Source organism: Halichoerus grypus, chromosome 8 (genome assembly GCF_964656455.1).
Source record: "Halichoerus grypus chromosome 8, mHalGry1.hap1.1, whole genome shotgun sequence".
In the NCBI taxonomy this organism is placed as follows: domain Eukaryota; kingdom Metazoa; phylum Chordata; class Mammalia; order Carnivora; family Phocidae; genus Halichoerus; species Halichoerus grypus.
Window position 1 is genome coordinate 76,385,576 of NC_135719.1, and position 539,591 is coordinate 76,925,166.

Below are 539,591 nucleotides of genomic sequence, written 5' to 3' on the forward strand. Positions count from 1 at the left end.
ATCTGTGGGCAGACTCCGCATTGGGTTACACCACAGGCTTTCATCTGCTGGTGAGCCTCTGACCCTGGGAATATCTGGGAACCATGTAGGCAGCAAATGGGGCATATGCCGCCTTGAACTATATCAAGTGCTCCGGCAACACCTTTGGGAATTAGAACAAAGTGACTTTGGGAAACGGCCGGTCGATGGGGAACTTGCTTAGAGCCCTGGAAGAGAGCCCCAAGGAGGAGTCAGTGAAAGGAATCTGTTCCATCCCTCCTCAAAAGAATGCCCAGGACATTCACGAGATCCACTGAAAGCCAGATCTATTTGAAGAGGCATATATCTTGAAAAAGTAACATTCCCCGAAGCCTGGGTTTTACCAACAGCCTAAACATGGCAAGATTCGAGATGCTGGCTCTTTACATATTTAACTTCCCATTTCTAAAGGAAAAGAGAGACTCTACCAAGACTTTGTGGCTGTCGGGCTGTTCTCTCCAAACAGTCTGGTGACTTCACTGTGGATGAATCAGAAACATATGGATCAAATTTCCTTCTAAAATACACTTCGGTTTGGCAATTAAAAGAAAATGTGTACAAATATAGCAGATTTGGTGGCCACGAGCCCTGCAAGAAGGGGGTGGCCCAAATTACCATAACTATTTACTGAAAGAAAACTTTATTGCTAATGGGCGCAGGAGAAACCATGGTGAAAACTGGCGAGAGATTTGTGGATGGTGCACCTTGGCTTCTAAAGCTTGTAAGCAAAGACAGGGTATTTATGAAGATTCTAGTAGAAATAGGTCCTTGAATTTGGGTTTCGAAACATTGACTTAAAAGTTATAAAGAAAGATTCTTTTAGGAAAAGAGGTGCTGGAGATTGGAATGAGATAGACCTAAGAGCTCATCCTAACAGACTGAATGTTCCATTGTTTGATGAATTTAATCATATGGCAGGAGAGCTTGTTGAGAAGCAGAAACCAACAGAAAGCAAAAATGTATACACAGGAAACATAAAAATGTTTGCAATAGCTCTTAGCAGAGGCAATTGAACACATGAAGAGTGAGAAACATCTTAATGAAACCAATTTGGCAATTACAGTGATTTATCCACAAGCAGGTCAACATATGAATTTTTCATTTTTTAGTGTCATTTTCCTTAGTAGGACTCATCACAATACCATTCATCTATTCATTCATTTATTCTTTCAGCAGTAACTTACCAAGGACCTATTCTAGGTGCCAAATACTGAGCTATGCTCTGGCATTTGGGAGTCTTATTCAAAGAGGTACAAGATACAGACTCTTCCCTCCTGTAGTTGGTAGCAAAATACAGAAATACCTCTTTAGCTATTTGTATGCAAATCATTATGAACTTGATCCTGTACCATCACAGTTTAACAGAGTCCTTAGGCACAAACACTTTGTAACTGTGATTTGCATTTGACCTTGGGTCCTGCTATATACAAGTTGTGTGGTCTTGAATAAGTTATTTCATCTCACTGAATTTTAGTTCTCCATTTGACAACTGGAAAAAACTTAATCCCTACCTCATCAAACTGATGTGAGGATAAATTCCCTGCAATACATACAATTTTGAACTTGTTGAGTTTGAGATTTATTCACTACTTATGAGAGACTCAAGAAGAAATAACTAATGGGCACTTGAATAATCCAAATGTGAAACGGAGGACAATGGTCAGACCTGCATTCTAGTTTGTTTATTTATTTTTTAAAAAGAAATCTTTTTTTTTAAGATTTTATTTATTTATCTGACAGAGAGAGAGCACAAGTAGGCAGAGAGGTAGGCAGAGGGAGAGGGAGAAGCAGTCTCTCCACTGAGCAGGGAGCCCGACGTGGGGCTTGATCCCAGGACTCTGGGATCATGACCTGAGCTGAAGGCAGCCGCTTAACCGACTGAGCACCCCAGGCAGCCCCCTGCATTCTAGTTTAAAATATAAGATGAAGTGAGTCTAGAACATAGAAAAAATGTGTAAGAACACCCTTTCTGTTTTTTCTTCAACTTCAATACAATGATAGCTACCTAATATTAATGTCTTAAATTGTTTGATATATTTTTAATTATTTTAATTCAAAACTGAAGATTTTATGGCCATAGTTGAAAGTATGCTAGGACAAAGGTAACTCATATTTTTTGTTGTTGTTTATATGTAAAAATAATTAAGGGGTAAACAAAAAAAACCCCCCCAAAAAACAAACAAACAACAACAAAAAATTCCCTGCAATACAGCACCTGTATTAAACCTTGATTTGGATGCCAAATTCAGAATTAGTCAGATGTCAGTGCAAGAAACAGAGACTTTACTCCAGATATCCAGGTCAAGGTGATCCAACGCAAGGAATTCGGTGCTTACAAAATTATCTGAAGATGCGGAGAGGCAAGGGGCGGGGATCCACAGCTGGGCTTACCTGGTCACCAACATAGCCAGGACCCAGAGATCAGGGAGCGTTGGCTGTTCTCACTGCAATGACTGACTGATGTATGACACCCCCCAAAGCCATTGTCTTGACTCAGGAATGCTGAGTTTGCCTGCAGCTACTGCTTCTCATAGCAGAAATAGCAGCAGAAAAAGAGTTTCTCTCTCTTGTCTTCCATCTTGAAAATCTTGTGGGAGTGTATCTATTTGGTGTTCTAGTTTGTTCCCAGAATCCTAGCTGCCAGGGAATCAGCTAATGTCATTTTTAGCTTTCTAGCCCCTGTAACACAAAAAGGAACATAGAAGTTGATGGAAGTAAATATTGTGTGTCTCCTGACCGTATCCAATATTTAAAGTATTATCACAGTGTTAACATACGGTAAGGTCTTAAATGTTAACTATGATTATAATAGATACACAAGTCTAAGGCAGCATTCATAAACTATTATTCTGAGAATTGAAGGTAGTCTATATCATATTTTCCTTCTCTACTTTGTCTAAAGTATATAATCAGGAAATCTATATTTTCCATACAGGAGTAACTGAAGCCCGGGTAAACTGAATGCTCAGTCATAGGTCTAGCCTAGTTATTCATATCTTAGTTCATGAATTCACCATTTTATAATAGCTCCTAAGGAGAAAGTGTGGCCAAATGGTAGATAGTGGCATTTCAGAGATTACTCTCTTTTATTTTTTTATTTTTTGGGGGGGGGTGGGTTATTTTTTTTTGTGGGTTTTGTTTTTGTTTTTGTTTTTGTTTTGTTTTGCTTTTAGCCAGGGAATGGACTCTTTTTTTCTCTTTTCACATAGATTGTTCTACTGCTTTCATTTGTTTGAGGTGATTTCACTTTTTTTTTTAAGATTTTATTTATTTATTTGAGGTAGAGCAAGAGTGAGAGAGAGAGAGAGAGAGAGAGAGAGCACAAGCAGGGGGAGCAGTAGAGGGAGAGGGAGGAGCAGGCTCCCCGCTGAGCAGGGAGCCGGACGCGGGGCTCCATCCCAGGACCCTGAGATCATGACCTGAGCCGAAGGCAGACGCTTAGCCGACTGACCCACCCAGGCGCCCCTGATTTCACTTTTTGATTATTGAATTTGTTGCCAGTATTTCTTTTTCTTTTTTTAAAGATTTTATTTATTTATTTGACAGAGAGCATAAGCAGGGGGAGTGGCAGGCAGAGGGGGAGGGAGAAGCAGGCTCCTCGCTGAGCGGGAGCCCAGTATGGGGCTCAATCCCAGGACCTAAGCTGAAGGCAGAAGTTTAACTGACTGAGCCACCCAGGCGCCCCGAGATTACTCTCTTTTAAAACAAGAAGCCAACCTTCTTATTTGATGCAATAAAGTATATTCTAAAGAAAATTAATAATTATAGAAAGGATGTAAATAAAACTCAAGCTTTTATCACTAGTATTGACATGGGAATCACTTTCCCCCCTAGTGTACAATGGCATGAACAAAGCAGAAGATAGAAGTTTTTCTTTTTCGTTTTTTCACTATACTTTGGCTTTTTTTGTTCTTGGGTTTTGAACTGGGCTGTTAGCTGATTTGTCCTGCACAGCTTTTGGAAACTTTCAGATTGGAGGATGCTATTTTAGAGTGTCTGATGGGAACTAATGCATCATATTTAGATGGCAGCAGTTATTCAATGAGGTCAGATTACTTTACAACTAGTCAATCATATCCCAGAGAACTCTGAGAGAGGTTGGTGGGGGTGGGGGGGGTCTTTTTATTGTAACAGCAGACAAACTTAGTGAAAGGGGTCAGTGGAAGAGCCGGAAAGACAATGGGCAGATGCCCCAACAGTCTATTCCTTCCCATCCCCCACCAACAACCCATGAAAAATTTTCCAAATCACTTTTTACATATGCCTTGACTGTTGATTCATCAAAGATGTCTTCAATGGATTCACAACTCAAACCACATTGCCGTATTTTTTTTAATAGAGAAAAGGACTGAAAATGTGAATATAGTATTTCTTCTATTTTTACAAATGGATGTGTTCAATACAAAACACTGTCAGCAGCTAATACTATGTTTGTTGATATGCTCAGATCAACTGGGTACACAAGCAAAACTGTAACATTCCCAAATGAAATATGATCAAATGCTTTGACACGCAGTTTGCCTTCTTCCTTCACTTCTTAACAGAAAGAGCTTTTTTGGATACATTTTGTCAACACTGAACAGAGTAAACAGCTTTTTCAAGAGACCAGAGTGTTTTCCTTCTGATTCACTGTGGATGTCTACAAGAGTATTTCCTTTTAAGTTAAAGCATTTTACAAATTCTTCCTACTGAATCAATTTACATACTTTTATCACCACTATTTTTAATAAGTAACTTTTCTTACTGAAAATTCATTTCACTGTGTCCCAGACTTTCTGTGATGCTTGGAGAAAAGAAGCAGAGTTCATTTAAAACACTCTTGTTTATGATGGATGAAACCACAAACTTTTTGTGATGTTAACCCGCTCACAGAAAGAGAATCTGAACTTCAGAGTATTCTGTGTTTGGAGAGAAGGCACACCAAGGAAAATGGGCTCATTTCAATTCAATATATTATAAGAAGGAAAAGATCAAGGAAGAGCTGGTCTTAAAACTGTCAAAATATGAGAATTTGATGGGAAGAAAGAAGGAAAACAGAGCAGTTGGAAATGCAAAGATAAAAGAGTTGGATCCAGACATGTCTATGTAATTTCCCAGAAATGGAAACTGTACTGGCAATTTGGAAAGAGATATCAAGAAACAATATGCATTAAATGTTGAGCGTTTCTTGTAGCAATGAACTTGGAAGGCTCTTAGAACACATAGCATGATGGGCTTATGATTCATCTACATATGGCTTTATGCTTGGTGACTGACAAAGGGAGAAACCGAGTCTTATAAGGAATTAAACGCTGAAGAGGAAGCTAAACACGATTTCAGGAAAAGACTCTGGGAAGCTTCTAGGTCACCATTGGGGTATTAACTAGCTCAGTCTATGAAATACACATAGGGAGAGATCACATATGTAATTCCATTTAATTCTGCAACAACTCTATTATATACATGTCATTTCTTCTGTTTTCCTGATGGTCCAAGAGTTGACCTGTCTAAAGTTGCTTAAGTAGTTGGTGGTTGAGTTTAGGTGCAAATAGAATTCTTTCCACTACACCAGTGATTCCCAATCCTGGCTACCTGTCAGAATCATCTTAAGGGTTTTGTAAAAATACAGATTCTTGGGCCCAAGCCCAAGAAATTCTGATGCAGTAGTCTACAGCAAGCTCTGAGAATCAAGTCTTTTTTAAAGTTCTTCCAGTGACTCTGATACATGGTCGTCTGGGGGGAAACAATGGCCGCAGTTACAACCGGAGAGCATGAGAATGGGTGAAGATGAGGGGCCAGGAGAGAAGGGGGTGGAGTAGAGGAACAGAGGAACAAAGCTGCTGTGGGACCAGCTTGCAAAACTACACCAGCCACAAGGAGTCTCTGAAAATCCTCCTAGATCTGAAAAACAGGCTTTGGCATCACCTGCATTTATTTCTAAGACCCCAGACCTTCCTAATCAGCCCACCTCCTCTCAGATGGCTATCAGATACTCCTATGGTTTGAAACTATGCTTTCAGAAGCCACAACAACCACGATAAAATGCTTTTGCCACACCGTGGATTCCCCAAGATGAATTATGATGAGATACTCAGGTCTCCATCAATAAATAGTAAAAAAAAAAAAAAAAAAAGGCATTTGAAACTATGGATGCCTTGAATAATTACTTAGCTAGTTATGTGACCCTGTTTCAAAAAAAAAAAGTTAACAATAAAATCAGTAGCAAAATGTGCATGAATCCTGGCCACATGCACAAATGTTCTTTCTTTTATTCAGTATCGTCTGTCTTTTGTGCTCTATTTGACCAGGTTGTGAAAACCAAAATATCTGCATACAACAAGTCTTTAAGATCCCCCAGAAACACAAGGGGAATAGTGCATTATTAATTTCTCACAAAACTTGATCTTGATATCTGTAGCAGAGTGGATACCATCTCATCTGGCAGGCCATGACACTTACTCACATCTCTGGGGTCTTTGGAATGTTGTCTCATGATTGGTTTTTACAAGAGACGTTTCTAGGGCTGCGGTAGAAGTTCCAAGAGCGAGTCTGTGCCATGATTGCTGGCTGTTCCTCGATGGGTGGGGCGCACAGAGAGCACAGGGATGTGCTCTCTGATTCCACAACAGAACTAAAGACAGTGGTTCTGCTGGAGGGCTCGGATCCAGATCCATGCCATGTTCATTTTTCCAGTGAGTTCCAGTCAAAGTGTGGAAACATGAAGCAGGAACAAGGAAAGTGGAAGGTGGAGGAAGGCTTATAGCACAAAGGAAAATGATAACAACTCTGTATTTTTATGGCTTTACTCAATAAAGTTTTGTATCTAGTATGTTCCAAGCCCCCCACTAGAGGCCAGGGGGACAGCGCACCAAACAGAGATGGTTCTTGCCCCATGGAGCTTGCAGGCATGTGGGAGAGCCAGATGAAAACGAAGCCAACTAACAAACCAAATAATTTCAAAGTTTCATAAGAGCCAGGGAGAAAGGGTTTTAGGCAAGGGAGAGGCATGATCTGCAATGTGATTTAAGAGGTTGAGTCCAGCAGCCGTGCGCCCGCATCAGTGGGACTGAAGAGAGCAGCAGATAGGTAACTGCAGCCGTCCCGATGACACATGCTGGTGGCCAGGCCCGGGAGGGTGGCAGTGAAGGCATGACACCCACCCAAGTACCTGAACAGCCACCACCAGCAACCACGTTGTGGATGGACTCTCACGCTTCGTACTTCCGAGGGAGCTCCCGCAGGTGATGCGATCAACAGGACCCTGAAGTGGAAATCATGAGCAGATTTTGAGCACTTTCATTATGATTCAACTCAGCCTCCTTTAGTTTAAGGGAAATCCTTGCTTCCAGTTCAACGAACATCTACTGAGGGAGCATCTTCTCTGTTCCGGGCACTGCGCTAGACCCTTGGGGAGCTCAAGGATGAGGAAAGAAATGGTACCAGCACTCACGCAGTCTACCTTCCACTCAAGAAGAAATGTCTAAAAGACAGTAAAAAAAAAAAAAAAAGACAAAAATCATAGAAAATGCCACAGGGTCTTGAAGTAAGGGGAAGAATTCAACAGGAAGAGAGGAAATCCTAAGTGGAGTGAAGCCCAATCAAAGGCATGGAAGTGGGGATCTGGGGGCATGTGTTCGGGGACCAGTGTGTTTGGTTCTAGTGTTGGATTTGCAGAGAGTGAGCCTGAGGGTACCCCCGGGGTAGGAGCAGACACTGACCGCTCCTTTGACATCCTTCCCAGTATTTGTGCAGCTTTATATCTGTATCATATGTTTATATGAAAAGCAAACTCTCACTTTGAAATTCTTCTTCCCGGTGGCAAGATTCTTTCCCCTAGGTGGATAGCACAGGGCTCACATAGTACTAACTGCTATTAAAATAGATGCTCAGAACTACAGAGCTAAAGCGTAGGTACCTGTTAAGAGAAGCTGCTGCTTTCTGAAATAATTTGTCTCCCTTATTTGAAAGGATTGATGTCTTCCCATCCCTTCTCTTCCCCTGCCTTCCTTCTCTCCCTCCCTTTCTTCCTTCCGAGGAAGACTGGAAACATATCAAGGAGCTCAGGCTAATGTCCCGAAATTTTGGCTAGACAGGCTTTTTGAGGTTGCTGGTGCTGACATGTGGCCACAGAGATTTGTCTAGGGCAAGTACATTCTAATCTGTCCACAGACATTCATGGATTGCTCTGCTTAGCAGAGTAGCTGCTGCAAGAATTGTTATGATTTATTTTCAGAAAGATTTTTTCTTTGGCTCTGTCACTGTGACTAAGAACCATGCTTTACGGTGTGCAGGCTCTGCTCAGCCCTGCACCTCCCTACAACAGGGTTGGCTAGTGGGCAGACAGGTGCATGCCCGTGGGACATCCTGAGATCCCCTCCCCACTCAGACGGATGGGGAAGGCAATCATCAGGAGCCCCGTGCTGCACCTGAGTGACCCCTGGGAGATCATCTGGAAGCCAGTATCTGGGGTCACACTGCCATTTTGCCCCGTCCAAAGTATGTCCTTTTTTTTTCTTTCTTGTCACACAGCTGAGTAACATAGAGTATAGAAATACACGTTACAGACAAGGCTCCCCATCTCCAGAAATATTTCCCTCCCGCTGCGATGGCCTTCAATGTAGGGGACGATGCAGCTTCGTGCTCATCCTAGCGACTTCTGTCCACATTCTGGAATTTCTCTTACCATTGGTCTCTTCGTTCTCTGATCCTCTTTCCAAAGACATATTTCTCTAGAGAGTGTGTCTCAAATGCTGTATGTCTACAAAGCTCTTTACAAACATTAATAGACAAATGGTTAGTTTATATAAAGCACTCATGTATTACTCTGATGTAAGCAGTGAGGAGCCCATGGTTTACATTTTTTTGGTCTTTCTTTTAAGACGAATGAGAAATTATATTCCAGATGATCCAACCTTTCAAGCCAGGGAAGGAAGGGGTGAAGAAGGAACCAAGATTTTAAAAAGATTTAAATTTGGACCCTGGGTGAGGTCAGTGCAAATCGGCATAGGGGCTCATGTTGATCTTTAAAAGGGAAAGCAGGTCTTGAGTTTACTTTCTACGTTCAGATTCATGCTTCTCTGCTCTGAGCAGACCCCAAAATACTGAACTTCTTTATGAGCTCCTAATTTAAAAAAATATACTTCTAGTGTCACTAATAACAATGATAATGGAAGTAAGGCAGGGTTTGTACAAAAGAAGACAGGCCATATCTGAGTTGTCAATGGCCGTGTGTTCAGAATTCTTTATAAATACAGTCATGTAGAATCCAAACTCGTAGTCCTCATATATATGTCAGTATTTTTCACAATCAAATGTCTTGACAATATCAGCTATTAAATTATTTAAATCACTTGACATTTCGTGTACTTTTTTTGGTGGAGTAATCATGGTGTTTGAATATCAGTTCTAACACAGTGTATGGTGTAGACTCTAACTACATTGTGATTGGAGTAGAAAGTAAGTGAAGGGAGCATAGGTATCAGCTGGCCACGAATTCCTCTTCTGCCTTATACACTGTGTGCCCTGGAGAGAGTGACACGACCCCCTGGACATCAGTTTCCTCACCTTTAAATAGAACAAATAATAATAGTACCTTTATAGGATTGGTGTGAGGATTCAGTTAGATAATGTAGGGAAAGCCTAGTGTTTAGTACATATTAAGTAGTGAATCAAAGCCAACTTTAAGACACACATACATGCTTCATACAGCTGGAAAGAAATCTATATGTGTATGTATGTATCATATGTGTGTGTGTTGTATATGTGTAAACAGTGGTTATTTGGGGGTGTGGGATTATAGGAGATTTTAATTTTCTTTGATTTTCTCTATTTTCCAAGTTTCCTAGGAGTTTGTAATATATTTATAATGTCATCAAAACTTTTAAAAGATGCAATGCAGGACAAGTGACTTATTAGGACAGTTATGGCAAGAGCAAAATGACACGTAAGCTTCCATGCCTTAGAAAAGGACCAAAAAAAGTGAAAAGGTAAATCTTACAACATGGCTCCTAGTGAATAGCAGAGATCTCAAGGGAACAAAAGCTGGAAATGAGCTGAATAAGCCAAAAGTAAAAGAAGGGGCAGGGCAGCCAAAGACAATGGGGTAAAGCCCAGAGACCTTCAGTTTAATAAGCACTTCCAGCAGATCTTCTGCAAGGCACCGGCATTTTAAGATTGCAGCAGAATGAGCTTTTCTTGGAAAGTGTACCTCAAAAGATTTAGAAAATGAAGAACCACAGCCGTTCAAGTGCTAAGGAAAAGCAGAGAATCAATAACCGATTAAAGTTCCAATTTTTTTCTAAGAGTGAAGCGGCATCAAAGAGCTCAAAACAAATAGAAACTTCCCAGACTTAACGAGTCACCCAGCCTGCAGACGAAGGTGGGAGCCTCATTTCCAGCAGGTTCTGTTATATTTGGGCACCGGGTCTGTGAATTTTTGCTGAGAAATCCATTTCCATCTGCCTTTCTGTCTTGTTGCATTCCCACGTCTCTGCCCAGCAGCCTTCGGCATGGGAAGCCCATCCTCTCTTGCTTCACGTTCAGGCATCTTCTGGATTCTTCCTCAGATTCTGCCCCTGCAGTGAACACATTCTGAAAACTCTAACTTTTGGTTAAAATGATTCTTATGACGCAGGCAAAAGAGAGCCAGAAGGGTTTGCTGTTCTGCCTGTGCCCTTCTCTGGGATACTTACACCATTTGCTGGTCTTACCAAAAATAGAAGTGGCTGTGCCATTTACTGGAAGGGTATCACTCCTTCCCTTCCCTCCCCACCTCTCCCCTCCCACGACCCACCCCTCCCTTTCCTCTGTTGTCTTCCTCCCTCCCTGCCTCCTTTCCTTTCTTTCCTTCCTACATTCCTTCATCCTCTCCCTCCCTCTGTCACTGTCAGTCACTTCCTTTCCCCTCGGCATGTACTCATTTAGTAACTTTATCAACTACCTATTATGTGCCATCCAATGCATTATGCACTGAGTATAAAGGTACCCAAGGCATGACTCGTGCTGATATTACATTTTCATTGTCTTTGTCTTAGCTCCCAATTACACTCTAGTATCCATGCAGTCACTCCTGTTTATTAAGTGTCGCGTGTCTGGAATTTTCACAGAACTTATTGTACTTAATTCTATCATCTACCCAGAGGTAGGTATTATTACCACCCCTATAAAACAGATGATTGAGTTTAGGCTCAGAGGGTTTAAATATCTAACCCAGGGTCACTCATTTCCTACGAGGAGGAGTCAGAAATGTATTCTGATTTTGTTTTGCCGAAAATTCCGTGCTTTTCCTGCTGGGCCTACATATTGACAGTGAAGGACCACGTCCAGACTTTTATGGTTTTATCTTCTTCATAGGGCACTGCACATGTAGTGTAGACAATAAATACTTGTATGGAATTAGGTCCCAGTTGTATTAAAATGGTCTGCCCGATTTATTCGTTCATGTGCTTGTCTTTGGCAGTATTGTTCAGAATTTTCACATGGACATGCATTGTTCAACTGGTCAACGTTTTACTGCTTATGTGCAGAGAGCAAGGGTCATAGCCAGGAGTCAACCCTGAGCTGAGACAGACAAAGGATACTGCAATGGAAGCACTCACACAGTTCTAGGCCTCGTACATGTGCTCAAGTTCTTGTAAGGTGCTTCCCTGGAATTAGAATGGCTGAGAGGTATACTAGGGGCATGCTGGATTTTATCACATGTTGACAAATTACTCTCTGAAATGGTCCTACCAATATACTCTCACTGCCAATGCACTTAAGTGCCTGCTTCTCCATACCCTTTCCAATACTGGATAGTGGCAGACTGCGAGCTCAGCAAGGGCATCTTCTTATTTCAGTTTGCATTTTCTTGATTTACTAGTATAATCTAGTGCCTCTTCATGTTTATCAGTCCTTTGGGTTTCTTCCTTTGTGAAGTGCCCAGTCATGTGCTTTGCCAACTCCTATTGGGTGATTTGGGGAGTTTTCTTCTTATTAATGTATAAGAGAAATTCATTCTGGATATGAATCATTTAGCTGTTATTTGACCGTTGGAGTATCTTTCTCTTTAACCATTGTCAAGTTCATCATCACATTTTTTTTTCCCTTTAGGAAGGGCATACAAGGTCAGTTCCAAATGGGTGAAGGGCTTTTTTTCTTCCTTAATCCAATGCAAGATGACATACATAATCTCTGCTATTAGGTGAACAGCTTTTGCAGATTTGAGCAAAAACTTCCCTACAAAGGCCTTCAAGGTTCTTCCCCAAATCTGAAGAGTAACCCCCTCTTAGCATCTTGGGAGTTAGATGGAGACAAACACATGCTACAGATAGGTGAGCAAAACAAGAGAAATAGATTCTCCTTTAATAAAACAGTAGCTGAACAGATCTACACTTCTCAAAACAGCCTCAAAGTAATTTGCAAGTAGTTTCTGTAAGTGATATTTATCACTTAGTGATCACTGTTTAGGCATCCCAGATTTAAAATTTTAACTTTGACTACATGGAGTCCTTCTACTTCTTCCCCCTCTTACTAAGAGCAGGTTTCAATTATGTAATTATGGTTAAAGAGGCCTGAAGAGTTTTTACTCTTATGCCTTCACCCTGATTGGATAATGGTTTGCAATGACTGGTTGAGAGCTGTGGAAACACAAATATGAGGCCAAAAGCTTGGATATCTATATAAATATTTACAAATATGCTCGACTATAAACTCTGTGAGGTGAGGGCCCATGTTTACCATACTCATGGTGGTTATAGCCTCAGCGTTCAGCTCAGTTGCTAGTCCTAGTTAGTGGGCATGTGCTGAACATTCCCAGTTCACAACTATTTGTTGAATCCTAAGTCTGTCTTAGGCACTTTGTATTCTATGAGCTTGGTGTAATCTGAGTGACCACTATAGGCAAAGTCCCTGCCATCATGAAGCCTCCATTGTAGTGGCAGGGAGAGTGAGTGAAACTAAAGACAGGACTCAATGAAATGGGATAGAGTTGTGGAGTGGTGGGGTGGGGGCGGGAGTGTTTCTATTGTAGAGACTGTGGTCTGAGAAGCCTCCCGAGGAGGGGTCATAGTGCTAGCAACAACATTTACTAGACAGGGATAGAAACAGTCACAGAGATAGATTGAGATGTATCAAACTACAGTCTCAGAGTTCCAAAACAGTTACTTCCAATTCGGAAGGTAAGCTCTGTCAATGTATTTTTATTTGGGGCAGTTTATATGAGTTTTGAAAGAAAAAAAAAAAAAAGGTGACCGAAACATTGATTTTAAATTAGAAGGAGTTAATGCATTTGTAAAATATGTTCCTTTCTCTTGGGGGGCATAGTTGACCCCCAGAGACAAAACTGGCTTCTATAGATAGGTGGGGGGCTTTGGCTGGACTGTTAATTGTCTAAGCATTCTATGTACTTCTGACCACTCCTCATGTCCTACAGTCCACCCCACCAGCCTCAACCTTTAAGCCCTATTGACTGTTTGCCTTCTGCAAGCAACTACAAACTACATGGGACAATTTAACAAAAAAATATCGGAAACGAAATTTAAAGCGGAGCACCGAGTTTATGGGTAGAAACTGCAGATTGCACAAACAATGCATTCCGGTGATGAAGATTCTCTAGCTATTGATTTAATGCAGACTTCCTCCTTGTTTCATTTATTTTGAAAAATTGATTTCAAGTTCTTAAGAATATCTAGTAGGTGTTCAGTGTTTCTTGCCGCCTCCCCACAATGACCGCCTCGAGAAAAAAGATCATGCTATTCTGGGGTTTTGTTTTGTTTTCTTAGCCAAATGCTTAAATCAGGACTGTTTCCTAAATACCTTTTGTTGGGTTTCATTGTTTTGTTTATTTTGCTTTAGTGAGTACAGGCACCTTCACATTTCCTTCTATAACCTTCCCCCCGCAAGTCATCATCTGACCTGGCTGGTGGAGCCGGTCTGCAGACCTTCAGCCGGCTTGATTTTTGCACGGGCTATAACTTCGACACACGGAATTTACGGCTTCTTTGAGGAACCCATTTTCGAGCTAAGAGAACAAATGAAAGTGTTCGCTCATCTTTCGAAAAATATTTATGCGCTTAGTATGTTCACCACTATCCATTGGGTTCTCGGTAATAAATACAGAATGTGACGCCGGCTTTTCACAAACGGGGGGTTTTTGTCTTCTATTTCTGGGAAGTTACTTCCTCGCCTGACGTTTTATTTTCCTGATTTATTCATCTTGAACATGCTACGGAAAGCCTCTTCGCTCATAGCTATTGTTCTCTCCCGTTTAAAGATGGCTTAGAAATGGAAACCTGGACTTGTGAGGGTCCTTTTAGGTTTATTCTCCCCTCCGTTACTCCCTTCCGTACACTCTCGGCCGAGGCCGTCAGCATCTGAGCTGAAAGAACCGGAGGCGGGCGAGGAGAGGAGGGTGTCATGTTGGAGACAGGCCCCTGCTGGCGGCCGGCGAGCCCGCCGGGGTTAACGGGGGCGCGGGGGTCAGCGCCCTCGAAGTTGGGGGCCTCGGGCCGAGCCGCGCCGGAGCCGTGGCGACCGCTCAACGAGAGCATCCTGCAGTCCCGCTCCCGCCACCGGGCAAGAATCGCCTCGTCTGTCGAGATCCCACGGAGATCTTGCTCTTTCCAGGGCAGCCTCTGCGACCGAGCGCGTTGCGGGGCCAACGGAGGCGAAGCGGGGCTGGTGAGAGGAAAAGCCCAGGCCTGGGGCGGAGGAGGAATGAGGGGCCGGGAGCCGGGGGGATTTCCTCCCGCGCTTCCCCCTCCAACGGGAGCGGAAAATGTGATTTGCTGTGCATTCCAGGCGCGGTTCCCTGGGGTGACCTCTCCCAGCCGGCCTGGGCGGGGGGAGCAGACAAAGAGGCGAGGCAGGCGGAGAGGGGACCCCGCGGGGAGGCAGGAGGGGTGCGGGGGGCGGGGGCAGTACCGGGAAAGGGGGCGGATAGCGGGTCCGGCGGCGGCGGCGGCGCCTGGCCAATGGAGAGGCGCGGCCCCGGGCGTCCGGCTCGGCTGCCGGCATTTAAACGGGAGACGGCGCGATGCCCCGCACTCGGTGCGCCCTCCGCGGACCGGGCGACCCAGTGTGCAGCGAGAGCCGTGCTCTCTGTCCGGCTGACCCCGCGCCAAGCCGGGGCGGCTCGGGCCGCGGTCGCACACAGCGCCCGGTGTCGAGAGCGCAAGCCCGGAAGACCCGCCGCACTGACAGGTGAGTGCAGAGGCTCCCGTCAGAGTGAGTGAGGGAATGAGAGAGAGAGAGAGAGCGCGCAGGGGCTCCCCTGCAAAGGACTCCCGCGTCCCTCTCGGTGCAGACGCGCGGTAGCCCTCCAGGCGCGCAGATCGAGGCCCCGGTTCCCTAGGGTGAATTATGCAGAAAAATTCAGGGTCCTTCCCGCCAACGTCTTGGCTGCCGTAACCTCACCTTGCGCGGTCCGCAGGGAAAGCCTGGGAAGGAGGATGTCAAGAGCGAGAGCTGCTGCCCCGCATCCCATTTCCACCTCCGGGAGCCCAGCTAACGCGCTCCTGGTGCGTGTGCCAGCCGCGCCGGCAGCTCAGAGGCGCGGAGTCCTGGTGGGCGCGTCGCGGGAGCGGTGGGGAGCAGCCGGGACCTGCGGCTCCACACTGGACCCCCCGGCAAGCCGCACTGAGAGGGTGCCACGTGTCTGAAGCGGGGCGCTGGGGCTCGGGACGGCCGGCGGCTCCCGTCGGAGTCGCAAGAGTGATCCTGCGGTGGGCTGGAGGGTCCGGAGAATGAGCCGTGGGTCCACTGGCTCGCCCTCAAGGTGAGATGGAGACTTGGGCTAGAACAGAGCCGCGGAGCTCGGCCGCGGTGGAAGCCGGAGCGTCGGGTAACGGGTCAGCTGAAGGGCTGTGCGCGGTCGGGGCGGCTGCAGTGCTCACACCACAAACACCGCACCATCCGCCGGCTGGCTGCGCACGCGTGGGCGCTCAGTGCAGTCTTCTGGGCTTCTGCCCGCCCCACGCGCGCCTCGGCTGAAGTGCGGACGGCCGGGGGCCAGGCAGCGCCAAGCCGCCGGGTTCCGTTTCCCCGGTACTCCTTAATGTGTCCTAGAGGCCCCCGCCCCCCTCGCTGAGTCTCGCTAGCGACGAACGACGCGGGACTGGCGGCTCAGACGCCCCGGTCGTCCCCAGTTCTCTCTCTCCGTCTCGCTGACCCCGTCGCCAGGCCCGGGGTCGGAGGGGCTGTCACCTTGCCGGCCGGAGCGATAAGAACGGACGCGCCACTGCTCTGGCTTGGCATTGCCTTCGGATCCCAGCTCCGCCTTGGGGGCAGCCCCAGCCGGGTGTTTCCCCGCGGGGGGCTCTGGCGACAGTCCCCGGGCGAGGCGGGGGGCAGACAGGCGGTGACCGGGCCTCTGCCGTGAAGCCCTTCCCGCGCTCCCGGAGATGGCCCGAATGGGTCCCCGGGTTGAATCCGGCTGCCGCCTTCTCCTCCTCTGTCGACTTAGAATCGCAGCACTTTTACACAGAAATAAAGCCTCGACGTTAGGGGTTAAAATCTCTCCTTAAATGATACAAGGGCAGAGAGCCGACCACTGGTAGGTAATCGGATCTCCCGCTGGAAAAAGCAGATCCGAGCGGTGTGCGCGTCTGTTTATGTTCCCCTTCGAGATGGTGCCAGGACACGAGTTGATTAAAACAATCTATTGTTAAGTGGGTCACGGGGATTTAAGCTGTCCCAGGGACCCCAGAGTGGTGGCTTCCTTTTGGCTGTACACACAACTTAAATAAATAGCAGAGAAGAGGTTAAGATAACCCCGATCCCAGGGTGAGGAGTCTTCTTTCACCCCAGGGCTTTTCAGCCCCGACCCCTTCCTTTCTTTTCTTTACTTTTTTCTTTTCCTTTCCTTTCTTTTTTCTTTTTTTTGGAAGGGGGGCCTAGGGGCCTTGAAGAGATGGGCATTTCAAAGCAACAAGGGAAAGATCTTAAGAAAACTACGGTCTCATCTCCCTGGCCCACGCAAGTCTACAACAGTAGGTGATTTGATTGCTATCACTGGATAAATTGCACTCTCCAATTGTAGTATTAACTAATTATTGAAGCGTTCTTTAGAACCATAGTTGCTCTCTGTGTGTGTATTTAACCCTCAGGTCATTGTAGGAATTAAAGTCTTTTGTAAACTTCGTAATTTTACAGGTTTCCTAGTTTCTTAAAAGTCCATTTTGAGTGAAATGTTTTGGTAACCCACCATCTATAGGAAATCCTAGTTGGCCGACACAGTCTTTATGGGAATGATTAGACAGAGAAGAGTAGAAACCTACTGTGTCCTCACATCTTTGAATCAGAGCTGCCTGCCTTGTCTTCTAAACTGAAGCCCTCGGTCTTAATGTTTAAGTATCACAAGTGAAATAAGGCCAAGAAATTTTATGCCACAGACCCCTTTCCAAAGAAATGCTTGTCAACAGTGAAGCTGTGGAGCATGTCCTAGAAGAGAGAGTTAAGGACTGGTGGGAAAACCTAATGCTTTTATGTAAAGAAAAGTATGGGGGCGGGGGGGGGGGGGGGGGGGGAGGTGTTGGGGAGGTAACTGTAGCATCCAACTGAAAGGCACAGATCAGGCAAGTGTTACCAGCCCATGCCTTACATCTGCAAGGAATTTTCTTTAGTTTTAACATATGCTCTTAGAAATGCAAAGTACAACAGTAATTCCTGGGACAACAGAAGTTTTTTTTTTTTTTTTCACATGTGAACATCAAGATACAAACTAGATAATTATTTGACTTACAATATTCTTCAAACTGTATTGCATTAGAAAGAAGTCCACGCATCCCTTATTAAGTACTGTGCTGGGTGTCCATAGAACAGTGGTTAAAGACACGTTTGGGGGCTAGGTAGAATGGGTCTCCAACCCTGACTCTCCAGCTGAGGAGCTGTTTGACCTTGGGCAGATTCCTAACTTTTCTGACTCTGGATTCCCTGATCGATAAGAGGAAGACAATATTATCTACCGCATGTTCTATCGTGAAAAAGAAATGATAAAATACGGTCTGATTTATGCACAATGCCATGCATGCTAAGGGTTCAAAAATATAGATAACTCTGATTATTGGTGGTGGTACTGGAAGAGGCAGTAACATTATACAGCACCAGATATATTACAAGGTGGTTCTGAAATTAAATCCCAAATTCAGACTAGCACACATCTTGCATCACAATATAGAACCTATAGATTGACTCTCAGTAGCACTGCTCAGTGAATATTTATGACTTTCTAACTTGTTTCCTGTTGACCTCAAAAATTGTATACAATCATTCACTTCAGCAAAAAATCTTCCAGTGAGCATAGAGCTCCTGAGATACTTAACTACCTGGTGGTTTCCTTTCTGTACTATGCGATGTGGGAGGCCAGCCAGATTTAGTTTGAATGGTCTTCTGAATAAGGTGGCTGTAGTTAGGGTCTTGCAACTCATACAGGATGAGACTTTATCCTCTACTAGTTTGCAAGCAAGTAATTTTTATCTTCTTGGTTCAACCTGTCTGAAAAAAAAAAAAAATCGACCCAGTATATTCTTATGAAATTCTCTACTTAACTTCTAAAAGTTATCTTTTTGGTGGCTCAGTCGTTAAGCGTCTGCGTTCGGCTCAGGTCATGATCCCGGAGTTCTGGGATCGAGCCCCGCATCGGGCTCCTTGCTCGGCAGGAAGCCTGCTTCTCCCTCTCCCACTCCCCTTGCTTGTGTTCCTGCTCTCGCTATCTCTCTCTCTGTCAAATAAAATCTTTAAAAAAATAATAAAAGCTATCTTTTTAAAAATTCAAGATCAAGTTAAAAATAACCTTTCTCTTCTCAAAGATTTAGTTCTGAGAAAAAGGAGATTATTCTAAAATCTGGCCTGCATTTAGAGCATTTGCTGTCACTTTAATTATTTTCTTCTACTGGGAGAATAATTTGATGTCATGCCTGTTGAACGTCTTTCTAAAACTTAATTCATCAGGAGGAGTCAATCAGATGTTCAAGCATAGACATCTGGCTTGCTGACCATTGTCAATTCACTGTAATTCCCACTCAGCACTCCATTTAACTGATTATAAGCAGGTTGGTTAGCTAAAATGAGAAATACAGCAAGAAGAGTGCCAAAAGGAGCTGACCTAAACTTGCCCAAAGACATTGAGAATATTGGATACAGGTCACACAGAGCATTTTTATTTCTGATTCCCTAGAGTTAGATGATTATGTTCATAGAGCCTTGTGAAGATTGGAATAAATCACCATGACCTACACAGGACAGAGGTGTGGGATAAGCTATATCTCTTGATCACTATGGGAAACCATCAGGTAGAGGAAAGCATCAGGTAGAGAAGAACTGCTTTGAGAGTATCTATGTGCTCTGGGACAAGTGGATTGGGGGGAGGACAGTAGTAAAGGGAAAAAAGGTAGGGGTGGGTGGGTCTTGCTGATGGAGAGCAATTGCAGAGAAAGCTCACCACGAAAATATCACATTACTTGGAGAAGCAGAAATGCATTAAGGAGAAGTTGAGGCAAATTTTGAAAAGAAGAATGTTGTCTGCAATGAGTGTAAAGGGAGGTCTTTTTTGGGTGTCCTGATGCACTCTGGACCCACAAAATGCAGCTCATCTTCAATGATGTGAGTGGGTCATTTCATGAATGCAAATTACCAAAAATGTTTGCAGCTCATGGTTGGGCATGAGGGATAATTCATAGGAACCTGAGGTTTGATTAAGATTTGGATTGATTTTTGATAATGGGGCATTCTGTGAGGTGCTGATATGGAAAAGAATTGTCTCAAGAAATTTACATCTTCATGATTTCCTGCATGCTTGTGATATTTACAAAGTGCAAATTATTTGGTGGCAATACAATTGGGATTTCAAGAACAAAACAGTCCCTTTTTCTTCACTGAGTAATCATGACCAGTCTGTGGTGTGTGTGTGCGGGGGGAGGTTGGGTGACCACAATGACTTAACAGAGCCCTGGTTCTAGAACTATTAGAGTTCTCAACCTTCGAACTCTTACTCATGTGGAATATGCAGAGCCCTTCAGAGTACCACTGATCTTTAAGCTGAGGTCTGTGTTGATTGAGATTCCTTAAGTTGGTTTTTACTTTTCTCCAAATAACTAGTTACAAGTTTTAAAGAGTCAAAAGCCTCACAATAAGCACTAAAGATCTTAAAAAGTAGGCTTTTCTAAAAAATGAAAAACCATTTTAAAACATTTTCCACACCTAATAAACCTTATTTTGAGAAAAATTTACTTTTCTTAAAAAACCAAAAAATAAGAAAACAGCCTGTCATTCCAGACCCCTTGGGCTTACAGGGTTCGCACGCTCCCATAGGAACAGGAAGTCTATCCAAATTAAAACTGAAAACCACAGTTGACTAATTTTGAATTTACTGCTTGCTTTATTGTTGGTTTCTGCCATAGTGAATACAATGGCTTCAATTAGAAAATGAAACCCACAGCATTCTGCATGGGACCAGGTAAAAAATAGTGGCTATCTGAAGTTTTCCTAGAAAAAGAAAGACAAATATTAAGGTACTTCTAGGCTAAGAGTTTGCTATACTGTAAGTCAGAAATTAAGATGATTGTGTTAGGGGACGCCTGGGTGGCTCAATCAGTTAAGCGTCTGCCTTTGGCTGGGGTCATGATCTCGGGGTCCTGAGATGGAGCCTCGCATCAGGCTCCCTGCTCAGTGGGGAGTCTGCTTCTCCCCTTTCTTGTGCTCTCTCTCTGACATAAATAAATAAAATCTTAAAAAAAAAAAGAAGATTATGTTAGGCTCGGCTGCTCATTGGCACATGTGAAGGCATTTTAAAAACGAAAACGGAACCTCTGTAAATCAGTGTGGTCCATAACAAGCATTCATTTAACAGAAGAGCACCTATTCTGCACCAGGCACTGAGGATAAGGTGATGAATAAGTCCTCATGACTCTCAGACTAGGTATTTATTTAATGACAGATGTGAAAATGCCAGGAAGGAAAAGTTGAGCATAAAAAGAGTCCCATGTTGGTCTGGAGAAAGAAAATTGCCATTTTTTGGACAGATGTTTGTGGGAGGGGATGGCTTTATGACGTGAACTGTCCTATGCACACAGTGTACTTTCCCAGTCAGTTTCAGATTAGCCTCTGTGATGTTGGACTCAGAGGGTCTTGCTCTGGGAGGGCTGAATTGTCCTTGGGGCCATTTTCAGTAGGGAGGAGGGAAGACTGTGGGTGTAGGCCTACGGCTGTCTCATGCTCCTCTTTGAAATGGGCAGAGACTGAATTTTAGTTTAGATCCTGGCCCCCAATTGAATAAATAGCAGAAATTTGTAAAAGCTTCTCAAATTCACAATATATTTGCCTAGGAGACTGAACTGTCATGGCTCAAGTTATCCTGGTCTCTGGAGAAAATCAGCCCTGTTTTATAACTGGACTTTTCTCATGAGTGATTTTTTTAAAGACAAAACAAGGAAATTAATTTTTTTGTTGTTGAGGCAAAAAAGGCTCTGTTTAAAGAACAGGGATGTTGTAACATAAACTGACAAAAGCCAGGGAGTCTACAGTCCAAAGAACAGGAGCTAAATGTCACATTATCAGTTCCAAACTTGAACTTCCCCCAAAGTATTAGGTTAATGTTGGAAAAATGGTGCCATTTAAGGATATTTTAAATTTAATATTTAATTATCTTAATTTGACATTATCCTTAGGGTTGCATAGTCTTTACTTACAGGGACTGTTGCTTAGAGAATGTAGATTCCACAGGGCCTCTGTCTTTGAAAGGTAATTGCTTTAGCGGATCATGCCAACTTGTATAGTTCCTTGGGGGGACGTGATAAGGTTACTATTAAATTGTACATTATTATATGTAATGCTGGCATACAAAAGAGAGGAGGGAAATGGGTACTTCCCAGCAGTGCCTTAGGTTCAGAACCATGGTGGGCATGGGGGCTGGGGGATAGGGGAAGCCTTAAGATTCAGGTCAGATTTGGTAAGGTGGCCTGAGAGGGAGGCTGTGCATTTGCAATTGCACTCTTTGAAAAGAAAATCCTTCCACATTTTAATAACTCTTTTCTGTGCCCCAGGGTTGCAAGTGCTACAGGCCTTGTTACTCAAAGCTTGTTAGAAAGGCAGACCTACTGAATTAGAATCTGCATTTTAACAATGCCCCCAGGTGATCATCTGCTCATTGAGGTTTGAGAGGCACTGTGTCAGGAGAATCTCAATAGCGTGACGCTTGCACTCTTCAAAAATATGCTCTGGCTTCTCCTCTTCCTCCTCTGTCCTCTCTACCTTCCCTTAACACTCTGCCTCTAGATGAGCCCTCCTTTCTCTGATTTACATTCCTCACTCCATTTTTCTCTCTCTCTCCATCTTTGCTTTCCTGTTTGTTTGTTTTGTTAGTTTTCCCTCTGCCTCCCCACTTACCTAATTTTTTTTGCCATTGTTCATTGCCTTTCTGACCCATGTCTAACTCCAGGCCCATCCACAATAATTCACTATCACTAATTTATTCTACATGTCCATGGCATTTATTAGTGTAAATATTTGCACATACCTGTTTTCCTGTGCCATTTTCTACCTCCTAGATGTTACATACACAGATACACACACATAGGTGAATGACCTATTTCACCATTTAAAAGTAGAAAAATGTATATCACGATATCATGAATGATATAAAAAATAGCTATGCCCATTTAGAAATGAGAACAGGTGAGAGGTCCAGGAGTCTTAGGAGTTAATGTGATCTTTCTGGAAAGGTAACTCATTCTGTCTGCAATCCTGCCATAGATTTGGTTAGTTCTAAAATTGCTTTCCTTTGTACCTCAAATTTGATCTGAACAGCCTATCTGGGGAGATGAGGTCTTTGTACCCGTGCTTACATGAAGTCATTTCTTGAGAAGCAAAGTGATTTTGTCAAGGTCAGATAGCAAGTTGTTGCCCCAAGACTTGGACTGGAAACTCAGTCTTGATTTTGCATCCAGTGCTGCTCCTGCTAAGTGCTCTCCCTCCCTCGGCTGCTTGCCTGTCTCCTCCAGAGGTTTCCTTGCAATGCACGCTATCAGCGAACATCTCCTAAGCATCCAACCAACCGAACAAGGCACAACTCAGGAAGCACTCAGGCCAGTTGGGGAGAAAAAGAGACTGGGAGCCTTTCCTGGCAGATGAAGCCTGGACAGTGAGGCCGATTTGTCTTGCTGTAGAACTAAATAGAAAACTGGGTTTTTCCCCAGAGAGGTGCAAAGGTAATTGGACCTAATACAAGAACGAATACAATTAAGTGACCATAAGACAACTTCAGATGTGATTGGTGTCAGCAGCCAGGAAGGAATTCCGGTGGGAGGACATGCCATGAAGAGATAGGGCCTGGCTGAGTTCAGACCTTGGCTTCTTCGCAGGTGACCCTGGGCAAGGTACTTCGTGGCTTGACGATGGGGGGGCGGGGATATGAGAATAATAACACCTGATTCATAGAGATATTGTGAGAAGGAAATGAAATATCTCACATAGAGTGTTTAACAAGTGCCTGCTAAAATGTTAGCTGCTATTAATTTTTGAATTGACTTGTCCGTCTTCTGTGTCTCCCCTCTCTGTGCTTCCCTCCCATAGCATGAGCCGCACCGCCTACACTGTGGGAGCCCTGCTTCTCCTCTTGGGGACCCTGCTGCCCACCGCCGAAGGGAAAAAGAAGGGGTCCCAAGGTGCCATCCCCCCACCAGACAAGGCCCAGCACAATGACTCCGAGCAGACTCAGTCTCCCCAGCAGCCGGGCTCCAGGAACCGGGGGCGTGGCCAAGGGCGTGGCACCGCCATGCCCGGGGAGGAGGTGCTGGAGTCCAGCCAGGAGGCCCTGCATGTGACCGAGCGCAAATACCTGAAGCGAGACTGGTGCAAAACCCAGCCGCTGAAGCAGACCATCCACGAGGAGGGCTGCAACAGCCGCACCATCATCAACCGCTTCTGCTACGGCCAGTGCAACTCCTTCTACATCCCCAGGCACATCCGGAAGGAGGAAGGCTCCTTTCAGTCCTGCTCCTTCTGCAAGCCCAAGAAGTTCACCACCATGATGGTCACACTCAACTGCCCCGAACTGCAGCCGCCCACCAAGAAGAAGAGGGTCACACGAGTCAAGCAGTGTCGATGCATATCCATCGATTTGGATTAAGCTGAGCACACCCAGCCTGTCCTAGGGATGCAGCCCCGGGCGGGCCCAGAGCCAAACCTAAAACGACCTGATTCTTACTTGGCTTCAACCTACAGGCAAGAAGAACCGCCAGCTGCCTTCTGACAGGAGCCTGCTAGTGCGTAGTTTGTGTGCATGAGTGTGTATGGGTGTCTGGGGGCTTGCAGATGCCAGAGGAGGGCACTTCCTATTATGCAAACGTATCCGCTTCCATGGGGCTGGCACAGAAGGCCCACACCCGGGGGAGGAGGCACGTGAAAAGGGGCAGGGCTGCGGTCAGGTTCTGCGGTGTATTCCGTGTGCCCTTCCGGGGACCAGAATCTCCCTTCTGAATGAATGTTAACGCAAGAGGCTACTCTGCGGGCAAGAGACCTTGTTTTAGTGCTGCATTCTACTTGGAAAGGGTATTTCCACCTGTGCTTGCTTCTTCCCCTCCTCCTCCTCTCTTCCACAGCCCATCCCTTCTTAGGATCTCAGTGACTATTTCGGTCTAATTCCCTCTCTGCCAGGGACTCGAAATTAGCTCACTTGACCATAGACGTGACTGTTTCTTATTTTGGGAAGGGTCTCCCGACTCCGGGAGCCTGGTGGGCGTGCAAAGGGCAAGAAGGACACAGGAGGGGGTGGAGGGAGGGACAGAAGGGGAGGACCAATTGGGCACAGCACAAGTTCCGTAGGGAGACCTGTAGAGTCTTGAAAGGCCAACCCCAAAACACAGTGCCACCCATGCTTCAGCGAGTTTTTCCCTGGTATTTAACCAAAACCAAGTGAACAGAGGAGAAATGAAATTGCCAAAAAATCACTAACTTTGGCTGTCACTGTGATCTGCTGAAATTGGCTGTAACCCGACACCAAACTTAAAACATAAACATTGACCACTCCTATTTTCAGAACCCCATGAGTGAGCAAAACCAAGACGACCCCCACCCCCCACTTCGCCCCTCAGACAGAAAATAGATGTAGTTCAGAGCACTCTATGCAGGGGTAGGAAGTAAACAAACACCTCATAAGGAGAAGGTCCTCATATCTTTCCTTTTGCTTGGTTGTAATCCCCTCTTTCCCAGTTCATTATTTCTGTGTAATGCTTCTGAGAGCCACAACCCTTACTATAAAGATTCTGCCTCTGCTGAGTGTCCCTGGCAGTGAAGAACCAGGCTAAGATGGGGGAGTTGAGGGACTGCTTTATTTGAGCTAGAAGTATATTGTGGGTCCTTTTGTTTTAGCTGTTGGTAGGAGACTGAGGTGGGGAGCAGAGGAGAAGAACGAAAGAAAGGTGATTGCCTCTGGCTAAGGAGTAGTTTAATGCCTGGAAGGAGGTATAAAGGATGTGTCCTCCCCTTCTTCCTTTGCCTTCTCAGGGTCTAATGAGAAATCCCAGTTAAGAAATCAGAGCATTTGGGGAAAAAAAAAATCCAGACATTTGGGTGCATTAGCTGTCTCTCTACTGGTGGTGGGATTCGGGTAACATTGTAATTGTTCAGAACCTACTGGTAGACCCCTCCTCTGATTAAACTCGGGCTTCTTCCCATCCCTGCTTAGGATTTATCTAATGGCCAAAGTGCAGGGCAGGTGGACCTTACTGCATTTTGGATTTGGCTCACCTGTTCTCTTCAAGCCTGAGGTTTTCTATGTAAACCCATCCCCACCCCCCAAACACTTTTTTTTTTGCCTTGTACCTTCTCATCCTTGCTAGCCAAGTCACGTGTGATATGGGAAACAAGCACCATCGACTAGCATTTTAGTTGCCCATCCAGGCGCCAGCATTGCACTAAAGAGGCTGCTTTTATTGTATTTTTTTTTTTTTTTTTTGGTGCAGCGCTCTCCCATCTAACAGCTAAGCCAGAACCGTGCTTTGAGGCAGAAGTTATCTTGAACACCCAAAATATTGGGTCGAGTTTTGAAACTTTTGAACTCACTACTGATGATTCCACACGAGACAAATTTGTCCAAACACACAGTCCGTGTATTTCGTGTACACTGTATGCCCCTGCCTTAAATCTTTCTATCATCCACATCCTCCAACAATAAAGCACAGAATGGATTTAATTAAGCACACAAATACTAAGCCAGAATTTTGAGGGTGGGGGAGAGGAAAAGAAAGGGGAAGGAGCTGAACATGTAAAACCACACTAGAAGAGGAAAAATGACATTTAGAACCAGCAGACACTGAATTTCTCTTGTTGTTTTAATTCTGCCACAAGCATGCAGTTTTGTTAAAAAGAGATGACTTAAGTTGGCAGCAGTAATCTTCTTTTAGTAGCTTGTACCACAGTCTTGCATGTAAGTCGGATTTGGCTTAAGTAAAGAGAATTTCCTCAAAATTAACTTCACTGGGATAATCAACAGCCTAACTACCCTGAAAAAAAACAAACAAAAAAAAAACCAGCGCTAACCAAAGAGGGAAATGTCTGCTTTTCTTACTGTGCCTAAATTAAGACTAGCAAAGTATGGTGTGTCTTCCAACATTTATTGAAAGTGCCATGTCTATTACATGTTGTATTGGAGTCACAGATGAAGAAGTATGTTTTTTTCATTACTATAGTAGAATTTTTTTATGGCAAGATATTTGTGATCTCAATTTTTCCTGTTAAAATAATGCCAAACACCAAATATGAATTTTATGATGTACACTTTGTGCTTGGCATTAAAAGAGAAAAACACACATCCTGCAAGTCTGTAAGTTGTTTTTTTGTTATTGTAGTTCTTCAAACTTAAAAATGTAAGTGAAAAATCTGGAGGAAACGATAATTTCCACTGTGTGGAATGTGAATAGTTAAACAAAAAGTTATGGTTATTTAATGTAATTATTAATTCAAATCCTTTGGTCACTGTAATTTTGAGCATTTGTTTTTTCTCCTTTATTTGACTTCCTCTGAGTTGAGCAAAGAAGAAAGTGGCACATTGTATGTTGTTGGAGGCTTTTATCAGGTCAGAGGGAAATAATAAAATCTCGACACATCTGAACATGTGTTACAAGAGTCAGGATCTGAGCTTTTGCTTTTTTTTAATCGAATGTTCCTTAAAGGTTAACATTTCTGAAGCAATATTAAGAGATATTTTAAATGTTATTTTGGAAGACTTATGACGTGTGTATACAAATAGCAGATAATAATGAATAGTTCACAAGTCCTTTTAAGGAGAAAATCTAAAATGAAAAGTGTATGTACAGAACATGTCTAAATGACCAGTTAATGCTTAAGAGTGGAAGGAGTTCTATTGATTTGTCATTCTCAAGATATTTAATATCAACTGCATTATGTATTATGTGTGCTTTAATCATTAAAAACCAACAGAGGATTATATAGACTATGATTGAGTTACTTTGTTATGTATGAGGATGAGAGGCGATTTAATAGTCTCATAAAAGTTAATTTGGTTTAAAGCAAAGTTTTATGAATCTGTAACTAGAATTTGATTTTAATCCCAATTATGTTCTATATCATCTTCCCCAAAGAGCAACCAATAAATTGCAACTCTTCTCTGTGTGTGTGTGTGTGTATGCATGTGTGTGTTTAACTGGTTGTGTTCACAGAACAGGGATTCACTTGTCATGGGAAGGGAGGTAGAAAAGAGATAAATAGATCTCTTGTATCTCAAAGGGAACTTATTTCTTCCAACTAGGCCTTTAAGGTTTTAGTAGGACACCTCAGGCAGTGGCAGCTAGAGGTGGGGGGGAAGTTGGTGTGCGATGGAAAGTACTAGCCTCTTTCCCAGAGCTAGAAAGAAGAGCTGGAAAGGGTTTTGCAAACCCTTCAGTAATGGAAGAGTTGTCATGCAAAAATGATAATAGCTCAATTTTGAAGTGTTCAAGGGAAAAATGGAAGAAAGACTTGGGGCTCACTAGAAGGAAGAAAACAATGAGGGTGATTCATCAGCACAATGAGCTGTCTTTGAGATGGTGAACTCCCTGTGCTTAGAAGTATGAAAACACATGCTGGACCTCATTTAATAGGGATGTGAGGTAAAGCGAGTTACTGTCCTGGATTTGCAATTGAATTGGCAGATTTCTGAGGTCCCTTCCTACTTGGACATATGATATGGGATTTCTACTAGGCATTGGTGCTCTGACCATGGTGATGAAAATCCCAGCAACTATGTATGGAGTGCTTAGGCCAGACTCTGTGCTAAAGATTTTATTTGAATTGTTCCCCACAATCTTCATAGATTGTATATATGCCATTATTATCCCTGCTAGGCGGTAGTGAACTTATGTGGTTTCACTGCAACACCCGTACCCTTAACCACTAGGCAAAATTGTGATATTCTCAACTTTATCAGTTATTCTTTTAAGGACAGAACACAGCACTCTAAAAATAGGTCAACTCTTGATTATTCACATTTAATGACTACAATCACCCTGAGGTTGTAGTTGGCATCATCAGGAGCCCTAGCTGTAAAGCATTTAAAGCCTCTTTGCTACCTCTCTTTTTGTTACGGCCTCCTTGGACTTAGAGGGGAAAGATGACAGCAAGTAGCAAGGAGACAGTGTCCTCAGAAAAGCCACACCCACATCTAGGAGGCAACATCTGAACAGGGTAGTGGGAATGGATATAGAAAGGCATTTTAGGTTAAAAAAACAAAGAGTACATGGTAGGATATCAGCAAAAATGTTGGAGTGAGGAGCTCTGAAAATTCTCCATAAAATCAATGAGAAATTGGCAAAAATAACCAGAACCAATATTTTAGAACTTTGAAAATTGACTAAGGGCTTGCAGCAGTCTGGGGAGCGTTTATTCTAGAAAAAGGCTGAATCTCTGTAAGAACAACAAACACTGTGATATTGTAACTTGCCCTGTTCTCATCCTCCCTCTTCAGTTCTATAGGAGACTTAAAAACCAACAGCCTGCAACTACAGTGAAAACCAGCCATCTAGCAGCCCCTGGAGGGGGTAGAATGGGATTGGAGTTCTTTCAGAGCCAAATACCCAGAGAAATGTCATTATTTGACTTGTCTGTCACACCCTGGAGACCCCCACTTGCAAGGCTATCTTTATTTGACCTGATGGGAAGCTGCCCAGTGTGAAGAGCCTTGTTGAAAACAGTTAGAGGCAATTGATTATTTTTGTGACTGCGTGAAGTAGAGGATAGCAGTTGGGGCAAGCAAAATGTTGAACACGGGAATGAGATTTTCTTTGGGTTTTGAAAAGCTCCAACATAGTACAGGGAATCTAGAAGGCCAAAAGTATGCATAGGGCTGTGTACATGCCCAGGGCTTTCTACATGCCCAGGAAGAATCTGAGAAGACTGTAAGCTCTTACCTCAGGCTGATCATCAGCCTCCGCATAAGCAGGAAGTAAAGGCTAAGGCCCAGCTGTCAACTGCCTGAGTATTGAAGGTGTGCCCCAACATTTATACAGAACCCCCTGGCAAAGACTGATAGACTTATTGGTTCCAAGTGTTTAAGGAAATCACTGTTCAGCTATTAGCTGACCACTAAACTAACCAAGCAGGGATTTCAGTGGCAACACACAACAAAAAATACAGACTTTATTGAATTAGTTCATAAAAATCACTGTTAAACAAAGAAACAACAAACAGCAACAACAATGAATCCTGGGGAGTGGGAGAGAGTCTGATTTCAAGAGTTACTACGTTCTATTACTTACAATCACTTATATTTTCAGATGATATGATTGTGTATGTAGAAATCCTAAGGAATCCACAAAAGAAATATTAGAGCTATCTTAGTCCATTCAGGCTATTATAACAAAATTGCCACAGACAGGTAGTTTATGGAAAACAACAACAACAACAACAACAATTATTCCTCACAGTTTGGAGACTGGAAGTCTGAGATCAGGTTGCCAGTATGGTCAGGTGAAGGCATGCTTCTGGGTCCCAGATTTCTTGTTGTATCCTTACCTGGTGAAAGGGGCTAGAGATCTCTCTGGAGCCTCTTTTGTAAGGCACTGATCCCATTCATGAGGGTTCCATCCTCATGACTTAAGGACATCCCAAAGATTCCCACCTCCAAATATCATCACCTTGGGGGTTAGGATTTCAACATGAATTTTGGGGTGGATGCAACAATTCAGACCATAGCAAGAGCTTGGTAAATGAGTATATCAAGATTGCAGGACACAAGATCAATATACAAAAATTAATGGTATTCTATACACTAGCAAAGAGCAAGTCTGAAAATGAAATTAGGAAAATAATTCCTTTACTATAGCATCCAAAAGAGGAATAAATATAGGAATAAATATAACAGGAAGTGCAAGACTTGTATATGGGAAACTATAAGACATTGTTTAAAGCAATGAAAAAAAAACCAAAATAAATGGAAAGACATCCCATGTCCATGGGTTAGAAGAATTCTATTGCAGATTCAATGCAATCCCTATCAAAATCCCAACTGGCTTCTTTGCAGAAATGGACAAAAGCTAATCCTAAAATTTATATGAAAATGCAAGGGACCCAAAATAGCCAAAACCATCTTGAAAAAGAAGAACAAAGTTGAAGGACTGACACCTCCTGATTTCAAAACTTACAGCAAAGAATTGTTGTAAGGTAGATACCCTTATAACTACCATCAGGTTAAGAAATGTATTTTTTTCCCTGGCTTTTCCAGAAGTTTTCCTAAGCCCCACCTCAATCTTAACCCTTTCCCATACCACAATTAATAATCACACTCTCAAATTTTATAGTAATTTCTTCTTTGCATATCTTGAAAGTTTCATCACCAAAGTGTGCATCCCTAACTCTATATGGTTGCCAACAGCTTAAGTGGGAAAAGATAAAGCCTTGAAGTAAGGCAGCTCTAGCCCTCCTCCTATGAACTTGATGGTGATTACCAAGTAGAGGATTACCAGTGTCCATTTCCTCCTATTGTACCAACAAATTCAGTGGGCAGGAGGTTTTAAAATCATTGACTGTTTCAAGGTATTTTATTTTATTTATTTTATTTTATTTTATTTTATTTTATTTTATTTTATTTGACAGAGAGAGATAATGAGAGCAGGAACACAAGCAGGGAGAGTGGGAGAGGAAGAAGCAGGCTTCCTGCTGAGCAGGGAGCCCGATGAGGGGCTCGATCCCAGGACCCTGGGATTATGACCTGAGCCGAGGCAGACGCTTAATGACGGAGCCACCTAGGAGCCCCTATTTCAAGGTATTTTAGATAATTATCCTTATTGCCACTGTTCCCCATTATCATAAAAACAAGACTTCGATACTGATGCTCACAGAACAATTCTACTGTCTCTTATGTTTATGGTTGAAACCACTTTCTCTAACCTGTGTATTTATCATTAAACAATGTAGCAAGAGTCCATTAAATTGGGCTTCCCAGCCTTCCAGACATTCCATTCCACCAGTGCCAATGCTGACACTTTGAATGAAGAAGCTTATTATTATACCTTAATGACAGCAGAAGTTATATTTGGGTTGGGCTTTTAAGTAGATATGTATTGTTTTTTACCTCTTGCATTTCTTCTCCTTAAAACTTTTATTTTTGGTGGGGAGGGGGCGCCTGGGTGGCTCAGTTGGTTAAGTGTCTGCCTTGGGCTCAGGTCATGATCCCGGAGTCCTGGGATCGAGTCCCGCATTGGGCTCCCGGCTCCTAGGGGAGCCTGCTTCTCCTCCCTCTGGTCCTCCACCCCCGCTTGTGTGCTCTCTTGCTCTCGTTCTGCTTTCTCTCTCAAATAAATAAATAAATAAAATCTTTAAAAAAAAAACTTTTAATTTTTTGGACCCACCCTTCCCTCATTCCTTGTGGTGTCATTGAGGCTTCTTACCACTGTGTGTTTTATTCCTATCCCCTCTGTAGGCATAGGGGTGACATTTGACCATATTAGAAAATCAGAATACTCATTCCACTTGACCACCATGGTTGGTTTTAAAAACAAGCTTGAAACCCAAACTGAGTCCATAAGAATCTTCCTTCAGATTTGAATATGGAGGCTGGGGGAAACAAGATTTTTTTCCCTCCTCTAGTATCCTAAGCCTGTAGACCAAAATCTGTTGACAGTCATCTTTTCCAGGTATATGGATGAAATTGTCTGAAGAACAAAGCCTCTACACACACAAAAGCAGAGCCAAAAGATGGACTGAGTATCTTGATGAAAGAATTTTTCATACTGAATTGAGATAATGCCAGAAGTCTGGCCAACATATGAATCACCTTGTATTTGTTAGAGATTGCTCTGTAACAAATTATGCCAAAACTCAGTAGCTTAAAACAACAAACATTTATTATCTCACATATTTTTTATTTTTTATTTTTTTTAAAGATTTTATTTATTCATTTGAGACAGAGAGAATGAGAGAGAGAGAGCACATGAGAGGGGGGGAGGGTCAGAGGGAGAAGCAGGCTCCCCGCCCAGCAGGGAGCCCGATGCGGGACTCGATCCAGGGACTCCAGGATCATGACCTGAGCCGAAGGCAGTCGCCTAACCAACTGAGCCACCCAGGCGCCCAGTTATCTCACATATTTTTTAAAAAGATGTTATTTATTTATGAGAAAGAGAGAGAATGACAAGGGGGAGAGGGGCAGCGGGAGAGGGAGAAGCAAACTTCCTGCTTCCCTACTGAGCAGGGAGCCTTACGCCTGGCTCAATCGATCCCAGGACCCTGAGATCGTGACCTGAGCCGAAGGCAGATGCTCAATCGACTGAGCCACCTAGGCGCCCCGATTTCACATATTTTCTGATAGGGATCTGGGAATGACTCTACTGGGTGATTCTGCCTCAGAATTTCTCAGGAGTTTGCAGGCAAGGTGTCAGCATGGGTTTCAGACCTCTAAAGACTTGACGGGCTGGAGAACCCACTTCCATCATGGTTCACTCACATGGCTATTGGCTGGAGGCCTCAGCTCCTCACAGGGTGGACGTCTCTTCATAACACAGTAACTGGCTTCCTCCAGAGTGAGTCATCCAAGAGAGAACAAGGAAGAAGCCACGGCACATTTCATGACTTAGCCTCCAAAGCCACAGGCCTTACTTTGCTTTCTCTCATTTGTCAAAAGCAAGTCACTAAATTTGTCTGGAAGGTACGAGTGTTTAGCTTTCTATAGCTCCTATAGTTTAGGAGACAATCCAGAAGGATACTGGATTAGGAGCCGAGAGGGCAAGATGCCACATCGAAGTAATTCATGAATACAGGGGTGAAAGAAAACAGCATTTAAAGGCTTACAATGAAAAACATTAGTCTCTTGTCCCAGCAATTCTACTTGACTCCTTCAGTCTCATTTCTCAGAGTTGACCGCTGAAAATGTCTGTTTCTTCTGCCCTTGCATCCATCTTTCTACTTCTTACTTTTAAGTTTACATATTGTCTGCCAACATTGTGTTATGATAAAGAAGACAGGTAGTTCATTCTCCGTTTCACTCACTCCACCCTACACAATTTGTGCCACAAATTTTGATTACATCAACAATCGGAGTTTACATTGTTATGACCATCAATTACTACTGACTGCTGAATTTAGGTTTCCTTTGTTGTTCAGCTGATCCTGGAGGTACCAATTTGATCTTTTCTCATTAATTTAGTTTTTTAAAAATATATATATATTCAAATATATACATGTACACACACACACTTATCCTTATTTCCATGATGTTTTAAGTGATTTCCCCAAGAATACTATTTCCTGGTATTCATATCTTTGCACGATACCCTTCTCTGTAGTGTGGCTGGGACCTGGAAATTGCTTCTAATAAATGGAATGTGGCACAGGGGACAGGATGCATGTGATCATCATGGGAACATGATTGCAGAAAAGTGTAGTTCCCATCTTGCTGAGGTCTGTCTCTCTCTCTCCATTGCTGGCTTTGAAGAAGCAAGCTGCCATGGATCTATGGCTGCAAGGAAATGAATTTTGCAAATAACTTAAAGGAGCTTAGAGGTTTTTCCCTACTCTAGCTTCTGTGAGAACCTAGTCCTGGCTGATACATTGATCATTGCCTTGTGAGACTGTGAACAGAAGACCCAGCTAAGCTGTGCCCAGACTCCTGACCCACAGAAACTGTAAGATGATACATGTGTGTTGTTTTAAGCCACGAATTCATAGTAAACTAATGTATCTTCCCAGGAATTTTTAAATTTGGGCAGTCACGTTTGTTGTTGTTTCTAAAGAGTTTCTGCTTGTTGTCCTTCCCTCTCTCTATTTTAAAATAATATTCTGGGGCGCCTGGCTGGCTCAGTTGGTAGAGCATGTGACTCTTGATCTCGAGGTCATAAGTTTGAACCCCACATTGGGTGCAGAGCCTACCTGAAAAAAAATAAGATAATATTCTGCTTTTGTTTCATGGATGTAATCTTTTTTTCCCTATTCTCTATATTGTCTCTGTTTAACTCTGGCTCTCTTAGGTGTGTATGTGTGCATTAATTTCTGGCTCTCCTAAGATATTGGTGATTCTTAGTGGTGTGTTATATTTAAGAGCTCTAATAAGCCAGTTGAGAAGATCTGTGTGCGAGAACGTTATTAAGCTGGTATCCTTCACTGCAAGCTAATCTGGTGGTGAGGCAACCTTTTAATTGGGGGAATTCCCAAATGTCAATATTTAATGATCTCTTCTCCGGGGCTATTAAGTTTCCCGAGAGAAGAATCCACTGTACATTTTTTTGGGAGAAAGCTACTAGTCTTCTATGAGGGTGAAAAAGGCTGGGTGAACTCTTTGTTCAGTATGAAGATTTTCATTTATTAGCACCATGCCTCATTTCTGTCTTTATTTGGCCTGGTTGTCCTGAAATTCAAAGATTTCTGGGTTTAATTTCTTTCTTTCTTTCCTTTTCTTTTTCTTTCTTTCTTTCTTTCTTTCTTTCTTTCTTTCTTTCTTCCTTCCTTCCTTCCTTCCTTCCTTCCTTCCTTTTTTCTTTCTCTTTCTTTCTCTCTTTCTTTCTTTCTCTTTCTTTCTTTCTTTCTTTCTTTCTTTCTTTCTTTCTTTCTTTCCTTTCTTCTTTCTTTCTTTCTTTCTTTCTTTCTTTCTTTCTTTCTTTCTTTCTTTCTTCTTTCTTTCTTTCTTTCTTTTTCTTTCCTAGAAATACTTGGTTCTTTGTAATTGGCTATTGATGGTATAATAAAATAAATTTAAGCATCACCTAATTTAAACATTTAAAATAGTTCATCGAAGGATAATCTATAACACAGTATGTTAAGCCTAATTGTCAAAATTTTGGGCTTAATTTCACGAAAGAATAAACTTTTTCAGTGGTCAAGTTAGGTCAGATGAGGTTAAGGTTGCCTGGTGTAACCTGGTGTTCCAGTTGTCTATTGTTGCATGAAAAACTATTCCAAAACTGAGTAGCTTAATCTTTTATTATTATTACTACCTTTCATGGTTCTGTGAGTTGACTGAACTCAGCTGAGTGGTTCTTCCTTGGCTAGAGGTCTCTGATGCTGGTGCAGTCAGACAGCACCTGGGGCTGGGATCCCTGGATGCTCAACAGGAAGAAATGCCCCTGATGACTCACTCACGAGGCTGGTAGTCAATGCTGGCTACAGCTGGAAGCTGAGCTTCAAATACTCTCTTGATGTGTCTTAAGCTTCTGAGCCTAGTGGTTGGGTTTCAAAAGCACGTGTTCTAAGATAAAGCTGGCCTGAAAATCTATACAGTGCCAGTTCTACCATATTCAGTTGGTCAAAGGAGTCTAGACCTGCCCAGATTCAAGAAGGAGATATCCCCACCTCTTGATGAGAGAAGTGTCAGGTAATTTGTGGCCATCTTTAACCTACCACAAAGGACCTCACAGGCTGGGAGCAAGGATAGGAGGGCTCAGCTCTTCTGTAGATAAACTTTGACTCAGTGTCCTCAGGGTCAGTTTTGCAGCTCACTGTGACACCCATCTTCTGCCACACCTTGCCTCTGAACCTTGATTCTCTTAGGATTTTTAAGTCAGTTTGAAACTTCCATTACACTGCCAATCCCACTCTCCCCTGTCTGCCTCCCATCTCCTAAAACATTTACTGAAATCACTCAATTGCCAGTGTCTCTTTTCCTTATTCTTTGTCCTTGTATGTTCATACCTTTTAAATTCTTGACTTTGCCTTTTAGTGGAGTTCCACAAGAAAGAAACAAGAAATCCATATGGTGTATTTATCTGAGTCCAACACAAATTTATACCCATCATAACTTGATAACAACTTGATTTCGTAAAGTGCTTTAAAAGAGAAAAACATGCACTTTTGCAGACATCATTTTATTTGATCCTCATTAATTTTGAAAGAAAGGCAGGGCATATTTAAATGATTTCCATTTTAGAGGTGAAGAAGCTGAAAGTGGAGACAAAGTGATTTGCACAATATTGCATGAGTAATTTTCTTTCTTTTAAGTCTTCTAGGGAAATGTTCTGGAATTAAGCCTAAAGGTGATAAGGACAAGTCAAAGTAAATAAAACTTGTTTTTTTTTTTTTTTTGAGGCAGAGGCTGCAGTGCATGGAGTTCAGAAAAACTTGCTTTGGAGCAGCCAGTTTGGAATCTGTGTGGGTTTTCACACAGATAATGAGCAGTTGTTGTCGTCAGGTGAGTCAGGAAACTATTTAGCGACAAACTAGGAACACTTTGGTGATCTAGCTCGGCTTCCTACTTCAGGCCACACTGCTCATTCTGTTCACTTGATCCACATGCTGGGATGTGAGAATTTTTTCCCACATCCCTTTGCAGAAGCCTGTTTTGGCCGTTCTTATGGTAGTGACTGAGTTTCAAAGAGGAAGACCCTCTAATGTCTCCCAGGCATACTACAAAGGAAATGTAAGTCATCAGATAGTAGGATCTGGATCTGCGCCAGGATAACTCGACTCTTCTTGTAGAAGGTGCCATGGGATGGAAGAAGTGGGTCCCCTCAGTTTTATGTCTTGTCTGAAATATGATAACCATGCTAATAAATTTAGTGCCACACTCTTTACAGTGTGCTCATCGGACCCCTCGAATAAGGCAATAAACCATAATAAGGTCCACGATGCTTTCAGTTATTAGACATTCATTTCTGCTCTACATTTTTCCTTTTCTGCCAAAGTTTGGCTTTATTGATGTGCTTTCTGGAGGCACGGGAGAGGGTAGGGGTAGGAAAAAAAGGTCTACTTTTCAGAAATCTGAGAAAAAGTATATGTCTATCAAAGTAAAATCTAGGCTCCCTAATGGAGGAAGACATAACATTTCTGTCATTGTATCCCCAATAAATACATAGACCTATCATAATGAACAAAGCCTGTTTGGAGGCACTCCTGGGTCTTTTCAGAGCCATAGGCTAGTTTATGTTCTCAACACTGTAATTAAGAGAAGCATTAAGTTTTTCTTTTAGTGGTTAGTAGTTAGGATATGTGTAAACCCCTACCTCTCAGACTTTTTTGAGAGCAGGAAGGCATCCAGAAAAGTTTATGGGACATGGCAGTGAGCTCCAGAGAGAGGGGCTGTGTTTGTAAAGAAAAAACAAGAAAAAGAATAGAAGTTGGTGTAAAAGAAGATAATGGTATTTACTTTTCTTGTCCTGATAGTTGATGCTGAAAATTCACCCTTCCAGGTGTTCATAGCAAGGCTGGAAAGGTTAGTTTCTTCCCTTTTGGCCTCTCCCTCTATATTTTACAAAACATTTCAATTCTCACTTCCTTTCTAGACATGCTGTCAGAACTGGAATGCCAGACTCAAACCAAAATTTCACTTCTGATGTTCACCCAGGATTCAGAGCAAACTGGGCACTACTTGCCAAACAGAATTAAGGCCAGTAATTCCACTACTGGGTATTTACCCAAAGAAAAACAAAAACACCAATTCAAAAACATACATGCACCCCTATACTTATTGTAGCCTTATTTATAATAGCCAAAATATGAAAGCCACCCAAGGGTCCATCGATAGATGAATGGATAAAGATGTGGTTATACATACAATGGAATATTTCTCAGCCGTAAAAAAAGGATAAAATCTTGCCATTTGCAACAATATGGATGGGCCCACAGGATATTATGCTCAGTGAAATGAGAAAGACAACATCATATGATTTCACTTATATGTGGAATCTAAAAAAATAAATGAAGAAACAAATAAAAAACAGAAACAGATTCACAAATACAGAAAACTGATGTTTGCCAGAGGAGGAGGGTGAGGGGATGGGAGAAATAAGTGAAAGGGATTAAGAGGCACAAACTTCCAGTTATAAAATAAATAGGTCATTGGGATGAAAAGTACAGCATGGGGAATATAGTCAATAATATTGTAATAATGCTGTATGTTGACAGATATGACTACGCTCACTGTGGTGAGCACTGTATAATGTTTAGAATTGTCAAATCACTATGTTGTACACCTGAAACTGATATAACATTGTATGTTAACTATTCTGTGAGAAAAAAATGGAATTAAAGAGCCATTAATGTTGATGAGATGCTACACTGAAAAATCTTAATTCCAATTCCCTCCAGAAACTGAAGACCCTCAAATATCCTTCTACTCTGAGACTCTGTCATGTAATAAAATTAAAATTTCCCCATTCATTCTTACCTCTCACCAAAGATTCTTTGTATTTTGAATGACAGTCTTTTATCAGCAACAAAATGGCAATCTTAGTGAAAAACAAAGTAGGATTATGGAAAAGAATCATGTCTCTTGAAGATTATGAGGCTAGGATCATGCCAAATCTCTTGGTGATTTTTTCTTTCTAACTTTTGATTGGCAGAGAACCTTTCCCCTGAAAGATTGGGGTAGGTGAGAATGGGTGAGAAGAGAAGGCTTAGGTGATAAGTAAAGAGAAGATTTTGGTTTCTTTGTGAGTTTCTGGAAGGCCCTTAATGCAGGGAGAAAACTGGAATCAGTAAAAGAAAATTGTGGTGAAACAGAAATATACAAGTGGGGCTGAGCGATGGCAAGCAATTTCTGGGGATCCTTCATTGTCCATTATACTGGAAACCTTCTCCATTATATTGGAAAGTGAGTGAACCATATCAGTGAAAGAAGAGTGAGGCTGGGAGCTTTATGTGATGTCCCCAAGACAGAATTCATATTGCTTTGTCTGCATTCCTCTCTAGACTTCTGGGGGTGAGGAATTGGTAAGGAAAGAGAAGGTTGTGTTGAGACACTGACTTACTGGAAGATGTTCTTAAATGTGATGCTTACTTCTTTGTTCCCCTCCAAAACGCTCTGAAAAACAAAACAAAAACCATATCCTGCATTTGTGCTATTTGCTCATGAGAACAAATGAAATCAGAGCTAAGTACTGACTAAAGAGTTCCTGGTTTGGGATCTTAATAATGGCCTTTAAATTGCTATAATTCCCTCATCTATGCTACAAGGAAGATCTTATTCATGTAATTTAGAACTGGATCATGCATAGAATTTGTAACAGACACTAAGTGAATTGCTAGACAAAGAGCACAATTGACCCTTCTTTCAAAGCTGTTATTATGAAAAATTTATGGTAAGACAAATCTATCCTTTTATTACCAAAATGGAGGCAAAGCAGCACATAAGTTTTCAACTACACATTCTGTGACTCAATTCCGAACTGTGATTTGGGCAAAACAGATTCAAATAATCACATGTGGATGTGCATTCTCAATTATGAAGTTAGATTTGCAAATCAGAAAGTTCTAGCTTTGGGGGTGGGGGTAGAGAAGAGTGGTGACAACATGGCGTAGCTTTGAGCTCTTGAAGCCCTCACACATGACCAGAGAGGCACAGAGCAGAACTCATGAGAACGTGTTTATATAATCCTGTGGAGCTTGTTTTATTTTCAAAAGTTATCAGGAGGTCTGACTGATTCGCCTACTATGCTTCACTGGGAGATAAAAAAGCCCTATTCTCTAGACCCCAAAATTGAGAGAGTGGATGAATCTAGGGATTGGTAGGTAATGTGATCTGCCTTTTGTAGCAAGCCAGAAGCCAGATGTCCCCTCCCCTTTGATCTGAATAACACTTTAGGCTGCAGACAATAAGATTGGTTTTAAATTTATTGTCTCTTTGATTTCTGCATCCTAATGCTTTTTAAATTCTTTACACAAGACAGGGCTATATATAGGCAACTGGGGTAGTTCAATGGAGGCCAAAAAAATGCCAGTAGCTTTGGAGAAGTGCTGGGCAGAGTCTCGTGCACATTTTTCTCAAGGAAACAAAGACGACTCGGGGGCAGGAACTTTTCCTTTTCCAGTCGTTTTACTCCAAAATGAAGTTTCCCACTCCAGGTCCTGGCCAGATTTGTGAAAAAGATCCTTTCAGAACACCCTTCTTAGCAAAATATTAAAGCAGGAAAATCTGGTTTAAATGCAGGAACCCAGCTCAGAATGTCTTCCTTCTCTACAGTTTGTAGAGCCTTCAGCCCCTTAATGTTTTCTTCCTGACCTTGACGCAGCTCGAGGGAGGCAGCCGATGGAGGCCAAGAGTTTGCTTTCACCAGCCTTGTTGATGGTGGAGATACAATGTCTGAATCCGACCTCACCCCCGTGAGAAGAGTTAAATGGCATTTGGGAATGTCCTTCAATTAATATGAAGTGGGTGATATTGACTGGACCCTCAGTTGAATGGGTTAAAAACATGTGGCCTAGTTCCTGCCCTCCAGGGGATCAAATCATGCACAACTGCCCCAAGAAGTCAGCCTGTTCTGGGCGGAACACTGGAAAGAAGGTAAGGAAAAGGGGTTCAAGTCTCAAAATGTTTTCATTGTACCGTGGGACCTTGAGTGAGTCATGGCTTCTCTTCATCTCCATTTTCTCTTCTGGAATCTTAGGCGAACTCATACTGACCTAGCCTTTTATTACACTGAAAAGGCTTTTCATAGACAGAATCTTATTTGAGTCCAGTAATCACCCTGGGAGGTAGCCAGGCAGCACTGCACACATTTTAGGATGAGAAAGGTGAGCTAAGGGGTGAAGGCATTCCTGGAAGCCTCCTTACCAGTGGGAGAAAAAGGTAAGACTGGGACTCAGATCTCCTGACACTTTCTCCAGTGCTCTGGCTCCTTAATAAGCCCCACCCTGCCTCTCTGCCTGTGAGTCGTGAAGACCGGAGTGGGGTTTTGTCTGTAAGAAGGCTTTGCAAGTGGACACAGTGATTGATGAGCAAAATTCTGATCCTTCTCCCCAAGAATCCCCTGTAAACTCCCAGGAGAGGGGCTGCACCATGAAACAGCAAGGAATAAGAAACCAGCAAAAGCTGCTCTTCTCTGCTCTTCTCCGTGCTACTCACCTTGGCAGCAGGCTCAGTCCCAGGGGCTGCCCTTTGTGGACACACCTCTAGCAGCTTTTCCAGCCCGTTTTCCGTCCGTTCCTCGGATATCAGGTATTAGGCTGTAAAGCATTTTTACATTATGGTTATGAAATATGAATGATGGCGCAGCAGAAGCTTTTAAGTCAGATGGGGATGGCTCCCAAGAGAGGCTCTTAGAAATCTGAAGGATAGTCGGGAGAGGCTCTGGATTTGGGAGCAAAAGCAGACGCTCGCCGCACCAAGTAGCCAGGTGTCCCTAATACAATTCAGCAGCGGTCACAGAGCCCCGTCCTAGAAGTTTTGAAGAAATGTGAAGGAAATAGAAGACCCAGTCTATAGACCCGTTACGTTACAGACTAATTGTTAGCAGAAGCACTTGTTTTAAACGGAGGTCTCTTAAAGTGACTGCCTCGAGTTGTCCTCTCAGACTTGGGCCCACCTGCCTCTTCTCTACTCTTTCATCCTTTTCCAAAAGACTTAGAATCCATCCTATCTGAATGGAGACTTCCAATGTGTTGAGTGAATGCCCAAGAGGTACTAATTATGTGATCAAAATTACTTGAGATGGCCCGAGAAAGAACCGTATAGGGACTGTGGGATTTTATCCCAAAGGACCAGAACCTCAATTTATACTCCATTCTTGAGAATGAGCACCAGTTCTTTGTTCAGACATGCAGGCTCTCCCTGTGGCTCCCAGATGCCATTGGGTGCTGTCAAGTAGGAGGACTGGTCTGCAGGTGACCCAGTGGTGTGGGCAGGGAAGCGGGCGGCCACATCTTGGGTCCTGCAAGAGGGAGAGGGCACTGCTAAGAATTGAGATTTATATTTGAGTCTGGCCTTTCCAATCCAAGAATCCAAATGCACACAAGACTGTAGAGAAGCCTGGAAATTCCATTGTTGTCCCTTAGGCCTCGCCTGAACCAAAACATGAAGAAGGGAGCCAGGGGACACCATTTAAATATAAATCACCTGGGGTCCCTAGCACAGGGATATTTAAACATGGCATTTAAAGGGTAAAGAATAATCCTGTCTTACAGTGGGTATCTAGTTCTTTCTAAAGCTACTATCTGATATCATTTGATTCTCATAACTTGGTGAGGTAGGGAGGTGAATGCGCATTTGGCAGATTGAGAAATCTCGATTCTGAAAGGTCCAGTGAACTTGCCTCAAGTCATAGAGCAGAATTGTGACAAGAATCCGGCCTCCTGATGCCTAATTTGTGCTTTTAAAATTATTTATTTTTTGCCACGTAGTCTGATCGGCAATAGCCTCCAAGGCTCCCTGGATTGGAATGAAATTGTGGCTCGGTCCTTCTTTGGTCCTTCTGAAGATCTCCTTTCTTTATCATGCTTTAACATATATGTACAGAAAAATACAGTCAAGTTGACTGAACTATTAGAAAACCAGGACTCTAGAACATTGCCAGCCGCGTGGAGGCCTTTTGTGTGCACTACCCCGGGCGGCTTCATGGGTGTGCTTAGGATGCCGTGCCTAGGAGGGCTCCACATTTGGTTTAATGTTCTGTCACTCTTTTTGAAATTCTTAATAGTCTGTGAACAAGGGACCCTGTATTTTAGTTTTGTGCTGGGCCTATCAATTATGCAACCGTGCCCCTTCCCCAGATAACCATGATCCTAACTGATTTTATGATAGTCCTTCTCTTCTCTACAGTGTTATCACCTCAGTATGCATATATAAACATTATTGTTTATTTCACTCTTTTTTGAACTTCATATACATGGAAGCATGTGGCATATGATTTTGTGTGCTTGGTTTTTTTGGTCTTGTTTGTGACACTTATCCACATGGTCCTTTGTAGCTCTCATTCAGTCTCCTTGCTGTATAAGATTCTAATATGCAAATATATGTCACAATTTCTTTATTTGGTCTACTCCTGATGAAGATTTGAGTTGTTTCCCATTCTGATGACTATGAATAAGGCTGCTACAAACATCGCTGGATGTGCATCTTTGTACAAAAGTGTGTGCACTTCTACACTTGATCTTAGCCAAAAGGCCGAGAAGCGATAAAAAGGGCAGGCACTTCTGTTGAGCATTTATTTACCTAAGAGTGAAATTGCTAGGTCATAAAGTGTGTGTTTGCTCAGTGGTAGCAGATAATGAGAAACTGTTTCTAAAGTAGCTGTCTCCATCTACATGATCTCCAACAGCATAAGAGAGTTTCTTTGCTCTGCATCCTCACCAACACTGGATATTGTCTGTCTTTTTAATTTTAGCCATTCTGGTGGGTATATTAAATCACAGTGATATCTTTTTGTAATTTTAATTTGGACTTCCCTAAGCAGTAATGTGAATGAGCATCTTTTTGAAAATGTACTGCCCATTTGGATGTCTTTTCCCATCTAGTTTCTTGCTGATTTTTAAATTGTACTATTTGGGGTCTTTTCATATGAATTTATAGGGGTTCTTCTTTTTTTCTTAAATATTTTTATTTATTTGAGAGAGAGAGAGAACATGGTGCAGGGAAAGGCAGAGGGAGAGGGAAAAGCAGACTCCCCGCTGAGCAGGAAGCCCAACGCAGGGCTCGATCCCAGAACCCAGAGACCATGACCTGAACCAAAGGCAGACGTCCAACCGAGTGAGCCACCCAGGCGCCCCTCTAGGGGGTCTTTATGTACATGGATGGGAATCCTCTATCAAAAACATATATTGCATACATCTTCTCCCAGCTGTGCCTTAAAGATACCTTTCGATGAAGAGAAGCTCTTAGCTTTAATGTAGTAAAATTTATCAATCTTTATGTTTGGTAATTCTTTGTGTATTGTTTAAAAATCTTTCCCTTTCCCCAAATCATGAAGATAGTCTTCTAAAAGCTGGATTGCTTTGCTTTTTACATTTAGATCTACAAAGTACCTGGACTGATACTTGCATATAATATTAGCGAGAGGTTGAGTTTTGCTTTTACTATATAAATATCCCGTTATCCCAGCACAACTTATTGTAGACATCCTCTCCCCACTTCTCTGGAGTGCTACAGATCTGTGTCCTAGGTCGTGTGTCCCTATCTGAGTCTGTTTTGGGGGGCTCTCTATTCTATTCATGTTTGCCTATCCTTGCACCAATAACCACACTGCTACAATATCTATAGTTTCAAAAAATGTTTTTGCTATCTGGTAGAACACCTTTTAATTTTTTTTTACCTTGTTCTCTTTCTCAAAAGTGTGTTGGCTATTCTTAACATTTTGCCTTCACATTCAAATACTAGAATCAGCTTGTCAGGTTTCACAGTGAGATCTGTTGGGATTTTGAATGGGATTGCACTGCATCTATTTATCAGTGAGGACTGAATTAACACCCTGAAATACTCAACGCATAAATATGCTTATGTATCTCTCTGCTTAAGGTCTTGAATCATAATGGTGATTTATAATTTTCTGTGTAGAGGTTGTGCACATATTTTGTTGTATTTGTTCTTTGGTACTTGGTATTTTGTTATGCTATTGCAAATTTTAAAAAAGTATGTGTGTATCAGCAACAGATTTTATATAAAATATGTCTTGTATTATATCCAACAGCTCTTTTATATGCTTATCAATTCTAATAATTTGTCTATAGATTATTTTAGATTATACATGTATGTAATATTATCTGTAAATACTAAGTTTTATATATTCCTAATTCCTACAATTTTTATATTTTTCAAAAAGATTTATTTATTTATTTTAGAGACAGAGAGAGAGAGGCAGAGGGAGAGGGAGGAAGAAAATTAAGCAGACTCCGCACTGAGTGCAGAGCCAGACATGGGGCTCGATTTCACAAGCCTGAGATCATGACTTAAGCCGAAACCAAGTCAGATGCTTAACCAACTGTGCCACCCAGGTGCCCCAGCAATTTTTACATTTTTACTTCTTTTTCTTACGTTAATGCACTGCTTAGGACCTTTATCCAGTATAAACCTGATTGGTGATGATGACAGTAGCATTCTTGTTCTCAATTTCAGAGGAAAAGCATTTTACCATTATGTATAATTCTTGCTTAGGTGTACACCCCCCCCCCATCTTTATCAGATTTAGGAAGTTCTATTGTATTCTAGTTAAGAGTTTTTTTTTCATTATTAATATATGATGCATTTCATCAAATGAGATGATCATTTTTCTCTATTCTGCTACTGTGATGGATTAAATTGCTTGATTATCCAATATTAAATAGCTACAACATTCTTGGAATAATAAACCCAATTTCATCATGGTATATTATCCTTTTATGCATTATTTGAATTCTGGTTGCTAATATTTTGTTTAGGGCTTTTAGATCTAAGGTTATGACTGAGTTAACCTATACTTTTCCTTTATTATATGCCTCTATTAGATTTTAGTATCAAATTCATTTTGTCATCTACCTTTTTTATTCCCTGTTAGAGTGTGTGAGATTGGTGTTATCTTTTCCTTAAATTGTTGATCGATTTTGCTACTGAAGGCAGTGGTTTAGAGTTTCAGTTATCTTCAATTTATTTAATATTTTAATAATATTCAGATATCTTATTTCTTGTTGGTTTTGGTTTATTGGATGTTTTTAAAAAGAATTTTTCTATTTCATCAGAGTATTAAAATATATTGGTATAAAGTTTTAAGATAATAAATCATATTATCTTTTTACCTTCTACAGCCTCTGTAGTTATGTTCCATCTTTCATTTTTTATATTGGTTATTTGTCTCTCTCTGATTTGATCCAGTCTTGTTAAAGTTTTAAGAAGTTTACTAGACTTTTTAAAGATCAACTTTTGGCTTTGTTAATCCAATTTTAATTTTCTCTTCCTTCTATGTTCTTTAGATCTTATTCATCATTATTTTTCTAATTTCTTGAGATGGGTATTAGCTCATTAGTATTTACCCTTCTTTTCTGTTTATGCATTTAAGATTATAGGTTTCCTTTTAAACACTGATTTTGCTACATTCCACAAGTTTCTTCATGAATAATATTATTGTTCAGCTCAAAATATTTTCTAAGTTTTTACCCACCAATTATTTAGAAGTGTATTTTTTAATTTCCATAAATATAGAAATTTTCCAGATTAAAAAAATTTTTTTTAGTTTAATTGCATTATTTTCACAGAGCATATTCAATGGATTCATTTCCTTTAAATTTGTTGAGACTTGCTTTATGGCCCAATACATGATAAAGTTTTGAAAATGTTTTGTACCTGCTTAAAGCGTTGTCAGGTGCTGTGTTCTAATATCTATCAATTAGGTCTATTTCTCAATCGTGCTATTCAAATCTCTATTTTCTTCTGTGTGTTCTATCAGTTATTCCCACAATGTTTGTCAATCTATTTCTCTGTATGGTTCCCTTTTTCCTTTAAATATTCTGAGGCTATGTCATGAGGAGAATAAAATTTCAAATTGCTTTATTTTATTTTTGGTAAGTTACGCCTTTTCTCATTGGAAAGTGTTCCTTTGAATTCACAGTAATGTTTTTTGTTTTTTTTTTGTTTGTTTTTGTTTTTTTTAAAGATTTTATTTATTTATTTGACAGAGAGAGACACAGTGAGAGAGGGAACACAAGCAGGGGGAGTAGGGGAGGGAGAAGCAGGCTTCCCGCTGAGCAGGGAGCCTGATGTGGGACTCGATCCCAGGATCCTGGGATCATGACCTGAGCCCAAGGCAGACGCTTAACGACTGAGCCACCCAGGCGCCCCACAGTAATGTTTTTTGCCTTAAAGTATCTTTTAAATGATATTAATGTACCCACACGGATCTTAGGGTGCAGCTTCTAGTGAGAAATTCACTTTTGTGTTGTTTGAACACTGAACAATGCATGTCATTATCTCCTGGGATTCACTGTTTCATTTGAGCAATGAGCTGTCAATGCAATGTTTGCTATTTTAGAGTATATATGTACACTTTTCCATCCTTTTACTTTCACCCTTTTGGGATCCTTATATATCTTGTCAGTAGCTAAAGGGTTGTTTTTGTTTTTTCTCAAGAAATTCTCAGAGTTTGCCTTTTAATTGTGTTTTACTTTCAATGGAATGACTGAATTACCCGTGTGAGTTTAAATTTACCATTCTACTATAATGACCCTTTAATTTTAATATCTTTTTTTCTGGATGCTTTTATTTCTGTCTGAATTCCTTAAGTTTAATTATGATATGTTTAAGAGGGAATTACTTTTCATTTATACTGTGGCCGTTTCTTTTTTTTTTTTTAATTTTTTTATTGTTATGTTAATCCCCATACATTACATCATTAGTTTTAGATATAGTGTTCCATGATTCATTGTTTGTGCATAACACCCAGTGCTCCATGCAGAACGTGCCCTCCTCAATACCCATCACCAGGCTAACCCATCCTCCCATCCCCCTCCCCTCTAGAACCCTCAGTTTGTTTTTCAGAGTCCATCGTCTCTCATGGTTCTTCTCCCCCTCCGATTTCCCCCCCTTCATTCTTCCCCTCCTGCTACATTCTTCTTCTTCTTCTTTTCTTTCTTAACATATATTGCATTATTTGTTTCAGAGGTACAGATCTGAGATTCAACAGTCTTGCACAATTCACAGCGCTTACCAGAACACATACCCTCCCCAGTGTCCATCACCCAGTCACGCCATCCCTCCCACCCCATCCCCCACTCCAGCAAACCTCAGTTTGTTTCCTGAGATTAAGAATTCCTCATATCAGTGAGGTCATATGATACATGTCTTTCTCTGTTTGACTTATTTCGCTCAGCATAATACCCTCCAGTTCCATCCACGTCGTTGCAAATGGCAAGATCTTATTCCTTTTGATGGCTGCATAATATTCCATTGTATATATATACCACATCTTCTTTTTTTTTTTTTTTTTAAAGATTTTATTTATTTATTTGACAGAGAGAGACACAGCGAGAGAGGGAACACAAGCAGGGGGAGTGGGAGAGAGAGAAGCAGGCCTCCCGCAGAGCAGGGAGCCCGATGCGGGGCTCGATCCCAGGACCCTGGGATCATGACCTGAGCCGAAGGCAGACGCTTAACGACTGAGCCACCCAGGCGTCCCCACATCTTCTTTATCCATTCATCTGTTGATGGACATCTTGGCTCTTTCCACAGTTTGGCTATTGTGGACATTGCTGCTATAAACATCGGGGTGCACGTAGCCTTTCGGGTCCCTACTTTTGTATCTTTGGGGTAAATACCCAGTAGTGCAATTGCTGGATCATATGGTAGCTCTATTTTCAACTTTTTGAGGAACCTCCATACTGTTTTCCAGAGTGGCTGCACCAGCTTGCATTCCCACCAACAGTGTAGGAGGGTTCCCCTTTCTCCGCATCCCCGCCAACATCTGTCATTTCCTGACTTGTTAATTTTAGCCATTCTGACTGGTGTGAGGTGGTATCTCATTGAGGTTTTGATTTGGATTTCCCTGATGCCGAGCGATATTGAACACTTTTTCATGTGTCTGTTGGCCATTTGGATGTCTTCTTTGGAAAAATGTCTGTTCATGTCTTCTGCCCATTTCTTGATTGGATTCTTTGTTCTTTTGGTGTTGAGTTTGATGAGTTCTTTATAGATTTTGGATACTAGCCCTTTATCTGATATGTCATTTGCAAATATCTTCTCCCATTCTGTCAGTTGTCTTTTGGTTTTGTTGACTGTTTCCTTTGCTTTGCAAAAGCTTTTTATCTTGATGAAGTCCCAATAGTTCATTTTTGCCCTTGCTTCCCTTGCCTTTGGCGATGTTTCCAGGAAGAAGTTGCTGCGGCTGAGGTCGAAGAGGTTGCTGCCTGTGTTCTCCTTTAGGATTTTGATGGACTCCTGTCTCACATTGAGGTCTTTCCACCATTTTGAGTCTATTTTTGTGTGTGGTGTAAGGAAATGGTCCAGTTTCATTCTTCTGCATGTGGCTGTCCAATTTTCCCAACACCATTTGTTGAAGAGACTGTCTTTTTTCCATTGGGCATTCTTTCCTGCTTTGTCAAAGATTAGTTGACCATATAGTTGAGGGTCCATTTCTGGGCTCTCTATTCTGTTCCATTGATCTATGTGTCTGTTTTTGTGCCAGTACCATACTGTCTTGATGATGACAGCTTTGTAGTAGAGCTGGAAGTCTGGAATTGTGATGCCGTACTGTGGCCGTTTCTTAACTGCTTCTTGAATCTGTTGATTCATGTCTGTCTTTAGTTTTGGGAAATCCTGTCATTAACTGTGCTAATGCTTTAAGACCTTTGTTCTCACTAGATCATCGACTTTTCTTCCCTTCTCTTCAGTGTTTCACCTGTCTGAGTTTCATTTTGGATATTTTCTTCTGATTTGTCTTCCAGTTCACCAAGTCTCTTGAATTATTTCTAATGTGCTGTTACACAATCCATTGCATCCTTAACGGGAATTATTGTATTTTTCAGTTCTAGAATTTTTCTTTCTCTCAAATCTGCTCTGCAATGTTTTGTGGTTTTTCCTTTCTTTGTCAAAATTTCCAATCTTTTATTTTTACTCCTTGAACATAGTAAGCTGATATTTCTGATATCTGGAGCCTGTTTGCTTTTATTGAACATTGCCACTACTGATTCTTTAATGATTGTTGTCTTCCCTTATGCTTGTTCGTCCTTGATTGTGTGACATTTTATTTGAAACATTGGTTTGTTTCTACGGATCTAGGATGATATTATATTCCTCCAGAAAGAATGTGTATGTGTATGTGTGTGTATGTGTCCAGAAAGAATTTTTGTTGTTCCTGAGAGCACTAGCAAGCTGATATCACTGTATCTTGGCCCTATTGACATTTCAGGCAGGATAATTCTTTATTGTGGGGATGTTCCCTGTCTCACAGGATGTTTAGTATATCTCAGACTCTTTCTTTTTTTTTTTTTAAAGATTTTATTTATTTATTTGACAGAGAGAGAGAGCACAAGCAGGGGGAGTGGCAGGCAGAAGCAGAGGGAGAAGCAGGCTCCCCGCAGAGCAGGGAGAGCCCGATGCGGGACTCGATCCCAGGACCCTGGGATCATGACCTGAGCCGAAGGCAGTCGCTTAACCAACTGAGCCACCTAGGCGCCCTCTCAGACTCTTTCTACTAGATATCAAGAGTACCTCTTCCCACTTCTGATAACAAAAAATGTCTTCAGATATGTCAAATGCCCCTTGGTACTTGAGAACCCCTGTCTTAACTCCAAAACAAGGGGATTTTGATCACCTTTTAATACAGTGGGCCCTTTCAATTCTGTCCCCCTAGGACACCAAAGCTGCCCAAAGCCTAGCCTAACCTTTCAGTTATCTCCTACAGAATCCCCAGATGGAAAGCAACACCAAATACCATGTTTATCTCTCTGGTTTTTTATTTCCTCTCAAATATTATTCAGTAATTTTTACTTTGTAAGGATTTTTCCAGTCTTTTAAATAAATTAAAAAAATTTATTCTGTTTTTCTAGTTGTCCACAGTAAACACTAGATCCAAAATTTGACATAGAGATGTATATGTACACGCATTCCTGATGTGGAGAACACCCTGTCATATCCTATGAATTATCTGCAACTGTGGATATAGGAATTCTATCTATATTGCCTGCTTCTCACACGGGCCATTCTACCACCTGGTAGAGGCTCTCTCTTTTCCTTTGCCATGCCAGGCTCCTTTTTGCTATTAAAACATTCTTCAAGACAAATGTCTACAGAACAATCTTCAACTTTAAACTTCAATGACCCAAGCTCAGCTATTAAAATGTACTCACTGCAAATGCCCATCCATTTTCATTCGTGGTGTATTTCCTGCTTAGTATATTGTATAAGATAAGGGGTGATTCACAGAGAAATCAGGGGTCCTAAAAATCCTCTAATCCAAACAGTTGTGGAAATTGAAGTGTAGCAAGTCAGTATAAATAATATATTGTCATGGATAACTGGAACTGAAAGAATATGCTACCTCTAAGTGCCAGAATGAACCAATTCACATGCAAACCAGGTAATAAAGTGATAAAGCTTGGATTGAGGAGATGGGCAACGCTTTCCCATTGCGACTGAGAGGAGATGGTCTCAAGCAATCCTGACTGTTCCTATATGAGAGAAAGAAATGATGTTTATTGTTTTGTATTAGGAATTTCTGCTTTATTTCTTTTTACCCTTGACAACCTTATGCAATCTGTTTGAGATCTTTTTTATCTCCATGTTTAATGAGGAATCAGAGGTTTAGCATGCTGTAACATGCTTCAAGTCACCAGGCTAGTAAATGGCCGAGCTGGGATATAAGATTGGCTCTAACCTCTAAGTCCGTAACTTTTTTTTTCTTACATTTTTCTGCCCCTACAGTTCTCTTAGGATCATGACTTCTCATTTGAGGGCATGTATTTAAAATGTGTATTTCAGAAGACCACCTTTCTCTGAGTTACCATTCAGTCTTAGGTGGGAATCCAGTGAAAAGAGGGAGTCATATCAGAAAGGGCCTCTTTGAAGAGCTGTGAGGTGGTCACTGGGAGAGTGTGGTGGGGTCAGTGTTCTCGTACCTGTCACACAAAACCAGAAGTAGAAGCTAAAGAACAGAGGGGCCTGAGTTTCTAGATTAGCACCCTCTCTCCACTTCTTAGCCCCACATTCTTCTGTGGAACAAATCCCCCTAAATGCAATAGTTTCTCAAAAATGGCCAAACCATTCTGGTCTCAGAATCTAGGATGGAAATCTTTGAAGATCAGGCAAAGTATTGTACAATTTGGTAACTCTTCATGTCTTCTAGAACTTGAAGTATAAGGGAGGGCATTTTCTTTCTTGAAGGAATTTTCTCTTCTAGTTCTGGCCAGCATGAGAAAACTGAGAACAACTATCTATTCATTTGTGGTTCTTTCACTAACAATAAAATACTCTCCCGACAGAAGGATTTAATTTCAGCAGCAAATAACTTCAAAATGACTCTAAATGAGGTCCAAATGGGTCTCAATTTGACCTCAAATCAAGCAATGGACATACTACAATATTGATAGGAGACTCTGGGAAATTCTAGCACCACACGATCCAGTTTTGTTCAAAACATTCTCTTTGTTGATAGGATATTGTTTTACCTTGTCAGATATATTTCCAGATTGATTCATTATGAGGTAGATTAGGTGGCAGCTTCTCTTAGTCTCACCGTATTCCTCATTTGGTTCTCACCAATTCCAATTCATTTTTTGCCTTGTGTTATACTCTACTTCATGTCATGTACAGAAAGAAGAAAATTCTGGAAGGTGCATATTAGCTGTCCCTTGAAGGATACACACACACACACACACACACACACACACACACAGCTCCATGCTGTTAGTTTCTTTGGCTTTTACAGAAGTGTTGGTGGCTTCAATACTCTTGGGCTAGATATTTGATAAAAAAAACTACACTAAGGTTTGAATAGGCAGTATCGCATGAAAAAGAAGGATCTGTTAGAAGGACAATGTTTTTACCATATCTCAAAAATAAGATTATAAGACCACCAATGTGTTAAGGCCTTATAATCTTTGTCTATCTATCCCCATTTCTTCTGAATCAGCTAATTCTATTTCTGTGACCTTAGAAATAAGATAGTGGCTGAGAGTGTTTCTTTGGAGTGTCTGCATTTTGGTTTCTCCACTTACCAATTGCATGGGAAAGTTACCAACTTCTCTAAGCATTAATTTTCTTATCTGCAAAATGGGGATACTAGTCATCTTTACTTCATATTAATTATTATCATGAGGATTAAACAAAGTAATGCATATAAAATGCTTAATGTAGCACCTGGCATATAGGAAGTCCTTAATACATATATACTTTACTTTTTTTTTACCATGTAAAATATACATAAAGTTTACCATTTTAACCACTTTTAAGTGTACAGTTCTGTACATTAAATACATTCTCATTGTTGTGCGACTATCATCACCATTCATCTCCAGAATGTTTCCAGCTTCCCAAACTAAAACTGCATACTCATTGAACAAGTCCATTCCCTCTCCCCCTGAGCTCCTGGAGACCATCATTCTATTTTCTATCTCTATGAATTTGACTTGGGTGTTAATTTCATGTAAGTAGAATCAAACAATATTTGTTTTTTTGTGACTGAGTTATTTCACTGAGTATCATGTCTTCAAGGTTCATGCAGCTTGTAGCATGGGTCAGAATTTCCTTCCTGTTTAAGGCTGAATAATTTTCCATTGTATTAATACCTATGCAGTATTGTAATAGTCAGACTTTTATTCTAGCCACCGAAAAATATGATTTCATTTACTTACTGGCCAAGACACAGCTTCAGTGGGGATCAATATCGCTCCTAGTCAAATGATAAGAAATGCAAGCTTATGACTGAGGAGTAAAATTCTAAGGTCACCTTTAAGTTCTTTTCTCCACCAGTGTTTATAAAGTCTCAGTTAGGACATATCTCACTTTCTTCATGGTAAAGAATGCCTATATCCAGAGGAAGAAGACAGGTATTTCTGTACTCAGATATGCAGGTAGAGGGAAAAGATTTGGAGAAAAAGAGTAGGGAAAATTTTGAAAAAAAAAATCTGATGTTTAGTTTTAGAACAAAAATAAGAACAAGAGAAGGAAGAGGAAGACCAGATAGAAAGAACAGGGCAAGCTACTTGGACAGATAATCCAAAGATGGCTGTACCAATATATCTTCCATCTCACATTCTCTTCTTACAATGTGGTGTTTACATTCCTTCATCAAGAGGTAGGGTCTGAAAAAAAAAAAGAGATGGGGTCTATTTCCCTACCCCCTCAACCTGGGCAGAGGTTTGTAAATGTCTCACCCAGTAGACTAAGATGAAGGTGACTGGATGTGACTTCTGAGCTTTGGTCAAAAAAGTGTTATATGTTTTGCTTTGGATCCCTCAAGCAGCCCTTATGGAGACACTGAGCCTAGAGCCGGCACCAGCCTGCCAGCCAAGTTAGTCACCCATCTTGGAAATGCACGTTCCAGCCCCACTCAAGCTGTCCAGTTTTCAGAGGGCTGAGAACCCAGCAGACATAGTACTACAACCTTATGAGACTCCAAAGTGAGAACCGCCCAGTTGAGCTATTTCCAAACTAACAAAAACCATAAAAAATGAGAAGTGATTATTGTTGACTTAATCCACTGTTTGGGGGCATTTTTAATGCATCAATTGATAAATTATATGGTTACCTTCTCTTACCATTCAGTATCACACAATGATGGGCATGAAGTAGCTCTCCTTTGAGAAGACTTAAAGGCATCCAAAGTGATGCAGGCATCCATTGCAGGCAGGGCCAGTGCAGGCCAACTGTCAAGTCTTTTATTTCCATGAATACATCACAGGCAGGTAGAAGTGGGCAGCTGGAGTCTGAAGTGGAATATTTAGCCTCAGAAATTTATGGCCTGTTAGTTGGGCCATCAGCATACATGGACTATTTAAAGAATAGGCAAAAAAGTATACTTATAAATTCAACAGCTATCACTCAGCAAGGGAGAATAAACCTTGATTAAACCGGAGAGGAGATTCTTCCTAAGGTAGACTGATATTTTTCCTAGGTTCCTTGATACTCTGGCCTTTGCCCTCTGCTAGGTGCTCTAATTCAGAACACAACTTTTAGTTTTTTAAAAAAGCAATATTTATTTTAGAGAGAGGGAGAGTGAGCAGGGGGAGGGGCAGAGACAGAGGGGGAGAGAGAATCTCAAGCAGACCCCTGCTGAGCATGGAGCCTGACACAGGGCTCGATCCTACGACCCTGAGACATGACCTGAGCTGAAATCAAGAGTTTAACTGACTGAGCCACCCAGGCACCCCAGGACACAACTTTAATAATGGCTTCAACAAACCTTTAGGAGCATCTGGACCCTTTCTTTCAAACAACGGTTCTAGAATATTTCTCCATAATGGTGTACAGGTATCCCCCACTTTCTGAAAGTTCCTGTTACTTCCCTTTGCTTTTCACAAAAGACCTACAGTAGTACTTGGTTTTGCTTCAGAAAAAATCTGAAGATTTTTGCTTTTACAAAAAAGAAAGCAAAAAGCAAAAATGGCATTTAGCATTTGTTCTGCAGTGAGCCTTACAGAGGCAGCATGCACGCAAGTGAGCTGAGAGGGGCCCCACCAAGCTCCTTCCCCAGGAACTACACTCAGCATCTCAGCATCAAGCCATTACAGCTTTGAACCGTGTCTGTGCTTTATCTTGACTGATTTTGTGCATCCATTAGCAAGATGTGTCCTGAGGTATCAGAAAAGTGTGAGAGAGGTTGTTTTTGGGGTCTGGGAATGCTCAGATAATTTTCCATATAAATTAATGGTAATTGCTTCTTTGCATTATGCCGTTTGGGCCTATGAAAAGTTTCATGAGCATACGCCATTGTCAGATAGCAGGGGGAGACCTGCATTTTGAAGAGAACAGTTTAACCTGATGAAAGAGTTAAGCAGTGGGAAGGGCTTTGGCCTTGGGGTCAAGAGATTTGGATTCTAGTCTTAATGTGTTCACCAGCACTAACTGTGATTTTCAGCAAGTCCCTTGGACTTCAGTTGTTTTTATTCTGTGAAATAGGAGATTTCATCCCATGTCTGAAGATTTTTGCAACTCTATGACTCTAGGATTCAGAAGATTTCCCAGTGATGAAATGTCTCCCCAGACAGTAACTGTGTCTGTTCATGAAATGTATCTGTATAAATTGGGGCATATTTCAGCAAACTTCTAGACCTTAAGAGTGCACGGCATTTAGGAACACTGAGTAAATAAATTTAAAAACACACAAGCACACTTTTATTGAAATTGAAGAGTGTTTTGCCGAAAGTCGTTTGGTTCTTGATCATAAATACTTGCATGTGTCCTATCATTGCTTGAAAAGGATTTGTATCTTGTGCTTAGTGCTAGAACACAATACAGTTATATTTCTGTTCGGTTTCCCTGGTATATAGTTTACTAACCCATAGCTTGAAGTCATCCATACTTGTGGTTCTGCCCATATGCCCCCACCTTGGGTGATTTATCTTCAGGCAGTGTTGTTTTGGTCAGCCTAGCTGAGCCAGTACCTGGCTGGGCTTGTCTGCTCCAGGTTCGCCTTGAACACCTAGCCAGATCGCTCACTGTTGGTGGGATGGAAAGGGGAGAAGGAAGGAAACAGGATGGACTTACCAAGACCCAGCTCTTGCAGCTCAGTAATAACACTGCACTTGATCAGTAAGGAACGTTCCAGATGACTGGTATTCTCCATATGAAAGTACTGTTGGGAGACAGTCCGAAGTTCTCCTGAAAACAAATCTGCACCACACACCAGCAGGCGTGAAACCAAGATTTATTAAAATATTCTCATCATATTTACATTTGGAAGCCATGAGTGCAGTTCTCTGCAAATTCCAAAAAATAGAGTTCTATCTCTTAAAACAAATTACAGAAGTATCAACAGATTAGGATAAATATAATCTATCACAGAGATAGAATTCTTTGAATAGACAATCTACATTTCCTAACCAATATGTTATGTACAAAAATACACTTGATGTGGTGACCAAATAGTGTCAAGGAGGAAAAAAAAAAAAAAAATATATATATATAGACACACACATATATTTTCATTATGTACAAGTCAATATTGGTTCCTTCACCCTTTCTTTTTAAAAATAAATACTTCATTTGGTTGCAAATGACATTTACAAATCCAACTAATGAACATTTCTCAGCTTTGACAAAATTAAATATGCAAACAAATTAGAAATACATATTTTTAAAAATTTAAAGGGAAAAAATACCTGAATCCAATTAGCTTATTATATTAAAAAATGTCCAAGAGCATGTAATGTAAGGTTTCATGTCTTTAAAGTGCCTTCTCGTTTCCCAAACTGTCTTCATTATTGCTGAAAATTTAAGATTACATCTACAGATTGATCTAATATTTAACAGAGAAGCCAAATTTTTCCAGGTTCAAAGACTGATTACTCAGGACATGCTTACCCTTTCTTTTTAAGCACTTTCAAGAGTGTAACAGTTACTGTTGATCTGAAAATAACCACAAATTGTCAACATCCTGATCCAGATTCGTGTAGATGTTTGGATCATGAGTAGTAGTAAGAATGGGGTGGCAATAAAAAGCCTGTGATTCAAACTGTTTGCACAGAATTAAGTCAATTTGTCCAGCAGCACAGAAAAGTTCCTTCAGATTCAAAACTTTAGTCTTACGCATCCTAGATGGTGAGACTGGACTGATTTATAACTTATCAAAGGATGGTCCCTAATTAGACAGGCTTAAAGTACAATCTAGGAGAAATTGAAACGGCCTAGAACCCTCCCTTCGAAGACCTTCTTAAAATAGAGAATAAGACGAAAAAAGAAATGTATTTTCCATCTCTTTTATGGATTTTTCCCTCTTTGCCTAAGTGATGAGGTGATGCTGACATTAACAGGAGGCAGTCACAGTGCTGTGTCTCACTTGGTGACAGCAGAGCACCCCGTCCAAAGGGCTGGGGAATGGCGCATCAGGCTTGAGGGGAGGGAGGGAGGGGGTAATTAAGGCTGGATTCTGGAGAAACTATAAAGGTAAAGTGAGGGGAAAAGCCGTGGGCTCTGAAGGAAGGGGAGGCCGAAGCACGAGTACTGAAGCGAGAAAAGTGACACGAAGTAGGTGCCACAGTGAGTTTTGGACAGGTGTGGACAAAACAGGAAGGCCCATGCATAACCAGCCCCATGGGAATGAATCTGAACACAGGCCAGTTTCACTAGGGTACCTGCTTTTCCAGCACATTGTCAGGCACTGACTAATAGGAGATACTGAACAGTCTCATTTGCCTGATGAGATTCCTGGAGCTGCCACTGAAAGGTCATCCGTGATATAAGCAAGGCAAAAATCACCAGCCTCCCAACAGTGCATTAGATCAGCAAAACATTGCACCCTGGCCACCATGTTCAAAATTTCCTTCTCCCCGTCTCCTGCTCTACTCCCACATCCCATCGCTTACAATCTCCCAAGACCCTATGGAGACATCACCGCATGGATCAAATGCATTTTAGGAAGCAGCGTCTGGGGTCCAGGGTGTCACTGAGAAAACTAAGCCCTAAAGGACTTGAAGTAATTTACATTTGTTAGGCCTGATTCCTATTAGGATGCTGACTGATTTCACTTAGGTTCTGGGCATGCAGCTCAGTGCTGATTTTCCAGGCCAAAGCACGATCCCCTAAATCAAAGTCCAGGGGCACCCTGCTTCCCATGCTAGTCTAAATTAAAACTCAATAAGAGGAAAAAACTATGATGAATCAATGACATGTTTTCTCTAAAAAAAATTGTTCAATTTTGAATTTTATAAGTTTCTGCCTTTTTAGGAGGGTTTTAGACTCTTCTTTAAAGGGAAGTCCTTTTTTCATAACGCTTATATTCTTTGAAGATTATACATTTTACTAACAGTAGGGTCACATTATTTGTGTCTCGAGAAATTGAAGCATTACAGAATTGTAAAATTAATGATTTGGGATAGACCTATCCTTTTGGTGGACCCCAAAATCCTACGTATGTCACTCTGGACAGACAGGAGAATTACACTACTTTCCCCTCACTCACAGATTTGTTTCCAAAGGAAATGGATGTCTTTGGAAGAGTGCAGTCCCAGTGAGGCTGAAACCACCTTCTTTATGTGTTGGGAGTCAGATATGAAAAAGTAAGATTATAGCCAGGGACAAGTTGTCAAGAAGAAAGGAAAAAAAAATGAGCTACTTATAGTTCACTCAAACCTATCTAAGATGTAAAGATTTTGAATCTCCTTCTAACCTCTTATTGGGAAGAGTAGTACAATTTTTGTATGCTACATACCCATTTTTTTGCTTCTCATAGAACCCTGGAATTCAAAATCATCCCAAGAGTTCCCAGAGAGTTGTTCATTCCTGAACACATTTATTGTCCATGCCATGGGGAGGTAGAGAATAATTTCCTTGTATACTCAGGTGTCTATGGAACTAGCCTTTCATTTTGGAAAGCTGGCCCAGTTGAATAAATGAAAATACATTTGTTTCATGAGACAAGAATAGAAGCAAGCTCTGGAAGAGGACAATGAAGGAAAGGAAGTACAATTTTGCCAAAGATGTTGACAAACCACGGTGAATGCATGCCTAAGAATGAATGCAGGAAAAGTATAAGATAACATATTGGGGGCTCCCACTATATATATGGGGAGAAATACTCACTCTCTTGTAAGACCTCCTTACAGTTTCAAAGACAGAGAGCCCCTTGGTGTCTGTACAGGTAGAATTTAGGGAAATGCTCAGCCTACAAAATAGCCTAAATATAGTAGAAGTTGCTTACTCCATGGAGAAGAATGACAAATTTTTGGGAGGTGACTTTCTGCTGGAAACTATGGGCTCATTTGCGTTTTTCTAGCCCAATGCTATCAAATTTCACAAAAAGCATAAAAAAATAGCTCCCAGAACTATTTGGGTTAGCTTTCAGAAAAGGAGGCAGACTGGTGTTTTTTAGTACATTTAAGAGAAGATTAAAAAACAGAAAGTTATATGAGCATAGATGGAATACAGAAGGATAAATTAATGGTGTTAGCTACCACTTTCCTATTAAAAAAAATGAGATTAAGTTGGTCTTCTCCAGATCATAGAATGCAGACAAAATTCATGAACAAGTACTTCATAGATGTAATATGCAATAAAGTCTGGAGTTCATTTGAGCTCCTGACTGAAGTGAACCATCACACCAGAGAAGAGAAGGATGAAAAGGAGAAGGTTTTTTTGTGTTACTAGTTATCACCAGGCTGGTTGAGAGAGGGGCTGGAGTAGAGGGGAAGCGAACCTAGTAAGCTCTCCTTGAGGACAGTTTGACTGAGGCTTGATTTGCTTCCTTAACATCTCTGCTGGTAGAAGCTGCACGAGGGTTTGAAGAGACAGAGTTAGATGGCTGCCATTTTAATATCTTCGCATTTCCAATTAAGTTGTCAACTACACAAATTTCCCAAATGCTAGGTTTATATCACAGTGTTGATTAAGAGTCTTGGCACAACTAAGGCTACTGAATTGGCTTCAACCCTGCATGTTAAAATGCTCTTGAATTCACTCCTTCGCAGCAAAAAGTCGATTTGGGAGGGTTTGGTAGATTGCCCACTCCTTGGAAGGGGAAATGAAGAATTGTGAAACTAGCATTCAGTGCTCTAACAAGGTGTCAACAACTGACGTGTGTGTAGAAATGACACAAAATGGGCCTCTTGGTCACACCCTCAGCTGTGAGTAAGAGCCTAGTGATGCCTGGATTCAATTGCTAATGGGGTTATAAATACTGTGATGCATGTCTGCAAGCAGCCAGCCATGCGGAGGCCAGTTTCCAAAGGTGCTTTTCTTTAAGTGACTTTTGCACCAATAATAGGGAAGGTTCCAAGCAGCTGGATTGTTTTTCTCTGTAGCTAGAAGGTGGAAACATAACCAAGAAGTTACTTGCATTGTGGCAAGGCTAAAAATGATTCATACTTTTCAAATATTAAATACTATTAGTTTGGCCTCATAGCCTTTTCTCTTGTGTTGCCAATTTCTTCATGATGACAAAGTAGCTGACATGAATGAAAGTTCATTCCTTCATTCAGCCCACTTTCTTCAGCTGAATTGTTCCTAAAGGTACAATAGCTGATATATGAATTGTGGTTTTGATGGCCTTCCAGATGTTCCACACATTTATCAACTGTTCTTAAGAGAATGCAGAGTAAGGATGGTGTAATGGTCTGGCCACTTCTTCCATTATATCACACCACTTTTCCTTGTATGTGGCTTTTAAAAAAGTACACTATTCAGGGCAATCTTTGACTCTTTTGAATCCAAACTCTAAAAATTGCCTGGTTGAGGCTAAAGTCTCAAGCAGGCCCCAGAGAGCTCTTACTTTGTCCATGCTCATCAGCTCACAGAGCTGTTCCAATTTTTCTGTGCTCAGGATTTCCACAACATTGGATTTCACAGTATGTCCATGTTTTGTGTGGTTTAGAAATTAATAAACTAATTTGCAAATTACCAAATCTGATGCTTTTTCTTTCCCTTCCAGCTTTTGGTTTTTTTTTTTTTTTTTTTTAGAACAGGCAGAATCAAAGAAAATAATGCACAAATCTACTTTATAAAATGATATATTTGATATTTGGACCAGATATTTTTGGGGAAAAAAAGCTATATATTTTGGACTTCTTTCTCCTCCCTGACACAGAAAGCCCCAAGTTGGTTTTATCTTTATTTGAGGAGGGGAGAGTACCACAAAATAAGCTGATTTAGGAAGTCAGGGAACGAAGAGGTTTCCCTGTTAAGGTTATAGTCTGATTACAGGGAAAGAGGCTGCAGGTCTGCATTGCTAATTCCCCTTGATACTTGGACTAGGCACTGTCTTAGGCTATACTGCTGCATGCAATGTTGTGTGCAGTGATCTGTGTCTATGATGTCAGGCAAGGGAAAAGCAGAAACAGAAATGAGAAAATACAACATTCGAGAAAACAAGAATATAATTAACATGAAAATGCCCCATTGTGCACAGTATAATCTACAGAGAGATGTACAATCCCAGGCCAACAGGCAAATCTTTTCCAAAAATAACATGACTCTTCTGCTACATCCAATCCTGGTCCTTGGAAGAACCGTAGCAAGGAGGTTTCCAATACCACCCCCAGAGTTTCATTCCTTCCTTTAGTTTCTCCAGTTTCTCCACCAGCATCATATAAGCTGTTCATTTAGGAAATGCCTTTCCTTATGGTTCTTAGGGAAAAAAAGAGGTGCCTAAGGGGGGGGCTCAGTAGCTTACTGGGGGGTAAGAGGGGTCCAAGACTAGCACCCAATCTGGCAATTGATTCCTCAACCATACTGCCAATTTGTTTTGGCTAGAACATTTAAAGATGTACTCACACAGCTGGGTTTCCTTATTCTACTTCCCAGATTTCAGAAATTGTTTTTCCATTATTCCTAGGTACTTTTGGTGGGCATTTGAAGAGACATGTCAACTCAAGGATTCAAAAGGCAGCAGGTCCATCGTCATCATGATCATCTATTTCTGCTTGGCCACACTTTTCTCTTTCTGTGCCCTCCGCCCCTACCCGCACCATTAAGCTGCCTTTTGTGTTAAAAGCCATACAGTACACCTCCTTCTAACCTCATCTTTGACGTCTCACAGGCCTGATGCTTTTTACCTAACATGTTTATATCATGTTTTAGTGTAATATATGATATACTTGCATGCTTGATGATGATTTCAGGTTACTCATGCAAGAGTCTAAACTGCTATCCAACCAACTATGTCCTCAGATGTAATGACTCCTGGCTAGGAAGAGACGATGTTGCTTCTAAGTCAAGGTTTTTCAGAGTCTGACTAGTAAAGTTGGGTGTGAGTGTCTGGTTAAACACAGAGTAGCAATACTGGCCACTCTCTCTCTAGTTTGGGGAAGGCTGTTCTTAGAAAAGCCACTTAAACCCTGCTTGCCCGAAATGCTCAAGCTGCTTAAGTGGTACACTAACTACTTCCTCTCCATGAAACCTTTAGAGACAGCTGTTGCATTTACCATAATCTCAATTGCATTTTAGAGGGATAATTTCAAGGGGCTCCAGGTTGTTTTAGATGGCCCACCTTGAACAAGCTCTTGTGAAATTTCACTGAGCATCGACTTCCGTTAGAAACAAAGGCTGTGCCAACACTGCAGTAAATGTATGGAGGGGGCACCCAGATACACAATGCAGGACCCAAAATGGGTGAGAATAATGGAGATTCTGCCCTAGTGTCTTAATACACTAACTTATTATATTTGACTAGTCTGACAAAATCGCCAGGTTTACCAACAGAGCAGGCAAAGTATAGTCTTTAGAAATAAGCATTTTACCGCCAGTGGCTAGTCTGTCCATGTGAATGGAATCCAACTTGGGCTGCCTTTGTCTAATTCTCACATTAAATATTTCCACTCATTCTTCTTCAGCACTGGTTCCCCGAGAGCATGTTCTTGCAGGGTTATGTGGCCATAGTGACAGGCCTGTTTACTGTCCGTGATTTTCTTGTGAGTATCCTCTTTAGAGACCTGAAGTGGACCAGTGACTCCACTGAAAGCACATGCTGCGCTCGCCCATCAAGTCTGTGGGAACCAGTGAGGATCTAGACATATGTTGATCTCACTGAACTCAGAGTTGGTCCCCCGAGCATGGAAAAGACAGGCACTTTTCTTCTGCATGATAAAATTAGAAGGAATGTCCCAGAGCACAGGATGACTGTAAATGGAATTTGTTTTAAATCAATGAATTTCTTAGGTTTTCTTCACAGTTGAGTGAAAATGAAGAGAAACAATATAAGAAAGCAGTATGGAAAGCTTCTGGCTCACGAGCAACTTCTTTTAGTAATGTCAGCTCCTTACCAGCTTTTTTGTTTTGCTTGTCTCATCTCTTATTTTGAACTGGGGGGAGAAAAAAAAAAAGACCCAACCATGCTACCATATTCCTTTCTTTTGAATTATTAGAGAAGGTGGTTAGCACCTGCACAAATATGGCTTCTGTGATTTGATTTGATCCTGACTGCATTATATTAGGATACAGGGCTACTTTAATTAGCTGACTCTATTAGGGAGTCCCTGAGGGGACTGATCATTAGCAGGCAGTCCTGGGGGGACACTCAGGTACCTGGCAAATTGAGAGGTTCTGGGAAGAGGCTGGGGCCGGGGGCAAGGCCACACATGGCAGCCCAATCAGGAAGGGTTTTAAGGTTCTTACCCACCTCTAGACTGTCGTCCACCAACTGGAGAAGGCTTGGACCTCTTTCCCTTCAAGGCCGAAAATGGATAGTCTTTGATCCTATTCTCAATTCAAGCCCAGTCCTCTCTCTTCTCCTCTCACAAGATAGATTAGAAGAGAGGTGACTTAAGGAAAAAAATGTCAGGGGAGAGGTCCAAAGGTGGTTTCCCTTGTGATTCAAGGGGCAGCGATCATATGGGCTCCCAGGGTCAGAAAAAGCTGCCTGTCCATGATATTCCACTCAAAGCTTAATATTAATGTAATCACCTTCTTTTCATTTTGATGTAAAGAATCTTTTTTATGGTCTTAATTTTTTCAACATCAAAGACTCCTGCTTCACCCTAGGTCACGTGCCTGTCAGTGTCATGATGAAAGGCTGTTAGTAGCATTTGCTCTCTTGTCTGGAAATTGCCTCCTGAGGTTGGTGGGAGAGGTACAGACACACACAGTCCCAGAACATGATGCAGAGCTCAGCTGAATGCCAACATGGCCTTACCCATTCACGAACATTCTGAAATGTGAAATGTGCTGGGACTGGGTCACTTGCCCAAGCAGGTACTTTGACCTCCAAGCCTGTCTTGGCTTGGGTATCACTGTTTCTTTCGAGAATAAGGGTAGAGAATTTCTGCTGGACAAGGAAACCACAATGAACTCACAGAAAAACAAAAGAATGGGTCTTGCTTAATAGCTGATGTCAACTCCCCGTACAGTAATTTCTTCTCCAGGGTCAAGTTTATGGCTATTTAACTCTCTCTCTACCCATGTATAATTCCATTTTCTGTCCTTTCCATTATATGGACGACAACAACAACAACAACAACAACAACAAAATAACCATTTCTCTCATCTGGAAAATCCATAGTCTTGGATGTCTTAAAAAATAATTTTGGTAAGTTTCAACATTTTTGGTGAGAAAAATACTGTAGGATCTTGCCACAACAGGATCAAAATTAAGATCAATAGTCACACCAGCAGTGTGGAAAGATCAAGGCTCGAATCCTCTTAAGGCAATTGTCATAAAAGATCCTTCTCTTTTTCTGTCACAAGTTTATATATATCAAGCTTGGATTAGAAAGCTTGAAATCTCCACTTTTAAAAACATTTGGAAAATCTTGGTATTTCTTCTGGTGTTGTAATGGCATGACTTTGGACCTCTACAAGAAACAATAATCAAATATCCCTACAATGTTCCCTTAAACAATTTCTCATTGTTCCTGTGGCTTAACAAGGGACTCCCTTAAGAAGGCACGAGGTGCTTACTGCAATGACCTCAGAAAGAGATGAGCAAAACCAACATGTGGTGACGTATCTTTCAAGAACTTCCTGCAGCACTAGTGTTGCAAAAGACGATGCAAGAAAATGCATCTTGCTGCTGTCATTCTCACATGGCTCTGTGTTAGTTAGTGGTCACGCTGGCTTCCTTCTGACGCAGTCTTTCTTTCTGTTGTTTGAGGAAAAAATAGGAGTTCATTATCATTCTTTGTTCTTAATTTTCATCTTTCTCAAACTTTGATAAATTTCTCAAAGTTTTGGCCTCGAATGATGAATAGAGTTGTACTCAATGCCGTAGAAATGAGAGTAATTCTATCCTTCTTTCCTGAAATCCTGTTACCTGCTCCTCCCAACCTATTCCCCTTACTTTCCAAAAACAATGAATAACCAGCTAATCAATCAATGATATCCATCTAAAAGACTGACCTTTACCATGCAAGGCTGGTCTGTTCTCTTCCTCTGTGACAAAGGTCCTAACTTTGCAGTTACTCAAAGATTCCTCCTACCCCCATGCTCAGTCTACTAATGGAATTAGGGAATGCTTAAGAAATAGTTTCTGGGGAGTCTAGATAGGAAAAAATCACTGTTTCCAAGCTGAATACATCTGCGTATGGTCAAGATGGTGGAACTGAACAAAGGCTATGCAAAATGGAAGAGGAGCAGATTTAATCCATCCACGTAGCGTGGAGGAAACTCCCATTTTACCATGGATGTTCTGCTCTGCTCTCCCTGAGCTTCCTGCCCAGGGATAGCCTTCTAAAGATGAAGGACATGAAAGGCTGCTGGCAAGATATAAATACAGACAAGAAAATACAAAACAGAAGCATGGATCCTCACCATTCTAGGACTTTAGAGAAATAAAATATTAAGCATAGTGAGAATGGGTGTATCCACTCTTGGAGTGAGCACATAAAAGGCTTTTAAAAAAGAAATGGAAGAGGTATACTCCTTTGCATGGAGAGGCCCCTTGTGAACAGATCCTCAGCTGCTTGTGATCTATGAGATGTGATGCACTGAGTTACTAAAGTGGCCTACATGTAAACTCAAGCTGGTGATTTCTAAATATTTTTTTAAAATTCTATTTATTTATTTATTTGACAGAGAGAGACACAGTGAGAGAGGGAACACAAGCAGGGGGAGTGGGAGAGGGAGAAGCAGGCTTCCTGTTAAGCAGGGAGCCCGATGTGGGGCTCAATCCCAGGACCCTGGGATCATGACCTGAGCTGAAGGCAGATGCTTAACAACTGAGCCACCCAGGCGCCCCTCAAGCTGGTGATTTCTAAACACCCATCCTGAGTTTGGATCCCATCTCTGACTTGTGAACTTGAATCAGGAATCAGTTTACGAGCTCTTCCTGAATTCCCACCCAAATAAACAACAACAAAAGAAACAACCCTATCAAGTTGAGGACTGCAACTGGGAGCTAGCTCACAGTGGAGGTCACCTATAAAAAATGCCACAGTAGGGGCGCCTGGGTGGCTCAGTCGTTAAGCTTCTGCCTTTGGCTCAGGTCATGATGTTAGGGTCCTGGGATCAAGCCCCGCATCGGGCTCCCTGTTCGGCAGGAAGCCTGCTTCTCCCTCTCCCACTCCCCCTGCTTGTGTTCCCTCTCTCGCTGTGTCTCTCTCTGTCAAATAAATAAATAAAATCTTAAAATAAATAAATAATAAATAAATAAATAATGCCACAGTAAATAAACCCACTGTTTCCCCTTTGTCTCCAGGGCTGAATCCATTCTGCGTCCCTGGAAATAAGATTTGGCCAGAAAAGTTAGGATAGAGGCCCAAATAAGGGGGCTGGGGAAAGGGGTGTAGGAGGACTAACGAGGAAGACAAAAGTCAGGGTTGAACCCATTGCTACCGAAAATCATACAAGTGAATGTACTGAATACACCACTGAAGGGGCACAGAGGATGTGTCCATTCAGGAGCTACGTGCACTAACTGCAGCTTTTCCTGCTCAAGCTGTAGGACCCCGACTTCTCCACATCTCATGCAACATTCATTTAGCTGCTGATGGGGCTGTTAGGAGAGACACCCTAACCAATCAGCAGAAAAAAAAAAATCTCACTTCACAACTTAAACCTCACTTAGACGGTCAAAAAGTTTAAAGAGCTGGCAAATGGTCCTTGTAATTCAAAAGGATAAAAACAAGTAGTTGTGGGATACCAGGGCACAGGGGAGGTAGGGTCTGAAAATCAAACTGAGGAGAGCAATACTCCCATTTACCACTCACTGCTGTTCTCTAGGGAAGTGCCAACAAATGCTGCCAAAATTTGTAGTAACAAGAAAAACAGCCAACATTTTTAAGCGCTTATTATACGCCAGACATTTTCTATGTCTCTCTGTTTCCTCAAAATCATCCTAAAGCAAAGGTAGTATTATTTCTCTCTTTTCCCAAAATAAGCAAAGTAATTTCATGAAGGTTTTACAACTAGTAAGTGGCTAAGCTGGGATTTGAACCCCAACACTTTGGGTTCCTAACCATTTAGCTATTCCGACTACTGTCTCTAACGTATAGGTAGAGCTTCATTGTGAACCTTCCTGAATGGTACTACGGACTTCCCACAGCTGGGAAGACCGACTAGCCTCCAAGTTTCTAGCTCCTGGAGAGACGTCAGGGGATCAAGAGTCTGGGCTGGTCTCTGTTACTCATTTGCGAAGTGATCCTAGGTAGGCTGTATCTTTCTGCATCTCGGTTTTCCCAATTATCTAAAGAGTATAATCTCTACCCCTTTCTTAAATGCTCAACTATTTCAGGAGAAATGTGCTTTGACATAAGGGGATGCTGGCCTGGGGTGTGGAAGGGTGTGAGATGGCAAGTGACTAAATTTGCTTGATCAGGAAATGATCTGTGTTGGGTTCGCTGGGAGAATACAGTAAGTCGTGTTTTGTTCCTCACTCCCTTCTTACCTAGGCTACTCTGGGATGGGAACTGAGAATCTGGATACTACTCATTCCTCTGAGTTTTATCCTTTAAATTCAGACACACTCCCGGATGCACCTCAGTTATAATGAAAAATCTTGAGGTTATGTTGAAACATGCGTCTCACCAGACTAGCCGTGGGATTGATTTTCTTTGTCTCCACTTTCTTCTCTGATGTCAGCTTGCTGACTGATTCCTGAGCCATTTTCAATCTGAAATCAAAACAGGGAGTGGGGAGGGGAGAGGGGCAGGAGGAAGGGAGGGAGAGAGAGAGAGAGAGAGAGGGAGGGAGGGAGGGAGGGAGAGAGAGAGAGAGAAAGAGTAAGAGGCCAGGTTAAACAGTATCCAAATGCTTTTGAATTAACCAACTGACAGTTTGGAAATAAAGAATGGGTTCTCAATGCCTTTAAATGATCAAATTTGAACTCTAATCAGATGTGAAGGCATGTTTTCTAGATTATCAAAACTGAATTTCCTTCACTGGCTGAGGGTCTCACCTAGATGACCTCAGGTGACCAATGCAGGAGCTTCTTCGGATCTATGGAATGCTAGGTGCACTCACTTTACTCTCAGTGAACACTTCAAGGCTCTCTGGCTTGTGATCCACTCAGTAGATAATACAGAGACAATTTTGAAAATTTTGACAGTTTTGAGGAAACATATGAAAACTACAAATATTAAAATATACCAATTCATGTCAATAAAGTAAAAAGGCAACCCACAAGATGGGAGACAATCTTTGTAAATCATATATCCAATATGGGACTTGTATTCAGAATATATGAAGAACTCTCATAACTCCAATAAAAAGACAAACTGCCCAGTGAAAAAACAGGCCAAAGATGACATACAGAAGGCTAATAAGCCTATGAAAAGATGCTCAACATCATTAGTCATCAGGGCAATACTAATCAAAGCCACAAGATAACACTGCATAGGATGGCTGGAATTAAAAAGAAAGATAGTAACAAGTAGGTACAGAGGTGGATGAAATTGGAGCCCTCATACATTGCTGAGGGGATTAGAAAAGGGTGTAGTCACTTTGGCAGTGTCTCAAAATATTAAGCATAGTTATCATACGACCCAGCAATTCCATAGCTAGGTATATAAATATATAGGCATATCCAAGAAAATGAAAATATATGTTCATACAAAAATTTTCATATGAATGTTTATAGCAACATTATTCATAATTGCCAAGAGAAGAAACAACAGAAATGGATAAACAAAATGTGGTTTATCCACACAGTGGAATATTACTGGGCCACGAAAAAGAATGAAGTGCTGATACACGCCACAGCATGGAAGAGCCTCGAAAATCTACGTATCATATGATTGCATTTATAGGAAATGTTGAGAATAGGCAAATCTATAGAGATTGAAACTGGATGACAAACCAGAGGTTGGGGTGGGGGACAGGGGAGACTGACTGCTAATGGGTAAAGGGGTTTCTCCCAGAATTAGGTTGTGGTGATGGTGGCACATCCTGGTGAATATACTAAAAACCACCAAACTGCACACTTTAAACGGGCAAACTTCACAGTATATGAATTATAGCATCATATTTGCACATCCAATAGTTACACAATATCAACTCTCATTGAGGACATGGGGAAATGGGAAGTGCCAAACAGTTCATTAGGGAGGAGTGTAGATTGGCAGAGCTGGCTTTGGCAATATCAGGTGAAACTGAGAACATGCACACCCTATGAGCCATCAGTTCCTTCTAGGGAGAGAACAAGAAGAAACCTACATATGTAGACACAGGGCTTTCTCTGGGGCAATATATGCAATAATGACAAATTGGAAACAACCTAATGATTATGATCCTTAGAATAACAGATAGATGATAATAGCAAATAATACCAGCTAACATTTATTGGGTGCTTACTCAGTGCCAGGTACCGCTCTATCTGCTTTATTTGAATTCAACCATTTAATTCTCACCTGGCCTGGTGAGATGGAAATTTTCGATATTGCTATTTTATAGGTCCTAACCACCTTACAATGCTGCTTATATACTATGCTCATTTAGTGGAATATGGTATAACTGTGAAAAGGAATGAACTAGATTTACAAACTCAACAATTACAGATATCAGAAACATGGTACTGAGAGAGTGAAGAATTCTGTAGAGTGATATATTGAGGAGGCCATCTAGCATGATGGTCAAGAGCTCGGGCTCCAGAGCCTGATGGTGGGATTAATTCTTGGCCAGGCTGTGTGACCCTGGGCAAGTAACCTCTAATAATAATAGTGCTGCTCCATAGTCATTGAAAGGACTGAGACTATCTCTACTGCAGCTCCAGGCACAGTGTAATCACTCACTATAGGTTTCCTACTGTTGTTACTGTGTATGTGGTACATATACAAACAGTATTCACAAAACAATATTGTTCATGGACGCGTGCATGTGTGTATAAACACACATACAAACACCTACCTATATTTATATAGAGACTGGAAAGATACTCACTAGTTTCGTGATAGAGCTTATCACTAGAAAAAATAGAAGAAGAGATGGCATTGGGTCAAATAGAATTTCACTTTTATCTATAATATTTTGTTTTTTTATTATAAAATATTGAATATGTAGCAAAATGTTAACAGTTAATTCTAAGTGGTGGGAATATGGATGTGTTATATTATCCTTTGTATGTTTCTTTATTTTCAAATTTTTTTTCAAAAATACTTTTTAAATATTAAATAAAGATCTAGCAACCTAGACATTTAAAAAAATGAACATGCTTTTGCTTCAGGGTCTCAAATGAAAATCTTTTGCTCAATATCAATCACATACTTGCTTAATATCAAAGAAGTAGCTGAGTGCCTTATTTCTTCACTTAGCTAATTTTACACAATTTACTTAAAATCCATGTTTAGTAATCCAATCTCCCTGCCCACATGCACAAGTAAGTTACAATGAATTCAACGTGCTGACTGGTGTTTCAGAAACGAAATAAAAATGAGACAAGATGAGTAATGATTTATATAACCTAAGAAATACATCTTCAGAGCTGCCTGGAGAATGGGCGCTTCTCAACACTGACATAGGTCTGAGAGGATACACCACTGAATGTTTCTAAACGTTTCTGTTTGCAGCAATCACTATGACTATACCCATACAAGAAGAGAATGCACCCAAAGGATCAAATCCAGGTCAGACTACATCGGACCCTCTGACTATTAAGGGACTTGCAAGCCAAGATGATGGTGCTGTAGATGAGGTCACAGTTTGTAGAATCGCCTCTTCTTGGCTTCTCTCTAGCAAGATGTGTTTTCAAAGAGCACATTTTATCACAGTGACTGTTTAATCCCAATTCCAATGAAATGGTTTGGAGTTACTATTGCCCCCCAGGCCTCCTTACTTTTAGGGAGCTTTTGGTGGGGGTCATCTTTTGCTTTAGTGGTTCCTTTCCCCCTGAGGATTCTGGTCTCTTGTTTCGAAGTTGGTCTTGGACCATGCTCCTGCTCAGCACTGCCTTTCCCCAATTCCCACATCCCTCGGCAGCCCTGGAGCCACTCTCGATGTTCTCAGCAGGTCAGAGTGATGCCAGTGGTTGGGGATGCGGAGGCAGAGGGGAGGGGAGCCAACCTAAGGTCTTGTCCCCACAGCAAACATTTTGCTACTGGTCAGTGATGGCTCTGAAGACTACAGGCAGTCACATACACACCCCAGACTTGCCAGGACAACTCTGATTCCAGTGACTCCACCCTGCTCTTCTCCAAACATTCTCCTTCCATTTTATTATCTCCCTTTCACAGGGCGCTCTTAGAAGTCACAACGGGGTGGGGAGAAGGCACAGCTTGGTGGCACTGAACTTCGGCATCGGCGAGACTTGATTCTACCTCTCGCCAGTTATTAGAAGACTTGGAGCAACTTAATCGACATTTCTAAATTTCAGTTTCCTTATCTATAAAATGGAGGTTAATGTCAACCACACGGTATTACTGTGAAGATTAAATGAATTAATATATGCAAAACAGTTAGTATACCAGGTATATAGCAAGTGGTCAATAAGGGATAACCGTTATGGAATCTTCCATCACAGAGGTAAAGGAATTTCTTTAGAATGCATGACAAGAGTTTCTGACTACAAATGAAGTAAGTGGCACTATTAGCAAAGTACTATCTTGCAGGAATATCATTAAGATGTAACCTGAAAGCAAACCAAAGAATTCATTTTAACTTTTCAGATCTGAACACAGATTCTAAAAGTCGTATCTAGGGATGCCTGGATGGCTCAGTCAGTTAAGTGTCTGCCTTGGGCTCAGGTCATGATCCCAGGGTCCTGGGATCTAGTCCTACATTGGGCTCCTTGCTCAACGGGGAGCCTGCTTCTCCCTCTGCCTGCCACTCTCCCTTCTTGTGCTCTCTCTCTCTCTTTAAAAAATAAAAAAAATTAAAAGCCATATCTAGAAGCTGAACTTTGGTGTAGGTATGGCAAAAATTTCTCAACCAAATAAAATAAGAGAAGCTACAGGCATACCTTGGAGATATTGTGGGTTTAATTCCAGACCACTGCAATAAAGCCAATATTGCAATAGAGTCAAATCAATTTTTTGGTTTCACAGTGCATATAAAAGTTATATTTACACTATACTGTAGCCTATTGAGTGATAACATTATGTCTAAAAAATGTACATACCTTAATTAAAAAATACGTTATTGCTAAAACATGCTAACCATTATCTGAGCTTTCAGAGAGTTGGAATCTTTGTGCTGGTGGAGGGTGTTGCCTTGATGTTGATGGCCACTGAGGGTTGGGATGGCTGTGTCAATTTCTTAAAATAAGACAACAGTAAAGCTTGGCAAATCAGTTGACTCTTCCTTTCACGAATAGTTTCTCAGCAGCATGAGATAGCATTTTACATTTGATAGCATTTTACCCACAGTAGAATTTCTTCCAAAATTAAAGTCAATCCTCCCAAACCCTGCTGCTGCTTTATCAACTAATGTTATGTAATTTTCTAAATCCTTAGTTGTCATTTCATCAATCTTCACATAATTTTCTCCAAAAGTAGATTCCATCTCAAAAAACACTTTCTTTGCTCATCAGTAAGAAGCAACTCCTCATCTATTAAAACTTTATCATAAGATTGCGGCAATTCAGTGACATCTTCAGGCTCCACTTCTAATTCTTGTTCTCTTGCTTTTTCTACCACATCTGCACTTATTTCCTCCACTGAAGTCTTTTTTTTTTTTTTTAAGATTTTATTTGTTTGACAAAGAGAGATACAGCGAGAGAGGGAACACAAGCAGGGGGAGTGGGAGAGGGAGAAGCAGGCTCCCCACTGAGCAGGGAGCCCGATGCGGGGCTCGATCCCAGGACCCTGGGATCATGACCTGAGCCGAAGGCAGACGCTTAATGACTGAGCCACCCAGGCGCCCCTCCTCCACTGAAGTCTTGAACCCTCAAAGTCATCCATGAAGGTTGGAATCAACTTCTTCCAAACTCCTGTTAATGTTGGTATTTTGATCTCTTCCCATGAATCACATATATTCCTAATGGGATCTAGAATGGTGAATCCTTTCCAGAAGGTTTTCAACTCACTTTGCCCAGATCCATCAGAGGAATCACTATCTATGGCAGCTATAGTCTTATGAAATATATTTCTTAAATAACAAGACTTGAAAATCAAAATTACTCCTTGATCCATGGGTTGCAGAGTGGATACTGCATTAGCAGGAGTGAAAACAACATTCATCTCATTGTACAGCTCCAACAGAGTTCGTGGGTAACCAGATGCATTGTCAATGAGCAGTCATATTTTGAAAGGAATCTTTTTTCTGAACAATAGGTTCTCAACAGCAGGCATAAAATATTCAGTAAACCATGTTGTAAACAGATGTGCCATTATCCAGGCTGTGTTGTTCCATTTATAGAGTACAGGTGGAGTAGATAGAGCATAAATCTTAAAGGTCCTAGGGCTTTCAGAATGTTAAGTGAACAGTGGCTTTAACTTCAAGTCACCAGTGGCATTAGCCCCCAACAAGAGAGTCAGTTTCTCCTTTGAAGCTTTGAAGCCAGGCATTGACTTTCCCTCTCAAGCTATGAAAGTCCTAGATGGCATGTTTTTCCAACAGAAGACTGTTTTATCTACAATGAAAATTTGTTGTTTAGTGTAGCCACCTTTATTAATGATCTTAGCTAGCTCTTCTAGATAACTTGCTATCCCTTCCACATCAGCACTTGCTGCCTCGCCTTATCCTTTTATGTTATGGAGATGGTTTCTTTCCTGAAACCTCATGAACCAACCTCTGCTAGCTTCCAACTTTTCTTCTGTAGATCCCTCACCTCTTTCAGCCCTCATAGAATTGAAGAGAGTTAGGGTCTTGCCCTGGATTAGACTTTGACTTAGGGAGTGTTGTGACTGGTTTGATCTTCTGTCCACACCACTCAGACTTTCTCCATATCAGCAATAAGGCTATTTCACTTTCTTATCATTCATGTGTTCACTGGAGTAGCATTTTTAATTTCCTACCAGAGCTTTTCCTTTGCATTCACAGCTTGGCTACTTGGTGCAAGAGGCCTAGCTTTTGGCCTATCTTGGCTTTTGACATGCCTTCTTCGCTAAGCTTAATCATTTCTAGCTTTTGATTTAAAGTGAGAGATGTGTATGTGACTCTTCCTTTCACTTGAACACCTTGAGGCCATTGTAGGGTTATTAATTAGCCTAATTTCAATATTGTTGTGTCTCAGGGAGTAGGGAGGCCTGAGGAGAGAGAGGGAGATGAGGGAACAGCTGTTTGGTGGAGTAATCAGAACACACACAACATTTATTAAGTTCACCATCTAATATGGGCATGGTCTGTGGCACCCAGAACAGTTACAATAGTAACATCAAAGATCACTGATCACAGATCACCATAACAAATATAATAGAAATGAAAAAGTTCAAAACGTGAGAAATACCAAAATATGACACAGAGACGTGAAGTGAGCAAATGCTGTTGGAAAAATGGCGCCCATAGACTTGCTATTATGATGCAGGGTTGTCACAAGCCCTCGATTTGTAAAAACACGGTGTCTGTGAGGTGAAATAAATTATAATAAAACAAGGTGTGCCTGTATTAAAACTTCAAGACAAAGGCTGCATTTGTTCCCTCACATTTCTCTTCTTTAAACTTCCTGGGGGTAATTAAGTATAGATAAAATTTAAATTTCAAATATTATAGAACTTCTGAGTAAGCGTATTTTTTCACATTAACTTTCTTTTTCTGATCACCAAAATATTTGTTCCTTATAGAAAAATACATTCAAAAACTGTATTTTCAATTTACTATATATTTAAAAATATAAAGTTAGGCTCACTGGAAAGTTTAATATTTTTCTAAGATATTTAATATGCCAAGACCTAATTGGGCCAGATAATGAAAATTATCACAGGCAAAGCTCTCAGCAAGGTTGTAGGTCCACGAGGGTAGAGATGATAGCTATATTTTACTGCAGAACCCCCAGCCCTTGATATGGTACCTGGCATGGATATACGTGCCATCAATGAATGGAAACCCATAGAACAAAGCTGGGGGAAAAAATCCTTTACTTTCCCCAAATACTGCTCCCTTGATTTTCTTGAAAATGCAGAGCCCATGAGATTTAGCAGGCATTGCAACCCATGCAGTGACATGGGGCCAACAGCTCTGCTGTCACTGGCTTGAAATTCTGAGTTTTTCAACAAGGGGCTCCGCATATTAAGTAGTTGGTCCTGCCTAAGACTTTCTAGGACATTAAAAGTCATTTTATTAACGAAGTGGAATATTTTTCAACCTTTTTTTCCCCAGGGCACATTATTACATAAAGAAAGGTAAATTTGGTTGGAGAGGGTTGGTACCTCCCCTCGAGGGATCACTCATCTCACTGCGCTGTGATCATTTTCATGCCCCTCCCCCTTGCCCTTTTACACTGGATCAGAGCTTCTCTAAAGCTTCTCTAAAGCTCCAATCGGATGTCACTGCCTGTCTTTCCTCAGCATTTTGCACAGTGCCTGGCATATAGTAAGTGGCCAATAAATACTGAATAAATGCATGACTAGGTGATTAATTTCTAAACTGTAAAAACTCCGGCAGCAGGAAAGGTTAGGGGAAAATATTCAAGTCCATTAAGGCCCACTGAAGTAGAAAGTCCCTTCATGTCACCTGAAAAGAACATCGCCAATGCTTAAGACTGATCCTGCAAGATACCAACCAGCAAATTCTCACTAGATTTGCTATAGGTCCTTGGCGTTAAAGCCCACATCACTTTTAGAGGGCAAGGAGTTTGTCAGCCGCTTTTGTATCATACCTCTGATGAGAAATAAGCACTTCAATATCCCGACAATCTGGCCATGTTATGTACTATGGGACGACAGAGCACATAGATAGGTCTTCAAAACTGCTCTGACCTGGTGAGTCAGTCCATCTGTCTTTCAGACGGTCTCCAAAACCTGTGGGCACAGTGTCATATTCCTACTGAAGGAGCCACGGGAGCTGCTGCCGTGGAGCCTATGAAACGGACTCCGAATCGGTGTTTTGGAAATTATGCGGGCAGAGACTGCAACGCAGAGGTCTGCACTGTGATCAACTTCAGAGGGCTTTAAATAAATTTAGATGCAGTTTTCAATCAGCCGCAGGAGGCTTAAGTAAGTTTGAATTCAGTTGCTGACGTTTGTACGCGCAGAGACTTCGCATACGAAGTCAGCGTTCTGACCTCTCTCACACGATTGGAAGGTATGGCAACATCGAGTGACATTTCGACACAGCTACCTCTGTTTGTGGCACCTCCTGTCACTCCCTGGCGTCCGGCAGTCCTGGGGGTCAGGCGGGGCCATCGATCAGCTTGTCTGCACAGATGGCTTTCTCACACCCAGGGCACTCCACTCATCATTGCTGCCTGCCTGAACTCTCGAAGCTTCAAAGTTTTGGCTGGGAGACTTGCTGGAAGACTAGTGTGACAGTCCGGGAGTGAAGGGATGAGAGCGCAGACTACTGAAATAGTCTTCTAATCGATCTAGTTCCTTCCCTCCATCTCACTGAGGAGTGAGGTCTCAATCAGTAATGCATGACCCTGAGAATGCCACTTCCCTTCTAGAAAACTTTGAGTGATTCTCAATCAACTAGAGCCAGGGTTAGCAAAGGGTTTCTGCAATGTGCCAGATAGTAAATATTTTAAGTGTGTGTGTGGGTTTTTTTTTTTTTTTTTTTTTTTTTTTTTGGTAAGACAAGTTACTTTATTTTTCTTTAATATCTGAATTGCAGCTATATCCCAGACAATTCCAATATAGATCATTTGGGCTATAAAGGCTCTACATTTAAGATCTATAAATATCATCAAATTGTTGATTTTAAGGGTATATTGCCTTAAAAGTAGAGGCCATCCAGTTTTAAGGTTGATCTGTAAAATGGAAAATAATGCAGAGCAGTTAAGATCCTTTTACAATAGCTGAATGATTGTGAATGGGAATTCATACTGATTTTCTACAGTTTTTTTCTAAGCATTTTTATTATTTTATTATTATTTATTATTATTTTTATTATGCTACATGAATTTCAGGTGTACAACACAGTGTTCCAACATCTCTATAAATTACACTGCGCTGCCCACCAGTGTAGGTACCATGTGCCACCACAAGGCGCTATCATGAAGCATTGACTCTATTCCTTATGTTGTGCCTTTTATTGCTGTGACCTATTCACTTCATAACTGGAAGCCTGTATCTCCTCCTCCCCTTCACCCATTTTGCCCATCCCCCCATTCCCTCTCCCCTTTTGGGCTATATGATCTCTGTGACTACTCAGCTCTGCTGTTGTAGTGTGGAAGGAACCATAAAAAAATAGACGAATGAACAGCAGTGCAATGCTGTGTTCTAACAAACCTTACTTACAAAAACTGGTAGTGCGCCAAATTTGGCCCATAGGCTGTAGTGTGCGAACCCCTGAACTACGGTATAGGATTCAAATTCCCTACCCTGGCAATCAAAGTTCCCCCTGTTCTAAACTAACTTTCCTTGTCTATCTTATGTTTTCAGACACAGATCTGGTTTTATATTTTCCTTGGACAAATCACTTAACCCTCTGAGCCTCAACTCTGTTAAAAGCAGGAATAATACCACACCTGCTTAACACCACTGCTGTGAACAGTGTAGAACGTACTGTATAGGATTACCTTTCAAATACCCTTTCCTTCCCCTCCCTCATGGGCTCCCGGTCCCAGGCAAACTACTCGCTGCTCCTTGCAGCAAGCTTTTCTCGCCTCTGCCTGTTGCTCTTACTGGTCCCTCAATGACTTTCTTACTCATTTCCATGAGTTCAAATTCTTCCCATTCTTCTGCTCTCTGCTTAATGCCACAGTCATGAAAGCTTCCTTCATCTCTCTTAGCCAGAAGTAATTGCTCTTTTCTCAAGTGAAAGAGCACTTTGCGTCTCTCTTCAGGCACTTAAGGACTTTTCATCTTAGGACTGTATAGGTGTCTGATTTCCCTTAAACCACGGGAACCACTTGAGGACAATGGTTATGCTTTGTGCATATCTGGGTCTCCTCCTTGTTCCGACATCAAGCGCTGTGCCATGCACAAGTCAGTTAGCAAATATCTACATGACAAATGATTGGCCCACCTTAACAAGTCTAAATGTTTAGTAAATACCCAGAGTTGTAGAATAATTAGCTTTTATGTTTATCCTTTGGGGGGGGTGGAGTAAAAACGTTGACAAATCCAGTTCTAGTTACTGATGAGCTGATAGAGTCCTGAACAAGCAAAAAGAAAGGGCGTTCAAGGCCACCCAAATGTGCTAAAATTTATACATGTCAACTTATGTATATATTCCAGGATTCCTAAAAGTATCCATTTGACATCCTCCAAAAGAAGACTGAGGCTCAGAGAGGTTAATACAACTTTCTCTGAGTCTGGAATTTGCGTCTCTCACTTAGGAGCTAAGAGCTTTTCTGCTTTAGTTAAAGAGAACTGGTTAGATAGTTGCTACCACCTACATGCTCAATCTCCCCCTTAGCTCCATTGTGTATGGACTGGTTTTTGGTTCTGGCCTATGTGTTGGTTCTACTTTTGTTTCTGGTCTAAATATTTACTCTAGAAAATCACACCTAGTACCTCATGATTACCCACAGGCAAATACCTAGACCTGATCTCAAAGTTCCATGGCACTCTCTCCAAAAAAAAAAAAAAAAAAAAAAAATCTGAAATATAGGGGAAAAAAATCAGACAAAGAAGTTAGAGGAAGAAAATAACTATTCTTAATTCATAAATGCCTCAGTAAAATTGACTATTAAAACCCTTATCTTTTTTCTTTCTTTCTTATTATAATGAATCCCCAAAGAGTTATTGAGGGTCCTGGTAAATTTCAAATGCTGCCAAAAACTACTGAGGAAAGATGCAACTATGAGATGGGACCGGGACCCATGTCTTCTGAGGTTCCTGCTTCGTCCTTACTCTATGGATGTGATCTGCAACCTTGGTTTCATATTAGAACTATCTGGGGAGGGAAGTCTGCTTCTGCTTAGAATGTAGAAGTGTTACAGAACATCATTCCCTTCTATCACTGAAAAGAGATGGATAATCTACAAAATCATACTTTTTTTTTCACCCATCAGAGATCTGGGCTCACAAGGCAGCTAAGTGCAATACAAAGAGTGACATGCCTTTCCATTCACAGGCTTGGGTTCCCCACTATCGCAAACTCATTTTCTGGGAGAGTTTAAAACTGGGTATACGTTGGGCTTTCTACAGGCTGGTTTGTATGCCCACAGCTAAATCAAACCAAGTCAGGACCCAGCCATCGATGAGACTGCAGGAGGACAATGTCTTTATTCTTTTGACATCCAGCATTTCATTGGTTCATAGTACACAAGGCAGAAAATACTGAAATCATCATGCAGTTTATAATAAGAGAAGTGCTTTCATTTATGGCCATAGGAATTGAGCACACCAGCCAATCAAGAGCTAAGTGAGAAATCCAGGAGGTGGGTTGTTTTATACTCCTTTCACTATGGGAAGACCAATACTTTAGAGCAGTGTTTTCAAACTGTCTTCCAAAAAGCCTTAACATTCAGCAAAGATGCCTCAGCGAGAGAAGGAAGATTTAGGGGATCCTCTAGATCCCAACATCTGCAAACTCTGCTTCATCTAGAAAAGCTTCATTTTTTGTTTTGTATATGGGGGTTTCATGTGTGTTTTCATTTGGACAAAAAGAGCTCAGTCTAAAAAAATTAGAAAACCCCAGTGTACAGACTTCAACAGAACCTATCAAAGCCTCTAGGGGGAAAGAGAAAAAAAAAAAAAAAAAAAAAAGAACAACCTTCTCTCTAGGAGAATGAGCTAACAGAAGTCTTCTTCCTAAAGAACTGTCCAGGAATATCTCAGAGCTGGACAACAGATTAAGAGGAAAATGCCTTTTAAAAGGACAATTCTTATGATAGCCATGGCCACCAGATTCCAGCTTTGGGGCTCTAATAAAATATCAAATCGTTAAAAATCAAAACATGGCCAGTTCTACCACTCTCCTCTGCTTGTTACTTTCCAGATACGTTCTAAGGTGGTGTGATCAACAGTATCTGACAAATACTCACAGACAGGAGCTGTGGGGAAAGATCCAGATGAGCTGAAATGCGGGGAAAAAATAAGAGCCACTGGGCCACCCACTGACTTATTTTTCATAAAGGTAGGAGTTACCTCACATTTCAGTATGGTTCATTTTTTTTAATGGTCTTGCTTAGAATTTTGCTTGATCTTCCTGATTTCAGTTCTATTCTACTCTCCAATTTCTATTTGCTTTCTTTGCTTTTAAAACCCAGAATGAAAATGAAACGGATCCATCTAATTACACCCTGCCTAATGTTCCTCCCAGTTTAATTCTGTGACTACAATTAATGTTTTATTGTTTTGTTTGGGTTGTTTTTGTTTTTTGTTTTTTTGGTCATCTGCTCTTTCCTGTTCCAAATAACTGTCTGAATTGTAACAAGACTGTCAACTTATTAACTTTTGAATAACAAGTATGAGGCTACGGTGTATGTATATATACATATATATATATATTTTTTTTTTTAACTTGAAAGATGATTTTATCATTTTGTTTTATAGTTTCAGGCATAGAATTTAATGATTCATCCCTTACATATAACACCCAGTGCTCATCACAACTGCCCTCCTTAATACCCATCACCTATTTAACCCATATCCCACCCACCTCCTCTCTGGTAACCATCAGTTTGTTCTCAATAGTTAAGAGTCTGTTTCTTGGTTTGCCTCTCTTTTTTCCCATGTTCATTTGTTTTGTTTCTTAAATTCCACATATAAGTGAAATCATAGGGTGTTTGTCTTTCTCTGGCTGATTTATTTTGCTTAGCATAATACTCTCTAGCTTCATCCACGTCGTTGCAAATGTCAAGATTTCATTCTTTTTTTATGGCTGAGTTATATTCCACTCTATCCATTCATCAGTCATTGGGCATTTGGGCTCTTTCCATAATTTGGCTATTGTTGGTAATGTTGCTATAAACATTGGGGTGCATGTATTCCTCTGAATCAATATTTTTGTAAAATACCTAGTAAATACCTAGTAGTGCAATTGATAGATCAGAGGGTAGTTTTATTTTTAATTTTTTGAGGAAACTTCATACTGTTCCAGAGTGGCTGTACCAGTTTTGCATTCCCACCAGCAGTGCAAGAGGGTTCCTTTTCCTCCTCATCCTCACCAACAGTTGCTGTTTCCTATGTTGTTAATTTTAGTCATTTTGACAGGTGTGAGGTGATATCTCATTGTAGTTTTGATTTTTATTTCACTGTTGATGAATGACATTGAGCATCCTTTCATGTGTCTATTAGCTATCTGTATGTCTTCTTTGGGAAAATGTCTACTCATGTCTTCTGCCCTTTTTTTTAACTGGAATATTTGTTTTTTGGGCTAGGTCATATATTTTTTAAAAGATTTTATTTATTTATTTGAGAGCTAGCGAGAGCATGAGCAGGGGAGAGAGGGAGAAGCAGACTCTCCCGCTGAGCAGGGAGCCTGACTCGGGGCTCGATCCCAGGGTCCTGGGATCATGACCTGAGCTGAAGGCAGACGCCCAACTGACTGAGTCACCCAGGCACTTTTTTAAATGAAAAAAGTCATGCAGGCAATTAATTGGTATCTGGATATAACTGATCTCAAATCATGGCTCAGCTTGTGGTCTGTACTCTAAACAATGGGGCTAATTTTAGTGTTTAAAAATGAGTAAATGTTGGGGCACCTGGGTGGCTCGGTCGGTTAAACACCCAACTCTTGATTTCAGCTCAGGTCATGATCTCAGGGTTGTGGGATCCAGCCCTGCCTTGGGTTCCATGCTCAGTGCTGAGTCTGCTTGAGATTCTCTTTCCCTTTCCCTCTGCCCCTCCCAGTCATGCTATCTCTCTCTCAAATAAATAAATCTTTTAAAAAAATGAGTAAATGTTCTGGAAAAGCAAAACTATGGAAATAGTAAAAGGATCAGTGGTTGCCAGGGTTTTTGGGGGGGAGGATGAATAGATGGAGCACAGATTTTTAGGGCAGTAAAAATACTCTGTATGATATTATGATGAAGGATATATGTCATTATACATTTATCCAAATCCATAGAAAGTACACCAACAATGAACCCTATAGTAAACAATGGACTTTGGGTGATTATAATGTGTCAATATAGGTTCATCAGTTGTAAAAATGAACCGTCTGGTGAGGAACGTTGATAAAGGGAGAGGCTGAGCATGTGTGGATGCAGGGGGATTATGGGAAATCTCTGTACTTCCAATTCTGTTGTGAATATAAAAGCGTTCTAAAAAATAAAGTCTTAAAAAAATCAATGACTTTGCTTAAATACAGGTTAACATTTACATGATTTGACTGATACCTGTGATTCCTTTTGGATTACAACGGGCAATCCTTGGTTAAAAAAATCTTTAGTTAAAAAAAAAGTGCCATTCTGATGAGTGATGTTGATAATGAGGGGACTATGCCTGGGTAGGGACAAGGGGTATATGGAAAATCTCTGTACCTCTCAATTTTGCTGTAAATCTAAAACTGCGCTAAAAATAGAAAGTCTTTTAAAAAATGAAAACAAAAGGGTAAATGACCCCACAAAATATCATTCTGTTTTAAGTACCTATTGGTGATATTTGTTAGAAGTTCTCTTAAATGACATTGACCAATTCATTTCAGCAAGTGGAAAATATATAATCTAGTAATATTACCAGGGCATACTTGTTAGTATGTCACTCGCTTTTGTCGTACAGATGACAGGACCAAGGAAGTGACTTCAGGAGGACGGAAGTGGGGTTTTTGCCTGTGGTGCCACTAACTTCAAAGAGGAAGCATTGTTAGCGCTGGTGTGGTGCGACCTAAAACATGAATCACTGCATGCAAGCACGCGCCTTCAGTGAAGGCATTCAAAATCAATGGCATCAGAAGCATCGGTAGATATAGGGAAAGAAAAAAGAGGCACTGCAGGGAATCCAGTTCATGACATTCATATTGGTAAAAACACGAAATCTGACCAGCTGTAATGTGAACCTGTTTAAGGAAGACTTAATATCACTCATCACTAAAGACAGAGGTCAAAATAGTCCAGAAAGGGACCAAGGCAGGCTCCGTGCACCAGCGTGTAGAGAAATGTGCCTCTACATCAGCATGGCATAGGGAATACTCAAGTTCCCTAAAAAACTGGATTAGTAAAAGCTGACGGTCCAAACCACTATCTAACTTGACTTATCCTCAAATTTAAGGCCATGGGAACCAGAATCTTTCTAACAAGTACAAGAACTCTTCATTCTGGTGGCTCTTCTGAAATACGTGGAAGGATATGATCAACACAGGAACATGAGAAAAACATGCCTTTGTCAGTGACCTAGTAAATTCTGGCCTAGGAACCTCTGAATAGTGGATAAAGTTTTTGTGGGATGAAGAAGGTAGGTGTTGGCACCTACTGAAGATCTCACTTATAAAATAAATAACTTGCCAGTCTGGCTACCCAATGCAGGTTGGCTTTACCAATAATTATTAGGAACAGCCTCTTCTATAAGCAAATGATGATATTTTTATGGTCTCCTTTTAGGAGAAAAAGTCAGGGAAAGGGTATAAGAAGCTACAAAGATGAAATACCAACTGGTGATTCACTCCTGTGCCATGATCTCCTTGCAGCCTTGAACAAAGCAGTATCAGGCCAAGGAACAAAAGAATACTACACGGTCTTTGGGGAGGTGTGGAAGTGGCTTTGTTGCTTAAGAAAGCTCAATACCACAGGGTTTATGGCACTTTGGATGGAAAAGGCAATATCTTGGTATTTTCCTCATTAGGATTACCTGCAGGATAGACAGCATTAACAGCACAGGGGTTGTTTATAATGTGCTTTTAGAAGGACACAGCTATCAGGCTAGCCTTCCAGTCAGTGCCCAATAGCCTGGACATTAGCAGTCAGGCTCTGTGCACTCTGTGGAGTTTGCACAGATCTTGTGATATTCTGATATTTCTCAAGTCTCTAAAAAGTACTGTCTTCAGGTTGTTTCTCAACAACCAGGGGAAAAGGGGTTAACGACCAGCTTTGGTTCTAAATAAGTAAGGGTAATCGCGGAGACCTGCCAGGGGCTGTGGAAAGCTCGCTCATTTCTATCCGCTTTGACAGTACTCCCTCACTAAGTGTTATTGAATTCTTGGTATAACTATCACACATGGATAATATTTATGAAAGTCAATGAAATAAGTAAAGTCACTCTTCACCCTTGAAGTAAAAAACAAACAACACCAAGACCAAACTCATTAACTCCTCAACGTAAAGGGAAATTTCTTCCTCACAGCAGTAGCCGATGAAAACACCACTGACTAGTGTATGTGGAATGTTTCCAAAGGGTAAGAAAATAAAACTCAGAGAAGAGAGCAATAGACAGTATGAAATAATGGATAACCCGCAAATCATTTATCTCAGGCAGGCCGACAGGCCAATATACTTGGACAGACCCACACTTCTCTACGCTCATTCTCTCTTCAGAGTCTGACCCTTGACCATGACTACCCCTTCACCCCCAGGGTCCCCAGGTCATTCTCACCAGTGGCCATGGTAAGACAGACCAGCAGGGAAGTAATACAGGTCTTTGACTTAAAAGATTGAGCTCCTTACACATCAGAATCTAGTCTCTAAAAGTTATCCTGTGATAAATTAGCCCATCACTTCTCCTTCCTAAGTTTGACAATCTTTCCCTACCTCATTCCTAAGATATTTTTCTATTCATAATGAAGGAAGTCCTTTTGGAGACCGAATTTCACCAGCTACACCATCAGCCACTTCACAGTGTTTGTGGGCTATCACTTGTAGTACCCAAACATACTTTGACTTCAAATGATTAATTGCAGAACAAAGGCCTCTTCCGTTTTGCAGAGCTTCTCCCCCAGGCCACAGGGGAGTGGAAGTGGGGGGGGGGGTGGTCCCTGGACTTGCCCTGGAATGCATGAGCAGTTAAAGCCAATCACTCTGCACTTGGTAGACGAAGCACCCCGAGCCGCCCCAGCGATGTAGGTGCAGAGTGAAAGGTAACAGCACTGTTTCCTCATTCAGGGAGGGGCATCTGGGAGACAGCTTGCAAACCAAAGCCGGCCCTGTGTCATTAATCTGCAAGTTTAATTGCAATGCACAGCTAGTCTTTGGAAGACCTTTCCAATCCTGATAATGAAGACATGCATGTGCTTGTTGATGCCAACTCCCCCACTTTTTGGTTTTGGAACTATACCACTTACCAAGTTTCACAAAAACCTAGAACTGATTAGAACCTGTTGGCACAGGGTGACCGAAACAAAAAGGGTGAGGAAACAGGGAGATTGTGTGGAGCAGGGCAGCCTTTCTGGCGCCCCTCAAATCATACTACCCAGGCAGGCCCCTATTCCATCTAGTCTCTGCCCAAGGCAGGAGCCGTCAGGACTCCCACAGATAAGCAATTTAGATACATTCTAGCTGAATGAAGGAGACTTACTGCGGGTTTCCATTGCTGTCTGCCAAGCCAAGGAAATAGAGTGCGGACAGATGCTCTCTCGGGTTCTTATTTGAGCTCCAAAAAGGTTGGAGGCTTGGCATAGCCATGTATCCCAAGGATCTTCACTTCCTTGTTTTTTTCTAGTTTTGTTTTTTGTTTTTTTTTTAAGATAAATTGAAAGTCATATAGCCAAGAACAGAGAAGGTGATTGTTTTACCCCATTGACTAATCTTTCTTGTTTTAAACATGTCTATCTTCTTTAACAAAGCTATTAAGATTTTAGATGCTTGGGCATAAGCAACCCATATGGGATATATTTAGGGAATTCTATTACCAAAATCCAAATAAATAAGATGTCTCATCTATCAATAGCAGACAGCAAATCCTGTAATCAATTTCAACAGCAAATCCTGTAATCAAATCCCATAATCAATTTCAATTTCAAAATCAAGGCAAAGAAAACACAGGGATCATTTATTTGTTTAACAAATATTAATTGAGCACCTACTATGTATAAGGAAATACAAGGTGCAAGAGAGAAAACAAAGAAGCATAAGACACTGCCCTTGTCTTCTAGGGCTCACGATTCATTTAAGGGAGAAAATGTCTATAACTAAATGAATGAGAAAGAAATCACTAATGCCAAAACTGAAGGGACGGTAGGTAACCCCCCAGAGTTGTGGTGAAAAGATAACTCACAGAGATTGGGAAATATTTCATGAAGGAGGCAATATGTGATCAGTAGATTAAATCCTTTCAGAATAGGGTCTCATAAGTTTTATAGCATTAAAGACGTAATAGATACTTTAAAAGTACGTGTTAAAATCAAGCTGATTACATGCTATGAATCTGTACTATGACAGACACATGTGGACTAAGTACCCAGAGAAGGACATGCAGAAAAGATGGCACTTAGGCTGGCCCCAGAAATCACGCTGTGTGATTCCTCCAAAATGGGTCCTAAGACTCCCAAGTCCAGGCCTTTGCCATGTGATTCCAAGAATGTCCTTACCCCTTTCCTCTCTAAGCAGCTTAATTCAGCTGCTCTGTCAATGCCCAGCTTATTTTCTACCTAACACCACAGGACGTCAGGGTTGGAATATACCTTCAAGATCTCCTAAGTCTAGCAGTTCCTAAACTTGGCTGAACATAGTAAAAACCAACACAGAACAACATAAGGGAGCAGTCCTTCTCTCTCCCACTTCCAAAACTCACCGCATATATTTAAGCAAGGGATGGGTGAAACTAAGGCATCTATTGAAGCAACCAAATACAGAATGAGTTCCTGCTCTGCCCTCACTGTGGGAAGCTCACTGAAACTGCAGATTGCTGGGTTCCACCCCACTTGGATTCTGACGCAGTAGATCTATTTCCTTTTTGACAAAGCTCTCCAGGTGATTTGAAAGACCTAGCAGCAGATTTAGGAGCAGCTGATCTCCAACCTTCTTCCACTGGTTTCTGAATCCCCTCTACAATTTTCTGCTCAGTGTGGTCCTGACATCTTCCTAAAGTCCTCCCTAACTTCCACATTTCTTGGGGAGTACTTCCTCCCCCAAATTCTTACACCACCCCAGATCTTCAGTTTCCACTTAATATCATGTTGTACAATGTTGTGAAGTCCCTTCTAGGCCAATAAACAATTATTAGGCTCTGTGCTGGAGAGTGCACCATAGAACATATACAAGGAATGGGTTTATGTCCTAGAGGTGGGAAAAGACGCATAAACTGCTAAAATAACAAGTTGGAATGAATTAAGTTCTAAAGGATGTTAAAAAACAAAAACAAAAATAAAAACATGGGGTCAGAGATGAGAGGAAGAAGTAGTTTTTCTACTTAGAGGCATTTCAGAAACTTTCTAGAGAAGCTGGTTTTGAAGGTAGTCTTTAACAAATGACTACATTTTGAGCCCAATTTAACCAGTAGGAAATAACTGGGGACAATACAGTGTAAAGAAATTATCCAATGAGAACACAAGGCAAGAATGTGCAGGTGCGAGAAACAGTGAGTCATCAGGGTGGGGACATGTAGGATGAGGCTACAGGAAATGAGGTTGGAAAGTGAATTAAAGGCAAGTGGTTTGAAAGCTCATGCTCTAATTTGGGAGAGAATATGGAATACTTGAAAGAGCTCAAGCTTAGGGCGCCTGGGTGGCTCAGTCAGCTGAGCCTACAATTCTTGATTTTGGCTCAGGTCATGATCTCAGGGTTGTGAGATCAAGGCCCACATTGGGCTGCGCACTCAGCGGGGTGTCTGCTTGAGATCTTCTCTCTCCCTCTCCCAATGCTCCTTTCACACCCATGTGCGCATACGCACTCTCTTTTTTTTCTCTCTCTCTCTAATAAATCTTTTTTTAAAAAAGAGCTCAAGCTTTAGTGTCAAAGAAGACCTCCGTCTTTTATCTCCATTCTGTTGCTTCCTAGTGAAACTGTGATGCTGGCAATTGATTTACTCTCTTCTGTGTTCCTGTATGGAATAGTAATACACCCTCTTCTCCGGGCTGTTATAAGGACACAAGTTAATGAATATAAGTGCCAACCATGGCCAATTCTCTTCCCTTTATTTTGTCAGTAATAGAAAACCACAGACTATGTTTAAACAAATAGATGTAATCTAACTTCTGTTTTAGGAAGAGAACTGGATATAATATTAAGGGACATTAGAGAGGAAACAGAAACACATAGGTAGAGAGAACAGAAGGCTGTTCCAATAATCCAGGTGAGAGCTGAGGTCCTGAACGAGGGCAGAGCCACTGCGAAAACAAGGTACAGAAGATTAACCACTGAGGAGGCAAAACGGAGAGGTCAGCAACAGGTGGAAAATGATTGCGTGGAGTTGAGGATGAATCAGGTTTTCAGCCTGCTTTTGGCTGCTAAGAAGGAGGATAGCGATGCAGACAAAAGTGTTGGGAACCCGACAGGAGCAGGCCTCAGGTGAGAGAGAATACATTCCAACGGGGACTTACTGAATTGCAGTTGGAGGCTGGGCATCCTGTGGGAATGGTTAGTGTGCAACAGGAGATTTGGGTCTAAGACGGGAGTCAGAGTTTGGGTCTGGGGAAGAAGACTAGGGAGGGGCTGGCAGAGCCGGTAGGGGAAGCTATGAAAATAGACGGGACTAGCTAGGGAGAGGGTGCCAAGCAGAAAAGAGGAACACTGACATCTGGACCTCGGGAAAGGTTCGCTCTTGAGGAATAGAAGAAAATGAGGAGCTAATGAAGGAGATGAAGGAGGAGTGGTTGCTTTCACAGATTTTTATGCAAAAGGAAAATAAGTTTTTCTTGTTTAAGCAACCATTATTTTGGCCTTTGCTATGGCAGCTGAGGCTTTACCCTTACTGATACAGGAAGAAGGCAGTGTGTGCCAACAAAAAAGAAGTAAGAATAAACAAAGAACTCCTCTTTTAAGAAGCTAGAAAGGAAAGGAAAGAGATGGAATGGTAGTTTCCAGAAGGCAGAGGGTCAAAAGAGGTGTGTTAGTTTTTTTGAAATCAATGCTCCTATACTTGTTGCCATTTCTAAGTCTCCCATCTCCTCTCTTTATTCATGGAATATTCTGCCGAAGTAGTTTTAAATTTATTGCTTGGGCAATAAGCAGGTTTTATTCTTCGTGGTTATGATAATTCTGTTTATAAGTCAGCTCTTTGGGACATTTACTGTTTGTATATTTGTACAGAACTGTCTCCAAATGTGACTTAGAAAAATGCAAAGTTTTGCCAATTTACTAGGGGGTGATTATTTGTATTACTGCAGCGGTCCTTCAAAATACGAAGCTTCTTAGCAGGTAAGTGTACACAGACCCTTTGACCATACAACAGAGGGCTAGGGAAGAGAACGTTAACTTGTTACAAGTTACTGTAATGACCATGTATGCATGTCAGTAGGAAAGCAGAATTCAATAAATAACAATTTTCGTTTATGGAACTTTTTCCAGGAAAAACTTTATCATATAAAGAGAGGAATTTCTGCAACATCTACACTGTGATCAATGACTCCTTTGTGGGCTGAGTGACAGCCTGTCTAAGTTTCCAACTCCTGGTCCTAAAGTGACCTGAGCAGTAGGGAGCTGTGAGGACAGCTTTTGGGATAACCCCACAACAGCTCTGAACTATCTGCTGTCAAGAGTATGCCAACTGCATAATCAACCATAATCGCGGCAAGTAATATACTTAGAACAGAAACCCTGTTGGTATTTAGCTGAACTAAAAATGAGAACGTAACCATCCATTCCCCCCATAGTGTAAATTATAGCTATGTGTATAATGAGAGTTCTTATTTGCATTTTTCATAAAACTCACCAAACTCCTTATTCACTCATTACTTACCCATTATGGGTTTTTTAAATGGCACTTTTAAGGTTTGCTTTGGCTCAGAGTGAATTATTTGCCAAGATTTTATTCCTGGAGTCATGAATCCCCTGAGACTTCTTTACCTTTTGCAAATTCATAGCTCATTTTGTGGGTCCTAGTGGTTTGTGGTCTCTATGTGTGCATGCGTGGGCATGTGTGGGGAGGTGTGGGGAGCAGTTTTAAGATATCCAAAGTAGTGAAACATTTCATAAGAAAGCGTCCTATATCCTGGAGTAATTAAACAAGAAAAAAAAGAAAAAGCAGAAAATGAGTAAAGAGTAGTTTATAAAAGTAGCAAACATTAGGTTACCTCCTTGTAATTATGCATATGCTTGGATAATCTATTGATTTAATAGGTGGAAGAAATGTGTGTTACAAAAATTCACTGAGTGTTTGGATATCAAGAAGCACAAATACAAAAGTACATGAAAAGGTAAAATGAGGCAAAGCTGCCTCTGAGAGTAAAAATTTTAATGAACTTTAATAAACCCCTAAATGCAATGTTAGATAAACATGAGCAGAGGAAAACATTTTTGTGTGCATACTTTAAAAAAAAAAATGGTGTCTCCAAGACCAACATTACTATTGTAGGGGAAGAACTCAGGGCACAAGGCAAGTTGGCTACAGACATTTACCAACCAAGAGCGCAAGGAAAATTCTCCCTGCTCCCAGATCTCTTTGCAGCTTACCGCCAGACCTTGGCTAGAAAGTCTTCTAATACAGTCCCTAATGAGCTGAAGAGTAAAGGTGGGAGACATTATCTCAGAAATGAAATATATTGCTTCTTGGAATATTAGAAAAGTAGTTTTTAGATTCATAGAGATTACTAGCTAGAAGAGATCATCTCAATATATATATTTACAGATGTGATAATTGTGTCCCCTACACAATAAGCAACTGGCGCAAGATCACATAGCAAATTATTGGTATAAAAATGTTGATTTTCTTAACATAACATAATAAAAAAAATAAATAAATAAAAATTAAAAAAAATGTTGATTTTCAACTCTCCACCTAGAGGTTTTTTTGCACTACTGAGCACTCCCTGTAATCAGAAGGGGTAAAAGAGGGGCCTGGTACATTTCACTGCAGGGATAAGTTCCAGTATTTGGGACAGCATGAGAACTGGGTGGGCCATAGACCGAATGTCTGGGGACTAGGGCATTCTGGATTTGTGCCTGGACACAGAAGTTGCTATTTTGCCTAATACTGGCTTAAATGCCAAGAACAATTTAATGACATTAATATACCATCATATAGTAGCTTGCTCTTCTACTGATATACTTAATCTGCAGGTAAGTCATATCCCTAGTGAAATACTATGTCTCCTCTACTCAAAAACAGAATTGCATCCCGACACCAGCTTAATGCTACAGCTTATCATTCACTCACAAGGTACAAAAACATTGGATGTTTTTATAAGACAGTCATTTGTGTGTTTAGATATTATTCTGGGTTTTATGAGGGGGAAATTGTCACCCTGTTATGAAGCTGCATCCATTTCAATTTTGCATCGAGCTAATGTGTATTGATGGAAACCATGTTAAGCAGAACAAGAAGTAAATATTCTCTACCACCACAAATTGATTACAAGTGGCCTAAAGTAGTTCTCAACACTTCCATTTCATTTGGGAAGTGAATTTACACCTTTGAAAATATTATTATTTCTCCTTAATTTGTCCCAGTGATTTTTGGGATTTTAACTGGCCTTCGAATATATTTAAAAATCAAATAGGTGAAATTTCTTCTGAAGGAATCCCAAACTACAGCTTTTTTTTTTTCCCTAATAATTACAAGCTCTCAGGTTTTCATTTGGTTTTGAATTTCCTTTTTGAGGATGTCTTTGTATTATGTGATGTTACCTCCTGATGTTTAGTTTTATTGGGATTTCTTGGAAAAGTATAATAAAAATTAATAATAATGGACATGATTAAATGGGTGTCAAGACAAAGCGATCATGTTGTTTCTCATGTAATTATAATGGAAGAATTCAAGTTAATTTGCTTATTTTAGCATAATGAATATGTGATTCCAACAGTTTAAAAGCTAAAGTCTTTAGCAGGTAGAGGACGATGAAAAAAAATCCTCACATCACAAGAAAACCCTGGATATTAATCAGTTTGTTTAACCGGATGAACAGTTGTATACATAATGTGCTAACATTTCTTAACAAGTAGATTTCTGTAAACAAACTGCTTCCAAAAATATTTTATGAGCTGTCATTAACTTCAGAGATGTTTTTCTAGGTTGGCAACCTTGGTGATCCATCTCGCAAAAGCACGGCTGGAATGGAGAGACCCCTGAAATTGCTAAGTGAGGAGAACTGAGAAGGGTCCTGTGAAGTCATGACCCTTGAAAGGTGTTGGTTTACAGAGTGTGAAGCAGGCAATTCCCTAGCTGCACCCAGGAAGCAGCGCTGGACGGGCTGGTGGCTAGCAGGGAGCAGTGCTTTGAAGGACGGGTGGATCCCACCGCCACGTCAGACTCACAGTTAGTTTGCTCGAAGTTCTATGATGGGGGAAAACTCCTTAATTTGGACAACAGTTCAATATTTCAACAGAAGATTCCTAAACTAGGGCTCCAACTAGAAGGACAAATTCACTAAGGGTGACGCTCAGAATCTGAGGCACAAGATCTTTTGGGCTGTCCATTCCAGACGCCCTGCTGGACTGCCTGGCCTTCGGGTGTGGGCGCCGAGAGCTGCCTGCCGAGCGGCTGCAGGAGCTCGGCTCTATCACTTTCCTATGGGGCTCACAGCACAGAATTTGTGCCACAGGAGCTTAGGTAAGCTGAAAAGGCCAAATAAGCAACTGCGGGGCAAGAGCAAGAAGTCAGACTCCAAGAGTTTTAGGGTTTTTTCTTCCACATTATTATCGTTGTTGTTGTCATTATTATTATTTTAAAGATTTTATTTATTTGACAGAGAGCGCACAAGCAGGGGGAGCGGCAGGCAGAGGCAGAGGGAGAAGCAGGCTCCCCGCTGGGCAGGGAGCCCGATGCGGGGCTCGATCCCAGCACTCTGGGATCAAGACCAGAGCAGAAGGCAGACGCTTAACCGACCCAGGCATCCCTCCTCCACGTTATTATTAACCATCTATTTTCTTAACAATGTCACAACTATTCTTTTGCTTCACTTTATTTATATAATGGATCCACTCACTTTAATTCCCATGTTTTCAAACAAGTAATGGTGGAAGAGAAATGCTGATAAGCATTTTTAAAGGTCTTTGACTTCCTCAGAAAAAAAAACCCTGAGGAAAATATTTAGAGACTCAGGAATACTGGGTCAAAAATCTCTAAACCTTCATCCCTTTAAAAATAGCTTTTTAACGTGAAACATATTAGTGTATTGTATGTGTGAGCGTGCAGATATATTATGTATATGCCTTTTCTCTGATCACGAAGTAAAGAACAAAAATACTGAATTACGGAATTCGAGGTCTCAATGTTTAGCGAGATATGGATGCTATAGATAAGCCATTTCCCTTAATTTGTAGTTTTTTTTTTTTTTGTCTCCTACTCCGCTTTGAATGACACTCTCATACTTCTGTCGTGCAGCAACAGTACAGCAAGACCTTTTTGAAGTTTAAATGCATGACACCCTTTGTAGAACAGTGGCGACCTGATCAAAACAGTGATCAAGCAGAAATGCTTTTTTTTTTTCTGATAAGCAGGGCCAAAGTTAGTCTCTTTCTAAGTAGAATGAACTCCCTCCCTCCCTCCCTCTCTCTCTCTCTCTCTCCCCTTGTATTCAGAGTGGAGATTTTTCTCCTACCCCCAACTAATAAAATCGGGAGGCTGCAATGAGGCTGAGCGGCAAGCAGTTTGATGTCCTCAGCAGGATACGAGGAGTCAGAAGTGGCGCTGTAAATCCAGAGCGGGGCTTCAACACTGTGTTAAGTGTGGCCTGAGTCTCAGAGATTTCCTTTTGATGCAAGTTCAGTATATTAATGGGAAAAGCATTCACTTTTATTTGTCTGTACTGTCTGCGACAGCAAGGCTGCCTCATTTAGCCTGGGCCAACGTGAAAATACACAGAGAAGCAATCTGTTGCAAATTAGCACAGCTCCCCTTTCATTTACTAGCTAGTAATTGGAAGGGGTTAAGAAAGTGTAACTTATCAGACCACGTGAGCTATCTGCTTGTGTGGATTTCCCCGTGAGCCCTCAGGCAATAATCTTTCCTCAATGTCCACTTGGTCTGAAAGAAAATCCTGATGCGTGTAAAATGCGCTCCCTCGGTGAGCTTTGACAAGGCAGTTTCCCCAATTCCTGAAAGGGGTATTGATATGACTCCATTAGAACCTTACCTTTCTTTAGATATAGTTTTACTCTCCCGCTTCCAAATGGTCTTGAAGTCAGTGCAGAATTCGTACCATACCATAAACACATAGTTGGGTGTGATTTCCTTCTCACCGGACTTTGGCTTCATCCCAAAATATCCTACTGTTGTTTCAAAACTGCAACAGGTAGGGGGAAAAAAACAGTGAGGTGGGGGGTGAGAAACTGTCCATACCCTCAGGGCAGGATTGCTGGGGGGGGGGGGGCATTTACCATATATTCATTCTCTAAGACAGAAGCCCAGCCTCATAGTGACTGTGGCTTATCCAGAGCCTCAGAAAACCTATTTACTTAAACCACTTCTCCAAGAAATTCAATCTGATACTCCTGGTCACATTTTATGTATATAAAAATGAGCATGTCTGATTCCAGGTGGTATGCCGGTGAAGCTATGAGTTTGCTCTTCATCTCAAATCCACATCATTTACCAGCTCTTCATATTATGTTTAATGAGTACATGGACATATAATGATGACATATTGATTCTGCAGCCTTAGCAGTGGTCAGTTAGACAGCCCATCAGGAATAATTAATCTATTGAGCACTTCATGGAAAATCCAGAGACTATTCTATCCTTATTCTGCCATCCGCTGGCTTTTTGATCTTGGGTCAGTCATTCAGCATCAGACTTTCCGTTTTCTCAAGGGTAAAATAAGACTTAGAATAGGTGATCTCTAAGAAGGTTACATTTTAAAGCTTGATATGCTATAAGAATACAAACCACCGAGGCATAAAAAGAGATAGAACTGAAGGCACGGCAAGGTTTGGGTGAAAAACCATCTTTGATCCTGGAAAGACAATCTCTAATCTGGTCAGGAAAGGATCCAGGTTTTCCAAAGTCGATTCTCAGGCATTGCTCCGAATCTCCTGACCTACCCCATGGAGGCTCACTGCACACCAGACTGCTCAGGCCTCCCAAGCAGCCCTTCTTGGAGGCTCTAGCTTTGTAGCGATTTATAGCTCGGCACTTAGTCCCCCACCCCCAACCTTCACCCACCCAAAGCCTCACAAGCTCATTTGCCATGAGCAAGAACACTTAAATAAATGGCCCCTTTTTCTAGGGTGTTGGAAACTAATCAAAGCAGGAATGGCTGGCCACGTTTACTACTCAGTGCTCTATCATCTGTTCAGACACAGTGGTTTTTTTTTTTTTTTTTTGTGGCCATCCTGAATCCTGAGTTTCTAATGGAGCTCCATTCAATGGCAACTGTAAAACCCTGAAGCCCCGTCACTATTATGGAGAATACTTTCATCTCGTTCTCAGTTATTGGGCAATATGTATCTCATAAGATTTTATCACATTTCACAGATGAACTGTTAATTGATTCCATGGCTATGATTAGGTGAGATCCAAGCTGGGGCTGCAACTCTGAGTCCCATAAATTCTTTGTGCTTCTGTAAATAATAAATCTGTTTTTAATGCAAATTAAAACTACTGGCCAGGGAATTTTGGCTCCCAGTTATTAAAAGATTGGAAGTGCATAAGTAGAGAAAGGCAATAACTACAATCATTTCTTAAGGGACTCTCTTCTAATTCCAAACATACATAATTTGGAACAAAACCAGTAATGGAAGAAAGTCGCAATGTCAGGCGACGCCTAACTCTGTGGCAGTCAAAATACTGATAAAACCAAATGTACTACGCTCTATGGCATATACTTTTATTTCATTCAAAATGAAAATTATATTGACTGTGGTGTGGAAATACACAAGTAGAGGGTTATGTAACCGATGGGAAGAGGCCATGAATTTCTTATAGAGTCATGGGGCTTTAGAACTGGAAGGGATGTAATAGGTCAACTCATTCAAGGTTCTCATTTTAGAGACAAGAAAACAGAGACCTGGAAAGATTGAATGACTTTATTCATTGGCAGCGCTGGGCCTACCACTCGGGTCCCCCAGTTCTCAGTGAAATGATTTTTCCACCCTTCTGTTGCTCGTGCTCATCAACACAGGCATTTTTCTTTTCTTTTCTTTTTTTTTTCCTGTTTCCACTTTAGACACAGTTGCCCCCCAGGAGCACCCCCCCCAGCAGAGCACATCATCATCGTTTTTCTCTTCCTTATGGTCACCTTTGATACAGAAACATACTTATTTGTGCATTAATAGAGAAGAGAAAGTCTTTCCCTCTTAGTATTCAGAGGAGCAAATGATTTCCCAGCAGGATATAGTGAAGAGGACAGAAACTCCAGTCCCTGTGCCTCACAGATCACCTCAGCAGCCCTCACAATATCTGGAGTCTAGATCCTGAGACCCAGATGCTGCAAATACCAGTGACTGTTCACAGAATGCCAGTGTTGTTCAGTAGGTTATCACAGAGCTTCAGAAAAGCATGTCGTCATCCTGGAGGCCTCACTTTTCCCAGCCTACGCTGGAGCTAACCACGTACCCTCACCACCTCTCACCCTGGGGGTTTGTGAGGCCTTGCTTGCTAACCCTCGAAGGGGACAGAGACTAAAGGAAATACTGAATTTCAGCATTCCCTCCCTGCCCTCCCCCATGTGTTTTAGAAACTAAGAAAGCAAGTGAACCTCTTCAGAAGAACCAGAGCAAAAACAAAGTCCCAGGGGATGGCCTGGCTTTGGCACTCTGCAACTTCGACAAAGAGGAAGTTGCTCTGAGGATGTGCCTTATTTGACTTTGGGGTTATCCTTTCGTTCAAGGAGAAGCTAAAGGGCTAGAATATGAGCCTACGACTGCTTCATAAGGTCTAGACTACTGTCCTCCTGAAAACTGCTGATATTTAACAGCCAGGCTAATATTCTCCAATGGACAAAGGGGCCATCGTGCTTTCTGAAATTTCTATTTGTCAGCAGATAACTCTCAAATAGCTTTCAACTTTTAGAAGATTGATTTCTAATCATATGTTATGTTTCATAAAACTTCTTTCCTTCGCTCTATTCCCTTTTTTTCCTCTCTGCTCCAATTCCTTATCTGATTGCTATCTTTGTAATTCAGCTAAATATTTTTAAAGCACAGACAACGACGACACTATCAAAGAGCTGGTAATGACGTGAGCTGTTTTACTTTTTAGTGTTGAGGTGCCAAAGCAGGACACGTCCCCTTACTGTTTCACATGCAGGCCTTTAGAAACTGCTTAGGAAAAGCAAACATGTCGTGGCCTCAGAGTAAATTGTTTCTCTTGAGAATAAAACAGAAGAATTTACTAAATCTCACACAAATATTGCAACACTGACCACCAACCTCCTTAAAAAGTGCAAGCAAACAACTGTGGTTTCTACATTAAAGATGGGATCTAACATATTTCATGTATGACATGAAAGCTACACTACCTTCACCACAAAGTCACGGAAAACGCTGACAACCAAAATTTATGACCCCCCTCAGCATAGCTAATGCACAGCAGCAGCTTCGGCCCCTCGAAGGTGGGCCCCCTTTCCCTTCAGCAAGAATCTTGAAGAAATATTAGAAATATGACATCCACCCTGGAAACCCAAATTTCTGTTTGACCTGACACCAAGGTGTGGATGTCTTTTCAGAACGTAACATAGACATATTCGTTTTATACATGGAGGAAGGGAAAACTTAATATAGGGATAAGGCCAATCAAGGGGCACAAAAATCTTTAAAACCATCATCATGGGATTGCTTTGGTTTTTAAAGATGATCATGCTTACTTGATAATCCTGACTCAAGAACATGTCTGCAATTAGAAAAATGCAGGATTTGCCTCAACTTCACTTTCATCTGCATTTTAATTTGATTGGCAGTTGGAAGCAGGGCAAGATGTTGGCGCCCGCTGAAGCAGAGCTGACAGCGCTGTCTGTAGGCTTTAAGAACTCTTGGAAATTGTGGCTGGACAGGAGGAAATGGTTTGTTTCTAGAGTTTGTTCAGTTGCGTTTAATTAACTCCTCTCTTCACACATTTGTAAAGTTCGTTGTCCTTATAGGCTACTTCCTACCCCTACCTCTCATTTAACTTTCTAGTCCTTCTAGAATTAACACCAGCAAAATGTATCTCGGTTCTCTGTGCTGAAAATGAGAATGCCTCAGTATATTCTCACTCACCCTTTTAAGAGTAGAGGCATAGCCAAGCTGACTAACCTGGTCAGCAGACAAAAATAAAATCCTCTATCAGGGACCAGAGCCACTGATTACTGGGTGAACTGGATGGTTCCATTCTGCTGTCTATTAAGAGAGAGAAGAGCAAAGAAGAGGCCTGAAGTGGGTGACGGGTAGAACAGAAGACTCCTGAGGTCTCTTCCAATTTCGGAGGCACTTTTTATATATAGGGGTCAGTCCCTCCTCCCCACTTGCCCCTTGTTTACCGTATCCTCTCAGATCTGAGGAAAGACATAATAAGTCTCTTAGATGTTTGCCATAATTGGTTTAATCTAGTTGTAATGCTAAGAAGGATCACGTTGTTCCTAACTTCCATAAAGTGGCTCAGGAGCAGAGAAATGGAGGAGAGGCAGAGAGTGTCATGACGTGATGCTTGTCAATCACTTCTCAATGGTTCTGTGCTCTTTGAGGAGAAATGTTTCCAAGTCTTATCATAGTGCTTTCCCTTCATCTCCCGATAGAATCTTACTGCTCACGGATGTATAGTCTCAACAAATGGGGCCAAAAGAATGGCTAGTCAGACACCATGCTAAGTAAAATAAGCCAGTCATAAAATGAAAAATGCTGTATTGATTCCACTTATATGAGGTATCTAGAGTAGTCAAAGTCACAGAGACAGGAAGTAGAATAATGGTTGCCAGGAGCCGGGGTAAGGGAGGAGAATGGGGGAGTTATGGTTTAATGGGTACAGAGTTCTATTTGGAGATGAGTTCGTTCTGAAGACAGACGGTGGTGATGGTTGCAGAGCAAAATGACTGCACTTAATAATAACACTCATAAAAAGGAACAGCTAGCCAAAGAAAGGACTAAGGCCAAGTCAGAGCCACTTACCTTTTCTGTGCATTCTCCAAGTGACTTTCTTCCATTTTATGCTCATTTTTGGCTGTGAACGAGAAATAATTATTATTAAAACAGTGTTTTCTTCCATCATATCTTTTGGCTAAATCTTCTAACTTTGATTACACCCATGGGTTATCAAAATAATTCTGAATGCAGGGGTTGGCAGCCCCTACCACATGTCCTGGAGATAGTTCTCAACTGGCTACATCTCCCACCCTTGCTTTCTTGAGAATAGCTAGAGCTAATGGTGGCCATATAACTTACTGTTCTCACTGGGACACTCTTGAGAGTGAAAGAAGGTGATAACTAATAATTACATCTGGACAAAAACATAAATTGGAGCAATCCTGGACAGATTGGTACATGTGGTCACCCCAGCCACAGCTGGCCTCTTTGTGAGCTTTGGCACATACTTGGTTGGCACTCTCCCCACCCTTCCCCAAACATCAGAAACCCAGAACCATTTGCAGCTGTTCTGCTCGGGTTCACACAAATTCACTGGAACACTTGCACACACTGTCTCTACACCCAGAGGCTCCTTTGGCAGTCTGGGGAAGCCTATGGTCTCCTTTCTCAAAATACTGTTTTTAAATGCTTTGAAAAAAAAATACTTAAGACTACTAAGGAAATCCATGATACTGAGATACAACTCTGAATTTATAGATCAAGAACCAGTGTTCTGTAGGAACTATTTATTTAGGAGGTTTCATTTTTGGGTGGTGCTTTTACATATCATTCTCTCTAATCAGAAGATATTATTATACATGATAATAACACTTCTTCACTTTAAAAATGTCTAGAAAAATAGGCAAGTCATAATCTACATAAGCCTTAAGGTTTCTTCCATTTAAGGCTACAATGATATAAAATGAACAAGAAAAGAAAATCAGTCTTATCTACTAAGGCCTATGATGTGATACTTCATGAAAGATATTAAAGGATTTTTTTAAAAGATTTTATTTATTTATTTGAGAGAGAGAGAAAGTGCACAAGCAGGGGGGAGAGGCAGAGGGAGACAGAGAAGCAGACTCCCTGCTGACCAGGGAGCCCGATGTGGGACTTGATCCCAGGACCCTGGGGTCATGACCTGAGCCGCAGGCAGATGCTTGACCTACTGAGCCACCCAGGCATCTGATATTAAAGGATTTTGAAATACCACTATTTTACCAAGCTTAGCTCTGCCATGTACTACGTGTGTGACTGTGGTCAATTTACTCATGACCAACTGCATAGTTATGGACTCATCTGTCCTATACGAATAGCCACAGTGACTACCGTCATACTATATCATACAAGATTAAATTAGATAATATATATCAAGTGCTTGGCACACAATATATGATCAATAAACGACATGAAAGGTATCATTAGTACCTCATCATCAATTTCATCATTGATTTTAAAACATCAATTTTATCAAGTTACTCCCCTACTCAAAACCTTCCAAAGGCTTGTCATCACCTTTGATATAACCTTTAACATCTTCACAATGTCCCATGAGGCCCTGCAGTTCCGCTCACTGGCTCCTCTGTGACATCACTCCCTCGTTCCCATGCTCATTTCTTTCCAGTCTCTCTGCCAGCTTGCTGATGCTTGAGCACACTGAGCATGCGCATTAAGGGGTCTCTGCACTTGCTGCACCCTGCCCACAGTCTGTGCATGACTGGCTCCCTTACTGTTTTCAGGTTTCAGCTCAGATATTACCCTCTCTGACTTCACTTAATAAAAGATCACCCCTTGCTACATATCCCTGTCCCCTCCCTCAACTCTCTCAACCTCCACACGTTACCTTTTTTCCTGCCCAGCCTCTATCTACCTGGCAGACTATTCGTTTTCTCATGCATTTATTATATGACAATTGAAGGTAAGCTCAAGGAGAGAAGCAACTTCAGCTGGCTTGTTTTCTGCTGAGCCTTAAACACAGGAAGAGTGCCTATATATTAAACAACTTATTTTAGTTGAAAAATGCATATGCTGGACAAATGTTGCTTCAAAAGAAAGATACTAGGTTTCCTAAAAAGAAAACTTGGTATTTTATTTATTTATTTATTTATTTATTTATTTATTTATTTACTTACTTACTTACTTACTTACTTACTTACCAGAGAGAGAGAGAAAGAACACAAGCAGGCGTAGTGGCAGGCAGAGGGAGAAGCAGGCTCCCCAGTGAGCAAGGAGCCCAATGTGGGACTCGATCCCAGCACCCTGGGATCATGACCTGAGCCCAAGGCAGATGCTTAACCGACTGAGCCACTCAGGCATCCCAAAACTTGATATTTAGAATACAAACATAGACTAAATAAGAATGTCAGGCTAAAGTTATACACTATTACCTCGAAGTCCAATAAGTGTCAATTAACAAAAATGATTTTTTTTATGTTAAAATAATTCTGCTTTGGGCGCCTGGGTGGCTCAGTCGTTAAGCGTCTGCCTTCAGCTCAGGTCATGTTCCCAGGGTATTGGGATCGAGCCCCACATCGGGCTCCCTGCTCAGCGGGAGGCCTGCTTCTCCCTCTCCCACTCCCTCTGCTTGTGTTCCCTCTCTCACCGTCTCTCTCTCTGTCAAATAAGTAAATAAAATCTTTAAAAAAATAATTCTGCTTTGATAATGACACCATTTTAGGTAAAATCATAGTTATGGTCATCTTTTGCAGTATGATTTCCCCCATCCTCCTCGTAGGAGTCTCTGTGAATTAGTCTCATTCTTAACCAGTCAGACAGAAGTGACCTATGTCTCTCCTACTACCAAGTCCTCCAACATGTGAAACAAACAAGTAGTTTGTTCTTACCCAGTGATTCTTAATTATGTACATGGCCAAACACAAGGAAAAATTCCTTTGAGGCCTGATTGATCTTCCTGGAGCACCTTTGCTGTTCTCCCTCACCAGGTGGTTTCTAACCGGCTACTTCCAGGCGGTAAGTAGAACTATAAAGCGGTCGTTGCATATAAATTCACTGACGAGAAATACCCTTTCCACAAGGAATTAAGCATTCAGTAAGATTTTGGAATGGCTCTCTAAATATGGGTATTTGGAAAAAAAAAAAAAAAGCATCCAAAATTTAAAAAGAGGTGTTACTAAGAGGCCCAATGCATACTGTAGAACTTCTGAGGGTTTGGGAGGAAAGAGCCTTCAGGAAAATGAGAAGAACCTAGAGATCTTACTTTTTCCTAAGCAAAGGGCCTACGTACAGAGAGAAAAGGCAGCCACTTCCATGGTGCGACGGGGAAGCTCTACCAGCCTAAAATATTTCTCCCATCAAAACGTGTGACATTTCTGACCATGTCATTATACATTTTCAGTCTTCAAAGTGCTCTAAGCAAAACAAAAACACATTACCTGGAAGGAAAATGTTTAAAGACTGGAGTCACAAACTCAAATTCTAGTATCAGCAGCAAATAAGGCAACTGTAGGCCAAGTAAAAGAATCCTAATATTCTAAAATTCTATCTCTTGCTTCTCAATACTGGAACTGACAGTCTCGGTGTAGGGAAGCCAACAGGCCGTGGTAGGAAAATGGGAAGGCCACGCCCCATGTAAGGGAGGGCAGGCACTTGCCATTGTTACCAGATCTTCCACCTTTTTCAGAGAAGCTAAGATTTTTAAATGAATGGTCCCGACTTAAAAAAAAAATTTTTTTTTTCAAATACTATGTAGGACAAAGGGAACATTCCTGTTGGCCATATCTGGTTCTGCAAGCTCTGACTTAAGCCATTAGTAGCAACTGACATAATGACATAGGTAGGTTTGTTCTTTTGTTCCATGTGCCAGACCCTATTCTAGGTGTTTGGGATCCTCCAGTGAAGAAAGCAAAGATCCTTATAGAACTTTCATTCTAGTTGGGGAAGACAGGCAATTAAACCTGAGCAAAAAAGATCCAGTGTAAGTTTCTGATAAGGGGTAGCAACAAATATTTCCAGAGCATGGCTTGTTGCCTGTAGGACACTTTATATGGATTACTGAATTAAGGTGCCCGGGGCAGCCACAGCATGCCACACAGGTACTAGGCACCCCAAAGGGAGACGATGTCTAATGGAAGATGGTAAGTCTTAGGTGCAAATTGTCTTTACCCTACAGCTTTGACTAGCAGTGGCCTTGAAAATATGTGTGGGATTTACTTAGTCTTCTATTCTACAAAGCCCCACGGACATTAGCTTTTAGGTGCTTCCTTTTTAGCTTACATTTCCTACTACGTGTGTGGTGGGGGTTGGGTAGGCTTCTTAGAAGAGTTAAGTTTGGAGGAGTTGTCAGATACTGACATGGCCCAGGGAGGTAGAGAAATAACAGGCATCCCCAACCTTGCTCTTCTCTCTTCTCTTTCTGCCACAAGAGGCTGTCTCATTGTCTCCAATGAACTAAATATGATGATTTTACAAATCAGAGGAATAAAGTCGTTGCTTAAGATGATGACAGTCTCACATTTTAAGATAATAAAAGCAGGGTGCCTGGGTGGCTCAGTTGGTTAAGCGACTGCCTTCGGCTCGGGTCATGATCCTGGAGTCCCTGGATCGAGTCCCGCATCGGGCTCCCTGCTCGGCGGGGAGTCTGCTTCTCCCTCTGACCCTCCCCCCTCTCATGTGCTCTCTCTCTCTCTCTCTCATTCTCTCTCTCAAATAAATAAATTAAAAAAAAAAAAGATAATAAAAGCAATAAGGAAAACAAATCAGAGTACTAAAAATGAGAAGCTTCACTCCACATCAATTCTGTCTTCTGAACTTCTTTATCCAGGCTGTGGACACACTGTAATGATGTGAATTTCTGGAAGTCCTTGGAGAACAGTGAGTGGCAAGTTTGCTCGGCGACCTACCTATGCATACTATAATTTTTCTGTCATTGGTAGAACTGTGTTGCTTTTCTTAAACTCCAACTCTCTCCTTTAAAGAACAATATTTTTCATAATTCTATGTCACAGAGAGAAAGCAACACGACTTCTTTGGAAGGCTTTTTGTTTGTTTGTTTGTTTAAGAGATATGAGGATTTGGGCACCTGGGTGGCTCAGTTGGTTAAGCGACTGCCTTCGGCTCAGGTCATGATCCTGGAGTCCCGGGATCGAGTCCCACATCGGGCTCCCTGCTCAACAGGGAGTCTGCTTCTCCCTCTGACCCTCCCCCCTCTCATGAGATCTCTCTCTCAAATAAATAAATAAAATCTTTAAAAAAAAAAAAAAAAGATATGAGGATTTTATTTAATGCAGCCTTTACTGAATAAAGACCATTTGCTTTTGTGTAAAGCTTTAATACCTTGGAATTTTGTTTCCTGGAATTCTGTTTTCACTGATAGCCATTGTCTCATTAGTTATCATAAAGTCATGCCATATAATAACCACTGTGAAACTCCTCAGTACTGTGGCCAACTGAATGAGGCAGAACTCAGCATAGTTAAATTCCAACTTTTAAGCCCAGCTCTGCCACTTAAGTGTCATGGACAAGTCTCACGTTTCAGTTCCCGTCTCTGCAAAATGAAGATGATGATGCCTAGGCGCACCGATACATGAAGGCTACGTGAAAAGGGGCCGATGCTTGCTTGAATCAGAATCTCTGCAAGTCAGACCTCTGATGGCTCCATGTCCTGTTGAGACTTCTGGGGGTTCAAGCTTCCAGTGGGATGGCTGTTTTGACCAAGTTAAATGCAGATGTAGCATAGTGGAAAGAAGTTGGGCTTTGTGTCAGGTAGGTCTGGGTTGAATTTGTGCCCTGTCACTTATTAACTGAAAGACCTTGTGGAAGTCACTTAACTCCTCTGAGCCTTACTCATAAAACTGGAATGATAAGATCTACGCTGTAAGGTGGTTGGGCCCTTGGAGGTACTGAACACGAGAGGTTAACATAGCGACTAATGTATTCTAGACACTCAAAAATGGTAGCAATTTATTATTTGATTGGCTAGAAGGAAATGCTAGTAGTCATTATTCCAGCTGTCTGACTTTGGAATGAGTAATACAAAATTTCAAGCAAACGTTCCTTTCTTTCTTAAGAATGTCTACAACCACCCTCAGTAGAGGATAATTTTGCTTGTGATCATTTCCGTGTCAGATCCTCACTATTCTCCCATTTTACTCACAAAGCCGATGTCCTTACCATGGTGCCTAAGGCTTGTCTCCAGGAGGGTGTTTCCTATGTCGGACCTAAGGTCATTTTATTTGCTGTTTCAGCCCATTTTTGTTTTATTTAATCCTCAGGAAAGAAAGACAGATATATAATTTTGCAAATTTACCTGGGAGTCAGGTGGGTAGGTGTGAGGTGCTTATGATTTTTTCCCTTTCGTCATTGTTGAGTTCTCAAACTTTGACCTGATTAACTGAACCACCTCTCATATACTATACTAAGTGAAAGATAATGATGTTGGGGTCTACTTTAAAAAGGTAGTTTTCTGAGAGCAAAGATACCTTCTTTAACCTCTAGGCTCTTTGATCTATAACGGGTTCCTTGCATGGCACAGGAAACCCGGTTCTCTGCATTGCATCTGAATTGCCAACTTAAAAGGCAAACTGAACTTCGCCACTGCTGTGCTTATGTGCTCATCAGCTTCCCCTCTGTCCAGGATGAAGTACGCTCACGTTGCACAGTAAGCCCTTCACAACCTGGCTCCTGCTACTTCTCACAACATGTGCTATGCTCCTGGCAAGTGGGACTCCTTGCTGTTCCCGCCACTCAACCTGTTTTTTTTGTACCTTTATTTTTAGGGACACTGTTTCTTCTGCTCTGAATTCCTCCTCCTCCCTGCCTTCTCCTTCCCAAACACCCCTACTGTAAACGTCTTTTCTTCCTTCAAAAACCAAGCTTTAAAAAGTTACGTCTTTCATGAAGACCTCCACGGGGGCCTTTCCTTCACTGAGTGGTGAGTGGCTCTTTCTGCGCAGCTCCCACAAAACCATGTTCACATAGGCGGGGCACAGTACTGACATCATTTGCTGGCAGTCTGCTTTTCTGATTAGACTCGGTGCTTCTTGAGGGCAGCAACCAAAATCTATTTCATAATGGAATTTCAAAATCTGTGTCTCTCAACTTTAATGCCTCGTAGGTACTCCACTTATTTGACAGGTGAATAAAGTGAGAGCAAGGGACCCACACCAGCAGATCACAGCCCCTGCTCATTACCTCCCCACTGGGGGATCAGAGCCCATTTCCTGCCACACAATTTCTAATCTTTGTTTTCTTTTTTCAACAAAGTAGAAGAGAGTCCAATAGAATCAAACAGTGAGAAAGTACTGATTTTCATCCAGATCTTATTTAGGATGATTGATCGCAGATACAAAGAACACTGACCCTTGAGTTTTGTCTGTATCATACTTACAATTTTAAAATAGAGTAATTACAAAAAATGTCAAGTTTTTATAAATGCCACTTCCAGAAAGTATTCTGGCCATGAACAACACTTATCATCTAAATGTACCAAAATATTCAAGGTTTTATCCTCAAGAGGGTAGTATCCATGCACAGAAAGTGGCTGAAGAAGGACGTCACTCTTCAAAGAAAGTGGGGGTTTTATGCCAAACATAATTAAGTCATATTTATGGATACCCATCTGGGAGGTAGTAAAGTGTGGAATGAGGGCAAGGGATAAAGGTTGGAATATCTTCCCAGTATTCTTTACACAGTCTATTACACTTTAATATACCATGGTTTATGGACCTGACATGGTTGGTATAAACCAACAGGACGCACAGTAAAGAAGCTGTTTTTATTGCAGCTCTACAAATAGAGGAACCAGGTGATGCTAACAAGGAAACAAAGGGACCGCACTCCACTTCATGTGCTATCCATCTGATGTGAACAGGGCAGTCAGATTTTCTTAGAAAATCACCCTGTCATGCACTTTCCAGGAGAAAAGAATGCTTTCACCAACAGAGGTAACAGTACACGGACACCGGAAAGAGGGAAGACTTTTTAACATTTGAGAGGAGGGGGAAATTATTCGGATATGGAACCACTGAGTTATGGGGGGAGGGGTCTTATAGTGACATTTTTCGTCTCAGTATGCTTGCTCATGAAGGATGCTATCCTCCTATCTAAACTTCTTGTTTTATTAAGCTTTCCTGGTTGTGGTTAAATTAGAAGGAGGATCATTTCCGGTCTGTCATAGACTTTACATTTACAAATAACGAGTTGGATGGTAAAGTTGAGGAGCATAAAGGGTCATCTGTGAGAATTTCTGTCTAAATTGGTGGGAGGCTGGGTGAAGGCATGCTATCAAGGATTCCAGTATCTGGGTATCATTTGATTTCCAGGTCACCTGTCTAAGGCTAAAGTGGAGTAGAAAACTCAGGCTTTTGATGAAAGCACTAAGCAAAAGCCATTGTATCAGAAGACTTTGAAGAGGTCTTTAGAGTCATAAAATCAAAGGAACCCAGATACAAGGAGTCTTAAAAGTCATTTAGTCCAACCCTTGGGCTGATGTTTGAGTCGGGATCCTCCTGTGTTCAATCAGACTTTGTAGATCTCATCTTTTTCACCATTTTTATCTGCCATTTTCAGTTGCCTTTATAACTGAACTGAACTGAACTGAATATTTTTATGGACATCAAAGAAAAACTAAATACTGGTATCATCTAACTTGGGCACCTGGGGCTTTTCTCAGCCACGTTTCTTCATCTGAACTGTAGAATGTGGAAGGTGATTTGACCAACTATTCTCTCAGTCTTCCTCATCTCATGAACAGAAGTAGCACCATTCCAGATAGTAGGGAGATGTCCATTCATTACACTCAATGATGGCCTTAGGGTAACAGGGCTTGATTCTCTCATAAATGGTTGAAAAGCCCCGAGTCTTGATGCAATCAAGCTTACAAATGACTTATGGTCTTATGTCATTTATACTTTTATATTTTGAAACCCAGGCATAATATTCAATACCTCACAAAATATCTTATTGGCATAATAATTTGGATTAGAAAAATCTCCCTGGTTCTATAATGAAAAGAACTATATGATTCTTTTATATTCTGGGATGACTAGTAATTATTTGTGTAGGTGAGGAGTATAGTTTAAGAGATCACAATATAATTCTAAGTGCTCATCAGATTATGCCTCTGGTTTGTTCTCTATAGTAAGTATTACAAAAGTAAATATTTTATCCATTTACAATTCTAGAAGGTAATCAGACTAAGAGTGTAATTGGGATCTAAATGAAATAAATTTATCCACCGTTCATAAGTCAACCCACTGTAAAACTTTACAACTTTTTTTTTCCTCCAATATAGCTTCACCTTAGATGAGACTTTTGCCCCCACAGGTAAGTTTTTAACCACTCACAATATGGACATAACACTCAATCTTTAGACTGTATGAGGAATTCTGCTCAATCTTCTTAAAAGCAACCATTTATTTAGCTGTTAATAGTCTATGGTCTTTTTTCCTCTGTTTCTGTATAGCCCAGTGAAGTCCTTCAATTCTGTACAACTATCTGTACACAGTAATTTTTTTTGGCATCAAGATGATACAGATACAATTACTTGAGAAAGTTCATCAGACAATATAATCTATAACCTAACTATAACCTAGTCCAACAATTTAATGTTATAGAAATGAGAAAGTGAACACCCAAGTTGATGAAATGACTTTCCTGCATCCAGGTCTCTTGACTCATAATCCAGTATTTCCAATGCCCCCTGCTGCTCCCCAACAGGCTATATTTTTCTCTAGAATTCTCAAATACTTAGGTGGTATCTTGAAGCTGCACTATACTGCACATTTTTCATAGGAGTATATACATCAGAGAGAAAGTGTCAAGATGGAATTTCAGCTTTCATTCTAAATTTCCTGACTCTTGATGCTTTAAACCAGACCATGGGGGTAAAATTTTAGAATGATCCAGTGAGAGGCTCATTAACATTAATGGGAGTCAGGTGGTTGTATTCTCAAATAGGGCCTGAAATTCTCCATGTTATCTCATCTTGTAGGCCCATATATACCTTTAACTTATCAGCATTAATAGAAGTGACATCTCTTTTGAAAAAATGCTTTTACTTGGAGTTATTTCTTCACAAATACTTCTAAACAAACATAAAATATAATTTTCATTTAGAGAATTTACATAACTCCTGTTTCCTGTAGTGTCTACCCTGTCTCCCTGGCATCTCATTCCCAGTGGGAAAGCTCATCCCTTCCACAATGCTTTAGAATTTTTTCAAGGGTCATGTAGGGATAATGAATTCTGTAGTCTCATCATTCAGGGAGAAGACACCAAATGAATCATCATTTAGAAAGTCTTAGGAATTGCAAAGAAGCTAGATTTACAAGAGGGCTGTCCCCATTTTGTTTCATCCAGAACCGTGGATGACATTTCAAAGACAATGGGGTTCAGAGTCGCAAGGCTCTAAATAACCATTGGGTGATAAGTTGCAGGTATATTAACAATGGAAGAAGTTCTCCTTTACCGAACAACTCTGTCCTATCTTGATATTAGCACTAGCCTAAAGGTGTATAATTTCTGGAAGGTATGGACTGTGCTTTTTAAAAAAATTTATATTCAAAATGTTTAGCATTCAAGACTACAAACTTAGTGTTTATAAATAAGTAATTTGTTGCTTCATGGATTGGTGAGAATTGACTACAAAAGCAGCTGCTAATTTGAATTTGTAAGCAAGTTCATGAGCAATGTGGTAACAGGCTCCATGCTCATTTTTCTCTCTGATTTAAAGCAGTGCTCTTCAAAAGCAAGGGCCTCTTTTTTTATTTCATAGCATTTTAGTACTTGATTTTCAACAGATATTTCTTTAAGCACTTCATTAACAAATGGAAAAAAATTGGCACCAAGTGGCTTCTTTGGGTTTCCCATAACTGCCTCTGATGACTGTCTGTTGAGAGCCATCACTTGATTCTTCATATCTCAACCTGTCCATCTGTACATTGGATAAAATGAAACCTTACAGCTGAGAACTAGCTAGAAGAAACCTAAGAAATTATCCAGTGTAAACCTCTCACGCTACAGTTTATAATTGAGTGAAGTTAAATAGTAGGGGACTGAATAAATAAATATTGGATTTTATGATACTAGGACAGTGTACTGACCTGTGACCCCTTCACCCCCCAAATCATAGCTAATGGGATCCGAGGGCAGTCCGTCCGCTGGCTGATCAGTTGCTGATGAAGCAGTTTAATACAATTGGCTGGAGTAATCAGACTGATGGTTGTGGTGGCGGTGATGAAGATGAGGATGAGGATGAAAATTCACTGAGTACTCAGTGTGTGTCAGGTAATATGCTAAGGGTTTTCCATAGATCATTTAACCTTCCCAACTCATATCAGAGTTCTACATTGTGGATAATAATGGAAGCAAAGCTTCAAATCACTCCATTACTTTCCAGTTGTTGGCCTTGGGCAAGTTGTTTCACTTGGCTAACACTGAGTTTTCTAATCTATAAATGGAGGTAGTAATAGGACCTATATTAGACAGTTGTAATAATTAAATGAGATATTTGTTAAGGTGCTCAGCCATTGCACTTGGCGCATTAACTCAGTAAATGCCAATTATTGCAATCATTACAACCACCACCACAACAATTCTCAGTTGTCCAGTGATGTTTGCTTGTTTAAGTTTTCTTGGGCTCCCATGAGACTAGTCTTGGGTAGTTGAGCATCCTGTTCTTCTTTTAGTAACGTGTCTATCCCTACAATGAACTCCCTGAGACCTGAAGCAAACGCACTAGATCCAAATATCCCACAAATCGGGTTTTCAAAGGATATCATAGGGAAATGCCGTGACAGTTATAAGTGATAAAACTCAGAATACAAAGCAGGAAATATGGTGAGACTGAAATTATGTTAAAATGTATATCACAGAAATAAATTATGTATCTATTAAAAATACCAGAAAGTAATATACCAAAATATCACAGTTGCTGTTTCTGCCTCTCTGGTTGATAGGCTTTTTGTTTTTCACACACTTTTAATTGTTTTTTGAAGAGTTAGCATCATTTAATATAATCAGAGGAAGAAATAACTGATGGTATTTGGAAGCAGCAGTTGAGCACATTGAAAGTGAGTGACTTGCATAAGGTCATATTACCAGTTTGGGGGCAAAAAGAACTTGTGCCCTTATTCAGTATAGGTGTCACTAAACTGCATTGTTACTCTTTACGTGTTCCTGCTTAAAAACTATAAAACTGTCACATCATCATAGACTAGAAAATTAGAGAAGTCATACATGGAGAAGGAAGCACTTGAATAAGTTAAATTTAAAGGCCTAGCCACCTACATTAAAGTCCTAAAGCCCTTTATTTATATCTTATACACACATACTCACAAATGTAAATTTCACAATTTCTATAAAGTAACCATCCCACATATTTTTATGAATTGTCCAGAAATATATGCAATATGAAGAGTGGTTTTAATCACATTATAAAGATGAAAATGCAGATAAAAGCCGTTATGCATGGTCAGAGAGCTTAACAGATTAAGGCTGATTTTAAGTAATCAAAAATGAAGAGAGGAAAAAAAAAAGCCATACTGATATATCAGATAAAATAGTACATGGCACCCATACCTTTACAAAGGAGATTTCCTCTTCATCTAGATTTATTTATACTAAACCTCTTACATCTTTGTAGCATAAGACATTTGTTAAATAATTGAAATTCTCCCTTTGGAAAAATAAGTATTCAGATATTTAATCATGAAAAGAAATGGGCCACTAGAAGGTCCATAAGTAATCACAGAATGCCCACTGCTATCCTTAAGTCAGTCTTCTTTTAGAACCCTGGCAAAGGCTAACTGTACTTGGGAAACCAGATTTACAAGGCGAATGAAAAACTGAAAAAATTCTAACCGTCCTGATAGCTGTTATTGCTTTGAACATCAAAATACTTTATCTCATTTTCTTTCTCAGGGTCAAGAATTTGTCATAGTTGGGGATTTAAATTGGTCCGCTAGAAATGGTTACCAGAGAATTACCCTAACTTCAATAGTTGTGATGCTACCAAGGATCTAGGTGCAAGGAAGGTAGTGATGGTCTGTTTCTCCAGAGATGTGTCCAAGAAAGAAAAGTACTGGGAGAACTGGGATTCCCAAAGAAGACACTGTAGAAGATATTTCCCACATGAAAGCACATTTAATTTGCCCTGCCAGTACAAGTTATGCAGAAAGACTATTAGCACAAGCGATTGTTATTGGAGTCAGTAAAAGGGGACCAAGAAATGAGGTTTGGTTTTAAAACTGACCACACCATGCTTCTAGGTCTGCTGGACTAAATGTGCTGATGGTGAGTTTAATAGAATTTGAGGTGGCATCTCTGGAGTCACCTTTCAACAATAATTGTCATCCTTCTCCTCCTCTCCTTTTATAGAATCTTTATAATTTCCCCCAGATTTAAAAATAACTCCTCACTGTAGGACATATGGATAACTGAGGGGGAAAAAAAAGAAAAAAACATAAACATAGTGCAGAAGGCTTTCTTATGTAATGGCCTCTGCTAATATTTTGACTCATTTCCATAAATGTAGGTGTATGTTTATAATCACAAAGCCATTTGTGCTGTTTTATATAGTCGAGGTCATACTGAATATATAACCTACTTTCTTGCTTTTTCATTTAATGCGTTGAAGCAGAGGTCAACTTTTAAATGAATCCTTTAAAGACAATTTATCATTTATCATTTAATTGGTAATGACCGAAAACAATTGTTGAAAAACAAGCCTTTCTTTCAAAGTGGGTATGAAATCTATTCAAATAAAATAATTTTCTAGAAACCCAAGAAAACATTTCAAAATAATTTTCTGACAATGTTTCTTCAATAAGATCTTGTAGGGGAAAAATGTTTGGTTATGAAGGACTATTAAAGTATTATCAAATATAATTAAAGCAGAGTTTTACTTTTTGATTCAACTTGGAAATAATCTGTTGCTTTACCCCTTCAGTCTTCTGCTTTCTGTAGCTTAGAAATGTTTTAGATGGCCACAAGTATTAAAATCATGTCCTATGATGCAAAATAAGCTAAAATTTCTTTCCACTATGCTTAAACCCAATATATCTGTTCTGTATTTGGAAAATACAAGATAAAGAAAATATCCTCAATAGGAAAAAATATTGAGGGTCAGTATATGCTTGGAAGCAAGTGTGAGGTCTCTGAATATAGAACACACACACACACACACACACACACCCCTCAGTAGGAAATAGATCTCCCTTAAAATCTGAGAGAGGAGGAAACGTTCAAGTATTAGGTAAATTGGAGAAGTGCCACTGTGTCCTTTAGGCAGGAAGCTAATTGCACAAGTGGCATAAGGCTGATTTCAGAAAGGAGAAAGAAAAAAAAAGGAAGATGAAAGAAAGAAAGAAAGAAAAGAAAGAAAGAAAGAAAGAAAGAAAGAAAGAAAGAAAGAAAGAAAGAAAGAAAGAAAGAAAGAAAATGAAAGAAAGAAAGAAAGAAAATGAAAGAAAGAAAGAAAGAAAATGAAAGAAAGGAGGAAAGAAAGAAAAGCTCCTGAAACCAGAGGCTTGAAATGTTTTACTGGAGAAAAACCATAGCATTACCTCCTCCTGTGGGATGATAACAATGATTTATGAAGCTGAAGTCATTTCTTGTGATTGCGCTTCGGGGAGATTGGTTTCACATGATCTGCGAAGCCAGGCAATGCAAGCTCAAGAACCACCCCACATGTTCAACTCAGGCTCGGATCTGCCCTCTTCAAGGGGATTCCAGAGCTCCGCGGAGGGGGAGGAAAAGCTATTGCTTTCTGATCCATGAACCACCTTCTCCCCTCCCACAAGCTCATTAGGTGTACACACGGCTCTCTTATTCTCTCTCCTTTTAAAAGTATTACTACTCCTGCATTGTAAATGCGCAGCAGGATAGTAGCAAAGCTGAGATTAATTCCCCATGGATTTATATGGCTCGTTCTCACCCACGATGACTTGCACCTTTTCAAAGGTGCTTATGCTGCTGTTTTTATGGCTGGTCACTAACTTTACTCTGGCATATGGCTGTTGGCGCCATGACACGGAGTGAACATTTTATACCTGAATTAAAGTGGATATTTGACAGTTTCTGTCAGAAAGTTCAGAGCAAAGAATTTGTGGGACAAGATTTATTGCATATTTTATATGGGATACATCTGTTTCTTTGCTAGCTTTGGTCCTTCCCTTAAAAAAATTTAAAGAAGTTTCCTAAAGAAATATAATGACTGACAGGAAAAAAAAGCCAAAGCAGAAGAAAAATATGGTCAAAAGTTGGGTATTTAGAACCTCGCTTTAAAAAACAAACCAAAAAAACAAACCAAAAAATACCACTTCTCATTCTGAGGAGGAAAAATGACTCAGAGTCATGAATAAAAGCTCAGTGAAACAATGCTGTTATCATTGGCAATTATTTTATGGCTGGTTTAATGCCACTTATATAATGAAGTTAAAAGTTTAAGTGCATAACCTACCATTTTCTGCAGACACGAAACAGGACTGGAAAGAATAATCTGCCTTTGATGTACTTTTTAAGATTTCACCATCCCAAATGGTGATCTAAATTAAGTCCAACCACATCAGCGTTAAATAACAACAAAATTACAGATATTTAAACATTTAAAATTGATATGCCTAAAGATAAATGCAGATAATTCCCAACCAAAATCCATCACGACAATGTCAAGGGTGTATATAACTTCATCTTCATCTAAAAACTTTTCCTAGGTAGCAAGTGAGCACCGTGACAGAGATTCATAATTACATAAACACTGGGCTCAACCTGGAATCCCGTAAGACAAGACAAGCTACTTTTTCTTGAAACTGCTGTGGGAGAGCCTTTGATTCTGAATACCGCAAAACTGAAAATAAAACTTCCACTCTTAAGGGTTTTGAAAAGTTAATTTTTAATTACTTTAGGTAACGTGCATTCTTCTTGTAAAACTATGAAACATTACAGAGAAAGCCTTCGTCAGTGGCCCTCTGCACCCCACCCCCTGCCTCCCCCAACACACATCCTCATCCTCTCCCAAGACTCAATTACTGTTACCGGTTTATCCTTCCAGAACTTCTCCTGAGTGTCCCTGTGCAAATGCGCAAGGTTTTTCTAAGTCAGACATATGGAAGTAGGCTTGCTTGCTCATCAAGGAGGCATGGCTTGAATTTTAGTTGAGACTGTCAAATATTCCTCACAGCCAATAACTGATAATACCAAACTCTGTAATTTTTGCAAATCACCTAGATTTTGATATAAATCCTTACTGCCTATATTGCAAATAATTTTCCCCATGGTTTTGCTTGTCTTTTGACTTAGTTTACAATATCTTTCATTTATAAATTTAATTTTGGACTAGTCAATAAATACTTCCTTCATATATATATACACACATGCATACATACATTTTTTCCTCTTTGCCTTTTGGCTTTTTATATTTAGGTCATGAATCATTTGGCTTTGTGTGGGGTAGGACTCTTTTTTTTGGGAAATGGATAAGCATGGTTCAAATAGCATTGATGTTCTAAAAGATAATCAGAGTATGCAAATAATGGCAGGTTTGTCTTGTCAGTCACATTTAAACAGGGTTATTTCTTTTCCCTTCATGTTGCCCTGGCTAGGGCTTTCTGTCTCTGGATCAAGTTGACCCGTTCATGTTTATCGTGATTACAGATGTATTTGTATATATCTCCATCATACTTACTTTTTCACTTTTGTTTACCAGGATTTCCAGCTATTTCCCATTCCCCCTATCCTCAATTTTGTTGGCTTCACCAATTGCCTTTGCTTCATTTGTCCTTCTTGGTTCGAAAATGATCATTTTAACTTTCTGATCAGTGAATACGTTTAAGTTTCAATACCCATGACACAAATATCTGCGATGCTAAGAGTATCTAGAGTTAGTTATAGCTCTACACCCTAACTCTGAGCAACCTAAGAACGTTCAGCTTCTCCTCTCCCCTGGCCAAATCTCAGGGCCACATTCCATGCCACATCCCGTGTTGCTATCATCTGCAACTTTACGTCCAGATTACAAAAAAAAATGTTCTTGTGACTAATACTTAGGAATCATTTTATGAATTTATTTGTTCATTACACATTTTGCTACTCCACTTCTTCCTATATTCATTTTCTTATTGGAGGAGTATAACCTCGAGAGAGGATTTATGAATAATCAACTTCCTACCCTCTGTGAATCTCAAAAGAATTCACTTGTCCCTTTAATTTTCATGATGGGTTGACTAAATGTAGAATTCCAGCTTGAAAAATATTTTTCTTTGGAATTTTCCATTTAATGCTCCATTGTTTTCTTGCATCCAGTGTTGCTGCTGAGAAGTTTGTTATTTCGCCCCCAGAATTTTTCCAAATCCTTGTTTCTCAAATTTGATTATAAAGAGTTAATAGTATGTACACTTGTGCATTTATCATTTGATACTTGAGGGGCTCTTTCAATAAAAGATGCAATGTCATTCTCTTCATTTCTAGGAAGTAATCTCATATGGTTTGAGTATTTCTTCCTCTCTTGTATTAAGTAGGTGTTGGATTAAATAGACTAAATTTCTAAATACAGTTTTTATATCTCAGCATTTCTCTATGCTTTCGGTATATTTCTCTCTTCATTGGGAATCTAGAAGATTCCCTTGACTTGATCTATCTTTGAATTCACTAATTTGTTTTCAGTGATGTCTACTTTACTATTCTGTGCATTCACTGATTTTTTTTTTTAATTACCAACCCCAATTTTCATTTCTATGTTCTCTACTGGATTCTTTTATGTGGAGTGGTGGCCTCTTGTAATTCCCTGAGATTATAAAACACATGTTCTGAAGACCTGCTCTGCCTACAAGTGTATTTTCTCAGGTGTAAGCTCTGTTTGTTAAGTTTGTTGACTTTCCTCAATTGTTGACCCTGGATAGTGAGCCAGTCTTTATAGCTGAATCTCACCATTAGATGCAGGAGTGGGATATTATGCTGCAGCTTATATTCTAGTTGTTTGGGGGAACAGAGAGGAGGGGCAGAATATTTCATGAGGCAGGGTACTCTGTCATATCCCGAGACAGTATCAGCTACCCAAGATAGTACTCTGTCTCTCCCACTCAGGAACCCTTTTGTGGCCCTGTCTCAGAAGTAGATACTTCTTATTATAGTTGTCAACTCCAGGGTGTGGCCAAAGGTGCTGCCTCTGCAAAATAAGGCTCCCCCAAGGGTTGTAATTCTAAGGGATTGCTTAAATGTCAAAATTCAAAGTTTTGCATTTCTCTCCCCACAGATTTATGATGATAGGATAGATCACGCACATTTTTCTAGGTTTTAAAACCAAATAATGTGAAAAAAGCCAAGATGTCCATCAACAGATGAATGGATAAAGAAGATGTGGCATATACATACAATAGAATATTATGCAGCCATCAAAAAAAAAAAAAAAACCCAAAATCTTGCCATTTGCAACAACGTGGATGGAACTAGAGGGTATTATGCTAAGCGAAATAAGTCAATCAGAGAAAGGCATGTATCATATGATCTCACTGATATGAGGAATTCTTAATCTCAGGAAACAAACTGAGGGTTGCTGGAGTGGAGGGGGGTGGGAGGGATGGGGTGGCTGGGTGATAGACATTGGGGGGGGTATGTGCTATGGTGAGCGCTGTGAATTGTGTAAGACTGCTGAATCACAGACCTGTACCTCTGAAACAAATAATACATTATATGTTAAAAAAAAAAAAAAGAAAAGAAGATGATAGCAGGAAGGGAAAAATGAATGGGGGGAAATCGGAGGGGGAGACGAACCATGAGAGACTATGGACTCTGAGAAACAAACTGAGGGTTCTAGAGGGGAGGGGGGTGGGAGGATGGGTTAGCCTGGTGATGGGTATTAAAGAGGGCACGTACTGCATGGAACACTGGGTGTTATACGCAAACAATGAATCATGGAACACTACATCAAAAACTAATGATGTAATGTGTGGTGATTAACATAACATAATAAAATAACATTTAAAAAACAAACAAACAAAAAAACCAAATAAAATGCCAAAGTAGCAATCTCACTATTATTATCACAAGTAATGATGTGGAGACATAAAAAAATCATAATTAACCACTCGAGCATGAAGATCTATTTTGAAGCAGCTACGTGGAAACAAAGCCACACAGATGGTACACAGAAGTCTAGCCACACAGATGGTACAGAATTCTTTACAGGTAACTTTCCCATTTTCAGAGTTTTCTTCACAGAGTGAAGTTCTCTGAACGTACAAGGGAGAGGCACAGTGCCTGGAGCCGTAACCTCCTACTGCAAAAATAGTGGAAGGCCATGTTGGAGCTGCATGCCCCTGCCAGAAGCCAAGTGCTTCTTTTTTTACAGTTCTATAAAATGGCATCTGCACATAAATAAGATTTCATTTACGTGCTAGAAGCCACACACAGTTGGAGAACAAGGGCTTGGGGATGGCAGCACATACTATATTGCAGGCATGGGGAGGACCAGGGGAAGGAGTATGAGGACGAGTGGGTAAGGAAGGAATTGTTAAAAATCTTGGGTCACTTTATTATTGATCATATTAAATAAATTTGAACATTATTTGAAAAGGGACATCTCCCATTTCCTTCATGTCACAAAATACAAGTCAACTTGGGCAGGATCTGGAGTCTTGCAGTGATTTGCAGAGGCTCAGATTCTTACGTAGTTCCCTTACTTCCAATATATCATACATTACTGATGCATTAGTTACATATAGGTAATGCTCTGTAGTTTATCACACATTTTCAGAAACAGTGAGTGTTATCATGAAAGACAAAGTATTTATCAGTGGCAAGCCAGACAATATTGTCCATGTTCAATATTGGTCAATATCTCAACCATTCTGATCACTTTCTCCATCTCCTCCATTGGCTCTTGCTCTTCTTCTCCCTCTTGCACTCTGAATATATCCAGCTCCCAAGGTTGTCCTGTGGCTCTCCTCACTTCTCTCTTAATATAATTAGCTAGACACACAGCTACCGTTCTTCTGCTGATGAATCTCAGGTTTCTATTGTCAGCTCCAAACTACATTCTCAACAGCCAGATTTGCGTTTCTCTTGCTCTGCTGGACACCATGACACGAATAGCTGTCCAGGAATTCAAATTATCCCTGAGTCCCCCCCACCCACCATAACACAAACCTATTCTTTTCATAGTCTTTTTTGTTTTGTTTCAAAATTTTATTTAAATTCTAGTTAGTTAACATTTAGTGTAATATTGGTTTCAGGAGTAGAATGAAGTGATTTGTCACTTATATATAACACCCAGTGTTCATCACAAGTGCCCTCCTTAATGCCTATCACCCATCTAGCCTTTCATAGTCTTCCACAACTCCGTAAATAACATCACCAGTCACTAAGATGATCAAAACCCGGAAATTATTTTTGATGCTTCCCTTTGCTTCAACGCCAAGGTCGAAATCATTACCAAATCCCTGTCTTTTCTACTTCCCAAATCTACCACATTTTCTATCTCAACATCCATCGCTCTGGCCCAAAGCGCTATTGTTTTTCACCTGAGTTACTTCAATAACCTCCTTAAATCTACTCTTGCCCACTTCCATTTATTTTCTACAGAGCAATCAGAATAATCTTTTAAAACACAAATGCAGTCTTTTTACTTTCATTTTACAAACTCTTCTAAGGCTTCCCACTGAATCATGAATGAAATCCCAATCCCTTTTCATGGCCATCAGGGCTCGGCATGCACAGCATGTGTCAGTCCCTGTGGCTCTAGCCCATTCTGGTTTCTCTGTATGCCAAGCTCTCACCCACCTCAGGTCTGCCACCTGTGATATTCCTTCTGCCTGTGGTGTTTTTCTTCCTACATTTCCCATGACTAGATCCTGCCCTGGCTGAAATGTCAGCATGGAAGAGAGCCGTTTCCACTCTTTTAAAGCAGGTTTCTTAAAGCTCTGCCCGCCCAACCAAACCTAAACATCCCACAATCTATAATACACAATATTACAATGTAATATACATTGGGCTAGTTATTTGCTTTTTTATTTATTTCTCTTCTTAATCATAAGTTGATCTATTCTGTTCATGACTATATATATAAACTGTGCCTGGCACAGAACCTGACTCAGTGTAGGCATTCAACGTTGGTTGAATGAATTTTTTCTACTATTCTATGCATGGTAATTGCCCTCCCATAGTCACATCTGTTTAGGATTGGCTCTCCAGCCTATGCTGTGAGAGCCAGGGAACTGTCTCTTGCCTTTGCTTGGCACAATATCCAACACGTGAGCCTATAAATAATGAATGAATGGTTACAATCAGGCACTCAGTAATCTTTTTTTCAAATCGTATTAGACCTGACACACAAAATCAACTTGGGAGATGTTGTTTAGAGTAAGTAGTCTTGAGAGGTTTAAAAAAATTGGTAATAATCAGAGGCCAAGGAAATCATGGATAAGGTCTTTTTGGATAACAAAACTTGAATGATGGAAAATGATGGAAAGTTTGAAATAGTAGTCAGAAATAACTCCAAGAGAGACCCAAGGGAGCTGATTCTCTGTTTGGATGTCTAAATTTATCACTGATGTGGCAGTGTGATCCCTGGAAAAGGAGCATCTCTCAAGGATCCTTTCCTTCATCTGTCAAGAGGGCCTGATGTTTGCTTCTTTCACAAGGCTAGTAGAAGGACAGATGAGGTGGCGTAATGTCAAATGCCCTGCAGTCCACTGGAGATAAAGCACTCTATGAGTGGAAGACAGTCTGGGGACGCTGCTTACTGCAGCCTGAGAGGCTATAGGCCAATGGTGAAGGTGTTGAACAAGGCTGAGGTTGAATTCCCTAGGGAAAAAAAAAAAACTGCTTCCCTGATATTAAGAAAAAGAAAAACAGACCAACAGGGCATGCTCAGAAACTGATGGAAAGAGTTGATGCCATCAAATCAAGCTGTAGGAAGATTTCATGAAAAGAGAGCAAAAACAGAATCGAAGGATTCTAGGGAAGGATATGCCAATTTCATAAGAAATAGGAAAGCAGTTAGAGAAACAAGGGTAGTTTCCTTGACATCCTTCCTCATCCACTGTTGAGTCCAGTCTGAGTCCAGTCGAAGACTGGACTGCTTTGTTCCATGTCTAACTCATGCCCAACCTATGAGTTTACTTTTGTGTAGGAACCAAGAGAGATCTACCTTATATTAGAATACTAGGTGTATCCCATAGAAGAGTTTCATTAAAATGTTCCAGGTAGTTTCCAAATAGCAACAAAGTTGTGAAAATACTATTCTGTATGCCCTTCCCAGTTTTCTTAGTTCTGGCTCTTTCCAGAGTTATTCATTCTTATCTTTTTCAACTACTTTCTGAATAAACAAGTTCAGAAAACACAAATGTCTGCCTACGACTGATGCCTTCACCATGTCCTGAAATTAAATAAAGCTACAAGGGAATTAAAAGAGGCTGAAGGGATGGCATTTCCCTTAGGCTTGTTGCCACGTCTCCATTAGGTTCTGGGGTATGTGCTTATTTTTACAGCTCTTTTGTGAATAGATGGTGTGAGACAGAAGTTCTATTTCCAACGTTCATTTTACTGAGCGGCCCACAGTCAGACTTTCCAAGAAGAAAGATGGAAAATTATGGTCCAAGCAGCATTACTGTCCATCGAGGGATCAAGGAGAATCCTGGACCTCATCCACTCAGCAGCTTAAACTATCATTTATGAGCAGCAAAATGACTGTTTCTGGGTCTCAGCAACATTATTTTGGGCTGAGTTTGTGGCATTAAGGCCCAGCTAACCATAAATGATTTATTTTTACATTCTCATCACTTTCACATATGGATGATCACCACTGCATTATTTACAAAAAAAAAAAAAAAAAGAATGCTTGAGGAATCTTGTCCTTCTAGAATGGAAAGCACAACATGTAAGAAAGTAGAATTAGTTTTAATTCTTGTCCTACTTCATAACAAAAGGGTTCTAGTCATTTTATGTTATTGTCTTGTTTAGCTTTCCAAAGTCCCAATGAAGAAGAGAGGGTATACTGATTACTGGCTCTTCTCTTGAGTGGACTTCCAGACAGATGTAACTGACTTAATGACAGAAGGGGAAAGGGGCATTGGAGAAGGAAAAATACGGCCTACTCATGCAATGGAAAAATCTACAGCAGTTAAAAGAATTAGATCCATACATACCAATATGGGCAGGTTTTCAAACAATCTTGAGTGAAAAATTGGGATGTAGAATGGTAAACCCAGTAAGGATCCATCCTTTCTATTGTACTTTCACTGCCTTCCTAAAGAAAGTCTGGATTTCTGATTCTTAATTTGGTAAATTTTGATCACTGAAAGGCATCCAAGAGGAATTTCAATTCTCTAAATTAATAGCACTAATAAAAATAAAAGCGATGCCCTAATTTCTTCTCATTTAGAATTTTCTTTCCACACCGGGTTTTTGTAACAGTGAATGGAGTTTAGTCTGGCTGTAAGCTCTAACAATTTGGATACTAGCTCTGCATAGCATCCACTGTATTCTGCCGAGGATGATCCAAAGAAGCTACCCGTCTCCACTGAGAATGAAAGATAAATATTTGTGGTTACAATGGTGTCATGATTCTCAGATAAAAGGAGGGAGTTAGGTCTACCACTTGGCTCATGCCCCCTCCTAAGCAAACCACGAAAGTTTAGTGACCTAATAAAATGATTGGGGAGAGGAAGCACGCTCTCTCTGCAGTCTCTCTGACTACTAGGAATATTGACACAATAAACACTTTGGGAGTTTCAGCGTCTTTTGTTTAAGGATTTCAGAATTCCTCCCTCTGCGACTTTATGGCATTTCCAGTGAACAGGGAGACAGGCAAAATACAGTATTTCTCGGGAGATGACGTAAGGCAAATCTCTTTATTTGCTGGCACCTTTATACATGTGCTATGCATCAAATGCTTTGTCAGCCCTTAGGGGAAAGGCCCTGGTAGATGGCGGGCATGCTAACAATTGCTTTCTTGTAGCAAGAGCTAGCTGGTTGCAAACTCAAGATACACTTCATAAGAACACAGAACTGGACAGGAAAACTCCAGCCAATTGAAGAAAACTTCCCACTCTGCTTCCTCAAGGTCTACTCTAACTTAATATTGACGTAAATAGCTAAATATCCAAGAACAAAAATTTGTTATGCAATATCTAGTCTACGGCGATGCACCAATTAATGAAACTCATCAAATCTTCCCACTAAGTAAAAACAGACATCTAGGCAAACGTTCTGTCCATGCTATGGGTCTTCTGAGTGAGGAGCCAGGAGGACTGGACAAACCACCTTCTACTTTCTAGTTTCTAGTGTTTCCAGCTGGTAAATAACCAGGCCCTGGGATAGGGGAGAGGGGGAAAGCTTTTTTGTTTTTGTTTTTTTTTTAAGTTTTCTAAGAATGAAAAATTTCTTCCAACTTACACTTTCATTAATATTAGGGACTGCATATATGGCTGCCGGGGTAAAATGGTGAGAATGAAGTCAGTAGCCCATGCCTTCCTTTGAGGCCAGTTTCCAGGGATTGGTTCTGTTGCGCATGAGCTGAAAGCAGATGGATGCCATCACTTTCCAAGATACTTTATTTGCCGTTGTTATGGACTGGACCTACTGTCTCAGCTTACAAAAGCAGTAAGGATCTTCAGACCCCTGCCAGTCTGTGGAAATCACCCTTTCATCTGGGTAAAGACTAGGGTCCACGAGTGATGAAAATAGTTAACACTGTTCTGTTGTCAGCATATAAAACCAGGTTCTACATCTAGATACAACTCCCCAAGGTCTGGGACCTCAGTGGTGGAAGGGAGGAGAGATTTAGACCAATACTCCTGTAGAAATGAAGGGGGGGGGGCAGGTTTCTCCCACGTGACAAAGTTAGGGGGTACCAAATCCAAATTCTGTACCTGTGGAGGTATCTTGTGCTGACCGAAGAGAGATAACTAGATAAGAATTACTTTTATCTGCAACTCATTTTAGTGTTTCCTTTCCATTGGACAAGTGAAGGGAGCTTCTGCATTTCTCTAGGTAACACAGGATCCTATACTCAGGTTATCCAAAAATTGGGGGAATCTGTAAGGCTAAAGACTAGCTCTAAAGTTATTAGACACAGACTGTCTAACAAATGACAAGAGATATGAAAATCTCATAATCCTTGTATCTGACTAGTTTCTGGTCATTAGAAAAAGATCGATTTTTTTTTTTTAAGATTTTTATTTATTTATTTGACAGAGACAGAGAGACACAGCAAGAGAGGAAACACAAGCAGGGGTAGTGGGAGAGGGAGAAGCAGGGTTCCCGCTCAGCAGGGAGCCCGATGCGGGACTCGATCCCAGGACCCTGGGATCATGACCTGAGCCGAAGGCAGACGCTTAACGACTGAGCTACCCAGGCGCCCAGACTTTTTTTTTTTTTTAAATCACCCTGGCTATGTGTTCATTGCAGACACTCCTGGCTCAGTGTCTTCCATTCTGCTTAAGTTTGTTGTTTTCTTGCCCTGATCACATTTTTGACCTTGTTCTTTTGGTTAGATAGGTAGGAAGAGTTTTTAGATCTTGTTTTTAAGATCTTATAAAATCTTGTTTTCATCTCTAAAGGCATTACATTCCATTTATGATTTAAATGAGGAGGAACACTTTTAAATGCTCCTTTACTTTTTTGGGCAAATTCTATCTGCATTTCCTGAGCACCCACTTCATGCTAAGTGGTGGGGATTCTAAGATGAGCAAAATAGACACCTGCCCTCTCTTATTAGCCACGTAATTTCTCAAATATTTAAAAATTTCTCAAACACTTGCAAAGTGACATGGAGGAAACGATGACAATTGCATTAATAATAACAGAGAGGATCTTATTCTCACAGGAGTGTGTCTAAGGAAAGCCCTTCCTCTCTTGAGGAGTGGCTTCTACCATCCAAATACCTGTCCTTTTGAGCCCCTCTCTCTACTTTCCCCCCCCACTCCAATCCAAGCCACCAGAATCCCACAATGAATTCTTAACTTGTTCTCATTGGAGTCTTCCTTTTACATCAGACAGAACTAGTCTTGAGTTCAGTTTCCACAGTTGCTAAATGGAGGTAACAACAGTGCTTTCCTTAGGGTTTTTAAAATGAGAACTGAATGAGACTATGCTTAATATCAGGCTCAGAGTATTAAAAAAATGCTAGCTAATGTTATTTTTATTATTCTTAATAATAAATCATAAATATTATAGGAGCTTGGGAAATCCTACACAAGAAGTGGGACCTGAGGACAGTTTTGAAGGCGGGTGTTACCTCGGCTAGAAAAAAAGGAAGTAGAGCTTGGCCTCCAGGCTCAAGCTGAAACTTCTATTTCCTCAGTGTGAGCAAGAGTCTAAGCAGGGCTGGAGGCAAAGAGTGGCGGGTGGTGGTGGGGGGTGTTTGTGTGTTGAGGGGTGTTGCAGGGGTCAGGGAGTCAATAACAGGACTCACTAGACTGGGGGAAAAATCTTTTGTGGGAGCAGTAAGCTTGGACAACTAGAATAGAGACCAGGAATAGAACCTCTCGGGTTGCCTAGGTGGCTCAGTCGTTAAGCGTCTGCCTTCGGCTCAGGTCATGATCCCAGGATCCTGGAATCGAGCCCCGCATCGGGCTCCCTGCTCGGCGGGAGGCCTGCTTCGCCCTCTTCCACCCCCTCTGCTTGTGTTCCCTCTCTTGCTGTGTCTCTCTCTGTCAAATCAATCAATCAATCAATCAATCAATCATAAAAAAAAAAAAGGAATAGAACCTCTCAGAGAGTGACGCAAATAATCCACTCATGCAAATAATCTCCAACAATGTAGCATTCTTTTTAGGAACTTCTGATCCCACTGGTGAAGAAGAGGGGCAGAGAAGGAATGCTTGTTCCTGGTGTCAGTAAATAGAATCTTCTGGCGAGGAAGTACTTTGAATATATTTGCAAGAGAAGTTCAATGCTCTCCAAAGTGGGAAAAACTAAGCACCAGGGATTTCCATGTATCTGCCTAGAAAATACTGGGCTTCAATCTATGGCCAACTGAAATTTTTGCAACTCTCAAAAACATTATCATTCCTGAAGGAGTTCAGGCTCTGTTGAAAAGCTTTTCTCTTCCATAGGTTAGCACCAGGCTAACAATACAGAGTTCCTGAGACCACTTAGGATTTAAAACACAAACTCAGCTTTTGCATGTTTTTAAAACATCCCTTTAACTATGGGTTGTTTAAAAATAGCTATACCCCAAAGAGTTTATTTCCAACATCTGACATGATTGCATTTTGCAGCCATTTGTTATATAAATAATGGTAGCAGAGGAGAAATATGAAAAAACATTGCCCCTTCTCAAAGCCCGATGGATTTAATGCTTTTGTTAACTCTGGATTCCAAATCTGGAGGTTGTTTGTCTGTTTGCGGTGTGTAAAATAAAATACTCTATGCCTGCCTCAGCTTTTCTTCTGATGTAGCAGCAATTTGCAAAGGAGCTATTGTTCCTGTAAGGCTTCCGCGACTTTTCTTCACTGACAACTGTGCATCGGTGTGCAGAGGGGTTTCAGTGTGGTGGCTGCTGAGATGATGTGAATATTTTCAGAGCAAAGGGAATTGCTTTTTGAGATGACGACTCAGGCAGTGTTTCGAACTGCCGATAATTCAAGGCTTGGTAATATGTAAGGCATTTGCTGGGGCTCCTATTTCTTCATCTCTTCAGCTATGATCCAGAGTTACCTGAATAGTGTACTCTTTGCGTGTGTGTGTGTGTGTGTGTGTGTGTGTGTGTGTGTAAGACAGCAGGCGAGGCAATTTATTATGCTTAGAGTGGGCAGTGAAAGAAAAGCAAGGGACAGATTATTTTGCCCCAATTCTGTTTTTCTTCTAGAACATTATCTTCCCCTTCTCCATTTTACTACCTCTCTTGTCTCCTCTCCCCTGCCCCCATCATATATTGAACATTTACTGTATACTATCTTTCTAATTTCCTCATCTCTAATGGTTGCATTTTAAGGTGTGGTCCTTCTAATGGCTGCTACCTCTCCTAAAGCAATCCCGCTCTGTAATTCTTCACTTAGAGTAGAAGTAGGAAAAACATCGTGAGGGGAAAGAAAAGGATTTTGGTCTTTAGTTCATGAAACTGATGGGGAGGTAAGGCTTGGGTAATGGGAATGTCTTTTGAAACAATGGTTGTTTTGTAAGGGTCTCATCTGGAAAAGTAGGATGTATGCCATATTGATGAAGGAAAAGACCCACAGAAAGCCAACTGTCACCAAAGCAGTCTTGAAAGCCAAGGGCCAAGTGGGCCTTCTGACCAAGCTCATCCAATATGCCTGAAATTAGCCCATAGAAGAGATGGAACAACAGCCTAGGGAATGGTTTGCCACCTGTATCACTGACCCTGAAGTGTAATGGACTTGGCGATGTGATGAACTGACTACCCAAAGCCCTTAAACTCTTAGCAAATAATCTTAGATTTTAAACATATTAAAGACCTAACTCAAGTTCAAGATCAACCTCTGAAATCCACAGGGAAAAGGAATGTGGGCATCTCATTCAATTAAATATGAATTTTCTTACTCCATTCTCACTTTCTTGGGCTCCTTCATAAGTTCAAATTTTATACTAAGGGGCAGATACCTCTCACTCCATAGAGGGATTTTGAGAGTGATAGCCCTTATAATTTCTACCCTGACCTTCCTCATTTCTTCCTAGTTCTTAGAAACTCCTGAGATTTATTTCCAACCCAGTTCTATTTGTTCTCAACTATCTCTAGTTAGTTGAGACCAGCCCCCAACATGCCTGTTTTGCCAGATTCTGCTGAAAACCAAAATAAATCCTCGCATGGTGAACTGCTTTTTTTTTTAAGATTTTATTCATTTATTTGGGTGGGGGGCTTGGGTGAGTTGGGGGTGAGGGGCAGAGGGGGAAGGATAGGGACAAGCAGACTCCATACTGAGCACAGCGCCCGATACAGGGTTCGATCTCATGACCCTGAGATCATGACCTGAACTGAAACCAAGAATCGGTTACTTAATCCACTGAGCCACCCAGGCGCCCCTGAACCACTCTTCTTAAACTTGTTTTTTTTCCCTTCAGAAACATTAGAAAAATTATATTTGTACCATGTCAACATGGTATTGAGCCCATCTCAGGATCCTCTGTCCCTTGACTACAAGCTGATGAGACTGCCTAGCTCATTTGAGTCAATCGCCTCCTCTCACACAGCTTCTGGAATCGGGCTTTGGTAGTGGCAAATTGAGGAACTGAAACTTTTAATCATAGACAGATATGTTTCTCACTCTATGCTAACTCACTCTAAGGTCCCTTGCCTTTTCTTTTCAGGGTGCCTCAAAGGGAAAAAAATAGAGATGCAAAACACAAACAAAGACAGATGCCAAAGGCCCAAGTCAAGACTCTATTTGTTACCCCAAAGAAAAAACCAAAGAGCCACTGCCCAGGCTCCACTCGGCTGGTTGCTCCTCTCCCCAAAATGTGGACAAAACTCACCTCCCTGCCAGCCTCTCATTCCCACCATTATTACTTTCAGTCATTTTTCCCCCTCCAAGAAAAGCCAGGATCATGAAAAGTGAGCAGATAAAGGTAATCCAGGTACCACCTTTCTCTGAACATTCATCTTTTTCTTATGCCTGGCGATCCTGAAAATGGAATCACTCTTCAAAGGGGGACCCCTCGCCATCCCTGATCACCTTGGTTAATTCTAGAGCAGGTGCTCCACAGTCATTGACTTCCTAGGCAGAGACTTTCTTTTAAGCCCTTCACAATGCTAACATCATACTACCAAAACGTTCGACCAAAATATGGTACTGTGGCTTTGGGACATTCTCAGGGAAACAGCATTACCTCTGTTACAGTTTGTGAATTTGAATTATGTCGGGTTGGTCTGGAAGCAGAGTAGCATCTGGGAATCCAGTCCCTTTCTTCCTAAAAGTACCCAGCTGCTGGAGAGCCCACAAAGGAAGGGATGGGGGAGAGGGCAGAGGGGATGCATGTCACCCAGCCTGCCTGGGCTGCATGTCTGGTCCTGACCACATACTCATAGACACTCATGTATAAGGGATAGCAAATCATTCAGATACAATTAAAATGGACTGACTTTAAATACAAGGCATCCCTTATTTTAGTCAATTTTTTTTCTAAGTCATGACCTTAAAACATAAACCTAGAGTTATTTTCCTCTTCCAAACTGGAATATCACTTTCCTTCCTGGCCCAGAAACTAGGTTTCTGCCACTGGAAGTAGGGAAAATACTAGATATCCTGTGAGGAAGCCTGCCCTAGTCCTCCAATTTCCAAACCAAAGACACAGATGGCAGGCATATCTTTTTCCCCCATGGTCTAAGTTACAACCTTAAACAACTTGGCAGCTTTTTCATTCTGGACTGTGATTTCCATGACGTGAAGGTTCACAAGGGTTTTGTTTTCAAATAGATATTATGGGTAATTCCATGGGCATCCCATCTCAATCCCCTTGAATTGATACCTTCCCCTCCTGAGTGTGACCTTGGTGTTCAGATAACCTTGGGACACAGACAAGGAGGAGTCCCAGGAAATGTCCGTCCGATGCATGGATAGAGGAGGCACAGGGAGGAAGTGAACCTTGTGAACTGATGAATAAAACACAGAGGGTTCTTGTGCAGTCCTGCTCACTGCTCCTCATTTTACTTTTATTCAGGAGTATGGTAATGTTCACATCCCTATTTCATTGGTTCTATTTATTGTAACTTACAGCAACAGTAATTCATACTTTAAAAAAAGTTTTTTTAAAGATTTTTATTTGAGAAAAAGTGAATGAGAGAGAAAGAGAGAGAGCATGAGCAGGGTGAGGGGCAGGCAGAGGGAGAAGCAGGCTCCCTGTTGAATAGGGAGCCCAATGCGGGGCTTAGATCTCAGGACCCTGGGATCATGACCTGAGCAGAAGGTAGACGCTTAACTGATTGAGCCACTCAGGCACCCCGGCTCCCCCAGTAATTCATATTCTAATTCAGCTTTACTTTAGCCACTCCTTTCCCCTCAGATGTTGGGTTTCAACATTATATATAAATGTCCCAATGCTTTCTCCCCAGAACCAACCCCTTCACATTTTTCTACCTAAACTGTATACATCACACAAACTTTGCACTTAATGAATACAGAACTGTCCCCCTCATTTGGTGAAGAGGATGACATACCCATTGTTTGAGTGCATGTCTTGCTGGTCTCTTCATTGTACACTTAATCAAGAAGAAAATCTTAAGCTTTTATATACCTCAGAAATCCTGACAATGAGAGCAAAAGGGCTTCCATTAAGCAACACGAGGAAAATAAGAACTGTATGGGTCATGCTGTGATAGGGCGTTTTAGGGACAGGGTGAGTAATGACAGGGTGCAGCTGGTGCCCATGCCACGGGGCTATGGTCCAGAACACTCCTGGCTTTTCCAGCTCCTCTCCTAAGCCCCTCCTAATTGTGCACTCACATAACGGAATCAAAATGGTAGCCTTGTCTGTTTTTCCAGGCTTGGTAATAATGTAATAGTAGACAAATGCTTTATCATTGTAAAAAGTCTGTGTTGAGATGGGCAAGCTTGGGTCTGAGATCCAAATACGTGGTTGACCAAGGTATATGGGGATGGCTATGGGACTATTAAAGAATGATGTGATTTGGACACTGCCTCCTGGAGCCACTTTCAGTATTGCACCATGGCAAGTCTGTCACCCCGTGGTCCCTTCTGATCACTGGACTCCATTCTCTTCATGCATGGTTTGGCTTTTGTGGCCTTTTGATACTCAACCCCATTCAGCCTCTTTACAAGAGTTAACATCAGCTCCTTGGAATTCTCTTCCCTTAGCTTGAGTGCTGTGTACTATCAGGGCTTCTCCTATTTCTTCAGATTCCTTTTTTTTCATTCTGTCTAGCTCTGTGGTATGTTGCCCCCCCACCGCCCAATTCTCTCCATTGCTTGCTTTTCCCTCTACTTTCTCTCCATTTTTTATCTCTTTACAGTTTTATCAATTGCTGCTTTGTGGCTATTTCCCAGCTATGAGTGCTAGACTCAAATCTCCATCCCCTGCTGGACACATCATTCAGGTTTACACCCCATATATTCTAGGGTGAAGTCTAGGTCTTCAGGACATGTTCATCTTGCAATGTTCACTTCCTATAAGGGCACTCTCTTCTTTCCATCACTTAAGCTCTGAGTCTCACTGTCATCTTAAATTTCTACTCTTCCACTTCCAATTACTCAGATTTATCCACCAGCAAATATTTAGGGTGCACCCATTATGTGCTGGGTCCTGGGGATTGAGCAGTGAACACAACTGAGGTGGTCTCTGCTTTCATGGAGCTTATATTCTATCAGCTGCCTAAATCCTGGAGACCTGGCTTAGGTAATGTCATCCATATTTAACTTCTCGTATCTTTTCCCATAAAATACCCCTAGTTCAGATCCTTATCACTTTTCCCTTCTGTTACTACATGGCTTCTTAAATGGTCACTTCTAGTCCCTGTCCCCCTGCCTCCAGTTCACCGTATACATTGTAGCCAGAATCACCTAACAGCTCTTATCACATCACTTTGATGCTCAAATCCTCAACCCAGTGTAAAATGGAGCACTCAGGTGGCATTTACAGAGGGTAGAACTTAGGTGAATGGAAAGCTCCTGATCAATCCAGATATAGCATATCATTTTTTAAAAATTTTTAGTCTTTAGAAGTATATCTGTATGACTACCAACCATCTCTGCCCACTGATTCAATCTCCACTGCCTCTTTATATCTCTAACTTCCTCACACTCTCCCCAAAGAGATTCTGCAGGTGATTGTGCCAGAAACACCTCCCAGTTCTATCAGCAGCCCCTCCTCCCCAACCCCGCTACCTTCCTTTGGTCTAGTACTGGCTGGTCAGAAATCTGATCTACATAAGATAGGTGCACTTAGTCAGAATGGTCAGGAGCATGATTAGAATTACCTGGCATCCTGATCTCTCCTGGGCAACTGGGACATTATATTTATCACTCAACCTTACAATGGATATATTTACTATAGCTGTTATATGTTTCATGGATTCAATTCAATTCCCTTGGAATATTCTTCACATTCCATACATCAATGCTTGACTCATAACCTACCTTCTTTCTCTTCCCTCTGAGCTACGTGGTGGCTTTTATGCAAATCCTTGAAAAGACGTCTTCTGTTCATTAATTCAAAAATATTGATAGCACGCCTACCGGTACTGTAAGCAGTGAGTAGAACAGAATCTCTGACCTCAAGAAGCATACTTCTTATGGGAGCAGACAGAAAACAATGAACACATGATATTTCAAGTATAGATGAAGTGCTACGAAGCTATATAAAGCAGAGAAATGAGAAGAGACAATAACAGAGTCTGAGGCAGGTTTTATTTGATCAGGGTGTTCTCTGATATCGGAGCAAGGGCCAGAATGAAGCAAAGGAGCCCGCCGTGCAGATATCTGGGGAAAGCACATTCTGACCAGAGGAAGAGCCACTATGCTTCCCACAGCAAAAGTATGTTGGCCAACCCCAAAGCTTGGCAGGAAGGCTGCAGGGGCCAGAGAGAACAAGGCAGGGAGTGATAAAAATTGAGAACAGTGAGGTGGTAGGAGTCAGATCACACAGAGCCTTGTAGGTTTGGTAAAGACTTTGAATTTCATGATGAATGAAATGGAAAGTCCCCGGAGGGTTTTAAGAAAATGAGTGACCTAATCTTACATTCATTTTACTTTTATTTATTTATTTATTTATTTATTTATTTATTTATTTATTTATTTATTTATTTTAAAGATTTTATTTATTTATTTGACAGAGAGAGACACAGCAAAAGAGGGAACACAAGCAGAGGGAGTGGGAGAGGGAGAAGCAGGCTTTCCCGCGGAGCAGGGAGCCCAATGCGGGGCTGGATCCCAGGACCCTGGGATCATGACCTGAGTCGAAGGCAGATGCTTAATGACTGAGCCACTCAGGCGCCCCTCTTACATTCACTTTAAAAGGATCTGAGGGGTAAGGTTGGAAGCAGGAAGAGCGCTTGGAAGCTATTACAATAGTCCAAGTGAGAAATGATGATGGCTTGAACCAATGTAGTAGCAGGAGAAGTGGAAAAGAGTTGTCAGATCCTGGATATATTTTGAAGGAAGAGCTGACGGAATTTGCTGATGGCTGGGTTGCTCAGTGAGAGATAAAACAGGATGTAAGTTTCCAAGATTTTTGGCTTGAGCACCTTGAAGCAGGGTGGTTCCTTTTGCTGGTGGAAAGCACATGTGTGAGGATGATGGGGGTAAAGTGGGGGAATCAAAGTCTGATGTGGGACACCAAGTTGAGATCCACCCAAGTGAAGACATTGAACCAGCAGCTGGACATACCAATTTGGAATGCAAGGGAGAGGTACGGGCTAGAGATAAAAATTTGGGAGTCATCAGAATATAGATGGCTATTTCAAGCCTTTATGAGATCACAGCTGGTAAGTGAGCAGAGCTAGAGAGGGAGAAATCCATGGGCTGAGTCCTGAAGCCTCCCAAAGTAGAGATCAGGAGGGTGAGGAACCGGCATAGAAGACATCATGGAGTATCCATGAAGTAGAGAGAGGATGAAAGAGAATGCTGCCTAAAGCGAAGAGAAGGAATTTTCTAAAGGATGGGTTAATCAACTCCATCAGAGGCTGCTGAAAGGTGGAGTGAGATTTGTGTCAGAGCTATAGGGTCCCTGAGGCTAGGATTCATATCTGATTCGTCATTCTTTCTCAGGGCCTCACACAGAGCAGATAGCCCATAAATGCTGAAGAAATGCCTGACAAAGAACAGTTGTGATTGGACACAGAGAACAGGGTGTGCTCCATCAGCAGATGCCTGTCCTGGGGCAAAATGGGGAAAAGATGACCACTCTACAGATGTCACACTGAAAGGATCCCTGAGTGCTCTTGCCTCATCTCTGTGGCTCGATCTGGAGATACTCCCAGTTTGAAGAACTTCCAAGGTTGTAGGAGGTGGAGGTGGAGGGCTGGGAAAGGAATGAATGCAAGAGGGAAAGTGGTGAGGAAGAAGCAAAAAGACCAGAATGGTCGGAATGACACTGGGCAAAGATAGTGACGTGTGAATCAGAAAGAATATGAAGAGCATGTTCTAAGAAATCAAAATGATAAGTGGTGGGGGGGGGGGGGAGGGAGGCAGAGGGAAAACAGAAAGGCAGAGAAAACTGAGGTAAGAGGGCAAAGACAATTAAAAGCAGAAGGAGACAAAGTAAAAACCCGAGGAGGGGATGCCAGCGTCTGGAGAAGGAACAAAGAGAACAATGCGGTGGGCTTATGCTGAGATTGGCCTGGGGACTGGGGGACTGGGGTCTGATTTCTGTGTGCCTCAAGAAAAGATAAATGGTAAATTCGGGGGAGCCCTCCCCAAAGCCTCTGGGTGTTTTGAATCCAAGAAGAAACACACTGGCCAGGGTGAAGTGCTCAAGTAAACACAAACTACAATAGCCCTGGGGTGACAAGTGACCTGACTGCGAGCTTGACAAGGCCACGGGCGGCCGAGCAGCCCAGGAGGCTCCAGCCTGTTCCTGGCTTCCAGTCTGTGTGTACAACACACATGGCCATTTCAAGGGGAGAAGGAAAAAAAACAAAAACTGCGTTCAACTGGGTGACCTCTCTTGTCAGCATTTGGCTAATTAAGGAAAGATATTACCTACAGATCTCTAGGTCTCGGTCCTATTTCCTGCTCGTTAAAAAATGGTTTAATGAGAAAAAAAAAAAAATCAAGGGAGCAGAATTGAAATTATTTTCTTTTCCCTAAATGCGCCGAGTGGCCGTGGTTGCTTTGCCAAAAATGCTTGAATAATAGGATTTTGACCCAAAGACTGAAATCTAAACAGCATGAAGAAATCTCGAAAGCCAAGCAGTCCCCATTATCTCATGCTTGCACGACTACAGTCCAAAAGATGAGTGATGATTCTACATTTGTGCAAGCGGGGTGGCGGGCCAAGGCCCTGACACAGCCACTAATTGTCCATCTGCTTGTTTACACAGACCAGGGATGGTGGCCGGCCGGACAAACAGCTCATTTCCCTTGAAACTGGACCAAACTGGGGGGAGCCTGTCATATGTGACAGAGGAGGAGCCAGCAGAACTCTCATGGGAGCACGATTCCAGATCAAAGCCAGCAACCAGTGAGCTGAACAAAGACCGGTTCGAGTAGCTGGCTTTCCTAGGTAGTGTTCGGCCCACCAGCTGCTGCATCCTATCCACCCACACCAGCGCGCCCTGAGGTCAGGCAATTCTGAGATACTCAGATCCAAGAATCAACCAGAGTGTCACCACCAAGCTCCGTTGCGAGGCTTCTGCAGGGAAGAGGACTCTCCCAGTGAGCTTCTCCGCCCTTTCAGACTTCACTTGACACTTGGTATGTAGCATGCTGTATAACTGCTTACCACTGGGGTGTCCTCCTTGTCTCCTCAGCTAGACCGTGAGCTACTTGAGGATGAGAACCGGAAGCCCCTGGATCCCACAGCAGGACACTTTACATGTGAAGAGCCATTAGCCAGAAAATGCCTATGGTTGTTAATGATGATGAGCAGCTCCTGACACCATTTTTGTTCATTTACATCAGAAGATAGGTTTTCTTGAGACAAGAGGTCCAGACCTCCTGGTGATGCCATCAGCTGCCTATAGAAATCAGTAATGCCCGGCTTATATCAGACTCCTGGAAATGAGACCGAGAAGACTGTCTTAAGGACCTAGTTCTCCTCAAAATGAGAACGGGCTTAAAAAAAAAATCTATCTCTGTACTGCTCATACATAGTGAGAGCTAATGTGCAGCAATATGGCCATGAAGCAGGAATTATCCAGAACTTACTAGAGGTACACTGAAGACAATATACTTAAAGGGAGGGAGACTGACATTAGTAAGTCAACCAAACAAATTTCAGATTTGGCCCTCTGAGCATTTAGAGTACCACATATTAGAAACTTAATAAAACTCGTGTTGAATAAACCTGAGAAGGGACCAATCCTCCCGAGGAGGAGGACAGTAGCCCTGGGATCCCCAGTGATGGGTCTGTGGGCCAAGCTCAGCAGTGCCCCCAGAGTGCACCACTCACCCATGACCTCAGCTTTCTGCCTATCACTGCTGTGTCCCAGCCCTTGGTGAGCACCTGTGTGGCTCAGACTCTACCATTGGACCTGCTGTGTCAGTGGCAGGGCAGAGAAAAGCCAGAAGAAGCAGAGCCATTTTTTTCCCGAAAAGGGCTGAGAACAGTTCACCTTTAGGATGCTTGTATTCTCAGGAGGAGCTAGGATACTGTTTGAATATCTGGCTGGTGATAGCTCTGTTTTTCCCAGATCAGTAAGAGAAGAGTGGGAACATTTGGTATCAGCACATTAAAAGTACTCCTAAGGAGCTTACAGCATGGTTAAAAATACTACTAAGGAGTTAATCTCCGAGGATAACTGCATGCAAGTGACTAAAACCATTTTGCTTGAAACGTAGAGTAGGTATGTGGAAGGCATTCTAGATGACGTGGGATCCCACATGTAGGCAAATTACAGGGATCCTGGCGGCTTGGGTATATCATCGGGCACCAGAGCAGAGGTGGCTGCTTGGGGAAAAGGCCATCCTCTGGGCAGTGGAACAATCTTTGGGGTGACTAGGACAGCCACCTAAGAGGGAGGCAGAACGTGTGAGAATGGTACAAACACAGGAAAAATTGTACCAGAGGATCTGCATGTCCCATTCGTACAATAAGTGGACTGTAACTTCAGACAACTGGGGTCCTGGAAAGAGTATGCATACAACTGGTTAATTCTGCAAGAGTGGGAGAAAGAGTTGTTTAAAGAAGAAAAGAGGACTTCCTCACCCCACCCTCCCACTCTCTGGAAGATACACGCAGATGAGTGTCGCCCAGCACAAAAGGTTTGTATTACACACTGAAACTGTTGCTCAAAGAGGGACTTACACATAGGAACAAAATTTAAAAACAAACAAACCGCCACCATTTATCACAGTTTATCCAGCCAGTGGTTTTCTTGATCCCTTTGGCTATTACTTTAGATATTTTTGCTTGGAATTTGTTTTTTTTTTCCCTTTTCCTGACAGCTCATTGATCTTGGTTGCGTTTGGATGATCACAGTTTGCGAGAAACAATCTAGGCTACTTTCCTAGATTATTTCCTCCTTAGATGCTTCTTGGATGTTGTCCATTTAATATTTTTGAGAAATCTGTCTGTCTCTCTGTCTCTGTCTGTTTCCCCCTCTATATATAGACACACACAGGGTATTTTAATCTCAGAGTGTGTGAAGTGTGCCCCTGGAGAAGAAGTTACATAAATCCAAGGAAACAATGCCATTATTTTAAATTAAGACAGGCAGAGTTTCAAATTGATCTACCTGGAAGATGTAATCAAAACCTAAGAACTTTAATATAAATTCCATATTCTGGTTTCTTACGTACATTTTCAGGAATAGAAAACTGGTAGATAAACTAGCAATTGAAAAAAAATACTATTTTCAATGTGATTTAGAAGTGGCTTAAATCTATACATTCTGTACATTGTATCAGCCACTCCTTCGGCCCCAGCCCTATGACAAAGCATTTTAAAGCCTATCTATTCATAGTACAATTGGTCAGATCTATTTTCATATTCAGTAGCTCAGAGTTAAGACTGTCCACTATAACCACCTCGGCAAGCACAGCAAGAACTCATACATGTACAAAGGACATATCCTGATCTCATGTGACCACATTGTCTGCTGTAGCTAACAAGAGTCTCCATGAGTCTTTAAAACATTTTTTACCTTCTTGGGAAAAAACTCAACTCTGTGGATTCACCTAAGATTAAAATACGCCAGCAAATGCTTTTCTGGCAGGAGAATACCACTTGATCTTCAGCTGTATCAGAGTGCATCTGAGTGAGCCTCACTAACCTGGCCACAGAGGCCACAGAGAGCAAATTGTGATACACTAGTAAGGCATGCAGAACTTATAACCGGGCTTCAGAGTGAACAGTTTTCATTGAAGGTAAGAGTACAGGAAAAGAAACACCCATGTTCCCAATTCTTTTTTTTTTTTTTTTAAAGATTTTATTTATTTATTTGTCAGAGAGAGAGAGCACACACAAGCAGGCTCCCTGCAAGGAGCCCGATGTGGGGCTCGATCCCAGGCCCCTGGGATCATGACCTGAGCCGAAGGCAGACACTTAACCAACTGAGCCACACAGGCATCCCCCATGTTCCCAATTCTGTCACTTTGTTGAGAAGTTATCCCTTTGAAAGGTATAAAAATAGTTAAATCCACACCTTAAATTGAGCATTTATACTGACAGTAAGAATGTGGCAGCTTAAACTTTCTCTTCTCTCTTACAGCTTATGCTGGAAAAGCAAGTGACTTTCATGCTTTTCGATTTTTCAAGGCACTGCACCATAATTAAAATAAGATGAAGAGAAGGTTGTAGAAGGGCCCAGGAGAGTAAGTTCAAGGCCATTTGTCCCTGGGAAAAGGAAGGAGGAAAGGCTTTAACATGTCAAGTGCACACGGTATTTAGTTCTCAGAGGGCTAATTTGTTAGGCTCCAAATCCAAGGACAAAAATCTCAAAAGAAGTGGAGCAGAAACTGTAGCAAATGGGACTTTATATCGAGTCCCAGGAAATCTGATGGTGATGGTTCTCATGTGCGAAAATAGGCATGTAACGTGAGTCCTATGGCAGGGTGCATTTGTGAGGCTGCTACTTACAAGGCTGTGTATTTCTTCCCATGTAGTAACACACAGAAATAAAGAGTTTTCTTTAGAGGGACATTGTAGAGAATGACAAAACCTCATTCCCTGGAAACACCATCTGTCTTTTATTTATTTGTTTATTTATTTATTTATTTATTTGAGAGAGCGAGAATGAGAGAGAGAGAAAGAGAGCACATAAGAGTGGGAAGGGTCAGAGGGAGAAGCAGACTCCCTGCTGAGCAGGGAGCCCGATGCAGGACTCGATCCCGGGACTCCAGGATCATGACCTGAGCTGAAGGCAGTCGCTTAACCGACTAAGCCACCCAGGCGCCCCGAAACACCATCTGTCTTAAAGAAGTCATAAGGACCAGAGCAAACATGTCTATAGTTGCCTAAAGGCAACAATGATGCCTTTTCCTAGGGCAAGCACCGATGGTCAGCTTTGCAAATCTTGACAGACTAAGTCAAATAAAAGCCCGAATCTACTAGTTAAGAGTCTAGATATCAAGGGCCATGAAACTGAGGACCCATCAATTAAACATAGCAGTAGCTTGTCTTCAGGATGGCCACCATCAATTTTTTCCTTCCTTGACTATCAGCATTGTTTTCCACTGAGAGCTGGTGTCTATTGTTCCACTCCCTTGAAACTGGGCTGGCTTGTGGCTTCTTTGACCAAAAGTGACACAATGCCTTATCCCTAGACTTTAAGAGGATTGGAAGTTTCTGCTTCCCTTTTCTTGGAATGTTTTCCCTGGAAAGAGCTAGCCACTACATAAGTCAGTCTAACTACCTGGAAACCACCGGGCGGTGAAGAAGCCCAAGCCATGTGGAGAGGTTGCATGGATTCAGATATCCAGCCAACCTCCACCTGTACCATCCATCCCAGCCCAGGATCTAGACATGTGCATGAAGAAGTCATCAGATGATTCCAAAACCAGCCACCTCTGACTCCAACCTTATGGAAACCCAGTATAAGAACCACTCAGTTCAGTCCAAACAACCCACAGAACTATGGGAGACAGCAATACATTGTCGATCTAAGCTACCAAATTTTGAAGTGGTTGGTTATAAAGCAAGACGTAACCAGAATACACCCTATGGATTTCTAATGCCACCAGGATAATCTCCATTAGTAAATATAAATCCCAGAGGCAAGGTTGTGTTCGTCTTGCTCATCCTGCATCAGTAACAAGTAGCACAGTGCCTAGAACATAATAAGAGCTGAATTAAATTAATATTTAATGAACAGTTTGAACAGCTATATCTTTGCTAGTATGGTAGAAGAAGGACCATGGTCAACAAAGTATCTTAGATGAAACTAAATCTGACTTGGCTTAAGAAATAAAAATCACAGCAAAGCACAAGGGAACATAAGGAGAGGGTAAAGGGAAGGCAGAGAATATTTATACATATGATTATGCTGGATATTGTACTGGATGGCTGACGTCTGGTAGCTGATTTCATTTTCCCAGTAACCTTACAGTATTGGTGTTATCATCTGTCTTTGAGATGAGAGAACTCAGCCTTGTTTGGATAAAATAAGTTTCCCGAGGTCAGATAGTTAGAGAAGAGATTTGAATTCAAGTTTGTGTAGTTCTAAAGCCAGCCCTCTTTTCACTACAGTCTCCCAGGAGATTATAAAATAGAAACAATAAGAAAACAGTTTGAAAGAGATGCAAAACCCATCCCTTGAATCTTACCCAGGACTATCTAGCTCCATTAATTGCTGGCAACATGTTGGAACCTACTTCACCACATGAAGCTCAGACCAATTACAATTAATGCCACAGCACTGAGTACAAGCTGGGAACCATGCCAGAGGAAACTTAAGTTTAAGAAAGCAGATGATCACGCACACATATTATGTTAGCAATGAAGCTTAATCCTAGAATCATGAAACCGAAGGGAAGATGGTAAGGGAAGGATAGTGCCCTCCTGGGAAGAGTAGCAATCCAGATTTCTTAGGGGATTCCTACATTACCTACTTGAATATATGCCACTTCCCTAGAATGATTATAATTACTCCATATTTCATTTATTTCAGCAAGGACCTGGGATGGTGAGATGAGCTCAGTAGGCAGATGGTTTCAGTGAATAATGTGAATGTCAACAAGTTGGTAGATGCTAGGGGGAGAGAGGAAATGGTAAATAACAAAGGTTCTGGTGCCAGACTTAAAAGTGGAGAAAGGGTGTGCTATCAAGGATCAGCACTTCAAGAAGCTAAACACTTGAGTTTTGCTGACTTTATGAAGAGACATGAACTGACACTGCATATTTCCTATAGTGAAAAAACCATTGTTTATCCCTGTTGATCTACTCAAATGCACATTTTTAACTTTCAGAAGAAAAGGAGTAGAAACCAATCAAAACTGAAATATAAAAACTGGTAGAGAAAGGTAGATATATTTCTTCTCAATTCAAAAGAGTAATAAAAGGATTAAAAAATTAAATGATCACATTCTCTAGCCTCAGCTCGTAACCTTTCAAAGCCTCACAATTCTCCCATCTGCTATAAAACAGAGTTTGAATGTTCCGGTAATTAACAGTTATCAAAGATAAAGTCATTTACTCTAGTGGTGTTTACTGTCATCTTCAATCACTTTCAGCCACTGAGACAAGGCACTCGGACTCTGTGGGTCTCAAGGATCATGTGTTTGCAGTGCAGCTCAGTGGCCACTAGGTGGTAATGTTGTTGATTGGGGTAGCCATGACATGAGATCCATAAGGCATGCCATCTTCAATGGAATTATTTGAGTACTTTCCACCAATAAGATGTAACTATAGAAATTACATTTACACTTAAAAAATATTTGATGGTGAAAGAATACAATCCTGTAGAAAACCATTGCTTTTGACTTACTTTTAGAGGAGATGGACAAGATGCACGTGATCTTCCCTCTAGTACTTAAGACTTTTCACTGGAATTATTTATTATTTGCCGCTTGAATTCGGAACTGCAGCTATTCACACCACTGAGAGAGTAACACCTTTGTGATTGACGTTCTGAGCTCCCCTCTCTGAACCATCTGATAAGACTGTGATAAAATGACTGAAAATGTAACAGTAGTAGCAGGTGCTGACAAATAGAGCGCCAGGCTCTGTGCTAAATGCTCCCCACACATTATCTCATTCAGTCCTGAGCTCCTACTAGCGCTCCACCATTCTTCTACGGCAAAACTGACTCAGCAGAAGAAACAGACCTGTATTATTTGAAAGAATGAAGAGATCTTTCCAGAGTCATACATTATCTGCAAAATCACGTATTATACGATACGTATTCAGCAAAACAACTCTCAGAAAGCAGTATAGGTGTCAAGTTCTTCCCGCATGAAGACGACACTGAGTAATTCAAAGAGAAGTCACGTGATGGCAATTGCAATCAATCACTGATTAAAACCTTGCTGATAGTTGTCAAGAATCCAGAGAGGAAGTGGTGGCGGTGCCAACAATTACATGAAGCAATTTATCATGAAAACAACTATTATGCAAGAATGCAGAGCTCAAGACTGATTCCATAAAATACTTAACTACTTGTCACCACAATTCTTTCCAAAGCACAGATGACACTTCTTGTTGTTGCTGCTGGGGAAGGTAGAATGAGGGCTTTCTATTAGGACTCCAGGAACAGGAGTCCCTCGGGGGTAGGCTATGGCAGGCAAGTCTGCTCCTCTCATGTTTTTCTCATTTAGATGGTGAGAGAAAATAGTTATTTCTAGTTACCCGCAAGGGTCTTGGGACCCAGAGAAAATGAGTGATTTTCCAAATTATTAGGAGGGCACAGGATAAACAGTGGGACTGAGATCACACCGACCTTGAGTAAGCTACTGAAATCCTCACAGTGTCCTTATCTGGAAAGTCAGTAATAACAAAATCAGCTTCAAAGAACTGCCATGGGGATTAAGTTGAAGCACTGTGCTTCAACTGTTGAAGTCAAGAAGCATCCTCCCAACTCCCTGTCTGAACTGAACCCTTGAGGGTAACTTTCAACCAACTGGTGTTTCTCACAGGAGTCAGGGGTGGGATAATAATTATGCTCTAAAAATAACATTGTATTTATTAACGCCCTATAGTCATATGACACAGCAGCTAGGTCTCCTAAGTTTGGAGCTGTTGCAGCCGGCACATGTGCGCACATGCATGCGCATGTCTGTCTAAATAGCTGCAGCTCAAGAGAAGACCCAGTAAGAGTTAATAATACTCATCCTACACCTCGCTCCAAACCAAACCACCACTCACCTCTCTCCCACTAACACGTAGTTCTGAGACACTGCTTAAAAACAGCAGACAAAGCCTTTCTTTCAAAAATTACAGATAAGGCTTAAAATACATGCATCCATAGGAGAGGTCCGATCCTGAAAATCATCTTAAGATATAAATGAATGAGAACTGGTGCTACCCTGTGGTTTAGAAGGTGGCCTGTGTCAGGGTAATCTGAAATGTAGATCCTTACATTCTCACTGTATGTTCAGGAAAGAGTTCATCGAAAGACTTAAGATATCTATATAATGGTGAGGTAAGAGGACCCAAATGTAATAGAAAACAGGACTATGGAAACAGAAAACAAAAGATGAGAGAAAAGTAAAACGCCCTACATATCCGAGCAAAGAGGCCTCTTCATGGATATTTCAGTTAGAGCCATCATAAGAGTGTGACTGAACCATGAGCAAAATGAGTGATGGCAATCTAAGTCCAGAAGAAAGCACTTGAGGGACGTGTGTGTGTGTGTGTGTGTGTGTCTGCACACATACAGGCTAGGAGGACTCCACTGTCCAGAGCTGCCGTGGAAGGGTGTTGAGGAGGAGACGGTTAGGAAAGAAAGCCAAGGTACTAGCTCATAGATCTGCCTTTCCTTTCATGAGAGAAGGAAAATACAAAAAAGGCCCTCCTCAAATTTCCTTCTAAGTGGTCCAGTTCAGTCTTCAGTGGAGGGAAAGGGGCTGTGAATCAGAGCATTTAATTTCTAATTCCTCGGAAATTGAATGCGAAGGACTAGGTGCAGCAGGCTAAGGGACCCCAATTCGTACCACAGTGGGAAAACCTAAGAGCAGAAGCAATCTTGAAAGAAAAAAATGTAAATGCAAAGTACCACAGAAAGTTGTTTGTTTTAAAAAATTAGTTGTCTAATTTTTTGAAGAGGTACACATCGATTAAAAGATTTATGAAAATTCTGCATGTCATTTCTGAACCCCATCCATCCATTTTCTACCTACTCCATAATGAACCCATCTGGTCATTTTCAGGGGTAAAATTCTAACTATTTAACAACAGCCTGGGTACCAACTAAACAGGACAGACAACCTGCACGGCTGATATGGTAAGAACCAGCTAAATATCAGTCCCAGATTAGATTCCTATTTATCCTCAGAGATTTTTGTCAAGTAGTATCCATTTTTCTTCTTCTTCTTTACTTATAATGGTAATATGCCTACTCTTCCCACCCTTGTTTTCCACTTAAAACCTACCCTAGAGATTCTTCCATGTCAATGCATAAAGACTTCCTCATTTTTTTTAAGCAGATGCTTGGTATTCCATCGTATGGAAGTACTATAACTTGACACTTTCCTTATTGATGATCACTGAGGTTGTCACCAATCTTTTTTGCTGCTACCAACAATGTCTCAATAAGTAGCATGGTATAGAAATCACTTTGCATGTGTAAGCTTCTGAGGGTTTGTATCTAGAAGTAGAACTGACAAGTCAAAAGGCACGTGCATATGTAACTTTAATAGATACTGCTAAGTAGACCTCCACACGGATTGTAACAGTTTACACCTCCACAAACAATGGAGGACAGGGGTTTACTGTACCACACCGCCAATGGAGTTCGTTATCAAACTTTTGTAATTTTGCCAATCTTGTAAATGGAAAATGGAATTTCAATACAAATTCTTTTGTACTTCTTTTATTTTGAGAGTGGCATCTTCTCATACGTTTGAAGAACAATTTCTGTCACTATTCATATTATTTGCCTTTGTATTGAATATTGGTCTTATTTCTTAACAATGTCTCAGACCTCTTATATATTAGGTACACTGATCTTTTGTCTATGATATGAGTTGTGAATCTGAGGCTGACACATTAATTTTTATTATAATAAGGAAGGCTATGGTACTTAATGTTTTATCCAGCTTTAAATGAAGAATGGATGTTGAATTTTGTCAAGTGCCTTTTTTAGCTTCTAAAGAGATGATCACAGGTGTTTTCTTGTTAGAGCTACTAACAGTGATGAGTTGTGTTAATAGACTTCCCAATATCCTATCATCTTTACATTGTGGGAATAAACTCCATTTGGTCATGAAATGTGCCATTGTATTTAAAAATTTAAAACTACAGTGAGATTGACCTGTAGTCTTCTTTCTTTTGGGGGAGTGGGTATAATCTTTTCCAGTATTTCTATCAGTTTTATACACACACAAAATTAATTTAGACATTTTTCTTCTTCTTGCGAAATTTTCATTGGAGAGAAAGGAAAAGAAAAAGAGAACTAGAGTTTTGGGAAAGACAATTTATTGGATGTTTGGCCAAAAAAGAAAAATTGAGTAAATTAAAGACATAAAGGGGTGGGGGTGAGTAGGGAGGAAAGAGAGAGAGAAGGAAGGGGAGAGAGGGAGAGATAATATAACTTTGGGATGGGGGGACTGTGCTCTTTGTAGAAATTTCTGGGAAGGAAAAAAACCAAAATAAACTGATTCAAACTAACCCTTTCAGAAAAGACTCTACTTAATAAATCTTTGATAAAATAGTAGCTCCACTTTCCAAAGATTACTGCTGTGTTACTTCAGTGACCCAGAAATCACAATGACTGTCTTAATTCTTGACCATCTGGTGTTATTTGGAGCCAGCCCTGCTGGTCTTTTTTTGAACGTGAGGTGTACAAGAAGATGGTTTGTCCCACAGAGAGTGCACGCTCCCCCAGTCAGAGTTCTTCCTTCCATAAGCTCTGTAAAGGATGTAAGAATTATTGCTTCTCACAGGTTACACCATCCAGATCATTGGTCCTTCCTCTTCTCTGTAAGCTTAACGCTTGAATATGCTGGGGATTGAAGAGATTAGTCTAGAGTTTGAGGTCCAGTTATGGACTTTGTCAAACTAATCTAAGTATTTATTAAGAAGGGATTGTATGCATATTTGTGACATAGAAAGATGTTTGATATCCAGGAGGTTTGACAACCACAGATGTGCATTATAGACCAAAAGTGCATCTCACCAAATTCTGGCATGATTTACTAGTTCTGAAAGAATTTAAACAGGAAACTCACAGAGGAAAAAAAGAAAAAAAAGCCTCCAGGCACCTTATAAGATTCGGGCTGTTTGTTCATTAATTCCACAAGTAATTATTAACACCGAATATGGGCCAGGCTGAGCCTCCATTATGTCAGGATGAAAGAGTGAATAGGACCAGTCTCAGCTGTCATGGGGTAGTTAGCTATTTACGTAATCCTTTCTGCATTCAGTGTGGGAAATCAGAGTTGTTGTTTTGTCTGTTTTTTAGTTTTGTAAGTTTATCTTTTTCCTTTCTACTGGAAAAGTTTCTTGACATAAAGAACATGTCTAATCTCATCTGCTCAAAGAACCCTGGAGGATAGTTCGAGGAAGGAGGACTAGCATGGCTCATTCAGATTCACTGTGATCTGGTTCCACTCATGGATGCCGAGTAAAACTGATGCAGAATGAGATGGGGCCAAGTGTGGGAGAGTGCTGGTCTTAGCACCAGTTTAGGTTCCAGCCCTCCCTGCCAAAGCTATAAATACAAATGACCAATTTAACAGCATGCAAAGACCACCTACAAGATCTATACCTGGGATCTAATCAGTTGCTCTGCGCCTTCTTTCAATTACAGGATCCCTGCCACGTTTACGGGGACTTTTAATGTGAGCATCACATTTTTGAAGGCCATATCATTATGACTATGTTTGATCTGAGGGTGGGAAAACATGAGCTCAAATAATGCCTGCACAAGGTTACTCTGAACTGAGCTGTAAATTGGAATCAACAAGAGCCTACTGTGGGAAAGAAAAACCACGTAAGGAAAAAGGCTCAGAACCATGGATTGTAACTCTGAAAGATGGAGCCATTAAAATTACTTTCTATTCTGCCCAGGAAATGAAATTAGTTAAGAACAAGGCCCAAAGTTTGGTCAAGTAACTATTTAAGGGCATTCTGAGAAGGGAAGGATGACACAAGGACAAACACATCATCTCCACTTGAGTGTGGCAACAGAATATGATTTACAAAAGAAAAATTAAATCATCATGATTGTTAGAAGAACTGAATTGCAGCTCATACAAAAATTAGCCTATGAATCAGCTAAGTCACCATGCATGTGTGTGACCTCTCAGGAATAAAGAACTCAATTGCTTAAGACTTTATGAGTGATAAGACATCTAATAGAAAATTGGCTTTCCTGCCAAATACTCAAATATTATGAAAGTATGGAAGTACCTTTTCTCAATTATGGTTATTATATTATGTCCTGTGCTTAGAAACTCCAATACTACTGGAAGTTCTCATTTTACACCCTTTCTTTGGGCTTTCTCATTCATTCCTATGACTTGAACTTCTACCCTCTAAGAGACTGTAGTCTCATCCAGTGCTCTCCCATGAACCCAACGTCTCTCCCAGGGTGTCTCATTCATATGTCACATCAATGTGTCCAAAGTTTACTGTGTTGCTTTCCGTCCCAAATCCGGTTCTCCTCCTCAGTATCAATCAAGCCAGTTATCCAAGCAAGAAAAAGGGGGAGTGATCCTTTGCTCCTGTTTCTGTACTTCAATTGGGTTATCTAGTCTTGTAACTCCTAAAAGCTTTATAAATATGTCTCTTCCTTTGTTATTTTTCTGTGATTGCTTTTGTTCTTACCATCATTTGCCTGGACTACTGTAGAATAACTCGATAGACTACCTCCCGATCTTTTACTACCCCAACTCTTCTTCATATTGCTCTTGGTTATAATGTGTATTTCTTTACAACAAAAAGCAAAGGATCCCATGCATCAAAACAAAACAAATCCAATGTGACCATGTCACTCCCATACATACTACTTTTTAAAGGCTCCCTGTTGCCTATAAGACTAAGTTCAGATTGTTTAGCAAGTCCTATTGTGATTCTCCTCCCCGTTTTGGTCTTGTGTTCTTCCCATATGCCCTGTGATCTAGCCACGCCAAGTCTCTTGCCATTCCCCAAATACTTCATGTCTTTCATCCCGAGATTTGCAGTGTTTTCCTCTGCTTGGAATGCCCTTCATAACCTGTCTGCTGAGAATTTCTAATCCTCAATTTCCTCATCTGTACAACAGGGTGATAATAGTGCTGATTCCAGAGGGTTGTCACAAGGACTAAACAAGAAAGAAGATCTTCTCCCCACAGTGTCTGGGGTACGGCAGCACTCTGCAAATGTGAGCTATCATCCACTGATCTGCTATCACCGCCATCATTATCAGTATCTTGGCTTTTTTGTTGTTGTTGTTGTTGTCAAATCTGAACAAAAAGATCTTTGTTCAAAGTCTTTCCTGACTTACCTGGAAGTGTTAGGCATTCCTCCTCCCTGATTCTATATGCCTCATTATGGTACCATATTACATCAACTTCAAACTTGATATAATTTTCATATTTTAGCACCTGCTTTTGAGGTACATCTTATCATCTATGACACAACACGGCTTAACTGCCAACAGTTTTTCTTTCTTAGTAGTACTTGTAATAATGATGTTTCTTACAATGAATGGCATATTTAGACAAGATCCTATACTTAACACTGTATAATTGCCATATTATACTGCATATGTATGGTGGAAGGAAAATCCTTCCTTCAGTGAAACACCTACATAAAAAAGGTACTACTGTTTAGAACTCCATAGTAGCCAAGAGATGTTCCATTTGTATATTCTGCAACACGGCAGAGTCCCACCTGTTACACCACAGGGGAGCAGCTTGATGAAGTAGCACGCTGTCATCCCCTTCAGTTAAGCAACCTCCCCCCCAACCTGTGAGCCAAACAATGGTCAGCACCGGAGCAGAAGTGGGGAAGGCTAGCTCTGGAAACTGCATTCCAGTAACCCAGGCTTCAAGCTGAGCGAGAACATGAGAGGGGAGTGAAGGAATGAGATGCAAAAGGCCAAGGGACCATGTGCCTAGACTAGTAGTGATCAATAGAAGTATATTGTGAATCACATGTATCATTTTAAATTTTCTAGTAGCCATGCTTAAAAACTAAAACAGGTAAATTAATCTTAATAATAATATCTTATTTTAAAACCCAACATACTCAAACTATCATTTTACTGTGTAATCAATATAAAAAATCAGAAATATTTTGTGTTTTTTCACACTACGTCTTCAAAATCCGCTGTGTGATCTCATCCTGAATCAGCCACATTTCAATTGCTCCACAGCTTCATATGGGTAGTGCTTGCCATTTACAGTGGACAGTACAATTCTAGATTGATTTTTGACCAACTCAGTTAAGTAGTAAGATGACAATGACAGGCTATTTCAACAGTGGCTCTTTTCACCACACAATATTAGGAATGTTTAAGATTCCAACGATATTACATTTTATTTTTGTTATTTAAAAATTCTGTACAAACGGTAGCTTTCCTTTAAATTCTTTCTGTGCTTTGCTTTAGCTGTCTTTGTTTTAAGCGTGATTGGAGGTTATTTCTAATGTCCTTCCTATCTTCCTTTCACTATGTTGGTTCAAGGAGAACTGACTCCTTTATTCAATTGGAGATCTTTTTCCAGTAAGACAGTCCCTGAGAGAGGAACAAGGAGTGCCTGAGGTACAGCAGGCTCTTGAATAAATCCTTTTTTTAAGTTTAAGTAGGCTCCATGCCTAATGTGGGGCTTTTTTTAAGTTTAAGTAGGCTCCATGCCTAATGTGGAACTCACAACCCTGAGAGTAAGAGTCATGCTCCGCCGACGAAGCCAGTCAGGTGCCCTGAATAAACATCTTTGAAGACACACTGAATGGTGACCTAAGCTGGACCACAGAGGTTCTCAACCTGAACTACACACTGGAATCACCTGGGGAGTAAATCAATAATGCTAATGCCTGGTCCCACCCCCAGAGATGCTGATAGGAGGTCTGGAGTTTGGCCTGGGTATCAAAATGTTTAAAAAATCTCCCCCCAGGTGATTCTAGTCTACAGTCAGGGTTGAGAATTACTGCCGTAGGGTTTTCCTAGAACATCTTACTGTGGCCACACCCTTGCCTCGCTGACATATGGTCCAGTTTGCCTCAACTCAATTTCCTCTTTCAGAACAGACCAGAAGTTTCTTGAGAAACCTAACAGAGAAGAAGCAAACACATAACCCCAAACAGTGATTTGCAAATTCCTTTTCTAAGGCACTGAAGATTTTCCAGGTTCTAAATCTATTTGTACTTTCTCTTTTTCCAACAACAACAAAAATTAAGATTTGCAATATAAGTTTTAAGACACTAGCTGGTTCCAAGAGAAAGGAGGTAAGGCCATTACAGCATACAGATTGGTAATACCTACATATATACAGTGCAGAATTTTCCAGATATAGAATAATAACAATTAAAAATAAAAACAGAATCTAAGTACATATGAGCTTCATATCAAGTTAATTCTACATATGTCAAAAACAGAAATGATTGCAAAAGGAAATCCTTCATGCTTTTTCTTCAGGCCATTTAGGTTATATTTACATGGAATAACCCTAAAGCAATGCATCTATTTTGAAAAATCACATATAAAACATACCTAATCTTAGTCACATAACACATAAGGGGTAGGATCACTGCTCTTTAGATGGCACTTTGTCGGATGACATTGCTTCCGTCATATATGAGGTTCAGCAGTGGCCAAGAAAGAACTCCTGACTTCCGCTTCAACACAAACAAGCCCTCATCAAGGAGGAGGGAACAATGATCTCTGCACCAAAGGAATAGCTGGAACAGAGTTCCTCTGACTCACGGACTGAGAATTTTCCTGCCAACTCCCAAGGTGGTTTGGCCATACTTTATGGATTCACCCTGCTTAAATGGTCTTTTGTTGATGATGTGGTATCATATGGCCTTATTAATAAATAGAAAGAGCATGTTGATACCTCCCCAAAGGTTTCTACATGTAGTTCCTCTTTCTTTCTAGCAAAGACAAAAGCTCCCTCTAACTACCTCATGCTTTTTTTATTGATATAATTGACACATAACGTATTAGTTTCAGATGTACAACATGATCATTTATGTACATATTGCAAAATGATCATCACAGTAAGTCTAGTTAACATCCATCACCACACATAGTTACATTTTTTTCTTGTGATGAGAACTTTTAAGATCTACTCTCTTCTCAACTTTCAAATATACCGTGTTGTATATTTAACTATAGTCACCATGCTGTACATTACATCTCCATGACTTACTTATTTTATAACAGCAAGTTTGTCCCTCACACTTATTTTTGTTTCACATTGTAAACTGGATTTGAGAAATTAGAATAGGGAATATCCAAAGGCATTAAATGTCTATGTTCACTAACAGGGATCAACCAAAGCTCCTTACCCCTGCCAAAATCATGGAGGAAGGAACATAACCTCATAAGATTTCTAAATAAGTGTGTCAAGGCACTAAGTGGTCTCATGCATATCACTTCCATCTACCAACCCCAAAAGGCTAACAAGTGCCAAATGATTGGATGTGTGACATTCACCTGGCCCCAATTTCCCATTCAGAAAAGGAATAAAAAATACTACACAAGTTTCCAAGATGCTACACTGATAAACCAGGGTTAGGATCACCATCCACCTGTTCGGGCTGACCACAAATCTGAAAGGCATGACTATATAAGCTCTGAACCTATGTCGTTCGTCAGGGAACATGTACTGAGGATCCTCTTGGGCTCCATGAAGAGACAGAGAAAAAGTCTTCCCTCAAAAGGTTTATAAGAACAGGAGTAACATTAAAGGATTTGACATATTAAAAAGGGTTTGAAAGGTGATATGGAAGTGGCAGAACAATTCTATCTGCACCGAGTATGTAATCATGATGGGATGGTAGGCTGGTGGAATCCTTGGAGCTGCCGGTGGTCGGCAGGGATGCAAGGGGTTGTGGGCCTCAGGGAAAGATCCAGTGAATGGGGTATGTTGCAGAGTTTTGTGTATACGCAGCTGACGCCGTTCCCTACCTTTCTGGAAGAACTCTTCTAGTTTGTCCTTGAAAGGCTGGAGATACTCCTTTGGTGACTGCTTGCATACCACGATCATCTGTTTCTCACTTGCTGTGAAGGAAAGTTTGGAATTAGATTTCCTCAAGAACATGTATTTGCTAAGCTTCTGCTCTCTGCTACGCTCTTCAGTATTAATTGTGCAAAATCCTTATCAATCGCGGTTTATCTAAATTTCAGGGGAGAAAAAAAAAACAGAAACAACACACACAAACAGACATGGTTAGCTCACTCCACACCTTTCTTCAGGAACAAAGAAACGTACCACCTTCAACTTTCCTTTTAGAGATGCAGAAAAACCTCTGGCTTGGGACAAGAAAAGAATTATGCTTTTGGTCTCTCAAAAATTAAGGGAGGCAAAAACTACCGAATTCCCAGGGAATTAAAGGCCCTGATCCTCTTCAGATTCATACTCCAGAAAGAGAGCTTGAAATAGATTTTGCAGCAATTCCCAGGCATCCGAGTTGCCTGGAGCCACCCACATGCCAGCAGGAGGGGCAAGCCCAGTTCAGGGAGGTCTGCATCTCTCCTCCCTTCCTGTTAATACTCCCCTAACACATGTGAAATTGTTTTCCATGTGATTTACTTCAGATAGAATTTACAGACAGATTGATAATTTCTCATATATAATAGGTAACTTATAATAGAGTGCTTTTTTGACAATCATGCCCCCCTCAAATCAGAGAGTTCTGATTTGGTAATATGGAAACCACCCTAACCCACAGTTCACCATCCCAGTGGGAATGGCTGGAAGTGCCATTTACCGAGATGGGAAGAGTGGAAAGTGTAATCTTTTTGTTGTTCTAAGGGAGAGAAGATCAAGGGTGAACTCTGAGGCTTGTTAAGTTTTCTTTGGTCCGTGTGAATTACAAGGCAAAATCGTTCAGTAAAAACGAAGTAGAGGAGATACAAGACAAGATAAAACCATGAATGGGTGCTCTTTGCTAATTAAATTCGAACTCCAGGTCATTTCCATCACGGTACCATTTCTATCTTTCAGCTCTATTTCCCACCTAGATTTGACCAACCAAACCAAAATTCTGCAGTGTTTCTAAATGACATCAGCCATCATTCCCACTTCCACGTCTGTGTTCGTGTGGTTCTCTGCCCAATCTATTCACGTCTCATACATACTTACCACTGCATTTGACAGAGTCCCACTCATCCTAAAAAGTCTGACATGCTGCCACTACCATAAAGCTCTTTCCAATCCAAAGTTTTTGCAGCCTTCAAATTTCTCTAGTACCTTCTGTATGACATTTATGCTTTACCTTTAATCATACTTATTTGTGTACTCATATTAATCCCTGTGAAGCCATCATGCAGGTTTTATTAACTTGTCCCCAAACTTCTCTAGACTAGAGTTCCATGCATATCTGGCCAAAATCTGGCCAAAAGTATGATTTCCTCATCTTAACTACATTCTTATGTGAAGGAAGGTTAAAAAAAAAAAATTAGCAATGTTGACCCAAACTCAGAGTGGGCTTTCCAGGAGTGCAGTGTGACTTCCTCCTCTTTTCCCTCCTTCCTGCCTTTCTAGGACAGGTACACCAAGGGTCCCAGTCTCCACTCTGAAACACTGTGATTGTCCCAAGCTGATTTTAAAGGGCTCAGTGTCTTCTAAAGACCTCCCAAAACATCTACTACTTAATGGTGCAAGGCACAGGCAAAGTAGCCAAGATGATCCTCCAGACTGGGTCATTCTGAGGGTAGGCCTAGAAGTAGGAGACTGGTCTGAAAAACTTTGGAAGATGTCTGCTTTCAAAAATTGGCATTTTTTCCAGGAACTTTCATGGCCACATGAACTTTCCTGATGATATCCAGCTATGATTCTGAGAACACAGGTAGCCATGTTTAAAAGAAAGCTGGAATTTCTTACAATATAAATTGGGAGACTCTTTTAAATCCTTTAACTAGGGGCGCTTGGGTGGCTCAGTCATTAAGCATCTGCCTTCGGCTCAGGTCATGATCCCAGAGTCCTGGGATCGAGCCCTACATCGGGCTCCCTGTTCCGCGGGAATCCTACTTCTCCCTCTCCCACTCCCACTGCTTGTGTTCCCTCTTTCGCTGTGTCTCTGTCAAATAAATAAACAAAATCTTAAAAAAAAAAAAATCAATCCTTTAACTAGCCCTCTACTACATTCAAATCCCAACAATTCCATTTAGAGAGAACTATTTTTCACAAACACGAATAATACATGGTAAGGCATGCCTGTACTTTGGTAATAGGACATAATTGAACCCAAGACAATAATTTCTTGAAGTTTGCTTCTCTCTAGCCAAAGCAAAGCCAAAGGCAGGGCTTATCTTCCCAATAAGCAAAACTTCCACTTCTACCTGAATTAAAAAGATTGATCATTGTGGCTCTCCCTTTGTCCTGGCTGTGGTGACAGAGCCCACAAGGTCCATCAAATAGCTCAGATGTTATGAGGCCTTAGGGTGATGTTGTAAAGGGCTTGTGCTTGGATCAAGAGTCCTACCCGGGCTCAGGTAGACTGTGGCTTGTCTCTCTCATGTGCAAGATGGGGACTCCCTGACTGATATGAAATCAGAATTAAGTGAGATAACACACATAAAATGGTTTGCACAATGCCTGGCACTGGCAAGGGGCCTCACAAAGATTATTTGTTATTTTTATGATTTAGCAAAATTGGTTAGGAAACACGTCACAACCAGAATGGCAAGGGAGTCATGGCTGAGAATCAGTGACTACAAAGGCCCCGCACTATATTTATAGAAATGTGCCCCTGTGCAAATCTCCTGTTTAGAACACAGGGATAATAATTTCTGTTCCCCTGCTGAAGTTGTACCACCCACTGTTAGGATTCACTGAAGAAACTCCTGAGAAAGATGAAGCAAATATGAAGCAAGAGCCCTAGGCAGCTGAGCCTCACGGTTCTGAAATCAGAACCTGAAGCCAGCCCGCACAAGAGCAGCTCCCCTGCTGTGCTCGGAGGTCCTCCCTGCACCCCGACAGGCCCAGCCTCTCACGTGGCCTGTTGGAAGGAAACTTCTCTCCGTGATCAGAGCAGAGGGCTGCCCTCTGACCAACCCACCGGACGGTCTCGGCACAGTGGCACGTTCCAGTGGCCAGGCAGCTCGCCTGCTCTCACTTATTCACATGGCATATCCGAGAGACTTTCTGGCAGACAAATGGGAGACCTGAAGACTAATTAATGATGACACCAGGGACCGGCGGTGCACAAAGCAGAGAGGTCACTGGCAAATCCACAAATGTCGTTTATTGTCCAACCGGAGGGCATGTATTCAATGTTGCTAGACCACCAAGGTTGCCTTGGACTCAGGCTGTGCCCAGAGTTCCAATGTTTAAAGGCAAATTCAGCCTACATTCACTTTCTCGTTATCTATTACATTTTTGGCAGAATTAAAAATATATTTATACCTGAAGTTAGCTACTAAATGGTCATCGTGAGAGATAGATTAAATATGGAAAACCAAAACATAATGGAATAATAGATACTAGATTTGAGAGAGTTATTTTAACTCATTGAAAAGTTAAGTGCTTGTGAAGCATTTTAGTGAAAGATAGGGCCTTGAGTGTTTTAAGATTTCAGGTATTAGACCGTTAAGGCCATAGGTGGCTGTCTGCCTTTTTGTTTTTGACACCTAAGAACGAGGAATAAAGTTTGCTGGAGCCCCTTAAAAAGCACGGGTAGGTTACAAGGATAAAGAGACAAGGCCCAGATATAATTAATCAAAACCTAAGACATATTGAATTGCTCAAAAGTATGTGGGCAGTTTTTAGAACATAGAGCATGTTTCTCTCTCTGAGTTGAAGGACCCGTGGGCTTAGTGGAGTCAGAATACATTTTTAGAGGAAAGGAGAGATTTATCTGGACTCTGCTTTTTCAGCCTGGAGTTCTCTCTTCTCTGCTTACCTAATTCCTGCCTCACGCCCTCCATGGTTCTGGGCCAGTTCTACCTCTCCCTCAGTTTTACGAGATGCCCGTCCTTTTCCAAAAGCCCCAAGCTTCAAGGCCCATGATAGAGGACTGTTGTAGCAACATATAGAACTGTGACCAGAGCAAATTTTTAAGTTTATCACTGGGGTTTACGTGAGAGATACTAATCAGAATCAGATATGAAGGGCACAGAATGCTGGGTTGAGGAGTTTATCCTCAAGGAATTCACTCAACAAATACATCAATTCGCCAAATATTCTCGTCTGTGCCAATTATGCACCACAACTTGTACTTGATACTGAGGATATATCAGTAGACAAAAAACAGACTAAAATTCTGCCCTCAGACATCATAGTGAATAGGTCAGCAACAACAGTTTGTTAATGGGTAGGACACATAGCAATTTCTGTTTCTAGTAATTTGGACTGCATGCAAACAATGTGAATCATTACCTTCCATATTAACATACTGTACTGCAGTGTCTCTTTTTAGTAAAACCAGGACAGTATAGTGTCCTTCCTAGTGCTTTCCATGTGAAACACACACGTGTACACACACACACAGATACAAACACAAACACACACACAGAACTTTTAGTTTTCTACCCCAAAACACACTTTTATCAAAAGAAACTAAAGACAAAATTCAGAAATCAAAAGCACAATATTAGCACAATAAACCTACACAGTTCTTTTTCATGGTGTTGGCCTTGGACTGAATGGCTAGGGAGTTGTATTAAATTCAATGCATTAAAATAGTAAAATAAAAACAGCTTTCGCCCAGCTACAATTCAGGGATTTCTATGGAAGGGGAAATTTATATATAAAGCTAATAAAATATTAAGAATTTTTAAACTTTGGTTAGAAGGTAGGCACAAAAGAGAGTGTTCTATTTTGTGGTTATTTTCCATACATTTTTTTTTTAAGGCTACAGGAAGGAAGACTTCATGTTGATTTATGTCAAACACAAATGATAAAAGATGGAAATTTAAAAAATGCATATTTCAAGTTCCTGAGCTCTGATGCTAAATGGGGAGGGGGGGACATTTTAAGGCTTAGCATGGTGAGTGGTGAGTGGTATCAGAGGAAAACCCTGGGGTGGGGGAAATAGAAAATCTACTCTAGAAGAGACCTACATAGATTATATTCCATAGGGGACTGCCAGACACATTCTGCTAAAGAACCCCACTACAGCCAAATATCTGGGCTTCAATCAGACAACTGTACATATATGACCCTGGTGTGGACAACCTATATATATGTAATCAAAGGTGTTTTCATTCTTTACCCTTTGTTTGGGAATTCAACTGATATAATTATTACATCTAAATCATTCCTCTTAGTGACTGTATTCATCCAAAGGAAAAAGTCTGTATCCAGAGCGGTCAAAAAACTTGGCTGGGCAACTGGGTATTAGGAATGAAACCATAGGCCTTACCTGCCTCGTACTTGGGTCAGAATGTTATCTCAGAATAATGTAGATCACAGGTGGACTGACACACACCAGTGCTGGTTTGCATCTGGACATACACAGGGTTTATCCCTCCAAAGCCAATCAGAACATTATGCTGAGTGAAGGAAGCCCATCACAAAGAACTGCATATTGTGTAATTCCATTTACATGAAATGACCAGAATAAGCAAATCGAGAGAGACAGAAAGTAGATCATGGTTGCCTAGGGCTGGGGGAGGGAAGGATGGAGAGATTGAGGGGGTGATGAGGTTTCTTCTTGGGGTAATGAAAATTGTTTGTGGTGATGGTTGCACGACTGTGAACACACCAAAAATCATTAAACTGTACCTTTTAAATGGGTGAATTATGTGGAATGTGATTATATCCCAATAAAGCCATTTTAAAAAAGCTAATTAGAAACTCTTGAGTCTTAAACTGGAACTACAATGATCAAATAAGTGAAGAATGTCCTACTTGTGCTTTTTTTGCAGGGTAGAGTGATTTTTCAACTCTTAGATGTGACTTACTAAACCATGGATCTGAATTGGGAAATGAGTTTGAAACGTACCTGTACTTGAGAAATCAAACATATTCAGCTTCAAAAGGTACCAATAATGTTATCAAAATAAAAAACCCATTAAATAAATAATTAGACTTAAGACAAATACTAGCAAGACACTTAAAGAATTTGCTAACTTTCAAAAAAATTTCAAACAAAAGCTTTGGTATTTTCTTATAGTATAATGCTTACATATAGGAGTATATCTACAGTATCTATATACATATCAACAAACAATACTTTAGAAAATCGTCTTCCTTGAAGTACTCTTAATCTAAAGATACATTTATTTCTTCATTTCCCATACCCTTTATTGACTGGGAAAGTTATTAAATACCTCTCTGACTCTTAGTTTCTTGATATATAAAATTTCATGAGGACTAAACCAAATGCACACAAAAAGCCCTTTGTATATGGAGCAGTAAAATGCTATCTGCAATATTCTTTACCTGTTTGAAATATTCAAGCACTGCTAAGCCCAGCTAGATAGCATATTGTACACGGCTTTCCTCTTTTCATTTCCAGTAACAAGGGAACAATAACAACCACCCCACAAACTCTTTGAATTACATTGACATTCCTAATATTTATATGTTTAGTAAATAAATCATTATGTTATAAATACCCTAATCCCTTTCACAGTCAAACAATCTTTTACAAATTGGTTCGGCTCACTTTTTCTATTTCTCACTCACTGCGCACTTCCAGACCCATTGAAATTCACCTCATTCCTATGATGAAACGGAGAAAATGCTCTCAAGTCACCAAGGAACCCATCCTACCCACAGTGCCTTTTTTTTTTTTTTTTTTTTTTGCTTTTTAATCTCATCTTGACTCACTGCCCAGCAGGATTCCACTCTGTGGAACACTTGTTCTTTCTGAAATACTTTGTCCCCTAGCTCTGTGCCCCCACTCCTGGCTTTCCTCCTACCTCTGACCATCTTGGCTCCTTTGCAGCCTCATCCTTCTGTATTCAACCATTTCTTTTCTTCTCATGCTATGCTCTCTACTTCAAGAAAATCTCATGCAGCTAAACGCTGCAGTAACCATCACTAGAGCTGCGACTCCCAAGGTGACAAGTCTAGACCATTGTTTCACCTCCAAAGGAGCTCTTGAATCTGTCACTCCCCTACTACCTTCTTACCTGGTCTTCCTACATCTACCCTTGCCTCCTTCTCATTTGTTCCTCACAGTGAAGTCAGTGATCTTTATAAACTATACATCAGATTATACCAATCCCCTGTTTGAACTGCCAGTGGCTTCCATTACTCCTACAGATTGGCCCTTCCGAGGCCTTGCATGGGCTGGCTCACTCTACTGTCCTGGCCACACTCTGTGCTCTAACCACATCGTCCTCTCCCAGTTCCTCAGACATGATCAATTCTCTCCTACCATCAGTGTGTTCCTTTGCCAGTGACATTCTCCTCTACCCCTAGTAACCAGGCCTAGTGAGCGGTTAGTCATTTTTTTGATCTCAGCTCAAAGGTCACTTCATCAGTATTTCTTTTCAGCCCTCCACTTTACACTAACGAGGTCTCCTTTGTTACAGTCTCGTAGCACAGTATATTTCTCCTTTGTAATTATAACTTTCATGATTGACCATCTCTCTTGTTAGGCAGAAAGAGGGTATTTTGCATGCTATTCTATCCCCAGCATCTACTATAATGTCTAGCCCATAGAAGATACTCAGTGAGCATTTGCTAAATAAATGAATACATTATCAAATGAGTAGAGGGAGATCTTATACACTACACATGCAGTACAGATCTTAGTGCCTTGATAGCTTTTGGCTCTAGTATCACACATACATACACAGACATGTATATACACACAGATATATGAAAAATATATGTCTTTATGTGTATATGTATAATCCACATAGATAGATGTAGGGGCTGGAGAAAACACAAGTAGACTAGATATCATGCCATTTTCATTCACATTCATTCATTCAGATATGAGATACCAGTTTTTTTTTTAAATCTCAAAAGCTAAATTCAGAATTCTTAGACAGGAAACAGTTATTATTGGAAACACAAATCTTTGATTAATTCTTGGGGTCAAGCACCCCACCATCCCCAGATGAGGGCTTGGGTGGGTGTCATCTAAGACTCTGGCTTCAGGGATGCTGTCTTTCATAAGAGAGGAAGAAGAGTTTGGGTCTCTTTCAGAAGGACAGATGGATACAGAGAAAGGATAGCAAGAGAGAAATAAATGAACTGGTGACGTCTGGCCTGTGGGGCACCCCCACAGTTTCAGTAAAGCCTCCTGAACTCACAGTGCTTGCTGTGGGCATGGCCTATGAATACCAAAGAAAGGGCTGAGTTTTATACCGAGTTTGGACCTCGCACAGAGCAAAGACCCCTTACAAGGAGGTAGAGGTGCTCCTATGCACCCCTCCGATCCTCTTCCTGTCAAATGTTACAGATAGCTTTGTTTTTCTACAGAGATGGGATTTTGGAGCAAATTGTTCTTAGATCACAGGAGACAGGGTGGTTTCTAGCACTACTATGCATATACATGGGTTATACAAATATTCATGCATTCAAAATATTGAGTATCTACACTAGGGCACTATGTTAAATGTTGAGGGGCAAACTATTTAACCAGACCTATTAGTCATCTCTCTTCTAAAAATTTTCATAAGAATCTAGAAACAGAGACAGACAAGGAAACCAACAAATTATAATATAGTGCAGTGTCACGGGACTCTGGGTAGGGGCTTCCAACTCAGATTGGGGTTGGGAGGTGGCGGCCAGGGAAAGTTCTCCAAAGTAGATAAGTTATGAGTTCAATTACAAAGGTCAGGAGGAGTTAGCTAGCCAGCCAAGGAGAATGAAGGAAGAGGGAAGAAAGAGGAAATTCGATGAGTAAAAGTAAAGCATGATAGGAATGCATAGGTCTCCTGGGATAAGTTAAATGGTAAGAGATAGTATTGACTGGACATCAGGGACATAGAGCTGTTCTTCTTCCCAGATCTTCAATGTCCTGTGGCTAGATTGTGATTCAAAGGAACTAGATTGAAGGAACTTGATTCAAAGGAGCTGGAACCACCCTGATTGGGGGAAAGGAGGTCACAAAGTGCCAGAGAAGTAGGAGGCTTGTCATTTTAAATACAGTGGTCAGGAAAAGTCTCACTGTGAGGATATTTGGCTAGAGACAGGACCAGAGGAAGGGAGAGAGTCATGAGTAAGTTTGAGGGAAATCAAGAGGGTTATTTAGGGCATGTTAAGTCTGAGATGTCAATTAGGTACTCCCGTTATATATCAAAGCCTGCAGTTTCGGCTGCATGGCTGGGATAGAAGAATGTAGTCAGAGAAGGGGTTGCAGGACAAACCCTGGGGCACACAGGCAATGGAGGAGAGGCCAGCAAGGGATGGAGGTGAGCAGCTGGATAGAAAAGTAGGGGTATGGAGTGACATGATCTGAGAGGATCCCAGCACTGCAAGAAAAAAAAAGAGCAGTCAGCTCTGTGCAGTACTGTTGAAAGGTCAAGTAGAAGACAGAGAAGTGACCACTGATTCTAGCAACATGGAGGTCTCTGGTCTTCTCAAAAGCAGTTTCAGGACCCGGAGGATGGAAGGAGCAAGCCAAATTGGGGAGGGGTGAGGTAAGTAGAGACAGATTCAGTAGCCACTTGTTTAAGAAGTGAAGCTAGAGAAAGAATAGCACAATGAAGAAAATCCTTCCATCCAAGAAGATATTGTCTACAGCTACTCTGATCAAGACTGGGTGCCCCTTTCCCCAGAGGAATGTTGTGTAAAAATAAGCCCACCAGGAAGCTTTAGCCCAGGGGAATCCCATGATGCTGATTCACTTCACAGAGGGAGGCTGCCCAAGATCAAATTCACCTTAATGTCCCATGATCATGAGTATTCTCCATGAAAAAATTTAAGCAGAAGTGACAGGGCCAAGTGAGGACATGCCAACACGCTTTAGGACTTCTGGAAAGGCTTTGCGAAGCTGGGCCACCGACCACAGCCTTTGCACGGAATTGTCTAAAGCACATTCAAAAGTCCCTCTTGTCAAACATCACAGCTGAGTCAGAATTTGCACTGTGATGATTATGTGGTTATAGACGCAGCCTTGGTCTGTGAGACATTAGTATGAAAAATATTCATTAATCACCTACCCATGACCAGGCTTAAATATAGATGGATTGGGCATGACTTGATTTATAGGGTGTTAAGTGATCTATCCGTTTATTTAAAAATATCCCTTCGCATGGTTCCCATGAAAATCATCACCACCAGAAGCTTTCCCTTGAACTGAAGATGCTAACTCTCAGAAGTTCTGAAGATCTCTTCAGACATGAATATTTATTAGTTAAAAAAGAAAACACTATCAAAGAAGAATTCATTAACACTTTAGTATAAATTTATTTCTTAGACTGGATTGAAAAGGCTAGGGATTTCAAGCAGTAGATGGGGAAGTTGTGTTATATGGAAAAAAAAGGCACATTCAGCAAGGTTCTGATCTCAGGTAGACTCTATTATTGGGAAGCCTTAGGCAGGCAGCCCCAAACACAAAGTTCCTGAGCATCTGAAGGACAACGGAACCCATCTTGGGGAGGAGAGCAGCAAGTCCCTTCCAAAATGTATTATGAAGCTAACACACAGATAAAGAAATGTGAAAAATATTTACCAAAAAAAAAAAAAAAAAGTAGGAAAAAAGTCATTCCTGATACCATGAACCAAGAACAGTCACCATTTAACACTTGGGTACCATTTTTTAAGTGTCTTGGCCTCTATATCACACACCCCTGTCCATAATTTTATAAGGGCTGCCTCTATATATTATTATATTATTTTTATACACTTTTATTTGATACAGAAATTTATGTACCTTTATCCTATTAAAGATATCACACATACTTTCTCATATTATTTCACAGAATTCACAAGCACTGTGTTTAACAGCCATATCAAATCTCATCGAGCGAATGTCCCCCAGTTTATCTATTAGTGCCCCTGCAGTGGAACAAACAGTAAAGTCCCTTCTACCTTATTCACTCAGGCTTTAAGTCACATCTGTGCCCATAAAAACTTACTCCATTTAAGATTGCTTCTTTAGGGTAGATTTGAGAAGTGGAATTCCGGGTAAAACTGGAAAAACGTTGTTAGGGCTCTTGATACATATGGTACGAAACTGCTTTTGGTACAACACGGATTATACCAAAATGGGAAAGATGAAAGTGAGAGATTTCTGAAAATAAAATTGTGCCTTCTCTACTATTTTGCAGAAGTGGCTGGCTACCCGTCAGCTAGAACTGTGCCCATCACTGTGATACAGTGGCTACGGTCCCTGCAGTGGAAGCGATTACACTCTAGAATGGAAAACAGTGAGATGACCATCCATGCTTTGAAGGAGTTTACTCAAAGGTGACAGTGACTGGGGACATACAAAAGTTGGTACAAAATAATCTGGGATTAACCACACTATAAGGTGAGGTTTGGGGCCTGCGCATGAAAGCAGCCTTTTTGAAAAGCCCTCCGCGACCCATTCAATTTGAATGTAAATTACACTATTGCCAACACCGGTGGAGTTATCTGAATGGCAGTGGGGGAGAGTCTACAGGCGTTTTTACATTAAACACTCAGATTTCTGAAATATACATTTATATAATTATAAACACATTATTTTAAGAGGCTCAGACCTGCGAAGAAACAATATTGAATGGTCTGGACACGTGATTAAAATCCAAGCCATTTGTGGAGAAGAGAGAGAACTTACATTTTCGGACAACCAGTCGAGTATTGCGTTAAGGAGTGTCTTTAGTGAAAATTAAGAGGTTGCTGGTGGAATCAGAGCAAAGCCCCGTTGCATAGTATGCCTCATTCTCACAGAAATTATATGTGTGGCCAAGCAGTACATCCTGCCCATTGCTCAAATCAGGAAAATGGTTTCCCCGTAGAATGCTTAAATTAAAAAAAAACAAAAACACCTCCTCTGGAGCCAAAATGCTTATTACATGGTAGTTTTTACTAAAATTAAGTGACGGATTCTCTCATACATATAAATCTTGAAGGCAACAGGTCTGCCTCTTTCTGATTCAAGGAAATCAGTTAAGGGGAAGAGGGAACAATGCTGATCTTAGGACTACTTCCTCCCAGCAGTGCAATCCTTCGCTACAAAGAGACCAGTGATTCAGATACATAAGCCCCATTAGCAGAAAGCAACCTGTTTCCACATGGCTCTCCCAGGACGGCTGCAAGCCTTCCGCAATGTCTCTGACCCCTTGGGCCCACGTTCCCTCTTTGGCCTCTCCGGGTTAGTCACATTAACCGTAATTTTCTATCCTGGAGAGTGTTTACATCTAGATAAACCATGAAGAAATAATAATAATAAAAAAAGACGGAAAGGCATACGAAGAAGAAAGAAAAGGATGGAAAGTTATTTTAAAACACACAACCTAAACTGGCGGTTGGATTCTGGTATCTATTCTTGGCTACAGGAATCACTGGCAAAGCATGAAGCTGGCAACGACTGCTCATCAGTTTGCCACTGTTTTCAGATTTAATGCAATATTTGGCTCAGACGTTTCAAAAAAAAAAATCCCCTATTCCAGCTAAAATATTTACACAGTCCTACGTGTCTCACTTAATGCCTGTTAAGCAATCGTCTTTTAAAACTCCACAGACACTTGTAAATCTGTCGGGAGAATTGTGGCCTATAAACAAGGCTTCATATAAAGAGGGCTGCATTGTCAGTTTGCTGGGAATCAGGATTCCTTAGGATGTGTTTGAAAATGAAGTTGAAAATCAGAAATAGCTTAGAGTGGGTAACAGAGTGGCCGATAGGCTGCCTGGCGGGATGCTGTTCGTGGTATTAACGGGAAGCCACCAGACACTGACCTCAGCTATTTAAAGTCCTGCTCTCCTGTAAACCTGTCATTGATCTTACCTCTCTGTTGAGTTATGGCACAGGGAAAGTTCCTAGTAAAGCAGTCCCCGTAGTCTGCATCCCAGGGCCTGGCGGGTTAGAGAAGGTGAGCTGGTGAGGTCTCTAACGGGGGGCTGTTACTCGGTTACGTGTCTACGTAGGAGTGTGTCAGGAAGGATGCGGACTCTTAGAGGAAAAGGGGAAATTCTGGGCAGGGCTGAAATGGGGGGGAGAGGAGACAGCAGAAATCGTGAGGAAGAAGCAGCATCCCCTGGGAGAGGCTAGGTATAACAGATTCCGAAATGCCTATTAGACTCCCTGAAGTCTTCAGCGCTGATGTCATGGAAAGGCAAGGGAGGCGTACGTGAAGCCAGCTCCTGCCAGCCTGGGGGGCCCCGGGAACTTGTCCTTGTCTTCCCGATGAGTCAGGTACTTGTGACAGGGCTGTGTTCAACTGTTTAATTATTCCTATTAGCTTAGCTGCCTTTTTAGTTTTACTCCGTGTCACTGACTTCAACACGCCGTTGATTGTGATTCACAATCAACTTTATAATAGCTTTAAGGAAGAAAAAAGAATACATTAAATGTATATACCAGTTTAACAACTCAGCCCCGGCTTAAATCACTTAATTTGAGGGGGGGGAGAGCAGGTCGTTAGGGGAAAGATGTGTCCTGGAATGAGAAAACAAATGAGGTATTTGTAGCTCCCAGGTCTCGGGCCTTGAGCAGGAGGTGGCAAAGCTCTGTTGATTCTCTTTATGATATCACAATCAGGAAGGGCTCTGCAAATGCTTTCCTGAATCTGTGGAACAGCTAGCTGGAGGGCAGACTCTGCTCACCTTCTCCACCCCTGTCAGACAGCAAGTTTTAATCACTGTTCTTAGGGACAGATTCCTGTGCGTGAGAGAAGAGAAATCAGAAGACTGAGTAGGGATACATCTCTCCCCCAGAAAATGAGGGTAACACTTGCTCTTAAAATGTGTTTATAAATGACTTGATATTTCAGTTAGTTTATTTAAAATTAGCAGCTAACTCAGGGCTTTGAATAAATATTTGCTAAACAAATGAACTGATTGAAAAGGTCAAACAAGGCCTGCCTCATATTTTGGAGTTTTTTTTTTTTTTTTGATACCTGGGAATTTTCTAGTGTTTTTAAAGTTCGTCAAAACAGTCAAGAAAAACATTGTAAAAACAACAGTCAAATTAGCACTTTTAGCACATTAGCCATTATAGATTTTCCTTGGGCTTTCCTCTTTCTGTAAGTTTTGGCACAGGGGAAGTTACTGGTTTAATGGTGCCTGGTTGTCTACACAGAGTTGGACATAATGCTTTTTATCTCTGTACCCAATAATTCCTTGAAAATTAGATCAAGTTCTCGAAGTCTATGATTGATAACAAATGGCCCTTAATGGCCAAAGGTGTCTTGGACCTGAGTCTGCCTTATGTGTCTCATTTTATTCCTTACAAGAATTCTATGAGCTCAGTCCCGCTATTATCCCTTTTGTTAGGTGAGGATGAGTAAAGTTGCACAGATATTGCGGCTGAGTCAGACTCTGAACCCAGGAATGTCAGACCTGCTGGCCTTGTGCTATCCAGGCTCCGACCCCAACCATCTGCAGGGAAGTTCTAGAAACAATGTGAAATAACCATGAAAGTTAAGGAACAAGGCAATGAAAGCTGAAAACCACCCAGTGACACCAGTGGGACCCCTTCATATTAAATGGAGAAACAGAAGCCCAGGGGAGGTTAGCTGGAAGGTATGTTACTAAATGGCACAGAGGAGACCCAGAGCAGGGCTGGGGCTCCCAGGCAGGTCACTGATCTCTCCATGGGTACCTAAAGAGTAGAGTCACAGTCCATGACCTCTATCCATTTTTAGACATGTGCTGAGGCCAAGAAATCTGGGAAGAAATCTGGAAGAGATAAGGACATTGGCAAAAACTCCAGTCCCCTTCACTGGGGCTGAAGAGGTCTCCCTCCAACCTCACTCGTTTCACTGTCTGACATGAAAAGAATCCATTTGTGGATTGTGAATCTTCCACAGGGTCCAAGATACACAATTTACTTGGGCAGGAAAATATTTTGATATTCACAAAACCACCCACAAATCTCTTGTGAAGAAATGTTTTGACCTAACACAAGTTTATGGTTAATGTAGCATCAGCTCTGGCTCAGTAATCAAAAGACGCAAGTTCTAGGCCGGCCATTCTGCTTCCTATCTTGGAGACTCATCTTCTCCGCTATGCTGGCCTGCCCTAACCGCTTCAAAGGATGAGGCTACCTACACAGGTGGGGTATTACCATTATAACTACACCAATACCTCTTTCTTTTTTTTTTTCTTTCAAATTGGAATGTAAAAGGCACTTCGCTAATGGACTTGCCAAATCAATGCTACTTTCTATTCCTCCTGCCTGGTTTCCACAGCACGCTGAAAGCTTGCAGCTGAAAGGCCACTCTCTGGCTTCCCTGAGCAATTCTCCCCACCGTTGAGTAGAATCCCGTTCAAGAACAGTTGTTTTTTTTTTCCAAACCTGTTTATGCAAGTTGTTCTTTTTAACAACACAGTTAAAAAAAAATTTTTTTTTAAGATTTCATTTTTAAGGAATCTCTACACCCAACGTGAGGCTTGAGCTCACAACCTCGAGATCGAGCGTCACATTGCTCTCCCGACTGAGCCGGTCAGGCGCCCCTGTAATTACATAATTTAATGCTTGATGGTGCACTGTAGCAATATGAGTGCGAAAAAGCCATTATTTCTGCAAATTTAAGTAGAAGCAGCTAAAATATTGCTGTTAACTGTAGCTATGAGAGAACAGTGGAGACAAGGGAGACATGGCAACTCAGTGCAATGTGGTACTTGGGTTTGGGTCCTGGAACAGAAAGAGGACATTAGTGGAAAAAACTGGTGAAATCCAAAGAGATACTAGAATTTAGTTAATTGAAATGTATCAGTGCCAGTTTCTTCCTTTTGATGAATACATCACAACAATGTAAGATGTTGTTAACATAAGAATAACACTGGGGAAGCTGGATAAGGGCTCTATGAGCACTCTCTACTATCGCTGCAACTTTTCTGTAAACCTAACACGGTTCCAAACGAAAAATAAAAAGTTCATTCTTAAAAAGGTGTGGGAATGATGCTATATTTAACTTGTTTTAAATTAAAGATTAAAGGACCCAAGTATCATTATCTATGATTCTTGAATTGGGCCAAATTTTTTCATGAACTGACCACACTGGATAAGAGTTCTACTCTATGATGATTACTTCTAGGTGGTATCAATGCCAGGATTTTTGAGGCATGGGTTAATTCAAGAGCAGATCCTTGAGAGCCATTTAGAAAGAGAATACCCGAGATCCAAACCTGATATAATTTTACAGTTGACTTTTATATCCTATATCCCGTCAGTGGCCAGAATTCCAGGGCTTCTTAGCTGTTCAACTAACAAAGTCTAGGGGAGAAACCAGTAACCCTTACTGAATAAGAACTGTAGAAGACACTGAAATAGCATAGTAATAATCGTCTTAGAAACTCAGAGTTGAAATTCACTTTCAGCATCATCTAGCACAAACCCCCTTCCTAATGGCACCGTGCCACCCTACCCACTTACTGTAACACAATCTTCCAATCAGAAGAGGGGAAGGCACCCACTACCTCTCACGGCCATGAGTTCTCCCTTTGTACAGTTTTAAAATACATCTCCCTAAAGTTTCTACCTATTTATGCTCATTTGACATCTTTGCCCATAAGGAAATAATCTAATTTCTCACTAATAGCAAGAAGTTGAGTGTTTTCTACCATTTATTAATTTGCTCGTTCATCCACTCAACTCTGTGGCAGGTACTGACGGACACAGTAGGTAGAAATACTAAAAAGGTCATTAGATCTCTGCCTTCATGGAGCAGGGGCTGAGGGAGGGCAGGGAAACATTTACATATAAAATAGAAAATAATAGCCCTATCAAAATGGGGAGTCCTAATGCAGAGTCACTGTTCACAGTGGCTGCCATAGTCTGGGTGAACAGGGAAGGCCCAAGCCATGGGAATATTTAATATAAGGGCATTCTGGGCCGAGGGTCCTAAAGCAGAAACAAGCTTATTGGGTTGGAACACACAGGCCTGTGAGGCTGGGGTTTAGTGGCCAGGAGGGGGTGGGGTGCCATGAGCTGAGAGAACAAAGGTAGAAGTGGTCAAACCATGGAGAAACTTGGAAGGCACGGTGATGGGTTTTGAGGTTGGATTTTATTCCAAGAGCTATGAATATGAAACAAGGTGGCCTGACTTGTCTGATGAGCAGAGACTGGATTAAAGGGAGGGCAAGCATGGAAGCAGGGACCCCGGTGAGAAAAGGTGCTGGTTTGGACTAGAAATGTGCCGTGGATATGGAGAACACTGAACGGACACAAGGCCTGTCTTGGAGAGAGAATCAACAAGATTTGCTCTTGGACTAGATATCAGAAATGAGGGCATAAAGGGAATCAGGGAAAAGTATTATACATTTTGCTGATTTTTTTGTTTTGTTAAAGATTTTATTTATTTGTGAGAGAGAGAGATAACGAGAGCATCAGCAGGAGGTGGAGTGGGGTGGATGGGGGCAGAGGAAGAGGGAGAAGCAGACTCTCCGCTTAGCAGGGAGCCCGATGTGGGGCTCAATCCCAGGACCCAGAGATCATGACCTGAGCCGAAAGCAGACACTTCACCGACTGAGCCACCCAGGTGCCCCACATTTTGCTGGTATCCTGCGAAGGGATCTCCCTCATATGACCCCGGCCCCTCCTCTCAGTCAGCAAGACAGACAGTGACACCTGCCTTTCTACACGAGGACACGGAGCTGTGGAGGGATGACACGATGAGCCAAGGGTCTCATGGCTTGTGGAGCAAGGATCTGAACTCAGGGCCCGTGACTCAGCCTGTTTCATGACAGTAGCTTTCATTTCAGTGTTTTACGTTTCTTGTCAGAGAAAAGAAAAACAAATTCTATTAACTGTGTTGATTTACAAACAAAGGGTAGAAGCAGAGGGAGAGCTGAGAGGAGGACCCCAGTGGGACATAACTCATCCTTCCCACCTAGAGATGTCACAACCGCGGCTTCAAAGGAAAACACAAACTTCTTTTCCATTAATTAAACGAATGAATCAGGTTTCAGTTTCCGTATCCTCTCTCCTTTCTGTACGACTTGTCTTTGAAGGCATTCCGTTTGGGAAACGGGTGACCTTTACCCACCACGCTGCACTTAATTGAATGCTTTGCATCAGAAGTCACCACGCTGATCAACATTTTACACCCACTGCCTTCCTGAAGTACTTACCCCAGGCCCTCATGTCTGTTTGGTTGAAAGCGCTTTATAAAAATAAATCGAAGCAAGTTTTTCTTTCATTATTTCTAAAACTTCACTTGCAAAACTAAATATTTTTAACACCATGGCAACACGGTCAGGACTCTGGCTAATGTACCCAGCCCCCTTCCAGAGTTCAGGCTTAGCAAAACTATTGCCTCGGACAAATGGGCCGCGAAGGAGGAAAGAGCTAATAAATTAGGCATGGTCAATAGTCATTCAAGTCATGTCTTCTGGAGCTTCCTTAAAGGTGATAAATTAGCCACGCAGTCCTAATGGCTGATTCTTGCACTGCCCGCCCCCCCTCCTTCTTGGGCATACCAAGACATGTTGAGCAAACTGTGGATTGCATGGCTTCTGAATGAGTTTAAAGAAAACCTCCCACACTTCCCCAAGTACTTCCTCCGACTTTTGCTCTTCTGACCCAGCCAGCATCCCTGGAATGGAGCAGGCTAGGATGATCAACTGCAGCATCTCACCTGAGGCACACAGAGCTTAAGTGACCTGTCAGAGTTGCAATGGCTTCTCGCGTGGTGCGTAAGATGCAGAACTAAATGTTTAAACTGCATCTCCTGAATCCCAAGCTAAGCCTACTTTCCATATGCCAGCTTCTGACCCTGACAACTTACAAATGCTTTGGTGTGTTGTTGTTGTGTTGGTGTATTTATCAAAGTTGCACCTGCGCAGACTTCAAAGCACCCACATATCCTATGTGCTCCAGGAAAAGCAGTTCCCCATTTCCATCCACAAATTTCACCCAGTTCTTCCTCCCCAGAGGCGGCGACTTGTGCCAATTTGACCCGATTAGCTTAGCACTTAACTGCATGTCTCTCACAAGCTCCTATCGGCACTCTTGGATTTCTTTTTTCTTCTGCAGTATAGATGATGTAATTCTCTCTCCTTCCCCCATACCCACCACACAGGAGCCCCCCCCCCCCAGTGTAGCATACCATGGTTGGACCACACTAGCATCCTGTGTGAACACCAGTATGACTTTGCAAAAACCAGCTCCCAGTCCCAGCTGATTCATAAATTCTAATTTGCCTTTCCTAAACATCCTCCTCAAACTCCCTCACTCTCACCCTCGTACTATTTTTTTTCCTAATTCCCTGTTTTCTATGTGCTTATCACTAAATGAACTCCAAACTTGTCGCTAGTTATGAAACTCTTGTCAAAACATTCAGGATACATCAGATACATGAATTGCATATCCCTCAAGGATCTTCTCCATGATTCTTTTGACCTAACCCAATCTGGACTGTTTGCTCTCTGTACCTGGCTATCATCCTAGGCTGTCTATCCTGGAGTAACTCTTCACCTCCCTTGTCCACTGGATCTGTAATTTCCTGTCACCTTTGTCTTCCCTTTTCACGATAAAGCACATTCTCTAGTAGCATCCTGAAGATGGTTGCATGGGAGATAAGTTTTTTGATAACTTACATGTTTGAAAACAACTTTTCATTTGCCTTCATATTTGATAATTTGGTGAATATAAAATTCTGGATTGGGAATAATTTTCCTTCACAATTCTGAACCATTTCTAGCTTCTAGCACTGCTGTTGAAAAGTCTGAAGCCATTCTGCTTCCTGATTCTGGGTAATTTATTTCCACATCTCACCCCGTCTCCTTCTAGAAGCGTACAAGCTTTTCTTTTTGACCTGAGTATTCTGAAATGTTCTAACAATGGTGTGGATCTATTCTATTCCATTGTGCTGGAATCTCTTTGGACCTTTTATTTATTTTATTTATTTTTTAAAGATTTTATTTATTTGAGAGAGAGAGAACGGCATGAATGGGGCGGGGTGGGAGAGGAGAGGCAGAGAGAAGCAGTCTCCCCCCTGAGCAGGGAACTCAACATGGGGCTCGATCTCAGGACCTGGAGACCATGACCTGAGCCGAAAGCAGCCACTTAACCGACTGAGCCACACAGGCGCCCCTCTTTGGGCCTTTTAAAATTAGACATTTGTGTCCATCATTTTGAGAAATTTTCTTGAATGATTTTGTTGATTTACTTATGTATGACTATATATGAATGTTTATGTATATGTATGAATTTGCATATGAATTTGTGGTATGTATGAATCGTGTGGTAAAAATCGGATTGTTCTCACCTTTCTCCACTCCTGGATTAGAATTCCACTTTGTTGTTTGGCGGATTCATTTACCACTTGTCCATCTATTTCTTAAGCTTCTGAAATTTTGTGGTTATGGTTTTCTCTTTCATTCTGTGCTCTTGACTTTACGCTTCCAAAGAATTCTCTTTACTATCTTTAAAATAATTTTCAGGAAGAACTGAAATCCTACCTGAGTGTTCAATCCAAATGAGCTTTCAACTGGACATCTTTCTCAAAAGTCCTCCAAAAGTCTTTGGAAGTCTTCCTTCTCTCCTCACTAGAGCCATACTGCTTATAGACCATGCTCAGTGAGTAATTAAAGAAAACATTCATGGGCGCCTGGGTGGCTCAGTCAGTTGGGTGTCTGATTCTTGATTTCGGCTCAGGTCATGACTCAGGGTTGTGAGATGGAGCCCCATGTTGAGCTCTGCGCTGGGCATGGAGCCTGCTTAAGATTCTCTCTCTCCCTCTCCTTTTGCCCCATCCCCACTGCCCCCTCTCTTTCCCTTCCCTCTCTAAAAAAAACAAACGCAAAAACAAAAAAGAACATTCATTCTCATGGCGAGGTCTAGTTTTTTCTTTTCTTTTCTTTCTCTCTTAAAGAACACTTATACTCTTGTGAAGAGAAAGCTACTTGATAGAAGTCTTTTATGCTGCACAGTCAGGGCTGGTCCAGAGCATAGAAGCAACAGTCTGCTCTGCTGTGTGACTTGACAGGTTCCCTTAATTTCTCCTCTATGCCAGAACCACATTACATTAATTTCCACAGAGAGCAAAGGAGTCAAAACCACGCGGGTTGCCTTGGGTGGCCGTTGCTATTCATCTGGCTCCACATCACACCAGTGCTTACCTTCTGAGTCATAAAGGAATAGAACATGGTCTAGGCAATTTTCAGAGAGAGACTGAGAAAGAGAGAGTGTGTCAGAGAGACCAAAATAAACTGATAGAGAAGTGGTAGGAGGATAGAGATTGTGACAGGTAGATTAGTTTGAGTAGTTATGGGTAGAGACCAAAAAAGCTTAAAGCCAATCCAATTATTACATGTAATACCTTTAGAAGATGAACTAGAAAAATAAGTGGGGTTCACTCTTCAAGCTTTCTCATTCTAGATCGTATTGTTAGTGTCTGAGGGGTGGGTCTACAAACAGTCCAAGAATACAGCATGGTGTAGTGCAAAGAGTATGAGCTTTGTAATCAGATAAACCTGCTTCTGACCTCAGCTTCATCATAGCAAAGCTGCTTCAACTTCCTTACAGTTAAAATGCAGGTAGTACTTACTTGGAAGTAGTTTTAAGAAACAGAAATGATGTGAGCAAATTTGCAGGTATTTAGTAAGTGCTCATTAAACAGCAACCATAGTCATTAGTGATGGTGGAAATGGATATGCCCTGTACCTTGGAACATACCATGCCTGGGTCCACCATCCATCCCTGAAGGGAAAATTTAATCTCTGAGATTGTTTAGAATTGCCAGTGCTTAACAGTAATAAAAAGGAAACCAACTTTTAGTTGCCTTTCTTATTGCTTTTAAATTTTCTATAGACATACTAGATAAAAGAACACCAAGTTAAATTTGAGACAAACAAGGAATCTTTTTTTTAGTCTAAGTGTATCCTGTGCAGTATTTGAGAACTACTCCTGCTAAAAAAAAAAAAAAAGAAAAGAAAAGTCTTATTTACCTGAAATTTGGATTTAACTGGGCCTCCTGCATTTTATTTAATCAATCTGGCAACTCTAAGGATACCCCCATATTGCCACACTGGGGACAGAACTATAGCCATTATAGCCCCCTACCCCGTGACTGTGTCTCTCGCAAATTCAAAGGAATAGTCATTACAGACCTTCTTTAAATCATCTTCTTTGCTTCCTGAGATAAGCTCAGTAGGCAATCACTTTTCTTATATTCTGCTTTGGGCTCAGTAGTACTAACGGACTCAGTGAGCGAAAGGCCTTACTTTCATTCAAGCAGGGGACAGATATGTAGATTCCTGACCGAGGAGAAACCAACATGCTTGTGAGAAAGATGGAGTCAGAGAGGATCGTGGTGACTGAAAGTGGCACTAAAGAACTGGACAGTGGTGTCGGGACAGGATCCTTCCTACTGCCCCCAATAAAGCAAAATTCATTGTCCATCAGTAGATTCACAACACCAGTTATTAGCATTTCTCCTTACTTTTCACAGCCAAATCTTAATTAACTACAGTATTAAGAAGAGGAAAGGACACTCCACACCACCCCAAATCCAAATGTGAAAAATAAAAAACCTCGGTCAAGGGCAAGATGAAGGGCAGTTCTGCTGATTAGCCCTCCTGCCTTCTTCTCTCCTGACATCTCTCACTCCATTACTGGGGACGCCAGCTCTCCTGCAGGCAGCTTCCCTTCCTGACGCCATCAGTGCTGAGCCTCAAACCCTGCCTCACACACCCCACCCTCCAGCACCTCACAAATACTAGCTCATCAACATATTTGCCCAAACAGTTAATTTGTTCATTATATTAAATGAGCTAAATGGCAGAGAATAGGACTGTTTCTACCTTGCAGGAGAAACAATAGGTAGTCTATTACTTACCATGTAGTTTCCAGCATGTAAATAGTATAGCTGACTCACTGATTGTTAAAAATAATATATTAACGGGGCACCTGGGTGGCTCAGTCGTTAAGCGTCTGCCTTCGGCTCAGGTCATGATCCCGGGGTCCTGGGATCGAGCCCCACATCGGGCTCCCTGCTCGGCGGGAAGCCTGCTTCTCCCTCTCCCACTCCCCCTGCTTGTGTTCCCTCTCTCGCTGTGTGTGTGTCTCTCTCTCTGTCAAATAAATAAAAAATCTTAAAAAAAAATAATATATTAACTTTAAAAGAAAAAACTATGGCTAATCCTTAATCTTACTAATCTACCTACCTATCACTGAGAGTTGACTATAACTTATGTTTTTAAATCTAGTTTTAATTGTAAAAAATGTCATGTACATATCCAAATAGCTAAACGATTGCCTCTACATCAGGCTCTGCCCAGGGCCATGAGAAACTGCCAGGTAAAAATGTTCTCATTGCCTGCTTTTATGTGTAGATGTGTGTGGTTCCCTCCTTAATTCCTCTTCTTTTAGCTGATTATACTGGTATTGACTGTATGCCTCTAAAAAACATGAGTATTAATTTTGGGGTGGACCTTTAACAGGGATTAGAGCTAAATGAATGAATTCAATCTGCCTTCTATATCTGGAAGATATATTGACTCTAGTTTGGGAAATCTATAAACAAAAACAACAACAAAAGCCTACAATAAAAAGCCCCTCTCTTTCTCTTTCTTGAACTGTTACTTTCATGTATGTATGAATTAGTTTTCTCCTGTACTTTATATTTTGAAGTAGAATGTTCAGGTCCTAGTGTTGTACAAAACAGAGGCTCATCAAGATGGCTCTGAGCTAATTTGGTCGCTCCATCAGAATAAGGACGTCGGGATTGAAAATGCCTAAAGATGTGACGGATGTACTTTAATGTAAAGTTAGTTTGGAAATACTGCTACTATTCAAACTTTGAATGAAGATTTTTAGCAGTTACTGAATGCCTGGACTATGCATTTTACACGGCATCTCATTTAGAGAAAGCTTAAAAAAAGTTAACATTTTAGGATAAATATTTATAGGATAAACATTTATAGAGTGATAACAGATATCAAAAAGTCAACAGAGGCTCTTGCCTTTCCTAAACTGCTGTATTCCCAAATATTTCTAAATGGTTCAAAAGAAAGGACATGTTCAAATACGTATTCTTAAATATTTAGAGAAAAGGACATCATGAGAGTTATCTTAAAACACACACACACACGCGCGCACGCACACACACACGCGCACGCGCGCACACACACACACACACACACACACACACACACTTGCATCTCAGCCAACATTCTCAAACAAGTTTGAATATCTTACACTGAGGGCTAACTACCAATTACATTTTCCCAATTTATTTATGGGATAACAGGGCTAATAACGCATCATTTTCAAGGCAAGACTAAGTATATAGCTAGTTGATGAAATAGCCTACTTTCAATGATAGGGGCTACTGAGTAACTACTGTTAGCTAATAAGAGTGACTTAATTTTGTTCTTCAACTCTTCTGAACATGCTGACTTCTCAACAGCTATCTGAAGAGTTCCTGTCTCATTTTCCAGCAACCAAAAATTAATTCAGCTTTCCTACTTTCATAGCCACAGTGAAATTTTCATAATAAAATACTACCAGAGGGTCATATCAAATCAATATGGATTTGGGGTTGGTGATGCCAGAGTAATTTTGAATGACACTAAGGTTATTCCTTTTGGCTTCCAGGCATCAAGACATCAGAGAGGATTTGGCCGATTCTATTTGTGTCCATGGAGAACAAATTCGAGGGGGAGAGTGTAGCCAGGATAACGGAGAGCAGTACTAAAGGGCGTAGGTCATAATTGTGCATCACAGCTCCTCCTATTGTTACCCTATAGTGACCACTGAACCAACAACAGTGTTCTTTATATTAAAAATGTGATAGTAATATCAACATCCTTTCTTAAACTGTATCTCACAGACTGCATGTTCTGCAACACATTACTAAGTACTCAGTGAAAGAATACTAAAGAAAAACCAATGTATTAGGTTTTAAGTTGAGAAATGCTTTGAACAGAGTTGAACCATTTTTGTTTTTTTCACCTCAGGACTTCCCAGAGCCTTTAAATAAGCTCATGTGCACCGTGAATCTCTAGGACATGATTTTAGTAGAGAGCAGCTCTGGGTTTATTTGACTATAGACTCTTTGTCAGAGAGCACCAATTCACATTCCATGCCACACTGCGGAGTGCCCCTACTTGAGAAATCGTACATCTTATGGCATCAGCAATGGGGTGTGTGCGTGTGTGTGTGTGTGTGTGTGTGTGTGTGTGTCTCACTGGCTTAACTGGCACAATCAGGAAGGATACATTGCACAGTACATTTGTTCTTATTGCTACTCTAACAAATCATCCCAAACTTAAGTGGCTTCAAACAACACAAATGTAATAACCTCATAGTTCTATGTGTTAGAAGTCTAACAGGGGTTTGTTGGGCTGAAATCAAGGTGTGTTGACAGGGCTGCATTCCCTGCTGGGGGCTCCAGGGGAGAATCTGCTCCTTGCCTTTTCTAGTTTTAGAGGTTTCCCACATTCCTTGGTCCGTTGCCCACTTCCTCCATCTACAAAGCCCGCAGCGCTGCATCTCTCTGATCGTTCTACTGTACTATCTCCTGCTGGCCACAGACAAGGAAAATTCTCAGTTTTTAAAGATTCATTTTAAAGATCCATGTGATTAGATTAGACCCACTTGGATAGTCCAAGATAATCTCCCCATCTCTACATTGGCAAAATTCCCTTTTGCCATGTAAGGTAATATATTTCAGGGATTAGGGTCTGGACATTTTTGGGAGCCATTATTCTGCCTACCACATATGGGTTGGTAAGAATACCTTGAGAGTTCTGGCCAGCAAACAAGGTCAACGAATAAGAAGGAGAGCAACTCTTCCAATCATTTGTTTTTTCCTAATTATTACTTATCATGGTATTAGGGGAGTTAAAATTATTATCTCATTAAGGGATATAGAACAGTAAACAAAATACGGAACATGTTCCCAAGCACCAAGAATTTGGTTCTGTCTCCACAAGGTAGAGAAGAGAGCACAAGTGCTCTGGGAATCAGATTCTCCACAAACTCATCCAGCAGGCCTCTCAGCGATATGGGCCTGATTCGACAAGGTGTACATTTTCCAGGAAAAGGTACATACCCCTAATCAGCTTTGCTGAAGTTTTCTTTACTAATGGGCCATGCATTCATTACTTCCTCTGACATAGGCACTGTAATTGTCTCATTTAATCCTCTTTATGGTTTTGTTACCTGACAAGACCTTGCTTCTACCAAACCAGTAAAAAGTACATCATCTGATACCAAAGCCCGAGTTCTTAACCCTACACAATAACTTTGTTCACTTTTGCGTGTGTATGTGTCTATTCATTTTTATGACCCACCTCTCCCATATGTCTTCCCTTCCCCATCCCCAGCCCGAAGTAAATTCTTTCCTGTCTCTCTCTGATCTGAGGGTCTACACGTGTGGCCCTAAGGGTGTGTGCATGTGCATATGCGTGCACTCAGGAACTCTCTTTCTGTCCCTGGTACCTTCATGAGGCTTTATGCCTTGCATACCTAACCTTCTGTTTTGATCTGTGATCAGATATGGAGACCTCTGGGTCACAGGCAGGATGCATCACAAGTGCATGCCTTAGAGTCCTACCTAGCTTCAAAATGTGGCTAGGTCATCACCTGGAACTTGGCAAATTATGTGAGCACCATGAACTTTAGTTGCCTCCTCCTGTGAGAGACTGATAATATCTGCTTCAGAGGGTCATTGTAAAGATTAAAAGAGATGATTATGTAAAACATCTGATAGATAATAGTTGCACAGTAAACTGTAGCTGATACTATTATCAACTACCTGTTCTGTTTGCTTACATAAAAGTGCTCTGCAAAGGTCTTGTTGCTATGAAAGATGCTTACTGGCCACATCTATCTTTATCAGTGATATTTGCACAACCAACAAACTCTAGTTTAATTCACACCCTATTGCTAAGGTGTGGTTCAAACCAGTTTTCTTTTCAAGGGCTGTGCCTGCCTGGAGAAAGGGGGCCTGAGACGTCTTGAAATTTGCTAATCACATCTGGTTTAGCTTTAGACATTTTCTGGGGTTTTGCCAGCAGCCACGACATTTTAATGGCTACAATAAACCTCAAAGCCTCATCAAATCTTTGCTGTATGTGTGAAAATTATGTCCTCTTCAATTAAACATTCAATCTAGGCTCACACCAAGGCCTTATGGAAAAGGACGTGGAACCTGAATGGGAAAGGAGATGAAACGGACCGCCACGACTCTGGCCATCTTGCCAGATGGCATTTAGGAGAAAAAGAAATTCATTAGAGAACCAACAGTCTGTATTTTCTTTAAATATTTACTAGGTACCTTTCATGTGTTAAAAACACTGGCATCTCTAAAGATTAGCAGGGCATTTTTGTTTAAATATCCAATGTGGGGGCAGGGGGCGGAGTCCCACTTCTCCCTCTTGCCTTGTGGTACCTCACATCTTTTGGTGTAGTCCAATCCAAAGAAGAAAAAACTATTGAGGCAATGTTTGGTTTTCCTTCATTTTAAGGGAGGTCCTCCAGCTTCAGAAGTTCTTTCAGTTCCTTAAAATTGACTAAGGACAAGGGTCAGTGGAGTACCGAGAGATGTGGAATGGCACCTGGGATCCCCGTGCAGAAAATAAGGTGCACCAAAGGGGGGAGCCTTTGTGGGAACACCTGCCTCTCTACTGTCCTCCCAATTCACCCTTGTCATCCCTTGGTTATGAATCGCCAAACACTTGCAGACGTCAAAGGGAGATGGCCCAGCCAGGATGCCCGAGAGAGGCAGCCCCAGGAAGGAAGGCAGGAGAAGAGGAAAGATCCCACGTACATCAGGTTTCTTCTCGAAAAACGCCACAGGAGGGCAAAGGGCCAGGAGACCAGAGGGGATGTGTATTTAGGGGCGGCCGCAGCATGAACCAGCATGACTTTTCCTGGCTGCAGCGAACCTTGCAGCCAGATTGAGGGCCGGCCTGGGCGCTAATTCTGCCCCTGGAGAGTGCCAGGAAAAACTGCCACAGGGATGGCTCACACGGTTTATGACAGTGAGAATCAAGCCCCTCGTCTTAGGCAAGGATACAACCGGCGGTGTTTTAGGAGAGGGAAAAGAATAACTGCAGGTTCATATATCATATTCCTAAACAAGGCATCCACTCGGTTGAATGCATGCTCTTGACCACATCAACGGGAGGGGAAAAGAAAAGCAACATGTTCCTTTAAAAATAATTTACAAGGTAGAAATATTCACTTGTAACCACTCTCCGTATTTAAGCGAGTTTTATGCCCAGAGTAAAAACTAAATGGCTCTCTCCCTGCCACCAGGAGATCTGTCCCACTTCACTTCCCTTTCCAGGCTGCTCTCTCCGTCTCAGACTTGGATTTCTGAGCACTCTTTCACAATAAACATTTTTAAAATGTTTATTTTATGTCTTAGTGTAAAAATATTCCTGGTTCAAGCTCTTCATTTCCTCAAACTCTCCTTTTGGCACTCTGCGCTCCATTTCCACATTAGCACGCTCCCTAAATCCTCTGTGCAGCTCTACAGTTGGACTCACATAAGGCCCAATGCACGTATTTATATACTTGGATAAGGAGATGTCTCCACAGTGAAAACACAGGACTCGAGCAACGCCAAAGGAAAATTCCTGCTCAAGAGAGACACAGTTTCACCTTTTACAAAAAGCCAGAAAGGGCTGTCAGCATTTTGTTGTGAATAATTAAAAATGTAAATTCAACTAAAATAGACTGCTTACGATGGGTCCTGCCATCTTTATTAGACTCGTATACATAAACCAAGTATATGGGGGGGGGTGTGTGCGCGGGTGAGTATGTGTGTGCACATGTGGGATACGTATAAGGCAGCAGAGTCAACCAGCTTAGAAACTGCATGAGTTCTAACCAGACAGGCCTGATGAGAGCCCAGTAAATGGGCCTCTCACGGGCCGTGCGAACCTAACTTCCCTAAACCTCGTTTTTCTCATCTGCAAAATGGAGTTAGTATAGCTCCTGCTTATTAGGGTTGTTGTAATAATTATATGAGACAACAGAAAGCATTCAAGGAAGGGTTACTGCTATTATTATTAAGATGACTATCTGTTATATGTTGGAAAATGTAGATGTAAAAGACGTCGATATAAAAAGCACAAAATAACACTAATAAAAGAAAGGGATATGCAAATACAGTGCCTCCAAATAGAGCACAAGAGATGGAAAGTCTCACGAGGGCTGCAGTGTTACCATAGCTGAGCTCTGCACCAATTCCATCCCGTGAACCAGACATTAATAATCCCCTTCAATCATTAAAAAAAAAAAAAAAGCTTAGCTATTATCATAATAACAGAACAGTTCCTGTTACCTTCTAGTTGTCTCTTCAGTTTTCTCAAATCTTTTATGAGGTCTTCAAACTTGACTTGGGAAGCCAGAAAGAAATCTTGTGGTTCAGGCAGAGGGAAAATACTCTTTTCTGTTCCTGCTTCCTAAAAGACACGGTTAACAAAAGTACATTATACTTCCCAACTGTCACTTTCAATTGAAATTCCAAAGCATCTTTTATTGGATGTGCAAATAAGAATCAGAGAAATTCTCCTCTGCTATTCCTAAATTTGGACTGGTTACTCTGAAATGCTTTTGCGTCTTCTACAATATCACTTTGGTCTTACTGCCACTGAGGTTGGCTCTGGCTCTGGCACGGGTTTCGCTCTATTTTGCCTCATGAATCAAAGAGAAAGTTGTCAGGTATGTCCCGATCTTGGACACCCTACTCCCATGGAAAAAGGCACAGGAGGAACACATGAAAGTACTTAAATTTCAAGTCCCTATTGGAGTTTCACATGGTAGCAATTAGCTAACTCATCTTTGGGGTGTGCCAACGGGTGTGAATCGGAAGGTTCTGGACAAGACAGCACTGCAATGGAAGAATCACCCTCCCTCCCTTATGCTATTACCTACCGGCCACTGCAGCTGAAAGCTCCAGAGGGGTGTCTGTGTGACAGCATATTCTTCACGTATTTGTAAAGATTTTCCAAATGCTGTTTGGCTTCTCTTAGTAGACACTTGCTGAGGGCATGGTTGGCCATAGTTTTGGACAAGCTCCCCAACTATGCCTAGTAGAGGATCTAAGCTGGGAAATCACTTGAGAGACACAAGCTTCGGGCACAATGAAAGATAAGCTGGGCCTCAAATATCTTTTCCAGTCCAGCCTGCTTTCTCCCTGAGTTGTTTAACATAAGCTCTGCATCTTGCATATCCCAGGCAGTCTTCAGTTCTTCCTCTCTCCACACAGGCTACTTTGCCAGCCCTCCTTCACATTCCATCTTCCCTACTGCCATTAGGACTCATTCCAAACTCCGAAACTGCTTTATAAGGCACTTTATGATCTGGCCTCTGTCTACACCCTCAGCCTTCTTCCATCTTCCCCTATCTCTACTTCCCTCCCCTAAACGTTCATAAAGGAACAGAACAGGCCACAATCTCTTGCGTCTGGACTTTTGTCTATAAAACTGTGCCTTTGTAACTCTTCTACACGAACTCTTCATGCTTCCTTGTTCATATTGTTCTTCAAGTCTCAAGACAGATATCACTTCCTCAAAGATTGCCCCTAACCCCCCAGCACATGGGTGTTTCCAAGAGCCCCTGGTGCGTACTGTTATCACAGCACTTACCAACATTCATTTCAAAATTGCTGAGTTACCTTATGTGTTTCCTCCGCTAGACTGCAAACACTGTGAAGGCAGGAAGTGTGTCTTATTCTTGGTACAGCACACAACATCAGGCATATCAAACTTTGCTCGGCATCCTTGCGTAGAACCCATAAAAGGCCATTCTGAAAAGTGTGTACCTTTAGCAGGAGACATCTACCTTACTGTCCTACTTTCTTGTGGTTTCAGGAATGCTCTGGACCCGTCCCCTTCCTTTAAGATCTTTAGCTTCACTTGAGATGCTAAGGAAGGGTGGTTTTCCTCATTTTATTGAAACCTTTTACACACTCAGTTTACTTTCCCCCTATCTCCCTATAATTATTTTACTACTTTCAAAACAATGGAAGCAGTACTGTAGTCTGAGCGCCAAGGTGGAACACCATCTAAGATGCTTGTCACAGAACTCCACAGCAATCTACACTGGAAGAACTCATGTATATTATCTCCTACTCTTTTCGAAAACTTTATCACATTCAGTCCTGGCTTCGATTTTCTTTTTTTTTTAAGCTAGAAAATGAGAAAGTGCTGCTGAGCAAATGAGCCTGGTAGCAGCTCTTGAGAAAGCTGCTCAATTGGAATTCAAAAGACATGGCTCTAGATGGATTTCTGTAAACTTCGCAGACTTAGACTTGGACCAAAAACCAGGATGCATGGAAGGAGGCTTGGAACAGGAGTCACCTTTCTTCAGCTAATTGCTCATCACCACTAACCACAAAAATCATCACTTATGCTCCTACGGGGAGGGGATAGCTTAATAAATCACATAATTCTATACTCTTGCTGAGTGAAATGAATTTTTGCACTGTAAAAACCGGGAGAGCACCACACAAACGTTGATTTCTGATTTTTCCTAAACTGGGCCATCCCAGGCTTGAAGCTATTCTTACTGTGAGATTTTCCTTGGTGAAGTCGATTCTACTGCGCTCAGCTCTCTTCGAGAGTCACATTTCATTGGCAAATTTCAGCCCTCCGACACAGTGCACTGGACTTGGTTGAGGCAGGCACTACAAGATACATCTGCTTATGCTAATCCTAGGTTAGAAATGTGACCTCTTGAGATTCTTTGGGATAATTCTTCTGTCACACTGGTACCTGCTGTCAGAACTTCTGGGTATCTCCCTATCACCTGGAGCCCACCGCATTCTACCAGAAAAAAGCTCTCACCTCTTTGCACCTAGTTAGCTACAGATACCACTCACTGCACTCTTGTTCTACTTACAGTAGATTCAACCTAGTAAGTATTTGTCAGACACCTAAATTACAGACACTAAAAAACAGACAACGATGAGTTCTGGACCGCAAGGAGCAATGCCAAGCTAAGGGGTAATTGCTCACTGATATCTACATGCAAGGTGGAATAAGACGTATCACGACAGAGGTTCAACCCAAGTGCTCCCAGGCTTCAAAGGAGCACAAGATGAGGAAGTAAACAAAGCCTTCATGGAAGAAGGGCCATGTAAGACTGCGCTACTTTTTATCTTTTTTTTCCCTTTTACAAAGTGACTCAGGCTCATTATGTCTAATTGAAAGACAGAAGAAAGTAAAAATCTCTTCCAATCCTACCACCCAGAGATAATCACACATTTTTACATATATCTGATATTCCAGGTTTTTCTGTGTGTTTATGTATATTTATATATTTGAAATTAGATTATATATTATTTTAAACACGTTTGTAATATAAAAGCAGATCAAGAGTATTTTTCAATGTCACTAAATTTTCTCCTATATACTTTCCATGGCAGTATATTATTCCACTTCAGAACGCTAGCATAATTTATTTGACCTTGGTCTCTACCTTTGGACATCTACCAAAAATTTTGCTATACTTTGTTATTACAAATGATTTTAAGTAAAATAGTGATACATGTCCTTATTTATTTCCTTAGGATAAAATTTCCTAGAAAGATTATACATATTTCTAGGGCTTCTGATCTAGAAAGGTCAAAGTCTTGCTAACCCATACTGCACATCTGCATGAATGAGGAAAGGGTGTCCCCTATAAATAGGCACAGCACCCTGGGGAGACAGCTTGACAAGCACATGACCACTTCATGTGAATTTTTTTGAAGGTATCCTTTATAGAACACAGTTTGGTGAGTCAAGGGCAATCAAGATATGGGTCCCATTATACCTAGAGATCTTAGAGAATAACTCAGTCAGCCATTCGTGATAGTCCTGAGAAAGATTTGATCCATTTATATTGCTAGCTCTATATACCTAGTTGGCAATTTATGCCTTCTATTTGTTTTTGTTGTTGTTGTTGTTGCTGCTGTCATTGCTGTTGTTTTGGTAAATTACCTGCAGTCTCTTGTGCCACTTTTTTTTTTTTTTAATGAAAGGAGACCAGTTGTCCTTTCCATGTTGATTCTGAAAAGCATGTTACCTATTATGTTGCAAATATACATATGTTGCTACTGGGAGCTTTTCCCCAAAAGGTCTTTTAATTGATTATTTCAAGAGAGTATTAATAACACAAAACAAAAGATCTATAAAAAGGCTAGTGACAAGGATAGTTCCAGTTAGAACATCAGATGAAAAAACACATCAGTGAGAAAACCACAGGGTGTGTTTGGAAAACACTGGGTCTTGAGTTGGATCACAGAGTATGTGTAGGGGGAAGGTCATAAAAGCATGGTTGTAAAAGACTGGAATTAAATTAGGTAGAGTCTTAATTCACTTTTTGAAAATGGGGATCCATTTCTGTTTTTGCATAAAAAAGTGATACAATATGGCCAGAACTATAAAAACTGGTGGGGCCTCGGGTGTGGGATGGACTGGAGGGGGAGTGATGGATGAGAGGTGGGGAGACTGGCTGGGAAGCAAAAAGAATACTCCAGGTGAGTTACCTTAAGGTCTGGATAAGTGGGGCATAGGGATGAAAAACAGGGAAGAAACACGAGAAACAATCTAGCTGAAGGATAGAGAGAAGCCAAAGAGGAGCACGAGCTTCATGCCTGAATGACCAAAACGATAATGTCCTCAGCAGAAACAGAAGTTTGAGGAGGGGGATGGGAGATGATTCATCGCAGATACACTGAGAAGGGTTAGATGAGGAAGGGAGAAGACAAGATGGTAGACTTCATCAGTGCTTCGCTTGTCTTCTGGAGGGAATTATAGGCCTTTGGAAAACAAGGCCCTGGAACCTTTACTTTTCTTCCCGTGGTGCCTAGGAAAAACCCTGCTCGCGTGGACAGCTGTGCAGGAGTCCTGACAACAGTTTCCTGAGACTTTTCCCCTTCATATTGATTGCTAGATTTCCCAACACCTTACAACAGTACCTCTTTCTTTGCAAAGTTAGGACTCCTTGTTCTCAATTTAATGAGAAGGAATAAAACAGAAATTTCTGCTCAGGTGGATTCCCACCGAAATTTTTATTTCTCACTGCAAATGTAATCGAAGCAGAGAGGATGGATTTCAAATTCCATTTCTTCAACTTGTTCACAGATGAACACTACTGATAAGGTATTGGGTATTACTGCCTCTTAATTTCCTAAATTTTGGTCTGCAGCCCAGAACTAATTTCAAATACAACCAATTACTGAATGGATATAGATTTCACAGAGACCCTCACGATCTGGTCAGAAGGCACCCAGACAACCGGGGGTCTCTCTAAAACTGCGTTATATAGCAGATTAAGAGGCAGTAGATTGAGAGGCAATGAATAATGCTTCTCTTTACAAGAGTCAACTAAACTTTCTTGGCTTCAGCGTTCCCATCTGTAAACCAAGGAGGCTGGAGAGCTCTCAAATTCTATGTTGGACTTGAAATCCATCCATCCATCCATCATCCAATTTCTGAATGCCAACAACGTGTAAGAGTTGAAACCCCATTAGTGTAGTTTTCCACATAATTCCATTTCTTACCTGATCATAGTAACGCAGGTAATATTTCACGACATAGTCAACCAGATTAATCCCATTATCCTAGGTTTAAAAGAGAAGCTTAAATGAAAATCATTCACATGAGACTGCCATATTCTATAGTTGAGTACTGAAATCTCAGTTTGTGACCCTAATACTTTTCATTTGTGATACCTGGTCCTGATTCTGTTTGTGACTGGCAAGATTTTCCTCTCTCCTCTTTGTCCCATCATTTTTTTTTTTTTTTAAATGGCATCTATACAAAGAAATGATACTCCGCTATTCTTTGTGGGGGGAGAAAAGCCAAACACATAATCTATGAGACCTCTGAGGTAATGGCTAAAACAAACAAACAAATACACACACTGTCTCATTATTTCCTGGCAGAAAGCCAAAACAGGAGGGAGTGGGGGAGTGCCAAAGGGAACCAGGGACTAGAACAGAAAACCATCCCTCCCTTCCCACCTTTCAAAAAAATGTGTGTTCTTAATGGCGTGAAAAACAATCAGGACAGCTTAAAAGGAACGCCATGCCACTTTATGACCCTAGGAGGCCAGGGGCAAGCAGGCCCTCCCACAAGGCAGCCTTTGTGTCTTGTTCACATGGGTCTAATTCTAATTTGCCTGTGTGTTTCCCCTCCCTTCACTCCCCCTGCTCCCCGTGGGATGCCTAGATATGGGCTGGTTGTTTCCAAAGAGGGAGCTCTGCAGGGGTGTGGAGCCAAATGATAATCAGGCTCAGAGAGTGTGACAGTAGACCCCCAGCCCAATTGTTGTGGGCAAAAGAATAATTCAAATACTCAGCTCAACTGGTGATTCAACATTGCGCCCTACTCATGAATGAGTAAATTACAAGTAGTCAACACTAAATTCAAACAGACTCCCAAGCCTTGTGCTCTGACTGATACTGCGTGCTATTTTCTTCCCTCATTACAGTTCAACATCCAACTGTGTTCTTTTAGAGCAAACCAATATTGGGGATTTTGTCATCTCAGTAAGATCAAACATGAGAAACCTATCTTTATTCAAAAGTCAAAAGAAAGCAAAGAAAAAATGTATTGTTAGAGGGAGAAAGGAGATGAATGGAGCAAGCAAGAATTTTTTAATTAAAGGTATAGAAGGAATACAATGGCAAATCATGGAAACTAGTTATGAAAAATAAATACCCGACTTTTGACGTCCTTGAGTTTGGGCAGAATTTCTAAGCTATATCCATCTGCTTGTCCCCGAGTCCTATTTCCTCCATTCATATAATTTCCAAAAGCCAGAATGAGAGCTAAAATATCCTTCACGCTCTTCATGTGCAGCAAGCCCTGTGACGGCAAACACCAATTATTACGGAGCTGAACTTCAAAGGCACCTATATTCATTCAACAACAAATATTTACCGAGTACCCATCAGGCTGTTTGGTGGCATGGTGCCAACTGGATTGGCAGCTGGTGAAATGGAAAATACACTTTATTAAGACGTAAGAGTCTTAAAAAAATACATTAATCAGACATCATTTTCTATCCTTTCAATGAATTATGAACTGTGCATGTCTTAATACTGTGGATTAAATATTAGTATTTATATTTTTACTTCAGCCAGTTTTATTTTTTAAATATTAACTTAAAAATATTTGTGAGTTGCAAAAAGAGTTGCTATAGTCAGACTTTACATTTGGTGACTTCTAAGCAGAAAGGTTTTGTCTACTATCATTTGAGGATCTGTTTTTGGACAATGTATCTATATAAACAGTACAGTTAAATGTAGGATAGCTTTAAGAGCAAGTTCTATTCTATTCTTCTTTATCCCTGGGTATACTCCTCAGAGGTGAACTACAATAATGTATTTCTTTTTTTTTTTAAAGATTTTATTTATTTATTTGAAAGAGAGAGACACAGCGAGAGAGGGAACACGAGCAGGGGGAGTGGGAGAGGGAGAAGCAGGCTTCCCGCCAAGCAGGGAGCCCGATGCGGGGCTCGATCCCAGGACCCTGAGATCATGACCTGAGCCGAAGGCAGATGCTTAATGACTGAGCCACCCAGGCGCCCCTATAATAATGTATTTCAGGGCCACAGGCTATGTTTATTAAGTATTAGCTGATATGTCTATTACCTTAAAAAATTTCAATCTGCTTAGGGTTTTCTTCACATCCTTATCCCATTTATTTTCCCTTTTTTTCCCTCAAAGTGCAAATTTTTAAAATTGATACTTCCTCTCCTCCCCTCCCCCTTCTCTAGGGTCTTAGTTGACTTTATTTTCTTTTATCTTAGGGTAAAGAAGGAAAGGCAAATGCAGCTCTAGGCCAACCTCTCTTCCTGCCCTTTAGGATGTTATTAGAGGGTGTAGATTATACCTGGGAAGTATTTATACTTTCTTTATTGAAATCTTTTATATTTTAGAAGGTAAAGAATCATGCCTTCAGGTAAGAACTAAATACTACAGTATGTGTGGAGAGGATTATCATGTTCTTAAAGACATGATGTCATTGTGAGAAAAAACAAGTATTAGAATTGGTGTGGTAAAGCCAACAAAAATGTATTTGCCCGCCACCCATTATCACAATCATTTATTTCACTTATCAAGTCTCCAGAATCTTTATTTCACTATGTAGACACATTTCAGATGATCAGGTGCATGGGTCTAACGCAAAATCTCTTGCAACCCAGTCAGTCGAGTAGCAGACAAACTACACTAGTTAGGTTGGTTTTAAGTGGCCAGTATGTACATTAGAAGGTATCTGGAATATCTAAGAAGACATCTATAGAAGTGTCATTTTTTCCTCCTTCTCCCCATCAGTCTGCATCTGACTTTCTCTCTCTCTCCCTCACTCACCTGCACGCGCACACATACTCACACTTAGGATAATCATCACAGCTATACTTAAAAAAACACACAATCTTAAGTCCAAAAGTTTTTTACAAAGGGACTCCAGTTGATTCTCCCACTCCCTACTTGCTCCTTTACCCTCACTAAGGCAAAACTAGCCTCTTAAATTAGACAGCAAACATACCTTAGAAGCTCTTGTGACGATCTCTACCTTTCGGTGCAAGGAGGAGATACTCTCCGAAAAGACAGATCTGAAGATTATGCACTGGGCCCGTTCAGCAAAATTCGGGATCTGGGCTAACTCATGTAAAAATCTGCAGAAATGAATAATGAATCATCTAGCTTCATATACAATCACAAAGAAAAAAAAAAGACAGCTGAAAAAGATCCACCATGACAGCATTCCTTACTTGGCGATATCAATTCAACAATTATAAAATGTATCCAACAGGCACACTTAAGGAACTCCAAGGGTCTGTGTTCTATTATTGACGACAAAGCCATTTTTATTTCTCTTATTATTTTCATGGGTTTCTATGATGGTATATAAATGTATGGTGTATAAGTTACTTTAGGAACAGAAAGTTAATGCAATTATACTGAACCACAACGAGTTATCTCCTGCTATGCAAATAGGAGATTAAACCCAAATAAAAGCACTACCTTTAGCGTATGAAAATAAATACATAATGAACTCCCTTTATCATGCAGCATTCTCTAAGGGTCTATTTCACACAGGCAGTCAAGTGAAGGCTGGAAGCAAATGTCTGCAGAGATATGACAAAATATTTCTTCCTGAAGGGAGACGACTACTATTTCTTGCTCACTGAATTAGATAATAGTCTATAGAGATCCTCTTCTACAGATATTTGTTTACTTTTCCACATCAGCTTACCTAGGAAGACAGAGTTCACAGCTCAGCGTGTGGAACAAAGCAGGCACTCATTAAGTGGACATCAATCTTAAAAACTATGGTAAAACAGATTTTTAAAGCTAAAGGTGAGTACTAACCTACACACAGAAGCTCACTGTCTGAGCAACTGGGCACTGGTGCCCTTTGCAAAATTAAGTTGGAAGAGCTATATACTCTCCAGGCCAACCACCAGAAGAGGGGGCATAAACTAAAATGGGCAGAAAGAGTTGGGCATGAATTTAGAGAAGGAGAGAATCCACTAACAGCTATTAAATTCATTTTGGGGCTGAAATGATGAATACCAGATATTTCTGAAAGTCTCGGTCAACGCATAACATCATTACTTTGACATTTTGCAATCTCTCACCAAGAATGCTTTTCCATAGGAGCAAAGCTGAACCCTTCTTTCCATACCCAAAGAAGTCTCCTTAGCTTATACTCTGTGCCTCTTTTACTTTGTTTTAAGGGAGACTTGGGTTTTAATAAGATTCTAATTTCCAGCTTTAAAAAAAAAAAAAAAGATTATCCTATATCCAGGTCATAATCTTTTTTCTTCTCTTTCCTCTTCCCTTTTTTTTTTAAAGTAAACTCTACGCCCAATGTGGGGCTTGAACTCAGGAACCTGAGATCAAGAGTCGCCTGCTCTACTGACTGAGCCAGCCAGGTCCTCCCTTCTTCTTCTTTTTTTTTTTCCATGACACTGAGATGAAGCAAGGAATGCCCATAAAAGTAAACATACCTTTGTTTTGAAGTTCTGTAACTCTGATTATTATGAAAACCATGTGATGGGATATAAAAGTGGAAACCCATAGGAATTCTGAGTTAAGATGAGGTTGTGTCCTCAATCTAGGCTACAAAAAGCATGTGTTTGGCCTAATAAAACCCGCTAGAGCCTCACCTCCCCTCACCACCATCCCAAGGCAGAATGCAAAGAGTTGAGGGCCATCCTTGGAGGGAGTGGCTTTCAGACAGCCCGGGCCCAAGCAGATGATACCTCTATGGGAAATGGCATTCTCAGTCTGGCACTGGGCTGCAAGAAAGCTGACGAGGTGAGAGATGGGACCACCCTCTCCATGCTATGATTTATAGGACTGGACATCACAGGGATCTTAGGAAATCACAATGTTGAAACTATAAATGATTCATATTTTCCAGTATGTAAAACATGCTTATAGTCAACTAACTTGGAGCCGATGGCAAGTAAGTTGCCAGGAAATCGGACTCTGGCTAAAATCAAACAAATGCTGCACTATGCAGGAGGTCAAGGGCAAAGGTGAAATGCACTCGGGCTTGAAGCCCCAACCTCTGTATACCTCACCCTCCAGCAACTGAGCCTGAGCACATCGCCTCACCGGGACAACACGGCAGTCCTCTTTCCTGTCAGTGATAGCCTAGCATCTTTGGGAAGCCGTCGCCATGACGATTCTCAAACTTTGAAAATGCTCCCTTATTCAGGTCATCCCGTAGAGAAAGCAGGAATCATAAATTTATCTGTTAATTACCTGCCACCATTATTCTGTGTCCTGGCAATCAGTCTTCAAAAATAATGCTAGAAAGACATTAACCCTAAGGGAAAAGGGGAACACTTCCAGTAACAGAAACCCACTCTTCATTTCACTGGGCCAGCCACTCCCAGGGCATGGAGCAGGAGGTGGCAAATTATAGCCCACGGGCCAAATTCACTTCCTCACTCGTTTCTGGATGGCCCACCAACCAAGAATGGTTTTTATATTTTTAAGTGGGTGAAAAAGAATCAATAGAAAGATAACATTTTATGACGTCTACACAAATAACATTCAAATTTCAGTGTCCCTAAATAAAATTCCACTGATACACAGTCATGCCCATTTGTTTACATGTTGTCTATGGTTTACGTACTTCCAACAAAGCCTAAAATACTCTATGATCTTTTACGTGAAAGGTATATGAACTCTAGGCTGAGAGATCATTGCTCAGTGTAGCATAGCCAGCACTACCCGAATGCTGGATATGCCCTATTGTCCCTGTTAAGGACTGAATGTTTATGTTCCCCCAAAATTTGTATGTTGAAGTCCTAACCGCCAATGTGATGGTTTAAGGAGGCAGGGCCTTTGGGAGGCAATTAAGTCATGAGCGTTGAGCCCTTATGAGTGAAGTTAGTGCTCTTAGGAGAAGAGACATAAGAGCTTGCATCCTTCTCTTTGCTTTCTGTCATGTGAGGATAGCAAGGAAAGTTGGCAGTCTGCCTAGAAGAGGGTTCTCACCAAGACCAAACCATAACGGCACCCCAATCTCAGACTTCCAATCTCCAGAACTATGAGAGATAAATTTCTGTTGTTTCTAAGTCACCCTGCTTAGGGTACTTTGTTATAGCAGCCCAAGCTAACTCAGACAGTCTTCAAATACTCCCCTGGGATATTTGTCGGTGTCTAAATATCCCAGGATGAGTCACTTCATGTTCAGTCATTAGCACCTTAGTAGGAATTAATTTATTACTAGGAAGCATGACTTGGGAGTGGACCACAGGACTGGTCAGGGGCAGGAACTGGTAGGGAGGGTAGCTCAAACTGATGGGCCAGAAGGGCAGCAGAACCCCCTTTGCGCTGATTCATGAGATTCCTAGCCTTCGTGAACTTGGGGCAGGGCGGGGGTGGGGTAGAGAGTGGTTCCTGGCCTCTGTTCCATGTGAGAACAATTCATCTAAGGTTCCCAAAATTATCACGAAGGCTTGCCAATAACTGAGTAAACCTAGAAATCCCCCACCCAGTCATTTTGTCCAGGCAATCCAAGGGGAGTGGGGCATTCTAGTGGACCCAAGGGCAAGCCATGAAAGTTTCAATACAAGCCACGGAAACTTAGATGTCTCTAGGGCTCACTTGTTGCCCTAAACCTGACTTCTTAATTTCTGCTGTGTTTTCTAACCCCTGCCTCATGTCCAGACTGAGGGGAGTGGCCTGAATTGGACATGAATGAAGCATTCAAGGTGGCGACAGGCAAAGGATCCCTCTCTTCACTCTGGACCCATTCCACATCCTCAGTCCTGGGCCATGAAAATGTAGTTGGGGTCCAGGGGCTACAGAGTCCCATACGCTTATCTGTGGTGTGCAGACCCCAAGAGCCCAGGCAAGGCAAGAGCCACTCCATTCATCATCAGAGGTCTAGGTTTTCAAAGGCCATGGCTCGACAGCCCAAACCATAGAGCAAACAACTCTAGATGGTGAATAGAGAGAAAAACGAGCAGATGCGAAAAGGATGAAAAGGTCACCTGTCAACTGGGCAGAGCAGGTGGAGGGATTTGGGGGAAAGCCGGCCCGTTCAGGCTACGTTTACTGGATACAACATTTAGGAAAATCAATTTGAATTCTGTGAGTCTGCCATCGTCTTTTTAACTGCATCAGCAGAACCTTAAACAGAGCAATGCCTTCTTCCTTCCTCAGTTACCCTTTTGGCTAGAATGTTTAGTCTAGGAGGAATTAACAAGCTGCTAGAACGAGAAAGGGGAATCATGAGGGGTGGGGAGAGGGGTTCAGACATATTAGATCCAGCAGTACAAATCCCCGGGCTGCCTTTCCCGGCAGCCAGATCATTCATCTGCGTGCAGGAGGTCACGGGGATGATGGTGCTATGACTTAGCTCACTGCACAGTTTAGGCGCGATTACTCAGAGCGGGGAGGCAGGGGGACAGAGATGGCGCTTGTCCTTTTGGCCTAACGGAGAAGTGTTCAAGCGTCCTTACTGCTCAGGTTTATCCAGCAACTTCAATTCTTCTTCTTTGGATGTCTCGTAATACTTCCTTATTTTAACCAGTTCATCCTCTTGTGCTCTCTGGGTTGAGACAGGAAATCAAACAAAGCACACAAAAATGAACAATAAGCATCTGTCTAAAGCACTGTGTCTCCAAGTGTGGTCTCTGAACCAGCAGCATTGGCATCACCCACCTGTTTCTAGTTAGAAATGCAAATGATTGGCTCTATCCCGGTCATAAGAAGCTGGGGGGGCGGGGCAACAAGCCCTCCAGGCGATTCTGACGCATGCTAACATTGGAGAACCACTGGCTAAAGCAAACGGTCATACCAAGGGACTGTAGGGGGACCCAGAAGTCAGGACATTGGATTGCTACCTTTGAAGCCCCCGTCTCTTCCCATGTAAGCAGGTTATCAATCCACTGTCCTTAGCATTTGTTTCCTGACCCTTAGAACAGCTCCTCTAACTTATGTATGCTCCTGACTTTTGCATTTCTAGTCTCCACCTTCTCTTTTTCTGAATTTGGTAAACACTCATCTGCACTGCTTCTTTTGGCATTTAGTTACATCATTTTCTCAATGTATCCAGCTAATGAGTACGGCCTCACCGGAACAAAAAGCACCTAGAAGGCACTCTGCCTTTTACAAAGTCCTTCAATATCAATTATTGTATCTTTGTATTTCAGATGATCCTACCAAGGCTCATACCGAGTACTGGATAAAGGGCCTGACTCAGAATCTCTTTCTCCCATCACACCACGCTGCCCTCCAGGTACTCCACAAATGTACTGTTAGCTCCCAATGGCCTGGTATTTGTGCACCTTCCTGTCTATTAACAAAAGCTTTACTGATGGAACATGAGAAGTTCCCACCCAGTTGTACTAAACAGCTCCTGATATATATAAAGAATGTGAAAATGTGTAGGGAAGTAGCAATCCCACAAGGTTGGATTATTGCACTCTGGAAATTTTCTATAAGGGACTTAAGGTCCCAGGAGATGTAGCATTGAAATGAATCATTTTTTTTTTTTTTTTAACTTGCTGACTGGAGAATACTCCAGGCAGCTCCCAGGGAAATACTGCTACTTCAATAAAGAGAATCTGGTTCACTCTGTTTTCAAATCCTAACAGTCAATGAATCAGAAATGTTAACAACCATGGGAATTCTAACTCTCCTGTGTCATCCTCTCAAGAGAGCCTGCCAATTCTGCTGGTTATTCCACATATAACCCAAATTTAAAGACCACCTATGTGTACAGTGCTGTGTATTTTCAAAATATATTGCTACTGCTGCCTATATTGATTTCTGTTTAATACAAAAATCAGATAGAGCCCTTTATAATCCCCGTTGTACTGATGATCAAACAGGCTTAAGGAATTTAACTGGTCCAAAGTTACTCAGCAGTCAACAGTAGAGTGGGACCTCAAATCTAAAATTATCTGACTCTAAATCCAAAGCACACACCTACCATCTTATACTACTTCCCACATTCAGTGTCATGAGCTCATCTGATCTGAAAGTAATCATCCAAGCTGGTATTAGTATTCCCATTCCCGAGGAAGCACTGGTGTACACCAACAGTAAGCTGGTAGTTTAGCTTCACTCACTCCGACAGTAAGCCGCAGGGCTGGGTTCCATGGCCTAGAAAGGGTCTCTACCTTGAACCACCCTCCCACGCAGGCGTGCAAAGAGATCTGCTAACCCAAATACCACAGTGGGGTCAGAACCCAGTGCTTTTCTCACATTTGCTCTCATTTGAGTGTATGTTTATAGAAACTATACCTTAATCTCTCCCATGCTATATCAAAATCCTCACGGCCAAAGAACGTGAATGGCTTAACGATTTGGGGGTGGGGCAGAAGGAGTCACATATAACCATCTTTTAGACCTTAACATTTTTTTAATTAGTGAAGATATAAAAATCTGAAAACTCTGCCTCTGTATGTCTTTGATACTTACATTTTCATATAAGGCTGCCAGAGTCTCCAGATCAACCACAGAGTCATCCACATTGAAAATGGCTGCCAAGCACCCAAAAGGAGAGAGGGAAAAAAAAGATAAGAGGTTTGATTAGACTCCCCTACACTAATGAGCTACCCACAGTCCACGTCTAGCTTCCAGGCAATGTAACACTGCACTTCTTTACACAAGTTGTATCTTTCAGCCTGTTCTTGCTCCCTTTCCTTTTGCGCCAGGGGGCCTCCGATGAAAGAAACCAAAATGGTTCCTATCACTGGCCTGAGCCTTGGCCCTGCCTGGTTTAATTCCTCAAGTTCTGTGTCCTTTCTGCAGTTTAATTTAGGCTCCACAGGAGAAGTGTTTGTGCTTTAAAACTAAATCAGTTTGTAGGTTTGAAGCACAATTTTAAATCTTTCTTCCCGGCTGGTAATTGAAGAGATTTAGTACCTAATGTACCAGAACTGACTCTTGCCCATTACCAGGAAGAGAGAAAAAAAGACAATGTTGGCAAATTAAATGAATTCAGGCATGTGATTTTAGGCACCTTTCCATGGCCACTGCAAACATCTTGTTTGGATTAAAAAGACAAGAAAAAGCAATAATTGCATCAATGGCAAATTAAGATTATGGAAACCTCCCATGAGTTAGTCTTAAGGCAAGTTCTCATTCCCATGGTTTTATTAGGATTCTACTTGCTGTTCTGTATCTTTAAGTCATTTAGCTGTTCACTAATATGATTATGATTTCACCTAGGGAGATTCCTTCCCATATATACTGGGATACAAACATTGAGATTGTAAAGCCTTAATGGATTTGGCAATCAAAGTGTTTGAAATAGGCAGCTCCACATCTTTAAATAATTATTCAAAACTAATAAGGTTTGTTCTCTCAACCCCACCTCCCTTCTCTGACTTTACATTGTGAAATTAACCAGCACGCTAGTAAATTTTCTCCGTGGCAGGCTAATTAATTTTATTAAACCAACCAGTGATATTTAGAATGCCTTAAAATTTTGCTCGTCAACCATTATTCTGTTCATTGGCATTACACCATGGTTTTGGAGAAGGTAGAGATCAAGGTAAAGGGCAGTTTCCTTTCAAATTGTTTTGCACCTTCTGTAGTCGAATCATAAGAACCCCCTTATACAATTTTAACAAAGTTAATTAACTGAGCTAAGATCATGTAACTTCACAGAACACCGAGAAATGTACTTAAAATTCCTTCACAGGCCACCTTCTCTAACTTAGGGTTAATCAGCAAGCTGTTCTTAGATATAGGAGAGTGGGGAAAGAAGAGGTTAACATGCTAGTGACAAAGTCAGCTCAGATTCCACTGAGACAAAGGGAAATCACACTTCTAAAAAGTCCAATCTGAGACCACAAAAGAAAAATGGAGCTCGAGGAAAGAATGAAAGAATTTATCCTCCAAGGATGGTTATTTTGTATGTGGAGATCATATGAATTCACAAATTTATTAGAAAGACCATGAATTTCCATATGTCTGGTGCTTTTAAAAAAAATAGCCAGGAACCATGCCTCATTTATGTCAAGTCCAATATTCTCCTACAAAAACTGGCCAACAGGAATGCAATAAGAAAAGGTAAAGTTCTACAAACAGTTCCTCAGACAAGTCCTGTCCTAAACTAATCCTACGTTGTAGGTACTCTATCTGAACTGCAAGCTTAGATGTAACCGAGTTATCTTAACCAACAAGAAAGAGAATGACCTGTGGGCTGTTTTTCTCATGAGTAAATATTTGGTTTTTAAAAGTTAATCAGTCTGGGTCCCAGATACATGGTTTGACAGGTAGTGTGGTCAGCCAATTCTTCTCCAGTGTGCTAGGCAGCAGCAAGGAAACATCTAGAGGATGGGACTGGAGAACAAATATGGGGCTCTGGAGACATTGATTCATTCATTCACCCAGCCCTGAAATAAATATTTGCTGAATGTGTATTAAGTAGTAGAAACTGTTCTAAAATGCTGTGATTATATAAATCAAAAGTGTGTGAGAAGTTCAAAACACTTAATCTCATGAAATTTATACTCTAGCCAAGGGGACAGAAAATAAACAAGTAAATGATTTCAGATAACAATATACTGCGAAGAAAGTAAAGAAATGAGCAGCATTAGATAGGATGGGTGATGAAGGCTTCTTTGAGGAGGCAACATTTAAGCTAAGAGCTGAAGAGGTCAGTTCTGTAAATGTCTGGGAGAAGAACTTCCCAGGGAGAGGTAACTGCGCAAGGAAGTTTCTTTTTCTGGTGAAGGAACAAGCTTAAGGTACAGAAAAAGACCAAGACTACTGTCACGGAAGGAACAAAACTTACTCACTATGTGATCCTGGCAGGTTAAAGTGTCCAAGCCTCAGCACATCCATAAAAACATGGGTCTAATATCACGTGCTAAAAATATTAAATGAGGGAATATGTATGCTTGGCATAGCACCTAGACCATGGTATGAACTCAAAATGGTACCAAAGAACGATGACTATTATGATTTCAAATATACACATGGTTAATGTGTTTTAATGCTTGTTAATGCCTTATCTCCTTTAACATCTGGAAAGAATTAGAGAAAACAGTCTACAGAGTAGTTTGTGCTATAAATGAAACTTTCAGAACTCAGGAGTGTTTCAGATAGGAGTCGTTGCTATTAAACCCATTTGGTCCTTCACAAAACCCTGCTTGAAGCACAACCTCAGGAAGCATTATTAATAGTCAAGGTATATACACAAATAGTTGTAATTACAGAAAATAATGCCTCAAATGTCTTAAGAGAAATACAAGGTACCTTTGGGTCCATTCAGAAAGTCAACCTCATCTGCATCTCCAACTTCCATCTTTACTACCAATCTACCATTCATCATACCAACAACGTTATTTTTCTAAACCACGGGTCTCAACATTTTACTCTGATGTTTACAATACCTCTTATGTCTTTCCTTTAAATAGCAGTTAAAGTCCAAATGCCTTGGCCTGATGTTTAAGCCCATTCCTTTCTGGCCCCAAGCTACACTTCCAATCTCATCTCCTACCACCTGCACTTCTCCCAGATACCTTGTGCTCCAGCCTCTTGGGGCAACATAACCATGACTTCTTCCCTTCCTACGTCTCCTCACCCCCGAAAGGCCTAGGGGAAATGTTTCCTGCCCTGGAAGGAACTCCTTGACCTTCAGATTCTTACATCCTCATTCTTTTCCTCTTCCGTGGCCCTGCATTTGTATTTTACACAAGGGAAGAGAGTCTAATAAAGGACCTGTATTACGGTGTATAGCAGAACAGTTTCCCTCCTCTGTTGGACCGCAGAAGCCCTGTAATCATGGATCATTTCTATGCATCTTGATAACCCCAGAACCCGGCATAGCACCTGGGGTGTGACAGAGATAAAAGTGTGTGGATGGGATAGAGGCTACAGGAATCCCCCCAAACGGAGTCCTTCTGTTGGGTATCAGGAAAAGTTTCTTGATAAAGAGAGCATGGGGTCTTGAAAAAGAAAACAGAAACTTTAAAAAGGGATAGGATTTTGGCAGGTGAAAATGTCTTATGAGAGGTGTATCGGAATTAGGGTCATTTGCTCAGACCCATTAGTCCCTGGTTAAAAAAAAAAAAAAATCAAGGTTTAGTTGGTCGAGTTGCGTTATCACGCCCTCATCCACACACCCAGTAGAGAAACACTGCTTGCCCTGAATAGTCCATACTAAAAACTGATTAAGTTTCACAAGTAAATTTTCTCATTTTCAAAGAAAGAATAAGGAGGGGTGCCTGGGTGGCTCAGATGGTTAGGCATCTGCCTTCAGCTCAGGTCATGATCCCAGGGTCCTGGGATCGAGCCCCGCATTGGGCTTCCTGCTCGGCAGGAAGCCTGCTTCTCCCTCTCCCTCTCCCCCTGCTTGTGTTCCTGCTCTCACTATCTCTCTCTGTCAAATAAATAAATAAAATCTTTAAAAAAAAAAAAAAGAAAGAAAGAATAAGGAGAATAGTTTTCCCTTCATTCTTAACCTCCAGAAATGTTTTAAACAGCAGTATCACCTTAGGTAGAAAGGTTACGAGTAAAAATTCACCGGTTATATTGCTTCAGGCAGACATGTGAAACACTCATTTATTAATTACCATTAATTACGCCAAATTCATTCCGAGCAAGGACAATCTGTAAATTTATAACAAGTGCCAGTGAACACCAACAGGAAGGATGTGAAACGTTTCAAATGGAAGAAGCAGATGCAGACAGGCTCATGGAAGGTGCAGGCTCATGGAAAGTGCAGGTAGTTCACGTTTGGCTTGAGGACAGCATTAATTCTACTTTGGAGCAAGATCGGTGAATTCTGAATGCCATGATGAGGAGCCTGTAATGCACTCCCTATCCAGCAGGGAGGTACTGAGCAGCTAGGAGCAGCAGAGTGAACTGAACAGAGTTATATGCCATAGGACATGTCGAAATTTGGAAAAACCGGTTTAAGAACCTATTCTGGTGAGCAAGTGGTAGCAAATACTGTGGATAGAAGGCACGGGACAGAGGGGCAGGACACAACAGAGAGCTACAGAGTGGTATCACTAACTAGCTATGGGACTGAGGAAATTGGAGTTAAAACCACCTCAGGGTTTGGGATGCCTGGGTGGCTCAGTCAGTTAAGAATCTGCCTTCGGCTCAGGTCATGGTCCCAGGGTCTTGGGATCGAGCCCTGCATCGGGCTCCCTGCTTGGCAGGGAGCCTGCTTCTCCCTCTCCCTCTGCTGTTCCCCCTGCTTGTGCTCTCTCTCTCTCTGTCAAATAAATAAATAAAATCTTAAAAAAAAAACACCTGAGGTTTTGCATCTAGATTTGGAGGAAGAGCTTTGTGCCACCCCCAGAAATGGGCAGAGGGCCTTAAGAGCTGGATAGGCCTGTTGATCTTACACCAAGGACCTGGAGGGAGGAACAGGAGAGAGGAAAACTACTCGTGAAGGAAGAACTAGATAGACTAATTTAGGGTCAATGCCAAGTATTCCACTGAGGTTTTCCCTCTTCCATGTAAAGATCTTAAAAACACAAGTAAAAAAGGAAAATAAAATTCAGAGGTGGAAGAAGCATTATGAAGAGATATCCTGGTTGAGTCCAGGAGCTTAAGGAAATTATTAGAATTCTCTTATTTCTCTTCTACAGAGTAGCCAAGGAAGGTTAGATTACGGGTCAAAGGTCTACAAAGTAAAAAGGCAGAGGTACTAGGACTCCTGGGAAAGCTGTTTTGCGTGGACATAATTCTGCCTCCTATTCCCCAAGAACACTTTAAGTTCCTACATAGGGTTGGAATCAATACCTGATAATTCTGTTCCCCAAATACTAGTATGGTGTATTAGAGAATCGATTCTTAAAGGCTCTTACCATCAAACTTAGAAGCCTTATGTGAACCCATTTAATTAGTTAACCGATGGTTACAATAGAGAAAGAAACCAGTCATAGATTAAATTATTTTTGGAGTTGCCTGGGATCGGGTAGCTCCCTTCATTTTATACTTTAAAAAAACACACTGTCTTTCTTGCTCTGTCACACACACACACACACACACACACAACTTTTATCTTATAAGCTGGATAAGCAAATACCAGCCTACACAATTCTACAGCATGCCTTGAAGCCCTGATACAGTAGTTCCAAGCCATGCTAGCTTTTGTTCCCATCTGTCTAGGGCTCATTATACCAACACTCCTGCAGATGGTGTCAGAAAGGTGAAGTGTCAAATCCACAAAGGGGAGACCCCAACAACTCACTGCTACTGCAATATCAATCATTGCTGGTGGTTTTTACTTTTATCTCCCTCTCTCCTTAGTTATCCCCACTCACACTGTCAGTTCGGTTAGAATATTTCACCTACACCTCACAATATGTCGAAAGGAAATAGACACACGCTGTGAAAAGCTGGTAATTTTATTGGGTTCCTTTACCTTTAAAAATCTGTTACTTGGTCAAGTCTGGTTTCTGGGCCCCCCTTTTTTTTTGCAGGGAAATTGAGGCAAACATTTTTATGTGGTCCTCTGGTGCCTGCTCTGTACTCCAAGAATTACATACACAAGGATCATTAGAGTAGAGTTTCGCCCATTAAGATATAATAACCGTCAGCAGGGACAAAAAGCAGATCAGTATCACAGATTGAAACTACCAGGCGCACATAAAAACTACGTGCCTGCTTCAGGCACATGCACGGGGTCAGGGTCTCACACGATAGGTAAATTCCCTCTCCGGGTTGGAGGCAGCTTTTCTTAGGACCAGGGTAAGGAGAGAGAACATGCCGGAATTCTCTCAGCCCTCCAGCCATTTTTAACCCTGAACACTTTTCTATCCCTGAGTGCGCCATTTCCAAATAAACCAAAAATGACTGTGCTTGCTGTCCAATGGGCTTCTAATTAGTAAGAAACAAGCAATTACTTAAAGGAGCTGTTCTTTTCGACCAAAGGAGCACCTTTGGGCAAGAAGGAAAGGCACACTCCTCAGTCTGTTAGATTAGCCAAAGTCAATCTGGCTTCCAAGGTGTGACCTCTCTGCAGCCCAGTTTATGCCTCCTTGCATTTCCTTCAATAAGTAGTTGACGGGAACATCTTGCACAAAGTGGGTGTTTAATAATTGTTTGCAAATGGACTAGATTTATTCTCAGCCCGTGAAAGCAAAGATTAATAGGATTATTTGACTCTATTAGTAGAGATTATTTTCTTAACAATGTTAACTTCCAAATGGCCAACATAAAACTTGGCTGTTTTGCCCAAATGACTGATATTCTTAGGGCTTGCTAAATAATTCAACTTGTAAGGGAAAGAGAATGAAACGGGGACCGTATCAAAGAAGGCTTTGGGTTTTTAAAACTCTCAGGTAACCTATCCCTCAACACTCCCACAGAGCAACTACCCTGACCTCTACCAAGGAAAAGGCAAGGATGTGGGGTCAAGGAACGAGGCAGCGGTAGAATCTGAGAGCTGAGGAAAGGTACAGCAAGAACATTTCCCCACAAGCTTACCTCATAACAACGAGGCCGTCACGGAGAGGGATGACCAAATTCATGATAAAACTGGGCACGAGGTGGAAAGAAGGGGGCCTGGCAGGGAGAAGGGTGGAGGGGGGAGAACTTGCCTCCACTGAGTGCTCTGGAACTAGGTCTCTTCGCCATTGTCAATATGCCTTCCTTTTCCCTACTGGCCACTATGCCCCGCCTCTAGCACCAGGCCCACCTGTGCGGATAGAGGTTCAGACAAAGCCTAGCTCTATACACCTATCCACATGAAATGCTAAGGACACCAATTATAAAGCAGCTTAAAGTAATCTCTGTCTACTATACCAGGGGGTGGGTATAGTAGGCAGACGTTACTGGGGGTGAATACTTAATAAATTAATTGCTGCATTTATTGGGGGCTTCCTGTGTTGTTCTAAGTGTTTTACATTTAATTGCAGGAGATGGGTGCTATTGCTGTCCCTGGTTTTACAGATGATGAAACTAATGCATGGAGTCACACAGCCTGATTTCCCAAGCTCAGCTCCATAATCAGATTTACTGGACTATGATTGCACTTCTTTTTTTTTTTAAGATTTATTTATTTATTGGAGAGAGAGGGGGAGAATGTGCACACACATGTGAGTGGGGGGAGGGGCAGAGAGAGAGAGAGAATCTCAAGCAGACTCCCTGTTGAGTGTGGAGCCCGATGCCCAGGGCTGGATCCCAGGACCCACGAGATCATGACCTGAGCAGAAACCAAGAGTTGGGCGCTCAATCAACTGAGCTACCCAGGCGCCCCTGATTGCACTTCTTTTATCCTTTTTAAGTGTTGGGCTATAAATAATCACTCCACCTAAAATCCTCACCCTCATAAAAAAAACAAACAAAAAAATCAGTGAACCAGCTACCCACAATAGCCTATATTGACACTTGTCTCTAAATGGCATTGCATGCTTTTTACATTCATCAGCAGCCTCCTAGTGGGAACCATATATAGCCCAAGCTACAAAAATTTCATTTGTTTATTATAGACATCCATAACCTCACCATTATTTATCACTTAAACTTAATTCATTTCTAATATGTTATCTCAATATGCATAATAAAACAATACCAACTTTAATCTTTGTCAGCTATTTGCAGTTATTCAAAATAATCAGTATTGTAGTTAAAATCATAGCAAAAAGAATTTCTAAAAAATAGAAGCGTGGAAACTGAAAAGGCATCGTCTTAAAAGAAAATGTAAATATAGGGGTATCTGGGTGGCTCAGTCAGTTGGGCATCTGCCTTCTGTTCAGGTCATGACCCCGGGGTCCTGGGATCGAGCCCCCCATTGGGCTCCCTGCTCAGCGGGGAGTCTGCTTCTCTCTCCCCCTCTGTCTGCTGCTCTTCCCCGCTTATGCTCTCTCTCTGCCAAATAAATAAAATCTTTTTTAAAAAAAAGAAAATGTAAATATAAAAAGAAAATAAACTCTAGAATAATATAAAGTCTAATTTTCTTGAAAAGATATGAATAAGTGCAATTTTATACTGCATGCCAGAGCAGACTAAAAAGGGAAGCAAAGGCACAGAGCATGAAGAAACACAAACAAAAGTTGCCTCCAGACCCATAAAGAACAAGAATTATCAAGGAACCGTATGTACATTCTTCCCTACATTGCCAAATGCCTGCTAGCGTGGCATGTTAGCTGGTAAAGACCTTAATTCGGGCTTTGATGGAAATAGGAGGCAAGTGTAGATGACATAGTGAGCAGGAACTGGCTGGAAGGTGGAAGAAACAACAGTCCCAAAAGGGACACTTATCTAATCTGTTCCAAACACTCACAGTTGCTCAATCTTTTTTTTTTTTTAAAGATTTTATTTATTTATTTGACAGAGAGAGACACAGCGAGAGAGGGAACACAAGCAGGGGGAGAAGGAGAGGGAGAAGCAGGCTTCCCGCTGAGCAGGGAGCCTGATATGGGGCTCGATCCCAGGACCCTGAGATCATGACCTGAGCCAAAGGCAGACACTTAACAACTGAGCCACCCAGGCACCCTGTCAGTCGCTCAATCTTATAAAGCAAAACTCCCAATTCTCACCCAAGTGCAGGCATTACTATGCATCCCTCAAGGCGCCCATGGTGCCATTTTACAGGTGCAATTAAAACTGTCCATGGTTCAAACCTCAAAGAAGGGCACAGGCAGAGAATTCCCAAAACCTCGCCTCCGTCATCCCCTCTATTCTCTGTAGGGCAGTGGAATGAGAAACAGTTTGGGTTAAGCTGCTTCTGTTCTTCCATTAGTTCTGGTTCTTTTAAGCCAAAATTACATTCCAGGCAGATTGGATGGTCTCAGCCAGTTGCCTGAAGGTAAAGTACAAAGAATTGCCACCCTGTGCTTTCTGGACTCAGCTTGGTGAGTGAAGGAATGTACTGTGGTTCTGGTTCAGAAAGAGGTGGGTGGGAACCCTGCCGCTCAGGTGTTTTAGACTCAGGAGGAGGAAGGAAAAGGTAGGAAGGGAAGGGAAGGATCGGAGCTATTGTTTTGATTCATCGAGCCATCTTTTTTAAAAATTGAGCTCTCTCAGTATTTAATAAGTTGATTAACCCTGGCACCTTCATTCAGTAGGTCCACAGGTAAGGAGCACATGTCCCCTTTGTAAACTCCTTACATGGCATCCTCACTTGCTCTTTTGCTTTCAACATCCTCCGATTTTGGGGGGCCCAAATAAATGAAGTTTTCTGATTCTAAAATCTGGTTTTAACTAAACTAAACTTGACAAAATAAACAAGTTGGCTTCCAAAGATTCCTGCCGGGAAACCCCAGAAGACAATCCATCTACAGTAAGAAAATGGCAGAGCAGACACTTTGACTGCCAGTTCAAGTTCTCCATCAGGCGTGGAAGGAGTTAAGGAGCAAGGATAGTTGAATCAGATTTGCCAAGACACTGATCTCCATAAATTATAAGAGAATTTATCAAGGGACTATTTGAAATGCGGATTTAGATACACTACTGTTAATAGTGAGTTGCACCCTATTGATATATTGAGCCGTGAGATATTAGCTAATGAGAACCCAAAGCCATCAAAATTAAAATTAGCAAGACGTTTAAAAATAATATTAGTCTCACTTGAGTTCATATTTTGGCATGTGCTTTATAATGTGAATATTAGTTCTGTCACACGTTTACATGATATACATGTTTCAGAGAACACAGCTTAAGAAGCAGGTCCCAAATCTTTTTACAGGTAGGGGTGCACCATAAAAATTTCGGAGACCACATGCCTTCAGTATAGGGTCTTCTGGGCTAGACTTAGAACGTTCCTCAGGAAAATCCTAGACGATTCACGGTGAATTTCAGAGGCCTGGTAAAATTCATTCCGTTTTAGCCACCTGGCATTAGCCTTGACAGCGATGTCTAGAAATTATTAGGTAAAAGGGAGCAAAGGCAAGTGAACATTCTCAGATCTTCCCGGCACATAACTAACTGGCATCCTCTCACATTTTGATCTGAGATTCCTAAACAGAAAGATAGTCTTTGATGCAACCGAACTCCCAAACTGAGATTCTGGGCTGGTAGGAACTAAGCTGAAAAATGTTTTATTTTGATGTTAGATTAAATATTATAAATACAAATTGTGAGTGTACGGGAAATTCCAAATGAATGCCAGGAGGTTTCTGGCCCCTCGTCTGTTGCAAGGCATACAGAGGTTTATGTCGAGAACAGTCAACAGCAATTTTCCATCTCCCCTGGGAAAAGAATGAGAGGAAATCACTAACGTGGAATGAAAACACTAATTTGCAATCATGTAGGCAGTCGCTGTGTCCAAGGATGCCAAAATGCTTTTAAATACAAGTCATCAAGTTTAGCAGATGGAAAGCCAGCAAGAAGTAAATCACTTATTCAGAGTCTCTCCTGGACCAAATACAAGTGCTGTGGGGATTATGGTCAGTCTCCTGAAACCATTCTTCCCCCCCACAACCAAGGTCCTGCGGTGAGTCATGCAGTGCTTTAAACTTCGGTCCATGTAGGGACTTGGCTTTCTTCTACAAGATATCCAGCATCATCTTGGGTAGAGAGAAACAGATAACCTTTTTGGCGATGTTCTATCTCCAACAGAGCCCTACCTACTTCGCATCAGGCTGGACTTTTCAGATGCTCATTGAACACGTTAGCTTCAATATCTCCAGTTGTTTCAGACTCAAATCCTAAAACAGAATTGATCTTCCTGCTTTTACCTATGCTTTTTCTCCTATCTTTCTGTTTATGTTTTGGTACCATTCATTATATACATTCTTGTTGAAGCCAGAAATCTAAGGTGCATAAAGACTTCTTCTCCATCACGGCTTGCCTCTGATGTGGCTAAATGGAGGAATTCTCTCTCCAAATAGTCCTTGGATGTGGTCTCCCCTATATTTCTATAGACACAGCCTTAGTTCTGGCCTTCACCATTTATTATCTCAGTCATCACAATCCCTTTCTAACAGATTTATCCACCTTCCATATGATTTCTGTTTCTCCATTCAACAGATCCTTGAAGATCATCACCCAGGTGCCAGGCACACTGCCAGGTGCTAGGGACACAGCACTGAGCAATCTCCCTCTTGGAACTCATACTCTGGTGATGGGTGTACATGGAAACATAAGTAGAGGAACAAATGAAGTATTAAGTGCTGGGTAGAACAGAAGAGAATTGATTTAGGGTAGCTGACATTCAGGAGGGTCTCTGAGCGTCCTCTGTGCCAAAACCTAGCAAAGAAAAGGAGCTCGCTCTAGTGGGGTGGAAAAGCATTTCAAACAGACGGAATGGGAAATGCTGCCCACAAAGTGCTATACTTTCAAAGACACAGGAAAAGAAAAGAACTTGGCCTTTTTAAGGAGTCAAGGAGGACTGCTGTGGGTAGCGTGCAGGGAGACAGGAAGCAAGCACGACCACGTGAAGTCGGAGGTACCAGCTAGGGCCAGAGCACGCAAGGCCTTGGAGGCCCGTCTTCCACAGCCTGAGAGGTATTCTGTGTTCGGACTTCGATCACAGCATTGACACTCTTAAATCGTGTCTCCCGGTTACTCATGGGATAATGTCTAAAGTTTGTATGATGTTCAGGGCCCCTCCTGGTCTGGATGCCACTTGCCTTTCTAGCCCTAGGCCCTGAAACAGCCCGCAGTCACGTGTCATCTATATATCCTAGCAGGCCTCCTCTTCACATGTCTTCTGTCCTGCGTGTGATGACCACTGTTTCATCTTCTAAGACTCATCTTAAGTTTCACAGGAGGAGTCAAGATACGCCTCTCTGTTATTTCAAGGGCAACTCTACTGTCGCCTTGGGCTGCTTTGTACGTCTCTCCCACCATCATGCGCACTCCTGAGAATGTGAGAGTCTGGATCTTATGTGTTGGGGTGCTCATGGTGCCTGGTACAGAACTGGCATTCAATCCATGTTTCCTGAGGGAGGGAAGGCAGGAAGGCAGGAGGAAAGGAAGAAAGTTTTGCCCAAATGCACTGGAGTGGGATGCATGACATTCTGATTCCATCTATTCTAAGGTTCAGTCTATTTTTTTAAATCAAATTAAATTTTAAAGAAAAAACAAGTGGCTTTTATATGTGATATGTTAGCCCAATTAGTTGTAAACAAGGGTTAATTATCAGAGAAATTCTTAGAAAAAAAAAACACACAACAGGACATAAAGGAGCAAACTGGCTATCTGTAAGACCTGGGGGTACAGAGCTTCAAAATTCCACTTCTTGAATAGACATCAAAGGCAGTGTCTCGTGGACAAGAGAAAAGTGACCGCCTTTACAAAGGAGGATGACAAGGTTGCTTTTTAAGAGTTGAACCAGGAAAAAAGTGGATTATCCCACTATGGGAGGTAACATATGTGAACGGACATACCCAAAACTATTATCAAGGTGACCACGCTGTCATCCCAGCAAGGGGGAAAAGAGCATCAACAAATACACAGTGAGAGGAGAGGCAAGTGATAGGGATGCAACGATGAACCGACGTGATAAATAGTTTCATCATGACAAAGGAAAATTCTTTTCCCTCAGTGACTACGTTCGCTTTCTGGTTTATACATCAGCTCCTTGTGAGTTTGGGAAATGCAAGTCAGTGCGTCTGTCTTTGGGCACTGACAGTGACGACCGTATGACCACAGGCTGAAGAACAGCCTCGGCACCGGGGTCATTTCACCCAGGCTGATGTGCTGTGCGGCCTTGCTTGGCTCCCAGCTGGTCAGCCCAGGCGGGGCTCACTGCAACCCCTCTCACGTCCAAATATGCGCTCTGGGCCAACAGCAGCACAGCGAGTCCTTTCATCAGGATGACAACACAAGGCCAAGTGCATTCCATTCACGACCAGACACGGACGCAGCACGAAATGTAACTGACACAGCTTGGGCTCCTAAGTGACCTTCGGATGCCAGTGTCAGTCACATGATTCTAAAGCAAAATTAAGCTCGGGTTCTATTCATCTGGAATGCATTACTAAATGAAGACATGGAATAGAGGTGACTTTTTTTTTTTTTTTAAGAACTTAGGAGCCAACTCTGTGGTGGGGAACAGAGGTGCTTGGAACAGGAGAAAAACTAAAATGGTGCCCACGAGTCCGAGAAATCTGCGATGTTATGACATTTCCAACGTGGACATGTAAATTTGCTACGGCTTCAGGTGAGCACGCTCTTGTCTAGAGGAGAGTACTGGAAAAGGTGTGGGGGGACTAATCTCTCAGCTCACTCACAGTGAACATTCACTCCAACGAGGCTGGGGTGCCATGGGAAGGAGGTTTATAGTCCGGAGTTGGTAACTGGAACACCACACGGCTGGAAGGACTCTCGTCACACGGCAGCCTGATACACTACAGTGCGATGTGCCCAAAAAGAACTGAATCGAGTCTCAGGTGCTGCCGCCATTATGAAGACTCGTATCCACAGTGCTGCACATCATGGTGATGAAACCAGGCATACCTGGGTTTCCACCAAACTTTGGAGGAGTGGTGTTGCTTAGGATACCACTCTGCCGCTAGAGCTGGAGAATTCCTTTCCAAACTCAGACTACATCAAAAAAGCTCATCTCTTTGACAAAAGACGATCAGCTTTCCTGCTGATTTATGTGTTTCGTTTCTTTCATTTTTCCTTTCTTGTGTCATGTCACAGTTCCCTGGTTTGAATTTACCAGAAACTCAATTTTTCTAGAAAATCTAGCTCCTAAAAATCACTGAAGAATCCCTTTCTCATATTTTGATGGTGGATCCCTTTAGCTGCCCCTGCCCAAATTCAAATCCCCTGCTGCAACATTTTTTGAGGTTTAATATTCATCCTTATATATTTAGTTCCACTTAATTAAGCTAAAGTGTTATAAATAGACAGCTTGTTTGCATCCTCTGTGACCATCAGCTAATTCACAATATCTTTAGTTTTATGGGGAGTTTTTTTATGTTTGCAATAAAGCAAAATTTTAAACCGTTAGTGTGTATATCTTGGTGTCTTTTGGTTCAGGACCTCTGCGAGTCTTCTGCTGTGTACCTGGGTAAAACAACCTTGAGGCAACACAGAGTAAAAACCTGAAGGGCAATAAGGTCTGAGAGAGTCTCCACTGTTAAGCCCATGCTGAATTCAACTGAAACCATCTATGGGAGATTGTATTACTACTCAGAAAATATTATCAATGACATGTCAAAATAAGGATTTATATTTAATTGATTACTGAGAAAGGGGAATATTGTTTTCATGCAAGACACAGATTTCAAAAAGGTAAGATAGTTTTTGATCTCTTTTTCTAGAGACTAAGAAAAACATATGTAAGTAAAATTTCCTTTTTTTTAAATGTTGTATTTCAAACTGAGCCAAAGATAATCAAGTTGAAATAGCATCATTTGACAAAAAGAAGGGATTAAGAAACAATGACATAACCAAGTAGACGAAGAAGCAAAGTGTTTCACCATAGAAGTATTCCAGCTAATGAAGAGAAATGATGGAGTTGGTGTATCATTATTTTGCAAACTTCTAATGAAATAATGAATCTAGGCAAAGATCTTTAGTGTCCACTAACAACATAAAGAAACAAATAGATATTATGTATTTCTTGATACAATATGCAATAGCATTTATGAAGTATTCTTCCCCTACTGGGATCAAGTCTGTAGATCAAACTGTTTACCTAAGGAACCACAGGGGACAGAAAAACATAATAAATGAAAACATAGCAATGCAATCAGAAAATCTAAAATGTGGGAAACTCCACAGGACAAATGACCTGGTGTCTTAAAAAAATTAATTACAAAGGAAAAAAAGAAATAACATGGAGTACAGAAACTTCTAGATTAAAAGAAAACTGGGAGACACCCAACAAAGGCAACGCATGAAAGTTGTCTGGATCTTCGAACTAATTATAAACAAATGGATGAATTAGTGAATGTACAATCAGGGAAATTAGAACTATGTATATGATAATACTGAAAAATTATTGTAAATGTTTTTAAATGCATGACAATTGCTCTGGAATTATGCTTGAAAAAGCATCCTTAACTTTTTATCAGTGTCCTGACATTTTTAACAGATGAATTATAAAATGTCTAGTATTTGCTTTAAAATAGTCTAGCTAGTGAGGGAGAGTATTTCAGATGAAACAAGAGTGGATTGGTGGTTTTGTAGCTGGATATTGGGTACATGGGATTTATTATGGCATTCTAATCATTTATATGCTTGAAATTTCATGATAAAATGTTGAAAAATGTTAAAGTTGGAAAAAAAAAAGTGATGGAGAAGACTTACCCTGTTGGATATCCTTCATTTCTAAATGCAAACTAGATATCAAGATTCCCACAGTTTGAGATCGTTTTCCATCCAATAACTTGATGATCTGGAATTTAAAAATAAAATCAATACAAGCTCAAATGACCATACAATCTTTCAGAAGCATATCAAAAGCATTAAGATTTTTAGATACTCTGATGAACTAAACTGAGGCTACAGTCACTCTATTTTAATGATACTTTAATTTGAAAGTGACTTATCTACAACTATAGATATTTTAGAAGATAAAGGAAAAACACCACCCCAAACTCTGCCCATCTAATACAAGCACAAAAATCTTTATGTACTGTACTCCGATCTTTTTATTCAAACACTTATTAACTCTAATTGCAACATATGTACATTTTATATCCAACTTTCCACTTATCATTGGCACATTTCCGTATTGCTACTTCTTAGGTCACTTCAGAGCCTCCAGTCTTTTTGGCTGTGTCATCTGCCCAGTGGTTTAGGGGAAAGATCAGCGTGATCTCAACTCAGCTGTCTACCAGTGATGCAGCCTTGGAAAAGGCCAATTTCTTCATCATGGAGTAGGGCTGACTATATTTAATCTGTACATTTATTCTAAAAATTACAGGACATAATATATGTAAAGCACTCGTATAATATATTCTTAACACAGATTATTTAAATAAAATTTTCCTGTCTTGGAGAATTGAGTGGCTTCATATTTGTGCTATTTTTAATATAAACAATATAATACTTTGTACATTAAGCCTTAATTTTAATTGCTTAAAATTGTTCTTTTATAATAATATAGATATGTCAAAACCTTACAGTCTTCTTATAAACTCCAAATACCTCATTGCCAATTATGGAAAGAAAGTTCTTCATAGTTTTGGTTTCTCTAAACCTAGTAAGCCAAATCAGTTCCTTCTAACACATCACACAGTGGCCACTAAGGGAAAAAAAAATGATCTTTTCTCTCATGTGACACAGCTACAAAAATCAATAGGGAATGCACACAGAATATCACCAAATCTTAAGTTTTTTAATGCACTTTGCTGGGTAAAATACAAATGAAACTAAACAGCTTTGTTTCTCCTTCCACCTAGGTCCTTATAAACTTACCAAAATATAGTGAAGATACAGTTAGACAGTAAGAAATATTGCATTTATATTGGTACTAAACTAGCTGAGTTGCTTGCTGGTTGAACAATAAGGAATAACGGAGTTTGTTCCAAGATTGTCTAATCACCAATCTATCAGTCAATCCGGAATCAGTTATAGCCAGCCCTTTATCTTTCCTTTCCCTGCTCAGAACGGCTACTTTTATATAACTATTAAACCTAAAATATAGTAAATACCAAGCTTTCATCAAGATAAAAGAAAATCTGATTTTTTAGTCCAATGTGTTTAATAATTTCAACATTAGTCTTTTTTTTTTAAAGATTTTATTTATTCATTTGAGACACAGAGATACAGAGAGAGAGAGAGAGAGAGCATGAGCAGTGGTAGAGGCAGAGGGAGAGGAAGAAGCAGACTCCCCGCTGAGTCAGGAGCCCAATGTGGGGCTCGATCCCAGGACCCCGGGATCATGACCTGAGCTGAAGGCAGATGCTTAACCATCTGAGCCACCCAGGCGCCCCTCGACATTAGTCTTAAAGATTCTTGGGGGATACAGAATTTCAAGAGTTTTTAAAAGAAATAAGAAGGTAGGTACTTGGTCTTTTAATTTTTTTTATATGAAAGCAAAAGAGAAAGAGATTATATATAATCAAATAGTTTCTTTAAAAATGCAATTTCTGGCTTTCTCTTAGATTGAGAACACAAATTTAAAATGAAATGATTTTTAAAAGTTCAATACAAAATTAAGAAAAACCACGTAAGTTTCATGTAAATATTCATTCATTCATTCATTCATTCATTCAACAAATACCTGCTGTAACTCTTTTATGTGCCTGACACAACTTTGGACTCTGAGGATACAGAGGTGACCCAGACAGATCAAGTCTTTGCTTGCCCTTGTGAAGTCTGTAGAGCTTAGTTATCTAAGAAAATCACTTTGGCTTTGTTTTTCTTTCTCAAGACTGCTTTGGCTATTTGAGGTCTTTCGTGGTTTCATACACATTTTAGGATTATTTGTTCTATTTCTTTGAAAAAAATTACATTGGAACTTTGATAGGGATTGCACTGAACCTGTACATTGCTTTGGGTAGTACAGATATTTTGACAATATTAATTCTCCCAATCCATAAGCACAGAGTATATTTCCATTTAATTGTGCCTTTCTGGGGCGCCTGGGTGGCTCAGTCGTTAAGCGTCTGCCTTCAGCTCAGGTCATGATCCCAGGGTCCTGGGATAGAGCCCCGCATCGGGCTCCCTACTCCACGGGAAGCCTGCTTCTCCCTCTCCCACTCCCCCTGCCTGTGTCTCCCCTCCCACTCCCCCTCGCTGTGTCTCTGTCAAATAAATAAATAAAATCTTAAAAAAAAAATAAATGTGCCTTTTTTTCATCAATGTCTTAAACTTTTCAGTATACAGGTCTGTCTCTTACCTCCTTATTTAAATGTATTCCTAGATACTTTATTCTTTTTGATACAACTGTAAATGGGATTATTAATTTCTGGGATCATTTACTGCTAGTATATAGAAATGCAACAGATTTTTCTCTATTTCATACCCTGAAACTTCACTGAATTCATTTATTAGTTCTAACAGTTTTGAGGTAGAGTCTTTAGGGTTTTCCATATATAAATTAAGGTTATCTGTAAATAGTGACAGTTTTACTTCTTCCTTGCTGTTCTGGATGCCTTTTATTTCTTTTTCTTGCCTAATTCCTCTGGATAGTTCTTCCAGTACTATGTTGAATAAAAGTGGCAAGAGAGGGCATCCTTGTCTTGATCCTGATCTTAGAGGAAAAGCTTTCAGCTTTTCAGCCTTGAGTATGATGTTAGCTGGGGGCTTGTCATATGTGGCCTTTATTATGTCGAGCTATGGTCCTTTTCTGCCCATTTTGTTGATAGTTTTTATCATATATGGTTGTTGAATTTTGTCAAATGTTTTCTTTGCATCTATTGAGATGATGACTTTTATCTTTCACTTTGTTAATAAGATGTATTGCATTGACTGATTTATAGATATTGAACTACCCTTGTATCCCTGGAATAAATCCCACTTGATCATGATATCTGATCCTTTTAATGTATTGTTGAATTTGGTTTGCTAATATTTTGTCAAGGATTTTTGCATCTATGTTCATCAGAGATATTGGGCTGCAATTTTCTTTTTTTGGTGGTGCCCATGTCTGGTTTCAGTATCAGGGTAATGCTGGGCTTATAAAATGAGTTTGGAAGCATTCCTTCCTCTAACTTTTTGGAAGTTTGAGAAGGATAGGTATTAAATCTTCTTTGAATGGTTGGTAGAATTCACAGTGATGTCATATGGTCTTGGCTTTTGTTTGTTGGCAGGTTTTTGATTACTCATTGAATCTCCTTACTAATAATCAGTCTATTCAGATTTACTATGATTCAGTCTTAGGAGATTGGGTTTCTAGTGATTTTTCGATTTCATCTAGAATGTCCAACTTGTTGGTATATAGTTGTTCAAAGTAATCTCTTATATTCCTTTGTATTTCTGTGGTATCAATTGTAACTTCTTTTCTATTTCTAATTTTACTTACTCGAACCTTCTCTCTTTTTTTCTTGGTGAGTCTAGCTAAAGATTTGTCAATTTTATTTATCTTTTCAAAGAACCAGCCTTTAATTTTATTGATCTTTTCTATTGTCTCTTTAGTCTCTATTTCATTTATTTCTACTCTGGTCTTTGTTATTTTGTTCTTTCTACTGACTTTAGACTTTGTTTGTTCTTTTTCTAGTTCCTTCAGGTATGAATTTTGATTATTTGAGATTTTTATTGTTTCTTAAGGTAGGTCTGTATCCTTACGAAATTTCCCCTTAGAACTACTTTTGCTGCATCCCATCGATTTTGGTATGTTCTATTCCTATTTTCATTTGTCTCAAGGTATTCTTTTCTTTTTTTTTAAAGATTTTTTAATTTATTCATTTGAGATACACACACACACACACACACACACACACACACACACACACACACAGCATGAGCAGGGCAGAGAGGCAGAGGGAGAGGGAGAAGCAGACTCCTCACTGAGCCGGGAACCTGACACGGGGCTCGATCCTATGGGATTGTGACCTGAGCTGAAGGCAGATGCTTACCCAGCTGAGCCACCCAGGTGCCCCTCAAGGTATTCTTTTATTTCTCCTTTGATTTCTTTGTTGACCCACTGGTTATTCAGCAGCATGTTGTTTAATCTCCACTTATTTGTGATTTTTCCACTTTTCTTCTTGTAATTGATTTCTAGTTTCATACTGTTGTAGTCACAAAAGATGCTTGATATGATTTCAATCTTCTTAAATTTATTGAGACTTGTTTTATGGCCTAACATGTGATCTTCTTTGGAGAATGTTCCATGTGCACTTGAAAAAACTATATATTCTATTATTTTTGGATGGAATGTTCTATGTATATCTGTTAAGTCCATCTGGTCTAATATGTCATTTAAAGCCAATGTTACCTTATTCCAGCAATTCTACTACTAGGTATTTATCTGAAGAGAACAAAAACACTAACTTGAAAAGATATATACATCCCATTTTCATTGCAGCATTATTTATAATAGCCAAGATATGGAAACAACCTAAGTGCCCCCTGATGGATGTACAGATGAAGAAGATGTGGTCTATATATACAATGGAATACTACTCATCCATAAAAAAGAATGAAATCTTGCCATGTGCAACAACATGGATGGATTTGGGGGGTATTATGCTAAGTGAAATAAGCCAGACAGAGAAAGATGAATATCATATGAATTCACTTATATGTGGAATCTAAAAAAACAAAACAAAACTCACCATAAAAAAAAAAAAACTCATCGATACAGAGAACAGGATGGTATTTGCTAGAGTGGAGGAAGGTTGGAGGAAGACAAAAATGGATGAAGGGTGTCAAGAGATATAAACTTCCAATTATAAAATAAATAAGCCATGGTAACATGATGTACAACATGGTGACTATAGTCAATAATGCTATAGTACATATTTGAAAGTTTTGAAGAGAGCAAATCCTGTAAGTTCTCATCACAAGAAATAAAATGTTTTTATAAGTTTGTATGGTGATAGTAACTACACTTATTGTGGTAATCATTTTGCAGTGTGTACAAATATTGGATAATTACACTGTACACCTAAAACAAGTGCTATCAATTATACCTCCATAAAAATCACTTTGGTAAATTGCTGAAAAGAACCAAAAAGGCAATTAAAACATCACCTGAACTTACTGCAAAGAAAATTCAAAAGAAAGGCTTTGGAAAAGATCACAAATGGGGAGAGAGGAAAGGATTGAGACTAAGATTGCCTGTCATTGGGAAAAATGAGCATATTTATCCCTTTAGTGTTCATCCAGGCTGAAATATGGAAAGAATGTCACCACAGTCAGCCATCCTTGAAGTTTTCTCTAATGACTTGACATGGCAAGTGTTTGAAAAGAGAGTGTTTAATACCTTAAGCTGGACTAAAACCTTAAGAGTTGTATGAAATATAGTGCTACCTCCCAAAAGGGAGGTAGGCAGTGGTAAAATCAGAGCATTTGTATTCTCTTTCCTGTTTGTGTCAAATTCCCTGTCCACCTCTGACTAGACCTTTAAAAAGAGACCTCTAACTTTCCATGTAGTCTCTCTTCAATTGTGGAATCATACGAGGTTTCTTTAAAAAAGCATCCAAAAGCAGTCTTAAGCCCTCTTAGTTTGTTTGCTTGTTTCTTTCTTCCCTTCCCCTGAAGAGAACAAAAACACTAACTTGAAAAGGTATATACATCCCATTTTCATTGCAGCATTATTTATAATAGCCAAGATATGGAAACAACCTAAGTGCCCATTTTTCCCAATGACAGGCAATCTTAGTCTCAATCCTTTCCTCTCTCTCTCAGTTCCCTTCTGATTGCTCTCTTGCCTTCTTTTAATTAGCTATTAGAAGAACTTGCATTTAAACTTTGTCTTTCCTGTAAGTAGAATGTGTTATTCATGGTTTTCAGAACCCTACCTGGATAGCTCGGTGAATGTTTGAAGAAATTGTTGCTCCCCATTTGTGATCTTGTCATAAATTTGATTTCCATGCCTGTCTCCTTGATGTCAGTGTGTATGTCATGACCAAGGTTTTATCAATAACTATTCTGGACATTTAAGAATAAATCTAGTCAATTTCCAAAATTTTTGCTTTTGTTGCCTGTGCTTTGGTGTCCTATCCAGGAAATAATTCTAAGACCAATGTGATGAAGCTTTCCCCCTATGTTTTCTTCTAGGAATTTTATAGTTTCAGATCTTACATTTAAGTCTTTAATCCATTTTGAGTTGATTTCTGTTTATGCTATAAGACAAGGGTCCAATTTCATTCTTTTGCATGTGGATATCTAGTTTTTTTGAGGAGCCCATCCTTTCCCTGTTTTGTTGTCTTGGCACCCTTGTTGAAGATCATTTGACCATATATGTGTGGGTTTATTTTTGGGCTCTCTATTCTTTTCCATTGGTCTATAGGTTTGTCTTGATTCCAATACCATACTGTTTTGAATACTGTAGCTTGTAATACGTTTTGAAGTTAGGAAGTGGGGGATAATACCAAACAAATCACAAGGAGAAAATTAGAGGTAAAGGGAAGGTTAAGAAAAAGAGCAGAATATATATTTTAAAATATCCTTAAGTCCAATATGTAAAATGACTAAAAGGAAACATGTGGAGAAACACATTACACTGATAAACAAACCAAGTGAGAGTTCAGGTGACTAACAAAGCTGGCCCAAGACTTCAGGATATATTCAGGTCTTTCTGAAACTGGTTAACGATTGGGCTGAGCAGGATGTGAGGAGACGGTGTTGGCGAGAGGGAGGAGGAGGAAAAAGGAAGAGAGGTGCTCTCTGGGCTCTTTGGTCATATTTTACAAGCTTCTGCCCAATTCTTGGCCAATGTGGTCATGGGAACACAGAATGGAATAAGCAAGAGCTCCTTTGTTTAACACACATTTAACACACACATCAAGTTACTCCCATTTGGCAGGTATTGAGCTGGGGACTGAAGATTAGTGTAAAGTTTGGTCTTTGGAGAGTTGTCAAGTTTACAGAAATATTTGTTCTGTTATTTTTGTCCATTCTCTTTTTGTGAGTTTGTTACTTTTAGTTACAAAAGCAACAAATGCTTACTGTAATAAAAAAATATAAACTATAAAGAATGCAAAAAAGTAAAAGGTGAAATATTCTCTCATCTCCCAATTCCACTGCCCCGTTATCGCCACCAGTAATGGGAGTTTGTCTCCTTCCAGATCTAAACATGTGTGTATGCCCAAATATGTGTAGGGTTTTAGCTTTATAAAAATGACAAACAATACATTTTGTTCTGCGACTTTTCCCCCTTGTTCTGGATAATTCTTTTTGTTTTATAAATATATTACTGATACCTTCCCTGTCAGTATAGGCAGAGCTACTTTAAGTATACTTTAAATATAAATAAATATAAGTATTCCTCTATTGATGGACACTCAGGAGTTCTCCAAAATTTGTCAATTATTAACAATGCTGCAATGAGCAACCACACAGATGTATTCTTAGTCACTCAAGCTTAGATTTCTACAGAATAGATTTACAGAAGTTGTTCAAACAACATGTCTATTTTTAATTTTGATAGATATTGCCAAACTGTTTCTAATAGATGCTACCAATTTACACTCCTGACAAGTATTGGAGAGTGACTGTTTTCCTAGTTCCTCATGCTCCGGGTATTATCAGTTTAAAATTTTGGCCAATATGATAGATAAAATGTTTTTTCACTATTCTACATTGCTAATGATTTAATAGTAAGGTTAAACATTTGGTTATTGGCTACATGTTCTTGAGGATTGTCTTTGTACCCTTTTTACTATGTTTTCTGATTACTAGATCTAATAGGCTGATACGGAGAAAGAAATTTAAATAAGGATAGAGCTGAAGAGCAAAAAGAAAGAGATTTACACAAAGATTACTGTGGAGAGGAGGCATTTTTTAAGGGAAGAAGAGGGTTGAGAACTACCTTTCACTGTACCCCTACCTTGCACTAAGTATTAGGCTAGCTCTGCACACAAGCCAGTCCAAATGGACAGTTGTGAACTGGGGGCAGTGAGCACCAGGATACTGTAAACTTTTATTCCTTTAGATTTCCAGAGAGAATGATAATTCATGCTCACGAGGCCTATAAAGTAAGTGTAGTCACTTCATTGGTAGGGCATTAAAGCAAGAGACACAAAAATAGAACACTTTGTTCTGCTAACCCAACACTTCGTTCTCCTTTTGATATTTGTGATCAAATCTCATAACTCCTTACTCAGATATACACCTGTTATCAGAGGCATTTACCTTCATAGCAGAGTAGCTAGGAAGAAAATCTCAAGGAGGGAAGAAGAGTAAAGAAAGCTCATGGAGAAAATAAAGAGAAGAAAGGAGAACAAAGATTTAGAACATGCTAAAAGATTTTTTTTTTCTTAAAAGATGATCATCTGGTTATCAACCAATAATTATAACATTGTTTCTAAAATAACTTTTTAGAATCATGCTCAAGTTTCAAATAACCAGGTCCAATTTGTATAGAACCCTCTATTAACTGAAAATTTCCCTTGTTTTTCTTTTATTGCACTACATGCATTCTTGGTAAGGTAACTCCTAGATGGATAAAGGGAACTTCAAAAATTCTGCTCTAAAGAGAAAGAACACATGACAAGAAGATAAACTACTATTAGGTGTTTATTCTCCCCCATCCACTAGCTTCTCTAATATATCCTGGGCTTGGAAGAAAGCAAACTCAATCATCTACTCCTTCCATATTTGCATTACTGAAAAGTGTGGACTGGTAACTATAATGATTATCTGGAAAATTTTTAGAACCTTAATGTTCCTGAGGTTGTCAGATATTTCATTGCCCTTTGCATAGTAGGAAATTAAACTGATACATTTTTAAAAATAGCCACAGGATTTAAAATACAAAAGTTTTATCGAAACATTTATTCATTAAACAATTTAATTCATCAGCACCAACCCATTCTTTAAGCCTGCTTGTTATTATTATCCTGTGCCATTTTAACAATTTTTAAAAGTTGTCTGGCCCAAGTCAAAGGTTCCCAACAATGTAACAATCTAAGTAGAAATACAAGTACAACTAAGGACTACAGCCATAAATACAGTGGTCCTTTCCCCTTTTAGCTTTAGCATGCTGAGCTGCCACAGCCTCTTGGCCAGCTATGAAAAGTCATCAGCATCATAGTCTGGCAACTAGTTGTTAAGAGAAAAGTCAGGAGACCAGCCTTCTATTTCTAGACCTTCCCTGACTCATCCTTACATCAATGCTGAAATGTAGTCTGTCCAATTCAACAAAACTCCAACATGCAAACTCCTGTGTTGGTGTACTACTGCAAAGGGTGTAAAGATTAATATATATATATATATATATATGAATATATATATATATATAATCATTGTTCAGTGGGAGTTCAAAGACTAGTTTAAAGGGGAAACTCCTATAAATAAGTCTGATACAAGGGAGTTATTAACAGGGATCAGTGGAATATAAAGAGATTCTAATTGTTCCTCTTATATGACCCTCTGTATATGCCCTTCGTATATGAGGCAGGACTCACTGAAAATGGGGGTTTTGAAGGAGGTGGCTGTTTGGGACCCAGTCTTCCTCTGGGTAACCTGAGAGCTCCCCAAAGTGACATTCAGTGCCCTTCTCCTGAAACAAAAATCCAGGTCGCACGTTCAGAAAACTATTCCGTGAAGGAGATTTGAGAGATGATAAGCTCTGCAGACCATGAGCCACTAAACGCCACCGTGAATCATGTTGTGCTTAGCCATATAGAGAGGGACTCTTTCCATCCTGCACGACTACTGGCTCTTCCAGGCATTAGGACAAATAAGCAGCAGGGGCTTTCAGATGGCCGACAACCTTGAAGCCAAGGCACTGCATTTGATTGTGGATACTGGTAGGCTTCCCGACTTTATTAGTCCATAGCTTCATAATGTGAGCGTCAAACAAACGGTTTTCCATGTGTACGTGGAGCCAGTAGGCAGAACGATGCCTTGAAGTTCCCGATGTGACTTCCTCCCCAGGCAGGCTCTTAGGAAATCAGTGCCTACTCCATGCTGTTCAAGAAAGATACTTTGGAGAATATTTATGAGACAGTATGAGTACCTGTAAAAGTCTGCTCATGCAGTGCATACACTAGTTGAAGTGGGCTTGGGGATCATTTACCCTTAGCATTGAAGAAACTTGCAAATGTTGTCTAACTTAAACTTCTGCCTTTGGGTAAGCCCAGAAATTAAAGATGGACCTTACTTTACAAGGAGGTCATACTTTCAGAAATTATTAAGGTTATCTTCATACAATGCACACATATTTAGAGCCATTTTCTCTCATCAAACACAGCCTAAACTTTTAATCCTATTCCTATTCTATGACTACTCTCAATGCCCATTTTTCTTTCTTCTTTATCCTCATGTACATATTACTTGATTTGTCATAATCCTCAAAATCATTTTCTAGTATTAAGTAACTTTTGGCACCAGAGAGTTTGACTTAATGTCTGACTCAAATTCCTCATGCTTCCATTTCAAATAATCTTTTTTTTGCTCCCAGGGAAGGCAGACAATAGCTGGTCTCACCATCGTCTACACAAAGCTCCTTCACAAACCTTAAGACGGTCATTTATTATTTTTTTTAAACAAGAGATGCTTTCTATCAAATCTTTGAAAATCAGTTTTTAAGAAATGTTAGCAAGCCCTCAGTTTATCTTGGTCTTATCTGGAGTCAGCTGAACTTGGCAGCACATAGCTTTCTCCTAGGTATAATTACAGTCTGGAGGAGAATGCAATTTGTGCAGCATTCCACTGACCTACAAGCTGACCTTGTGCAGGGGCAAATTCACAGGTTGCGTTAAACCCTATTAGACATGCCTAGTTTAAGGCGAAGCCTTTCTAGACCCCCGTCGCATGCTGGATTAGGGCAGTCACACATGCGTACTATTACGTTGCCTAAGGAGCTCTTGCAATGCCTTTCAGAGAGGGGATAGGCAGGCCAACGTCCCACACTGCCTAATCCTGCACCTTGAGCTGGTGTATCCAAATGATTATTATTTCTTACATATGCGGATTTTTAGAAGAACCTGCCTCTTTGAATAAGAATTAAGACAGAAATGGGAAGACAGATTTGCTACACTGGAAAAAAAACACACCCTGACTACTCAGCTAGAAAAGTCTTGCCAGACAGACTGAGAAAGAACTCCTGCCAGGCCCAGTGGGATTTTTCACATCTACATAAAATCCACATATATTTCAGCTTTCTGCCCGAGCTTGGCAGACGTGGCCAGAAGTAAAAATAAAAATAAATGGTCTGAATAGACCATGAATGCTGGAAGCATACTTGGCCAAGTGAATTCGGCAGAGCTACAAAATTAAGAGAATTACAGAAGCCTTGTTCTTCCAGGGAGCCTTCCCTGTCTGAAACTGAAGATGATGAATTTCTCCACCTACACCTTCACTGGACATCAAACACAATCAAACCTATGCCAGATCAGGTAGGTACTCTGTTCTTTGGCTTAGTCCTCACATTTGAAATTTCTCCGTTTCAGTCATAAGATTCCCATCTTCAGTGAAGTTGGTTTTATCATAGAACAGGCGCCATATCTAGTTAAATACAGCCACATATGTTATTGCCAACAAACATCTCCCGGGCACTTTAGGCAAATAAAGACATAAAGCCTTTCCTACCTGAATCATCCTCCCTCCACCAAAAACAAACAAATAAATGAAGGATCCACAGATATGGGCAGATATTTCCTTACGTGACAAGGATATATTTCAAATATCCATGCGTGAGTCATGTTCGACTCTAGAAGAAATGAGTCCGTGGTTTGCCTCTCTCAAGGAAACTGAAGATGGCGGAGAGTACGCAGGAAGGAGACAATCTGCCTCTCCAAAGCAAAATTCTAAAAAAACATTATTTCTATTTTTGTGCCCTCAGACTGGTGATCTTTGGCTTATGCTTCATATCAGTACTCACTGACCGCCATTCTTTGGCAAAACCACAGACATTAAGAGGCTGGTATAAAGCCCATGCACTACTAATAAAAAGGCAGCTTGTCTCATCGACAGGAATCCCTTGCTTTTCTAAGCCACTGGCTGCCAAAGGGATCCAGGTGCTTTCATAAGGACTGTTGCATTTACCTCAAAGACATTCTTGTGGACTAAGCTGGTAGGCAGACAGAACCCTACGTTAGAGACCTAGAAATTGATGAACCTATCCTACAGGCTACAAGCTCTGATAGTCAAGCTGAAAACCTGCTCTGGATATGTCCAAATCACAAATATAAATTCGTGTGGCGTCCCGACCAGCTGGATTGGAGAGCAGCATCTTCTGCGGACGAGATAGGGTATAACATGGAACCCTTAGCTTTCGTGCTCCCTTACTGAACTGTCACCCACTCGCAACCCCTCCAGCACCAAACTGCAAATTCTTACTTTATAATTAATAGAAATCTAATTTGGAAGAAAGAGTGAGAATTTCCCAAGGGAATTCTAAGAAGTGATACAAGATAATACAAGGCCATGAAGCATAATACCCCATGGATGCAGGCCTTATACACAAAATTTAAAAAAAAATTCATGGGACAAAACAACGGACACAATCCCGCTTTCTGTTCTTGCGCCCTCCCTGCCATTTCTAGTGTGGCAGTGACTGGAGATGAGACAGGTAAGCGACTCCTCCTCCCAGCCGATGCCAAGGAGCAAGGGCCAGCTGGAGGGGACCGGCAAGACCAGAGCTGGCTATCATCTTGTTCTCTCTCTCTCCTCAGGGAGAGGGAGCGCTTCCTTGGAAACATGCAATTGTTTCTTGGCAGGTGCCCAGGAAAATAAATGCTGACTCAGGTTCCTTGTCCCGTCTCCTGTGTTCCAACCCCTGCCGCTCTTTGGCGTCACCGCCAGAGGAGTCGGTTGGCTGGCTCCATGGTGCCATATTATGAAGTGTCACCTGACTTGGTACAAACAAGCTGATGGGTCAGCAATGGCCAGATAGGCTTCTGGGTAGTGGCCTCTGTCAACTGGCCTGATGAGGCCATTAAAATAAGCTTTCCACACACAGCCTGATTATCTGTCCCGCTAAATGTTTCAAGGAAAACTAAGCTTCACTGTTCTGTCAGACTGCTAGGTCTGAATCTCTTCCATGGCCTTATTTTTGGGGACACATAAAATTGCTCAGATGAAGTTTACTTTAAGGATTTAGGCTTTTCACCAAGAAATGTGAAAAGGCGAATTGTCACCCTGTCTTGCGTCTGAGAACATATTTGGCATCCCATACCCTTACTGATGAGACAGAAAAGCCCTTTTATTGGTTTTCAGACCAGCGAATTCTGTTCAGAAAGCAAATGGAGAGAAGACCACAGCAGGTGAAGGCCGGGGCTGGGACAGGGTGGGGGGCACCATGAGGTGAAGGGGGGACAGGAATATGGGCAGGAGATAATTCTGGTGGTTTGGAAGTTTTTGTGTCAAAACAAAATCACATGCATTTTCCCACTGATCAGAGATTCAGGAGAGAAAATGACCAAGAGACATCCGTGCATTCATTGCCCTGTCTTCAGGCTGGGCCAAAGGACCGCCACACAGAGGTACAGGTGAGAAATACCATCCTGTCGTCTCTGAGAGCTCAGGGCCCCTCCAGGGGTGCTTGGCTGTAATGAACATGAAACAATGCTAAGCCACTGACAGCTGACCTGGGGAGAAGCAACTAGACAGAGGGCTATGTGGCAGAAGGAAAATGAAAAAAGAAAACAGGAGACTATGAAGAGATCCAACCTCTAGTAAAACATAAAACCAAACCAAAACAAAACACAGGCCCAACTGTCCAAGACTGCCTTTTAAACTGATGGTGTGCATGCTAAGCTACGGTGGTCCAAGAGTGAGACGGAAGAGGGACTCTCTTTGTGACAGATATTAATAACAACAGGATAACCCAAGAAAATTCAATTCCATGCCCTCAGGTGGCCTCCAACCATCATGGCTCAAACCCTCCCAAGGCCAGGAACTTATTCCATATGTATAACTCGGCCTTTAATAGCTGGGTGGAGAATTTATTTACTCTCTGTTTTAGGAGGGTTGGGAGTACAGTGGCTCACCGCTCAAGATATACCAGAGGCATGGAGCTTTAAGTCATGTTTTATTGTTTTTAAATTTCTGTATTTATAATCCTACTTTAAAATCCCATCCCAACAAGCAATCTGCATGGCTATCAAAACAAGTAGAGGAAATGTTCCTTCTCTTCCCCTTCTCTCCCCACTGGACCTAGCACTGAGGAGAAGGGTGAAAGCTTTCTTTCAGTCATTCCTAAATTGCATGGGATTGCATGGGGTGGGGATCCTACATACTTCTATAAACTGTAGGCAAAGCCTGCAGTTGCCTATAGAAAACTGTCTATAGTATAAGGCAATTAAGAATTTGTGGGCTATCCTCTAGAAGTTTAGTGTGCATGTGAATTACCAGGGACCCTGTTAAAAATATAGATTCTCATCCACTAGGAATAAGATTCAGTTTGGGACTGAACTGTATTCCGTTTACAAAAGATAGGTTGAAGTCCTCATCTCCAATACCTCCGAATGTGACCTTATTTGGAAATGGAGTTACTGCAGGTGTAATTAACACAGATGAGGGGCGCCTGGGTGGCTCAGTCGTTAAGCGTCTGCCTTCGGCTCAGGTCATGATTCCAGGTCCTGGGATCGAGCCCCGCATCGGGCTCCCTGCTCCGCGGGAAGCCTGCTTCTCCCTCTCCCACTCCCCCTGCTTGTGTTCCCTCTCTCGCTGTGTCTCTCTCTGTCAAATAAATAAATAAAATCTTTAAAAAAAAAAAAAAAAAAAAATTAACACAGATGAGGTCACACTGGAGTCGGATGGGCCCCTAATCCAATGTGGCTGGTGTCCTCATAAGAAGATGGCCATGGGAAGGCACAGAGACACGGAGGGAGAATGCCAAGTGATGACAAAGGCAGAGAATGGAATTACGATGCTGCATGCCAAGGAATGCCAACGACTGCCAGCAAGCCACTAGCAGATGGGAAGAGGTGAAGGATTCCCCTACCGGTTTCACTGGGAGGATGGCTCTTTCCAATACCTTGATTTCAGACTCCTAGTCTCCAGAACTATGAGACAATAAATTTGTGTTGTTTTTAGTCACCCGGTATGTTGAGGAAGGCCCAGGAAACTAACACAGGGCCTGAGGGCCTTATATTTCTAGTAAGCTCCCAGGTAATACGTATGCTGCTGCCCCAGGGGCCACACTCTGGAGTCAGGTGACCTCAAATGAACATATTCTGTTGTTCACTCTCATTGGCACTTAGCACAATGTCTGACATATATGCATGTATGTTTATACAATCCCCAATTCCCAGAGTTTTTTGGACTAACCAGCTGGAAATGTGCCCGTCCCTCTCCGTCTCCTGAAGGTATGTGCCCAGTCAAGAATGACTGCTTTCTTACATAAGGCCAAGGCCAGCAACACAGATAAGCCATGCCAGCCTCTTAAGGATTCTAAATAATAAAGTTTGTAAGACCTTGGGACTCCCTGTCTTAGCAATATTCCTCATTTAATATTAAAACACTGAACCCAGTCTCCTATATATTCTTGGTGACTCCGATAGGGCTTTTTCTCTCCAAAGTTTAGAGTGTTAGGCTTTTGAGAAGAACACGTGCTAATAATTACTCCAAGCTGGGTAGTGATGATGGACAACAGGAACCTTATTATCTTCAATGTCATCGTGTGTCTTTGATATGATAATCACTGCATTCAAGATATCAGAAATGATGGATGGCCTTTGATTCAGAGTGTACCACGATGCAAATTACCTGGCTCTTTCCCACTCCTGCTCGGACGGTGAAGACCTAGTGACAGTGGGCTCTCCTAGCTTCAGGCCTTGAGCCATCAGGAGGCAAAATCTGGGGCAAAAGCCAAAGGGGAACGTTCCCTTCTTTAAGGACGCCTGAGGCAACTTTAGTTTTCCCTTTTATGGACAAGCTTCACCTAGAACAGGAGACGTAAGTATCACACCACTTCTAGTAGGCTCACTGAGTTCGTTCTAGAACCATGACACGAGGATTCCAGGAAATTCTAACAAGGGAGGAAAGATGAAAGAGCACTGTGTATATGTACTTTAAAACTGCTAGGAGATTCTGTCAGGGCTGATGCTACATAACCCAGCACATTTCCCCCAGTTAGTAATTAGTCTTTATCATCCTCCTCGCATTCACTGCGCATCCAGCGAGCACACACTATATGCTACCCTTCAGGCGTCCATGGGAATGGGATAACAGAGCAATCCAAAATATTTACTATCATTCATGAAGAGTGAGCCCTTACCTCCAGCCTGACTAGAGTCATCAGCGTAAGTACCCTGAGGTTTTCATATGGACGAATCACCTCCTAAGAGCACAAGTGCAAAAGGCACACAGTAGGTGATTTGCCCAGAGTCAACACACGTCTGACTACTTGTCCTGTATGCTTTCCCTTGAAACACATCTCATTCCTACAAGGATGTACATGCCCCATCACCTGTGTTGCAACAAGGCAATAGCCTCTAAAATGTGAAAATCAAGATGTGTTTGAGTTGTCGGGTAGCAGAGGAAAGGCCTTTCACTTCCTTTTCTCCTATACAACCAGCCCCAAATAATGGGACTGAGTTTCAAAACCAAAATCTATCTTCAGTGAAATTAGTAGACCCCCTGCAATTTCAAAACAGAAAATGTGAAGGCAGAAGTAGTTGAAAGAGTGGTAAATTCCATGGCACTATGGAAGGACAAATCTCATTGTCTGCTGGGCAAGGGAGAACCTTGGACACGTACACATTAGAGGGATCATGTGCTTGGGAAGGCAACAGTGAGGCAGGGAGCCAAAAATAAGGGATGATTTAAAAGTTGGTATATAGTGCAATTAGGTGCCAGGTGTATAATCTCACCTATATGCTCAGGAAATACAGTTTCTAGAGAAATTCAACCAGACAGACTTGGGGTTCATGGACACCAGGCAGAGCAGACAGGGGGGTGGAGGTCTTGTAGTGGAATGGAGTAATTATTGAAATTCCACATCCTTTCTTAGCCTCTCTGTTAGAATGCTAGCAGTCAGGCTGATGCACCACTCCCCAGCCCCAATCAAGTGCCTGGAGAAATCCATCTGGAAAAACAGATCAGTCTAAAAGCAAAGACAAGGGGCCCCCTGGGTGGCTCTGTTGGTTAAGTGTCTGTCTTCAGCTCAGGTCATGATCCCAGGGTCCTGGGATCGAGTCCTGAGTTGGGCTCCCTGCTCAGTGGGGACCCTGCTTCTCCCTCTCCCTTTGCCCCTCCCCCCTCAAATAAATAAAATCTTTATATAAAATAAAATAACAAACTGTAGAAATGATCCCTGAAAGTATAGAGTCATGGAACACTACCTCAAAAACTAATGATGTAATGTATGGTGATTAACATAACATAATAAAAAAAATAATAAAAAATAAAATAAAATAAAAGCAAAGACAAACTCCCAACTGAAATAAATGGCTGGTCTGCAACTGTTTACCCCACGGTGAGACCCACCAATGGGCAAACCTTGTCCATTTCTACTGAGCTTCCATGCAGGTTTATCTTGCCTCAATCTTATATATGATATAGCAGCCAACGGTCACCAACTATTTGAAAAATCCTCGAACTTGAAATACAGATGTCAGAACAAAAAAAATATTAAAAAGGAACTTGGAAGATGGAACAGAAAGAAAGTAGTAAGCAAAAGAAATATGTAAAGAAACTATAATTTATGAATTAATAAATTATGAACTCAAGAAGATAATTGGATTCTTTTAAAAAAGAAGTAAAATGAACTTTTATAAATTAAAATATAATTCTGAAATACAAAAATCTTTGTCTATCACAATAGGAAGTCCATAGTGACTAAGAAAGTGAGAACTACTAATACCTTTGGAAGCCCTCTAGCTTCCCCAAATCTTCCTCCAAAGGACCCACTCTTCTGATTTTATGTTTATTATTCCCTTGCTTTTATTTTTTTTATAAAAATCATTTTGTCACAAATGTATGATTCCATCAACTTTGTAGGCTTTCACATTTTTGACCTTCAGACAAATGGAATCATTCATGACTTTTTTCACTTGACATCTCATTTAAAAATCATCTATGTGAATGCATGGAGCGATAGCTAACTCTCTTTCAAAGCTGTATAGTATTTTTTTTTTTTTAAAGATTTTATTTATTTATTTGACAGAGAGAGAGACAGCGAGAGCAGGAACACAAGCAGGGGGAGTGGGAGAGGGAGAAGCAGGCTTCCCGCTGAGCAGGGAGCCCGACGTGGGGCTCGATCCCAGGACCCTGGGATCATGACCTGAGCCGAAGGCAGACGCTTAACGACTGAGCCACCCAGGCGCCCCAAAGCTGTATAGTATTCTGTTCCGTGACTTGACCTCAGTCCATTTGTCTACTCTAATAACAGTGTCATTTTCAGATTTTTGCTATTATAAACAAAGCTTTCACAAACATTCTCATATGAGTCTTCTGGTACAAATGTGCAGAAGTTTGAACAGAGGGTATACACATGTTCATATGAACTAGGTAAAGCCAAATTGCTTTCCAAGTATATGGAGCAACTGACCTCCCAGTTAGCACAATGAGAACTCCTACCATTCCATACCCTCCCGATATTTCAGTTATACTTATTAATTTTTGCCAAGCTGGTGGGTCTATAATGAGATCTCTGCATTTCCTAGTTCTGACTTGTTGATTATCTCTTCACATGTTTATTGACCATTCATTCCATGACAAGCCTCTTCATGTCTTTTGCCTATCTTTCTAATAGAAGGTGACCAACTTATTATTGATCAGTAAAAATTCTGTATGTATCACGGAGAGTAATTCTTCTTCAGTTATATATGTTATGAATGTCTTCCTCAAGCTTGTGGCTTATCTTTTCATATTCTTTGTGCTATCTTTTGATGAACTAGAGTTTTTTATTTTAATGTACATTGTTTCTTATTTGATTTATACTTTTTGTGTCTTTTCCATGTAAGGTTAAAACATAGGCTCCTATATTCTTTTTTAAAAACTATTAACTTTTACCTTTCATGTACTTGATACATCTGGAATGGATTTTTATTCATGATATGAGGGAGGGATCTTTTTTCTTTCCTTTGGGCCATATATATATATATATTCAATTTTTAAAATATTTTTTAAGAGTCAATTTTACCCACTGATCTGAGATACCATGTTTAGCATATATTAGTTTGCATGTAATACATTGATCTTGCTGCTGAACCCTCAACTCTATTAATCTTTGTTTTGTTGTTTTCTGTGCCAATTAGTACCATACCATACTTACCTTACTTTATTTTTCTTGACATGAGGTAGAATAAGTATCCTCCTGATTTTTCTTTTTCAGATTTTTTTTCTCAACTTTGTTATTCCTTTGCTTAAAAAAACAGTTTTGCCACAGATATGTGATTCCATAAAATTCCTTGGATTTTCATGTGTTTAACTTCAGATCAATGGAATAATTTTTTTGGGGGGGACTTTTTTACTAATCATCACATTTAAGGTTGTTTCTGTAAGGTTATTTTTGAACCTCTGCTCTTCCATACAAATTTTTAGAATAAGTTTTTCAAATTCCAAATAATCCTATTTAGATTTTGATCAGAATTACTATGAAACTAGAAATCAACCTGGGGTTAACTGACATCTTTATAATACTGGTTTTCCTATTCATAAACAGAATAGCTCTCCTTTTATTTTAGGTCTACTTTAATGCCTTCAATACAGTAATTTTTATCCATTGCTGGATTTAATTAGCTAATCCTCTGTTTAGGATCTTCACATCTATATTAGAGAAACTAGACTGTATTGTTTCTGTACTTCCTGTCCTTGTCTGATGGTGCTATCAAGACTATATACCGGGCGCCTGGGTGGCTCAGTCGGTTAAGCGTCTGCCTTCGGCTCAGGTCATGATCCCAGGGTCCTGGGATGGAGCCCCGCATCGGGCTCCCTGCTCCGCGGGGAGCCTGCTTCTCCCTCTCCCACTCCCCCTGCTTGTGTTCCCTCTCTTGCTGTGTCTCTCTCTGTCAAATAAATAAATTAAATCTTTAAAAAAAAAAAAAGACTATATGCCAGCTCCGAGTGTAACATCATTTTCTAGTCTCTAAAGCATTTTGTGTAAGAAGGAAATATTTGGTGTAATCAAACCATCTGGTACTTTGTGGGAAGATTTTAAACCACTGATCGAATTTCCTTAGTAGTTATAGGCATTCAGGTGTTCTGTTTCTCCTGGGCTCAGATTTGGTAATTCATATTTTTCTAGGAAGTTGTTTATTTCATGTTTTTTATTTCATGTTCTTTAATTGGCAAAAGTTTACTCATGGTATTCTCATTTATCTTGTACATTTCTTTTGCATCTTGCAGTTATATTCACTTTTACCTTCCTAATATTTTTATATATGTTTGTTTTGCTCAATCCTGCCAAAAGTGTGTGAATTTTATTGTTTTCAAAGAACAAACTTTTAACTTTATTGATCTTTTGTACTATGTTTTAAAATTTTTTTTAAATTCCCATTCTCATCTTTTAAACTGTATTTGGTTGAATCACATGAAACTGTAAATATTTGATCACATTTGACCTAAAAAAAAATGGCTTCTCTTATCTTTTAACCTAACATTTTTTTCTATTTTCTTTGTTTTTTGGGTTTTTTTAGCTATTAATTTTGGAAGCTAACTTTTTTTTTGACCTTTTTTTCCCCTAATATAAACATTTATAACCATACATTTAGTTACATCCTAGGAGTCTTGATAAACAATATTTTTATTTTTTGAGTTTTTTTTTTTTTTTAAAGATTTTATTTATTTATTTGACAGAGAGATAGAGAGAGAGCACAAGTAGGCAGAGGTAGAAGGAGAAGCAGGCTCTCCGCCGAGCAGGGAGCCCAATGCAGGGCTCGATCCCAGGACCCCAGGATCATGACCCGAGCTGAAGGCAGACGCTTAACCGACTGAGCCACCCAGGTGCCCTATTTTTTGAGTTTAAAGTGTTTTCTGCTTACTGTCCATCACTCAGTAAGCAGAAATGAGCACTGGGTATTATATAAGACTGATGAATCACCGACCTCTACCTCTGAAACCAATACATTATATGTTAATTAATTGAATTTAAATTTAAAAAAAGTTTTCTCTGAGTCCCATTATAACTTCTTTCTTAATCTATGAGTTATTTACAGTATGAATATAAATTTTAAAAGGCAAGGAGGTTTTTGTTATTGACATATTTATCTTTCTGTTTTTTATATATAATTTCAGTTTGATTAGAGAATGTGGTCTGTATGAAAAATTGCTTGAATTTGTTGAAATTTGTTGACAGAGGACCTTTTCATTTTCTTAAGTCTTTTAATACTCCTTAACTCTCTCTTTCCCTCTCTCTCTTTTTTTTTTTTGAGAGGGAAAAAGAGAGAAGGGGTGGAGGGGGAGAGGGAGAGAGAGAATCTTAAGCAGCCTCCCTGACCAGCATGCAGCCAGATGTGGGGCTCAATCGCACAACCCCGAGATCACAACCTGAGCCGAAATCATGAGTTGGACGCTTAACTGACTGAGCCACCCAGGCGCCCCCGTAATATCGCTTAAGTCTTAAAATTATATCCATGTATGATGCTGATGAAAATTTAAATAAAGTATAATAGCTAATTCAGTCTATTTCATTAATATGGAAACCAACCTAAAATATCATACTTTGAATTCCATCATCACCCAAATCAGCCATTGTAGATGTGTTTATATTTATTTGTAGCTTATCATGCTCTGAAAGGATTCCAGGAGGCCACCTACGTCCCCGCCAGCAGCTGCCATATTTAAAATGGTATCACAAACACAGATTCCCATGAAAGCCAAACAAAAATAGTTCTAGCAAATGGAGACACATTTTGTTACCTTTTTGTTCTATTGCATTGTTTTCTCTTGGCACACCTCGAGGACATTCATCTCTGAGCATCCAGCTTAAATGCATTTTTTAAAAAATGATATAGTTGTGTCCCCATGGGACACGCAAAGAAAGGACAGAGTAAAAGGGACATCCTGTAGCTCTCCGTGGGCTCAGAAGCCATGACTGAAGGAGAAATGGGGCCTCTGGTTGAGTCCAACCTTCTGTTCTCCTTGGGGGTGACACTAGAGGATTCTCATTGTTCTTATTCCTACTCCTCATGGTAATGATGATGGTGCCAAGAGTATGGCGGCAGCAGCAAACATTTCTGCACCAGGCACCAAGCTAAACACAGAGATTATTTTAATTCTCATAGTCACCCTTTGAAGTAGATACTATTATTATTCTCACTTTGCAGATGAGGAAACTGTATGGAGGAGCCTTAGAGGGATGAACAGCCTTGTCCCATGAACACAGTGATGAGTCAGAAAGAAACCCATGTTGAACTACTACACTACGCCCTTCCATCCTCAGACTAGTTGTGACTCTCGGTGCACTGGGTGTACTAGAGGAAACAGTTGCTCGGAGGCCTGGAGCTCAGGCCTCTACGACAGCCTTGCTCCTGGCTTCTTGGTGGCTCCGGGACAAACCCCAAGATCTCAGCTGACAGGACTCGCAGACCAGTGCGGGAGTCTGTACCTATCTCCTTCCACATGGACCTTCAGCCTCAGAGGCTTACCCCTTCCTTTGGTGGCAAATGAATGGCTGTGTCCCATAGGGCTGAGTTGTCTGGATATCGCCACACCCCAAGAGGGGACGTAATCCACAACAAAGACATTGCATGGTCCAGTTTCTCCAAGGTCTTACTAAATCAGTCTAAACATCGTATGCTTTAGACATTTTGCTGCTACATTCTGAATCACATTCTTCTCTAAGCAACTATCTCAATGTCTAATTTTTTCCATTAGTAAGATGATTATAGTACAGAGTGAACTATCTATAATGAGCCCCAGCTCAAGTAATGTGGCTTTCAGTTGGCTACATTTTAAATAAATCTTTCTTTGTTAATTAATGCACCTTATCCCAGTGTTGTAACACTGATGTTCCTAAATTGGACAGGGAAGAAGAGAACCACACCCAGAGAGGAGGATCCAAAATCCTCAAAATCAGTATGAATGCAATAACCATTTGAAAACAAAGTTTAAAAGTTAGTTTTTGTGCTTGCTGTAAACTAAGGAAGTTGTACAAGAGTCTGCGAGAGAGTAAAAAGTGATGTGATAATTAGGTCATGAATTAACGCCCTGGTACTTGCAGCTCTAAATTATTTTTAAAGACCCCCTTCTCACCTCCTAGGATATTTTGCGCATGCAAAATGCCTAATTGACTAATAAGGTACCTAGCATAAAAGCTAATTAATGAAAATGAAAACACTAAAACTCAGGTTATTTAGTAACCAAAGCCTGGAGCCAGATCCCAATTAAACCACTCTTGGGTGGAGGAAGGGATCGGAATGCCCAATAGGTTCCATCTGGCTGCTTCGGTGGGTCAATCTAGAGCCTCATGTTCTTCTCCAATGAGTCTGTCCACCCTCTCCTTTCCATTGCAATGAGGAGCTAGGACAGTCCTCCTCACACTGCACTGGGGAACTCCCAGGCTCTCCCACTCACATGTAAGGGGCTTGGCAGCTAAGGAATCCAGCTGGAAGCAAGCATGATTCACTAGCTCCTCTCAGCCCAATCCCTTTTGTCATTCATCCCACTGGAGGGGCCCCTAACCTTCCAATCTCATTTGTACCCCACCCAGGAGATCTGATAATGGTCCTGGCAAAGCTGTGGCTTTTCATAACTTCTGGCAGGGGTCTCGCTGACCCATAACATGGCTACACACATGATTTCTTCTCATACTGTCTTTGTAAATTGACCATGGCTAACCTTGCTGCCCTAATCAGATCAATCAGAATAACATTTCTTTAGCTGCGGCATGCTGGCAGCCTCCCGGGCTGAGGCGTGACTCAGAGTCAGGCTCAGATACCGAAGGCGGGTTTTGGAGTTTCCAGTGGTCTCAGGTTTCCTTTGCTTTTATCACAGTTGGTGAGCTTTGTAAGGCCCGTGTTTACAGCCATGCAAATTAGCCTCAGCTGGAGAGAAATCAGGTCAGGCCTAACTGAAATCAAGCTCTGGGCCAAAAGGTATTTTATCAAAAATTGGAAGCGTGGCCATAGTAGTGGGGTCAAGCCAGACTGTCCTAAGAAACACGTGGACAGCTTTGTCTGGTGTAACCTGAACTCTTAGCTGGCCTCTGGACCCTGGAAACTCTGAAAGACGGAGGAGGAGAGGATGGTGAAGCCATACCAGCTGATGGGGGCTGGCCAGTCTGACCAAAGGCTGATGCTGCCAAATGCATTTTTTGTTAAGTAGAGACAAGTATGAGAAGGGAAACATGGCATCTTGGAAGGAAGAAAACTGTGATGTGACGCTGGTTTGCGTTATATCCCACGTTCCTCACGGACCAAGCAAGGTCCGATTTTGCAGTTTCTTTCTACTCACACACTTGCCTATACTCAGTTGTAAAATGTGTGTGTGAAGGTGTTCACACAGATATGATCTGATATTCTGCATCTGGAAAGCATCTTTAAACACATCCACTTTGGATGCCGTGACAGTTACAGAAACTAAGGCCGGAGATGTTACGTGACTGGACACACCGCAATTGCTAACTACTCACCTTGAAGACAAGATCTCTGGCGCCTCTTCGTTGCGATCTTCCCCCATCATATTCCCAGTCTGTCAGTACCCCAGTACATAAAAAAACTTGGTTTATTTTAAGAGAATTCTCCGGTCCATTTGTGTCTCTTAAGATTGGGGGTTACCGACAATTATCCCCTGAGCTCCCACATATCTATGACTCTTACAACATGGTGTGATGGTGTCAAGCAGCTCGATCTTCAGATGGTGCCTGGGGCTGAGTATGGAGATGTTGGTTCACATGTAATTCCCTTGTCTATCTTCTCTCTAATAAGTAAAGTGGAAGTTGGTGGATCTTGAGTGCCCCTATTTGCAAGGTGGAAGTGATGACCAGATCGTTGTAATTCATCTAATTAAAGTTTGCGTCTTTTTGACAGATGAGACCTGAGAGCCAGAGAATTTAAAGAACTTGCCCAAGATTCAATAGTTGGCTAAGGTCAGAGCCAGAAGTAGAAACCAGGTCTACTGACACCAAAGCTAGTGCTTCTTTCACTAAACAATGACCAAGGAATATTCAGCCTTGAAGTATACTTCAAGCCAGGACTTGTAGTTAAACTGAGTCCAACAGACCGTTTGTCAAGTAATTAAGAGCACAAGCTCTGGGGTTGTTGTTAGATCCATTTCCTTACCACTTCTGTGCAATGGTGGGCAAGTCATGTAACCCCTCTAGGCTGAAGCTTCCTCACTTACGAAATGGGAATAATAGCAGTAACCATCTGGGGCGCCTGGGTGGCTCAGTCGTTAAGTGTCTGCCTTCGGCTCGGGTCATGATCCAGGGGTCCTGGGATCGAGCCCTGCATCGGGCTCCCTGCTTGGCGGGAAGCCTGTTTCTCCCTCTCCCGCTCCCCCTGCTTGTGTTCCTGCTCTCGCTGTCTCTCTCTCTGTCAAATAAATAAAATCTTAAAAAAAAAAAAAAAATAGCAGTAACCATCTTACTGGGTTCTTGTGTCGATTAGATAAGTTAATACATGCCGAGTACTCAACCCAAAACCACGTACTTAGCATTAACTATTATCATCGCTATTGAAATCCTTGTCATCTTCACTTGATACACATAACCTAAATGCAAGGTTCTTAAGACTTATTTCTGTCCACATTAAGCATGTCCCTGTGCGAACACACGACCTTTGTGTATGTTGGAGTTGTGTGCACTTTGCAAAGCATTTATGAGTTCAGCTGCGAACGCATCCAGCGGCCTGATTTTTGTGACTTAAATGCACATATCAGATCTTTGCCTATTCTTATTATATCCTCACATACTTCTAGCTCAGAAGTGGAGGCCAGAGGGGTCATTGCATCTGCACCCATCCTCAAATCCCTGTCTAGCTCCAGCCCATGTCATAGTCTTAGAAAAGGGCCTGAATGCAGCATAAATGAGAGGTCCAGAAAAACACAGGCAAGAAATCAAAACTTTCTTCAACCAGGCGGAAGGATACTTTTTAAAAATATAAATATTTAGAATGATTTTCTCATAGCCTATCTTGTCATATCTAATATTTTTTTTGTTTTTCAAAAAAAAATCTATATTCAAATAACTCTTCATTCCCTTAAAAAAAAAAAAAAAACTTCCCTCCCTTCAGATATGGAACATTTATAAAGCTGTGTATACGTGTGTGTTTGCGCACACATGCAGGTCGTGGAGATGATTCTAGGATCAGTTACATAGGGGCTAATCCTAATACTTTATGCATTTTTATATTACAGTCATTCATTCTAAGCACTAGAACTATGTCAAATAGTAATTTCTATTCTACTAATACCTACAGGCCTTTCTCATATGCACTTGGCTCCCAGCACTTTGTGTGGATGATGTGCTCTCATGGTCCACAATGAAGAGACTTAAGGAGACTAAGGAGGGTGCTGAGGGCCGGTTACTCTTCTGTACAGGTTTGCACACTTCTCCCAGCTCGAAGAAGCTAATTTAGCTTTGAGTCTCGGCGTTCTTAGGTGCCCTCTTGTGGTTGGGGGAGGTAATGAGCATCCTAATGATTCTGTGGCTGGCCGGAGGCAGAGTCCAGATTGTTACTGTTTAACAGCCAACAGAGAAATACAGCTGAACTCCAAGAATAATATTCAGATTTAACTTTCTGAAAGAATCATTGATATCCTTACTTGACAAGCTCTAGCCACATTTTTTTTTTTAAATAAGCAAATAAAGTAAAAGTACAAGTTAACTTTTGGGGTCACCTTATTTCCAAATAAACTTTGCAAGGCACAACTTTTGTAAATTGGTGCCTATTGTGGGGTAGAGCTCCCGTTTGCTTTTGGTATGTCTGGCAGGTCAGGGGCCTTTAAGCTGAAGAACAGGAAAGCCCTTATCAATCCAGATATCACTTAAGGAATCTGGACATAGCATAATGACCTCAAGGTCATATATATTGGTGCAATCAACACATGGGCAAGTTATTTCACTCATTTCTATAGATGATAACCCCTAACCTCACCACTCATTTTTCAAACACATGAGAAATACAAAGCGGTTGGCAAATCATCCCCGCTCCTGGGGGAAAAAATAATGCACATACCTTACCAAGGCAGCCCAGAAACATTATCTCTGTATACAAAAGCTGAAATTATATAAACTTGGAAGGCAACAGGTTATGAAAACCCTATAAATTTATGTTCAGGCTTCCAAACAACGTTCTCCTTCTAACCTTCTCCCCTCCCCACTAAACTGAGACACCAAGTCTGGGATTTAAGAATTACAGCTATGATCCTCGCCAAAGTGACCAAGTTACAACTGAAGGCTCTTGGCTCCAGGAAGTTTCAACAGAATAGTGTCTGCTGAAGCATCACAACCCCTCCCCAGCTCGTCCCCCCAAGTGCTCAGGGAATAGTCTTTATCTCATTAATTCTTAAGAAATATCTATTAAAAAGACAGAGGGAGAGGAATGATTTTATGCATCTTACAGAGGAGGGAACAAGTCCAGAGATGATTTATAATTCAAAGTGAGATCTTGGCATTTCAAGAGAGGAAGAATAGTGACAGGTCATGCTAATTTTCTGCAAGTTGTAGGGTGAGTTTGGGAAGCAACTGGAAAGTTTATCAGAGCGGCCACTTCCTTGACAGGTACCAGGAGGAAGAATCTCAGACGATGAAGGCAGATTCCTGGCTCCATGTCAAGGTGCTGACCTACCTTTCCCAGGAACAAATGGAACTTAGAGACTGTATAAGTATGGCATATTGACAGTGGAAACTCTGTTTTACAGTGCAAAAGACTATATATAAACCAGTGTAAGATGAACTACCAGATGTCTACATGTGGCATTTAGGAAGTTGTGGAATTCTATAAATCCTGAAAAACAGGAATGCTCTAGAGATCACCATTTGCAAATAGTTTCAGCAATGGACATACTAATGTTTTAAGACTCCTCAACGACCTTGGGGATCAATGACATTCAAGAATTTCTTCATAAAACTTTATCATTAGTTCATAGACTAAAAGTATTAATACATAGTTCTAGGAAATACTTAAAAGTACTTTCATCATGGGGCGCCTGGGTGGCTCAGTCGTTGAGCGTCTGCCTTCGGCTCGGGTCATGGTCCCAGGGTCCTGGGATCGAGCCCCACATCAGACTCTCTGCTCCATGGGAAGCCTGCTTCTCCCTCTCCCACTCCCCCTGCTTGTGTTCCCTCTCTTGCTGTGTCTCTCTCTGTCAAATAAATAAAATCTTTAAAAAAAAAAGTACTTTCATCACCATGATTTCATTTTATCCTCATAACAAGCCTGTAAAGGGTTGCTATTCCCCATTTTATAGAAAAGGAATCTGTGTGGGAAAGTGAAACAACGTGCTCTGAGGTTATTAGGAACCAAAAAAAAAAAAAAAAAAAAAAGTAGGAGACAGTACTGAGTGTTGGTGGTGCCAACAGGAGCTGATGTTTTCAGCTCGGGTTCTCAATTTGGCGACTGCTATGTTTGTCGTCGCAGAATGGTTTGGTGTCACAAATGAGGATGGCACAGGCCCGAGTATGGAGTACAAATCTGTCTTAGTATTACAGCTAATACTTAAAATGGTTGATAGAGTCAAAGGAAAACAGCTCTCAATCTACATTGATTGTTGGAGTTACACCCAAAGCATCCTTTTTCTCAAAGATCTAGCTTCCTCATGAAAGAGTGACTCAAAAACAAACAAACAAACAAACAAACAAACTTGGGATACTTTTCTAATATAGGAAATATTTTGGATTTGTACAAGTGTAGCTGTATTTTGTTGGTGATTTTACTAATGACCACTCTCATTTATAAATGTCAGCTCAGTCATCCCAGTAAAATTTATGACCATCATCTGTGCGGCAAATCCATGTTTAAATGAAGGGGAAATGAAGACACATTTGAGGCTCTTGTACATCCTCTCAAGTGTCTGTCGTTATTGGCGTCTTCCCAGTCACCGATGTGCAAACCCGAGAAGTCACGTCATCTTTCTAGGTCTCAGTTTCTCATGTACCAAAATTTGCCATACTGAAAATTCATGTACAGAATTCGCTGACTGGCAAGGTTCCTTCCAACTCTCAGATGATAAGATATTATGGAACAGGATCTCTGCCCAAAGAATATATGTATCTGCTTACTGATAACCACTGCCAGTGACAGGAACTTCAAATGCTACTACAGAAGATGAAATAGAAACTAGTGTCCAAGTTCAGCAGGATCTTGGCAATTCTGACAGTTACTTCTGAACTAGGACTGTAGATGGCACAGAGGAATGAAGACCAGCTCCGCTTAAGAGGTACTCACATGGAAGTCTCAGCGCTGGCTGAGTCCCTACAGCCAAGACTCGTAATGCTTGATGTTTAAATCTCCAACATACTCTCCACTCCAATCATTAGGAATGAGACCCATCTGGCCGATGTTCTTCCTGGTTGCCTTGCATGGGAATCATTCTGCGGTTAAGCTGATGAAGTTGGCCTCTGATGCTGTAAACTCCCCCAGCTGCTCAAAACCTCTGCAATTTACTTTCACTTTCATTTTAAGAGCAACAACAACAAAAATCTGGCTCTTGGAAGAGACATCCATCTCAAAGTGTGAAATCTGACTACGGGTGCGGAGGGAAAGCTCATAAGGGACAGGGTTAGAGTTTTCTGGCATTGACTCAGCTTGTTTTTTTCTGTAAAACTTAAAATCTCAGCTCTCACATAGGCCACAGGCTCACTGAAAACTCCCAACCAGTCGCGAGAGGGTAAAGCCCAGTCGATCCACAGGTTTGCCTCCACTTGAAGAGAGATGTGGAGAGTACACATACTCGCGGGTTCTACGGGGCGACGGCAATCTCGCTGCTCAGAAAGATTAAAGAGTTCAAATGAAGCATATTTTTCCCCTCAGACGGGGAAACAGAATAAACATATCAAGCACTAACTGCCTTAGTGGAAATCCTCTGTTGCACAGGCAAACAATTATGAGATAAGAAATAAGAATAAACAACCAAATGCTTTGATGTTTTAAAAACAAATTCTTTGATGTTTTAAAAATACTCATTTGCCAAAACAGAAGTAATTCGTTTTATGAGTAAACAACATGTTATCAAGCATCCAGAGGGAGAAAAAAAAAAAGAAAGGGGTAATACCAATCTGAGAGGAAAGAGAGGACAAAAGTTTAATGTGATATTGCATAAGAAAACATTCAGTGGAGTTCCTGGTTAGCCAGAAGTGGCTTCCTGGAAGAGGTAAATTGAGGCTAGCTGTGGAATACAGAAATTATTCTTGTGCTTTTCAGACAGGAAAGGAGTCTTCTGTGTCTATAGATGGCATTTTAATAAGCCAGCTAGCCCTTAAAGCACACTTACTTCTGTCTCGTATGAACCTCACACTGCATGGGAATATATAGCTGTTGAAAACTTCAAATTGTTTCATGCAATATGTCCTCTTAAGAGATTTGGTCTGGGCGCACCTGGGTGGCTCAGTGGGTTAAGCGTCTGCCTTCAGCTCAGGTCATGATCCCGGGGTCCTGGGATCGAGACCCGCATCGGGCTCCCTGCTCGGCGAGAGGCCTGCTTCTCCCTCTCCCACTCCCCCTGCTTGTGTTCCCTCTCTCGCTGTGTCTCTCTCTGTCAAATAAATAAAAAAACTCTTAAAAAAAAAAAAGATTTGGTCTGATATTTGATTATTTTTGGTGTCACATTTTTCTCATGAAAACATAATTCCCATGTGCTTGAGTGGTAAAAAAAAGAAAAAACTTTGATGATGATTTTCATTCATAATTCAAGTCAGTGGGAGAACCTGATTCGATTAACAGAAAACTGCATTCAGGCTTTTGTCATTTTTGCCCCTCTAAGGCACAGCTGATTTCGTAATCATAATGTTCCTTGAGATATGAATCAATGCATGAAGCCCGCTAAATAATTTAAGAATAAAGGGTTGATGATAATATTCAGTATAACACTTCTCAAAATATTTCCTTCACACCCTTCTTAGATTCAATTTCACAGCATCCTGGTGGGTCAGGTAGACTCAGATTTTTATAGAAAAGGAAGAAATATGGCCTAGACAATACAGACGAGCAGCCCAAGCTCACACAGCAAATCAAGAGCAGAACCATAGATGCATTATACTTTTTCCTCAGCACCATCTATGCTATTATCAAAATGCTAATGCTGAGAATTTGCAGCAGTAACATCAACAGTAACAAAGTGAGAGTAGCCATCCTTTGTTGAGAGCTGACGGCTTCAGACACTGTGCTAAGCATGATATATCAATTACCTCATTTAATAACTACTTAGAATAATAATATGAGTAGTCATTATCTCAGGTTACAGTGAGGGGATGGAGGCAAAGAGAGGAAGAACTTTGACCTAGGTCACGCAGCCTGTGCATGGCTCAGCTGCCATTCAACTTCACATCTGCCCGAAAGCTTGGGGAATCTTGAACTTGCTCTCTGATGTATGGCTGGCAGCCTCTGACTTCAAGTCCTCAAGTCTTTGCTCAGAAGTCAACTTCTCCATGAGGACTACTCTGAACATTCCACTTAAAACTGCAGCCCTGGGGCGCCTGGGTGGCTCAGTCAGTTAAGCATCTGCCTTTGGCACGGATCATGATCCCAAGGTCCTGGGATCGAGCCCCACATCGGGCTCCCGGCTCAGCGGGAAGCCTGCTTCTCCCTCTCCCACTCCCCCTACTTGTGTTCCCTCTCTGTCTCTCTCTTTGTCAAATAAATAAATAAAATCTTTAAAAACAAAACAAAAAAAACCCTGCAGCCCTGCCCCCACCCTGCCAAAATCCATCTTCCTTACCTTGCTTTTTCGAGTGGTTTAATGTTTTGTTTCTAACACTGATTTTTAATGTAAGTACCACAGGGCAAAGGTCTTTGGGGTTTTCTCACCAACATATCCCAGATGTCAGACTGTGTTACCCAATAAAACTTTTTTTTTTTTTAAAGATTTTATTTATTTATTTGACAGAGAGAGACATAGCAAGAGATAGAACACAAACGGGGGGAGCTGCAGAGGGAGAAGCAGGCTCCCCGCTGAGCAGGGAGCCCGATGTGGGGCTCGATCCCAGGACCCTGAGATCATGACCTGAGCTGAAGGCAGACGCTTCACGACTGAGCCACCCAGGCGCCCCCCCAATAAAACTTTTATAATGACATTTTTTTTTTTAATCTGTGCTATATGGTAGCCACTAGCCACAAAAACAAAACTGAAAAGTGGCGAATGCCACTGAAGGACTGAATTTTTAATTTATCTAATTTATCTAATTGTATTACTTAAATAGCCACATGTAGCTAATGGTTACCACACTGGACCACAAGGGCCTAAAATAAAACCTAGCATAAATATACTCCCAATAAATGTTTGTTAAATGAATGCATTTATAAATAAGTTAATGAGTAAGACATATTTTCCATATAATTACTTTCACTAATTACAAGTTAAATTTTATATTTTTTTCAATAGAATTATTAGCTGAAAAAAGTCCAGATCAAATTAAGAAGATAGTTTGAAAATTCAGATATGACTGAAAGCACAAGCACAGATTTCTCAAACTACTGACTCCCTTTTGTCATCAGTGACTTAAAACCTTCCAAAACATTTTTGGAAAACAGCAAACCAGCAGCACATAATGAATTCCCACGTATGACAAAAAAATACAATGATTACTATAGTCATTCAGTACCTTTTTGACCTTGTTCTTTTTCTCATAGGTCTCTGACAGAGGTTTTTTCTTCTGCTGAGTTGTGTCTTTGGAGAATAAATACTCAAATTCACTAGTATCCCGAATATCAGGTTCTTCTAAGGAATCCCATAAGGTTGGTGTAGCACTTTGGCTTAAAAGAGAAAATGATAAGTTAAACATTAAAATCAAAACAGAAAAGAACAGAATATAATGAAATCTCTAATTCACTTTATAACTCATTTAAGATTATATATATATTTTTTTAATTTTATTTTATTATGTTATGTTAATCACCATACATTACATCATTAGTTTTTGATGTAGTGTTCCATGATTCATTGGTTGCGTATAACACCCAGTACTCCATGCAGAACGTGCCCTCTTTAATACCCATCACCAGGCTAACCCATCCCCCCACCCCCATCCCCTCTAGAACCCTCAGTTTGTTTATATTTATATATGTATGTTTATATATATCTCCTTCTAATAAAGCTTGAAGAAGAGCTTTTCATGTTACACCTTTTTTTTTAAAGTCAAAATATACTATAGAACATCAAAGCTAACAACCATTTCCAAAACCGAATGATCATTAGATACAATCAAAGAGAGAAAGAGAGATTTAGAGAAACCAAGTGGGACCAGAAATCCTGCGATTCACACGATTGACACCATATAAGCTGTTCCTCCCTCAGTCTATGGTGTTTCCATCATGGGTAAAAATGGGCATCATATAAATGCTGAAAAGATAACCAATTCTGAGATATTGATGGGATAATTCTTAATAAAAATTCTTAAAAAGAAAAAAATTCTTCACCTTCTACTAAGGTAAAGATTTACCCTCTCTTTGGGCTTTTTCTAATACTTTTAAAAATGGTTTTTAGGATTAGCTCATGTCAACTCAGGGCAAGACCCATAATTTGTGAACAGACTGAGCTCATTTAGAAATACTTGATTTAGAACACTCCGCCCCAACAACAGTATTTAACAATGAAAACAAACCAAAAGACTTCATTGCACCAGCCCCTGCAGAGATTTCAACTAAAGCAGCCACGGGGAGGCTGTACTTTTTGTTTCTAGGGTTTTTTTTTTATCTTCAAAAAACAGGGGCACTAGTTTTGAAACAAAGAGAAGAAGATATGGAAAATCAGGTATAAAAGAACTGCCTCTGAGACCAAAACTTGGAAGGATTACCATCCAGGCTTCCTTTAGTCAGAACACATTTTCCCCCAAGTGTCTACTGTCTTAAATTATTTTTAAACACTCTTAATACCCATAGACAGAAAAAAATAATGTTTCATCTACACATTTATTGCTTTTCAAATATATGTATATATTATGATCCATAATATCTGTAAGTACCTACCTTTGTTTTAATATGTATTTTTTTCCATCACTGAAAACTAAAAGAACTATTATTATATGGGGTAGTCCACAAAATGTTTTGATGCTAAAAGGCGATTTTCATATTCAAAACAGATGGGAAGACTGACTTCTCGGATCTGTGTGTTCACATTTTGCTACACGTCTGCCTTTCCCATGAAATATGAACATCTTGGTCCGTTCAGATTCACTTCTCTCCACTTTTTTATAATATTTGAGCCATTTAAGAGTATATGTGTGACATCTATAACGTATAAGAGTATAATGAATACCTGTGAAATCATCACCCAAGATCTAGGACACTTCCAACGAAGTACATCCATCCCTGTGCTCCTGCCTCAGCTGCCCACCTCTGCCACTCACTTAACTTCCATTTGAAACACAAACACTGTTAAGTGCTTATCTCAGCTGCACTTAGGAAGGGGGATCTTGATGGCAGAAGAGAGCCAGGGAATTTTGGAGCATGCAGTCTGTTAAGGGCTGCTGGTCTGGGCCTCATGAAGGTTCTGGGAAGCTGAGGAGAGGGTGTGTAGAGGGAGGTGGTGTGATGCATAGGGGGATTGTTCAGACCCATCCATCCCCCACCTCCCCAACCCCCATCCCTTCACCTGTACTGCTTGGCCCCAGCTCCAAGGACTCTGAGCTCAGGCTAGTATGAGTAGGCTGCAACTCACTCCTATTCTAGAGTAAATTGGCTTTGATAGGTTGAACACTTCATCACCATTTACTACATTGTTTCTATGGGAAAAGGCATTTCCAATAATGAATAAAAGAATTTTGGAATACTACCTTTCAGCGAGTTGGGGACAGCAGGCATTTGGTTGGGCAGTAACAAGAACTCGCTCACAATAGACCATCTCCTCTGTTATAATGGTCACTTCCTCTCTGACCACTGAACATACAAATCTAGCTCACAAGAAGAGGAAGAGGAGGTAGAAGGAGGAGGAAAGAGAGACTGGAGAGGGGAGAAATGGTAGAGGGAGGAGGGAGGAGAGGAGGAAGGAGGAGAAGATACTCACTAGGAAAACATATTTATTAGGAAGCCAAAAAAGTAGACAGATTAGGATTTCTTTTTCTTTAACTAAATGTCTCTTCCCTATTCTAGAAGCCAGAAAAGAGACACTGAAGAATGCAAAATGGCAAAAGTTAAAAATCAGTTCATGTTAGTAACAAAAACAATCAGGTGGGTGAGAGGCAGTACATATATAATGGAGAAAATTCATATTTTACTGCTAGATCCCCAGAAGACCAAGACCAAGATTTACCATGGGTACATTATACACAGTGCTTACCCTCCTGGTTGTACAAAATACTAAAATACCATTTCCTCTCTTTTTAAAAAACACACCCTAAAAAATTTTAGTTTTGTACATAAATAAATACTACACGGAAACTCTACAGCCTTTTAGTTTAAAAGAAGTACTCATGCTCTGAGGGTACAAAACCATTTTGAGGGACCCATGATAAGAGAGACTAAATGTGTGGAGCAGCGGGAAGCGGCCATATTGCAGTCTTCATGCCAGAAACTCAGTACATTCATCTACTTTTCATTTTGCTTAAAACTGAAGCCCTAAACTTATAGTGAAACTAATAAGACCTTGAGTATGTAATTGTTTTCTTTCTCAAAATGGCCAACTACATAAGGAGTGAAAAACATAACGATTATCTCCAGCTTGACTTTGTCCCACCTTGAACAGTGGGCAAAGGGCCCATATCTCCCAGCGGTACTGTTATACCACTGCTATGGTCTAGGATATTGGTTGCTTATGGAGTCTTGAGGGGAATAGAGTGGAGGCAGGCTAGTGAGACACAGGTGTGGAACAGTTCCATGTGCTGTCAGAACACACTACCCCAGGGCTGACAGGTGGGATTCATCACTCTGGAATGTCTGTACATTAATTTTTGAGAACACTAATAAGGGAACACAGCTCCATATAAATATTCTGGGAAACTATTTCTCAGGAAATGTCATCTGAGTCTTGAATGGGACAAAAAGGAATATTAGTACTGCAACTAATCGTTAGGAGCTATTTCGGGATCTTCTCTCTCTCTCTCTCTTTTTAACCATTCATTTGGGAAATAATAAAGTATCAGCATTTTAAAAAAGCATCAAGATTTCCACACATAAACTCTTGGTCCTTATTTTTTTTGGTTAGAGGAAAGGGGCCAATATGAAGCACATAATCAACTTAGTTCACCATATGCGTAGCTTGAAGGTAATACCCACTCCTCCAATAGTGATTTCCAGTTGCTTTATAATTGTGAATTTCATGTTATTTTGTTTAATATCCTGCCTTCCACATACAAAATGTTATATAAATTGAAAGATTCACCACCACATAATGATTTGGGGAATAAGTTCAAAAATGTGTTCTCTATTTGCTGTTCTTTGCAAACAAATGAACTTCAAATCTAGAGATTGTCAACATCTCTCTCATTGTCCTCTTGACAGACTCTGAAATGAGGCAGAAGAAATTAAATTCAAATATGTTTGAATGGAAGTTTCTAACCAACCTATCTTGCTGCCATACAGACCCAGCTTAACAAGCTATACACATGTTAGATGTACTCTACTGGCACTTTCTCTGAGCAACAAGGTACAAGATGTGAGGGCATTTAACAGTTAGGGGAATGAGAGTTCAAGCAGAGATTTTCTGGTTTTTGACTCCCTTCTGACCTAAAGAGCTAATGACTCAGCTATGTGTGGCTCTTCTAATAAAACCTGAAAAATTACACATACCTGTTAAGTATCCAGATCATAAGGTTGATGATCCCATCGAAAGACAAGACAGATATTCTAAAAATCTTCAGTGAACCTAAGTATAGGTTCAGGCTCTATGTCCGTATGATTACTTGCTAGCTGTAGGGATGTTGGAGAAGGCTCCAACTTAGACCAGGGCTCTTCTCTAAGAAGAGTCTGTAAAATGGAACCTTTATCTTAGAGAAGGATCTGACATTGCACACACTGTTCTCCCAGCATCAGTCTATAGCAAATACAGACAAGACCTGGTAGAGACAGACATTCTCCCTCTAAACACTCCAACATTGTTTATCCAAAGTACTCACTATACTGCATCTGAGAAATGAATGTCACAGTACACAGATATCCAACTGGGAAGAATAAAATGTCACTTGTGCAAAATCCTGGGAATTCACAACCTGAGAATGGGCCAGAGGAGTTGGGCTTACCTTTTATCACTTATTTGTATTCTAGTCCAGTATAAAGGCTTCATGGGGCAACTCGGCTCAATGGCTGGCTTCCGAGGACATTGGCTAGAAGAAGGGCCAACTCCAAAGAAGAGTCCAGGAGGAGGTGGGGGTGCAAGTCCTGGAGGTGTTGGAGCAGGAGGAGGCCCCCCACTGGTGGGCAGAGCAGGAGAATTGGGAAGTGGTGGTGGAGGAGGAGGCGGAGGAGGCCCGGCACTTGGAGGCAGAGGAGGGGGCGGAGGGGGGGGCGGTCCAGCACTCACAGGTGGTGGTGGAGGTACTGGTGGCAAAGGTCCAAGTCCAGGTGGGAGGGGAGGAGGAGGAGGGGGAGGGATGGCTGCTGGTAGGGGTGGTGCAGGAGGGGGAGGCGATGCCTTTTGCTGACTTGGTGAGAGGCCTTCCACAGACTGAAGTGGTACATGGGTGTCTTTGTTGTCATTTGGGGGAGAGAGCTGACTTAGAGAGGAGATATTCAGCTTTTTGGGTATTATCTGGTTGCTTCTGATTGTCTTGCTTTCACTTTCACAGGGTTTGAGAAAGGTCTCTCTGTCTGTCTGGATGCACACATTTCTGTAGGTCTTTGGAGGATAGTCATCGTCAGTGGAGATACACACATCTCTCATCTCTTCACGTCCTCCTCGCCATCGGTGTTCTGTCTCCCGTTTGAGAGTTTCAATGGTTTCTTCTAGTCTTGCTGTAACCACTGCGTGCTCCCCCCGGATATGAAATGCCTGGAGTTCAAACTGAGCCTGTAGAGATAGCAGTGGGAAAGAAAGTAAAGAATTTATTAAAAAAAAACAAAACAAAAACAAACAAATATCCGAAATAAAAACTTCAATATCATCCCTGTGCCACCATAGCCCAGCCCACATCAACACAGGGAAACACAGAGACATTCTTTTGAGGATATGACAGGGTATAAATTTCACTTTAGGAATTTTTCAAAGACTTAAACCGTTGGAGTAGAAGCATAATTTCATCCAATCTGACCTCATGGGGAATAATTACCATGGATTAAGGCTTACAGTAAAACTGTCCCCTAAGAACTTTCACCCCGTTTTGATATCAAAAGCAAAACAAAGTATTCATAAAAATTTGAACATGCTTGAATATATCTTTTATTACTTTTAATTTGGGATTGGAAAAAGAAAACTGTAAGAAAAAAATGGAGATTCTTCTGGCTATCCTCACAGTCTCCCTTAGAATACCTCTTCTATGGGGTTTCTGGGCCAACACAGCAGAAACAAAAGGTTTTGAGAAGAAGCTATCACACATGTATTTTCTAGAAGTTTCCATATTAAAGCTATCCCTGATCAATATTTGGGTCTGTTTCATAATTTTTCATAATATAGTAATAAATAAGCAATACAAATACACAGAAAATGAGACTATTAAGATTTGCTATTTTTATCTTCCACATACCCAGGATTTTAAACTGTATAAGACATTTACCTTTTTTTCTATTTCAATGTTTTATTTAGATTCTAGTTAGTTAACATATAGTATAACATTGGTTTCAGGAGTAGAATTGACTGATTCATCACTTACATATAACACCCAGTGCTCATCACAACAAGTGCCCTCCTTAATACCGATCACCCATTTAGCCCATCCTCCACCCACCTCCCTCCATCAACCCTCAGTTTGTCCTCTGTAGTTAGGTAAGAGTCTCTTCTGGTTTGCTTCCCTCTTTTTTGCCCTTCCCCTATGTTCATCTGTTTTGTTTCTTAAATGCCACATATCAGTGAAATCATATGGTTTTGGTCTTTCTCTGATGGACTTATTTCACTTAGCATAATATACTCTAGCTCCATCCACATCTTTGCAAATGGCAAGATTTCATTCTTTTTGATGTCTGAGTGATATTCCACTTTATATATACCACCTCTTCTTTATCCATTCATCTGTTGATGGACATCTGGGTTCTCTCCATAATTTGGCTATTGTTGATAATGCTGCTTTTATAAACATCAGGGGGTATGTGCCCCTTCAAATCAGTATTTTTATGTCCTTTGGGTAAATATCTAGTAGTACAATTCGTGGGTTATAGGGTAGTTCTATTTTTAACTTTTTGAGGAACGTCCAAACTGTTCTCTAGAGTGGCTGTACCAGTTTGCATTCCCACCAACAGCATAAGAGGGCCCCCCTTTCTCCACATCCTTGCCAACATCTGTTGTTTCCTGTGTTAATTTGAGATACCACAGGTGTGGGATGGTATCTCATTGTGGTTTTGATTTGTATTTCCCTGATGATGAGTGATGTCGAGCCTCTTTTCATGTGTGTATTAGCCATCTGGATGTCTTCTTTGAAAAAATGTCTGTTCGGGGAGCCTGGGTGGCTCAGTCGTTAAGCGTCTGCTTTCGGCTCAGGTCATGATCCCAGGGTCCTGGGATTGAGCCCCGCATTGGGCTCCCTGCTCAGCGGGAAGCCTGCTTCTCCCTCTCCCACTCCCCCTGCTTGTGTTCCCTCTCTCGCTGTGTCTGTCTCTGTCAAATAAATAAATAAAATCTTAAAAAAAAAGAAAAAAAGAAAAAATGTCTGTTCATGTCTTCTGCCCATTTCTTTATTAGTTCCTTATTATTTATTTGGGGGGCATGTTAACTTTATAAGTTCTTTATATATATATCCCTTTATGAGATATGTCATTTGCAAATATCTTCTTCCATTCCATAGGTTGTCTTTTAGTTCTGTTGATTGTTTCCTTTGCTGTGCAGAAGATTTCTATCTTGATGAAGTCCTAATAGTTCATTTTTGCTTTTGTTTCCCTTGTGTCCGGAGACATGTTTAGTAAGAAGTTGCAATGGCCAAGGTCAAAGAGGTTGCTACCTGTGTTCTCCTCTAGGATTTTGATGGAGTCCTGTCTCACATTTAGGCCTTTCATTGATTTTGAATTTATTTTTGTGTATGGTGTAAGAAAATAAGTTTTCCCAACACCATTTGTTGAAGAGACTATCTTTTTTTCCATTGGATAGTCTTTCCTGCTTTGTCAAAGATTAGTTGACCATAGAGTTGTGGGTCCATTTCTGGGTTTTCTATTCTGTTTCATTGATCTATGTGTCTGTTTTTATGCCAATACCATACTGTCCTAATGACTACAGCTTTGTAATATAGTTTGAAGTCCAGAATTGTGATGCCTCCCAGCTCTGCTTTTCAAGAATGCTTTGGCTATTCAGGGTCTTTTGTGGTTCCATACAAATTTTAGGATTGTTTGTTCTAGCTCTGTGAAAAATGGTGGTGGTATTTTGATAGGGATTGCATTAAATGTGTAGATTACTTTGGGTAGTATAGACATTTTAACAATATATGTTCTTCCAATCCATAAGCATGGAATATTTTTCCATTTCTTTGTGTCCTCTTCAGTTTCTTTTATTAGTGTTCTATAATTTTCACAGTATAGATCTTTTAGCTCTTTGGTTAGGTTTGTTCCTAAGTATCTTACAGTTTTTGGTGCACTTGCAAATGGGAAGGACGTTTACCTTTTTAACACTTATCTTTTCAGTTATTTCAATGCCTCGAATCTATGGTTTTACACTTATTAGCACAGAGCTGACATGCTCTTGGTCATTAACTAGCCTGTTTCCCAGCCTTCAAAGCCATTTAGCCTATTTTGATTAACTGGAAAACAGTCAAATTCATGATGTTATTAGGGTTTCCAGAATCCAGTTTCATGGTAATTAAATATTTCTGGTGACCTCATTGAATTTCTGCCTTTCTCATCAGATTATACATTCCCATGAGATGGAATCAGGGAGGGTACCATCCTTCACCTCTGTGTTCCAGCAGCTGGCACAACAAGTAGTAGATAGATACAACGACAGCAACAGTTCTAACCAGTCATTGTCCTATGGGCCTTCCTGATGGCTAACGAAACTCTCGTCACTGTAATTTCAGCCCACAAATGTCTAGAACACCAAAGTGTACACAAGCGCAGATCCCTTTTGCATTGAAAAGGTAAAGAAATATTTGTAATGACCTCATCAGAGAAGGTAAAGACATGTGAAGATTCTCCACATTCATTAAGACACCTTATAACTATATTTATACAAGCCTTTTTCCCTTAGGAACCAACCCCCAAGTAACTATGGTTAGTAGAACTAGAGGCAAGGTTTTTCTAAAGTTGATTTTCTCACGTGTGAACATGGCAGCCTGATGCAACTCTGAGAAAACAGGCGAAATCTGGACTCCATCTATTTCATATATAGCACAGCGGGTTAGGCGCCTGAGCTCTGGATTCATACTACCTGATCTGCATCCCCGCTTAGCCACTTGCTAGCTTTACAACCTTGGGCAAGGAACGTCGTGTCTTCAAGTCTGAGTTTCCCCAAGTGTAAAGTGAGGATGATTATGAGCCAGCTCTAGGGTTTTTAGAAATGTACATGATATCTGAATAAATGTTACTCTTAGGTACTATTGCTAATGATAATATTAGAAGAAAAGACTAACAGATTTGCAATTATTCTTTCACATTTCCAAATAATGCCACCTTTGTGGAATGATGGGCACAAAACCAGGAAAAGCTTTAGCAAGTCTGGATAAACAAGGTAGTACAAATACAAAACCTTACCCAATCTTTCAGGAGTTCTACTACCAAATGCCTGAATGTAATTTCAAGTTTCATTCAACTATGTGATCAAGATAATCTGTGTTTCAACATCCTGCCCGTCACCATCTCCCCCTCCCTCTCTTGCCCACCTCTAGCTACAGCCCAGCCCTGATGTCCACAGAATCGCTTGCCAACACGTCAATTTCATTACAGTGACTAGTTCATTTCTGCCACAACAAACTAACTCTGGCATGTTGTTCCCAACTAACCTTCTTCCAAGAAAGTTAAGAGTCAAATAACATTGATGAGCCAATAATTTTCAACTTCTTAATAATAGGAAAAAGTTGCAAAGACATGTTCCACAGAGAGACTTTCCCTTTATCACACAACTGACCTGTATCTACAGCAAACACCTTGGTTTTGTCCCATGCCCTTCCCATCTACCTCTTAACCAATGATCTTCTGAAGCCGTTGAAGCTGATATATGTACCTATACATTGTTTCGGTGACTCTGTAATGCATTTGCTTAGTGCAGTGGGTAGAGCACAAATTGGGCAGGTTATTTAACTTCTCTGGACCTCAGTGTTCTCATAAGTAAAATGGGGATACTAACAGATTCCACCTCATAAGGCAGCTGAGAAGTAGATGAGTTTATATATATAAAACAACATATAGAGGAGTGTTTGGAACATAGTAGGTGCCACATAAGTTTGCTACCATTATTACTGTCTCTTTGCCACTGTCCCAGAGGCCAGTGGCCACACCATCTTGCTTTCAGCTCTCAGCAGGCTCCCCGCATCATGCTCTATCCATCTAAAGCAAAAATAAAGTTACTTTATTTATTTATTTTTTAAGAGAGAGAGTGTGTGAGCGGGAGGAGGGGCAAAGGGAAAGGGAGAATCTCAAGCAGACTCCCCACTGAGCAGGGAGCCTGACATGGGACTCGATCTCAGGACCCTGAGATCATGACCTGAGCCGAAACCAACAGTTGGATGCTTAACCAACTGAGCTACCCAGGCGCCCCTAAAGATACCTTCTTATTCTGTTCTGTTGCCCTTTCTTCCTCACTGTCTCTTTTTCAAAGCAGAATTTTTGGGGAAAAAAGCATACAACTCTGGCTTGATCTGCTTTCTCATCCATTCTCCTTTCAAACAATTATAATTGGCTTCTGCCCCCGGCCCCACCCCCAACTCATTGAAATCCTGCGATTTGAGTGTTACATTTGGTCAGCACTTTGCTGTGATCTTGCCCTCTAAGTTGCAGTGTTAAGAGTTGACTGTTGCCTGGGCCTTGAAATTCTCCCTGCTTCCTTAACTCCTGATATACTTTCTCTACCCGCTCCCAACTTCCTCCCACTTTTCAGCTCTCTCCAGTCAATCTGTGGACTCCTCTCCCTCCATTCATCCCTTAAATGTTGTTCCCTACGGATCTTGCTTGCCATTTCACCCTTCTCACACTACACAATCTCTCTGGACCATCTTGTATACTTATAGGGTACTGCAACACTCATTTACTATACACTATTATTTCCAAAGTGTCACCTTAAAGCCCTAATTCCAAACATCCTCCTGATTGATCTACCTGCATGTTTAATCAGCCACCTCAAACTTAACACGTCTGAACTCATCATGAGCTCGTCACTGCCAAACCTCAATTTGTTCCTCCTCTGAAATGCCTTCTTGCAGTTAATGGCATCTTCATCTTCCCAGTCATCACATTCAGAAACCTGGGTGTCATAAGGGATTTCTTGCTTTCTCTCTCTCATTCCCAACATACTATTTATCAATAAGCCTCACTGGTTTCTCTGATTCATTCCCTTCCTTCCATTCCCACTGCCTCAACTTTTCAGTTGGTCCTCTTTTATCTAGACAACAGCAACAACCACCTAACTAATTTTCCTGACCACAGTTAAGCCACAATGATTCCAGGAGAATTTTTTAATAAATGCAGATTTTTATTCTTTGATATCTCTTCAATAATTGGCCATTATTTACAGACTGACACAGAACCTTTTTTTTTTTTTTTAAGATTTTATTTATTTGACAGAGAGAGAGAGACAGCTAGAGAGGGAACACAAGTGGGGGGTGGGAGAGGGAGAAGCAGGCTTCCCACTGAGCAGGGAGCCCGATGCAGGGCTCGATCCCAGGACCCTGCGATCATGACCTGAGCCGAAGGCAGACGCTTAACGACTAAACCACCCAGGCGCCCCGACACTGAACCTTTTTAGCATGGACACACTGAAGTCTCCTTTGATCTGTTTTCTGTCAACTTTCTCCACTTTTGGCTCCTGCCTTTTCCCCAGATAGGCCCGGATTCCACTCTTGCATAGCATCTTGCCTCTCCCAGGGCCATGCTCATTCATGCATCTGGGCCTTTGCAAATGCCATCTTCTCTCAACACCCCTTCTCTCCTGCAAATGCCCCAAGTAAGGGGACAGATCACTAAGCATGGATTCCATGAATGGCTTCCTCACAATCCGTATCCACGGATATGTAGAATTCCCAAATAAGAAAGAAATACTGAATTTCCATATACTCCATACCAATATACTGGGATTATAATAAGAAACCCTAATAATCAAACCTTTGGCAAAGCTGGTTTTTAACCCTGTTTTCCTCTCTACTTTCTGTTAAGTGCCCCTTCCACTTTGCATATGTGAAACTATGTGCTGCTTCCTCTCTTTACCTAGAGCCACAGCTAGAAGGACTGCTAGTGATTTGGTGAATCAAACCCAGAGTATTCGGTCAGATAATCATATACTCCTTCCTGGACAAAGTTTGCCTAAGATCCTGGGAATCTTTATGAAATACCAAGCCCAGTTCCTTCCAGCCAAAACTACAGAGGAGGCTGGGTCAAGGGAACATAATGCTTTTGAACCCTTGGTGACTCTCTTTTCAGGCTCCTTTACTTTCACACTGAACATGATGCGTGTACACGGGAGACAAAATAGTTGTAAACCTTCCACTTATTCCTAGTTAAATGATCTTTAGGTCATATGAAGTACTAGGAGTTTCCCCCCTCCCTGCCCCTCCCTGCTGAAAATCTGTTTTTCTGCATTCATCCCAATATCCCATTTGAAAGGAGACAGGTGCTGAGGTTTGACACCTTCCTCAAGTTTTATCTATGTTTATCCATGTTTTTATCCACCTTCCTTGACTCATAACTTGATTGCTTCTACTGCTTTCATTTTTAAGTGCATCCTCTTCCCATTTACAATAGCCTAGTGATCTATATCTCCTGCTAAGAAAGATGCAAATTCACAATCCTTAAGAGAACAATCCCAATTAAACCATTTTGTTTTAATCTTCCTTTTCCTTACTGGCACTACTTTTATCTGTCTCTTGTCATGCTTCTCAGCCTGCCCTCCATTAGAAACACCTAGAGAGCTCTGTAAAAAAATACCGATGGGCAGCACCATCCTCAGAGATCTGAGATGGTGTCCTTGCACTGATATCCTTAAAGCTCGCCAAGGGATTCCAAAGGGCATCCAGAGTTGAAATCAACAGCCACTGTCCTTAATCTTTACTCTGCTCCAAGCACAGCTGAGACAGTATGAAACCACGGTATCAGTGGATTCTTTTTGGCAATGACTTACACTTGGGTCATTTCAGAATTGCCAAAGGAACATGTGCTATTTGGAAAAGCCCCTTCCTGATTCTGATATGTCCCCATAAGGGGAATACCCCTTCATTACCTATATTGAAAATAGTTACTCCACAGGGCAGATAAGTCTACATTCTTTTCATGATGCCTCATGGCTCCTTAAAACCTGGCCTCTGCTAACTTTTCCAGATACTTCTCTATACTTTCCCTGTGCTGCACCACTACAGAATCAGCTTATGTTCAACCCCATTTTTATGCTTTTACACATGCTATTTGCACTACTTACAACACCTTTTCTGCCCATTTCCACCTAGCAAAAGCCCTAAAGGAAAATTCAGTCAAGTTCAGCTGAACCCTCTGGCTTAAACTTTTCTTGACTCTTCCTAACAAGAATTTTTCTTTGACATTGTTGCCAAAGAACTTGCTAGGTTCACATCGCATTATAGTCATTTATGCTTATCTTTTTTGTAAATCTAAAAGCTCCAGGCAGTTGGGGACTGTGCCTTATTCATGTCTGAACTTCCAGAACATTGCATATTGCTTGTCTTGTTAGTGATCCATAAATGCTTATGGAATTGAATTATTTCCTTAGTTTTAAATATCAAGACTTCCTTGTGCCTCTGTATTACCCACCCAACTAGACTTGCAGCTTCAAAAAATTTTTTAAAGAGAGGTACATGTGGTCACTTCCTCTTTGACAGTCCCACGCACAACATAAAACTGAGATTTCATAGTTATTATTGCCTACAAAATTCAAATAAAACATCTAGGGCTTTTGGGTTTTTTTTTTTTTAATGTGAGTATTTCTAAAAGTTGACATTCATTTAATTTTAACAATTCAAAATATTGTGGATTAGTGTGCTTTCCACAACAAGCTTAAAGGCTGTTGCCATAAGTATAATAAACTACGCAGTAGAATCGAACCACATTTGTGATTTTAATCTGATTAGGGACTAGACTCTAGGCAACTCCCCCAGCCTCCTCAGGGGCTCGTCCTTCCTTCCCCTTACCAAATCCTCATTATTTTTTAATATCCTTCACATTACCACTGCTCGGAGATATCATCGAAGGAACACACTGTACTGAAACTCAAGCAACAGAGGGAGACTTTTGCTTGTCTGGTCCCCACAAACACGTCTGTCAAAAAGAACGTGGAAAAGTGCCTGCTGATGAAAGACATCATGATGGTGCCAAGCGATGTGGAAAAATCATCTGTTAGCATTTTGTTGTTACGAACACTCTCTCCCAGTGGTGCCGCCAGGGCCGGTAAAAATTCAGGTTATCTGCTGTACAACTTGAGTCAGTCAACCTTTCCCAGGGACTCTTCCAAATTCTACATTCGAGGCGGGGGCGAGCTAGAATATTCCCAGGGACGGCACAGAGGCACAATGAAGCTTCACCACTTCAGAGAAGTGCAGTCTGAGCAGATGGAAGGAAATAAAGGGGGAGGGGGGCCCAAGGGCATCAAGTCCCTCAAAGGGATGGAATTGGGGCCTCACAGAGTGAGGTTAAGGGAGAAGACAGGGGTTCTATGGCTTTGGATGTGGGCATCCTGGCTTTCCTGTTTTGTTGTTGAAGGCTGTACAAAGGCTTCAGTGATTCCCTGTGTAATTAACTTACACTTGTTATTATAAAAACAAGTCTCTATTAATAAAAAGAATGGCACTGGGCTTGACAAAATTCCCAGCAGTTAACAATAGCTGGTTTTAATCAACTATTATCAATAATTTTTTTTGTTCTTATCAGAAATAAATCACATCATGTTACAACTAAGAGGCCATCTCAGGGACACTCAGAAACATGAGGCACATCTGATACATCAATGTAATTAGAACTTGCTAGGAGGAATAAATAAAGAAACTGGGCAAGAAAAGGAGTAAAGAGCAATCAAAAGATAAAATAACACTTAAGTTGACTTGGGAGTAAAACCCAACACATGCAAGGCTGTCGAGTACAAAGTTAAATTACACACATGTAAAAATGGTGCTATCTCCAGGGATCATCTGCCATGCTGATGTTCAGTCAAGATAGTGAGAGAAAAGAAACCAACGTAAAGTAAGTGTGCTAGACCCCATGCGAGGTGCCTTAATTTAATCCTCACAACTCTGTAAGGCAGACATCTGGGGGATGTGTTAACTTCTATAAGACCCCATGCCTGGAAAATGGTGACAGAGAAACTTAAATCGGGTTGATATTAAATGCATGCTCTTTCCTCTTTACCATTTTTGAACTGATAGTAGCTAAAATAATAGTATTTCATAATAATGTTTAAAACTGAAGAATAGCTGACACACAATGTAATGTTAGTTTCAGGTGTACAACATAGTGATTCAACAACACTGTATGTTATGCTGTGTTTACCACAAGTGTGTAGCCGCCATCTGTCACCATACAGTGCTTATTACAATACCACTGACTATATTCCCTATGTCATAACTTTCATCCCTCTGATTGGTTTATTCCATCCCTGGAAGCCTGTACCTCCCACTCCCCTTCACCCATTTTACCCATCCCCTGCCCCAAACCCTCACCTCTGGTAACCACAGGTTTGTTCTCTGGGGTCTGTTTATGGGTCTGTTTGGTTTTTGTTTTGTTTTTTAGATTTGACATATAAATAAAATCATATGGTATTTATCTTTCTCTTACTTCACTTAGCATAACCTTAGCATGGACCTCTAGGTCCATCCATGTTGTCACAAATGCCAAGGTCTAGTTAATTTTTATGGCTGAGTAATATTCCTCTGTGTGTGTGTGTGTGTGTGTGTGTGTGTATCTCACATCTTCTTTATCCATCTATTGATGGACACTTGGGATGTTTCCATATCTCTGCCATTAGGTGTTTTGTTTTTTCTGGTATTTCTATTTTTAATTTTCTGAGGAAACCCCATACTGTTTTCCTATACTGGTTGCACCCATTTACATCCTTGCCAATTGTGCACAAGGGTTCCTTTTTGTCCACATCCTCACCAACACTTGTTGTTTCTTGTCTTTTTGATTCTAGTCATTCTGACTGACTGTGGTTTTGATTTGCATCTCCCTGACGTTGAGCAACTTTTCATGTGTCTGTTGGCTAGCTGTAGGTCTTCTCTGGGAAAATGTCTATTCGGGTTCTCTGCCCATTTTTAAGTCAGATTATTTGGGGGTTTTTTTGGTGTTGAGTTGTATAAGTTCTTTATATATATTTTTATATTAACCCTTATTGTATACATCATTTGCAAATATCTTCTCTCATTCAGTAGGTTGCCTTTTCTTTTTATTGATGTTTTCCTTCACTGTGCAGAAGCTTTTTATTTTGGTGTAGTCCCAATGGTGTATTTTTGCTTTTGTTCCCCTTGTCTGAGGAGTCATATCTAGAAAAGTGTTTTTAAGGCCGATGTCCAAGAGATTACTATGTTTTCTTTAAGAACTTTTATGGTTTCATGTCTCACATTTAGGTCTTTAACCCATTTTGAATTTATTTTTTATTTTGGTGTAAGAAAGCGGTCCATAATAATTATTGACTAACAACATTACATACTATCTATGGTTTACAATGCATTTGTATTACATTAATGTTTATAATTATGGCAACAACCTCTGACAAGGCTGGTACTGTAACTGTTTTTACGATGAAGAGGGGCATAGAGACAGTAAGTAAATTGCCAATGAGATAGATTCAAATCCAGAGCTTTTCACTTTAGAGCTTTTTTCACCTTATCCCGGATCCTCAGTTATTAATAATCTTTCCCATTCACTACTCTGAAATCAGAATGCCAACACAAAAATAGAGATACTTTCTGACAAAAGATGCTTTCTTTAAAATATTTGCCCTCCATCCTTCTGGAAAAGAACTGGAGTCACTGGGTAAGTAATAGATTTGAAGTTTTTTGGTTCCTAGTAAGTGGAAAGCACTGGCTGAGGGTCAAAAGATCTGGATTCCTCTCCTGGTTATTTCAGTCATGAGCTACTTGGACTTCCAGAATTTTTTACTTCCTCTAATCCTCATTTTATTAATATCTAAAATGAGAGATCTAAAATACTTAGTAAGTTTTCCTTTAGTTCTAAAATGCTAATAATTTCCACACCCAAGACTTCATCATATCTCTTCCTCTCAAAACTTCCTAGGTTACAGCTCTGCTCATGAAAGCTTGATAAAGATTTAAAGCACAATACTGTCTAAGCCATATAAAAATAGAGTCCCAACCCTCATTATTAATGCAAATGTACACACAAGGTCAAACAGACTCATTAAGGTGCTCTGAAAACACACCAGTGGCTCAGTTTGCTGTTTAGATAAAGTCATGCGTTATTTTTTGCCATCTGATAGTTTTTATGATGATTCAGGAATATACTTAAAAAATAAACATATATAACCATGGATCATCATCCAAGGAAGTAGTGGGGAAGTAAAACAGAAGAAGTTTTGAAATCTGGACTGAGATTCCTACCTGGGAAACAAAACAAAACAAAACTTAATTGTAGCCAGAGTGCTTTTGTGGAATAAAAGAAAAAAAAAAATCATTACTCACAGGGGATTCTGGTAACATTTTATTCCTAAGTTATTAATATCACTAAATGTAGTGTAAGTCACAGAATGGATGTACCTTGGGAGATCCATGAAAATGATTTTCAGACTTCATTTTTGCAAAAAGTAATTCTAAACCTAATGAGCAAACCCAAGCCTGCACATTTTTAGGCAATGAGCCAACACACTAACTCCTCTATTAAGAGAGAGGACTTGGAATTTCATGTTGTATTATTAACACCACTGGAGCTACAGCTAGTCCAATAAAGTACGTATGACACACTGCAGAGTACCTGTGAGCTTAGAAGCAACAAATGGTAAATCCTGGTCCCCAATGTGGCAACAAACTGAGGTACTTTAACTAATTACAGCAATTACTTTAATATTTCCTTCTCAACTCATGCACTGTCTATGAAGGGACACCATCCTATGGTCAATGCCAACGTGTCCCATAGTATCATTTTGGAAACTGTCAAGTGGATTCCTCAGTTACATTTGCCTCACATACTCCCAAACTTTGTATTTTTTTCTTGAAGTGAAAAGTGGTATTGGGTCACTTAAATAGCATTATCAAATGGGAGCATGTGAGGAGGGACTAGTTGTTGAGTTCTGTCTGGTACAGAAAGTAAAGGTGACACGCATAAACTCTGGGATTACTGATTAGAAAAAAGTTTCCACCTCTTTCCCAGTCATAGCTCTCTGGTAGCAAGAAGATGATCAGGGGAGAGATTGTGACAAATTCCTACTTATGGATTTACTCTTCATAGTGTTATATGAACCAGAGAGACTGGAAACAAGTCTTATCTCACTTATACCAAAGTTTCTCTACCATCTAATGTTCAAATAAGCTTTAATGAGCATCTATAATGCATCAGATCTTGTGAAAAGTGTCAGAGAAATGATAATAATTAAGAAACAATCCATACTTTGAGACATTCTAGCTGAGAAGAGATATTTGTCAGTTTCAATCTTCAAGACAGCTGAGCTATATATGTATATGGATTTTACATTATTATTATTGACACATAACATTTTTCTTGAGAACTGAAGAAAACCAAGACCACACCGGTTGATTTGTCCAGCAAAGATATCCCAAGTTATTCATGTTGCTTCTACTACACAGGAACAGGCCACTCCAGGCCCAAACACTTATAACTAACCTCCCTGAATATATTTCCAATGAGTAATCAAGGAGGTATTTGGCTTCCTACCTTAACATGTTTGAATAAATGACCAATGATGTGTGCCTAGGCCACAACCACCTTCTCCTCGCCACTTTGAGTCTTCCTAGGGATTAGTCACTTGATAAATCTGCCATTGAATGGTTTTAAAATTATAGGTTAATCGACAAGGAAAACAAACAAGAGGGTTTATATGTTTTTCATTAAGATCTGGGCTCTGGTCTAGGACATGTCCTCTAAGGAAGCTAGGAAGGGAAATGTCTTAAATTTCCAAAAATTGCTCACCCCAGCCAAAAGGCACACTCATTGTATAAGATATACGTTGAGATGCCAAAAAAGGGCTCACAAAATTAAGGATAGTCTTTATTCTCTAAGTAATGGACCCAAGGAGAAATATTTTCTACTATAATTGGAGAGACTGGGTCAGGTAATGGAAAAAACACTAAAATAGTGGTCAGAGTGCCTGGATTTAGTTCAGCATAAGACTGCTGTACGACCTCAAATTTCCTTCTTATCTCTGGCTATTGTCTTCATCTGTAAAATAAACAGGTTAGAAAAAGATCAGAAAACTTACAAACCAGGTGTCTTGGGATCCATGGAGTATCTGAGCAGTTCTGCAAACACTTAGTTTTAATGTTATTTTAAAAGGATATTTAACCTAAAAACAACAAGGACTTTAAGAAATACAGAAAGTTATATAAAAAATACACATTTCAATGCTAACAGCACATCTAGTACTAAGGTATTTGGCTTTGTTTATGTTTTTCTTTTTGGTTTTTCTGGCAATCTGGAATACAAAGTTTTCCCTGACATGTTTTGGGATCTATTTGGATGTTCCGAAGACAAATTTCATTGATTAGGAAGGTTGTAACTCTACACTGGTCTCTTTCTTTTTTAAAATTCAGGCTTGCCCTTATACATGTAAGTATATTGCTACAGCACAGATACCATATTCAATGAAGCACAGCCAAGGCTCAGGTTCATCTGCTCTGTGCAGGCCCCTACTTTGGCAAAACAGTTTGTTGTTTGATAACAAGCAAAGAATGAGGAGAAAAACAGGTGATTTTGGCATTTAATTTTATACTTGGTGCGTTTTGACAGAGTAATGTGTATGATTAAAAATAATTGCAGCCAGGGACGCCTGGGTGGCTCAGTCAGTTAAGCATCTGCCTTCGGCTCAGGTCATGATCCCAGGGTCCTGGGATCGAGTCCTGCATCAGTCTCCTTGCTCAGCGGGGAAGTCTGCTTCTCCCTCTCCCTCTGCCTCCCCCCCCGCCACCATTTGTGCTCTCTCTCTCTGTCTCTCTCTCTCTGACAAATAAATAAATAATATCTTTAAAAGATAAAAAAAAATTTAAAAAAGGGATGCCTGGGTGGCTCAGTCGTTAAGTGTCTGCCTTTGGCTCAGGTCATGATCCCAGGGTTCTGGGATTGAGCCCCACATCGGGCTCTCTGCTCAGCGGGAAGCCTGCTTCTCCCTTTCCTACTCCCCCTGCTTGTGTTCCTTCTCTCGCTGTGTCTCTCTCTGTCAAAAAAAAAAAAAAGCAGGATGCAAAAAATAAAAAAATAAAAAATAAATTAAAAAAAATAAAAATTATAAAAATAATTGCAGCCATTCTTAATTGTTATTAATTCGATGTAAAAATTTCCTGTAATACATGTTTCAATCTTAAGGATTGTTTTAAAACTGAATACAACCTTAGGATTTTAAGGGAAAAAAAATTTTTAACTCCATTTTTAACCATATATTTTATAAAATGTGATTTTTGTAATTTTCTTCTAGTAAAATAAAGTAATTGGATGCTGTGGCTTATTGAAAACTCTAAATTTAAAACTCCTAAATTCAAATTTGTCTTTATCAAAAAAGCATCTTCATGAAAACATATGAGAGGACCTTTATGACCTTGGTGTAGGCAGAGTTCTTTTTCTTTTTTAAAAAAAATTGAAGTATAATTAACACGCAGTGTTAATTTCAGGTGTACAATATAGTGATTCAACAATTCTATGCATTACTCAGTGCTCAACACAAGTGTACTCTTAATGAGTTCTTAAATATGCCATCAAAAGCACAAGCCATCACAAAAATTGATAAATTGGATTTTTTCAAAAGTTCAATTTTGGCAAGGCACTGTTAAAATAAAACATAAGCCTCAGATTGGGAGAAAATTATCCACAAAATACATATCTGACAAAGAACTTGTACCCAGAACATAAAAAGAACTCTGTTAAAACAAAATTTAAAAAACAACCTCCTCCTTCCAAAATGGGTAAATGATTCAAATGTGCTCATGAAAGAAGATATATGGAGAACATTTAAGCACATAAAAAAGATACTTGACATCCCTTAAACCAAACCACAATGAGATACCACTACATATTTATTGAAAGGAAGGGAGGGGAAGAGAGGAAAACTGACCCATCTGACAATACCAAGGGCTCAGGAGGATGTGGAGCAACTGGAACTCTCCTAGGTGATCAATGGGAATGCAAAATGGCACGGCTACTTGAGAAAACAATTTGGCTGTTTCTTATAAAGTTAATATGCACTTGCCATGTGACCCAACAGTCCCACTTCTAAGTATTTGCCCAGGTGAATTAAAACATGTTCACATGGGGGGGCAGAAGTGGCGGCAGCTGTGACGGCGGCGGCTGTCAGACCTGGAGAGGGGCCGGGGCGGAGCGGCAATGGAGGGTCAGCGCTGGCTCCCGCTGGAGGCCAATTCCGAGGTCACTGACCAGTTTCTCAAACAATTAGGTCTACATCCTAACTGGCAGTTCAGGAATGGATCCTGAACTCCTTAGCATGGTACCAAGACCAGTGTGTGCAGTGTTACTTCTCTTCCCTATTACAGAAAAGTATGAAGTATTCAGAACAGAAGAGGAGGAAAAAATAAAATCTCAGGGACAAGATGTTACATCATCAGTATATTTCATGAAGCAAACAATCAGCAATGCCTGTGGAACAACTGGACTGATCCATGCTATTGCCAACAATAAAGACAAGATGCACTTTGAATCTGGATCAACCTTGAAAAAATTCCTTGAGGAGTCTGTGTCAATGAGTCCTGAAGAACGAGCCAGATACCTAGAGAACTATGATGCTATTCGAGTCACTCATGAGACCAGTGCCCATGAAGGTGAGACTGAGGCACCAAGTATAGATGAAAAAGTAGATCTTCATTTTATCGCATTAGTTCATGTAGAGGGGCATCTCTATGAATTAGATGGATGGAAACAGTTTCCAATTAACCATGGGGAAACTAGTGATGAAACTTTATTAGAGGATGCCATAGAAGTTTGCAAGAAGTTTATGGAACGTGACCCTGATGAATTGAGATTCAACGCCATCGCTCTATCTGCAGCATAGCTGGTCAGTGATGGAAACACCAAATACTGTATTATTTGCAACAAAAATTAAATTTCTGCTGCCATACACTAACTCAAAAATTTTGATATTTTCATTAACTTGACTGATTAAACTTGATGTGAATTAAAAAAAAAACATGTTCACATGAAAATCCATACACATACATTTTTAGCAGTTTTATTAATAATCACCCATGAGGGTTAATTTTGTGTGTCAACTTGACTGGGCCACTGGGTGTTCTTTGAGGGTGTATTTAGATGAGATTAACATTTGAATCAATCAGTAGACTGAGTAAAGAAGATTGCTCTCCCTAATGGGGGTGGGTACCATCCAATCAGTTGAAGACCTGAATAGAACAAAAAGGTTCACTCTCCTGCCAAGAAAAAACTCCTCCTGCCTAACTTCCTTTGAACTGAGACATTAGTTTCTTCCTGCCTTGGAATGAAATCATCAACACTGGCTCCTCCTAGGTCTCAAGATTTTTGGCCTTCAGGCTGGAACTATGGCACCCACTCTCCTGGGTCTCCAGCATGTCAACTCACCTGGGAGATCTTGGGACTTGTCAGGCTCCATAACTGCATGAGCCATTCCTTAAAATAAATCCCTCTCTCTCTCTCTAGAGTTTAGTTTAATCCTATTAGTTTAATTTTTTTTTGTGGAGGACCCTAGTACATTGCCAAAATTGGAAGCCACCCAAATGTTCTTCAACTGGGAAAGGATAAACAAATGGTGGTACATGCACAAAGTCAAATCTAATTAGAAATAATATGGATGAATCTCAAATGTGTTAAGAAGCTGGACTTAAAAGGCCACACACTATACCATATGATTCCATTCATATCACATTCTGGGCAAGTCAAAGCTATAGGGAAAGAAAAAGCAGGAATGGTTGCCAGGGGCCTGAGGTCAGGAGAGAGGATGTCTTCCAAGGGACACAGAGGAATTTTTTATGGTGATGGAATGTTCTATGTCTTGATTGTGGTTATGGTTACATGACTGCATGGGTTTGTCAAAACTTGTACACTATAAAGGGTGATTTTTATTGTGCATAAAATAATCTCAATTAAAAAAAGCAGTTACAGATTGACATTATAATAAGTAATATGTATACATTTGTATAAATTTAAGACTGTAAAATAAATACACACTAATAAAATGCCACTTAACAGTTGGACTTCCAAGCAAGATTTTGTTTGCAACAAAATCTTTCTCTTTTGAGAAAACACATTACAAGAGACATAGAGTAAGATGAGTCCCAAAAGCATCTAAAGAAGTACCTAGAACAAAGTCCAGCTTTCCTAACATAAAAGTTTAAGCTTTCTCATCAATGCTATAGCATTTTCACACCTGTGGCCCAGGTTCTGGAACTTTCTCTGTCTAGGTCAGATCTGGGATGGGGTTAGTGGTGACCAGCTAAGACAGTACCGCCACATTCAGCACCACTCTCACATCACCACTAAGTGACAACATGGCCAGGGAGTGAACAACGTCTACTAAGAGCTCAGAGTGCTAGGCAGGATGTTACGTTGCCTTTAACACTGTGTTGTCTCATTACTTCCACTCTTTCAGTCTCTTTCCTATCACATTATTTATGACGAGTCTGATGTTCTCATTGTAGTTGATCACCAAATATTTTCAAGGATACAAGGTCCTACTTCTCTGCTTCTGTAAGTAAAAAGGATCTAACATCTTCTATTCCCAGGTCAACTTGAAGAGTTTTCTCTATTAATGTTTTTCTTAACAAGCCTCCAAAGCAAGGATCAAGGTATTAGGTTAAAAGTGTGCCTTAGGTTTGTGATAGATTGATAGGTGGTGTCTCTGTTACTAGGGGGAAAAAAAAAAAAACAACAACACTAAACTATCAAAACAGTCTATTCCACATGGCAATTAGAGCAGTTTCCTCCTATACTCACAGGGTCTCCAAGGTGTAGGAGGCCTATTATTTCAACAGTGTTGTAGGCTGCAAATTCTATTCTGTAAAACGAGGATGACATTATCTATCTTGCTTTCTAATATACTTCTCATGGAAGATGAAAGATCTCAGAATAATGTATTCAGAAGAAATCAAGAAAAACTCTGACTGAAAAATACTGCAGTTTATTTAATATTGGATGCAATTAATAGTAACTAGCTGGGTTTATAGTGCTTGTCAGTTGGAAACTACTAGCACAACCCATATGTCTCCTGTATATAAGCTGATATGTATGCTTAAATGGTGGCCTTAGAGAAAAAGGTGAACTTAATGCGGTTAAATAAAAGTCAACCTTTCTTTCTAAATAAAATGCATTAAGTAGGATCCAAATACCCTGAGAATGCACATTCAATACACTAGAATTTTATCATACAACAAAAAGCTAGGATATCGCTTATGTACAAGACACAATGTTTATGTGTCAAAATTCTTCTCAAGCAGTATTTTACATATTCATTGACAGGTATCTCTCTTGCCTTTTTACCCCCACCTAAAAAGTGCTCGAGTCCTTCTCACATCTGCCCCCTCCTCACAAAAAATGAGAACACCTGCCTTAACACTGCCCCATCCTCAAGAAAAAATCTCCCATTAAGTTCATTGACAAGTGTTGCTCTAAAAGATTTGCGGTTATCTTCTGTCTTTGCATTTTTACCATACCCTTTGTGTAATTTCTCAAAATCCAGTCTAAATCACCACCATTTTACTGAAAAGGCTCACGAAAACCACGTTTAATGGCTTCCTGAGTTACCCAGTTTGGTGGGTTTTTCCTCATTCTCCTTTGGGACTCTGCAGCTGAACTTGAGAACTGCCCCTCTTGTTTTCTCTGAGAGTAGAACACCCTGGTCCTCTTCCTACCTTGCAGTTACTCTGCCTACTGCCACCTTCCCTTCCTTCCTCCTTCCATCTTCCAAATACCTGTTACAAGCTAAGAGGACTCATGTTTTGTCTCCTTTGTTCACTGATGTAGTCCTAGAAGCATGAAGAGCGCCTGGTCTGTAAAGGCATTCAGATAGTTGTTGAATAAATGAATTTTCCAATGTCCCCAGCCAAGAAGTCCCTGAGGCTATTGTGCCTATAAAACTTCTGCATTCAGTTAGCAAAGGGAAGAGAAAGAGGAAGGAATTACTGAGCAGTGCCCATGCAGGGCCTGTTACAAATGTGATGAAAGCCCTCTGATTTGTAGGATTACTGCTATCGCCCCTTAAGTAGGTCCTAGCTGATAAGTGCATATCCGATGTGAGACTGTGTTCTTTCCAACAAGCCTCATGAAATTCCCAAGTCCAAAGTTACTGGTCCATCTCCATCCAGATCTGGTTAACTTTGTCTCATTCAGTGGACCTCCAGACTGAGTAACTGTACAATATGCACAGGACCTAGATGTGAGTTGACAAACTGACCCCAAATTAGTCAAAATAAACATTCTATCCCAAAGACATTAATAATGCCATTATTTTGAATACACCCACTTTTATTGGCATGGATTTTTATAGTTCCTCATAATATTTACACTTTAAAATCATTGAGGAAGTCACAAATATGAGTTATTCCATGTGGATTCAAGTGTTATGATTTATTTTCCAACCTTCCTTCACTGGGACAGACAACAAAGTGACTGGAAAAGGAGTCATAGAAATGCCTTGATTGACAAAAAGCCTTGAAATAGCACCTGTGACAACATGGGTGACTGCTTTATTCTTCAAGATGGCTAGGCTCTTTCTGAGTTTCTGTACATAAGCAATCAAGTTTAATAAACATCTCCAGTTACAGACCTATCTCAGAAGAGGCAGAAATGTTTCTAGAGCTGTGCTTGCTTCATTTGGAGTCCTTGCAATTGAGGATGTATATAGGTTGACAGTAAAAAGTGACCAAGTACATCTGTAGTACCTATTCTTGAAAGCAGAGGGGCCTAGAATAATGGTCAGGGAATTCTAAAACTCCACAAAGAAGGCTCCCTGACCATAGGGCATCAATACACATCATTTTTAGAAACAGTTTTGGCAAAGTATCACCCTGATTAATTTGAGCTCACAAAGATCTGATGTAATATTTAAAAACCGATCTCTTCTTTGTGTAAACATGGATTAAGAAAAATGTAAATCCCCTATGTGGGTTTATTTTTTAATAGGAATATTAATTATATATTTATAAATCTAGGGTGCTCACTGCCTTTAAGAGTTAAGACAATAAATGGAATTTGGCAGAACATTTATTCTGATTACTAGATGTTTCATGATACTTGGAACATCAGGATGCATGTGAAATTACACTCAAGTATGATGCACACAATCACTTGGAAAAGATCAGATCTCCTTTTGACTTGATTCTTTTCTCCTGGAATATAGACAAACCACATTCTTGTTTTCCTCCTGCACTACCCACCCCCCAACCTTAAACTATATTATGTTGGACTGATATTCATCTCCATAATTTGGGCTTTTCAAAAGGATCATTGTTACAAGAATCACATTTTTCAGCTTTCCAGTAATTGCAAGATATGAATTTAAATCAGAATTCTCATTTCCTAAGTGATCAAACATTGAGCATCACTCATGAAATGTTTGCAAAGTAAATGTTTAACTCTTCTGTGCAAAGTTTAAATGTCACTTCAAATTTATTTTGACAGAGAGGTTGAGATGGCTGTAATTTTCTCTCCACCAATTTTTCTATTTTAAATGTTACAGCTGCACGTATTAATAATGTGAAAAGACAGGGGCACTATTACCTGAAAACTCCTACATAATTTCTTCACAAGTCATTCAAAACTGAGTAACTAAATACACAGGTGAATGACGATACAGGGCCAGCTATATAATGTCTATCAAACTCCATGCCCGCTGGAGGGTTTTATACCAACAACGTGCTGCTGCCCCATGGATTGTATCTGCCAGCCTCAAGAGCTTCAGCCTGCCAGCTTTGCGCCATGCACCCTTCATGAAAGAAATTAACTGGCTCCAGTGCCCACAGCAGTCATCCATTCTCAATAACTACAAACTACTTACACATAAATATTTAGATTACGAGGAATCTCAGTGTTGGACCATCACCTTTCCCTCACCCACACATCAGAGCAGTAGAAAGCTTTCTGACTGCATGTCCTTGAATACAGTGTTAATACACATATGAAACAGATTAGAATCATGGAGGTGTTTGAAAGAAAGGAATTTTGATTTTTATAAAGATGGGACATGAAGATCATTTTTCTTGGTCCGAATTTACTATGTTAAAACATCCTGCAATCGAATGAAGCACTGGGTGTTATACGCAAACAACGAATCATGGAACACTACATCAAAAACTAATGATGTAATGTATGGTGATTAACATAACATAATTAAATAAAATTTTAAAAAAATCCTGCAATCTCAACTATAGTTGTCAAATATAAAAGCAAATGCCTGTTTCCTTCTCGATCACTTTCTTTTATTTTTCTTTCATGTGCTTTTCATATTTTCATATAAGCATAACACAGGTAAGAATAAAAGTGCAGAATTAAACCCAAATATGATGTATCTGTGAGGAAAGCACCCAACAGTCCAGTACTAAAAGATGGAGCATACAAAGAAGGAAACATTTGTCTTTCTGTTTCTGGATATAATTGGTTTTCAAAGCCAATTTTTAAGGGGTTTGCTATGCAAAATCCTCCAGCAGCATTCACAGCTTCTCAGTAATTGTATTTAAAAATAATCTTTTGTTATGGGTGGTATTTGGTTGCAGGTTGGAGGAAAAAAATGTAAAATCACTCCAAGAGATACTCCTGATAGCTGGCAGCCTCTGTCCCTCCATTTTTTTTTTTTTAAAGGTAATTAGATTGCTAATGAGCAAGAAGTGAGCGATGATGTAGGAGTCCAATATTTGAGTCTAGGTCACAACAGAGTCAATTTGGACATTGATCCTTATCTCTCAAGTCTAGGAAAATCTCATCTGAAAAAAATGAATCTCTCAAGTTCTATTTATAAATCCTGGATGCAATTTGAAATCTTGCAGAGACAAGAGAGAAGAAAGGAGCAGAAAAATATTAGACAACCTTATGACCTTGAAAAGGTGATAGGCAGGCAAAAATGTTCAAATTGAACGAGATACTTGGAAGAGGGGGCCTTATTTTCCTCCCATTGCTTTGCACATTCCTAAAAGAATCATGTTTAATTTTGTTGGTGTGTTCAAAGATTTTGGTTTTAAACATGTTAAACCTCTGCATGTGCTCGGTACCAGCCACCATGCATGTGCTGCATGATGGTTTTCCTGCCCACCACTTAAATCGTGGTTAGCACTTTCTCCACCTTTGGCAGAGGGATCTCCACATGGCTTATGTGATAGAGCATTGGCCTGGGAGAAGACCTCACTTCTAGTCAAGGTACTTCTATCAGCAGCCTGCATGGGCTTGGGCCCTTTAACTCCTAAGGAGTGGCAACCAGAAAGTGAATCTCCATGGGTGGTGGACTTCACTGGTTGTAAGGAGCCCTGTCCTGCTGGGAGCATGGTGCCTCCTTTAGGCGCACTGAGGAAGAAAAGGTGAGAACCATTAAACTCGATTTTAAAGATCAGCTCTTTCAGTATGTAGTTCCTCATCTATAAAATGAAAGGGTTTACAGATTATCACACATTCATATGAGTCCAAGGTGATTTCACCTCAACTAATACAACTGATCGCTCACTCACCGTAAGTTGTCTTAACATGCAATATCTGATAAATGTCCATCTAATACAATGAGAAACAAAGAGTATTCTCGCTGTCAAAAAAACTTCCAAGAACATAGTTTTCCTATTATAATTCTCCCATGTCTCTAAATGTGAAAACTATTGCCTGTAAAATCACTTTGGTTAAAATCTAGTTTCCATTACAAAGGAAGAAAAAGGGAAAACCAATCAGTGGTTAATTTATGCACTAATGCATGTATTACCATGATAGAAGTTTCATCTGTTTGCTATTTATTGAAGGTTCACGTCCATCTTATGTTCGGCACTGGCAGTGAAGGAGAGGGACAATAACTCTGCTTTCAAGACTGTAATATGATAAAAAGCCTTGCTAAGTGCTGGAGTCAGGTAGAGAGCCAAGTGTCAGAGCAGGAAGCCTTGGGACATCAAGAGATGGTTTCATATATGATGAGGATCCCTTGGTGGGCCACAAAGGATTGACAAAGTTGGAGTGGCAGAATAAGCCAAGTAAAAGAAGAAGGCAGAGTGATGGGAAAGCATAGGAAAATAATGGAAGAAAAGACTAGTTAGAAGTTTGAATCTGATTTTAGAAGGTCTTAAATACCACACTAAGACTTTGAACTTAACTGGATAAGCAATAGTGAGCCACTAAAGGTGGGTAAGAGAGAGAAACAACAATCTCTAAGTAATTTATAACATGGCTTGAATATAGGCAAGACCTAAGGGTCTAAATTAGAATGACAGCAGCAGAGTGTTAAGGAACAAGTGTATGTGAGGGACCATGCAGCTAAAATGATCATAACTTGGCAATCCACAAGATACAGAAGCTAAGGGTGAGGTTGCCAAAGATGGCTGAGATTTTTACCCTGGACTTTCACTCTTAGGAGAACAGTGGAACCTTAAATATATAGGGCAGTCCCCAAAAAAGACTGTTGTGTGTTATGTTTATATTGGGTGGGGGGAAAGTCAGAAGGAGACAGGTAGACAGGTCTTTTCAACCTTGGGATTATAAGAATTTTTGATGCTCTGGCTTCAGAAATTTTAAATTTTGAGATGCTGGAAACAGTTCCCGGGTTGGATTTTTCCAGCAAAAATGAGAACTTTTCCTGGAGCTGGAACTCAGGGAAACATTTGAATCCAAACAAATAGCTCTGAAAAGCCTTTACATAGAGATAGCAATCAATGAAATCTTCAAGAGACAACACATGGAAAGTCAGGAAACTAAAGGCTACCTTTCACAGGGTCCCATCTGGGGGGTGCTGTGGAGGCAGGGATGAGGGGGAAGCAGAGAAGACAGAGAAGCACACTCAAAAGAGAATTCAGTGTCCTAGACGTCAAGGGAGGAGATCCGAGAAGGATTTCAACACTGACACTCCATCTAGAATCCAAGCCAATGAAGACCAAGAGGGGACCAACAGCACGGGATAACTGCTTCCTCTGCAGTCTTAGCTGTTTCTGTACAGAGGTAACAAAAGGCAAGTGGTAGGAGGATTGGCTACATGTGACTAATGTTTGAGAACTTTGCCAGTGAAAAGTGGGATGGAAGCTCAAAGAAGCAGTACCATCAAGAGAAAGGATTTTGAAGTAAAGGATAGCTGAAATTATTATGAGAAATGGGGGAAGGCAACAGCCAAAAAGAGAACAAGGAACAGGGAAAGGTGCAGAAGAGGTGTTAGAAGAGGACATCAAAGAGATCAGGTGGCAAAATATTGGGTGCTTTAGTTTCTTTTCGTAGGTATGGGGACCAAAGTTAAAGCAAAGAAATAAAGGTGTTAATAGTCTAGAGACAAAGGCACTCATTCTTTTTTATTTTCTTCTTATCTTAAAAGAAATGCACCTCCCCTTTTCCCCAAAGCTAATTCAACCTCCTGGGTTTCTGCTTTCACCCTTTTCTGTGTTCTCCAGGAACATTTTTTTAATTTGCTCCTCGCTGGCTGGCTCTTCCCTATACCTACTCAGGTCTCCTGTTGGAACTGCAGGACTACTCAGGCTGGTTCTGTGCATAATCTATGCCTAGTGCATATCCATTCTTCTCGCTGCATAGCAACTTCACAAACATTAGCCTATGTAATCTGAACAGCCCTGTGGTGACGGGGGGATCCCCATTTTATGGACTGTCCCAAACCACAATCATAGGCGGCGTCTGCTAGGACTCAAGACTGGATCTTCTGGCTGTCAAGGCTCATGTTCTTTCTCCTATGCAGAGCCGTCTCCAGATATGTGTCAAGATGCCGGCGGTAGACTCCGTTTCTGTCTAAACATTACAAAGTACCTGGCTTGCTGTCAGAGACCAAACTCTAAATGGCTGAAATAGCTTGATAGATTGTGTGAAAATTTTATGGTCCTTCCGTCAGACACCGTAATTTACTATCACATAATACACAGAAGACTCAAAAGAAACCATCCCACAAGGGCAAACAAAATGGAGGTGGTGGCCCTTTGACACTCTAAGGCCAGAGGCATTATATGGATCCAATAAGAAAGCTGCTTCTACGAGCGAGAGAACAACCTCTTGATCTTGCAAAATGTTTTTGGACACCTAAAGGCTCTTTTATTACTGAGGCTGATTAAAATGAAAAGTTTAAATGACTAAAATGTTCTTTTTGATGAGTTTTTGCCATGAACCTTGGACCAGTGGGATTGGAGCCCTTTGATCCTGGGCACTCACATAAATTCAGAGTCATAAAACAACATTGGATTTGATTTTACTAGTGTGGCTGATGTTGCCAGATTTGTAATGCAATCTTGTTTTCTCCCCTCCTCATTTTTGGGCCCATCCACCATTATTTTATAGCCAGAGGAAAGGAGTTTCCATTTGTTTTTGGCAATCAAGCTTCAAGACTGAGCCACTACTCTAGAATGCTGGAATCCCAGAGAAAAATAATGATACTGTATTACATTCATCAACATGAGGCGAATCACTGTTATTTTATGTGCTGAAAGTAAAATATCAAAAAGAAAACCCCTTTTCTGGATGAAAATACAGATTTTCACTACTTAAAAGAGTTTTAAGATGATGTGGCTGAGAACTTACTACAAGTCTGAAGTAGGAAAAATATCAGATTTAGTGTTCATAAATCTCTAGCAAGACTAATTGAAAATTAATTTTTTAAAAGATCAAAAGACCCCCCAGGTTATTTATTAATGAGTGGCAGACCCTATCTTAGTTTTCAAACTTCATTTACCTAAAACAAAAACAAAAACAAAAAACCTGCTATCTGTGGGAGAAGTAAAGGAAATATTCAATAAGACATTTAACAAAAAATACACCATAAATATAACTTAGATGTTTAATTCACTTCCTTTCCCAATCTTCTAATCCTTTTCCTATGTATCTGTACCACAATATTCCTATAACTTCCAATTCCAGAAATGAAAGTTTTACTATAAAAGGTCTATGAGGGAAGAAAAGCACAAATACTTCTACAGAGACTTGTCTTACACAGACCAAATGATCAATAGTGGGTCACAACTATTCATTTTTTATGGAGTAAAACATCAGTTTGAGCTCACTGAGAAAGATCAATGATATACTTAGCCTGTTCACTAGACCAGGGAATACTAATTTAAGTTGGATAAACAGTTTTCAGTAATTTTTCATGGCTCGCCTGAAGGCTGGGAAATTGTTCACCAGGACAATTCTGTATGCGACATAGGGCATAAGGGTCACGACAGGTCTCAGTAATTCCACTTTGAAAACAGTGACCACAGAATACATGTGTCGCTATCCAATGGGCAGTGCCTCATGACATTTTCAGTTGAGTTTCCTTTTTTTTTTACATTTTTAAAATTTTTATTATTTTTTTAAAAGATGTTATTTATTTATTTGACAGAGAGACAGTGAGAGAGGGAACACAAGCAGGGGGAGCGGGAGAGGGAGAAGCAGGCTTCCTGCCGAGCAGGAAGCCCCATGCGGGGCTCGATCCCAGGACCCTGGGACCACGACCTGAGCCTAAGGCAGACACTTAACGACTGAGCCACACAGGCACCCCTCAGCTGAGTTTCTCAATCCCTGCCTGAGGCTCCAGTGAACATTTCAGAGGATGGTCCAGCCAGAGGAATAGAATTCCAACACACATTCACCTCCTTGCTTGTGTGAATATATTAGATTAAGCATAAATGAATTTGCCATTTTATAAGTCAAAATAGGCCAAATATCAACAATTTCCTATGGTTCAACTTATAAACCTCATCCAAATTTGAAAAAAAATTATTCTGTTTTATCAATTAATACTTTAAATTACATGCATTGTTTCTTTGCAGGAGATACGACTCATGCCATATGTTTAATATTATTATTAATAAACAGAACTGTATTAAACAGATACCCACAACAGCTTCCGGAGTACAAGAAACTGTCACTTATTTGTAGAGAAGAGTAATTGTCTTGGTGTTGTGCATATATTCAGTCACGATGAGGGGAGGGTTATGCAGATACCAAGAAAGAGCGCTCTCATTTCATGCTTGAAAACATAGCATTATTGTCAGCACCCTCTGCCTCCCTATGATTTACTAATTTAAAAAATATTGATTGTGTACTTACAATGTTCCAGTAGTGGTCTAGGTACCCAAGGGAGAATCAAGCTGTGCAAACATGTACAGGGAAGCAACAATGGTGGTTTCAGTAACTCCAGCTTTAGCAGAAGCAACCATCAGCGCTGGAGAAGGTCCGCGCTTCCTGTCGGAGAGAGCGAATTCTCTCTCTCCCACCCCTAACTTAGGCCAAGCCAGTATCACCTCCTACCTGTAGGCCGGCAACACTTGCCAGTTGTCCTCCCCACTTCCACTCTGGCTTCCCTACATCTACCCTCTACAACAGCCTAGGGGGGAGGGCGTCTCTTGAAAAGGCAAATCTTTTCATGTTTCACACTTCTCTGCTCCGAACCAGTAGATTCTCACTGTTCTGAGGATGAAATCGCAAAACCTTAAGGACGAACAAGGCCCTTCCCGATTATGGCCTCTCTTGCCCTCCTCCGTGGCAGTGCTTTTCAAACCCTGGTCCATGATCCAGCAATGGGATAGAAATCAATTTATGCTTTACCACCAGCATTTTTTTTTTAAATATGAGAGTTAAATATATCAGAATACATTCACATTAAATCAGTTCTGTTTAAGAGAACTCTTATTTCTCACACATGCAAAAACACATAATCTGGGTTTCGATGGAAAATGCATTGCTTATTCCAAGATACAGTTTAAAACACTTGAAAACCACTACTCCAGATCTTCATCCCCAACCTTTCTCCTCTATCCAGTCACACTGGCCCTCCCCAGAGTCCTTCAAACCAGCCAAGCTCCTCTTCACCCTTCAGGCCTCTGCTTAAATGGCACTTGCTAAAAGAATCCTTCCCTGACCTCAAATCTAAACTGTATCCTCTCATAGCATCCTATACTATATTTCTCTCCACAGCAATATTATACTTCCTGAGGGATTATTTTTATCAATATCTGTCTCTCTGACTGGACTACAAGCTCCCAGAGAGTAGGAACCATGTCTATTCTATTCCATCCAGCATCCAGCACAGCACCTGACGCCCAGTAGGCTCTTAATACTAAGTGAATGATCGAGAGAAGTCTAATTTCCCCTTAATGATTCCATCTGATGAAACAGAGATGACCAATTTCATAAGGCACTGCTTTCTGGTGGCTCTTTTTCTTTTCTCAGATAGAATGTACATGCCTATAGATAGCCATAAATACATCACGTATTACTTCTGTAAGTACACTGAGCCTTATGCCTCTGAGTGCAGATATATGACTGTATGCATATATTTGTGCGTGTTCTGGGAATGAAACTAAGAGTGGTTTGATTCCTCATGTATTTAAAGCAAAGTTCTGAACTGGAAATCTGCTTCAATACAAAGAAAATCTACTTGAAGCTTATTAAGAGAAAAAAGGGTCAAGCTGACCTCCAGTGGTAAGATTAGGGAATGGATTCTAAAATAATTGTAAAACACCCAAGTTATCTGTCACAAACCCATATATCTATGTGATATACCTTTCTTTATGTGTATTATATGTATTTGCAACAAAGAGGGGTCATACCATACAAAATACTAGAACAAAGTATGCAGAAGTGTATTACAGAAACACAGCAGCTTTTAGAGACAGGAAAAACAACTGCCACTCATTTATGGCAATCAGAAAATCTGAGACTTGAAAATTCTCTTAGTTGACATGTAAGATCTAAAATTCTCAAATTCCATTAAAAGTAGATAATATTAAAAAAAAAAAGCAGATGCTAACACTCATATAGTCTTTCCCTTCATTAGTCTCTAGGTAAACACTAGTACTTATTTTAAGCTGTCTGTTGTTATTTGACCTTTATGGCATATATTCTATTTTTCTAACTAGATAGTAAATCCTCTGAGTAAAGAATTTATGTGAGGGTTAAATAAAATAATCCAAAGGATGCGCTAAGTAGAGTGTCTGGCATATACAATACAGTAATATAGTAAATGTTAGCTGCTATTGTTATAATTATTAAATGATGTTTTATCTCTAGTGCATCTCTTATGTTTGACAGGTACTCAATTGGTATTTGATTATAAAAAGCAGAATTACGGTAGCTCAAAAAAAAAGGCAGAATTACATATATGAAATTCTATTTTAGCAAATGCTTATCTTTAAAGCAAAAACAATTTTGAAATGCAACATCTTACTTAGGTCTTCCCCCCTCAAATCTATGCTGTCACTCGTGGGGTGATTTTACATATTCAAATATTTCTTTCACAAAAGCACAGCAGCATCAATACTTCCATTAAGGGGAGGTCATGGAAATGAGAGCATCATACTTTTATGACAAAAATATTAAAAGCAATGCTTTTTGGAACATTAGGTTTAACATTAATTTCAGAATGTTTTTATTTTATATAGGTACAAGGTTTATATTATAAGAGCTTTACCACCAAAAACTAAACTTCAAGAGCCACTGACTTAAACTAAGCATGCTGGTCATCAGGAGAGATACAGTAATTACCATCTATTGGCCATCTACTGCATGCCATTGTACTTGCAATCCCATACCTAATTACCACAGTACTTGCACTCAGCATATACATTAACCAAGTTACAATATCATCACAACCTCTTTCTAATGAGAAACTGAAGCTCATAAGGGCTTAAGTAATTTGTTCAAGACAACACATGTAGTATATAGTGAAGCTAAGATTAGAACTCAAGGAAGATTCCACATCTGGATTTTTATCCAGCTCTCTTGCCTGGAATTAAGTTGCATATCATCCAACAAATGGTTAGTTGACTTCACCATACAGATTCTTTTTCAGCAGGTTCTGCTCCTAAGGCCCACCACTCTTAAGGACTGATATTCTACCCAAGGATAGATCAAAGGTAAGGGTCAGACCAGAAACAAGGTCCTTTCATGAATACTCTCTGGCAAGGACTTTCGAGGTGTAAGAATTTTCAGAGGTAGTTCAGGTGGAGGTTAGGAGTGTGCCACCTCATAGAATTGGTGTAGTAACACAACTAATTCTCATATATAAAGACTGGCACATAGTAAATGCTCAATAAACACTAGCTATTATTATTATTGTTCTTCCTTTACTAGGACACAGAGCAAGCTAGAATAACTTGGAGTGAAAAGGTCAGCATATACACATGCATATATGTGCACACACACAAACATGCAATAAATTCACATTATGGATTCCAAAGCCCACATGAGGCTGGACTTATTAGAAGAGGCAACAGGTACCATGTATCACACATGGGCACATCCTACAAATAGGTGACAACATAGAGAGTAGCCACATCGTTCCATGTGCTTAAGGGATCAGTAATGCTGGGTTTCAGAAGCTCTGTTGGGGAAGATAAGGTTTGAGAATAGCTAAGGAAACCCTGCAGAAATCAATGAAGTAACTATCTGGCAGAATGCCTAGAAGTTTTGCCCCCATATTTTCTGACTTGGTGGTCTTGACAAATTGATTTGAGACTCAAGTTTCAAATCTCTATGATGAATATAGACAATTATCAAGAATATGGTGAGAAATATCAGAGTTTCCTCTTCAAACTGGGCTCAGAACCAGCTGTGAGCAATGAAGTTGAAGAGGACAATTTTCTACCTGCTCCTTCCTTCTGTACTTTGGTGGGAAGAACAGCAGAACAGTTTGGGACTTCTGAAACCAGTGAGATAAGAGGACTCTTCCCCAACACCATAAAAATGTCCCCATTGTTTTTTTTTTTTTGAACCATATGAAGAGCCTATTGTATAGGATAAGAATAAGGGGTGATCTGCAGAAGTCTCTGCCACAGGATGAGGGGAAGGAAAATGAAAATTAAAAAAACCATTATACTAGAGAAAATGAATCAAATCAGTTGACAAGTTGACTGTGGAGAGGAGCCAATTTGGAAATCAGACACACCTAGTCAGTAAATCTTGCCATCACAGTAACCAGCTGTGAAAACTCAGGACAGGACCTTGCTTCTCCTGAGTCTCAATTGATTAGAAATTATGTATATGAATCACTGAGCCAGTTGACAAGTTGACTGTGGAGAGGAGCCGATTTGGAAATCAGACACACCTAGTCAGTAAATCTTGCCATCACAGTAACCAGCTGTGAAAACTCAGGACAGGACCTTACTTCTCCTGAGTCTCAATTGATTAGAAATGAATCACTGAGCACAGTACCTGGCATAGAGTTAGTACTTCGTATTCAATAACTGATGGTAACCATCTCCAATCAAGTCAGAAAGCAAAGCGTACTCAGCATTCAAACTCTACAATCAAACAAAATTTCTTCCCATCCCTTCCTAAAATGTCCTAGACCATACCCAATATTTTGCACTAAGAGCTTATTTTTCATGTACCTTCCAACACTGCTGCCCTCTCTATTCCATCAGCAGCCCTTTTAGGAAAAGACAGGATGCAGGAAGAAAGGGGATGAGGAAGGAAGGAAAAATAAAAGGAAAAGAAATATAAAAGTCCACCAAGATCTAAGAGCTCAAGGGACTTTTGCTTGGTATTCAAGAGACCATGGAGAAAGAGGATGAGGACATTCTTACTCAGCTCTTCTATGCTCCACACCAGGGTCATCAACTGATGTCTCCACACCAGGCAATCAACATAAACAAGTAAAGGAGTCCAGATTTTAGGAGGAAGGGAAGATGGCAGCAAAGCAGGAAGACCCTAGGCTCCCTTCCTCCCAGGAATGCAAATAGATAACTATCAAATCATCCTAACTACCCAGGAAATCAACCTGAAGACTGGCAGAACAAACTCCCCAACTAAAGGTAGAAAAAAGGACACATCAAAGAAAGTATGAAGTGCAGAGATGTGGCTTGAGAGAGAAAAAGACCATGGTCACTGCAGTGGGGAGGGAGCAGCAGTCATGGAGAAGAGCAAGAGATAGACTAGCACACAGGAGAGCACACATGGAGAAGACAATTCCCCATAGCAACAGGCTTGGAAAGGGAAAGGGCGCAAATTTCATGAGTTCTTGCAACCAGGGGGACTTAAAGACTGGAATTTTAAAGGTCAGCATGCTTCTCGGAGAACCAGAGGCATTGGGGCTGCTCTTGGAGAAAAGGCAGGCAAATAACCTACTAACTTACAGCATGCAAAGAGTGATCTGAAGAGTGCCTGGGCAGTGGGGAGGTTAGTTGCTCATCTTGGAGCATGTCCCAGACAGGCAGCATTCACAGAGAGACACCTCAAGGAGCAAAGGAAATGGCAGATGTTATTTCCCTCCCCCATCCCTTAGCATAAGCACAGGGCCACCTCTGGGAACCAGTGCAGCCCCAACACTTGCTACCTAACTTGCTCACACCAAGGCCCATGCCCTGCACTCTGGTGAAACTGCCCCTTCCAGTCATGCTTGCCTCAGTCCCAGCAAGAGGAGTCCCCTCCCCCAGAAGACAGGCCCAATCCCTGCTTTTACAGTGTCTCCCAATGTGGGAGTTTTACAGAGCCTTGATTCTGGTGGCAGTGGCGACAGGTCTCATTTCACAAACAGACCAGATAAGCACACCTAGATAAAATATGCTACATTCAGGTCAGGGACCAAACAGTGCCCACGACAGGCAAAGAGAGCCTCTGCATATGACTGGCCTGAAGGATAAAGTGGCCAGGACACAACAGCAGAGCACACGTTGAAGACACTCCCAGAAGTGCCAGGCCCTGGGGAACAGGGGACACTACATGGCAGGGCACTATAGGACCTCTTCTTCATAAGGCCATTAACCTCAAGAACAGGAGACATAGCTGACTTTCCTAAAACACAGAAACAGGCACACTGACTTAGACTAAATGAGAAGACAGAGAAATTTATCCCAAATGAAAGAACAGGACAAGGCCAGGGCCAGAGATCTAAGCAAAACAAATATAAGTAATATGCCTAATGGAGTATTTAAAGTAATGATCATAAAGATTCTCACTGGACTTAAGAGTGGAAGATGTTTGTGAGACCCTTAACACAGAGATAAGGAATAACATAGCAGAGATAAAGGGCTCGATAAATGAAATGAGAAACATGCTTGATGGGAGGAATAGCAGGCTGGAAGAAGCAGAGGAACAAATTAATGACCCAGAAGAAAGAGTAATGGAAAGTAATGAAGCTGAACAAAAGAAAGAAAAAGAATTATGCATAATGAGAACAGACTTAGGGAACTCAGTGGCTCCATCAAACATAATAACATTCATATTTTAAGAGTCCCAGAAAAAGAAGAGAGAGAAAAGGGGGAAGAAAACTTATTTGAAGAAATAGTAGCTGAAAACTTCCCTATTCTGGGGAAGGAAAACAAATATCCATATCCAGAAGGCAGAAAACACCCAACAATATCAACAAAAGCAGATATGGACCAAGACATATTGTAATTAAACTGGCAAAATATAGTGATAAAGAAAAAATTTTTAAAAAGCAGCAAGACAGGGGGGCGGAGCAAGATGGCGGAGGAGTAGGAGACCTGGATTTCGTCTCCTCTCAGGAATTCAGCTGGATAGGGATCAAACCATTCTGAACACCTACAAACTCAACAGGAGAGCAAAGAAAAGAAGAGTAACAACTCTCTGAACAGAAAAGCGACCACTTTCTGGAAGGTAGGACGTGCGGAGAAGTGAATCCGAGGCGATATTCGGGAGGATAGACGGCGGGGGAGGGGCCTCCGTCGGCTGCTTCTGGCAAGTGATAGAGCCACGGAGCACAAAGTCGGAACTTTTAGAAGTCTGCTCCGCTGAGGGATGGCACTCTGGTGGCGAAGTGGGGGGTGGAACCCTCACGGGACAGTGTGGTCTCAGGACCCTCGGGGTCACAGAAAGACCGGGGGTGCCTGAGTGCGGCAGAGCTCCCAGGTATCGGAGCAGGGAAGCCGGCTGCAGAGACGGAGCCCAGGCGCGGGCTCTCAGCTCGGGGTTGCCATAAACCGTGATCCGCGGCACAGTCGGGCCACTGCTCCTCCAGCAGGGACCCAACAAGCGGCAGATCCGGGGAGACTCACCTTCTTCCCCCGGGAGGAGAGGTGCGGGAGCGCACCGCGGGGATCTGCTGGGCTTGGAGACTCCACCCGGGGTCGGGTGCCAGATAGAAAGGCGCGGTCACAGGCCGGGTGAGCGCGGAGTGCGGCGGGAGACCGGGGAGACGGGAGTGACTGACGGCTTTTCTCTGGGGGCTCGCTGAGGAGCGGGACCCCGAGTTCTCGGCTCCGCCGGGGCGGAGACTGGGAGGCCGCCATTTTCACTCTCCGCCTCCAAAGCTGTACGGAGAGCTTGCAGGGAACAAAAGCTCCGGAGAGCAAACCCGAGCAGATTACTTAGCCCGGACCGGCAAGGGCGGGGCAATTTTGCCTCCGGCAAAGACATTTGGGAACCACGGCAACAGGCCCCTCCCCCAGAAGATCAGCGAGAACAGCCAGCCAAGACCAAGTTTACCGATCAATGAGAACGGCAGAACTCCAGCGCTAGGGGAACACTGCACATAGAATTCATGGCTTTTTTACCATGATTCTTTAGTCTTTCAAAGTTAATTATTTTTTTTAACTGTCTTTTTTTCTTTTTTCCTTTTTTCTTTTTTTTTTTGAATTTTTCTTTTTCCCTTTTTCAACCAACATCTTATCAATCCCTTTTTAAAAAAAAAACATTTTTATTTTTCATTTTTAAAGTCATATTCTATCCCTTCATAGTAGTTACCCGTATTTTTGGCATATATATATAAGTTGTTCTCTCTTTAAAATCTTGAGATAGTTTCTTCTAACAGATCAAAATATACTCTAAATCTCTAGTGTATGGTTTTTTTCTACTCCCCTGCCTGATCACATTCTCTCCCTTTTTTCTTTCTTTTTTTTTTTTTTAATCCTCTTCTTTCTTTTTTCAAACAACTTATCAAATCCTTTTTAAAAATTTTTTATAATTTCCATCTTTACAGTCATATTCCATCCCTTCATCATATCAACCCTTATTTTTGTACATATATAAGTTTTTCTTTCTTTAAAATTTTGGGAGGGACTTTCTTTTAACAGACCAAAATACACCCAAAATCTAGTGTGTGGCACTGATCTATAATCCAGCCTGATCATATTTGATCACATTCTGTTTTTGTTTTGTTTTGTTTTGTTCTGCTTTTGTTTGTTTTTATCTTTATCTTTTTCTTTTTTCTTTTTTTCTTTCCTTTTCTTTTTTCTCTCTTTCCCTTTCTTTTCCCACTGCTTCAGGTCTTTTCTGATTTGTTTAGAGTATATTTTCTGGGGACGTTGTTACCCTGCTAGCATTTTGTTCTCTCATTAATCTATTCTCCTCTGCACAAAATGAGAAGACGGAAAAAATCACCTCAACAAAAAGAACAAGAGGTAGTACCGACTGCCAGGGACTTACTCAATACGGACATTAGTACGATGTCAGATCTAGAGTTCAGAATCATCACTTTAAAGATACTAGCTGGGCTTGAAAAAAACATGGAAGTTATTAGAGAAACCCTTTCTGGAGAAGTAAAAGAACTAAAATCGAACCAAGTAGAAATCAAAAAGGCTATTAATGAGGTGCAATCAAATATGGGGGCGCTAACTGCTAGGATAAATGAGGCAGAAGAAAGAATCAGTGAGATAGAAGACCAAATGATGGAAAATAAAGAAGCTGAGAAAAAGAGAGATAAACAACTACTGGATCACGAGGGCAGAATTCGAGAGATAAACGATACCATAAGACGAAACAACATTAGAATAATTGGGATCCCAGAAGAAGAAGAAAGAGAGAGAGGTGCAGAAGGTATAATGGAGCAAATTATAGCAGAGAACTTCCCTAATTTGGGGAAGGAAACAGGCATCAAAATCCAGGAAGCACAGAGAACCCCTCTCAAAATCAATAAAAATAGGTCAACACCCCGACATCTAATAGTAAAACTTACGAGTCTCAGAGACAAAGAGAAAATCCTGAAAGCAGCTCGGGAGAAGAGATATGTAACCTACAATGGTAGAAACATTAGATTGGCAACAGACTTATCCACAGAGACCTGGCAGGCCAGAAAGGACTGGCAGGACATATTCAGAGCACTAAATGAGAAAAATATGCAGCCAAGAATACTATATCCAGCTAGGCTGTCATTGAAAATTGAAGGAGAGATAAAAAGCTTCCAGGACAAACAAAAACTAAAGGAATTTGCAAACACGAAACCAGCCCTACAACAAATATTGAAAGGGGTCCTCTAAGCAAAGAGAGAGCCTAAAAGCAACATAGACCAGAAAGGAACACAAACAATATACAGTAACAGTCACTTTACAGGCAATACAATGGCACTGAACTCCTATCTTTCAATAGTTACCCTGAATGTAAATGGGCTAAATGCCCCAATCAAAAGACACAGGCTATCAGATTGGATTAAAAAACAAGACCCATCGATATGCTGTCTGCAAGAGACTCATTTTAGACCCAAAGACACCCCCAGATTGAAAGTGAGGGGGTGGAAAACCATTTACCATGCTAATGGACACCAAAAGAAAGCTGGGGTGGCAATCCTTATATCAGACAAATTAGATTTTAAACCAAAGACTGTAATAAGAGATGAGGAAGGACACTATATCATACTTAAAGGGTCTATCCAACAAGAAGATCTAACAATTGTAAATATCTATGCCCCTAACATGGGAGCAGCCAATTATATAAGGCAATTAATAACAAAAGCAAAGAAACACATCGACAACAATACAATAATAGTGGGGGACTTTAACACCCCCCTCACTGAAATGGACAGATCGTCTAAGCAAAAGATCAACAAGGAAATAAAGACTTTAAATGACACACTGGACCAAATGGACTTCACAGACATATTCAGAACATTCCATCCCAAAGCAACGGAATACACATTCTTCTCTAGTGCCCATGGAACATTCTCCAGAATAGATCACATCCTAGGTCATAAATCAGGTCTCAACCGGTACCAGAAGATTGGGATCATCCCCTGCCTATTTTCAGACCACAATGCTTTGAAACTAGAACTCAATCACAAGAGGAAAGTCAGAAAGAACTCAAATACATGGAGGCTAAAGAGCATCCTACTGAAGAATGAATGGGTCAACCAGGAAATTAAAGAAGAATTAAAAAAATTCATGGAAACCAATGAAAATGAAAACACAACTATTCAAAATCTTTGGGATACAGCAAAGGCAGTCCTAAGAGGAAAGTATATAGCAATACAAGCCTTTCTCAAGAAACAAGAAAGGTCTCAAGTACACAACCTAACCCTACACCTAAAGGAGCTGGAGAAAGAACAGCAAATAAAGCCTAAACCCAGCAGGAGAAGAGAAATAATAAAGATCAGAGCAGAAATCAATGAAATAGAAACCAAAAGAACAGTAGAACAGATCAACGAAACTAGGAGCTGGTTCTTTGAAAGAATTAACAAGATTGATAAGCCCCTGGCCAGACTTATCAAAAAGAAAAGAGAAATGACCCAAATCAACAAAATCATGAATGAAAGAGGAGAAATCACAACCAACACCAAAGAAATACAAACAATTATAAGAACATATTATGAGCAACTCTATGCCAACAAATTAGATAACCTGGAAGTAATGGATGCATTCCTAGAGATGTATCAACTACCAAAACTGAACCAGGAAGAAATAGAACACCTGAACAGACCTATAACCACTAAGGAAATAGAAGCAGTCATCAAAAATCTCCCAAAACACAAAAGCCCAGGGCCAGATGGCTTCCCAGGGGAATTCTACCAAACATTTCAAGAAGAATTAATACCTATCCTTCTGAAACTGTTCCAAAAAATAGAAATGGAAGGAAAACTTCCAAACTCATTTTATGAGGCCAGCATTACCTTGATCCCAAAACCAGACAAAGACCCCATCAAAAAGGAGAATTACAGACCAATATCCCTGATGAACATGGATGCAAAAATTCTCACCAAAATACTAGCCAATAGGATCCAACAGTACATTAAAAGGATTATTCACCACGACCAAGTGGGATTTATCCCTGGGCTGCAAGGTTGGTTCAACATCCGCAAATCAATCAACGTGATACAATACATTAACAAAAGAAAAAACAAGAATCACATGATCCTCTCAATAGATGCAGAAAAAGCATTTGACAAAGTACAGCATCCTTTCTTGATCAAAACTCTTCAGAGTGTAGGGATAGAGGGTACATACCTCAATATCATAAAAGCCATCTATGAAAAACCTACAGCGAATATCATTCTCAATGGGGAAAAACTGAGAGCTTTCCCCCTAAGGTCAGGAACGCGGCAGGGATGTCCACTATCACCACTGCTATTCAACATAGTATTGGAAGTCCTAGCCACAGCAATCAGACAACAAAAAGAAATCAAAGGCATCCAAATTGGCAAAGAAGAAGTCAAACTCTCACTCTTTGCAGATGATATGATACTTTATGTGGAAAATCCCAAAGACTCCACCCCAAAACTGCTAGAACTCATACAGGAATTCAGTCAAGTGGCAGGATATAAAATCAATGCACAGAAGTCAGTGGCATTCCTATACACCAACAACAAGTCAGAAGAAAGAGAAATTAAGGAGTCGATCCCATTTACAATTGCACCCAAAACCATAAGATACCTAGGAATCAATCTAACCAAAGAGGCAAAGGATCTGTACTCAGAAAACTATAAAATACTCATGAAAGAAATTGAGGAAGACACAAAGAAATGGAAAAACGTTCCATGCTCATGGATTGGAAGAACAAATATTGTGAAGATGTCAATCCTACCTAGAGCAATCTACACATTCAATGCAATCCCCATCAAAATACCATCCACTTTCTTCAAAGAAATGGAACAAATAATCCTAAAATTTGTATGGAACCAGAAAAGACCCCGCATAGCCAGAGGAATGTTGAAAAAGCAAAGCAAAGCTGGCGGCATCACAATTCCAGACTTCCAGCTCTACTACAAAGCTGTCATCATCAAGACAGTATGGTACTGGCACAAAAACAGACACATAGATCAATGGAACAGAATAGAGAGCCCAGAAATGGACCCTCAACTTTATGGTCAACTAATCTTTGACAAAGCAGGAAAGAATGTCCAATGGAAAAAAGACAGTCTCTTCAACAAATGGTGTTGGGAAAATTGGACAGCCACATGCAGAAGAATGAAACTGGACCATTTCCTTACACCACACACAAAAATAGACTCAAAATGGTGGAAAGACCTCAATGTGAGACAGGAGTCCATCAAAATCCTAAAGGAGAACACAGGCAGCAACCTCTTCGACCTCAGCCGCAGCAACTTCTTCCTAGAAACATCGCCAAAGGCAAGGGAAGCAAGGGCAAAAATGAACTATTGGGACTTCATCAAGATAAAAAGCTTTTGCAAAGCAAAGGAAACAGTCAACAAAACCAAAAGACAACTGACAGAATGGGAGAAGATATTTGCAAATGACATATCAGATAAAGGGCTAGTATCCAAAATCTATAAAGAACTCATCAAACTCAACACCAAAAGAACAAAGAATCCAATCAAGAAATGGGCAGAAGACATGAACAGACATTTTTGCAAAGAAGACATCCAAATGGCCAACAGACACATGAAAAAGTGTTCAATATCGCTCGGCATCAGGGAAATCCAAATCAAAACCTCAATGAGATACCACCTCACACCAGTCAGAATGGCTAAAATTAACAAGTCAGGAAATGACAGATGTTGGCGGGGATGCGGAGAAAGGGGAACCCTCCTACACTGTTGGTGGGAATGCAAGCTGGTGCAGCCACTCTGGAAAACAATATGGAGGTTCCTCAAAAAGTTGAAAATAGAGCTACCATATGATCCAGCAATTGCACTACTGGGTATTTACCCCAAAGATACAAAAGTAGGGACCCGAAAGGCTACGTGCACCCCGATGTTTATAGCAGCAATGTCCACAATAGCCAAACTGTGGAAAGAGCCAAGATGTCCATCAACAGATGAATGGATAAAGAAGATGTGGTATATATATACAATGGAATATTATGCAGCCATCAAAAGGAATAAGATCTTGCCATTTGCAACGACGTGGATGGAACTGGAGGGTATTATGCTGAGCGAAATAAGTCAAACAGAGAAAGACATGTATCATATGACGTCACTGATATGAGGAATTCTTAATCTCAGGAAACAAACTGAGGGTTGCTGGAGTGGGGGGTGGGGTGGGAGGGATGGGGTGACTGGGTGATGGACACTGGGGAGGGTGTGTGTTCTGGTAAGCGCTGTGAACTGTGCAAGACTGTTGAATCTCAGATCTGTACCTCTGAAACAAATAATGCAATATATGTTAAGAAAGAAAAAAAGAAGAAGAAGAATGTAGCAGGAGGGGAAGAATGAAGGGGGGGAAATCGGAGGGGGAGAAGAACCATGAGAGACGATGGACTCTGAAAAACAAACTGAGGGTTCTAGAGGGGAGGGGGGTGGGAGGATGGGTTAGCCTGGTGATGGGTATTGAGGAGGGCACGTTCTGCATGGAGCACTGGGTGTTATGCACAAACAATGAATCATGGAACACTATATCTAAAACTAATGATGTAATGTATGGGGATTAACATAACAATAAAAAAAAATTAAAAAAAAAAAAAAGCAGCAAGACAAAAGAAGGCAGTAACATGAAGGGAAACCCCATAAGGCAAGCAGGAGATTTTTCAACAGAAACTTTACAAATCAGAAGGGATTGGCATGATATATTCAAAGTGCTGATTGTGAAAAATCTGTAGCCAAGAATACTCTAACATTCAGAATAGAAGGAGAGTTAAAGAGTTTCCTAGACAAACAAGAACTGAAGGAATTCATGACCAAAAACCAGCCCTGCAAGAAATATTAAAGGGGACTCTTTGCATGGAAAAGAGAGACCAAAAATGACAGTATGGAGGTAGGAAACACAAAAGCTGTAACAATGAATATTTCTTTTTCTTTCCTTTTTTTAAAAAAGATTTATTTATTTATTTATTTGAGAGAGAGAGAGAGCACAAGCAGGGAGAGTGGCAGGCAGAGGGAGAGGGAGAAGCAGGCTCCCCGCTGAGCAGAGAGCCCAATGTGGGGCTCAATCCCAGGACCGTGGTATCATGACCTGAGCTGAAGTTTCAGTCATGATATTCAGCTTAACCAACTGAGCCACCCAGGTGCCCCTACAATGAATATTTCTGTAAAATATCAGTCAAGAACTCACAGAATAAAAGGATGTAAAATATGACAACATTTACCTAAAACATGGGGAGGAGAGGACAGAAGAATGGGTTCAAACTTAAATGACCATCAACTTAATACAGACTGCTTTATGCAAAAGAGGTTATAAACAAACCCAAAGGTAATCATATATCAAAAGCCACTAATAAATATGCAACGATAAAGAGAAAGAAATCCAAATATGTCACTAAGAAATAAAGACAAGAGGGGTGCCTGGGTGGCTCAGTCATTAAGCGTCTGCCTTTGGCTCAGGTCATGATCCCAGCATCCTGGGATCGAGCCCCATGTCGGGCTCCCTGCTCTGTGGGAAGCCTGCTTCTCCCTCTCCCACTCCCCCTGCTTGTGTTCCCTCTCTTGCTGTGTCTCTCTCTGTCAAATAAATAAATAAAATCTTAAAAAAAAAAAAGAAAGAAAGACAAGAAAGGATCAGAGAAAATCTTCAGAAACAACCACAAAATAATATGACAATAAATATATATCAATTATTACTTTGAATGTAAATGGACTAATTGTTCCAATCAAAAGACACAGGGTACCAGAATGGATAAAAAGCCAAGACCCATCTATATACTGCCTACAAGAGACTCATTTTAGACTTAAGACACCTGCAGACTGAAAGTTAGGGGATGAAGAAATATCTATCATGCAAATGGATGTCAAAAGAAAGCCAGAGTAGCAATACTTATATTGGACAAAATAGACTTTATTTTATTTTTTAAAGACTGTATTCAATTTATTTGAGAGAGACTGTGTGCACAAGAGAGCAGGAGCAGGGGGCAGAGGGAGAGGGAGAAGCAGGCTCCCCACTGAGCAGGGATCCTGACTTGGGGCTCGATCCCAGGACCCTGGGATCATGACCTGAACCAAAGGCAGACACTTAACCAGGCGCACCTGAACAAAACTGACTTTAAAACAAAGACTGTAACAAGAGACAAAGAAGGGCACTATGTAATCATATGGGGGACAATCCAATACTAGCAATTGTTAATATTTATGCACCCAACATAGGAGCACCCAAATATATAAAACAGTTAATAACAAACATAAAGGTAATAATCAATAATAATACAATAGTAACAGGGGACTTTAACACCCCACTTACATCAATGGACAGATCATCTAAACAAAAAATCAACAAGAAAACAACGGCTTTGAATGACACATTGGACTAGATGGATTTAACAGATATATTCAGAACATTCCATTCTAAAACATCAGAATACACATTCAAATGCACATAGAACATTCTCCAGAATAGATCGCATATTAAGCCACAAAACAACCCTCAACAAATTTAAGAAGATCAAAGTCATATCATGCATCTTTTCTGACCATAATGCTGTGAAACTAGAAGTCAACCACAAGAAAAAATCTGCAAAGAGGATTATGGAGGTTAAATAACATGCTACTAAACGATGAATGGGCCAACTAGGAAATAGAAGAAATAAAAAAGTACATGGAAACAAATGAAAATGAAAACACAATGGTCTAAAACCTCTGGGATGCAGCAAAAGCAGTTCAAAGAGGGAAGTTCATATCAATATGGGCCTACCTCAAGAAGCAAGAAAAATCCCAAACAATCCAACCTTATACCTAAAGGAGCTGAAAAAAGGACAACAAACAAAAGCTAAAGCCAGCAGAAGGAAAGAAATAATAAAGATTAGCACAGAAATAAATGCTATAGTAACTGAAAAAACAATAGAACAGATCAATGAAACCAGAGGCTGGTTCTTTGAAAACAAAAAACAAAAAAACAATAAAATTGATAAACTTCTACTTATCAAGAAAAAAAGAGAAAGGACTCAAATAAAATCACAAATGAGAGGAGAAATAACAACCAACACCAGAGAAATACAAATAATTATAATATTACGAAAAGCTATACCCTAACAAATTGGACAATCTAGAAGAAATGGATAAATTCCCGGAAACATATAACCTCCTAAAACTGAAACAAGAAGAAATAGAAAATTTGAAAAGACCAATAACTAGCAAAGGTATTGAATCAGTAATCAAAAAACTCCCAGCAAACAAAAGCCCAGGACAAGATGTGGTTTGCAGGTGAAATCTACCAAACATTTAAAGAAGAGTTAATACCTATTCTTCTCAAACTATTCAAAAATAGAAAAGGAAGGAAAACTTCCAAATTCATCTTATGAGGCCAGAAGTACCCTGATACCAAAACCAAGTAAAGACACCACTAAAAAAGAGAACTACTGGCCAATATCCCTGATGAACACAGATGTGATATCTGTGGGCTCTGGTCCAGGAAGCCAAGAGCCTAAGAAACATCTAAACCCCAGTAAACAAGCAAATCTACTAAACTCATAACATTGTATTCTATACCCACAATGAAACAATGAATTAAAATACTTCTCAACATTTAAAATTTTGTCTTCTTTTTGGACATATCAGTAATGAATTATACTAATATCAGCACGTAGGGGAATACCATGAGGGTTTAATGAAATCATCATATTTCATAATTGTGAAGGTTTTGTTTATCCCTCTACAAATGACTCCCTTTCCCTCACAGTATTCTCAAGGAACTAATAGATTTAAATGTATTGTGTTGATACCAAAGAACATAACAAATGGAAACAGCTCAGGATTTATGTTTTTTTTTTTTTTTTTTTTAGGATTTATGTATCTTTATAAGTTTAGCTGTATCAGCTCAAGTGTAGTTTGTAATCAATTTTGTGTCAACAGCATGTGTAAACTATTAGAAATGGACCTGTGGGGTGGGCTGGAGAGAGAAAAGGAAGTCTACAAGTTTTGTTTAATGGAGGCCAACATACCATTTGGTTCTCTTGGGGACAACAAGGTACAATGTAAGTCAATTTCTAGTTTGGCCTCTGTCCCTGGATCATTTCACAGTGAGAGTTACCATATTAGAAATGTGACTGCATTGCACAATGAGCAGGGGCCTGCCAGAGGCCATTGCTCAGTCAAGTTTCCCCTCAGTTAGGGGCTATGCACGTGATGAATGGGGTTAATGAGAAAGTTTCCCGTAAAGGAAATGTCACTGTTGGCTAGTTCTTTCTTCTGTCCTACAATGCAAAGAACATTAGGTAAAAAGAGATAAAACAATCTGTCATTTCCATGGCACCTACTTCCAAACTGATGAAAGTGCTGGTCAAAAACAACATTCTTAAATCATCCAGAGCTCCTCAAAAGCCAGAAGGAGGGCACGCATTTCCCCCCAACTCACCCTGACTTTCAAAATTGAAGAAGCAGAGAGCCAAAGAAGTCCTAGCCATCCCATGCTCGTGCTTCCCTCCTGTCATAAAGAAGAGCAGGCCCTCCTGTAGAAGTTTCATTTATCATTCTAGGAGTTGCAGCCTTCACTGAGTCAGGCATCTGAAAAAGCACCAGGATGCTAGCGTGCAGAGTATTACTGAAACATGAACACACTGCTCCACAAAGACAAGCAGAGTGGAGAAGAGAGCCCATGTTAGAGGAACCTCCCAAAGAAACTAAAAGAATAAAAGGGCATGTGTAAAGAATGGGGATTTAGAGATTCTGAGTTAGATAACCCCAAGTCTGAAAGGACAACATGATGGATAAACTGAACTTTTTTTTTTCAAGCGTGGTGGGGCCAATAATAAAATTCAAAGGCACTGTTAGAAATTATATGGCCTGATCCCTCATTTTAGATATTAGGAAACTGAGCTGAAAGCACTCACATTGTTCATTGCCCCAAACCCAAGACCACAATCCAGACCTTCTGATTCTGGATCCAATGTTCTTTCCAGTAATGCTACACCAATTAATGTAAAGGGTCAGACAGGTCTAGGTGGATTCAAATTCAGGTTCTCCCACTGACTAGTCCAGGACTTCTGACCAGTCAGTCTCTGGGAAACTCATGTTTTATCATCTATAAAATGGTAACAAATCTATTACTTAGCTTATATTTCTACATTTATGCTTTATAATACTAATGTTAAATACCTAGAACAAAGGTTGGCACATAGTAGGGATTTGATTAAATTTAGGTACTATTATTTTTCGATCACAGGTGGTTATTTAAGAAATGTTTGTGCATCATCTATGTGGCCAAGCACTTTGCTAGGTACTTGCAAAAAGAGGGAAAAAAAAAATCATTGCTCTCTCCAAGGTGCCTACAATCAGCAGATTCATAAACAGGACTTTAGGACAGTATGAAAAGAGTAATGAAACCATTCGAAGAATTTAACTTGAACTTAAGGAAGTGGATTATAAATTGAGATAAGATTATATGAATCACAAAAACAGACACATAGATGAATGGAACAGAATAGAGAGCCCAGAAATGGACCCTCAACTCTATGGTCAACTAATCTTCGACAAAGGAGGAAAGAATGTCCAATGGAAAAAAGACAGTCTCTTCAACAAATGGTGTTGGGAAAAATGGACAGCCACATGCAGAAGAAGGAAACTGGACCATTTCCTTACACCACACACAAAAATAGACTCAAAATAGTTAAAAGACCTAAATGTGAGACAGGAGTCCATCAAAATCCTAAAGGAGACAAAGGCAGCAACCTCTTCGACCTCAGCTGCAGCAACTTCTTCCTAGAAACATCGCCAAAGGCAAGGGAAGTAAAGGCAAAAATGAACTATTGGGACTTCATCAAGATAAAAAGCTTTTGCACAGCAAAAGAAACAGTCAACAAAACCAAAAGACAACCGACAGAATGGGAGCAGGTATTTGCAAATGACATATCAGATAAAGGGCTAGTATCCAAAATCTATAAAGAACTTCTTAAACTCAACACCCAAATAACAAATGATCCAATCAAGAAATGGGCAGAAGACATGAACAGACATTTTTCCAAAGAAGACATCCAAATGGCCAACAGACACATGAAAAAGTGTTCAACATCGCTTGGCATCAGGGAAATCCAAATCAAAACTCAATGAGATACCACCTCACACCAGTCAGAATGGCTAAAATTAACAAGTCAGGAAACGACAGATGTTGGCGGGGATGCGGAGAAAGGGGAACCCTCCTACACTGTTGGTGGGAAGGCAAGCTGGTGCGGCCACTCTGGAAAACAGTATGGAGGTTCCTCAAAAAGTTGAAAATAGAGCTACCATACGATCCAGCAATTGCACTACTGGTTGTTTACCCCAAAGATACAAATGTAGGGATCCGAAAGGGTATGTGCACCCTGATGTTTATAGCAGCAATGTCCACAATAGGCAAACTATGGAAAGAGCCAAGATGTCCATCGACAGATGAATGGATAAAGATGTGGTATAGATATACAATGGAATATTATGCAGCCATCAAAAGGAATGAAATCTTGCCATTTGCAACAACGTGGATAGAACTGGAGGGTATTATGCTGAGCGAAATAAGTCAATCAGAGAAAGACATGTATCATATGACCTCACTGATATGAGGAATTCTTAATCTCAGGAAACAAACTGAGGGTTGCTGGAGTGGTAGGGGGTGGGAGGGATGGGGTGGCTGGGTGATAGATATTGGGGAGGGTATGTGCTATGGTGAGCGCTGTGAATTGTGTATAAGTCTGTTGAATCACAGACCTGTACCTCTGAAACAAATAATAGCTTATATGCTAAAAAAAAAAAAAAAGAAGAAGAAGAAGATAGCAGGAGGGGAAGAAAGAAGAGGGGGAAATCGGAGGGGAAGATGAACCATGAGAGACTATGGACTCTCAAAAACAAACTAAGGGTTCTAGAGAGGAGGGGGGTGGGGGGGTGGGTTAGCCTGGTGATGGGTATTAAGGAGGGCATGTTCTGCATGAAGCACTGGGTGTTATACGCAAACAATGAATTATGGAACACTACATCAAAAACTAATGATGTAATGTATGGTGATTAACATAACATAATAAAAAATAATGAAGGAAAAAAACAAAAACCTTTAAATATTTTAAATGCAAAAAAAAAATGATTATATGAATCAACATAGAACAATCTTCAAAAAAAATCTTGATCCTAGGAATCTCAGAGAAGTAACTCTTTATTTGTACCATGGGAGAATTAATTTTATCATGTGCCTTAAAAGGGCAGGTCTGAAATACATTTCTACCCAATAGTCATGAACTTGGGCAATGGCAACCCCAGGCAAAAATTTCTCAGATAAGTAAGAACCTGTAAAGGTAAGGTATTGTCTTTTTAAAAATGAAGTCAGGGGCGCCTGGGTGGCTCAGTCGTTAAGCGTCTGCCTTCGGCTCAGGTCATGATCCCAAGGTCCTGGGATCGAGCCCCGCATCGGGCTCCCTGCTCCGCGGGAAGCCTGCTTCTCCCTCTCCCACTCCCCTGCTTGTGTTCCGTCTCTCGCTATCTCTCTCTCTGTCAAATAAATAAATAAAATCTTTAAAAAAATTAAAAAAATAAAAAATAAATAAAAATAAAAATGAAGTCAGTAACACAGAACTATCCAAAAATGAAAAATGAACCAGATGATGCTGAGTGTCACGAAGTCATCATAAACCCTCAAAGTTGAGTTTGCTAAATGAAGGGCATCCTTGGACAAAATTGAAGAATTTGCTGTGGTTATATTATAAATGACATAAAATAGCGAAGTCATAAAAAATGTTTGATCTGCCACTACTCTCCTACTGGAGATCGGAGTCAGCCAAATGCTCTGTTTATGTAGAGGGTGTCTAAACATGGATGCTGAGAATGGTTTTCATTCAAAGCATCAATAAATCTTTGTTGTTGAATAAGGGAATATGCATGTGAGTTGCTACACATTTTGAAAAGCCAGTTCTAGGACTAAGCCCTGGGGCCTTTCTATAGTGCAGCACTCCATACATACTGACTGCAGAGCATACATGAGATTACAAACTCCAGACTCCCCCCACTTACTAGCTTTGGGACTCTGGGCTAGAAAGGTCAACTTCAAATCATTTTAGATGGTAAGGTTTCCATTTTGCTGGTGGGGAAACTGAATAATTAAGTGACTTCTCTCCGAATCTATACCCCAAAGCAATAGACTGCTGGGGTGCTTGGGTGGTGCAGTCAGTTGAGCAACCAATTCTTGGTTTTGGCTCAAGTCCTGCTCTCAGTGTTATGGGATTGAGCCCCATGTTGGGCTCCATGCTGAGCATGGAGTCTGCTTGAGATTCTCTCTCCCTCTCCCTCTGCCTCTCCTGCTCATGCTCACTCTCATTCTCTCTCAAATAAATAAAGAAATCTTAAAAAAAAAAAAATAAACAGCTGATTTTAGGTTCTTTGTTTATTAAATCATGCCATTTCTTTAAAGTCTGTGAAAACAAACTAAAAAAACTAATGGTGATACATATCAATTCTTGTATATAGTGACAGAATGAATGTTAAGCATGAAATCCTTTTTATTCTAGAAAGTCATGCTGAAGAAGTCCTGAAATACACCTGACTTCTCCATGACATGCAAGTGGAGAAAGGAAACCTAACAGACAATGAGGGCTGCCAATAGAAATCACATATAAGGAAATGAACATCAAAATAACAGCTCTGTTACCCATTGTCTTCTACTAGTCCTGTGATAACAGATGTAGCTGTTTCTTTGTGGAATAAAACAAGTGGAGATGGTGTTCAGTGAGCACACACAAGCACAGCCAGGCTGGGTCACCGCCTGTTTTATGAGCTCTATCTGTTCTGACTGGTTGGTGTTGCTGTCTATCTAGTTATTTTCAACTCCCAGAGAATAGGGGTTAATTAAAGCAGAAAGGGGCCAGGTAGAGGAAGTGGCCCAGAGTGGGGACAGTGGCAAACTGGAGAACACATATCCCAGTTGAAGTAGACACCTGCTTACTCAATCCCAGCTGGTTGAAGTCAAGAAAATAAGCCCACTGTTGCCAGATTTTCTAATTTTTTCTTAGAAACTCCTCCATATTTTTAAAATGTGTATTCCTAATTCAATCTTTAAAATGCTGTGTTTGCCCAAAAACACTTCTTTAGGTCAGATCAGGGATAAGAGTTGCCAGCTTCCTATTGAAGGTTGTCAGCCTGTGATTGCTGGAAATAGTTCCAAAGTACAGGTAAGTGTATGGATTGGGTACACCGCCCCCAACCTGATGGCAGGAGTGTGTCATGGCCACAGGGTTTCAGCAATTTTATACGAATCATAAATATGGTACAAAAAGAATTTAAGTTTACTAATAGCATCCAGAGAACGGATAATCCTTTCACAGACAAAGAAAACTAAAGACACAATAAGGAACACTTTTTCACCTTTATTATTGTCAATCAAATCTTGATTTAACTTCTATTTTAACTGGAGATCATGATCGCAATATACTTTCTCTCCTTCCATTTACTCTTCTCTTTTCCTTCTCCAACCTTTCCTTAGTTTGAGATATAAGATCATTGGACTTTTGTGGAGATGACACAAGATACTATATGTAATATACTTAGAACAATGCCCAGCACAAAGTAAGAACTCAAAAACAGTAATAGCCTGCTGTTACCGTGAATATTATTTAGCTATCAAAGCCTCACAGGGCTGCTCTAAAACCTGGAGCAGCCAATGTTAACTTACAACTGAGCTCTTACACAAAACTTCTGCTCACAGAATCACTTCTGTGCTTACCCTCTTTAGCAATCTGTTTCTTAAATGAATCCCCATTTCACTTCCTCTGAGAAGCTGAGAATCTTTCGCACACCAGAACAAAGAAGAGAGGTCTCTGTAGCGCATTTTGCAACAGAAGAGCTAAGGGCCTCCACCTCTCTTTTCCCCCTAGGAGACAGAGGTACTTTTCCAGTTTTGGTTGTTTGTTTCTTTGTGAAATGGACTCATTCCCCCTTCCAAACTGCTTAAAACAAGCTGAATTTATACATCACCTGACCTATTTAATAATCTTTTTTTGCTATTTGCAATGGCTTAATATGTTAAAAGCACATTATCACTTATTGGAAAGAAGAATATTTGATCCACAAATTCATTAAATTAGCAAGTAACGAGTTAGCACCAAACAAACACCAAGTTTTATTTAAATTTTGTTCTTGTCCTCTAAGGTATGGGTCAACCCAGCCATCAGGAAACTAGAATCAGTGCTTGATTCAATATTTAGTTATCTGAAATTAAAACTCTACAACTTTCTGTCGTAGGCACTGCAAGCAAAGACCAAACATTAAGGGAGGGACAATTAGATAGTGGGAGGAAGTAAATAATCCCTCAGTCTTTCTGGGATCAAGTTAGCAATTTCCAAGCACTCCCTGGGAATAGAGAATGGATGGCTCAGCACAACCCTGGCTCCTACCAGGGCCACTTCCCTAAGTGCCTTGATCTGCATGACATCATATTTCAGGGATATCCTGAGATGGATGGATACAAATACATGAATGGGAGTAAGCCAAACAAAATAGCTTACAGTGTGCATAGGAAAAATAGGTTTTTAAAGACTTCTTACAAAGAGTAAAAGTCTAAATACTCTCTCTTGTTTCCTGCTTTTCAAATAAAACCAATATTTTCTCCAAGCATATCATTTTCCCAGTCAAAGGCACTTGCATTTCTTAAAAATAGGAATTGAATTATATTAAAAATGGAGTGCAAGTTTTCCCTCCCCAGGATAAACGCAGTGCCTGCTGGCAGGTACCAGCTGCAGATGCTGTCTAAGCAAATATGGCAACAAAAGGGGAATATTTACTTCGGCACATGAGAAAATGAGGTAGCAGTCTCAATAACCGGTTCAGTAGAATCAAAGAGATATACCTGTAGGTTTTCAATTTCTTCTTTGTGTTCCCTCTTCAAGTGTAAAATAGCAGCTTGGTATTCTGTAAGATCACAAAAGAAGCCGATTACAAAAAAGCACAAAATTATACACAAAATTCAAGTGAGCATCTCCAAGATGCCAGAGTCCCTCCTGCAAATAAACTAAGTCAATAAATGCCACAGTTTGACATTAACCTGACAAGAGATGTTGAAAACTGGGACAAGATAGGACAAGTCGCTTAGGATAGAAGGGAAATTTCCTTCCATTTGGCAAACGCTGAATTATGAGAGGCCCCAAATTAAGCAGAGAGGATAGGGTTAAAAAAAGCATGATGAGTGTTCCAGATAAAGACTGGGTCAGGTGTTTGTCTTTAAGAAGGAGTTGGAAGCTCAGGCAGCACTGAGAACAAATACAGATGTGTTAAGAGCAGACACACAGGAAATAAAACTTTGTATGTGAGATCAGAGAACTCTATTTTTAACTGGTTAAAAAAAAAAATCTCCATTTGAATGCAAGGCTAAGCAAGCATCCAGGGCTGATTTTAATCTTTAGATCCCTTCAGAAAGTCAAAACCATTTGTCATTTGGATGAGATAATCTAGGGTGAGTTGAGGTTGAAAGGAGGACAAAAATAAATTTCTGATCCAATTTTAGCCTGGGTCTAATAATGTTTATTCCAACGAAAAGTCCCAAGTGTACACAAGAACTCCAGCCAACAACTAAAACTACCAGCCCGTTGGCTAAGCATGAAGCGGCTCTGACAACTTTATTTCCAGCAGGACGACTAAGTATGTGGGGTCATAGAACTATACAGACTGGAGGACCACAAAGCAAAATGCTATGCAAAAACATTTTTGTGGGATAAGTTGTTACCTTAACAATGTGTTTGGGGTTGTGAGTATGAGTACTATAGAAGCAGTTAGATGTCATTTAAAAAATATATGAAAGGATAGGCTATTTCTTCAGGTGGATTTCAGAAATCAGGCATGAAAATTCAGGTGTCAATTCAAAAATGGATGAGGGAAATCTTTGGTAAAGCCACAACAGGACAGGAGTGTTGCTGTTATTATAAATGGTCACACCGCTGCTCTTATGGGGAATGTGTTACATTGAGCTATGAATCTGTCAGCAAGTTCTGTGAATTTTACATCCAAACCATACCTTGAATCAAACCACTTCTCACCATCCCCACACTCACCAACCACCCCTATGGTCCAAGCTACCACAGTTTTCTCCTCGACCTCTGCAATAACCTAGAAAGTGTGCCTGCTTTAACTCTTACCACCACCACCATACCCATTCTTCCACAGCAGTCTGAATAATCTAGTAAAGGCCTGAACCAGATTATCTTATCCCGGACTTTCCAATGCACTTAGAGTGAAATCCCAACTCTTACTGCAGCCCATAACACCCTTCACAACATGGCACCTACATGCCTCTCCCTGTCTTTGCCTTGTTCGTTACAGACCAGGCACTCTGGCTTTCTTGCTATTCCTTGAACTTGTCAAGTTTTTTTCTACCCCAAAATCTTTACTAATATTGGAGACAACGATATGGATTGTATTTATTGAGCCTTTACTATATATCAGGCATTATTTAAGTACTTCATATGTATTGACTCATTTTTTCTCCCACAATAACCCTGTCATGTAGGTACATTATCCCCATTAATGATGAAAAAGTCAATGCATAAAGAAGTTATGCAGCTTTCTTATTTAAGAAAGATGAATAAATTGCAGAGCTAGAAAACATATGTAATTCAAGAGTGAATATATAAACAAATTGTGGTATAGCTATAGAAGGGAATACTACTCAGCAATACTAAGGAATCACTATTGATACATACTTCAACATAAATCAATCTCAAGATATTATGCAGAGTGAAAAAGTCTCAGAAGTCTAATTATTGTTTAATTCCATTTATATGACATTCCAGAAAAGACAAAACCATAGGGATAAAAACAGATCACAGCAGCAGTGGCCAAGGTTGGGGGGGTGCTAGTATTTGATTACGAAGGGGCAGCACACAAAGGAATTTTGGGGGTGATGAAACATTTCTCTATCCTGATTACTGTGGTGGGTACATGAATTTGCACATGAGTTAAAACTCACGGAACTGTGCACCAAAAAGAAAAAGTTAATTTTATACTATGTTAATTTCTTAAAAATCTACATCAAATGTTTTACTTTTAAATGTTTTCCCTAGGAGACTCAGCCTAACTCAAGAACACCTGTTACTACTATTTCTTTTTTTTTTTTTTAAAGATTTTATTTATTTATTTGAGAGAGAGAGAGAGTGAGAGAGAGAGCACAAGAGGGGGTAGGGTTAGAGGGAGAAGCAGACTCCCCGCCGAGCAGGGAGCCCGATGTGGGACTTGATCCCGGGACTCCGGGATCATGACCTGAGCCGAAGGCAGTCGCTGAACCAACTGAGCCACCCAGGCGCCCCTGTTACTACTATTTCTATTCATTATTTTCCTAAGGGTACTAGCGGATGCAATTGGATAAGAAAAAAGAAAACATGGGTGTACACACATGCACACACACATTTATATATAAAAATAAAGGAAAAAATTAAGCTATTATTCACTATGAACATGTATTTAGAAAAATTCAAAAGACTGCCTGCAGATAACATATTGAAATTAACACATAGTTTAGTAAAGTTGCTGGATATAAAAAAAATCCCGATGCCAGCAACAGTTTCAAAAAGAAAACTTAACATTCACAGTACCCCTAAAAGCACAAAGTACTTAAAAAAACCTCATAAATTTTTAAGACCTCATAAGAAAACAGAAACATTATGTTGAAATGTATTACCAAGAAAGAGATAGAGATAAGCCATGTTTTTGATAAGACTCAATATTGTAAAGATGTTAATTTTCCCAAGTTGATCTATTGATTCACTGCAATCCTGTTAAGCATTTCTAAGAGTTTGGGGGTTTTTTTTGAACAAGTTCATTCTAAAATATATATTGAAGCACAGATGTGCAAAAAGCCCATAAGAGCCCAGAAACTTGAAAATATAAAGATGAGATAACTTGCCTTACCATTTAATAAGAATTATTTTTAATTATCACAACATAATTAAAATAGCATAGTGCTGAAAGAGGGATAACAGATAATAGAATAAAGGACTCAGAAAGACACGGTGAATTCATGGTCTCTTTAGAGGACGGAAGTATCATGGAAGATCTTTGTTTATACTAAGAATGGTTTTTCTAATAATTATTGATTGGGAAATGTGGATATGTATATGGAAAAATGAAAATTGGATCCCAACTTTATACCAGATAATAACCTATTTTAAGTTGATTAAAAGCTAAATTGTAAAAAGCAAAACTACAAATGTTTAGTACGACAATACAGCATAATATTTTTATAATTTCAGGTTAGGAAAAACTTAAGATTCAAAAAGCATTACATATAAAGGAAAGAAAATTGATAAATTTGACTACATTAAAAGAAAGAACTTCTGGGCGCCTGGGTGGCTCAGTTGGTTAAGCGACTGCCTTCGGCTCAGGTCATGATCCTGGAGTCCCTGGATCGAGTCCCGCATCGGGCTCCCTGCTCGGCAGGGAGCCTGCTTCTCCCTCTGACCCTCCCCCCTCTCATGTGCTCTCTCTATCTCATTCTCTCTGTCTCAAATAAATAAATAAAATCTTTAAAAAAAAAAAAAAAAAAAAAGAAAGAACTTCTTTTCACAATATGTCATAAAAAGAGGGAAAAGACAAGGCCACAGGTTGGGAAAATACACTTAAATAATTAAAGCTCATGGGTGTGTCCATGCGCGCGTGTACTCCTACAAAACTACAGAAAACAAAAAATGGGTAAAAAATGTCAATAAGCACTCTAAAAAGACAACATACGAGTAACAATTATATTCAAAGGTGCTCATTCTCATTAGTAATCAGGAATATTGAAAGCCTGACAAAACTGAGTGTTGGTGTAGATGTGGAGCAATGGAATGCTCACATAACTGTGGCAGGAGTGCAAACTGGTGCAATCACTGTGAAAAGTGTTCGGCATTTTCTAATAAAGCTGAAGCTACTCATACCTCCCTACCCAACAATCTTTATCCTGGCTACACACAAATGGAAAAAAATGACAAAAGGAAAGCAAATAATAGTAACTAAAGTCAGGATGATGGTGGGATCCAGGAGAAGACAAATTGAGTTGGGTTATGAGCAAGGTGGCATCATATGAGTGTTCAATGAAAAATTACTCTTTAACTTCTATGTGTTTTATGTCATTTTCTTTATGTATACCTAACATTAAAATGTAAGAAAAAAAGAATAATCAAAAATCAATTCCAGGCCTTTACAAAGCAGGCAAATTGTAGCTAAACCAACCTTCTTACAAAACTGATGCTCCTTGGAAATAACACCTACATTCTTAATAGAAATTACACATAGAATATATTTTGAAATGATTCATTTTGTGTAAATTGTACCTGTAAGGGTGTGACAGATAGAGTCATGACTAATTCACAGATTGATGAAGGAGACCATTGCAAAGCTAACACCCAGGAAATCATGATTCATCTCTTCTTCAAATATTTTTGCCCATGGTCCCAGTGTAACAAAGGATACACCCCCATTATGGAGAAGGATAAGATGGAATCTGCAGGCAACATGTAAAAGGGAGAAGTTAATACCTTCACTGGTGGAAGGCTCATGCCACCGGCTCACAAGAGAATGCTAAGAGAATATAAAGGTTACAGAATTGTGAGTCTAAGCTAGGTTGGTGGTTTCCAAATATGTCTTGTTAGTGGCAGTCCCCTCCCTCCACGTTTTCTAAGTTTGCAAATGCAAGAGGAGAGCCCCTGTCACATGGAGGTGAGGATGGTGAGGCAGAGGTCTCAATTCAAGACTAAGGATGTTTTTGTTTGTTAAAAAGAGAATTTCACCCTGGTATTCAGTAGCTGAATAATGGGAATAATGGGAATAATGGGAATAATGCATGAAGAGGAGAAATCAAGATTTTGAGTATCAGGGCTTGAAAAGGGCAGACCACTTTGAAGCTACATTAGCCCCAAAGGAAATTAACAAATAAATTCAATTAATGTAGCCCCCAGAAAAGAAACTTCAAGAATATCTTTTAAGAAAATAACATATTGCGGAGCCTGGGTGGCTCAGTCAGTTAAGTGTCTGCCTTTGGCTCAGGTCATGATCCCAGAGTCCTGGGATCAAGTCCCACATTGGGCTCCCTGCTCAGCGGGGAGTCTGCTTCTCCCTCTCCCTCTGCCTGCTGCTCTGTCTGCTCTCTCTCTATTTCTCTCTCTCTCAAATAAATAAATAAAATCTTAAAAAAAAAAAAAAAGAAAAGAAAAGAACATATTCTATTAAAAGACAAAAATAGGAAAAGGATCCTGACTGGCAGGATTCAACATGTGGGGAAAAAATATGTAAGAACTTTCCTCCCTAAAAATAAAACTCTTTCTAGTCGAGTACTTAATCTAATTGATACATATCCCTTTTGTAGTACAAATCTTTTTTTTTTTTTTTTAATCCGCTCACAACAACAAAACAGCCCTTCTGCCAGGTATCATTAGAGCCTGTGTCTTCCGATTCACCAAGAGTGGCACTGAAGGTGATCTCACTATCATGGGAAGGCATGTAGTAACCAGAGCCACAGTGCACACTGGCTCAGCTTCCTTTAATTATATATGGATACAGGGAACACTGAGTGCTATTTCTCAGCACTCTACACAGATTAATATAGGCCATCCTCACATCACTCTTACAAGGTGGGTGCTATATCATCCCAAGGTCCACTTTACAGATAAGGAAACCGAGGTACACAGGTTAAACAACTTTCCCCAAAACACAAGCTAGTAAGTGCCAACAAATTCATTCAGGCCCTAAGAACCTGTGATTTTTACCCTGTAGAGTTTCTTGTTTGTTTGCTACTGCTGTTCTTATGGTTGTGTAAGCTTCAGGTATAACCCAAACTCCAAGTTCCTAGGCACTTAAAGGTTGCTGGCTTCACCCAATCACTAGAATCAGTAGTAAACTCAGCAAATCTTTTCCGTAACTCTTTAAAAGGAGTCTGGGGTATTATTAATCCCAGGGAGGTTCCATGAGCCTGGGGTTAACATGAACAGTGTGAGTGACAATGGCTGGTCCCATCAAGTTATGTGACTATGATTCATCTATTTTCTCTATGGGGACTTCCAGAACTACAGTCACCAGTTTGTGGTTGTGTCTGGTTTTCATTTATACTCTCTCACACGTATCCAAGTCCCTCCCCTACACACACACACACACACACACACACACACACACACACACACACACACCCCACTGGCAGAAACAGATTATGCACACAGTTGGGGAACTAGAGAATTCCTGATTTCCCTAACGGATGAAAACCATGGCTCTCTTTGTGCTCATGGATTCTAATTCATACTGCCTTTGCCTTTCATTGGCTTTACCCATTGCCTCACATTGCTTCACAAAGGGTTAGCACATACCTTCAATCTTAAAGGCAAAGGATCCTTCCTCTGAATTAAACTTGGAGAATACTCAATATTTCCAAAGCTTTGCAGGCACAGCAGTGAGGTCATTCTTTTGGTAATAGACAGCTGGACTTTATTTTAACAGTTGAATATTTATCTTAATGTATGTTAGGAAAAAAAAATCAAACTAGCACATAAAACCCATGACCTCATGGATATTACTGTTATAAGACAATGTTGGTCAAAGTTTAGTCCCTGAAACTAAAGATCACCTGGAACTTCTTAGAAATTCTAATTCTCAGGCCCACCCCAGACTTAATAAGAAACTTGGAGGATGCTTTAATAAGGCTCCCAAGTGATTATGACACATTCTAAAGTTGAGAACCAGTGCTTTTGAAGGTAAGTTACTTTTATTCACACAAAAAGCACCACACAACCCAAAAAAGTTTAAAAATTTTTAAATAGTAAAAATGTATAAATATATGCTCCATATCATGGAGCTGGTACATAAGAGATATCATTTGGGAAAACACAGTAATTACTGACAGATGAATATACATTCAAACGAAGTTATCCATGAACAAACGCAGAAACTTTCTCCAACTATTTCTTACATTAACGAAAACGGTGCTGGTCATAGAAGGCAAAATCACATACAATTTACTTCAATACCCAAGAATAAAATCAAATTTGAGCTCTCATATTTATTTATTTTTATTTTTTTTAAAGATTTATTTTATTTCTTCCAGAGAGAAAAAGAGAGAGCATGCAAGTGGCAGGAGAGGCAGAGGGAGAGGGAGAATCTCAAGCAGACTCCACACTGAGCGTGGAGTCCGATGTGGGGCTTGATCTCAGGACCCTGAGATCATGACCCGAGCCGAAATCAAGGGTCGGACGCTTAACCGACTGAGCCACCCAGGTGCCCCTGAGCTCTCATATTTAATATGCTTATGAGGGTGAAGTGTATGGCCTGCTCTTGGTACCCAGTAGGTCCTCTAGATCTGTTTCCTCACCAGGTACCTATAAACAATGCAGTTTGGGAAAGGGATAGCTGCCTTGGTATCCATTAGGAACAATCAAGGAAGATTCAAAGTCAGTGAAGTCCAGAGAAAAAGTGGGCTATAATCAAAATCAACAGCAGCCAGCAGGCCCATCACCTGAAATGTCAACACAACACCTCTTTATCAGTGGGCCTTCAACAATCACAGTATAAGCGTATAAGGAGCCCAATTATTTCTTCTGATGTTGGACTGCGGATAACACCTCTCCCTCTTCCCCTCTGCCCCACAACTGGACAATCTAAATACAAAGCCCCCCCCCCTTTTTTTTTAAAGATTTTATTTATTCATTTGAGAGAGAGAGAGAGAGAGAGAGAGAGAGCACACAAGCAGGGCGAGAGGCAGAGGGAGAGGGAGAAGCAGACCTCCTGCTGAGCCAGCCAGGAGCCCAACGCGGGGCTTGATCCCAGGACCCGGAGATCATGATCTGAGCCGAAGACAGATGCCCAACCATCTGAGCCACCCAGGAGCCCCTCAAAGCCTTTGACACTAAGCACAAGCCACTGTCCACAAGTGGGGATCCTCAGCCCAACCTTATCCCCTAAACACTGTAAAACACCAAGCCAGTCTCCTTCCTTTCCTCTTTCAAGGCATTTTCTAGGCAGCTTCAGAGGCCTGCTCTGTTCTCCCCAGAAGTCTCACTATTTTAGTAAATAAACCTTTTCATACCCTCTTTTGTGGGTGGTGTATGTATGTAGTTATCAATCTTAGCATCTGAATCTAATTTGGATAGAGACCCATCCTGTCTCTTCAAAAAGGACGAGGCCAGGGAAGACTGGGTGGCTCAAGTCGGTTAAGCAGCTGCCTTCGGCTCAGGTCATGATCCCAGAGTCCTGGGATCGAGCCCTACGTCCTCAGGGGGGAGTCTGCTTCTGCCTCTGACCCTCCCCTCCGCTTGTGCTCTCTCTCTGGCCCTCTCTCTCTCTTTTCTCTCAAATAAATAAACAAATACAATCTTTAAAAAAACAAAAAAAAAGGATGAGGCCATGTAGAAGTTATGTGACTAATCAATGACTGTAGCTATTATTTTGTTCTATATATGTATAAAAAGGAGATGACTAGTTTCCTTTATCAGAAAAATAAACGATTGGACAATAGCTGGGAGAAGTCCCATGAGTTTAGGATTTTATCTTTCAATCTCTCTCCTTGGTTAAGAACATTTAGGATTTTCTCAGGCAGAAATATAAAAATGCAAGTATTAAAAGATGGGGAAAATATCCCAACTCTCCAGGCCCACCAGTTTCTCGGTAAACCTGGTAGCGCTTTCATTCATGTGTTTACTATCTCCACAAGCCAGGCACTGTACTAGGCAGTGGGTATAAGAAAATGAACAGCACACACTTCCACCCTGAAGGGCTTCTCAAGGTGAACCTCTTGGAAATGTCTTAGAAGCTTCTTGCACTTACACTTCAGTAGTAACACATTAAGCTTTTGTTTTCTTAAAAAAGATTTGACTTCATTCAATTATTTTATGTGGAGTTGTCAGAGGCTGGAACACGGCTCAGCAAATATTCATCCACTCTCACCTCGGTACAGAGCACCTCCTAGGACTTTTGGCTTTGGCTAGTGCCATGCGAACGGACACGACGCAAGGAAAGGATTTATATTTGCTTGCACACAGTTTGGCTTGCCTCCTTCACTCCTGCTCCTTCACAAAATAATGTAGCCTAGGTAGCGACTACTCAGTCAGCCTGGGTCCCCCAGTGCAGACCTATCCCTTAGCCACGGTGAGCAGCCAAGTCCAGTCTGTGCACAGTGTGAAACAGCCCAGCCAGGCTCAGTTGAACCACAGAGGACCCTGACACCTATGCAAATAAATGCTTGTTATTGAAAACTACTAGATTGTAAGCATGGTTTGTTACACGGCATTATTGCAGAAATAGCTGATAAATATCCTAAGTTTCCAGCCAAGTTTACTCTGTGGAGATTCATACCATTTTAGAGGCTTTAAATAACTGGGATGGGGTCTCACTCACCAATATAGACAGAAAACAGCTTCAGGAAGAGGATAAACTGAAGGTGGGCAGGGATGATCAAGGAATGTATATCCTTTAATACTCAGCAATTGAGTCTTTATGTCCTGAAGTGATGGTCTAAAATAGGTACAAACGTCAGCAAATTCATGACTATGTGTCTTTGACTCTACCCAGATGCCCAAGGTAAATATTCAGGGCCAGGCCCCATGTGACAAACAGCTTACCATGAGGACAACATCCATTCAGTGAAATTCTAGCTGCCGGTGCTAGGTAACTAGCCTCTTCGTGGGATCCTCTTCTGTCACCCTTATTTTCTATCCTGTTAAAGGGGAGATGCTAAACAGCTTAGAACTCCAGGAGCATATGCTCCCTAAAACTTATATTTCCCTTTCTATCCATGTAGCATTTAAAAGCCAAGAAACAAATCATCTACAGAGGCACACACTTGTCAGAATAAAATTTAGGCTCTGGCTGAAAGTACCTGATAGCTGCCATTAGGTGGCAGTCACAATACTTCATATTTAAACTTGAACCTTGCTACCAGTGGCATAGTAACACCTGAAGGGTTCCGCAGGGGTGGGGAGGTAGGGAGAGAGGAGGGTGGACCAGAGCTATGAAATGAACACTTTCCTTTACTATGCAAGATGGACTAGTACGGATATGGTAACTATAGGAGACAAATTGCAACAAGTGAGGGATATTTCCAACCACGTTTCCAAAAAGTTAAGTGACCCAATAGACCTCCAGTTGTTATAGGTTCACATTTTTTAGTTCCTCCTAAACCTGCTTAATAATGAAATCTAAAATCTAAAGCAAGAAAGTTAGAAGTCATAGGCGAGAACCAAAATAGAATAACATCTTGGAGAAACAGAAATGGAATAGAACAGCCAAGTGGTGCTTTGGACCCGAAGCTCTGGGCCTGCTGTGCCCCAGTTCCAGAGACGGGAAGGATGGCCTGGAGTTAGGTTTCTGCAGAGCTATGGGGGCTGAAAGGGCCTCCTGTGGGGCAGGAAACCAGGGCTAGGCTTGCTAAGAAAAAAGGAGAGGGGCACCTAGGTGGCACGGTTGGTTACATGCCTGACTCTTGGTTTCTGCTTGGGTCCTGATCTCAGGGTGGTGAGTTGGAGCCCCACCTCGGGCTCCGTGCTCAGCATGGAGTCTGCTTGCGATTCTCTCTCTCCTCCCTCTGCCCCTCCTCACTGTGCTCACGTGCTCTCTCTCAAGTAAATAAATCTAAAAGAAAGAAAGAAAGAATAGGAAAAGAGAGAGAGAGGAGGGGTTCCCAGATGGCAGGTAAAGGAAAGAAGTAAGAAGTTGCTGCCAACTGCTGTCTGGGGCTTGAACTGGAGGGTACAGACAGGGATTAAGACCAAACTCCAAACCCTGCCCACCCCTGTCCCCAGTGAATAGATCTGCAACATCCATATCACCACCTTGGACAGGGAACCCCAAACACCATTGGTAAGCCCAGCTTCTGATCTGGGGGCCTTGCAAGGACCAGGTGAGACAACTGCGAAATAGACAAGTGTAAAGGGTGAGGGAAGACTTTTCTTTCTTCTTCTTTTTTTCTTTTAAAGCAACCTATAGATCAAGACCCTTCAAACCAAGCTGCCAGTACATGTGAAGAAAACTAAATGTCAACATAGGCAACAAGATCAAATATTGACACGTGAAATCACACAATACAAATTTTAAATATTAAACATGTTACAAGTATTCTAGTCATGTTTAGAATCTTCACCAAGATAATAACAACCATTATAAACAATGACAGTCACAGCACACTATGAAAAAAAATAAGAACATTAGGGTTACCTAAAGAATTTATAAATATTCTACATGTAACGTATACTCATTGAAATTAAAAGTTTAAGAGCTGGATAAGCTGGCACAGTGAAGGAAATAATTTGTGAATAAAAGATAACACTGAATAGTTAACTAAAAATGCAGCATGGAACAAGACAAGGATAATAAAAAAGTCATAATTGAGGAACTCTGGCATTGGTACATAGACAACAAAATAGACCATATAAAATAGGAAATAAAGTCTATAAATAGAGCTACTCACATATGGAAACTGGATGTGTGATTGGAGGGTATACTGAAACTTGTGGGGAAAGGATAGATTATTTCTAAATTAAAATATAAAAAGTATCCATACTTCAAACCATACACAAGAATCAATTCCAGTGGATAAAAAATCTAAATGTGAAAAGCATAAGAGAAAAAAAAACCTTGGAAGAATCTTAGAGTATCTTTATGAAATTGGAGTTCAGAAAAAAATTTTTTTAGAAGAGGAAAACATTTTTTTTAAATTCAGTTGCATTAAAATTACCAAAATGATGTATGTTAAAAGAAGTCACTAGAAAGTGATAAGCTATACACACAGATAAGACATTTGCAAAGCATACGACCAACAAAAGATTGGCATCCAGGACAAACAAGTACCAGAAAGAAATAAGAGGTGGTATCTCAATGTGGTTTTAATTTGAATTTCCCTGATGGCTAATGATGATGTGAAATAAGTCAAGCAGAGAAAGTCAATTATCATTTGGTTTCACTTATTTGTGGAACATAAGGAATAGCATGGAGGACATTAGGAGAAGGAAGGGAAAAATGAAGGGGGGGAAATCGGAGGGAGAGATGAACCATGAGAGACTATGGACTCTGAGAAACAAACAGGGTTTTAGAGGGGAGGGGGGAGTGGGGATTGGTTAGCCCGGTGATGGGTATTAAGGAGGACACGTACTGCATGGAGCACTGGGTGTTATACGAAAACAATGGATCGTCGATCACCACATCAAAAACTAATGATGTACTGTATGGTGACTAACATAACATAATAAAATTTAAAAAAAAAGAAAGAAATAAGAGAAGCAACCAATTAAAAAAAAAAAGACCAAATGGACAGTAAATTCTGGAAAAGGAGGTCCAAATGAGCAATTCATTATATGCTAATAAACATATAAAAGAACAAACTCACTTGTCTTCAAGACGATGCAAATTAAAACTATAGTGGGAGACTATGTCACACACATCAGATTTGGAATTGTTACAAAGCCGGCTAATAACTAACAGCTGGTGAGAGAGAAGAATGAGAATTCCACACTGTTGATGGGAGTATTAACTGCTACAGTCACTCTAAAGATCATTTTGTCAATATTGAATTTACAGGTATACATCAATAAAACCAAAACTTCTACCTCAAGTTTACCCCTGGTGAAGCATTCACATATGAACACAAGTGTTAAAAAGAACATTTACAGAAGCATTGTTCCTAAACCATGAAAAATGGGAAAAATTTAGATTTCTATCAACAATACAGATAAGCAAATATTGAGTGATATATTCAAAGCGAGACCACGCAGACATTAAAATGAATGAACTAGAGCTATACACACTGACACAGGTTATCTAACAAATCATTCTGAGAGAAAAAGTCACTGAAAAATACACATAGTAGGATGCCATTTTTATAGACTTTTAAAACACATAACCATTTTATATATTGTTTGGGGATTTTATACCTAAGTATAAAGAAGTACACGGAATTAATAAACAATTTCACCTAAGGGGATGGTAAAGGGCATATAAAATGCTTCAAATGCATTTGTAATGTTTTATTTCTTACGTGGTGGGTATAATCATGACCTTGAAAAGGGGCTCCTGGGTGGCTCAGTCGGTTAAGTGTCTGCCTTTGGCTCAGGTCATGATCCCAGGGTCCTAGGATGGAGCCTCGAGTCAGACTCCCTGCTCAGCGGGAAGCCTGCTTCTCCCTCTCCTCCCGGCTCATGCTCTCTGTTGCTATCTCTGTCTCTCTCTCTCTCAAATAAATAAATAAAATCTTTTAAAAAAAATCATGACCTTGAATGTAAGTAACATTAAAATATATAAAATATATAAAGCAAAACCTTAAAATATATAAAGCAAAAACTGACAGAAATAAGTAAAATAGGAGCTCATACCCCTCTATCATAAATTGATAAATACAGCAAATAAAAACACTAACTGATACCATTAACAACCCTGATTATATATAACCCAGAGCCCAACAAATTGACCATATGCATCCTTTTTAGGCACATATATTTGCAAAAATTGATGATTCATCTTAAAAATCTCTTTAAAATTTCAAAGTAATGCTATCATACAGACCATCTTCTCTTTCTATAATGCAATTAAAAACAAAAAAAGGATAAACTAAAAATAAAAAAAAACCCAAAATTAGCAATGCTAATTCAGTGATTTGTGAAAATAAACCATGCAACTATGCAGAGTTTATTCTAAGAATGCAAGAGTTACATACCATCCGAAAATTTATCAGTGATATCTACCACAATATACTAAAGGAGAAAAACTGTATCTCAAAATCTCAAAACAATACAGAACAACACAGAAAAATACCTTAATAAAGCTCAACATTCATTCTTAGAAGGGAATCAAATTCATGATATCTATCAAGAATTTTCAGCAAACTTCAAATATAATAATGAAAACTTCAGGAAGCAAGATTAAGAATGCCCACTGTCACCCTTACTTTCCTACATTATGCTAGAGGTCTGGGACAAGGCAGGAAGAAATGAGATGTAAGAATTTAGAAAGGAAGAGACAAAACTGGTATTATTTACAATAATATAATTATCAAAATTTATACACCGATACTGTTTGTACAGGGTTTAAAATACCCATGCTACATACACAGATAGGCCTAATTGTGAATGGCATCCCCTATCGTTCTGCATGGTGGTGGCCCCCATTCCAACTTTGGGAACGCGGCTATCTCTAGGGAGACAAGCAGAGAAACTGGATTAAGGAAGATTACAAAAAGGGCCTCAACACTGGCTTTTAAAAGTCTGAAGAAATTATGGCAAAGTGTTTAGGTACAGATGGTATACAAATGCATACTTTTTGATATTTTTCTATTAGTTTGAAATGATTCAGGATTCAGGAATGTCTTCTATAAATGATAATGGCTATCTCCAAAATTTCACAGTATAGTCTATGTGCACATAAGACTAGGTTTAGCTTTATAGCCAGTGACAAAAATTGCCTCCCTCAAACAAAATGAATATACAAAGTACCAGTAAGAGGAAACACACACACACTTCCTCTCTCTCTCTCTCTCTCTCTCCAGGTGGCACATATAAGAATTTGTTGACTTGATAGAAAACTTTGGGAGAAGTTCCAGTTTGTGCCTCCACTCAACTGACAGAGCCCTTTATTTAAGGCCAACAAAACGAACCTCAGGAGAGGGAGGTGAAGGTCAGTCTCAGGAGAGGCAGGTGAAAGCTAGCCAGCTTTAACTTGATTGAGAGTGGAATTTTCTAGTAAACCAGGCCAGACAAGTACCCAGGAGGCCAGGCCACCTGCCCAGGTTTCTAAGGGAGAGAGGACACTCGCGTCTCCCAAATGATGGAAAAGTACTCAAATACATCACGCTGCACCGGCTACAGGGGTTACTGCCCAGAAGTAGAAGGTCTGAACTCGCATCGCTTCTACCATTCAGAATTTAAGCACTGATTTGTGTGTCTGTGTGTGTCTGTGTGTGTGGTTGGGGGGGGGGGGTTTCTTTTCAAGCCTACATCTCTCAGTCCTAACACCAAAGATGGGAAAACCTATCAGACATATAGGAAGACAGCAGAGTAAGAGTTTGGGTTGGAGAGCTGAGCAGCAGCTTCTCTGCAGGAATACGGTGAGAGTCAAGGTCGCATCAAGGAGGCCCAGCTCAGAGAAACTAGACAGTGCTCTGGCCCACCATCCAGCCCACATCTCCATGGACTTGCCAGATTTAGAAAATAAAAATACAGGATACTCAGATGTGAACTTTAGATAAACAACAGATAACTCTTTTAGTGTGTCTCATGTAATGTTTAAGACCTATTTATACTAAGTAATTATTCATTGTTTATTTGAAGTTCACATTTAACTGGACAACCTATATTTTATCTGGCAATCCTACTTTAGGATCTCTAAGCATTCTTAATGGGAACTGTGTTCAAAGGGCCAGTAATGTATAGATATTGGGAGAACATGTATGCACACAAGTAGAAACTGGCATGCCAGCCTGGTCAACAGCCAGAAAACATTGGTTCTAGACATTTCTGTTTAGCGTCTTTTTAAAAATCTTCTGGATATTGTTTTAGTTTCACAATGATAGTTTTAGTTTTGTTTTTCCCCAAGTAATCTGACCTTTTCAGATAATTTCTCACCAAAAGTTATGATGAAGTCAATTATCAAGTCTTCAAAGTGAACGGAACAAACAATAACATACTAACTAAAACAGAGACAAGATATATATACACACAAATACACACATCACCCACTTTCCCTTCTTGTAGAGACTTCAGAATACCATTCACAAGAGCATATGAAGAGAAGCCTACACTGATTCACAGGCAAAATACAGTCACTACTCAGAGGCTGTAACACACTTTGGAAAATCAGTCATGTGTAGCTGACCACCTCTGATCTTGCTGCATTGTTACTAAAGTAAAAATCAGCAAAGATAAACAGGAGACACCACCGGCTCACTTGGGAATGCCGAAATTCTTCATCGGCCAACTAATTTAGTCCCCTTACTCAGTGCTTCTCAGCTGTGGCTACATAATAGAATCACCTAATATGTAGGTGGCTTAAAGACTACTTATGCATGGATCCCAGCCCAGAGACAGATTTAATTGGTATGAGATGCATGTTGGGCACTAGAGTGATTCTAATATACAGCCAAGCTCAAGAACCATGGCATTTGTGAGTTTATCCCCAAACAATGATGTCTGGCAAGGCTAGAAAGTGACACATACATCAAGACTGTAAAAAGTATGCTCCTCCATTGGCTGCTACCTCCAAGCGCTCCTCTATCCAAGCTAACGAGGCCACGAAAGCTAACTCTGCATTGAGCAGGACATTGAACAGCTATTATACGGGAACTGGGTTCTTCCTTGCTGCACTGTTGTGCCCCTGAAATTCTAGCATCCAGAGACAATGCTCAAATGTTGGGAATACATAGAAGGGATGGCAGATGGGAAAAAAGTAAGCATAAAAAAGGCAAGATCTTCTAGGCAATTGCACTTAACTGGTAAATCTCAATGTAACCTACCAGATTATCATTTAGAAATGCACCATCTGGGCAGCATGAGAAACTATCAGCTGATTTCATAGCAATGCTTAGCTCAGTCTGGCAGCAAATCTCCCAGGGCTGCAATGCCAACACACCCCTACCGCTCTTCAGGTAGGACCTGGTGAGGAAACACATCTTTCTTCCCCAAAGCCCCACTCTGAGATTCAAGGCCAAGTCTTTTTTTTTTTTTAAAGATTTTATTTATTTATTTATTTATTTATTTATTTATTTATTTATTTATTTATTTTCGAGAGAGAGCACTCGTGAGCCCATGTACAGACATGCCAGCTGGGGGAGGAGCAGAGGGGAGGGAGAGGGAGGGGGAAAGAATCTCAAGCAGACTCACGCTGAGCATGGAGCCCTACATAGGGCTCATCTCATGACCCTGAGACCATAAACCCAGCCAAAACCAAGAGTCAGAGGCTGAACTGACTGAGCCACCCAGGCTTCCCAAGGCCAAGTCTTGATTAACTATTACAGAAACAAGACACTCCTCGAGTTTCTCCTCCTTCCTATGACTAGAGTGATAGGTCAAACCATAAGAAGTAATTTTCACAAATTCAAAAATAGTAATATAGCAAAAGGATAAATTTACCATCACAAAAGGTACCAGGACTTCCTAGATTTTGTGACAAGTGAGAATTTTCATGATTTACCTAATGAAATGACATCATCAGAAGTGATCTGTTTCGGCAAATTAAAGCTAGTTTTATTTATTTATTTTTATTTTTTTGACAGAGACAGAGAGTGTACAAACAGGGGAAGCATCAGGCAGAGGGAGAGGGAGAAGCAGGCTCCCCGCTCAGCAGGGAGCCTGACGTGGGGCTCGATCCCAGGACTCTGGGATCATGACCCGAGCTGAAGGCAGACACTTAACATTCTGAGCCACCCAGGTGCCCCTTAAAGCTAGTTTTAAAAGACATATAAAACCTAAATCATAAAATCACAGAATCTTAAAGATAGAATCTCAGATGTCACTTAGGCTAGCCCCCCTACCTCAAAGTACATAGGAAGAAACTAATACCCAAAAAAAATGACTCATTTGCCGTATAGCATAGAGAATCTCAATCAGCAGGCAAAAACACATTTTATGACTGAGGGAGGAAAATAAGTCACATGGCTATTCAGGAGAACACAGGTCTCCTGACTACTTTTTTTTTCTTTTAAGATTTTATTTATTTATTTGACAGAGAAAGACACAGCGAGAGAGGGAACACAAGCAGGGGGAGTGTGAGAGGGAGAAGCAGGCTTCCCCGCGAGCAGTGAGCCCGATGCGGGGCTTGATCCCAGGACCCTTGAGATCATGATCTGAGCCGAAGGCAGACACTTAACGACTGAGCCACCCAGGCGTCCCCTGACTACTTCTTTTTTTTTTTTTTTAAAGATTTTTCTTTCTTTCTTTCTTTCTTTGAGAGAGAGCACAAGCAGGGGAAACAGCAGGCAGAGGGAGAAGCAGGCCCCCCACCGAGCAAGAAGCCGGATGCGGGGTTCGATCCCAGGACCCCAAGATCATGACCTGAGCTGAAGGCAGACGCTTAACCAACTGAGCCACCCAGGCATCCCCTTTCCTGACTACTTCTAATATGTTATCTACCATACGTTGAAGCCTCATTCCGGCTTTGAAATGAGGTCAAACGTTCAGAATAAAGGGAAAGGGAAAGAACAAGAGGTTATGAAGGAGGTGGAAAATATTTGCAGCAGCAGCTACTGTGAACAGAAGAGCCCAGACCAGGAACACGTATCAGAGCTACCAGACAGCATGGAGGTCCTGCTTGTCATCAGAGACCACATTCACAGTGGCAGAGCCTGGACAGTCAGTCGTATCCTTTCTTCCAACAGCTTCTGCAGTCCAGGTAGAGGTAGGAAGCAACAAATATGTGAATCTCTCCAGGGCTGGGGATTAGTCAGATGGGTGCTACTAAAGGTGATAGGTAAAGAAATCAAGGACATCACCAAGAATATGACTGATGGGAGAGAATCTCAACGCCCTAAGAAGGAAGTGAAGGCAGGAGAGGCCGACAGACGTGAAGAAAGATGTTTGGAGTCCAGCCCGTGAGGAAGAGAAGGGGTCTGTGTTTTTGGAGAACAGAGGGGAAAGCTGGAATGACAGAAGGTGGTGGACAGAAATGGAGACATTATAATTCAGTTTCAAAATGAAAGCTCTTTTGAGGAAAAATAAGGTCCAGGATATAGAGCATAGCTGACTGCAGAGGATCCTCCTGGAAGGGAGGAGAGGCCAGGATTTGAAACGGGTTGTCCGCATGGTTATGAAAGGAAAGGAGAGGGTATGACCTGGGAGGTCAAGGGATGAGCATCACAAGAAAAGTAGCCTTAAGGCACATAATAACATCCCTGAAGCCCCAAAGGACCAAAAGACCATGTGACTCTTTATGGGTTGATATTCTGACTTATTTGGATTTTTGTTTTGCTTTTAAGAGCTCTCACTGTACAAGGATTAGCAACTTGCAATAAAAATATCCTTATGGGTTTAGTGGAATCATTAGGATCTGGTTGTGATTATAAAACCAAATAAATGACTTATATAGCATTTTCTGTTACCAAGCCATGTTTAATGATGTACTAATACACATATTTCCTCAAATACAAGACACCCATCAATTCTAAGATTCATCAGTATTTATATACCACTAAGAAAGAAGAAAATGCTACCAATAAGAATTGTAAAATGTCATCAACTGTAAAATATACCATAATTTCAGACCTGGAAAATGTGTATCATACATTAGGTGAAATATATTTTTAACTCACTTAATCTTCATAAAAGTTTTATGTGGGAGGTACTGTTATTATTACCCCCATATTAGAGATAAAAAAACCAAGACACAGATTAAGTACTTGCCTACATTCATAGGAATACAGCCAGGATTTGAACCCAGAAAGCCTGGTGATAGAATCCACTCTTAACCTTAGCCCAGCTCAAGAGATATTCATTGAAGAGGACAAAAAATATCATGATACACCAACCTAAGCTTTCTGCCATCATTATCAGAAGGAGCCAGCATTATGGAGTATCTGTTGCTGATACAGCCTGAGGACATGGACTTCCTCAGAGAGGAGTCACATTCCACAGAGCAGATCTGACTCAGACCCGGTTCTCTCCAGGAGATCCACCCCAGTTAGTGGTTTCCTGAAATCCAGTGCTTATTGCACCAACTAATCAGCACCAACTCATCCTCACATGTCCACAGGCTTTTTCCCCGGGGCCATTATTGTGTCCATTCCTCTTCAGCGACATTTATTCTTTCCCTTTTCTAATTGTCATCATGTGCTTCATTTCATTTAGGTGATTCCTGGAGCCACATTCATGGCTGTTCCTAATAGAGAAGCCACAGCTGAACAAGCAACCATATGCACCCAGCCATCCAGCCTCCGCCTGTTCCATCCCCTTTGGCTCTCACAACCAATAAGCTGGAGGCCAGGCTCATGAATCCATGCATTCCCTTTACAGCTCACTGCCCCAGTTGCTGTGGGAACAGATGTCATAGAAATAGAAAGTCAGAGTCACTGTTTCCATGTCTTATAAACATATTAACAAGTGTTCAACCTTGCTGGTAATCAAAGAAATATTAACAAAGCAAGATACCATTTTTGTCCCTCTATTTGAAAAACACTTTTAAATCATGAAACCTAATGTTGTCTAAAAAGCAATAAATAGAATCATAAAGTATAGACCTCATCATTATCAACAAAAAAATTACTGCTGCTAGAACTATTGTTAGTATCAACATTTACTATCTTCTATGAACCAGGCAATGTGCTAAGCATTTTATCTTACTTTTTCTAATCCTTAGAGGTAGAGAGTACAATATTCCATCTTATAGGACACAGAAGGTCACTGGTTAAGAAAGATAAATGGGTACTACCTTTTGGAAGGTCAGTCTAGCAATAGGTATCATTGTGATTGAGAGAGCAGACTCTAGATCCAGAGGCCTGGGTTGAATTCTAGTTCTGCCACTCAGAAGCAAGGGGACCTGGGTCAAATTATTTCACCTTCTGTGTCTTTGTTTCCTCATCTATAAAAGGGGATAATGAAGATTCCTCCTTGACAAGGTTGTTGCGAAGATGAGAGTTAACATTTGCACAGTGCTTAGAGCGGCGCCTGGCATAGGAATATATTTTTAGCTGTTATTACAATTATTATTATTTCATCTTAACTGCTAACGTTGCTTCCTGCTTCACTGACAAAACTGAACTTCCACATCCTCCCACCTAGCAGCACTGATTACCCACATTCTCTGCCCTTGAATCTATTACTAAAGAGGATTTTCCACGCTCCTACCAAAGCCAGCCTCTCTGCTAATACACAAGACCTCTACCCTACTCACATGCTTAAAGAGATCACTCCAGCAACTCTTTCTTCATCCTACATCAAAGTTCCCCTTTCTACTGGAACTCTCTCTTTGGCATAAAAAATGCTATTATTTTTCCCATCCTAATTAGGACAAAATGAAATCTTTCTTTTAATCCCGTGTGAACCATCAGCCACTATCCCAATTGTGTTTCTTTTGCAACAAAACTTCTCAAAAAATTGCCTACATACTGTCTCCAATTGTCATTTTCTCTTCAAGCCACTCCAATTTAGACTTTCCCCCCCTCCCTGCCAGTAACCTCCAGTATCTTCTATGTTTCTAGATTCAGTGGCCAATTCTCAGTCCTTACTTTACTTGCTCTACCATTTGGCACATTCCTTCTCTTCTTGTTATTTTTTTTTTTTCACTTAGCATGCAGGACCCCGGGATCTTTTGTTTTTCCTGCTACCTCACTAGAAACTCCTTCTCAGTTTACTTTGCTGATTCCTTCTCTTGGTCTCAGTCTCTTCCTGTTGGAGTTCTCCAGGGTCACTCCTGGTTACTCTTTTCCATCTACACTCAGCATTTCATTCAGCCTGAGTTTTAAATACCAACTTTTACATGTACAAATGACTCCCAATATGTATCTACAGCTTCTCCCCCATCCCACACTCATATCCAAATGCCTGCTAACACTTCCTTGTCTGTGTCAAATGAACATCTCAAGGTTAACATTAGAAACAATGCCAAAAAAACCAAAAACCAAACAAACAAAAAAACCCAACACCTGATATTCCTTCTATCACCCAGTCTTCTCCCCCAGTCCATGGTAATTCAATCGTTCCATTGCTCAAGTCAAAAACCCTGACATCATCCCTGACTGTTCTTCCTCACATCCAATCTATCGGTAAATCCTGATGGTTCTATCTCCAAAACAAATCCAAAATCCAATTACTTTTCATTGCCTCCCCTGCTAACTACCATAGTCCAAGCTACCATCTCCTGAGCAAGTATCATCTCTTGTCTGAATCACCAGGATAACCCAATAACTGTGACCCTGGGTCTCCGGGCCGCCTCACTCCTGCCCCGGTCTGGAGTTGAACACAGCAGCCAGAGTGAGCTTTTCCAAACACAAGGTGAAGCATGTCCTGCTCTGCTCAAAATTCTCTACCAGCTCCCCAATTCCATTCTCAGCACAGAGGCCAGGGTCAATGTCCTGCTCTGGCCAACAGTGTTGCACATCAGGGGTACCTTAATCTTTTTCTGTGTGTGTGCCACGGACCCCTGTGGCAGTTGGCAAAGTCTATGGGGCCTTTCTCAGAACAATACTTTTAAATGTATAAAGTAAAATACAATAGATTGCAAAGGAAACCAAATCCATTGTCAAGATATTTTTAAGTGTAATACAGCAACAAATGCACTCCTTTATTAGTACATTAAATAAGAAGATCGAGTGGCAGGCCTAATTACTAACGTAAGTTTGATGTGATGTGGTGATGGACACAACCATATTTTAAGACATTCACAACAGCTATAATGTAATGTGATACTATCTGTGATTTCTATTGCCGACAAGGTCATAGGTTCTATTGAGTTACAGAGGTTTTTCACCTACGTTCACTATGGAAAGAAATGTTCAATTTCATTTAGATGTTATAATTAAAGATAAAAATGAAATGCTTTTCTCATCCAAGTTCATAACCCCCTGAATTCTATACCAGATCCTTTAGAGGTCCTTAGACCCCAGGCTAGGAACCTCTTCTTGGGGCTAGTGGCTTAACCTCTCCAGTTACATGACCACACTGTACCCATCTTGTACTTAGAGTCCTCACACTGGCCCTTCCCTCTCTGGCATTCCCTTATCTCTTTCCCTTGCCTTGTATCTTTGCTCAAACAGTGTCTTCTCAATGAGTCCTGCCCTAACCACTCTATCTAAAATGGCAACAAACCCTTCCACCACAGTCCCAATGCTTCCTATCTGGCTTTTCTTTCCCATAGCATTTATCACCATCTACTATACTATATAATATATTTACGATAATTCTTTATTATCTGTATTCAACACTGTTCCCACCCCCCCTCTACCCCCATGCAAGCTCTTTGAGAGCAGGAACTTTTTTCTGTTTTGACTCAACTGATGTAATTCAGATGCCTAAAACATGGCAGGCTTGTAGAAGTGTTCAAGCAATACCACGGAACAATTTTATTTGAAATGTGTACACTTATTTGAGTGTCTGTTATGTTAAACACTTCACAATTTAAGAACACACTATTAAGAGATTTTATCCATTCATTATCACTGTATATCCCCTATTTATTTCTTCCCATTCATTCCAAAGTGAATCCCCATTTCTTAGAAATGTTCCTTTATTTATCTTGAAAGGAGACACGATCCTGTGAGCTGACATGTCTGTCAGTTTAATAGCACAAAATATTGGTTCTGGAGCCAACTGCCAGTGTTCAAGTATCGGCTCCTCTCTTCACTAGTCTTGTAAAGCCCGAGAAAAGTATATTACTTTTATAAGCCACAATATTCTCATCAGTAAAATAAGAATTATCTACTTCACAGCATTATAATAAGCATTAAAATTTAATTATTAAATCCATGTATAGCGTTTAGTTCATTTCTATATATCTTGGCAGATACAAAAAAATCATTATTGTTATTATCAGTAAGATATGGAAATTCCTTCTTCTAATACAAGTTGCAGAGTAACCATTTGTACCATTCATGAGTGCCTAATATCCCCTCTCTCACTGAGAATAATTTAGAAAAGACTTCTAAATTGTCAAGACAATAGAAGCATGCTTATATTTAGGATTAGAATTTAGGAAACAAAGGAAAATCCACTCCTTTAAGACAACCACTGTTTGCATTTTGCTATATTTCCTTCTGTTCTTTGTCCTATATATCTTATCAGGGTTGTAACCATTCACATCTATTTTTTTTAAATGACTTTGAACTTTGTAGTAACTGATTTATTTAACTTCTGATCCATAGTAAAATTAAGAGATACAGTAAGACAGAAACCACACTCCTTTCTTGCTGACTTCCCAGAGACCAGTCTTAAGAGTTCTGGAAGATTAGATCATACCCCAGACACAGAAGCTTGGATGGTTCTCCAGGGACAGCACGACAGAATCTCTTTGTTCCAGGCAGAGACAGCTACCTTCCCACTCTCCTTCAAACACCCCACAGCTGATCTGAGTGTGAGTGAGCGTCCTCTCAGCGTCTATAAAGACCAGCTGATTCCACAAGTGCAGGGGTAGCAAGGGGAGGGGAGCAAGCTCTCTGAGCAGGCTCAGATGTGAGGGAAGTGTCCTTTGTAACCTTAGTCTCCAGTTATAGCCACTAAAAACCAGGCAGTAAGCCACAGGGAACGGAGCTCTGCCATGCCCTCGGGAAAGACAAACACTACTGACACGTTTTGTAGAAATGAACCCGCCACTTTCACTTGACACTCAGAACTAAATAAATGTCAGCTATTATCATGTATATTATCATTCCTGGATCAGGCCGCATAATCTACAGTTTTAACTTGGTCACAGGTGATTCTGATGCAGTATTTCTCAAAGTGTAAATGAGAGTGCTCTTCAAACTCTTTTGCACAAGCTGACACCAGGCAACCTACACCACCCCCCTCCCCGCCTCATGGGTGGGACCTGTGTGACTTTCTCCCGGAAGCTCCCAACTGTCTTCATGTTAATGCCTCGTAAGAGGGGAAAACAACTTTAACTTGACAATGGCAAAGGCGTCCAGTGCCCTGTAGGTCCTCTTTAGCATGAGAAAGTTCTTTTGAAAACATCCGTCTTCCCTACCCCCAACTCCCAAATACATCATCAGCCACCCTTCACAAACCAGGGCAGCAGCTCTTTCGGCGCATAGGTCCTGTCCCCATGCTTTCATAAAACCACCATTTTGCACCAAATATGTCTCAAGAATTCTTTCTTGGTTGTCGGCTCCGGACCTCACCCCACCAAACCTCACCTATATTCCAAAACTACATCACATCTACTACAATTTTTCCAAAATAATAACATACTCCTCGTACATTTTGCAATTGAAATCTAAAATTTTTCGTTGTAAGTTTAAACAGTTACAAAGGACAGATTCTGAGGAGTTTGTCAATATTAATATCTTAAAAATAAACCCATTACACTTTAAAATGTAGCTAATGGAATGTAATAACACCATGATTTGCCACTCAGCATTACCTGTTTAAAAACGCTGTGAACAAACTGCTTTTAACCTTCGGAAATTTTACACAGTTCCTTTTCATCCTTTCAAACATTTCAATTTTTTTTTTCTCAGAATTTATCCCAATGTAATATAGTTTTATGTTTAAATGCCTATCATTTTTCACCCTCATAATTTCCATGGAACACAAATATAAAAATAATTTGATTTTTTAAAAGTTTTCTGGGATCACAAGAATTTTAGTTCCAGGTTTACTATTCAGCAGAGTTATCAAAATTTTTTATTAATTCCTAGTACATGAAAACACATTCATGTGATTATTAAACATTAAAATTTAATTGGAAATGTATCCCTTACCACAATGAATAGAATGGATTTTTTTGATGCTCTAATAAAGAAGGCTTCCCAGATACCATTATTTGGAATTATCCTTTCATACCCTGGAGGTTTTTACACTTGAGGAAGGTACAGCAAGACTTAGAATAGGTAAGGCTTATGCCTTTCCTTTAAAAATTGGGTGAAAGTCTCATTTGTTACGAGTACTCATGAAAGCTGAGAATCTGGAAAGTAATTTGCTCAAAATTACCTATCCACCCCCCACTATACTCCTTAGAAGGTCCTTCTATGTCCAGTTTGAAGACTGCTGATCCGAACTATCTTGAGAAAAAGACAGATTCATGGGCCTACTCCCTATCTGAATTAGTAGGCTCCCCAGATAGTCCTCCCCACCTCCTCACACACTCAAGATTGAGAAAGACTTAATTGGGGGATAAAACAAACACATAAAATGTTAAACAATATTAAGATTTGAAAACTCAACAATAAAAGACCTATCATAAGCAGTACCTGGCAGCCAAGGAATTCAGAAAGTCTCCCGAGAGTGGGAGTCAAAGGCTTTTTAAAGGAAGCAACGCTGGGACTGGGGAGGGGGGCGGGGGATGGTTAGAATTTGAAAGATAAAAAGGCGGAATTAAACAGTTTACCAAGTTTGAAAGCTATGATATTGATTTTGTTGGCAAGGAAGGAGCAATTGACGTCTTCAGAAAATAAGTGGCTAATTACAGAGACTCTGGTGGTATGGCAGTGGGTTATTTTGTCTGAGTGTTGTAATCAGGACAATTGCTTACTATTTAAAATAGAAATAGATTGTTGAGAATATTAATTTTTTTTTAAGATTTATTTATTTGACAGAGAGAGACACAGAGAGAGAGGGAACACAAGCAGGGGGAGTGGGAGAGGGAGAAGCAGGCTTTCCACGGAGCAGAGAGCCCCATGTGGGGCTCGATCCCAGGACCTGAGCCAAAGGCAGACGCTTAATGACTGAGCCACCCAGGCACCCCAAGAATATTAATTTAGGTAAATTGGTTTTATGCAACTGATTTTACATGAGTTAGTTTTAGGCAAATTGACCTAGAGCTGAACATATTTTATCCACAAACTGGCTAATCTATAAATATAATAAAGATTAACATATATCACTCTTAAGTCCCACATTCATTCCAGGCTGGAAAAAGAAGATTTTAATTCAAATTATCTCATTTTATTCTTTCAATAGCCCTGGAAATAGGTTTAGCAAGAGGTATAAGTCATCACCTAAAGTGAAACCAAAGGGTCTACTGATTTTTATTAACTCTGATTCCTTAATCACTCAGTATCACAAATAAAGATTTTTTCAATGTATCCATTCACAAGAAGATAGAAATCTATGATTGCCTTCATCATCCATTCTCTGGACCATTACAAGGAATTCCAAACTGGTCGTCCTACTTCCCCACAGCAACCTCTCATTTTCATCCCAGTTTCATAATCATCCTCAATACCTCTAGAGCAATCTTACAAAACCCTGCCTAAAACCTTTCAATGGCTCCTCCCATAATCAACAGCCCAAGTTCCTATATAATTTCTCTCCCCCAAAGATCTAGCCTCCTCCAAGTCTACAGGCTTAACACCCTTGCATATCATTTCCTTTGTCTTATCTATCAGGCATAATAAACTACTTGCAATTCTTCAAACAAACCCTGCTCTGTCTTTCCTTTGCATGTTTGGTCTACCTTGCTTCCACCTGACTTATCGAGCCTACTGTCTTCCAAATCTGCTCAGAAGGCCCGTCCTAATTACTATAGGTAGGATTGATCATACTTTTCTATGTGGTCTACTATAAGTATTATAAATACATAATATATTGTACATACATAATGTGCATGTGTATGTATGGTGGAATATATATATCCCTCAGTAAGAGCATAGAATGTTTGTTGTACTCATTTGCATACATTTCACCTCTCTGCCACCCCCCTCTGTCACCTACCTTCTGCCCCTCCACCAAAAAAGGAAAAAAAAGAACCATGAGTTGATTGAATGCAAGGATCTTGTCTTATTCATCTTTGTATTCTAAGCACCTATCACACTTACCAGTACATAGTGGATGCTCAGTAAACATTTGCTAAATGAATAAATGAATACATTATTATTTGTAATTTGTGCGATTAATAACACCAATGAATTCAACACTAACCATGTGCTAGATGCTACTAAATATGAGTTAGATATAATCTAAGAGCATCAGTAACTCTGATGTCACAGCCATTTACCTGCACCTTCTAAGATTACAACACAAGATAGAATATGTGCTCTAAGTAAGTCAAGAGAAATCCCCTAGGAGTCATCCTAGCCAAGTCAGGTAGCTCAACACACAATAGCAGCTTTTTTCAAAGTTCCCTTCTACTTATCTTGATTGGTGGTACACTGAAGAAGAAATCTTAACATTTAGGAAAAGACAACATCAGAATAAAACAAGCGGCAGATCATCTGAAAACCATTTGGTTATTTCTATTGTAACAAATCTAGAGCTTTGCTGCAGTCACCATATACTTTGCTAATTAAAATATAGGAAATGTCTCCATAGTTCCCTTTTTTCCTTATCATGAATTCACAGAATTTATTATTTTTGGCTAAGACTTTTCCTTATTTAAAATAACAAGAAAATCAGCAAACCAAATTCAGTATATCTTTTTTTCTTTAAGATTTTATTTATTTGGGGAGCCTGGGTGGCTCAGTCGGTTAAACGTCTGCCTTCCCTCTCTCACTGTGTCTCTCTGTATCAATTGCCAATTTTTTTTTAAGATTTTATTTATTTATTTGACAGAGAGACACAGCGAGAGAGGGAACACAAGCAGGGGGAGTGGGAGAGGGAGAAGCAGGCTTCCCGTCGAGCAGGGAGCCTGATGCAGGGCTCAATCCTAGGACCCTGGGAACATGACCTGAGCCAAAGGCAGACGCTTAAGGACTGAACCACCCAGGCATCCCCCAAATTCAGTATTTCATCGTGATGAAATAGGACTATCCCAATAATATTGAAATAGTTCCACACTAACAAATCTAAAATATAATCACTAGATAATCAGAATAAAGAAAATCACATGAATCAAATGGTCGTTTCAATAAATATACCCCTGAATTTAATACAGCAAATTCAAATCACTTTTTGTGATATTAACACTTAGAAACCCTAGTCTATAAAGAATGTTCCTTAACTTGATAAATGTTATCGACCAAAAATCTGCGCCCAACATAATGCTTAACTGTAAACATTAGAAGGAAGACTATAAAATCAGGAATAATACAACAAAGTCTACTATTCACTATTTTTCCAGCTTTGTTTTGGAGGTCATAGGCAGTAGAAAAGGACTAGAAAAATGATAGGTAACAACTTGTGTTTTATTTTCTACCGTTAAAAACTTGATTGAAAATGTGCAGGGAATTTGAATGGACATTTTCCCAAAGAAGATACACAAGTGACTAGTTGGCACATGAAGACTCTGATCATTAGAGAAATGCAAATCAAAACTACAATGAGATACTACTTCACACCGATCAGAGTAGCTACTATTAAAAAACAAGCAAAAAACCCAAAAATTAGCAAGTGTTGGCAAGAACGTGGGGAAAGCAGAACCTCTGTGTACTGTTGGAAGGAATGTAGAGCAATGTAACAGCTGTGCAAAACAGTAAGGAGTTTCCCCCAAAAATAATAGAATTACCATATGATCCAGCAATCCCACTTCTGGGTATATACCCAAAAGAATTGAAACCAGGATCTCAAGGAGATATTTGTATACCAATGTTCATAGCAGCATTATTCACAATAGCCAAAAAGTAGAAGCAACCCAAGTGCCCATCAGTGGATGAATGATCAACAAAATGCCGTATATACATACAATGGAATATTATTCAGCCTTAAAAAGGAAACTCTGATACATGTCACAACATAGATGAATCTTGAGAACATTATGCTAAGTAAAATAAGTGAGTCACAAAAGACAAATACTGTATGGTTGCACTTACATGGGGGTACTTAGAGTAGTCAAATTCACAGAAACGGAAAGTAGGATGGTGGCTACCAGAGTCTGAGGGAAGGGGGAAAATGGGGAGTTGTGTTGTGGGTATAGTTTCAGTTTTGCAAGATGAAAAAGCTCTGGAGATCCACTGAAAACATGAATATACTTAACACTACTGAACTGTACTTAAAAATGGTTAACACTTCTTCATCTATTATGTAAACCATTATATGCTACATATACAAAGGGTGAATAAACGCTTTTGAGTGAATAAAATGATAAAAAGTTTTTAATGGCTAAGATAGTAAATTTTATGTTACGTATATTTTACAATTAAAAAAAAACACAAATTGTCATGATTTATCTAAAAAAAAAAATCCAAGTCTCAACTGAAAAACTAGTAGAACCAAGATGAGTATAAAGTTAGAATTAGAAACATGGAAATCACTTTTTTATACCAACAAAACCAATTTTAAAACATGAGAAATGGATCCCATTTATTATCAAATATGCAGAAATTTAAATGTGCATAAACTATAAGAAAACTGTACAACTTTACTGAAGAACATAAAAGAAATCCTGAACAAGATCAAGAGATAAATTATGTTACTGGATAGGAAGACTCAGTATTATCAGGCCCCCTAATATTGATCTGTAACATAATAATGTAATATAAAATTCAAATGGGATCATGTCATAGATCTTGAGAAACTGACTTTCCAGTTCACACACAACTACCCAAACAAAATTTAGATGGAAAAAAAAGAATTGAGGTGATTTGAATTGCCAGACAACTAAATAACTTTAAAACTACACCAACTGCAAAGACATAAAAATTGGCACAAGGCCTAATAAACATAACAACAAAAATATTAAAGGATCTAGAAATAGGTTGGTATACAGAAAGGAATTTATATATGTGAGAGTGGGCACTCCACATCTGCAGGGCAATAACTATTTATTAAATGGTATTAGAGGGGCGCCTGGGTGGCTCAATCAGTTAAGCGTCTGCCTTCGGCTCAGGTCATGATCCCAGGGTCCTGGGGTTGAGCCCCGCATCAGGCTCCCTGCTCAGCGGCAAGTCTGCTTCTCCCTCTCCCTCTGTGATCTCCCTCTCCCTCTTTGATCTCTCTCGCTCTCACACTCTCTCAAATAAATAAATAAAATATTAAAAAAAAAAACTTTCTCTAAATGCATTAGTTCTTAGACTACTAAAACAACTTAAAAAAAAAAAAGAACACACACATACACGAACAAGGGCACTAAGGCATAAATAGGTAATTAGCTTGCCCAGTAATTTGCCCAGTAAAGGTAATTAACTGAAGCCTAAAATTCAACCCCATGACATTAGATGCCACAGCCAAGCTCCCTAATCATTACAGCACATGGCCAAGCTTGACACCCCCTTATCTCTACCACACACAAAAACAAATTCTAGATCGAAAAAAAATTTCAACATATATGTGTATTAGCTAAAGTATACATATTGTTACAGCCTAGGTTAGAGAAATCTTCCTTAAAACCATCACCAACAACAAATCCAGAAAAGACAGGACTATGACTACATAAAACAAAATTCCCATATAATGAAAGACGACAGAAGGCAAATAATGTGGCAAGCTGGAGACTATGACTGCCAATACATACAACAGTCAAGAGACTAATTCCTTTAATATATAAAAAGCTCCTTCAAATAAGTAATAATAAAGACTAATGACCCAATTTACAAAAGGGAAAAGAAGAGCAGAAAGGAAGTCACAGAAGAAAAAATGAAAAGCTGTCGGACTATTCTAGTATCAGAGAAATACAAATTAAAAACAATACTATGCATTTTTAACATCAGGCTGGCAAAAATTAAATGAATATTGGTAAAGTGTGAATAATGGACCTTCTTGTTTTAGTTTAGTATTAATTGATTCAATATTTTAAGAGGGCAATTTTGTCCTATCTACCAGTGTTTGTAAGGGGCAAGGACTCTGACACAGCAATTCTAATTCTATCCTATCAAAGTACTTACAGGTATGCACAACATAGATGCAAATGATGCTTTCATGAAATTGCTGTACAACAGTGAAAGATTCTAAGTAATAAAAAGATCAATAAGACAATAGTTCAGTAAGTTATTACAGCTACTATTTTCTTGACTACTCTGCAGCCATTAAAAAAAAATGAGGTAGAATAAAAATGCTCTGTATGTACTATCATGGAAAGATCTCCTTGTTTTTCCAAAGTAAAAACAGCCATGTGGTAGCAAGTTTGCAAGATACAAAGTTGAATACAAGGCCAATGAGAGAGAGAGAGAGAGATTCTAACAAAAAAGTCAGAAAATGGAATTTTAAAAAACATATGCTCAACTGCATCAAAAATTTGAGAATACTTAGGAATAAATTTGAGTTTAAAGGAAATTGTGCAAAACCTCTACACTAAAACTGTAACACTGAGAAAAATTAGAGAAGACTGTATTCAAGTAAGTATTTTATTATGGAAAGATATATTTATGGAATTAAAAACTCAGTACTGTAAAGAGGTCAATAGCATCAAAATCATGTCAAATTTGATAAAAATTCTAAAAGGCATATAGAAAGACAAAGAGCTGAGAATGACCAAGGTAAGAGGACACACTAGCAGATCATGACTTACTACAAATTTATAGTCATTAACACAGCGTTCGACTGTTACAAGGTTAGATACGCTTAGAGAACAGTGGAACAGAATAAAGAGCTGGTGTGGTCGGGGGAAGGTGGGTTTTTCAGGAAAAACTTTGAGATAATTTGGGTATGGGAAAAACAAACTTGACGCCCCCCCCAACACATACACAAAAACTAATGCTCAGAATATTGTAGGTCTAAATGTCAAAGGAAGAGCACTAATGCCTTTCTAAGATAACTTAAGATAACTTATTTTTGTGACAGAGTTAGGGAAGGATTCCTTTAAGGTGGCTCAAAATGCCCTAACAATAAGGACAAGACTGTAGTAAAACTGAGAATCTCTATTCATCAAAAGGCCCCATTAAGAGAGAGAAAAGATAACCCACAAAGTGGAAGAAAACACTTCCAACACAATTAACCAAAGGACTCACATGCAGCATATAAAAAGAACTGCTTTACAACATAATAAAAGATGGACAACTTATGAAAGTCGGACATGTGACTTGAACAGTGAACTTGAATACCCAATGGGCCAAAGAGCATATCAAAGAATGCTTGCTCAGGAAACACAAATTAAAACCAGAATGGCTCAAATTAGAAAGACCAACCACACCAAATACTGGCAAAAATATGGAGCAGCCAGAACTGTGATGTGCTGGAGGTTGGAGTGTAAATTGTTATCATCGTGAAAACAAATATAAGAAAGTAATACTGGAAAACCTTAAAAATGAACAATCCAATCAAAAAGGAAAATTACTGAGAATAAGGTGATGTAATTGTAGAACAGGACCCATGGTGAGTCAATAGGTAAGGCTATATGTAAACATAGCTTTGGGAATGATTGAAGACAGCATTTGGTTAAAGAATATTTTTAAAATCAAATTATAAAGGTATAATGCTCAACTTTAAGTGTACAGTTTGGTTAGTTTTGACAAATGAATCCCAGGGTTCAACCTCATAATTAGATATGTCCCCCCAGAATGTTCCCTCACATCCCTGTGCAGTCAATTCCTCTACTCTATCCAACCACCGATATGATTTTTGTGACTATTGGTTAGTTTTGCTTATTCTAGTAAATCTGATGAATGGAAATGTATGGTATGAACTCCTGTGTATCTGGCTACTTTTGTTCAGCACTAAGGGTTTTGAGATTAATCCATGCAATTGAGTGTATCAGTGGTTATTGCTGAGAAGTATCCTATTACCTATTGTACATACTACAGTTTATCCTTTCCCCTGATGATGGACATTTGGGTTTGTTCCATGGCCGTTATGAAGAAAGCTGCTGCATTTGCATAAGAAAAAAATGTTACCATCACTTTGGAAAACTGATGGTATCATATACTGACATTAAGTTCAGACATACCTTTGTGACCAACAGTTCCACTCCCAAGTATATACCTAAGAGAAATTGTTCCTATGTGCACCAAAGGACATGTACAAGAAATTTTACAGCAACATATTCATAACAGCCCAAACCTGGGGACAACACCAAGGTCCATCAACATTAGAATGAAGAAATTAGGATATATTCACACAATGAAATCCTAGAAGGCACTGAAAATAACTGAATTATAGGTACACACAACAACATGTCCGGTTCTCCCAAGTGTAATGTTGAACGAAAGAAGCCATATGCAAAAGGAGTCAGTTTCTATGAAGGTCAAAAGCAGATGAAACTAATCTATTGTGTTAGAAGTCAGGAACATGGTTTCTTCTGAAGAAGGGTTAGTTGTGGTTACCAGAAGGGGGCAAGATGGGGGCTTCTGGGAGGTAGGTAATATACTATTTCCTGATTTGCATGTTTATTTTGTTACCACTCAGAGCCATACACTTCAAATTTGAACAGTTTTCCATATGCATGTTATGCTTCAATAAAAACTGGCTTTAAAAGAGTCAATATATAGGGGCGCCTGGGTGGCTCAGTCAGTTAAGTGTCTGCCTTCGGCTCAGGTGAGTCCCACATCAGGCTCCTTGCTTGGTGGGGAGCCTGCTGCTCCCCCTGCTTGTGCTCTCTCTCTCTTTTTCTCTCCCCTCCTCTGACAAATAAATAAAATCTTACAAAAAGAAAAATTAAAAAGAGTCAATATATAAATTTCAGTGGCATCACAATGATCTCAATTTATCTGTACAATAGTTATTTACAATTATTATCACTGTCCTCACTTTTATACATGAGGATAGCAACTCTGGTCACAGCTACAAGACAGAGCCAGGCTTCACGCTCAAGTCCTCGTAATGCGAAAACTCATGAAACCAGCAGCAAAGGTTTCATTCCAAACTTAGATATGTCCTCAAGATTTCCCTGCTCAATTTCTGTCTGAGACAATTCACTTTTCTTATCGAATGTTCTCACTCTCATCCAGTGTCTCCCTTTATCTGGAGGGGAAATGCTCAAGAGTTTAGATGTTGAAACCTTGTGTTTAGTTATTTCTCAGGAAGACAGTAATTTGTTCTTTCTGTAGAACAGGAAAAATTTTACGTTTTTTTTTTTAAGATTTTATTTATTTATTTGACACAGAGAGAGAGAGAGAGCGAGAGAGGGAACACAAGCAGGGGGAGTGGGAGAGGGAGAAGCAGGCTTCCCGCGGAGCAGGGAGCCCGATGCGGGGCTCGATCCCATGACCCTGGGATCATGACCTGAGCCGAAGGCAGACGCTTAAGGACTGAGCCACCCAGGCGCCCCAAATTTTACAGTTTTGCAGCTGCTTTCTATGAAGGAGTGTGAGCCTTGTTTTCGCTGATCTAGTTGATGGCTATGAGCCCACTAACGGGGGACAAGAAGAAGGAACCCAAAGGGGTTGCAGATAGAAAGGTGTGGTGGTGAGCTGGAAGAGAGGATGCTGAGGCAGGGCTTGCAGTGGCTGCTTGGTGGACCGGCCAGAGAAAGAACACTTAGCAGCTGCAAACAGATGGAGATTTGAGAAAGAAAAGAAAAATGGAGCCACCTGGGTAGGTTTTTAAGGAAGAAGAAAAATACCCGCAGGAGGGATATGTAAAGATCTGACATAGGATATGGTACAAACTTCATTCTCACCTTCCCAAAAGAAGCTTCAAAGTAGATTTGAGTGCTTGTTTTATTTTCTCTATGACACAATAAAATAAAACTACTGATATATATACAACCATTAAAATAAAAATGTTTATTCAAGTGTCTCCTAAAATCAAATACACGTACACCGTGTACTTGACCACATATACTGTCGCCCAACAATGAGCTCCACTGGAACTTTGCAAGAATCTGCAAACGAGAGCATTTTTTTTCTCTTTTTTAAGCATCATTTTTATTGGCTTTAGTAGCTTCAGTGAGCCTTGGAAGCGTTAAAAACACCATTAAAACTCCCCTTTTTAAATGTTTAGGAGTCAAAATGGCAACAAGAAATGACCTAGTCAATTTTTGTGGCTATGAGCTGGTATGGTATGCCTATGATCTCCTTTATTATACAGACTGACTCACTCAGGTCCCACCTTTTTTTTTTTTTTAAATAACCATCATAATTCTTAAGTGCTCCTGGTCCCCATGTGTTTCTCTTGCTGGATCTTTAAATGTTAGTACATTGGTAGGAGAAAACAAAAAAACCCATCACTCTCCAGCCCCTCCCTGACTTGAAGCAGCCATTCCTCTCTTCCCGTTGTAATTCCAGCTCTTATTAATTATGTGTATGTTGGGGCGCCTGGGTGGCTCAGTCCGGTAAGTGGCTGCCTTCGGCTCAGGTCATGATCCTAGGGTCCTGGAATCGAGTCCCACGTCCGGCTCTCTGCTCAGTGGAGAGCCTGCTTCTCCCTCTCCCTCTGCCTGCCACTCTGCCTACTTGTGCTCTCTATCTATCTGTCAAATAAATAAATAAAATCTTTAAAAAAAAATTATGTGTATCTTTCAGGAAGTCACGACCCCTTTGGCTCTCGTATGTAAAATGAATACGATGAACTAAATGATTTCTAAAATGTCTGCAGCTGTCAGTTTTTATTTTTTTTATTTTTATTTTTTTTAAAGATTTTATTTATTTATTTGAGAGAGAGAGAACGAGAGACAGAGAGCATGAGAGGGAGGAGGGTCAGAAGGAGAAGCAGACTCCCTGCTGAGCAGGGAGCCCGATGTGGGACTCGATCCCGGGACTCCAGGATCATGACCTGAGCCGAAGGCAGTCGCTTAACCAACTGAGCCACCCAGGCGCCCGCAGCTGTCAGTTTTTAATGTTGTAAAATTTCAGATTCTATATTTTAATCTCTTGCCTCTGCTCCCCCGAGCTAAAGACCTTTACTAATATTTCCTGGAAAACAACATGAAATTCCTGAGTCACTGGTCCACATTTTGAGATTCCCCCTGCTTCATATCAAGCTTTAGCTCTCATTTGTGTTGGAAGAGCCCATCTCTCTCCCCACAGCTCCCAGCTATGTAGCAAGTAGAAGTCTAACACACATTCTAATCACCTCTCATTTCCCAGTACATCCTATTGCTATGGCCACAAAAATACAAGCCTTTCCTGCTTTTTAGTCTGTACAGCTTCCAATTTTCTGGACTATCACCATCACTCCATGCAAGTGATGGTGACATGTCACAAAGGCCTATAAAATAAATACACAGTGAACAAACCTATTGTCTAGACTGTGAAAGAAGACACTTGGGATCATTTATCTAGATACAGGACATTAAAGGAAAATCTATTCATAGCTAATACAGCCTGTTAGCTATGAATGGAGAAGTTTTTTAAAGTACAGTAAGCCAATAAAATATTCGAAGATATTTATAGCTCTTCCTTGCTGGTGAGGCAAGGATGTCTGACTCACTAGGAAGAGTAGCGAAGAGCTCTATCCTTTATAACCAAGGGAACCCAAATTAGAAACAAACCAGAGGGGCTCCTGGGTGGCTCAGTCGTTAAGCGTCTGCCTTCGGCTCAGGTCATGATCCCAGGGTCCTGGGATCGAGCCCCGCATCGGGCTCCCTGCTCCGCGGGAAGCCTGCTTCTCCCTCTCCCACTCCCCCTGCTTGTGTTCCCTCTCTCGCTGTCTCTCTCTCTGTCAAATAAATAAGTAAAATCTTAAAAAAAAAAAAAAAAAAAAAAGAAACAAACAAACCAGAAAGGAGGGGGATCTTTATTAAGTTGAAGGATGGGTTATTTCCCTATCTGAACCAAAATATTCTAAAGAGGGATGTTCCTGAGCTACTCTAAGGTTCTGAGTGGTGTGAGTAAGCCCCAAGAAATGCCGCATGTGGCGACAGCTTGCTCACTCCCAATACCCATGATGCCATGCTAGGTTGGTTCTCTTTTCTACCAAAGCCACAGTGCTCACTCTCAGCAGGGCAGCCCATGAGCCATACCCCCAGCCCCAGGCTGGGTCTGAGCTGCAGCCAGTGGAGGGAAGAGCTTTTCCAGATGCATATTGGAAGAGAAACCAAAAAAGCATAGTTCACTTTGTTTCAGAAAAAATAAGTGCTTTTCTTCATTGTATTTTCTCCTTCCATGGGTAATTAAGTCACTGCCAGTTTCCCAAATAGTACCATTTTAATGTACAACACCATTTTAATGTAAAACTCACAATAATTAACTTCAGTTCCTCTCAAGATGCTGAGGCACACACCATGATAATAGGTTTTTACATTTCCTAATAAATAATTAGATGTTTCAGGTTCTCCTTCATAATATAAAATAGGAGATGAGCAGGAAAGGAAGCCTAGCTCTGGGCTGAGCTTCTGAATCAAAGGTTCATCTAAACTTGGGGAGGTGAGGGGTGGGGAGGAGGGGATAGGGAGGTAAGGGTAAGTCCAGGGATGGCAGTGGGGTAGGGGTAGGAGAGTCTGAAATGAATACAAAATTAACTGCAGTGTCTTCTTCCATACCTTTCTATCTTTGTTAGATTTTTAAAAGGAGCCTCGGAATATTCAGAATCACTAACCAGAGTGAAACAGAGGTAAGGTTCCCCTGGTATCAGCCAGCCAGCCAGCCAGTCAGTCAGTCAGTCCAAAATGTGGCCTTCACTCAGTCCAGCCCTGGCCTCGGAGCTGGTGTTCCTTGAGCCACTAGATTCTTAGGAATGCATCTGACTTTTAGGAAAAATGAATCATGAGCTACAAATTCATATCATGTTTTTTTTTAAAGATAACATGCCTAGGAATATATTTAGAAAAAATTCAGGCAATATTTTTTACTGAGTCAAAAAAGACAATTTGAATAGTTTTGGAAGATATGTTCTTGAATAGAAATACTAAGCATTTTCAAGATCTCAATTCTCATTTCTACCTTCATATTAATTCATAAATTAATGCAGTCGCAGTAAAAATACTAAACAGATCCTTTTGAAACCAAGGTAAACTAAGGTTTTCTGGAAGAATAAGCAGCCCAAAACATTTTTTTTTAAATTGCATAAAAACTTGAACAGATCCTGAGATGTATTTTAATGCTGAAATAATTAAGACACCCATACAAAGTACCACAGAAGGCCCGAAACATTCCCAAGCTTAGCATAGACAGTAACTATGCTAGAAGCCTGCTGTTAAGTTAGCACCTTGAGGGGAAAAAAGTGGTCTTAGATTTCTACCTCAAGCTATGCACCAAAATCAATTTTTGATATAAAATGGAAGGCAAGAAGGAAAAGTTAGAAAAAAAAATCACTTAAGCAATTTGAAAATATAGGTGATCTGAGTAGGAGAGGACTTCTTAAGCCAAAAAAGAAAAGTTATACATTAAAATGAAAATAGATTTGACTATACAAATATTTAAAATGTTTTCACATTGGACAAGACAAGTAAAATTAAAAATAAATGATAAAGACAGAAACTTTTTTTCATTGTTTTAAAAGTACTGTTTTCAGGGCACCTGGGTGGCTCAGTTGGTTAAGCGTCTGCCTTCAGCTCAGGTCTTGATCCCAGGGTCCTGGGACTGAGCCCCATGTGGGGCTCCCTGCTCAGTGGGGAGCCTGCTTCTCCCTCCAACCCCCTCCCCGCCCTGGCTTGTGCTCTCTCTCGCTCTCATCTCAAATAAATGAATAAAAATCTTAAAAAAAAGAGTACTGTTTTCATACTGAATATATTTACATAAAAAATTAACTTTGGTAATTAATATACATTGAAAACATTAAGGCATATACCCTTTCATTTAGCAATTCTACCACAAGAAATTTATCCTAATGAAACATTTATGAACAAAGATATTTACAGAAGTGTTATTTCCATTTTTACATTATTTTTAATACCTTGAAAAACTAAATCTCTATAAATATAATCATGGTTAAAATGTAGTCAAAAAATACAGTCACATTTTCAAGTGTGAAAAGCAGCCTATACAAGATGATCAAAAAGTTTTTAAGTGGGCGCCTGGGTGGCTCAGTCGGTTAAGCATCTGCCTTCAGCTCAGGTCATAATCCCGGGGTCCTGGGATCGAGTCCCGCATCAGGCTCCCTGCTCAGTGGGGGGCCTGCTTCTCCCTCTCCCTCTGCCTGCCACTCTGTCTACTTGTGCTCTCTCTGTCAAATAAATAGATAAAATCTAAAAAAAAAATTAAAAACAAAGTTTTTAAGTGTTCAATTTACATAGGCCTTTCATAATTCAAAATGTTGGCAATGATTTCCCTGTGAAACAGAATTACAGAAAGTTTCTTTTGCTTTGTGGTATTTCTGGTTATTTCCAAAATTCATTATTTTATTTTGTAATATAGGGAAACATTTAATACTTAGATCAGTAAATAAACTGAGATCAGTAAATAAACTCTCTACATTAAGGTGACGAAGGTATTCACAGAGCAAGTCTCTGAAGGATGGCCATTATATTTTCTATGAATCGGTTAAAGCAAAAGACATAATCCTCCCACAGGTTAAAAAACAGGATTTTTTCTTCATGACATTGTATTAGAACCCTGTGTGGTCAGGTGTGATGGAGATAAATGTGTGCCAATTCTCCATGCCGACTGAGAGATTGAGGAACCTCTCTAACCTGGAGTCTTCTGGGAGTGTAACTGGGCTGGGTATCCTGTATTTGCTGCTCCAGATCCACACTTCCCCTTTTGGTGCCCTATTCTGGACCCTGTTGCCCTAAAGGAATGGCATAAAGTGGCTCCCAGTCCTCGGACTTGTTTTTGGATTTGGCCAATGGCAGTGATGGGGAAGACAAGACAAAGAAGAGAGTTGGGCTCTTTATTTCCCAGTTCCTTTCCTGACTTGACAGGAAGTCTGAGGATTTGTGAATCCACAAATCCAAGGCTCTGTGGATCGGCTTCATCCCTCTCCTGAGGGCCACAACTCCTGTTGGGCAGCCCTCACCATACCACTCAGCCTCCCTCTGAAATTCTGGGTTTCCCCAGTGGCTTCTCCTACCCTTGCCCCTTCAAGTCTAGGGCTTTAAAACCTTCTGTTAGTAGCACCAGATGTTGCTCCATCTCTTAGTGCTTTCCCTAAGCCCTGCCCACAACTTTGTAAAGAGTTCTAATAAACTCTCAATCAAATCATCCAGTTTGAGTTGGTCACCTGATTCTTGAAAGCACCCTGGTTGATATATTAATATATGTAATTATCAAAAAAAAAATAAGGCTAAATGCATTTATCCTTCAAAAACCAAAAGGGAAACAAAAGTGACATAATATGGCTTAGATAAATTTTTTCATGCTTGAGATAAAAATAAGTTCAACCCTGTGTTAATGGTATGATTCAATGATTCTATGATACCAGGGTCCTTGTGCTTTCCAGTTTTGTGTTGTTTTGCAAGTTACTAACCCTTATATCACCTCGCCATGTACAGAACAGCATATTAGAAGAGAAATAGCAGAGGGAGAACACTGGTTATCTATTTCTCACAACACGAATTGCTTTGGCCACATCAAATATAAAGGTAGACATTTTTCTTAGGTACCCCCTTGTATGTTTCACGACACACCTTTTCACTTTGCTCTGATTGAGTTTTACTTTGCCCCAAGCTTCAAAAGCTAATCAAGTTTACTGTATCCAGATGTTTCTGGTCTTGCAGCACAGTAAAGTAGCATGGACTCAACTGATTAACCATTTAAGTTGATTAACCATTTAAGGATATGAGGAGCTCACTGAAAGAGATTTCTCCTCAAAAAAACAAGATCATCCCACAAGGTTGTTTCAAGAGCCAACTCTTACACCCAAAGAAGGAAAGATAATTCTGAGAAGAATATGGGGTCTGTCCATCAGATTGTCCCAATCCCATTTCCCAGGACTGGGGGGAGAGGTTTTCAGTCCAAATTATTGCGAGGCATCCCAAACACAAAACAGGATTGCATAGATAATAGTGTAAGAAAGCACAGCACAAGAGATGGGAGAAAGTAATGCACTCTCATTTGAGGAAAAAAGTTCAGGCTCAGTGAATTAATACTGAAGCCCCTCACTGAGTAAAAGAGGTCAACTTCAGCACCAGTGACAAGTCCCCTGCACGATGGCTCTGATGGGGGCTGGTGATTCTCTTAGCTGGCACATCACCAAAGTTCCAAGAGCTCATATATTGACAGTGGAAGTGCCCTTGATGGTGAGCACAGTGTGATCATTGGAAGCTCTCGGGGGCCAGAGGCTTTACCCGCCAAGGGTGGTAGTTACAGTGTCAGCAGCCACAGATGATGCTGATGGCTCTGGAAGTGGCAGAGAGAGCCTCCTTAGCAGTGGGCGCCAGCAACAGCAGTCAGCTACCCTCATATGACTAAGAGAACTCCGGAAGTCATAGTTTAAAGGGACAGGTTCTCTGATATCAGCTTTCTTTTTATCCGTGAACAAAAGGTGAGTTTATAGTATTAGGTGATCTCTTAAGCCCTCAGGAAAAAAAAATCATTGAATGACAAACTGTGTTATAAAGGAAAATCCAAACAGTGGCAAGTCTGAAGTGGCTGAGGGCAGCACAAGGACAATGGCGAATGCATGATGACAAACACGATCTCGCTCCCAGCTCTGCCAAGGACTGGGCTTAAATGTTGATAGCACAGAATTCCAACAACACACTTGAAATAGGAACACTAGATTCTTGTATACCCCAGGAAAAATAAAGAGAATCAGGGCACCTGGGTGGCTCAGTCGTTAAGCGTCTGCCTTCGGGTCGGGTCATGATCCCAGGGTCCTGGGGTCGAGCCCCGCATCGGGCTCCCTGCTCAGCAGGAGGCCTGCTTTTCCCTCTCCCACTCTCCCTGCTTGTGTTCCCTCTCTCGCTGTGTCTCTCTCTCTGTCAAATAAATAAATAAAATCTTTTAAAAAAAAAAAAGAGCATTGAAGATATAAAGGCATAAGCCTTCAAACCCCTTGAAATATGTTGAATCTAATTTCACTGTTTCTGTGCTCTCTGCAGAGTAGCAAATTTTGTATGTCTCCCTAAAGGCAGGGAAACCAATGGAAATACCACAAAATGCTTTAAATAATAAACCAACAGTTTTCTCAACAACAGTTGAAGAAAATCACAAGGAAAGTGTTAACTTCCTCGAAATTAGCAATAAATGACAAGGCAACCCTATGCTGATATCAAGTAATGGGGTAATAAAAAGTTTACTGCAGGTGCAGGGGTATCTTACTCTTATCTGATACCCACCAAAAGGACATCAGCAGAGTAAGGAGCTCCTAGAAGGCTCTCAGGAAGCTGAGCACCAGCCCGGGGAGCATGGTAAGGAGCACAGCCACGGTGGGAACTGGTTGGGGACTTGGATGTCTTCTTCAGACCACAGCCAGCCCTCTCGGTCACTGTGCTATCACAGCTCATCCCGCAGCACTATCATTATCTGTCCTGCCCTCCCCCATCTCATCCAAAACCTTAGAAAGCTCTGAGAATACAGATCATGACAAGCCAAGACTGGGAAAGCCACCAATGAGGTCAACTACGGTGTTCCTCTGAGCTTCTGGAATAAGGAATTTTTGCAGAGGTATAAATGCCCCCCAAATATTACTTGAAGTGGATTGAAAAACCATTTATGACATTGAGTCGTAACTTCTCTAACTTCTCTACTCAGCAAATTACATCCTTACAAGGAAGACTGCCGCAATCTACTCGTAGGAACAGGACTTAGGTCACCAATATAAACTAGGAATAAGAAACTCATAGAATTTGGTTTTGCATTAAAGCAAACTTCAGTACTTTTAAGTGTTCAAACTGTGCCCGATCATGAGAAAGAATTTGGTAGATGGTTCAATGATTGTAACAACAAGCACTCCAATTTTGGAAAAATCGACTGTAGATAAGGAGACTGGAACAGCTATATATTGTTTTTCACTAAGGCCAAGGCTTGACAAAAAAGTCAAGCACTGCAGAAAACAAATGCTATGAAGTAGTCGATGTCTTGGGATAGTCAGAAGTCTGCAATTGCGTAAATCAAGGCTAAAAGCCATCAGGTTGTAGAACTGAAGATTCACTGCCAACTCAAAATGCATCTGTGTTCTTAATCACTGAAGTAACTTATGATACTGCAGAAAAACCATGTACTACTAACCCACCCCAAATTTGATCCATTTCTGTCTATCAGTGAATAGGAACGGAAAGCATTTTTCTCTAAATAGATAGACTGATCCTCAAATACACACAACCTAAGACAACCAGAAAAATATAAGTCTGCATAGGTAATCTTGAAATATCAGGAAGAAGACAAAGAGGTTTCACCAGAGATGCATAAACACATATATTCATTTAAGACACACCATCCTCTAATTCTTATTTTTTTATTTCGTGTGAACCTGTCAGGTAGAGTAAAAATATCTAAATGCCCATTCCATTTTAATATATTCAAGCAAAGCTCCTGGGAAGGTTTCCAGAGAGTTAGATTGCTTTAAAATTGGCCCATGCATTAAATAAAGCTTTGTCTCACAAAAGGGAACGAGTAACTGATACCGTCTCTGTACATTCACTCCACACAAGGTTCCTGTAGCTGGAAAGCATTCTCAAAGACAAACAACAAATCAGATTGCAGCTCTGGAGACTCATACGCCGCCTCTTCAAGCAACCCTGCCGGCTCGCAACAGTATGAGGGCCCACCACCTGCTTCCTGAGGAACGTGTAATCTACCCGCTCTGTTAGTTCCCCAAAGGTTCTCCTACTTTCCACACTGGCCGCCCTTCATTCATTCCATGGCCTTCACCTTTCATCTCTAAGAAATGCATTAATGATAATTGTGCAAAGGTTCCCTTGAACAGCACAACCAAAAAACAAAAAGCGTTCAGCCTTACATTTTGCAGAGAAACAAAAACTCAAATTCTGGGAGGACTGAACTGGCACTAAAAGCCATGGCAGCAAAGGATTTGTTCCACGGGTACCTGACTTCTTTTCACATTACCTGCTTCGGTGTACTTCAATCCCACTTTTTCTTCTGTGTCTTTTGTCTTCGGGGGTGGCCAGACAGCTTGGAGTCTGCCCGGAGTCCTATCGTCCTGCTCAGTGGGGCTGTGGTCGGGCTGTTGAAAAGCAGGTAAAGAAAAGAATATGTTACATGAAATGTGGCCAGAGCGAATTAACCCCTGAAAACATGCTACCTCTAACTCCAAAATTAATTTTAATGGCCAGTTGCACATTGCGCTCATTCACTATAAATGAAACATCTCACTACAGAGTGACCCTTTTCCAGAAAGGTAAAGTGATCAGTAAGGGTGGAAAAAACAACAAAACAAAACAAAACAAAAAAAACCCCTCAAGGCCAAGTACGATACAACCATTAATAGATGATGTTTATCATATAACTATTATTTTTGAAATCACAAACTTTGAGCTGAAGATGCAGATATAAATGCACTGTAATCAGGTACATTTATAGGAATGATGATACATTGATCCCAAACAACTCCAGGGTATTTTATAATATAAAGACTAGTTTTGCATTTTCCATGAACACCAGCTGTAGGTCAAGATACATTTCTCTAAGCACTCGATACTGTTGATTTCAATTCGTTTTTCTTTCCTTTAAATAAATGACATAGCCTTCATATTCAAGCCACTTTTATAGGGGTTGATTTTTACAACTAGGAGAATGCCGTATTGTGTTTAATTTTCAACTACATCCTAGGAATGTTTCCAAAAGATTTTTAAATTTTTAACGCCTTAACTGATCAACTATATAAGAGGGAATGATAATTACAGGCTGAGTAGATACTAAAATTCTATTGTTGTTATGAACATTTAAGATCTACTGGACAGGTGTTTGCTAGTCTTTATAAATTACCTGAATTAATTTTCCTAATAGTAACACTAATTCACTAATTAGATGGTTATCATGTGCTAACTTCACTTACTCTTCACAACTACCGTGTAAGGTAAGGGTTATTTTCTTCATCTTGTGGATGAGGGGATGGAGGCTCTGAGGTGATCAAGGTCACCCAGCCAGTAAATGGCAGAGTTAGAATTTAAACCAGGTCTCAATCTAAACCCAGCGATCAGGATGCCTTGTAATGAACACGGAACATTTTAATCATATCACAAACACATATATTGCCAAACGGCAGACTTTCAAAGTTAAAATAGAATTTTTGCAGAGGTATAATTAAGAGGTGAGGAAATGTGGGTTCTATGTCCCTATTGCATTGCTTCTGCGTGCTGTTTAGTTTTTTATAAGAACACGTACTATTGGGGCACCTGGGTGGCTCAATCATTTAAGAGGCTGCCTTCGGCTCAGGTCATGATCCCAGAGTTCTGGGATTGAGCCCCACATCAGGCTCCCTGCTTCTCCCTCTCCACCACTGTGTTCTCTCATATTCTCTCTCTCTCTCAAATAAATAAATAAAATCTTAAAAAAGAAAAGAACATCTACTATTAATGTTTAAACTCAGAGTGACAGTTTTCCCTTTCTGCCCTCACATCTTTATGTATATCCCTCTTACGACACTCCAGAAAAATATAAGGAAGACAGAAATTGGTAGTTTAACTCCATACTCCTTGCGAGGACGATTTGATCATAATCCTCTTTCACCTAGAAGAGACTCACTAACAATAGGTAACTGGGATTCACTTCGACAGGAAACCTGAAAAAGAAATACAGCAGCATTGCATCTTACGACAAAACCCCAAACCCAATTCTACATACGCTTTTGGAATCAGAGGAGCCGTCCCCTGGCCTTGACCTGGATCTTTCAAACACAGCTCTTAGGGACTCCTTCTCATGCTTCATCTTACGCTTGAGAGCTTCCAGCTCAGAGGTGTCAGCTGTGGTCCCCTTTTTGGGGGGGCGAACGAATATGGCTTTAAAGGCCTCGAGGGCTGTCTCTGGAGGCTTTGGCTTGACCTCTCCACCCCGGGTCTGGGCTCCACTGGGGCCACTCTGGCTCTCCTGGGCAGCACTGCAGCCCATCTCCTCCTTCCTGGGCTGCTCGGGGTCTTCTGCCTTCACTTCCGCTTTGGGGATGTCAAGGATGAACAGCTGAGAGAGCTGCTCCAGGAGAGTGGGAGTGGCCTTCGGGTCAGTTGTCTTCTCCCCAGTCTTCACTGTCTGAGGCCCTGCCTGCGCTAAGGACTTCTGAACAGGCTGTGTCAATTTGAGCAAAGCCAGGTCGCCATCCTTTGGTTTAATTTCAGTGATGGTCTTCCCTCCCTCACCTGTAGCCCCCTTCTTGAGCACACGAAGCCCGCTAAAAAAGGCTGGAAGCTGCAATGACTTCTCTCCGGGGACTTCTTTTTTAGACGAGGCATTCTCGGTGACACCGACACTCAAGTTCTGGTCTGTTACCGCGGGGAGGACTGGGGAACTCTCTTCTGTAGCTTGTCCTTGGGTGGGGCTGTGCTCTGTCTGAAGGCTACCATCACCAAGTTGCGGTTTGCTACTTATCTCAGATGGAGTCCTCTGAGGACCTTCTGCACAGAGCTCTGCATCATCCCTTTCCCCAGTGGTGCTATTTTCCCTACAGTCACGTGGCTTTTCTTTGGGATCCTGAGATGGCTCAGTTAAAACACTGGGGGACTGTGGGCGGCTGGTGTTGCTTCCCTCTTCTGGCTGCTGGCCACCATCATCAGAGTCGGAATCACTGGTGGTGTTCACAAGGGTCCCACGGACCAAAATGACATCGTCTCTGTCCACACTCTGAGTACTGAGTGGGAGCAGCTCTTGCCCAGGGAGAGAAATCCCTGCACCTGCTATTCCCTGATTTCCCTCTGACTCCGGCTCCACCCCTGCAGTCTTGCCATCATTTCCAAGGTCAGGTAGAACCCGTGCCTCTGCCGCCTGCCAATCCGAGCCCTGGCTGGGATCATCCCTCTGAGGTACTGGATCCACAACTAAACTGTGGAATGCCTTCAGTACGGTGTCTTTCTCATCAGGCTTCACAGAGTCCAACTTACTTGTAAACCCAAACAAAGTTTTCATAGAGAACTTGCTCAGGATCGACTGAGCCACTTCAAGTCTGGCTTCAGGTTTTTCTGGTTCCGAGACATCATCACTGCCATTCAGAGAGTCTCCAGCGTCCTCCATGTCTCGGCAATGCCCTCGGTGCAGGTTCCGACTTTTGTCACTTTTCCCTGCTCCCTCAGTTTATCCACACCATCGGCTCTGAACTTACAGGACAGGGAGCAACAGGACCCGGCAGCCTGACTCAGCCGCAGAGCAAGCACACTTGGTCTCTTTCAGGTCACTTACTGGGCCCTCCTTCCGGGGTGTGGGCGAGGATGGTACGCCCCGGGCCAGCTGTGAGAAGTCCGCGGAGCTTTATGCCCAGACGCCGCTGAGGCTGCACACCTTACTACACACGAACTAGGGAGGCTGCTCCTCTGGGACTTCCGTATTTATTCCCGTGGACAAAAGGGTTTTTGTCGGAGGGAAAGTCAGCCTGCCCCCAGTCATCCCGGCCCAGGACTTCGCTGTGAGCTCCGCCCCAGTGCCTCCCGGTAGCTTTCAACTTCCTCATTGGTGAGCAAGGGAGGCTCCAGAGCGTGCTGAGCCGGCAAGCAGATCCTGACAGCCCTTGACCCCCCCCACACCCCACCCCCCTTCGCCCAGCAGCCCAAGAAATTCAAAAGTGAATCAGCAGAAATTGACTGAAACGCTTTTGAGGAGCTCCCTTTTGCCATCTAAATTTTGGTCGGAAGCCTGGGCGCCATCCAAGCCAAAAAACCTAGCAGCACACACAGATCAACAGTCACTTACAAAACTCAAAGCAAAGAAAAGCAAGTAAAGAAATAGATGATTTCAAAATGCCCAGAACTCTCAAAAGCAGTAATTTACTGCTCTTGAAGCTTTTTTTTTTTTTTTAATGCTTTCTTCCGCTTCCCTGCAGGTCTCATCTGGAATGCAGATTTTAGCTGCCTGGCCAGGGGGTGAGGGGGAACCAACAGGACTGGTTTCAGATTACTGCTGTTTTAGCTCTGCCCTGGTGTCTCACTGTTCTACAAACAGGTACTGAGGCTAGCACGCCCACCACGCCCAGTGTCCACCAGCCTTAGGCCGGCAGAGTAAACAGCCCCGGCCCGGCAGGAATGATTACCCTCCACACGCTCTGTGCCAACCTCAGGCTTCTGCTCAGCAGCTCTAACTTCCTGGTTTTCTTAGGAATCCTGGTGGCCGAAGGGCACCCCTCTCTGCTTCAGCGATCCAACCAAGTGAAACCTGGCTTGCTACAAGGTAACACACAACCTGCCTTGTTAGGCAAAGCAATTCAGCAAAGGTCCCCAAGGAGCCACATTCCCCTAAAGAGCAAGACATCTGAAAGGTCTCTGTCAGTCAGGTTTCTATCACAGACCCAATTTGCCTAAAACAAGAACAGGACGGACGAAATCACCACCAAACATCAGCTCAAGGTAGTTTCCAACACTCTGATTATATGCTGGGAACCTGGTAACCAAGGACGTGGAAAAATTATAGCTCTGTTTCCTAGCTGCATAGCTAGCTGCCTCTTGGGACAGCTTCCTGTTCTACCTGAAGGTCTCAGTGTTTTTCAAATCCTGTCCAGTCAGCAGGCATTTAGCAAGCACCCGCGATGGACAAGTTACTGCGCTGGATCAGGACAGTCAAACTGGCTTAAAAGTAATCACCAGCTCTCTGAGCAAAGCTGCAAGAAGATGGAGCCCAAGTGTTAAACACAAACAGCAATTTATTCTGCAAAAGAGAAGCTGTAGCCACAAGCAAAACAACAATCTTAGTTGGTCTGCATCAGGGAATGGCTGTGAATATCACACTGATGACTTGAATCATGTTCCCCCAAAAGTATTAATACTGAGAAATTCTGATTGCAACACATTTCTAGCAATGCATTCAAAAGGAACCCTCACACACAAAAGAGTACATATTATAATATCCTACCAACCCCTAGGGGAAAGTTAAGAGGTCACTTCCGGTCCCTGATTTGACCTTGTGTCTAAATGGAGACTTTCCCACTTGCTCCTGAGGCTCGTGGGTTTGGGATTACTAATTAGGGCACACTTAATCAAAAGGCCATGATGACACACAGAAAACTTTATCGGCACCATTTAAGTCTTCGAACAGTTTCCTGTCCAGAGGAAATGCCCACCGATAAAAATCAGACTTCTTCTGCTTCTTCAAGTCTGAGGAAAAAAGGAATCACCACACCAGATCATAAGATCTGTCTTCTTAAGCCCTACACAGAGCATCCAACACAGGAGTGTGAGGAAGAGATGTGACACCTATTTTGTGTCATCCTTTTTAACTGAAAGGCTCCATTTTCTCAGACCTAACAAATTATTGATTTCCAGAATAAGTTTCTGAGCTGGCTTGTGTACTAGTTCCAAATAAGACACAGAGTCCTCTAGACTGAAACACAGTAAGAGGCTCTCCCCATACAATTCTCCTCCATTTATGAAACATAATCCTATTACAAAGATGTATACATCCAACCATCGTTTTTACACACCAACTATGTACGAGGCTCTAGGGATATAAAGATGAAGAAAACTCCAGCCCTCCACGTTCATGAAACATGAAGTTTAAGAGGGGAAATCAGCCAAGAAAGAGGTGACACTTTGTTCTTACACTGTAAGTACTTCATACTCTAAACTCAGTCAGAATAGCAATAGGTGGACCCTAAAACAATTCTGAATGAAAGCAAGCAGGGACTATCTAAATAAGAAGATGAGTAAGAAAGAACATCATGGTAATTCAAATAGATCTTTGAATATAGACTCTCTCACACTATGAGAAATGTTACTATTGCTGGTCATTTAAGGAATTGAAAAATGTTTGACCATAATGTTCAAATAAGAAGCCTGCAAATGTTTTAAATCACTTTACTTGATTTTTCATCATGACAAGTGTACTCTTTAATCCCCATCCACTGTTTCCCCCATCCTCCCACCCATCTCCCTTCTGGTTACCAACAGTTTATTCTCTATAGTTAAGAGGCTGTTTCTTAGTTTATGTTTCTCTCTCTCTGTGTCTCTCTCTTTCCTTTGCTCATTTGTTTTGTTTCTTAAATTCCATATGAGGGAAATCATATGGTATTTGTCTTTCTCTAACAGACTTATTTTGTTTAGCATTGTACTCTCTAGCTCTATCCAGGTTGTTGCAAATGACAAAATTTCATGCTTTTCTAGGGCTGAAATATACATATAACAGAATATTTATATTTACCTATGTATACACCATATATATGGTATATATACCACAAAATATATATTTTATATATATATCTATACCATATATATTAATAGATAAAAAAAGTGGTATATCTATGCCGCTAACATAGGATCAGCCAATTATATAAGCCAATTAATAACAGAAGCAAAGAAACATATCGACAACAATACGTAGGGGACTTTAACACCCCCCTCACTGAAATGGACAGATCATCTAAGCAAACGATCAACAAGGAAATAAAGACTTTAAATGACACACTGGACCAGATGGACTTCACAGACATATTCAGAACATTGCATCCCAAAGCAACGGAATACACATTCTTCTCTAGTGCCCATGGAACATTCTCCAGAATCGATCACATCCTAGGTCACAAATCAGGTCTCAACCAGTACCAAAAGATTGGGATCATTCCCTGCATATTTTCAGACCACAATGCTTTGAAACTAGAACTCAATCACAAGAGGAAAGTCGGAAAGAACTCAAATACATGGAGGCTAAAGAGCATCCTACTAAAGAATGAATGGGTCAACCAGGAAATTAAAGAAGAATTTTAAAAATTCATGGAAACAAAATGAACACACAGCTGTTCAAAATCTTTCGGATGCAGCAAAGGCAGTGCTAAGAGGAAAGTATATAGCAATACAAGCCTTTCTCAAGAAACAAGAAAGGTCTCAAATACACAACCTAACCCTAACACCTAAAGGAGCTGGAGAAAGAACAGCAAATAAAGCCTAAACCCAGCGGGAGAAGAGAAATAATAAAGATCAGAGCAGAAATCAATGAAATAGAAACCAAAAGAACAGTAGAACAGATCAACAAACTAGGAGCTGGTTCTTTGAAAGAATTAACAAGATTGAGAAACCCCTGGCCAGACTTATCAAAAAGAAAAGAGAAATGACCCAAATAAATAAAATCATGCATGAAAGAGGAGAGATCACAACCAACACCAAAGAAATACAAACAATTATAAGAACATATTATGAGCAACTATATGCCAGCAAATTAGATAATCTGGAAGAAATGGATGCATTCCTAGAGATGTATAAACTACCAAAACTGAACCAGGAAGAAATAGAAAACCTGAACAGACCTATAACCACTAAGGAAATTGAAGCACTCATCAAAAATCTCCCAACAAACAAAAGCCCAGGGCCAGACGGCTTCCCAGGGGAATTCTACCAAACATTAAAAGAAGAATTAATACCCATTCTTCTGAAACTGTTCCAAAAAATAGAAATGGAAGGAAAACTTCCAAACTCATTTTATGAGGCCACCATTACCTTGATCCCAAAACCAGACAAAGACCCCATCAAAAAGGAGAATTACAGACCAATATCCCTGATGAACATGGATGCAAAAATTCTCACCAAAATACTAGCCAGTCGGATCCAACAGTACATTAAAAGGATTATTCACCACGACCAAGTGGAATTTATCCTTGGGCTGCAAGGTTGGTTCAACATCCACAAATCAATCAATGTGATACAATACATTAATAAAAGAAAGAACAAGAACCATATGATCCTCTCAATAAATGCAGAAAAAGCATTTGACAAAGTACAGCATCCTTTCTTGATCAAAACTCTAGGGATAGAGGGTACACACCTCAATATCATAAATGCCATCTATGAAAAACCCACAGTGAATATCATTCTCCATGAGGAAAAACTGAGAGCTTTCCCTCTGAGGTCAGGAACACGGCAGGGATGTCCACTATCACCACTGCTATTCAACATAGTACTAGAAGTCCTAGCCCCAGCAATCAGACAACAAAAAGAAATAAAAGGCATCTGAATCGGCAAAGAAGAAGTCCAACTCTCACTCTTTGCAGATGATATGATACTTTATGTGGAAAACTCCAAAAGAGCCCACCCCAAAACTGCTAGAACTCATACAGGAATTCAGTCAAGTGGCAGGATATAAAATCAATGCACAGAAATCAGTGGCATTCCTATACACCAACAACAAGTCAGAAGAAAGAGAAATTAAGGAGTCGATCCCATTTACAATTGCACCCAAAACCATAAGATAATTAGGAATAAATCGAACCAAAGAGGCAAAGAATCTGTACTCAGAAAACTATAAAATACTCATGAAAGAAATTGAGGAAGACACAAAGAAATGGAAAAACGTTCCATGCTCATGGATTGGAAGAACAAATACTGTGAAGATGTCAATGCTACCTAGAGCAATCTACACATTTAAAGCAATCCCTATCAAAATACCATCCACTTTTTTCAAAGAAATGGAACAAATAATCCTAAAATTTGTATGGAACCAGAAAAGACCCCGAATAGCCAGAGGAATGTTGAAAAAGCAAAGCAAAGCTGGCGGCATCACAATTCCGGACTTCAAGCTCTATTACAAAGCTGTCATCATCAAGACAGTATGGTACTGGCACAAAAACAGACACATAGATCAATGGAACAGAATAGAGAGCCCAGAAATGGACCCTCAACTCTATGGTCAACTAATCTTTGACAAAGCAGGAAAGAATGCCCAATGGAAAAAAGACAGTCTCTTCAACAAATGGGTGTTGGGAAAAATGGACAGCCACATGCAGAAGAATGAAACTGGACCATTTCTTTACACCACACACAAAAATAGACTCAAAATGGTGGAAAGACCTCAATGTGAGACAGGAGTCCATCAAAATCCTAAAGGAGAACACAGGCAGCAACCTCTTCGACCTCAGCCACAGCAACTTCTTCCTAGAAACATCGCCAAAGGCAAGGGAAGCAAGGGCAAAAATGAACTATTGAGACTTCATCAAGATAAAAAGCTTCTGCACAGCAAAAGAAACAGTCAACAAAACCAAAAGACAACCGACAGAATGGGAGCAGATATTTGCAAATGACATATCAGATAAAGGGCTAGTATCCAAAATCTATAAAGAACTTATCAAACTCAACACCCAAAGAACAAATGATCCAATCAAGAAATGGGCAGAAGACATGAACAGACATTTTTCCAAAGAAGACATCCAAATGGCCAACAGACACATGAAAAAGTGCTCAACATTGCTTGGCATCAGGGAAATTCAAATCAAAACCTCAATGAGATACCACCTCACACCAGTCAGAATGGCTAAAATTAACAAGTCAGGAAACGACAGATATTGGCGAGGATGTGAAGAAAGGGGAACCCTCCTACACTGTTGGTGGGAATGCAAGCTGGTGCAGCCACTATGGAAAACAGTGTGGAGGTTCCTCAAAAAGTTGAAAATAGAGCTGCCCTACGACCCAGCAATTACACTACTGGGTATTTACCCCAAAGATACAAATGTAGGGATCCGAAGGGGTACGTGCACCCTGATGTTTATAGCAGCAATGTCCACAATAGGCAAACTATGGAAAGAGCCAAGATGTCCATCAACAGATGAATGGATAAAGAAGATGTGGTATAGATCTACAATGGAATATTATGCAGCCATCAAAAAAAAAAAAAAAACCCAAAATCTTGCCATTTGCAATGACGTGGATGGAACTGGAAGATATTATGCTGAGTGAAATAAGTCAATCAGAGAAAGACATGTATCATATGATCTCACTGATATGAGGAATTCTTAATCTCAGGAAACGAACTGAGGGTTGCTGGAGTGGTGGGGGGTGGGAGGGATGGGGTAGCTGGGTGATAGACATTGGGGAGGGTATGTGCTATGGTGAGTGCTGTGAATTGTGTTAGACTGTTGAATCACAGACCTGTACCTCTGAAACAAATAATACATTATATGTTAAAAAAGAAAAAAAAAGATAGTAGGAAGGGAAAAATGAAGCGGGGAAAATCGGAGGGGGAGACGAACCATGAGACACTATGGACTCTGAGAAACAAACTGAGGGTTCTTGAGGGGAGGGGGGTGGGGGGATGGGTTAGCCTGGTGATGGGTATTAAAGAGGGCATGTACTGCATGGAGCACTGGCTGATATATGCAAACAATGAATCATGGAACACTACATCAAAAACTAATGATGTGGGGCACCTGGGTGGCTCAGATGGTTAAGCGTCTGCCTTCGGCTCAGGTCATGATCCCAGGGTTCTGGGATCGAGTCCCACATCAGGCTCCCTGCTAGGCGGGGAGCCTGATTCTCCCTCTGCCTCTGCCTCTCTCTCTCTCTGACTCTCATGAATAAATTAATAAAACATAAAAAAAAAACTAATGATGTATGGTGATTAACATAACATAAAATTTAAAAAATGTAAAAAAAGTGGTATATATATTTATAAATATAAATAAATAAATTATATACACACGCACACACCCCACTTCTTTACCCATTAATCTGTCGATGCACACTAGGGCTGCTTTCATATCTTGGCTATTGTAAATAATGTTGTGATAAACATAGGGATGCGTGCATCCCTTTGAGTTAGTGTTTTTGTATTTGGGGGGAAATACCCAGTGGTGCGATTCCTGGATTGTAGGGTAGTTCTATTTTTAACTTTTTGGGGAACCTCCATACTGTTTTCTCCGAGGCTATACCAATTTGCATTCCCACCAACAGTTCAAGAGGGTTTCTTTTCTCCACATCCTCGCCAACACTTCTTGTTTCTTGTATTGTTGATTTTAGCCATTCTGACAAGTGTGAGGTGGTATCTCATTGTAGTTTTGATTTGCATTTCCCTGCTGATGAGCGATGTTGAGCATCTTTTTGTGTGTCTTTTGGCCATCTGTATCTTCTTTGGAGAAATGTCTGTTCATGTGTTCTGTGCATTTTTAATCAGATTATTTGGGTTTTTTGGTGTTGAGTTGTATAAGCTCTTTATATGTTTTGGATATCAACCTTTTATTGGATATGTCATTTGCAAATATCTCCTCCCATTCAGTAGGTTGTCTTTTAGTTTTATTGATTGTCTCTTTCACTGTGCAGAAACTTTTTATTTTGACATAGTCCCAATAGTTTATTTTTGCTTTTATGTCCCTTGCCTTACGAGACATATCTAGAGATACACTGTTATGGCCAACATCAGAGACATTACTGCCTGTGCTCTCTTCTAGGATATTTAAGAAGCCTGCAAATTTGATCTCAGTTGATTGGTCTTGAAAAATGAATTTTTTAATGCTTTAACATTTTCAGGGGGAAAAATAATAACTTCTCCTGGACATCACTTATCTCAGTGTCTTATTCTATGATACATACTTATTAAATATCTACTACAAAAAACCAGTACCAGCCAAGACTTTCTCCTTTACAACCTCCCCTGAATCTCTTTTGTTCTGTATGTATCAAGGGCAGGCCACCCCAAGATGGGCCACCATGGCAAGAAGATTATTTTGTGTTGAAGGCAATTGAGACCTTGCAGGCTCAAGAGAAGCTTTTACCCCTCCCTTAGCCACACAGAAGAATCTGAATTGGGGGTCTTCCCCAGAAAAATGGTTATTACCAGTGATAAATTTTATGAGTGACCCATCTGTATGGCAGGACAAACATCTAGTTACCAAACATCCGCTCTTATTGCCCTGTGAATTGCATTCCTTCCCTTCCGAAGTCCCAGACCCCTACCCCTTTCTCCTTAGTTTAGGATAACATATATACCCCATTTTGCCTATCTTTGGAATTTCCATGTCTTTGTGGATTCTCTGTATGTATGAAATTAAATTTGATTTTTTCCTGTTAGTCTGTTTCCTGTCTATCTGATTCTTAGTCCAGCTAGAAGAGGACAGGAAACTCACGCTCCTTGACAGTTCTAGTGTCAAGACCCTTAAGCCCTATAATAGCTATATCTGTGCAAGAGGCCAGATAAAGTGACCCACCTTAGACAACTAAGTTAAAACATGTAGTATTTGACCCATGTGATGTTCTTTGTAACTATTTGTTAAAAACAATTTGTACCCAGGGGCACCTGGGTGGCTCAGTTAGTTAAGCATCTGCCTTCCGCTCAGGTCATGATCTCAGGGTCCTGGGATCAAGTCCCACATTGGGCTCCCTGCTTAGCGGGGAGCCTGCTTCTCCCTCTCCTTCTGCGCCTCCCCCTCACTTGTGCTCACTCTTTCAAATAAATAAATAAAATCTCAAAAAAAAAAAAGAAAAACAACTGGTATCCAGCTACTCAAAAACTGGACACTATTTGTGTGGAGAATTCACTGCTAGTGTTTCTCTTATCTCACCATCCTCTCAGACTAAAGTGGAAGGCACCTGTACTTCACGACAATAAGAACATCAGCCCAACAAACTGACACCTGGTGAAATAAGCCTGCAAGAGTGATTGCAAGAAAAAAGGCCCATTGCCTGAGAGCGTCAGTAGAACTTTCTTGGCTCTCATAAGATTAGAGGAATCAGCATTAAAAAGTACTAAGTCAATTTGCAGAAATTGGACATTGCCTAAAAGAAAAACCTCCTAAAGTCCTCCCAACCTCTACTCTTTACAGCCCTCCCCCACATCATTCAGTTTAGATAATTCCTCCCCTACATTCTCATAAAACCCCAGAAAGGCAAGGGAAAAGTAAAGCAAGTGAGATTAATTTCACAGTGTTAGGCTACATGAGTCTCCTCCTGTTTCTCTTACCTAATTTACTTCAAGTTCTGGGCCTGTTTTTAATGACTAATCGCTTCCAGCTTCTAAAGTGGTTCAACTAGCTTCATGTGATGATTACTTGAAGAAAGTAGAAGGGAGCTAAAATTACTAAGGGTGAGTAAGGATGTAGAAACTATTGCTGTGGAGGACAAGTTTAGACCAGTGGACTGGGGAGAGTAAGTAAACTATGGATATAGATGTGAGTGGTATAATGGGTGGAAATGCGGTTTGGGGTTTTTACTTAGTACATGAAGTCTGATACCAATGGTGAGACCTGAGGAAATTATGACATCACAAGCACTCAAAGACACTTGTTAAATGAACGACATCCTATGGAAGGAGATTAGGATTATGGAAGAATGGGGGTAGAATCAAAGTGCTGGGAAGCTGAACAGGACTTCAGAAATATTAAAAATCAACTACTTCGGGGCACCTGGGTGACTCTGGTTAAGTGTCTGCCTTCAGCTCAGGTCATGATCCCAGGGTCCTGGGATCAAGCCCCGCATCGGGCTCCCTGCTCAGCGGGAAGCCTGCTTCTCCCTCTCCCGCTCCCCCTGCTTGTGTTCCCTCTCTCGCTGTATCTCTGTCAAATAAATAAATAAAATGTTTTAAAAAAAATCTTAAAGAAATCAACTACTTCAACATTCTTGTTTTATTTTTTATTTTTTTAAATTATGATAGTATTCTTTTTTCTTAAGATTTTATTTATTTGACACACAGAGATAGTGAGAGAGAGAGCACAAGCAGTGGGAGTGGCAAGCAGGCAGAGGCAGAGGGAGAAGCAGACTTCTCACTGAGCTAGGAGCCCGATGTGGGGCTCGATCCCAGGACCCTGGGATCATAACCTGAGCCGAAGGCAGACGCTTAACCAATTGAGCCACCCAGGCGCCCCAACATTCTTGTTTTAAAGATGAAGCCATCTGAAGTCAAGCGAAGCTAAGGAACTGGTACTAGTTCACCCTGCTCAAGTGCAGCAACAAGATGGGAAACAAGGTATCCCAACTCCTGTTCACCTCCCATCTCCCCACTGCCCCTGGCCTACGAGCCTACCTTCTTCCTAAACAGCATCCTCCTTATGTTTGTTTTCCACATCTTCAAAATGGAGTCATGAGACCAAATAAAAGACAAAGTCCGAGACCTCCTTAAGCTTCCCTTTCTATTTCAGGTTTGTAGCATCTTCCTTGCCTTCAAGGTGCGGCTTCCCTCTGCCCACTGACACAACACTTATAACAGCCCCGCTGCGTCAGCCTATGAGAAGCCGGCAACTGTTTTTACTAATTGTCTTTTAAAAAAACAACAGGCTGCATGACCCTATTGCAAGGGCAGGTCTCAGTGATTGCGGCTTTTTTCCACTGAGCAGTCTTAGTGTAAAATGTTTCTAAGACTGGTTCCAGTGAGCAGTATCAAATCTTCAGAGGAAATGGGTTGAATATTGGTAACAAACCAGAAGACTGAAAGTTAAAAAGAGAGGCTGGGGCATACTTGTGAGGATGGAAGCAAATAAGAGAGCAGTGTGTCTGTGGTCTTTCAATGATCAGGAACCCCCAGGGCAGTGTGTACTGTTAAGATCCCAGCCTTGAGTCTTGAGTTCACATCCTACTCTGCTTCTTCAAGAAGCTTGACGTTGGGCAAGCAACCTATGCCTCAGCTTCCTCACCAGGATACTGGGAATAAGAAAAGTACCTACCTCATGGGTTGTTAGGAGCATTAAGTGAGCTAATATGTTTGGCACTCTCACCAATGCCTGGCACATAGTAGGTAGTATATCGGTGTAATATATTTTCTTAGCAAAGCAACAACCTTCTTAGAGCCATCAACCAGCATCTAAGAGATTTTTTTTAACCTTGTCAATATGAAACAAGTATTTACTGATGAGATGACAGCCCAAGCAGGAAGCTGCCCCTCCCAATTCCTTCTACCAATGCACTTGGGCAGAGGGGCCTTTTGGTTTGAACAGGATCATGCCTACTAAATACAACACCTAACCATGCCACAGCTGTGCCAAGAGTGAATAGAGTGTCAAAGAAAACTCTTTCAAGGGATCCCTTGGGGTGTTTCAGGGCCAAGACTCTCTGGATTTGTTTTGTCCACCTGTATCACCTAAAGGGAGTAAATTACTCTAAAATTCTCCCAGATGGCCACTGTAGGAGACAAAGTTCATCACGTTCTTTATTACTTTTCCTGTGCCCCAAGATGATTTTTTAAAAAGATTTTATTTATTTATTTGAGAGAGAGAGAGAACATGGATGTGCATGTGTGAGTTGGGGGAGGGGCAGAGGGAGAGAATTCCAAGCAGACTCCCCGGTGAGCATGGGGCCCAACCTGGGACTTGATCTCACAACCCTGAGATCATCACCTGAGCTGAAACCAAGTCCGATGCTTAACGGACGGAGCAACTCAGGCGCCCCCTCCAAGATGATTTTTAAAGCAACTCAATCATTTCAGAAAAAAAATAATCCATGAATTTAGATTTTTCTCCAGAAAATCCTTTTCTCAAGAGTCTATTGACACATATTGCTGCTGAACCTCAGAGTATGGTCCCTTAGCACCGTGACTTCCCCCCACTTGTGGGGAAGGGGTACTCCCAGACAGTGGCCAGTCTGGAAAGTGCCCAGGTCAGCAACAGCACAGCACTGACCATTTTCTTGTTTTGTTTTTAGGCCAATGCATTAGGCGTCAAAGGTGTTAGTTCATTTAAAATTTCCTTACTCTTACAAATACAAAAATCAAGCCTGAAAATAGTTATTACATTAGGATCTTACTATCAAATATTTCAAAGATTAATTCCACCAAACAGTACCCAAGGTTCTCTGGAAATGGATTCAATGTCCGTGACAAAATAAAATAATGTAAGGGGGAGAAGGAAAGGCTGAGACTCACTTGTGAAGCTGGAGGGTAAGGGAGGGAGAAAATGAGCATTCTTTAAGGTACAGAATTTCCTGGGACATGTTTCTGAAGGTTTTTGAGCTTTTCTAAAATAAATATTTATGCTCCACATGGACAATCACTCCAGAAAGTATGGAGTCCATAAAGAAAGCATTTCATTGCGGTTAAAGTTTTAGATGAAGATCTGGAATCTAATAAACCATATATACCTATTGCTGCTTATAGTCTCCTTCTTCCCAAAGAATAAAAACTAGACAGCCATTGGCTATGCTATAGCTGCGTATCTTTTTCTTTTCCTTCCTTAATTTCTTTTAGGTACAAGTTATCTTGAGAATATTAATTCAAACACCAAAGATCCAGGTATTATTTTTAAATTTTTTTTTATACTTAAAGGAGGCAATTGAAAAATTAGGGAAGGTATGGATTTACCTAAAACAAAATGAAGGTAGATGAAAAGAACATGCATGAGGGAAGAAGGGGGAGAGAAGTAGCATTTTGTAGGGTGTCATTGTTGTCCCAAGTGGGCATCACGCTAGGTTCTTATGGGAGTTTTCTTGTACTTTCCCTAACCCCCCCACAACTCTATGAAAAGGCATCATTAATCCCATTTTGTAGATGAATGCTGCCCACTGCCAGTTTCCGCAGTGATTGAAACGATCTCTATCTTTGTCTCCAATACAGTAGATACTAGCTACAGGTGTCTTCTGTGCACTTAAAATGTGGCTCGTGTGACCAAGAAATTAATTTTTTTTTTATTTAAGAGACAGAGAGAGAGAGAGAGAGAAAGAGAGAGCATGAGCAGGGGGTAGAGTAGAAGGAGAAGCATACTCCCCACTGAGCAAGAGCCCGATGCAGGGCTTGATCCCAAGACCCTGGGGTCATGACCTGAGCCAAAGGCAGACACTTAACTGACTGAGCTACCGAGGCACCCTGAGAAACTAAATTTTAAATTTTATTTAACTTTAATTAATAGCCACATATGGGGGCACCTGGCTGGCTCAGTCAGTACAGCATGAGACTCTTGACCTTGCGGTTGTGAGTTTGAGCCCCACGATGAGAGTAGAAATTACTTAAAAATAAAACCTTTAAAAATAAATAAAATAAAATAAAATCCTAAAAAAATAGCCACATACGGCAGTGATTGTACTGAGCACTGCTATAGATGTTAATACTGAGGTTCAAAGAAATTAGGTCAATTCTAAGATTATACAACCAATGAGTGGCAAAGCCAGGATTTGAACTAAATCAATCTGATTCTAAAAGTTCATTCTTTTCATTACCGCAAAGTCAAACAATGCTAGTATTTTGTAACAGTTCTCCTTCACATTGAAAAGTCAGAATGGAGGCAAAATATATCACCTCATTACTGGAACCAATGGCTACTGAAGCTAGAAGGAATTTGCTGAGGACAGGAAGGAAACAAAGATTAGGAGCCCTGATCTGATCAGCGATGATCCCTTTAAGTTAATACTCACAATTTAGTCATATTAAAAGAAAAATATGGAAACAAATGTAAATGCATTAAAATTGCAAAGAAGAAAGGTAGGCATTGTCACAGCTATGATCCTATCCTTGAACACAGTTAAAGAGAGGGCAAGGGGGGGGGCAAGAACTATGGTTTTGAAATGGGACATATTTGGGTTCAATATGAAATATTACTTATTGGTCACATACTAGCTGTGTCACTTAGGCACTTAAAGAACTTCTATGAACCAGTACCTACATTTATAAAATGGGGAAAATAATATTTAACTCATAGGACTGTTCTAAGGATTAAATGTGCACATTTTCCTAATCCAGTCTTCCTTGATCACCAAAGACACTCAATAAATAGAGCCTGGGGTGCCTGGGTGGCTCAGTTGGTTAAGTGTCTGCCTTCAGCTCAGGTCATGATCCCAGGGTCCTGGGATCGAGCCCGGCATCGGGAGGGTTCCCTGCTCGGCGGGAAGCCTGCTTCTCCCTCTCCCTCTCCCACTGCCCCTGCTTGTGTTCCCTCTCTTGCTATGTCTCTATCTGTCAAATAAATAAATAAAATCTTTAAAAAACTGAATAAATAAATAGGGGCTGTCATTGTGGAGTGCAGTTAGTTTCAGGGATCAGTGGGTGAGAGAATCACATTTCCATAGTTTTGAAATATATTCACTATTGCCTCCACTTTATACATCATTTTTAAAAAGATTTTATTTATTTATTTGAAAAAGAGAGAGAGAGAGTATGAGTGGGGACAGGGGCAGAGGGAGAAGCAGGCTCCCTGCTCAGCAGGGAGCCCGATGAGGGGCTTGATCCCAGGACCCTGAGATCATGACCTGAGCCCAAGGCAGACGCTTAACCAACTGAGCCACCCAGGCGCCCCTATACATCATTTTAATTTGGGATTTAAACAAAAGTATAAAGAGCACTACTGTCACATTCAACACTTTAAAAAGTATCATGAAATATTCTTAAGGAATGTTTTAATTGTTCCTAGAATCAAGGTCATTTACTTTCTATAGGCGGAGGGGGATGTTTATGATACATGTTATTACAGGACATTTATGGAGTAGCTGCAATTCTTAAAGCAATTTAGAAATAATGAGAATAATAAATCAAGATGGCTTAATTAAAGCCTATAAAAATCTAAAGGCAAGAGAAAAAATAACTAGGCCATTCCAGCTGAAACCTCATGTTAACACTCCCTCAACATTCTCTAGCCAAAGACTACTGCATTTAAAATTCTAATTGTGTCATATGGGATTGTCATTTTAACCACAAACGTCCATGTATATCCTGGAGAGATAAGGAAAATGCTTTCCTGAAATACACACATGGAACATAGATGATACATGGAGAATCCAGAGACCAAGGTTTAAAGAGACCATGTGAGGCTCGCAGCACCCAGTCAGGTGAGTACATACAGAGCTTCGGTTTTTCAGACGGAAAAGGCAGACTTAAAACATGAAACTCGTTCAAAGGGGGGCAAAAAAAAAAGCAATTATCTGAATTTTAGGGAAACCAAATAAAATACGTCAGCAGCAATATACCAATGCATTTAAATAAAATTCCTAGGCAAATTTCTCACTATTTTTACACAACTCAGTTCTAGTCTATGTTCTCCCAGGCTTTAAAAGCATAATACAGAGGCACCTGGGTGGCTCAGTTGGTTACACATCTGTCTTCAGCTCAGATCATGATCTCAGGGTCCTGGGATGGAGCCCAAATTCAGTCTCCCTGCTCAGTGGGGAGTCTGCTTCTCCCTCTGCCCCTCCCCCCACTCATACTCTCTCTCTCTCAAATAAATAAAATCTTCTTTAAAAAAGCATAATACAAAATTTTCTCTGTATACTCTCAAGAGTCCAAATTTTTTTTAAAGATTTTATTTATTTATATGACAGAGAGAAAGAGAGAGAGAGAGAGAGAGCACACAAGCAGGGGGAAGAGCAGAGGGAGGGGGAGAAGCAGGCTCTCCGCTGAGCAGGGAGCCCGATGTGGGGCTCAATCCCAGGACCCTGGAATCATGACCTGAGCCCGAAGACAGATGCTTAACCCACTGAGCCACCCAGGCGCCCAGGAGTCCAAATTTTATATGCACAGCTATCATAGTGCATGTTGGAATAGACAAAAAGGAAGTAAGTACAGTAAGTGTTATCAAGATCAAAGAAAAGCAAATTTCACAGTTCCATTAACCATTAACGTGGTTCAATGGGTAAGCCAAGTTCTTTTCGTTTTATAAAGAAATGTGAGACATTACTAGACTTGTCATTATCTTGCAGTACATACAGAGGACAGGAGGATGTCAAGGGAAGTGTGGAAAATGGCATAAGAACTGAACTTGATGACTGGCATTAATAAGGATTTCTATTTAAATAAGATAACTTTCCATACCAATTTCAAAATTGGAACTAATTTGAGAGATAAACTGGTTAAATTTCATGGGGCTTAGGAGTAGAATCAGATAACCCCCTTTTCAGCTGCTTTATCATGATTTAAAGTGATGCGGCATTTGTAAGAAAAAAAAAAAGGCGATTTTCCAATTCAACACATAATTCATGACTTTCACCTCTTCTCTTTACCTGGATCACTTCTTGATCATTTATCCTCCAGCCAATAGGCACATGTTCTCTGTCTTGCTCTTTCTCTGTCTTTCTCACTCTTTCTCTCTTTCACACACACATACACTCACACATATGTACTCACATATACAAATAAACATGCCCCTTCAGGAAACAAACTACACTGATATTTCTGAATTCTCTTCACTTGCAAATACAGGCCCACTGTCATGGTGATGCTACTCATTTGGGTGAGTCAATCTGTGGCCTTGAGCTTTAAGTGGTAGGCTCTCATTGGCTTCCAAGAAAACAAGACAAGGACATGGCCTTTTCCGGGGACTGCAAAGGCACTGTGCATTCTTTGTTGTTGAATCTAAATTATGCTCTGGAGTCTGCCGTTTAGGATTGGGGCGCAAGGAATGACATCATCTCAGGTTCTCCTCAGTACTTCCCCTTTAATTCTAGAGACCAAGGTCTTAAAGGGCCATGGCATCTGGTCTCCCATGTTAGCAGCTGCAGAATCTTCACTAGATTGAGTTCTGTGGGGTGATTTTGACTGTGGTTCTAGCTTCTAATGCTGAGCCTGGTTCTCAGTCCTTCTCACTGATTATGGGAGAGAACTTACATCCATTAAATGACTTTCTTTGTTTTGTTTCTGAAGTTAAAAACAAAACAAAAAACAAAGAAACAAAGAAGCAGCCAAAGTAGTGGAGAGGAAGAGGAGCTTAACATTGAAGCCCTTAGGTCTAGGGTCAGACAGACCTGGGTTCCAATCCTTGCCCCTGACTTGGCTGAAACTCTCTCCTTATTGTACAATTGATACAATACCCCAAAGGATGGTGCCTGGCATTTCAGAGGTGATCAATACATGGAAGTTTTGTTATGGTTTAGATACTTAACCAAGGGGTATGGCCTTGGTAATTATATCCTTACATTCTTAAGATTCAATTACTTGGGAGCAGATATTGTGTCCTCCCCAGCCAATGAAGCCAATTCAGTAGGGAGAAATCAGGGCCGTACAGGTGAGAAGGTGATTGAGATGATCCTTGGAGACTAAAATCACCAAGAAGAGTTCCGTTTGTATTTTCAAAGCCAGTGTGCAAAATCCTACTTTCAGAATCCGTGCAACCAACATACAACCCTGATGACTGCTTACCTTTTTTGCATTTTATATCTTTTTTTCAATCTCAGTCCGCAATCCTTTTAGGGTCTTTTCTACCCCAACCTTGTCCTGTGTTTATAGACATTTTATAAACCATCCCTCATGGTGAACATTCCTCTCAAATGGAATGTTTAAGAGTTTGCACCTGCTCTCTAGTCTGTCCATAGTGAGTTGCCTTCGACACATCTTGTTCAAGGTGTACTAGAAACTGAAGAACGTGGCCAATGATAGCTCCTACTTTGGTAGAATTATGATACTGCCCTTTGAAGCTGACTTTGTAATGTTCATACTCTAAATGGGCACTCTGGGGTGACAGAGGGTTTTTCATATATAGATGCTACCCCAGGACAATTCACACATTTGGTGCATTTGGATACTGCCCAAAAATTGATACTTAGATTTGCTAGATTTCATAAATAAGACATAGGACAACCAGTTAAATCTGAATTTCAGACAAACAACAAATTTTTTTTTCACTCTAAGTATGTCCTACACAATATTTAGCAACCTCCTGACCCAGAAGTGGAACTAACTGCACATTGAGTTTAGTCTTTCAGGAGTTTTGTAGATCGGCCCACAGAATTTGTCTGAGGAGGACAAGAAGATAATCACCCCAGCAGAATCTCTCTGCACAGCAGACTGGCTGACATTCAGCCAAGTGATGCTAAGACAGAAGCACTGGCCGCTTAAACACTGAAATACATACTGGTTGGAAAATTACATGGTGCCCTGAGCCTGCCTAGTATCTACCCTACACCAGCCTTACCTCCTGCCGTTCCCCAAACGAACCTCTGTATCCTCTCACAATTCAGTAACTAAAGATGAATATGGCATGTGACAATATGGATGGACCTGAAGGACATCATGCTAAATGAGATAAGACAGAGAAAGACACATATCTTCCATTCTCACTTATATGTAGAATCTAAAAAAAAAAACCTGAACTCACAGAAACAGAAGATAGATTGGCAGTTACCAATAAATAAATAAAATCTAGGCAGGGAATGGGGAGAGGGGGAAACAGGTGGAGGTGGTCAAAAGGTACAGACTTCCAGTTATGAGACTGATAAATTCTGGGGATGTAATGTACAGCATGGTGACTAGAGTTAACAATACTCTATTGCATATTTGGAAGTTGCAAAGAGAGTAGATCTTAATTTTTTTTTTTTTTTAAAGATTTTATTTATTTATTTGAGAGAGAGAGAACGAGAGACAGAGAGCATGAGAGGGAGGAGGGTCAGAGGGAGAAGCAGACTCCCTGCCGAGCAGGGAGCCCGATGCGGGACTCGATCCCGGGACTCCAGGATCATGACCTGAGCCGAAGGCAGTCGCTTAACCAACTGAGCCACCCAGGCGCCCGCAAAGAGAGTAATCTTAAAGTTTTTGTCACAAGAAAAAAAATGCGTCATTTTGTGAGGTGATAGATGTTAACTAAACTTGTTACAGTAATCATTTCATAATCTATGCACACATCAAATCATTATGTTGTACACCTGAAACTTATACAATATACAACTTATATGTCAAAGTACTTCAAAAAAACTGGGGGAGGAGGGAAGGTTAGCACTGGAGAGACAGAAAGTTGTATGAGCCTTCAAATAGAGTTAGGAGACAAATTTTGGTCTTGCGATCAGAGTTGTGACATGGTTCCTCACATTAGGACATAGATTTCACATTGAGAATATGAAGATCTATTTGTTTTCTTTAAATAATTCCCATTCCCCATATATTAATATTGCTTGGGCTGACTTATGCTCCTGTAATAGCATCGGGAAATTTAATATTATAGCACTTCATTTCATCTGTTCCTATGCCTCTCCATTCTGTCAAAACACACTTGATAAAGAAACTGAACATAAGCAAGTGTCCACAGTCCTAGAGCTGGTCAGTGGTCGAGCTGAGAGTGAAAGTGAAGGAGATCTCCATCTCTTGGTCTAGAGCAGAAGTTGGCAAACTGCAAATCTGGCCCATGGCCTGTTTTTGAATGACTCATAAACTAAGAGTGATCTGTACATTTTTACACGGTGAGGGGGAAAAAAATCAAAAGACGAATATTTCTTGATATGTGAAAATTAGATGAAACTCAAATTTCAGCATCTATAAACTTTAACTGGGACACAAGCTCACTCATTCACATATGTATTCTCCATGGCTGTTTTCTTTTTGGTTTTGTTCTTTTTTTGTTTTATTTTGTTTTAGATTTCATTTATTTATTCAAGAAAGAGAGACAGAGATAGTGAGAGAGAGCAGGAGCGGGGAGGAGAGGGAGAAACAGGCTTCCCGCTGAGCAGGGAACCCAAACTGGGGCTCGATCCCAGGACCCAGGGATCATGACCTGAGCCGAAGGCAAACGCCCAATGAACTGAGCCACCCAGGTGCCCCTCTACGGTTGTTTTTATCACCAGAGTTGAGTAGTTACAACATAGACTAATGGGCCCCAAGGTCTAAAATATTTCCTCTCTAGTTCTATTTAAAAAACAAAAAACAAAAAACTAAATTAATGTACAGCTAAATAAGAGAACTTAATAGCAGCCCCAGTCCGAATGCCAGTGGCCATTCTGATTTCTGGGTGTCAAACTCCCACTAATTCTTAAATGTTTTAGCTATCACCCCTGCATAATAGTGAGAAGCAGCATATCTATAGAAAAAGGCTGAGGAAAGTACCTTCCAGATATTGATGCTGCAAATCAGGTCCAGAACTGAAAACAGAGCAGTACTGTCAAACATTTAAAACTGATAAAAATATCACACAGCAGTAAATGCCTGCCTGACCTTACTATTCAAAGACCCTCCCGCCCCCCGCCCCAGAAGAAAGACGTCCTTATGAGCTGGCATGGTGATCAAAACTTTTACTAAATGAGTAGAACACTTTCAAATGGGCATCTTACTTATAATATCAATATTTAAAACATAGGAGTTAAATTGTGCTGTCTGAAGAGGGCAAACGACTTGGAGATGAGGAGCCTTAGGGCTCAAGGTGTAAAGACCACTCATGTAGAAAATAATCTAAAGAAACTATCCCAAGTTGCCTGGGTGGCTCCATAGGCTAAGCGTCTGCCTTTGGGTCAGGTCATGATCCTGGGATCGAGCCTCAGGATCAGATCGAGCCCAAGGATCGGGATCGAGGTATCAGGCTCCCTGCTCACTGGGGGGTCTGCTTGTCCCTCTCCTTCTGCCCCTCTCCCTGCTTGTTCTTGCTCTCTCTCAAATAAATATAGTCTTTTAAAAAAATAAACGATTCCAATTTTTAAAAATTATAATTAATGGAAAACTAAGAAACATCATTTTTTAAATTTTATTATATATTCATATAATTATTTTATATATAAATATAATTTATATACCATATATAATGTATATAATATATAAATATAAATATGTAAATCTATAAACCATTAAAGGTGGTTCAGGAAATAGACCTTTTTTACGCAGTGATATGTATCAAAAACCTAAATACATTTATAGACAATAATCCCAAGTTTATCTTAAAGAAATAGTCCTAAATATTGGGGGTGGGGGGGAGAACAGGGACAGGAAAAATTATGTTTGGTAGTGCTATTTATTTCCAAATTGTGGACTATTCCAAAATTGAAAAGAACATCAACATCAAATAATAGAGAAATGATTTAAAAAATTTTTGAGATACAATGTAGTAGAATATTATACATTCACTTAAAACATATGTAGAGGGGTGCCTGGGTGGCTCAGTCATTTAAGTGTCTGCCTTCAGCTAGGGCAATGATCCCAGAGTCCTGGGATGAGCCCCAAGGCCGGGCTCCCCGCTCAGCTGGGAGCTTGCTTCTCCCTCTGCCTCTCCCCCCTCGCTTGTGCTCTCTCTTTCGCTCACTCTCTCTCTCTCAAACAAACAAATAAATCTTAAAAAAAAATAAAACACATCTAGAAAGAATATGTAACAATATGGATAAGCAATGTAAAAGTAATTGGTAAAGAAAAAAAGGGGGGAAACATATAAAATCTATGTTTACATGTTAAAATAATCCTTCATTTAAGATAAGTCATACATAGTGAAAAATACAAAGAAAATTTATCAAATTTTAACAGTTGTCCTTGGCTGCAGAAAGTTCTTTTCTTTCAATTTTACTACATATTTCAAATTTTCTAAAAGGATTGTTATAATTTTTATAATTGAAATAAGTAAAAATAAGAGATAATTTCATTCACAGGGGAGAAGGAAAACCAGAAATACATAGTTTAGCCAAAGTGTAAAAAAAAAAAAAAAAAACACAATAAACATAATTTTTTAAAAACACAGAAGAAAAAGAAAGTAGCCTTTCAAAAACCATTTCAGGGGCGCCAGGCTGGCTTAGTCAGAGCATGTGACTCTTGGTCTAAGGGTCATGAGTTCGAGCCCCACGTTGGGTGTAGAGATTATGTAAATAAATAAAAACTTAAAAAAACAAAACCAAAAAAACCAAAAATCCACTTCAACACTTTCAGACCCCAAGCCTCCTGCTGCAGCAAACACAAAGTAATCTGACCAATAGATGTCACTGTTAGACTTCTTTCATTGACCACATCTTAAGATGCACAACCTAACTCTGGAGATAGGGGGACAAAAACAAAAACATTACAAATTTCCATTTCATCTCACAAAGGGCTGTAGATTTTTGATCTTTCAGCTTCATTCCAAACTTCCTTTTACAGTAACTGGGATGTTGAATGCTTTTCTAAAATGACATCCAGTGACAATGCTATTATGGTTAGGAAAAGCACAAGGTTCATCTGCTCTTGGTTGCTTGAGAAAATCTCCACTCATATGAAATATAGACCTAACCCATGTTTATCAAAGACATACTTCTGGGCCTGAAAGTAATGAACTGGAAGGTATCAAAAGGAATCAAGGACACAAGATTGCCAATGGGCATTAAAGTTAATGGCAAAGAAAAAAAAGGGGGGGAAGAAAAGAAAAAAGAGGAAGGAAGGAAGAAAGGAAAGGGGGAAAAAGAAGGAAAGAAAGAGAAAAAAGTTCTTCTTGGTTTCCTAATGCTCACCCTCATCTCTGAAAAGAAACAGAGATGGAGAGGGGTGGTGACAGTGATGACAATCTGGTCAATCTATCAGGCCATCTACAGTGTGGAAGTAGTACAACCCAGCCCACTGTTTTGTATAGTGTAGTTGATGGTTCTGTGTCAATGAGTACATGGATGAATGAGAAGGGAAAAGGCTGTTTTCTAAATGGGTCATCTTGTATTTGCTGATTTCCTGCTGACCTGTTCACCTGTTATTTGAGCAGCTGGAGAGAAAGAAAGGTTTAGGAACATGTGAGGGAGACAGGGTATTTAGATTGCTCTGGAGAATGCTCTCAAACTTAGTTTCTCAAATTTTTAGAAAAATGATATTAAGAGGTGACAAGCAGCAAACAGGTACTCCCACCACAAGGTTTAGGTAGCAAAGCTGACGTGGGGAGAGTACCCTGAAAACATTCAGGTAAACTGTAAACACAGTCACGTCCTAGTGCACACATTTCAGACCCCTGAGTAGTCTCTGTATTCTGCAGCTGACTGATTTTTAGAAAATGACCCCCACACAAAATGCAGCTTCAACAGTTTTACGAACACAATTTACATTAAGTGCATCTCTGTGGACTGCAAAGAATCACAGCTCGAGCACAAAGATTTCTACTTACATGGAGATCCAAGTAGAGTTCGCTTTTGTTTGGCTTCTCTCTCTCCTCATGGAGCAGAAACGGACAGGCTGGTCCTGCTCGATAGCCCAGGAACCATGCACCTCCATCCCTGTTGGGAAGGTCTTTAGCTGCTGTCTGCTCATTGAAACAGTCCCAGGGGAAGCTCTCGGAGGAGATGCCTAGACAAAAGCAGAGAAGACCATCAGTGACACGGCGGCTAGAAAAATATTGAGCCAGCCATATCTGGGGACTCCTACGTGGGCCATTTCATACTACCTCTTACATTCCTTTCTAGGTTGTATTTTTAGAGTATGCTCTCTTCCAAAAGTGCCTGTCTTGATTACTCTTTCTGAATCACACTAACAAAGAATTTAAAACACCTGCCCTCATACTCGATTTAAAAAGAGAAGTCTATTAGCTGTACTGTATGTTCATGATCCTTGCTTACCAATGCCAGCTATACAGATCGTTCTCTTTCAGACCGAATCAGAGGAGGGGCTGGAGGACAGAAGTCAGGAGGCCCGAGTTGTTGGATTCACTACCTAAAGGTGTTGCCTGAGCCAAGTCACCAATCACTAGTGTGCATTTTCTTCCGGAGCAGAAGCTGCAGCACGGTCATCTTCATTTCTTCATCTACCTTCATGGGGGTAGAATTACCATGCATGGTGCATATTGGCACTTGGTCACTTTGTTGAATGAGTGAACTGTTTGGGACTCACTTTTCTCATCTCCGGAATGAGGGTATTACGTCAGTTTTTACCTAAACTATGTTGGGATGATAGTAGTCAAGGATGAGCCAGGCACTGTGCTCAGCCCGGTTCTTCAATTTGTAAGAGAGCTCTATAGGTAGGCATCATTAGTGTTCCCATTTTATTTTATTATTATTATTTTTTAAGATTGTCTTTATTTATTTGACAGAGAGAGACACAGTGAGAAAGGGGACACAAGCAGGGGGGAGTGGGAGAGGGAAAAGCAGGCTTCCCACAGAGCAGGGAGCTCGATGCGGGGCTCGATCCCAGGACCCTGGGATCATGACCTGAGCCGAAGGCAGACACTCAATGACTGAGCCACCCAGGCGTCCCTAGTGCTCTCATTTTAGATGGGGAAATTGAAGCACAAAGAGATTAAGCAATTTGCTCCAGATCATAAAGTCAATAAATGGTAAAGCCAGAAACTGAACCCAGCCAGTTAAACACTAGAGGCCATGCTCTTAATAACTAGACTAGGCAGCCTGTGCCTGGCATTCTTGAAATGGCAATGCATGTTGTACAACAAAAGGACTTTGTGGTCAAATAAACGTGAGAAAACCTGTGTGCTCTATCCCTTAGAGCCACGATTCACGTTAGCGTAGTAAAGACTTTGAAACGCCCTTTAATAAAGAAGCTTAGCTCTGTATAATAGTGTTTTCTGAACTTATTGGACCACAGAATCCATTTAAAGGATCCTTGTGAAACATGTTGGAAGCCATTAGGGTTCCACTGGAACACAATTTGGAAAATTCTGGATTAGGTCACCTCTAAAGTCCCACACAGCTCTCAAGTTCCTAGGCCTCTTTTAATTCCTGGTAAGCAACCTTGGCAAAATATTAAGCAACCAGGCAGAAGGGTTTAGGCTCAGTGCATTTTGCAGTAGAGATCACTGTTGCATATATGATAGGGCATTTATTACACATAATCCTTGTAATAGTGTGTCTTTGATAGTAGCCCACAGCCAGCCAATGACTTTTGCCATATGGAAAACCTGACATACCAAGTTACTTGAGCTGAGAATAAGCCAGCTAGCAGAAGGACTGTGGGATAACATGCTTCCCCTTTAGATAAAGTAGAATTTTAGAAGAAAGAAAATTTGAAAACAGCCAAGGTTTTACTTTGTGCTTGCTTGTTCAGTTGGTTGGTTTCCAATCACACTTCAAAGTGAAAGGTGATACAGGTCACAGCGTCTCTACAGTTGGCCTCTGGCAGGCTGTTGACAAAACACTATTCTGTAGCCACTGAGAAAATGAGGATCCAAGACCTCAGGCATCTCCTCTGCAGACATAGGGCGTCTGGAAAGTTATAACCGGGCTGGCTCTTCCTTCATTTAAGCCAGATGTCTTAGAATGAGGGCCTTTTTATTCACCTGGCCTCACCCTTTCCTGCCCCTTTGCTACCTACTCTCTTGAGACAGACTGTCCCCTGGGCTTTTGCTTAAGACCTTCCCTCCTGCTCCGAAGACACAGAAAAGGGCTAGCGCCTAAAAGAACCTCAGAGAGGAGCACTCTGCTAAGCACCTCCCCTTTATCCTCATGTGACCCTTCGAGGAAGGTAGTGCTAGCTGTGCTGTAACAGATGGAGAGATAAAAGCTCAGGCTCTGTTTAACTTCCATTTATAAGGCTCATCTCCCTCCTAGAATACTTCTGTTTATATCTGGCAAGAAAGGAGGAAATCAAACTGTTTAAATTTAGGGTGTCCCCTCACTGTGCTACCTCATCTTCAGAAATGTGTTAATTACTAATCCCATCCCTCTTTTGAAATCCCTCCACCTTTCATTTTGATTTGGGGAGAGCGGCTGACTTTGGGTAAAGTTTACACAGATTAATAACATAAAACGTAGTCTGTATATCACAAACAACATAAGGTACAACACCTAAGGCAAGACATCTAGATCATCAGAGGCACATTGTCTGGTGACTGGAAGTTCATCATTTTGGTATAAGAGAGTGAGAAGTTCCCACAATAACAAGGATCTGGTGTCCTTGGATAAAATGTAGGTTGCCATGCAAACACACTCACACACCCTGCAGTAGCTATCCAACACTTCATTAATAAGGTGTGCAGCACGATCCAATTCACTCTTTATGCACAGGAAAGACAACACCAAGGTTAAGCAAAAACAAGGAAAAGTAACTTCATTTTGGAGACCGTTTTCATTTTAAAGAGCCAATTTCTAACATCTGATATTTAACCAGACAATATCCCTATGAAGGAAATGCACAAGGTATAACGGTGACGCATAGTCATTTTGGTAAAGATCATCAGGACAGGAAAGGACCAAGGGCAGAAATAAGTAACAAAACTGTTATTCTCAAAAGTCTGACAAACAGGTGCAAATGACAAATTCACCATTAGAAAGGACATAACAAACTTACAAAGTAAGTCTTTGAATGGAGAGTTTTAATAATACCAACACAAGCTTTTTGAATAGTCAAAAATAAAACACATGTCCATATTGATTAGCATAGGTAGTGGCCACGCTATTCTCTTCAAATGAATAAATTTTAATAAAGAGAAAAAAATTACCTGAAATTAGGTAAGTATATTCTGTCAAATAGTCAAATGTCATCTAATTTTATGACACAAAGAGATTTTGAGGTGTTATATTTTCATTGAACATTTTGCAAAAAGCTGAGAACGGTCTCCTCAACTCAGTCATGTCTTTCCCTTCCATGTGCATATTAGAAGTCCATTTTCCACTCCATATTTATTGGTTATTTTGTTTCTCAAAGACATTTCAATAGCTTGATGAACCACACATGCACACAGGTTAATGCTACAGCTGACCACTGTTAATACAACATATAGCACGGACACAGCACAGAAAGGGCAACTTACCTTGGGACCACTTTGAAAGGCTGTGCTTTTCCCAACCATTCAAATGATGAGCTGCACTTCCTGATGCTAGCCTACAACATCAGACTGGGGTTTTACTGTCAATGATCAACACAATAGAAGCAGACAGAAAGGAAAAGTGATATGCCATTTAAAACTGGAAGCAGTCTCCATAGCTCGTCTTTCCAAAATGGAGTAAGTGTCCCTACCTGAGGATCACTGTTTCCACTATTTCACTTCCTCCCTGCATTATGATTATGCACCCAAGGCGTTTTCCAGTTGCATTTGGAGCTCCACCCATTGGCATAGATGTTGTGTATTTCCCCTGGTCCATGGATGTTGGATCTGGCCTTGTGTCTTGCTGTATCCAATTGAATGTGGGCAATGTGACAGGATGCCAATTCTGGGTCCAGGCCTTAAGAGGCATTTTGTGGTTTTCCCCCCTGCTTTGTGTTTCTGCCATCACCATGTGACAAGCATGTGCTAGGGAGCCCAAATGAGACACACAGAGAAGACCCAAACATAGTCCTGCTGCCTGGAATGAACCCAGATCAGATCAAGTGAATGACAGCCAACCAACTCTTAGAATGAGAACAATAAATATTTGCTGCGAGCCACTGAGATTTGCGGTTTATTTACCAAAATAGCTGCCTAATAGACCATCATCTGTCCCCACCAGAAGCACTGTATCTATTAAAAACTTTAAACCATTTCAGCTGAGAGGGCTTAATGACTACAATATATATTTTTTTGTAATTCCTACTAAAAACAATTATTCAATATATCAGGTTTTGGAAAATCAAGCAAAAACTCATGGCATACCCATTTCCTCATTCATACCAAGATTCACACGCAAACTACATTGCATTAGAAAAATTAACCTTCTTTAGCAGGCATTGTCTTTAATTATCTAAAGAATATCTATATATCTATACCTATGCACCTACCTATATATATAGATATATATTCATATATAGATATATAGGTATACACATATATAGAACACATGTATAAATCCACTTCCAAAAAGAAGTTTGCAAACATACCATATAATCAGATCTGGACAAAAGTCCCTAAGGAACAAAATTACAGTGCCTTTCAGCTTTCCTGCTTCAATTATCCTGTCACACTGAGCCCTCACTTGACAGCAATGATGAAGTGGTTATGCTTCCAAAATGAGAAGGGGGGAAAAAAAACCTTAGCTTGAGACTCTCTTGAGTTTTTGCTCCTATGCTGTAGTTCTCAAGGCCATCCATCATATTGACTTAAAATAAATCCAAAGAGGTGACGTTTTCTCAACCGTGAATATCAAAACTGATATGCAAAGGTAGACAGGTTGTCTTCCATTATGTTATTCAAACATGTACTTACAAGCAAGAGAGACAGCAATCTAAATGTGTAGCTAATGGAAAGTGACATTGTTAAGTACTTGTAAAGAGGGTGTGTGCCTGTGTGTAATTATTCATGGCTTTATCCAAGGAGACAGAGCTTTGGTAAAAGTATAGTCTCATGGCTTGTATCTGTCAGTTTGAGATCAACGCTTGCCAATCCCATTGCCCCCATTTTCATTCCTTGTGATGTTAAATGATATAATGTCACTAAGCAGATAGGTAACTGTAATTCTGAGAATGCATCTTATCTATCCACCCCAACCTCTAACTCCTTGAGGGAGGGAAAACTTATGAGCAAGGACAGACAGATGGAGGTAGAAGGTGTACAGAGGCAGGGAAAGCCTGCGTGTAGATCAGGAAGTAGGAAGGAATGGGGAGTAGGCTATGTCAATTTCAGAATCTATGAGGAAAGCATCCATATCCATCAAACAAATGCAATGTTCGAATTTCTAAAGTTATGCTTAAATTCAAATGAAATGAAATTGAATTTAGTTAGAAGGGATCTTGGATATCTTCTATCTGCTCATTTTATACTTGACGAAACTGAAACCCAGGAAGGTTGTGATATCACCAACATGTTCACCTAGTGGCAAAGGCAAACTAAAATCCAGGTTCCAGGGAAATCTTTTATGTTATTTAGAGAAGGACATTATTGCCAATCCATAGATGAGAGAACACTGAGGTCTGGGTAAGAAGTAGATGTGAATGGTTTGACAGGTGGGATCAATTCCTGACTATGACCTTTACTAATTGTTTGAACTTAGTGGAATTACTAAACCTCTCTGAACCTTTATTTCCTCATTAATGAAATGAAAATAATATGGGGTGCCTGGGTGGCTCAGTCAGTTAAGCGTCTGCCTTTGGCTCAGGTGATGATCCTGGGATGGAGCCTGCTCAGCAGGGAGTCTGCTTCTCCCTCTCCCTCTGCCCCTCCCCACTGCTCATTCTCTCTCTCTCAAATAAATAAATAAAATCTTAAAAAATAATAATAATAAAAATATGCCTGTGAGCTGTGTTCAAAATTGTTTTCTTTCAGGAAACTTTACCTGGGCTGGGAGGTGACAGATTGATGGGGGATGCAAACAAATCCCCATTTTAAGTAAAGAAAAGAAACCTGTATACAATGAAGACATACTAAACATCACACACCCATGTTAAGGACTATTTTTTGTCCAGGAAGATAAAGAGAAAAAAAAAATTAAACTCATAAGAATTCACGGTAACACTCCCAAATCTGCTTAAGTCCTAAAAATAGAATTCACGTCATCAACTGCAATAGCTCCAAGTAAGTGGCTGATCATCTCCCAAAAGGGCAGCTCCTCAGGGCATTTCCTTAGAAATGACATCCAATGACACATCTTCCTTAAAGGTCAAACACTTGAGCCTCGGGCCATGAATGAAACTATTTATAGGCATAGCTTTAAATGAAATAGCATTTTAAGGAGGTACAAAAATATATAGTTCTATGATTATTATTACACTAACTTCTTTCCATGTTCTTTTCCTGCAAAGAATACAGATGTTAAATGAGAGACAAATATTGCTCAAGTCAGGAAACTCATTTGTGGCTATAGTCATACCGAATATTTTAACACCTGAAAAACGGGCGTGTATTTAAAGTAGCACAAGTGATGCCAAGTCACTCTGCTTTAAAATGGATAGAAGGTAGGAGCAGATGCTTCTAACTAAGGTTTGGTGCAGAAAAGATCAAGAAAAGATCACATCTAGAAGGTTGTAGGCATCCCTGAGACATTAAGAACCTCTATTCATTCTCAGAGAGTAAATGCTGAGGAAATTAGATCTTGGTACTTCAAATGTCTATTATCAAAAAATTTTTGTATGTTTGATGATAAGGAATATACTTGTTACATATTAAAAAAATATTATTGGGACACCTGGATGGCTCAGTCATTTAAGCGTCTGCCTTCCGCTCAGGTGATGATCCCAGGGTCCTGGGATCAAGTCCTGCATTGGGCTCCTTGCTCGCGGGGAGCCTGCTTCTCCCTCTGTCTCTGCCCCTGCCCCTGCTGAACTCTCTTTCTCTCTCTCTCTCTCTAACGAATAAATAAACAAAATCTCTAAAAAAAAAAATCCTTGAAGTGAAGAACAAGAATACAGAAAACATTTCTTATCGTATTCATTCTAAGTAAATTTGAATCACATTTTTTATGTTTTATGTCACATTGTTCCATTATTATGGGAATAGTTATACCAATGGGGAACCCAACTCTTGAAGAGATATGACATAATTACTAAAATAGCTAAGGATGTATAGGAAAGGAAAAAAAAAAAAACCTATCAAATACTAAGGCTTGGATTATAAAATATATAATGAATATTTTTTTAAAAAATCTTTTTCCAAAAAGAAATTATCTTAAGAGTCACAAAACGTGAATATGCATGACAAGATTGAGACAAAGAAGAAAAGAAGGCACATATACCAATATTAAGGGTAAACATTTAAGAGATTAAGAACACAATATGACTTTGAGTGTCCTGGCAAACAAAGCAAGAATGAAAAAGCATTCAGTTAGCTCATTTCTATTATCAAAAGGAGGAGGGACCCCTGGGTGGTACAGTCGGTTAAGCAGCTGACTCTTGGTTTCTGCTCAGGTCCTAATCTCAGGGTCCAAGGGGTGGAACCGGGTGTAGACCCCCATGTAAAGCTCTGCATCCTCAGGCTCCATGCTCAATGGGGAGTCAGCTTGTTCCTCTCCCTCTGCTCCTCCCCCCATGCTCTCCCTCTTTCTCTCGAATAAATAAATAAAATCTTAAAAAAAAAAAAGAGGAAACATACTGATCCTTCAAGGCTGATCAAGATTTTTCTTTTATTTTCTTTTATTTTATTTATTTGACACAGAGAGAGAGACAGCTAGAGAGGGAACACAAGCAGGGGGAGTGGGAGAGGGAGAAGCAGGCTCCCGATGCGGGGCTCGATCCCAGGACTCTGGGATCATGACCTGAGCCGAAGGCAGACGCTTAATGACTGAGCCACCCAGGCGCCCCCGATCAAGATTTTTCTGATGTTTAATTCTGAGAGACACTGCTACATAATACAGTCAACTCCCACCTTAGCCTTAGCTCCATCCAGGCTGTTTTGACCAACAGTTGACTTCACAGAGCTAATGGCGCTGATCTAGTTGTCTGCAAATAGCCTTTGTCCTTTTAACCAGAGAGGTTTGGAAGTTATCTTGATGGCCCAGTGATTTGAAACTAAAGTGAAGAGTTCTTCAAGAGCACTATTAAATAGTGGCTTCCCTGAAACAGCCAGATTCTTAAATGGCCCCCTTTTGCCAAGTGTCTTAGGCACTAGAGTTTTTCTTTTCCATTCTTCCACCAGCCATTAGTACTAAGGCACAGTCCTGAACCTGATCCCAACAACCTTAGCCGGGGCCTGATTTATCACCCTCTCTCGCCACAAATCGATTTTCTTAAGGGTAATTTCCTTCATATAGGACATTTACTATGTGTCACTTTATATACGTTACACATTATTGAGAATCTTCACAATAATCCTGCAAGGTCGGTACAAAGTAATCCTGTGCTAAAGATGAGAAAAGTAATGAAATAGAGAAGTTAACTTTACCCAGGGTCAAACAGTATGTAGGAGAATGGGTCCTGAATCCAGAGCCTAGAATTAACCTCCTGCCATAAACAACTAAAAGCTAAACAAAATATAGGAAACAACTATTTTTAGATATTTGACAGTAAGCAGTGCAGTACTATAATCCTTGAAAGAGGTACGACAAATGAAGTGAGCCTCATAATTGCTGGGCTTACAGTGAAGAGATGATTTCTAGACTAACGATAATTAATAGGGCCCAGTGACCTATGGGAAAATCAAGCAGTCTAATATACGTTAAATTAGAAGCAGGGGTCTGTCTAGGGGAGACAGAAAAATATTTAAAGAAATACTGGCTGAAATTTTCCAAATTTAATAAAAAGTATAAACCCACAGATCAAAGAAGCTCTATGAACCTTAAGGAGAATAAACATAAAGAAAATTATAATAAGTGAAGTTGTAGAAAACCAGTGATAAAAAGAATATTATAAAAGCAGTAAGAGAGGGGTGCCTGGGTGGCTCAGTCGTTAAGCGTCTGCCTTTGGCTCAGGTCATGATCCCGGGGTCCTGGGATCGAGCCCCGCATCGGGCTCCCTGCCCGGCAGGAAGCCTGCTTCTCCCTCTCCCACTCCCCCTGCTTGTGTTCCCTCTCTCGCTGTGTCTCTCTCTGTCAAATAAATAAATAAAATCTTTAAAAATAAACAAATAAAAGCAGTAAGAGAAAAGAATACTATATAGGAAACCAAAGAAAAGAATAATTAAAGACTTCTTGTCTGAACATGCATACTGGAAGACAATGGAATGACAACTTTAAAGTACTGAAAGATAAGAGTCAACCTAGAGTTTGACATGCAGTAAAAGTATCTTCCAAAATGAAAGGAAAACAAAGACTTCTTCAGACAATTAAAAGCCAGACAATTCATCTTCAGCTGACTTAGCCCACAGGAAGTGTTAATTTTTTTTTCTGGCAAAGGGGAAAAAATCCGAAGAGGAGCACCTGGGTGGCGCAGTTGGTTGAGTGTCAAACTCTTGGTTTCAGCTCAGGTCATGATCTCAGGGTCCTGAGATTGATGCCCATGTCTGGCTCTGTGCTCAGTGCGAAATCACCTTAAGACTCTTTCTCCCTCTGCCACTCCCCCTACTCTAAAATAAATAAATAAATCTTTTTTAAAAATCAGAAGAAAATTTGGAAAACACTGAAAATTATAAACATGTAAGTTAATACACAGGACAGTTTTCTCATTATTGAAGTTATTAAAAAATATAATTAACTGAAATAAAAATAATATATTGTGTGGTTTATAACATATGTAGGTAAGAGATGCTGATAACAATGGCAGCACATCCAAGAAGGAGAAATGGAAATATTCTGTTGTAAGAGTCAGACATTTATGTGAAGCAGTATAATTTAAAACAGACTGTGATAAATTAAAGTTGCATAGTATAAACTATAGAGTTACCAGTTTTTAAAAATGGTATCTCTAATGGTGGATTATTAATATAGAATCCTAGAAAGCACTCGATCTAAAAGAAGATAGAAAATTATGTAAAAGGGAACAAAAACAAATGGAAGGTGGATTAAAACTCAAATATACTGATAGTTACATTAAATATAAATCACCTAAAAACTCCAATTTGAAGTCAGAGTTTATAAGACTGGGTAAAAAAGCAAGACTCAACTATATGCTATCTACCAGAAACTCATTTTATATGTACAATTATAAATAAGTGAACAGTAGAAGGATGGAAAAAGCTATATATACAAACACTAATTACAGAAAGCTTGAGTGGCTATATTAATATCTGACAAAAATAAACTTTGAAATGAGATACGTTACCAGGGATAAAGAGAGAAATTTCATAATGATAAGGAGTCAACTTATCAGAAAGAAATAGCAATCCTAAACTCGTTTGTACCTGGTAACAGAACTTCAAAATACATAAGCAAAACTATCAGAACTAGTCTGGATAAATATATGTATTCACAATTATATTTGGAGATTTCAATACTCCTGTCTTAGTAGTTAATAGAACAGGATGACAGAAAATCAGTAGGAATATAGAAGAAATAAACCGCATTACTACCAATTTTACCTAATTGATAGTTATAAGATACACTATCCGATAACTACAGAATACATATTCTTTTCAAGTGCATATAGAATTTATCAAAATTGTCAATATACTGTGTTATTAATAAATATCAAAGGATCAACATCATAAAAAATATGTTCACTGACAGATGGAATTAAATTCAGATACCAATAGGGACACCTGGGTGGCTCAGTCATTAAGCGTCTGCCTTCAGCTCAGGTCATGATCCCAGGGTGCTGGGATCGAGCCCCGCATCGGGCTCCCTGCTCCACGGGAAGCCTGCTTCTCCCTCTCCCACTCTCCCTGCTTGTGTTCCCTCTCTCGCTGTGTCTCTCTCTGTCAAATAAATAAATAAATAAAAATCTTTTAAAAAATTTCAGATACCAATAACTAAAAACTATCTAGAAAATTCCAAATATTTGGAAATTAACACCACACTTCAAAAATAACTTCATAGGTCAAAAAAGAATCATAAGGGAAATTAGAAAATATTTGAGGTGTAGCTAAAGTGGTGATCAGAGGAAAATTTATAGCCTTACTTAACACTGAATTATGGCCTCTCTTCCACAGTGGTCAATATCTTAACATTTATTCCCTGGACTAGGGGATATCAGGCACAGTTGGTGCATGGCGAACTCACAGAAAACAGTGGATTCAGTAACCATCTTCTTGAAAGCTAAATGCTAAGGTCTTAACTTTTGTTGCCCCACTAGGCTTCTAGAACACTTTCAGTCTCTAGGGTAGGCAAGTACTGGAACATTATTCTGGGAGAAATAGGACTAGCTCAAGACATTGACTCTGCCTCCAGTTTCTTCATAAAATGCTGTCCCAGATCACCCTACAGTGAATCTCAAATCCAATATCCTTTCACGGGCACTCAGAGCTTCCAGTCAGCTTTTTAGTCTCCAGACCTTAAGCATGTACAACCAGTGATCGCAAGACAGCTGAGGAGAATGTCTAACATAACAAGCAAGAAAGTGGAGAACAAAAGAAAGAGGTTTTGTCACTGCATACCTATTGGATCAAGATTTTGGTGGTGGCTACGTTCTTCAGCAACCATATCTCTTGCTACCTAACCCTCTTCCATGCTCCAATTCTTACCAGCTTCCTGTAATACTGTTCCATCCTTCCCCCCTTCAGGCCTAGGGCTGGTAATGGCTTTTTGCTTTTGCTAGTTTCTGGGAACCTCACAAACCCAAGCTGGTTTTCTTGATTGGTCTGGACATAATCTCTTCATTAAGTTATTTTCAGTTTAAACCCTTTTGAATGTACCATCTATTTTCTGCCAGGATTCTGACTGACAGTAATTGGCATCAAAAATGATGTTTATTTCCTACCCTGAAGCATGTTTGTGTATTACTAAAGCATCTAGGGTGTTTGCTACCTAATGCTCGCCATACCCAGTTAGAATAATAGCAGCAATGTAATGGGCCAGTGTAATCTTTTGAGAGAAATCAAAATGATAAGACTCCTTTCAGATTATATTATGATAGAGAAAAGGTAAATTGTCATAGCCCTAAAGTAAGACAATGATGGTATACTGCTGTCCCTTGCAGATGAAGATGAATTGATTGGCATGAAAATAAAGCATTTTCTAAATCAATAAATGCATATTAGCTCCCAGAGGCTATGTAGATGTACTCAGTAAGTATACCATATCTGAAACAGCACTTGCAAATTGCATTCCATGTAATTAAATTTATAAGAATCCAGTCATTCTCTAAAAGCCATCTGTTTTCTCACTAGCCAAAAGAGAATTTAAACGGGAGTATGGTATAAATCACCATCCCTACATCTTTCAAATCTTCGATGGTGGCACAAATCTCTGCAATTACCCCAAGAATGTAGTATATGCTTTCAACTAGTAGGAAAAATATGATGCCATTCCTCTCAGAACATGCAAGTCTGGGAACCAAAGGTAGAGTAGCCCTTCACAATATTATACTTAATAAATCACTTGCATAATTTTTGCCTCCTACCCTTGCAACATTGGGCTTGCTGGGTTTGGATCTTAGTGACCCAAGGAGGAATGTTTCTACTAGGGAATATAGATAGCCGTGGTTTCATTAGACAGGAAGCTGAGAGTGCATCTTGGCCATTTCAGGTTCTCATACGTTAGAGATACATGTATTTGATTTCGCTGCCTAACAGAATGAATGTCTTTTATAGAATATTTTGAACTGGACCTAGAGTATTAAACTCCTATAATCCAAAAAAAACCACCAAAAACAAAAAACAAAAACCCAGTAGTAAATGTAAAGCTACATATTTTGAAAAATAGTATAGAACAAATAGTATAGAATGAATGTCCTCATATTAATATTAAAACAATGTAAGGAAGCTACTGTGAAACAAATACTCTCCAAGATTCCTGGTAAAAGAGCAAATTGGAATACATCCTTGCAGAACTATTTGGGAATCTACACCTGACACAGGGGTTAACAGTTATGGCCCCAATGGCCGAATACAGCACACAGGCTATTTTTGTATAGCCTGTGAGCTAAGAATGGGTTTTGCATTTTTTCATTTTTTTTATTATGTTATGTTAATCGCCATACATTACATCATTAGTTTTTGATGTAGTGTGTTCCATGATTCATTGTTTGTGTATAACACCCAGTGCTCCATGCAGAACGTGCCCTCTTTAATACGTATCACCAGGCTAACCCATCCTCCCACCCTCCTCCCCTCTAGAACCCTGTTTGTTTTTCAGAGTCCATAGTCTCTCATGGTTCGTCTCCCCCTCCAATTCCCCCCACTTCATTCTTACCCTCCTGCTATCTTCTTCTTCTTCTTTTTTTTAACATATAATGTATTGTCTGCTTCAGAGGTACAGATCTGTGATTCAACAGTCTTGCACACTTCACAGTGCTCACCATAGCACATACCCTCCCCAATGTCTATCAGCCAGCCACCCCATCCCTCCCACCCCCCACCACTCCAGCAACCCTCAGTTTATTTCCGGAGATTAAGAATTCCTCATATCAGTGAGGTCATTATCACCACTGCTATTCAGCATTTTTTCATTTTTAAAGGAAGGGAAGGAGAGAGGCGAGGGGCAGGGAGTGGGAATGGGAGAGGAGGGGGAAGAAAGGCAGCGACAGAGCCCTTATGGACTGCAAAGTCAAAAATATTTACTATTGGGCTCTTTACACAAAAAGTTTGCTGACTTCCATTCTAAAATGTTGCACATGTTCTATCCTTTAACTAATAAAAATTGGCTTGTGTGCATCTGTCCTAACAGAATAATCATTTTGTTATTCAAGATCTATTACAAAGAGATATGAGGGATGCCTGGGTGGATCAGCTGGTTAAGTGTCCAACTCTTGATTTTGGCTCAGGTCGTGATCTTGCAGTCGTAAGACCAAGCCCCATGTCAGGTTCCATGCTCAGCTTCTTTCAATTTATGAAAGAAAAAGGTGAGAAACTAAATGCCATAAACACCATATAGACCCTTATTGTTAAAATTATTCCTCTTGCTCTGGTGCTGAGTTAGACAACATGGATAGCCAAAAGGAAGAAGGGCACAGAACTCCATTTCTCCAAAGGTTTTTGCTTTCAAATTCAAATGGATGGTTCATATTCTACTGTATTCATTTTGAAATATTTTTGTTGTTTCTCATTCACCCTTCAAGCTATAATATGCTCCAAACAACACAAAAAACAACAACAAAAAACCTAAGCCATCAAAATGAGTTTCATGTTTTTACACAGAATATTAGAAGAGTCAGGATCTTTTCAGAATGTTTTGTTCAGCTAAATTACAATATTTTATTTTCCTTTACACTGTGAACCTATTTGGTCAAACATAAAATTAACCCTAATCATCTTCAATTTAGGGACTTGTTTTTCACATTTTATCACTATCTGGAAATTGCCTTTTTTCCTGAGGGTATTGCTATTATCTTGAATGTGATTTTACTATGTCCGGAGGCTACTGTCTTACCAGAAAACACAGCTCTAATTTAAAATGCATGTCAGTAGAAAAATCAATTTACTAAAAGAAAATTAACTTCATAGGCAAATCTTTGAGGAAAGCAACTGATCCATAAAGTGAGCTAAATCTGTACTAAGAATGGAACTGAATTCATTATATATCTTTCAGTCAAGAAGAACTTATCACTATATTCAAGTTCATGATGAACTTTCTCTGGAACGATCCCACTAAACAAATAATAGAATAGGAACTTCTGAGTCTAGCATTTCTGAGAAATTATAAATAAGCACAAGACTGTCCATAATGGCTTCTGACGAGCAAAGAAGACTGACTGAATTGTATTGCACTAACAAGTATTTAGGAGTAGGATTTTTACTGGGGGTTTACATTTTGTTTACCTACATAGAAGTGGACTTCCTTGCCAAATTTTCACAATTTGTCATTTAAAATAATAGTACGAGCCACTGCAGTGACTTGCTGCTAATGAATAGAAGCACCAAATAATTCATTTTCTCTTCATTTGAAATGACAGTCCTATCTACCAGTGAGAGGGATGTAGAAAATTCCTAGGGAAAGCCACAACTACCCTGGGCAAGGTTAGGTACATCTCCTGCTTTAATTGTGCTGAATCCTCTTTCAATAAATACTATTTACTTTCTCTCCTTTTCTTCCAGAGTCATTTAGTTTACATCAGTGCTTCATAAACACAAAAAGATTAAGCAACGAGAATACCAAAAATTTCATTTGGCATTGCCTCTGTGGCTTAAAACAAAAAGGTGGGGGGGTTGTTTAATATGTACTTAATTTTAGAGAAATGTCTAAATCTCATTATCGGAATCTATTAGCCTTCAAAGGAATCTTGAATCCTACGGAAGCATCCCCAAATCCTCTATCTTACCAAATCCAGTGGCTAAGTCTTAGCCCTTGTCCCATGGAACCTCTTAGTAGCATCAGGCAGAGTTTAACACTCTTTTATTTTCCTTGAAATTCCTTCCTAGAAACCACGTCGTTAACACTCTTGAAGTGTTCCTCCTCATTCACTGCTCACTCTTCAGTCACCTTGGTGGCTCCTCATCCTCCCTACTTCTAAATCAGGGTTCTTAACCTCAGTACTGCTGACAGACACTGGGACTAGATAATTCTTTTTTGTGGAAGGATGTTCTGTGCACTGTACGGTGTTTAGCAGCATCTCTGGCCTCCATGCACTGCTTACCAGGAGCCCCTCTTCCTCCTCGCCAGCCAGTTGTGACAACTAAAAATGTCTCCAGACATTGCTAAATGTTACCTAGCTGAGAAGCAGGGCTCTATTTGTTTCAACTCCCCAAAAATCTGTCCTGTGCCCCCTTCCCTTCTCCGTCTTCACTCACTTCCTTGGTCATCTCATTCAACCTCAAAGTTTTAAATACCATCTAAATTCTAGTGACTTCCACATTGATACTTCCACCCGGACCTCTTTCCTGTCTCACACAGGCACTGACTGTTCACTACACGGCCATTATGCCTCCCAAACTCTTGGTTTTCCCCCTAACCTTGCCCCTTCCTCAGTCTTTCATCAATATTCCCTCTGTTTCTAAGATTAAAAACGTGCTTCATCCTTGGGTCCTCTCTTTCTCTTGCATTCCACATACATCTATTAAATAAGACCTGTTTGCTCTACCACCAAATAGTATCCCAAATCTGACCATTTGGCATATTGTTAGCACCCAGTCTAAGCACTGTCTACTCTCATCTGACCAACTGAAATAATCTCCTAGTTCTTCTCCCTTCTTCCACGCCTATCCCCTATAATGTTCTCCAAAAGCATCCGTGGGATCTTGTATAAATCTCACACTGTCCCTCAGATCAAAATCCTGCCATGGCTTTCCATCCCAGTTAAAAGAAAGAAAAAAAAAGGTAATTCCTGGCCTTAAAGAACCTCACCTAATCTGACCCTATCTACCTCTTTCTCTCCATCTCCTACCCTCTCCCTTACTCTATGCATTCCTGCCACCTCAACTTTCTTGCTCTTCTAGGAGTAAGACAACTTCACTCGAGTCCCTGGCATTTATATTAGTGTTTCCTCTGCTGGGATTCTGTCTCCCTGATCATCACCTGACCAATTTCTTCATATTGCTCGGGTTTCAGCTAAAGTATCCTTCCAGCAAAGAAGGCTTCTCTTCACTGCTCCTCTTCCAACATTTTCTTTCTGAAGTATTTTATCTGTAATACCATTACCTGAAATTATGCAATTAATTAGTCTCAGATGAAACTAGGATTAAACAGAAAAAATAGATTTCAGTTTGGATTCTATGTTACTGGGATTGAATGATTTCAGTGCAGCATTGGCAAGAAATCTGAGGCCATGTTCAGACTCAGTGGGAAAGAATCTTGTGATTGATTAGCAATGCCTTCCCTGACATAGGAGGGAAGAGTGGTAGGGTGTATGCCATGTTTTTGCCATCCTGTAATGAAGTCCTCTGATTCTTCTTTTGTCTGCTCATTCTTCGGCAGTTCTTACTCATTGGCATCTTCATCAATGGAACAAGAAAACAGAAGAGATATGAAACTCAATCAGATAACTAAATAGTTGCTGCTTTTGTAGAAGTTTTGATGGGGGAAAAAAACCACATAAGGCTAAAAGATAAGCCGAAACCATCAGTAAATGTGAATCATCTGTGTATCTCTTAACTCCCACAAGTAGAGAAAGGAGATAATGGCATACATACAAGAGAGAAGGAAATGACTTCAAAGATCTGTTTATAAGAGAGTGAGATTATCTTTCTTTGTTCTTCAAGAGAAGAGCTTGAATGATGAAATTATGATATTACCACTCAGAAGACACTTGAAGAGTCTTTGTTATTAAAAAAACATTACTTTAATTTTTGAATTCCCTAACTCTGCTATGGAATGATTAAGCAAGGACAGGCCTAGAGATACTAAAGATAGAGAGAAAAAGAAAATAAGGTGAAAGGATAAAAAAGGTCTCTATATAACAAAACCTTCCCAACCCTCCAAATTCCTCTCCCTACTCTTTAAAAAAGGTCAACTGATAGCCCTTGGCTCCTGACATGTAACTATATCCTGTTCCTCTTTTGATGTTCTCACTGAGAGGGATTTAACTGCTCTTTCCTTGATTCATTAGATGGTCACTTCAAAGGGACTCCAAAGAGGCAGCATTTGCCCAAACAACTCCCCTGTCTTAGCAAATCCAGGCGAAACCCAAAAAGCAATTCATCCTGAATTTCACACATTATTGTCTTTCGCCCCTGTCAGTGACCTCAGCCTACAATATTGATTACCACTCTGCCTCCCAATATGAATCCTTCAGACAATCAATCCTTTCCCAGAAAAGGGAAAGAGTTATCCAGTCTAATGCCCCGAGACCTATGATTAGCCCAAGCAGAAACCAAACAACCTAGCAAACTTGTCATAACTTTAAATCATTTACAACCCATTTCCTACCCCAAAGTCAAGGAGGGAAAGATCTATAGTCAGTCTAGAGTATCCTTCAAGACTTTATTTAAGATAAAGATGGGTACTCAGTTGAGTAACAAATGTACTAAAATGTTTTATTAAATTAACAAATGTCTCTGACTACTCTAACATGTAAATCAGATTTGTGAGGTCCCTGTGAAGTGATGACATACAAATCCATGACAGCTTCCATATTTTTCTAAGACTTAGTGGATAAATGGGCAAAGGGCAAATAAGATAAATGACCAATGAGTATGAAGAAATGTTCAACATTACTAGTAATGAGAGAAATGCAAGTCAAAAGAGCAATAAAATACAACATTTCCCCATCAGATCAGAAAGATTAAACCTTAAAAATATGCAATGTTGGTAAAAGAGTAGGAAAATAGGCACCCCACTCTAAAAAACTGGACAGTGCCTATCATGTTTACTAAGCTAGCCACAGCACTTCACATGGTACCTGTACATAGCAAGTTCCCACTAAATACTTGCTGAATAAATAAATGAATAAATAAATAAAATCAGTGCATGGATACTCTGCTGATGGGAGTATGCTGCATAAAATTTAGAGGAATAATTTCATAATATTAAAATACAGATAGTAGTCATACTTTTGACACTGTTAATTCTTCTAGGAATCCACTATAAACAAATTCTTTAAAACTGCAAGCATACTATGCAAAAATGTTTGTTACATTATTAAACACTGAAGAATTATAAACAAGCCAAGTGTCCAAAATTAGGTAAATGAGAGTAAATAGATGGATAGTTCTCTGGACAGAATAGTTCAAAATAATTAAAATAATATTTATAAAATGTTTGAAAAATGGGAAAAGGTTTATAACCTGTTAAGCCAAAAATTATGTGTTTATAAAAGTATAAAATTTTAATAGTAATTTTTCTATGGGTCATGATAATAGAAAGTTTTCTGTTTTTTCTATCTTTCTAAATCTCTCTCTATTTTTCTATAATGGCCATAGAATACTTCTGTAATTTAAAAAAGGTAAAATTCTGTATTAATAGAATAGCAAGATTACTTTCTGAGGAGGATTAATCTGTCACACACCTCAAATAACATACCAATAAGATATGAACCCATAGCCCTCCATGTAAGGTCTTCTTTCCTCTTTTTGATTTTCATGTTTAATTATATTCAAGATAGATTTCCATAAATGCAACAAGCCTTAATTTTAACATTATTAAATCTCAATTAAAATCCTCCTGCTACTCCTTTAGCCATTTTCTATTTGCTATCAGTGAAGATACAGAGAACTTGTCAATGTTTTCAGTCAACTAAATTTTCTACATTAAAAAAATTTTTAATGCCTCGACACACAGTATATTTTTATTAACCTTAATGAAGTTCTAGAAACAACTTCTTTATATTTTCTTAAAGTTGTTTTTGTATAGCACCTATGATCATAATTATTCAGAGTAAATGAGATAATACATGTGAATAGGTGCTAGGTAATTATAAACTGCTATTCAAATGTTAGTTTTAAATTTTTTATGGTATGCCGTTTCTTACCTTATATTTATTTCTGATGGCATATTTCCCTCCTATTCTATGAACTGTTTCATTTCTGTGTTTTCCATGGTGCTTTGCATATGCCCTCTACAAATTATACTGATTTTTTTAATGTATGTTGTAAAATGCTTTCAGTTCTATACAGGTAATTTAAAATACAAAAAAAATTTTAAAGGACCCTGCAAAATGCAAACCAAAACCACAATGAAATACCACTTCATATCCACTAAGATGGCTAAAATCAAAAAGGCAGATAATAACAAATGTTGACAAGGATGTGGAGGAATTGGAACTCTTATGCATTGCTGGTGGGGATGTAAAATGGTACAACAGCTTTGGAAAACAATCTAGTGTTTCCTAAAATGGTTAAATATAGAATTACGATATGACCCATCAGTTCCACTCCTTAGGTATATATCCAAGAGAAATGAAAACATATGTCCACACCAAAACTTGTACACAAATGTACATAGCAGCATTATCCATAATAGCCAAAAGGTAGCAACAACCCTATTTCCATCTACTTATAAATAGATCAACAAAATGTGCTATATGTATGCAATGGAATATTATTTGGCAACAAAAAGGATAAAACTTGAAAACACTATGCTAAATGAAAGAAGCCAGTTACAAAAACATCTACTGAATGATTCCATTTTTATGGAAATGTCCAGACAGGAAAATCTACAGAGGCAGAAGGTAACTTAGTGGTTACCAAGGGCTGGAGAGAATTGAGAAACAGTGAGTGATTGCTAATAAGAGTGGTGTTTTTAAGGAGAATAATGAAATATTCAAAAATTATTGTGTGTGAAGTGATGACATACAAATCCATGACAGCTTCCATATTTTTCTAAGACTTTGATTGTGGTGATAGTTGCACATCTCTGTGAATATAGCAAGAACTGTTGGATTATACATTTTATTTTTTTTAAATTTTTTTAAAAAAGATTTTATTTATTTATTTGACAGAGAGAGAGAGAGAACACAAGCAGGGGGAATGGCAGAGGGAGAGGGAGAAGCAGGCTCTCCGCTGAGCAGGGAGCCCGATGTGGAACTCAATCCCAGGACCCTGGGACCATGACCTGAGCAGAAGGCAGACGCCTAACCAATTGAGCCACCCAGGTGCCCCTGGATTATACATTTTAAATGGGTGAATTGTATAGCACGTGTATTGCATCTCCATAAAGCTGTTTAGTTTAGTTTTTTTTTTTTTTAAAGACCCTGTGAGTTAACCATTTCATTTAAGTTGGTAGTATTATATACTGGTGTAATTTTTTGGAAAAAACAGCACAGGCAAAATATTCACATCTTTTTATTTCTTATATTTCTACACACTTAAAGAAATTATTTAATAGAAACAAAAAGCTACATGAATAAAGATGCCAACCACAGTATTTTCTATTAGTTTCAACTTGGAAACAATTTAAATGTCTAACAATGGATTAAATATTTTGATTCATCTACATGACAGATTATCATCCATTAAAATTATAAAACTGTAGTTAGTAAGGTCATATAGAAATATTAAAAAGTTTGAAAAAATCCTAGGTAGGTATAGATGTATATAAAATATAGGATAAGTAAGTCATTTAAAGATTTTATTTATTGATTTGACAGAGACACAGCAAGAGAGGGAACACAAGCAGGGGGAGTGGGAGAGGGAGAAGCAGGCTTCCCGCTGAGCAGGGAGCCCGATGTGGGGCTCGATCCCAGGACCCTGGGACCATGACCTGAGCTGAAGGCAGACGCTTAACGACTGAGCCACCCAGGTGCCCTAAGTAAGTCATTTAAAACACCTATCTCTGAAAAGAATTGAGGTGGCTGGATTATGAAAGATTTTTATTGCCATTTTTTTTGTTTTGTTTTCTGTAGTAGTTTTCTTATATGATCCTTTTAACTTAAAAAAATTGTATTTGTTATTGCTCCATTAAACCAGTAGTAAGCACAGCAATCCACTAAAATGAAAAGGTTCCTTGGAGATGCCTAATGAAAGAGCACTGGGTACATATGGGGAAGAATTTCAGGCACTGGTGTTCGTTTAAACGACATCACAAGAACCACTCTGATGATAGCGGAGGCAACAAGGTAATCACAAAAACTCCATTCATTAAGTGACAGGCAGGTGTTCTACCTGTACATCTGGTACTTTTCTCCCCAGTACTGATCAAGTTCATGGTAAATCACAGGCATTGCTGCTCCATCAATACAAGCTTAAGATATTATCCTTGTTGTTCTAGAGCTCCTACCCAAAAGTTAAGTAAACACATAATCTTTAATTAATACTTACGGAATAGGAGTATCCAGACAGATGCCATGGATGTGGTTTGCGGGGAAGTGACGAATGACGATGGCAAGAAGGGAAAGAGCATTCAGAGCAGAGCTATACAGATCCTGAGGGTTCCAGCTATTGTGTTCACGCTGTCAGAAAGGCTTAGCCTCCGCATTTCAGCTGCCCTCAGCAGTGCAGGGGGACAAGGGATGAGTTAAAGGCAGAGAGGTGCTAATAAAACCTTTCTTATTGGACACTTTGACAAGAGAGAATATGTCTTTATTTTTTCACAGTGCCTCAGCGTGTACAGGGGATGAAGAAACAAAATCCTTATAGATAAAGTATAATCAAAATGTCTAATAGCCCCAAGTCATATGTACCTCTAAATACATTATGTTTCAAATGCATTGGTGTAACTTGGATGCCTCACTCCCAAAGCTCAACCTGGGTACTGTGTCATCATTTGTTAATGGATTACTTACTTTCTGACATAGGCTTCCCTGAAGGGACAGCTGGCTCCTTGACCCAGATTCAATCAACTTCCATATAGGAGATAAACAAAATGAGTATTCCCAGGTATGTGTGACTTAGGTCCGTTACAAAGTCTGAATCATCTGTTGTTTTGAACTATCCAAGCATCTTATCCTTTAATTAGTAGTTAATAAAAATGAAGCAAAACTGTGAAGCCAGTGAAATTTATTTTAAGATCCCTCCAATCTGGGCACCTGGGTGGCTCAGTTGGTTAAGCGACTGCCTTCGGCTCGGGTCATGATCCTGGAGTCCCGGGATCGAGTCCCGCATTGGGCTCCCTGCTCGGCGGGGAGTCTGCTTCTCCCTCTGACCCTCCTCCCTCTCATGCTCTCTGTCTCTCATTCTCTGTCTTGCAAAAAAAAAAAAAAAAAAAAATCCCTCCAATCTACCCTTTTAAAAGTTTATTGTTTTACAATAATTAAAAAAGATACATGCACCCCGATGTTCAATGCAGCGTTATTTACAATAGCCAAGATATGGAAGCAACCTGTCTACTGATAGATGAATGGATAAAGAAGATGTGGTACATATACACAGTAGAATATTACTCAGCCATGAAAAATAACGAAGTTTTGCCATCTATGACATGGATGGACCTAGAGGGTATTATGCTAAGTGAAATAAGGCAGACAAAGAAAGGCAAGTACCATATGATTTCACCTTTATGTGAAATCCAAAAACAAAACAAATGCACAAACAAATCAACAAACAACCAAACAACATTAAAAAAAATAGAAACAGACTCATAAATACAGAGAACAAACGGGGCTGCCAGAGAAAAGTGGGGTGGGAGGATAGGGTAAACAGTGAAAGGGACTAAGAAGTACAAATTTCTAGTTATAAAATAAGTAAATCACAGGGATGAAAAGTACAGCATAGGGACTATAATCAATAATGTAATAACTTTGTATGGTGACAGTAACTACATTTATTATGGTGAGCACTTAGTAATGCTCGTAATTGTCGAATCACTATGTTGCACACCTGAAACTAACATAATACTATATGTCAACTATATTTCAATTAAAAAATGAACAAATAAAAATATTCTCAAGTTAAAAAATTGTTTTATTCTTCATTATTTTTTAAAAGATTGTATTTATTTATTTATTTGTCAGAGAGAGAGAAAGTGAGCACAAGCAGGGGGAGTGGCAGGCAGATGGAGAAGCAGGCTTCCCGCTAAGCAAGGAGCCTGATGGGGGGCTCCATCCCAGGACCCCGGGATAATGACCTGAGTGAAAGGCAGACGCTTAACCGACTGAACCACCCAGGCGCCCCTTATTCTTCACTATTAAGTTAGAATTTCTTTACATTGAAGATTTAGAAAATATTTATGAGTAGAAGAAAAAACAATTAGCCATAGCCCCCATATTCAGGGATGACTATTACACTACTTCAGTGGCTTTTGTTCTAGTCTTTCTTTCTTGACACAACTTTTGTTGTCATACTCCAGTCAGTACCTGGGCTCCTGCAGAAAATGGAAAAATCACCCTGCACCAATACACTGAGGTACCTTCTACAGCCCACCTCACACCCCAGCTTAAATAGTACCCCTGCCTACATTCTGTTACTCTTCTTCCCCTTCTAGACAGGAGCCCCTCACAAGAGGGGCTCAGATTCAGTCAAGCACAGATTCCCCATATCACTCGGACCACTGTGTATGTGATTTTTGGTGCTCTATAGCAGAGCCAGCCCCACAGCCAGGTCGGTTCTCCAGCCCTGATTCCTTCCAGACCATCCCCTTATAGTTCAGGTCCCTGAGGTACCACCGTATCTCAAAGCAGAACTTGCTTTAATAATAAAACCCTGACCAAAAACTGCTTCTACTGTCCCTTTAATTATTCTCCTTATGCTTTTACCCACAAGAGTGGTGAACCAGATAAACAGCCAACTGCTGGCTCCTTAGTTCAGGAATTGCTCCAAGTTCAGCAATTCCAAGCCTGAGTCAAGCTCTTCCCTCATCAGCTCTCCATGGATGGTCTCCTAAACTGGTTTCCTACCTTCCTGCTCTTTACATAGTCTTGTTCAGAATGTCAACCCGGTTTCCCTCTGAAACTGCTCTGACCTGGAGATCCTACAGGACACCCCTGCTGTTGTCTGGCCTTCATCTGCATGCTCTGCAAGTGAGGACAGGAGGCTCCACACCCTCGGTCCAGTCCAGGCCTGTGGGGTATTACCCCTGCAAGCCCCTGCCTGTCCAAAGAGGAAGAATAAAGCAGCCCAGGACTCTAAGCAAAGTATCCTAAGAACCTAACTTCAAGGCAGTGCTATAAGAAGAAATAACTGGCCTCTCACTTCCTGAACTGAAATATAAATACACAGAAATGAAGATCTGAATGTTTGCCAAGATATTTTCACGAAAGCGTTGAACATGTCATGTGCAGTCAGTGGATTCTCAGAAGCCTGTCTCTGTCACATCTGTTCCTCTTCTGGAACAAGTCACTGTTGGTTCAATCATTTGAATTATCCAGCTGCTTGTTTGTGAACACTACAAGAACACCACGCAAATGTGAATCTCTCTTTGCCTCATGACCAAAGCACTAAAGATTTCCTTCCCCTGCCACATGATCAACAATGCTCCTTTCTTGGGCACAGCCAGTAAATAAAAAGGAATGGTTGCTACCATGTCTCACTTGAACTAGAAAGGCTGTCTTTCTCATCACCTGAATGAACGAATGCACACCCCAAGTGCCCATAAAGCACTATAATTTTTTTTTTTTAGATTTTATTTATTTATTTGACAGAGAGAGATAGCGAGAGCAGGAACACAAGCAGAGGGAGTGGGAGAGGGAGACACAGGCCTCCCGCCGAGCAGGGAGCCCGATGCGGGGCTCGATCCCAGGACTCTGGGATCATGACCTGAGCCGAAGGCAGACGCTTAACGACTGAGCCACCCAGGCACCCCAGCACTATAATGAAAAGAAAGAAAATAATCCTACTTTAGCTGATTAATGTAAGATTCTGACTTCTGGAAATTATTTCGTGCTTCTCCCTTATGTCACCTCTCCATGTTTGACTGCAAAGATGCAAACATCTCTATAGTTAATGTTCAACCAGCCACTGAAGAGTTTAGGGCTCAGAAGGTAGGTGACCTGTGCTCATCTTTAATTCAATGCATGATCAGTGTATTGATTTAACTGGTAATATTTACATGGTCATCAAAACTTCATTTAGCCATTCAGTCAAAATACTGATTAAGCACCTAATAATGTGCCAGGCACTGAATCATGTAATACAAAGGTAACCAAGACAAGTCCTTGCCTTTAAGGAGTCCAGCATCCCCTAGGGAAAACGAAGAAGTAAATAAATTTCTTGGACTGTAAGTGTACAAAGGAGAGTAGTAAGGGAATAAAGAGCACGGCTACCTAAGGCAGTCCCAAGGGGAGTGGCTGGGGTGGGGGTCCGGGATGGGATACTTCTCACAATAAATAATGCTTGATACTAGGAGAATGGATAAGAGTTACCTCAGCAAATCAGAAGGGACGTGTACACATAGAAGAATGTGTGTGCTCAACAGATGGCACATGTTTTGATGATAGGACTGGAACGTGGGCTGCTTATGGAGAAGATAGGCGAGGGCCAGGTGGTTAAGGACATGTGTACAGCCCTGCTAAGGAGACTGGATTTCATCCTCAAGTCACAGAAATATTTTGGTAAGGGAGAGACTTGATGTCTTGCCAGCCCTCCCTGCCACCTCGCCCTGCCTTTTCAATGCAAATGATTCTCCCACAAGCCAGCCTGCACTAAGCACCTGAAGCCCAGATGTGGACAGCACCTGCAGCAGGTATTTAGCTGCAAGTGCTTACCAGTTTTCTCTACACCTGTTGTTCTTCCTTACTCTTGCCTCTCAAATCCCTAAATTATCCTCAGCTTCCATATTGCTGCTTCTGGCCATGTTTTTAGTTACCGCTTAAGAGTTCCCTTTCTGTTTTGCTGCTTGGTTCTTTACTCTGTGCGATCTGGTGATTTTACTTATTTTTTTAAAGTAGGCTCCATGCCCAGAGTGGAGCCCAACCTCGGGGCTTGAACTCACGACTCTGAGATCAAGACCTGAGCTGAAATCAAGAGCCAGAGGCTTAACCCAGTGAGCCACTCAGGCACCCCAGATCTGGTGATTTTATAGAACTTAACTTCAGGTTACAATGGCCCTCTACCAGCAGACTTGTTTGCATTGCTATTCATTTCAACTGGAGTCTCTCCCACACCGGCTTGCCGTAATAGTAACACTAAGTTTTTCAGGTGGCTCTGGGCTGTGTGTTCATTTTCTTAAAGGCATATACAGGAAGACTATAGATCTAATCATAAAAAATAAGGATCCCAAATTTTAGTGATGTCCCTTTGTGTTTTGTTAGATCTATGATCTTCCTTAGCCCTAGTCACTTGAATCCCCATTTTATAGAAGAAAACCAATGGAGACCTAGATTAACTTTTTTACTGGAGTTAACCTACAGACTAGGAAGCCAAATTTTCTCTTTCCATATGGTTGGAAAAACCTTCTAGCTATTTCAAAGTATCCTTGGCTCACATTAATTCTCATTTTACCCAAGGACAAACCACGGAAAAATCTAGATCTGCATTCAGCCTCCCACAGATTACTTCTGCTCACTCTTTAGCACTCCATTCCAACCCCTCCCAGCAAAACTGCCTGTGATAAAGCAGTTGTAGAGGGGAAATTCATACTGCAACCCAAACATGGTTATAAGCTGCAAAGATAAATAATAACGGGTATGAATTTTTTTTCTCACAAAACATATGCAACAGTGGGAAATGTATAGGCCTCGGAGATTCAGAAAAGGTACTTTACATTCCTTTGAGCAGGTTCTTCATCTATAAAATAGAGCTACTAGAGAGTCCCCAAGAGTTTTGTGAGGATTAAAATATATGAAATATTTAAGGTACTTTATAGAGCACTCAATAAATGCTTGTTAAGACTTTTATTACCACCAATACTACTGCTATTACTTTTACTATCACAATCAATGAAATATGGCACTAAAGTCGATGATCCACTTTTAAGCTGAGCTAATGGATGATCCTGCAGATGTTCAAAAATATTCTACTTGAAATTAAAGTTAGTCTCAGATCCAGGCATGTCACATACATATCGAAAGGAAGGGGTAAGTATAATATAAGGAGAAAATAAAAGATCTAATTTGGGGAAGATTCCAGTAGTCAGAGGGACAGGTCTTTACGTTTCTGGATGATTACTACAGGAAAAACTGTTTTAACTATTGAGTGTTGGCAAAGAACTTACTCTTCTCCACCAGCTCTAAGCACCCCACAGCCCCCACTAGGAAAGAGAGAGAATGAAAACACATCCAGGTGCCACTGCTGGAAGCTACACGCCCTCAGATTCTGGCAATAACAGCACAAGCATTTGTGATTTCCTGCCATAAAGAAGGCAATGCAGAAATCCTGCATTGATGTAAGAGTAATTTAAAATCTGGAAATTAGAGAAACCATAGCTGCATTTTGATAACTGGCATTTTGAGAAATACAGGGGCCAGGAGACTTACAAGGTGCATTCATTTCTGGGAGTATTCTTACTTAACTAGGATACGCTACTGAGCAGCTTCTCCCCCACCAGAATTATTTAACCTTGACAACTGCAGCTAGAAAATCTCAACTATGGATTGAACTCAATGTTTGTTCCTTGCACCTCAATAAATTTGTTGAGTCTACTTCAGAAATAAAAACTAATAGATACAAAAAAATTAATAGGTATATAGAATAAGAAATTAAAGTTAGTAAGTGTCCTCCTGTGATTCCAATAAGTAAACAACATTAATTTCTGATATGTGCTTCACCTACATCCACTAAAGAGATGGTTATCATACTGCAAACAGCATTTTTGTACCATTTGGATGAGACAGAAAGGGCAAACTTTATCTCCTTAAAGGAAGAACCACTATAGCAAACAATGGTTGTAAAACATACTCAGGACCATGTAACGAATTAGTGTTTGAACTAGGGATAAAATTCAGATTTACCCTGTACTCAAATACCTCTTCTTCATCTACTCTAGGTTATTGGTGATGGGATGGATAGTAGAGAAGGGGAATAATACTCACCTCTATGTTCCTAGAAAGAAAATCCTTGGTTCCTCAAATCGAAATAATGATACAGACGTGTTGTGAATTTGGACAGACTTTTTCTAAACTGATTCTGATTTTGTCATAAAATGAAATCATATGAATTCTGAGCAAATGTGAATACATGCCATGTGTCTCCTTAAGAAATGCTTTTAGATCTCAAAACATAGCTTACAAACTTAAAATTATTTGACTCATTGCCTAATATCCCTCATGGGAAACTTTAGCTTCTTCTGTTTTAATTACTAGTTCCCACTAAGCAATTATAACTTAAGGAATTCTCTCGTTTGCTTTATTAATAACTTTCATCACAGTTTAATATCCACTCTGTTTGGAACCATTGATGATACCCTCTCCAAACAAAGAGATTCTCAAGGGCATACTAAGAAGTCCACCTAAAAGATTAGAACAAACTAGAAAAAAAGAGATTATAGCTTCAAATGAGCACCAGCAAATAGAAAGACATGAGAGAGTAAAAAAATGTCAGTGTCTCCCTTAAGGCTGTAATTAATTTATTTTACATAACTTATTTTTCTAGGCAATTTATCTAATTTGAATATAAAGTTAGAAGGTGTATACCTCCTTTTGCCACAAAAACTTGCTTTTTTCAATAGATTTATTTATTGAGAGAGAGAGAGTGTGAGAAGGGGGAGGGGCAGAGGGAGAGAAGCAGACTCCCTGCTGAGTAGGGAGCCCAACACCAGGGGGCTCATCTCAGGACCCTGAGATCATGACCTGAGCCAAAACCAAGAGTCAGAGGCTTAACTGACTGAGCCACCCAGGCACCCCACAAAAAGTTGTTTAATAGGCATGAGGGACAGTTCTTATAGGAAAGAAGAAATCAGACAATCGTTTTCTCTTGCATCCCAGTCATGTCCATATTAGATATTAAATGCAAAGAGTATTATTTAAATAATACCCATACTAAAAATTAGATACAAAGTGTTTTCACCTACTTTGGCTAAATAATAGAGATTAAATATTTCTTGATATTGATATAGCATTTTATTACATCAACCTATCTTTGAAGAACTGCATTGAATCTGTATTTTGAAAATACAATAAGTCACACTCATACTCCAAAGTCCTTATGATGAAAATTATCTCTTTAATGAAGATTATTCCTAAGCCTTTCTTTACAAAAAAAAATGAATAAATACACTAATCCTTATGGCTTTTTCAACATAATTGAATGCATATATTAATATTCAGATGGCATGATTTTTAAAATTTGAGATCAGCAGCCCTGCAGCTTACATTTGGAGGACACCTGAACAAACACTTGTCATATGCCAAAAAATGACCTTTCACGAAGAATTCTACTTCCATGGTTCAGCCCTTAGAAACCCAGCAAAAGGATGCAAGCATGGGCTTTGGCTTTCAAGCTTACCTTCCTCTGGGGTTACTGACCTCCTGTGTCGGCACTTCCAAATCTTGGGAACTGAAATTGGTTGTCCATGTCTTGGGTTATAGTAATAGCATGCACCCATGGTGCCAAAGGGTGGAGAGCCTGCAGCAAACATGATGGATTCTCAGGACAGCTTGAGAAGAAGGAACGTGTCGAGGACGTATTTCCCCAGCTCCATCAGAGGAGCCAACTGGTACAGTGCCACCTGGGAAGAGACTCCACCACGCATTAATGAGTCAACCCTCCGTATGCACAGTGGGCCAGACAGGTTTCACCACTTTACAGTCCTATGAATGGTAACACTTTTGGAAAAAATACACAATATTCTTTAAGAGCTGCTTTTCATTGTCTTCTTCTTTCAGGGAATAGGAAAAGTGATCACTTTGCTTTTCAAAAGATGTTTTCAATTAAATACAGAAACTTAAACATGTTTTAACTTTCATGTTTTGAATCATCTCTCAAAACCAAGTCCTCTATTCTAAAAACTAATGATTCTATTATATCTGTCTTCAAAATGTGTTAGGGGATTTTATTTCCAGATTTTGAAAGCCAATTTTCTTCCTTGCCCCTATAAAATGACCTCCATCACTACATTCATCCTTGGATGTAAACTTGGACTATGAAAAAACCACTGTATAATTATCTTAATGAGACTTTGTGTTTATATTACATCTTTTATCTAAAGAGCTCAAAGCATTTTGCTAACATGATCTTATTAAGCTTCACAACACCCCACTCAAGAATGTGATGGTAAGGGTTATTATTATCAATTTTAATAGGTGGGGAAACTGAGAGATTAGCGATTAAATGATTCAATTTGAGGTCACAATGCTAGCTGAAGGCACAGTTTGATTCAGGACGCTGACCTCTCTTTCCAAGGTCATACCCAACTGACCAACAGAGAGCTTCATGCTGAAATGAGACCTCGTTTTCAACTTCTCAGGAAAAAAAAAAAAAATCTCTTCTTTGGTTCTAAGGCTTTAAGAAACATAAAAATCAGGCAAATAAAAATTATTTTATGTTCTCAAATTATAGCACATGTGCTGAAGATAGTAGATGTGCTAACTGTGTCATTTTATCCCCCTCCTTACCCTTTCCAAAGGCCACCACTATCTACCCATCAATGGATCAGGCCAGACAGTGCTCACGCTGTCCATATAGAATGGCTAGCCAGTGCACTGTTTCCTATGCACCAGGAGGAAAGAGATGTTCACTGCTGACAATCCTATGCATGTTCATTGTGAGATATCCAAACAATATGGAATTATACAGTGCAAAAGTGAAAAAAATCTCCTGTCACCAACCCCTGAGGTGACCACTGTTACACGTGGGGGATGTATGAATACACACATGTAGTGACACGAGACAATATTTTACAGCTTATTCTGATTGCCTTTTCCTTTTCCAATATTTTTTGGTCAATGCCCTTTGTCAGTTCATATATATCAACAGCATTCTTTTAACTGATTACATATCCATTTTTATGGATATATGCATAAGAATATACAGAGATTTATTTTACCCAATCCCCTTTCACTGGACATTTGGGTATTTCCTTTCTTTTTCTATTATGAACTGCAGTAAATATCCTTGTATGTTTAGCTTTCTGTGCTTTTTAAATATTTCTTTTGGATCTACTTCTCATTTTTTACATGATCTAAGACACTTGCTTGTGAAAATATACCTGTTAATCTATGAACTGAGCAGCTGATTGAATTGTGAGCCTACAGCTTTTGTTGGAAAATCAGTTACCCTCTTTCTTCCTATCACTGCCTGGCAGAGGCTTTGTTTTATGTGCAGGACACTAGCCTGCCTTTATCCATACGACCTACAAATATGAACTGGAAAATATCTCACGTGGGACATATGGAAAGATGGCTAAATGATGTGAGAAATCAATACCCACCAATGACACACAGCGCACTTTTCCCAATGCCTTATTTCAACAGAAAAACTAAATCTTGGCCTTTTACCAACAGACAGAGTGGTAGGTCCATGTTTTGGAACAAGAAGTGTTTTACAAGTAAGACTTTGGTCATATGCCTAAATCTGAGTTTGAGGATCCTAATGACTGACTATTTTGCACCTCTGTTTCCTCAGACCACTTGGGAGATTCAGTGTCATAGTCAGTTCAATGACATTATCATTTACAGCTTTTTGGACCGTGTATAAATTGAGGGCCCCAAATGAGTGCTTTCTTCTCTCATTTTTAGTGGGATTTGCCCTCGTATCACGTTTATGTTCACAGCGATGTCCTGTGTTGATTATCTTACTTCCCAATAAAGTACATGGTTGACAAGCATTGCTTTTCTACTTCAAAAACTAAAGAAGGCAAAGAAAGCCAGACTTACAGCTGCAACAAGAAAAGGCTTGACATAACTAGCTCCCATTGTTGTTGTTTCTATTAATTTATTCATTTGTTCACTTACCAAATATGTACTGGAAGCAAACAAGGTGAATACCATACAGTTCCTGCTTTCAAGGGGCTGACAGTATAGTCAGGGCCACAAAGAAAATAGGCAAACGAAGAATGATACTCTGAAAGTGCAGGAAAGGGTTCCTGGAGACTTTTATAGCTAATTATGCAGAGAAACGAACAGAAAAAACAAACACCTTGCCAGCAGAATGAAGTGCAATGCTTTCAGTCATGTGACTTTGAAAATCTTCACCAAAAAAGCAAATAAGCGGAGAAGATTTATTCTTAATCATTCTTGACATATTCCAATTTTCTTTGTTTCTATCCCATCTTAAAATGTTATGTTTGCTAAGCTCAAGTAACCAAGTAACTGTGCTCTTCCAGAAGAAAGTTTTTTAAAAATCCAGTTATTTATTAACAATTTTCTTCCAAAAAGTGCACACCATAGTGGGAAGGTAAGGTAGTTCAGAATAGGTTTTATATTCATTTTAGACTATGGACATTAGGTTCATTCTTCAAATGCTATCCCACAGCAAGTTTCATGTATGCCTTCTAGGCATCCTGAGTGTATAAAACACAGCAGGATAAACAGTAGGATACATCCTGACATCACCTTCTAATATTAGAATCTAATAGTCACCGATGACATACACAATGTAAGAAAGAGAAACCTTAATGTCTGTGTCAAATCCTTAAGTTCTGAATTGATCCATGCTGGCCTGTCCCACTCTAAGTATGCCCCTTTGAAGAGTGGAGAATTAGGGTCTTTGTTCTGATTGCGGCCATCATCTTGCTATGTAATCTAAAAGAAGGAGGAACTTCTTATATCTTATCTCCTACATGTGGGGATGGTAGAAGGTTGGCATAGTACAGGTTATCCAATCTCACTAAAGGAAACTAACATTTATTTAGCATACACTATGTGCCACACATGAACTAAAAGCTTTACAGATGTTGCTCAAAACACCCTGTTAAGTAGTTACTATTAATGTCACCTTACAAGTAAAAAGATAGACCAAGAGAAGTTAAATAATCTGCCCATGCTCACACAGCTAAATGGGTTTATAGCATCTCCATAGCCTTTCGACTAAGACTCAAATTTTGGAATCATCTAGGATCCCTCTCTTTCTCTTAACACCAAATGGTTGAGCCTTGTGGATCTCTTTGTACAATGTTTTTCATATCCACCCTTTTCCTTCCAGCCCAATTTGAGTTCTCATCAATTTCAGTCATCATCAATTGACCTTCCTTCTTCTAATCTCTTGCCACCCTTCATTCTCCTGCCTGGTTAATCTTCCTGCATCATGGCTGGGATCATATCACTCCTCTGCTCAAAGGTGTTCCATGGCTTTTCATGGTCTATTAAATTAGGTAAACACTCTTTAACCTGGCATTCAAGGCCCCCTACACTATATAGTATACAGATTTGATTCAATCCAAGCTCCTTGAATGAATACATGACATAAAACTAATGCTCACTGCATGTGGCAAGGGTTCCCCAAAGTAGTGTCATAGCATATTAAGTACTGAGCATGTCTTCAAGAGATAAATAATAAGATCTAGAATCTGTCTATCCCAAAAGCAAAAAAATTAAATCTAATATACCTGGGCTGGAGATATGGTGAAGGTTGTTGGTCAAGCAAAGGTAGCTATTTGATGGGATGTGTGCTTTAACACAGACTTAGATATCCAAGAGATATGTGGTCTTCCATGACTCTTTACCCCATTATCAATATATTGCTTCCTCCATTTGGCCTCTTGGTCCCACTGAGATGTAATTAGAATTCCTTATGTTGAAAGGGACAGAAATCCAGCTAAACCGACTTAAGCAAAGTGGAATTTATTAGCTCATATAACCAAAAAGTCCAAGGTATAGGCATGGCTGGATCTAGGTACTCAAATGATATAAGGAATCTCTCTACATCTTTCAATTCTGCTTTCCCCCAGGAAGTCAAAACGAAGCAGGAACCCAGGAAACACTCTCCATAGAATAATTTGGAAATGTGGCCATCCCTGAACCGATCACAGCAGCCAAGTGATGTGAATTCCCATTGCCCAGTCCTGGATCACATGATCACCTCTAGATGCAGGAGATCAGCTACACCCTTACCACATAAAGTGAGAAAGTGAGAGGTGGTTACTCAAAGGAAAAACGGGGTACTATTACCAGACAAAGGGACAAATAATTCCATGTGGTTTGAAAAAGCACTGAAGCCCACTGTTAAAAAGTTCTGATACAAGAGATAAGATGGAGGTGGTCAGCAGGGTGCTGGGTGGCTCAGTGGGTTAAGCCTCCGACCCTTGATTTCAGCTCAGGTCATGACCTCAGGGTTGTGAGATCGAGCCCCTTGTCATTGGGCTCCATGCTCAGTGGAGCGTCTGCTGGGCCAGGGTTGGATGAAGAGGAAGCAGAAGGACACTGTGGGCAGGTGGTCCAACAGAGCAGCACAGGAATAATGCAGAGCCTTGAGGCACAGAGTTTGTGCAGGGAAGCAGAGTGTGAGATGAAGCTAGAGAGGAAGCTGGGTACAGATGGTAGAGACTCAGTGCCTACCATGTCCAATATTTTTTCAAGACAGGCCAACTCTACATCTGTTCTTATCTGCTGGATATTTACATTATTTGTATTCAATGTTATCCTATATCAACCTCCAAAACTCACTGAGAAAGTCCCACAGATTTAGTTGAGGGTTCTTAAACACGTTCTCCTCCTGCAGTAGGCCAGAGAAGGAAAGGAAAGAGGCTGGGCATAGGCTGAGGAGAGAGCTGTAAGGCCTAGCAGCAAGCCCAGGAGTGGAGGCAGTCTAGCAGACAGGAAGACAGGGCAAAAAGGCAGCAGAGTAGGCTGCAGGCAGGTTGGAGCAGAAACCAGAGAATGAGAGGAAGACAAATTACTAGAACTGCCAATTTGCAGGGCCATGAAACCTGAACTCTTTCTGGATGCGCCTTCCTGGTGACTCCTCTGGCTCCGAAACTTCAGGAAGGATAACTGATACCCATAAAGAACTGTGGCTGTGTAACTGCAAAGTGGGATAAATGCTTCATTTTGATTAAAGGCAAAGTGGTTTTTCTGACCAAGAAAAACCGTAGCTGTCTACTCTGCAGAGAGGTTGCACACATGGTTACAGGCACGAGGCTGAGGAAAGTGCCAGATGCACGCTGCAGAAAGACACAGTGAGCATTAGGAGCTGGGTGGGGAGAAGCAGACAGAGTCCTGTCCCCAAGCAGCAAGGAGGCAATTTCCCATCCTACCTTCCCTCAAACACCAAGGAGGTCAGACTGGACCTGTTTTCCTTTATGACTATGGTCTCAAAATGAATCAAATGGTTGGTGGATCATCCTTACCCAACCACAGATATCCACTAATTTTCAGGAATGCCATGGTTAATGCTCCTCTGGGTTCAACCTGGACCCTACGACCCTCTTCCCAACTCGATTCTGTCTTCGCATGGACCATCCACTTAACGACAGTCTCAAGGAATAGACCGGAAGAACTAATAAGTTGAGTTAATAAATAAATCCAGATCCAACTGTAAACAAAACAACAAAAACAGATCACTATTGCTTATTAAATGAAATCCAAGGGTTACTGTCTTTATGAAACTGAACAAAGATTTTTTTAAACACTAGTGAGCTTTTTAAAATAGAAGCCAAGGGGCGCCTGGGTGGCTCAGCCAGTTAAGTATCTGCCTTTGGCTCAGGTCATGATCTCAGGGTCCTGGGATTAAGCCCCCATGCTCAGCGGAGTCTGCTTCTCCCTCTCCCTCTGTCCCCCCCTGCTTGTGCCCCCCCAAATAAATAAATAAAATCTTAAAAAAAAATAGAAGTCAAATGTGCAAGTGTCCTAAACTACTCAACCAGCATAAAGTTGAAATTAAAGTATTTTTCCACCCAGCTCCATTCCAACCAAAGTTTCCTTCTCATTTATTTGATCAAAATAGTGCTCTCCGCCCCCCCCCCCCACGCCACCCCCACCCCCACAGTGAAACTTCCTCCGCAGGTGGAGGCTCTCCAGAGCCCAGGCAATGACTTCAGAAAGGTTCTGTTGTACCGATGCCCATGCGGACACTGATGCCATATCCACTGTCCGTGTCTGTGGACAAGTGGTTGCAACAAATCCAGGACCCTGCCCCTGGGTCTCCCTGAAGGGTGACAAGGACCAGACAGTGGCTGTGCCACAGAGGGATCCCACCCCTCTGCTCATTCTAGAGGAGGACTGGAGACAGAAGGGGGAAAGACAGCAACAGGACAGGAGACAGACAGAGAAGGAGGTCATGGCAGAATGCCCAGACATGGAGGCAGGTCTGGAGACAGGAAGTAAGACAGTAAGTGAGATGTAGGCTGTAGGCTTGTTGGAACAGAAACCAGGAACAAGGCAGGGGGAAGAAAGAAGAGGAGAGCTGGTGATGGGACCAGCGGGGAAGTCCAACTGAAGCAAGATGGGGAAACAGAGAAAGCTAATAACTTGACCCAGAAAAAGAGAGTAGGAAGCAGATCTGTAAATGACCAAAGAACATAATTTCTAACATCCTCAGAGAGAGGCAATGAGAAACTGATCAACTGAACATTTGGCCATGACCATTGCTTAGACAAGACCAGCAACGAGGGTTCTGATTCTTAAAGGATCCTAAAGATTCACTGGCCTCTATCCGTGTTCCCATGGCTTGCCATTTGTTCGTTGAGTGAAAATACGCTTTCCAAATCCTAGCAGAATTTATATTCTTAGGACGTTTCAAGGTCCACATATAAGACGCCTCAAAGAAGTTACCATGGTCGTTACCCTGAGACATCATATTTTATGTAAAAACATATTTTAAAGCTCAAGTAACACAACTCCCAGTGAAAAAAGCAGTTAGGCAATACCATAATGCAATTAGCTACCAGAATTTTGGAGCAAGAAGTGAAATCACTCAGTGAAATCTGGAAATTGTAGGCATAAATAAATGCCTTAAATCTAAATAATCTGTCATTGGGGTGCCTGGGTGGCTCAGTCGGTTATGAGTCTGCCTTCAGCTCAGGTTCTAGGATCGAGCCCTGCGTTGGGCTCCCTGTTCTTAGGAAATCTGCTTCTCCCTCTCCTCCCCGTTCATGCTCTCTCGCTCTCTCTCTCTCAAATAAATAAATAAAATCTTTAATAAATAAATAAATAAATAATCTTTTTTCCCCCCCAAACAAACAAACAAACAAACAAAAGATTAGTAAACCACTAATCTTAACTGAGCTGAAATAAATCTGAGGCCGGAGTAGCAGTGTGTATAAAGAACCATGGGGAGATGTTAGAGCTTTGTCAGCACCTGTGCCCTCCCTCATCGCTGAAGTGAAATATTTCTTATTTCCAACATACCTTCCAGCTGACAGGTTAAACTGGCACTTTCTGATGTCTGCTTCATGGCATGCATTATGCTAGACACCCCCGTATGACCTCACCTAGTGTCACAACCATCGACTGCAGTAGGTGTTATTATCCCAATTTTACGGACGAGGAGACTGACGCCAGGCAGCTGGGAACCAGCAGAGCCAGGGTACGGACCGAGGGCTCCTGATTCCCAGTCTGGCGCACATTTTGTGAGATACCAGACTGCCTCTGCTGTTGAGACCTCTGGCTGGGAAGGAGTGGGCTAGTATTCAAAAGGTAGGATGCCAGAATGTCAATATTATCTTCTTATTCATCTATAAGCATGGCAAGTACTTCACAATAAAAATATGTATAGAGTCATGTAATGGACTGAATTATGTTGCTCTAAAATTCGTATGTTGAAGCCCAAACCCTCAGAATGTGACCGCATTTGGAGACTGGGCCTTTAGAGAAGTGATTACATTTATTTTTTTTTAAGTTTATTTATTTATTTATTTATTTAAGTCATCTCTACACCCAATGTGGGGCTCGAACTCACAACCCTGAGATGAAGAGTCGCATGCTCTTCTGACTGAATCAGCCAGGCACCCCAAGAAGTGATTAAATTTAAATGAGGCCATTTCGGTGGGCCCTAATCCATCTGTTTGGTGTTCTTATAAAAAGAGATTAGGATGGGGGGCCTGGGTGGCTCAGTTAGTTAAGCATCTGCCTTTGGCTCAGGTCATGACCCCAGGGTCCTGGGATGGAGCCCCACATCAGGCTCTCTGCTCAGCGGGGATCCTGCTTCTCCCTCTGCCTGATACTTGTGCTCTCTCTCTGTCAAATAAATAAATAAATCTTTAAAAAAAAGAGGGAGAGAGAGAGATTAGGACACACCAGAGGTATACAAGTGCACAGAGAGATGATCATATGAAGAGGCAACAAGAGGGCAGTCATCCGAGCTGAGAAGAGAAGCCTCGAAGGAAACGGACCCTGCCGGCATCTTGATCTTAGACTTCCAGCCTCCAGAACTGTGAGAAAATAAATGTCTCTTGGTTAAGGCACCTAGTCTGTGGTATTTCCTTATGGTAACCCGAGCAGATTAATACAAGTCCCTACAATGTGCCAGGTACTGTGCTGAGTGCAAGAATGTTACAGTAAGTAAGACAGGGCCCCTTCTCTCAAGAGCTTGCAGTCTTGTAGGAGAGACTGGGAAGCAAACAATTAGAATAGGGCACAGTAAGTGCTACAAAAGTAAGTGCACAGCACTATGGGACACACGAGAAGAGAAGGCCGTGTAATCTGATATTTTCCATGTACATGAGAGAGAATGTCTGGCAAAACTTTTAAGGAAGTGAGGTCTGGGCTGAGATCTAAAAAGATTTCTCCCATATACCTGCAAGAACTTCCAATTTCCACTGACCATGTATCTTTATATTCTTGATCCCAGTTCACCCAAATTAAGAAAACTCCTCTTGTGCCAGCCAGTTACTGCTCTCCTGGCATTTTGTTTCTCTTCAAAAACGAAACAGATACACACTTTCTTAAATGCTTAAGTCAAGGAATTGAAACTACGGCCTATGAAACTATTTAGAAATGTAAACAAAAAATCTAGATGCCAAGTTCTGTGCTGCACCTGTTTCTCAGAGCAAGGATGGATACAACCTAAGACTGCCAGAAAGAAGTCACTTAAAAAATCCTGGTGTATTTATTCAATGGGAGATATGCAAATATTAACACTGATTTTAAGAACAGTTAATGGCACAGGAAAATGCTATCATAAAATATAAAGCAGTTATCATTTTGTTCATTATTTGTTAATTATGTAATAATACAGTTTCAAAAGCTCAAAATATATTTAGGGATTATTTTAGGCTCGGAGGATTGGGTAGTTTTTAGTTAGTAGTTTTTAAAATAATTCACGTGCTCTCAAAGTTTTCTATAATGATATATATATAAATCTATATATGTAAAATTTTCATAATGAGATATATAAAAAATATATATATCAAATGAAATTTTTGTAATAAGAGAAAAAAATATTTGTTCCAGAAGGCTTGAGAAATTATCTGATTCTTCTGGAAGAACTACGCCACACTGTAGTTCTTCCAGTAGTTGCAACGACGATCAGTAGGAAGATCAAATAAGATGTCTGTGAAGGTACTGCAAATTATAAAGAGCTGTAATTTGATGAGGATGAGGATGGGTATTGTTTTTATTGACTTCTATGGTGCTCTTTCTGAACAAATCAATGTTGTTGAAGATGGAAATAGGTTTTGAAAAATCTCTAATCGTAACTGGCCATCGATACATTTGCTCCCTGTGGGTCATATTCAGGTTGGCCTTGGTGGGACAGGGATCACATCACTGGATATTGCACATGATTTCTCACAGATTGTGAACGGAATACGCGACGCCGAGCCCTGACCTCCAGAAATAATCCTTCACAGACAACTACCGGTGTGAATTTGATAGAGGCAGGTGCTACTCTCACTGCAGGCCACTGCCTGAGGGGCCACTAGGGCAGGCCCTCGGGGAATTGAGGAGGGTGGCAGGGCAGAGCATGGAAAAGTAGGGGAAATGCATCAACACTTACTAGATAAAGGCCCTCTGGGGGTCATCCCACCTCAAGTGACAGAAATGCCTCTACCAGCCACTAAATGTTACTTAAATAGATGTGAGAAAAGCTCTTTCAGATCCTGGGAGAAAGATACTGATCAGATGAAGCCTGTTATCAAGACTTTCCCACGCCTGCCTAGACCCTCCCTACAAAGAAAGAGTGGAGATAAAGACTTCCAGATCCTAGGAAGTGCCCTGAAATGAACTATGCCACCCAGGGCAATCGTTCAGACCAGTTAGGCAAGGGACCTGAAATAATATTCTCTACAGCTGGGTCAGGAGAAGAAAGTCAATAATTTTCTTTTTTCTTCCTTTCTTCATCCCCCCCCACCAACTCTCTAACTCCCAAACTTGTCCCTCCTTCCCTCTCTTGCTATCCCTCCCTTCTTTCCTGGCTGTATATGCTTGTCTCAATTCCCATAGTCCAAAATATGACCAGCTGGCTATTTTCAATAAAGCAGCACTTCTCCAAAATTATTCTATAGTTTCCACTTCTCTGGCTCAGACTATCACAGAATTTTCCTTCCTGTGCTTCCATACTCTGTACAGAAGAAATGGGTATTTCATTTTTTCTTGGGACTCTATGTGATCCACTGTGGTCTATGACCTTAACTAAAAATGAAAGAGTCAGCTGATCTTTCCCAGACCTCAGCGCATCGTAGGCTTCACGTTTGCAGAAGCCACTGGTGTGCAGTGGGGTGTCCAAAGGAGATGTTATATTTCTTCCTAATGTAGCCCACATTATGTCATTTGGAAAAGGAGCCCTAGACCGGGGCTGGCATGACATTATGCTATATGACACCCAGGCTACTCACCACACCTAAGAGCAGAGGGTAAAATTGCAACAGGAACATCCAAACCTACAGCTTCCCAGCCTATCATTCTTCTTGGTGTGGCATCAACTTAGAAAGAGTTGCTGGGGCCTTAGTGATCTGTCTCCTAGGAATACCTTCAATTTCCTTTGCTGATTCCAAGCAGCCCAGCCACCTCAGCTCTTCCATCACCATCTCCAGTTCCTCCCACGTGCTGTCTTGCCCAGACTTGCATCTCTTTCACTACACCCTCTGTGGGTCTCTGCGATCATCCAACCTGGAGGACTACCCAGGGGGCTTTTTGTCTGTGAGCACACAACCCCCTCTACTGGACAAAACACAAAGAAACATACCCGTCTGGGAAAGAACCACAGAATTCTCCATCAGGAACATCTATTTCACGGCCCTCACTTTGTACCTGAGAGAGCTGAGCTTGCAGACAGACCGTGAGTCAACAGAATCATAAAAGAAACTGGAGGCAGGACACTGTGTCCCTCTGCCTCCCATGTTAGGTGCCATCATCATGCAAAACTACTTGCATCCTTCAGAAGTACAGCTCATAAGAGGATTATGCAACTGAGTTCATGGGAGTCCTTAGGTTCCAAGTTAAAACACTCTCCAATGCACAGCCATTGATGGAGAAGCAGGGTGTTAATTGAAAGAGCCTCAGACGGGGGGAGTCAGAGGACCTGGCCTCTAGTCCCAGTTCCAACACCTAACAACCTGTGAGCATGGGCAACACACTTAAAGTCTCTAAGCTTCTCTGTGCTCACGTGTGAAGTGAAAGACTTGGAACAGATGATTTCTACGGGGGCCAGCCTCTCACAATATGAACCCATGAGGTCTACAATTGTAAACCAGTTGGTGAAAGAGTACACACAGGATCACAGACAGCAACGTGGAGGAAAGTGCATTGATTGGAATGCTGGAGACCTTGTCCTAATCCTGGCTCTGGTACCATCTAGCTTCTTGACCTTAGAAAAGTCATTTGATCTCTCTGGAACTCTGTCCTAGGAATGCAGATGAAGCTAGATGATCTTCTTGGTAGGAAGATTATACCTTCTCATCCCTAATTTTCTACAATTATGAGTAATAATAACCTGAGTATTGATGCCTTCTTCAAAGGATCCTAAAGCCACAGGGGTGTGTTCACTCATCTTTGAGACAAAGAAGGGAGCCATTAACCTTTCCATGTGTTTTCTAATAAATATAGCTAAGGGTACATACACCAGACAATTTGCTTGGATTCAGAAGAACACACATAGATACACGCTTACTTCCAACCTATGCAGTAGACAAGACATTGGTTGAAGGGACTACCATCAAACCACAAAACTTTTGTGAACTATACAACAAAACAGCCAGGAAACCACTGCTTTCTACGAAATAATGAGACCGAAGAAATTACCAAGTTTGATCATTAATCCCACTAATTTTAAATGGGGTTACAGGAATTGACATAAAGTTTAAAAGAGACAAACCGAATGATGGCAAGGTTGTTTCCTAATGGCCCAAGGATGGCTCTGGAAGCAGAGCAGAGGGGATCACTGAGCTAATAGGTCCAGCCCATCTCACCCCAAACTACCCAGTAAATGACAATCTTTATTTTAAAAATGTGCCATGAAAACACTGTTTCAAAACAAGTTCTCCAGCTGCGTCATGACCCCACCTTGCACCTGGCTGTCTGGTCTGGATCTGCTGCAGACATCAGGAAAATAGCAGTGGATTGTGACAGCTTCATAACCAACTGTTGGACTATCAGCCACAAGGTTAAATGGAAAGGCACTGGAAGGAAAAGGAAAACCACGACCCTGGAAGAGTTGCTTAACATTTCTGACATTCAGGTATCTTGGCTTTTCTTTTAAAAAAAATCTTTAAACAAATGCATTTGAGCCATAGTGTTTTGCAGCTAAAAGAAAGACAGCCTACATTTGAAATAATTTGTTTACTGAGTTCCTCCCTTCAAATGACCTTCCAAATCCCCTCCTTCTTTTTTGGTCCCCCAGGGAAATATTTTGAAAGTATTAAAATTCCAATGATGTGTTGTTTGACCTGCACACAACAAGACCAAGAAGCACTCAAGGTGTTAAACCACTGTTTGGGGGCCTCGTCTCAGAACTTGGTCTACACATTTTTCTTCAAAAGGCCAGTGTAAAATGTTAATAGTCTTTGGAATCTCACCCCCCCTCTTTTGTAAAGATGTGTCCCTGAAAGTAAAGAGAATACTGATTCTAAATGTTGGTACAAACTGAACAACAGTAGAAAGATCTCACAATAGGATAAGCCAGGGCACAGAATAACCTAGTTAGGGAAGAGAATGTCTGCTCTGTCAGTCTGCCTTCCCTAGTGCTTCTCCTTGTTGGCATCAAGGAGGAAAGATCCCTTTCACACCTGACATAAGTATGCACTGTCCTTCTGAAATGTGAGAAGAGCAACCCCCTGAAGAACAAGGAGGCCTCTTGGCAGGAGTAAAGCTGGAGAAACCAGAAGCCTAGCTGGCAAGGCCTATGTTAAGAAGTGACTCTCTCCATGGAATGCTGCTGGAATCAGTTAGGTTACTTCCTCAGGGTTATGCAAAGTTACTAAAATCTATTACTTAAGAATTATCCTTGTGCATTATACACCAATACTAAGATTCCTATTCTGTGGATCATAAAACCATGGGCCACATTCTGGCTCTCCCCAACCTGCTTTCACAGCTTTGTTTCTCCCCATCACACATATGCCCTGCTAACACAGTACAGAATCTACAGATTACTTTATATTTTGGTCCTCACCCTTCTAGAATGGATGTGAGTTCCATGAGGACAAGGATCAGCTTTTTTTTTTTTTTTTTTGGTTTGGTCCACTGTTGTGTCCACTATACCTAGAACAGTGTTGAATACACGACAAGTACTCAATAAATATTGCTGAATGCATGAATGATTTCTGAGTGCCTTGCAGAGGTAAACACAAATGATCACAATGTCAGCTGTGTTCACAGTCACAGTATAGAGAGGATGGTTCCACGGCCACAGGGGATGTGGCAATGTGGTAAAACGGGGAGGACAGGTAGTTCAACATGAAAGTCTTCCGTCTGCTATTTTCCAAGTGAGTCACCCTCTTTGCCTCTCAGCTCCATCCTCAGTCACGTGGAGATGAACTCCCTACTTCAAGGACAGGACTGTTAGGAATCACACATGAAGGAAATGGTCTTGAAAAGGTTTACATCTTTTGGGAGAATATGAAAACTACACATTTATGCACATACACTGCAGACCCACAGAGACAAAGACGGAAGTACAAGCATAAACACAGATGAACGGGTTTGGGAACAATTTCAAATAGGAACAATGTTGGAGGTCATCGAAAGGACATGACCACAGATTGCGGGACAATCGGGGGCTCCTTATCCCTTCCCCCAATCCCCATTCCTAGAATTCTATGTCTTACTGTTGCCACATTAGCAGCCATTTCAGGGACACAACCTTGGCAGAGCAATGTGTTGTTCAGACCATCTCAAGGGTGCACATGACTAAGCCCAGTTAAGGACTCTATATAAACTTTTAAGATTCAGGTGGGCAGGTGTGCAGGTCTACCGGTCTTGCGGCTATGGAAGACAAGCCTTGTACCTTTGCTTATTAAACCTGCCACCTACCAATCTGGAGTGGCCTGACTCTTTCTTCAGTCTCTCCCTGCCCTCTGTGTCCAGGGCCCAGTTTCAGATTTCACCCAGGGAACTCCCAAGGTTATAAAGCAACAAATAGAAAGTACAGGATAGTTCTTAAACTCCTGCTTCCTAATTTTAAACCATGACATTTCAGGATGAAATTGTCTAAGCAAGTGATTTCCTTGTTGAACAATGCTATAATAATGTTCTCCTGAAAGCAGAGCCAGGATCATGTTGAAGGCTCCATAGTGTTTTGGATCCAAAATTTGTTCAGATCAATACAACCCTAACAAAAGAATGTCTTCTCTTGAATTCTTATCATCTTTTTTCATAAATGTATTTTATGTGTTATATTGAATTCAAGTTCCTCAAATCCTTTCTGGAACAAGGTAGGACATAAACCAAATAAATTGTTAAAAAAAAAAAAAAGAGGCAGACAGAAATATATCCACCCACCTCATGGGGATTTTTGTGAGGATCTAATGATAATGCACATGGAAGTTCTATATAAGCAACAATGTGTATCCACAGATATCATTGCAGTTGGTGGTTCTTTCTGGCAATTTTTTTTAATTAGGTATAATTGACATACAATATTATATTAGTTTCAGCTGAACAACATAGTGATTCAACATTTGTATACACTGCAAAATAGTCACCACAGTAAGCCTAGTTACCACTGTTACCACACAAAGTTAATAAAATATTATTGACTATATTCCTTATGCTATACATTATATCCCCATGACTTATTTTATAAGTTTGTATTACAAAAACTTGTATTATAAAAACTCTTAAGTTTGTGCCTCTTGATCCCCTTTACCCATTTCTCCCCCATCCAACCCCCTCTCCTCTGACAACCATCAATCTGTTCTCCATGTCTTTGAGTCTGCGTTTTATTTTTTTTGTTCATTTTGTTGTTTAGATTCCACATATAAGTGAGATCATGTGATATTTGCCTTTCTCTGTCTGAATTATTTTACTTCACATAATACCCTGAAGTTTCATCCATGTCGCTGCAAACAGCAGGATTTCCTTCTTTATGGATTAATATTCCATTGTGTATATATACCACATCTTCTTCATCCATTTATCTATCAGCAAACATTTAGATTGTTTCCATATCTTTGCTGTTGTAAATAATGCTGCAATAAACATAGGGGTGTATATATCTTTTTTAATTAGTGTTTTTCTATTCTTTGGATATATAACTAGAAATGGAATTGCTGGATCGTATGGTAGTTCTTTTTTTAATTTTTTGAGTACCTCTACATTCCCACCAGTAGTGTCTGAGGGTTTCTTTTCTCTACATCCTTTCCAACCCCTGGTATTTCTTATCCTTTTGATACTAGCCATTCTAACAGGCATGAGGTGATATCTCATTGCGGTTTTGATTTTCATGGCCTTGATGATTAGTGATATTGAGCATATTTTCATTGGCCTATGTATGTCTTCTTTGGAAAAATTTCTATTCAGATCTTCTGCCCCCTTTTTTTGGTTTTTGTTATTGAGTTGTATGAGTTCTTATATATTTTAGTGATTAACCCCTTATTGGATATATGATTTGCAAATATCTCCACATTCAGTAGGTTGCTTTTTGCTCTGTAGATGGTTTCCTTCATTGTGCAGAAACTTTTTAGTTTGATGTAGTCCTATTTGTTTATTTTTTGCTTTTATTTTCCTTGCCTTTGGAGTCAGATTCAAAAAATATCACTAAGACTAATGTCAAGGAGCTTACCACCTCTATTTTCTTCTAGGAGTTTTATGGTTTGTAAGTCTTATATTCAAGGCTTTAATTCATTTTGAGTTAATTTCTATATATGGTGTAAGATAGTGGTGCGGCTTTCCTGGCACCATTTATTGAAGAGACTGCCCTTTCCCCATTGTACATTCCTCGTTCCTTTGTCATTAATTAATTGACCATATATGTGTGGGTTTATTTCTGGCCTCTCAACTCTGTTCCCATTGATCTATATATCCGTTTTTATGCCAACATCATACTGTTTTGATTACTGTAACTCTGTAGTACAGTTTGACTAGGGAGTATGATACTTCCAGCTTTGTTCTTCTTTCTCAAGATTGTTTTGGTTATTTGGGATATTTTGTGGTTCCACATTAATTTTAGAATTATTTGTTCTACCTCTGTGAAAAATGCTATTAGAATTTTGATAGGAATTACACTGAATTTGTAGATTGCTTTGTGTAGTATGGACATTTTAGCAATATTAATTCTTCCAATCCATGAGCATGGAACATCTTTCCATTTATCTGTGTCTTCAATTTCTTTAATTAATGTCTTATAGTTTTCAGTTAAAAGGCTTTCATCTCTTCAGTTAAATTTATTCCTAGATATTTTATTCTTTTTGATGCAATTGTTGAATGGGATTTTTCTCTTAAGTTTTATTTATTTAAGTAATCTCTATACCCCATTTGTAGTTCAAACTCTTGACCCCCAGATCAAGTGTCACATGCTCTTCAACTGAGCCAACCAGGTGCCCCAGGATTTTTTTTCTTGTTTTCTCATTCTGATACTTTGTTATTAGTGTATAGAAATGCAACAGCATATATGAACTTTGTATCCTGCAACTTTCCGAATTCATTTATTAACAGTTACTGGTAGAATCTTTAGGGTTTTCTATATATAGTATCATGTCATCTTCAAATAGTGACAGTTTTACTTCTTCCTTTCCAATTTGGATGCTTTTATTTCTTTTTCTTGTCTAATTGCTGTGGTTAGGACTTCCGATACTATATAGAATAAAAGTGGGGAGAGTGGGCATCCTTGTCTGGTTCCTGATCTTACAGGAAAAGCTTTTAGCTCTTCACCATTGAGGATGATATTAACTGGGTTTGTCATAGAGGTACATTCCTCCTATACTCAATTTATTGAGAGTTTTTATCATAAATCGATGTTGAATTTTGTCATGTGTTTTTTCTGCTGAGATGATATGATTTTTAGCCTTCATTTTTTTAATGTGGCATATCACATTGATTGATTTGTGGATGTTAAAACATTCTTGCCTCCCTGGAATAAATCCCACTTAATCATGGTGCTTGATCCTTTTAAAGTATTATTGAATTTGGTTTGCTATTATTTTGTTCAGGATTTTTGCATTATATGTTCATCATGGATATTGACCTATAATTTCTTTTTTTGTGGTATCCTTATCTTTATGGTTTTGGTGTCAGGTGATGCTGGCCTTGCAAAGTACATTTGTAAGCATTCCCTCCTCCTTAATTTTTTGGAAAAGTTTGAGAAAGATAGGCATAAATCTTCTTTAAAATGTTTGGTAGAGGGGCACCTGGGTGGCTCAGTCGTTAAGCGTCTGCCTTCGGCTCAGGTCATGATCCCAGCGTCCTGGGATCGAGCCCCACATCAGGCTCCCTGCTCTGCAGGAAGCCTGCTTCTCTCTCGCGCGCTCCCCCTGCTTGTGTTTCCTCTCCCGCTGTGTCTCTCCCTGTCAAATAAATAAATAAAAGCTTAAAAAAACAAAACAAAACAAAACAAAAAAAAATGTTTGGTAGATGGGGGTGCCTGGGTGGCTCAGATGGTTAAGCGTCTGCCTTCGGCTCAGGTCATGATCCCAGGGTCCTGGGATCGAGTCCCGCATCGGGCTCCCTGCCCCTTGGGGAGCCTGCTTCTCCCTCTGCGTCCCTCTCTCTTTCTCTCTCTCTCTCTGTCTTTCATGAATAAATAAATAAAATCTTTTAAAAAAAAAATGTTTGGTAGATGGGGCACCTGGGTGGCTCAGTCAGTTGAGTGTCTGCCTTCAGCTCAGGTCATGATCCCAGGGTCCTGGGATCAAGCCCCATGTTGGGCTCCCTGCTCAGCAGGGAGTTTGCTTCTCCCTCTCCTTCTGCCCCTCCCCCCACACTTGTGCTCTCTGTCTCTTTCTCAAATAAATAAATAAATCTTTGATAAAATAAAATAAAATAAAATGTTTGATAGAATTCACCAGAGAAGCCATCTCGTTCTGGGCTTTTGTTTGTTGGAAGGTTCTTGATTACTGTTTCAGTCTCCTTGCTGGTCACTGATCTATTCAGATTTTTCTTTTCTTTTTTTTTTCATGATTCAGTCTTTTTTTTTTTTTTTTTTTTTTGAGGGACAGAGTGAGCGAGAGAGAGAGAGAGCACATGAGCACGGGCAGAGGGAGAGGGAGAAGCAGACTCCCCTGCTGAGCAGGGAGCCCGACGTGGGGCTCGATCCCAGGACCCTGGGTTCATGACCTGAGCTGAAGGCAGATGCTCAACTGTGCCTGAGCCACCCAGGCACCCCTCATGATTCAGTCTTGAAGGATTGTAAATTTCTAGGAATTTACCCATTTCTTCTAGGTTACTCAATTTGTTCATGTAATTGTTCAGAGTGGTCTCTTATGATCCCTTATGTTTCTATAGTATTAGCTGTAACTTCTTTTTCATTTCTGATTTCATTTATTTAAGCTCTTTCTTTCTTGGTGAGTTTAGCTAAAGGTTTGTCCATTTTGTTTATCTTTCCAGAGAACTAGCTCTTAGTATCACTGATCTTCTCTTTTGTCTTTTTAGTCTCTATTTCACTTATTTCCACTCTGACCTTCATTATTGCCTTCCTTCTACTAACTTTAGCTTTCACTCCTTCTTTTTCCAGTTCCAATTTAGGTGTAAATTGTTTGAGATTTCTCTTATTTCTTGAGGTAGGCCTGTAATCTTATGAACCTCCCTCTTTGAACCACTTTTGCTGTGTCCCATAGATTTTGGTATGCTGTATTTCTGTTTTCATTTATCTCCAGGTAGTTTTTTTTTTTTTTTTAATTTCTCCTTTGATTTGTTCTATGATCCAGTAGTTGTCAATAACATGTTGTTTAATCTCCACATATTTGTAGTTTTTTGAGTGTTATTCTTATAACTGATTTCTACTTTCATACCATTGTGATCAAAAAAGGTGCTTGATATGATTTCAATTTTCTTGAATTTATTGAGACTTGTTTTGTGGCCTAACATATGATCTATCTTGGAGAATGTTTCACGTACACTTGAGAAGAATGTGTATTCTGTTGTTTTGGGATGGAATGGTCTGTATAAATATATTAAGTCCATCTAGTCTAATGTGCCATTTAAGAGCAGTGTTTCCTTATTGATTTTCTGTCCAGATAACCTATCCATTGATGCAAATGGTACAATTGGTGGTTCTTATCCACGGCTACTTTAGCCTATGCCACCCTTGCCTTCCCCTGTTCCCTGTTGCAGTGAGACCCTTCACTATTGCTACACCACTCTACTACATTTGCCTCTGATAGCTGAGAGGTAGAGACATGCAAGGTAGGAGTTTTAGAAGCATCTGGAATTCTATCTTCTTTTTCTCTGCCTACTTTGAATGAGAAGGGTAGCTATATACTTCTAAGAAGAAAAAAGAAACCTATATGACTCTGAAGTAATGTAGTTCCCAAAGAGCGAATACCATTTGAGTGATCAGGAAAACCCCCATTTAATGAGCCCAAGGGACAATGTTTAGTGATATCACCAAGGAAGTATCCTGGCATCCATATTTCTTCCTAAGATTCTGATTTTTGTTCATATTCCACTCAAGAAATTAATTTTCCTACTAAAAGTAAACAGTATATTTCTTTTCAAAATGCTATGTGAAAGGGATGCATATGTCTTTATACTGGGGAATGACCTATATGTTTATGGGCCTTGGGCAACTAGGGGAGCCCCAGGTAGTGCAGCCTCCTAAAGTGCTCTCTATCATGTGGCCTGCTCAACAGATTGCCCTACTTCTCTGGTTCCAGGTTTTTACTCCATTCACCCCACCAATGAAAGAAGGTACAACAATGAGGTGCAGAGAATGAGGGACAATGGTTGAAGATGGTCACCCCTGGGTTTAACTCTAGGTTCTGCCACTCAGTTCCTGAGTGACCCAGCAATTTCACTTCTCTGACTTTCTGTTCTTCATCTGTAAAATGGGAAGAAGAACTATTGTATAGATTGTGGTTTGCATGAAATATACTATTTATCAAGTGTTCAATTCAGTGTCTGGTACATAGTGCTCAATAAACAACTACTGTTGAAGCTACTGGTTTCTTTTTTGAGCCAATGGCCATAGGCATAACCTGTTTGCTATGATGCAGACAGGGCCAAAGTCAATACAGGAAAATGAAAGGAATGGAGGAACATGAGAAGAGAAAGTAAGCAAGTGCCAACACTGGGAAAAGGCCTCCAGGAACTGCTCTGTCAGTGGGAGCTCTATCACTGATTGTTTGCACTTGTGGGAATTAGATTTCTATCAGGTAATCTAAAGAGGAGTCTGTTGAAGATATATCACCAACTCCTAGCTGCTGGACTCTGTAGATATTGTTCCTTATCCCCGCTAGCTTCCTCCCATTTCATTCTCCTTCCCTCTTGACAATGCCAAGTGTTGCCTGTGCACACATCATGTTCCTCTGTTCCCATCATTTTCTCCTTACCCATCCCCTCCCCAGCAACAACGTGGTATGTCCCCCAAAGCCTTCCCCAGGGAAATCAGGGAGATACAGACTTCCTCTTGTCTAACCCCTCAACATGAACACACAGAAGCTTGGTTAGCCAAGCCATTCTGAATTTTCAGGGTTTACTAGATAACCTGATTCCTCCCAGCAGTGAGGATATCATTGCTGTCAAACTTCGTACACTGCTTTGATTATCCTCATCAATAGGATTCTTGAATTATGAGAGCTCTGAATTAGGGCTCCCAAACCCACTCAGAGTTTATACCACTATGCTGTTTCTCCGTTTATGAGGAGGTGATGGCCATAGCAGTGGTGGAGGCAAGAGAAAAGGCCCAGGGCAAATCTCAGGAGCAACAGGTCCCAAACTCTACTCAGGTTTTCACTATCTCTGACCTAACCTAAAAGTCACCTCATATTTCAAGTCCCTGGAGATCTTCTTCAAGCAATTTCATACCCTATCTACTGTCAGAGGGTGATGTGCCTGGGCTTCAGTCGTCCCAGAGAATGTTGCTGTCCTCTGAGATGGGAAATGGATGTAAAGCCAGAGAAAGAGAGAAAAACAGAGACAGAAAGAGAATGAGAAAGAGGAGAGGAAGAGAGGGGGAGAAGGAGTGAGGGGAAGGCATGATCGAGAGAGCACTCCTCCACAGATCATACTCCAGACTTGATAAATGCTGCTGAGGAGCCTGACCACTCACCTGAATGCTCAGGGTATCAAGAACAGCAGGCTAGAAAGAACCTTCACAACAGACCACATATTGAAGCTCCTTTATCTCACAGGTAAGAATGATGAGGTTCCCGAGAAATTGACTTATCAAGAGTACCCAGTAAAGTGATTAGTGTCAAAGCAAAGACAAAACCCAGTTTGCTGGGGCAAGATGGAAGCTTTTATAAAATTTAAAATCAAGTTTTTGTTTGTTTTCTCTGAGAAGGATGTCTCCTGTGTGTGTGTGTGTGTGTGTTTGTGTACACGGTAAAGTTTCCCCCCAAATTTCTTTTTTTCCCCCCCCAAATTTCTAAGGAATATTTCCAAATTACACAAAGAGAGAGCACCATATAATGCAGCCATACAAATGCATTACCCTAGAAAAACAACTATCAAGATTTTGCCACACTTGCTTCATGAAATCCTTACCTTTATTTTAACTAAGGTATTATGAAAGCATTCTCAGACCTTATATCATTTCACCCCTACATACCCCAGTATGCATCTCTTTTAAAATAAGGATATGTTCTTACATCAATGATTCTCATATTTTTGCTGGGTCCCACCCCCAGAGTTTCTTACTCAGTAGGTACGGGGTGGGGCTGAGAATTTTCATTACTAACATATTCCCAGGTGATGCTATCAATGCTAGTCAAGGCCACACATTTAGAACCATGGCCTTACATACTCATGATGCCATTTTCATACCTAACAAATTTCACAATAATTCCTCAGTATTATCAAATATCTAGTCCGTATTCAATTTTCCTGATTGTCACAAAAACGTCTTTTTATAGATGGCTTATTTTAGTCATATTTCAAGGTCCACCCATTATATTTGGTTGCTAGGTCTCTTACATTTGTTTTATATATTTGCCAGACCAATCAGTCTTCTCTCCCCCCACCCCCAATCTGTCTCTTTTGTTTACTGCCTTATAAACTTCAAAGTTGCTAAGAGACCAGATCTTAATTGTTCTCACCACAAAAAAGAAATGATAATTATATGACATGATAAAGATGTTAGCTAATGCTATGGTGGTAATCATACAGAAACATATAAATGTATCAAACCAACACGTAGTATACCTTAAACTTACACAATGTTATTTGCCAATTGTATTTCAATTAAAAAAATACACAGTACAGTTCCATGTACGGACTTATCTGTTTGCTTGCTCATGGAGTTGCTTAAGTTATCCCTCTCCTCTTCTATATTTCCTGTGAACTGTTAAGTTAGCCCTGGATGTCTCCTTCCCTATAGATTCAGCTCTTTAGCAAGAAGATGGAGCTGCGTGGTAACATCAAGGTTTAAATATTAAACTCAGTTCTGGGACACATATTTTCATATGTTTGGAACATACATTTAAAAAATATTACTTTACTGGGGCGCCTGGGTGGCTCAGTTGGTTGGGTGACTGCCTTCAGCTCAGGTCATGATCCTGGAGTCCCAGGATCAAGTCCCGCATCGGGGGGGGTCCCTGCTCAGCAGGGAGTCTGCTTCTCCCTCTGACCCTCCCCCCTCTCATGCTCTCTCCCTATCTCATTCTCTCTCAAATAAATAAATAAAATCTTTAAAAAATATATATTACTTTACTTATTTGTAAACCATTTTAAAACAATACATGTCCTTTATACTAAAGCATACATTCCTCAATTGAAGCTTCATGGATCCCTCTTTTTCTCTAAGAAAAGAAAGCAGATTCCTCAGTAAGCCACACACATGGGACCCAGTTCTTGCTCACACTAGTCAGTTCGCATACTCAACCCACGTATAATAAAAACCCTATATAAGCTAACATTTATATCAGGAATGTCTGCAACTTGATGACGAAAATGGTTTCGTTTCTAAACAGCCAAGGCTGCTATTTGTAGCTACTGCTGTCTTACAATCCACCTCTCAGCTCCTAGGATCCCAGCAGAAAAGTCCTCTAGCACACACCAAACAGGAGCCTGCCTCTCAAACAAGCTCTCCAACCATTCCGCAAGTGGCGGGGTGCTGTTCGGATGGTACCTGCGAGCTTAGGAACAACAAAACAAGCTGTTTGGGGATGAAACAGGATCCAATAGATGAAAGTGACAAGAATGAGATAGCAAGGAGGATTCTTACCAAGAATAAACTCCAATTCCTAAAGTCTAAAAAAGCATGGATGATATTTAAGTCATTTTGGTAGATTAGACTTTAATCAAAGTGGTTAACAATGGCAAAATGACCTTCTCGGTCATAACAGAGCACTTACCTAATTGACATTTTTTTTTTTTTAATTCCAAGGATAAATACCCAGAAGCCAGACTGTACTGTGCCAGAGCCCTCCTTCAGCTAATCCCATTTTCCTTCCTGCACCCACACAGGCATGAGATATTGGGAAAGGCATGGACTCCTGAGGGTGAAATGAAATCCCATGCAATTAGCCTAGCACAGTTGGGGACACTGTAACAAATGTTAAATCCCCATGTCTCATTCACTCTCTCTTATGAACCTTATTATTGGCTGTTCTAGGAATCTCTGCCCAGGGAAGGGAGAAAAGAAGAGCTGGGTTCTGGCTGTCAGTGGGTTAATGATGAATAGATTTCTCTAACCTCTTCTCCTGTTGAAATGGAGGAATAGGAGAGCGTGAGAGGACACATTGTAAGCAGAGATCAGGTAAACTGTGTATAGCGGAGAACATTTCCGCGGTCATTTAAAAAAAAAGTTAACTTCGAGTTGAAATAATCAACTCTGAGCAGCAGTAGGGCATTGATCAAAACCTTAATTTTAGGTAAGGATTTTCACAGACAGAAATGAAATGCTTCAGCAATGCAAAGTCATATTTGTTGAACCAGTAAACACTATTGCTAGAGAAAAATTATTTTGTTATTAGCAGTTTTTAATATTCTTATACTCATTAAAAAAAAAACATTGGTACTGGTATAATGCATAACACACCTGGTTAGAAATAATTCTTGTGAAAGCAGCATTCTGTAAGAGTTACTGTTTACTCACTTGTCCTGGGCATCAAGTGAGTAATCTTATTTACGATAATTAGGTAAGGCCTTTTAATCTGTTCTAACATTACCTAGGGCAGGGGCTATTCTTTAAGTTATGACTTTATGGTGACAATAAAAGAATTAATTAACATTGAAGAACTATGTGCAATCCAGTACACATTAACCTAAGCATAAATACATGCAATAAATTGTAAATGATAAATAATATAGTGACTTTTTTTTTTTTAAAGATTTTATTTATTTATTTGAGAGAGGATGAAAGGAGAGAGAGAGCACATGAGAGGGGGGAGGGTCAGAGGGAGAAGCAGACTCCCCGCCGAGCAGGGAGCCCGATGCGGGACTCGATCCCGGGACTCCAGGATCATGACCCGAGCCGAAGGCAGTTGCTTAACCAACTGAGCCACCCAGGCGCCCAATAATATAGTGAGTTTTGATACAAAGTTCTAGATCTTCTTTATGAAAAGCCAATTGAAAACCCATTGTTATTATGTCTATGAGAACAGTGTCAGTTGAGGTCAAGTCTGGTATGGAATCTTCTTCATTCATTGCGCAGGTACTGTGAATATCCCTTGCTTGGTCCCATGCAGCCTTCACTGGTTTTGGTTGCTCCTTTATATCAGAAACATTATGAATATGGGCAGAAAAATTATCATTTTCTGCTTATGAAATTGATTAAAGTTCCTTTTAAGTACCAAATCTTTATCATGAGAATTTGGAAGGAGGTTTTCTCTCTCCCATATGCTCTATAAAATGTTCACTACTGGATTTATTTATGCCAGTTAGGTGCCGGGGATGAAAAAGAACCTTCTACTAAAGAAATTCACCATCTACTGATTCCAGCTTCTCGAGAATCTGCCCATTGGTCTTTTCAGAACACTTTTATAGAAATCCAACAACCCTTTTGCAATTCTGTTTCTACAGAGAAGAGTGGTGGGGAAAGGAAGCAGAGGAATTTGTTGTGGAATCAGAAACATACACTCCTATCTTCAATGGCCCATCAAATTATGACCTACTGCTTTGAACGTAACGATCAAAAAGTAAGTTTTTTTTAAACACATACTGCAGGACAGGAGCAGCAAAGTACTTAAGGCTTCAATGAGATCAAGAGGAAAAGTATACGTCAGCACTGAAAAGAACACTTTTACTGGTAGTTGTGTTACCAAATGCTCTGTCACAGCTGCTAACTTAGGAAACAAACAGGTGAGCCCTGGTGTGCTGCTGGGGCCAACTGCCCCGTCCAGGGAACCCTGAGGGGGCTGGACAAAGGTAGGGCATAGCTCCTGAATGGGTGTGCCAACACTATTGCAAGAGATAAAGTCGTCACAAAAGAACACAATAACTCAAGAGACTGGGGTTTGGAAAAGAGAAAGGGAGAGATTTATTTCAGGTGCAGGCAGCCATGGGAGGTGGCAGGCTCAAGCCTTAATAACTGACCTCTTTGCTTGCAAGATAGACATCTAGAGTTTTTTAGAAGTTCAGTGGGGTACATGCAAGAGAGCAGGCAGAAAATACGTGATCATGGGTGGGGACTGGTATGTGTTCAGCCCATGATGATGGGCAGGGAAGGAGATGTATGGGATGTGGTCTTCTAGGCATTCTGTTGCTATCAGGGCTTTTCTGGTCTGGGGGTTGGAATGTTCTGGTCATTGCAAAACATTTTATTAAATGCCTCAAGAAAATGCAATAGGAAGTGAACACAATGGGTTTTAGCTAGAGCATGAGTTAAGCACTGTTGTCTATTTCTTTCTTTTTCTTTTAAAGATTTTTTTTACCCATTTGAGGTGGGGAGGGGCAGTGGGAGAGGGAGAGAGAATCTTAAGCAGCCTCCCTGCTGAGTAGGGAGTCCAAGGCTGGGCTCTATCCCATGACTATGGCCTGAGCCAAAATCAAGGGTTGGACACTCAATGGACTGAGCCACCCAGGCACTTCTGTCTTGTCTATTTCTGGTTTTAACTATTGGGGTCTATAGTTGAGCTAGAAGGCTCCCTGACACTTGCAGTTGCATTTGGTACACCCTAATGGCATGATTGCACAGTGTGCCTGGCTCTGTGCTTGGCATCTTATTCACTCTTCATAAGAACCCTAGGAAATACATTGTGTTATTCATTTTGGAGAAAAGAGAAAACTGAGGCTAAGGGAGGTTCTGTGACTTGCATTAACCCATAGCAGCAGAATTCAGATTCAAACAGAGGTATGACTACCTGTATTTTCCCACAATGTCCCCTTCAAACCTTACATCCATCCAATCAACTACAGAGAAGCCACATGGTTGGAACAACTAAATAATTGATTTAGTTTCAATAAACCATAGTCTTACCAAGTAAATGAAGGGCAGAAAACACATATATGGAGATGAATGAGTGAGATTCCTGGGAACCTTTCAGAAAAACAAGACAGCATTTTAGTCATAGAACACTTTTCAAAAAAAAGAAGAAAACCTTCTTTGTTAAAAAACACTTCAAGCATCAGTTAATGTTGCAAGACAAGCAAAATCTGGATGAATCCTCTGTTATTACAATTACAGAATCAAAATATTTAGAAGGAAAAGATCCTCAAAGATTTATTGTCCTCAGATTTATTCTAAGTTATTCATTTAACCAAGGAGAAAATAGAAGTCCAGGGACATTACTAATTTTATTTCAATTATCACATAAGATTCTTACACTTAGAATCTTCATCATAATTTGCTTAATTAATGAACAAGTAAATTTTTAATCTATTTTTCAAATCTTTACCTCTTACTCCATATTCATCATGAGCCCAAATAATTATACTGGTCTGGAATGGAGCTGCTCTATCCTCTTGAGTGTAGGTGCTAATGAAAGCTAATTATTAATGGTACAAAGGCCAACAGGCACTTGCTTACTGGGGAGATTTCAAGGGCTTCAAAGTAAATACCTAAGTAGCTATTGTAACTCGAAGTCCCTGAAAATCCAAATAAGTTTCTTGCTACCTTCAAATTGGTGGTGGGCACAGTATATGGAGAAAAGGAAAGAACGAAAATTGAAAGTAGGAGATCTGGACTATTCTATCACTAAGTAGTTATGACATATTAGATGGAACCTTACTGTGAAGGCACTGGGCCAAAGGATCCCTCCTAGCTTTAATATTTTATAATCACTGTAGGAGATGACAGATACCAACTAAATCATACGCTCCCCTCTGGAGTTTGTAGAACTGTTGCTGGCTTTTAAAAAAGAGATTAGAAATTTTTCAAATGCCTTGAGGGTATAGGTTCCCAAAGACTTAGATTTCCTGAGGGAGATATTTTATTTTTTTAAATATGTCAACATATTTTATCTCTCTAGGCAAAGTATACTTCTTTCAATTTGTCAGGATTAGAAATAAATCCTGCGGGTACCACTAGGCAGAAGTAGGCTGGAAGAAAAACAATGAAAAACAAAGAAAAACAATACTTACTTTGTCTCCATGAAACTTTCCACCTATGATAAAAAGAGCCAGCTTTCTGCATATCCTCTTTAATTAAATGGAGGGTGAAGACCACATTTAATCTTATGCTCCACTGCAGGTGATGAGCAATTAAAAACTCTTTTCAAAGGTGGAGTTTATCTTGAACTAATTTTAGAGGATGATCAAAAAAGCAAAGAACAAGTGCAGAGCATTTGACTTTTCATCCCTCTGTTTAGAAAGGGTCTGACCTAATGAAGAAGCCACTGGGGCAAGGAACTGGTTCATTCATTCATCCAATATATATTTTCTAGTTAAGTGCCAGGCACTATGATAAATGCCAGAAGCACACAGATAGACAAGATTCCTGCGGTCCAGGGGCTCATCATCTAGTTAATGTCAGAGATTCACATGTAAGCAGAAAATTACAACAATGCCCAGTATTTTAAAATGGAAGAAGCGCAATGTGCTATATGGAATATATAAGGGGACAGTCTTAACTCTGAACAGGAAGGTGAGGAGAACTTCATGGAAAAGATGACTTTGCACTAGGTCTTCTTCTTCTTTTTTTTTTTTGTAAAGATTTTATTTATTTGAGAGCAAGAATGAGAGAGAGAGAGAGCATGAGAGGGGGGAGGGTCAGAGGGAGAAGCAGACTCCCTGCTGAGCAGGGAGCCTGCCCAATGTGGGACTCCATCCCGGGACTCCAGGATCATGACCCGAGCCGAAGGCAGTCGCTTAACCGACTGAGCCATCCAGGCACCCTGACTTTGCACTAGGTCTTGACAGATGAGAAGGACACATGGAAATAGCATGTGCAAAGGCACAGAAGCAGAGAAAGGAAGGGAGAGGGAAGGAAGGAAAAAAAGGAAAGGTATTATAAAAAAATTTTAAATTAATTTCCCCAATCTAATGTGTGTGAACTAGGATCTTATTTTCATTGTCATTTCCCTAATTGCTTGTGAGGTTGAACATATTTTCACACACTCATTCATCAGTCAGACTTTCTCTTAAGCAAAGCGACTATCTTCTTTGCCTATTTTAGTAGGGCAGTTTTGCTTTCCTTTATGAATGTATATGAATTCTTTATCCATGCTAATTCTGTGTTAGTCGTAAGTGCTACAAATATTCTTCCCAGCTTTTCCTATTATTTTAAAAAATGATATCATTTGTCATAGTCAAGTGATTTTATCTTAATTTAAATTTGATGTTATTTTAATATAGACAAACTCACCAATCTTCTTCATGGTTTGTGCTTTTCAGAAACCCTCTCCTAATCCTTCCCTATTTTCTACTAAAAGCTGTAAAGTTTTGCTTTTCATAGTTTAAATCTAAATCCTCGTGAAATAGATTTTGTGCATGAGGTAGTTCTGACTTTATTTTCTCTTTCCATGTGGATAATCAACTGTCCCGGCATCATTTATCGAATAACATATCCTTCCCCAGTCTTTGTAGTGTCAACTGTTGCGGCTAGTATTTCCTGGAAAACAGATGGAGCAGAGAATCCCACGGAGAAGGTTTAGTGGAGAGTGCTTTCTAGAACAACGCTGAGAGAGTGAGGCAGATAGGACCGGGCAGGAGATGCAGCCGCAAACAGAGGCCTCAGCTGATCACACATTGGGTTCTGAAGCCGGGGTGGTCCCTCAGAGTTGTCCTGCACAAGGCGACAGACGGGTCACTGGGTGGGGCTGCCCCTGAGGAGTGGGCAGAGGCTCGGGCAAGGCAGCTCCCTTGGATAAAGGTCAGGCCTGGGGAGCAGCTCAGCTGGAAGCCATCAGCCAGCAACACTCCCAGCAGCTAAGAAAACTAGGGTCTTGACTCAGATAGGGGGATCTGGGTGACCCACAAAGTACCCACTACACGGCCTCTGTCACATGTCCTGTTTCTAATTTTATTAGCTACTATTCCTTTGGACTCCTTTTCCTATGGTATAATTTCCAGATAGGTCTCCTTCCTGTCCCCTGCATGTAATGTAATTTGTCAATGAGCCCTCTTCAAATACATACTTATGACTACACCAAAAACTCCAGATTTGTCAGACTATATGCAGTACAGTGACACATTTTCTGCCTTGATATAAATATCTATTACTAAAGTAGCCTCGCTTTTTGCGTGAATCGGCCACATGACCCAACTAGCTCAGAATCAATATGTCGTCAACTAAAGCTGAAACATAAATCTCTTGGGTCCTTTACTTGTAGGTACATATTTTAATCTAACTGCAGGATGTTTTCAGTATCCTCTTGACTTCAAGCTTTTTACATTTAGCTTAGGAAGAATTTAACAGGCTTTAATTCTGTCATCTAACACCTCTTTCCATTTCAGTTTTTCTCCGAAGTTGGTTATGAATGCCAACAAGATATTGAAAAGAAAAGATCCAAAGAGGACAGGGGGCAGGGATGAGTCTTGGGACATGCCAGCAATACCTTGCTACAGTTCCACACAAGTCCATTAATCAACTGTTCGCCTGGCTGCAGACCCAGCATGTTTTAATACAGTGCTTTTCTTCCTAGTCGCCTGGGGCAGGAAGCTTCAAGTAATCCTTGACTCTTTTTTCTCTCTCAACTGAAAACCCAATCAGAGCCGTCTAGCTTTGAGTCCACAGTGATTTGGAATCTATCCCTTGTTACCACCAATACCAACATCATCACAGACCTGTTTGATTCTTACCTCTGTTTTGAACTCATCACATTCTCATTCTTGCCAAACCTACTTGCTTTTTGAGGCTGCCATCTGTAATCACGGAAAGAGTGTTATAATTAACCCGTTGTTAAGTGTAGGAGTTGGAAAAGTAGTATCTTACTCCCAGACACATAGCTAGTGACTGACAGTAGCAGGGTATGAATTTGCGTTTCCTGATTTCAAGGCAGGGGCTTCTTCCCCAATCCAGCTCAACGAAATGGTTGTGTAAAGAATGGTCTGTTTCACATGAAAAGGAAAAAAAAGCATCAAAAGTCAGGTGAGTTCTGAAAGGGCAGGCTCCATATCTCTGAAAGGAAAACACTGCCCAAAGGACACAAAGAAGTGATTTTGGGGACGCCTGGGTGGCACAGTCAGTTGCGCGTTGGACTCTTGGTTTGAGCTCAGGTCGTGATCTCAGGGTCCTGGGATCCAGCCCTGTGTTGGGCTCCACGGTGAGCGCGGAGTCTACTTGAGTTTCTCTCTCTCTCCCTCGTCCTCTGCCCCTCCTCCCTCTGTGCCCTCTCTCTCTCATAAATAAATAAATAAATAAATAAATAAATAAATAAATAAATAAATAAATTTTAAAAAACTGATCTTTCCCCAATAACAGAGGCTAACATCTGACAAATTCTGCAGCAAAGAGGCAAATGCTTTCTTGACTCAGGCTCTTTGTGAGATTAATCATACATTATCATATGATTTTCCAAGACACTTGCTCTTAAAGGAATTAGAAAGATGATGACAAAATAGTAGTGCTGCTCTTTAGAATAAGGCTGCAGATGTGTGATTGTAATATCTTAATTACTTAGTAGATGGAACCCTGTAACTCCACCAATATTTGCTGAGAACATAAAACTGGTTATAAAAGCTACATCCTGAAAGCTTAATGGATGCTTAAATACAATTTGGAGAAGTAGCCTCTTGGAACACATGGCAGCAGTAGGCGCTTGGCAGGCATTGACAGAATTTGAAGATGTGTGTATTGAGGCCAGAATGGTTAATATTATGATTAATGGTAAAAAAAAAAGTTGTGATCACAGCAACAAATGTCAAACAGGAAAATATTCAAGAACAGCATTCTGCCTTCCTGTATTAAAGCAATGCCCAAGAATTGGCTGGCAGAAGACTAACAAGAAAACTTTAAAACTTGCTCATGTGTACAAGCATATAGTTCCCTATATCTGATAAGTTCTATAATATTCAAAATCATTACAAAAATGACTAAGTGGAAATTCAATTATTTCTTAAAGATAATTCACCTATATCATTTCCCTCTAATAAAATATTTGCACTTAAAAGATTCTGAATTCATTTAACATAGCTATACAATTGTATAATTGTTTACGTTTTCAATCTTGGTTTCCATGAAAGAGGTTAAGCACAGACAGCTCGTCCCCTACCCCCAGAATTTCTGATTCAGTAGATCCAGGGGATGGGGCCTGAAAAACAGCATTTTAGCAAGTCTCTAGTTTTGGCTAATAATGGTGCTTGTCCAGGGGCCACACTTTGAAAACCACTGTTCTGTACCACCCTGACCCTCCCACTGGTTCCTATAATCACGTATCATTTGGTCATTGGTGAATCTTTGTGCACAAAAAATAAAAATTCATTCAACAATTAGTTACTGAGCCAGCATTTATATAACATATGCTGTAACTATATCAGATGTAATACTATATATTAGAGATACAAAGATGAATAGAGCTTAGTATCTGCATCCATGGACTTTATATTCTAGACAGACATGTAAACAAATAGTCATGATACAATATGACGAACATCATGTGTAAAGCTCCCTGAGAGTAGAATGGAAGTGTTCATTCCACAATGAGGGGAATCAAAAGGCTTTATGATGATGGAGATAACACTTAGGACTTTTTAAAAAACTGTTTATTTTGAAATAATTTTAGATTTAGAGAAAAGCTAAAAAATAGAGTTACCCTAAATACCCTAAGCTCAGCTTCCCAACATTACACAGATGACATTTTGCACACACAAGGTTAGGATGGATTTTGAAGGGGGCATAGGAATTTATCAGGGTATCCCCTGTAGAGAAATAATATATGAATAAAACCACTGAGACAGGATATACTAATAACAATATCTAAATATTTTTGGAGAATTAGGTGTTACACATTGTGCCACACCCTTTAAGTATTTTTATCACGTATTCCTTACAAAAACTGCTAAGTAGTTAATATACTACCTACTATATGGATACTACTATCACTCCCCTTTTGGTGAGGAAATTGAGGTGGGTGCTAATCTTCTAGTAGGTAGCAGAACTGGAATTTGACAATAAAACGTCGCAACTTCGGCACACACATTCTTAACCAGTATAGTATGATTCAGAAATGGAGAAGTTTATTGTGTATTCAGATCAGGTTAGGGATCAGATTAGGGAAAGTTGTAGGGACAGGGTTCTGATAGTGGAAGCAGAAGACAAGACCAGAAAGGGAATGGAAAATGCTAGACAATGGAGGGATACTATGGTAGGCAGAATTCTAAAACAGTCTCCTAGGATGGATGGGGGAAAAAATAAAATAAAATAAATAAAATAAGTCTCCTAGATTCCTGTCCCCTGGAGGACATGCCTAGAATAATCCCTGCTCCTTAGGTAAGGAGGGTAGACCCTAGTGAAGACGATAGCATATCACTTTCATGTTTCAGTTAAGGCTGCACTGGTTTGGGGCCTCAAATTCTCAGGCCATTTTCCAAGTCTGCCTATTCCTTTCCTGGCCTTGACTTCTGCTTTCACTCTTAGAACCCTGTCCCATAGCCCATTCTTTAAGGATCCTGCTCTGCTAGGTAATAACGGAAGCTTTATGAGGAAATTAACATGACTTAGTTTGTGCGTAGCTTTTGGAAATCAATCACATAGCCTCAGCTTATACTGGTATTATACACAACTATTCCAGCAATAGTGCTTTCTTTTGCACAGAAGGCAAATTTCAATGGTGGGCATCAGGTACCGAGCAAATGGGCCATGCAGGAGCCCCTGAATCACAGCCTATAAGAGTTATAAGCACCTGCCAAGCTGTCTATTTCACCAACATGTTGGGTCATAAAGTATACATTGGTGCAAATAGGCTGGGCTTTGTCCATGCATAACGCAACATGGTTAATCTGTGACCAACAAAACACAGGAAACAGGAAGCTGCCTCTGGTTTCCATTTCAAGTTTGATCACTTGACTACCCCTCAGTGACTGGCTTTGAGAATTAAGTTGAATCTCATTTTAAGATTTAAAAAGGTCTGTTCTGGTAAAATCAATCATGTTGTAAAGTTATTCCAATTAAAAGAACAGTTTCTTTGTTCAAAAAAACATTTGGCTTTGAGGACCCATATTCCATTTAATTTCATTCCTATCCTCTGGGTACATTCAGATTCCTAAGCCTATGCAGAGATTAATAGCTTAAAGCTTGCTTTAAAAATAAAGCATCATGGGGCGCCTGGGTGGCTCAGTCGTTAGGCATCTGCCTTCAGCTCAGGTCATGATCCCAGGGTCCTGGGATCGAGCCCCACATCGGGCTCCCTGCTCTGTGGAAAGCCTGCTTCTCCCTCTCCCACTCCCCCTGCTTGTGTTCCCTCTCTCGCTGTGTCTCTCTCTGTCACATAAATAAATAAAATCTTTTTTAAAAAAAATAAAGCATCATCTACCAAAATAATATAATAGTAATCACATAATATGGCATGAAACCATTTTCATTCTGTTTAACATAAGACAAATGGGGAAAATTTGCCCCTGTTACCAGTTTGCAAACCATGTTTTCTCATCATTCACCCACCCATTCACTCACTCATTCATTCATTCATTCAACAAAAACATTCACTGAATACATGCCATGTGTCAGTTACTGAATCTGATTCCAGGTAAGTAATGATGAATGTGACACCATTCCTGTCTTTGGGAGGACTTTTTTTTTTTTTAAATAAAAATAAGGACACATCTGATTCAATTCTGATGTGTTCTATCACAAGCAGAAACAGGCTCCAAATGAAGATGATGAGACACCAAGAGCTCGGCTGGAACAAACCCACTTCACTCTGCTGTATGGCATACCATTTGAAGGAATATTCTGTTTAATACCATTCTGTTTAACTACTCCTAGGCCAATCTGTCACTCCCAGTTACTGCCCCATCACCTGTAAATTGGAGGGCTGTTTTTAATTAAAGTCAACAGCCACAAAAATTTAATTAGGCCAATACATATTGACTATTTTGTGACATACTGTTCAAGAAACTGCAAATCATCCATCCAAAGTATAAGATAGGGCTCTACATCTAAAAGCTTCATGAGGACTCAAGACTGACATACAAAACAATGAGGGAATATTATTAAAATATAAATAGAATAAAATATATTAAAATACAAAGGTATTAAAATTTTAATAATTAAAATTATTATTATAATACATACTAACATAAGAAGATCAAATAATAGAGATCCAAAAAGGACAAAAACATGATATGGAAATCAGAAAAGACAAGATAACTATTAGTTGTAGAAACTAAAAAAGCTTTGTGAAGGAAGATAGGATGTTAGGTGGTTCAGAAATAAGTGGTAAGAAGAAAGGGGACTTTTGTTTTTCTTTTCTTTTGCTATAACATTCTTTAATTTATGATTTCATATTGGAATGACATTAGCATTAGAAATGCAATTCCGATTTCTTTGTTAATTAATGTAAAATTAAAATTCCCCAGATTAAATTTTAAAACTATCAGGTGAACCAGTAGTAAGCTACACTCCATGGAGAGTGCATCAGAGGTATCGTATATGATCCAGTGACACCTTCAAGTTTTCAAAAATGAGGTGGAAAATCCAAAATTAATCCAAAAAAAACAATAAGAGACCATTAAAGATGTAAGTGACTTAGGGGCGCCTGGGTGGCTCAGTTGTTAGGCGTCTGCCTTCGGCTCAGGTCATGATCCCAGGGTCCTGGGATCGAGCCCCGCATCCAGCTCCCTGCTTGGCAGGAAGCCTGCTTCTCCCTCTCCCACTCCCCCTGCTTGTGTTCTCTCTCTCGCTATATCTCTCTTTGTCAAATAAATAAAATCTTAAAAAAAAAAAAAAGATGTAAGTGACTTAAAAAACAGAAGTGACTGAAAAAAACAGAAGCAACTGAAAAAACAAGCAAATGTAGAAGCTTTAATTAAGAGCAAATCAAGAAATCTACATAGGATAACTAGCTGTGAATTATTATTTGTAGCCTCACTTCATCACTGGAAAACACCAAAAAGAGTAGATTATTAAAATCATTTCTGCTGGAGCACCTGGGTGGCTCAGTCATTGGGCATCTGCCTTCAGCTCAGGTCATGATCCCAATGTCCTGGGATCAAGCCCCACATGGGGCTCCCTGCTCAGTGGGAAGACTGTTTCTCCCTCTCCCTCTTCCCCTACCCCCTGCTTGTTGTGCTCTCTCTTGCTCTCTCTCTCTCTCTCAAATAAATAAAATCTTAAAAAAAATAAAATAAAATCATTTCTGACTCTTTGAGCCAACAATGATGTGTAATTGTAATAAGCTGATGTTTTCTAATGTTTTATGAAGTATTTTCATCGACATCCTTTCATTTGATTCTCAAAAGAACCCTATGGTTTGATATTATTCCTTCCAGTAAATGCAGTCAGGGGAGTAACAACAGGGTGCCAAATCAGGATTTCTCTGGCTTTACCGATTTTGGTGCTCCCCTCGCCCAGTCCATAATTTCTCCTAATCATTCTAGAAATCACACATGCTCACGGATGCGGTCCTACCCATCGTCCCCGCTGTCCCCTCTTGTCTGGCTGCTTCAGCTGCCTCTTGACATGGTTAGAATTGTCACCAGGGCTGCTGCAGCTAACGTGCCAGAGGTGCTGGCCAAGGCACTACTGCTGACGTCCCCCACTTCTCTGTACCTAAGGATGAGCTAAAATCTGGTTCATTCCACCGTGCTCCCTGTCTCGCCGTGCTCCAACAGCACCTGGAGTTGGGACTCTTCGTCCACATGTTTGTTACACTCTATTAACGCAGACCCTGCCTTCAATATCTTAATAACATTTTATTTTATTTTATTTTATTTTATTTTATTTAAATTGTATTTATTTATTTGACAGAGAGAGAGACACACAGCGAGAGAGGGAACACAAGCAGGGGAAGTGGGAGAGGGAGAAGCAGGCTGCCCGGGGAGCAGGGAGCCCAATGAGGGGCTCGAGCCCAGGACCCTGACACGATGATCTGAGCCGAAGGCAGATGCTTAACAATTGAGCCACCCAGGCGCCCCATCTTAAGAACATTTTAGTAAAATTTCTCTTTAAATTTTCACATGGCTTATTTGGTGCAGTTCCCTCTCCCTATGACCCAGGTGTGAGTCCAGGGGGCGGGGTCAGCAGAGAATCTGGAGGAGGAGAGATAGAGATACGCTAGTGTCAGTGTTGTCCCTCCCCCTCGCCCCTCTCATGAGCCTCAAATCCTGCTTTCCTTCGGATGAGCCCCGCCTGTGACCATCCTTGGAGCTCTCAAGCAAAAGTCTCTTGACAGCTCTAACCATCTAATTATCCAGACAAGCCTAGACCTATGTCTGAATCCTAGGGAGACCACGCTTAGGCTCAAGCTGCACATGTTATTTACTCCCTCTGCAATTCCTCGGGGCTAACCTGGAAACCAACAGCTTTAATCAACTACAAGAGTATTTTTGGGTTCTCCCTCCAAATGCAAAATTCAACCTCAAAACTTTAACTTGGATTTGAAACGAACAAGCAAAAAATCTGTATCATAACATTTTAGGAAAAATATGTGACACCTGGATGATCCAACTTACTGCCTTTTCCTGGATAAAATTGTGTTACATGAATCACAAAAATCTGAATCTCAAGTTCTAAAGCCTCCCACTCACTTGCTTAGCATGAAGTCCAGTTTTTTCTCAGGTTCTTCCTCCCCAGCTCTGTCCTCCCGGGGTCCCACAAGGTTTCCATGCTCAGGGGCCTGGCTGCCATCAACACCCTCTGCTCTGTTGCTCTATCACTCTGTGCCCTTGGGTTCCTAACAACCTCTATCCTAGACTACTGAAGCTGGCTCGCTAAGAAAGTTCCTGCCTCTCCACATGCACCCCAATGTTCATAGCAGCAATGTCCACAATGGCCAAACTGTGGAAGGAGCTGAGATGTCCATCAACAGATGAATGGATAAAGAAGATGTGGTTCATATATGTAATGGAATACTATCCAGCCATCAGAAAGAATGAAATCTTACCATTTGCATCGACATGGATGGAACTGGACGTGTTATGCTGAGTGAAATAAGTCAAGCAGAGAAAGACAATTATTATACAGTTTCACTCATATGTGGAACATAAGAAACAACAGAGAGGATCATAGGGGAAGGGAGGGAAAACTGGGAAGAAATCAGAGAGGGAGATAAACCCTGAGAGACTCTTAACTCTAGGAAACAAACTGAGGGTTGCTGGAGGGGAGGTGGGTGGGGGGATGGGGTAACTGGGTGATGGGCATTAAGGAGGGCATGTAATGTGATGAGCAGTGGGTGTTTTATACAACTGATGAATTATTGAACTCTACATCTGAAACTAATGATGTACTATATGTTGGCTAATTGAATTTAAATTTAAAAAAAGAAAGAAAGAGGGGTGCCTGGGTGGCTCAGTCGTTGAGTGTCTGCCTTTGGCTCAGGTCATGATCCCAGGATCCTTGGATTGAGCCCCACATCGGGCTCCCTGTTCAGTGAGAAGCCTGCTTCTCCCTCTCCCACTCCCCCTACTTGTGTTCCCTCTCTCACTGTCAAATAAATAAATAAAATCTAAAAGGAAGAAAGGAAGAAAGGAAGGAAGGAAGGAAGGAAGGAAGGAAGGAAGGAAGGAAGGAAGGGGGGAAGGAAGGGAAGTTCCTGCCTCTCTTGAACAGCTCCTCTATACTGTAAGACTCTCGGGCTTCTGATGACAAAGTTTTTCCTTCCCTTCATGCCAGAGCCCCTTCCCCGTAGTGTCCAGGGGCACTCATAGGAAGATGAGGAAACATCTGTGCACAGACTTTTGGCCCAGACTTATTCCCTTCATGATACTTCTCCTACCACTGTCCATCATTCTTCCCTATTGTTCAACATCCTTTAAGGACCCCAGAGTCCTTCTACATCCTATACACACCTGAAACCCAATTCTTTTTTTTTTTTTTTAAGATTTATTTATTTATTTGTCAGAGAGAGAGAGAGCACGTGCACACAAACAGGGGGAGTGGCAGGCAGAGGGAGAAGCAGGCTTCCCACCAAGCAAGGAGCCCAACATGGGACTTGATCCCAGGACCCTGGGATCATGACCTGAGGCAAAGGCAGATGATTAACCGACTGAGCCACCGAGGCGCTCCCTGAATCCCAATTCTAACCTAGTTTCAAGGTCTTTCCTATAAGCTCTGGGCCATCTAGAAAGCATCTGGTTCAATGTACTGGAACAATCCATGACTGTGGAAAAAACTCCTAGGGCCTCCTGTTAAGAGTCCAGAAACTCTATAACATGCCCTGGCAGGGGGCTGAGCTATGTGGGCACACAGAGAAACTCTAGGGGGATGGTATGGCCTAATATCACAGCCCGGAGGCCCCCCAAATTTACTAAGTAACATGGGTTGATTTGTGTTTAAGAACTATCTAACAGGAGTTATGGTCCTTGTAAGTGATCAGAAAGTAGATAAAATAAAATAAGAAGTAGCATACGCAATAAGGCAGTAGCAAACATTTCCCTGATGAGAGCTATCAAGAGGAAGAAAGTAGGCCCAGGGCTTATCTACTGTTTCCAAAAAGCAACCTCTCCCAGAAGAATCCATGAGGAATAAAACAAAACGTATGCCTTCAAAATCAGTACTTTGCTTTATCAATTTGATAAAATGATAGAATGACCACATTAAAAGCTTATTTTTTTATGCCCCAACCAATAATGCTATGAGGCAGAAGGTGAAAAAATATGTATCTATTTATTTAAAAAATTGTTTTCTCTTTGAGATTTTTCAGCAGCTATGACTTGTAATCACAGTGTTACTTCTGTTATTTCTATATATCTTTAGAATTACTTTAGACCAATGTGTGTAACCTGGGATTGCAGATTGCCACCCTCACTTAAAATCTTGGGCTCCGAACCCAAGAATAGAAAAGAAACAAGTGAAAAACAATTCAATTGAAGGTGTGATCCTCAAAGCACAATTGGATATTGATCTGGGAAAAAATTCACATACATAGAGCTGGCTCCGGATTTGAAAACATCAGATTTTGGTCACGATCTTGGCTTTTGAAATGTATTATCTTTTGAAAAACGGAATTTGAATGCGAGAAACACCCATCATTTATTCTACATGGAAACTGACTTCAAAATACAAATTGTTCATTGGTAGAAAATCTATTTCATATTTCATATGCTAATTAGCTATTCTTATTTTGCAGTGATTGAGAAAGATATTTTTAAATTCTTTTTGTGTTTTTCACAAAAAGCAACTGAACACAATGTGATAGCAATCACAGTTAAATAGAAGAGCTTTGTTTTTAAAAACCAGCTAATTTTTTCTAAATCCGTGGAATGAAAACTGTATCGCAAGATCTTCCAATTCTTTTACTTCCTCTGTTTTTGAACTTTTAACAATAAGAGACAGTCAATCCACTTAAATTTAAAGGCATAAAGGTCACATGACAAAGAAATGAAAGGGTGCAATTATCGTTTATTACCAAGACAACCACTGTTCTGTAGCAAAACAGCCACCATACATTCTTCTTTGCCTTGTTGCTCATTTAACATACCATTCTGTCTTCCTACATTTCTTGGTTTTCCCCCTATCTGCTTCATCTTGTCTTCCATTTGCCCCTCCAGATCCACTCTCCACCATTCTCCACCCTGCCCTTGGCCCTGGAAGGCCAACCTTGAAGACCACATCTGCCGGCTTCCTTACAACCCTGTGGTTGGTTCAGTTAGAGGTTTCCAGGCAGAAGATCAAAGGAGAGAGAGGCCAGGATCTTCAGTCCCACGAGCTCGGCCACAGGCCACCGGCCATGACTCTGCCATGTGGCCCTCTCCGTGAAGCTCACCTGTCTGGATTCCAGTGACCACTGCTTCCCCTGTTCCTTCAGGCTGAGGGGTGTCTATTCTCTGTCAGGACCTTGTCTACCAGGAGCCTTTATAAAGCTCCTTCTTCTCTTGGTTTCTGGTTAATGGTCTATCCTCACCCAAGCCTCCCTGCCTGACTAGTTCTCTCTGGGCTCTGCTTTCCCAGCTCTCTAGCAAACTGCATTTCCCTGCCTAACAGTACAGTCTCAGAGCCGAGCTTCTCACCCTGTTAAAGGACATGGGGAAAACACAGGAAAGTGCAGTTTAACTGTAATCCCACCACACACACTAAACGCTCTAGGTGCCTTGTTTTTTTACTTAAAAAGTCATTAAATCACTCATTAAAAGGAGGTGGGGATATGGATGAAATAGGTGAAGGGGATTAAGAGACACAAACTTCCAGTGACAACATAAATAAGCATGGGGATAAAAAGTACAGCATAGGGGATATGGCCAATAATACTATAATAATGTTGTAGGGCAGTGGATGGTAACTTACTTATCCTGGTGAGCAGTGCATAATGTCTAGAATTGTCAAATCACTGTGTTATACACCTGAAACTAATATAACATTTATGTCAACTATACTTCAATAAATAAGGGATAACCATTAAAAAAAAGTAGTTAAATCCCTCTTAAAAATCATAAAAGTGACACATTTACTGCAACCAGTGACATATTATAAAAATATATAAAGAGAAGAAGTTAACGCTCTTCCCCAGTGCTTCTGGATTCTTCCCCTTCACCTCATTCCCCACCTTCACCCTGCTTTGCCCACAGATAAAGAATGTGAACAGACTGGTCAGTCTTTTTCTACACCTGTCTCCATGATATTCAAGCCCATACCAAACATACATATACTCATATATGAAGAGGGGTGATACCTGTCTCGCAAAAACTGCAAGCATGCTATCCATCACCTTGCCACTTGCTAAGTACAGATCTAGTTCAATACTTTGAACGGCCTCATAGTATTATACAGTAGAAATGTACTATAATTTATTTAACCATTTCTCTACTGATGGACATCCGAATTTTTTCAGCTATTTTTGCCACTAGAAACAATGCTACAGTAAACACTGCAGGGTTGCTAGGTCAAAGTTACATATAGTTTCAATCGCCACCCCCTTACTTTCTTAAAAGTATATGACAATGTATTTCTTAATTTAATTCTTACATTTGTTTTATATGGGTATGATATGGTTTATGCAATTGTTGAATCTTATTTTCTCTCTTAACAGGAATTACAGAGAATTTTCTTTTTTTTTTTTTAAAGATTTTATTTATTTATGTGACAGAGAGAGACACAGCGAGAGAGGGAACACAAGCAGGGGGAGTGGGAGAGGGAGAAGCAGGCTTCCCGCGGAGCAGGGAGCCCAATGCGGGGCTCGATTCCAGGACCCTGGGATCATGAACTGAGCCGAAGGCAGATGCTTAACCGACCGAGCCACCCAGGCGTCCTGACCACATATTTTTTAAGTAGGCTCCACACCCAAGTGGGGCTTGAACTCATGACCCTGAGATCAAGAGCACATGCTCTACTGACTGAGCCACCCAGGCATCCCTACAGAGAACTTTCTATGTACTATATACTTTCTGTAGTAATCTTAAATGGTTGCATATGTCCATTTTGCTATGAAGTTCCTTTAAATTTTTACTGGACTTGTATCAAACCTCAGTATTACTGTAGGAAGAACTTCTATCCACTCCCTGTAATATATGATCAGAGGAATGAAAGTTTTGACAGTTGCATCAGATATTAAAAAAACCGATTCCAAGTGTGTGTCTCAACTCTTAATCGGTTGACATGAACTACATCTTCTGATGGCCCTTCCAATTGATCAAGTGACTCATAATATCAAGAAGAACTACGCCTGGGGCATCTGCTTCCACCACCGCCTCAGTGACTTCAATCAGAGGACAAAGATCATGAGATTGCTGAGGAGCACACAGAAACACTGGGCATTTTCCTAAGTTTGGTGAGCCAGATTCCATGTGATTCTTCTGGCATTAAAAGGGTCTATTTCAGATCAAAGGTAAAAAGAAAGCCATCAAAACAGGAAAGAATCTCAGCCCCGAGGATATCGCTGTGCAGGTTTGCACCACCAGAGTCCCTTGGTCTGAGAAAATACCACATTCCACAAAGGCTTGGGAACATTCTACAGTAGTTTCCATCCCCAAATAAAATACTATAAAACCAATTCCAAAGGCGGGGGGAGAAGATGGTGTGTGCTGGGGGTGGGGGGGTGGGCGTGGGCATGAGAAGACAAATCTGTCCATCATTCACTGTTAGTATATTCTCTGTTTGATCATATCACCATCAGACAAGAAATTCGTTTGTGTAGCCCTTGGAATGAAGAGTTAAGAAAATTTCAAAGCCAATAGGAGGTGGACCAATAGCCTCTATGATACCTTTATGCTATTTCCTGGGCGGATGGATGGTTAATACTGGCTTTAACTCTTTGTCCTGTGAGAAGGAGAAGTGGATTTCATTCTTTCCTGGGAATTACTACACACCCATAACACTAAAGAGTCTTCCAACTGGAAACAGATCTGATTACTTTTGCCAGACTTAATCTCTTACTTGAGCAGTTAATGAGAGCTTTCAATAATCTTAATCACATCACTTCAATAAAATACCTCGATGTTATTTCCACAGGAAATAAATGTCCACAGACCATAAACCCAACCTGGTTGATAGCTAACATGGGAGAGAGGTGGGAGTTGGATCCAGATAAAGGGCCACTGTGCAGTGACAGTCAATGAATTATGCCCCTCTACCCCCTCCACCCACCATCAGGGCTGCTGGGGACTCTCTGAGGCCTCTGCCGGGAAGGGGTGAGAAGGGAAATGAAGTGAAAGACAGGCAGCTAGAAGCACGAAAATTCTCCCATACATATGGACCCACCAGTGGCAGGAAGTCCCTGAAGGATCCGGAATATGAAGAGAACTCATGACCACGGAAAAGGGGAAGAAGGGGGGAAAAGAACACAGGAACACAGGATATAAAAATCAAGACCCACTATCTGAAGAACTCCCTCCCTTTATGCTTTTCAGAGGGACAGTAACAAGAGACAATGTTTGGATGTTCTGGAGGAAGGTACCAGCAACAGAGAAGTCACCCACACCAGAAGAAAAAGTCTCTCCCACTCCTTTTCTCCTCCTTTCCAATTCCTTCTTTTATAAGGTTAGAAGCACACTATCATGATTCTAAGGACTGGCTCCTGAAAGTGCTATGCAGGGCTGGGCCCAAAGGAAGGGGAACGGTTCTGAGCAATTATGTGGAGAGGCCAAGGTAGAGCGTGACCACCCACTGAACTTACTACTCGGTGGGCTCATGGTCAGTCACCATAGAAACTGAATGTCCTCTGTGTGCCTGCCTTGACCCAGATACAATGGAGCTTTTATAATATTTTTTATATAGAAAAAGGGCAGGGTGCCTAGGTGGCTCAGTTGATTAAGCGACCGCTTCCGGCTCAGGTCATGATCCTGGAGTCCTGGGATCGAGTCCCGCATTGGGCTCCCTGCTCATCGGGGAGTCTGCTTCTCCCTTTGACCCTCTCCCCTCTCGTGCTCTCTCTCTCTCTCTCTCAGTCTCTCTCTTAAATAAATAAAATATTAAAAAAAAAAGAAAAAGGGCAACAAAATAAAAAGATAATTTTAAATCAGGAAAAAAACAAGATTTACTGAAGCTCAATGTATTTAATGCCCAGTTTCTGGATGAGGGACACGCACAATCCCAGAAGTTAGTGTGGTTTCTAAAAAAGAACCTTTAGAGTTGAAGCAGCTATTCCACGCCTGAGCCTCCAGAAGTCTCTCATCTAATAACTGCACAGACCTCCCTTTCCAAGAATTCCAATGGCTCCATCATCCATGAGGAGAAAGAATTTTCATCACTAGGGTTCTATGATACATGAAACAAAAGCTGTAATTCTCTGACTTTCCTGGTGAAGCAGATTGGTTATATCATGAAAGTAGCAAGTCTTCTCAAACTAAGATCAATATATTGCAAAAATAAGATCAAAAGTATTTACCACATTTTTAAAGAACCACGCCTGGATCAATGATTTAGAGAAATTTAAAAAATGTCGAGTCAAAATGAACAGAAAGCTGTTGAAATTCCTCTTTCCTAGGTAGAGATTTTTATCTCAGAAATTGAGCATGATGTTTTGTCTAATCTTTAAGAGACTGTATATCATATTACGACCCATTCCCCAGACAAGGCATTGACCACATGCTGTGGGAGTTACCCCAGAAAAGAATCGGTCCCCTGCATAGTGGCATACGAAACCCTGAGCCCCTGGCCACATTGGCCTGGAAAATGTAAGGAATATCGGAGTGGCACCTTTTATACATTACCTTTTTTGGTCTTATTGAATCCACTTTTAGAACCCCCAAATTATTTCCACATAAAATTTTATATCACATTAAACATATAAGCCAAATTGGCTCTTGAGCACCCATAAGTAAAACATGACAGTAAAACAGACCATAAATAAAACAGAATAAACATTACTTCATGCTCATTTGGAAAATAGTCCAAAAAAAGAAAGAAAATCTGAATCGAGTTTCTTCAAGTGAGACTGAGTTCATCCCTCTTCTAGTAAAAAAATAAAGTTCTTGCCATAAAGTAATGACGCTTATAAAAGTGATTATTAAAAAACAAAAATGAAAAACCTCTTACAACAGACAGATGAGCAAAGACACATGGGGCTTTTGCTCTTCTGCTTAGAGAACCCCAACAAACCCGAGCTACTCCAGCAGCATGAACAGCAGAATTTAGGTCAAGGGGCCAATTACCCAGTGTTAGCATCAAAGGCAGAAACAAGTTGCTACTTCTTTCTGCTCATTCCTGTTTCCTTTGAAAATCCTAAGTTAAGCAACCACGGAGGCAGCTTTAGAGTATGCCAAAGTAAAGTATTTTTAAAAGACATTTACCAAGCATTGCTTCTGGAAGCAACTACACCCCTGACCCTATAAGTCAGCACCAGCCTCACCATTGCCACACTCCCCTACACCGCTCCCAGTTTTCTTGCTACAGAGTGAATTGACTAACAGGCCCAAGAATTTGGGGTTCTTTGTTCAGGAGCCAGTCTCTGAACAGCACAAGCAGATTAGTGTTTGTGAGCTGCCCAAGCACAGATGTAAAGTATCTTATACAGGGACTTACCTGGAGGTGACTGGTACTGGGGCCGAGCTGCGGTCTTTCCAGGCCCCAGGCTCTTTTCCAAAGGTTCCCCAGGCACCGACCGAGGTTGGCCTGCTCCAAGGGAGGTCGAGCTGGCTCCTTTGGTCTCCGTGACCTTTGCAGAGGGTGGTGGCTCCAAGGTGTCAGCAGAGGGGGACCCAGAGAAAGTACTGCTTTTTCGGCCAAGAGAGTCATCAGGAGCCACTTCCCACTCAACAGGCAGTGAAGGGAGCTGCAGGGCCCTGTGATGCTGCTCAGGGCCTGGGAGCCTTGGAGAGAGAGGCGAGGGAACAGGTGCCATCCGTTTGTGTGTGCTGGACTGGGAGGCTGAATTATTCAGTAGCATGCTGAGGGCTGCTGGTGCTGGGGGGGACGGCTTCTTCTCATGGCCTCTGGGCTGTGACCAGTCAGGGCCTCCGCTGTGGGGCAGACCCAGAAACGAGGTTTTGTGATCCCTCAGAGGCAGCCCGGTCTTCCTCTTGCCTCTGGCTGCTGGGAGGGCATGGGGGGCTGGTGTGCTTGCAGGGAAGCCCAGCCTTTTCCCCTCAGTGGCTTCATCTAACTTCTCACTCTCTATCACCTTTAGCAGGACCTTGTTCACAGCCCCCTCGGCACTGGCTGGCGTGCGTTCCCTGTCCGACAGCTGCCACGACCTGTCCCCTTGCTGTTCCTGGCCCTGCCACCTGGACCCATGAGTCCCAGCCTCGGCTCCTGGGAGGGTGAGCCAGTCTGCTCTGGGTATAAACTCAGCTCGGGCCGCCGGGCAAATGGCAATGCTTTCCTCACCTTCGGGATGCGTTCTAACTACTCTTTGCACCTGAGTAGACAGATCCTGGACTTTGGCCACCACTTTGGAAATAGGCTTCTTCCTGCATGTACGCTCAGTAGACTTCTCGCTCTGGCCCCTCTCTGCCTCTGGATGCTTCTCAGAGTCCTCATGACTTCCAGATAAACCTGTCTGCGGGCGCACCAGCCTGTGAGGGCCCCTCTCCGGCACGCCAGCATCATCATCTCCTGGCTCTGTGGCGCTGCAGTGAGGGGGCGGCTCTCCTCTTCCAAGCCCGGGGTCCTCACAAGCCCCCCTGAATCTCCCAAAGCTGCGGCTCGTATCCAGTGTCCTGGGGAGCTCTGGGGGGCAGCTCTCTCTCCACTGTAGGGAAGAAATAAATGCCCCACTTGGGAACGAGCTGCCTCTCTCCTCTAGAAGCCAAAGATTAGGCCTTGTTCGAGAAAGAGGAAGAGATTTGCTGGAACAGATCTGGTCCTTCCCCATCTGAGGAGCCGACTGCTGGCCCCCACGCCCTTTTCTTCTTGTCCTCTTCTGTGGAAGCACCTCAAAGCTCCCTCTCCTTCCACCAAACCTCCGAGGCTTTCTGTTCCCATGGGCACTCCTCTTATTGAGACAGCCCACGGGGGGCTCCCCTAGCCAGTCACCAGCACTCTGGAAACAGTCGTCCTCAAGGGCCAGGCTCACGGACAGCTCCGGCAGCTTCCCCTCCTGGTTCCCCATCGTAATCCCCAGGATGTGGTCTGAACTCAGCAGATTGGCCAGAAGTTTCTCCCTCTCTGCTGTGAGTTTGTACAGCTCAGTTAAAATGTCTTTTGTGGGAGTTTGCTTGAAAAATATGTCGCCTGGATGTTCATTTGGCTGCAGGCTGAGGTTGATGACGTCTGACCCCTCCCTGACTTGGTAGCAGTTATGAAACCCTTTATTGGATCTGTCTAGAGTTACAGTGCCCTTGTATGAAAATCCTCTGACTTCCCCCCTTGGAAGATAGAAGCTGATGTAGCAGACTTCAGTAATGGGCTTACGCAATTGGAGGGTGCAGTGAGTGCCTTCCATTATGCCTACCTAATTATTCATGCCTTGGAGATGCTGGTCTGTGGTCAGGCTTCCCAGGCTCCGGTGGTGGGGCATGTGATGATGGCTAGGCAGGGAAAGCAGCTGACAGTCATCTCTAGCAACAAGACCGCCTGGTAGAAGAAGAGGGGAAGAAAGCAGCTTGTCTAACTGAGTGCATAAATCACACACCAACATAAATGAAATCATAGCAATGACTTATCCTTTCTCTCTGCCTGATCTCAACCAACTCAACTCACACCAACCAGAGGCTGATTGCAACTACTTCCCCAGTCCCATCCCCCCACCAGACCGGAGATTTTCTACAGCTGAGAGATGGCAGAGTGCTCTATTTTAGCCCCAAGACAAAAGCTCCTTTTCCCCCACAAGGGAACTCACCATATACCCTAGAGCAGGTCTGTCAACTTCTCTAGGCTTCAGTTTATGTTTTTCTATTAAACACAGCTAATACATCTCTCAGAAATCCCGAAGAAAGGGGACTTTGGGATCCTTAGAAAACATAGCCATTTTAATAACTCATGTTTGGAATATTACTTTGCAAAAACGAGTGAGCTTTTTTACTCTTCAAAAAGCACCTTCTAAGATTTGAGATTAATTTTCTATTTAACTTAAAGCAGTCTTGGGAAAAGGTATTAGGCCATAAATTTGGAGCCTTTTCTGAATACAACTCATATATTCTGCCAAAAGAGCTAAAAGTGAAAAATTTTAAGTTTGAAATTTAAATAAATAATTCAGGACTCTTAGTCAAGGTTGTTTGGGTTTTTTTCTTTTTTTTCTCCCCTACTTCTTGCCTATTTAAGGCCAAATGGAATGGCAGAGAAAAAGTAAATATCTACAAGCCACTGTCGGCCCTGTGCGGATTTTCCACGTCTTTACCAATGAAGCAGCTGAAATGTCACATAAGCAGTGAAGGTGGCTGTGTTTCTCTCCTAAGATTTGAGGAATCCTAGGCATGTCTTTGTGGCTAACATCCCCCTCTCCCCCAGACCAAGCATGGAGCTTAAAATTCTATGTTATGACACTTCATTTCTTAAATTATAGCATTTCCCAATCTTCAAGACTTCCATGCCTAAAAGAAAATCCCCTTGGGAAGGGTAACGCAATAACCATTTACTAACCATTTATATCTTCGGTGAATTATTTTCCTCAGGTATTTTATAACTGGTTCTAAATAATAAAAAGCTACATAAAAGTACATCTTGAGTGGCAGAAGAGAGAAAGGAGGAAGAGTTTTGTAATAGAAACTCCTTGAGGAAGACAGATAAAAGGTGATAAAAATGAAGATTAAAAAAAAAATACATACATCTGCTGGTCAACCCACAAGTGCCAGGAGGACTCAGAGTTCTCAGAGAAAGGGAAAGTAGAATGCCATTTTAAAGTGTTAAGAGAAAAGATGTGTTAACCCAGAATTTTATATCCAGTGAAATATTCTTCAAAAATGATGGTGAAATAAAGTCATTCTCAGATGAAGAAAGAGAATTATTGCCAGCAGACCTGCTCTAAAAGATATGCTAAAGGAAGCTCTTCAGAGACAAGGAAAAAAGAAACTTGTAATATCAAGAATGAAGAAAAAGCAACAGAAATGGTAATGTCTGTGTAAACACAGTATTATTCCTCTCTTGAGTTCTTTGAAAGATGTTTCACAGTTGAAAACAAAACAAAACAAAATAACATTGTTTGGTGGGGTTGCAATGTATGTACATATAATATACATGACAGCTACAACATTAAGAGGGTGGGAAAAGAGACCCATATGGTGGTAAAGTATAACAGAAATTTAATTCTGGCTACACTGTAAAGAGTAAGACATGCATATTTAATCCCTAGGGCAAAGACTAAAAGAGATATAATGAAAAATACAATTGATATATTAAAATGGAAGAATTAAAAAAAATTCAAATAACTCAAAAGAAAACAAGAAAGGGGAAATGAAAGAGAGAAACCAAAAAATAGACTCAACAAACACAAGTAAATAATAAAATGGGAAACCTAAAGCTAAACATATAAATAATTACATTAAATGTAAATGGCCTACACACACCATTAAAAAACAAAGATTGTCAGACATGTCTAATATGCAGTTAAATGCATATTAGTTAAATATGACTTGGATGAGGTTACTCAAGAAGAGTACACAGACCAAAAAAAGCAAAGGTTGTAGTAGAGTCCTGGGAACACATATATCTAAGAGATAAATGGAGGGAAAAGAGACTTTAATCAAGGCTGAAAAAGAATGTGCATTAAGATAATTCTCCACATTTTATAGCTAAAGAAATTAAGATTCAGTGATCTAACTTCTTACTATGCTTTTAGTATAGGTCTGTAAACCCTAGCCCTAATATCATTCAATCAGTGCTGCCAAAATGAGACCAGAACCCATGTCTCAGAAACTAGTGTTAGATTAAATCGGAGGGCTTCCATAATATAAGCAAGCCTTTCATCCTCCCTTCCCTGACAATAACTGGAGTCACACACCCAGTTATATCTTTAAATTCTTAGCTCCAGCCTTATCCATCATCTCTTCTTAAATACCTGTTGCATTTTCTCTCTATTGATACATTTTCTTTTGCAGAGGAATAGTGTAAAAATAGTGAAAGTCATAACCATGGTATTGTACCATGTTGAAGACCTTTCGACTTGGGATCAAGTAATAGGGTGTAGAAGGTAAAAGCAATGACCTCGGGGTTGTAGATCTCAACATTGGCCATGTAGTTTGTGGCAGGCTACATGGCAAAAATAAGTCCCTACCAATTATAAAAGAAAAATATCCCATTCTTGGAATCCTAAAATTTAAAAAAATATTGCAAAGTTTTACCTTGCTTTCAAGATAAAATACTCTTCTACCACTTTTGGGGGGTCCAAATCCAGGTGCAAAATGGCTTCTTTGTGCCACGTGTTCATAATTTCTGAGTTTCTAATGATCATGTAAGCAAATAGGGAAGATATTCCTAGCGCCTCTCTCTCTCTCGGCCTTATCATTTAACAAAAAATTTAAGCAAAAGGCATTATCTGCAATGAAAGGTAGGGATTGAGAAGTGAATTGTTTTAAAGTGGAGTTGCTTGAAAACAACAAATTTCTCCCCTGAATGCACAAGAGCACAGGTATTGATATATCAGTGGCACAAAGATAATCTAACTTGCCTGAATTTCGCATCCAGAGGGCATCTTAGAGAAAATTTATGGAGGCAAAAAATTATTTCATATTTTCTGGTCTTAGGATGAGTTTCAGAATTAGCTTTGCTATAATTTTGAACATCCAAAGTCCAAATAATTTAAGACAAAGAACATGAACAAATCTTTTTCAAACACTCTCATTTCCCCATTCTCTTCCATAGTCTGAAATTATTTTTATCAAAATTGTTATGCACATCCTCCACTATCATCAATGAATACTTACAGAGCTGCCTCTGAAGCATAGAACTATCCACACTTTTTCCCAATCTCTCTCTCTCAACCAAAGAAAAGTCTCTTCAGGATTCAGCTATCAGCCTAGCATCCCTGCCAGTGTCAGTATCTGGATAAAATGCCCCTCATGTATTTTCTTCTTTCCTTTGTGAAATGAGAAATTTAATCTCTAAGTTTCTAATTCATTACCTCAAAATATTACTTGGTGACACCTACTAGCTAGCCAAAGAACTACAAAACTCCTCCTCTTTGAAGAAAAACATATGCCCTGAGTAAAGGAACTTCAACCTCAGCACTCTAGTGGGCACCACGCGTCACAGGCAGTCTTCTGAGCAGGGCAAACACTTCTCTTCAACAAGCCATTAGCAAGTCAGAGTGCAGTGCTGAATCATCACACATATTTTCCCTCTGAGAAACCAGAGGAAAAAACTATAAGTCTTGGGAGAAAAAAAGCAAAATAACAAGGAAAGCAATATTGAGTGGGGTTAAATGCACCAGCACTATAATTCCATGCTGAGTTCACAGGACTATTTCAAGCAGCATTGCCTCATTCTGCTTTGACTAAAATACAGCAGCTCTGCAGGCTCCACACACTAAATTATACATCTTAATTTGGCCGGCAAAGTAACCTTCTCTGGTTATGCTCAGTGTAAAAGCACTTTGTTTCTTGGGGAGTCTTCATGTCTTCCATTTCCTCTGGCAAACTCCAGGCTGTCTCTCCAAGATAACACTGTTGTGGTGATTTCTTCCCTGACTCTTTTTCCAATAAGCAAGTACATGATTTCACTCTACCCAAAATGGAAATATCTGTTGTACCTCATCATAATGGAAAATTATTGCCTTTTTAGTAGATGCTATTCAATGCTCATGACATACTTCACCAAAGCCTAAAATAAGATTCAAGAATTAGCTGCAGTCATGCTGTCTGCTTACTGTCAGTTTCCTAATTGATTCTGGCCCTAAAAGACCAAGGTGAAGCTTTATTTGCTTAGCGATTGGCAAAGTAATGCCCCGTGATTCCATCTGAGCCCAATACTAAGAGAGATTATCTATAAGTTCCATTATTAAACTGAAAATTGCCCATTTGTCCGTTCAGATTCAGGTTCTCCCCTTCCACACACCACTCTAAATACCAGGAGACTGAGTGAACAAGCTCCCTGGTAACTCTGGCTTCTACTGGGTTTAGACATCGGGAAATACTAGTGGAGGATGAGAGAGCAGAATGGAAGAAGGTTCGTATTTATTCCCTGGCTCCCTTCCTCCTTGGTTATGGTTTTGTAGTAGGTATCTCCTCTAATGAAGACCACAGTTCCTTTTGGGTAGCCTTTCTCCAGGTATAGCTACTTTCTCCGGGTAGCAGTTGTGACTTCCTCCCATTGTTTATCCAAGCCTAGGTAGCTTTGAACTCTGCCACTTGTGTGTTATTTTGGAAAAGTTAGCACCTGCCTCTCTCCTTCTCACCCATCCTAGGATAGAATGCAGTACTACTGATTTTCAAATAGAAGATATAAAAATAAAGATAAGTCTGCAATAGCTTTCTAGCTCTTTTCCCCCAGAGGTATTTTTTCTCAAAGAATCTACACACTGTAAGAGTAGGAGAATAGAAACAATAGTTAAATTATTGCAATACAGGGGCGCCTGGGTGGCTCAAGCATTAAGCGTCTGCCTTCGGCTCAGGTCATGATCCCAGGGTCCTGGGATTGAGCCCCACATCTGGCTCCATGCTCCATGGGAAGCCTGCTTCTCCCTCTCCCACTTCCCTTGCTTGTGTTCCCTCTCTCGCTATGTCTCTCTGTGTCAAATAAATAAATAAAATCTTTAAAAAAAATTATTGCAATACAAAGCAGAAAGAGACTCGTTTGACAAGACATCAAAGAATAGATTAGAGGAGGTTAAAAAAAAGAGAGACACATCATGTTTGCAGGATCAGAAAATCCTTCAAAAAGAAGAAAGCATTTGGAGTAGCTCCATACTAAAGGGTAAGATTTTGACAGATGTGATTTTAAAAAGGGAATTCTAGGAGGAGAGACATTATACAAGACCAAAAAATTTGCTAACATGTGCAAAGGGAAGAAGTACTCTCCATGTCTGTTTTTTAGACACGTGTTAGGAGAGATAAGTCAAGAGTGATAGCACATTGTAAAAATATTTGAATCCAGGTTGGTGAGAAATTAATGCTAACTTCATAAACAAATGGGAAGCTGTGGATGGGTTTTGATAAGAGAAGTTGTTTGTTCTACTGAGCTTAGCAGTAACGTCAGAACAGAACAGAGTCGAAAGAGATCAGACAGAGAGTCAAGAATGCGGAGCTCCAGTAAACATCAAATTCTGTAAAGCGGTTGAAAAAGAAACATATTAGAAGGGGAAATCACAGGCAGAGTTTTAGATAGTGATTTTAGTAAAGTAAGAGGATACCAAATTATATTGCAAAGAGCAAGAGAGAGGCTAATGGGTAAGAGAAGAAAATAAGAAGAATAGTCTGTACAGGTATCAAGGTGTTGTCTTTGTTGTTACTTTTATTTTGTTTTTTTTAAGTGGAGGACACAGGGAAGGGTAAGCCTTGACAAGAAGGAGGTTGTTTCATGCTCAAAGACTAGGGCTAAGTAAAGGGGAGAAGATGGTTATGAGATAGGAAGCAGTAAAATTGAAAGAGTACATATTATCTCAGTGATTTTTGTTTTCTTCATAAAAATTCTACAATTTTATTATTTTCTTTGCATTCTTACAATGTCACAAGAACGAAAGGACTAAATCAGTCTATACTGCAAAAGAAAAATTTCTACCTTTGAAACTCTGACTTGACTATGAAACCACCAATACTCTGAGCTAGGCATTATTAGAACATACTGGCAAAGCTCTACAAAAATAAAATAGAGGCCAAAGGTTAGTCAATAGAATTATTTTTGGTCAATAAATTTCTAGCCATAGCCAGAGATGGCTACCAAAGGATAAGAAAAAGGGCTCCTTTTTGTGTTTGTTTGTTCACCCATAAACCAACACACTCAGATACCTAGCTATTCTATTAGGTGTGAGTGTTGAAGATTCTCCCAAAGACCTGAGAGAATCCTTTCTTCACCTTTCCTGTACCTCTTCAAAGCTTCAGACATAAAGATAAACAAATGTCAGCTTTCCATGTGATCTTCATGAAAATATAAGATATTGAGATCTTCAACACATCTCTGGCTCATGTCGCTATCTGGCTTATATCATCATCTGTGGGAGACAGATGAGTATACTGAGGAAATAAACCCCTTCCCCATGATATAAAAAAGAATCTGAACATACGAAATTCTTTTTTTTTTTTAAAGATTTTATTTATTTAACAGAGAGAGAGACACAGTGAGAGAGGGAACACAAGCAGGGGGAGTGGGAGAGAGATAAGCAGGCTTATCCCAGCCGAGCAGGGAGCCTGATGCGGGGCTCGATCCCAGGACCCTGGGATCATGACCTGAGCCGAAGGCAGATGCTTAACGACTGAGCCACCCAGGCACCCCTGAACATATGAAGTTCTTATTCATTGAACGCTCAAGGTCCAATGGCCAATGTTTGACTGCACAGCATCTCACAAAAGTGGGATTGGTACATTCTTTGTAAAACAAAGATAGATCCCTTTTTAAAATTAGGAGTTTCTTTCTAAATATGCAAACCTATTCTGTAGAGTTTGTTTTTCTGAGAACTTTAAATGAGGATCATTGCAAATGTTAAGTTAATTTGTATTTCCAAATTAAGGAAGCCACTCTTGAAAAATAACTTTTCAATTAGACAGAATAAGGGATTAAAATTGACTTTTCTGTTCAATGGACCACGGCTGCCCCATTTTATAGAGGAGTAAGGACTCAGGCAGGGTGCTTTGAGGGCACTCTTGTTTAAAGGTCTGCCACATACACATTCTTTTCAAGTGCACATGTAACATTCTCCAGAATAGATCACATATTAAGCCACAAAACAATTCTTAACAAATTCAAAAAGATCAAAGTCATACCATGTATCTTTTCTGACCACAACACTATGAAATTAGAAATCAACCACAAATAAAAAATCTGGAAAGAGCACAAATACATGAAGGTTAAATAACATGCTGCTAAACAATGAATGGGTTAACCAAGAAATCAAAGAAGAAATAAAAAATTACATGGAGAGAAATGAAAATGAAAACACAATGGTCCAATATCTTTGGGATGCAGCAAAAGTGGCTCTAAGAGGGAAGTTTATAGCCATACAGGCCTACTTTGAGAAGCAAGAAAAATCTCAAATAAACAACCTAACCTTACACCTAAAGGAGCTAGAAAAAGAACAAATAAAACCCAAACTAGCTATAGGAAGGAAATAATAAAGATTAGAGCAGAAATAAATGATATAGAAACTAAAAAACAATAGAGCAGATCAATGAAGCCAGGAGCTGATTCTTTGAAAAGATCAACAAAACTGATAAACCTCCAGCCAGACTCATATCAAAAGAGAGAGAGAGAAGGGACTCAAACAAAGTCACAAATGAAAGAGGAGAAATAACATCCAACACCACAGAAATACAAACAATTGTAAGAGAATATTATGAAAAAATATATGCTGACAAATTGGACAACCTAGAAGAAATGGATAAATTCCTAGAAACATATAACCTACCAAAACTGAAGCAGGAAGAAATAGAAAATTTGAACAGACCAATTACCAGCAAGGAAATTGAATCAGTAATCAAAAAACCCCAACAAACAAAAGTCCAGGACCAGATGGCTTCACAGGGAAATCCTACCAAACATTTAAAGAAGAGTTAATACCTATTCTCAAACAGAAGAGGAAAGAAAACTTCCAAATTCATTCTGTAAAGCCACCATTACCCTGGTACCAAAACCACTAAAAAAGAGAATTATAGGCCAATATCCCTGATGAACACAGATGCAAAAATCCTCAACAAAATACAAACAAACCAAATCCAACAATACATTAAAAAAAAAATCATTCACCATGATCAAGTGGGATTTATTCCCAGGATACAAGGATGGTCCAATATTCACAGATCAATCAATGTGATATATCCTATCAGTAAGAGAAAGGATGAGAACCATATGATCATTTCAATAGACGCAGAAAAAGCATTTGACAAAGTACAATGTTCATTCCTGATAAAAACTCTCAAAAAGTAGGTGTAGAGGGAACATACCTCAACATAATAAAGGCCACATAAGAAAAACCCACAGAGCTAACATCCTCAATGGGAAAAAAACAGAGCTTTCCCTCTAAGGTCAAAAATAAGACAAGGACGTCCACTCTCCCACTTTTCTTCAACATAGTACTGGAAATCCTAGACACAGCAATCAGACAACAAGAAGAAATAAAAGGCATCCAAACTGATAAGAAGTAAAACTTTCACTATCTGCAGATGACATGATACTATATAGAGAAAACCCAAAAGACTCCACCAAAAAACTGCTAGAACTGATAAATGAATCCAGTAAAGTCGCAGGATACAAAATCAACGTACAGAAATCAATTGCATTTCTACACACCAATAATGAAGCAGCTGAAAGAGAAATTAAGGAAACAATCCCATTTACAATTACACCAAAAAATAGTAAGATACCTAGAAATAAACCTAACCAAAGAGGTGAAAGACATGTACTCTGAAAACCATAAAACACTGATGAAAGAAATTGAAGAGGACGCAAAGAAATGGAAAGAGATTCCATGCTCATGGATTGGAAGAAAAAATATTGTTAAAATGTCTATACTATCCAAAGCAATCTACACATTTAATGCAATCCCTATCAAAATACCAACAGCATTTTTCACAGAACTGGAACAAACAATCCTAAAATTTGTATGGAACCACAAAAGATCCCTAATAGCCAAAGCAATCTTGAAAAAGAAAACAAAAAATGAAAAACTGGAGGCATCACAATTTCAGACTTCAAGTTATATTACAAAGCTATAGTAATCAAAACAGCATGGTACTGGAACAAAAATAGACATATAAGTCAATGGAACAGAATAGAAAGCCCAGAAATAAACCCAATTAATCTTCGACAAAGGAGGCAAAAATATGCAATGGAAAAAGGACAGTCTCAATCAGTCAATCAACAATCAATGTCTGCCACAGAGCACAGCCCTCAAGGAGGAAGGGAGGAACACAGGGACTCAGAAATAAAGCTACTCTGCCATCTCTCTCATTTCCCCTACAGCCCCGATGTTGAAAGAAAACCCATTTTAATGTCTCATATTGTGTGTTTTCATTTTATAAAATGGCTGGAATATTTTCATACATCATAATAATATGACATTTGTACAAAACTTTCGTAAGACAGGTTGTGTGGACTGATGACTCTCTGATCTCTACCTCTGAAACTAATAATACACTATATGTTAATTAATTGAATTTAAATAAATAAATAAATAAATAGAAGTTGTGTGGTTGGAATTTCTATTTGAGCCCTACAATCACTCTGTGAAGCAGACATGATGGATGATGTCATTGTCAGGGCACACACAGTGAGGCTAAAGGAGACCAGAAAGTTTAAGGTGACTTGCCCCTGATCACACAACTAGGGAGCAGTATAAATGGGACTCAAATCCAGGTTTCTGGACTCTCAGTTTGGTGCTCTTTCTACTACCCTACTATAGCTGACAGTCATTTTTTAAATAAAGAAGAAAACTAAAGAAAAAAAATGCCATAGCAACATTTATAGTTGGGTAGAACTTCAAACGCAATGTAGTACTAAACGGAGGAAAGCAAGTGGGCTTAAAGCCAAGCCTTGGTAAAGGTCTCTCATTTAAATATGATTTTTAGAAGATTTCTATGTCTGATTAAATATTCAGGATTCTACATGGGACTATAATTTATAGGCAATGGTTCTCTAAGTTATGTCTGCTTCCTCTTTGCTTGGCTGTTCTTGTTGAGGGAGACCACAGTGGTGTTAGATATTCACAAACTCATTTTTACCATGGGGATCAAAGAAGGCCCTACTCATCTTAATCAAGTGTCAGTTCATAAAATCTGCCATAAAAATTAGTCATTTTGAGATTTTTTTGTACAACACCAGTAACTCTAAATACAGTGATGTTTCAACAAGGATCTCCTAAGAAAAGGGTAGAGGAGCTCAGGACTGCATTCCAATCCAGTGTTCAGGTCTGTTTCAGCACAGATAGCTGGGATCACCACTGTTGTCTGGCAAGCTTTTCCTTAGTTCACCAATGAGGAGGCAGGAAGTTAACAATTTGGGCACAGTCAAAATCCATAAAAATCAAAGACAGAGATGTGCTAATAAAATAGGTGGATTCATACTTGGTTGAGAAGGAGGAAGAAGAAGAATGGGAACAGGATAAGGAGGTAGATATTGGCCAACATCTTAATCAGTTCTTTTTTTTTAAGATTTTTTTTAAATTCATTTATTTGACACACAGAGCGCGAGAGAGACAGAGAGCAAGTACAAGCAGGGGGGACGGCAGGCAGCGGGAGAAGAAGGTTCCCTGCTGAGCAAGGAGCCTGATGAGGGGCTCGATCCCAGGACCCTGGGATCATGACCTGAGTTGAAGGCAGCCGCTTAACCGACTGAGCCACCCAGGTGCCCCTCTTAATCAGTTCTTAATCAGTGCTAGGCCCCTAGGCTAAGTGCTTTCTATGCCTCAGTCATTGATTCTCATTGTCCTATGAGATGGGTACTAGTAATTTTCCCATTTTACCCATGAGAACCATATAAGCTCAGAGAGGTTAAGTAGTTTGCCCAAAGTCACAAAGCTATTAAGTCACAGAACTGAAATCTGAATCCAAGTCTGTCTTAAAAGTCTGCATGTAGAAGCTACAAAACACTTCATTTCTTAAAACTTTAGGAAGAGATCATGAATCCATTATTGGAGACCCTCAAGAGACCTCTAACATCTCTACATAAGTATTATTTATCTTCTCTCCATAAAAAGACGGTTAACAGATTGTGGCTATTAGCCAACTGACATCACGATCTGGGTGCCCCTTAGCCAGAATATAAATCATCCATCTGGCAGCAAAGAAAATGAAGATATAACGCTTGCAAAATTCCTGCTAGGAATTCCTCTTTGTTCTGAAAGAATACTAGTGCTCATGGCTTAATATTTCTGTTAGGACCTAAAGAAAGATTTGCCCCACAAATGCCCCAGAGGAGATAAGAAAGGTTAAAATTGGACATTAGCATTTACCTCAAGTTAAGTAAGAATTATGATTGAATGTCCGTAAGCTTCTACCTCAGGAGATGTAATAAAATGTGTCAACCCTCTCCATTCCCCGCCCCCACCCCCGCCCCCTGACTTTGAGGCCATCCCCTTTGTGATCAGGAACTAGGCTGAAGGTGTGGACTCTTGGAACCCTGTTTGCTCAAACATTTAAACCAATCCCACCTTTGGCAGAAGGCTGGAAGCTGTAAAGAGCATATCTAAACAACATCTAACTAGTCTCTATCTGTCGACATCTGAATTTAAAAGAAAGTCTCAGCCACAGAGGGTAATTATTTTATCCCTAATTTCAGCAGCTTTTAAGAAACAGACCCTTTATGCCATAGTGGCTGCAGTCAGACCCAAAGCAAAGGAAACAGTACCATCTTGAGCTCAGTAAACATCTTCCTTTAATGAACTGAGCTGTTCTGAGAATTCCCCGTATGATTGCCACTTACAATTTCACTACTTTATGCAGTAATATCACGTCCACAGTTCCTACAGCTCGATGTGTCATACAGAAGATGTCTTAACGGTTCTTTCATACCATTTACATACGATTTTAAAAGCATTTCCAGATGATTCCACAAGCTCATTCTCAACAATCTAGTAACTGATCTCAACTACAAGGCAAAAACATAAAAAGGCTATTACTGTATCAGAAATAAAAAACCGCAGCTATCCATATGGCAGACTTGGAAAGAATAAAGGTGAAGGTAAGTATATGCATTTATGAAACCAATGGAAAAGCCAAAGTTTTTAGTTACAGATGGTTGCCCTGGATAACTTGTTATAGCAGCCTCATGTTGCTTCTAGAGCTCTCTTATGTTCCCAGGATTCAAAACATATAAAAAATTCCTTTGAAAAACATAAAACAATTTAATAAAAACATTTCAGAATATGAGATTGCTAAAACTGCTAGGTAGACAGAAAAAATTATGCACAATAAAAAAATTGAAAATGAATTTGGAGGCAAATGGCTGTTGTTTTGATTCCTAAAGTAAAGAATGGTAGGTCTCTCCTTCTTAAAAGCACAAAAGGGAACCTCTGGGAACTAAAGGACTCTGAGCACAGTTCTGATATCAGGAAAATTTTATATTGCCTGTGGCAAGTTTCAAACATAGTTTGAAATAAAAGTAAATAAATACTAAACACAGCAAATGGATCTGTGATGACAGAATGCAGAATGAAAAGGAAACTAAGGTCTGGGCTTCCATAACTTTTTATAGCCGTTTATGAAAAGTTGGAATTGGCACAAATTTCTGTCTCACAAATAGCAAAGTAAATCTGTGAATCTGATGAGGCCACTAGGGAACACACTATCAAGTACACTTGTCATCAGGTTGGCGAACATTGTTACAAGTAAACTTGTACTGCATGGTGTATCAACCTTCCAGTTGGGAGGAATCTGAGTGATTAAGAGATCAGGATTCACCAAAAAAATCTTTTTTTTTTTTTTTTTTAAGAGAGGGAGGTGGATGGGGGGGCAGAGAGAGAGAGAGAATCTTAAGCAGTGTGGGTGTGGAGCCCAACACAGGGCTCGATCTCATGACTCTTGGATCATGACCTGAGCCAAAACCAAGAGTCAGACGCTTAACTGACTGAGCCACCTGGATGCCCCACCAAGAAAATCCTTAAAGGCCTGACATCATCAGAAGAAACATCGTTTGGTTGTGTTGGGGGCCTATTTGAGCCAAAAAAATCTATAGCACTCAAATCATTCTTCTAAAAAGAATGTTTTGAAATATTAAATATTTCAGTAAATGACATTTTATAATATAAATAATTTCAAGGCATGCAAATTTAGTTCAACCAATGGCTCTTGGAATTTAATTACTCATGGAGGAAAAATGATCCATGAGGTTTCCTTAAATCTTGATGTTGGGAGACAGGATACATTTCCCCATTCCTTCTCTTCAGTCTCAATTGCTTTGCCAGACCCGAAGTATTACTAATATAGCCATAACCACAGCTAGTTATTCTTCAATCCTAAAATGTTTCAGTAAAAGGTACACAATGAACACTGAGTTTGCAAATGGAATTAGAAATGTTGTCGCTCAGGGGCACCTGGGTGGCTCAGATGGTTAAGCATTTGCCTTTGGCTCAGGTCATGATCCCATGGTCCTAGGATTGAGCCCCGCGTTGGGATCCCTGCTCTGCAGGAAGCCTGCTTCTCCCTCTCCTGCTCCCCCTTCTTGTGTTCTCTCTCTGGCTGTCTCTCTCTCTATCAAATAAATAAAATCTTAAAAAAAAGAAATGTGGTCGCTCATATAACTGTGTGTTAATATCACTAGCTGCCATCATGATGCATAGTGTGTAAAACACAATCATTTAGGGGCTCTTGGGTGGCTCAGTTGGTTAAGTGTCTGCCTTCAGCTCAGGTCATGATCCCAGGGACTTGGGATCAAGCCCCGCATCAGGCTCTCTGCTCGGTGGGAGTCTGCTTGTTTTTCTCCCTCTGCCTCTCCTCCAACTCATGCTTTCTCTCTTTCTCTCTCTCAAATAAATAAACAAAATCTTTTTAAAAATACACAATGATTCGGGTGCCTGGGTGGCTTAGTCGTTAAGTGTCTGCCTTCAGCTCAGGTCATGATCCCAGGGTCCTGGGATCGAGCCCCGCGTCGGGCTCCCAGCTCCCTGGGAAGCCTGCTTCTCCCTCTCGCACTCCCCCTGCTTGTGTTCCCTCTCACTGTGTCTCTCTCTGTCAAATAAATAAATAAAATCTTTTAAAAAAATACACAATGATTCAAATGGGAGACCTGTATTCTACATCTAAGGTACTCACAGATTTTACAGTTACTAGTGAAAACCTGACACCATTACAAAGAGGTACAAAGAGGTGGTGAACGTGTGAATTTATGACTAAATGATCAACCCTCATACTAACTCAAGTTTCCATGATGAACTTGATGCAAAGGCCACTGGTAATCTGAGTGACCTGGAAGAAGGATGGCCAGATGAGGAAAGGTGCAACCCATGATGCAGGAGGGCTATATGGATCTGCATGCAGTGATAAACCATAGTCAGTTGTACAACTAAGGGCAACTTGTCACCAAGAGATGAGACAAAAAAGGGAACAAGGAGAGGAGACTGACACTGGTTATGTGGTTTGCACTGAGTTAGAAATGCTACAACTGTTAACTCATTTAACTCTAAGGGTGATCTTCTGTCTCACATGGTGATCTTCATTTTATAATAATGACATAATAAATGAAGTTCACAAGAAGGAAGTGGCAAAATTGGGCTTCAACACAAGGTCATTCTAACCCCAAAGTCAATATCCTTGCAGTATTGCACATTCAAGTGGGATGGCCTTGAAGACTGTCTATCCATACTCTACCTTTTAAAAGGATTTTAAAAATGGAGAGCTAGAAAAAGTGAGCAAATGATTTCAATAAGGCTGGAGAAAATATAAAGGATGGAGAATTAAAGAACGTGACTTTGAAGTGGAAGAGAATAGGGTGGAGGTGGCGAGTCATATCAGTGAAATAATTCAGTAAGTATGAGAATGAGCTCACCACAGGTAAGGTAAGGTATATGTTATACAACCCACAGAAAAATGATGGAGCAGCTGAAGTAATATTAATTGAAGGCTCTTATACAGCAGAGTGACCCACCTAATCCCAGCCTGGAATAGCCAGTCCACCTCTTGGTGAAACTGATGGACAAGGAGCTTATTATATGAGTAGATATACAGGGAGTAGTTCAGGGATTGGAGAACCAGTAAGATGGAAGGGGACATATTTAGTTACGAAAATCTAGAGAGAGGGAGGAATCTGGGGGTAGGGATAGGAGGAGAGAGAGAGATGGGGACAATGGAACAAAAGGAATAATATTCGACCCAGAGAGAAGAAAGAAGGTAGGAAATTTATTTGTGTTTATAAAAGACTGTAAGATTATGAAACCAAGCAACCCTTGCTTCAGGGCCCAGATGAGAAAGCGTGGTCAGGACTGGAAAAGAGGCTGTTCCTCCCCAGGAACCACCTTCTTCAGGCCCTAAGAACTCAAAAAGACGTGCAACAGAAGGCTGCTGTGCTCAGCAGGGTGTCATTTTAATGGAGGGCACCAGCAGCGGAAGTCAGGACAAGGTGCAGTGAGGATGAGGCTGGAGGATAGTAGAACTGGTCAGAGGGCCAAGCAGATGCTACACTCCAGGAAATAACTGGAGTGGTGGGGTTCAGAGGTAGATGAAGTCCATTGTGAAGAGGAAAAAACTTAAGATTCACCACAGTATTATTATCAATGTGGCCTCCCTCGAATGCATAAACAAGTGATTGCTGGGTTATTAAGTTTATGCAGGGTGAAGAAGAAGCAGGTGACAGAAAAGGGTAAGAAAGAAAAGAAACTCAGTGATAAATATGTCTCTCATCCCAAAGAAGGAAAAATCAGAGTGCTCCAAATGGAATGGATTTCTCTGGAAGGCTGGCTATAGTTGGACATTTTCAAGTGCATATTGATGACTGTTCGATAGATTCTGAGAAAATCAAATCATTATCCATCCAGTTCTACAGATGTATCAGGCCTCCTTACAACCTGCCCACCCTCAGATTCCAATCCATTACCAGGTGCTCTTGACCTGGCTAGGTGTTTGAATGGACTGGCCTTGGGAACCACTTCCATCCTGAGGTGGCGTTATTTTTTTGTATATGTTATGGTGTCTATTCTTCTTGGAAAGACAAAGACTCTTTGCTCTTTTAATCTCTTCTGCATAATATCCCACATCATTAAACTTTCATTAAAAAAAAAAACCCAGTAGATTCCAATAATCATTAACATGTTTTTGATTTGTTTACTTAGACCATTTAATTCCACAATACCCAGAATTTGGTCTACTGATACTTAAGAGATCAGACAAGTGTATCTAGGCCAACAGTAGCCACTAGATTCTTGGGAGCACAGGATCAAATGAGCAAATATCATATGGATTTTCATGTTCCCAACTCCCATTTTGTGTGAATGTTACTAATAACAGGACTGATAGTAGGACTGACTTTCCCATATTTGGACTTACAGAATAGTTGGGCAATAGGAAATATTCCACATTACACACTTTGGGGTTTCCAAAAGCAAAAAGTCATGATTTGGTTGCATCATGATTTGTTTCAAAAGCTGAGTGCTGACCCATGGGGCTAAATGGAGAGCCTGTGACACCAAGAACTTTCAGATGGAGAGAATTATTTCTACTATATGTTTGCTTTAATTAATAAAACTAGATTCCTTTCAGAGAAAGAAATTATTCTTAAAGAACTAGGATCTCAATCATAGGTAATCATAGGTCTCAATCATAGGTAATTCCTGCAGAAGTTCTGGGGAGGGGAACTGACATTCTGGAAGAAAACACTCTGTCTCCTAAGTGTCTTACCATCTATCTTCTCCTTCCAATACTTCTCTTTTATGAGAAATTCAGGAAGGCAGGAAGCCCCTATTTTTCCATATCTCTTCCCCTTCCTTTTGTTTTTAAACAAAGAAGTGAGTCCTCCAAAGCCTAGCTTGGACCACTGCACCCAGGGCTGGCTATATATCTCCTGGCTGGGAACCCTAAAACCAAAAGCTAGTTATGCTCCAGTGAGGTCCAAATTTAGTACACATCAAAGCAGAGATACCCTGAAAATACCCCACAGACACTTGGCACTACCTTCTCATGGATGCCAAAAGCATCAAGCAAGTCTCATCCATATATCATCCACCTCAAATGAGAGGTTCAATCCTGATTAGAATATTTATTTATTATTGTCAGAGTTGAGCTGAAGCTACAATGCCATGAAATTCCACAATGCCTTCTGCTTTCTGAAGGAATCTCACACACGTAATCTTATCTAAACAAGCAATTTATCTGAAGGTTGTAGAAGATCAGTATCTGAGACACAGTGGACTTGGCTGAGGGAGGTTTGAGAGAAATACCTAGTTGAAGTGCTACCAAAGCAAATGGCACATTTTCCATTTAAAAACCATCCCATTTAGGGGCACCTGGGTGGCTCAGTCGATTCAGCATCCAACTCTTGATTTCAGCTCAGGTCATGGTCTTGGGGTCGTGAGATCAAGCCCCTTGTCAGGCTCCACGCTGGGTGTGAAGCCTGCTTAAGCTTTTCTCTTTCCCTCTTCCTCTGCCCCTCCTGCTTTCTCTCTCCCTCTCTAAATAAATAAATAAATCTTGTATTTTTTTTTAAGATTTTATTTATTCATTTGAGAGAGACAGAGAGAGCATGAGCAGGTGGAGGCGCAGAGAGAGAGGGAGAAGCAGACTCCCCACTGAGTGGGGAGCCCGATGCGGGGCCCCATCCCAGGACCCTGGGATCATGACCTGAGCTGAAGGCAGACACTTAACCATCTGAGCCACCCAGGCGCCCTAAATAAATCTTTAAAAAACAACAACAACAAACTTTCCATTTAAAAATCCAGCTGTATGTCAGACATTTTTCTCTGCACTACTTAGATGGATCATTTGTCTTTGGCATCTCCAACAGACTTCTTTGTGCTTTCCTTCCTCTTACTTGCAATGCATTCTCTTTCCTGTCCTTCAAAAAATTCACTTTCAAAATATGACCGAATAGAAGTCATTGAGCTTTCAACTACATATGTTAGTCATCCCAGGAGTATTTCACTTTCAGGGTTACCCTGTCGAAGGGAATGATAAGCTGTGGAGTCAATTTAGGGTATGCCAGCTTCACTTAAATAGAAGTATTGGTAGGGTCAGAGGTCTTCCCAGCACTGACAAAATCCTAATGCTTTTTTTTTTTTTTAATTTTATTTTATTACAAAATCCTAATGCTTCTGCCTGCAGCTAACACATGACTCATGAGTACCAAGAGTGTTTCTAAGTAGTCTATGTCTTTAAATAGTTCAGGTAATTACTATTGTTTAGTGATCACTCATCATATACTGGGCACTCTCCTTAAGGCTTTACCTGTTTCAAGACATTCATTTTCATGCACGCACACACACAAACACACACACACACAAGTCTATGAGGTGGGTACTACAATTATCCCCATTCTACCATAAGCAAACTGAGGTACAGAGAGGGTAAGTAATTTGCCTGGGGTCTCACAACTAGTAAGTGGCTGAGCTGGGATCTGAACCCAGATGGTTTGCCCCCAGAGCCCTGACTCTGAAAATCTCCCACAGGACTGACAGAGGACAGAGTCTCATTCAGAAGACGGGCCCATTCATTTACTAATTCCTCTTCTTTAAGTCAAAGAATATGGAGCACTCACCCTGTGGTGTAACTGGTCCGGGTCTGATCAGTCTTCACTGGAGACAGTTCCCCGCCCCCAGGCAGTGTAGACCAAGGAAAACACAATGAATGCAGAGTGAGAAGCCTTGGACTCAAGTCCAGCTCAGCCAATCACTAACAGTGATCTTTCGCAAGCCACTCAACCCCTCTGTACCTCTGTGTCCTCATCCATAAAATAGTTTTTGATTCTCCGTATTCACAGTGCAATTCCACAATCCCTCCTGCAGAGAAATGGAGCCCGCTCTCCAAATTCCTTTTCTAGGTAAACAGTGAATTCAGAGCACACGTGGGATCAGAACCCAAACTCCTGAAGCCGAAAGACACCATGGGACAGAAAGGGGTGGAAGCAGGCAAGGAAAATGGCATAAGAAACTCATAAATAGGGAGAAAAAACCAAACTTTCATCAGTAATACAAGAACTAGAAGGAAAGCAAGTGAAGTGTTAAAAAACAAGTAACACTGAATGTAAAATCAGCATGGGTGAAAAAGAAATGCATTAATCAGGGCTTATTATTTCCACCTCTATTGTAAAAGAAAATTCATGATTAGCTTAAGGGAGACCCAGGACACAGTGATCTCTCCACCCTGGCATTTCTAAAGCCTTTTCTCCCTTTGATCCAAACCCTTTATTTGGAACCTAACATTGGTAGTTTAATCACTCCTTCCTGGCCAATGCTCAAAGGCAAAAATCTTCAACTCAAGGCCTTTCTCAGGCTCTTACCAGTCTAAACCAGCCTATGATGCCTCCATGTCCTGCTCTGGGTCTCAAATCTATTTAGCCTTGTGTGTCAGAATATTTGACTCCATCCTAACTGGGCCCATGATCTATTTTCAGATGTGCTTGTGCACCATGCCTCACAGTCTTAAGGGTCAGAGGGTCCCTCCCTCCTCCTACCCCTTAGCACAGCTTTAGGAAATATACTGCCTAGGTTCAAATCCCAGCTCCTCTGCTTAGCATGGTAACCTGAGATGGCTATGTACCCTCTATGTGCCTCATGCCTCAGATATAGGCAATAATGATAGCTGATAGACCTATACATAGTACATATATACATAGGGGCTCTATCAGTAATTAGTATTATGTGTTTTAGAGCCATATTATCCAGGAATAGAATCCCAGTACACCCTGTTTCCTACCACCAGTTAACCTGTGATGTATTTTTCCTGCTTGATCAAAAGCCCCTACGGAGAGGGATTATCATCATCACCATCTTTTTATTCCCTACAGTACATGTCTTAAAGATGGAAGATATTCAGTAAATAGTTCACTAAAGTACCATTATCTGAAGATATAAATCAGACCTGTGTCTCTGCCTGAAAATTCAAGCACATTATTATTTGTAGTCGGCGGTAATGTTTAACGATGGCTTGAGTTTTCTTTCCAGCAAACACAACAATTAAAGTAGACAAAAAGTCATTATCAAGAACAAAACTGGCTTTCTGTCAGTTTTGACAGGGAGGGGCGCCTAGGTGGCTCAGTTGGTTTGGTGTTTGCCTTTGGCTCAGGTCGTGATCCCTGGGCCCTGGGATCGAGTCCCACATTGGGCTCCCTGCTCAGCGGGGAGCCTGCTTCTCCCTCTTCTCCCTGCATGTGCTCTCTCTCACTATCTCTGTCTCTCTCTTTCAAATAAATAAAAAATCTTTTACAAAAAACATGCATCCAGGAGAGAAAAATATGAAAAATACAAAAAGTCAGATTAGGGAGTAAATGGCTAGATGAATAGCAAAATTTCCATTAAAGATCAGATGAAAGTCACAGTAGGGCATGTGAAAAGTAAAGAAATGTTTTTAAATATTCCAAGATACTAAACAAGGGGGAAAATGGATTTATGAAACTGAATAATGCCCAAAGGAAAAATGAAAGAGGTGATTCCAAGATTCCACCATCAGCCAAATATATATATATATATATATTTTTTTGTTGTTGTTGTTGTTGTTGTTCCCTTTGCCTGAACCACCCCCAGAATCTTGATGACTTAGTCTCTGGCCACCTTCAGGTGTCTGCTCAAATGATGCCTCACAAAAAGTCTTCCTTGGTGACGCTATATGAAAGAGTGCCCATGGCCAATGTCACTCTCCAGCCCTTTCCCTGAACTTGTCACCTGCCACATTATATATATATATATATATATATCGGTTTCTTGGTCTCTCCCAAAACACTGTAGAACATAACCACCATGAAAGGAAGAGCTTTGTTCCAGGCTGTGTCCTATGCTTGAGAAATTAACTAGAAAATGATGGGTATTCCATAAAAGTCTGCCAATGTGTAATCCATTTAATATAAGTATTAGTAAATATGTGTGTACAGTGTTTAACATCATGCCTGGCACAGAGTGGGCCCAGTTAGCTATTTCCAAGAAGAAGAGTGGTAGTCCTCCCTCAATTCTTTTTTTTTTTTTTTTTAGTTTATTTGACAGAGACATAGCGAGAGAGGGAACACAAGCAGGGGTAGTGGGAGAGGGAGAAGCAGGCTCCCCGTGGAGCAGGGAGCCCGACATGGGGCTCGATCCCAGGACCCTGGGATCATGACCTGAGCCGAAGGCAGGCAGACGCTCAACGACCGAGGCACCCAGGTGCCCGCTCCCTCAATTCTTTTTGATGGTTTAGTAACAAAATTCTTCTTTCTTTGGGGCTGGATAAAGTGGGAAGAGTTAGATAAGGGGGTGTAGGGAGACAGTTCTGAAATCCAGGAGTGACGATGTTCACTTTATTGGCCACTGAGGGCTACTGAAGTGCCCTGTAGTACAGCAGGGTCAAAAAGCAAGCTTTCGTGGGGCCGGGTTGGGGGGTGCTGGAAAGGAAGGCGAGGCCGGGGCCAGGATGGTGGGGATAAAGAGGCTGCATAGGAGCCCAGGCTCAGGGTGTGTCTTGACAGTGAGCAGAAGCACAAGGTACGGCAGTGACTCAGTGCACCCTCTTACTTAGATCAACCTTCGCTAGGGCAGGCTCCAGGCTTTGAGATGTCAAAAACATGGTGCCACCAGGCCTGTGTAGAAAGAATAATCCAGGCTTACCTGAAGCAATTGCACATTAGGGTGTGTGTGTGTGTGTGTGTGTGTGTGTGTGTATTCCTGTGTTGTCTGTATATTTGGGGACGCCAATTCTAAGGGGCTTTCAGAAAAAGGGAATCAAGATGTTGATCCTCTTCTGATGTGAGTCGAGGGACGAGTAGATGCTGCATCTCCCGTAAGGCAACTATATCCTCTCGCCTTGAATGACTGCTGAGTACAGGATGACCGATTGCGCTGCTCGCCCATGACTGAGGAGCTTCCAGGAGGCAGGCCTTTTGGTGCTAGCTGAAACCAGTGCTGGTCAGCCACCCTACCACCTCGGTGCCCTCCAAATGGGTCTGCGTTCGTTCACCTGCTGCTCACATGGCAACCAGAACAATCATTGCAAGACGAGAATCTGACCTGATCACCTCTGCAGTCAGTCACACACTCAAAACTGTCCAGTGGCTCTCTTGTGCTTAAAACAGATTTTAGCCCTTAACTGGGCCTAAAAGACCCTGTGGGATTGGACCTTCACCTCTTCTTCCAGCTTCATTTCAAGCTCTCGCCACAGTGACCTGTCAGGGGCTCACATGCAGGCCACCCCCTCCCGCTGCGGAGGCTCCACACTGGCCGCCCCCCCTTCTTTAAGATTTATTTATTTGACAGAGAGAGAGACACAGCGAGAGAGGGAACACAAGCAGGGGGAGTGGGAGAGGGAGAAGCAGGCCTCCCGCCAAGCAGGGAGCGCGATGTGGGGCTCGATCCCAGGACTCTGGGATCATGACCTGAGCCGAAGGCAGACACCCAATGACTGCCGCCCCCTTTATGCACAGAAGTGACTCGGGCCCTCCTTCGCATGGTTCACTTGTGCAGTAGCTCCATCACTCTCTTTTTCAGAGGAGTCTTTCCGGACTCCCCTTTTCTGAGCCTTCCCGGGGTCGCAGCCACCATGGGCAGTGCCCACCCTGTCCCCTCAGTGGTGATCGGCACACCCCGAGAGCTACTCCCTGCGAACACCTGTGCCTTTCTGTCCGCTGGCTTTGGTCCGTCCATAGGAGACGCTCCCCTACACACAGGCCGGTACTGAAGAGAGGGGAGCAGTGGATGGGAGCCAGATCAGGTAGGCTTTGGGGCCATGACTTAGAGTCCAAATGTGATTCCAAGTCCAAGGGGAAGCTGGGGAGAGACACGATCTGATTACATTTGTCAAAGGTCACTCGGGCTGCTATATGGAAACTAGACTATGAAAAGGCAGGCGTGGAAGCAGAGAGAGACCGGGAGCAGAGGGGAGGTGAGGGCAGTAGGAAGGAATCATTGTGGAAGTGGCTGTTCATGAGCACAACAGTTGGAGCCTTCAAGTGTCGGGTCGGCCCCAGAACAGCAGCTCACCCGAGAAGGCCCACTGAAGACTGCTTCGTTCAAGGTGGTTCTTGGGAGAGGATTAAAGGTCTTACTTTGTGCGTGTGTGAAGTAGGGATAAACAGAGTACCTAATAGATACGCAGTTTATCTGTGGTACTAACATGTCATGATGGGGAGGCAATTAGGGAAAAGTCTAAAAGAGAGAGGCAATGAGAAAAAGGTTGAGGAACACTGTTCTAGAATAACAGACAGACTGCAGGCTCCTTCTTTGGACCATCTGGTGCTCTTAAGCTGGCCTGGGATGGCCCCTGGCCTCCTGGACCAATAGTCCTAAAGCTGCCCCGTCACCTTACGTTTCCTCGGAGCCGTACGGACACTGACTAATTCACCTTCTCAGCGGGAAGATGGTCTAGTAAGATATGATGGTCTATTTGCAAGTCGGCCTTTCTAAACACAGATACTCCTGTTTGGACACTCTGGAGACAAGCAAGCAAAGGGAGGAAGGTTTGGGAGTTAATTAGGGTAATGCAAATACAGTGCATCTCGGCGAGATCTTCGGCCCTATGATTCATGTTTCTCTTTCTACCAAGACTCCGTCTACCTCTCACCTGATGAATTCCTACACTTCTAGCAGAGCCCACACACAAGTGTCCTGAAAATCCAGGGGACAAAATGATTCCTTTCTTTGAGCATTCAGAGCACCCTGCAAAAATAAGAGTAATGTCTACTCTTTCCTGAGCACTTGTGGCAGGCATTATGCTATACATCTTACCCGAGTTACTTCACTTAATCCTCCCTCTGTTAGTCCCATTTTATAGATAGGAAACTGAGGCTCAGAGAAGAGAAGGAGCTTGCTTGATGTCAGAGAGCAACAAAATCACAGAGTGGAGATTCCACACCCAGCAACCCTGTAGCCTCCAGACTACACATACACCATCGTATTACTCACTCATGTATTATAAGCAGTAGTTCATGTGCCTCTTTCCTCCATTACTTCCAACATAAATTTATGACCCAGGCCAGGGGTGATGAAAAAAGAATGAACTTTACCATGAAATCCTGTTGTATAACTTTGGGATATTATTTACTGAGACTCCGTTTCCTCAACTATAAAACAGAGACAGTAAATGCCTACCTAATAGGTTGGTTGTCGAGATAAAATGAGATATAACTTTTAATGCACTTACCACGGTGTCCAGCACATAAAGACCCCTTAATTAAACAAGTATTGATTGAGGGCCTATGAAATACCAGACCTTAGGATGGTCACAGGGGATAAGGAAATAATAAAACAGCTTTCATGGAGCTAGCACACTAGGAATTTAATATATTTTGGTTGCTCTCTCTTCTTGAGGGCAGGGATTCTAGGTTATTTAATGCCAAGTTTTTAGAGTTCAGCAATACTTAGCACCAAATAGGCACTCAACAGTTTTTTAGTGATGAATGATAGTGGTTTACACAGTTTTAGACCTAAGTATTGGAGATCATGAATGATTGTGTCAAGTTATCGTTTATCAAAATAACTGAAAACAAAGCACAAGGATACCACGCCCAGAGCTATACACATTCAATTCATTTAAGCATATGGCTACCACTAAAGGACTCTCAAAATATACTTACATAGCAAAAAGGGACACTATAACCTGAACAATGTAAAAATAATAAAACATCTAATAATATTCAGGAGGTGGGAAAAGGAAATGGGGAAGAAGTTTCAAAGCTGTTAATCTTTCAAAAAAAGGAAGTCAATTGATACTGTCTAAAGAAGAAAGTTCATAAAAACAGCAATATAATTAATGACAGTGACTCCAGCTTTTTAATACTTTTCATGATACTTTAGCCATAAAGAGACATTTTTAAAGAAATAATGTACCTTGAAATGAGGTACATTTATTTGAAGTTTGACTCTTCTTTAGTTTCAATGCAGTTTTTTAAATTGCTTAAAAATTTAAGCAATTTAGTTTCAATTCAGTTTTTTAAATTGCTTAAAAAATTATTTTTGTTATAAATAGCATCTCTATTTATTTTTTAAAAAGTATTCTATCTAAATATCCACCTAGATAAACAGATATATAGGTATGGATAGATGTCTGAAATTATGTTATCTAAGGTTAACAATGGGAACTGTAGTATTTGAGATGATTTTTTTTATTCTCATCTTTGTAATTTTTTGCCTTATTTGAATTCTTGACAATCAACATATATGATTTTTTTTTCAAAGATTATTTATTTATTTATTTGAGAGAGAGAGAACATAGAGGGAGAGAGAGAGAGAGAGAAGCAGACTCGCCGCTGAGTAGGAACTCGATCCCAGGACCCCGGGACCATGACCTGAGCCAAAGGCAGACACTAAACCAACTGAGCCACCCAGGCGCCCCAACATATGTGATTTTTTAAAAGTGTGTTTCCCAAAAGTAGAGGGAATACAGAATGCAAAATATGATGGGAATATGGATCATTGCTATTTCCTTCTTTGTACCTTTTTGTATTTTTCACATTTCCAAAAATGATTTTTAAAATGGCTTTACCTTAACTCTGAAAAACAAACTGAGGGTTCTAGAGGGGAGGGGGGTGGGAGGATGGGTTAGCCTGGTGATGGGTATTGAGGAGGGCACGTTCTGCATGGAGCACTGGGTGTTATGCACAAACAATGAATCATGGAACACTATATCTAAAACTAATGATGTAATGTATGGGGATTAACATAATAATAAAAAAATTTAAAAAAAAAAGGCTTTACCTTAGACTCTACATTCACAATTATGTTTCCTTCTTTTTAAGTTAGACTCCAAAATAGATAGAAAATATGTTTTTTTACTTATATCGCTGATGGTGTCTTTAACAGGACTTGAGAACCCAATTTGCAAAGCAGAAAAGACTGGATTCTTTTGAGTGCTCTTGATAAAGTAATAACAGAGACCTAATGAATGGTTACACGTACGCTTGCATTTTTTAAAGTTTTTACAAGAAGAATGAGAGATTATGAAAGAGATTATGAAAATGGTCATGTTGGACTACATCTGATAGAGTCTTTAAGACCAGGATTTCAAACTAAGTGGCTTTCCTTGTCCATTCTTGTTTAAGACATGATTATTGAATGTCAACATCTGCTTGCTGCGATAAATGACAAACGAGAATAATCCAGTTCTTACCCTTGAATTAAGAATTATAATCTAAAATACACAAATGGTTACATAGTTATAAAAGGGATGAGCTGATGTGAGATGTCTTGGGGAGTGGTGAACAAAACATCTGAGCTACCTGTTTAGGTCTCACAGGAGGTAACAGGGTAACATCTTATTCCTTTATAAAGGTTTGGGGAAAGAGTGGGATTCTGATTTCCTCCATAAAGTAACTCAAGAAACCTATTTAGTTTCATGTAGCCTCGAAATTTAAACAGTGGAATTCAGCATTCCCTGGGTTTTGCATGCCTACGTTATTATTACAGAAAGTTTTTTTCAATTCAGTGAACCACCTGGATGTGAAACGTTTAATCACTGTCAATAACAATTCAGAGAATAGAAAATAAATTTTTGTTTCTCTTTATGAAAATGTCTTCTCTCAATGATAAGTTATAGCCTATGTGTGTGATTTTTTTTCATATAAAGGAAGAAAAATGTTATAAAATAATATTTGTGAAGTGCTTAAACTTCTATTGCATTCTGTCAAGATGTGGGTTGGCATTTTTCTAGTCTAGGAGTGGACAAAATTCATAGAGAAAATGATAGGATCTTAGATTTAAAGAAAACTTTGAAATTATCCATTCCATCCCAATTATGGATTTTCTCTTTCACTAGAACCTTTGTGAATGACCATCCAGTCTCATCTCAAACTCTTAAGTGGCAAACTGTTCTCTAGACCACAAGGAAACCTCATGGGTTTCAGACAACTCTAAATGTAAAATAATAATAATAAAAAAAATCCCTTAATCCCAGCCAAAATCCATTTCCATTGATACCTTCCCACTGGTGCTTGTCCTTACTTGCAGAGCTTGTAAACCCCACTCTCCTCCTGTCCAAGGGTCCTTTAAACACCTGAGACATCTCATCCTAAGCCCCCGCCCCGTCTTTTCAGCAAGCTCTCAGATGGAAGTACTTCCATTCTCAAAAACCCTGCGCATCATCTGACTGTTCATTAGTGTGTTGACACTTTACTACAAAGCAGTGCCCACAGTAAAAAAAAAAAAAAAGTTCCTCAAAAAAAATGCCAAAAGTTGTTCCAGGATCGCAAATGTAATTGTTGTAATGGTCGCTTTAAATCCTTAGATGAACACCTCTTAAATGGTTAGATTATATCTTACTATCTCTTCGCCTATCTTGAGTGTCAGTTTCCTCTTCACCATGTTTTTCTGCCTTTGCAAGTTTGAAGACTATTCTTGAATTACTTTTGGTTGCAAGCAACTGAAACTGATTTGGGCTACTTTTAACAAAAATAGAGGCATCTCCAGTTTCATAAAATTCATGGATTTCTGATTTCATGAAATCAGAGTAAGGGTAGAAAAGCCAAGAGCAGGAGGCAGAGCCTTCCAATGGCCTCTGGGACAGGGCACAAAGGCCACCCCCTGGAGTACTTCCCTAATTGCCACATAACTCCATTGACTCTTAGTCACTGCCATCCTTCAGTCCTAAACTCTCATTCTTGGGGAAGGGAATCCGACTGGCCCAGCTTGGGTCAGATTTCTATCCCTGGTTTAAGTAACCCTGACCAGGGACATGGTCTTATGTATATGAAGCCCCTACTCACCTATTGGGGTCATTTTCAGAGAAAGGAAAATGGATGCGAACAAGACAGATATCCAAAATCACTGTACTTCTAAAAAAGTAGTTCAAAGATAATTAATCTGTTTCTTTTTATTTCTCCTTGTGTTTTCCCCTCTTGCTTGACCCCCAGTAAGGCAGATATCAGAATTGGTGTCCATTGCATCAAGAGAGGTCAAAGGCAAGGGGAAAAAGAGAAATAGCCTCAGAATATTTGTAGATTTTGTTTTCCAAAATCCCAAACACTTAGAAGAACATAGGGAATCTCTCGAAGGAGGTAATAAAAAGGAATGAAATATACGGACATGAAGAGCCTTGAAGCAACAAGGGGAATTATCTCCCTCCAGCTGTGGGAAAAGGAGGGAGGGAGGCTTATGAGCCCAGGAGGAGGGAGGAGCCAGCCTTGTTTCCTGACATTGTCCCCAGGGAGGCCACAACCCCCCTGCCCCCAGAGCTGTGTGTGGGACATCTAGGCAGAAGGAGCCATAGGAAATGTCACCAAAAGATTTTTGTGGCCTGAGGATGACCTGGACACCTGCAGCTGAGCAAGTTACATGAGCGGAAATACAGCACTATAGTGTGACCTGTGTGATCAGATGCCTCAATGACCAGAGGGTCCCCTCTGCCAGGGCTGCCATACTGTGCCAGCACCCTGGAGCCTGATACACCTCTGGGGGATGCTGTGAACCTAAGCAGGACTGAGGGTAGGTCTTCTACTTTTCCAGAAGGAAGAGGCTTGAAACAAAAATGAAGATAATTTGAAAAAGAGTTAAGAGAGGAGATACGTTTTATATGCCTGTGTTCATAGATGGAGATTCTCACCAGCTACGCTTGCAGAGAAAAGACAGGAGCAAAATAAGAACGAAGGAGCTCTGCTTCCTCTCTCTCTCTGAATCTGACCTCATCCTTTTCAAGTAGCAGCATTTGTGCATCATATTCTGCTTGTAAATTAAAAGCCCTCTTTTATAAAAATTGGCTTAATTTTTTTCTAGTCCTCTTATTTATGACCTTAGTTTTCCTGATGTGATTCCCCTGGGCCCAAGCCATACCCCTGTCTAAGTGCAGTCTTAGGCTATATGCCCCTTCTCCCCTCTCCTGTGTGTTCTGTCCTTGTTGGATGTTGTTTGAGCACAAGAGCCCTATGCAACCACTTTGGTGCCTTCAGCCACCTTTCCCTCTCACTGTGTCATTTGCCCAATTTGTGATTATGATATCAAAATAGTGTTTATCTGTTTAAAATTATTTATTTTAGTAAGAACACTTCACATGAGGTCTACCCTCTTAACAAATTAAGTGTACGAGACAGTACTATTGGCCACAGGTACAGAATTTTGTTGTTCTTCTTAACAAATTCTGCTTTACTTAAGGTCTTAAATCTAGCTAATAGGGAGCAATGTGGCAGCTATTAATACGTTTTAACCAAAAGTGGAAAAAAAAAATTTTTAAAGGCCAAGGCCCAAAAACCTAAGTCTGAGAGAGTGGTGTCCTGTCCTTTCATTTTTGTAGCTGGCAGGGCTGTTACTTCCTGAAGAGAAGTTGAATGATGTCATAAACCAAGCCCAGGGAGTCGGGTGACCTGGATCTATTCTTGGCTGGGCCACTGACTGTGAGTGACCTTGGGCAAGTCACTTTCTTATCTCCCCATCTCAGTTTTCTCCACTTACAACTAAAAAAATATATCTTGTCACCTACCTAGAGAATAATTTGGGTACAAGAGCTATGGAGTAAGAAATAAGGTAATGCTTGAGAAAACTGTAAGGTGTTTGTTTGTTTTTTTTTCCCCCCAATCTGGCACGGTTTCCCTTATGACACTAGTGTTATCAGGGAGTTTCAGTTCTCCAAATAATCACAAAAATTAGAATTGATCTATATTTTCAGAGCTTCAAAGGAATCAGGACCAGCTTAAAACAAATCAGAAAGTGACTCTAATGTAAGGACAATGCCCCCTATTACGTGTGCTTTGTTCTATTCATATTTTTTTCAATGGGGATTAGGTGGGTCAGAGAGAAGGCAGTTGGGCTCGTGTAGGTAGAAAGTAGAGGGTGCTACGGCAGAGACAGAGATAAAAGGGGATGAGGACATTGGTAAATGGGAACAGGACAGATGCCAATTCTGTAGATGAATTCCATTTTCTGCAGACCTGTGGGCTTTTAAAAAATTATTTGCAAAGCTTTCCAAATATGAGCTAGGCCTAGAAAATTTTCTAAAGTGGCTGTCTTTATCTAAAAAGAGAAAGCGTAATCATGTTAATGCCTAAAAAAAGCAACTCTTGCTTTTCACTAAACCCATACCCAGAATACTGCACTATATTTATGGTTTATACTGCTTTGAAAGTTTAACAAATTTCAAAGCCAGGAATGTTCTCTGTGGCTTACTAGGACAGACAGAAGGTGGAACGCAAACCAACAGGTAAAATAAATACTACCCAGATTTCATTTAGAGCCATACCTTTAAGCAGACATATTAACCTCTCTGAGTCCTGAATTGCTCATCTATACGAAAGATAAAATACCACTTACCACTGCACAGAGGTACCTACTGATGGATTAGGTAACCAAGGGAGGGAGCTGAAATCTCCTGCACTAAGCACAGGAGAGGAAATATACTTGCTGCCTGCCCTTCGAATAGACTTTGAGGACATTTTTCTCTAAGTAGAACACCAACAACTTCTGTGGGCTCCTTGGCATCACGGTGAGAAACAGGCTTTATTAGTACTCACAGGGCTAAGATCCCAGGGATGGGCTTTTAATCAGTGAACAGATCAAAGCAGCAAGGCACCCTTTGGAAACAGCGATGAAGATTTTAGTCACTGCCTCCTGGGGACTGAACATATTTAACACAACAATATTTGCCCAGTGCAATCTCACACAGGAGAAAGATCATTAAGTGCTGTGACAAAAACTGTCATTCCCCATCCTAGCTCAGCTATCTTTACAACATCAAAGAGCAGAAAAGCTGCTCTGTAATACTGGAAGACACTGAGACACTGGAAAGAGCCCTTGGGGAGCATGGGACAGCACGGGGCCCAGCTATGTGCCGCTCAGAAGGGTCTGCTCTCAGCCACAGATGACGCCATTCTTCCAGAGAATTTCACTGGAACTTCATTTGTGCAAATGTCGAGGTTTGGGAAGCTATATGATTTCCCCAAATTACCACGGGGAGTGGATCACCAGAGGGAGGTTCTCTTCATAAGTGGACAGGTTCCCCGCCCTCCCCCTGCCGCCCCGAAACATCTGTATTTTTCCTTCCATGTTTCACAGGGGAAATCACTGCAGAAAGCCTCTGAGCCTGCATGAGTGTGGACATCTGGGCAAAAAGAGGGCAAGCATACCTAAGAAGAGCAGTCACACACTGCTGTGCTGGGTGGCTTACTAAATATTGGTCCTCAGGTCATCTCCCAGTCTCTGCTGCTTCTTTCATAGAAACATGCTCTGGAGCACTCCTCCTGGCGTGTTAGCACTAGCACCTTCACGGTAGCCGCACGGTGGTGCTTCCTGCCCTACCCTTTAGCCTTATCTACCCTCCCACTCCGCCTTCTGGCGGCATCTGCTACTTGTCCATGAATGCCCAGATCCTGATGACCAACATGAATATGAAAGTCTTGCCTATCTAACCTTTGTTGCTGTATAAGGCCACTCAAAAGGTTCACCGCAACACCCAGTGCCATCACCAGGGACATTCAAACTGCAACCCAGGAAATTCATCAGACTGGCATTGTCTGTCCTGATGCTGCCATCTAAGGATGCTGTAAGCCCAGCATTTAGAAATCTTACCAATCAACTGCTCTCTGGACTCAAAAACTGGGTGTATAGTTTGTTCTAACCATTAGAAATGGGTTTTATCTCCATAGAAATGCCCCCTACTAAATGCCTGATTGCTTACACCATATAGAGGCCATAGAGATTGCTGAGCTCAGTGCCTTCCTCCCACCTATACCGCTGTCTCCTGAAATAACTGTTTAACTAGACTGGCTGATTCCCAGGACCAAGACACCGATTTAATGAGATGGGGCAATGCTTCTGCTTTCTCATTCTTGTTCCTTTTCTCTCTCTCTCTCTCTTTCTCTCCCCAACCCCCTCTGTAGATCTCTTACCCTGCAAACCTGAATCTCTCTAAAGCTATATACCAACTTGGCTTTTGATAAATAAAACTTCTTGGGAAAAAAAATGAAGTTTCAAGGGGCAGAATGAGGGATATCAGAATATGCTACCCCCCTATGTCTCTTTGGCATATGTATTAGTATGAGCTAATGGCCATTGAGATCCAGGAAGATGCAGTAAAAGCTATAAAAGGAAAAGTGCACAAGCTTTCCTTTTGTAAATGAAATGTACATTATAAAGGAAATTTCCACTTGTAAAAAAGTATCTCCTTCTCCCATGCCAGGAGGAGGAGCATTCTTAATAACTCTTATTAATGAGAAGGCACAGACTTAAATCTGCATAACATACTTTACTAAGCAACTCTTGTTTAACCATACTTTTCTTGGACACCTTCCCAAAACTTGCCTCCTTCACCCAGAAGCCCCAAACTCCCTTCCTTTGGCCTAAGATGGTATTTAAGCCCATGTTCTCACTACCCTTTGGAGCTACTCATGTCTGGGTATTCCCATGTGTAAGCATGATGCACCTGCTAATGAACTCCATTTTTCTCCTGTTAAAAAAGAAAGTCCTGCCTACCTCCAAAATATCCCCCACAATAGCCTGTGACTCAGAAGACCAAGGTAAGAAAAGTGTTTAATTTGAAAGATGTTGGTCTTTACTAAGGATCTATGACACTGCAGAAAGGAGAAACAGGTATAACCCTAATAAAATGGAACACAATATAGGTCAGTTTTGCTTAAGGTAAGGAAACAGATGAATTGGCTTTTAAAAAACAAAAACAAGAACAAGATCAAAAAACCTACCCAGTTGCCTGGTTCCTGTCGAGGTGAATTACAGAGGTCATTTCAAGGTAAGGTGAGATAAGGCCCAAAGGGAAGACTAACTCCTTGCACCACCAGCCCCCCCGCCCCAGCCCCATTCGTATACTACGGCATCATATCTTCAAAGCCTAAAGAAATATAGAAATGCACATTATTCGGGGGCATGTTTTACATGTAGCCAGAGAACTTGAGAAACCTAAGTGGGAGGGAATGGCCCATTTCCTAGAGCTTTGCTTTTATATATTGACAAGGTAAGGAGGTTTGTAGCCTTCTTTCCATCTACCCACTTTCGTAATTATTATGTTACAGGGCATACAGATGACTGCTTTGTCAGCACGTCCGCTCAGATGCTAAACACAGGGATGTTCCAATTCCCTCACAAGGCCAGCCTGTTTGTGCAAGCTCATATTTACTCCATGAGGATACAATTCCCATGGTTTAGCATCTCTACAAGATCAAGCAAATCAGATTAATGGCTGCAACTCTGTCAACACACAGGCTGAGACCTGCTGAGAATAAAACTGATTTTTAACACAGCGACTATGAGCCTCTGCAAATAATGGCTTCTGTTAAAACAAAGTCCCAACAAGAGAGTATGAGTAACCCCCAAACATGATTTACCAAGACTGGAATCACCAGATATTATTAAATATCTCTGGTGAATTTTCACAATTATACAAGTAAAGTTTTAATTAAAGAAACCATTAAAGGCAAAATCATCTAAAACACACTAATGCCTGGGATCACATGATCTGAGCTCAAAGCTTTAATATAAAACTGGACTTTGAGTCACTGTATAAGAGGTAGGAGAGAAGGATTTCTGAGTCCTCATCATCACATCAAGCTCCAGGCTGCTCCCTTTCTTCTTCCTTTGGGGACAACTCCACCAATTTTATGTGGAGAGAGGGAAGAAGACTAGAATAGGAGATCCACCCCCAGACAATAATAGGACTCACAGAACCCCATTCCCTTTGCCAAGACATTCATTCTAGGCAGGGTTAAGCCTGTGACCAAGTACCGATCAATCACGGTTCTTCCCTAGGATTCACTGTGGAGCTAGAGGAGACAGGAGCTACCCTTGGCTTACGGAGCTAGATGAATTTGAATCTAGAGCCTAAGAAGACACTGAGAGGACAAGGTCTAAGATAAGAAATAATAAGGCTAAGAAAGAGAAAGAGCAGATATAAAAGACAGAACCTAAAGAGATAGAGACAAAGAAACAGAAATCAAGCTGCCAAATCAGAAAAGTTTCTCAATCTCAGGACCAGCTTCCTCAGGAAGACATCACAGTGTGGTCAAGACTTGGTTATGTTAGTCAAAAATGTTCATTTTTGCTTACGACTGTTTCTGCTGGGTTTCCATCACATACAACAAACAGGATCCTAATTGATACAACTGACGGTATCCTCTAAATTTCAAAGTATCCCCAAAGAGCTGATAAGACTCTTAACCTCTCTTTCTAAATGAGAAAATTGAATCACATCAATAATGCTTGCTGTTTTCTACATGGGCAAAGAGAAATATATTATTCTTAAAGAAGAAAAATATTGTAAAATACAAGTTCTTTTATGCTGGCAAGTTAGATTTTCTTTAATTCCCAGGGATATTTGAAGAAAAGCAGTTTTGCTTCTCCTGGGCAGAAGCCAGTGCATTCAGTAGTGATTCTGGAAAAAGCACAATTTACCAAGTCAGAGCACTGAAGAGCCAAGGAGAAAGGAGCAGCCTAGGACAGGCCCAGAGGCCCAGAAACCTTCTCTAAAGGTGTATTTTTAATGCATCTGAAGAGCTTGCTAAGCATTTGTGCAGCCTGGTGAGAGAAATGTCTATCCAAACACAAGTGTCTTCAATCAGTGCTACCCCTCCAAGATGGAGTCCTATGAGAAACCTAAAGACTGCCATCCCCCATGAGCATCAGTTTTAAGACCTAAGAGGGAAGAAGAAAGACAACGGGAGGGCGGAATGCACATTGAGGGACGGAACACTAGCCTTCATTATCTTTGTTGGCAAGTATTATCAAGAACAATTACCATTCATTCCCCACTTACTATGTACCAGGAACTACTAAACATTTAACTGTATTCTTCCTTTAATCCTTCTAACTTCCCTTATGAGGCAGGTAATACTATCCCCATTTTATAAATCAGAAACTAAAGTGCAAGAGAGTAAATGACTTGCCAAAATCACTCAGCTAGTAAGTGGTTCACCCAGGATTTGAATTCATGTGACAGGTTTTGGGTTTAACCATTTTGATATACTGTCTCCCAATTTTTATCCATTGTTTCCCTCCGGTGAGGCCACTGCTCCTTCGTCCCCGCAGTATATCTAAAGGCACTGTATTCACTGGTCCTACTACTAGGCTATAACCACCATTGGGAAAAAGGAGACTAATGGTTAGATATGTCTGACCAAAACCTGAAACCTCTGAACACTTTTAAAGCAATATCTTCCACAATGACAGTTAATCTGGTAGGCAACCCTCAGTTGTACTGTTTTCCCCTCCTGAAAAAGGGTTAATAAATCTGAAATTCAAGTGATCTTGTAGTAAGCCCTAGGAACAGCTAAGCAATGGCTGCTGAATCCCAATCCTGCCCTCATAAGATGCTACCCGCTATAGACAACACAACATAATTCTCTCTCCCAGGGACTTGGATCCCCCAAGGTGGCAGGGCCCACGATGCAGATGCAAACATGGATCGTCCTTTAGTACAGCTGGAGCCACTGTGGAAGAAAGTCAGACGCTAAGCTAGTTCACCCGGTCCTCTTAAAGGCTTGGGTCTGGACATTCCCCTCTCCGTAGCTAAAGCACCCATACTGCACAGGCCTGGATCACAGGTCCTGGACTCCGCATTCAGCTCATCGGAGTGTGTGACTGACTGCCAATGTCAAACTCTCCCTAGTCAGCCAACAGCAGTGTGAATGATTAGAGGAAAGGGTTTTCTGTGGCAATCTCAACTGCAAATAGGGATAAAGAAATTCTCTCCATTCACACCCCACTCCCAGCTCTTTGGCCTTGAGTTAAATGAGGACTTGGCTCTGTCCAGCCTTAGGGGGCAAGGGCACTGCGTGTTATTTGGGGAGAGCACTTACATGCATGAATAGAGTCTGCCTTTGCAGAACTTGTAGAGCTCTGATGGAGGAAGAGAAATGTTGATGGTGATGGTCGTGGTGAAGATGTTGATGAAAGAAGAAAATGGTGATGGTGAATGTCACCTACAAATATAAGCACAAAGCAGCAACAGATATCCTTCTAGTCATTGCCAATCACCATCATGAAGCAGCTTCCGTTCCCAAAACAACCTCACTAAGGTATTCCCCCTGTGAACTAAAAACGTCCAGCTTCAAAATGAAGCGCTGCATCGCTCCCTTCCCCGCCCGCCCTTCCACCCTTCCTGTGCCAAGCTGGGAAGGAGACTGCACTGGCAGGTCACGGGCGCTGGGACCTGAGAGTTAACGACAGTTCTGTAGCGAGGAGCGTTAGGGTGACCCGGGAGGCCCTATTAACGCACTTCGGAACCGCTTGCTTGGGGAGCTTGAGGAACGGACGCCGAAGGGGAAGAAGGTAAGGTAACGGGGCAAAACAGATTTGATGCCTCTTTCCGAGAGCCCTGACGCCCCGAGAGGAGCAGGCATCCTGTGGTCGGGAGGGAGAAGAGGCGGAGCAGACCGCCAGCGGGACAGACAAGGCTCGCTTTACCTGACCAAGTGCAGCAGCCAGCCGTAGCGGCTGCAGCGAGGATGCTGCGCTGGAGTCCAGACCCAGAGCCCAAAGCCACCGCTGCGCCAGCCTTCGCCGAAGCCCCACCCTTTCCCCGCCCCTTCCCCGCCCCCTGCCCCGAGACCCCGCCTCCCTAGCACGCGCCGGCCCGGCAGGCTGTTTGGGGGAAGCGAGCCGTGGACTGATCGGCAGGGCTGACGACCAATGGAAACGTGCAGCGGCGCCCGGGGCGGGCAGATGGCAAGGAGGAGCGGGAAGGGACGGCGCCCAATCACCACCGGAGCCGCTGGGCCTGGCCAGGGCGCGGTGAGGTTATTGGGCAACTCAAGCCCCCGCGGCTGGGTTGGAGGCTGCGTTCGTTAGGCTAGGTCAAAGGTGGATAGCCAGGGCAACAGCCAATCCCCGGCTCCGTGCCCTCAGCTCCCCGGCTCCCGGGCCCTCTCTGAGCGCATGCTCTGGACTGGTTCGAAGCGATGGGGGGAAGGGGGCAGGTCTGTTCCCACGGTTTTCGAGGTTCCCACGCCTCGGAGACCCCGCAAAGCTGTGCGGCTCCAGTGGTCGGCTCAGCGCCCCCTGCCTCTGCACCCCCAGCCTAGCCATTCTCGGTAATAAGTGCTTAAAGGAGCAAAGGAGGAAAACTGAATCCTCACGTAAATCCAAACCCTTCTGTTAGTTTCCGCCACGGCCCCACGCGGCCTCCAAATAACTCTTTAACCAGATTCACTGGCAGATAAATTACTTTGACTACTTGTAGCTACGAGCTGAAACTTTGGGCAAAAAAAAAAAAAAAATGAAGTAGGGTCTCGGCGATCCGGGTAAAGGAGGACTGGACGTCAAGAGGGTGGGCCTCACAATGAAGGCTACCTCTTTGCTGGAAAACCACCGTTCAAGATCATGTTGCCACTGTTTCTGTGACGGTGAGTCAGTGTACACTTGATGCCAAGGTAACTATTTTGCCCCCCAAATAAGTGTCTGATCATTACTGGGAAGAACTGCCTCCAAACCTTTCATAAGAGGATTTGAGGTCTTAACGATATGGTGATTTGGTCTGTGATTTGAGTGGCATTTCCATCTGTTCCAAGTAGGTAGGCAAGAAAGGGCATTGCCTTTAATCTGCTCCCTGTTAAGTGCAAATTTTGTCTATCCATTAAGAAATCTATCCTGAACAGATTCTGGTTTCAAATAATAAACAAGCAAGAAAAAGAATAGGAAGATATTTTAAAGTGATTTTTTTCCCTCAGTTTTTTTTTCTAGAAATAATAGCTGATGAGAACTCTGATTTATTCCTACTTATAATATTACCCAAACACTGGTAGGCACTTTATATGTAATTATCCCATTCAATCCACATATCTACCTTGTGTAAATTCCACCTTATCGATTAGAAAACAGAGGCTCAGGGGCGCCTGGGTGGCTCAGTGTGTTAAGTGGCTGCCTTCTGCTCAGGTCATGATCCTAAGGTCCTGGGATTGAGCCCCACATCGGGCTCCCTGCTCAGCGGGGAGCCTGCTTCTCCCTCTCTCTTTGCCTGCCTCTCTGCCTACTTGTGCTCTCTCTCTATCTCTCTGTCAAATAAATAATAAAATCTAAAAAAAAGAAAAGAAAACAGAGGCTCAGAGAGGTCAAGTAGTTGTCCCAGGGTCACATAATTAGGAGCAGAGTCAACACTAGGTCAATATTTCTGTTTAAAGCCCATCGTTATCAACCAAAAGAAGAACAAGCAGCAATAACACAACTCTTCTTTGAAGTTTTGTTTATTTCTCACCTGAAAAACTATCCTAGAGGGACGATACTGACTACTTAAAACTGTGGCTTCAAAAGCACTTCTAAGAGTGAAGCATCACCTCTGCAATGTGTTAGGAGCAATTGCAAGTCAGTTTTGCTCATACAGAGGAGCTGTAATTTGATATCTATGGGAAGTAAGTAAATTTTTCCAGGGCATGAGTCTTAGCTAGTTTTTAATTGGTGCAGGAATCTTTTAAAGTAAACCAACAAAATAATATCATGGCCATAAGAGCTGAGTCCTAGAGAGAAAGAAAGAGGATAATAACCCAAAACAGCTCTCTGAAGAGATTCATAAATCTTATGCTGACCTTTATTCACACCTGGAAATATGTACTAATTCTAAGGTTGGGAGGGAGGAATATGTAGGAGGTGGTTTAAAGAGAGAGGAGAAGAAGAAAAGTATTTTCTTAGAGGATTTGAGGTCTTAACGATATTTGATATTTATGGGAATCAAGCCACCGCTTGACAAAATATAAATAAGCTAAAGGTTGCAGATCAATACAAAGGTATACACTAACAGGTTAGTGGTCTAAGCATTTAGGGTTGTATGCGCTCCTCATTTAATACATACTTACTAAGGGCTTAATATATATTGGATGCTGTACTAGATTCTGGGGATATTCATTTCAATAAAACCCATTTCCTGACCTCGATGAAGCACAGCCAGTTGAGGACGCAAATCTGGATGAGGCTTGAAGAGATCACTTTCTAAACAAAATTGCTAGTCTTCACAGCCCCCCAGCATGGTCTGTATTATCCTGATTTCACAGATGAGGAAACCGAGACTAGAAAGAATAATAACTCACTTGAGTTTGCACAGCTAAGGAAAAGTCTTAATCCTAAATCCTTCTGATTCAGAAGCCCCCGTTTTTGCAGTACACCGTGCTGCCTTCGCACGGGAAGAAGCTATCCCTTGTCATCTAAACAGAAATGCACCCCTCTCTAAAATATACAATGCAAGGCCTGTGATTTTTAAAATACTGAATTCAGTCCATTTGTTTATCAAAGTACCCTACTTTGTAAATGGAACCAAGAAAATATAAAAGCTGGTTCCGGCCATCGACTGTGGTTTACCTTTTCACCCTTGCACTGCCTTGCATATGTAAGTGATCTGCTTTGGTTAATTGAAATCTCTGTCCTTCCCTGAGGTGAGTGATTTCAACATGTGACCTAGAAAATCAGAAGATGTATTTAAAAATGAAGCAGAGAAACCAGGCACAGAGGAAACACACACACACACACACACACACACACACACAAACAAACATTTGGTAGTTCCTTTTGGAAGGACTCCAGTCCAGGCAGGGTAAAAAGATAGGATGTGGCGGGTGGCATCCTTTGTGGCAGCAGAGTCCCACCTTCCCATTACGTGACCAGTCACAAGCAAGGAGTTTCTTTGACCCACGAGCTAATGCCAGGGAACAGCATTCTGGAGGCCCCAAGTATGGATGTCAGGGAGACCAGCTGGAGTAAACATGGGGATTAGACACTCAAAGTAAATTCTGGGAGTGTGAAGGGAACACCGATAGGAAGAGCACCCCAGTGAGCATTCCCAGGGGAATGGACTTGGCTTTTCCACAGAGAAGGACTATGATCTGACAGGATATGCCCACATAACAAATAATTCTAGAAAGGGCCCAACAGTTCATCACACTAACTAGTTCTGTCCCCAGCCCAAATCACCTTCACCCAACCGGACCTCAGTGTATTATCTATCACGGACTCGGGATAACAAAATTATCCCAGAACACCTGCCACAGGGCCACTACTGTTCATGTTCTTCTTTGTTCCTACTGAGCTAAATGTATACGTGCAGCATTCTCCGGGATAGATTTGTATTTATTTCAACCCCAAAACAAACAATCTGTGGGAGAGAAACACTGTCCACAGGAGGCAATTCAACAGGAAACCAATGATCACATCCCTCTGAAATGTAGGACACTGGGAGCAAACCTAATCTCCAAGATGTTTCCACCTCATTTGCCCTCAGCTGTGTAATCAGCTTTTCATCTCAACGCTAGATGAATGCAACTTGCCTGCTGCCACATTTGTCCTAATGTAGATGCTATCCTATCAATCAATAGCTTCTCGTCACCCACAAATTTCCTGAAAATACTTAATGACAAAATTCTGATCTCTGCAGCATATCCGGGGATCTAAGACACAGAAAAACCAGGCTTTGTGCTGGGACTTTGTCACTCATGAGGGCTCACAGCCTGTGAAGAGATAAATCAGGCCATGGAAAAGTCAGAACTTAAGTAACAATAGAAAATACTTACTCAAGCCACCAGAATGATACTTCTTCAGAGTGAGGGGGCTCAGCCTCTTCTGATGCACCTCCTTATTTATTTATTCCCCAACTCAGTCCAAAAAGGTTTTGAAACGACAGATTATCCTTGTAACACTGCAATGTGTAGGTGAATGTTGTGGAGGCTGGTAAAATGTTTGCAGACTGACAAGATTTTTTTAACTTGCCTACAGAAGTATTAAAAATATCTTAAAGGCCACCTGAAGCACCATATGGAGGAATTACTCTCACTTAGCTACAACCATAATTGCATTTATGCTGTCAGTTTATAGGAAGAAAACAAGTACTTGAGTCTCAAGCTGAAACCATTCAATCATTCATTAATTCCCTGAAGAAGCTTAGGTTCGACTCCACAGGAAAAGTCATAATGACTATAGTTCTCTTTATATAGGGGAGCGGAGGGGAATGATGCGTGAGGGTTTCACGCCAAGAGCTATCTCCTCAAATACTACGGCGGGACTTGCACTCAGGAAAATCCCACTGTCTTGTCATTAGCTGGCAAGGCACAGTGGTATGCAGCTTTGTTAGAGGGCCTTTTGCTGAGTCATGAAGGCCACCCCAGGCTGTATGCCCCCTGAGGGCAGGAGAAAGATAATAGCAGGAGTCAATCATCTGCTTTGTGGCCAATAACCCAAAGGTGATGGCAGGGAAGAGTTACCCCATCTGGGGCAGAGTTTTAGACAATGCAGCCTAATCATGTTCCACGTCATAAGCTAGTCTCTGAAGGTAGCAGTCAGAAGGATCAGTGCCAAAAGGCAGCAGGCTCTGCGGAGAACAGCTGTAGCCTCAAAGGAAAGGAAAAGCTTTTTTTTTTTATGATTTTCTTATTATTATAAGAGCATCACATGATCATTGTAAAGTGAAAAAGACGAGGCACAGAGGAGAAAATAAAAATTGATGGTAATCTCACCATTCATTTATTCAATCAGCAAGTATTTCTTGAGCCTCTCCTACATACCAGGCCCTTTTTTAGGCACTGGGGTTGGAAAGGTGAACATAAACCTGCTCTCTTGGAACTTATAGTGCACAAAGGGAGACAGATGAATAATCAAATCACACAAAGGAGAATATCATGATTTACTAGGCTGAGTGCTACACAGAAAGGAATGCAGTCCCTAACAGCAGAATATAAGGGAACCTGTCCAGACTTAGGGGGTAGAGGCAGAGGAGTAGTGTCTGAGAAGGCTTCCTGAGGAAGTGACCCTTCACCTGAGATCTGAGAGATGAGCAGGAATTGATTAATCAGAAGAGGGATGAATAGTGACCAAAAATAAATAAATAAATAAACCAGAAAGAACGACATTGCACAAGCTCCCTGGCAGAAGGGAACGTGGGGTGTGTGGAAGAACTGGGAGAAACCGGCGTGAATAGTGAATAGACTCAGAGCTGGAAGGAAAGCGTGGACAGGAGCCTGGAGAGGTAGGCAGGGCCAGATTGTTGATCTCCATTGTTGACCTCCATACAAGTCCTTCAAATATTTTATTTATGTATATGTGTACATAATAAGTGTGTATATGTACAACACGTGTATATATATAAGGTGTGTGTGTGTGTGCATGTGTACATGTGTAGTTTAATCGTTATCATCAAACTGCCACAGTTCCCTCCAGAAAGTGTGCACCAGTTTGTACGCTTGTACTATATGAGTGTCAATCTCACTTCATCTTCAACGACACCCATTATCTTTTTTTAAACTTCAGTGTTTGATTAGCAAAAAGTGTATTATTTAAGTTTTCATTTAACAATGAACACATTATTTTTCACTTGCTTCACAGAGAGCAGGACTGTCTTCTCAATGAAATAAGTACAATATTGTTAATGTCAGTCAATGGCAGCTGAAATAACCCCTCCGTGGGAGATAGCTCCTGGAAAGATTCAGCCTGGGTACCTACCATTCCCTCATTCCTCATTCTCGAGCTAAGGCATTAAAATTAAAATTTGTTGGAGAGCAATCCATCAAATTTGTGTGAGCCATTAGTCTTAGTTTATATTAATGCATGAGTGAATTTCCTCCTGGCCAATCACTTAGAACAGCCCCGAGGGAAAGTGGAAAGTCAGCTAAGGCTTGTTGAGAAGAGAGAAAAGGGTTAGGTCTGGGCTTGATGGGAAATGGGCCAATTTGAAGGAGGTAAGGAATAGTGGGACCCAAATCAAGGACCTCATGAGGAGGCTTCATGCCAAGAAGCAAGGGATGACAAGTGAGAGAGGGGGCAGTAGAGAGAAACATCTGAACACAGGTTTGACAGCTTTACCATTCAGCCTAGGGAGGGCTGTGTTCATTTGCATTCATCATCTGCAAAAACTCACTGGCCTTCCGTTTATCCTCAAGTCCCTTCTGCACAAACAGATCTTGATCTCAGAAGATCAGGACTGCGAGTGAGCGTATGTAAGGGCTGCAGGAGCTTATACCTAAGTCACGTGTGGTCTATGCAGCATCCCCTGGGACCGAAATCTGCATCTCTGGGGAGGTCTGAGGGTGTGTGGGAATGGGCCAGGGAGGTTTACCTATTTCCACCCACTGGTACACCAGGATCTTGACAGCAACAGTCAGGAGAGGGTGCAGAGAGCTCACTGCAACAACACTGGGTAGTTTAACTTGAGAACTTTTATGAAATGATGAATCAAGAAAGATTGAAAGCACACCACATCTTGAGTTCTATGTACACTTTACTGTATAATCTATATCCATAAACTACAAATACGATAAAGTGTGTTTCCTAGATAAGTGTCCAGTTCCAACTGACCAAAGAGGCTGGGGGAGCTAAAACATATTCTCTCTTCTGGTCAATGCTGGATTCCTCTTGTTTTGTCTGGCTCTTGTTCTGTAAATGAACTTCTGTGGGTCTCAGTTCCATATTTAATGGCATATCCAAGTCCAGCTTCATAGGTGTGGAACCTGGACGGTCACTTAGGACTCTGAGGGTGGAAGATCCCACATTTTGTTTAATGTTCTCCTGTCCCTGTCTTGAAATTCTTAATGAGTTTTAAACAAGGGAACTTGCATCATCATTTTGCACCAGGTCCCACAAATCTTGTAGCTGATCCTAGTTATATCCTGTTCCCAAGACTCTTGTTTCCAGTATTGAAATGTTTCAGAGATTTCACAGTATAGTATTTTGGTTAGGAGACTATGTTTGGTACAAGACGGACCAGGGTTCACAGCTTAGTTCTGCCACTTCCTAACAGTGTGATTTTTGAGATATAGAATCTCTCTGAGCTTCAGTTCCCTCATCTGTGCTCACCTCTGAATTTGACTTTTTTCTGGTTTTTAAAAATTTAAATGCAGCAAAGCACTTAGCACTCTGTTGGGCACAATGCATGAAGATACCATCAGTATGTGATTATACTGTACACATTTTACTTTTATTGCATGTATCTTGCTATTTAATGAAGACTTTGCCTCTTCTCTCCAATATAATCAGCAAAATATTTGCCACTAATTACCATAGTAACAGCTAGACTGTGTGGTCCTTCAGATGGCCATCTGTCTCTGTCTCCATACTCTGCACACGTAATCTGGTCAGTGGTTGTTGAGTTTGTTCACAGTGTCTTCTTCTCATACAGCGTTTTGCATTCTCTTGGTGGCCATGGGAGGGTTGTTTTTATTCTGCAACTTCAGGCAGAAAGAGTAACTCCCAGACTTGGATCTGGACAAACAGTGGATGCTGAACTCCCAAGTCACTCCTCACTCACTTCACCCATGACCTCATGACAGTAGCCATGTAACGCCATTGAGCATGGGTCCTACCCAGAGCAATGCAACAGCATTACTAGTTACCATATCATACTCCAGAACGTATAAGCTCAGACACAGAAGCTTCATTTAAAACACACATGGGTGTGTGCATGCGCACACACGCAACACACACACAAGTAAATGAATAAACACAGATCAAACTAGAGACCAAAATGGGCAGTCAGAGTGTCTTAGAGGAAGTATACGTGTGTATACATGATGTCTGCAACTTAAACTGAAATGCATAAAAATTAAAATGACTGATGGATGATGGGTAGAGGGATAGATAGGTGGATAAATATATGATAAAGCAAATAAGCTAAATGTTTCCTGTGGGAACTAGCTGATGAGTATATGAGCATTCAGTGTAGAATTCTTTCTTCCTTTTTATACATTTAAAATTTTTTAGGGGCGCCTGGGTGGCTCAGTCGGTTAAACGTCTGCCTTCAGCTCAGGTCATGATCCCAGGGTCCTGGGATTGAGTCCTGCATGGGGCTCCTTGTTCAGTGGAGAGCCTGCTTCTCCCTCTCCCTCTGCTGCTCCCCCTGCTTGTGCTCTCTCTGTCTCCCTCTCCCACATGCACAAATAAATAAATAAAATCTTAAAAAAATAAAAAATACAAAACAAATAAAATTTTTAATAAAATTGTCAAGGGAAGTCTAGTCTGCTGAAAATCAGGACATGTAATAAAATCCAGATTTTTGTCTTTTGGAAATCTAAATTCTGGCAAAATTGAACCTACATGCCAACAAGTGGTTGGGGCTATGTAGCAGGTGCCTTTTCAAGGGTCATGAGACCACTAGGTCTCCACATCCCTATCGTCTCCCATTCTATTGCCCTAGGTGCCCCTTGAGTCACTCATTTAGGTTTCCTGCCTTGTTATCACAAACATTTGAGTTGCAAGCCCTGTTGTAAATGTACATGTGCCAGTGGATTGATTATGGAATGATTCACTCTTGTAAAAGTATTCTTTTTTTTTTTTTTTGTAAAAGTATTCTTCTCAATTACCTTATCCAGAGAATTTGTACATGAAGCTTTTAAGGTTCTCCTTCAGCAGATTATGAATCTCCTAAAATTATATGTGCATTAAGAATACTGTGCCTGTGTCCTTATGTTCATTTTTCTGGAAAGATAGCCCATAGCTTTTTTTTTTTTTTTTAGTAGGCTCCATACCCAGCATGGAGCCTAATGCAGGACTTGAACTCACAACCCTGAGATAGAGACCTGAGCTGAGATCAAGAGTCAGATGCTTAACCTACTGAGCCACCCAGGCACCCCACCTGTGGCTTTTTATTAGGTTCTCAAAGAGGTCAATGACTCAAAATAATTAAGAACATTAAGAACCAACATAAGTTAAGGAGCTATACTAATGTATTTTAAATTATTCAAATTTTAAAAAATTCCATATACACATAACCAATCAGGTACACTGTTACCTTGGAACTCACGTTATCCTGGAAAATAAGGGACCTGTGTACCTCTTCCTGAACCAGAACTGTTCAGGGCTCTGTGTGTGTAAGGGCAAGTGAGTGAGTGAGTGAAAGTGTGTCTAGAAGGCAAGGCAAGATTCACTGAAGATGAGGGACCAGCACACATAGAGTTCCCAAATGCTCTCTGTATCCCAACATTAGAAGTTTACTTCATGTGCAGAAAGCTCTGCATCTTGTGTGTACACAACTCCAATAGAACAAAGTGATGTGGTAAATTGTATCTTGGGTGCTAACAGTTTCAATACTGTCTCCCTCTTCACTTATGTCCTATCTCTAGGAATGGCCAGTAGTATCTTGCTTCTCTCCAGAACTTGACCCCAGGATTTCCTGGATTTGTATAGATAGTGACAGTTTATTATTCTAAGGCGGTGCTTGCTCACTTATCTTTCCCATCCTTCAAGAGTGTGAGAAGAGATAGTGGTTAAATATAGATAACCTTTCTTTTTTATAGGCAATAATTTTTCCACCAGTTTGTCTGACATTTCCATAATTCCAAGTGAACACAAAGTTAGAAATGGATTTAATTCAACAAATGTGTACTGTGATCCTACCATGTTTCATGCAATGTGTTAGTCTTTGGGGCTACTCAGTCCCTACATTCCAGGAACATTAGTTATGGATACTATTGACTTGCTATGAGTATAAGTGACCCAGAAAAGCCCTTAAGATTATATAATTTCAGAAACCACGGTTTTTCCTGGGAGTTCTCATATGGATTAGGAAAACTTAATTTACTGGTCCTGAGATTTTTGCCTTTCAGAACTTTCCCTAATCTCTTTTCTTCAAGGTGGCCACACTGAACTTGGTATCAGGGACATCCCTCTCAATCAACAGGGTGTTCAGGCAGCTGTGACCATTAGAGTTTCTCTGAGCCTGGGCTTGGTGAGTGTGGGTATGTTGGGGAGGCAAGGTACAGAACAAGGGCCGTGTCCAGGGGCAAAGCAAACATAAGAGCCAAGTAGAGGTCTCCTCAGGGCTTCAGTCAAAGGTCCTGGGCAGGAAGGGTAGAAAGTGGTAAGGAATCAACAGCAGGATGTAAAGCAGAGGTACCTGGATGGAGGGCTAAGTAGAAATCAAGAGAGATTCTGTTAGGTACTTCAGAAGCTTCTCATAAGGAAAAGGGAACCGTTAGGGTTTGTGGCACATTTACGTGTAGATCTCTTATATAAGACAATTCTCTAGACCTTCAGGTACCCCTCAGTCAGTCAATCATTAATATTTGCCATCTCTTCATTTCTGGGGTGTGAGTGCTTTAATATTAATTATATCATTTAATCTTTATCAACTCTTTAAAACTCAGAAAAATCTGAGATAAGGCCACAAAAACTAAGCCTAGAGCAGAGGTCTTTCATCCCAAGACCATACCCCAGCTGCCCCCAAAGAAGTACTAACATGTTGGGCCAAGGTTCTTTGGACTTTTCTCTTCTGTGTTAATCCTGCTTTTTTAGGGACCAGAATACATATTAAAGTCCTTCCAGATTGCTCTCTTCTTGATTGTGCTTACTGGCTTTAGTAACTCAACTTCACCTCAGATAACCCAATTCACTCATCAACAGATACCACTCCTACTTACTGGATTTTTGGATGGATTTCACAACAGGCCTTCCTTGGGCCAAGCTGTTCAGCTAAGTTTTTCTCATTTAACACAGAAGCATCTAATGCCTGGATACTGGAGTCATGTGAGTGTGAGGAGGCTCCTAGCCAGAAAGAAGACAGTGCTAACTTACTGAGCTGGAACTTATGAATCCCTGTGGAAAAGGGAAAACAGGAGCAAGAGCAAGGCACACCTAATGGGAATCTGATTCTCCTGCCCATGCACACTTGTTACAGGGCACTGCCACTTTTAAGCCAGCAGGTGGCTTCGCTTTCTGTTGCAGAGTGTGTTCCTCTCATGTTGACAGGCCAGCTATTTTACTAAATGTGATCATTAACAGAAATGCAATTTTTTTGTGGCACCATCTCTTAAGTATTATGCCTCAAAGGATTAAAACAAAACGAAATGAGTTCATGCCTGGATCGGAGGTAGGACTAAGGTGACCAGATGTCTCTGCTAGTCATTGGATTTATTATCTTCCCTGGTCTACCCATCTGGCACCTGGCTCCTGGCCAGGGGGCACATGAATTGAATAACTCTGTCTTAAACAATTCTAGAATATGAGAGGGGGAGAAGAGATTAATCCATAGGAAGATAGTCTTCACCCTTGGAATTTCCTTGCCTTTATTTTAGGGATTTGCACATCGTTGGTTTAAGATAGCTTTCTGCAATTTGTCTTATATGAAACAAGGATAAACACTTAAGACACTATCTTGATATAAATATATTTACATTCAAGAAAACAGGAGAGGTGGAAAGGAAAAGCTCCTTGTTTTATTTTTTCCAGTGATTTCCCTCAATAAGCTAACTGGCTTATCTTTGGCAAATTAAAAGATTAAGCAAACGTAAAAAGAGTTCTTATAATCTGAGTTCTTGGAAGAAATGGCTGGGCAGACTTACAAGTTTTAAAAAACCCCACATCAACAAATGGTCTTTACATAAAGTTAATAGCAGGCTGAATTTTCCTAAAAATAAATCTCTTTTATATATGTATAGATACAAAGTCCCACCATTGAACTTTTACCAGTAGGCAAAAAGTTTCATTTTAATTTTTAAAATTTTTAATTTCTTTTTTTAAGATTTTAGGGTTTTTTTGTTCTTATTTTTCTTTAAGATTTTATTTATTTATTTATTTATTTGACAGAGAGGGTGGGGGGAACACAAGCAGGGGGAGTGGGAGAGGGAGAAGCAGACTTCCTGCTGAGCAGAGAGCCAGATGTGGGGCTTGATCCCAGGATCCCGGGATCATGACCCGAGCCAAAGGCAGATGCTTAATGACTGAGCCACCTAGGCGCCCCTAAGATTTTAGTTTTAAGCAATCTCCACATCCACCATGGGGCTCGCACTCAACAATCCCAAAACCTAGAGTCATGTGCTTTACCGACTGAGCCAGCCAGGCACCCCCAAAAGTTTTTAGTTTGATAGGATCACTCCATCTTCCTCTCCCTTTATCCTCATAATGATGTTGAAGGGAAGATGCTGCATTTTTTACCTCTCGGGAATCTGGGATCTGCCTAGAGATAAACCTGGTAAAATTGCACCTCCATCCCTAAGGCCTAGGGCATTTGACCACACCAACAATCCATATCCCAGCTGAAGTAGCAAATCCAGTTGAAATTTACGTCAGGTGTCCCACATCCTTCACAGACCAGATTCTGGAGATGGCCCCAACTTGCTAATCTGAAATAAAGTCACTTAGGCCAGAAGGAGAAACTTAAGAGAATGGGTATGCCACAATTTGACTCAACTGAATGGAGCTAGGCTCAATTCTGTGTTGTTTTTGTGCTTCGTTTCCTTTTTTTGAAAAATGGTTTTTCAATTGCAGTTAAAAAGAAAAACCCTGAGTAACTTTAGATCAGTAATTATGGATTGTACTAAGGTGTAGACCCTGAACATTTGCTTAAGATGGAGGGAGGATTAGGAAGGGACAGTCTTGTGAGGTTAACAAAAGCATTTCCCAATACCCTCCAGAACCAATGTTCTCATCCAGAGAGCCTGAAAAAATGGCCCCTCAATTAAGATTAATATCACAGCACATAAAGGATAATGATTTCATTGAATATTTAATTGTAAGGAAGCTCCTCTCTGGTTGAGAACACCTTCTCAATCTCATAAAGATGTTGACATTAGAGAGTAAGGGACAAGAAAAAGTACAGACTAGACCAGTTTATAAGAGCAGAGTGAAGAGGATCCTTATCATCTTGTGAAGTTGGAGAGGAAATCCAAGAAATAGGAGCTAGTGGTTGGGTTTAAAAGTATTGTGTGTGTTTTTATAAAACCTTCAAATTAGATCATAGATCATAAAAGATCTTATTTTAGTTGTCTGGGAAGTCATTTGTGTCCATTCCCTTGACTTGGGAATCATTCTGGAAGCTTTTTTTCTAGTTTTGTATATCCAGTTGTCTCCCTTTCAATTTTTCGGTAAGTGGTATATGATGAAGATTTACCTTCTTAGCCACATTTGTAGTTCTTTCTCTGTACCTCACACTCATTTTGTTTTCAGAAATGTGACTATATTTTGTTTTCCTTGAGCCATTTCATCCTGTGTTCTACACTCAGCAAGCCCTCTTGCTCAACTCTAGACCCCCAAAATTAAAACCAGGAATAGACAAGACTCCTTAACTCATGCTCTAGCTAAAACCCAGTGTGCTCATTTCTTACTGCACTTTCTTGAGGCATTGACAAAGACGTTTTGCAATGACAAGAACATTCCAACTCCCAGACCAGAAAAGCCCTGATAGCAACAGAATGCCTAGAAGACCACCCCCACACGTCTCCTTCCCTGCCCATGACCATGGGCTGAACACATACCGGCCCCCACCTTGATCACTCGCCCCCTGCCTACTCACTTGTGTGTACTCCCTGAACCTCTCTCCTGTAACACTCTGGGTGTCCATCTTGCCAGTGGAGAAGTTGGTTGTGCCTTCTCCCCCAGCTGCTGGCACTGGAAATAAGTTTCTTCCTTTCTCTTTTCCAAACCCTCATCTGGGGGGAGGAGCAAGATAGCAGAGGAGTAGGGGATCTAAATTTCGTCTGGTCCCAGGAATTCAGCTAGATAGTTATCAAACCATTCAGAACACCACAAACCCTCATCTGTTGAGTTATTGGCTTTTCTTGCGACGAGTTTACCTGAGTTCATTTAGCAACAGTGTTGGCACACCCCGCCAGGAGCTATACTCTCGATTTGTCCAGTCCCCTGCAGGTTTCTGGGACAGAGCAGTTGGCCTTGGCAGCGCCAGGGCTCACCCGCTCATTTCCTGAGTTAGCAGCTGTGATAGCTCATTCCGTAACACTACTTTCATATTTCATACTTACACAGTATTAAAAAGAATAATTTTCTATAACAAGTTTATTCAAAGACTTCTAGTTCTTAATTTCTTTGCATCTAATCTGTAAATAAGTCAAACATTCCAGAGTTTTCATTTTGCTGGAGCTTAATATCAAGTCTCTTAGTGCTAGTGAGATATCTGTGCCCCTGACCGTAGATTTTTGACTCCACCATTTACCTTCTCCGAATTTTAACTAGGATTCAACTTAATCATGAATCATGATCATCAATTGTGACTAATATTTGTTGAAAGCCCGATATCTGCCAGACACTATACTTGTTGGAAGAGGCAATCTGCCAGGCAGTCTGCTCTGTGCATGCCTGTGTGTTTTTGCTAAGAATGCAAGGTTCTGACCCCTCTTTAGCCAGGCCATTTCAGAGTTGTGTTAGCAGCAAGTAACCTTGAGGTGTGAGCAATGTCTCCCCCTGGACAAACAGCAAGCTTGCTTCTGCTTACAAGAAAGTGATAAATCCCCACACTTAGTGTTCCTCTCCACTAATTCAACCTAATGTGTGTGTGGGTGTCTATCACAGGCCTTGTGTTGCCCCCATGAAACTTGGGGGACCTAGAGAACCAGTGCAAATGCGCATGAGGCTCTGGCTACTGCTTTTGCTGTGAGTCCTAAAGTTCTATGTTTCTGGCTCAGGAGTCCATGTCTTTTGCCAGCCTCCTGTGGCAGGCTAACTTGTTAGCTCATAAGTAGAGTACTATTACAGACCCAGCCTGCAGAGTTCCTGACAAAGTTTTGTATGTTGACTATCACATTTAATCCTCACAAAGCCCCTGTGAAATCCTTATCCTCCCCCCCCCCCCCCCCCCGCCACCGCCCACCGCCGCCTTTTCTGGTTATCACACTATCCTTCATCACTAAGTCTGGATCCCACTGTCAATTCTCTTGTTAGTACCTCTACTCCTTATGCTTTCCCTGCAACCACCAGGTAAAACCCACAAAGCAGACCAATCCCAGTTAACCTTCTCTACACCTGTGCTGTAGAGAGCAGCCCCTTCATCGTAGTCACTGTGATTCACAACACACAGCCTCAGCTGAGCCATCTATGACCTCTCTTTGCTTATCTCTGGCAGCTTCACCTCCCATTCGCCTCGGAGGCCAAACTTCACTCTTTCCTCAAAGTGCCTCCTCTATCTCCTTGACTTCAGTGTCCTATTTCATAGAAAGCATAGAAATTCTCCGGGAGTAACTCCATCAACTCCCCTATACACAGACCCTTAATGGTGTTTTTATGGACATGGCCCCCATAACCTCTTTCCTTAAAAACCCCAACTGTTCAAGTCAAATGTGTCCCTTCCCAACCCATGCCTTTGATATTTTCAAGCAGTCCAATTATGCTTGTATTCCCCTCAGCCATAAACATTCTCGAATCTCTAGCAAGACCAAAACCTTTCCTCAAGAGTCCCCCAGGATGTTGTATACCTGAAACTAATGTAACATTGTGTGTCAACTATACTTCAATTAAAAAAAAAAAAACTCCCCTAGGATCTCTCCCTCTGTTTCTCTCCTTTCCACAGCCAACATTGCTCCTCCCCACTTCCACTCCTCCTCTGGGCTTCCCATCCATTGCATCACAGAAGTGCTCTAGCAAAATTCAACTAAGATCTGCTAACTGCCCAATCCAGTGGGTCACTTTCTTCTCCACACATCTGAGTCAGAGACAAAAGTTGACCAGGACCAGGGAAGAGCAGGGCTGGGTGGTTCTGTCCTGGTTGAGGGCAGCCAGGTGAAGGTAACCTCTCAGAGAGTAGCCGTGAGAATCAATATCCTGTTCTCATGTTCCTCGCTCCTTACCTGGTACAGGTGCTCTGCATTGGTTGGTCCTAACTGAAAACAAGGGAACTCTACAGATGCAATTCCTACAAGCCACGCTCCAGAGCAGGTAGGGAATGGGTGATGGTTGGCTGAGAGGGCAGGGGGAGAGCAAACCATACAACCTGGCACAGCGCGCTCTCTGAGAAGATCGTCACAATAGTTTTTCAAATCTTTAGTAAACAACCTAAATTCTTGTCTTGGGGACAAGAAAAGAGAAGGCGGCATATATGGCAATCAAAACATGGCACAGAACCTAAAGTTACAGATGAAATAAATGGCTTTAGATTTCTCCACGAACACAGGCAAAAGCACCACTTACATTTTAAGATGTTTTCAAATCATGCAATAGCAGTGTTATTCTTAAATGATCATAAGATGCCAAGATTAACTCCAGTAGGAGTTGACATTTGAAGAGGCTAGTGAATTAATAGGTTATTTGTAATAAATGACTATGAAACGGGATTTGTTGGTTAATTTGCTATGTAGAGAAGAATAGAGCAAAATCTTCTTTTTGGTTTGAGGTTAACTCACTTGGGTCATTTGGGGATATTTTCATTGTGTGCTTGTGTATCCTGGGGTAGTGTATAGATAGCATGGAAATCACCATTTTAATTTTCTTAAAAACTTAGAGATTTATCTTAAAGTTTAAGAATCAAATATTCCTTGGCTCCATGACTTCCCTTGGCTGTACTCCGTATTTAATCATTTGGCAACTTCTTTCTCCGTGATGTCTGCCAAGGACAGATACCAAATGTAAGAGTGGAAAAGACCTTGAAGATTACTGAGTTTGACCCCAAGATTTTATAGATGAAGCTAAGATCCAGAGATGCCACAGGAATTACACAAGGCCAAGCAGCAGTTGTTAAGAGAGATTAAACAAGAATTCGAGTTCCAGTAACACTTAATAATACGTTTGCTGTCGTTACTACATCTCCAACTTTGCATGGGGCCACTGAAAATGTGGAGCAAATCTTCCCTTAAATGCTGATGCATTGCCCAGAGGTTCGTTCAGCTAGAAGCATCATAGAGAGGTGCCCACAGCACAGTGCTAGCAATCAGCCACCTGTGTCAGAACTGGTCTCTGACCCAACAGAATGTGAACCCTTGGGCAAGCTCTTTTTTCCATCTGGGCCTAAATTTTTCCTTCTGAAAAAAAAGTGGTGGAGAGGGGAGGGGTAGAGGAAAGCTAGAACAAAAGATTTCCAAGGCCTCATTCATATCTAATTTTGTATAAGTGCATAAACTAAAACTTGGGTGACTGCTGTGGAAATCTGCTTTATGAAAACAATGATGTGGTTGTCTTATATCTGGAGGGCATTTTAAATCTCTCTGCAGATATTCAAGGAGATTTCTAAGAATTACATCATCTAAGTAACTTACATTCTTATTTCTAAAAGAGGGACACTTACTGGACTTTAAAAACATCAGATTGGGTTCACCAAAGATACATCCACTTCCAAAATAAACACATTTTTCACTCAGATTTTAGTGACCCCGCCGCACCAGGTCTAAGAGAGCAGGAACTGGCTCTGAATTAATTATGTCTATTTTCCCATTTAAAATATTTGGAGGAAAATGGTAGAAAGAATTTTGTGTCCAGGTCCTCCAAGAAGCAGACACTAAATTGTGATTAAACATGCAAAAATGTTAATAGGTGACATGCCTGTGAGAGAAAATGGGGCGGGAGCCAGAAAAGTCTGGGAGAACAATCAGACTATGATGCCAGTTTGACCACAACTAAAGGAATAGGGGAAGGAAAGTTGAGTGAAAGGATCCTAGACTGCCAGGCAGCCCAAGGGAGGTTCTGCAAGGACATCTGGAGTCCTTGAACCAACCTTGGCCATCAGAATAGTCCTATCTCCAGGAACAGACTTGCCTTAGTATCCCTCTTATGTGCAGGAAAAGGGGATAGAGTATGGAAATCTGTTCAGAGCTTGGGTCCTTGATTTATTAAGTGTGCTTAATTAAGGTCTTTGAGACACATTCTCAAGGCCTCCACAAATTTTTATTCCTTTGACTTTACAGTATCTCAGGAAGTGTTAGCTCTAGGTCCCAGTCATTTTCCTGGCCTTCTCCTATAGGTGTGTGTGAAAATAAAAATATGAATTCTAATTCCATAATTTCCACTTAACCTTCTGGAATTAACGTTTTCCACATGTAATGTTGACTCTCCTCATTGGTCTATTTTTTTTTTTAATTACTATAAATCATGATTGAAAGAACTTTGTAGAAAAATTCTTTAAGAATGGGTGATGCTGGGGCGCCTGGGTGGCTTAGTTGGTTAAGCGTCTGCCTTCTGCTCAGGTCACAGTCCTGGGATCCTGGGGTCCTGGGATCGAGCCCTACATCGGGCTCCCTGCTTGGCAGGTAGTCTGCTTCTCCCTCTCCCTGCCTCCCACTCATGCTCTCTCTCTTTCTCTCTCTCTCTCTCAAATAAATAAAATCTTTAAAAAAAAAATTCTGTGTTTAAAAAAAAAGAATGGGTGATGCTACAGAAATTGTCACAAATATAGTCTTGTTTATTTGGTGAGTTAGAAGGGAGTGAGTATGAAGATAATATTTTCTTTCATGTCTTGAGAGCTGGGCCTGGCCTGATATTTGCTGACAGCCCCAAATTCTAGGAGCAGAGACTCCTGGGAATGGTTGGAAAGAACACTGTCCATACTTATGGAACACTTCACATATCTACACTTCTGCCCACCCATCCCCAAGTGCCAGTTCCAGTTCTCTTCATAATAGAAGCCTTGTCTAAAGGGTGTTAGAGCCTCTTATCTAGACTTCTACTGTTCTTGTGCCATATCCCTTCCATTCTCCTCATATTGGAGAACTTATTGCTAATTGCAGGAAATGTGCATGTTCTCATGCAGTTAGTCATGTTCATATTTGAAATCTAGAATCCTCATCTGTATTTAGAGAAGGTTGCTTTCCCCCAGTTGTTCTGTTAAATGCCTGCTGTCAGTTTTTTGTCACTAGGGAAATGTTTTGCAAATGGATATAAGCCAATTTAGTCATGCAAACTCTCCTAGGTTCTTTTTAGCAGCAACAACAACAACAAAAATAGTAGTCACTAAAAAGTTGGAGGTGGCCATGGATTAGCAATCCTCAGTGGCTGGAAACAGAACGAATTTGGAATCAAGTCTTGAGTTGGATTCTTACATTCTTTGTTCATGTATGAAGAGGGAGTAGATTAAAAATATTTTGGCCATTCTGCAAAATTGCATACCCTTAATTTTGCCAGTAAGAGCCAGCTTCCTAACTTTCAAACATATTAACTAGCCATGAATTTTGTAGATAAAACTCATTTTGAAACTCATTTCATTACCCAAGCTTCTGGTATTGATTAATAGATAAGAGAAGCGCATGTAATTGTTGCCTTTAAAGATTTTTATTTATTTATTTGACAGAAAGATATTGAGAGAGGGAACACAAGCAGGGGGAGTGGGAGAGGGAGAAGCAGGCTTCTCGTGGAGCAGGGAGACCGATGTGGGACTCAATCCCAGGACCCTGGGATCATGACCTGAGCCGAAGGCAGACACTTAACGACTGAGCCACCCAGGCGCCTGTAATTGTTGCCTTTAGAGCATAGGCTTTCTGATTCGATGCTGCCTGACTCTCAAGGCCAGCTACATTCATGGTCTGGGATGCAGCTTAACCTCATCTATACTGACACATAATATCACACTACCTATGCTGAAGTGTCTCAAGGATATTTACAGACACTATAATCGGATGATTTCTCTTTCTCTTTATGAGATCCTAGGGCTCTTCTTTCTGTCAGCACCTCTGCCCACTGTAAGGATATGAATTGGCCCTTAATATACTCTGGCTGTTGATGAGAAATGCCTCTCTTCCCTGGCCACCCCATCTCCCCCCATCTCTTTCTTCCTCCCAGCACCACTCTGAGCAAAGCCGGGAATTTCCACCTCAAGGCCTTTGCCCTTGTTCTTCTCTCTTCTTGGAATGCTTTTCCCTTGGCTCCTTGCTTGCCTAGCTCTGTCTCATCCTTTAGTTCTCAATTAGAATGTCATCCCAGCAGAGAAACCTTTCCAGTGTACCGCATCTAATTCAGCTGACCCTTCTCCCCTCGTACTTTTTATGACATCACCCAGAGCATTTCCTGTGTATCACCCTTCATATCTGTTTTAATTTCTTTGTTATCTATTGTCTTGTTAATACTTTGTTGTTCTGTTCTTATTCATTGTCTTGTTTTCTTTTAAAGGCCAAGAGGTCAGCTGCCTTGTTTACCACTGTCTCCTTGGTGACTAGTGTAGTCCTTGCACATAGTAGATGTCCATTAAACGTTTGCTGAAAGAACATATATGACCTCATCCCTGGGCAAGGGAGATGGATTGTATGATCCTTCCCCTGTAACACTATTAAACACTTTGGCTTAGCGGAGCCAGAGTTCTCCTATTCATTCATTTCAGGTCACAAAGGCATCTTTGGGGGTCTTCAAAAACACAACCATTCCTTTACATATCACTAGATCCTTCAACCCTCAGTCCTAACAACCTCTCTCCCCTTTCTGCCTGCAAGAGTAGGACCACTCAGCCTGGCATGTGGTGGCTTGTGCAGGTCTTACTCCACCCTCCATTAGGTTTTTGTGCCAGTTACAGATGATTGACTCTGAACTCCACATTCATCCTTTCTGCCTGCTCTGTGAAAATGGATCATGGCTCCTCAAACATTTTTCCTCCACCAGTTGGCTGAGTGTTAAGCTTTGTTAACAGAGGACACTGGAGAGACATCGCAGGAGGAAAGGATTTTGCATCCTGGTTTGCTATACACAGATTCACTAGACCCAAGTAACCTTGTAGAATGTCTGTTTATCCCAATGCTGTAGACAGAAGAATAAATATTATAGTATTATATATATATATATATATATATATATATATATATATATATATATAAATAATACAGTATATTATAGTAGAACAGCACTGAGTTCCTAGTCTTAAATCTTATTACGGGAATTCAGCACTCCGATAGGACTGTCTCGTCAGGGTGACCTTGTGCCAAATTATTTGCTAACAGAGTTTCTTCTAACTTGTCAAAATCTGGCAGGGGATGTGTGCTCCTGGTTCTTCTAAAAATTGCCCAATTTATAAATAGCTTTGAGAAGCACAATTCATTAAAAGGAATCTATTAAGACCCCTAAGTCATAAGTCTTCCAATAGACTTGACAAAAGAAAATGAGATAAATCGGAGCTAAAGCTCTTCATCAAAAGTAGAACAATTATAAGTATCATAGCAAGTGCAAAGTGACATACTGCATCGTTGAGCAGATAAATGGGTAAACAAAATGGGGCATAAACATAGGATGAAATATCATCCTTAAACATAGGTTGAAATATCATCCTTAAAAAAGAATGAATGAACTCAAAAGACCTTGTGCTAAGTGAAATAAGCCAGACACAAAAGGACATGTATGATTCCACTTAGATGAGGTATCTAGAGTAGTCACATTCATAGAGATAAAAAATAAGAACGATGGTTGTTAAAGGCCAGGAGGAGAAGAGAGTGGGGAATTATTTGTTTAGTGGGTGCAGAGTTCCAGTTGGGGAAGATGAATAAGTTCTGGAAATGAACAGGTTTGATGGTTGCACAACACTGTGGATACACTTAATGCTTAACACTGAATTATACACTTAAAAATGGTTAAAATAGTAAACTTTATGTTATATACATTTTACTGCAATAAAAAAATTAAAAAGTGACGTATTCCAAAGTGAATACCTAATTGAGCATCTTGCCCTGAACCTTTCCTCTTCCAACAACACACACACCCCCTACCCTGCCTGAATCTTGTAGATTTTGTGTACATCATCCTTTCTGCTTTGAAAAAAACCACCTAATCTACCTAATAGGCAGATTGCCCTCATGCTTTAAGGCAGTGCTGTCCAATAGCAATAGAAAGCGAGCCACATATGTAATTTTTAATATTTAGAAACCACATTAAAAAGTAAAAAGAAAGCAAAATTAATTTAATATTATCTTATTTAATCCAGTAAATCAATATTATCACTTCAATGTGTAATCAATACACAAAATTCCTAGTGAAATACTTAACTTTCTTTTATTGGCATTTTACACCTACTTCCCATCTCATTTTGGACCAGACATATGTGGCTAGTGGTTACAGTACTGGACAGTGAAGCTTTAAGGGCTCCAAAGAGGAATTTTTTAAGGTAAACAGGTTTTAAAGAATTTAACCCTTGATTTTTCTACAAAGCAATGTAGGAGTTATCACATGGAAGATTGTATCTCATTTATTTTGTGATTTTTGAATTAGAACTAGAAATGGTGTGTGTTGATGACACATAGTTTAACTTTTTTTTCTTAGTGGAACCTAATATAATGGTGCATCTAATAATTAGTGACATTTTATTTTATTTTATTTTATTTTTTTTTAAAGATTTTATTTATTTATTTGAGAGAGAGAGAATGAGAGACAGAGAGCATGAGAGGGAGGAGGGTCAGAGGGAGAAGCAGACTCCCTGCCGAGCAGGGAGCCCGATGCGGGACTCGATCCCGGGACTCCAGGATCATGACCTGAGCCGAAGGCAGTCGCTTAACCAACTGAGCCACCCAGGCGTCCTAATTAGTGACATTTTAGATTCTTTTTTAAAAAGACTTATTTATTTTCAAGGGGTGAGTGAGGGGCAGAGGGAGAGGGAGAATTTTAAGCAGACTTCGAGCTGAGTATGGAACCCCAATGCGGGGCTCGATCTCACGCCCCTGAAATCATGACCTGAGCTGAAACCAAGAGTCAGAGGCTTAACTGACTGAGCCACTCAGGCACCCCATGACATTTTAGATTCTAAGAAATACCAGTCTTAACCCTCAGAGTCTTTGATTCTTCCTCTATAAAAGCAGCAATAAAGGACCTAGAGAACAGGATTGTTGGGAGGATTAAGTAAGATAATGGGTGTAAAATATTTAGCAGCTTTTAGAGGCTTTGTGTGTTTCTTGGCTTACGGCCCCCTTCCATCGTCCATTGCTTTGACCTCTGCTTCTGTCTTCATATCTCCTCCAGCTGACTCTCTTCCTTTCCTCCTTCACATGTAACGACCATTGTGATTACACTGGGCCCACTCAGAAAATACAGGATAATCTATCTCAAGATCCTTAGTCACATCTGCAGAATCTCCTGTGAGGTACATATTTATAGGTTCCAGAGATTAGGATATGGATATCTTGATGGGGCCATTATCCTTCCTCCCACATCTGGAAAGGGGCAAGTTGCTGCTTTATCCTGATCTCTGTCCTCTTTCCATGGACTACAAAGGACCCAACATGTAAAGAGACTTTTCTTATCAAGGCAAGCGAGCAAATGTAAACCCAAAGATTTGGAAATTTGCCAATGCAGCTATAAGTATGAAGAAAGAACAATCAGAATGGGTGCCTTCATATTGAAGTGAACTCTCTTCTTATATAGAAATGTCCCTGCCTCTTCTCACTTATTTTCCCAATTTGGAAATAAGCTCTCCTTACTGCTCTCTCATCTTTTTTTTTTTTTTTAATTTTCTTTTATTATGTTATGTTAATCACCATACATTACATTATTAGTTTTTGCTGTAGTGTTCCATGATACATTGTTTGCATATAACACCCAGTGCTCCATTCAATATGTGCCCTCTGGAGGTTACTCTAAACTCTTTTAAAGCAATAGTTCTCAACCTTGGCTGTATATTGGAATCACCTGTGAGGGGGAGTTGGCGGGAACAGGGGCTTTTCAGAAATATCAATGACCCTAAATGAAATCAATCTGGGGTTGGGGTCCAGCCACCAAGGTCTTTAAATATCCTCAGGTGATTCTAATGTATTACTAAGGTTTAGTAATACATTACTAAACTGCCACACTGCCCTACTTCACTTGCCCTACCAAATGTAAGTGAATAATTAATGTCTCTTGAACAATTAGTAATCAAGTAAGCTGCTATTAAGATTTTCTCTCCTGGGAGAATTTTCTTTCAAAATTCAAAGGATTAGTGTAACTCTATCCTCTCTCTGGTGTAAAAGAAATAACTAGATTCTTCTTTCTTAGGCCCACAAAATGTTCTTTCTCTTTTTCTTTCCTTTACTAAATAATGTTTCACTTTGGTCTGCATATTTCTGGGAATCAGTGGCCTTGAAGTTGTAAGAATTTAGGAAGTTTCACCTAAGAAGGTGCTGGAAGAGGTCATTGAGAGGACACGACCACTGGATGACCCATGAGGTCCACTGGGCAATTGGTGGCTCCTCAACCCCTGCCCTGTCCTTGGAATGTGCTTTCCATCTGCTTTCCCTACACTAGAAGCTGCCTCAAGGACAAAGAGTTGAGAGAGCCATGTGTTGTTGAGATCATCTGGATGGAATACTTCACAGGAGCTAGTTAAGGTCTCTGTATAAACTGTTAAGATTCTGGACAGCAGCTGAAGAGATCTGCTCATTTTGCAGCCACCCAAGACAAGCGTTATACCTAAGTTCCCTTGCTTATTAAACCTGCCCCCTACCGACCCGGAGGGGCCTTACTCTTCTGTCTTTCCTTGTCTTCTGTGTATGGGGGACAGTTTGCAAACCAATAGAGGGCCCTCACAATTATCTGGTACATTCTTCTCCCTCCAGTCCCATCAATATCTAATCCACTGGAGACACAAGTTTATTGAATTCATTTTGAACTGTTTCTTGCCTACCAAATGTAAGTGAATAATTAATAATGTCTCTTGAACAATTAGTAATCAAGTAAGCTGCTATTAAGATTTTCTCTCCTGGGAGAATTTTCTTTCAAAATTCAAAGGATTAGTGTAACTCTATCCTCTCCCTGGGCAGTTTAGATTAGTCTATTTAAAAGCCTGGGGGAGTTTTTGGATTATCATTCCTCACCTCCCCTCAGTTAGGAAGCTCTTCCTCCTCCATCTTCATGGGTTGAAATCTTACCTCTCTGTCAATGTTTATTATCAAATGACACCTCCCCCATTAGCTCCTTCCTGTTCTTGATGTAATCTATCTATCTATCTATCTTTCTTTCTTTCTTTCTTTCTTTTTCTTTCTTTCTTTCTTTCATCTTTCTTTTCTTTCTCTTTTTGAGCCTCCCTGGCACTCTGTATCGTCTTCTTGATACTTCATTCTTCTTTGCATTACAGTTGCTGAATACTTTCTCTTTCCCTTGCTAATAGATTATAAACTATTTCAACTCTTTCAAGGTAGGAATTATATAATAAAATACACAATCCTATTGAGCGTGTTTTTCCCAGTATAGTAGTGCAGGTAGGAGGGACATTAAAATTTGGCGAACTGAATTTTTTTCTTGTAAGATTATTCAATGGTGATCTTCTCAGTAGGACAAAACCTTGCAGAGAAGATAGGTTTCCCATTTCCCAGGAAGTTACTGGTACATTCGGCTCCAGGCTTACATTGACTCATCAGTTTCCTGGACCAGAGATACTCAACACCATGCCTGGAGAGGCAGGGGGCCTTTTCAGCACCTTATCTCAATTTTACCTCTTATTTCCAGACGGCAATACTGATGTGGTTTTGTTTAAAGTTGAATGCAAACACAGTTCCAGGTTAAACTGGCCTGGAAAGTAAAGAATCTCCTAACCACCTACCTTTGCAGCAGGAAAATTCTAGCAAAAGGAAGGATCCATAGCCAGGAAATCCATCCCCTTTCCCATCAGACCCTCTGGGACTTCCTCCTTCTGCCATGCTGCCCTGTGCTTCACTGCCCTACTTGATCCACCCCATCTCACCACCCCCAAACTGTCATTCTCCTCATAACTGTCCAAAATCACTGCTTTCTCATTTTTCTGTGACTTAGCTCAGTGGGGCTGAGAAATTCAGGATCTAAAAAGCTTCCAGGTAGACCCAGCCTTCACCAACCTGCCAACAAACCTCCCAGAAGAAAAAGAAATCCCAAGTCCAAGCAAGGGGGGTCAGGCTCCTACAGACTGCTGGCTACACGGGAGGGCAGCTTTGCCAGCTGAGAGCCGTGAGGAGAGCAGCAGGGAAGCCTTCCACCTGCTCAAGCAAGTGGAGGGAGCAGCGCCTGCCCATTCATGGTCTCTGCCACACAGCCAGCAGCTCTTGAGCTTGGGGACCGTGGAGCCTTTCAGGATTCAGACTCGCTGAACTCCCAGAGGGACCAACTGATGCTCTTCTTTCAGGCTGGCACCCCCACACAGGGAGTGATGACCATGGCATCAAGGCAAGGATTTCAATATGTGGAGTGTGGGGAAAAGACCCACCATGAACATTTCAACTGGGCTTTGCAAAAGAGCAAACTGCAGGGGACAATGGCACCCCTGGGATAGGTTGGATTCCCTCTAAGTCCAATTTTGTAATACTACCAGCTGTAACATGAGAGTGACTTGGCTATGTGTGAGAACCAAAGCTTTTATAGGGATGGGCTCCTCAAGAGCCACTCTGGGCAAAGCTGCTCTTGGTGGAGTCACCCTTCTGTTACTCCCTCAATTCAACACCCTGACCCACCTGCAGGTGACAGTGGCCTTAATATTTCTTTCAGGACCCCCCAGTAAAATCCAGTTCTCCCACCTTGTATTCCTACTAAGGTATGGATGGCCCATAGTGCCTTAATATAGCATTATCCAAGGCATTTTTAATTGTAATCATTAAGCTAGAGCTATAATTGAGCTCCAAAGTAAAATTTAACACAGTGACTGGAATGATATTGGATCTCTGTAGTAACTTTAAACAAATCATAGAAGAGAGGAAAATAAGTAACTGATTACAGTTACTGGTTCAATAGTTCTACTAATTAGCAGACTAATATTGGATTTGGAGATGACTTCAAGGGTCTTTATTACATCTGAAACATGAAAGGCAACTGTCCTGGGGAGTCAAGAGGTGGCCCATGAGCCCTGGTTCTGCCATTTGCTAACTGGATAATCTCAGGCAATTCACCAAACTATGAAATGGAGACCATATGGAAGTATGTAGCACAGTGTCTGCAATACAGTAGATGATCAATAAATGTGCTATTGATAGTTCTGAGCCCCAATTAGGCCAGCATTTATACGTCAGAGAAGCTTAGGAGTTACCTGTAACCTTGATATTGAGTGTTGGAATCTGCTATAAAATCAAGAGTCTTTGAGAGCATGGTTTATTGCTTATTTTTTGAACTATTCCCCTTTCTTCTCTGCCTTCCAGTACATTCATTGTGCAGTGAATGATCTTAGAAAGCACCCAGAAACCAACCTCGGGCCCAGAAAGCGTGTATGGCTTGTATAAAATCAGAGAAGTAACACAAAAGCTAGGACCAGGGTCCAAGGCTTGACTCTTTTTTCGGTGCTTTTTTTCAAGACAACACTGAGGCTGGCAAAAAGATATAAAGTGCATTTTTTTTTAAAGAGGCATTTCCAATGCTATGTTTGGAACAGGAGAAATGAAAGAGATACGCCACTCCTTAGGGCATAGGGTATAATGTTCATAGATAAGGGTCTTATTTCACCTCAATCTTCCCTATCAAGGAAATTGATCTTTTGCATGATAAAGAGGATAGTCTGAAATAGTTAACAGGTAATTAAGTTTTAAGATAGGTGAGAAGATATAAGGAGAGTACCTAATCCATTTAATTGAATTCAAGCCTCCAGACCCAAAGAAATTCCATTTCAGAATACTGAAAGAACTTGCAGCTGTTGTAACAGGCTCCTGGGGGAGAGAATGATTAGCCACCTTAAAGGAAGGGTTAACTAGCTGCCTGGGGTCAGCAATTATTACAAGACCAAAGGAGATTTCACACCCAAGCCTCCCTGCTCCAGCAGTTTCTACTCTACCAGGTGTCTCTGGCATCTAAACAGGCTAGTTTATTCCTCATAGAATTAGGGTTTTGAGTGATTGCAATAGACTAACATGAAGCAACCAAACCAACAAAATGAAATTTAATCGAGCACATGGTAAATCCTGCATTTAGTATTATCTTTTAATCTGCACGAATACAAAGCTGAGGAAATGTAGAGTAAGAATAATTCATGTTCAAAAGATTAAGGATCTCGGCTGAGGGGCATCTGGGTGGCAAATGTGGCTAAGGGACCGACTCTTGGTTTCGGTTCAGGTCATGGTCTCGGGGTCGTGGGATTGAGCCCCATGTCAAGCTCCCAACCCTGAGCTCAGCACAGAGTCTGCTTAAGATTCTCTCTCTCGGAGGCGCCTGGGTGGCTCAGTCGTTAAGCGTCTGCCTTCGGCTCGGGTCATGATCCCAGGGTCCTGGGATCGAGCCCCGCGTCGGGCTCCCTGCTCCGCGGGGGGCCTGCTTCTCCCTCTCCCACTCCCCCTGCTTGTGTTCCTGCTCTCACTATCTCTCTCTCTGTCAAATAAATAAATAAAATCTTTAAAAAAAAAAAGATTCTCGCTCTCGGGGCGCCTGGGTGGCTCAGTCATTAAGCGTCGGCATTTGGCTCAGGTCATGATCCCAGAGTCCTGGGATCGAGCCCCGCGTCAGGCTCCCTGCTCAGCAGGAAGCCTGCTTCTCCCTCTCCCACTCCCCCTGCTTGTGTTCCCTCTCTCACTGTCTCTCTCTGTCAAATAAAAAAATCTTAAAAAAAAGAAGATTCTCTCTCTCCCTCTCCTGCCCCCCCACCCCCGTGCTTGCTCTTGCTCTCGCTCTCTCTCAAAATAAATAAATCTTAAGAAAGAAAGGGATCTTGGTTGACTCCAAGCACATCACATATCTTTGTTTGATACAGTTGCCAAACTGGCTAATGAACTCTTGGGAAGCATTAATTTCTCTGAATAAAGGAGGAGAGAGCTACTGTACTTTGTCAGATCTCATCTGTAGTATTCTGTTCAGCTCCGTAGGTGTCCAGGGAAGGGTAAATAAGATAATACAATTCTAGAAGCCATGCCATGTGACAGCTTAAAGGACTGGAGAATGTTCATTTGGAGAATGGAAGGCTGTTCAGTTTTAGTGACTAAAATACGACAGAAGCCATTATTTTACTGTGTGGCTTTATAAGACAGGACTAAGATTAACTACTAGATAAAGGCAAACTTTTATCTCATGTAAGGGAATGGAAACTCATGGTGCTTGAATACCCATCATGGACCTTTTGTTGTGCTAGGTGCTTTGTATTATTTTGTTAAAATCTCTCAGAAACTGATGGATTTTGGGGGGGTGGGGGGTAAGCTCCCTGTTGCTGGAAGTCGGATGTCCAGCTCAGCACTGCTCACGTAAAGCAGTAGTGACCCCTCTTCTGCTTCCCAGACTTGGGAATGCCATCCAGGCCCCTCTGGAGCCAGCGTCCTGCTTGGAGGCAGGCTCTCTGGATGGCAGAAAAGACCATTTGTGCTTCTGCAACGTGGATTTCCAACACAGCTTCAAGGTTCACTGGATCACTGACTGCAAGCATGGGGCTACGGTGTCCTTATTTTCCTCAGCTCATATTTCTTAGCCAGTCTTGAATGTTGGGATGCTCCCACGTCTACCTAGGATGTGTCTGTGGGAAGGGCTGGGCACTAGAGGAGAACCTGGGATTGCGTGACTGGAGATGGCACAGGAAGTAATACTCTGGGTATACATTTCTTGGCCGGTTGCAGCCATTTTCTTCACATACACCTATAGTCTTAGAATCAGTCACTCCAATGCTGAAACCCTCCAGGCTAAGGAATGCTTCTGGCCAGTGAACAGTATCAGCCAAGGTCCTGGCAGGAACCAGAATTCAACTTGGAGGATTCCAATGAAGAATTTAATGAAGGGACCGTTATAAAGGTATGAGCGTGGAATCCCAGAGGAACTTCAAATGCACTAGGTACACTCCAACGTCAAGGCTGTGTACTTGCTGTCTCCCTCTCAGCTATACCACAACCTCCCCATTGCCCAGACAGAGCCCCCGCCATCCACAGGGCTTCCTCATCTCATTCAGGTCTTGGCTATCATGCTACCTTCTCAAGTGAGCATTGTAGCTGCTGCTCCTCATCATTCCCTTCCTCCTCCCCCACCTAACTTTTTATAGCACCTAATGTCGTCTGACATTTCTATATTTTAATTATTGATTATTTGCCTCTACTCACGAGAACCTGGGCAGAGATTTTTGTGTGTTTTGTTCATTGCCATAATCCCGGTGCCTAGAACACTACCTGGTCCAAGGAAGAATTTCAATAAGCATTTGTTGAATTGATGAATACTAATTGTATTTATAAAAGCTCATAAAGAGAACTGTCCAAAAGTGACAACTGATCCATCTTTTTGCTTCAACTGGGCTGATCACATTCCTGCCCTTTTTGGGGAAGCCCGCGGAAACGCAAGAGCTTTTATATGGCCACAAGAGGGCGCTGTTGATCAGTTTTTCATTTTTAAGAAGTCCTTCTGAGACCCTTCACCCTCTCCTCCCCAGACCCCAAAAGAAAAGGTGGGGCGAGGTCATGTCTACAGCCAAAGCAAATACAGTGTATCTCTACCATTCCAGCATTGCTGTGCAAGTGAAATGCAGTTAAAACCTGTGTCAAGAATGGTCTCAAAAGGACAAAAGGTCATCAGAAAGCGAGAACCTGAGGAATGTATAGGAGGAAGGAGATGCCAAATGTGCAAGGAGCATTCAGAAGAAGGCAAGTGAAGCTCTCACAGGTCTGGAGGGATTAGAGGAGACATTATGGGAGAGATGGCATTTGAATTAGGATTTGAATGATAGGAATGATAGGTAGGTGCAAAATCGTGTTTTGCTGATTTTACACACTACATTTTATATGTCACTTGAATTTTAGAGTAATTTTCTTCTCAGTTGAGAATGAGTAACCATCTGTGTACATGGGAAAAAAAAAGGTTAGCTTTTTAGGACATCCACTCCTATAATACATAGTGAAATATAAAAATAAAAAAGCTTTAGGAAGGACAATGGGTTGTTAAAATATTGGCTGAAAGCACACCTTATATCCACCTCATGATTCCTCAATTGAATAGCCTTTGTACCCACCCCAGAGGACATGGAGAATGTTACAAATGAAGACATGATTTTTTTTCTACTGTTTCTTCAGTATGGAGCAGAGAGTGGAAGTGCTGGGGGAGGTTTTCTTACCTCTGAGTGTAGCTTTTCTCAAAACAGGTGGAAACTGTGAATGTTTAATGAGGCCCCAGGACTCACAGACCAAATTCACAGACCAACACAATGGACACTGGTCAAACATATTCTTTATTTAAAAGAGAGCCACTGCAAAGGGAAAACAAGGGAATAGAATGAAATGAAGAGGTCAGATATCCAAGTCAAGGCTCCCACTTCCTTCTTGGCCCACCACCGATTCAGGGCTACAGTCACGTCCCCCTTCTCTACTGGGTGCCATGTGGAGCCCCCCACGTTACTTCAGATTAATGCGGTAGAACTTCTTCCACCTCTAGAGTGAGGAAGGGAAATAAGACTTCCCTCAGCCTCTTCAAGGTGTCCCTGCTCATTACCATGGGTAGGGCATCCACAAGAAGGTCTGGGTTTATGTACTGCAGGTGGAAAAGCGCATAACCCAGCAGCCTAATGAAGATCATGACCATGAAGACAAGACACCTGAAATGCCTGCGAAGAGATATTCTTGGTTAGCATGGGGGACAGGGACAGCCTAGGATCCAGCTGTAGGAGGTGAAGCTCACACTCATAAATAACTGAATTGCTTTCTTCAGGCAAAACTGATGGAGAAGGGAGACCCAAAGGATGAGGGTAGGGGATAGGCGATTGCAGAAAAAGATCAATGTAGTAGTTAGGCATTGCATAAGGCTCTCCTGACATGTAAGCCCTCTGACAGAATAGATGTCCATATAGAAAAAAGTTGGAGGTGGAAAAGGAGATTTTCCAGGTATTACATAAGTGGCAGGCCTTTTGGGGGTTGCCAGAAAATGTTCAGGACTGTCACACCTATGAGTCTCATGACCAGTAGTCCTCTTCTGGTCTACTATAGCAAGAAGTTCTAGAATTTGGAATAAGATTGGGACATCTCTGACATGATGTCCAGGCAAAATCATTAGGATAGGTTTTTTTTCTAAACATCAAGTGTCCAAAGAGACCAAGTTAAACAATAAAAGGTGTGTGTGTGTTTTCTTGTGTGCTCCCAAGAAAATTTCACACTGAAATCTTGTCTAAGGCCTTCAGTCTTTAATTATATTGAAATGTCATAAATTGAAGCTCTTCACTAAAGTGCTACATGGAGCATTTCAGAGTTAGTCCCCTTGTTTCAAAAATTAAGACAGAAAAGGCATAGAGAGTTTAGGAGATTTTTGTTTTCTAAAATGTTCAGCCTACAGTGAAAGAACTGAGAAAATTAATGAGCCCTGAACCATCTTCTCAGCAAAGAGTATAGCGGAGATTATCAGGTTCAGGATCTGAAAAATAGAAAGGGGTCATACCAAGAACCATAAGAATGGAAATGCAAAGTAAAATGCAGCCTGCAGCCTTCATCTTGAAGAAATAGCTACTTTTTCTGTATAACTCTGGTGTTGTGGAAAGGAAGGAAAGAAGAGTTGGGAGAAATCTGGGGCTGCCTGATATTTTCTGGCTGGTGGGTGTATTCATCCTTATTCCTTATACCCTTACCAAGTCACTCGCTTCTAGAGAGTGAATGTGGCCTAGACTGGGTAAAAACCAAGATTCTACCACTTACCTGTACCAAAAGATTCTCTTCTGTTTCTTAATGATGGTCTTCTCCTATGGGAAGCAAGAAAAGCCACAGCTGAGCCTGTCTGTGTGGTCACAGACAAGCAGTGTAGTAGGGTACCAAGAGCCACCCAGGAGTCAAGAGTCAGGCTGCCTGGATTTGAATCCGGACTTTGCCACTTTCTAGCTGCCATAGTGTGGAACGAGGTACCAAACTTCATTATGTCCTAACTCTAGGTTTATTACAAAGGGGAGAGGATGCAGGGAGCAAGGAGAGAGAAGCCAGGGGAGGGAGGGATAAAGGAACACTCCAGTGTGGGACAAGGAAGACTTACCATGTTGCTTTGGATGGTCTCTACCAGAATTGACCCAGGTTTCACAATTTGGGAAGAGTTGTTCTGGGCTTTGAATCTGGGTGAAAAAAATCGGATCCGAGAATGATATAATCTGAGGGGCTGATGAAAGGTACTTTTCTAAGTCATGCAACACTGATGATTTATTTCCCAGATTCTTGATAGCATTCACAGGGTTCAACATTCAAAACTCATAACTGTTCAACGTACAGAGATACCAGGAAACTGTGGTCCGTTCTCAAGGGAAAAGACAATCAGTGAAGAATAACCCTGATGTAACCCTGATGTTGGGTTGAAACTGCAGAAAGTCTCACACATGTATGGTCACCTGACTTATAAAACAAGGCACCACTGAAAATGCATGTTCTCTTAAATAAATGGTGCTGGGTCAATAGGCTCTCCACACAGAAAACCATGATCTTGATCTCTACCCCACACCATAGAAGAAAACAAATTCCAGATGAATGCGAATTTAAGTGCACAGTAAAATAATAAAACAAAATTGTAGGGGAAAGCATAAGAGAATAGTTTTATGACCTAAAGAAAGGACTAACCAAAAAAACAAAAGTCAAAAACCCCAGAAAAAAACAAAAACTGGTCTGAGAAGCCCTTTGCCCTTCCAGGACATCCCAGTGACTGTCACTGCAGTCTATCAGGGACATAATTTTTCCAAACTTACACTTCTTTTTCAAGAAGCATCACCTCTTTTTCCTTTTCCATCTGCCTCAGAATTTCCTGGTATTTCTTCCCATGGAAACAAAAAAAAATTGTTATAATGAAGAATTTCTCCATATTTCATTATGATGTCATTGATGATTCTCCTAAGACTAACTCCTTATACTCCAAATGGTGCATGCATGAGTGTGCACACATGAGTAGGGAAATATTCTAATAAAAATTGGGAGATACCGGGACTAGATGGATATATCTGAAAAGAAAAAAAAGAGTTCTCGCTTTGGATTCTGCTTGTATTCAAGTCCCAGTTCTGATGCTTACTGTTGTGTTCCCAGAGCACATTACCTAACTCCCCTAAACCCCAGTGTCCTCTTGATTATAACAATATCATCCCAATAGTTTTACTGGACAAATTAATGTAGAAAAATACTGTATGTTAAGAACTTACAAATACTGTATGCGCCATTGCCCGGCACAAAGTAAATCCTTAACATACATCTGTCCTGTTGTTGTTGCTATTGTATAAAAGACATTTTCCCCGGTGGCAGATTTTAGCCCAATGAGAAACCAAGGAGCCCATAGCTTTGGAGAAATTCTGCCTCTTCTCTGACTTGCCCCTGCTGGCAACATACCTTTATGTAGTGGGCCTGGTCCTCACAGAGCTGATGCAAAGATTGGTAGTCGTTCTCTATCTAGAAAGAAGAGAAAATTAACAAATCTCATCAGAACCAAGCCTCAGCTGCTCCTGGGGACCCTAACTGGTGCATTGGACATGTGGCTGGTTACCAAGCAACTTCTAATTTTAAGGGAAAATAAGCATATCACAAAGCAGTGATCTCATCATTCAGGGGCACAGTATAATTTTGAGCCAAACAAAAATTGTTTGCCAGGTTGTCATATGCCTGTCAGGTGAAACATCAGGAGAGGTATCAGGGCACTTGGGTTTGGGATTCAGCAATAGTATTTTGAAGGGGGCGGTAAAAGGGTGTTTAAGAAATGGTAAAACCAGTACTTCTAATATAAGCTTTCTTGCCCTTCACCTGCATGTGAATCAGAAATTCCTCTGCCAGATGTTCCTGCTACTCCCCCTCCCATGCCTCCAACTGTCCTGTTTCTAAGACTTTGGGGTGTTCTCCCATTTATATCCTGGCCAGACCCTCAGTGAGGAGACACTGCCTCTACCTTGAGCAGTTCCTTCTCTTGCTTTGTGCAGGACTCTGTTGACTTTTGTAGTCTGACCTGGAAGACAGAAGAAAGTTCTTAGCATTCTTTTGTGGAAGGCAAATGGGTAATGATCACCCTCTCTCCAGACCAGCAAGGAACATGATAAAAATGGCTATCATGTATTGAGGGATTGAGGACACATTTTCACAATCTGGGGTGGGCACTATCATTAGCCCTATCTGATAGATGGGGAGACAAAGGCAAGAAGTTAAGTGCTTAGCTTCTTTAAAAGTCACATGGTGGCAGAGCTGACATTTAAGCCTTGGTCATCTGACTGCCCAGTCTCTGAGCCTTACCATCCTCCTTCTTCTAGCCTGACTGACCAAAGCTCACAGGCCTCTTTCTCCCTCTTACCTTCCAGAGGGTACACTCACATAAATCTGCAGAAAGTTTCCCAACAGGATTTCTGTCCTCTATGGGGCATCCAGTTCATTCATTCATTCAACAAATATTGAGCATCTACTATGTGCCAGGCACTGTTCTAGGCACTGGAGAAATAGGAGTGAACAATATAGACCAAAAATCTCGCCCTCATTGGGTTTACCTTCTCATAGAAGAAAAAGATAAACTACATTTTAAAAAATAAAACTTTTTTGGACTATAAGCCATGGGTTGGAAAATGAGATAAGATTATTGACACATTGCTGTATAATTATGGAAGTTTGTATTCTCATCTTACCTGAATATCCATATTTTTTTTTAAAGATTTAATTTATTTATTTGAGAGAGAGAGTGAGAGAGAGAGAGAGAGCACAAGAGGGGGGAGTGGGAGAGGGAGAAGCAGACTCCCTGCCGAGCAGGGAGCCCGATGTGGGACTCGATCCAGGGACTCCAGGATCATGACCTGAGCCGAAGGCAGTCGCTTAACTGACTGAGCCACCCAGGCGCCCCTGAATATCCATATTGTGCGTCATTCAGACCCTAAGCTTCTTGGCTGGTTCCTGATGTGCCTTCAGCATGTGTGTTCTAGCGATTGATGGGTGTTGAGGTCTCGAGCAATCCCCTCTACTTTGATGACATTGAAGTGACCTCTGCAGTTACTTGACTAATCATGTTATGAATGCCCCACAGGCCATGAGGTAAGGGAGAGGGAACAAAGACATTGGCTCACCTCTGAGAAGCACACAGACATACCTAGCCTGGGAGAGTCCTTGAAAGTTGTTCCTCCCGAACCTAGACTTGACACACATCTCCCAGAAAGTCTCTAGGTTTGCTCTTCTACTCACCTTCAGTTCTGCCAACATCTGCTTTAGGGCTTCTTTATTAAGGCCATCATTCTTATGTCTCCTTGAAATCTGAAATACCATCCCCAAAACCATGAACTGAGTGAGGCACACAGACATCAAAAACTGGGATAGTGGCCGACTTTGGGGTCTCGGGGCTATGGAATGGTGGTGGTTAATGAACTTAGATCCCAGGTAGAAGCTTCTGATAGAAGAGTGTCTCCTTCTTGCTCATGGGAACTGCCTGACTCCAGGCTGGCTGGAAAGACCTTTTTGCTCCCATAGGCCATGAAAACAAACGCCCAGGGAGCAAGGAGGAAGGGCGGGGGCAGAACAGTTGGGGGAGGGAGGGAAAAATCTTTTCTCCTATAGTCAGTCCCTTAGCTATCTCAGCAGACCTGTAATCCCAGGGAACAAATGGGGGTGTTCATCAGAGTTTGTCCTAAGTGGGTGGCAGAGGGGAGGGAGCACACCCATTTAGCCGGTTGCTCCTTCTTGGGTCTTTCTGACTAGAGAGTTCAGGAGTTCAGACGATTCTGTCAAGATTCCTAAAAAATGAGCCTCCTTCAAGGGGGGCCCACCTTACCTTCTTCTGAAGCTCTACCACATTCCTGCTCAGAATCTTGTTGCTTTTTTCCTGTGAAAAGGGAGAAGTAAAGGGGATGCACCTGCTCTGTTTCTGTACTTTCACTCTCCCTGGGTCTCTAAAATATGGTCTGGGGATGAGTGTATCGAGGGGGAAAAGGACACTCTGGCCCCACACAGAGGAAATGGGAAGAGAGCCCAGGCCTGGGGCCCCCATGCCAAGCGCTTCATTCTCAGAGCACTCTCGCCTGATTTCTCCAGATGTAGCAAGGGCCATGGATGATGATCCCCTGGCAAAGAGAGAGCAGCAGCAGACTGCAAGCCAAATGTGTCACAGGGTCCTTTTCTAGACACCTTCTTACCAGCTTTGCTGTCTCTGATTCCAGGTTCCTCAAGGTTTCCTCCTTCTCTGATGCGATATGGTTCAACTCCTCCCTCTCGTTGGCTCGTCCTAGTGACAGGGCAATCTCTCCTTCCAGACTGAAAAGTACAGACACCCAGATGTGGATCACTCATGAGGACACTGCCAGCGTCCCAGCTTAGGAAGCCAAGGTCTCGGGGCGGTGGGCGGGGGGGTATACTGACTGCCAAATGCAGTGGCAATACAACGTCAGCCTCATGTGGAAATTTAATGCAAGAATCTCTACATAAAGCCCCTGGGGGCATCACAGTTCATGCTTCAGAATTTAACACGCCAAGATTTATCAACAAAAAAGGAAACCTTCCTCCCATCTTCTCTTTATTCCAAGGGCCATTTTGTTGAGGAGAAGCCCTTCCCTCACCAACCGCAAAGCCTGACCTTTGAATAGCTTCTTCCTTCTCTTGAATTTTCCTGAGAAGAACTTGATTTGCCTCATCCAGTCTCTGCAGGTCCTTTTCAAGGTCTGAGTTCAGGTAGTCAAGGTTTTGTTTTGTGACTTCTAATTTCGGTATTTCCATCATCTCCTGCCTACAGGAAAATCAGCTTTCTTATTGAGCTCAGGACAGGAAAACAGAGGAGCCCTAAGAAGGTTTCCCTGGGATCATGACCAGAGTTGAAGGCAGCCGCCTAACTGACTGAGCCACCCAGGTGCCCCTCAAATCACATTTTAATTTTAAATATTGTAAATGGAACCCATTAAAACACAAACCTTTTATAAAGCAGAAGGAATTTTTTTTTCATATGAACAATTATGCTCCAACTTACTTATTTTTTAAAATTTTTTATGGAGTATGTGGAATCCAAGCTACACCTATAAAACATGTAAAGATCTGCCAGGATGAGGGGATTTCTTCAGTACCCTTCTGTTACAGTCTCCTGAGGAGTTTATGCTGTGTATTTTCTACCCCAGTCAAGTAGGCCCACAGGCTGGTGGGGGGCAGGGGTGGGAGTGGATCTTTTCTCCAAATCTGACTGACTTGCTTTTTGAGGCCTTAGCTATTTCTGAAAACCCTACCATTATTAGTATGAGGAAGTCCAAAGATCTGAAACTAAAGTCTTTTCTCCCCTGGAAGGGTCCCAGGCCTGAAGAGATAATGTCCTGCATCATGGAGGTTCTCTTCCTTACTGGATTGGGGCAGATGCTTCCCATAGCAGCTCCTCTACTGAACTTTATCATCTTTATTACTTACACATCATCCAGTGGGTCCTGTCCAGCTACTTCCATTGTTTCCTAAATGTTAACACACACATTTATTACGTAAACGTAGGCCCTAATGTCCAGCATAGTAACAGTTGCCCCCACTAGCACAGGAGGGAGCAGGCAAAAGTTTGACCAGGCAAGACAGAGCTGAGAAGAGACCCGTGCCTCCTAGTCCCTCCTGTTTTCCAGCATCAGCCGCAATGTTTTACTAAATTCCGGTAATCCAGCTTTTGTTTTAACTTCAAATTGCATAAGTGAATCCCACGGGAGTACAGAAATCTTCTTGTTTTCACAGTTTTTCACATTTTGGCTACCTTTCCCTTTCCTGGCCTGCGTTTGTCTGGTCACAGGTAAAGCACTAAGGGCACTCAAGCTTATGTCTTTTGGCAAATGCACTGAGAGTTTATTTCTAACCCAGATCTCCAGGGAAACTCAGGGGAAAAAAATAATAGAGAAGAGCCAGAGGGTGCCATGAAGCTGGCTGCCTGATTTCTAGGTCTATTGCCATCTGAGTTCTAACAAGTTCTAGATATCGCAGGCTGAGTCGATTCTGAAATAGCAGCAAAAGCAGCGGGGTGGACAGCAGGATACACCTGCCAACAGGAAGAAACAAATGTTGGGCTCCCAGGGACGGTGCCTCCTAACTGCTGCCCCGAGACTAAAGTTCAGGACCGAAACCAATCTAAGAAAAGTAGAGTTCTACACTCCCCTCTCCTTTCATGTGCCAGCTTCTCTTCTTTTCTCTTTCCTCTGAAGCTTTTTGCCTTTAATTCTCTTTTTAATTCTTTCTCACACCTCCTTCCCCTTTCATCGCTCCCCTGCATTTTCCCTGCTTTCTCTACACACAAGGCATCCCAGCCTTTGATGATGCCCTCCGCACTCACCCTTCTCTTCCCCACTGAGATTTCTTCAGGTCTCACTGAGATTTCCAACCGATTGTCAGAACTTTCAGAAAAGGTATCTCCTTACTGATTGAGGCCTCCACATATCACCAGACCTGTCCTCTCCAGCGGGGTGGGGCAGCATGTCATAGTGGGTAGGGTTGGGGGGCGACAACAACTCCCACATCACCCCTGTAGGCAGCATGGGAGCAGAGTTCAGAGCTTCAGGGCAGTTGAAGTCTCTTCCTACACAGCGGTAAGGTGTATGGAACACATTTCTGGACACAGGGTCAGTCCCTTCTGAGATGGCAGTTAGCTCTACGGAACACGTTTCTTCATGTCTCCAAGCCCTTAGGCCTAGTGGCAGTTGAGATCACTCTCTCTTCCTTCTTCGACTCCTTGTGATACGTGTGCCGCCTGCTGCACCCAAATCCAAATTATGCATTTCTCTTGAAGGCATCCGAGAGCTATGGGGCATGGGATAGGAAGGTCTGAGAGCAGGCCCAGAGGAATCAGAGATGTCTTCTCTATGGGCCAAGCAAGCCCTCCTTCTCACCAAGTTGGATTCTTGGAGCTACAGAAGAAACTCCTTTATTTTCCCTGAACTGGCACTGCCAACACATGGGGAAAGAAAGGTCTGATGTTTCAAAGATGGAGTGTATGGAGGTGGAACAGGAAGGAGGAAAGAGGAGTGTTAGGTCCCGAAACCTGATTCCACTGCCTCCTCCTTCAAAATTCCTCCTCATTTTCTGAGGTCTTAAGTTACTAGAGCACTAGATGGGATTTCACACGCCAGTGTCACTCTGCTAGGCAGTTCTGGATTCTCTGATTGAGAAGATGAGGCAGTATGCAGAGCTGGAGAGAGATCAGTGAAGGTGTGTACTTGGATTTCAGATCTGTCCCTTGCTGTCCCTTACACTCCACTCACTCTTCCATGATGTCAGTGTAACCTTTCCCAGCAGAACTGTGCTAATCTCAAGTCCCTGGAAAGGCCTTCCAGAACATACCACTGCCTCTCCAAGAAAATATCTCTCCCACACAATAATATCTGTCATTTAATTGTATCCATCCTTCTCAGCTCAATTCAAATGCTGCTACTTCCACACCTTCCCAGATACCTTGCCTCCAAGCCCAGCAGAACGAATCCCTCCAACCTCTGTTCTCCTCTTTTGGTATTTTGTATTGTTTTTAGGAATGTGTACACACTGGTCTTTATTCCACAGTTAGGCTAAAAACCCCTTGAGAGAGTGTGCTTTAATTGAAGCCATTTTGATTTCCCTCCCTAGTTGAGCTCCAGGAGAGCCTTGTACATAGAATCCAGTGGGAATGGTACCCCCTGGAGTTGTTGAAGAAGGGGGTGGCTTTGAAAATGGAGAGTGGAAATAGGCTGGGTAGGGACAGAGAGCGCCTGAATGTCATTCCATCCTGGCATTTCAGAGGTGTGTTACCTTGGGCAAGTTACTTGAGCTCTCTGAGCTCAAGTCTTCTGACCTGTGAGATGGGCATTATTCCTACTTCATGAAGTTGTGGTGGAGATGAAATGAAATAATATATGTAAAGCTCTTAACAGCGTGTGTGGCACACAGAAGCACTTAATTCCCTTCCATTCTCCAACACAACACATACTCCATTTTTCTGTCTTATATTACCTTCACACATGGTGTTATGCTGAATGTTTTTAGAAGAAGTGAATGAATAAATGACTCCTTCCACTCCCTTTATCTAGAACAGGTGTTCTCCTCCCTTTCCTTCTTACACCTGAGAGGCTCTCACCTGTACACCCCGATTAGTACACTGTCATTAGCAGCACAGCACACAATAGCGGAATTCTCGACAGACGACCCTGACCCCCGTGAGGCTGGTCCGTGGTCATCAGGGATGCAATCTGAAAGCTTCTGCCCAATGTCCCAGAGCAGTAGGTACCTCTGCTTGAGAATTACTGATGAAGAACAAATTCTCTACACCAAACTGCCTCTCTCTTTTCTGTAAAGACACTGCACAAAATCACCCTCTCCGTGAACTCTCCCAAAATGAACTCTTCTTAGCTTATTGCCCCAAGTAGACAACGTGACTTTGGAAATGACCATGTTTTCCTTTTTGTTTTGACACTAAGAAGCAAAAACACCACATTTGAAGCCCCCAGTTTTCGTGACTGTACTGGACATTGTGGCCTGTGTATCTTTCCCTTAGTCCTATTCTCCTATTCATTTTTCATGTGATTCTGATTTTTAACTTATTTTCCACTATTTTGTATTAAATAGATTGTTCCATATGATACAGCTATAGGTAAGTAAACATGGACATAGTTAGAGTTATAAATAATAGCAAATAGATAAAGATCTGAGAGGGGTAGTGTGTTTGGATGTCATAGGTAACAACATTGGCTATGGAATCAGACCACACAGACTTTGAATACCTGCTCCACCAGTTCCCAGATATGAGGTCTTGGACAAGTTATTCAACCCCTTGGACTTCAGGTTTCTAATTAGTAAAGTGTATTTGGATCGTTCTATGGCATATAAGATACTTTGAAAGTGTGAGTCCCATAGATATAAACTTTTTTTCTCCCCCACCCCCTAAATACAAACGTTTAAGACTAGGGACCATGTGTTCTTGTTCCTTGGTTTATCTCCATACAGTGTGTAACCTGTGCATGTGAAGCACTCACTGTGAATACATACCGAAATTCTTTCTTCATCTAGTTCTTTGCATATCATCCTAGCAAATAGAAAGAATGATATCAGGGCACCTGGATGGCTCAGTCCGTTAAGCATCTGCCTTCAGCTCAGGTCATGATCCCAGGGTCCTGGGATTGAGCCCTACGTCAGGCTCTCTGCTCAGCCGGGAGTCTGCTTCTCCCTCTCCTTCTGCTGCTCGCCCTGCTTGTGCTCCACCCCCCCAATTCTCTCTCTCTGTCAAATAAGGAGAAAAAGAATGATATCATGTGTATCAAGATGACAAAGACTTTTTGACACCTCTGTTTTTAAAAATTAGTCTAAAAACAATAACTAGTTGGATTTCCTATGGCCCTCCCAACACCTAGCACTTCTGCTGACTCCCTGGGGAGCTCTAAGCTTCAGCAGCTTAGGAAAACAAAGATTTGATGGCTCCTATTTACTGTTTTGAGTTCTGATTTTTATTCTCAACAGCTTAGTTTTATTGAGAATAGCTCCTGTTTTGTTCCAGTACCTGAGGCTATAGATGAGACCTGTGCTAATTTGCATGGCTGCAGAATTCAGTTTTCACCTTTTTGTTAGAAATCCCACAAGTCAAAGGGTTTGTGTCATTATGCTATTTTAGTTCTCTACAAATATCACATCATGGCAAGACAAATTGTTGCAGTGTCAGGAATTAACTCTGTTTTCTGATGAAGGAGAATTCCTTTTCAGTCAGTGGATTGTATACCTGGAAGAAGATAAAAAATTTGATTTAATATGTGTTTTGAAGACCTTATATTCCTTGCTTTCCATACAAATATTTTAAAAATTTAATCTTTTGAGATTTAGAAGAGATGCATTTATTATGCATTTTGTATAACTTTTCATAACATGAAGACTAAGTTGTCAATCAAAACTAATAGAATAAAATAAAAATTTCCTATATCATAAGAGGGAGTTGTTTAGAAGGTAACAGCGGAACTGTACAGTTGGTCATCAAAGTTTATAAATATAATGAATGGGATCATCACCAAAAAAGAAAAAATATCCCGTCCAACCCATCATGATAAAAAACTTTTCTTATGATATTCTTAATATCTGGGAGGGATCTACCTACTAAGAATTCCTGGATTATTTTTAGAACACTGGGTCATTTAAGATAAAAATAATGCCAACAGTAGATTCTTGAAAACTCTAAAATCTTGCTCCTACTCTGTAATGCAACCTCTAATAGAGTGTGTTGAAAATTTTGCTGGTGTCCTGCCTTTCCTATTAGGTGGATTCATTGAAAAAATGAAAAATTCAGTTAGATAATTTTTGGTATGGCCTAATATTTTATGTGTAGCAACAAGACTTTTTTTTAACAACACAGTAATTTCTGTATAAGCAATAATCTCCTATGCTGTCAGTGGGATGTAAATGGGCACAATAACCATGGAAAACAGATTAGAACAAACATCCACTTTGGCCAAACCACTTTTGGAAAACTGTAAATGGCAAAACAGACCATGCACCTATCCTACTAGCCAGCAATCTCACTATACAACATACTCTAAAAAAATTTCTTGTGCATATACCCCAGGAGAGATCGTACAATAATTTTTACACAGCACTGTTAATAATAGCAACCCAAATCTGTCTGTCCATCAACAGTAGAGTAGAGAAATAAGTTGCGATATACAGCAGAAGAAATAACTTACAATTATACTCAATAACATGGTTAGATTCCCCAAACATACTATTGACCAAAAGAGGCAGAATGTATGCATTCTAAGTTGAGATATATCAAGTTCAAAGTAGATTAAACTGAACAATATGTTTTAGAGTACATATGTAGAGAATCAAGCTGTTAAGAGAAGCAAGGGAATAATTTTCACAAAATTCCCAGTAGTGTTTAATATTCTGGAGGAGAGAGGGGAAGAGATCAGGATTGGGTACAGGAGGCTTTTGGAGTATATTTTGCTTTCTGGCGTGGGTACATGAGTGTTGACTATTATTCCTTAAACACTACACATGTGTTTTCACCCTATGCTTCTGCTCTTCTTCACAATCAAGCATACAGAGAAAGGCAGCCTGGTTTGGGTTCTTGATGTCTGAGGTCCCTGTACCTCCAAAGGATGTACAGGATGTAGAGTCCACAGTTCACAACCGAAAGAAAGAGGAAAAGCCCTTCCACAAAAGGCAATCCCCACATAGACATTTTACCTTAGGCCGAATCTCGTGCAGGCCTGTTAAAACAATCACTCTGGATTTGCCACAATGGGAAAGTAATGGCAAGCATGACTTTAAGCAGAAGTAGGAAGGGGCCTGTTTGCAGTGAGGGGGACTTGGTTCTGAGGCTTAGAAATTTGCACACTGCCAGTGAGGGGACTCATATTGGCCATAGACATGTTAGGTTTGACCCACATGTATTTATAATTTTTTAGTTAGTTGCCAGCAACTTTAAAACAGATTTTGTGTGAAAATCTTGAATTTCAGTTCCTCTTGAAAGATCAAATATGATAGCATTGGATCCATATTTAGACAGAATATTCACTCTTCAGTTCAGCACTGTCCTCATCAGTCCCTATTGGTTTACACTCAGGTTGTTCATTAAATTCATCCAGCTCTAAAGGCGTGTGCGACACCTGACTGTGGATTCTGTGAGTGGCATGAAAATATGGTCCTCTTGCTTCTAGTTTTCCAGATATAAGACTGGGCTTGGCAGAGGCCAAGGTAATGCCCGCGGAGGTGGGGCACTAACTCATGTGGTCCAGGAAGCAGCAGTGAAGGCCCTTGGGGCCAGCTGCAGGGATCCAGCAGGGAGGGGCTGGGTTTAGTAGGCCTGGCCAGTGGAAACCCCATGGCTGCTCCTCAGGCCTCACAGCAGCCTAGACAGAGAGAATGTCAGTAGGGTAAGGACCAATGGTGAACACTTTTCTGCTTTTTTCTGGATGACAGAAACTCAAGATCCTGGTATAATACAAGGAGGGGTGGATGGCAAGGGGAGAAAGCCACAGAAGTGAATTGATACTGGGCATCTCATTGCTCTTGAAGAGGTGAGCTCAGAAACAGATTTGACTTGATAAAGAAAAGGAAATGTAATCTTTTTTGCATTTTGATTATAGTGAAAACATTCACTCCTGCCTTTTATGTGGTGTTTTACAACTACCAATTTTGATGGGAGTGAAAAAAAAATTAACATATAAGTATATCCAGCCTCTTTCTCTCCTCCCATTCAAAACAGTGACTCTTGAATTTGAATTTGCTAATTATTTTCCTTGCTCTTCCTCACCTTCCATTTTCTTTCCCATAACAGCCCCTGTCCTTGCAGAGGCCAGAGCAGAATCAGAAATGGGGGGGGGGGAAACAGCTCAAATGATGGGGGGAGGGGGTTGGAGAAACCAAACTGAACTTCTTAACAAACAGCTGGAACTGGGAGAGGGGAGAAGAAAAGGGGTGGGGAGGGTGGGCAGAGGGAAGGAGGCTGGGAGGCAGCAGAACAGCAGAACAGGTGAGTCAGTTCAGCCAGGGAGGGAGCCAGAGGTGAGCAAGAACTTTGTTGAGGACAGAAAGGCAGATAGTGAGTGGCAGGTGTTGCTTGTCATGAAATAAGTAGGATGCCCATCATATTTAAAATTTTTAATATTTACAACAGAATGAGATTGGAATCGCTATTGGGTAGATGAAGGGGGTGCTGTTTGAAATCTTCTTCTCTGGGGTGCCTGGGTGGCTCAGATGGTTAAGCATCTGCCTTTGGCTCAGGTCATGATCTCCAGGTCCTGGGATTGAGCCCCATGTCCAGCTCCCAGCTCAGCCGGGAATCTGCTTCTCCCTCTCCTTCTGCCTCTTCCCCTGCTTGTGCTCTCTCTGTCTCTCTCTCTCAAATGGATAGATAAAATCTTTAAAAAGAAAAAAAAAGAAATCTTCTCTGAATCTGATGCTGGTACTGAGAAGAAAGGGGACAATGAGGATGTAGGACTCACAGTTACCCCACAGTGGGGAGTCTAGAGTGAAGGGGGGACTTCAGTTAGGAGGGAGAGGCTTGTCCAACTTTAGACCTAGGCAGATGAAGGAGTGGATTGCAGTGGAACTTACAAGACTTGGGCAAAGTCTTGGGCAAAGGCCTGAATCCAAAAGGGGTCAGCAAGGATGTGCATTTCTATACTGTGGGCATGGGTGGGAGGCTCTCCTGGTTGGGAAGGCAGTCAGATGAAGGCAGGGAAACTATGCCCTTGGTTGTTGCTGGGATCACTAAAAGGTCCTCACTATTTTAGGGAGGATATTTGGTTAAACATTTTCCATTTATTTGCCTAACCTGACCATGCCTTACTGTTGGTTGGTGGGGATTTATTTATTTAGGATAAAAACAAGTGTTGAATTTTATGATTGCCATAATGTCGATCAAGCCACTCTAAGTATTGGAATTCAAAGATATTAAAATTCAACTCATTTAAATTCAACACATATTTGCATAATGCCTATTGTTTCTATAGTATTTGAATTTTGCCAATGTGCCAACAGTGTTCTCTATAGCATTTTTCCTAGATCCAGGATCCCATCCAGGATCACCCAGTGCATTTAATTGTCATAGACCTCTTTTACATGAAACAATTCTGCCTTTTTTTGTCTTTCATGACATCAACATTGTGAAAAGTATAAGCCAGTTGTTGCATAGAATATTCCTCATAGTACATAATATATACTCTGTATATAATCTTCTTAAGGCTAAGAAAGATACAGAGAGAGAATCTTAGTGCTCAAGGGACCTGTGAAATTATTCCCATAATGCTTAATTATAAAGATAAGTAAACTATTTGTCTACAAGCTAATTTAAAATTTATTTTAAAAGAGTACTTCAGACATTACATTTTTATTAGGTAGTTGGTACATACAGAATGGTTTGGTTGGGGCTGAAGTATATTCAAAAGGTTCCATGAAAGAATCAGGAGGCTGAAGGCTGGAACAACTTGGATAGAGAGAACCCAGGATGTCAAGTACCTTATGAACAAGGTGCCTCTCAGGGGCAAATTACATTTTCCAAAGATGATAATAGCTCTTTCTAGGATCTGGCCACCTCTTTATCAAGTGAGGAGTCCAAGTCTCTGCTTCCTTGAATTTGGCTGAACTTGTGACTCTTTCCATAAATGCAGTGAAAGTGACACTGAGTGGCTTCCCAGGCTAGGTTAGAAAAGGCCACACAGTTTCTGCCTGGTTCCTTGGAATGGAAGCCCAAGCAGCCCATGGAAAAGAATCAAAACATTGGGCCCCTATGCCTGACTGAGCTCCTTGGCAACAGCCATTACCAACTTTCCAGCTATGTGAGCAAGAAATCTTGAAGGTAAGTCCTCTGGCCCCCAGTGGAACAGCCCCAGTTAGCACTATAGAAAACAGAATAACTGCTCCCACTGGGCCCTGCCCAAGTTGAAGATTTGTGTGAAGAAAAATGTATGTATTGTAACTGTTTGAACCATCTAAGTTTGGGATGTAGTTTGTGGCTACATAGCTGTTGATAATCAGAATACTATCTGTCAGTTGTCACATGAGAAAGAAGCAAGAAACCAGGAGTGAGGAGCTCAGAATCCTTTTAGATACAAAACAAAAACAGTGTTCTAGTTCATGGATACTACAATTGAAAGGACCCAATCAGAAGAAGTTAAATGGAAATCTCTTATGGATGGACCTCATAAGCAAGAAAGAGCAGTAACACCTGAAAGATTCTAGCTTTAAAAAGTTCACTGAAGGCTCCAAGCATGGCTCTGAAAATTTTGCTGGATCATCCCTTCAACCTCCTGCACTCTATCCTGGTCCTTCCCAGTAAAGACCATATCCCATCTTTGTCCTGCTTCTCTGCTTTACAGTAACAGTCTTCTGGCCACTCCCTGCCTCACCATGAGGGCTTAACTCCAGGTCATTGAAACCTGGACCTTTGAAAAGTGAAACGGACTGCAGGAGCTTCAACAGCATAGACCCAAAGTCAACAAAGGCAGTCATAGCCATTGTGTTTAAGACCAGCCCAACTCCACAAGAGTCGCTGCACCAAGAAACCAGATCCTGAGTCTATCTCAGGAAAATAAGAGCTACTATATGATAAAGACTTACCAAAGGCAGGTTAGGATTTTCTCCCATTGGTCTATAGCAGTCCCTTGACAGCCTTAGAAAGAGCCTTCAATCTTTTCTAAAATTTGTTAGCAGCTCTTTTTCCTTTTCTCAAGTACATTTAGGGTGTAGTTGGAAGACTTAATTGCAATTGATGAGCTGTAATTAGGGTCTTAGGGTTTCCCTAGAGTTTAGGGCCAACAGCTATGGAATCTTATTAGAAAATTTAATTAATGTATTTCCATTACATTTTCATTTACTAGGGGGGAAACCAGAACAGTGATGAAAGGATTTTTATAGAAATGAAAAAAGTTAGGTAAATTACCATTTTTTAAGCCTCATTACAATAGAAAAACACTCTTTTAATGTAATCTTATTCAGTCGAGTGAGTAAAAATGTTTCTCTGCACTTTTTCTAAAATTGCTTTTCCTCTTCCTAGGTTTAAAACAAATTAAGACTCAAAAAGATATTCCAGCTTCCAGTGAAATCAATTCATCATGGATTGGGAAAGATACAATCTTGATTATAAAGGGTGAATGGAACAAAGATTACCATGGCCAAGAGACAGCATTAATGTCTGATTACTCAAAGGAGGAAAAATACCTCATACAATTTTGTCCATTATATTATAATAGACATTACTGTGCTAAAATATATCCCCATCAATCTACCAAAATGACTAAAATTCCACAAATAAAGATTCATTAATTTTCAGTAAGCCTTTTTACATTTAGGATCAATCTATTAAAATATTATTATTTCTAGAGAGTATTATTATTTCTGGAGAGAGTATTATATCACTTATGATCAGTTTTTAAAGTTTTATCTTAGACTTTTTGAAATAAAGAATTGTTGCCTTGGAAAGCTATAACAATTATCCTGGGTGAAGGATGATGTCAGGATAGGTATATTTTGATGTGAAAAGGAGTTTAATAGTTTTTCAGGAAAGCCAGTCTTTATGGGAGGAAATGGATGCATAAAGTTGAAGTGCAGTCTTCCATTATTTTCCACGGTTGACCTTTACCTTTGGTAATAGAAGCAGGGTAAACTACATTATGATTTCTTAATAATTACTGAGTTTAACATAATGAAAATCCCCCCCCCACCCCAATGTCTTCCCTCTCTATCTGAAAGTCCTTCTACGCTTCTGTGTCTGGCAAACATCTAGTCTTATCTCAAGGTTTAGCTCCTCTGTGAAGCTTTCCATGAACCTCCAACCCCTAGAGCAATCAATTACCCCATCTTTAATCCCACAGCATTTTGTATATACCTCCTTATAAATGTACATGAGCTCCTAGAATTTTGACAGTACCTAAAAAGAAGGGTGTCTAAAGATTAAGAGATGAAAGAATTGTTGCAACTTTAATTTCTGTGCAATGGGAGAATTCTTTTCCAATTCAAATGCAGCCCATATGTTATTTTTCCTATAGAGGCTTCAGGAACATTCAGAATAGAGACAGAAAGCATCAGCAATATGCAAATTGAGAAACTATTCCTAGTTAATGAGTATATATTGGCAAGCATTTTGCTAAACTTATTTAACAAAGCAAATCTAAGAAATAAAATTGATGGGGACCCTGTTACATAACATCTGACCTATACATTTGCAAATCAAAAGACAGAATCTCTGAAACTGGCAGCAAGTGCCTTGATACAAGGAAGTAGCCGGTGAAGGCCAGTCTAGCATGGAGTAAGAATAGCTCTCACTAGAATCTGAGTGAGGAAAAAAAAAGACTCCAGAGCTAAAGAGAAATAATTTACGAATTTGTAGTGAGGATGGATTGAAAATTAATCCCTAAACATGATACAGCATTTTAACATTATCTGTCTCTTTACTGATCAACTATTAAGCCATACTTAACCAAATGGTAAACTATTTTCTTGTTCATCAGTGTGAGTTCAGGCAGTCTCAATACTTATTTTCACAAAAATAATTTTACAGAAAGTAGAAATAGGGACACCTGGGTGGCTCAGTCAGTAAGCATCTGACTCTGGATTTTGGCTCAAGTCATGATCTCAGGGTTGTGAGATTGAGCCCCTCATCGTGCTCTGTGTTGGGTGTAGAGCCTGCTTAATTAAGATTCTTTCTCTCCCTTTCCCTCTACTCCTTCCCCCACTCTCTCTAAAATGAAAATAATCTCTCAAGTATTATCATAGATAGCTATCTGAGTCAATTCACCCTATTTAAAATTGCAAAGGTAATCAATATTCTGGTACTCAGGATGAATCCACCAGGTAAACATCTTTTCTTACAGAATTTTTTCTTAACAAGTCATATTTCTGAGTGTGCTCTATACCTTCCAGGCATGCATCCTCCCTAATTTCGTATTCTCGGTTACTGGTACAGTGACTGGCATATAGTAGGCATTCAATAAATATTGGTTGTATGAATAAGTGGAAAAGGGTGGCCATAGCTCTTTTCCCAAGTTAAATCCCAAAGGCAAAATATTTGAATTTTTTAATGGTGGGTACAAAATCTATATTGCTGTTGATGATAAATGTCATAAGTAAAAGTATTGGTACAAAAATGGCTTCTATCGGGGCGCCTGGGTGGCTCAGTCGTTAAGCGTCTGCCTTTGGCTCAGGTCATGATTCCAGGTCCTGGAATCGAGCCCCGCATCGGGCTCCCTGCTCCGCGGGAAGCCTGCTTCTCCCTCTCCCACTCCCACTGCTTGTGTCCCCTCTCTCGCTGTGTCTCTCTCTGTCAAATAAATAAATAAAATCTTAAAAAAAAAAAAAAGGCTTCTATTAAATGAAAGTGGGGGTTCTTTTGGGGGGCCTTTTGCCTTTTATTTTGCTTGTGTCTTCCCATCAGTATGTGAAACAAACAATTAATGGGAGTGCTGTTTTCTTTCCTTAATAGTGACTGGGGTGTCTATAAATTTTTTTAAAAATGTTCTTTAAGAGAGATGGATCTAAATGGTGTCAGCAAAATCCTGAAATACTATTTCCTTACTTCCAATTTAGCTTGAAATCCAGAAAATAGATGGTAATGAAGAGAAAGGACATGGATTTTCAGTTTCATGCAAAAGAGCATTCTTCCTCAGAGATACATCAGGTCAAGTTGGCACACCTTATTTATAAAAATTATAATTCTGTATATCTAGACCAAAGTGAGCCATAAAAAAACTTTTTCAAACCACATTCAGATTGATTTGGGTCGACATCTCAAAACTAGAATCTGAATGGGGGTTCTTAGTGTCAGATTTTAGTTAGGCTGCTTTAAACTGTGAAGTACTGGGGTGCCTGGGTGGCTCAGTTATTAAGCAGCTGCCTTTGGCTCAGGTCATGATCCCAGGGTCCTGGGATCGAGCCCCGCATCAGGCGTCCTGCTCAGTGGGGAGCCTGCTTCTCCTTCTCCCACTCCCCTGCTTGTGTTCTCTGTCAAATAAATAAAATCTTTTAAAAAAAATTAAAAATAAACTGTGAACTACTATCTTTCCTCATGTATCCTTCCAAAAACAAAAAAGTAGATATTTCCTTTTCTGACAAAGACATATGCCAAAGTCATGATTACTACTTGAAATGGGGAAGATGGTAGAAAAATTATTTTAATTAATGCTTGGCAGTTATGTGTGGTTACATATATTTTTGATTAAAGTATTTGGAACTAGACTGAATATCCACAGTTAGTAGCTGTCACCATTTGTATTGACACATCAAGGTAAAATTCTAACTCTGGGATCCAGGAAAAGTAATGAATAAGGACAGAAAAGAAAATACTTTTATTAATTGGTAAATTGAGTTGTACACAGAAACCTCTCCTCAAATTAGAATCAGAGTAGTGGTTCATGTGAACATGATCACCTTAAAGGACTAAAATGCTAAATATCCCAGTTCTCTTCACCTTGATTAAAATAGCCTCTTTCAGGGCGCCTGGGTGGCTCAGTTGGTTAAGTGTCTGCATTCGGCTTAGGTTATGATTCCAGGGTCCTGGATTGAGCCCTGGGGAGTCTGCTTCTCTCTCTCCCTCTGCCTGCCACTCCCCTTGCTTGTGTTCTCTTGCCCTCTCTGTCAAATAAATAAATAAAATATTAAAAAATAAATAAAATAGCATCTTTCATTTTTTTTTAAAAAAGATCCCACTCTCTATGACCATATTTGTCATTCTTATGCAATGCTTTTGGGCAGTGATGCCAATTAATAAAACATTTCTTGAGCTAGAACCAGAAGTGTGCTAGCTTGTGGGAAGTCTAACTAGATTCAATCCAAGAGGCAGGAGGGCCCAGAATTGGCCTGTTGGTTGTAGATGGAACTCCTACCTGCTGCCATACCATCTGACCAGCAGAGAGAGGGCTGGGTTAGCTTTTAATTATACCACTGTTAATTTAGACTCTCTTTATTACATGGAATGAAGGCTCCGATACGGAGTTAGGAAGACTAAGGCGAACCATAAGGATACACAAAAATCAACCCTTGAAGGTCTTTGGAATCTGAGGTGACTCTCTCAGCCACATACTCCTTGCTTTTGCTCTCAGCTAGTGAGGCCTACCTGTCATGAGGTCTGGCTTTACTGGGCATACCTATTTCATCAGACTGTTACCTTATTTGTAAATGAGGAGACTGGTGCCACTGCATAGGGCTAGGGTAAGGATTAATGAATTAATGCAAGCACTTAGAGCAGGGTTGCACTGCTTCGATCCATCCATTCTTCCTCTCTCCTCAGTGTGTTCCCTTTCTATAGGCCTCCCACACCTCCTGCCATCGTCACTCAGCTAA

The 539,591-nt window shown here is 40.7% G+C and overlaps 4 protein-coding genes and 1 long non-coding RNA gene across 12 annotated transcripts; 3 read left to right on the forward strand and 2 right to left on the reverse strand.

Annotated features, from left to right (window-relative positions):
- The first annotated feature begins 14,990 nt into the window (after positions 1-14,990).
- GREM1 (gremlin 1, DAN family BMP antagonist) lies at positions 14,991-27,600 on the forward strand. 4 transcript variants are annotated; one of them, XM_036109127.2, is made up of 3 exons: positions 15,072-15,177; positions 16,863-16,968; positions 23,542-27,600. In XM_036109127.2, exons 2-3 carry the CDS (start codon positions 16,886-16,888, stop codon positions 24,095-24,097), a joined length of 639 nt encoding a protein of 212 aa, XP_035965020.2. In that variant the 5' UTR covers positions 15,072-15,177; positions 16,863-16,885; the 3' UTR covers positions 24,098-27,600. The 4 variants fall into 4 exon arrangements, with proteins under 4 accessions (XP_035965021.1, XP_035965020.2, XP_035965024.1 ...); XM_036109131.2 differs by having other exon boundaries at positions 15,139-15,177; positions 16,863-16,964; XM_036109128.2 differs by lacking the exon at positions 16,863-16,968 and having other exon boundaries at positions 14,991-15,177.
- Positions 27,601-56,400: 28,800 nt separating this feature from the next.
- Positions 56,401-486,997, reverse strand: FMN1 (formin 1). 4 transcript variants are annotated; one of them, XM_078053419.1, is made up of 18 exons: positions 448,500-450,485; positions 372,336-372,514; positions 345,869-345,986; positions 301,523-301,584; positions 249,407-250,173; positions 244,838-244,988; positions 211,939-212,026; positions 196,234-196,295; positions 194,268-194,356; positions 189,824-189,953; positions 187,991-188,137; positions 186,829-186,888; positions 181,621-181,741; positions 152,287-152,379; positions 99,594-99,645; positions 94,649-94,798; positions 68,159-68,243; positions 56,401-65,276 (listed from the first exon to the last, which is right to left on the reverse strand). In XM_078053419.1, the coding sequence occupies exons 1-18, from the start codon at positions 450,358-450,360 to the stop codon at positions 65,232-65,234; spliced, it is 4,260 nt and encodes a 1,419-aa protein (XP_077909545.1). In that variant the 5' UTR covers positions 450,361-450,485; the 3' UTR covers positions 56,401-65,231. The 4 variants fall into 4 exon arrangements, with proteins under 4 accessions (XP_077909545.1, XP_077909542.1, XP_077909543.1 ...); XM_078053416.1 differs by lacking the exons at positions 345,869-345,986; positions 372,336-372,514 and adding an exon at positions 486,919-486,997 and having other exon boundaries at positions 448,500-450,491; XM_078053417.1 differs by lacking the exons at positions 372,336-372,514; positions 448,500-450,485 and adding an exon at positions 347,606-349,231.
- LOC144378836 (uncharacterized) lies at positions 209,522-212,776 on the forward strand. 2 transcript variants are annotated; one of them, XR_013440615.1, is made up of 4 exons: positions 209,522-209,593; positions 209,700-209,836; positions 210,664-210,918; positions 212,380-212,776. It is a non-coding gene; the product is annotated as an uncharacterized LOC144378836 (long non-coding RNA). The 2 variants fall into 2 exon arrangements; XR_013440614.1 differs by lacking the exon at positions 210,664-210,918.
- On the forward strand, positions 265,876-266,757 carry LOC118534817 (ubiquitin carboxyl-terminal hydrolase isozyme L3-like). The gene is given in 2 exon segments (XM_036090901.2): positions 265,876-266,032; positions 266,034-266,757. Coding segments are annotated over 2 exon segments (681 nt in total). The 5' UTR covers positions 265,876-265,940; the 3' UTR covers positions 266,623-266,757.
- Positions 486,998-518,304: 31,307 nt separating the features above from the next.
- LOC118537736 (transmembrane and coiled-coil domain-containing protein 5B-like) lies at positions 518,305-525,280 on the reverse strand. Its single transcript, XM_036095414.2, has 11 exons — positions 525,246-525,280; positions 524,434-524,583; positions 523,997-524,114; positions 523,636-523,686; positions 523,053-523,121; positions 521,785-521,841; positions 521,235-521,294; positions 520,607-520,671; positions 519,910-519,985; positions 519,582-519,625; positions 518,305-518,503 (listed from the first exon to the last, which is right to left on the reverse strand). Exons 1-11 carry the CDS (start codon positions 525,278-525,280, stop codon positions 518,305-518,307), a joined length of 924 nt encoding a protein of 307 aa, XP_035951307.1.
- Between the last annotated feature and the right edge of the window lie 14,311 nt (positions 525,281-539,591).

Excerpts from the sequence above, each read along its gene's own strand:
- GREM1 (XM_036109128.2), top strand. The coding sequence starts at position 15,011 with ATGCCCCGCACTCGGTGCGCCCTCCGCGGACCGGGCGACCCAGTGTGC. Across the intron at positions 15,178-23,541 it reads AAGACCCGCCGCACTGACAG|CATGAGCCGCACCGCCTACA; the intron begins GTGAGTGCAGAG and ends TCCCTCCCATAG.
- FMN1 (XM_078053419.1), bottom strand. The coding sequence starts at position 450,360 with ATGGAAGGCACTCACTGCACCCTCCAATTGCGTAAGCCCATTACTGAA. Across the intron at positions 372,515-448,499 it reads CCAGTACCAGTCACCTCCAG|GCATCTCCTCCGAGAGCTTC; the intron begins GTAAGTCCCTGT and ends GCTTTTGTCTAG. Across the intron at positions 196,296-211,938 it reads AATGAAGGATATCCAACAGG|CCATTTTCAATGTGGATGAC; the intron begins GTAAGTCTTCTC and ends GGTGCTTGGCAG.
- LOC118537736 (XM_036095414.2), bottom strand. The coding sequence starts at position 525,280 with ATGGAAGTAGCTGGACAGGACCCACTGGATGATGT. Across the intron at positions 523,122-523,635 it reads TGGTAGAGCTTCAGAAGAAG|ATTTCAAGGAGACATAAGAA; the intron begins GTAAGGTGGGCC and ends ATGGTATTTCAG. Across the intron at positions 519,986-520,606 it reads ATGCTTCTTGAAAAAGAAGT|ATTCAAAGCCCAGAACAACT; the intron begins GTAAGTTTGGAA and ends TTTTTCACCCAG.